General features: G+C 44.2%; 8 protein-coding genes, 1 long non-coding RNA gene, 1 other non-coding gene and 1 pseudogene across 25 annotated transcripts in view; 4 read left to right on the top strand and 7 right to left on the bottom strand.

Annotated features, from left to right (window-relative positions):
- The window catches only part of Cfap206 (cilia and flagella associated protein 206), a 43,654-nt gene extending 4,377 nt beyond the window's left edge, over nucleotides 1-39,277 (bottom strand). Inside the window, exons 1-13 of one of the 4 annotated variants that reach the window (XM_075974622.1) lie at nucleotides 39,127-39,277; nucleotides 38,512-38,657; nucleotides 37,969-38,081; nucleotides 36,961-37,044; nucleotides 34,099-34,189; nucleotides 28,726-28,914; nucleotides 27,083-27,241; nucleotides 25,132-25,340; nucleotides 24,642-24,761; nucleotides 22,452-22,650; nucleotides 19,774-19,914; nucleotides 14,477-14,670; nucleotides 1,387-1,530 (exon numbers count right to left, since the gene is read on the bottom strand). In XM_075974622.1, the coding sequence (XP_075830737.1) occupies nucleotides 1,387-1,530; nucleotides 14,477-14,670; nucleotides 19,774-19,914; nucleotides 22,452-22,650; nucleotides 24,642-24,761; nucleotides 25,132-25,340; nucleotides 27,083-27,241; nucleotides 28,726-28,914; nucleotides 34,099-34,189; nucleotides 36,961-37,044; nucleotides 37,969-38,076 (1,638 nt within the window). In that variant the 5' untranslated portion in view covers nucleotides 38,077-38,081; nucleotides 38,512-38,657; nucleotides 39,127-39,277. The remainder of the gene's footprint in view (nucleotides 1-1,386; nucleotides 1,531-14,476; nucleotides 14,671-19,773; nucleotides 19,915-22,451; nucleotides 22,651-24,641; nucleotides 24,762-25,131; nucleotides 25,341-27,082; nucleotides 27,242-28,725; nucleotides 28,915-34,098; nucleotides 34,190-36,960; nucleotides 37,045-37,968; nucleotides 38,082-38,511; nucleotides 38,658-39,126) is intronic. The other 3 variants (XM_075974623.1, XM_075974625.1, XM_075974624.1) reach the window with 3 other exon arrangements.
- A 4,963-nt stretch (nucleotides 39,278-44,240) lies between these two features.
- C5H6orf163 (chromosome 5 C6orf163 homolog) lies at nucleotides 44,241-63,635 on the bottom strand. The gene is made up of 5 exons (XM_075971243.1): nucleotides 62,259-63,635; nucleotides 56,713-56,807; nucleotides 55,170-55,277; nucleotides 52,736-52,938; nucleotides 44,241-44,730 (listed from the first exon to the last, which is right to left on the bottom strand). The coding sequence occupies exons 1-5, from the start codon at nucleotides 62,404-62,406 to the stop codon at nucleotides 44,298-44,300; spliced, it is 987 nt and encodes a 328-aa protein (XP_075827358.1). The 5' UTR covers nucleotides 62,407-63,635; the 3' UTR covers nucleotides 44,241-44,297.
- A 6,012-nt stretch (nucleotides 63,636-69,647) lies between these two features.
- Nucleotides 69,648-74,484, bottom strand: Smim8 (small integral membrane protein 8). Of its 6 annotated transcripts, none has more exons than XM_075971239.1 (4): nucleotides 74,160-74,431; nucleotides 73,311-73,478; nucleotides 71,013-71,169; nucleotides 69,648-70,087 (listed from the first exon to the last, which is right to left on the bottom strand). In XM_075971239.1, exons 3-4 carry the CDS (start codon nucleotides 71,145-71,147, stop codon nucleotides 69,929-69,931), a joined length of 294 nt encoding a protein of 97 aa, XP_075827354.1. In that variant the 5' UTR covers nucleotides 71,148-71,169; nucleotides 73,311-73,478; nucleotides 74,160-74,431; the 3' UTR covers nucleotides 69,648-69,928. The 6 variants fall into 6 exon arrangements, with proteins under 6 accessions (XP_075827354.1, XP_075827356.1, XP_075827357.1 ...); XM_075971241.1 differs by lacking the exon at nucleotides 73,311-73,478 and adding an exon at nucleotides 71,318-71,374; XM_075971242.1 differs by lacking the exons at nucleotides 73,311-73,478; nucleotides 74,160-74,431 and adding an exon at nucleotides 74,439-74,484.
- Nucleotides 74,485-93,117: 18,633 nt separating this feature from the next.
- On the bottom strand, nucleotides 93,118-97,311 carry LOC142849304 (uncharacterized). The gene is made up of 2 exons (XR_012910564.1): nucleotides 96,093-97,311; nucleotides 93,118-95,910 (listed from the first exon to the last, which is right to left on the bottom strand). It is a non-coding gene; the product is annotated as an uncharacterized LOC142849304 (long non-coding RNA).
- A 7,672-nt stretch (nucleotides 97,312-104,983) lies between these two features.
- Znf292 (zinc finger protein 292) lies at nucleotides 104,984-171,486 on the bottom strand. 2 transcript variants are annotated; one of them, XM_075971219.1, is made up of 8 exons: nucleotides 171,312-171,486; nucleotides 137,816-137,970; nucleotides 137,560-137,638; nucleotides 137,322-137,457; nucleotides 124,876-125,078; nucleotides 118,645-118,781; nucleotides 116,170-116,311; nucleotides 104,984-112,999 (listed from the first exon to the last, which is right to left on the bottom strand). In XM_075971219.1, exons 1-8 carry the CDS (start codon nucleotides 171,471-171,473, stop codon nucleotides 105,905-105,907), a joined length of 8,109 nt encoding a protein of 2,702 aa, XP_075827334.1. In that variant the 5' UTR covers nucleotides 171,474-171,486; the 3' UTR covers nucleotides 104,984-105,904. The 2 variants fall into 2 exon arrangements, with proteins under 2 accessions (XP_075827334.1, XP_075827335.1); XM_075971220.1 differs by lacking the exons at nucleotides 124,876-125,078; nucleotides 137,816-137,970; nucleotides 171,312-171,486.
- A 4,884-nt stretch (nucleotides 171,487-176,370) lies between these two features.
- Cga (glycoprotein hormones, alpha polypeptide) lies at nucleotides 176,371-193,387 on the top strand. 5 transcript variants are annotated; one of them, XM_075974616.1, is made up of 7 exons: nucleotides 176,371-176,998; nucleotides 178,854-178,962; nucleotides 179,549-179,599; nucleotides 189,492-189,561; nucleotides 190,410-190,516; nucleotides 191,515-191,699; nucleotides 193,120-193,387. In XM_075974616.1, exons 4-7 carry the CDS (start codon nucleotides 189,500-189,502, stop codon nucleotides 193,195-193,197), a joined length of 432 nt encoding a protein of 143 aa, XP_075830731.1. In that variant the 5' UTR covers nucleotides 176,371-176,998; nucleotides 178,854-178,962; nucleotides 179,549-179,599; nucleotides 189,492-189,499; the 3' UTR covers nucleotides 193,198-193,387. The 5 variants fall into 5 exon arrangements, with proteins under 5 accessions (XP_075830731.1, XP_075830732.1, XP_075830733.1 ...); XM_075974617.1 differs by lacking the exon at nucleotides 189,492-189,561; XM_075974618.1 differs by lacking the exons at nucleotides 179,549-179,599; nucleotides 189,492-189,561.
- A 798-nt stretch (nucleotides 193,388-194,185) lies between these two features.
- Nucleotides 194,186-203,644, top strand: LOC142850682 (putative E3 ubiquitin-protein ligase UBR7; annotated as a pseudogene).
- A 5,003-nt stretch (nucleotides 203,645-208,647) lies between these two features.
- Mob3b (MOB kinase activator 3B) lies at nucleotides 208,648-389,851 on the bottom strand. The gene is made up of 4 exons (XM_075971217.1): nucleotides 389,516-389,851; nucleotides 321,560-322,174; nucleotides 250,182-250,384; nucleotides 208,648-214,097 (listed from the first exon to the last, which is right to left on the bottom strand). The coding sequence occupies exons 2-4, from the start codon at nucleotides 321,975-321,977 to the stop codon at nucleotides 214,068-214,070; spliced, it is 651 nt and encodes a 216-aa protein (XP_075827332.1). The 5' UTR covers nucleotides 321,978-322,174; nucleotides 389,516-389,851; the 3' UTR covers nucleotides 208,648-214,067.
- Nucleotides 269,863-269,973, top strand: LOC142851508 (U6 spliceosomal RNA). The gene has a single exon (XR_012910821.1). It is a non-coding gene; the product is annotated as a U6 spliceosomal RNA (small nuclear RNA).
- On the top strand, nucleotides 280,926-281,265 carry LOC142849302 (large ribosomal subunit protein eL42-like). Its single transcript, XM_075971218.1, has one exon. The coding sequence runs from the start codon at nucleotides 280,926-280,928 to the stop codon at nucleotides 281,244-281,246; it is 321 nt and encodes a 106-aa protein (XP_075827333.1). The 3' UTR covers nucleotides 281,247-281,265.
- An 80,636-nt stretch (nucleotides 389,852-470,487) lies between the features above and the next one.
- C9orf72 (C9orf72-SMCR8 complex subunit) lies at nucleotides 470,488-499,720 on the bottom strand. Of its 3 annotated transcripts, none has more exons than XM_075971214.1 (11): nucleotides 499,506-499,720; nucleotides 491,869-492,354; nucleotides 490,682-490,741; nucleotides 486,489-486,584; nucleotides 485,503-485,567; nucleotides 483,470-483,542; nucleotides 481,376-481,492; nucleotides 476,008-476,243; nucleotides 473,405-473,462; nucleotides 472,389-472,498; nucleotides 470,488-472,276 (listed from the first exon to the last, which is right to left on the bottom strand). In XM_075971214.1, the coding sequence occupies exons 2-11, from the start codon at nucleotides 492,310-492,312 to the stop codon at nucleotides 472,090-472,092; spliced, it is 1,446 nt and encodes a 481-aa protein (XP_075827329.1). In that variant the 5' UTR covers nucleotides 492,313-492,354; nucleotides 499,506-499,720; the 3' UTR covers nucleotides 470,488-472,089. The 3 variants fall into 3 exon arrangements, with proteins under 3 accessions (XP_075827329.1, XP_075827331.1, XP_075827330.1); XM_075971216.1 differs by lacking the exon at nucleotides 499,506-499,720 and adding an exon at nucleotides 499,374-499,444; XM_075971215.1 differs by lacking the exon at nucleotides 499,506-499,720 and adding an exon at nucleotides 495,616-495,707.
- Between the last annotated feature and the right edge of the window lie 62,780 nt (nucleotides 499,721-562,500).

The following is a 562,500-nucleotide window of genomic DNA, read 5'->3' as shown; positions in this document are numbered from 1 at the left end:
GCACAGTTCTCCCTGCCTGCAGTTTAAGATTGACATGCAAACTTTCTGTTCTTACCGAGCAGTCTTTGTTTACTTCACACATAATTTCAGAAGAATGGTGCATGCAATAAATGAAGGCTACGGACATAACTGATTTTTATCACACATATGCTATAAATCCTCCCTCCTTTGTTTTTGCTGCGTATTCTGTGGTTGCTATGAGAAAGGTGACTAATAAGGTAATGTTCTTATCCCCCACGTTGTTATTCAGCAAAGGCCCTACTATACTAAATGATACTAATACATTAAACATCTGTTGTCTTAAATACAAGGTGCTGAAAAAAAAGAATAAGAAGCAAGTGAGGAATTCTACTGGGCAGGACAAGGACGAGAGCTTCAAAGACAGGCTTTAAGGGTTGGTGTCTGTTCTCATCGCAGTGACCCAGAATCCACAGGATGAACGCACTATGTCTATGAAAATGGGGGAAGGCACAGGCTGTACACTATAATCCTCAGGAGGATGAGGTTAGGCCAGGAACATGTTGAATTCCAGGCCAGCCTGGGCTACCCAGCGCAAACCTATCGTAAAGGGGTACAACATCTAAGATTTGACAGAAAAGGCTTAAAAAAAAAAAGAAGTGGGAGGAATAGGGTTGCTGCTGCTGTTTGTTTGTTTTGCTTTGTTTTCTGATACAGTGGTTTAACTTGGGACTGCTAGGCAAGTGCTCTACCACTAAGCTGTGTATGTAGCCCTTAATATACAATACAACACACACACACACATCTTTAGCATTGGTTCTTTCTAAGTTATTCAAGCTGCCCATTAACTCACCCTTTAACTTTGGTTAAAGTCTCAGACTTCTGAGTAGTTGGAAGAACATACTGATACTATCCAGAGCTGAAGAAAAGGTATTCTTTTATATTTGATATTTAGTCTGTTTTTATTTATTTGTATGCATCTTGTGTACATGTGTTTGAGGGATGGCAAAGGCCAGAAGAGAGTGTCAGATCCCCTGGGGTTGTCAATGTGAGCTGCCCAAGCGGGTACTTGGAAATGAACCTAGGTCTTCTATAAGAATGATGAGTGGCCTTAACCACTCAGCCATGGCTCCAGCCCGGAAAACAGTTTCCAGACTAGGAAGTAAACAGTAAACCATCATTAGTACCTGGCTGGTGTTACGAGAGAGTGGGTTCACGCTTCCATATTTTCATACAGGTTTAAAGTTAGAAAACAACCTTACAATATATGAAGCCAGCAGGTTATAAATTATGCTAATTACTTTTCTATCTGCAAAGTACTGTGTAGGAACTTATTACTTTTATATAAACAATTGAACTTACCAACTGGATGGGCCACAATACCAAAATTCCCCACCTTTGAACAGTTTAGAAAATACTGTTACAAACCAGTCTTATAGCTTTTCTTCTTAATTCCCATTCATTCCACTCATATGATCTCACGGTGGTTGGCGGCAATATGTGTGTATCTGTCTGCGTGCTATTTTCACACTTCGTAATTGGTTTTATATAATGCTTGTCAACATCTCTCATCTGAAGAAATGGAATTTTGTAATTAGTACTTATAAAAATTAAACAGTATATATAGATAACTGAAATGATTTATATATATATATATATATATATATATATCTTGAATGCCAGGCCAAGATAAAAAAAATTTCAAAACTCGCAGCAAAATGGCAAATGACATTTTTCTAACTTATATTAAAGTATTTATTAAAATTTTCCTCTCATAAATTTTTGAGCAACTGGTTCCTGCCATATTTTTTCTAAATTAGAATTTTGTATAATATATCTCATTGAGCACAAAATTACATATGGTAGCCACTCGGGAGGCAGAGGCAGGTGGACTTCCATGAGTTTGAGGCCAGCCTGGTCTACAAAGTGAGTTTCAGGACATGCTCCAAAGCTACACAGAGAAACCCTGTCTCGAAATACAAAAAAAAAAAAAAAAAACCATATGTTAAGCTTAAGATAACAATTTTGATAATAGTCATGTACACACACATGCGCACGTGCGCGCGCGCGCGCACACGCGCACACACACTGATATCCAGGAAATGACTGGGAATTTTGAGATCCACTGACAAGAAAATTAAGTTGATGATAACTTCAAGAATGAACATATCGATTTATTTAGGGCCACAAATAGCTTCAAGGCTTTTTATGATAATACTCATAACTCCAAAATTATATATATATATATATATTATAAATTAAATATGAACATAAATAATCCATATTTACATGCTTTTTAAAATATTTTTTTGTAGCATGATTAATAAAAACTCAGAGATAGATATTGGAGTTCAACCTAAAGGTCAGAAAAGCAAACAGCCAGCCACTGGCTCTTACCTCTACCTCAGTCCAAAACAGCCATCCTGCCTCCAGGAATCTCAGTACGAGACTGTGTGTAACAATCGTCTCCTCCTGTCTTATATTCCTCACTAGGGCTAGGTGCACTAGGGCGTGCACCACCACCTCCCGGTTTCTATGGCAAACTAGTGTGGCTACTGGGATTAAAGGTGCGTGTCACCACTGCCTGGTCTGTTTGACTCTCTGGTCTTCGGGTAAGCTTTATTTATTAGAATACAAGTGAAATATCGCTACATTTCCCCTTTTTGTCTAAAATAAAAAGGCTATAACTAATATAAGAAAAACTGTACAATAACTATATACAATATATATACAGACATTTTATTTTAATATATTTTTAGTTGTGTTTGTGTGCAAGTGTGTGTGGGTGGGGGTGTAAAACACATCTTATTGAGCATTGCATGGGTGCAGTGCCTGCGGAGGCCAGAAGAGCACGTTGCATCTCTTGAAACTGGGGCTGCGAGCAATACTGAGCTGCCTGCCATACAGGTGCGGGGAAACAAGCCCAAGCCCTCTGCACGAGCGCGAACAGTAAGTGCTCCGAACTGCTGAGCGACCTCCTAGTTCCTTTATGGTTTCTTTAAATCTGAAAGACTCATACACATGTTTGTAAGAGAGAAAAGCACATTTGAAAATGTCACATGAAAGCTCAAGTAAAAAATAGATACAAATAATAAATTGGAATTCAAATGAAAACTGTCCTACGTGAGCAAGCCAACAAACAACTTTAAGCTAAATAAAGATGCCCAAGGGAATTAGAAAATACTTAGAACCGTGAGAATGGCTGTGTTTAAAAGCATATGGCCTGTAACTTAATAAGAAATGAATATAAATGCAGCTTATACATGCCCAAAGCACAAGAATTAATGAGACAAGCTGCCATCGAAGGAAGCCAGAAAACGAGGAAAAGAAAATAAAGGAAGTACGTGAGGGGAAGTGATACAGACTACAGCCCGAGATGGGAAACGGAAGCCACTGTAGGGTTCAGTTCTCTAAGAAAAGACAGAGAAAACAGTCTAATGCAAGTAAAAATAAACAGTAAGTATGATTAAATAAGACAGGACCTGGCAAGATGAATCAAAATAGAGAGAGGCTAAAGTGAGTAATGTATGGAATTGCAAAGCAGCTTCCTGGGTGGGGAGCCCAGGAAGCATGGGCTTCGTGAGACCCTCTCACAAAACAATACAAGCACAAAGGGCAGCAGAAGAGGCTGGACATGCTCGCACACAGCATTTGGGGGGCAGAGATAGGACAGATCTCTGTGAGTTCAAGGCCAACCTGTTTTACGTAGCACATTTCAGGACATCCAAGGCTACCGAATGAGACCATGTTTCAAAAACCAAAACCAACCAAAATGGTCTGGATCATTTTGGAGGCAATAGATCAGGTAGAGATTAAACCAGTTAGGGAAGACTATCATGAAACCTTCATGGAAATAATTTGAATAAATTCTTAGAAAAATACAGCTCATTAAATCTGATACAAAAATAAGTAGAATATTGTACCTGAAAAACATCTTAATGTTAAATTAGTTATAGGAATATACATTAAATATAATAAAACTGGTCAAAGTTAGCTCAGTCTTAGGTAAAGTTGTTTAGTCTTATATAAAATTAAGATATAGTAATTTATATATGGGCAGATTATGGAGTAAAAGCTGAATCATTTCTCACCAGATGTAAAAAAACATTTTATATCATTTCAGCAAACGACTTTTTAAGCTGACAAAATCCGGGGTGGGGAAATATCCTCCACCAAACCACCACATCCTGGCATGGAAAAGCGCTCCAGGAGACAACAGCACCGACTTTAACCACTTCTAGGCAGCACTGTACTTCGGCTGCTTGTCAAGGTAGTACAGCAAGAAGAGAAAACAATGACGTGTAAGATAAATACAGGCTCGCACAGCGTGGCCCAGAACACAACCTAGCCTCTGCTCGTTCCCTAGCTGGGCAATGACTGAAGGGCATCCACGGCCTTTGTTTTCTGTTTCTAGTCCAGTTTTTACCTGCACTAAAAAAATCTGGGACATTTTATTAATACTTAATTTAAAAATGAAGGGAAGGAGATTTGCTGAGCTGATGTCAGCCCAGGACAATACACTTGCCCAGATGTCCCTTAAACGCTAGAGGATGTTGGCAGAGTTTGAGCAGAGTACTGCCTTCACATTCTAACAGGTATTTCCTGCTGTGTCACATTCTTCACATTTCTGTCCTGGGAAAAGATCCAATTAGTAACATATAAACAACTGTTCTTTGTGCAGTAGAATAAAAGGCATTAACAGATTGGTATCTTCTGCATTATGTATTTTGTAATCAAAGCTGTAACCATACGTATGGCTAAGAATAAAGACCCTGCATTCTGCTTCCCAAATTAGTTGTGTCCTTACTGGTCTCCATTTCAATGGTGTCCATGGTCCCCTTGGCCCCAATTCTTCACAGAGTAAGGAACAAGAAATAAGGTTGATTAAGAAAAATGAAGAAGCTGGGCAGTGGTGGTTCACACCACTAATCCCAGCACCAGGGAGGCTGAGGCAAGCAGATCTTTGTGAACTAGAGACCATCCTGGTCTACAGAGTGAGTTCCAGAACAGCCAGGGCTGCACAGAGAAACCCTGTCTTGAAAAACAAGAAAGAAAAAAGAAAGAAAGAAAGAAAGAAAGAAAGAAAGAAAGAAAGAAAGAAGAAGGGAGAGAAGGAGGGAGGGAGGGAGGGAGGGAGGGAGGGAGGGAGGGAAAAAAGGAGGGAGGGAGGGAGGGAGGGAGGGAGGGAGGAAGGAAGGAAGGAAGGAAAGAAAGAAAGAAAGAAAGAGGAAGGAAGAGATGGATGGAAGGAAGGAAAAAAGGGAAAAACAAAGAAAGAGAAAAAGAAGAAAATGGGAAAACAGAATACACACAGAATAATTGTGGTCCCCCCCCCCATTGTGAACCTAGAACAGTCTAGAATCATCTGGGAAGGCAGTCTTGATGAAGAGTGCTCTAAATCGGGTTGGCCTGTAGGTTCTCTGTGGATGATTGACTAGGTTAATTGAATCAAGATGATGTCCCACTCTGGGTGGCTCCATTCCCTATGAAAGAGATCCTGACCTGTGACCTGTGGGATCTGATGACTTGGAGCTCTATGGGCACCTACATACATGCATGTACACACACACACACACACACACACACAGAGAGAGAGAGAGAGAGAGAGAGAGAGAGAGAGAGAGAGAGAGAGAGAGAGAGAGGGAGTTAGTTAAAAAGTCCTAAAAAGTTAGTTAATAAAATGACTTTAAAGGCTTGGCTCACAACCAAAAATAAATGGTTGGTTTTAATGTGTGATTTTTTTTTAAATTTGAAAATCCTTTTTGAAACCATCACTGAAGTTTTAATTAAAAATGAGCAAGTTGTATCTCTTTGGGTAACTTTTTTCTTTTACCCTCTTTTACTAGCTGAAGAGAACTGGCAGTTTTTTAAAGCCTATTTAAAAAACTCAAAGTTTGAGTAAGACATAATTAACAAAAATAATTACAGGGAAAATAGCTGGTGTAATAATCAAATTCCTCTAAAATATGATTTGGGTTCGTGCAATTCCAACTTAAAAACAAAAAAGACTTTTGGGGGACTTGATGAATTGAGAAACTTACATGGAGACATTTGAAAATAAAGACAGACAACAAAATATACAGTTTGCATTCTCTGTAGATTTTGTACCTATAGATTCAAACAACTGAGGAACGAAACTACTTGGGAAAACCTGTATGCTGATGTTGTGTGCTATTTCCCCCAAACTGAGACATTTCTCCTTGTAGAGAAATTCTTAAGACTCAGGAAGCTAATGAAACTTACAAGGCTTATGTACTAGTCAGGATTCTCTGGGGTCACAGAACTTATAGAATAACTCTGTCTGTCTGTCTATCTATCTATCTATCTATCTATCTATCTATCTATCTATCTATCTATCTATCTGGGAATTTATTGGAATGACTTACAGGCTGCAATCCAACAATAGTTGTGAATATAAAGTCCAAGAATCTAGCAGTTGCTCAGTCCCCCGAGGCTGGATGTCTCGGCTGGTCTTCCGTATAAGCTGGAATCCCAATAGACCCCAATAAATACCAGTGAAGGGACAGATGTGCCGACAGGGCCAGGGCAACAGGCAAAGAACTGCCGAGCCTTTCCTTCTTCCATTGTCCTCATTAGACTTCCAGCAGCAGGTGGAAGGTGTGGCCCGGGTTAAAGGTGTGCCTTCCAGCCTCCAGATCTGGATTAAAGGTGTGTGTCATCCTGTCTCAAGATATGGAGCCAAAGCCTGTGTCTTTCAGTCTCAAGATCCCGATCACAGATGTGCCTTCCATCTCTAGATTCCAGATACAGTCAAGCTGACAACCAAGAATAGCTATCACAGCTTGAAAAGCCCATAAAATTAGAAGATTTACAGGATCACCCCTAAATATGATAAAAGCAGAAAATAATTGCTAGGGAGAGGAGACGGCCCAGTGAAGCTAAAGTCTGGGCATGCAGCTTTCCTGGGTCATCAGCCACGCAGAAATGGACTTTTCGGCAATGCCACTGCTTTTGTAGTCACTCGTGATCCTGTGGGTAAACCCAATAAATTCACAGGTTCAACCAGACAGACGCAGATGGGATCTTATTTAGTCTGTTTTCAGTGTCCTACACAGGATAAACAGACAGGTCACAGGACACAAGCAAGGCCTGAACATGTACTGACACACGTGAAAGTGAGGCGGGAAGGGGTCGTAGCATGGCCCCTGTGATGGGTGAGCAGATATGCCATCCAGGTATGCCAGTCCTCCTGAGGGAGGAAAACCAGACAATCCCAATACGACTGCAGTCCCCCAGATGGTACGAGAGGACGTGCATCCTTGCTGTGGTGGCGATTACATGCTCTCTCCTGCAACCAAAGCCGGGCTGTCTCAGAACAGAGCGCCCTTAGGAAGGATTCTGAGGTAGCCGTTGTCCTCTACATGGTATGAATCAGCATGCTTTCTTGGTGAACAGCTCCACCCCATGCCAGTAGGAAGAAACACCCAAAATAGCCGATGGACTAGAAAGCTAACATACTGCAATCACTGAAAGTACCTTGTCTGGGACAGGAAGGTAAGGAGGCTGTGGTAGTTGTTACGTGACCTTTAATGTGTGGGTTACGGCATGAAACCACAGCTGGGCTATCTAGGAAGACTGTGCCAAGGTAAGGGAGGATTCACAGTGGGACAAGGATATGTGGCTGTCATCCTCCACGTTAGCCTCTTGACAGTGAGGAAAAGATGGCAAGGTGAGGACAGACAAGTACAGATGTGCTAAGAAGTCCTTCCTGGGCTCAAAAAGCTGGGAACTCGTGGGAAGAAATGGGCAGAAGGTGCACAGTGTGTGTGTATGTGTGTGTGTCACCTGGGAAGGGTGGAGGGGGTGGTTACAAGTGATATAAGACACCTGACCTTTAATTCAAAGAAGGGGAAAAAATCCATCCATGAGTCAGAATGCAGATGGGGTCTTTAATGTCCCAGTACAATAATCAGAGACCACTTGCATCTGAGTGGCCTGAGAGGCAAGCCTCTCACAGTTCAGCTTGCAGCAGTATGGGATACGGGAACAGAGGAGTCTGCCATAGCAGCTGCAGATCTGAACGTGGTGCCGGATGCTGTCAACTTGACCTCAAGAATCACGTGCAGGGAGTTTCAGTGAGGACTGTCTCCATTAAGTTGGCCATTTTCTTGGTTATGTTACGTGAGATGGGAAGCCCCATCTACCTTGAGTGGTACCATTCTCCGGGAGGGGAATTCTGAACTGTGTAAGAGCGAGGAAGGCTCCATGAGACGGAACTCACACCTGACACTGTTACTGGGGCTCAGAACCTGTGGCTAGAGGAGCTCATTGCCCCTATGAGAACATACTACCATTCTGCTGAATGGACATAGTACTGAAATAATGCCTAGTGGTTCAACGCTCTATCCATAGACTCAGTGCATCTCCCAACCCTCATCACAGTTGTTCTTTGTTGAAGACGGCAATTAAGACTGAGATCCTAATCTGATCCATGCACAGAAAATAAAGCCTGGGGAGCATTCGGCACTATGTGCCACATCTGTATCCTGTATCTCCACGCAAGGCTCAGGGATCACTGTGGAAGAACGGGCAGGAGCGTGGACGACTACAAGGAAACACTGATTTCTGGACACAGCAGAATGGCTGTATACGCGAAGTCACAGCAGCTGTGACAGCACACACAAGACCTCCGAGTTCAGCCAGACAAAAGCCAAAAGGAGGGGGCAAAGTGACGACTGTAACTGAGGAGCTATTGCTGCTGATAGCCACTGGAAGAGGAGAGGCTGTTTTCTTTAAGGAGATGAACCCAAGGGTGAGCTAACCACACTCCAGGGCTGGGCCCATGCCCAAGAGTACCTGGGTAGCACAAACTGGACTCAATGGATTTTAAAGGAGAGAAAGAGAAACACAAAGTCGGGTGGCTGAGGAGGAGGGGGTTGATCTGGGAAGAAGTCGGGGAAGAGAAATGAATATGATCAAAATACAATGTATAAAATTCTTAAGGAGGGGGCTGGGGAGATGGCTCAGGGGTTAAGAGCATTGCCTGCTCTTCCAAAGGTCCTGAGTTCAATTCCTAGCAACCACATGGTGGCTCACAACCATCTGTAATGAGGTCTGGTGCCCTCTTCTGGCCTTCAGGCATACATGCAGAAAGAATATTGTATACATAATAAATAAAATAAAATTCTTCAGGAAGTAACAGAAGCATTATTTTAGATGGAGGAGTGGGGGGATGGTAACATGGCTAAGATAAAGCATGATTTTAAATGGAGGGGGGCTGGGAGGTAGTAACGGTTAGGAACACTTTTTGCTCTTGTGGAGGTTCAGTTAGGTTCTTAGCACCCAGTGGTGGCTCACGACCATCCCTAACTTCAGTTCCAGAGCATCTGATGCTTTCTTCTGACCTCTGTGGGCACCGGGCACACACATGGTACACACTACATGCCAGCAAAACACTCACACATAAGCAAAATAATCTAAACATTTTTTTCTTCAAAGGAGTGGAGAAACTGAGCTGAACCCTTGAGGGGCACACACTAGTCCACTGTGCTTTGCTCTTGACGCTGGGTGTCATGTGACGGTTCTCTTAAACCCCTGCTGCTGTGATTTCCCACAATTGACCGCAATCTGAAGTTTTAGCTGAATAGACCTTTTCTTGCTTAATTGCTTTGTTAGGGCATTTCATCTCATTTTATCAAAGCAATGGAAAAGCAAACTAAAACCTGACTATAACGACGCACCACATCCCACTCTGAACAAAGGCTACAAAATCCTAGGCAATCCAAGTAAAATAAGCCCCTGTGAACTAGCTCATGTACTTGTCATTAGGGACAACTGATCACTACCAGCTAAGGGCCTCGTGGGTATCAGAGATGGGAAAAGGGGAGGAAGGGCAGGCATTAGTGAGGAAGCTGAAAATGAGAGAGGCAGTCTTTGATGCTGTTTCCTGGGTCAGACAGAACTGTGTTCACGGCTGAGTTAACAAACTGCCAGCAGAGACCTCCAAATTGGTGTGGGGCTTCATTGGCCTCACTCAGCCCCATGACTCCACATTTTCTTTATAAAATAAGAGACATTCTGGCAGATTTGAATTATTTAAATTGGGTTCAAAGGATGCCAAGGACTGGAAAAAGAGACCGGCAACCAAGGGGGTTTGTGTTGGTCACTCACAGGCTTATGCTGCAAGACTTTTGTCCAGGTGGGTTTCCTAAGGAAAAGCAGACCCCAAAACACTGTGCTAGTGAGGTTTTACAGCCTGAAAAACAGTTCATAGAAGACACAAATGACAAAATGGTACAAAGAGAAAATGATTGTATTTGTTATAGGAGTGAACCACTGTTCCCCCAGACTATGCTGTGCACATTTCTTCCCCGCAAGGAATCTTTCTGAGGTAAAGACTATTTGTTCAGCCCAGGGCTCTGTCCGCAGGCTGTCATGACTGAAGGTCAGTTCTAGAAGCAGGTACACACCGCTATCCGGGCCACACAGTACAAGCCGGCCCTCCCATACCACTAAGTGTGGAGAGACGTACTGTGGCCCCTCCCATACCACTGAGTACTGTGGTACTGAGTACTGACGTACTGTGGCCCCACTCAGCATCAGTGCCCAGGATGCTCAGGGAAAGTGCCTGGATTGTGGAGGTAGATGAGAATGTCACTTTTCAGTGACACAGCTCCTTTTGACTTAACCCATCCTCCTGTAAGCAACCCCTGACCCTGCACCTGCAAGCAATCCTAGCAAGTTCATTGGTTCAAGCTGGATTTAGATAGAATCTGGCTTATTTTCCTTTTGGTACGTTGCTGGTGCTCTATCTGAAGTGAAGAGGAATAGAGGTATTTGCTCACATCTTCCAAGAAAAACTTACATGCAAAGTTGGGTTTTTTTTTGCCTTGTCATTATTTCCTGAGCAACATAGGATAGCACAATTTATAGAGAAGTTACATTGTAATCATCACTTTAAATAATCTAGGAGTGATATCTATCTCCCTCCCTCCCTCCCTCCCTCCCTCCCTCCCTCCCTCCCTCTCTCTCTCTCTCTCTCTCTCTCTCTCTCTCTCTCTCTCTCTCTCTCTCTCGATGCCACCCAATGAAAGAACGGATAAAGACAATGTTGGACATTTACACAACGGAGTATTACTTGGCCATTAAAAAAAAAGACATCATGGAATTTGCAGGCAAATGGATGGAACTAGAAAAAAAATCATTCAGAGTGAGGTATTCCACACCCAGAAAGACAAATATAGTATGTATTCACTTATGAATAGATGGAAGCTGCTAAGTCAATGATAACCAAGCTACAATCTGTAGAGCCACTGAGGTTAGGTATAGACTAGAAGGTACAGAGAGATCTCATTAGGAAAAGGAAATAGAATAGATAGTGATCTGTGGAGCCCACGTGTTGCTCAGTTTCCATCTGGAATCATTTCTGACTTAAAGTCATTTGAGTTCAAGCTTGCCTGCTCTACTTTTTCTTATAACCTTGAGGGCTATGAGAGACTTCTGATTTAGCCCATGAGAAAAGAACACTCTATCTAGTAGACAGTGTACTGCTGACGACAAACCTCAGGAACATCAAGATAGAAAATAAGGCTGCTTCCGGGCAGCAAGCATATGTTGGAGAGGAGGCTGCTCACTCAAGGACAGGAATGGTCTTGTGGTTAGATACTGACTGACCGCCTGTGCTGTGCTTTGTTCTGCTTAAATAAACTTGGGGCTGCTTTGGCATGGCCAGACAGACCTCCCTATTCTATCCTGTCTTTTATTTCTTCTGACTTTTCTTTGGCCTCAAGGATCCCCTATCCGGGAACTCTAGCTGACCTTTAAGGCTCCTCCAGTGATTCTTTGGGAGGAGGCTGGAACAGGAGGATCAAGTGGGGAGGGAATGGAAGAGGGGGATGAGGGAGGGAATATAGGGAGAGACAGCTAAAATCAAGGGTTGTTTGAGGGGCAATATGTAAACCTAACATAGTAGAAGCTCCCTAAAATCTATACATATATAAAGGTGATCTAAATGAAATCAACAAATAATGGGGAAACAAAGTCCCAACTGTCTGTCTCTCCACTTCCACCAAATGAAGCTTCTAGTACCAGAACTAAGTTACATCTAACTAAGTTGTTAGGCAAAGGGGTCCCATAGAAATTCCCAAACAGCCCAGGCTGTTGCCAAGACTATAAGTTGCTCTCCGGAAATGGAGCATGACGTCATTGCTGAGACAGCACCCACACAACTCACTGAATATGGAGAAGTTGAGCTGGTGCCCAATTAGAGAATTCATTCCTACATGTAGTGTCTTTGGTAGAGGAGGATACCCTTCAGACAGCCAAAGAAGAAATATAAACGTTAATCCAGCCACAGACCCTTTGATCTACAGTGGTGTCCTGCCTGCAAGAGTTGCTAATGCAATGCTGGCACAAAGTTTGTGGGAGTTCTGAACCAATGCCTGATCGGATCTAAGGCTACTCACTGAGATGGAACCCATACCCAACACTGCTTGGACGATCAAGAACCATTTGATTATTGCTCTTAAAAATGGAAGCAATCAAATGCCTCCTAATCACATCCTGCTATACACATAGATCAGCGCACCTTGCTTATCAGAGAGGTGTAGTAATAGGAGCGGCGGGGCTGCGTCCCCAACACCCCAGCCACCTGCCCGGCTAGCTTTTGCCCCAAAATAATTACACGGACACTGTATTCTTTTAATCACTGCTTGGCTCATTTCTATCTAGCCTCTTCTAGGCTAACTCTCGCACCTGGACTAGCCCATTTCTTATCATCTGTATAGCACCGGTCTTACTGGGAAGATTCTAGCCTAAGTCCATCCTGGGTCGGAGCTTCATAGCGTGCATCTTCCCTCGAGCGGGGAGCATGGCGTCTCTGCTGAGGCGTCTGCTCCCGAGAGGAGAGCTGTCGAGTCTGAGCTCACTTCCTCTTCCTCCCAGGGTTCTGTTCTGTTTACTCCACCTACCTCTGTTCTAACCAATAAAATGAGCCAAGGCAGTTCCTTTATTAGCCAATGACCTTCCTCCATCAGAGAGGCTTCTGCCTGCAGCAGATATAGAGACCCATAGCCAGACATTATGCAGAAAGTAAGAAACCTTGGGATACCCAGCCCATTTGTCTCCATCACATTCCACCCACACACACCCCACGCCAGATTCACAGAACCCTGTGGAGCTGAAGGTAGAAAATAAGAGCCCTCTAAATCAACAGGATCAACATGCAGAAGAACTCTGATTGGTTTAATAATAGGCTGAATGACCAAATGGCTAGGCAGGATTTCTAGGTACAGAGGACACTGGAAGAAGAAGGGTAGAGATGCCAGGATGCAGAGCAAGCTGCATAGGCATCTTAAAGTAAGTAAAGGTAACCGAGCCACACAAAAGAATGTAGATTAAATTATATGGATTAATTTAAATTATAAGTGCTGCTTAGAAACAAGCCTGAGCTATTGGCCAAGCTTTCATAATTAGTAGTAAGTCTCCATGTTGTCTTTTGTGGGCTGGCAGCCCAAAGAAAAATCTGCCTACAGAGACAGCACACACAGGGAATGCATGGGTCTGCACGGGGTCCTCTTTGTATATTTTATGGCTTCCAGTTTAGTGTTTGTAAGAGATTCCTGAGTGTGCGAATGAGCAGGTCTCTGATTCTTGTGCCTTTTCTTGGGCTCTTTTCCTTCCTTTTGTCTTACTCAACTCCAATGTGTTAGGTTTGTTTTATCTGTTGATTTGGATGGGAGGAGAGGTGGAGACAGAAGCTTGGAGGCGTTGGGGGAAGATAAACCATAATCAGAGGATATTGTGTGAAAAACATCTATTTTCAATAAAAAAAAAGAAGTCAGCTGAGGATTCCAGACAGATCCAAAAGCCCCACAAGGGGACCTTGATTTCCTGGGTATCACATCATGTCTCTGCTCGGGCTCCCCATGATCTCTGATAACACTTCTTTCCTACCTTTTAATTCTTTAATTGGCAGAGAAAATGATCTCACTCTTGCACCCTTAAATGGTATCAAGTGGGTGAAAACAAGAGGGCCTGCATTCAAGTTCCCAGAACTTACATAAAAGGTAGGCATGGCCAGACATGCCATAATCTCAACATGTTGTGGGGGCAGAGACTGGTAGATAGCTGGAACTTAGGAGTGGCCAGTAAGCCTGGCTGAAACAGTGAACTCTGGTTCAAACAGCCAGTGCCTCAAAAGCAAGGTCAAGCACGAGAGAGGAAGACCCGATTTCATCTCCTGCTTCTGCATGTACATACAACACACATGTGGGTGTCCCCGACACACCCCAAATATCAACGGAGCAGACATGGGCATGCAGCACACACGTGAGTGTACCCCAAACACCCCAAAGATAAACAGAACAAACATGTAGATGCAGCATGCACGTGGGCATGCACGTGGGCACCCAATCCACACACACCCCAAACATCAACAGGAAAAACAAAAAGATGCTGAACTTCCCTGTCAGAGGAAATACATAAACAATACTGAGACACCGCTTTAATTGAGTGCAAAATTACAAGCCAAGTAGCTGCAAGTATTTACCACATTTACCTGAGAGTATGGTATGAGAGTTTCAAACTGTTGATGAAGCTCGAGTAGCTGAATTAGCTCTGCATTCTTTTTGGCTCTTTCTTTAATCAGGTTAATGTAATGTTCAGGATTTTCTGCGAACGAATGTGCAGCATCTCTGGTGTTGAAAGTGTAGTATTTTTCTTTGTATTTCAAAATTCCAATGGTTGGATTTCCTGTGAAAATTAAGAACAGCAACCTGACTAGGCATATTTTTGTGATAAGCCACAGGACCAATGTTGTTGTGATTTTGATTGTTTGGGTGGTGTTGGTAATTCACCCAGAGCCTTCCACATGCTAACCAATACCCTACCACTGAGCTACAAGTCCATCCCACATGCTCCATTTTAATATGTCACCTCCATCCTTGTTTTGTTAAAAAGTTATTAAACGAGAAATATGTAAGTTCATATTAAAGTATATACTTTATTTTTAAGGTTAAAATATATTTTATGGCCAGGCAGTGGTAGTGCACACCTTTAATCCCAGTACTCAGGAGGCAGAGGCAGGTGGATTTTTGTGAGTTAGAGGCCAGCCTGGTCTACAGAGTGAGTTCCAGGGCAGCCAGGGCTGTCTCAAAAAAAAAAGTATATGTGGCTGAAGAGATGGCAGAGCAGTAAAAAAAAATTTTTTTGCATGACATAAGCTTCTGACTTCACTGTTTCTTTTTTTTAATTTTTTTTATTGAAAAAAAAATTCCACCTCCTCCCAGCTTCCCATTTCCCTCCCCCTCCTCCCACTCCTCTCCCCCTCCCCTCACTCCTCTCCCCCTCCCTCTCCAGTCTGAACAGCAGTCAGGGTTCCCTGCCCTGTGGAAAGTCCAAAGTCCTCCCCTCTCCATCCTGGTCTAGGAAGGTGAACATCCAAACTGGCTAGGCTTCCACAAAGCCAGATCATGAAGTTAGGATCAAAACCCAGTGCCATTGTCCTTAGCTTCTCAGCAGCCCTCATTGTCTGCCATATTCAGAGAGTCCGGTTTTATCCCATGCTTTTTCAGTCACAGTCCAGCTGGCCTTGGTGAGCTCCCAATAGATCAGCCCCACTGTCTCCGTGGGTGGGTGCACCCCTCATGGTCCTGACTTCTTTGCTCATGTTCTCTTTCCTTCTGCAGAGCAGTAAAATTGAATAGAACTCTTGCACAGACCCAAATTCATCTATAGGCTCATGATCTCCCGTAACGCCAGTCCTCAGGGATTCTGTGCCTTCCGACCTCCACAGTACCTGCACTCAGGTGTATATAGCACCAGATGGACATATGCATATACACATGATTTAAAAATGAAGTAAATCAGGGCATGGAGAGATGGCTTAGCAGTTAAAGTGAGTGTTGCTTCTCCAAAGGCCGTGAGCTTGGCTCACAGCATCCTTTCAGAGAACTCGTACCCATCACTCCAAATCCTCTTCTCACCACCAAAGGTTCCCACACATGCTGCCTTTGCTTACACAGCAACACACACACACGTAAAAAAATACAAATAAATCTTTAAAAAACTGAGTTTTATATAACAACCTTCCTATACAGATGAAATACGTGTAAAAAAAATCTTATGAAAACCATTTAGTTGGGGGGGGGGACTTAATTGGGGGAGGGGAAGGGAAATGGGAGGCGGTGACGGGGAAGAGACAGAAATCTTTAATAAATAAATAAATTTATAAAAAAAAAAGAAAACCATTTAGTCTATTTGACAAAATTTACAAACCTACTTAAATTGATCTGATTACTAAAGTGTAGAAGACATGAGGTCCTTGGGCTCACAGACAAGCCCTAGGGAAACCAGGAATGTTAAACACAAAAGGCTGCCTCTTCATCGGAGGACATGTACCCCTGTCTCCACTCAGAAGGCTGGGAGTGGATATAGTTACTAGCCTGGTGATCTGTGCTGTCTGTAGAGCCACGACACATCTGAATCCCCAGACTGTGATGCTTTTGCAAGACTCTTCCTCTCTAGACCTGTATCCTGAGCACTGCTTCTCGGTCCACAGAACCCATCTTTATGGAAGCAGTCACAGCACTTTGCAAAAGAGTTTCAGTGTAGTCACAGCTTAGCTTTGCTGGGGATAACTGTCACCAGGAAACTTTCTTCCAAAATGTACGGTACTTAAATATGTCAAAGATAAACTGTCCCATGTCAGACACTAGAAATTTGAACCCAAACTGGCCACCGAGTCGCGATGAATTTGATTTCCTTCTCGCCTCACATACATAGTGACCTTGCTAGTCCTGGTGTTTGCAGAGACCCCACACTAAAGCAGTGGTGTGTGTGTGCATGAGAGAGTGTGTGCAGTGTATGTGCATACGTATGTGGAGATGTGTACGAGGCTAGTGGAGACAAGAAGACATTTAATCCTAACACCCAGAAGGTGAGGCAGGAGGATTTCTGTGAGTTTGAGGCCACCATAGTCTACATAGTGAGTTCCAGGACTGCCAGGACTAAACAGAAAGACCTTGCTTCCAAAGAAGAAGATAAAGAAGAGGAGGAGCAGGAGGAGGAGGGAACATCTGGGGTCCTTCTCTATCATTCTCCACCTAGTATTCCTCTGGGACAAGTTCTCTCAGTAAATCTGGAGTTAGGCCGGCAGACTACAAGCCCCGGCTATCTTCCTGTTTCTGTGCCCTGGCTGGCCCCGTGCCAAGGTTATAGGACAGTGTACAGTCACAGTCAAAGCTAGCTTTTTAATGTGGATTCTAGGAATTTGAACTTAGGTCCTTCACTGTTGCTCAGCTTACCCACTAGCCATGTCCACAGCCCCTAATATAATGTTTCCAAAATAGCTCTCTAAGAACTACAAAAGCATGACATATTTTCCTCTATAAAAAGACGATGGATTATTACATATCCAAATGCCATGTGGAAAGTATACAGGAAATGGTAATACTGTCTTATTTACTTTTCCAACAAATAGTTGTTGACCTTCTTCTTGGAAAAGAGAGATACAGTAGAAAAACAAGTACCTACTCTCAACGAATCACAAATATATGAAAGGTCCAAGAATGGCCTGTGTTATGGGAATAACTAACTGAAAAATAAAGCAAGCAAGAAAATTAAATGCATAATAAAACAAAACAGTATGAGATTGGTATTTGAAAACATAGTGATGATGGAAGGGTTAGCAAAATGAACGAATAGAGAATGAGTTGGGGTAGACTGATCGAGAGAAAGACTTCTGGTGTGTAGGGATAAGCCCAGCCTATTAGGGGACGTGTTCACCTCGGGCTAATGTTTACTTATAAATCTAGCGAGGCGAGCCCGCCGCTCTCTCTGCTTCCCTGTTCTCCACGGGAACCGGTGGTTCTGTAAGTCTATTAAAGCTGTATATATTATTACAATCTGTCTGAATTCATTTTACGCCGATACACTGGTGGGCATAAAGTCGTCTGGGAAGGACAAATGTGACAGAACAGTGAGCCAGTATCACACTGGGTATCAGCCATGTCGTCTGCATTCCCTAACAGTAGAAGACATTCTACCAAGTCCCTCTGAGTGAGCAGCTGCTGGTGCCTAGGCAATGGTGCAGTAAGCAGAGATAACACAGCAAGCAGAGGCAAAAGGACCAGCACTGATGTATTCAGAGAGGATTCTGAGATACACAGCCTGACAGCCCTCCACATTCCTATTTCTCTTTATGACTAACACAGCAGTAGACTGTCTGTCTCTACCTCACTGCCATGTTTCTAGTGTGTTTGTTCCTCACAACAACATAAAGTATAAGTTACTTTATTCTCTCTACCATACAAGCACAGAATTCCAGAAATTCTGTGACAAAAACAATAGCCAACTGTTAAACAGAAAAATAAGAAAGAGATCAAGAAAAAGGACGAGGTTAGTGGAACAGTTCTTTCCAATTGCTTGAGCTGTAGTCTGTCCTGGTTTGTTTTCTGTTGCCATGGTACCAGCTTGGGGAAGGAAATGGCTCATTTCAGTTTACAAGCTTACAAGTCCATCACTAAAGGAAGCAAGGTAGGAACTCAAGCAGGATCTAGAGGCAGGAACTGAAGCAAAGAGCCATGGAGGAACCTGCTTGCTGGCATGCTCACCGTGACTTCTGCTGCTGCCTCTCTTTCCGACCCCAAGACTAGAAATGGCCCTGTCCACAGTTGGCCGGGCCCTCCTATCTTAGTTAGCAGTCAAAACAAAGCCTCTCAGACACGTCCCGAGGCCAGCATGATGGAAGCAATTCTTTCTTTAAGGGTTCCTCTTCCTGCACATGTGGACAACTGGAGCTAACTAACACAGCCCTAGTGGTTTCTTGTCATTCCCCCCTCACACAACACTTTTTGAATAATAATGCAATGCCTCTATATCGAATTTACTATTTATTTTGGAAACATAATTTTAAGTTTTATATATGTATATATGCATATATCACAGAGAAATGTTACTTAATAAAGTATTTCCTTAGAAGACTGTAATAGAGTCTTATGTTAATGGAGGGTAGTTGCAAAGAGATCAGGAACTTTTTTGTTTGTTTGTTTGTTTGTTTTTGAGACAGGGTTTTTCTGTAGCTTTGGAGCCTGTCCTGGAACTAGCTTTTGTAGCCCAAGCTGGCCTCAAACTCACAGAGATCCGCCTGCCTCTCCCTCCTGAGTGCTGGGATTAAAAGCGTGCGGCACCACCGCCTGGCTGAGATCAGGAACATTTTTAAGTGAACACATTAGTTAAATAAGTATGTCTTTTTCAGTTAACTCTTCTAAAGACACGCTTTTTAGCACCGCTAAACCATGTCTCTGGACTCCAGTACACATGGGTCATCCCCTTCTCAAGGCACTACAGAAACCATGTTACATACATGCTGGCTGCCTTACTATGAAATGTGAAATGTTCCAAAACCAGAAACAATTTGAGTTCCTTCATGATGCCGAGAGCAGGAAATTCACGTGGTAAGTCACAGTAAAAATCTGGGTGCACTAAAGGCAGTGTACACTCTCAGGACTCTATGTATACAATGTCTGTGGATCATGATTGGATTTTGTGCTTAAATGTGGGTCTCATCCCCTAATACATGTCCTTTTCCAAATCCACAATGAGAAATCCTTTTGGCCTGAAGTATTTTAGATCAGGGACAGTCAGCCAACTGATTACAGCTCTCACCACCCATTCCTTACAACCTCTGCTGAATCCACCAGATTAGACTGGAAGCTCCGTAGGCGAGGAAATTGGACCATCTCTACATCTCCTGCCTGCTTCTGCATCTGTTTCCCAGGACAACCAGGCTGATACAGGAAGTACTCGGTATGGGACCGACATCACGAAGGCAGACTGTTACCTCCAACAACGTACCTGGGAGAAGAAGACCGTCTGTTGAAGCAAACGTGTAGCCACAAAACCCGCGGTACTGAATTACCAGTTTATCAAAATTTGCTGTTGTTTCTGGAAAAAGCCAATCCAGTTTTCTGAAATCTGGCAAGTGTACTCTTTCTTCTACAATGAAAGAGAACAGGAAATGGTTTATATCCCTTGAGAAGATGCAATTTCCTAAATGAATCAGCAGAAGGTCATTCTAAACATTTCTATCATCTATACTGTTTCTGATGGACAAAGTTCCCCTTGGTCCGACTCACCGCGGTGGCATTCCTGTAAAGAAGTGTGAAAGCCCCAGTACTGTCCGCGTCTGAGTCAGGAACTCACTAGAGCGAGTGTGGAAGCAGAACTTCAGCCTTTCAGAAAGAGCTGCTTCGCAGCTGAGGGAAAGCGGACCAAAGCTCTTCGTTAGGGTGTGCAATGTTTCCTGCTGCCACACAGTACATCACCCAAGGAGATGAGCAGCAAGAACTGTTATGTGACCAAGGGGATCTTCTTCTTTCAAGACACCACTTTGAATAGTCCTTATATAACTAGACTGTGTCTCAAAACAGTAGAGAAAGTTCCAAACAGGAAGAAGATGTTTTTTACTAGCTCGACTTTGATTAAAAGGGTATACAATTTTTGTTCTTTAGACTTTTTTCTTAAATAGTTACTTTTATGCTGCATGCATATGTGAGTGCCTACACATGTATGTATGTTAATGCCTACACATGTATGTATGTGAGTGCCTACACATGTATGTATGTGTACCACATGCATGCCTGGTGCTCCAGAGCCAGAAAAAGGTGCAGGGGTCCCCTGGTGCCACAGATGCAGGCCATCACTTGGGTCCTCTGCAAGAGCACTGAGTGTCTCTCCTGCCTGTTCTCTTGACCTTTACAGACAGCTCCTGACACAGGCTGCTTTACCTAAGTGGATAACTAAAATGAAAAATTAGATACAAATGATATCTTCATGAAAAACTATTTTCCAGGATTCCTGACTTTTACAATCGCACATATAGTTCTGATGTGTCCGAATCCAGACCTAAACAGCCAACATCCTGTTTGTCCTGACCTTGTATCTACAACTAACAGTAAGGTCTAACTTGGAATAAAAATAAACATTTTATCCTGATATGCCCAAGATTTCTAGGAATGATGAGTGGGTAAAAATTAAATTCTTTCAGAATATTGGTTCTCTCAATTCACCAGAGAATAACCTGATCAAATACTCTAAAGAAGAAAAAGTTCTCACTCCAGTAGGAAATGACATCTCTAAATCTAAGAAGTTGCAGCTTAGCTGAACACCCTCAAGTGAACTTACTTCAACTTTTAAATTTCATTTCATATCTGCTTAGACATGCTGTTGTAACGAAGTCACATAAGTAATAAAACAGGTACTAGGGGATTTTAGGGTATCCTGATATTCATCTTTCAGGTTTTATGTATTGTAATGATTTAAGAAAGGGAGTCACTGGGGCTGGAGAGATGGCTCAGCGGTTAAGAGCATTGCCTGCTCTTCCAAAGGTCCTGAGTTCAATTCCCAGCAACCACATGGTGGCTCACAACCATCTGTAATAGGGTCTGGTGCTCTCTTCTGGCCTTCAGACATACACACAGAAAGAATATTGTATACATAATAAATAAATATTTATAAAAAAAAAAGAAAGTGAGTCACTGTAATATTCTTATTTTCTACTTTTACCAAAGTAGGATTTGAAAAAGAAATTAGTAAATTATCTAATTTCATTTTTTTCTGCAAAAAAGTGAGCATTAAGTTCTAACCCCTACTTCAACACTTCTCGTGAATTTTATTTTTTTTTAAATCTTTTTATGGTTTATTTAACTTTATTTTATGTGCATTGGTGTGAAGGTATCAGATCCTCTGGAACTGGATTTTCAGACAGTTGTGAGCTGCCATGTGGGTGCTGGGAATTGAACCTGGGTCCTCGGGAAGAGCAGTCAGTGCTCTTAACCGCTGAGCCATCTCTCCAGTCCTTCTCGTGAATTTTAGATTGTCTTTAACTAAGATAGAAAATGTTGATGAAATGATAGAAAGTTGACTAATAATTGTCAGCCTTTCTATAAGAATAAATACATCTTTTAAAAGGCCTAAAATTTGCTCAATTAATTTTATAAGGATAAAATGAATTGGTTCTTCTCAACTTGATACTAAGAAGATGTGTAGCAAATAACGTTCTCTATATGGAGCTTTATCTGCAACAATTGTGGCAGAAATGTTTCTCAGGATGCACTGCAAAGCCAGTCTTGCAGAAATGCAAATGCGTAAGCACCGGAGCCAAGGCACGAAGGGCTACAGTAAGGTGCATTTTCTGGACAGCAAGACATTCAGTTTCCATATCTATATTTTTCACATTTTTTTTGAGCTAGGGTCTCTTGTAGCCCAGGCTGGCCTTGAACTTATTGTGTAGCCTAGGCTGGACTTGAACTCCTGATCCTCCTGCCTCTACAACCTACATGCTAATAACTAACTGTGCGTGTCACAATGTTTGTTTGTTTTTTTTTCATATCTTCTATAATGAACACCAGTCTTCCATGATTAAGATGTTTAGTGTTTTATCAAGAAGCTATAGAATAAAAGTTTTAAAGCAAAAAGAGTGACTTGAAGCTACCGGCGAGCAAGAGGAGGAGCTAATGGTTATTGTGCCTTACCTATGTGCTCCTTTATTCTAAAGACGTCACTTTTCACAGTGACACCATCCAGAAGGGCCTGGATCACCTTCTCGGGAAAGAGAAGCTCATGAGTGCCCAGGAACAGCTCCAGGTTAGTGGTCAGGTTGCTGAGGACACTAATCAGCACGGTCTCATCCTGGAAGCTCATCCACAGGCTGGCCAGTGCAATGAATATAGGCTAGAGAGAGAGAAACACTAAAGCCGTAACTGAGCGACGGAGTCATCACTGTATTCGTAGAAACAAATACGAGTCAGAAAAAATTCATTTTTTTATAAAGTCAAAATTTTACAAAACTAGAGAAGGCTTCTGAGTCAAGAGGAGGGAAACCTGTGTTTTCTTTCAAAGTATTTCATTTGCCGTAGCTGTTATAAAGGTGTTTACTCAGAAAGTAAGCAACACAAATGATTCACTAGAGTTGATTTATGTAGCCCAATGACGAATCCAAAGAACCAGGAGCGCATACATGTGCATCTCACGCACATCAAGGGAGCTGCCCGCCAAAGCTTTAGATCAGGGAAATACAATATTTATTCACGGTAAAGGTTAGCTAAAATGATTTATCAAACAAACAGAAAATCAAGCAGGCCTCACATAAGTTTGATTTTAAAGGCAGTGTTGACAGTGAGACTACAGAAAGTCATCAAAGCCTCAAATGGTCTACACCCATGGGAACACGCGCACACTTTCCTTACTCCCTGTTCAGGTCAGGGCTGCAGTATTTTCTATAGCATGGTGCTGTTATCCTGAGAGCTGATGCATGGTGAATAAAGGGTCACCTTCCTTTCAGCTAAGACTTAAGCTATCAGCTCTGAGCCAGATACGTGAGCACAGTTTCCCTCCCTCTCTCCCTCCCTCCCTCCCTCCCTCCCTCCCTCCCTCCCTCCCTCCCTCCCTCCCTCCCATTTCCCTATTTATCTCTCCCTGTGTCCCTCTTTCTCTCTGCCTTCTCCCCTCCCTCTCTCCCTACTCCTGTCTAAGGGGAAGTGTGCAGAGGCCAGGGGTTGGTGGTGGGTATCTTCCCCAATCTCTCTCTGTCCTATTTCTTTATCAGGATCTCTCACTGAACCTGGAGCTCACTCATTGGCCAGGAATCCTCCTGGCTCTGTCTATCTGACACCACACCTGGCTTGTTCACAGCGGTACTGGAGATCTGAACTTAGGTGTGTGGCCATTTACCAATTAAGCTACCATCTCAGCTCTATAAGCACACTTTCAGTGTTACAATGGACTGCTTCTGTTGCCATAGATACTGTGGTCATCATTACCAGAAAGTATCATTTCCTTCAGTAACAACTGCCCTCATCAAACAAACAGCAGGCTATTACTAAGACATAATCATTAAGAACAGGACCCTCTTATATAAAACTACTACATTGTATATGATAGTATCCTAAAGGAATACAATTATAAGGAATTTTGAACTGATTTATAGGACTCAAAAGGACGTTCAGCCTAAAGAAGTTACACCTGCCATGGTGGCCACATGCCTGCATTCCAGCACCCAGGATGTGGGCACAGGAGGATCCACAGTAGAGGACAGCATGGGGTATCTACTGAGCTACAGAGTGAGGTACTGACTCAGAAAACAAGCAACAAACAAAACCCACAGGCTAGGAATTAGCTCAGCAGTAGAGTTTACGCACAGCTGGGTTTTGATCACAGGGGAGGAGTTTGAGATGACTCAGTGGGTCAAAGCTCACAAGCCTGACAACGCAAGTGTAGTTCCAGGACCCCACTAAGAAAGTAGAGACCCTCTCTGCCCTCCACATGTGGCATGCCCTTTTGCCATCAGAAATAAAATTTTAAAAAATACATTTAAAAAAGTCAAAGTGCCAGGCTGTGGTGGCACACGCCTTTAATCCCAGCACTTGGGAGGCAGAGGCAGGTGGGTCGCTGTGAGTTTGAGGCCAGCTTGGTCTACAAGAGCTAGTTCCAGGACAGGCTCCAAAGCTACAGAGAAACCCTGTCTTGAGAAACCAAAAAAAAAAAAGGTCAAAGTTCCTGAGGGTGGTGGTGCACACCTGTGATCCCAGCACCCAGGGACAGAGGTGGGTGGATAGTTGTGAATTTGAAGCCAACATGGTCCACATAGCAAGTTCCAGGTCAGTTAGGGCTGCTCTGAGAGCCTGTCTCAACAAACGATGTCAAAGGGGATGGCAGCTACTTACAAAGACTTGCGATGTCGGGACAGCTGTTTTTGATTTTACTATCATTTTTAATTGTTCCAGTTGAGCTGCTAATTGTTTTATCATCATTTCCACTTCTTGAGCACAAGTAATTATATCTGACTGTGAAGACAGCATACTTTGTATTAATACTGTGTCATTTCACTATAAATGCCATGTTTAAGCCTTATCTGCTCCCAACCAAGTGACAGTGACGTTGTGAGGGCCACTCCCTGTCAGTGTGTAAACCACATGCTCTGAATTACAAGTGTTGCAAACACACAGATCACTCTTTAATTATACCATGTTTCTAATCATACTATCAAGTGATAAGAGAAGCAACAACTATAAATTAACCTCTACCAAGTAAGTTCCACTAAGATCAATCCTAACTTGGCAATGAACCTTCCTAAGGTCACCTCCCTCGTGAGTCACCTCGTTCTCAAGCGACTGTGTTATATGGAAAATGACAGACTTTGTGACATTAGCTCACCAAAACAGTCTGAAGGAAGATCTCGTACTGCCGGATATTGTACAGCGCTTCCTTTAACATATAGGACTCAAGCTCTTTGGCCAGGAGCGGGTTGTTCATCACTTTCTCGAGGATGGCTGTGTAGCGAAAGGCCTGTTCCTGGGCAATCTGAAGCTGGGAGTCGATATGCTGCGTGGTGGCTGGGATTGCTTCGTGGAGAATGGCTGGCACTGTTGTCAGGGTGTGAGAGTACAGGCACCAGTGCGTGGGGGAAGAATCAAGGAAAAGGACATCAGAAAATAATTGCATTTTAAAGACCAAATTGAGTCAGATTTCCCTTATCAGATTGATAATAATGAGGCAGGTTTTTCATGGTCCCACCCCATGCAGAAAAGAACCTGTCAAAACAAAAACCAGTGTCAGAATAATAAGAAAAGTAGAACCAGGTCCACTTTCTCACTAAAATCTAGAAAATTCAGGTAGATTGTGGTGCCATGTACTGTATTAGCCATGCTCCTTTAGAAAAATCACATTTAAAATGCAAGTATGAACCTTATCTGGACTCTGGACATAAAGAAGTCTATCAAAGGAAGGCACTCTCTGACTGGTGGGAGATTGTTGTAATTTTGATGTTTCTTTCCTGTGTAGGAGCAGTCTGTCTACATACATCTGAGCAGCATGGCCACGGGGGCCAGAAGTGGGCGGCATATCCCACGGAAATGGAGTTGCTACGTCACGGAATGGTTCTGAGCCACCATATGGTCGCTGGAACCAAACCCCGGTCCTCTGAAAGAGCAGCAAACACTGAGCCAACTCCCCAACCCCAGAATTTGATAGTGTATAACAAGTCTTAAAATAAAAAATAAAAAATAATACCCTCATTGGACTAGGGGTGAAACTCAGTGGTCTCTAGCTCACAAACACAGCAAGGAGAGGGGCAGGTGGGGTGACCAGGGATCCGTGATTAGGTAAAGACAGGAATGCCTTATCAATGGGCCTGCAGAAGTCTAAATTCACATGCAATTACTTCTACCATTAGATCCTTTATTAGATATTTCCCAAGTATTTTCTTTTTTAAAAAATATTTATTTATTTATTATGTGTATAGCATTCCTTCCATATGGGCCCACAAGCCAGAAGGGGATGCCAGGTCTCATTATAGATGGCTGTAGGCCACCATGTGGTTGCTGGGAATTGAACTCAGGACCTCTGGAAGAGCAGTCAGTGCTCTTAACCACTGAGCCATCTCTCCAGCCCTCCCAAGTATTTTCAAAGTTACAAATAAAGAATGCACTATGGGTCTGCGTGTGGTGGTGCGAGCCTTTCATCCCAGCTCTTGGGAGACTGAGGCAGGTGGATCTCTAGGAACCAGAGGCAAGCCTGGTACAGCAAGTTCCAGGTTATTCAAGACTACACAGTGAGATTCTGCCTAAAAATAAAAAGAGCATTATGTATATAACAACACAGAAGTTCCTGAATTTGCAGATCATCAAATATCTCCTCTTTGGTCTTTTCATCCCATTAATACACCAGCACCAGTTTTCTTCCCGAGGTGATTTTAACTTCTAAATCGGTTTTCCTCCCTTTGGCCGGCATGAGGTAAACATCACACTCCATGGAGTTGAGGGTGGCGGCCCCTGGGCTTCTCCTCATTCCTGTCACTGCCTCGATTTCCTACACTAGCTTCCTGGCACACAACGCGTCTGCCTCCGCAAGGTTAGGAACTACTAGCTAGTGTGAAGAAGAGAATCACAGTTTTTTGTTGTTGCTTTTGTTTTTCGAGGCAAGGTTTCTCTGTGTAGTCCTGGCTGTCCTGGAACTCGCTTTATAGACCAGGCTGGCCTCGGACTCACAGAGATCCACCTGTCTCTGCCTTCTGAGTGTCAGTGGTCTGGTGTGTGCTGTCTGCTCCACTGTGAAGCTAAGCCTTAAATGCACAGAACTTTCCGAATCAGCATAACCGTGCACTTACGATCATCAATGCCTTCTCCGCCTTTCCCACAGTCTCTGTTAAATAACCGAATTCCAGTTACGATCATGGTGAGCTCTTTGAGCTGGCGCTCTTTGTCCTTCTTACCAAGAGTCAGAAATGTCCCCAGCTCAGCCTGAGGAAAAACACTCTGCAGGGCAGCTGCAATAGACGGCAGAAAAACAGAACGGTAGAACAAAGGCAACAGGGCTTGGACTGAAAGCGTCTTTCTGTCTGTAGGAAGGATGTGCCTATCTCATGTGACTTGAACTCCTGATTCTCCTGTGTCGCACCTCCCAAGTGCTGGGGATTACAGCCAGGTTTACTATGCCTACCTTTATGCTCATCTTAAAGTATAAATTGGACAACCATTTCCCGAGAATAAAAAGATTTCCTCTTTCAAGATCCTAATCAGACACAAGACTCAATGCCCTCCAGCCATATGCGGCATTCCTTTCCAGCTGGCCCAACCACCCCATTGCTCAGTACCCTGACAATGCTGCCCATGTCCCATCGTGAGGTGGAAGGGTCACAGGAATACCCAGCCTCCAAGAAAATGAACACTATTTCACTGACACAGTGTCAGTGAAATGTACCTGGGTAGCTTAAGATTTATTGTTCTTTATGTGTTAAGTGGGAGTCTTTGTGTGAGTGTATATCATGTGTTCCAGTGCTCCTGAGGCCAGAAGAGGGTGTTGAGTCTGTGAGTTGCCTGACTGCAGGAAACTGAGCTCAGGTCCTCTGGAAGAGCAGCAAACAATCTTAAACACTGAGCCACCTTTCCAGCCTATAAGGCTTTTGTTTATTGGTGGTTGTTGTTTTTCATAAGTTTAAAAAAATTATTATTGTTGTTGTTGTTGTTGTTGTTGTTGTTAGCACAGAAAATAATGGGTTTCATCATGACATTTTCAGAGTCTTCCATGATTGTACTTCGGCCATATTTACACCCCCATTACCTTCCCTTGCCCTCTTCTCCACTCCTCCTGCTCCCCACAGACAGTTCCCTCTATGAATTCATGTCATACATATATTGATTCCACATATGAGAGAAAACTGAGTATTTTGTCCTCCTGTTTCCCTCTTTTGTTCTCCGCTTTGATTCTGCTCTCCCTCCTTACAGCCCCCTTCTACTTTCAAGGCACATACATTCTTAAACATTTCTAGGAACCTGGCTACATTTCAACTTCTTATCTGTGCTGATTTTCTTTCAGCTAAGAAGGAAATTTCAATCTTTGGCATATTTTATAAAATACAATGGCAGGGACTAAGGAGATGCTCAGAGGGTCCAGTGCTTGCCACACAAGTGTGACGACAGAGTTTGTATTCCTAGACCCCTGTAGGCCAATACTGGGCAGGCGCGCAGCCGGCCAGGAACCTCAGAATCATAGAGGGGGAGCCTGGGGATCCCCGAGGCAAGCTGGCTACCTAGACTGGCCAGAACGAAATGGAGAGTTCTGGGTTCAGTGAGAAACTCTGCCTTACTAAATAAAGCGGACAGCACGGAGGACGGCAGCGTCAGCCTTTGGCCTCTACTTACACATGCGCACATATGCGCACAAGCTTCCGCCCACACAGAGGCGCAAACACACATGCGCAGACTATACACATAAGTACAATGGGCATATGGGTTCATTACTCTCTTTTACCTGTTGCCTCCCTGACAATCTTGATGTCTGTGGGGGATCCCAGCCCAGACCTCAGTAACACATAGCTAACGATCTTTCGGTAGAGACTCTCCAGTTCTTCTCTAGCGCATGCTCTGTTGTCTGTAATTTCTCTGCTAACGGCACTCAATCTGGACTCCAAGACCCGGTGATGCTCTTCAAGAAAGTCCTCTAAAATTAGCAAATAACAGTATTTCACTTCTTCAATACTTAGAATTCTCCTCAGATAAGGACTAGAGAAAAACTGGTTAGTGTGTGGCAATTTGATGAAAACAAAAGCCCCTGACACCCTACCTTCAATGCTAGATTTGAACCCCCCTGGGCTAAATCCTAAACCCTGACTTCTTAAGATATAATGATGAAATAAAACACAGTGGCCATCAAGAAGCCTGAATAAGGAAACATTATTACAGGAATTTCAATAGAGTATTCTGTCAAAACATAAATGTCAGCACACATAAATATGTAAATATATGTAGTACAACATTAAATGTGTAGTCTATATATTCTTCTTCAATTATACTTATTTTATTCCTAAGTAAATGTCCTTTGAATAATATTACTGATAATGCAATACTGCATCTTCTTAGTTAGGGTCTCTATTGCTCTATAAACACCATGACCAATAGCAATCTGGAAGGAAAGGGTTTGTTCAGCTTACACTTCCACATCACTGAGAGAAGCCAGGGCAGCAATCTGGAGGCAGGAACTGAAGCTGCTTACTGGCTTGCTCCCAGGAGTTTGCTCAGCCTGCTTTCTTGTTCAGCCCAGGGATACCACCGCCCACAATAGGCTGGACCCTCCCACATCCGTAGTTAATCAAGCAAACACTCAGAGACTTGCCTATAGGCTAACATGATGAAGTCACTTTCTCAATTGAGGTTCCTCTCTCCAGTGATCCTCACTGTGCTAAGCTGACAAAAGCAAACTTGCCAGTAAATGCCTAAAGAATCTATCTGATATAGGTATGAATAATTTGCATTGGTATGGATTTTAAGGTCAATTTTGTTATATGTATAAATGTTTCTGATGTAACTTTTACTTGATAACTGTTATATGTAATTTTGCTATGTTAAAGTTAAAGCCTTTTTTTGTTTAAACCGAAAAAGGGGAAATGATGGAGGAAGGTCATTGGTTAAAATAAAAGAAACTGTTTGGCTCATTGGTTAGGAGATAGGTGGGTGGAGTAAACAGAACAGAACGCTGGGAGGAAGAGGAAGTGAGGTCAGACTCCACAGCTCTGCTCTCGGGAGCAGATGCAGGAGAGACGCCATGCTACCTGCTCCAGGGAAGACGCACACCATGCCCCAGCTCCGACCCAGGATGGACTTAGGCTAGAATCTTCCCGGTAAGCGCACCTAGGGGCGCTACATAGATTATTAGAAATGGGCCAGAGCAGTGTTTAAAAGAATACAGTGTCCGTGTAATTATTTGGGGCATAAGCTAGCCGGGCAGGGCAGGCGGCTGGGGTGTTTGGGGACACAGCCCCGCCGCCGCCCCATATTACTACAAATGGCGCCCAACGTGGGGCTAACTAAACCTACTTAAAAAACCTGAGAAGGCTTAAAAATAAGGGAGAGAGCGTTTAACACAGATTTTTGCTGTTTGTTGGTGGCGTGCTGTAGAGAGATTTCCTGATTCGGCAACAGCAGCAGAAAAAACGCTTTGTCATTTCAAAGCGCGGCTTCCTGGGGCTTTGCCGCCAGTGCAAACTCTGGCTTTATGTTTGTGTTCCCACTTGGGATCGGAAGGAGAGTGCTCTGAGACCTTGACGATGACTCAGAGCTCCCCGCCTGCACCTGGGCAGAAGGCAGAATCAGGCTTAGGCAGGCGGAAGAGCATGGCGGATTCCTGTCGCCATACAGAGACGTGTTTTCAGACTGCGCAGTGCTCTGTGTGTCAGATTTGGATGTTACTTGGATGAAAAGAATTTCTGTGCTGCACGCTCAGTCTCAGAATTAAAGTGCTGAGTGCCGCTCCTACCTGGTAGCCCCAAGAGGCTTCCTGACTCAGCTTTAGCTGCAAAACCCTGCAGCTCATTAAGAGGTCCTGCCACGAAACACTTAAATGGTGTTGACGAAAAGCTGAACGCATGCTTTTCGGTTTTCAGCCGTAGCAGGAAAAAAGCTGCGCTGTTTAAAAATGCCGGCTTTCTGGGCCATCCTGCCAGGGCAAACTTCTGACTGTTGGAGGCAGGAGGGCCGGCTACTGAGAGAGGATTTGAGTGTTGTCTGTTGTAGCTTGCTGGCTGGCAGGGACCTTGAAATGCTATAAACATGGCTACAGCCAGTACCTCAGCCAAGAGGCTGAAAAGCTAAGGAATGGACTGGATCTAGCTGGCAAAGCCACGCCTCTAGTCCTACTGATATTGCTTGGTAAATTAAAGGCTCTTGTGGTCAGAAAAAGAGATATACAGTAAAGAGAGATTCAAAGACAGAGAAAATTTCTGAATGGTTTAAAGTGTGTTAAAAATATATGCAAGCTAAAAGTTAAAGTTCTTAAAGTAAAAAAGAAAAGGAAGAGAGTTGTTGTGTGTACACACCTTTAATCCCAACACTTGGGAGGCAGAGGGAGATAGACCTCTGTGACTTCAAGGTGTGGTAGCACACGCCTTTAATCCCAGTGCCTAAAAGGCAGAGACAAACAGATCTCTGTGAGTTCAAGGTGTAGTACCAAACACCTTTAATCCCAATGCCTGGGAGGCAGAGACAGGTGGATCTCTGAGAGTTCAAAGACAGCCTGGTCTACAGATATATGCTCAAAAAGCAAAAAGTTAACCTAGGAATGTCACAGCTTAGATTCTTAAGCGCCTAGTGATTTAAAGGCACAAATCAAAAGTGCTCCTGGATAGTAAAAAAATTGTAGATTCACAATAGGACAGATTCAGACCACTAAATGAGTCACACTGTTGGATGAATGTACGTTGGCTTGGGAGAGAGAAGAAAAAGAATATAGAGAATAAAGTTAATGGTTTAAAAAGAAAAAAAAAAGTAAAGTCTTTAAAGAGACAAAATAAAGTAAAGTCATAGAGTAAAAATAAGCCGCGTAAAAATGAAAAATTCACAGAGAGTCTGGATTATGTACATTGTGTTTTCTTTAAAATTTTTGACTGTAAAGGAGCTAAGTACAGAGAGACATTTCATTATATGGGCTGCCCAGTGGAACCAGAACGGATATCATGAGGGTATGATTTCAGAATTTGGATCTAAGGATATGATACTTTGGAAAAGAGATTCTTCTTTTGTTTTCACAGAGGATGAGACTCTATGGATTTCTTCTATTCCGATTTGGTATGATGGACCACGTCCTCCTGAAGGGTTGCTGTGAACATCTTCAGAAAATTGCTTTGCTCAACTGCCAACTGAGATAAACCTGGCACACAGGTTACACCCTAAATAATCTGATTAACAATGCCCCCATTCAGCAGGAAGCAGTTTGGAGAGAAAAAACTGCGCCCATGTTCCCAAATATAGTTTATAAATGTTCTTTTACATTTAAAGGGGGAAATGATATAGGTATGAATAATTTGCATTGGTATGGATTTTAAGGTCAATTTTGTTATATGTATAAATGTTTCTGATGTAACTTTTACTTGATAACTGTTATATGTAATTTTGCTATGTTAAAGTTAAAGCCTTTTTTTGTTTAAACCGAAAAAGGGGAAATGATGGAGGAAGGTCATTGGTTAAAATAAAAGAAACTGTTTGGCTCATTGGTTAGGAGATAGGTGGGTGGAGTAAACAGAACAGAACGCTGGGAGGAAGAGGAAGTGAGGTCAGACTCCACAGCTCTGCTCTCGGGAGCAGATGCAGGAGAGACGCCATGCTACCTGCTCCAGGGAAGACGCACACCATGCCCCAGCTCCGACCCAGGATGGACTTAGGCTAGAATCTTCCCGGTAAGCGCACCTAGGGGCGCTACATAGATTATTAGAAATGGGCCAGAGCAGTGTTTAAAAGAATACAGTGTCCGTGTAATTATTTGGGGCATAAGCTAGCCGAGCCGGGCAGGCGGCTGGGGTTTTGGGAATCAGCCCCGCCGCTCCTTATTACTACATCTATCCTTCTTATTTCCTGTGTTGTGCTGTGGCTGGAGACCACCTTTACTGGCATAACAATTCATGTAACTTAGTAAACACTCCCAGTCACAAGGCAACATCTATATCTATAATTCTACTAGAAAAGCAACTGAGAACTTTTACAAACTGAAAAAATAGGAATTGACTTTCTCTAATTCCATGTTTTGGAATTTCATTGTTATTAAGCAAAAATGAGGGCTGGAGAGATGGCTCAGCGGTTAAGAGCATTGCCTGCTCTTCCAAAGGTCCTGAGTTCAATTCCCAGCAACCACATGGTGGCTCACAACCATCTGTAATGCGATCTGGTGCCCTCTTCAGGCATGCACGCAGACAGAATATTGTATACATAATAAATAGATAAATAAAAAAAGCAAAAATGTAAGAGATATTATTTTATATATTATCACAACTGAACGCTTACTGTTCAGAAAGAAATCACCAAATTAATCATGACTGCATTATTAAAGAAGTTTATTTTCCCCCATTTCTAACATGTCTTTGATATATACCTTAAATATAAATAGAAAATATAATAAATATAATAAAATATATTCTTAACTTAAACTTCCCACAAAATACTTTACATAATTATTACATAATTTAAATATTATAAAATAACAAACCAAGACTAAGAAAATCTAAAACTTAAGAATTTTAACTTCAATGGTTTAGTTTCTAATTGTTATATATTTGTCCCGTAAAGGTTAAAAATAGATAAACTTGGAAACATAATTTTACAAGTGTATAGTTTTAAATTGACTTTTAGCATTCTTAAAGGCAACGAGCATTTTTCTCCTTTGAAGTTCCAACACTATTCTATTCTTAGACACGGTGAACTGCTTCCCAGCAGTCACGTGTTAAAGGGTCGGAGATGGTTGACCTTGAAGAGGTGGGATCCCATGGGAAGTGTTGGTGTCACTGGAGGTGTGTCCTTTGGGGACTTCCCTGCTTCCTCTTCTCCTTCACATCCCAACTATGAGACACATATTTCTGCCATGATGTGCCTCCATGGTCGAAAGCAACATGGCCAACAAAGCCTGTACAAAATGCTCTAAAACTGGACCCAAGCAAACTTTTTCTTTGTGTAAACTGTCTCAAATATTTTATTAATAATAACAAAAGATTGCCTAACAGATCAAAGATGGAAAATATCAAGACTGACAAAAATGTATTTCATTAAACAATTAAATCTGTTGTCAATCAAACCTTTCTTACCTAAAATGCAATGTTTAAAAAAAACCTCTTTTAAAATGCACAAAAATAAGTGTTTTTGTTACCTCGACTCGTGTAATTCATATCAAAGTAGACCTGCATCTTAATGGTGTCCAGGGATGGATTTTTACTGTCCAACAGTCGAGCCACACAAAGCTAGAAGAGAACATTGCATGAATGTTTCTACTATATTTTCCAAAACACTCAAGTGTTTGTTTGCTTGTGTTTTGGATTTTGAGACAAAGACCATATAGACCAGGCTGGTCTCAAACTCACTATGTTGCTGAGGATGATCTTGAATTGATAATCCTCCTGCTCCCACTCCCTCCCCATTGCTCGGATTACCACACCTGGTCTTATGCAGTGAATGCCTGGGTATCTAATACAGGGCTTTATGCATACCAGGCAAGCAGTCTATCAGCTGAGGTTTGCTCTTCTAAGTTATTTTCAAGAAGAAAATGAGCAAAGCATCATGGTATACTCCTGCAATGCTAGCATCTCAAGAAACAGCACCTGGAGGACCTACACAAGTTTCAGCCAGAACTACAAAAGAGGCCAGAGAGGGGAGGGAGAGAGGAGAGAAACAATAAAGAGAAAAACATCACAGCAGTGGTCCTGATGATCAGGCAATTGTTGAGTTGGGAGCATAGGCCCCAGCCCCTAGCATCTATCCCAGCCCCCAGGCCTGGTCTGGACTCCAAATTCCAGCAGGCCAGGTCCTGACCCCTCCCTGACCCCTCCCTGGCTTCCCCGTTCCCCCTCCGGGCCACTCGAGAGTGCAGAACTCCCATTAAGCCTGGATATTTCTTAATTTGGCTTGTTTTGATTTGGCTTGATTGGGAATTTTGCGTCAGCAGGGAGCTTGCGTTAGGAAATATTCCTAACAGCGACAACCACTTTTACTGTAATCTTTTTCTTCCTTGAGGACATCAGGGTTTATATTTTCCATGATCAACACAGTAAGTTCTTTACCAGGTCTAGCTGAAGGCAAGATGCCTGACATGTCGGTGAGTTTAAACTTGTACTCTATTCTATAACTCTCCCAGAACTCCTGTATATTATTTGGGTCTGATTAACACCCTACTGATGGTGGAGGTCACGTTTTATAAAACTCTGCTTCAGTTACCCTCATCCCCTCACACAGTTTCTCGATTTCTACTCATTTCTAGATTTCTTCTGCTCCCCTCTCCCAGCACACACGTAAATGATGCATGCCCTCTCTAGACTTGGATGATCACCCATCCGCCTCCCTTTCACCTGGCCTTCCTGGACTCCTCCCATCCAGGCTCTGCCCGTCACACAGCTGCTGCTGGAAGGCAGACAGCAGCATCCCTCTGAACCGTCCCCAGCCCCACCAGCCCTGCTCTCCTAGGAGTGCGGAGGGAAAGGACAAGACTAAGCAGCCTGTCTGTGCACCTAGGTCCCTGGGTGGGGGAGTGACCTTACAGTAGACTTTACAAATCCAAAGGTGCCTTTATCCAGTGGCTTTTAATTGAGTAAAAACAGGCAACAATTACTGTTGTTAAGATTACCGCGTACTCGCTGGGCGGTGGTGGCACATGCCTTTAATCCCAGCACTCGGGAGGCAGAGGCAGGCGGATCTCTGTGAGTTCGAGACCAGCCTGGTCTACAAGAGATAGTTCCAGGACAGGCTCCAAAACCACAGAGAAACCCTGTCTCGAAAAACAAAAAACAAAACGAAAAAAAAAAAAAAGATTACCACATACGGTGAGAAGTTGTGCTTGTACCACATTAAAAGGATACTGAACTTGAGTTTAACAACTCAGCTGAATTAGGGAGGGAAAAAACCTAAAACTGCTTCCTGGACCAATCCTTGAGTCTCCTCTGTAACCTCCCATAGTTTCTGAATATCACTACCATTTCCCTATTGCTAAGAACAGCATTTATACCACATTTAAAGTTCACCAAGGCCAACTTTAGGCTGTCCTGTGGTCTCAGGGAGTTTCTGCAGCATCATTCTGATAAGACACCCTCCTCCCCAGTTCTAGGTTTGCAAGTCTTCCCCACCCCTACCACATCTGCAATAGACCTACTGTCTCTCCAGGTTGTGAGAGAAGGTAGGGATTAGTGAAACATTCCCCTGCCATTTCTGCGAGTCAATAAAATCGCCACATACAGGTTTGGGGCAGCTCACAATTCCTTCGCGTGAAGAAAGGAAACAAATTCATTAAGGCTAGGACAGACAGCAATGTTGAACTTTTAGGAAATACAGAGGAAGCAACTAAATTGGAGTCTCCAACTTAAGACACTGGACATTACAGATATCTAAAGTCCTCCTCTTAGGTTCTAAAAACAGGTTTTCAAGCACATTTCCTTGCTTAGTAAGGTAATTTTTGCTTTGACTTTAACATAATTACATGGAATCCATTATGCAGGTCTTAATTCAGAACTACTTAACTCCACAGTATAGTTGTTGACCGTCTCAATGTTAGATAACGAGCAGGGTCTCACCAGAACACTGTGGCAGGCGATGTTAGCCCTGACACCTGGGCCCCACCTTCCCTACTAAGACGAACCACAGGTTCGCATTATGTGTCCTTAGGGCCACTTACAACCGCACTTGCCCAGTAATATAACCATAAGGTAACGGTTCAGAGAAACTCTTAGTTTTGGGTGGAAAGTGACAACACATCTGACTGGAGCAACTACTTTTCCCTTTGTCTTTCTCCTTCCATCAGGAGGTATGACAATGACTCTGTGACATGGGGGAAAGCCAAGAATGAGGACCACGGAAGCCAGGAACAACCTAGGCACCTCCAGACTTTATTCTACTAGAAAATGACCCCTCATTTATTTATACCACCACTTTGTATTCCTTTGTAACACTGCTGAAGACAATGATGGATAACACAAATACTGTATTTAAAATTGTATTTAAAACCTCAAACAAGAGGACTGTCAATCACCTTAACAAGTTTCTGCACGTCGCTTTTGATGAGGGTTCTATCCATGTTAAAGCCATTGCTTGGATCCAGGACAACAGCTTTCACCTAGAAACAGAGCATGCTAAGTCATTTGTTTGTTTTTGTGTTTGTCTGTTTATTGTGTACAGTGTCTGCCTGCAGGCCAGAAGAGGGCGTGAGACCTCATTTCAAATGGTTGTGAGCCACCATGTGGTTGCTGGGAATTGAACTCAGGACCGCTGGAAGAACAGCCAGTGTTCTTAACCACTGATCCATCTCTCCAGCCCTGTATGCTAAGTAATTTTATTTCATATTATGAAATGAATTCATTCCCATTTTTAGCCAACTGCCTTGATGCTCAGGTAGATTTCTTATCACCCCAGTCACTACCACGGTCATCAAAGTCTGGAGAAGGAAATAAACATCAAATTTGAATAAGGGCTAGAAGAGTACACACAAAGAGGCTGAAAGCAATGGTTACAGCTTTAGAGCAGGAAGCTGCGGTGTACCTCGCCTTCCCTGTGTGTTGTTACCCAAGCCAAGAACACAGAAATTAAAGCAAGGAGTCACTTTTTTCAGTATATATCTGAACAAAAATAGACGTTAAAACGTCACAGCAGAACATGATCGAGGTCTCCAAGCGTCACAGGATCTCCCAAGTCAGCCACTGTAAATCTACCACGTTTTACAGACTCGGAAAAGATGTTTTTCACTAACTCACCTGATGATCACAATATGTTTCCAACTAAAAAGCATCTAGGAACGCTCCCAACACTGGGTACCACATTTTTCTTTTTCTTTTTTAATATTTATTTATTTATTATGTATACAACATTCCTTCCATGCCTGCCTGCATGCCAGAAGAGGGCACCAGATCTCATTATAGATGGTTGTGAGCCACCATGTGGTTGCTGGGAATTGAAGTCAGGACCTTTGGAAGAGCAGGCAATGCTCTTAACCTCTGAGCCATATTTTGCTAAGACAGTAATTTGCAAAATTAATCATTCTTACCATGAAAGCAACCACTGTTTCAGATGCAATCTCTCCGTGGGCTGCACATTCTTGTCCTATTTCTCGTATAATATTCTTTATAACACTTTCTGCTTGAGTGGGAGGCATTGTGGCTAAAAAAAAAACAATATTTTTTTTTAGTAATTTCGCTTATATATTTTCTTCTTTAGATTCCGTTATTAGATCTGGAATAACCATAATGTCTACTGAATTATTGCCATTTAATTATGATCTAGTTTCCTCCTTTTTCCATCTTAAATGACTTTATTAATGACAGAGCATAACTGGGATTTCCCCTTTATTTAAATGGTGCCACCATCAAAAATATATATTGTGACATTTAAAAAAATTAGCCAGGTATGATGGAACATGCTTTTAATCCCAGTATACGGGAGGCAGATGAAGACAGATCTCTATGAGTTTAAGTGTAGCCTAGTTTACATAGTGATCCAGGGCTACATCGAGAGACCCTGCCTCAAAAACAAAATACAACACAGAAAAAAAAATTAAATCTTAACCAAATGTGGGAGAAAAAAACCTTACCACCCTATCTGCGTAGGCAGCAAGAATACAGCTTGGAAAAGAAAAGGCTTAACCACACATTCTCTGGAGGGCTTTTCACAACTCTAGCCTAATCTTATAACAGTAGGAAGATTTCCTCGGATTATTCCATCCTTGGGATATGAACGCTAACAAAAACATAAAAAGCAATCAATGAAAATGTGAGGGTTATGAATATCGAAAAAAGAACTGGCTATAATTTCATCCATTATAAACTAGGAAAGAGTGGGAACTTTAAGTCAAGGCTCCTGATTTTCTTTCCAGTGTCAGTTAACTCAAGTAAGAGAAAACAATGGCAGGGGCGCTCTGAAGGTTGGTTAAAGTAGCCTTGGGCATTTTGTACGGAAAACCAGACAGCCTGGTGTGCATCACGGTCCAACCACATCTCTTTGGGAGTCAGTTTGCTCATCCGAAAAGGATGGGTGCTGGTGTCACCTTCTCCTGAATTTATGAGTACACTGTGGTTAGAAAAGTCCGCGGCTTGGCACAAGAACCCAAGCGTCGCGCCAGAGAGCGTCTCTGTGGGTGTGTCTAAGACCTGCAGTTCCCGCGCGCTTGCGCAGAGCTGGAGGCCCGCCACCCACCCCTGTCAGTTACCGACCACCAGCACCAGCTTCGCAGCGGTCGGACGTCTGTCTCCTCTCCGGGTACACCCGCCTTTAAGGGCCCGGAGTTCTCAGGGTGCCGGCCTCGGCCCGAACGCCAGCCGGCCGCGGCTCTCCCGGCCAGCCCCAGAGCCCAAGCAGCGGAGGCGTAACCACGGAAACCGAACGCGACGTCCGAAACTGGGGGCGGGGCCGGGCCCTGGAGGTGGAGCCAGAGGGCGGAGCGGGGTGGGGCCGCTGGGGTGGAGCCTTGAGGCGGGAGTCCCTGGGATGGAGCCTTGAGCAGAAGGATATTGGGTTCCCTCTCAGTTCCCCAAGAGACAAGCAAAAGAGCTCAATTCCAGGTGAGAAAGGTGTTTTCGCTACACCTCAGTATTAAGGCAATGAAACACGAGTTCTGAAACAAATGTTGGCCGTACAACCAGTCATACTGTTCGTGATAACTTGCTAGCGTGGAGACATGGGGAGGAAAACGCATCCATTGAAGAGAATGAGAAAACTTAGGGTTCGTGGAGTTATCAATGTTTACAGTGTTTTTTAATGAAATACTTTCATTTCTCTTGCTCAAAGGAAGTCTGTAAACTGGTATTCCAAAATTCCTGAATGAAAGTTTTATTTATTATGTATTTACTATTATTTTTTATTTAATTCGGGAAGTGCATTCAAACCAGATCTGACGATGCAGGCCCCTAGTCCCAGGCTTTGGGATGCTGAGATAGAAAAACGCAGGTTTAAGACACCCTACACTGTATAGTGAGACTCTGCCCCCACCACCCAGAAGATGCAAGTAAGGAAACCTCTGTGTTTGGAATTGGGGGAAATCATTTTTTGTTTGTTTGTTTGTTTGTGGGAGAGGCTAGCACTGTGTAGTCTTGGATAGTTTGGAACAGGACATGTAGACCAGGCTGGTCTTGAATTCACAAAGACCTACCTGCCTCAGTCGCCAAGCCCGGGTCGTGTGCCACCATGCCGGGTCAATAATGGTCGTTTGATTTTAAAAAATATTTGTTGCAGGGTTGGAAATAGTCTCTAATGTTATGAACATTGGCTATATTTCCAGAGGACTGGGCTTGATTCCCAGCACCCACAAGACAGCTCATAACTGTCTGTAACTCCAGTTCCAGGGGAGCCAACTTCTGGCCTCTGCACATACCAGCTAGGTGGGAATCTACAGACATACACCGTGGCACAACACCTATGCACATAAAATAGTAAAATAAAATAATAATACTTTTTAAAGTTTTCAGTGTTTCTTGGATAAACATAAGGAACAATATTTTATTTTTTGTTATATCTAGTTATTTATGAGGCACACATGAAACAACACACTTGTGAAAGTCACAGCCTGCAGGAGCCAGCTCTCTCCTATCACGTTTGTTCTTGGATCTGTTGACCCACAGAGACATCCCAACAAACTGTCCTAGTTTCTTTGTTGCTGGGATGCACACCATGGCCGAAAGTAACCCGGGGAAGAGCAAGTTTAGCTTTCATTTCCAGTGGAGGGAAGTGAAGGCAGGAACCTGGAGCCGGAGCCAGGGAGGAACACTGCTCACTGGTTTCCTTGCTAGCTCATGCTTAGCCGGCTTTCTTTTTTAAAAAGTTATTTTAATTTTTCTTTATGCATTTAATAATTGTGTGTGTATGTGTCGAGTAGGGGTTCCCATGAAGGCCAGAAGACACCATCAGATCCCTTAGAAATGGAGTTACAGGTACTTATTTGATGTGGATGCTCTGAACTGAACTATTATCTTCATGGTTGAGCATCAAGTGCTCTTAACAGCTGAGCATTCTCTCCAGTCCCATAGCTAGCTTTCTTATACAGCCAAAACCCACCTGCATAGGGATGGTGCCACCACAATGGGCTCCACCCTTCCACATCAATCATCAGTCAAGATTATCTCCTACAGATATGGCCACATCCAAACTTCCCGAGAAATCACTCTGTTGAAGGGCTCTCTTCCCAGAATGTGTCACGTTGACCATTAAAACTAAGCAGGACATGAACATTATCTTGAAGGGACAAAATCCAGGCCGAAACAAAGGTTAAAAGCAGAGCTTTAACCAATACAATTCTGTTTGATTTTGCTGAGTTTACTTCTCTCCTTTTATAGACAGGATCCTGCTGTTTTGCAAATGCTCACCATTTTACCATCCGCTGCCTCAGCCTCTCAAATGCTGGGATAAAGGTGTGCACCATCTCAGCTAGCCAGAATTTTATTTGTGTATGTGTGTGTGGTATATGCATGTGTGTGCATGCATGCTCACATGCCTGTGAGCACATAGCTGGTACATGTACAGCGTATGCATGTGGTGGTGCGAGAGAGACAATAGGTTTCTTCCTTACATGCTGTTCACTTTCTATACTAAGCCAAGAGCTCCTGCTTCACTTAATTTGGTACCAAGTTTGCTGCAGCATTTGTCTCTACCTCCTATGGGATGAGATCACAGGCAAGCCAACACACCCACCTGCCTTTTTATGTGAGTTCTGGGGATCTTCAAAATTATGTGGCAAATGCATTTGCTGCTGGTGGTGGTGGCTTGGGGCTTGGAATCTTTCTACCTAGTTTGCTTTTTCTTTCTTCTTTCTTCCTTCATTCAATGATGGGGATCAAATCAAGGACTCCACAGAAGATAAGTAAGTGCTGTATCACAAAACTGAATCACTATCCCTAAGTCTGTCTCTCCCTGAGCTGGAAATACCTAACTGGGTCCAGCTGGGGTCAGCCAACCTCCAGCCAAGCTGAACATGTGTGATGAGTGTTACTTTAAACTGCTGAGCTTAGGGACTGATGTGGGATTCCCCTCTGTATGGTGAATAAAGAAACTGCCTTGGCCTTGTTGATAGGGCAGGGTAGAGCTGGGGGTGGGGGAGGGGAGGACACTAAACTGAATGCTGGGAGAAAGGAGGCAGAGTTAAGGTGAAGCCATGGAGCCACTGCCCAAAACAGAACCTTGTTATAGGCCACAAGCCTCGTGGTAAAATATAAAATAATGGAAATGGGTTAAATTAAGATTAAAAGATAGCCAATAAGAAGTTAGAGCTAATAGGCCAAGCAGTGATTTAATTAATACCGTATCTGTGTGGTTATTTTGGGTCTGGGCAGCCAGGAACAAGCGGCCTCCTAAAACAGGATGGTTTAATAAAGTCTTATGGTGATTATTTAAACCTTTCAATGATCTTACAAGTAGTAAGCTAGGCATACTGGCCCACAGCTGTGGTCCCAGCATCCAGGATGCTGAGACTGGAGGGCCAGGGTTCAATGCCCGTGTGGGCTTTCTAGTGAAATCCCACCATAAGCAAGCATCTACTGCTGTTGTGAAAATGCTCATGTAGCACTTGGCACAGTGTCTGTAGTAAAATATGGACTTGGGTGCTATTACCATCACTGTTATGACTGAGTGGACTTCTAGTCCTCATGGAACTAATTTTTCCTAGTTATAAGAAGAAATCAATTTAGAAAGGGACTAGACTATATTAAGAGACCAGTAAAAGGAATCATGTCTATTTAGTATACATCTTCAGAAAATGAAGGCAAATAAAACTATTCTTTATGTTAGCAAAGAGCCCTGACTTTGTTTCAGAAGACCAGGTTAGAAATCTACATAAAGTGATGGATTTAACTTAAAAGATAATAAGTAGGACTGACAAATTTGGAATAGATGCTATTCTGTTGGAATGTTATATCCCCAGCCAAAGGACTGAGTAAGATGGGTCTGGCAGAGTATTCCAGAAACAAGCCAGAGAAAGCTAGAGAGGCCAGTGATGCTTGACAATGTTTGGGTTACATCGCAAAGTAGAATGCAGAACTTCACAAGGAAGGGTACCAAGTCAGACCCCTTAGAGAGAGTGGTTTAGTGTGGGGAGCTCTCCACATTCAGTGAGACAGAATGCCAGCAGCAGACCATGGGAACCAGCGATGCTTAGAAAACTGGCACCACGCTTTCAGTAACTGACTCTTTAAAGAGCAGATAAAGAGGAGGTACCCAGTATAGTGAAAGTACTGCAGAAGGAAACAATGGGAAAACCTTCTGTTCTTGGTGCTGGAAGCTCAAGGTTCTACACTTGACAGAGCAGCTGCAAGATCCTGTTTCATAAAGAACCCTCTTGGGGCTGGAGAGATAGCTCAGCAGATAGGAGAATTCCATGCTCAAGCACAAGGACCTGAGTCTGGATCCTGGCACCCACATAAGCCAATGGGGTCCCCAGGTATGTTTAAAAACTTACATTTAGGGCTGGAGGCTGGAGAGATGGCTCAGCGGTTAGGAGCACTGCCTGCTCTTCCAAAGGTCCCGAGTTCAATTCCCAGCAACCACATGGTGGCTCACAACCATCTGTAATGAGGTCTGGTACCCTCTTCTGGCCTGCAGGCATACCCGCAGACAGACTATTGTTTACATAATAAATAAATAAATATTAAAAAAAAGAAAAAGAAAAAAAACTTACATTTAAAAAAAGTTAGCTTTTAGTCAATAGGGTTTTAGAAAAGTCCTATAGGTTCAGGTCTTCTTTCCCTTTTAGTGATTGTTGGCATCAGCGGTCCAGAGCCTCACAGGGCATGCGTCAGGCAGAGGACTCTGGATCCCTAACTTGTATAGATACTTTTCTTGCAGGGCCCAGAATTTAAAATTTGTTTTAATATATTTGATGAAAATTGATGTTTTTGTTAACCAGACAGTAATCTGTCTGCTGTAGGTTACACTCCACGAGGCAAACAATCTAAGAACATGCTCCTTCGCTGATTTCCAACTACACAAACGTGCGTGTGCTCACACGTCAGGTGGAGAAAAGAATCAAGCCAGCTACAGAAGTGGGTTTTCAATTAGTGTGTCCTCTCTCTGTAGGTAGAGGTGGTACTCACACCTTGGCATATGCTTTTGAATATTGTGGTTTTCCACGAAAAGAGAAGCAGAGGGAGCGGAGAGAGCAAAGACCCGCCAGACCTGAGCATGTTTGAAAATGCCATATGAAATGCATTACTTTGAAAATGGCAAAAACGGGACAAAAGAAAAAAAACCAGAAATCTGTCATTTGTATGACAACTTGAAATGTCAATTAAAAATTCTTACAGCCCAATAGTACACTGAACAGATATAAACCAATGGTATTGAGTGTATTTATTCAGCTGTGGGAAGCTGTCTCCGTGGAGACATTTCAGCTGATGTCTACTCGGCTTTCTTTTCTTTGTCATTAGTAAGACAGGAAGGGGTTTTCTTTCTTTCCGGCAGGATAAAGTCGGCATGTCCTGGGGAGAGCTTGGGGAAGGTGTAATTGATGTACTTCTGAAATGCTGCCCTGGTTTCCTGTAATTCCTCCTCCAGGAAATCTTTCCAGTTTGTCATGATTCCCAGTTCCTTTGCCACAGATATCAGCTCCCCCTGGGTGTTGGCCAGTTTACCCATCACGTTGTTCAGTGTGGCCTGGTGGGTTTTTTCTGCTTCTTGGAGCACTTCCTGCACTTCTTCTTGCTTCTGTCTCTGAGCCAGGCCATAGTATGCATTCATTTCTTGCTCCTTTGCTCTTATCAACTGGCCCAAGCTTGTCTTCTGATCTTTAGTGGCTGTCACGCCAGTATTCACAAGTTCCTCCCTGGTCTTGCTGCAAAAGACGACACAGATTTACAAATCAGATAGACTAGCCACTAAAAACATAATGAATTGATCGTTAATCACGGAAGAGTCCCCAACCTGAAAAACCTGGGGCGCATGAGCTTTCAGAATATGTTAGCTATCAATCATCAATCTAAAAATTGTGCTAAGAGGCTGTTCATCAATTTCTCAGCCAAAGGCTGGGGCACAGCCACTAGTTTAATGTCCAGTGGTGGCACTGAACTTAAAACAATGAAGAGACAGAGACAGAGTCCTAAACCCCCATAGAAGGTATTTCTTCATATCAGTTCATCTCCTTTTTGTTTTTTTATGTCTTTTAAATAGTATCATTAATGTTTGATTTTTGTTGCTTTGAGTGAACTTGAATCAACTGCATAATTCAGGCTGACCTTCAACTCTTTATTTTTGGGATTACAATATAATAACATCATGTTTCCCTTCTCTTTTCTCCCTTTGAGCCCACTTCTTGTTCTCTTTTTTATGTCCAAATTATGTCCTCTTTTCATTGATTGTTGTTACATCATATATGAATTTATATATGCGCATATGTATTCCTAAATATAACCTGATCAATGTGGTTAATGTTAACATATATGCATGTTTCAGTTGACCATTTGGTGGTGGATAACCAATTGGTGTGCTCTTCCCTGGGCAAGCCTCTGTCTCCCGCTCTCAGTGTCCCTCTCATGCCTGTAGATCTTTGTATATAACGGAGGCCCCACAGGCTTTCCCCCGTCCACTTTGATATGCCTATCATTGCTGCCCTTGTTTGGCTCAAGCTTAGGCAGCCATGTTGGGAAGCCTTTATGGGTGCAGTTGCTGGCACGACTAGAGACGATCTCACAGCAAACTCCTGGATCCTAACCTTGAACTCTCGATCCCCCTCCTGCGTGCTGGGTGCTGAGGCTACAGGCCTAAGCCACTGAACCGTCGCTGCTCAGCTTTAGGATGGACGGAAGCAGCTTGTACTTGGGCGTTAGCTTTAGGTTTAATCGTGATTTAAACTGAGCTATATTTAATTATAGATTATCTCTAACTTTCTGATCACAGGGCCAAATTCCTTTTACACTTAAAGTTACTGAGGAACCCAAAAATAAATAGTTTATATGAGTTTTATCTATCGACATTAACAGAATTAGGAGCTAAAAGAACAGACATTTTAAAAGACATCAATTAATGCAAAATAACAATAAATTAATTCTACTTTAATGCAAATATTTTTATGAAAAATATTTTCCAAAATAAAATATAATATTTGGTGAAGAGACTGGCATAATTTTACAGTCATTTGAAAAGTTCTTTTACGTACGGCTTAAAACAAAGCTTGTTTTTCATGTTATTTAAATATATTGAGATCTCCTCCTATTAAAACTCCTGAAAAATATAACACTCCTTAGAAGAGAAAGAGAGAGAGAGAGAAAGGGAATGACATCATCTTCTTGTAAAAAAAAAATGAATTTGACCTCGTGGATATGCTCCTTCCCTGTCAAAAAGTCAGGGACCCTGAGGGCTCTTGGGCCATGCAGCTGAATGATTCTGACCTCTGGTTGCTCATATCACTCTATCTGTATATACATATTATATATACCTAAAATATAATTATATCACAAATATATATATATATAGGTTAGATAATACAGATATGTATATAGACCGACTATAAATAAATGTTATAGTAGCCAACCCTATTGAACTGTTACCATGCACCAAGCAAGCTGCCAGGCTTTTGTGTATATGTTAATCAGTAGCTCGGGAAATTCAGTTAAGTCATGCCGTGATTAGGCCCCATTCACAATGAGAACCCTGGCTCAGAGCAGTGAGGTAATTTGTCAGGTTCACCCATAAATGCTGGTGGCAAAATCAGTGCCATGACCCAGGCAGTCTGAGCCCAGGGCCGTGTGATGCAGATGCAGTGCGTGGACTTCTGTGATTACCTTGTTTGGCTAAGATGTCTAAAGAATAAAATACTAAGATGTTGGGGTAAAGTATTTGCGGTTTGTAATGAAAATGCTCCCCCTCTCGTTCCTTCCTGGTGCCTCCAACACAAATGAAGTCTTTTTGAGGCTTACCTCATTCTGTGGTTGAAATTCTCTTACTTTTTCTAGTTCTAGCCTGACCTTAAACCTGAGACTTCCCTAATCTTGATGTAATGTCATTCATCTCCAGTTACCAGGCAACTCGGCCTCCTCTTCCCACAGCTTATTACCAGCAAGGGTTAGTGCTATGAGCGCTTTACATGTCTGCTCATTTAATTGTAGAAGGACCCACTGAGGCTGTTACTATTTTTACTCACACTGTTATTACTCCCTTGTGATAGGTAAGAATGTGAGGCTCGCCAAGAGCCATGAGAACTGTTGTTCAACGTCACACACGTAATTGAGGAAGCAGGAGCGTGGCTTCTCTTGGCCACTACTTGCTTCAGTCTCATAAGAAGTTACCATAAAATGTTTCTTTGGTAGGATGACACAATGAAAACAGCATTTAAGAACAGTGTTCTGGTAACAGTAAGAAGGCTAAACCTTGGTGCAGTGAGACAGCGAGACCATCTGGGGTACTATGAGGGTCTGAACCAGTGATGAAAGACAGAGATAGGCACCGAGACGAAAAGGAACAAGTCCAGGAAACCACAAAGCCCTAACTGTCAGCATCTAAAACTGCTGGGATAGATGAACAGCCAAGAGGAATCAGCCAGAAGCTGGAAAGTAGGATGGAGGCCTCAGTAACCATAGCGATGCTGGAGAGCTGTGAATTCATACTCATGCACGTCCTCTGGATTTAGCCTGGTGCTTTATAACACCAATGGGTTGTTAGTGAGGCTGAAACCAAGGCTTCTAGGGCCCAGGACAGCAACAGCTGAATGACCCTATCCAGCATCCCCAAAGAGGAAGGTCCCCAGCACCAACCTTAGGTAAACTGAGCTAATAAAGTCTATCCCAGGTATCACCTTCTTTAATCCCAGCACTCAGGAGACAGAGGCAGGCGGATCTCTGTGAGTTCAGCCTTGGAAAAATGGAAGGTGGGGAATATTCATGCTTAAAACAGACTTGGGTTTTCTTGAGACAGGGTTTCTCTGTGTAATAGTCTTGGCTGTTTTGAAACTAATTCTGTAGTCAAGGTTGAACCTGAACTCACAGAGATCTGCCTGCCTTTTGTGCCTCATGAGTGCTGGGATTAAAGGCAAGTGCCACCACTGCCTGGCTTTTAAAACACATTCTTAAGGTAAGCAAAATATTTGCTGTAGAAGAAGAATCAATTTTATGGTACATATGAAATGGTCAAGAAAACCCACAGAATCAGGTAACTTGGGCTTACAGGGGCTCACAGAGTCTGAACTGCCAACCAGAGAGCTTGCATGGGGCTGACCTAGGCCCTCCACACATATTACAGTTGTATAGCTTGGTCTTCTTGTGGGGTTCCTAACAGTGTTATTTGCTTTTGGGGTCCCTTTTCTCCTACTGGATTGCATTACCCAGCCTTAATAGGAGGGGAGGTGCCTAGTCTGACAGCAACCTGACAGGCCATGGCTGGATGATGTACATGGGGGACTGCCTTTCCTGAAGAAAAGGGAGAAGGAGTGGGTAAGAGGGGCAAGAGAAGAGGGGAGGTTGGGGAGGGGCTGGGAGGAGAGGAAGAAGGCGGGAGAATGTGACTGGGCTGGGGAAAATTATTAACTAATAAAAAGGTTATTTTGTTTATCTGTCTTTTCTGCTGTTGGAGACGGATGAGGAAGTACTGAAGGAAGGGCCATATCAGTGCTCGTGGTTTTTCCTTCCCTTCTCCAAACTTAGTCTGGCCTGGACTCGGTCTCTCCTAGAGTATTTGAGGGATACTGCAGACAGGTTGGAGGGAACGGTGAGTTCCTACAGTTTTGGATCCACACGAGAAGCAAGACACGTGGCAATGCTCTGCATGTTACCATCATTGCCAAACAGCAACGGCACTGTCACCAACAGCTGCCAAGCTTCCAGTGGAAGGGACAGCAGGGACAGCTGGGAAACTTGCATTGCACATCCTGGTTAGCATCTGTGCACTTCCTGTAAGCAGAGAGTACATCCTCGTGAGGCATCTGTGCACTCCTTGTAAGCTGTGCACATCCCAGTGTGGCATCTGTGCACTTCCTGTAAGCTGTGCACATCCTCGTGAGGCATCTGTGCACTCCCTGTAAGCAGAGAGTACATCCTAGTGTGGCATCAGTGCACTCCTTGTAAGCTGTGCACATCCCAGTGTGGCATCTGTGCACTCTCTGTAAGCTGTGCACATCCCGGTGTGGCATCTGTGCACTTCCTGTAAGCTGTGCACATCCCGGTGTGGCATCTGTGCAGTTCCTGTAAGCTGTGCACATCCCGGTATGGCATCTGTGCACTTCCTGTAAGCTGTGCACATCCTGGTGTGGCATCTGTGCACTTCCTGTAAGCTGTGCACATCCTGGTGTGGCATCTGTGCATTTCCTGTAAGCTGTGCACATCCCGGTATGGCATCTGTGCACTTCCTGTAAGCTGTGCACATCCTGGTGTGGCATCTGTGCACTCTCTGTAAGCTGTGCACATCCCGGTGTGGCATCTGTGCACTTCCTGTAAGCTGTGCACATCCCGGTGTGGCATCTGTGCACTTCCTGTAAGCTGTGCACATCCCGGTATGGCATCTGTGCACTTCCTGTAAGCTGTGCACATCCCGGTGTGGCATCTGTGCACTTCCTGTAAGCTGTGCACATCCCGGTATGGCATCTGTGCACTTCCTGTAAGCTGTGCACATCCCGGTGTGGCATCTGTGCACTTCCTGTAAGCTGTGCACATCCCGGTATGGCATCTGTGCACTTCCTGTAAGCTGTGCACATCCCGGTGTGGCATCTGTGCACTTCCTGTAAGCTGTGCACATCCCGGTATGGCATCTGTGCACTTCCTGTAAGCTGTGCACATCCCGGTGTGGCATCTGTGCACTTCCTGTAAGCTGTGCACATCCCGGTGTGGCATCTGTGCACTTCCTGTAAGCTGTGCACATCCCGGTATGGCATCTGTGCACTTCCTGTAAGCTGTGCACATCCCGGTGTGGCATCTGTGCACACTCTCTAAGCCATCTCTATTTTGACAAGGCTAGAGACTTGGAGGTTTGAAATTCACGCTCTACTTAAACACAATGCTGGCACATGTGTAACCATTTTTTAACATAGTTGCAGGGTGTGTCCACACTTACAGGAATTAGGCTGATATTTCACAAAATGGATTAGTAGAGAATAAAAGGGTATTAGACAAAATATGCTCTGCTACCTCAGCCTCACTGTGCCAGTGAGGAAACACGGAACATCTGCACTAAAAATCTCTCCATTCGGTGTCTTCTGAAACACTTCCAGCCTATTTTTGGATGGTTGTTGCTGTTAAAGTGACACAGGATGTGCTGTTCATGGGCTTAAAGAAAAAACACCAGTGGATGCTCCTTCCACATTCTCTTCCATGTAAGTGAGGTTTTTCACTTGTCTCATGCAGACGGCCACCAACACACTTTCATGCCCCGTCTATGCCCATCAATAAAAATCCTCATTTTTACATTTGGTTGTAATTTGGTTACATTTGGTTACATTTCCCCATAGCCAACGACTAAATGATAATGACATTTGTTCCTCAAAATCATTTGTACGTAAGGCAGATCAGAGAAGATGATTTGCTCGGCTGGACAATAAGAAGGTGTCAATCCACTTTTTGTTTGAACAACTGAAACGCTAGCCTAATTCCAGCCGGCATAACCACTGTGTTTAATAGGAAAATGCATTATGGTTTTCTGATTGGGACACTAGAAACTTCCCTGATTTGGCAGTGATCCCCTGGAGCTGGGGTTGGAGGCATTAACAAGGGTGTGGAGGAAAGAGCGAGAGCCGTCCTTCTGCAGCACACTTGCAACTTGGGGTTCAGTAGGACTCTTCCATTAGCTATGTCTCCTTGTACAAGAAACTTACACGTCTTTGCGCATCCTGTTTTCATTCTTACGTCTCTCTCGGAAATCAGATCCCTCTCCTTCTAAAGACCAACACATCTTCCTCCAGAAACCTCCCTTTACTTGATCTTTACCTACCCTCACTTTACTTGATCACTTTAGGACTTTAACTCTTTCAATCCCCGTGTATTGTTTGAACCAGTACTGTGCTCAGAGGGGGAAGCCACACTTCAGTTACTTCATTTAATATTAAGGAAGGGTCTGAATTTCTTTCTCCCAGAACTTCAGTTTCAAATCCATTTCATCCAGAAGACACTTGATAAGTTCTGGTGAAGTGGAAAAACTCACTCAGTAACTCAAATGACTTCCTGTCGAGCAGGTCAGTATAATGGAAAATTGCAAGTATGACACAGGCCAGGGTTTGGTTCAGTCCCCACCACCTCCTCCTCTTCTGATCTTTCATAGTTGGCTCAGTGCCTCTCTGGGACTCAGCACTCAGCCTGAAGACATACAAGATAACAGACTCTGCCCAGTGGTTACTAGCCAATTCACTTCCACTTCCGAGATAAACTTCACTCCTGTCTGCTTGGCTAGATCTTACTGTGAACCACAGCCTGGTATCCTGCCTCACTTCTGAGTGCTGGGTTATAGGCATCTCCCACTAAGCCTGGCTGCCCCCAGAAAGAGATTTGAGAAATATATAAAGGGTCCATGTGCATTAATTATTGAATCAAGAGAGTTGTCATAAAATTATAGCCATTAGAGACAGGTAAAAATGTGTTCTACACCTTAGCGATGAGGAAAATGCAGATCAAAACCACTTTAAGATTCCACCTCGGCTCGTCAGAATGGACCACCATCAGAAGTCTAAACATCAAATGCTAGAGTAGATGTGGGGGAGAGAGCCCTTGCATGCTGTTGGTAGAAGTGTCAACTAGTGCAGCCTCTATGGACATCAGTCTGGAGTTGAACTACTATACTTCATTTCTGGGCATATACCTGGAGGATTTTATACTGCACAACAGAGACACATGATCATCTACGCTCATGACTAGATAGCTGTTTACAGTAGCTAGGAAATGGAATCAAAGCAGATGTCCATCAACTCAGGCAACTTGTGTTTTTTGAACACAAGTCAAGCGGCAAAACCCAAAAGGGACAAACCCAGACTCAGAGGCCAAACAGGAAGACTCCATCTTTGTTCTGCTGCTAAAGTTTAGGGGGTCTTGGGCAGGCCACTCAACATCTGGAAACATGGGTTTCTCTTGTACCCAGAAATTCCTGGACTGCTGACTGGGTTAGTGCAGTTCGTTCTCTCTCTTAAGCTCTCTCTGTCCCTCTGCTCTGTGTTCTACCCTCTCCCCTTCTGCTTCGCAGTGCACACTTCTGTATAATATGATCTGTAAGATGATGTGTGGTTATGTACATAAATATATAAGGCTGAGAGTATATCCGAGGATGTGGAAAGATGTGAGCCTTGTTACATGAAATGTTTGTTTCGGGGAGACAAAGTAGATGTAGGAGGCAGTAAACTGGGCCTTGTGTGTCTTCTTTCGTGCACTTCTGTGAAGTCAATGTTTTTCTGTATACCCCTATTCGTTCATAAGGAACAGACCAAGAACTAACACGTCTACCACAGCGTGTGAACCAGGCTGGAAACAATGACTCCTAAGTGTTTATGGAGAAGTGTTTATTAATTCTTCTGAGCCTTTTAATGCTGGAGAAACAAAATAAGAAACAGAATGTTGAGAAGGGGGATGGAGATATGACCGAGAATACAACATGGACCTTCAGAAGTGTTTGTAAATTTCAATCCCTTCTATATATGTTAGATACTTGAGTACTTACGCTACCAGTTTTCTTAAATCTCTCTCTCTTTCTCTGTCTCCTTCCCTCCTTCCCTTCTTCCCTCTTTTTCCCTCTCCCTTCTACTCTCATTCCTACCAATATTTGATATATCTCCTAATAAAACCAGGAAAAGCTGGGCAGTATTCACGTGTACATCTTAACCTTATTTCTTTCTCTAGGTAGATTTTCACTGAGTCGAGCGCTCGTGTTCTCGGTCGTACCTTTTCTGCTCCTGGACAGCTTTCTGGGCAATCTCTCTTTCTTCTTCCCTGGCTTTCTTCACTGCCTCTAACTTCTCTCTGTGGCACTCCATCATAATCCTCTGGATCCTATGGACCATGCGCTGTTCTGCGGCGGAGTGCTCTCTCTTCAGCTCCTCATCCATGTTTTGAATCATCTCCTTCTTGGTTTTTGCTTCTACAGCCTTAAAGAAAAGGAATGGAAAATTTGACATAGATATTACAGGGTCGATGACTTAAAATGAATACTGGGGGCTAGACCCATCGAAGTTTCGTTTATCTGATAAAAACAGAACCCGTTAAACAGGTGATTTAAAAGTAGCTGTGAGTCTGGCGGTGGTGGCGCACGCCTTTAATCCCAGCACTCAGGAGGCAGAGGCAGGAGGATCTCTGTGAGTTCGAGGCCAGCCTGGTCTACAAGAGCTAGTTCCAGGACAGGCTCCAAAAGCTACAGAGAAACCCTGTCTGGAAAATCAAAAAAAAAAAAAGGTAGCTGTGAATTCTATGAAAATTTTTCATTTACATAAAATATTCAAACTGTATGTATTCATATATGTTTATGAAAGATCACATTGAAAGGCTGTATGCAAAATGCAAACAGGTTAGAGGGGTGTGGTTAAAGTTTTTCAGCCACTTTTCTTTTCTTTTTCAGTGCTGGCTACACCTGGGGTTTCACAGATGCTAGGCTATCACTGGGCTCCAGCTCCAGCTGTATGATTTTATTGATTGTCACAGTCTCATGACACATGGAAATATGAGATGTGATATTGGAAAATGGCATAAATAAACACCATGACGGGAGCCCGAGGCTCAGGCAGGAAACAGACACATCACACAGTCACAGGAGCCTGCCTTCCAGTCCCCTCTGCCGCTCTACATCCCCCATCAGTCTAGGGTTGCTACCCTTCCTCCTTCATGGAGGCCACAGGCGCTCCATTGTTCTACGGTAGGGGGACCTATGGAGTATTTTCAACCAACTAGAGAAAGATCAATAGTCAAAGCGTTATTTGTGGAGAAGTCTCACAAAAGGACCTGACAGGAAAACCTTTCAGCATTTTGGAAATGCCTACTAACTCCATGGCGTGCCGGCACTCTGCTGGGGCCAAGCAGGGATTACCCTATGGCGAGGCAGGAAGTATGGAGCAGAGCTCCCTTTCCTATTGGTCATCTGAGTAGAAGGACAGTCCATTGGACCTTATTTGGTACACAACTAGTATACGCTAAGTGCTCCTTGGAGAAGCAATGAATGCGTGGCCATCTCCTCGGCCGCTCATCCATCATATCATTAGGCTCCCTGTCACTGTCCTGCAGCCTCTGCCCACATATCGCACACACGTGGTCCTCCTCCATCTCCTCCTTGGCAAATGTGAAGGAAGTTCTGTATTCCGGTCCTTTGAACAGGTTTTGGGACAGAGATATAGAACTAAGCAGTGAATCCCTCTGCTGGGAACGCTGATGAGCTTGCAAGCTAGGAAGCTCCTCTTAGCCAGCCTTACCATCTAACCACAGAAGAACGGATAAGGAAAATGTGGTACGCATACACAGTGGAGTTGGTTGTTGGCTTTTTTCCTTCAGGAAAATGGATGCAACTAAAGGTAATTATGAATTAAGCCAGTCTCAGAAAGAAATCTCATGCTTCTTCTCATATGTGGTTCCTAGATTTTATGTTGATAAGTAAAATCATGTATGGATATATGATATAAAAGTGGAAATAAAACTGCCCAGAAAAATAAAAGCAACTATTAGGCAGAGTGAAAATGGGCAAGGAAGGTCTGAGGTGACAGTCCCAACATACAATATATACTTGGAAGTATACATAGGACATATATATATATATATATATATATATATATATATATATATATATATATATCAATCATTATGTTGTACATTGTCATGTACAATGAATACATATCACAGTGAAAATTTAAAACAACAAAAAAAGAGGTCCTCTTATCTTGTGACCATTGGTCTACTAGGATTACTTCAGGGACAGCAAATAAGTCTCTCTTGGCAGTTCAGAAAAAGCAAATTTAGGGGAAAAGATGTAAGCAGGAAGCCCAGAAGAAGGGAAGCGACAGCTTGCTAAGTCCCAGCACAGGACTGGACACCACAGCTTGCATAACGACAAGACAGACTGCCCATATGTAGGTTGCGGCCATGCCAGGGAACCAAACGCTAAACAGCTAGTTACATAAAACAGCGAGTTATTTCATTACAATGGTGATCCGGGCTATGAAAGGGCTATGACAGAACCTTACGTCTTGTGGATCACCAGGTTCCCTCCCAACCTTTACGAAAGACTAATCTGAACTTTACTAATTACTGCTCCACCTCTTCACCCCTGTCAACTAACGGAAGCACCTTTTTTCAAAGGCTTCGAAAAAGACAATGAGCAAATTATTGCATATGAAACCTTTAAGTCTCTTTGGTGTTGTTCTTCCAGTATCTGCATTTCAAACTTGTGTCTGGCGTGTGCGTCCAGGAGTGCCTTCTCCACTGCTTGTTGCTGGAGTTCTTTAGCCTTTGAAAGAAAAGGTTCATTTATCATTATTTCAGGGAAGGCACAGAGAAGCTGCTCAAGAAGTTGGCAAGTTAGGTGTCCGTGCTCAATGAAAAGTAGCGTCCACCATGGGGTCCCTAATTACACTGTTCTTACTCCTACATCCCACAGAGCCCTGGCTGCCTTAGCTAGACGCACATAACACACTGAGCCCTGGGTGACCTCTGCTGTCTTTTGAATTATTAAAGGTGGGGCAGCTGCACGTGTGTGTGTGTGTGTGTGTGTGTGTGTGTGTGTGTGTGTGTGTGGTGAATATACATATGTATATGAATATATGTATATGTATGTGAGTATGCAGTTGAGTATGTTAACCTAGGAAACACAAGGAAAGGAGCTGACACACGAAGCTCTAAGCAGAGAGCATGAATACCATCGAGACCCCCGCATCAGGAGTTAGGAAAGAATTTATCTTAGATTATTTGAAGAAAGTACTCAGATACTAGCTAAAACTTAGATTCAAACTGTAGACTGTTCATAAAATTGTTTCTTTCTATCGGGACACATAAGTAACTGGTGGTTCTTACGGTTTGATTTTTACAACTACTAGATTCTTAGTGTTATACCTTATCTAGCCCAGAAGAACTTTAATTCTCTTCAGAAAGCCATCTATCTCAATTCATCTATGACTGGAAGAACTGAGCTGGTGGGTTTGAGGCTTCTCCAACCATGAGTAAAGTAGTTCTTCCTCCAGTCTTCAAATGGTCCCATGGCCCTAAGCAGCCATGCACACAATGCATCAGGATTGGGGCTTTTGTTTTATTTGCTTGTTTAATTCATGTGGGCTCCTTCTTAGATTTTCCAGGCCAACCATGGTCTTGCCAGCCTCCTCCTGCCCCAGCCTCCTGTGTAGCTGAGTCTGTAGGAATGCACCCTGGTGACTAGAAGCACCAAGGACTTTAGAGACAGTAGATAGGGAGAGTCCACCAAGATAAGGCATTTGGGGAAATGGGCAATAAGTTAGAAGTATTTATTACATACTGCACAGATGGATAGCCCCATACATGAGTAGAAGACCATGTGGTGAACAATTTACAATGAAGTTGGCCCTATTCTGTTAAAGTTTCAGTCAAACAAGAATAAGTGGCTGGAGTCATCTGCATGGAGGCAACTTGGAAGGAAATCCTTGGCAGGACCTGCTTCTTACTAAGCATCACCTCGTGCCAAGTACATTCCTTCATTGAACTCTCTCAACAATCCTTTGAAATGGGAGTCATTACTACCCCACCCCACAGAGGAAGCCAAGATGGAGAGGGCAAAGGACACGCCCAAGAACCCATAGATGTAAGGACTCGGTGGGCTATCTCTTCGCCGGTTATTCTGAATTTACAGTTTTTAGATAAATGCAGAGTGAGGAGCCTGTAGAAATGCGGTTAAGGGTAATTTCTGAGTCCTTTACCTGCTCCCACACTTTAGCTTCTGCTTTTTCAATGCTTTCCTTGAGCACAGCCTCTTGATGCTGCTCTTCTTGGTTCAGGATACTTGACCCAATATCTGTGTATTTGGACAAACATCATTACAGGGCCCTGTGGACTGTTTCCTGGCTTTCCTCTCTACCATCAGCTAACATTTATGCGAGCCATCTAGAGACACCTCCTATTAGGTGATGTCACTCAATTTAATTGCTTTCTGGCACTAAGAACTGAACCTATGACGCTCAGCATGCTCCTGCCCGCTCAGCTGTCTCCCAAGCTTACACTCTCGTCCTTAAAGGTGCCCACTGGAAGGGTAAGTTTTCCATTAACTGACTAAGCGGGAACTCATCCCTGAGGCCTGAATCGAGTCAGTTATTTTTATACACCCTCTCTAAACCACAGGCAATGAAGAGTAAATGTCCTGTGAGGTGTGGCACACTCAAAGCAGAGTGTAAACTCACAAGGCATTGGCACACTATCCATCTCTCTCCTCGCTTCTGACAGGGCATCTTTCTTTAATACATCATGGACGTGTCTTTCATTAGTGGGGGCCATTCCGACTCCGTCAGCTGTGGAGGGAGCTAAGTTTCCAGGTTATTACTACTCTGCCAATGATCTAATTTGACTTCCACATAACAACATCGCATAAGAACTTCTCCACTTAAAGCATAACTCCAGAGAAGGTAGAGAGACACACGGAATCAGGTAGGAGGGGATAATTCTGGACCTGCAGCTAAGAACTGAATCCTTTGGTAAGGTCTCAGGGTATGTGCATCTCACCTGAGATGGCCCTTAACACAGGTATAGTCCCTAGCATGTCAATCCCCATGGTGGGATGCGGTGGATATGTGTATTTGCTCAACATCTCCTGCCATGGTAACAGATCCCACTTCTCTCAAGAACTCCCTCAAGCGGTGTGGTAAGGTTGCCTATAAGCACCATCCAAATTTGTTTGGCCTTTCTTTCTTCTAGAAGCTGATCCGGAACCAGGCACATAGTCAAGCCTGACCAGCCACACTCTTCCCTAGTTAGCTCGCATAAGGATGTAAAGAGGAAATAGCTTCTTTTCCTCCGCGATTTCTAAACTGGGGCTAATGCGTGTTGGAACCATTTGTCTCCAAGTCCTTTTCTAGATGCTGAGTAGGCCTGACTGCAGCACCAGCTCGGCCAATTCACCAAGGGTGAGCATGGCAGACTAAAATCTTGATGACAGGTTCCACCTTGAGTTTTTCTTAAAAGGATCAAGTAATCCATGACAAAACTCCACTTTATGTGTTCTGTTTGAAGTTATTTCCATCACCTACTGATGAAAGATATATTTGGGGGATAGAACTTTACCACTAGATCATTAATGAGTCTTTTTAAAAATTTATTCTTTTGGTTTTTTTTAAATTTATTTTTATTACTTTAAATGGTGAACAGGAATGTGTATCTGTATGTGAGTATGTTCAGGTACCCCAGAGGCCAGAGACATTGGATTGCCTGGAGCTATAGTTACAAACCCTGTTGATGTGGGTGCTAGAAACTGAAGGTGGGTCCTCTGGAAGAGCAGCAAGTACTCTTAACTGCTGAGACATCTCTCCAGTGTGCCCCCTCCAATGAGTGAGTCTTAAAATATAAAGCAGTAAATATTGTGGGAGAGGTGGATGCATATAATCTCAATATTGTGTAAATTCATCACATTTGTAAAAACGTAACACAAATGTAGGGTGGCATTTTCCTTTTTTATTTTATTTTTTAAAGAAGAAAACAATCAAGTCTCCTGCCCACCCTAAAGTGGGTCCCTTAACTAAGAATTGTGGTTCCGTGCTCCCCTATCCAACCTTCCTTTATCCCGATCCTCCTGTTTCCCCAAGTCCCCCCTCCTTCCCTTCTACCTTTTCTCTCCCCATCTCCCCTAACCCTCATCCCACCCCACCCCCAAGATCCCACTTATCTCCCCGGCAATTTTGTCTACTTCCCTTATCCAAGAGGATAACTATATGTTTTTCCTTGGGTTCACCTTCTTACTTAGCTTCTTTAGATTCGCCTATAGTAGACTCCGTGAGCCCTATTTATGGCTAGAAACCAATTATGAGTGAGTACATCCCATGTTCATCTTTTTGGGTCTGGGATACCTCACTCAGGATAGTGTTTTCTATTTCCATCCATTTGCATGCAAAATTCGAGAAGTCATTGTTTTTTACCGCAGCGTAGTACTCTAGTGTGTATATATTCCATACTTTCTTCATCCATCCCCAGTTAGTTCCCTGGGCAGCTGAGGATAGGGAACCTGAAATGACCCTACCCTAGAGCAATACTGACGAATATATTGCATATCATCCTAGAACTCGCATCTGGCGATGGATGGAGATAGAGACAGAGACCCACACTGGAGCACTGGACTGAGCTCCCAAGGTCCCAATGAGGAGCAGAAAGAGTGAGAACATGAGCAAAGATGTCGGGACCACGAGGAGTGCACCCACCCACTGAGACAGTGGAGATGATCTACTGGGAGCTCACCAAGGCCAGCTGGACTGTTACCAGAAAAAGCATGGGATAAAACTGGACTCTCGGAACATGGCGAACAATGAGGGCTGATGAGACGCCAAGGACATTGGCACGCGGTTTTGATCCTACGCAATGTGCGGGCATGGTGGGAGCCTAGCCAGTCTGGATGTTCACCTTCCTAGATATGGATGGAGGGGGGAGGACCTAGGACTTACCACAGGGCAGGGAACCCTGACAGCTCTTTGGACTGGAAAGGGAGGGGGAGAGGAGTGGGGGGAAGGGGAGAGGGGTGGGAGGAGGGGGAGAAGAGTGGGAGGAGGGGGAGAAGAGTGGGAGGAGGGGGAGGGAAATGGGAGGCTGGTGGGAGGAGGTGGAAATTTGTTTTTTTTCTTTTCTTTATCCTCCTTTTATCAATAAAAAAAAATAATCTAAAAAAAAAAGAAAGAAAGAAAAAAAAAGAAGAAAACAATCATCTTTCATTTTACATACCAATCCCAGTTCCCACTCCCTCCCCTCCTCCCATTCCCTCTACCTTCCCCTCTAAACCCCCATCCACTCCTCAGAGAGGGTAAGGCACATTGCTTTGGGGAAGGTCTAAGGCCCTCCCTACTAAATCCAGGCTGAACAAGATATCCCTCCAAAGAGAACGAGCTCCAGAAAGCCAGTTCAAGCAGTAGGAATAAATCTTGGTGGCACTGCCAGTGGCCCCACAGTCTGCCCCAGCCATTGGCATTATCCCTTTTAATATTTAAATATTGTTTTTTTTTTCTTTTTTGGTTTTTCGAGACAGGGTTTCTCTGTAGCTTTAGAGGTTGTCCTGGAACTAGCTCTTGTAGACCAGGCTGGCCTCGAACTCACAGAGATTCACCTACCTCTGCCTCCCGAGTGCTGGGATTAAAGGCGTGCGCCACCACCGCCTGGCTTAAATATTGTATTTGTTGTTCTCAGCCTTAACTTCAGAAGACATCTACAGAACTTTTTGAAAACCTACATGCTGTGAAAGGAGACACTTGATGTGGGATGTCCTTCTATATACGCGTTGGTTTTATTGGATAATGAAGAAAGCTGTTTTGGCCAATTGCTTAGCAGAGTAAAGCCAGGTGGGAAATAGAGAGAAAGTAGGTGGAGTCAGCAAGATTCCATGTAGTTGCCAAAGGAGAAAGATGCTTACCGGTAGGCCACAGCCTCGTGGTGATGCACAGATTGATAGGAATGGGTTAATTTAAGATGTAAGAGCTATCTAGAAATACGCCTGAGACATCAGCCAAACAGTAATTAAGTAATATAGTTTCTGTGTGATTATTCGGGTCCGGGGCAGTCTCCAATTACAGACACTATTAATAAAAACAACTTCAATGAGTCTAAAAACCATGGTGTAGATTTAAAAGGCAACATATTGTATGATTTTGTTTTGCAGCATTCTCATGTGATAAAACTATAAAGACAGAGAACTAGAAGAAAGGCTGCCAGAATTTTGAAAACTGTGACTGGCTGCTAATGGACAAGATGAAGAGGCTTGTGGTGATGATTACATGAATATACATGTGATACATTTTATAAAACTACACTCCTAAGGGGGAAATGATTGGCAAGGTATGTACCTGAGAGAAGAGCATTGCTCTTATTGTGCTAAATTCCCAGTTTTGACAATGTAGCAAGATTACGAAACTAATGGGGAAAACTGGGGCCCATGGGAACTCTTTGATCCCTTTTGCAACCCATGGATCAAACTATTCCAAAACAAAGAGTGTTTTAAAGACATAAGAAAAAAAATGTACATGATGAGGCCTGATCCCGAAAACTGTAACAGCAGAGAACCACAGCCCTGTGAAATACTCTTGGATGGATACGTCAAGGTGCTGTTGAGCTTACTTATAAAGAAGGCAGAATTTTAGCTCTCTTTTGACTCATAATAATTTAATGACAAACACACGCAAGTGAATATAAAATACTGATTTCTACATATATTTATCTGTCCAGGGTTTAGATTCATATATCCTATAAAGTATAAGGGATAACTAAAGTATATCAAAAATCATTAAGTAATGGAGATAACATTGTCTTAGGTCTAAATATTATTTTAGAGATTACAATTAATAATCCATACCAAAAATTTACGGAACATTAAAATTAGTTTGGGAACTGATGTTTTAGAGGATTTTATAATTCCATTTCCCCTGCCTTTTAGTTCAGCTCTCTAACGTCTCTTTTAGTAAATTAGGAGTGAAATCAAGTAACCGTTAGCTTACCACATTCATGGTAAAGAAGACAGGGAAAAATATTTGAAAAGTCCTTAGAAAATATGCATAAAATCCAGGATGAGACTGAAATTTTTCTGGGTGTAAGTGAAAGATGAAAATATGGATTATAATTCATTTGCTCATAAACTATATGCATATATATGTGTGTGATAAATATTCCTATGCTATTAATAGGCATCTGCTTTTGTCACTAGCTACAAAGTAAAGACTAAGTTTCTTCCACTCATTTATTGGGGTATTTAGATATTTTCTCTCCTGCATGTATGAAAAGTCCCCAAGTACGGGCAAAATTGGAAAGAACACACATTTACTATGATGTTTCAGATGTTAAACAGGTACAATATTTCAAAGCTTCAAAACAATTTAAAAGATACATATTAATGTTCTTATTCATGACAAGAGACCAATTGAGAGGCCAAAAACTCTTTGCCATGCACAAAACTATTAAGTAGAACGGCTATATTCCGACACGTTATCATTTCATGATGAAATTCTAGAGGCAAGTAACCTCAAACAGGACAGAGCTGAGAAGAAAGGCGCATGTGCAATTCTATGCTATAGCAAATAAAAATAATAAAATCACTGCCAGGCACGGTGGTGCACACCTCTAATCCCAGCACTTGGGAGGCAGAGGCAGGTGGGTCTCTATGAGTTCAAGGCCAGCCTGGTCTATAAAGTGAGTTCAGGATAGCCAGACTTATGGAGAGAGACCTTGTCCCAAAGATCACCACTCCCACCCCTCCACCCACCCACCCCCAAAAAAGAGTAAACTCACTTACCCAGTATATCTTTGTGAGTGTAAAAGCGTGTCTTAAATGGCTTGTATTCATGGATCCGTTGGAAGGTTTCTTTGAAAGGGGCTGGTGGGATTACTTTATTGCAAACAGCACAGCAAACAAAATTAGTATAATCGTGATTCCTGATCATAGTTAAATTTCTGATTTTTTTTACTTCTTATAGTTAAAATAATATCAGGATTAGAAAAAAAGGTAGTTTCAAGAGAAGCTACAAGTCTAAGAAAGCTGGAAGAGGGCCAGGGTTTTAAGATTCTTCTAGAGGCTGGCAAGGACTAAACAAATCTTCATGATTAGGCAGTGGCCATATGTCTAAGGAATGATATACCAGGAGCCTCTGCCATACAAGATGTAGACACTAGATTTGGCAAGAGATGAGCAGTTTCTCCCTCCCAGGGTCCAGCATTAAGTTGTCAACTTACTTAACAACTGTTGCTAGGGAGGACAAGCTTTGCTCATAAAAGCAACCTGAAATAATGACAGCTGAGAGCAGAAGGAGCTGCCGTCCATTGCCCTGACTTCCTTCTTGCCGCTGTAACAAGTGGACACAGTCTTCATGACTTACCTGTAATACAAATTTATCCTATTGAATTTCTGGAGATCAGAATCCAAGGGAGACTCGGTTTCCTGTCTTTTCCAGCTTTAACAGCTGTACATCTCCCTAAGACTCACGGCCTCCGCTTCTGAGGAGGAGCCGGTCTTTCCTCTGATCTTTAGCCTCGCTCTGTGGACCTCTGTGTCTATACCAGGCACCTCCACATGAGCCAGGATGACCCTGTCATCTCAAGGTCCTAAATGTGATCAGAGCCGAAAGATCTCTTACCATACATTCACAGGGGCCAGAGGTCAAGATCTGGGCGGCTAAAGAAGGAAACATTAGTCGGCTAACCACATTTTAAGTGTGCTTTCGTTAAAGAATTCATTTTAACTAGTGGACAGTGGGGGCAGTCTCCAGGACATTTTCAGTTTATTATAAATGTGCTTTGGTGGTGTGGCAATAAAAGTGGGAACTACAGTGGAATGCTAACTGAAAATTTACTTTCATTAAGTCTGTATCCAAAATCACCGAGCCTGGTTTTCAGATTTGGGGTGTTGGGGGGGGTCCTAGTTCCTTTCCTATTGCTGTGATAAAACACCATGACCAAGGAAGCTTACAAAAGGAAGCCTCCAGTTTGGCTTACGGTTTCAGAGGGTTATGGTGGTGGTCTTGGTGGTGGAATGGCGGCACGAACAACTGAGAACTCACATTGAAGTTGCAAGCGGGACTGAGAGGGAGTACTTCTGCAGGTTTTCACCGCATCACTGTGGTTTGCCTGGATTCCATGTGTAGCCCACGCTGGTCTTACACCTTCAACAGCCTCTTACCTGCTAATTGAAGGCATATGACAACACCCAGCTAATCCTGACTTTTCAACATCATAAGTAATTTGTTCCTATCACTTTTAAGCAAACAAACATCCATTCTGATGATTGTATGAAGCTACTAACACTGTTTTTGTGTGTGTGACAGTGTCACATACAGCGTCCCCAGAAAGAGTGCTGTTATTAAGAAACCAAACCTTCGTTGAGGTGAATTTCAGCACATAACTCCTAGAGGACCAATAACCAAGTGTTTACTTGAAGAAATTCTCTTACCAGAGGCTTGGGACGTCACGGATCATAGAGGTCAACCTACTCCTGCCACTTTACTGAGTCAGTATAATTACTGTTTTGTAAATACTTCCCTTTATTCTGACAGGTAAGTGTAACAATCTTCCCTCATCAATGAAGCTTGAGGTAGACAGATACCATTAAAGAAAACTGCAATTTGTTAAAAGGAAGAGAACAACCGATCATGGAGTACCCAGCCCCAGCGGTTACATCTACAACACAGCTCTAGAACAACCGATCATGGGGTACCCGGCCCCAGGGATTACATCTACAACACAGCTCTAGAACAACCGATCATGGGGTACCCGGCCCCAGGGATTACATCTACAACACAGCTCTAGAACAACCGATCATGGGGTACCCAGCCCCAGGGATTACATCTACAACACAGCTCTAGAACAACTGATCATGGGGTACCCAGCCCCAGCGGTTACATCTACAACACAGCTCTAGAAGAACCGATCATGGGGAACCCAGCCCCAGCAGTTACATCTACAACACAGCTCTAGAACAACTGATCATGGGGTACCCGGCCCCAGGGATTACATCTACAACACAGCTCTAGAACAACTGATCATGGGGTACCCGGCCCCAGCGGTTACATCTACAACACAGCTCTAGAACAACCGATCATGGGGTACCCGGCCCCAGGGATTACATCTACAACACAGCTCTAGAACAACCGATCATGGGGTACCCGGCCCCAGGGATTACATCTACAACACAGCTCTAGAACAACTGATCATGGGGTACCCGGCCCCAGGGATTACATCTACAACACAGCTCTAGAACAACTGATCATGGGGTACCCGGCCCCAGGGATTACATCTACAACACAGCTCTAGAACAACTGATCATGGGGTACCCGGCCCCAGGGATTACATCTACAACACAGCTCTAGAACAACTGATCATGGGGTACCCGGCCCCAGGGATTACATCTACAACACAGCTCTAGAACAACTGATCATGGGGTACCCGGCCCCAGGGATTACATCTACAACACAGCTTTTAGAACAACTGATCATGAATGTTTCTGTACTTAATCCCTGGACATTTTATGTTTTCATGCTAATGTGGCTACTTGGTTATTAACATGGACATTGCACTGAAGGAAATCATACTTTGATGAAAAGATCCCTACACCTAGGTGCAAGGAGGTCCAGTCTTCTCCCTGGCTCAGAATCACTGTGACCTGAGTAAACCTTTTAACTATTATTATTAGCTGTTTAACTAATTATAAGATGACAGGATTAGAACAAGCAGAATTCAAAATACTGTGACTATTTGAAAGGATATCTGAGGATACTTGTTTTATTTTATTCTTGCTGGTTATGCCCTAAGTCAATAGACAGTGGATGGAAATATGAATACTTAGGCAGGACATGTTTGAAACTTTACATATGCAAAGACTGATATAACCTGTAACCCTTTGTAGAAATTCGTATAACTGGGCATTTGCTTCTAAAATTCCTAGCGCTCCCTCCCTCATGTCGCTTCTCACAGCTCTGCGCTTGACTATACTTCTTTCATGATTCCTTTACACAGATACTGTAAGGTTGAAGGCTGCATGCTGTACAGTTTTTATAGCCCTTCTGTATTGCAGCAATCTCTGATAGTTTATCCAACTATTACTGCCTCTGGCACTATCAACATGCCTTGTTGAACAACAAAAGAATTCTCGAAGACGGCAATGTACCATTAAGTGCATAAGCTGAAAATAGAACGCTGGATCTATAAAAACAAACAAAAATGCATTTAGATTAATAGGCATTTTACAGAACACTTTAAAGTGTACTTCAAAACTATGTGGAATGAGCTATAATGGAGTAAATACCTACACAGGGCTTGGTAGTAAAGTTTTAACTGAGATCCACGTAGAGGAGATTAATTAACTATGCTTTGTATGTAGTGTATGAGTGTGCACACAGTGTTCTTACTCATGCATAGGTAGAGATTGGGTGTCTTTTCTTATTGTGTTCCACCTTAGTACTTGAAACAGGGTCTCTCACTGAATCTAGAGCTTGCAGTTTCAGCTGGGCTGGCTCACCAGGGGATCTCCAGAATCCACTGTCTCTGACTCCACCCAGACAGTGGCTACCATGCTTGACTTTACATGTGAGTGCTGGGAATCAGAACTCCAGTCCTCATACTTAGGCAGCAAGCTAAATGCCCACTGTGCCAGCTTCCCATGGCCTAGCTAAGCCTCTTTGTATTGCTAGATCAGGCACATCTAAATCTTCATGCACCTTGCAGAATCACAATGAAATACTAGACATTAAAACTAACATGATGGTAACCTCTCTGTGCTATTATTTGATAAAAACACTGAAGCTAAATTTCAGAGGTGACATATTCTGCTAAGCTCCAGTGATGACTTGGAGAATGAAGTAAATATCCAGAAAGCAAACAAATTTAGGAGCCCACTAGAAAGGCTTAAAATACCTAAGGTGAAGGTAGTATAGTAAGGGAACTTTATTCATTTTTATTTAGTGAGTGATTCTAGTTTTAAAACAAATGAGAATATTTGGTCTTGTGTTTATAAAATTATTGCAACAATTTATTTAAAAAACTTAGGCAGTATTTAATTACAGACACACAAAAACGTTGTGGCTAAGTATATCATTTGCTTTGTCTTTTTCTGTGTATGTGTGTATGTTTTCTTATGATGTGTGATGTGTGTGAGGGCAAGTGTGTGTGGTGTATGTGTGGAAGGCAGAGAGAAACTTCAGGTGTCAGTCCTTGTCTCTCTTGTTTCCATTGCATACGTCATGCTAGCTGGCCCAAGAGCAGTCCCCATCTTGCAGCTCACTGAGGTTAAGGGCTCACTCTACTGGGCCTAGCTTTAAACAGATTCTGGGATTCAGACTCAGGTTCTCTGGCTTCAGTGGCAAGTGCTTTACCTGCTGAGCCATCTCCCCAACCCCAGTTTAACATTCCCCCCCCTTTTATTGAAAATATATTTTTCTCATACAATATATCCTGATTGCAGTATCCCCTCCCTCTACTCTTCCCAGTTCCTCCCTATCTCCCTTCCCTCCCAGATCCACTCATTTTTTTGTCTCTCGCTAGAAAGAAACAGGCTTCTAAGAGATAAGGGCAAAATGTGACAAAATAAAATATAAAACAAAAACCATGACATTGAAGTTGGAGAAGGCAATCCAGCAGAAGGAAAAGAGCCCCAAGCGCAGGCACAAGAATCAGAGACCCACTCATTCACACACTCAGAATTTCCATAAAAATACTAAACTGAGAGTTATAATACATACGTGGAGGACCTGCGCTGCTTCACATTTGAGTCAAAGGTTCATGTGCCTGGCTCAGCTGATGCTCTCCTGGTGTCCTCCCCCCTTCTGGCTGTTACATTCCTTCTGCCTCCTCTTCCTCGGGGTTCCCTGAGATCCTAGGGGAGGGATTTGATAGAGACATTCCATGAAGAGCTGTGTGTTCTAATTAGGTACACCACCTTTAATCTCTGCACTTGGGAGACAGAAGCGAAGCAGGTGGATCTCTGTGAGTTCAAGGTCAGCCTGTTCTACAAAGAATTCCAGGACAGCTAGGGATACACAAAGAAATCCTGTCTTGAAAAATAAAAGGGAAAAGAGAAAGGAAAATGAAAAAAATAGAGGTGTGTTCCAAGGTCTGTCTCTCTGTCTCTTTCTCTCTGTCTCTCTCTCTGACTCTCTGTCTCTCTCTGTCTCTGTCTCTCTCTCTCTCTCTCTCCCTCTCTCTCTGCTTAGTGCCTGGCTGCGAGTCTCTGTATTTGCTATCTGCTGCAGGATGAAGCTTTTCTGATGATGACTAAATAAGGTACTGATCTTCGAGTGTAGCAGAATGTCTTTAGAAGTCGTTTTTTGATACTTTTTTTTAAAAGACCAATAGTATTTTCTTTTACCCTAGGTCTTTGAGATACCTAGTCCCTGGTTCTTGGTCACATAAGCAGGGTCACGTATAGGTTCCATCTCCTGAAGAGGCCCTTAAGTCAAACCAGACATTGGTTGGTTACTCTTACAAGCTTTGTGCCACTATTGCCCTAGCATATTTTCCAGGTAGAACAGCACTGTAGATCAAAGTGTATATGCCTGGGTTAGGATTTTCATTTCTCTTTTGGTAGCCTGCAGAGTACCTTCCCATACCAAAGAGATGAAAATTCTATGTAGGCACCCGCCTGACTTCTCCATGTTCACTAGATTGTATAGGTGTTGTCTTCAGCAATAGGGCCTTGCTGTCAGTTTGTGGAGAGCAACCTATAGTCTTAGCAAAAGCCTGGATTGTTTGGGAATTTCCATAAGACCCCTTTGGCCAACAACTCAATTGGATGTAAGCCAGTCCCTGTATTGGAAGCTTCATTTGGTGACAAGATGTGGTCAGTTGGGACTTCATCTCCCCCATTATTTGGGGACCTCATTAGGATCTCCTTCATATATTTTAGAGAGTTTCCACTGCACTAGGTTTACATACCACCCCTCAAATGCCCCTCAGTTCTAGCTGTCTCTCCCTATATAACCCCTTCCCACCTGATCCTTTCCTTCCCCTATACACACCCATAGTCTACCCATAAAATCTACTTTATCTCTCCCTCCCAGGGAGATCCATGTGTTCTCTCTATATACCTGACCTTTATACCTGACCTCTCTGGTTATGGATTATTGTTTGGTTACTTACTTAATGGCTAATATTCACATGTAAGTGAATACATACCATGTTTGTCTTTCTGGGTCTGGGTTCCCTCACTCAGGATGACCTTTCCTTGTTCCATCCATTTGCCTACAAATTTCATGATGTCATTTTTAAACAGCTGAGTAATACTCCGTTGTGTAGATGTACCACATTTTCTTTATCCATTACTCTGTAGAAGGACATCTGGGTTGTTTCCAATTTCTGGTTATTATGAACAGAGCAGCAATGAACATGGTTAAGCAAGTGTCTCTGTAGTAGGGTGTAGAGTCCTTTGGGTATACACCCAAGAGTGGTATAGCTGGGTCTTGAGGTAAACAGATTCCCATCATTCTGAGGAACCACTATATTGATTTCCATAGTGGCTGTACATGTTCGTATTCCCACCAGCAAACCAGATAAATGTTCCTCTTGCTCAACATCCTCACCAGTATGAGCTATCAACTTTGTTATAGATCTTAGCCATTCTGACAGGTGTAAGATGGAATCTCAAAGTAGTTTAGATTTGCATTTCTGATGGCCAAGGATGTTGAACATTTCTTTAAGCATTTCTCAGCCATGCTGAGATTCCCCTACTGAGAATTCTGTTTAGATCTGTACCCTCATTTTTAAATTGGACTATTGGTTTTTAATATCTAGTTTCTTGAGTTCTTTATTTATTTTGGATATTAGTCCTACATCAGATGTGGAGTTGGTAGAAATCTTTTCCCATTCTGAAGGCTGCTGCTTTGTCTGAATGATGGTGTCCTTTGCCTTACAGAAGCTTTACAGTTTCATGGGGCCAATTATTTATTAATTGTAGATCCTGGTGCCTGCACTAATAGTGTTCTGTTCAGAAAGTCTTCTCTTGGGCCAACGTGTTCAAGGTTATTCCTCACTTTCTCTTCTATTGGGTTCAGTATAACATTTTTAAAATATTGTACTTCAATTACTTTGTCTTATCGTTTCATTTAATCATGATTTTAGTAGTGCAAGGGGATATCTTCTCTACTAGACAGCAAAACATTGCTGCAAAGGCGCAATTCACTTTAAAACATGAGAAACTCCGTGCAAATTTAACAGGACTGGGTACTTTTATTCTACAGAATTGAACAAAAAGACTCCCATTCTTGCACAGAAGAAATATTGAGACATTCCTTTGTGGGAAGAGAAAGGGCTAACAGCCACAGCTGTAATGGGACTATATTTAGCACAGTGGACACCTTCCAATTGTGTATTCTCTCTTGTTAACAGATTACAGAACAAGAAACATAATTCCATTCTCTCAGAGTGTCTTTCATTTAAAGATTTAAGAGCCTGCAATAATGCTCCATCTGAAGCAAACAGCACTTAATCCCATTTGGATGTCTTTCTCCTCGTGTGACGATGCCCTTCACTATCAATGGCTTCATAGAGGTCCTTTTTGTTCTCTTGTGCTGCGTGCAGATAACCAATGTAAGCCACACAAAGGGAAAGGGCTACCAGTCCAAAGGCCATTACGGGTTTGTTCTGAGAGAGAGAGAGAGAGAGAGAGAGAGAGAGAGAGAGAGAGAGAGAAAGAGAGAGAGAGAGAGAGAGAATTACAAAGTGCCAGTGAGACTAGTAATTTCAAGAGAGCCAAATATCACACTGCACTTCCTTCTTGGCATGACAAGTCATTATTATCACCCCTGCTTCCTAAAGACGGCATTTTCATTCCCATCATTTTATTCCATCAGCTTAACTCCTGAGTATTTACAGCTGATTTGAGACTCTTGCTTTTCATCTCATTCTTCTCTTTGTAGCCAGGTAGCTTAGACCTGTGCCCTAGGAAGGTAAAAACTGAGCAAAGATGGAGACGTGGACACGGTTCTGGAACTGGCCCTTCTCTGAGCTGCCGCTTAGCTTATTTTATGAGAACGTGAGGAATACAATCACATGCTACTTCTCTTGCCCAACACAAGGGTAACAGTTATAACTTATGTACAGCAATGAAACAGATGTAGAAACATGTGCGCTCCCTCTCTCTCTCTCTCTCTCTCTCTCTCTCTCTCTCTCTCTTTCAGCTGCTGGATTTGGTTCCTGTTCCCCACTCATGAAGAGGACTGTTGATCTGTGAGTCTACTCCTAACTAAAGAAACCTTTATTATACTCCATTCTGAGCTAGTGTGGGACTACTTTATCACGATCCTCTACGCTCAATGTCTACTTTAGTAATTCCCCGTGCCTGAGCCATCTCTCCAGCCCTTCTTTACCTTCTAAGACAGAGTCTCAGGCTGTAGACCCAGGCTGGCCTCAAACCTGCTTATCCTTCAACCCTTGTTTCCCAAGGGCTGGGATTACAGGAATGAGCCACCATGACCAGCTTAGGGGCCTTCCTAGTCGGCATAAAACGTCCTGGGTACAAACCCAATGCTACAGAAAAGTGAACAAGTCTCCTGGATGCAGGTCTTACAGGTTTAATGAAGAGCTCAGGATTCACAGCTCGAAATAAGGTTGTCGTGTGTGTCCCTCGGAGGCCTGGGTTTTCAAAGTTCCTCTCTTTTGGTGGGTCTTTCTTTGTTGCTGGAGGCTCAGGTGCTGAGGACATCTTGACTACTGAAGAATATCACCTAAAAGCAATGCATATATACATTTCCTTCATACTTAGTTTTTGATAAACCTATCTTTATTTGAAACAAAGCCTTGCTTTGCAGCCCTTGCTGGCCTGGAACTCCCATAGTAGACCATGCTGGCCTCGAACATAGGAGACCTACCTACCTCTGACTCCCAAGTGGTGGGATTAAAGGGGTGCTCCATTGGGTTGGCCCAGAAGCTCTTAAAACAAACAAATAAACAAAACACACTGTTTTTAAATTCTAGATGTGCTCCAAGAATGATCACCGCTTGATTATTTTTAAATGGCGCTTTAGGTTTTGTTGGGCGAATCGACCCCTCCCATTTGTTTTCGCTCTTCCTCTTCCTCCTTCCACTCTGTCTCCTCCCTTGCTCAGTTAAGCAAACTGAGCAGAGTCTGGAAAAATGGAGTTGGTCCATTTACACTATAGTCGGGGCTAAAGCGGAGGAGAGCTGAGGACAATCCACTCCCCTCCGCATTTCCGCCGTTTCTACTTTCCCTCACCAATAGCTCTCCCATAACAGCCTGAGGGAAATACTACCCCTCCTTTCTCTGAATCTCTGTATATCTGGGCAGCTTCAGCCCAGCCCATAGGCTGCCATCCTTTGCCACCCTTCAGGACCCCAAAGCTCCCCTGTGCAAACAGTAAGAATAAGCAGCCATCTCTATCCTTCCCAGTCGGCAACTCTCCGAGGAGCACAGGACATGCTAGCCCCTTAATCTCAACACCCATTTCTCTATCCAGTCAAGTCCAGTGTGTCTTTTTTGCCCCCTGATTCTTCTGCTCAGGATAACAACGTCTGGGGACTATTTGCTTTCTTCCGGGTATCATTCCTAACACACAATGCAGAGGAGTAGGTTAAGAAATGCCCCACAGACTTGATAAAGACAACGCAAGGGGAAGACTGCAACTTCAGGAACAGTAAACGCTATGAAGATTTAGCATTCACACTTAGGCGCCAGTGCTCTGTCTGTACAAGTATTCTTGTTTCTTAAGGCTTCGGTTTCACAGAAACGAAAAGCAGTGTTTTTGCAGCATTTCACTTACAGAGAAACCCAGATGCTCAATACTTTCACGGCAGTGACCACTAAATATCCACCTTCAGCGTTTAACTGGGTTAATTACTTTCAGGAACATCAGTGTACGAGGAGAGCATTTCCCATTCTCTACACTTGCCGAGTAAAGGCTGCTGCATCATTTTTTTTTCTCTGTCTATGCTATGGCTATTATACGGCTATTACTGCCAGGTCTTCTCCCATCACTGCTGACTGTCTACTTTCATCTCAGACCATGTCGGATTCACTAACTCTTGAGTCAAATTGTTCCCGGTAACCAAAGTCTTTAGAACCTAACTTGTGATAGCTTGTGACAGCAGTGACATCAGCAACTGAGGGCAGAAGCCATTTAAATACGTCATTGGCTGTGGTATTCCTCTAGGTGTGGCGGGAAGCTCTCACAGGAACTATGCCTGCTTTGTGTCATTTCATCATAGAGACGACTTCATGGACCACTGGGTCTCAGCGACCGTGTGACTGCATCGCTTCAAGTGCGAGCTCTCAGTTTTTTTCCTCCTCAGCTACAATTTGAGTTTTTCCATAATTGGTTTCAAAAGTGAACTTCCACTGTGTAAATTAAACTTTGATCTGAAGCCTGCTATAAAAAAAAATGAGCTGGCGGTGGTAGCCTTAATCCCAGCACTTGGGAAGCAGAACTCTGTGAGTTTGAGGCCAGCCTGCTCTACAGAAAGAGTTCCAGGACAGCCAGGGAGGGCTACACAGAGAAACACTGTGTCAAGAAGGAGCCAGTCCAATGGGATCAGTAAGTTCCAGGTTCCAGCGAGAAAATCTCAGACAACAAGATAGCTGGCTCTGGAGGACATCCAAGGATGACCTCTGGCTTCTGCACACATTTACACATATGTGCGCCGGAACACATGACTACCCGTGCTTGTACACAGAAAGTTCGCTACAGCAAAACTGGCATGGCTACCTGTATTACATTGTACACGAAAATAAAGACAATATGAGAATTACTTTAGGAAAAAAATACTCCATTTTCAAATATATATAGAAAAAATGCTTCAAATGGACAAAAAAATTAATGACAGTATAAAAACACTATTTAGTTTCACTTACTACATTCTTTAAATTCATAAGAAAGCAACTTCGAGTCTTAAGTAGGACACCTTAAAAGAGTTTAAATTGCCTGGCAGTGGTGGCACATGCCTTTAATCTCAGCACTTGGGAGGCAGACGATTGCTTTATAGAGTGAGTCCCAAAACATTCAGAGCTTCACAAGGAAACCTGTCTTGAAAAACCAGTAATAATAATGATAATAATAATAAACAAGTTTGAAAAAGAATCAGAGGACTTTATGGCTTGAGGAAATCAAGCAGAGACTTATCCTCAATTTTGGTACTTTATAAAAGGACCGGTACTACTGATTGAAGCATTACAGATGCGGATTTAACATTTTTTTTAAAGGAAAGAGGTTAACAAAATAGTGGTCATCTTACAAACCAACCTTCCTAGCACCAGCTGTCTTTTCACTAGGTGGGTAGGATAACCCAGTTCTTCCAACTTCAGCCAACTCTCCATCACCTCACTTTCTTTCTCGAAAATTATTTTTGAGGAATGTATTTTGCACAAGACCCATAAGATTTGCTATCACTTAAATTTAAAAATTAATTCTAACCGTTTTTACTGTAAAATAATAACTTTAAAAATCTCTCTCTCTCTCTCTCTCTCTCTCTCTCTCTCTCTCTCTCTCTCACACACACACACACACACACACACACACACACACACAAACACACACGAGTAACTTTTCTGGCTTGTGATTTGCCCCACTTGTGGATTAAGGAAAGGTTTTGTCACTGTGGCAGGCAATCTGGAAGCTGTACAGCTATGCAGACCCTGGTCCGGTTGTTTAGGCTCCAGAAGTAACAACGATCAATTAAGTATGAATATTTAACTGTCAGAAACCTGTTTAATTGACCATAGCTACTTCTGGAGGCTTCGGATGCATCTGGTTTCTTGCTCTCCACCGGGAACTGCGGGTAAATGACAGCTTAGCAGGGACCGACCAGCCTGACCCGAGGCCGCCACAGGAGCCTAGATGTCGCTTGCAAACCACGGTACACTCCTGCGAGAGCCCTCAGGACCTGACCTTGGGCAACCGCAAAGACGGAAGCTCCAGCACCGACACCGACGCGGGGCGGCTACACTCAAACACCCCGGGTCCGTGCGGTCCGCAGCACTCACCTTCCGGCCCTCCCTCCAATGCGCTCTCTCCGCTGCGGCCTCGAACTGCGGGGAAGGCCGCACCACAGCGCCACCTATGCCCCGGAGGCCGCAGAGCAGGAGCCCGGGCCGACCCTGTCCTCTTCCAGGAGCCAGGCACTGGAACTCCTGAGCAGGCTGCAGTTTGCTTTCTTGGGGGTCTTTGACTTTCAACCTCTCACATTCAAATAAGCTTTCGTTTCGTGGAGATAGATAGATAGATAGATAGATAGATAGATAGATAGATAGATAGATAGATAGATAGATAGATAGATAGATAGATAGATAGATAGATAGATAGATAGATAGATAGATAGATAGATAGATAGATAGATAGATAGATGATAGGTAGGTAGATAGATAGATAGATGATAGGTAGGTAGATAGATAGATAGATGATAGGTAGGTAGATAGATAGATAGATGATAGGTAGGTAGATAGATAGATAGATGATAGGTAGGTAGATAGATAGATAGATAGATGATAGATAGATAGACAGATGATAGATAGATAAATAGATAGATGATAGTTAGGTAGAGAGATAGATAGATAGATAGAAGATAGATAGAAGATAGATAGACAGATGATAGATAGATGGGTGGATGGATGAATAAATAGATATATAATTTTTAAATATTTTTGTGTAGATAGATAGATAGACGATGGGTTGGTGGGTGGGTGGGTGGATGGATGGATGAATAAATAGATATATAATTTTAAAATATTTTTGTATAGATAGATAGATAGGTAGATAGATAGATAGATAGATGATAGGTAGATAGATAGATAGATAGATAGATAGATAGATAGATAGATAGATAGATAGATGATAGACAGACAGACGTGGAATGTGTATGGCTTAATAGAGCACCAGATCACAAGAGCCACTGAGGTTGAAAGGCAAAGCCTTATTCAGGGTAGAACTGCTTGGTGTTCCCAAGAGAAGGAAAGACAGCACCACCGAAAAGGAGTCTGGGGTTTTATAAGATGCTTTCTGTTGGGAGGGGGTGTGGTGGACTTGCGTTAAGGGACAAGGGATTGGAGTTCTGGCTGTTCGAACAGCGGGTTGTAGCCAAGCCTTTCTCCTGAGAAAGGGAGTACGCAGACTTCTGAGAAGTGTAAACCGTTCACTTTCCATTTCCCCTACAGGGCTGGGTCCCACATGGGTCATCCATCTTCGTGTCTTAGCTGACTCTATCTTGGGCCAAAGATCTGGGTTACCGAACATAAAGTTTTCTGATTTGTGGGGGAAAGCCTGAGCTCTGTCTTCTTCCATTTTAGGATCCATATACGCAATCAACTCTCTGATGTTCTTCTGTTAGGGCCTAGAGGTTCAAAGATAGCAGGTGTCCCACAGCTCTGAAACCACAGGCAGGAATGCTGGCTACACACCTTGCTGACTTTTTGTTTGTTTGTTGGGATATATTATATAATAGCAAACACCTGAATTTTCATGTGTGTTTAAGTAAAGCTTTTGCAGATAAATGTTTTTATTGTAAAACTTGTTCTTTCAAGTAAAACTTAATTCAGCAGTTGACTTTGCTGTGCCTAGAATGATAAAACTATGGCACAGAGATGAAAGCATTTAGCAGATCAGAAGTCTTAAGAAATAATCGAAACCATGGCTAAGATCATGCAAAGTCTCTTAGCAGTTTCACATCTGATGCATCCTTTATTTGAGGACAGCATATTAAACGGACATTGAAATAGCTGGATAACTTACTGTGCCCACACCATGGCATTGGCCAGGTGTTGCAGCCCTCTGAAATGACGCACCTTCTTCCTTGGAGGAAATATGTGTTGTTTAAAGGAAGAACCAGCCATGCATGTGTGGTGCTTTTCAGCTGATAATGCTGAGGCATGGGGCAGGGATTTCCAAGCCTCAGACACTCTGTACTACTTCCTGTTGTATGAGGGTGCTGAAGTCCATGGGAGCAAGCTTGATCTTCATTGTCAGGGCATAACTGGGGGGTCATAGGCCTCTGGTTCTATAGTCAGGGGCTGATGTTCCTGTAATAGCAACTGATTAAAGGTTTGGTTAGAAATCCTTTGAATATAGACAAGAAGTGTATTAAACAGGGTGCAATTAGTAGGATTAGCAAAGGGAGGAGAAAGGGAGTTAAGGAATGCAGTATCCGACTTCATAATAGACTGTCAGCAATCCATTGGCCAAAGGAATCAAGCTGTTCCTTCCGTGTTTGGAGATCTGTCTGGAGTTATTGAGTCTTGTCTCTTACCATATCTTATTGGTTGACATAGAACCAACCTTCCTCCCTGAAGAAGAGGCAATGACCACCCTTCTCCACTATTAGTAAATCTAATCCTTGCCAATTTTATAGAACCATAGTAGCCAGAGAGGCTATTTGTCCCTGGAGGGTGAGAATGGTCTGAACCACCTGTTAGAGGTCCTGGATGAACTGAGAGGAAAATTGATAGTAGATAGTTAAAGAAGATAGTCCCACTGTCCCAGTGGAGATGCCAATAGTTATACTGTTAAATCCAGCTTAACAACAGGGATTCTATTTCTATTCAGGATGTCATATTTCAGCTCAACGATGTAAAAATTACTAAAGTTATTTCAGTCCAGGTGTCTAGGGAGTGGCCAAACCACAAATGTTCTACCCTCCTCCTGGTAGGTTGGCAAGGGCAAGACCACAAACTTCAAAGACTCCCTGATAGGCTAGAAGTTTGTCACCGTGGAAAGTCCCCAACAATTTCTCCACCATGTTCTGTTATGATTGGATGAAATTATGGTGTTGTCTCCTTGTGATTTTTTTTCCTTTAAAATACTTGCTTTCCTCCACTTCAAGGATGTGGCTTGGATCCTGATATCTGCCGCCTAGTATATATCAGCCTTTTCAATAAATTTCCTGTTTGCTCAAACTTGGTCCTTCCTAGTGGATTCTCAGACCCTAACATTTGGGGGCTCATCTGGGATCTAGGTATCCACTGGCTTGATTCTATAGCTCTGGCAACCTTGGCAATCTCTGGTGGTGAGTACTAAAGATTTTAAGTCTGTAATGCCTTTTTTCTGAGGACCCAAGAAAGGAGAAACTGGATGTAGTATTACTTCTAGGGTCATAGGGAGATGAGAGACTTCTCAACCCCTTATCTGGCCTCCGGGCTCCCATGTTGGAAGTGTCTGAGGCATCAAGTTTCTGAGACTTAGCTGAAGAAGCAGTTGTTCTAGTGGCTCTGAGTGGAGACAGCACTACAGAAGACAGATTTCAATGAATCAGCTCAACTTTATTCCAGAGTACAAGGAATATCTAAGATTGGGGGGCATGAGGACAAACCCTAATTTGCATTGAATGCCTTGCTCTTATCACAAGGCTTGATATGGTGCAGTAGGGTCCTATAACAGAACTCCTAGCCCAAGTCCTCTTAGCAGGAATCTGTGTCAATGGTCAAGCTAAAGGTGAATCAGACGCCTGATTTAGAAGCAGCTTTCAGATAAGGTCAGCCCTCCAGACTCAGGAACATTGTTCAGATAAGGGCATGTAGAGAACAGGAAGCCTTGCTGGGAAGGGAGAGAGTTTCCATATTACTGAGTTTAGAGAAAGCTGCCAAGCTATGTCAGACTGTTAGGAAAGTCGACCTAGGGAAAGGCATGACTCATTCCTTCATAGTGACCCCCAAAAGCCCTTGTCCCCTCCTGGGACAAGACTTGATGCACAAATTGAGAACTCAGATTATCCTCAAAGATGATACATAAACACAGACTTTCTCAGAAGAGAGTCCCAACTCTGTAATCTTTGTTACTCTTATCCTGGAGAAATAATACCTCCTTAATTCACCAGGAGAGGGAGCCAAGAGATGCCCCTATTAAAGAAGCTTCAATTAAAGTTCCAACTGGTGTGGGCAGACTATAACCCACCCGGATTAGCACAGCACTTAACTCCAATCATAGGCAGCTGAAGCCAGGAGCAGCACCTGCCTGGGTTAAACAATACCCGATGTCATCTGAGGCACACAGAGGCATCAGGACTTACATTACTTTAGGGAGGTGGAAGTTCTGGTCCCCTGCCAATTTCCCTGGAACACTCCATCCCCCCCCAAAACCAATGATTTCAGGTCCATCCAGAACCTGAGGGAGGCAAACAAATGTGTCGAGGACATACACCCCATGGTGCTAAACCCTTACACTTTGCTTAGCCTATTAGCCCCAGCAAAAAAAAAAAAAAAAAAAAAAGCCTTGGACCTGAAGGATGCTTTTTTTCAGTATCCCTTTGGTCAAACAGAGCCAGCCCCTGTTACCTTCAAATGAACCAACCTAGATACTGGGTCCCATGGCCAGTTGACCTAGAATTGACTACCACAAGGATTTAAGAACTCAACAAACAACCCTCTTTGATGAGGCCTTCCATGAAGACCTGGGTGAGTACTGTCTCAGAGCTCTTCAGGTCACACCTCTGTAGTATGTGGATAACTTGCTGGTAGTGGGTAAAGATGAAGCTTTCTGTCAAGAGGCCACTGAAGGACTATTGCAGACCCTACAAAGTCTGGGATACCAAGTGTCAGCCAGAATGACTCAGTTTTGAACCAGGGCAGCTACCTACCTTGGATTCAAACTCCACAAAGGTAAAAGGGCTTTGTCTGCCTCCCGCAAACCAGTTGTCTTGGGGCTCCTGACTCCCCTCACCAAGAGACAGGTGTGGGAATTTCTGGGAAGGGTAGGGTACTGCTCTGTGAGAGAGATTTCTCTCCAGGCAGTCTCCAGTTGGCAGCCTAATATAGACTCTCAATTCAGACTTTGGTTGTATTGAGTGGTCTCTGGTTTTTTGTTTGATTGGGTTTTTTTTACCCCACAACAAAGACAATGTTTCAATTATTAGCAACTATGCCCCCAAATGAAAGGGCACCCACATTTGCAAAGGAAATACCACTAAAGCTTAAGACACACATTGACCCTCACACATCGATAGAGGGAGTTTCAATACTCCACTCTCGCCAAAGGATAGGTCTTTCAAACAAAAGCTAAACAGAGAAATGTTGGAGCTAACAGATGTTACAAATGAAATTGAGATAACAGGTATCTACAGAACCCCAAACACAAAAGAATATACTGATTGACCATCCTGATTCCATCTTAGGGTAAAAAGCCGTTCAGTTATAAGGTCAGAAGAAGTTGTTTTTATTTGTTACAAAATTCAAGTTTGACTCACACATACTCTACCTTGATAAAATGGTGTTCTGCCAAAGAATCTTGAGATTTCTGTTTCTGGAATGGGGCTAGACTCACAGGTACTCTAGCCTGATAAGATAAGGCCTTCTGTCAAGGAAACTCGCCAAAACGATCTGTCACATAATCTAGTCTGCACTTTACATCTGTAAAATTTGATTGGAAAATCCTTATGTTACAAAATCCCAAGTTTATACTTTTTCTGTATAAAAGAAGCCTGAAAAGTTCACCCATACTGTGCTCCCAAATCCTGTTTTGAAGAGTTAGTCCTACGTTTCGTAAGTAAAGCTTGCCTAACGGACTTTAATTTGGCAGGTAGTTCTTGTTCTTGCCTCATAAGATTAGCATTTGGAGGCCCCAAAGACAGTGAAAGAAGTCAAAATATCACTATTTGCAGATAATATAATAGCATACATAACTAATCCCAAAAATCCTAACAGGGAACTCCTACAGCTGATCCACACCATCAGCAAAATGGCTGGATACAAGATTAACTAAAAAAATATCAGTAGCCCCCTATACAAATGACAAATTGATCAAGAAAGAAATTAGGGAAACAACACCCTTCATAATAACCACAAATAATGTAAAGTATCTTGGGTTAACTCTAACCAAGCAAGTGAAAGATTTGTATGATAAAAACTTCAAGTCTTTGAAGAAAGAAATTGAAGAAGTAAGAAGATGGAAAGATCTCCTATTCTCATGGATAAGTAGGATTAATGTAGTAAAACTAGCTGTCCTTCCAAAAGAAATCTGCAGATTCAACACAGTCCCCATCAAAATTCCAACACAATTCTTTATAGACTTTGAAGGGATAATACTCACCTTCATACAGAAAAACCAAAAAACCCAGACTGGCACAAACAATCCTGAACAATAAAAGAACTTCCATAGGTATCACCATCCCTGATTTCAAGCTGATTTGATTACTACAAAGCCATAGTAATCAAACCCACATATTATTGGTATAAAAACAGACACATTGATCAACGGGATCAAATCAAAGACTGAGACATAAATTTACACATCTATGGACACTTGGTTTTTAGAGAAGAAGCCAGAGAAACACAATGAAATTAAAAAAAAAACATCTTCAACAAATGTGCTAGTCTAACTGGATGTCTGCATGTAAAAAAATGCAAATAGATCCGCATCTACACCCAGCACAAAAGTCAAGTCCAAGTAAACCAAAGACCTCAACATAAAACCATTTACACTGAGCCTGCTGTAAAACAAGGTGGAGAATGGATTTGTGTGCATTGTCACGGAAGACAACTTCCCTAGCATGGACACTAAGACCAACAATGACCAAATGAGACCTCATGAAACTGTAAAGCAAAGGACACTTCAACCTACAATTTGCCCTGCCTTCAAGATGTGCTGATACAATGGAGGCACAGAACTTGAGGGAGTGGCCATCCAATGACTGGTCTAACTTGAAGCCCAGGCCACAAGAGGGAGCCCATGCCTAACACTGCCTGGAAGACCAGGAACCAGTGACTGGATAGGTCACAGACCTAGGATAGAACCATTCTGCTATACTCATAGATCAGTGCCTAGTCCAATCATCACCAGAGAAGTTTCCCCCAGCAACTGATGAAAGTAAATGCAGAGACCCACAGGCAAACAAGAAACCCCATGGAAGAGGGGGAGGAAGGATTATAGGAGTCAGAGGAGTCAAGGAAAACATGGCCCACAGAAACAACTAAGCAGGTCTCATAGGAGTTCACAGAGACTGAAGTGAAAATCATGGAGCCTGTATGAGTCTGACCTAGGTCCTACGCATATATGTTATGATTGTTAGCTTGGTCTTCTTGTGAGAACTCCTAACAGTGGGGGTGGGGGGTGTCTCTAACTGTTTTGCTTGCTCTTGGGACCCTCTTCTTCCTACTGGGTTGCCTCATCCAGCCTTGATGTGAGGGTTTGTGCCTAGTCTTTCTGTAACTTGTTATGCCCTGTTCAGTTGAGATCCCTTGGAGTCCCACGCTTTTCTGAAGAGAAATGGGGGAGAGTGAATCTGGGGGAGAGGGGAGGTGAGGGGATGAAACTGAGAGGAGAAGAGGAAGAGGAAACTGAGGTCCGGATGTATTACATGAGAGAAGAATAAATTTTAAAAGGAAAGAAGGAGAGAAAGGAAGAAGGAAGGAAAGAAAGGAAGGAGGGAAGGAAGGAGGGTGTCTGGGTCAGTCCAACAAAAGGCCAAGACATTTTGTGACCGGTGATCAAGATGATTGAAAAAAGGTGTCTTTGAGGTCTAGGAGAGAAAAATGACAGGTCCCTGAAGGGATGATAGAAAGGAAAGGTCTTAGGTACTGTGGGGTAGAGAAGAATCACTGCAGGGTTAATAAGTTGGATATTCTGACCCAAGCAGGAGGTTAAGGTGGTTTTTTTTTTTTGGTTTTTTTTTTTTTTTACTGTGAAAATAGCAGCACTAACGGGAGAAGACATGGGGCATGTGGTGGTTTGAATAAGTATGGTTTCTATGAATTCACGTATTTGAAGGATAGGCCTGTAGGAAATGGCACTATTAAGAGATGTGGCCTTGTTGGAGGAAGTGTGCCACTGTAGTGGTGGGCTTTGAGGTCTCGTTTATGTCACACCCAGTGTGACACATAGTTCACTTCAAGATGAAGATCAAGATGTAGAACTCTCAGCTCCTTCTCCAGTACTGTGTCTGCCTGCATGTCAAATGTTTAATGGATAAATTTTTCAGCCATTATGTAGGCCACTTCTTCATTCAATTGTCTTTGCTGTACACAAACTTTTAAAGATATCATGAGATTTTGTTTTGTTTAGTTTTTTATATCCGTTTTCAGTTTGTGAAAAATCAGTCTCTACATTGAAGATTTGTATACTCTTTTTTTTTTTTGTATACTGGTATTTATACACTATGCTTCAATTAAGCAAAATCATTACTTAAAATACAGAGGTGGGCAGTTTGAACCTGGAGTTTGAACCGGAACTGCAGGTTAGGATGTAAACCAGCCCACCCAACTCCGGAACTACATAAACCTGGTCCCAAAACCCAACTTAAAAACCTCTAGAGGGCTGGAGAGATGGCTCAGTGGTTAAGAGCATTGCCTGCTCTTCCAAAGGTCCTGAGTTCAATTCCCAGCAACCATATGGTGGCTCACAACCATCTGTAATGAGGTCTGGTACCCTCTTCTGGCCTACAGGCACACAGACAGAATATTGTATGCATAATAAGTAAATAAATAAATATATAAAAAAAAAAACCTCTAGAGTTAGTCCTCTTCTGCCACCTGCTCACCTATCAGCCAACCCACCCACTGTGCAGATCTGGGAAATGCATACAGTCAAACCAGAACTTTAGATAGTGATTTCCAGAACCAGTTCAGCCCTCCCATATACACACATTGTCATCACCTCCCCTTCTAAGATCATCTGGGACAGCTTGGAATCCAAACGCAGGGTCCTAACCAGAAATCCACGAAGAAACTTCCAGAGCCTGCTCACCAGTCTGCCCAATTCTCTGCCACCCCACTCACTACTCGTCCCAAGGAATGTATGAAGGCCAAGCTAGAATTCCAGTTAGGGACATCCGTAGCCAGTCCCCCCACCTATATGTTCTTTTCTTAGCCACACTACCAATAATACCAATAATGTTCTAGGATCACTGGAAATCTGAACCTGGACTGCAGAGTCGCCACCATAGTGAAAACAAAGCGTCATCCATCAACTGACAAGTTGTGGTCATAGCAAATAAAGATCCAAGCACACATTTGAGAAAGGCAAGAACAGGCATCTATCCCAAGAAATACCGTAATCAACCTAATTCCAGGTACCTACATCTCATGGCAAAAAACATAAACCAGGTCAGCGAGGTCCCTGGCCGGCAAGGGAACCTGACCCTGTTCCTGAAGACCCATCAGAGGGAACCTTCATCTGGCGATGGATGGAGATAGAGACAGAGACCCACACTGGAGCACTGGACTGAGCTCCCAAGGTCCATATGAGGAGCAGAAGGAGGGAGAACATGAGCAAGGAAGTCAGGACCGCAAGGGGTGCACCCACCCACTGAGAGGGTGGGGCTGATTTAATGGGAGCTCACCAAGGCCAGCTGGACTGGGACTGAAAAAGCTTGGGATAAAACCGGACTCTCTGAACATGGCGGGCAATGAGGGCTGCTGAAAAGCCAAGGACAATGGCACTGGGTTTTGATCCTACTGCATGGACTGGCTTTGAGGGAGCCTAGCCTGTTTGCATGCTCACCTTCCTAGACCTGGATGGAGTGGGAGGACCTTGGACTGCCCACAGGGCAGGGAAGCCTGACTACCTTTTGGACTGGAGAGGGAGGAGGAGAGGAGTGGGGGAAGGGGGAGGGAAAAGGGAGGCAGGAAGGAGGCAGAAATTTTTAATAGAAAAAATAAAATAAACCACCAAGACAGTATGCCTCCAGAAACAAGGACCTCCGTTGTAATATTCCTTGAGAACAGTAACTTAGCTGATGCACAAGGAATTCAAAATCGCAGTTACAGAGCAGGATCCTGTACGTTCTTCACAGGTAATCAGATGGAACTAGCAAGGATTATATTGAGTGAGGTAACCTAGATCCCAAAAGACAAATCTCAAATGTGGTCCCTAGCTCCAAGTCCTCAGATATAAGCATATTTCTCATTCTCATTAAAGAAAGTTCTTTTTTGCAACAGGTGAAACTATTTAAGAAAACTACACCTGAGCAAAATGTAACGAACAAGAGATCAGCCAGGTAGTGGCTGTCCCAACTGATACATCTGCAGCACATTCCTGCACTTAAGGGTCAGGGTTCTTTGTGGAAGAGAGGGTAGAAATATTTTAAGAGCTGGAGGAGCAGAAATTTGCTGTGGGATTGTGTCTTCTAGAAATTCAAGGAGGGAGGGTGCACCTATGAAGTCTTATCATCATGGCTGCCTCATCCAAACCTGAACAATGGCACCAGCGCTAACCTGAAATGGGGAAAGGATGTGGGGCCTCAACCCTAGACAAGAGCTCCGTTGTAACTGCCCTGGCGGGTCACTTAGTCTAGGGGTTGTAACCCGCCTGGCAGGTCAGTTATTCCAGGGTCCCGGAGAGGTGCTATCTGAAAAGACATGGGCAAGAGAGAGGAAGGAGGCCAAGCAAGATATTGTCAAAGCTTTCGTTTATTAGCATAATGGCAGCAGCTTATATAGCCCTTGGATGAGGAATTTGGCTTGAGATGGGGGCAGGGGCATGGGATCTTGCCAGGGCAGCAATGGTCACAAGTGGACACTTGGTCACAGGTCACGAGTCGACACACCTAGTGTTCTCTATGCAAGCAAAATCGTTCCTTTTGTGATTCCAACCACAAACAGTTCTCTATATAGTTGGAATGTGGGGCAGGTTCTGCTAACAGATAGCTCTCAAGATAGTTGGGTGTGGGGTGGGCTCCGCCAACAAACAGTTCTTAATACAGTTGGGGTGTGGGGCTCTCTGCAAACATCCCCAGGACAATGGTCCCTGCTATAATCTTTGGGAAAATGGCTCCTGACACTCCGCAACTGGGGAATGCCAAGAACAGGAGAGATGATCTTCCTCAGAGAATAATGTAGAGAACCCCCCACCTCCCTCAAAAAAAGATGTTAAAAGTTGTGTTTTTTTTTTTTTTTGTTTGTTTTCTTGGTTTTTTGAGACAAAGTTTCTCTGTAGCTTTGGTGCCTGTCCTGGAACTAGCTCTTGTAGACCAGGCTGGCCTTGAACTCACATAGATCCACCTGCTTCTGCCTCCTGAGTGCTGGGATTAAAGGCGTGCACCACCACAAGATGTTAAAAGTTGAAAGGAAAAAAAAATCAAGTCACATATAAAGGAACTATTGGAACATCCGAATTAAAAGTTTAAGTGGTGAGTCCACTTAAACCCCATTTGCTATGGAGCCTCTGGTTGAACTAATACTTGGTGGCTTCCTACTCAGGTAGTCCTCCTGCCTTAGTTGCCTGATTTTTTCTAAAATAATTTTTTAATAAAGCATGCAGAGCAACATCTCAAATGGGAACTCTGCACAGACATAAAGAAAAGAGAGAAGTTTAGAGTGGTGCATGAATAATTCCAGCACTCAAAAGGTTGATGGCTCAGGAGTCCAAGGTCATCCTTGGCTACAGAGCAAGTGTCAGACCAGCCTGGACTGCATGAGACCTTGTTTCAAAAAAAGAAAGAAAGTAGCAGGTGAAATAGGTCAGCAGGTAGAAGGAGGTGGCACCGAGCCTGATGCCAGGACCCATATAATAATATAAGTTGTTGTCTCTGATCTACACTGAAGGGTGGAAGGAAGGAAAGGAGGGAGGGGGAGGGAATAGCGGGAGAGAGGGAGGAGGAGAAGATGAAAGGAGGGAGGGAGGAAGGCAGGCAGGCTGGCCAAAGATACACAACTGTTCTGTATTTACTGCTTGTATGTTTATCACCAGGAAAAAGCAGGACAGAATGGTATGAACAACCACCACTGATTCCAAAGCCAAGCTAAAGACCCACACTCAAATTGTAGTTATGACATTTATTTAATTTGCAACTATATGCAAATCACATCACTTTTCTAAGGCTATTTCTTTAACCATACACTAAAAACTATGAATGACTTCATATCCCAAGTGTATGTATATCACCTTGGTAAATTCTTTTTTACATTTTATTTCTTTCACATCTCCGGAGATGGTAAAACAGAATTATTTGTGTATATATGAAGTATGTGTGCCTATATACACATTTCTGTGGGCATGCACATGCCATGGTACATGTGTAGAGATCAGAGGACATTCTTGGGTGTTGTCCCTCACTATCATGTTCGAGACAGCCATTTTTGGATGCATACACCGATTACTGGGATTTTAAGTGCGCCTACCTTTGTTTCTACTTTCTTATCTTGTAACACACGCTTTATGAGTATAGAAGCCTGAGCTCTATGAAACTCCAATTTCCCTTTTTAGAAACATTGTTTAGGGTCTATAAACTCTTCTCAAAAGGTTTTTCTGTGGGTGTTGGCTGGGAGCTTGACGACATGTCTACAGCCTTCTAGGACTTGCAAAGTCTGTGATCCACAACTCTTTTATATGAACAACAGTGTTTGCTTTTTACATCATCTCATGCAGTGTACTTTACTCTCTAGATTATATGCATCACAATCTAAGTGCTAGGCAATAGTTATATAATGTTGAAGAACATTATATAAGGATAAGAAGATAAGCCCCCACCATGTCTAGTACAGACATGATTTTTTTTCTTGTGTGTGTGTGTGTGCATAAAGTGTGTGTATGGATATGTATGCCATGACACGCATGCTGAGGTCAAAGAACAACTCGTGAGTTCAGCTCCTTCCATCTTTATGTAGATGAAACTCACATCCATGGATCAGACTCACACTGCCAGGCTTATAGGAGAAGGTATCCTCACATGTTAAGCCATTTCGGGCCCTGACACAACTTTTAAGAAATATCTTACATTTGTGTGAGTTCACACATGTAAGATCTACACAAACAGAAGACCACGATGTCTCCTTCTTATCTTCCCTAATCAGAAACACACAGCAAGGAACTTCAGTTCATCCTAGGCCAGAGCATATGTTATAATATCTGTTACACATTACAGCATGCTTGTTTTTCAGAGCAGGAAATTGTCACTGGGCACAATATTTTAGGTCGCCACTCTTAGCACGTTTATGCCATATATTGTTTCCTGAAATCCTCTGTTAACTGGTTGGCAGTTACTTATGTTTATCATTGGAAATACATCCTTTTATATGATTGTTTTTATGCCTTTAATTTTTAGTAGTTTTACTATGATATGCTAAGTATGTTTTTCTATATAGTCATCCTTCTTGGTACTTAAAAAAATTCTTGGCCCGTAAAAGCTTCTTGAATCTGTGTACAATCCTTAACCAGTCATGGAAAAAACCTCTAGTAAATACACCAACTCATGGCAATTAAATAACTCATGCTGAATGATGAAGGTATCAGAGAAGAAATCAAGAAAGAAATGAAAGTATCCCAGGAGCTAAGTAAAAACAAAACATAATGCAACAAAACCACTGGACATACTGAGAGTTGTCTTAAGAAGAAATTTATGACTCTAAGCGCCTACATTAAAAAATCAGAAAGAGGGGGCTGGAGAGATGGCTCAGTGGTTAAGAGCATTGCCTGCTCTTCCAAAGGTCCTGAGTTCAATTCCCAGCAACCACGTGGTGGCTCACAACCATCTGTAAAGAGGTCTGGCGCCCTCTTCTGGCCTTCAGGCATACAGACAGAATATTGTATACATAATAAATAAATAAATAAATATTTAAAAAAAAAAAAAAAAAAAAATCAGAAAGAGCACAAATAAAAGACTTAATGGTGCCACTCCAGAAGTTGGGAAAATAAGAGCAAACCAAGCCCAAAGCCAGCTGACTGGAAGAGATAATAAATACCTGAGCAGAAATCAAAGAAATAGAAACAAAGAATTAACAAATCTAAGAGCTAGTTCTTTGAGAAGAAAAACTGGCAGATCTTTGGCCCAACTTACCAAAGGAAATAGGGCAAGGATCCAAATGAACAGAATCAGAAATGGATAGGGAAAGATTTCAACAGACACCAAATAAATTCAGAACAATATAAAAGGAATATTTTCCCCATGAGAAGCCTTACCCTCTCTGAGGAGTGGATGGGGGTGGAGTGAGGAGGAGGGGGAGGAGGTGGGAGGAGGGGATGGAGTGGGAACTGGGATTGGTATGTAAAATTCCAATTAAATAATAATCAAAAAATTGGAAAAAAAAACCTGTATCCCATGAAGCTGGAAAAACTCAAAGATAATTTTCTAGGTTCAGCTAAACGACCAAAATTTCAGCAAGCGGAAGTCATCCTAAACCCGCGTTGTAGGAGTCTTCTCTGGTAGACGCAATATCACAACATCAGAAGTACACCCATAAAGTCTTATCAACATGACTGCACAAGTGTGAGATGAACAAGGATGAGCCCAATGGACGGGCCACACTGGCTGTCGAGAGGCCCAGGAGGCCTCAGCCCTACACAAAGAACTACAGGCAACTGAGTAAACCTGGTGGTGCTCCCCAGGGAAGACAGCGCCAGTTGGTTGTCCAGTGCCAAGTGGTCAGCCCTGAAAACATACAAGTAGATAATATTTAGAAATACATGCACACACACCCACACACGAGAGAGAGAGAGAGAGAGAGAGAGAGAGAGAGAGAGAGAGAGAGAGAGAGAGAGAGAGAGAGAGAGTGAAGATAGAAAGAGAGAGAAGGAAGAGACAGAAAGGGGGAAGGGGAGAGAGAAGTGGGGAGAAGCACGAGAGGGAGATGGAAAAGGGAAGGAACTCAGTCTGGAAGCTGAAGATCAGCCAGCCTCAGCCAACAGGAGAGGGAGTGGGCTTGGCTTGTCTCTTAAAGAGACAGAACAGATCATTACACTGTCCACATGTGCATTATCGTGAAAACTGGGACATATGCAACAAACTCTACATCCCTTCCGTGAAGAAAAATGAACTTTCTCGTCCAGCAAGACAATAGCTCCTCCTTTATTCCTGCTGGGAGGCGTGGTCTCATATAGGTGTTCAGAGCCATTGTGAGCTCCCGCACACAACGACTAGGTCATGGCCAGAAAACAAGTGCCCCTCCGCAGCCTCTAGTCCTTGTCTTCTTTCTGTTCCCTCTCCAGCCAGTCTCCCCGAGCCTTGAGGAGATTGATACAGACACCCCAGTTAGGGCAGACCCCTCAACAGTCTTTAGCGCTCCTAGCACTTTGGACAGCTATGATCTTTGTATTGACTGCTTCCCACTGGAAAGGTGGGAAGTGAGGGGGTGAGTGGCAGAGTTGGGGAGTCAAAACAAAACTTCAACTAAAACGGAGAGCCGCACTCATCTCTGGGCCTAGCATAAACAGTCTGAAGGCGACGTGATTAAGTCCTGTTTCGCTTGGTCTAAAGGTCAGAGAGTTTGAGTTTATTGTTCTTTCAAAGTTGTTAACAGAGACAGGTGTGGCTACAAAACAAGAAATCCTGAACTAGGGTGTGGTTACTTGGTGTTTTGGACAGTAAGAGGGCCCACAGAGGTGCTTCCTCTCCACCCTGACCAAAGGTCAGAGAATTCAAGCATACTTTTGCTACTTCTGTTAAAACTGGAGGTTTGAAATGGGGAGTGGCTGCCCCACAGGAGCATTAAATGTCTTACTCCAGATCCCCAGATTTTAGGAAATGCTTGTTGTTAAGCATGGTGCAGACAAGGGCTGCAGGTGACAAACATTAAGCCACTCAAGTGGTACATGTTTTCTCTGAACTGCCATTAACTAAATTGATGGTTGTTGATCCTATTTCTAAACAAGTATGAATCACCGAGATAGCTGAGGGCTTTCGCTTCTATTTACCTTAAAGGGTCATAGGAACTTGAGATTTGACTCTTGGTAGAGATTAGCTAGCCCAGTAAACTAATCTTCCTAGAGCAGATTGTTCCTAATTAATTTGATGATAATATTAAAAAACACCACCTGTGCCCAAGATCGAAGATTCAAGTCACCTTCACCTCACATCCCTCAGTCCCACAAATTAGGAACCTATAGTGTGACAGAGACCACCATTTCTCATAAAAATACTTGATGCTCCTTTTGCCTTGCCCATCTAGTATTTGTTCCTGTTCCCATGAAAGAATCCTGAGTTTGCCAAGTGGGGCAGGAAAAATTGCATTTATAAGGTGTTGTTCTTTTTTAAAAATGCTCCAAGATACCCGCGGCAGTAGGCAGCAGAAATGCTATAGGTCCCCAATGGTGGTAGCGGGCCATGTGGTGGCAGGCAGCAGGCCCTGGGAGCAGCCAGTCCCAGGCAGAAATGGCGGCTGGTCCCAGAGCAGCGGCCCAAGTGGTGGTGGTGGCGGGCCATGTGGCGGCAGACAGCGGGCCCTGGGAGCAACCAGTCCCAGGCAGAGACAGCTGCTGGACCCAGAGCAGTGGTGGCGGGCCATGTGGCAGCAGGCAGTGGGCCCCAGGCAGAGACGGCTGCTGGTCCCCGAGCAATGGCTGGTCCCAGGCAGGGAGACACATGGCGGGCGGGCAGAAGACAGAAACGTGGATAGACATGACATGCAGGGTGAGGTTGAATGTTTATTCAGGGGGTTATGGAGGAGGAAGGGTGAAGGGGGGACAGAGAGAGAGGGAGAAAGAGAGAGAAGAGAAGAAAGAGACAGAGAAGGGGGGGAAGTAGAGAAGTGGGGAGAGAGGCAGAAGCAAAGCTGCCTCTCCAAGAGGAAGATGGAAAAGAGAGCGAGCTCAGGCTGGAAGCTGAAGATCAGCCTGCCTCAGCGGATGGGGAGGGGAATGGGTGTGGCTTGTCTCTTAAAGGGACCATAACATTCCCAGGTCTTCCTTATAATAAAAAGCAGGCACGTCAAGGAAGCAGAAAAGGAAGGGCCCAAGATGGCGGGGGAGGGGGGGGCAGGTCAGAGGTAATGGGAGTGGGCGTGGCTTGTCCCTTAAAGCGACAGGAAAGCACAACACAAGGTGGTTTTTTTTGTGTGTGTATGACAATTTGATCTAAACTGATTTTGAGGGGTGGGTGGCAGGGTTGGGGAGTTACTTAAAATGTGAGATTTAGCTTGTAGGTGTCTCTTTACTCCACACCCTTTCCTGTTTGAGACATTCTATCTAGGTATAGCTGTGAACATGGCTCACAGACAGAGCCGCAGTAACTGTCCTTCTGCCACAACTTCTCAGATGGAAGCAAGACCGGGTGACGGAGCAGACAGACTCTCGGGATACTGGGAACATCATGTACAGCGTCAGCGTTGAAGAGCCTATCTCCCGGCTTTGTGGCCAATCTCATTCCACAGGCCACTGTCAATCTCTTTTTTCTTCTTCACCAGTTGATTGCACTGACATTGTGAGTGGAAACAGACAGGGCATCTTATATGTAATGAAGACACAAGAAACCGCTGGCATGTTGCTTGGCAGAATTAGAATGTGATTTTGAAACATTTCAGAAGTGTGGGAAATAAATAATTATGAGGCCAGAACAGATATTTCATAACCCAGTGTTCTTGGAGTTTTAACTGTACGCTCCCTTAGGAAGGGCAAAATGTAGTATGATTTACACGCCTCGTACCTGTGAATCGATCTAGCACTATGTAGGAGACTAAGCAAGGAAGACTAAGTGAGTTCCAGGGTAGCCTGGGCTACAGAGTGACACCATCTCAGATAAAACAACACAAGAAAAAGGATAGCCTGGTGTGTTGACTCATGTCTGTAATTCCAACATTTCAGGAGGCCAAAGCAGAAGGATCATGAAGATGTAGCTAGCCTGGGCTACATAGGGATGCCATGTCTCATAAAACAAGACTTCAACTTAAACTTGTATTATAAGGTGCTTGAATGAGAAATTAGTTTCTCAAGGCTCAAAAGCAAATAATGTGTCATCTGAAGGATATTAATGGAAGTTATAAAGATTGATTTTCTCCAGATATTTACTTGTAAATAGAAAATTATATGTATCTGTTGGGGAAGTGTCTGATCAAACTCCCCTTTATGCTTTCTGTTTTGGTGTGTGGGGGGGTCAGGATATATGTATGTCATCAGCATGCAGGTGCCCCCCGAGTCCAGAAAAGGACATCAGGTTCGCTGGAGTTGCTGCTACACGCAGTTGTGAGTCACTCGATATCTGTTCAACGATATTAAACCTGACACTGGAAGCTTTTTTTAAAAAAAAAATTTATTTATTTATTATGTATACAATATTCTATCTGTGTGTATGACTGCAGGCCAGAAGAGGGCACCAGATCCCATTACAGATGGTTGTGAGCCATCATGTGGTTGCTGAGAATTGAACTCAGGACCTTTGGAAGAGCAGGCAATGCTCTTAACCTCTGAGCCATCTCTCCAGCCCCCTAGAAGCTTTTACTAATCTCTATCTTAATGGTCCCCGGAGAAAATGGTAAGTTGTCGTTGTCTAACACTGAAAGTTATGTTAAGGAATATTTCTGAATTGATAGGAGGTTTTTTTGTTTTTGTTTTTGTTTTTGTTTTTGTTTTCACTATCTGGAGAATGATCTACAACAGCCACAATTTTGGTTTCATGAGAGTTTATTAGGCAGAGAGCAAGCAGGAGGAAATAAACCAGCAAGCAGCAGACAGGTAGTATAATATCAGACACATCGTCCAGCAGGACCCACTGCGGAAGACACCCCCAAATACAAAGTCAGCGGGAGGCCCTGATCAACCAAGAGAAACCAGGCATGAAGTCTCCACCCCAGGTGAGAGTTCCAACTAGACATTCTGAACACTGCATTCTAATGTTATGGGATAAACAGTAGCCTCGCCTCTACCTTGAGAAACTACTTTGATTTACTTTCCAACAGTGTTCATGGGCACAATATTTTCAAATCATTTTACCCCCATTCTCAAATCCATAGCATTGGCACCCGGGATGTTTGCTGTTCTCTGTTCTTTACCATAGATCCAGGGAAACCAGCCCAGCCCTGGACAACACTTTTGAGACAAACGTGTGGGTCAGAAGTGAGGGGGCTAACCTCACCTCCACACCTGAGCTTCTCTGTCAGCTTAAACAGCACTTGCTAACATAATGTGTATTACAGAGGCACAATCTCCAAATTCCCTTCACCCATGGTTCTAGAACACAGTCTGTATATTTGGCAATGGTAAAATAAGTCTTTTTTTCTATATAAACCTAAGTTCACAGCAAGATCTCTTAATAAAATTACCTTTAAAGAACACATTTTTAGTCTCAGCACTTTGGGGGAGGGGCAGAGGCTGGAAGATAACTACACATTCGAGGTCAGCCTGGGCTACACAGAGACACACACGGGGCAGCCATGCAGAACTAGTTAGGATGGTCTCTACACATCCTTCGACGTCATGGCGTTGTGGTGACACGGGAAGGGTTTACTCGACATGTCCTAGGATTTTATTCTCCATTTCTTCACCTGGAGAAACTGTTTCAAGACTGGGATTAACTATTTGTTCAGGAGAACATGTGGGGAGACACAGAAACACCTACATGCTGAACCTGTGCAGACCGAACAGGGGCGTCCGGGCAGAGCACAACAGTCCCAGCATCTCTGGGATGTTAGGTAATGGACACTTTTCCATATCATCTGCTTATACATTTCTATCTCCAAATTATCAGAATCTGGAATGCAGGTAAAATGACATCTAGCATTTATCTTCAGGAAAAAACCCACAGTACTTGGTTAGCAACAATGCACATATTTAGATAAACTAAAAAATTAAAAATATTCTGTTACTGGATGAGTTTACTTCATTCTCTGTGTATGAGTGATTTGCCCGCAAGTATGCATGTGCATCACACGCATGCGCGAGGCAGAAGAGGGCTTCAGATTCCCTGAAACTGCATCCCCAGTGTGGGTTCGGGGGGATCTCATTGAGTCCTCTTGAAGAGCAGCCAGTGCCCCCACCTGAGGAGCCATCTCTTCAGCACCAAGAAAATTTAAAAATGCAAATGAGCTCTGTGGTCAAGAGCATCTGCTGCTCTTGTGTAGGACCTGAGTTCTGTTCCCAGACCACATCAGCTGCTTACAAATGTCTGTAATCCAGCTCAGGGATCACTACTGCTGGGCTTGGCAGGGACCCAGGCTCAGGTCACACACACACACACACACACACACACACACACACACACACACACACACACAGCACACAGCACACACTAAAACAGCACAAACACATCTTTAAGAATACAGAGGGGACCACCAAACCCCAGACTGACAGTGACAATCTTGCCTAATGTGACATGAAGTGACAAGAATCCAGTTCCTGATCTTGAAATGCAGGATTTGGCGGTTCACATCTAGAACTGTTTGAACGACATTCTGACAGCGGCCTCATGTAGTGATGCTGCTGCTGCTGCCTCTCCCCCAGTGTAAACGGTTTCTTTCTTTCTGGTAGGAAGGACAGCGTGGCTCCTCCCCAGACGGGTTAGCAGCTAGTGGGCTTTAGTCATCTTCCTATTTTTTAAAAACAGTGAACAACTCAACTTTATCATAAGCACTCAAAAACGCATGACTGCCTCAAATCAGCCTATGTTCCTTATTATAGATAAAAATGCAAAGGGAACGCTGGCCTAACTCCCAGACCCTAACTCCACACTTCCATTATTAGCCGTCCCCCCATGTTGTGGCCCCCTACTCTCATCCAACTTAGTCGATTTAGCACCCAGTCGTAATCTTCCATTAAGTCCTATGCAGATAATCTCCCCCCCCCTCTCTCTCTCACACACACACACACACACACACACACACACACACACACACACACACAGACATAAAAATGTCTCGAAAAACCAAATAAATAAATAAATAAAAATAAGGTAGTAATAGTATTTGTAGATTTTGTCAACAGGAACAATTTTTTTTCCCACTCTGACAGGATTATAGTTCTGTGTGTCCTTTGTATGTGGCCTTAGTTACTACATAAAACTTCCATCAAGCAACCTAGGTCTCAGACAAGCTGAACAATAGTGCCACACAAATAAAAGCGGTTATCTCCTACGTTAGCGCGCATAGCATTTATGATTAAGGAGATGGGTAAAGATAACAGGACAGTACTGGCACAGGAGTATCAACTATTACTGTTCTCACTTCCTCCAGAGCCATTTGCCTGGACTTTCCATGTCTCTTATGCTTCTGAGTTGGGCATTCTTTAGTCGCTGGACACAAAAGACTTGAAATCTGTTGGAGCATGTCTGCCCACTGCTCCAAGGCACTGACTCTGAGAAAAGCTGCCTACAGGGTTTACTTGATTGGTAAAGATGGAAAACAAAGGGTAAGGCAGGTCACAGGAATGCAGCCTTCAAGTCCCCCTTTCCAGAGTTAAAGCCTTGTGTGGCTAACCAAGCACCCCAACTCCTAGCCTATTTAAAACTCAAGGTTCAGATTAGTCTCTTCATTACCAGGGATATCAAATTGGTTAGGGAGTGGGGAGCTCAGGAATAGACCTGAGTTCAAAGGTTAAATACACCACTCTGGTGTCAGGAAGAGCCGTGTCACAACCAGAGAACTCATTATGGATTGTTTTGCTCTTTTCATTCCGGGAGAGCATTTGACTTCTATACTAGTACCTCAACAACTCTGAGTGGGAGCTATTTTGAGTCACGATTTTGTCAGAAAAAAATCAATTCAGTTCCATTTTATGTAGGTAATATATAGGAAATAAATCCTTTTAAATGGAAGACAACCGTGCACATCATGTGTGATATCAATTCTAATTCTGTCCAAATAAGAACGCGTCATTGTCTGCTCTCCATATTCAAAATGAAACCTGAGCCGGGCGATGGTGGCGCACGCCTTTAATCCCAGCACTCGGGAGGCAGAGGTAGGCGGATCTCTGTGAGTTCGAGACCAGCCTGGTCTACAGAGCTAGTTCCAGGACAGGCTCCAAAACCACAGAGAAACCCTGTCTCGAAAAACAAAAAAACAAAAAACAAACAAACAAAAAAAAACCTGAGAACTTGTCCCACACCTCTGGCCAACCAGGACAGTGCAGTCCAAGCCTGGGGACAGACAGGAGGCTGGCTCTGTAGCTTTGCTGTTAGAAGGAAATCTGCCTGCAGTTTTCTGTATAAGCTCCCTAAAGAGAACAAACTGATGTTCTAGCTTGTGAAGTCAGAACTCACAGTTCACTTAGGTAAAACTATCCCAGGACTGGTAATCCAGACAAGGTCAATAAAATTATCAGCTTCCTCATTTAATGGACATCTTGCCTTAAACAGCAAAGTTCCAAATACTTGCAGAACCATTGGGAAAACCAGTGCTGTGGAGTCAGTGAGCGAGAGGCCATTCTGTGTCTGAGCTCCCACTCTGACCAGGGAGTGCATCCGCAAACCACAAGGAGAGCAGTTCTTACAAACACATTGACTGAGCCTCAGCTCAGCAGCAGAGTTTAGGTTCGGTTTCTCTCCTTCTGTCAGAATGCTAACTTCTCCACTCTCACCACCAGGGTGTGTGTGTGTGTGTGTGTGTGTGTGTGTGTGTGTGTGTGTGTGTGTGTGTGTGTGTGTGTGTGTGTGTGTGTGTGTGTGTGTGCGCGCGCGCGCGCGCGCTTTGGTGAGGATTGTGGTTTAAACCAACACTCAATTGGCAGATTAGAAAATAATCAGATTAGAAAGTCTGAGCATGTAAAAAGTAATGCAGTTGAGATGGTTTTACTTCAATGCAGGGTTAATGAACATGGTTTTCATTTTGAAAATGGTGGAGATAGCAAGGTGGTGGTGGTGCACGCCTTTAATCCCAGCACTTGGGAGGCAGAGGCAGGCGGATCTCTGTGAGTTCGAGGCCAGGACACGAACCAAAAGCTACGGAGAAACCCTGTCTCGAAAAAAAAAAACCCGCTAGTTTCAAGGGCGGCAAATAACTCTTAGCCACAACTATGGATTACAGCCATCCGCATCCATTTACACCCATGGAGGCAGGGCTCGGCCTGCTCAGCGTCTGCTCCACAGCTTCTTCTCATAGTCTGGCCCTTTGCACTTACAGGTTCACAGCTGCAGCAGAAGCCTGGAGACAGCCCATCTCTCCCTCAGTCCCTTCTTCCACCAACTCCTGAGAGCTCCAGTTTTCCTTAAACACAAATCAACTGCCGGCCGGTGGTGGCGCACGCCTTTAACCCCAGCACTTGGGAGGCAGAGGCAGGTGGATCTCTGAGTTCTTGGCCAATCTGGTCTAAAAAGTGAGGACCAGGACAGCCAGGGCTGTCTCGAAAAACAAAAATAAAAATCCCAACCCCCCCCCCCCAAAAGGCAAATGTGCCTTTAAAACACCATCCATTAACTCTTAATGTTGCTTTCTAGTGACCAAGTCTTTTTTAGATCAAGATGATTTCTGACATCACATTGTATTTAACTGCTCATGTTCTCCAGATCACAGCCCACAGAAAGAAGGTTGCAAGCAGGTCTGCAGGTTTCAGCCCCCTTCTGTTACGTGCTGTCTGTGCAAACACAGAAAGGAGCCCTGTCTTACTCAATTTCTGCATCTTCAAATGGGATTAGAGGGGACGGACTGTGGCTCGGTGAGCACGCGTACTTGCTTTTCAAGTATGAGACCTGAAATTGGATCCCAGGGCCCATGCAATGTCAGGCATGGAAGGGTCTGTCTGTAATCCCAATGTTCCTTCGATGAGATGGGAGGCAGAGAGAAGCATCTCGAAGTTTGCTGGCCAGTCAGTGTGGCAAACAGCAGCGGGGAAGGCCTTGCCTTGGCAAGAGAAGATGAGAACTGACATGGGAGGTCACCCTCTGACCTCCACACACACATGACATGGATGTTCAGGTGTGAATGCATGCTTTCATTATACATTAAAAAAGTTTTAAAGTTGGGGATTAGGCTACACAGTCTTGATGCCTTTGCATTGAAGCCTGAAACACAATATGCCAATGGGTGCAATGAAGGCGCTCAACAGCTGTTTAACTGGACTTAAGGTCTATCCAACCGGAAAGAATGCCTGGTCCTGGAGACCTAGCCAACTGCCTAAAACTAGTCAGGTCCTGGATCTTAGAAGAGGACATCTTACTGTCACTTATTCAATCAGCATGATTGCTAACTGCGTTCTACATCTCTATCCTTGTGTCCACAGAGTAGGGTTAACTTCCCCCTCATTACGTAGCTTCCCTTCACAGCAGATGAAGACTCCTACAGAAAACTACGATGGGTCAAAATGCAGAGAACAGATGGTGGGGTGCCTAAGCCCTCTGGATACACAACCCCTGCACCCAAGGCTCCAGGAACATTAGGGAAGGAACAGATTCGAAGAGCCAGAGGGCCAGGGAGACCGCTGTGAGATTTTACCTCCTAAAAATAAGAGGGAGGCTGGCCCCATGATACAGCAATAATATGGCTTCGTAAACAAGCTGGAAGACGTGCTGAAGTGGAAGGAAAAATCCCACTGGGCCCTACACTCGAGAGCAGTGACTCATAGCCTTCCTGATGCTGGGACCCTGTAACAATAACAGCTGGCCATTAACTTGAGGATGAGGGACCATGGAAGAAGCAGGCAGAAGGGGGAGAAATGATGTAATCAGAGTTTAATTTAGGAAGTGTTTGGAGTTAGTCTAAGAATAAGTAGTAGATTTAAGTTCATCACAGGTACACTCAAGCAGCTGATAAAAGTTAATAGTATGAGCTAATGTAGGGGTGAGAGCAGAGGCAGGCTGATCTCCAAGTTCTACGTCTGCCAGAGCTACACAGTAAAACCTTCTCTCCAAAACAAAAAACTTACTGTCACTGGCTAATCTGATATGCGGGAAATAGGGTCAAGAAGGGCCGGGTGGTGGTGGCGCACGCCTTTAATCCCAGCACTCGGGAGGCAGAGGCGGGCGGATCTCTGTGAGTTCGAGACCAGCCTGATCTACAAGAGCTAGTTCCAGGACAGGCTCCAAAACCACAGAGAAACCCTGTCTCGAAAAAAAAAAATAGGGTCAAGAAGGTTGGATACAGCTCACTTCTGCTGGATTTGAACACTGAACATAAAGAATCCAACTACAAAGCCCTTTTTTCTCCCATCCCATGGCCACTAAAAAGTGTTCTCAATTACTTCTTTTACTCAGAGAATTTTACTTGCTTCTACCCCGTTACTGTGTTCTGTAGAATGGTTTCCCTGTACAAGTCATTCTGTTTTGCTTCAGGTGTGTACACTGCTGCGCCCCCTTAACGGACTCAGTCTGAGTGTCCCATGACAATGGATGCGCACAGGCGGCCGCAGTCTGGGCTCTTCACATGGACCGCCCACAAGCACTACTCTACGGTCCCTAACTTAGGACACCAAGTCTCCAGAACCATTCCAGCATTAGCTAAATTCCTTATTCTCCATTCATCTTCATTCCAATTTAAAAGTCTACCTCTGTGGTCATCTCTAGACAGTGCTAGCTGGATAAATCCTGCAACTCAATGTCATATTCAGAGCCATGCTTGGCCTTATCCCTATGCCCTTTTTCTAACACGGCAAGACCCACCCCTAGTCCCTTTCCTCCCATCTCTTGGCTTTGTTACTACCCAGACTTATTCACTGATGCATTACCACTAAGAGTATGCAACTAACTTCTCCCAAACCAATGACTGCCACTAGGCCTGCCACACGATCAGGCAGGTGATGTTATACATACTGCTTTCAAAATGAGAAACTGAATATATCACCTGACAGTCTCCACCATTCCGATTTTCATATCACCTGATAGTAATCTTTATGAATGCCCTAATTTGCACCATTCCAAAATTTTCATTTTCTTTTGCTGAGAATGTTTCCTTCTATTCCAACAATGAGTTTAACAAGTCTACTTCTTAAGTCCATCTAAATTCTGTTAGTTGTAATTCTAACAATTTAAACTTTGTCCATGGAAACAGGTTCCATCCACCACCCCAACTTTACCCCTTTGGTTGGCAGGCAATCATTATTCACTAAACGAATTAGAAAAACATTTAAAATTCATTAAATTAAAATAACTCACAAAAATTGTAAGATTCAGTTCTCATTAGTGGACCTCCCAATGTCATTTGGTATAGTCACACACCTTTCTCTGATCCTTCTGGGTCTCCCTTGTCTCTTCCTTGCCAAAACTCTGCTGGTTCACTTTCTCCTGTCCACAAGAGCTGGTGTTCCACAGGCCTAGCCACTTGACCACCTTTGATTTTCTACATACATGTATGACAAGTCGGCCACTACCACTAGAGATCTCTACTTAGTGTTAAAACTGGTAAATGCCCAAACTTTTTCTTGTAGTTGTTCCTCAATTCTAACAAAATACATTAAATGCCCAAATGATGAAAGACAATGTTTCCCTTAAAGGTATTTTTAACCCAGAACTGAGGTAGGAACAAGGGAGCTCTTCGCCTTGACATACAGAAGCTCAAATTCAACACTGACCCTTCAACCTTACTTCTGCATTAGCTTGGCGATTAACACTGCCATTGGCATAAATTACCAAAGTCAAAATCTTACTTCAATATCTACTATTTCTCTCTACTAAATCCCTCATAGGCACTTCAACACCTTTTGATCCACCACCTTTAAGAACTTGGACAGAAATGCATGATACCCTCCAGTGACCCATTCCAAATGCTTTCTAAAACTAAATAATTATAATTTCTTATTTTAAACTTTGGAGCTCCCCAGCGCCCACCCAGCTCTGAATCTCTTTCTAAATATATACACTCATCCCTTCACAAACATCCATTCCTAGAACTTCTGGTCCAGTCCCTCCTACTGATGAGTGTCATAACCTTTATAAAATGCAACTCCCCCCCCCCCCACATTCTATTTTTCCTACTGCCTGCATCTCCCTCCTTCCCCATAATCCACAATAATCAAATGCCATCAAATATTCTAGATTTTTCTAGTACCATTCTAACCAGTGTTTTCTTTCCTAAATGACTGGGACAATTATCCTACCAAGACTTCTTCAATTATCCACTGTGTATTTACTCACTAATGGAAACTTCAAACCCCAAGAATCTCATTCCCTGGCTCCAACCCTATATGCCAACTCAATGCTTATGGCAACATCCAACACACGTGGGTCTAAGACACCAGATGAACTAGCCCTTGCTTACCTTGCCTTGTTTACACTTTATCTTTACCATTTATCTCCACCATTTTCTCAAAAGCGTCTCCTATAAGACCCTTTAAAATGCATTTTCTCAGCCGGGCGGTGGTGGCGCACGCCTTTAATCCCAGCACTCGGGAGGCAGAGGCAGGCGGATCTCTGTGAGTTCGAGGCCAGCAGCCTGGTCTACAAAGGGAGTTCCAGGACAGGCTCCAAAGCTACAGAGAAACCCTGTTTTGAAAAACCAAAAAAAAAAAAAATGCATTTTCTCTTGGCCAAGAATAGCTCCGATTCTTTTGTGCCCTGATTTCTTCTTTAAGGATGCTTTTGTTTGCTCGATGTAGACTACAGGGCATCGTCATCTCATTTTGTCTCTCAATAATCAGCATCACGCCTTTGCGAATACCAGCTCTGTAACTTAACTCGGATCTCCTAAAGAAGAAAAAGCAGTAACTCAAGAGGACATGAAGGAAACCCAAGTGTTGCAGCAATAAACAACCATGGGTTTAAACCAATATAACAGAATAGGCAAGGAGTAACAGGATGTGCTTATAAGTTTACAGTATAAACCCCAAATAAACATTCCAAAGTTCACTGTGAAAATACAGGTTTTACTCCAACATTCCATTTTCCAAAAGACCTAGCCAATGAGTGGTGAAGGAGACATTCAAGAAGAAAACCAAGGGAACAATGTCCCAGGTAAGATGATGGTGCTGTGGGTTATTCCATGAACAGAAGCAGAAAGGCTTCTATGTAGGAGGTAGAAATGACCACAACTTTGACCGTTATCTAGAAGCATCAAAGAACTTAGATTTGAAAAACATGGGCAGAGATTTCACCTTCCTAGATAAGGAATACTGGGAGAAAAGATCAAAGATGAGGTGATAAATGGTCTGAGTATATGATGCCTAGCCCTACAATAGACGCCTGTGCATTCACCTGGAATGTTAAGTTTCCTCCTTGCAATATACTGCTAATATGGACCCCCCTAGAATGGACTAGAACACAGACTCACCAATGACCCAGAGGCCAGATACTGGAAACCAGAGATGGAGCAGCCAAAAACTAATACAAAAATGTGAAAGCTGGACAGGGGTGGTGTGTGCCTTTAATCCCAACACCCGGAAGGCAGAGGCAGGGAGACCTATGAGTTCGAAGCCAACCTTGTCTACAAAACAAGTTCTAGGACAGGCAGTGCTACACAGAGAAACCCTGTCTCAAAGGGGGGGGGGGTTCAAGTTGTTATCATTCCTACCAAATGCTCTCAAGGGAGTGAGTGAATAATGGCAGAAAGAGAACCTACAGGTATGAAACTATAAGGGAAGTGCACAAGGGTGCTGAAGGTGGTTCTGAAAAGAGAAATTTTTACGTGGGTTGGGAGTAAACCTAAATTTGTAGTAAATGCAAAGTGTGAAATGGCCTATGCAACAAAATGAGTTATGGTTGGCCCCAAAGTAGTTCTAATTGGATAGATAAACCTCTTTCCCTATCTTTATTTGCATGAGTACCAACCAGCTACTTGGGCCCACCTGTAAATTTTTATTAAGAAAGAACCTAGGCGCTGGGTGGTGGTGCTCAGGGCCTCGTGCACATGAATAAACAATATACCAACAGCAGAGACAGCAGCACTCAGTCTGTCCCTGACATCAGCACAGTGGGACACAACATTTTCATCATCAGCTAAGCCTGGAAAAGTCTAATATGCTAATGACCACTCTCCTTTCAGAGGCTCTAACACACAAGAAAGCGTCTCTGGTCACAGCTCACAATTCATGACCCCAAAGAAGGCTTGGACTACATGCGTTCCAGTACCTTCCTAAACACTTAGTTTCTCTCCGAACTCACTATGTTGTATTTCCTGTCTGTACCAATTTTTCTAAACAAGGCACATGCCTTCTTGTGAATCTCCAATTTCCCCCGTTTATTCACTGAACAATTTCAATTGTCTAAAATGCGTACTTGGATAGTTGTTCAACTTAAATGCACTCCATGGCCACCTTTTTCTTCATTGATAAAACATTTGCCTAGCCTTTTAAAACCTAACTGAATTTAACAGTGCTAAAAAGTTTCCAGAACTGTTAAGCTTACCTAGGGAAAGGGGGCTATTTTGAATAATAAAGTACTAAACTGTACTATTAAATTCTTGGGATTCAAAAAAAGAAAAGAAAAAAAAGCCCTCCAGTCTTTAATGATGAAAACTTGGGAAAATATAAGTTGAAGGAAGAAGGTATTTTAAGAACATACTGAAACTCAGTGTGGTGGTGCACACCTTTAATCCCAGCATTCAGAGGCAGAGACCAGTGGATCTCTGTTGAGTTCAACCTAGCCTATTCTACAAAATGAATTCCAGGACAGCCAGGGCTACATAGAGGAACCCTGTCTTGAATTTAAAAAGAGCAGATTGAGAAAAAAAAATACTTTGTTACTTAATACTGAAACGTTATATTCCGTATCAGCTTTCCCAGCATGCTATTCTGTAGGTTCATTCTCGTTTGATCACTTCATGCTTGACACTAAAGCTCACTCTCACAATGACTTTACATTCACTACCTAAAAAGAAATAAATGCCACTCAATATTGGCAAGCCTTTTCTCTGGAAATCCAGCAGAATGACTGAAGGAACGTCTATGGTCAATGTTCTACTAAGGAGAGAAAATGCCCACTATTCAGGTATTCCCTTCCACATTGTCTCTACCCATTCTGAGTGCTAGGATTACATGTGTGGGCCATGGCTCTGCAGTGGCATTCTCACCTTGCAGTGAGGACTAACAAGGGCGGCCATGAACCTCTCTGCTACCACATCCTCTCAGAGTTTTGCTAAGATTCCGTCCAAGTTAGGAGTGTTCCTAAGAAAACTGTATGGAAACATCCCATGAAGAAAAATTATTCAGTTGTTTAAAAAAATATAAATCAACGATGAAAACCACCTTTATTTTAACATTAATAAATAACAGTGGGCTTACCAAATGGGAACATTTTAATGTGTCAAGTTTTATGCATATTAAAAAGAAACTTAAGATGAAACCAACTACTCAACAGAACTCACTAGGTCCCCACATAAAACTATAATGTTTTCATAATTAAACCTTTAACATTTCCAAAAGAAATGAAGTTCATTCCTTCACCACGCTTGCTTATTTAGAGTCCCAGCAATTTCAGGGAAGTGATTTCTCTCTCCTGCAAGTCTGATGCTGTACAGGGACACACACATCCATGTGACCACAACAACACAGCTCAGGCTAACACCGTGAATGGAACGGCATTACGGTATGTCCAAAGAAAACAAAACAACAATGCCAATAGGGCAAACAGAAATGAAAGTAAACATCCGAAGGCTGCTTGCTTCCAGTACCGACTCCACCTGTGCTTCGGACGAGGCCGTAGGTGCTCCAGAAGCAACTCCTACCTCGCAGCACAGGTCTGGTGAATGAAGCTAAGCTACAATTAGATACGGAACGATCAAAAATCAATCATAACTAATACTGTTCATGAAGACTAATCTAATGAAAATAGGATCACTAGATAATGTGAAAAATACAGACAAATCTGCACAACCCAATGCCTATAAATAGTAAAATCAAAACATATGACTTCCTTATAGAAAGTGTCTCATCTATGTAACTATAAATGTTAAGGATTCTTGCATTTTATAAACACAAGATGGGCTCACTTTGATGATACCAATTTTAAAATTTATAAAATGTCTAAAAAATTCTTTCCACAAAAGTTTATACAGTTTAAAGCTATACACCATCCATAAATCTCAGAAAATGGGAAGAAAAAAATCTTTATAAGATCACATACAAAAGAAGAACTGAAATGTGATTTTATTTAAGGCAATACTGGGCTACTTCACAAACCACCACCTTGAGTATTTACACTGCTCCACTACTAGTTTCTATCACATTGACAAAGGATACTTTAAAATACCAATGTTGAAAATCTTCAATGTAGTAAAGTCTTTATTCACATTTCCATTACATTTCATGGACTCAAAGTAACTATCCAATTAGAAGCAATGGAAAAAGGAAAAAAAATCTGCAGCTCTATGAAACTACTAAAGAATCTGCTCTGATTTCACACGAACACCATCCAGGAATGGAGGATGGCAAGTTCCCAAAGCCGAGTGTTGCAATGTGCCTACCGTGCGAACCAGCTTGACATCATCTTGTAAATGTTTATGTTAAAAAAAAAAAAAACCTATGGCAGTTTCTAGTTTTAGTTCAAAAAGTTCTTAATTTAAAACAATAAAAGTTTAAAAACTTGATCACTTCATTAAAATTAAAATTGCAAATATAAATGTATCATTTACTTATTTAGACTTCCAGACTGCTGGTGGCAGCAAATGATTTACAATAATAAATATATACAAAAAACTATCTACAGATAAAGAGTACTGCTATACACGAGTGGTGATCTGCTGAGAAGACACCAATCCCACAGATAATCAGTAGAGTTCATGGAAAGGACAACAGGGGACAGAAATCTGAGGCTTAACTCAATTATTTACAACAACTGAAGTATTGATTTTGCCCGAGTCCCATAGGGATAAAATAAAGTTCTACATGACAAATGTCATGGCTTTTTTTTTCTCCTCATTTTTTTTAAAGCTAGATTAATTCATGTCAACAAATTTAAAAGCTCACAATTACAGCATGCTTGATGGCTTTCTAGTTAAAATAAACTACAAATGATACGCATTTATAGTACACGAGTCAGCTTTCAGTCCTGCCCTCTGCCCGTGGCTCTACCTATGCTGACGTCTCTCAAAACAGTCCTGTCTGGAGCATTTGATCGCACTTCAAGCTTTTTTAGGCTCACAGTAGGTTTCATTTCCTGAAGCTGTTTTAGGACAAGCTCAGTGCAATCTTTAAGAGTCTTGTCTAAAACAATCTTTACATTCTCACTGCACGGAAGCTTGGAGGGATTGGCAAACCGTACAAAGAGTTCGCTTTCTTTACAAGAACAAGTGGGATTCCCAGCAGTCACAGTGCTCTTATCAACATTTCTTCTCGAATGTGAATGGGATCCTCTTTTACTTCCACTGTTTGAATGGTCTCTCTCAGTATTTTTCTTCTGCTTCACTGCAGACTCTTCCAGAAACTTCAGAAATGACACTTCAAATCCCATTGGCTTGAAGGAGCTCCAGTCAAAAGAGGCAGGATGCTCCTCCGTGGTTTGAACAGCCACAGCAGTTTCTTCATCCTTCCGTGTATTATTTACCTCCAATGGTAATTCTGGCTCAGTTTTATCAACCTTTCTTTTTTTATTTTGCACAATGCCTTTTTCTTTATTAACTCTCTTCAAATTACCTGCCTTTTGTTTTTCTGATGGGCAGGAATTATTTTCCTGAAAACCATTATTTACCTTTAAAGTAGTATTAACTGGAGTTTCTACATTTGTGCTATCTTCATTTATTAATTTTGTAATAAATAGTTCTGTTAGCTCATCCATTTCATCTTTCTCGCCCTTTATACCTTCTTCCTGTGAAATGGAAGATGCTTTTGAATTATCGTTTTTCTCTAACACAAATGCATCAGGATCTTTTGTATCATCTTTACAATCCTCTTGCTGAGAAGCGTCCTTTCCTTGTGGGTTGCCATACCGCTTGAATACAATAAGAATATTGCGATGTTGTGATGTAAATGCTTTGGACAATTTATGGCACTTATAATGTCTAATGATATTGCTTTCACTTGTAACAACAGAAGTACATCCCTTTATCATACATGGGTACTGCGTTACAAATTTGCTTGTACACTCTGACAAGGCATCGTTTCTAGCCTTTATGGAATATACGTGCTTTCCACGTTTTAGAGAATAAGGCTTATTTTCTTCAATCTGCACAACTTTTGCACTCTTGTTTTCAAAATTACTTTTTTTCTTTCGCTTGGTCTTAGGCATTTTTATTCCTTCTTTCCCAGATCTGCTGTGTTTTGATACCCGATGTTTAGGCTTTGATTTTTCTTGGTTTGCTTTACTTGATATATTTTCCTGACCAGTTAATTTTCTTGGCCGAATCAGATGAGCCTTATGTTTGTCATTATGCTTATTAAAGATGTGCCTGAGGAGATTAGACCGAGTTGCATATATCCGGTCACAGCCTTCACAGTCACACTTGTATATGCCATCTTCTTCTGATTTACCTGTCCTTGTTCCAATCCCATGGTCTACCTCAAGATGAACAACATAGCTCAGATATGTTGTAAAAAAAGATTTACACTCCAACTGATCACATGGAAATTTGCCAACATCCACAGCAGCAGTCATGCTTTCAATTTCCTCAAGGGTCATTTCATGAAGTTTCATGTAGTGCTGTATTAGGCCAGTGATCGCTTGGAAAATTCTAGAACAGTCACTCACCTGGCAGCGAAATTCTCTCATTGATTGTTTAGTTTCAGTTTCTTCACTTTCTCTGCCAGCTTCACCTTCCTCTTCAACCTCTGCAGAAAATGTAGGAAGATTTGATTTATGTACAGCCTGGTAATGAAGAATCAAGTTTTGCTGTATTGTAAATGCAGCAAAGCATCCCTGGTGAACACAGCAGTAAGGTCTATATGGACTGTATCTTGCTGGAAACTCAACAGACTGGGAGACTGGGTTCTTTTTTTTTTCTTCCTTTTCTTTTCTATGCCTCTTATTTTTCCTTCCTTTGGCTTTCAGGTTTGTGAGGTTTGTATCATATTGTTCGACAGTGACTGTGAGAGGTTGTGAAGAACTTTCTGGTTTCTCAGGACTTTTTTTTTCTGTAAGTTGTTTTTCTGGGATTGCTGCTACATTGCCAAGGGCATCATCTGTCCCTGCTGGCAACACCACGACAGGCTGTAAGTCAGTTTTTATCTCCTCTGTTACGAGTGCCTGTTTTTTCACTTGAGGAATTTGTGGCACTGACAAATTTTCACTCTGAGATTTTCTTCCATATGGCCTTTTTATTTTTAACTTTACCATTTCTTCTGTTGTGAAATGATGCACCAACTGACAGTGTGCCCGGAGATTAGAATTTCTCGTAAATGTTTTGGTACATGTAGGTACTACACATTTAAATGGAGCAAATTTTAACTGGTTCTTCTTAATCTCAAGAATCATTTCTTGAGTATACTGGTGGATTTTACCATAGTGTTTGAACAGGGCATCCTTTGTCATGGCACTATAGTTACAGTCTTGGTTTTGACACACAAATGGCTTATTAACTCTGTCATTAAGCTGGATATGTATCATTTCAGAAACTGGCTGGACTGTAATATTTGGAGTTGATTTAGTAGGAGTAGGGGGCACTGTTACTGATGTGTTTATTAGCGTACACTGGGAAGCTGGAGTGGAGAGGTCAGTTTCTAATTTTAAGTTTTGCAAACCTTCTAAAATGTCCTGTATTTGATCTTCCTTGTGTAACACTTCAGACTGAGGAACGATACTTTTTGTTGGCATTACAGTTAGGAAAGAGGAACACTGAGAAGAATCAGGTAACCGGTTGTCTTGGGTAGGGCTTACTGAAGGAAGCGGCATGCTGTAATTTATCTGAGCATCCTCTGGTGTCTCACCAGTACCCTGAGATCCACTTTTTACCTCGAGTATTTGAGAATTCATAGCAGTTTTAATAATTTCAAGAGTCTTTTCAAAGTTCTGTATAACATTGTCTTCAGAAACCTGCAAATCACAATGCACCGATGTGCATGAACTCAAAGCCATCATTCGGGAATCACCATTTTCTGTTTTTAATGTTAAAGGGGTTAACGCTGTGTGTGATTCAAGACTGGCTTTAAAGTTCTCTTTTACATCAGTCATAAACAAATGATTGTCAATGTTATTTAATTTCTGTGTAAGATTTTCCACCAAAACCCGAGGTTGACAATTTGGAATTACTTCTGGACAAATATTGGTATTGGGAACCTTAAGGTTCTCTGATGTGAGTCCCACTGTCAAGTCAGTTGATGCCACATTCTGAGAAGCACTGGGTACAATGACTGGAGAAGCAGCCTTTTTTCTTCTCTTAGATGCACTGTTTCCTTTTTTACTCAAAGAACTGGATCTTGAATTTTGAGGCCCACTTACAACAGGAATATGTGTGCTACTGCTGGTAAAATCTTGCGATGGCTCAACAGAAGCAGTGAAGGAATCAGCGCACAACCCATTTTCAATAGTCTTTAGCAGTGAATCATTTGTGGGGAAGATAGGCAGGTTGTTACATTCCTTGATGGTGGAAGTTTTGGAATTTGGTGTTCTATTCTGGTCAGTTGGTGAACTGTCTGGGTGGCAAACAGTCTGTAACAAGGGTGTCACAGTTGTGCCTGGCATCCCTGTTGAACTTCCTTGTGCTCCATCCGTGACACTGCCTACAGGAACAACCTGAGAAAGCATTTCAGCACTCTCAAATGTGCTGGGAATGCCAGCAGTTTCTAAAGCCTGCTTAATAATTTCACTGCCTTCCTGACTAACACTGGTATTAAAGTTACTCACATCACATCTAGGAAATGCACTTGGTAAAAGTGATGAGCGATTTTCCACAGAAAGAAGTTGCAGGAAGGATGGATCTTTAAAACAGGCTTCGGGATTAAAGGTAGATTGGTGTGGCTGCTGCATATTTACTGCACTTGTAGAGAGAATCGTGCTGGCCAGAAGGGAAGGCTGTCTGTTGTTCTGTAAAAGTTCCTGTGCAATTTCTGCTCTATCCAGTGGTTTGCAGTAGTCCCGTTTAGACAGGTGTCCACCCAGGGACCTAGGGTTCGTGAAAGCCCTGTAACACCTGCTACAGATAAATTTCCCATCTCTGATAATTGCAGGCCACTTAGCCCTTTTGTTGTGCTTGGGTTTTCTTTCCTTCCCGTTTGGGCCTCGACCACGGTCCTTTTTCACCTTCTTAGATGCGGGCTGCTGTGCGCCGGCGCTGCTGCTGTCATCTGAAACACTCGCTTGGGAAGGAAAAACCCCATTCTCACTACTGCCTCCTTTTAGAAAGGAGGAATCCATGTTTCCTTCCGTCTGCGAGGGATAGTGATTTGTACTATTTTCCAGTTGGGAAAAAACAGAATTATTCTCACTGTTTGCTGGTGAAGGGAAGAGAGAGCTGTTTTCTGTAGGTAAAGGAAGGAAAGGATCTGAGCCGCTGTCAATGTTCAAAGGCAGAACTGTTTTGGTTAGATCTTCCATTTGTGCTGGCAAGGCAGTACTAGACAAATTTTCCATTTGTGAACACAATATACCATCTTGTCCATGCTTGTCCTGAGAAGGTAGGTTTGGACTTAGGACACTTTCCACTGAAGGTAACAATGGAGATGATACATTTGCTAAATGAGCTGGAAAAATGGAAGGCGAGACATGCTGCAACTGGGCTGAACAGGCAGGATTCCCATTGGCTTTGGTCTGTGGTGTAAAAAAAGCATGATTAGAGCTGCTCACTTGGGATGGCAAAAAATAAACACACTTTCCATGATTTGGTGTATTTAAGTTGTTAGATGTCTGACCTTTTTTAGTTTTGCGCTGCATTTTAAAAGCAGCATATTGGTCAGGGTGTGCTGTTTTCATGTGTTTCCCAATGCTCTGGGAGGAGTTATATGTTCGAGTGCACCCCTCGACCTGGCAGCTGAATTTCTGAGCTGGAGCTTTTGGAGGTACTGAGGGAGCTCCCAAAGAACTGCTCAGGCTGAGCTGCGATGGGACAAACGCAATGCTTTCCAGTGTCTTCAGAGGTAAATCGTAAAGGCTGGGAGATGTCTTCCCATCACCTCCACATTCAAACTTGGAAGTCTGTGAACTGTCCAGCAGTCCTGCCTGACTCTGTATAGAGAAGGTCATCAGTGTGTTCACCTGTCTTTCTAAGTTCTGTGGGTTAAGATCTCCCATCTTCAGCGATTCGGAATTTGCTAAAGAATCGTGAGCCATCTGGGCTTCACTTAGGTGCCCATGCTGTTTCTTCTCTTGGAGACATGGATGACACAAACCGACAGCAGCACCTTCACCTGGCTTACGCAAATCTGTCACCAGTGGCTCACCAGTGCCTTCCACAGCTAGGTTTTCTTGCTTGCCAAAGTCACCCTCAGTGCCATGGTTGAGGGACACCTTGATGGACACAGCCACTTCACTGGTCTGAAGAACAGCAGTGTTATCAGGGTTTTCCAGACCATTTGACAATGGTATGTTAGCTTGCCTGAGTTCAGAGGCAGAGAGCTGGCCCGCTTGGCTTTTCTCCCAGCCATCACCTCTTCCTGCTCCTGAGCCCTTTTCAGTGCTATTCTTCTCTGAAGGAAGCACTGCTCTTTCTTCCCCAGTGCTCCCTTCTGGGTTCCGACTCACATCATTTCCAGACAAACTGAGCTGCTCTTGAGAAGGCAGCACGTTTCCCGGGGCACTGTGATCATCCACATGCTTCTCCATCTCACTCTGAGAACGGTAGACCTTTCCACACCCCGTGACCTTACAAGTGTAGGTATTATAGTGCTGTGCCTCATGGTCATACAGTAAATAAGCCTGGGAAAAAATTCTGCCACACTTTGGAAATAAGCACTTTGCTCTAAAGACCTGATGCTCCTTTCGGTGGGCCAACAGCTCTGCATAGCTATTAAAGCCAGCCTTACACTTCATCTGTATACAGATGTACGGCTTACTGCCGCAGTGCATCTGTAAATGATCATTGAGATGAGTGACACTCACAAAATGCCGTCTACAGTACTGGCAAATGACCTTTTTGCTTTGCATTTCAAGAAAGCGTTTGGCATCTTCATTATCCTTATGACCTTTTACATGAGCAATTAAATTTTTGAAGTACTTAAAGCCCTTTTTACAAAAAGTTACAGGGCAATTAAATTCATTAACGGGTACTGGTTTCTGGACAGGGATCGCCTCTGGCTCATATGATTTATCTTTGTCATCGTTCTCATCATCTGAACCATCATTGTCATTAAACACTATAAAATCTGTCGAATAGAGACTATTCTTTTTTATGGGCCGTTGTTCCTGTTTGGCCACATTATTAGTGTTAGTCTTTTGACTTTCATGGGTGGCTGTGATCTTGGGAGGCCTTCCCAATCTTCTTAATGGTTTCATAGCTGCTAGTCTCTCTTTACTAGACTGTTTAACATGCAGTGTGACATGAGGGACAAAAGTTTCTTTAGAATTAAAATTCTTTGCGCATATGGGACAGCTGTAAATCCCATCTTTGTAATGTTTTTGAGCATGCCGTACTATTCTGTGTCCAAGGAATTCTTTGTCACATAGCACACAATACTGCATGTAGGCTTGCCAATTCCTAAACCTAGCAGATATGAACCCCCTGTCCTTCAATTCTTTTATGTCCTTCTTTTGCTTATCATCACCAGTATCCATCAGGAGGCCAGAATTGGTGCCGAGCCCACAAGAAACCCCATTCACAGATGCTTCTCTGCTTTCATCCTGGTAATCTACTTTTTCATACACTTCACAGTCATTGAGTTCATCAATTGAAGACACAATAGACGCCTCTTCTCCCATTAGTGCAAGACACTGTCGTTTTAAGGTTTTCCAATCCCAAAATTCCGGATCAAAGGGCCACTGAGTTTTCAAAACAAGTAAGAGTTCACAGCGTAGAGAATTTGGTATAGGAAGATTCTCTTCATCATATTTCTGGTCTGGCTGGTTGTATAACATCTCCACAGCATAATATGCGTCTACAGTAGGCTCAATAAGAAATTCACTCAGTTGACAAGCACGTTTCACTTCCAGATCATCAGGCAACAAACAGGAAATGGTCTTGCAAACTGATATTTTCACTTCAGTATTTTCTGTAGATTCCAAGCGAAGAGCTTTCACACATAATTCTATGCAAGTAGCAAGTCCAGCCCCTTCAGTCTGTAAAACAAACAAAAACCAGAAAAGGTTAATCACAGATTCGTCTGATATAGGCAAACATAGGAATTATTTCACTTTTCAGATCCCCTTTATACAGTAGGTCAAAGGGCAGGAGAGACGGTGAAAATTCTAGAAAAGGCTTGTGATATTTAGAGAACTCACAAGACAATGGGGGAGGGAATGAATTTAAGAAAGGATGCAGAGTCGGAGAATGTATGATGAAAGAGTTTCTCTTGAGGAAATGACTTTTCTAACATGTGAGTGTCAATTCTGTCTCGAAACAAAAGATAAAGTACAGCTAAAGCTACCGCAGAAAGGAATCCCAGCGATACTTGATGGGTGCACACTGCTGAGCAAGGACTCATTTCAACCCGCTAACCACAAATGGTTTTGTTTTATTTTTTAATTTTTTGAGACAGGGTTCCTCTGTGTAGCCCTGACTGTCCTGTAGACCAGGCTGCCCTCAAAGTCAAAGAGATCCACCTGCCTCTGCCTCCAAAGTGCTGGGATTAAAGGCGTAAAACACCACCGCCCAGAGGATTAGCTCAGGCTGGGTCTGACTACACGATCCTTCTAGATCAGACTTACAATGAGACTGACAAACAATGAGACTGCATTTGTTCACCGAGACACCTAGCAAAGCAACTGGCTTGTTTTAAAAGTATTTTTATGTTGCAGCTACATGTAAGATTTTACAAATAATGCGACACACACAGAAAGAATCTTACCAAACTTAAGTGTTTTCACCTATCAGAGAGAAGCTCTAGTCCAACTTTTCCCAACATGAGGCCCAGCAGCCTGGACTAACATGGAAGGAGAAAGGACAAGGTGGACAGTCCTTTTGCACTATCCCTTTAATTAAGACATGAACCGCAGAGTAGTTAAGCTGATCAAGGTCGTCGGTAAGACTGATACTTAGCTAACCTGACTTCTGGTTCCCAGTTCCTTCTGCTCTGCCACACTGCAGACTAAGTGAGATGTTTAGTAGTAACACAAGATGACTATTAAAACTACACTAATATCCTAGGAAACTTATCGCCCTGTTTCAGTTTATTTTTGACTGTGGTACCATATTATATAAAATGAAAAATGAAGGTGAGTTTAGAAAAGCTGACATAGAGATGAAGAGCTGGGCAGTAAAAAGATATGATTAGTTTTCATTACTGAAAAAAATATTTCAGGACAAAATAAATATAAAAATATATTTAAGACTTACTGACCTAAAAACAGGCAATAAAAGACATTTTTTTTAAAGCAGTGAGTTTTATTTATTTTTTATTTCACCTTTCAAAAGAATTTTTACACAGTTAAAACAACCCATTGTCATGCTGAATTTTTTGGGATCTATGCAATGATAATACCCGTAGAAGATGTCTTCCGTATACTTTCTATGCAATGATAATACCTGTAGAAGATGTCTTCCGTATACTTTAACCAGAAAAGAGCTGAATTCCTGTAGGCTACCCGAAGAAAATCAGGCTAGGAGTAGAGCTCAGCGACAAGACTCTGATCTCTGGCAGTGTGTGGGCTCAAATGTGCATTGCTCACCAGGCTCTTCACTTGCTCACCTCTGCACTCTGCCTAGGATGTTTTTACATTTTCATTTACTAGGTTTCTGCATTTCCAAAAGTTCTGACTTGTTTTAAATCTGGTCATTTAAATAGTATCCTCGTCAAATAGTGTGGTATTTTGGGAGTATTGGCCCCCATAACCTCAATGGCAGTGCTACTACTAGGCTTTGTTGCAGTAGGTGTGTAACTGAGAGGGTTGGCTTAGTGTCTCATATATGCTCAAGATACCAGGTAGTGTCTCAGAGCACTTCCTTTTACCTCTCAGCTACTTCTCAAGCACCATGTCTGACTACCATGATTGTGGACTAAACCTGTGAACTGTAAGATAGGCCCAATTAAATGTTTTTCTTTATAAGAGTTGCTGTGGTCAGGGTCTCATCCGTTAAGAGAACTGGCTACTCTTCCAGAATCCTTAGTTCAATTCCTAGCACCCACACAACAGCTCACAGCTCTCCGTAACTCCAGTTTCGGGGCATATCCAACACCATCACACAGAATATACAGGCAAAACACCAGTGTACATAAATAAATAATTTTTGAGGGAAAACAAAAAGTTGCTGTGGTCATGGTGTCTCTTCACAGCAAAGGCAAAGTGTTAGTCATGCTTTATTATTGTGCCTTTATAGATTTATTCACTTCTATTATTTGTACTACTAGATAATTTTTCATCCATCCATTCATTTGTGTGTTTATAGTGATACTTTATGATCTATCAAATAAAGATTGCCTAAAGATCAGAGTGTAACCCTGGTAAGAGAAACTCTGTTTAAGTGTAAATAAGAGAGCCTGAGATATTTGGAACTACCTGAGTGCAGTCCACTTAGTGCTCAGAAGTTTTCCTTGTGCCCATACCCCTTCTCTGCCTCAGGACCTGAACCTGAGCTGAGGCTAGACCCCGGCATTTTAGGATACTCTGGATCAAATATTTCAAAGGATTAATAAGAAAAATCAAGGTCCAAAGCACTAAAATGAAATAAAAAAAAAATCACTGAAAGAAGTGTCAAAATAACAGAGTTAAGATGAGTCACAAATTCTAACTGGTATTAATAACAAAAACACAGAGTCAGATATAGGGGCTAATGTTGAAGATTGGAGAAGCAGAGAAACCAGCCACTAGAGTGTTCTTTTGCCTCTACCTATGCTCAGACCAAAGAGGTGATCCTGTTCTCAGACTACATCTCCAAACTCCATCTGTCTCCACCAGACCTCAGGCTGCACTGAGCTTCTGTCTCCTTCTACCTTATATTCTCTTCACCCAGCCATATCACTCCTGTCTCCACTTCCCTAGAGCTGGAATTAAAAGTGTGTGATCCTAAGTGCTGGGATGACTTTTGTGTGAGCTCTGTTTTTCTTTTAGACAGATTCAATCTCGTGTAGCCCAGGGTAGCCTTGAACTAACAGAGATCCCTCTGCCTCTGCCTCCCGAGTATGGGGATTAAAGGTGTGTGCCTCCACTCTCCGGCCTCTAGTGGCTTAGCTCTGCATGCCGATCTTCAAGCAAACTTTATTTGTTAAAACAAAAAAGATCACTACATTACGATCTTAGTAAAGATAATTTATACAATCTAAATGAAGGGATGATACCTTGATTATTCTTACCTCTGAATTAATGACTTTAATCAGGAAGAAAATGTGATATACAGTCTTCGTTAACATGGACAGCTGACGACACCTCTCAAGGTACACTTGAACTGATGGTTCTACCCTCTGCTGTAGTTTACTCCAGAACAAGGTGAGTTCCCTTAAAAAAACAAAGTTTAAAAAGTAAGCAGAAGGAGTTAACGCAATAATCATGGAGAATGTCAGTCCAGCCATTACATTTGAAGTTAAAACTTACTTTGTATGCCTAAGTATACGTAAGTCTACACCCTGAATTTCTGAAGACCAAAAAAATAAAAATCAGATGCAGTTTTTCACTTTATTGATAGTATTTTTCAATCTCAAAGTAGTACTCTTTTAGTACGAAAACACCTAACACTTAAAAAGGTTGTATCATGAGAACCTTTGAGTCACACTTGGACATTTAACTACATAATATAAAAATACGAAGTGCGCATAATCCCTAACAAGGATTAAGAACATAAAATACCTAGGATTAGCAGTGTACCTCAGTGCTAGACCCTTAAAGCATGGATCTTCTAAATTAATATGTACCCAGAAGAATGAACGGAAGAACCGGCGATCACACAGATCCCAGAAGAAAAACATGCGTTTGTGCCATAAAGGTTAAATAAAAAGAAAATTAAAAAATGAAATTAAAATTTAGGCTTATCTAAATGTAATAACAGAAAATAAAATGATAAATACTCTTGCTGAATCAATTTTTCTTCTATCCTTCATTTACTTCCCTGCGTGTTAAACATTTTCAGCAACTGTTCTCAACACCAGCCTCTGCTAATGTTTTCCTCAGTTTCCAGCTCCTTAAAACTCTGCCCTCTTCATTGCTCGCTAACATCTATTGAGGACCTCAAGATCTGCCTGTATATTTGGCCACTTTCACCTTTCCAGTTCTTTTTAAGTCTCCCCTATTTGGACTCTTGTAAAATCTGAGCCTTAGTAGAGCTGTGAATTCTGTAACACATTTCAGTTAACTGTAGGCCGCATACAGCTTAACTGATCTGTAGCATCATTCATCCTAGTGCGGTGCACCACTGCTGCCTGCTCAAAACCACACATTTCTTAGGATGTATCCTCTCTCTAAGCAATGGGTGACTGTGCATAAAAATGGTGTCTGCCATTATTCCCATTTCACCATCTTTCTACTTGAATACACTGTTACCACTGACCCAAGGGCCTTCCTTAACTTTTTATTATAGTTGAAACTGATAACTCTATTTCCTTCACATTTCCATCACCACATGCCATACACATAACCTCTACTGTTTGTCTAAGCTCTGCAATTCTACTTTCTTCCTGCTATGTTGTTCTCTCTATGCATTTTTCAAACAATTCCAAGTGTGCATTTCAAACTATTTTTTAAACATGAAGGTCTTCATGTTGACCTTCAGAATTGATAACGGACTGCATCTGTGTATCATAAAAAAATTCACTTTGATGTCTTCTTAAACCAATCTCACAATGGTTCTCTAGTTGTCACTGACTTTCATATTATCTTACGCTCCCAAAATGTGCTTATCCTTGATAAACACACAGTAGTCATCCCTGGACTTTTAGAGTAAGCTCCGCTGTATTAAAGATTTAATTTCTATTCACAACAAGAATCAATTGCTTAGGAAAGCCTAGTAACTAAGAACTTGACTGTACTTGATTATATAGCCATTTATTTACCTTGCCTATTCTATATTCATCCACACACCATGTATTCCCTAGCAAATACTCTTAAATGCTAGAATGCTATAAGGCAAATTTTCTTTAAAGACTAATAAAGCCATTGAGTACAAACAATAGTTAGACTCAGATAACACCAATCTAAGGCTGGAATCAAGTATTTTTTAAGTTAACAGGAGCCAATATAAGCTTCAGCCTCCCAAAGGGATATTGTAACAAGTTCTGGGACTGTTCCAGACCAGGAAGCATGCACTAAAAGAGAACAACAAAGAACTAGGCAAAGAGGAATGACCTCGACAGCTATGACGTAAATACACGACATTTCCATATATTAGTGCTAAGTCGCTCAAAATAAACAATATGCAGATAAAAAATGCATTTGAATCTGAGGTTGGAAAAATAAGTTGAGCAGCTTCTGACAAAGTAATCCTTTATAATTAATTGTACTGTCTTTAACAGAGTCTCAAAAACTAAAGCATGAACTATTTGATAATCAGTTTGCACAGATTGTAATACCCAAAAATACACTGTTTGTCTTGATAAGAGAAAAATGTCTTTAAAAACTTCTAAATAATATGAATTCTTAAAATCTACTTTGTTTTCTTTTCATTGTTTTTGTTTCTTTTGTAGATAGGGCCCCACTATGTGGCCTTGACTGGTCTGGAACTCACCAGGTAGACCAGGCTAGACTGGAACTAGAGAGATTGCTTCCCTCTGCCCTACATCCTATCTGACCTTTGTTTTCACGTTTAAGGGAACCTCCTTTAAGAAAGAAAAGCAACTCACCAAGCGCAGTACATATCTCCTTGCTGGAGCTGCCGGGATAGAAAGGCAGTACACAAAACAAGGGCGTTTTTCTCATCACCCTCAGATTCTAAATTACAGATCATTTCTAATGCATCTTTGCAATCAACTTCTGAAATCTATAAAAAAGAAAAGAAAAGAAAACAGAAATAGACCATGAAGTAGCTTTAGGATATATATAGAGAAGAACATATTTGACTTTTTCATTTAATAACACAAGTTTTTATCAGCGAAATGATATTAACTTATATACCATCAAATTATAATTGAGATAATAACTTGGCTAGTGTTTTAAAAATATCCTTTTTTATCTAATAAAAGTAAATATAATGTTCTGGAAGAATATTAAGGAAAGTAGGACACCAACTATGTTCAGGAAAGTATGAATGCTCAGTAAATAAGTGTCAATCATAAACATCCTTTATCCATTAGATTGGATCCACACATTACCCAGAAAAGAAAACCACTGCACTTTTACTATTCTTTAAATTACTACTAGAACCAGAAGACAGACATGGAGAATGTACTGGCTATTGATTAATAAACTAAATGTCTACTCATCCTAAGGAAATAATCCAAAACATTGTATAAACTCTATCACATTAAAAATAAGATCACACATCTCTACTATTCGGCTTTTCATACAAACATATTCCATTTCAAAGCTTCTCTAGAAATTCATATAATCTTGATAAAGGCAACTTGAACCATTTAACCTATAATTGACTTAAATTAAAAAACATATCATATATATATATCTCAGAATTAAACAAAGACTTCTAGAATTTACCACAAAACAGGACAGGAAGATTCAGTTCCTCGTGATATAAATGAGACAAGAAAAAGAACTAGACTGATAAAGATCATTAGCACCCTCTGGAGTGTTTCTCTCTGATCATCTCAGCTCATCAGACACAAGGTGAGCAAAAGGGAGTGTGCAGTGCTGTGTTTAAATGGAGGAAGCTGTGATGCTAAGGTTCATCGATGGTCAGGAGGAATGAAAGCTGTCTGACAATTCATTTAGAGGTTCCATTATATAAAATCGAGCTAGGAAACACTAATAAGAGGCGGGGCATGGTGGTGTGTGCTGACAAATCCCAGCACTCAGGAGGCAGAGGACAGGAAGAGCAGAAGTTCTAGGACAGGCTAGGTTATAAAGCAAAACAGAACAAACATAACTTTCATTTTTGTGATTTAGTAATAATTTTAAAGACCTTAAAGTGATTTTATGTTTGTTTTGTGTATGTAAGAGTACCTACATGCACATAATGTGTGCCTGGTGTCAGGAGACCAGAAGAAGGAACTCAATTTCATGGAACTAGAGTTATGGATGGTTGTAAACTAGAAAGCAAACCCTGGTCCCTTATAGAAGCACTAAGTGCTCTTAATTACTGAGCCATTTTTAAGTATGAAATTAGTAGCTGGGCTGTGGCTGAAGCTTACACTGTTTGTGGTCAGACACATGTAATCCTCCTGAGTCTGAGGAGCACCTCTTGGTACCCTAGTTTAGTGAGTCTTCTACTGCTCCTCTGTCAGACACACTGCAACAAATCTATCTGTGAGGGACCCTATTTACACAGTCCAACAAAAAAAGGCGACTAAAAGATATATAATTATACAGTCAATATTTTAAAATATCTACAATAAGTTAAACACAATATCAGACATTTCATGTATATTATTTAATTCTAATTTTATCACTAGAAAGAAAGTGTAGCATCCTATGGACAAGACATAATGTAATTTGCTTATGACAATTAAGAACTAGGCCCACAAATCAAAAAGAACTTTATCTGACTGACATCAACAACCTAAACTCCTGTTATTTTAATGTTTTTTTATGTTTTATGTTTAATTTTAATGTTTTGTTAATTTTAAATGATTAATATACATTCAAGATAGCAAATGTCAGTCAGACAAACTGCAAGTTTTTTTTTTAACTTTTCCATAACATGTTAATAACAGTAACGTGAGCAAACTCTTTTTTGGGGCCAGTTTCTTCAGAATTAGCATAGAAAATCGACACAAGAGCTTGCTGAAGAGATACTACCACAGGCTGAGTGTCACTTAAAGCAAAATTGTTTGGAACCATATATGCATTACCTTTTAGATTTTTAAAATTATTTACATAGATACAGTAAGATATTGGTTCTGAACATAACATTTTGTTCCACATCTTATCCACACTGCCTGCGGGCAGAATCAAGACTTCAAAACAGGCTTCAATTCAGTCTGTCCTCATCCCAGACCCTACAGATCTAAGCATACTGAGGTCCTACAGTGCTAAACATTGTTTTTTACTTGTTCAAGTTTTTAAAAGTTTGTATCTCTAGAAAATCTGATTTATTTGAAATTCATTGTTTCTTTTAAAAATTTTGATTTCTGTTGAAAGCTCAGTGGCAGCAAATGTATGATTATTTCCCCAATGAAATCACCTCCATCAAATTATCTCCTCCTACAGTGTATGCTTTAGTGTACATATTTATTCATATACACACGTATGTAAATACAATATGCCAACCAAATCAGCTGGTAGCCTCAAAATACATAAAAACTAAAATTAAGATATTATTATTATTGCTAGTGGGGGGTCTGTGCTGTGTACGGCTGGCATTGTTTCTCTTCTTTCCCTTTTTCAGAGGTTCTAGGATTAAACTCAGGTTTCCAGATTTTTATGGAACACAATCTTGCTCAAACGTAGTTCTTGTAGTTGTTAGCTAGATACTAAGTTTTAATAACAAATATAGATATTTCATATCCCTGATTTGCCATAAGGTGACCTCTTTATACTACACTAAATTTAAAACAAAAATATAATTTCAAAATGCAAATAATACTTGTTTTCATATGGTTCTGTGTTGCTAATAAGCATAGAGAACACTGAGCAGTACTTCACGCTTACCAATTATATTTAAGATATTAGTACTAATTATATTTAAATAGTTTCAGCAGTTTGATTACCAAAATAAGATTATGTTTCATACAGACAAAAATTTTAATAGCAAACTTGTTATTATACCTAAAAGAACATAAAAATCAGACAACTAGCAAATATTTCTAAATTAGCAATCTCTAGTGTCAAGAAAGAAGGAATTTCATGCTCTGTATCCAGAGGGCACATATGTTGCCATATTTTTTTTTCTGAATAATCAGTCCCTACCAAATTTAAAATGTGTAGACTCTTTGTTGTAATTTTTAATTTTTTTTAAAGATATGGAATAGCTTAGATTGAATTTGCAATCCTCCTGCCTCAGCCCCAGTGTTGGGTTTACAGATCTGTGCCGCAATTCCCATGTCTAAAATATGTAGATTTTCATATTCAATTCCACTTCTGTAAACTAAATATATCAGCATATCTCCAAGAATGCAAGAAAGTTCACCCTATAGGACAATATTTAACCATCTGATTAAATATTCTATAAACCCACATTGTAAAACCATCAAGTTATTGAATGTCCACAGAGCAGAGGATGTCAGTAAAAGAGAGGAAAGTGCTGTCAGTGCAGGAATGTGTGTGTTTAAGTATATAAAAATGCTAGTGCACAAAAAAATGTAAGAAAAGTATATTAATTACATTTCTAACTTGATTAAGATAATTTAAAAACTCTTTGTAGTCTGTGTGGGTGTTGGCATGGGAATGACAGGGCATGATTTGAGGTGTGCCTGTCTCCCCTGCTTGCTGTTGTGTACAGCCTAACCGGGCCTTCACCCACACTTTCCCACCAAGAAAAGTGTGAAGATGATTAGAGAGAAAACAAGGCACAAGCAAGTAAGCAAGCAAAACAAACAAATAAAAAAACCTTACATGTTTATTTTAAAGAAAAAACTCAACTAAAAACTGGGTGTAAACTAATGCTGCCAAGTATTTCTGCTACCTATGCCAAGAATCCAAGAAAAGCTCATTATTTCAAGAGAAGTCAGATGAAAATCCCTTTCTTATAGCCCCATAAGTCTGACATCTACCAGAAACAGTGCTATTACTACTGGGAAATAGTTAATTTCTTGCCTATAAACTCACATTGACAAGAATGTCCTCAGGACTATCAATCCAGGTCACATATGACAATTAAATCTGTCCCCGTATTCTCTACAGAACATGATTTTAAACTCAAATCTTATACCAAGCAAATAAAAAATGAACAAGAAGTGTATATGGGAAGTAGAGAACTAACATGTTTGTGAACACAAATCCCTAAGTGGGGGTACAAGTTCCAAGGTGCAGATGACATGATCACTTTTCTCATGTAGCCAAAATAATAAGTCCGTCATAAAAGCAATTTAAAACATTTTCCTCATATGGGACAGCAAATAATAAGTTTCAAGTATTTTTAAGATAAATGCTACAAAAGCAATCTATTTCTCAGAAAACAGATGTTTACCAAGGACATATCCTTATACAGAGACACAGAGATCTTAGTGAACCATGCTTAAGAACAAGAAAGAAAAAAACAAAACAATTAGTTCTACCTGCTTAATAAGAGAAAGGGAGAATGATATCACTGCACAACATCGGAGGGACCCAGGATCCCCAGGTATGGGAATCTCTCTTGGAGTCTGTTCCAGAGCAGGCTGCTGCTGCTTAATTCAAGATACTGACACTGAAAGGGAGTATGACTTGAGTAGTTCAAGATCTGGGAACACAGATTTTGAGACTACAAACTCAGACAGCTCTCCGTTAACAAGCTTCTTTAGTGCAGGGACCACACCCTGTTTGTTGTCCACCCCTCCTACCTACTGTATAGAACACATATTGTACAATCAATGCCACACATGTCAAAGGCTATTAAAAGAAATTTTCATATTTTTCTGTTAAGTTGTCATTTTCAACTACTAAGAAAACTTCGGTTTTAATTTTGCTCTCATATATAGCAACAGAAAATGCAAATTATGAAACTAAAAGAAACAGTAAAGAGAAGTAGTTATAGATTAGACTAATAGAATAATGTCCAAGACTGGGAGCCTAGGTTTCACTTTATCCAGCTTGGAAACTGGCTGGAACCACTCTCCCTAAGTTTTCCAGTATCCTCACCATATACAAGAAGCCCATTTATCATCTGCCTTCTTCATTTTACATTCACAAGAAAAAGCACATGGACATCAGAGGCGACCTCTACCCTCATGGGCACTCACTTCTCAGGCAACCATGCTCTGAACTCTAATTACAGGCTTCTCTGTCTTCTAGGGACTATACATAGGGTATGTGTGAGAACCGTGAAATATGATCATGACTATCCTCATTTCCCTTTCCCAATTTCCCCATTCTTAAACTAACAAACCCAGAGTCCAAAGAGTGCTGCCTCTGTGTGTATGAGTGTGAGGCTGGTCACTGTAGCTTGGGATTTGGTCAGCACTGCCCCCTTGTCCCCTTTCACCAGCTACACACTGCTAATAGCTCTCAGTAAGGACTGGAATCTAGAGATAACCTGCCCCATCTAGGCCAGAATTTTGTCAGGTTTGACCTCTTCAATTGTTTTCTTTTCTGTTTATTGTTCTTACATAGGAGAGATCTAAGACCCTGAAAACAATACTCATAGAGTACTATACCAATGAACACACACAGCTCAATACACTATTAATCTTTACCTAAGTTTTTAAACACGAATTGCTATCTCAACTTTTAATTATAAAATTGAGTGCACAAAAATGTAGAATTTCCTTTTAGTGATAATTATACTTCCTAGTTTTGTGTAAATTCTGCACTTTCTATCAAATGAAGCTAAAATAAAATTTTATTAAAAAATACACATTTACATTAAATATGCAAATAACATTTACTTTTTGAGTGCTATATTTTGTTATACAACATCGTGTGTTTATTTACACAGGGTCTACAAATAGAGATAATTTATATGACTTCTACCTAGGATTACTCTTCTTGTTAAATTAAGTCAGTTAAAAATATCATGTTATCTTGACATCAAATAAAAATGAAGTTACGGCATAAATACTGCCAAAAAATTGCCTTGAGACTATTTAAGACATATCATATTTGCTTTAATTTAGCCAACATGAACTATCCACATTATTTCTCATATGATTCTGAAAGCAGCTGAGATTCCAGTCGCCCTTACCAAGGAGCATGCCACACTGTAAGACAGACAAATGTGCTCCGTTATGTACAAGGAAGGAAGTCCACAACATTCTAATCTAAATCTAATTTAAAAAATCATCTATTTGCGTTAAAAAATAATTACTAACAAAAAGTATACTCACCTCTTCGATTAGCTTTTCATTTGGTGATGATGTGCAAAGACAGACAAGGTAAGTTTGCTTAAAACTACCTTTTGTACCAATCTCTGGATGCTCAGAACACAGCTTTGCTAGAGCAGTTGCTTGACTTAACTGATTTGTTTTGATTAGATGTTTAATTCTCATATCCAACAAGATGGGACCCTCAAAAGCTAAAAATTCATTCACTTAAAAAAACAAGACATAATAAATTATTAACATTTGGTAATTCATCTGCAATACAAATACTTAGAAGCAATTTTTAAAAACACAGAAAATAAAACTTTTCCCTTTTGGCAATTTTCTATTACTGTCAGCAAGGATATCACACAATATTTGACTTTTTATAAGTTAAGAAGAGGTCCCACTACCCACTCAACCCTCTAAAACACAGTCTTACTAAGCAACTCAGGCTGTCCTGAACTCTCTATGGAGCCCAGGCTGGCTTAAAACTTGTGACCCACCTGTCTCAGTCTCTCAAATGTCACAGTTATAGGCATGTGATGCCATACCAGGCTTGCCAACTCTCTGTTTTGTTTTGTTTTTGGTAACAGGGTTTCTTTGTGTAGATTTTGCTATCTGGGAACTAGCCTAAGACCAGGCTGGCCTCAAATTCACAGAGATCCAACTGCCAGTGCCTCCTGGTGCTGGGATAAAGGCATGGGGACCCCCCCCCCCCCCACAACTCCCCACCTCAGGCTTGGATACTTTTAAAGAGTTACAGCAAATGTTTTTTATTCTTAAAGCACCATTTAGAAAGTGCTGAAGAAACCAGGTCGTTTTTCTTTTTTTTTTGGGGGGGGGGGTAAGGCTGGGTGGGGAGACAGGATCTCACTGTATAGCCCTGGCAGGTTTGGAACTTACTATGTAAACCAGGTTGGTCTTGAACTCAAGGAAGTTCTCCTGCCTCTGCCTCCAGATTAAAAGTGTGGACTATCATACCCATCTTGAATAAATAAATATTTCTCCATTGAATTCTTTTAAAATTACAATAAATTATTCTTCCCATAATACACTTATTCTTAAATAACCCAGAACACCACACAATTATCTGGGTAATATAAAGAGAACTTGGAAAATCTAGAATAAGAAATTCAACTAATACTTGGTTCAATGTTGACAATGTACTTACATCTTTTACAAAGGGGAAGTCTGTCTTTTTAATAAATGTTTAATATAAACAAAAATATGCACAAAATAGTAAGGGGGGAAAGTCTGCCAAGGGACAAATTCCTTAAATAAATTTGTGATTTTACCTATTTCAGTAAATACTTACATAGAATATATTTCTATTCTGTTCAAACCTGTACTCTTTTGGTTCTCTGCAACATCAAGTCATTTTGTATCTATCTCTGAAGGAGAATTTATCTTTAATACTTGGGTTGGCTTTTTTTTTTTTTTTGGTATTTTGTTTGCTTGTTTTTTTCAAGACAGGGTTTCTCTGTATTGAAGCTCGCTTTTGGAGCAGGCTGACCTCAACCGCACAGGTATCTACCTGTCTTTGCTCCTGAGTGCTGGGATTAAAGGTATGATGGTTCATGCCAGGCAACTATGAATTTAAGCACTTCCCTAAGTTTTCTGTACCTGAATAAAAATCATGTTTAAACATTTATTTCTTGATGGCTTGCTTGAAGCTTTAAAAAAAAAAAACTTCTAGGAACAAACAACTGAAATGTTCTGTAGATAAACCGCTATTCTCTCTAATTATGATACGATGGAAGGCGTGTGCAATGGGATCTCATAGACTCCTTGTCTCTATTGTGAACACTAGAATCTAACGGTTGTTTCTGTATCTAGGGCAGCAGTAGAACACACTAAGTGTTTGTTGAAGAAATCATAGTAGAGAACTGTTTCTATGATTCATGAAGTAGTTTTTCTACGCATTGTGTGACTTTGGTCACGAGACTATCCAGGTACACTTGGAGGTCTGGTGCTTCAGAACAGAGGTTCGAGGTTCAGTTCACAGAAACCGTTCCTCTTGCTGCCAGAGGGCCTAAAACTACATCCTGGGATGAATCTCTGTGAACACTTGCAGAACACAGCACGGGACAGATATATCTAGGAGTGTGTGAGACGGGCCTTCGTTTTCATCATCCTATGTTCCCTTCTAGAAGCATTAGTTCTAGTTTTTCTCTGCTCTACTAGAAAAAGACATGTTGTACAACACCACTACTGTGACTTTTCCCTATTAAAGTCATAAATAATTAAGCAAATACAAAATTCCAAATTTAAACCTACACTTCAGCCCAGACCTCTATTCTAGCCACTGAACATGAATAAGTAGATGTAAAGGTGCCTAGTGCCTCAGTACCTGACATGAATGTAAAACATCTCTTTTTTAGTTCTATGTGATCCATCTGGGACATTGATAACAACAGCTTTTCAATTAAGTTCACTACCAAAGCAAACTCTAATTAAAATAAAGCTATTCTGACTATGTAGGAGTAACTGATGTTAAGAAACACAGCTTTGTGCCACCCCTCCCCACGTTTTTCCAAAAGGAAATTTCAGAGATACAAAGTCTGGGAATTATTACAAATTCTCCCATGGAAACTCATGATCAATAGAATCTGGAAGATAATGGTAAAGGAAAAATTTCACAGTGGCAAATATCTAATAAAACTGATGATATTTCCTAAAAGGCCAATTTTAAATAATCTTTAAAAAGGTTTTGAAACAAGAATATTTCTGACAACCTGTGCAGAATACTGTGTTAGATCAGTGCCTTAAAAAAAAAAATAGCAATTAGGGCAAGAGAGTTGGTTCAGCAGTTACTGCTGTCCAGGAAGAACTATATTCTACTCCCAGGACCGACCACACAGTAGCTCACAATCACTAACTCCAGTCCCAGGAAATCGGATGCCCTCTTCTAGTCTCCCCGGGCAATAGGTTCACACATGGAGCACATGCAAACATGCAAGCAAAACATACACACAAAATAACAAAATAAATAAAACCATTTTTAAACAAATATTAGTCTTAAAATTGTTAAATCATAGTTACTTACGATTTAATGATGGGAAATCAATAGTATTTATCAATTTCTAAGAAAAATGGATTTCTAAGAAGCACAGACTACTGGAGCAGAAGGGACTTTATATGGGAATGCAGCTCTGTCATTTGGCAAAATGGGTAAACCAAGGCTAACAGAAAGGGAATAACTTCTTGAAGTAATAAAATCAGTTAATGATAAATCAAGACAAGAATGTGTTTTCTGACTTCTAATTTTATAACATTCTGTAGGATCAGAAAAAAGAAACTTCTACCTGACCACCGTACCTACTTAATAATTTCATAAATTACACCTTCCAACTACACAGAGTTGTAAAGCAACGCGAGCTTTTAAAAGAAAGTTATAGATCCCAAACTAGCGTTCCAAATGAGGGCTGCGCTGGCACTGCTCAGCTAAGGTCACTTCTCCATACTCCTAACCCTGTCCCATTCCTCTCCCACTGCCCCCTTTCCTCACCCCTCTTCATCCACTACCTGCAACTTCTAGGAGTGCAGGGCTACCACAGGGGCCATGTGCTTCAATGCTTGCACTGAGGAGACTATTATGGTGTTTATCTCTGAAAACCTAGATACAGCAAGAATTTCCCTTTCTTTTACGCCGTTCATACTCACACATCATAAAAAATAAAACATTTTAATTATAGTCATGTTTAGTCTGTCTACTTCCTCTGCATCTGCACACTTCACGAGAAAAGGTTTTAACTGGTTTCAAGTCTATCAATACAGCTAAGTAACAAAATGGCGATCTAAGTGTATGGTATTCAACCAACTTAATTAAAGACTTCTTTCCATAAAAATGTTACTTTTTAACATTAAAAAATTACCCAGGTATGGTGGCATACATCTTTAATCCAAACATTTGGGAGGCAGAGAAAGATAAATAAAGTTCAGGCAGGACTACAAAGACTGTCTCAAAAAGGAGGAAGAGAGGAGGAGGAAAAAGATGGACAAGAAAGAGGAGTGGAAGAAACGGAAATGGAAGAAATGTTAAAAGATATTGTTGCAAGTGATAAATAAACCACAGCACAAACACTGTGTTCTACGTAAAATAGTTTGTCCCACTAACCTTGTTTCTGTACCAAAAAAAAAAAAAAAATATGGAGCCAACTTATTTAGTGAGTGCATGCTCTCACGCCTAGGTTTAACAACTGTTTTCCTGTCTTTGCCACACTGCTCCAGAAGGATATCCAAGAGCACACTAAAGAGTTCCTGCTGAACATGAGAGCTAATGCCCAGACGAACCCCAGAATTCAAAGGCTAAAGCAGGAAGACTGTCATGTGCTACAGGACTGCCTGGGTTACACATAAGTTCCAGGCCTGTCTGGGGTATAGAGTATATAGTGAGACTTAAAAGCAAAACAAATGAGAAAACTCCCAAACAAAGGGAAAAAAATCTACACAGTATGGAACATCCCCATGCTTATATCTGTCTGCTTGGCCGTGCTCATCTCAGAAACTGAAGAGTCAGCCTCAGAAAAGGTCTCCCCTGACTAAATTCCCAAGAGACCCAATTCATCCAACCCATCTGCTATTCCCACCACTGACAGCAAACAAGGTTTCCTTGCCTTCAACAGCATTCTCATCGTTTCAATTCATTCTCATCTACGAATCTAGGATATGGGGCTGGTTTTTGTTGTTTGTCAAGCTGTTTAACTTATTCTGAGAACTTTAGACATCTAATATTCTGATCATATTCACGCCTTCCCAGACTGTGCTCCCCACTTCATCTAGAATCCTTTCCAACACAGAGTCTATTTTCACATCCTTAAAAAATCAGTATGTGCTAGTGTCTGTGGATGTGCATGATATATGGATGTATGTATGTATGTGCATGTTTGTGTACATGATGGATGTGTGTATGTATGATGTGTATGTGTGTTTGTATGTATGATTTTGCGTGTACACATTTGGAGGTCAGAGGACAGTTTTATAGAGTGAGTTATTTTCCACCTTTATGTGGGAGTGCAGGGTATCAAATTCAGATCTTGCCAGACTTGTATAGGAGATGCCTGTCCTGCCAGTTTTAGCCTTTTACCCCCTTTGTTGGGTATACTTGTTTCTTCAGTGGTATAGCTCTGAAGTGTTGCCCATATTATATAAATGACCCCACATCGTGCACATTCGTCTGGGGGCTGTGGTGCTGCATTCTAATATAACTATAATAAACGGGTCGAGCAAGACAGAAGAAGTCAGTAAGGAGCACTCCTCCATGGCCTCTGCATCAGTTCCCACCTCTGGTTCCTGGTGTGACTTCCCAGGATGATGGGCTACAAGCTGTGGGAAGAAATAAACTTTTCCTTCTCAAGGTGGTTTTGTTTAAAGTGTTTTATCACAGCAAAATCTAGAGAAAAAGGCAGAAGAAAAATCTGTATGATGTTCAATTTGGTGATGAAATTTTTATAACAAAATCATGATTCCTAAAAGGGAATACTGACAATCTGGTCCTATTAAAGAGTAGACCTGCTCTATCAGTGACTGTCAGGAGGAAGGCTAAGACATAGTAAAATAAATAAATATAAAGCCGCTCACCCACAAAACATACTGTCTGATGAAGGATTTGTGCACCACAACTGTTAAAATCTAAAAGAAAACAATGTAGTTCAAAAAAAAATAGACAATGATCTGAGGAGGTTCTGCATCAGAGATATACAGATGGAAAATGTGCATCTGAAAAGATAGTGGATATCACATCTACCACTGCAGAAATGCAAACTGAAATAACGTGGCATCTCCACAATGCCTATCAGACTGGCTACCAAAAGTAGCCAATTGCTGGTGAATGTTCTAGAGTAACAACAACTATCACTCAGTGCTGACAAAAATAAAAAAACTCCATAAGCATTTCAGAGACAGTTTCAGTCTCTAAGAAAGCACAGCATAAGTTTTACAACAAGATACAGTAATCAACTCAAGATTTCCCCAGCTCACGGGAAAACTTGTAACTACACAGAAACCTACATGTAAACATTTACAGTAGCTTTGTTCAAACCACTAAAAATGATGGAGGTCAGTGAGTAAATACATCACAATACATCTTTTCAGTGATATACAAGCCAATTAAATCACACAAGACAGAAGTGTTAAAAGTATATTATTATGTCAAAGAAATCAACTGGAGGGGGCTGGAGAGATGGCTCAGAGGTTAAGAGCACTGGCTGCTCTTCCAGAGGTCCTAAGTTCAATTCCCAGCAACCACATGGTGGCTCACAACCATCTGTAATGAGATCTGGCGCCCTCCTCTGGCATGCGGGCATATATCGAGGCAGAATGTTGTGTACATAATAAATAAATAAATCTTTAAAAAAAAAAAAGAAATCAACTGGAAGGCTGTAATTATATGGCATGGAAAAGCAAAACTACAGACAGCAAGTGGATCAGTAATTGTCAGGTTTAGGGAGTGAAGACGAATGCATGATGTATAGATACTGTTAGGACAGTAAAACTATATAAATGCAGAAAACATAAATACACGCAGAATTCTGAATGGGGATATTCAGCTTCTGCCTTCTCAAAGAGGTGGAAGATATTGCCCTACCTCTTAGGAATGGGACGTACACAGAAGCATCCTTCAAGGAACACAACATGGAAAGGATGCTCAGAGTGTGGAAACTGACACACTGTCAGCTAGGCAGGCCGTCAAGGTTCACACCAACAATGGCCAAATCATGCTGACATGATGTGATGACAATGGCACTTCCCTCTGTGGTCCTTTTCCCCAAAGCCTGTACTCCAATGTGATCATAAGAGAAGGAACATTGCACAAAATACCTGAATCAGTACTCATCAAAACTGTCAAGGTCATCTAAAAAGGTCAGATCTGAAAAGCTATCACAACCGAGAGGAGCCTAAAAAGATGACTAATGTGGTGTGGTGTCCTGGGTTGGTTCTTAGAACGGACAAAAGCTGTTAAGGAAAGACTATAGAACTCTGAATGAAGCACTGGACTTCTTAATAATACAATGTTCACAGTGATTTATTAATTTCAGGCAATGGACCATACTAACATAAACATCAGTGCTTCATCAATCGTTCTGTAAAGGTGTAAAGACAGTAAATGGGGCTGGGCGCTAAGGGTCACGGGTGTAATCCCAGCACCCAGGAGGCAAAGGATTGCAGCAAACTCAAGGCCAGCCAATCTCAGAGAAATAAGACAATACAAAAAATAATACATGAAGTCAAACTTATTTCAATACTAAATATTCTTGCTTAAGAGAACTCTGAATAATAGTTATGGTCTTTTCATCAAACACTTAAAGAGAAAAGTAGAGAACTGTGGACAAGATATAAGAAATAGATGTGTTTGATGACTAAAGCAACAATTAAGTAATATGGATCAAATGACTGAAAGCAAATAAGAAGCTAGGAGTACACAAGGGCCTGTTTCTGAATTGACCTTCCCTACTATATCCATAGTAGTGGTGGACCATATACAAAGCCTTGTGCATACTAAGCAGATACTTACCAACCAGCCCTTGGATTGTTTGAGACAGGATCCCATAGCATGGCTCAGACTGGTCTTCAATTCATTATGTAGCCCATGCTGTTCTCAAATTTAAGATCTTTCAGCCTTTAAATTGCTAGAATTACAGACATGTACTATTGTGGTTGGCTTTAAGTGGTCTTTTTATTGTATAATATGGATCTTAGTTGCAATGCTGTATGCTAGTAGATCTACTATTGATAGAAACTGAGAAAAGAAAACACCTTGAATAACAAATACACTACCCAAGGAATTCTGTTAAGTTAGGGAAACAGAATGAAGGTAGGTAGTAGTCAAGTCAGCTTTAAACAGTCACTGATGTGGATCTGAAAGCATTGATCAGTAGTTACTTGCTGCTCTTCCACAGGAGCTAGGTCTGTACCCTGCTCCCACATCAGGCTCATAAAGAGCTCTACTCCAGCTCCAAGGGATCCAACAGGCCTCTTCTGGCTTTCACAGGTAGACACACACATCATTTATGTACTAAAAACAAAGTATAGGAAGGGAGAGTGGGGACATAACTCTAAGATGAATGGGGCTCAAGAAACAACTCTGCGGTTTAGAAAGTTTGCTGCTCTTGCAGAGTCCCTGAGTTCGGTTTCCAGCACCCCCACTGGGTGACGCACAGCTGTTACTCTGGTTCCAGGGGATTTGAAACTCCTGACCTCCGAGGGCACCTGCCCATGTGTACATACCCATATGCACACAAACATATACATATAACTTACAATAAATTTTAAAAAGAAAACTAATCTTCTGTGATATAGTGATTTCAATGACTAATGAAATTACCAATGAGAAATGGCTAACCAAAAACAGAATTGTCATTATATTAACTTAAGTACAAATTATTATAATGAACGGAGTGACATATTTGGGATGCAGACTATATGTTGACAGTACGGTTCAAAAGAATAAAAAACATATTCTAAAGAAAAGGAATCATGACAGCAGATGTTCATGCAACACCAGGAAGGTTTCTTTTTGTTTTGTTTTGTTTTCCAAGACAGGGTTACTATGTAGCTCTGGAGCCTTCCTAAAACTAGCTCTTGTTGACCAGGCTGAACTGAACTCACAGAGATCCACCTGCCTCTGCCTCCCGAGTGCTGGGATTAAAGGTGCGTGCCACCACCACCCAGCCTGACACCATGGAGATTTTAGACAGTATTAAAAACACAACTAAGCCTGACTGTGAGAGTGATCTTTAAACATCTCAATTGTGGGGCTAGGGAGATGTACAGTACTTGCTGTTCAATCATGAAGGACCCGAGTTTGATCCTTAGCACCTACATAAAAAGTTGGGCATGGTAGGAGGTACTTGTAATCCCAGGGCTGGAGAGGAAGAGATGGAAGGATTCATGCAACTCACTGGCCATCAGTCTAGCTGAATGATGACCTACAAGCCCCAGTAAGAGAACCTGTCTCAAAAAATAAATTAGATTCTCCTGCTCCTCAAGTATGACACCCAACACTATTCTCTTGCTTCTATTGGTATTGGACCATATGTCCACTGATACCTATACAAAGTATTGACTTGTGAAGAGATGTACAGTACACGTGCACATGTACACACACACACACACACACACACGCACGCACGCACGCACGCACGCGCGTACCTCTCAACGGAAAACTGCAGATGAAGCTTAAATGGTAGAGTACCTAGCATGCACGGGGCCCTGGCTTGATTCCCAGCACTACATAATCAAGGTGTGGTGGTACATGACTATAACCTCAGCATTTAAGAGGTGTGATGTGGGAGAGGCTGTAGGTCATCTTCCACTATGTAGTTCAAGGCTAGTTTTAGAAACAGTGCCCTATATAAAAGACAAAAATTTCTCAAATGTAATTCTCACAATCAATAGGTTAAGAGTGGACTGAATTATAGATACCATTTTTTACAAGTGTTTGGAGTGGTTTCATTTTTCAATAATGTTTCAGAGGGACATTAAAATAGAAACACAAATTAGTGAGTATTAAGTAGCTTTCCTATTCAGTTACAAAGAAAGGCACAAGTAGTATGATAACAAAGTCCATATCTCCTCTGACATTCAAAACTATTCACCTGAAGCTGGGTGCTGGCTCATCATACCTTCACAGGGAAGCTAAGGCAGAAGAATCATCACAAGATTGAGGCTAGCCTGGCTTACACACCAAAACTACCTACTTGCCTTATACTGATTTACTGGTTACCTCATTCAAAAATGCTCAAACCCCAAAGGGTAACCACGTTTGCAGTTTCTGAGCCCTGTCTGTGGTGGTCACGCTTTCAAATCAAAGAGCAGTTTATGGTTGTAATAGTTAAGCTTGAATTCAATAGATTCAGTAATGAGCTAAACTCAGGGTTACGAGATTACCACTGCTCAAAAAGTACATCAAAACTTCAAGGGCCTTCTGTAACTACCCGGCCATTCTCATTGTGCTTATTCTCCTGTATGCACGCGGGAAAGGCTCCCTCGGGTTGAGTGAGAAGACCAGACAGACTGAAAGTCGCCCATCCTTGTTTCACTACACTCAATATCTTAGGTAAATTGGTACATAGATGACAAAATTCATTCCTTCAACTTTCTCAAAGGAGAAAAGAAATATCTGCTTGTGATTTATGTGGTCATTCATGACAGCGACTTTCAAAGTAATACATGGCTTGGTAAAGACTGAGGACTGTGGCTGCAGTCTCTCAAGCCAACAACGGTTTGCTGCCTGTGCTCTACTAACTGTGGTCACCTGCAATCCATCTGACTGCAGAAATTCCTGCTGGTTCACAGTATAAACCATTCCCGCGGCTATATCAAGTTAGGATTAAGAAATAAAGCAGCAAAGAGACTGACAGGCAGAGCCAGTTGCTAACAGCTACAGTGTCAAAACTACTCAAAGCACACGAGCTTTAAAATTGGAATAAACTTCTGATAAGGCTCAGACTCCTTTTTTCTCTGATTTAACAAAATATGTTGAGTTTGGCAAAATGCTACTGAGAAGCTGAAACTAGAAAGAGAAGCTAAGCCTTTATTTAGACTAGCTTTAATTTTACTTTTATTAGGCTACTTTTTTTTATTATTATTAGGTTACCTGTAATAGGACATAGTACTACAGGAAGTTCAGGACTGAACTGCAGTTCTTAGTTCTGCCTCACATCAGCAGACAGATAATACAGAAAGATGACCAATCTTTTTAAGCCTGTAAAATGGACAAGGGACAATAAATCCTACCTTTCGCAGAGGACCATTTTAAAAGTTAGGACACACAGAAAAACATGAATGCTGTTATGAACTATATTCAAAATAATCTGGTATTATTAACATGTATATCAACGTTTCATATGTTAAGATTAAAAATATAATGTGATATTAGAAATAAAGCATGTTGGTATTAATCTAGTAGACAGAAATCTAGTATGTCAAAAGCAAATAAGATTTGTTACTTTAAAATGATTGTTGTTATTGTTTTAAATAATGTTCAGCCAGGAAGGATGACTTTTGGGAAGCCTGAAGTTTCAGGCCACTCTCAACTACACAGTGAGATCCTCATGCCATCATCACCACCACAAGTAAAAAAATAAAATCTTGAGGTGGTTTGAAAGAAAATGTCTCCCATAGGGAGTAGTACTATCAGGAGGTGTGGCCTGTGGAGGTGGGCATGCTCAAACTATGCCCAGTGTGGCACAGAGTCACTTCCTGTTAGTTCCTTCTCCAGCATCACGTCTGCCTGCATGCCGCTATGTTTCCCACCGTGATCATAATGGACTAACTGAAACTGTAAGGCAGCTCCAATTAATGTTTTCCTTTATAAGAGTTGCCTTGGTCACAGGGTCTGTTCATAACAATAGAAACTCTAAGACAGATCTACTTTTGATTTCTTTAAGGTCTTAATATTACAAAGACCTGACGTCCTTAGAAGAAGGGATAATACCAGAACAATCAGGAAAGTATGGTGGAGATGGCAGAAGGGAAGAAAGGAGGGAAGCACTTGTCTGAAGAAATATTTAGAGATGAACAAATGAAGAAGAGTATTAACACTGCCTTATTTCCCCATCTATGGCCTTCACAATCTACTGTCCCAGAGCAAAACTAACTAGATTTTGTCAACAATCTAGGAAAGCAGTAATAATGAAAGACGTAGGTAGTGATAACTACATGTATGCCCTTTTCTACTGAACAAATTTCTTATTAGTCCACTTAAATATCTATTCACTATCTTAGGGTTTAGGGTGAAATCTACACTAACTTTCCTAAGTAATCTTTTCTGTTATTTTACATTGGGAGACAGGGTCCCACTGTACACCCCGGCTAGCCTGAAGCTCTCTATGCCAGGAGGGCCTCACACAGGTCAGCACCTCTGCTTGCCAGAGGGAAAGTAATTTAAAGAAAAAATGCCCAGGAGACAGCTGTGTTGCTGCCCTTCTTCGTACAGCATAAATGTTGTCTAATGCCGTGACTTAGTTGTCTACTTCAGGCATTACTGCAATAGCTGATAGTTTGGGATCTTTACTGCCTGAGCTCATAAAACAATAACACAGTAAGACGTACAAAAATCTGAAAAAGTTAATCTTAGAAACAGAAGACTTCAGAGTTTCAGCAGTGACAGGTTACTCTTATTTGGAGGAAAAACGGGTACTACCTGATTTCTGCTTCATCATCTGTCAAGTTACTTTATCCTTTATATTGATGAGTTATCATCACATTGCTACTTGCCAGGGTACTACAAAGAGAATGCTTCTGATAAAAAGATGTTGAGGGAAAAAAAATTACAATTTTGGTTATTCTAAATTCCTATATCTTCCCCAAAATAAAGTTGAAAGTCCTCCACATAAAATTTAATTAAATGGGTCTCCTTTGATACATCTTGAGATGAGTTATAGTCAAATATTTAAATATTTGGTTTTTCCTGGGCTAATGACTCATTTGCTTCTCTCTCTCTCTCTCTCTCTCTCTCTCAAATTTACCTTTATCCTTATCCAATGGCTCCTGGGAAAGAATAGTGGACAGTACCGCATTTTTCCACACCCCAGACTCCTGAGCTAGAGTTGCTAAAAAATGTAGCTCGCAGCTGCCGCTCTCCATCAGCGTCTCATGAGCTACCTACAAATGTTAAATAAACACACAATTTAGATGCCTTAAAGTTTAACCAAATAAGCAAAACTCATTCAACTGCATCCACATTACATAGGTAAGTAATCTCACCTGCACCAATGTCTGAAATTGTTCCCACTGTTTATCTGATAACTCAACAGGTAGACATAGTAAAAGTTCAACACAGCTTCTAAAAAGGAAAAGGACACAAATGATTATTGAAAATAAAAGTAAAACAAAACCAATAATTCTTCAGTAGAGTCTTCATCAACTATTTTAAATAAAATCTACTTAAAATGAAATAACCATAAAGCCTTAGAAAAAAATTAATTATAGTCTTTGATTCATGTTTCAAAATTCTACTCACAATGCCAAGCGTTCCAGAACCAAGGCTACACTTTCACATTCTGAGGTAAGGTATGGTCGAGCTTTAACATAACTTTGGATGGCCACTGTGTAGACCTCCAGTAAAGGTAAGGGGTCTTCAGAAGTTTTCCACTTCTCTGCATATTCAAGGAGTGTCTGTTTTGGAAGGAATAATAAAACATATTCAAATGTAAATAAAAACTGCACATTGACTCATCAACTTTTTTCCTTTTCCAACTATTTTAAGCAAAAATGTTTCCAACAATTTTGAAGAAGAACAAAAAAAGCAGTTTGTGCTGGGCAGCAGCCTTTAATCCCAGCACTCGGGAGGCAGAGGCAGGTGGATCTCTGAGATCTTGAGGCCAGCATGGTCTACAAACCAAGGTCTAGAACAGTCAGGACTATCACACAGAGAAACCCTGTCTCAAAAAGCCAAAATAAGTAAACTTTAAAAGAAAAAAAAACAGTTTGTGTTAAATATTAAAGCTGTTTCCAAGAGCAAGAAGACGAAGAGTGGCTTCCTCAGCAGCAGCAGCAGCCATTCAGCACAGCTGCTTTAGAACTGGGCAGGACAGAACCAAGTTTACCAGGCCATATCAACTCCCAGGCCTAGCTCCTGTCCAGAAACTCCTACACTGGCTTTTCTTGGCAAGTCCCCTCGAGAACCATGCCCTACAAAGCCACCTTCTAGAGCAGTTCCTGGCACTCAGGTCCTGAAGCAGTCAAGCCTGAAACAAGCTAGAACATCACATCAAAAACAAGCAATGAAGGAAATTAACATGCCAAACTCACATCACAAAAACAACAAAAAAAGACCAATAGCATTACCCCCCCACCCACCCACACACACACTAGCCCTGTAGTAATGTTCTCCAATGAGAGCTACCAAGATGAACTGTAGGACACAGAACGTAAATGAGCAATCACAAACAATACCTTTATCACACTTCAAGGTATTTAAACACACACAGCTCAAGGAGCTTAAAAAGGTTATCAATAAGTTGTGTGATGGCCAAAAACACACAGATATATAAACTGAGTGGAACAAAGAAAACTTAGGGTTCAAAAAGTGAATTCAGTAAAATGACTAAGGCTAGTGGGAGCTGAAATTAAGACGGACTTGCCCTGGTCTGTTTGTCAGTTTGACACAAGCTAGAGTATGTGCCAAGAGGAAACGGAAACTGAGAAACTGCTCCTGTGGGGCATCTTCATTAATGATTGATATGGGAGGGCCTAGTCAATTGCGGATGGTGCCACACCTGGCTAGTGGTCCTGAGTGTGTAAGAAAGCAGGTTGAGCGGGCCATGGGAAACAAGCCAGTAGACAGCACTCCTCCATGGGCTCTGTTTGAGTTCCTGCCTTGAGTTCCCTAGATGATGGAGCGTACTGCTTTCAATCATGATATTTTATCACGGCGACAGACAACCTAACTAAGACAAATATTGATACCAGGTTTGTGGAACACTGCTTGTGACAGACCTGACCATGTTCTGGGGAGGATTGTGGAAGGACTTTTCAAGTATTCAGAGCTTAAGAAGCTACTGTGGAAATTTAAAAAATAATAAATAGGGGCTGGAGAGATGGCTCAAAGGTTAAGAGCACTGGCTGCTCTTCCAGAGGTCCTGAGTTCAATTCCCAGCAACCACATGGTGGCTCACAACCATCTGTACTGAAATCCGGTGCCCTCCTCTGGTGTGCGGGCATACATCGAGGCAGAATGTTGCATACATAATAAATAAATAATCTTTAAAAAAAAAATAATAATAAATAGCAGTGAATATGATTCAAGGCCTGGCTCATTAAGTTTCAGAGGGACATTCTGAGCATCCCTTAAAGGCCATCAGTGTCCTTCAATATTTTGAATCAGGAATTTGTGGTTCTGGCCAGCTGGAACTGAAGAATCAGCCATGATTAAGAACAGACCAGCAGTGTGGGTAGTGTTTCCTTCCTGAGGATCAGCACTTAGAAGCTGTGGTCCAGAGACAGCCAAAGCTATACGTCATGCTGGCAGCCAAACCTGGGAATGGGTCAGTTTCCCAGGTAGTACTGGTTTTGAAGAAATGAAGGCGTCATGTCATAGTTGAAGGACAAAAACAAAAAACTTTCTATGATATAAGCAGACAAAAAGAATTTGTGACTAATAAATCAGTCCTACAGAGAATAATATAAGCAATACTTAATACTGAAGAGAGGAATAAAGACAGCCAAAAGACTACAGAAAACAAAGGAAGCTGTAATGACTAAAACAAAAAATATTATGACAATATAAACAGCACACACACACACCCCTATTGACAATAACTTTGAATATTAATGGTCTCAATTCCCCAATCAAAAAACACAAATTAGATGAGTAGATTAAAAAACAAAACCCAAGCTGGCTAAGACCTTTTATCTTAACCAGCACCGGGAAGGGAGAAGCATCAGGATTAGTTGAGGCCAGAATGCTCTACTTAGTGAGGACCATAGAGACACTGTGTCAAAGAAAACAAAATCTTTCTGCTGTTTACAAGAAACTTTAAAGATAAGCACCATCGTAAAAAGAAATGATAGGTAGACATATCCCAAGCAAATGGGACCAGGAAGAAAGCAGTTGTTATATTATCCTAATTTCTAACGAAACAAGCTTCAAACCAAAACTAATCAGAAGAGATAAAGAACATTCCATTCTAAACAATGGAACAATTAATCGAAAAGATATTACAATACTTAACACACAAAGTCTGACACACCCAATTTCATAAAACGATTACTACTGCAATTAAAGACAAGGATTAGCTCTAATCTCAGTATAGGATGGGATTTCATCACCCCACTTTCTCCTATAAATAGGTCATCTGGACAAAAATTAAAAACAAGAATTAAATAACATCACACTGATCAAGTGTGATATAACACTTATAACAAATTATAAGAATATTTCTCCCAAACTCCAAAGAATATGCATTCCACTCTGGAGCACATGGAAGCTTCTCCAATACAGAACATATCCTGGAACACAAAAATTTTAACAAGCTCAGAAAAGGTAAAACAATTTGTGCGTTCTATCTGACTACAATAAAATAAAGTTTAAAACCAAGAGCAAATGAATGTCTAGCAACTATACAAAGTCATGAAGATTAGTATTACTAAATAATAAATGGATCAAAGAAATAAAAAACGAAAAAAATCCAGAATAAAAAATGAAAAAACACAAAAAATCCAGAATATTTAAAGTAGTTTTAAGAACTATGCTCAATTAATTTAGAAAATCTAAAAGAAATGGATTAATATAAAAATTCATCTAAACCAAAGTTAAACTAAGAAGAGCTCAATAGACCCTGACAAATAATGAGAACAAACAGTAAGGAAAAGCCTTCCTTGGGGCCGGGAAGATGGCTTGGAGGGAAAGAATACTTTCTGTTTTTCCAAAGAGGACCAGTGTTTGGATCTGAGCTCAGAGCTCCCTGTAATTCCAACTCTAGTGGATGCAATGCCCTCTTCTGATGTCTATGGTACTCACATACACATGTACATATACACAAGCAGAAACCATGCACACATGAATAAAAATAAACAAATGCCTTAAAAGGATTTCTCAGTAAAACAAGCCTAGGCCCAGATGAATTCACAGCAGAATTCTACCAGACTTTCTACAAAGAACTATGAACAGTACACTTATCAAAAAGATCATCTACCTTGATCAAGTATGCTGTATCCTAGAGAAAATGAGGTAATTTAGCATGTGTAAATCAGAAAAATACAATCACACAAATGGGCAAACATCATGTGATCATTTCAACAGATGCACAAAAGGCCTCGGACAAAATCCAACATGGCTTCAATAATCAAAGCCCCAGAGAAGTATTTTGTGCCTGCTTTTGAGCCACGCTGTCGTTGCCTCTGTTATGTGCCTGCAGACTTGGGTAATGGGCCAATCAGGTTAGTGTCCAGTGGTGGGTGATGAGACACCGTGGGTCCTACCTCCACATGCTACAGGGAGAGTGGCCCCAGCTGGAGGGACAAACAGTACAGTGAGGCAAAGACGTGCCCCAGGCTGGGCTTACGAACCTAGAGGTCCACGCCATGAATTCAGTGATCTCAGGTCCTTCTGGGAGATCATCAGGCCTGGTAACTAACTTCTCAGGTTAGAGCAGGGCTGGGAACAAGTAGCACCAAGCCACTACACAGATGTTAGAGTTGTTTGAGTGAGTGCTGAACATTGTGAGGAAGCCAAGAGATGTGGCTGCCTGCAGGGCATTCAGCTGATCTCCCTGAGGGGAGATCTGGGTCTGGGAGCCTCATCAGCAAGAACTGAGGAGACAGAATCATGAACCAGTATAGTACCTTCCCCCAGTGTGCTGGACACAGTGGTTCAGCCCTACAACACCACCCTTTCAGTCTGTCAACTTGCTGAAAACACAGATGAGACCTGATGCTTTGAAAATGATGTGTGTGACTTATCACATCTGCTTCAAAGCCTACAGTTGATCAGACCCACTTACAGTGACCAATCCCTATTTGCTACCACAGTAAGGTAATCACTTGCCTACAAATATGGTGCCCTCTTCCCGCCTGCAGGTCTTCATGCCTGACTTTGTGCCCTTGACGAGTTGGGCAGCCAGTAGTACCTCCACCTTGACAGCATCTGAACTCACCCAGATGTTTGATGGCAAGAACACAAGGACCATCTGTGACTCCCACTGCCCACAACTGCCATGGGTTCCAACTGACAGCAGCTGCCATGTTCAGGTGCTATCTGTCCATGAAGGAGGTGCAAGATGCTTACTATCCAAACAAGAACAGCAGTGACCTAATGCAGTGGGTCCCCAACAATGTGAAAACAGTTACCTGTGACAGTACACCTCAGGGAATAAATATGTTCATCACCTTCAACAGCAATTGCACCACCATCAGGGACTGTTCTAATGGATCTCAGAGCAGTTCACAGCCATGTTCCAGTACAAGGGCTTCATGAACTGGTAGATGAAGGCACATCTAAGATGGAGTTCTCCAAGGCTGAAAGCAGTATGACCGCCCTGGTGTCATAATACAAGCAGTATCAGGATGGAGTAGGAGGAGGAGCAGGAGGAGGAGGAGGAAGAGGAAGCCCAGAGCTGTTTTGGCAGCTAAAGCATGGGAGCAGTATTAACTTTAATCATTCACAGCTTGTCTGCTAGTCATGTCCAAGGTGCATTTGCTGCCCTAGCCTAACATCACTTACGCAGATAGTACTAGTAAAGCAATTTCAAAGTGTGTGGAAATGTCTCAGAAAAGGGAGAACTGGAGGAAATCTTCCGCATATAAAAAATAAAGGCTATATATGATAAATCCACAGACCACATCACCATAAAGAAAGAAAAACTAAGGCTGGGCAGTGGTGGTGCACACCTTTAATTCCAGAACTTGGGAGGCCGAGGCAGCTAGATCTCTTGAGTTTGAGACCAGCCTGGATACAGAGAGTTCCAGCTGGGGTTACACAGAAAAACCTTATCAAAAAGAGAAACAGAGAGGAGAGGGGAGAGAGAAATTTGATCAGAGATCAAAAAGAACAGCCCAACATCCACACACCTTTTTGATGCAAGGCTCAGAGCTCAAGCTGGAGCAACAGCAAGAGAAGAAATCGATGGGATCCAATAGAAAACAAGTCAAATTACTCGTATTTCCAGATGATAGGAATTCATTATACGAGATCCTAAAAATTGTACCAGAAATCATCTAGAAATGTTAAACATTTTCAGCATATTTATAGAAAACAAAATCGACTTATAATAGCTTTTTTTAAAAAAAAATATTTATTTATTTATTTTATGTATATAGCTGTTCTATCTATATGTATGATTTTATGCCTGAAGAAGAGGGCATCAGATCCCTTTATAGATGGTTGTGGGCCACCACGTGGTTACTGGGAATTGAACTCAGGTCCTACGGTCAGTGCTCTTAACCACTGAGCCATCTCTCCAGCCCCTTATAATAGCTTTTCTATCCACCAACAGCAAACACATTAACAAGAGAATCCTGGGCACACTCCCATTCATAATAGCCTAAATGTGAGGGAGGGGTAAATACAAAGTAAATACACTAAGGATGTGAGAGACCTCTACAACAAAAACTTTATGTCTCTAAGGAGATTTAAGAAAAAAAGATCTAAATAGACCTGTTAGTCGCGAAGAACTAGAAACTTATCAAAAATCTCCCTTCCAAAAAAAGCCCAGGACCAGATGATTTCAATGCAGAATTCTACCAGAACTTCCAAGAAGAGCTAATACCTATACTCCTTAATGTATTTCACAATATAGAAACAGAAGAGTCATTGCCAAATTCCTTTTATGAAGCTACAGTTACTCTGATACCAAAACCACACAAAGACCCAACCAAGAAAGAGAATTACAGGCCTATCTCACTCATGAATATCGACGCAAAAATTCTCAATAAAATACTGGCAAACCGAATCCAAGAACACGTTAGAAAAATTATCCATTATAATCAAGTAGCCTTCATCCCAGAGATGCAGGGCTGGTTCAACATACGAAAATCTATCAATGTAATCCACCATATAAATAAACTGAAAGAAAAAAACCATATGATCATTTCATTAGATGCTGAAAAAGCATTCGACAAAATTCAACACCCCTTTATGATAAAGGTCTTGGAGAGACTAGGGATACAAGGGTCATACCTAAATATAATAAAAGCTATTTACAGCAAGCCGACAGCTAACATTAAATTAAACGGAGAAAAACTCAAAGCCATCCCACTAAAATCAGGAACACGACAAGGCTGTCCATTCTCTCCATTCCTCTTCAATATAGTGCTTGAAGTTCTAGCAATAGCAATAAGACAACATAAGGGGATCAAGGGGATTCGAATTGGGAAGGAAGAGGTTAAACTTTCATTATTTACAGATGATATGATAGTGTACATAAGCGACCCCAAAAACTACCAAAGAACTCCTAGAGCTGATAAACACCTTTAGTAATGTGGCAGGATACAAGATCAACTCCAAAAAATCAGTGGCCTTCCTATACACTAAGGATAAGGAAACAGAGAGGGAAATCAGAGAAGCATCCCCTTTCACGATAGCCACAAATAGCACAAAATATCTTGCGGTAACTCTGACCAAGGAAGTGAAAGATCTATATGACAAGAACTTTAAGTCTTTGAAGACAGAAATTGAAGAGGACATCAGAAAATGGAAGGATCTTCCCTGCTCTTGGATTGGGAGGATCAACATAGTAAAAATGGCAATTCTACCAAAAGCAATCTATAGATTCAATGCAATCCCCATCAAAATTCTTCACAGATCTGGAGAAGAAAATAATCAACTTTATATGGAAAACCAAACAACCCAAAATAGCCAAAACAATCTTATACAATAAAGGATCGTCTGGAGGCATTACCATCCCTGACTTCAAACTCTATTACAGAGCTACAGTATTGAAAACAGCTTGGTATTGGCATAAAAACAGAGAAGTTGACCAATGGAATCGAATAGAAGACCCTGACTTTAACCCACAAACCTATGAACACCTGATTTTCGATAAAGGAGCTAAAAGTATACAATGAAAAAAAAGGGAGCATCTTCAACAAATTGTGCTGGCAAAACTGGATGTCAACCTGTAGAAGAATGAAAATAGATCCATATCTATCACCTTGCACAAAACTCAAGTCCAAATGGATTAAAGACCTCAATATCAGTCCGAACACACTGAACCTGATAGAAGAGAAAGTGGGAAGTACTCTACAACACATGGGCACAGGAGACCACTTCTTATGTATAACCCCAGCAGCACAGACATTAAGGGCCTCACTGAATAAATGGGACCTCCTGAGACTGAGAAGCTTCTGTAAAGCAAAGGACACTGTCACTGAGACACAAAGGCAGCCCACTGACTGGGAGAAGATCTTCACCAACCCCGCAACTGACAAAGGTCTGATCTCCAAAATATATAAAGAACTCAAGAAACTAGACCGTAAAAGGCTAATCAACCCAATTATAAAATGGGGCACTGAGCTGAACAGAGAATTCTCAACAGAAGATCTTCAAATGGCCAAAAGACACTTAAGGTCATGCTCAACTTCCTTAGCGATCAGGGAAATGCAAATCAAGACAACTTTAAGATACCATCTTACACCTGTCAGAATGGCTAAAATCAAAAACACCAATGATAGCCTTTGCTGGAGAGGTTGTGGAGAAAGGGGTACACTCATCCACTGCTGGTGGGAATGCAAACTTGTGCAACCACTCTGGAAATCAGTGTGGCGGTTTCTCAGGAAATTCGGGATCAACCTAACCCTGGACCCAGCAATACCACTCTTGGGAATATACCCAAGAGAGGCCCTATCATTCATACAACAAAAGTATATGCTCAACTATGTTCACAGCAGCATTGTTTATAATAGCCAGAACCTGGAAACAACCTAGATGCCCTTCAACGGAAGAATGGTTGAAGAAAGTATGGAATATATACATATTAGAGTACTACTCAGCAGTAAAAAACAAGGACTTCTTGAATTTTGCATACAAATGGATGGAAATAGAAAACACTATCCTGAGTGAGGTAAGCCAGACCCAAAAAGAGGAACATGGGATGTACTCACTCATATTTGGTTTCTAGCCATAAATAAATGACATTGAGCCTATAATTAGTGATCCTAAAGAAGCTAAATAAGAAGGAGAACCCAAAGAAAAACATATAGGCATCCTCCTGAATATTAACCTTCATCAGGAGATGAAAGGAGACAGAGACAGAGACCCACACTGGAGCACCGGACTGAAATCTCAAGGTCCAAATCAGGAGCAGAAGGAGAGAGAGCACGAGCAAGGAACTCAGGACCGCGAGGGGTGCACCCACACACTGAGACAATGGGGATGTTCTATCGGCTGGCCTGGGTCTGAAAAAGCCTAGGATAAAACCAGACTAGCTGAACATAACGAACAATGAGGACTACTGAGAACTCAAAAACAATGGCAATGGGTTTTTGATCCTACTGCACGTACTGGCTTTGGGGGAGCCTAGGCAGTTTGGATGCTCACTTTACTAGACCTGGATGGAGGTGGGTGGTCCTTGGACTTCCCACAGGGCAGGGAACCCTGATTGCTCTTTGGGCTGATGAGGGAGGGGGACTTGATTGGGGGAGAGGGAGGGAAATGGGAGGCGGTGGCGGGGAAGAGACAGAAATCTTTAATAAATAAATAAATGGGGAAAAAAAAAGATGGAAAGGCAGCCCATGCTCATAGAATGATAGACTACTGTGAAAACGATCACTCTACCAAAGGCATTTTATATACTGACTGCAATTTCAATCACAAATTCCCATGACATATTTTCCACAGAAATGAGGGGAATCCCTAAAATTCGTAAGTAACAACAGAAGGCCCAGGATAGCCAAAGTAATACTGAGCAAAAAAGTACAATGTGGCAGAAATTCATGCCGGCCTGGCATCAGAGGGTTAGCAAGTAACCTTCGCTAGCCATGAACTCTCACTGGGCTACACCTGACCCAGCTCTGGAGTTTTCACTCAGCCCCTAATCTAGCCTTTGTGTTACAGATACCTTTTGTTGCCCTATATGAATCTTGTCTGACAGTCTTCCATGGATAAAAAACCTATGTAAAACGTGGTTTAGAGGAAACTCAGAAAACTGTGAGACCCCAGGAATCAGGTATTGCACAAGGCACTGTATTTTTGGAAACTTCATTCAGTTTGTTTTGAGATATGGAAATCTACTAAAGTGTAAATATAGGAAAGAATATGCCAAGAGGCCAAGGGAAATCAGCTCACCAAGACTGAGCCCCCTCAGCAGCAGAGGCTAAGTCCATTCTCATGTGTCTCTGAATCTTCATTTCATGACCCGTGTGAACCCGCATACTCCACATACTCGCGCTGGGTTACAAGTGACAGTACAATGCTGGAGAAACTGCAATTCCAGATTCAAGACATATTACAAAGCTATTTTTAATAAAAACTGCATGGCTCTGGCATAAAACAGGCTTATCAATGGAACCAAAAAGAAGAACCAAATATGGGCACATAGAACTAACTACATTTGCCATTGATATCTGACAAAGACGCCAACTATATGCACTGGATTAGAGACAGTCATCACCAACAAATGCTACTTGGAAAACAGGGTGGTCACATGAAGAATGAAATTAGATCCCTCCCTAGCACACAGCTCAAGCGTCAACTCCAAAAGGTTCAAAGACTTCAATCTGGTACCTGAAACTCTGAAACTGCTGTAAGACCTACAAGATAGGGTGCAGGAAAAGACTCGCTGAGCAGAACTCCATTTGCCCAGTAATTAAGGTCAACAAAAGACAAATGGGACATCGTTAAACTAAAAGCTAAAGAACAATCAACTATGTAAAGAAAATCTTGGTCAACTATACATCTGAGGATTGATACCCAAAAGAACTTGATTGACTTTTTCAAGTCAAAAGAACTTGAAAAACCGGGTCAAGAAAAAAAATGACAAAAATAAGAAGGGGGTTGGAGGCACTACAGATCTGAAGAGTTCTCAAAAGAAAGAAAAGTGGCTAAGATTTTCTTTAATCTTTTTTAAAAACGTGTTCAACATTACTAGCAATTAGTGAAAAGCAAATTAAAACTATATTGAGATTTCATCTTACCCCAGTCAGAATGGCCAAGATCAAGAAAACTGACAAGAAATGTTGGTGAGGACATATGGTTGGTGGGTTTCCACTATAGAAATCCGTGTTGGGAAAAAAGCTAAAAGTAGATCTATCGTATAATCTAGCTATAGCGTTCCACAGCAAATGCCTGAATGACTCATATCTTATCCTACATATACTTGCTTGGCTATGCTCCTTGCTGCTCTATTCACAATAGCCAGAAAATAGAAAACAGCCTACACGTCCTTCATCAGACGAATGAATAAATAAAAATCTAGTACATAAACACGAGAGTATCTACTTAGCTGTATGGAAAATAAAATTTGCAGGTAAATGGACAGAACTAGAGAGTATACAGAGTTATCCAGATACAAAGGAACAGATGCCATACCTTCTTTCTCATTTGTGGATCCTACCTCCAAATCTTTACCAATCTGTATATAACCTGGACTAACTGCAGACACCACAAAAGTAGAAAGGACCAAGGGAGAAGGGTTGAAGGAGCTCTAGAGAGGAGGATAGTATAACATGGGTGCTGTATGAAGAGAAATAGAAAAAATGGGGGCGGGCTATGTAGCACAACTAATAAAAACCCAGAGAGAGAGAGATTAGGGTTCAACCTGGAAGATCAGAAAAGCAAAAGCAGCCAAGCCACTAGAGAGCTCTTACCTCTTTGAAATCTTCAGACTGAAGGAGTGGGTTCCTGTCTCATCCCACCTTATATTCCTCTCTAGTGCTAGTATTAAAGGTGTGTACCACCACTGCCTGCCCTCTATGGCTGATTAGTGTGGCTGCTGGGATTAAAGCTACCAGTGCCTGGCCTGTAGGGCTGACTAGTGTGGCTGCTCTGCACTGACCTTCAGGCAAGCTTTATTAATATACAAATAAAAATTCACTACAGGGATATCTGGAGGGGGTTTGAAGGATAACTAAAACTAAAGATGTTTGAAAAAGCTTGTTTATATATTGTGTGCACATGTGAATATGCACATACATATATGTGAATATGCACACATGCGTGCACACACACAGTTTAAATGAAGTTACACCACTTGGAGTGATAATGCTGTCTCCAAGAATCAAAGACTAATAAAAGCCCAAGTGCTTCTGAGCTGTTGTTCAGGAGTCCAAGAAACTCTCCAAACAATATAGGTTATTACCTTTCTAGATTGCCTCCCACAACCTGAAGATAGGACACTATGGGTGAAGACACCACACACCTTGAACATAACACTTGGAGGAAATAAAGCTGAAATTGACCTGGAAGCCTCCTCCCTAAATTCTAATTTCATAAATATTTGAGATGCCATGCCAGCTGCCAAGAGAGAAAAGAAACAATATTCTTTTTTTAATATTTATTTATTCATTATGTATACAATATTCTGTCTGTATGCCTGAAGGCCAGAAGAGGGTGCTAGACCTCTTTACAGATGGTTGTGAGCCACCATGTGGTTGCTGGGAATTGAACTCAGGACCTTTGGAAGAGCAGGCAATGCTCTTAACCACTGAGCCATCTCTCATTCTTATCTGATGTGGGATGCCCTTCTGGATGCCATTGGTTAATAAAGAAGTTGATTTGGATAACAAGTCAGGTAGAATAGAGCCAGGTGGGAAAGATAAAGAAAAAGAAGGCAGAATCAGAGAGCTGCCAGTAGCCACTAGAGAAGATATGAGGTAACATGCCTCATATCTTGGTAAGATATCATATCATGGTAAGATATAGAATAGAAATGGGTTAATTTCAGTTATAAGAGTTAGTTAATAATAAGCCTGAGCTAACAGGCCAAACAGTTTGTAATCTATATTAAGCCTTAGAGTGGTTATTTGGGAAATGGTGGTGGGAAAGAAACCTCCAGTTATACTTATCTAGTTGTAAAGACTATGAATCACAATGACCATCAAGGCAAGATATCCCCAAGGGTAGAATAGTGCCACTAACAATCTTGGGTATAATCAACAGCTTCCTAATTAATTAGACTTAAGAACTGCTTAATAGGAATAAATTCACATTGAGTATTATAAACCTAGCCAAATACTGTGGCTGGTGAGGGTCAAGTACCCTAGAGGCGAATCTACTGCCTACTTCCCTAAATCTGTGTAAGTTCTAACTGCATTTTAAATACTTATATCCTCTCTCACCACACATCAAAGAAGCTAATCTACAACTGGTCAAAATACAGAGAACAACCCCTACATCTACAGCTCAAGGAACACTTGGAGGATTTTAGCAGCCAGAGAATCAGAATGTCTGCTGTAAGACTCATCCCTATATGAAAGGGAAACCACACCCATGAAATCTCAACAATATGGCTGCCCAAACAAGACAAGTACAATGACTATAACACTGATGTGCCAATAAAGAGGGGACAAAGAGCAGAGGCTCCACCCTTAGACAAAGAGCTGCAGGCATTTAATGGCTGCTGAGAGGGGGAGAATTAGTTTTCTCCTGGGACAAGCCCCCTGATAGATTATCCAATCCCAAAAGGTCATTAGCAAAACTAAATGGAACAAGCTGTATTTACATATACGTGTGTGCTCGTGTATTCACATAAACATACATGTAACAACAATTATTCAATAAGAGGAGGTTATGAGTTTGAGAAGGGAAAGGTGGAAATGATAAAGTAAATTTTTTACTAATTAAGTTTTTTAAGATACTTTGCACATAGACTGGAGTCCCCCTTCCTCCCTTCTTCCATTTCCTCCCCCCTTATTTGCACTTTATTAAGCATTTTGGCAGCTTTTTTAAATAAAATTTATTTCTAGGACCAAAAGAAAATGGAAAATTGTTTTAATTAAGTTCACTTGTAATTTATTTGGTAATAAAATATGACACAGGTTTCACCGCCCTCCTTAATGCATATTCAGATGTTTGACTCATAAACACTTCACCGATTCAAAGGAAGTTATTACATAATACACATGGATAAAACTCAAGGATACATCACATCACCTTATAATTCTACATACTTTATATTTGTATTAGGCTATTTCAGAAATTCATACACTCATTATTTCTCAGCTAACATGTTAAACAGCTGAGTTTGAAGAAACTTTTCCTTATAATACAGTTATATTAAATTAACACACAACTGTGACCATGACCATGTCATTTACTTTTGTTTAATGAATAATCTAGGTGACATTTTAAGCCAAAAACTGTTCAACTTACTTTAATGTAAAGCAAATCTTAAATGTTTGATGCAATTACAGATATAAAATAAAAATACTTCAAAGTTGATGATTGTTTTACTAAAGCAAAACAGAAGGGATTAATGTCATATAGCATCTAGGTAAAGTGTAATAATAAAAGTTTACATACTATTGGGCAAAGTATAAATTATTTAATAGGTTTTGTGATCACTTGTGAATGTGTATTAAACAGAATAGGCTTGCCCTTCTCACAAAAGAGGAAGTTTTCTGGATGCCATCACGATTGTATATTATAATGCACTCCTAATTCTACTCAAAGTTAGTAGAATGAATATTTAGCTTTTATTCAAAGCCACCACACTCCTAATGCATAATAATTCACATATTATATTCTTTCAAAAACTGAAATGGCGTAAATTTTTTTTTTTTTTTTTTTTTTTTGCTTTTTCGAGACAGGGTTTCTCTGTGGTTTTGGAACCTGTCCTGGAACTAGCTCTTGTAGAACAGGCTTGGGGTAAATTCTAAAACAAATTAGGACTACCACTGCCCAGGCTGCCCCGCCCCTTCCTTCTCTACAGACAGTAAGTAGGCAGGCTCGTTACCACCCACTGCTCCGCCGCTACTGTGGCCCTCACTGCCGCAGTGCACTGAGAACATTTTCAGGAATTGTCAGGTATAAAAGGATTACTCGAGTTCAGCCTGGATTCCTGACGAGCCCTCTCCAAGGTCTCATCAGTGGCAATATTCTGAGACCTTCTGATTATCATGTGTGGTTACAGCAAACCATTCAGAAGAGTAAAATAACTAGCAGAATAAGAACAATTTATCACAATGCAATCAGAAATGAGGTAATTTCTTCATTTTATTACTTTTTAAAACATTTTTCCTGGCTAACATAGGCACAGTATTTAAAATTATTTGAAAAGTCAGTCTTATATGTGATTTCATTTTACTTTCTTACTGGCCTTATAATTTTAATAAGAGAACTTTTAAAGACAAGGGAATATATATTTAAATAAAAGATAAATTTGAAGACTAAACTTTAATATAAGTAAATGTAAACTATATACAGTTTCCTATACGAAAAAATTGTTTTTGTATTTTATTAACATATTATAAATTCTAATGCTCAATATTTTGATATGTATCTGTATGCAGTGATTGATACATGTGATTAAAATAAACCCTAAGAAATTTAAGAAGCTATTTTGCCTGATTTCAATTAATTAAATTACAAGGAAATGCAATTTATAAGAAAAACTGGTATTGGAAAGCATGATAATATTTTATTTATACAGAAAAAAATAAAGTAAAATAGGGCAATAGTCTTTGTTCGCTAGTCAAAAATACCATCCTCCGCAAAAGAAATGACTTAGAAGACACTTGAGGAAGCAAGCGTCACATGCATGGGATGAAAAATTTAAGGGAATATTTATGTTCATATATAAGAGTGAAGTCATATTATTTTAATAAGTTAAATAATAATATGTAAAAACTTATTCTGATATGTTTTACCATTTCTGCAGACCCCATACAAGACTAATTCTAAAGATATTAAGGAGTGACTATAGGGTCAAAGAAATATTTGTAATAATGAGGGATTTTGAATTTTAAAAAAGTCATGTCATAATTTAAGAAAGTATTTCAAATTGACCTCACTGAAATTATTAAGAAAGAAAAGTGTTTCTCTTTATCACTGAATAAAGAGATAGAAAACACTGGCACCAAAAAGAAAGTACACAGACAGACAGCATAAAGGTCCAGCTGTTAAAAATCACTAAAGTCTTTGCAGATATGCTGAACGATAACGGACTCTACATGTCTTCCTAGTGTAGAAGACTTCCACAGTTGCGGAATACACATTTAATCACACAACAAATCCAGGTAGCCTCTGCTCAGACAAACAAAAGACAGAGGGGATTCTGAAGGAAAAAGCCCCATTAGACTCATAGTCGGCATCAGACCCACACCTCACCTCACCTCACCTCACCTCACCTCACCTCCCCATCACATTCTACTTAAACCTTCATGGTATAACATGTTCTGTGGGGACAGAAACAATCAGGTAACTTCTGGATCTCCACCCAGATTGGAAACATGCAGAAACTAAATGTAGAAGGTATTTTGGGGGGAGAAGGGGTTATGTAACTGCATGCTTGTGTTTTTTTCTCCACACATACAGGGTTTTATTATATAAACTAGACTAACTTCTAACCCATAAGATCTCCCTGCCTTGGCTTACCTAGTGCTGGGATTACCACTAGATTCACCCTTCCTTACCTATTAATGAAGGGGCTGACACAAATGCTGAGAGAGGGATCTATGCTTCTACAAGGCATTCTCTAGGGGAGCGCAGGTATTTAAAAATGCAATTATGAGGAAGGGGCCTCTCACGGGCCAGGACAGAAAGTGAAGTGAGGCTGCTGTCTTAGTTCCTACATGGCTCAGCCACTGTTATGTCATTTTAATCTGATTCACTTTTCATGCAGAATACTTTGTATTTCTCACAAGTCTGGTGACAAGTCTCCAGTCTCTTAACCAACGAGATCATCCAGATGAATAGTGAAGTGGGAAACTTAAAAAAAAAAAAAAAAAAACAAAACCCACAAAGAACTCTACATGGTAACTGACAAAAGCAATTTTGAACTGGCATTAGTTCCTGGGTAAACCAACATGAAACAAAAAGCCAAGAAAACTAGGAATTTAGTGATACAACCATTTTGTAAGAGGGCTGTTTAAACTGTCAGTCTTCCAAGCTTCTGCCAGGGCATTCAGTTATGGAGGGACCACATCCCTGGTTTCTATATTCAGTTTCTAGCAGAGAACTTGTAAAATCCTTGAAATCTGCTTGAGTTTTGAAGTGTCTTTCTTCTGGCTGAGGAGCATCTTAATAACTTCAGGATGGAACTGGTCAACAGAATGGTCATGTCACACACAATTAGGTTGGGACGTTCAGCCCCATTATGCCGAAGCTTCTGAGGAAAAGAAAAGAATTGGGGATTGAGTTTAATCTCTAATGATCTAAGACTTAATGAACCATACTTATGTAACAAGACTTAAGAATTAACGCTCGGGCTGGAGAGATGGCTCAGTGGTTAAGAGCATTGCCTGCTCTTCCAGAGGTCCTGAGTTCAATTCCCAGCAACCACATGGTGGCTCACAACCATCTGTAAGGAGGTCTGGCGCCCTCTTCTGGCCTTCAGGCATACACACAGAATATTGTATACATAATAAATAAATAAATATTAAAAAAAAAGAATTAACGCTCAAGCCAGGCGATGGTGGCGCACGCCTTTAATCCCAGCACTCGGGAGGCAGAGGCAGGCGGATCTCTGTGAGTTCGAGACCAGCCTGGTCTACAAGAGCTAGTTCCAGGACAGGCTCCAAAGACACAGAGAAACCCTGTCTCGAAAAAAAAACAAAACAAACAAACAAACAAAAAAAAGAATTAACGCTCAAAGGGGTGGCATACTTCACTTCCACGGGGATGGACAGGGAAGCTCCTAAGCCTCATCCTCTGGACCTGTGTCCTTTATCGCAGGCAGAATGGCTAGCATTTCCTGAATTCTGTGAGTCATCCCACCAAATCAACTAAGCAGGGCTCACCTGGGCTCACAGAGACTGAGGCAGCAAGCCTGCCTACACAGGTCTGCACCAAGTCCTCTGCGCGTATGCTATGGCTGTTAGCTTGGTGTTTCTGTGAGACTCCTAATGGCGACTCTGACTCTGGCCTACTAGCGGGACTCTTTTCCTACTACTGGGTTGCCTTGTCCAACTATTGTATCCTGTTTTGTCTTTTGGCTGTTGTCTCTTGGAGGCCTGCTTTTTTCTGAAGAGGAAATGGAGGGGGAGTAAATATGGAGGAGAGGGGAGGTGTGAAGAAAGGAGAAATCTGTGATCAGGATATATATTATATGAAGAAAAGAATCTATTTTCATTCCAAAAAATGTAAAAACCTGTAGAAAGGACCATAAAAGTCTTCAATTCTGGAGTCACATTTGATGCAGTACAGGGCAGTCTGGGCCCTGTAACCTAAAGTACAGCTATCCTTGAAGACACACCTTTGGCCTGGAGAGCCTAGCCCCAAGTATTTTCAGAATTAAACGAAGTTTAGGATACTGATTTAGTGCTGGACAACTACAGAAAAAAAAAAAGCTACTTGAAAACACTTCATTTGGTGTTAGCAGTAAAGATCTTTACTCAAGGGGATTAATAAAACTCTAAATTAGAGGAAGTGTTATATGCCCGTAGTCTCAACTAAAGAGGAAGATTAAGCAGGAGGTTGGCCTAAGCCGAAAGTTCAATACTTGTTTGAACAACATAATGAAGCTCTCTCAAAAATAAAATAAAAGCCAGCATGGTGGCACATACTTATGATCTCAGTACCTAGGAGGCTGAGGCTGGAGGACCACGTCAAGTACTAGGTCAGTCTGAGCTACACAGAGATTTCGAGTTATGCCCAGGTGCGTAGTAATATCTTATTTGGGGGTGGGGAGTAGAGCTAGGCATGGCGACTTAGTCCCGGCACTTCAAAGCAGGTGGGTCTGAGTCCAAGGCAAGCTGCACTACAAAGTGAGTTCCAGGACAGCCAGGACTACATAGAGAAACCCCGTCTCGAAACACCCCTCCCCAAAAATAAATAAACAGATGAAGAAAAAAGAAATTTTAAAAAGGTAATACCAATAATCTGTACAAAAGTTTTAAGAGTTGACATTCATAGCAAATAAGTATACCGATAGCACAGGCTCCCTTGTTTTTAAAGCATTAGTCAGTAGAACAAATATTAACATCAATAAAATGGAAAATATCTGCAACATAACAAATTATACCTTATTTAAGAACTTACATTTTTGTATCTATTGTCTTAACCTATACAGCTTTTACGAAGGAATAAAAAAATGATCAGATATATTTCAGTTAGAAGCAATTTCAGAGATCATGTAATTTACATTTAGTCTTGGGAGTTTATTCTGTAGTCAATGCTGTACTCAGGAGGTTGAGGCAAGAATATCTTGAGTTCAAGGCCAACCTGTTAAAGGGGAACTAAATAAGACTCTGTCTCAAAATGTACAAAAGGAAGAGAGCTTTGTACTTGTCTGGCCAACACTCTGAGTTTAATCTCCATCATTCGCTACTCGAAAAAAGAACATTCCATACTGTTTTACAGTGTTATCATCAGAGGGTACTGTAAAATACATGGACCCAATTGCCTCTGCAACATTCAAATGAGTCTTCTGGTAAATTAGGTCAATTATAAATTGATGGAGTTACTTTATAATAGCAAAGTAACCATTACTTACAAAATGTCAATGTATTCTTCACAACTCTAAGAAGCAAGTACTTCTCCCCCAATTTGCAGCTACAGTTGGACTTCTTTGCTGGTTATGCTTACTTTTACTTAGAAAATCCAAACCAGAGCAGTGTAAACAGTAATAAGTCTTCACAGAAGAAACTAAGAGAAAGAGCAGGTTCAGGATTAGTTTTTTTACTCAACTCTTTCTTCAACCATGTTATCATTACTTCCACTATTCAGGAGTGTAGCAAATGCTACTCCTCTCATATTCCTGGAACACAGTGCAATAAAATTATATAACCAAAAACAATATTCCTATCAACAAATGGTAATTGTAAACACAACTCTAGGTCATGGGTAGAAGAAATCATAATAGAAATCAGAGTACTCAATCCACTGATGTCCTGGCAGTTATTATAAACTCAACAGACACTTGTGCTCCTCCTATTGACTATCAGACTGTTGATATAATGAACCCTACAAAATTGGAATTTCTCAAGCTGGAAAAAAGGAAATACTTGGCAACCTGTAGTAAAAACAGAAAGAGGAGTTTGCTGGAAAGAGATTTCCACACAGCTTTGATAACTTGTCAGACCACTTAGCTGGAGAACTCACACCTTGGTCAGGACTGTCTACTTGTGCATACCTTTCTCTCATTTAAACATAAATCTCATGTACTGAAGATAAATTGGCCCTCTTTGTTGTTCTTCCCAAAGAGGACATATTGAATAAATCTCCTTTCTCTTCTTTCCACCTTTTTCTTCTGTCTAACTGGGACTTTTGAGGATGGATGGCCACCCTTAGATTGTTAGGGATGTCAAGGCCCAGGCTTTGACCCTAACAACTCTGGTTGCAACAAACTATAACATAATCACAACTTAAATATGTGTAAACTGTTCTGCACAATAAAAGAACTTCTGGAGGCATCACAATCCCTGATTTCAAACTCCAATACACAGCTACAGCACTGAAAACAGCCTGGTATTGGCATAAAAATAGACAGGAGGACCAACAGAACCAAACTGAAGACCCGGATATTAATCTACACACCTTCGAACACCTGATTTTGACAAAGAAGCAAAAAATATCAAATGGACAAAAAAAGAAAGCATATTTAACAAATGATGCTGGCATAACTGGATATCAACATGTAGAAGAATGAAAATAGATGCATATCTATCACCATGCACAAAACTCAAGTCCAAATGGATCAAAGACCTCAACATAAAGCCAGCCACACTGAATCTTATAGAAGAGAAAGTGGGAAGTACACTTGAATGCATTGGCACAGAAGACCACTTCCTAAATATAACTCCAAGTAGCACAGACACTGAGAAAAACAATTAATAATTGGGACCTCCTGAGCCGGGCAGTGGTAGCGCACGCCTTTAATCCTAGCACTTGGGAGGCAGAGGCAGGTGGATCTCTGTGAGTTCAAGACCAGCCTGGTCTACAAGAGCTAGTTCCAGGACAGGCTCCAAAACCACAGAGAAACCCCGTCTTGAAAAACCAAAATAATAATAATAATAATAATAATAATAATAATAATAATAATAATAATAATAATAATAATTGGGACCTCCTGAAACTGAAAAGCTTCTGTAAAGCAGAGGACACAGTCAACAAGACAAAACAACAGCCTACAGAAATGGAAAAGATCTTCAACAACCCCACATCAGACAGAGGTCTGAGCTCCAAAATACACAAAGAACTCAAGAAATTGGTCATCAAAAGAACATATAATCCAATTTAAAAAATGGAGTACAGACCTAAACAGAGAACTCTCAACAGAGGAATCTAAAATGGCTGAAAGACACTTAAGGAAATGTTTAACATCCTTAGTCATCAGAGAAATGAAAAATCAAAACAAGTCTGAGATTCCATCTTACACCTGTAAGAATGGCCAAGATCAAAAACACTGATGACAACTTATGCTGGAGAGGTTGTGGGGAAAAGGGAACACTTCTGCATTGCTGGTGGGACTGCAAGCTGGTACAGCCCCTTTGGATGTCAGTGTGGCGATTTCTCAGAAAATTAGGAAACAACCTTCCTCAAGACCCAGCAATACCACTTTTAGTTATATATCCAAAGGATGCTCTATTGTGCCACAAGGACATGTGCTCAACTACGTTCACAGCAGCTTTGTTTGTTATAGCCAGAACCGGGAAACAACCTAAATGCCCCTCAACCGAAGAATGGATGAGGAAAATGTGGTACATTTACACAATGGAGTACTACACAGCAGAAAAAAAAACATCTTAAAATTTGCAGGCAAATGGATGCCTTCATCATTGTGTTTATCCATGGCATTTATAATTAATAGGCAGTGGTGGCACACACCTTTAATTCCAGCACTTGGGAAGCAGAGGCTGGTGGATCTCTGTGAGTTAGAGGCCAGCCCAGTCTACAAAGCCAGTTTCAGGCCAGTCAGAACTGTAACAGAGAAACCCTACCCCACTCCTCGCAAAAAAAAAAAAAAGTAATTAAGATACTTGCTCAAACATTTCTGTTCTATTTCAAAGTACTCCTACCATCTTCAGAGTATCTTTGCCTCTAATGTCCGCTTCCACAAGCTATCATATTTACTTCAGTATTCACATATACACAACAACTTTTTAATAGGTATGAACTCTCCTCAGTCATGGCCTTTCCTGTCATTACTAAAGAGAAGAAATACCTTTCTACTAGATTGACTGAAAAAAACACCCCCAGGCACTGCTAATAAAATCCCTCTGGATTTTTAAAATAGATTTGACAATTGTTTGTTAATTTCACATAAGAAGTTAAGCCAGTTTTAGAGACCTAGGAGAGAACACTTGATGTACACAGATACCAAGAATCAATCTACAGCTACAGGAACTAAGACAATGTGATACTAGCAAAGGCATACATGACAGAGGAGACAACTAAGTTATGAGAGCTAAGTGTACAGCAGATAGATGGATGGCTCAGTGGTTAAGAGCACTGGCTGCTCTAGAGAAGGACCTGGGTTTGGTTCTCAGCATCCATATGGCAGTTCACAACCATCTGGAACTCTAGTACCAGGCACACATATGATGCAGACAAAATCACTCATACACATAAAATAAAATAGATAAATCTTTTAAGATACTTTAAAAAGGGTGTAGTAGCTCATACTTGTAATTCCAGTATCAATATGCTGCGAACTATCATAAATTGAGGGAATCCAGGTGTACGTAATAAGTTCCTGGCCAGCATAAAGCTACAGTCTCAAAAGCATTTTTTTTTCCCAAAAAGCTCTACTTCTCTTAACCCAACCCATACTCCACTTACTGTATTTATCACTAGTCTCACTACCTTCCTAGTGTTATTGCTCAACTGTGTATATAGTCCCTGAGTTTTGTAAGCAATAACAGCAGAGATGCGCTCCACAACTCTGATTAAATAAAGAAAAGATGCATTTGATAATAAGAAATATCCTTGGCTAAATATGTATACTTGGAGATCATTATTTTTTTAATGCAAAGTTAGAGGAGAAAAATACATTTTTCTTCTAAAGTACAACCAGGAAGTACTCAGGGAGCCACAGCATTTGAAAGGTAGAGACAGATCAGGAGCTCAAGGTCCTCCTTAGCTGCACAGCAAGCCCCAGGCTACCTGGAGACCTTGTCTCAGAACAAAACTCCTGTTTTCTGTATTGTTAAGGAAATGTTGCAAGGGCGGAGGGTCTAAATCACTAGTGGAGTACTTGCTAGCAAGATCAAGACTCCAGGCTCTCCAGCACTGAAAAATCAATAAATAAACCAAGAAGCAAAGGTATGAAAGACAGCTACAGAACACATCTCATTCCTCGCTTTATTTTCAGACCAAAACATACTAAGAAGCAGAAAGAAGTTGGGTAGTTTCCTCCTTTGCTAAAATTGACATAAGCACATTCTAGAAAGTAGAACTTACTGTCTTCAGTATGCAAACCACACTAATTATGAACATTTAAAATATTTCCTAAGGATGTTATTTAAGTTTTTACAATTTAAATGGCCTATTACTCCCTCAATACCTAAAGTAATTATCCCTAATTAAGAGGCAAGTCATCTTATATTCTGATTGAATGTACCTACCAATTGAGATAGCCCCTAATCAAAATCAGGCTGATTCTTAAGGAACATGCTTATGCAGTTTCAAACTCTCTGCCCTTACATTTTTAAAACTGACAAATTAAAGCTTTGGCCCTGCTAGTTAAATTCTTTACCACTGAGTTACATCCCAGGGGATCCCATGCCCTCTTCTGGCCTCTACAGGCACCAGGGATGTACATGGTACACATACACACATGCAGGAAAAACACCCAAGCACATAGAAATAATCACAAATAAGCGAGTAAATAAATAAATAAACAGATGGCTTACTCTTCTGAATATCAACCAATAATTACCTAGTAAGGCACAATCCCAAACCACAATTATCAGGCAGAGTTTTGTTGCTTGTTGTTGGGATTTTTTTTGTTATTTAGACAGGATTTCACAGTGTAATTTACACTGAGTGCTGAGAGTACAAATGATTGTTATCTTTATGCCTGACTGTTATTCAATTTTAAAACACAAAGCCAAAGAGTTAAATAATTTGCTACAAGACAATGTATTTTGAGTCAAAAACATATAAAAAACAAAACAGGGCTGGGATCTAGCTCAGTGTGAAGTGCTTGCCTCGAGGAGGCCTGGGCTCCATCTGTCAAGCACTAGAAAACAACAGGAAGGTACAAGGTGAGTATGTTACCTTTACTAAGATTCCTACCATAGCAAATATGTATGCACACACACCTACCTAGAAACGGGAAAACGTTTTAAAATGGAAAGATCAAGTTTTCACCGTATGTACCTCCTTAGGTCTGAATATTTACTGCCCATTTCAATGCACAATCACATGTTGCTTAATAATATGAATACGGGGCTAGAGAGAGGGCTCAGTTGTTAAGAGCACTGTCTGCTCTTCCAAAGGACCTGGTTTCAATTCCCAGCACCCACATGGCCATTCTCAACTGTCTGTAATTCCAGTTCCAGGGCATCTGGCATCCTCACACAGACATATATGAAGGTAAAACCCCAAAGCCCATTAAAATAAATGAATAAATAAACCTAAGCACACACACACACAAAACAGGAATACATTCTGACAAATAAATTACAAGGCAATTCTGTCACTGTTCTAACATTAAAGAGTATACTTACATTACACAAGCCTAAGTGGTATAGTTTATTACATACGTATTAGAAGGCACTAGCTTCAATTCCCAGTATGCAAAAGCAAAACTATTTTGTTTAATGATACACAGTCTTCTGACATTTCCAAACAGTCATAATGAAGTGGTATTTAAATCTTGCTGCATAAATGTGTATCTTACTACAGTCTCCAGCATCTTACAACTCCTATACTATCTAAACCTAGGTCCTTGAATATAAATGCTTCATTTTTTTCTTAAAAAATATTTTATTTTTTTGCAGGGCGGTGGTGATGCACTCCTTTTTTTTTAAGATTTTATTTATTTATTATGTATACAACATTCTGCCTGCATGAAGAGGGCGCCAGATCTCATCACAGATGGGTGTGAGCCACCATGTGGTTGCTGGGAATTGAACTCAGGACCTCCGGAAGAGCAGCCAGTGCTCTTAACCACTGAGCCATTTCTCCAGCCCTGAAGCACTCCTTTAATCCCAGCACTTGGAAGAGAGAGGCAAGCGGATCTCCGTGAGTTTGAAGCCAGCCTGGTCTGCAAGAGCTAGTTCCAGGACAGGCTCCAAAGCTACAGAGAAACCCTGTCTCGAAAAAATATATGTATTTTTACGTATGTGTATGTATGTCATATGTGTAGATGGCATGGTGGCAAGAGGACACTGGATCCCCTGGAGCAGGAATTACAGATTATGAGCCACCCAACTTGGGTGCTAGGAACTAAACCAGGGTCCTCTGGAAGAGCCGCAGCATTCAATGGTTGGGCCATCGTCTCTCCGGCCACCTGGTTGGCCTTGAACTCATGTCTCCTGCTTGTCTCCAGAATGCTGGGATCACATGAAAAAACCACTCACAGTGTCACAATGCCTGGTTTAAATGCTTTCTTAAAAATTCAGAATTTCTTTAATCCCAGTACTTGGGATGCAGAGGCAGGCAAATCTCTGTGAGCCTACGGAAAACCTGGTCTACACAGCAAGTTCCAGGCCAGCCAGGGTTACAGAGAGAGACTATTTCAAAAAGAAGAAAGAAAAAAAGAAAAGTTCAGATTTTCAATTGTGGGACCCTCCACCCCTTATTCTCAAAGAGACAAGAAGGAATTTCCTAGCAGAATGTTTTAAAATTAGAAACAGACTAGCCTCATGTTCCCAGAAAGATAGCACTTTCCTTCCCCCCTCCCACTGGGAAGATTCCAAACACAAAGACACTCTTGCTCAGCCCAGGCAGCCACCTGGTACAGGCTGATAAAGATGGCCTGAGTCAGGAACAGGGTGGCCTTGCTCTAAGAACAAAAAAAAACCTAGCTGACCTAGCCATAAACAAAGGACATTGAGCCTATAGTTCATGATCCTAGAGAAGTTAAATCATAAGATGAACCCAAAGAAAAACATATATAGATCCTCCTGGAAATTGGAAGTAGACAAGATTGCCAGGCAAAAGTTGGGAGCATGGGGGTGGGGTGGAAGGAAAGGGAGGGGGTAGAGAGAAGGGAGAAGGGGAAGATTGGGAAGAGCTTGGGGGAGTGGGATGGTTGAGATGGAGGAAGGGTGGATATGGGAGCAGGGAAGAAGATATCTTAATTAAGGGAGCCATTTTAGGGTAGGCAAGAGACTTGGCTCTATAGGGGTTCCCAGGTGTCCAAGGGGATGTCCCCAGCTAGGTCCTTGGGCAGTAGAGGAGAGGGTGCCTGAACTGGTCTTGTCCCATAGCCACACTGATGAATATCTTGAATGTCACCATAGAACCTTCATCCGGCGATGGATGGAGATAGAGACAGACCGACACTGGAGCACCGGACTGAGCTCCCAAGGCCCAGATGAAGAGCAGAAGGAGGGAGAAGATGAGCAAGGAAGTCAGGGTTGCGAGGGGTTCATCCATCCACTGAGACGGTGTAACTGATCTAATGGGAGCTCACCAAGGCCAGCTAGACTGGGACTGAACGAGCATGTGATCAAACTGGACTCTCTGAATATGGCTGACAATGAGTGCTGACTGAGAAGCCAATGATAATGGCACTGGGATTTGTTTCTACTGCATGTACTGGCTTTTTGGGATCCTAGTCTGTTTGGATGCACACCTTCCTAGTCCTGGATGGAGGGGGAAGGGCCTTGGACTTACCACAGGGCAGGGTACCCTGCCTTCTCTTAGGACTGGAGGGGGAGGGGGAGGAGGAAGGGGAAGGGAAATGGGAGGAGGGGAGGAGGTGAAATTTTTGAATTGTATTATTTATAAAGCAATAAAAAGAAAAAAGAAAAAAAACCTAGCTGACATAGCAGGAAGGGACAGAGCAAAAGACCTTGCACCCGTGCCAAAGCAGCTTCAAAAAGCCTCTTTGTAGTTACACCTTTAAAAGCTTACTCCACAGAGGAGATATAACTCCTCTCTACCTCACCGCAGCAGGGGTTAGAGATGGGTTCTGAACTGGTTCGTATTACGCTAAATAAACCTTGCTTATTACAGTCTGGTTCTCTCTGGTGGTCTCTCTGGGGGTCATGATCTACGCACAACACAATTACAAGAGACAGGTATCTCATCAAGTAGCCCAGGCTGGCATCAAATCCATAGCAATCCTCCCACTGAGCCTCCTCATTGAAGGGATTACAGGTGGGAGCTACCCACCAGGCTCCACTTCATTTTCTTTTTAATTTACACTTGAACCCTGCAGGGCTTTGACTGACTGACCTTACCCTTAGCTTAGCCAAAAGGCTGGGACTCCTTGGCAAATTTGTAAACAGTTAAGTGATTGCCTGCAACTGTGCTAAGTAAGTTTGTAAACAGTATAGTTACATTTAAATTTAAAGCTCTTTTACCTGAACCTGTTTCTAAACCGTCTGTACTGCTGGAACTCACTTATCTAAACGCAAAAACTCCTGCTGGTGTTTCTCAACACCACAGTGGTTATCTGGGAAGAGGGCAAATAGCCACGGGCAGGACTCCTACTCCAGGAATCCAGAACCCAGGTTTATTGAACTAAATGCTACTTTCACAAACCAAGTCATTAGAATTATGAAAATCGTGTGTCTGTGTGTGCATGCGTGTGTTTGAATGACACAATTCTAGAACTCCAACCTTTAAAACACATGCTAGGTTTGGGGTATAGCTCAGTGGTAAAGCACTTGCCTAGCACCAACTCCTGGGGTTCAATCCCAAGCAGTCAAAACAAGCAAAGTGTTTAAAAACAGGAGCCAGCCATAAGACAAAAACTTGAAACAAGTCACAATCAGCAAGCAGCCCAGTATGCAATGTCATAAGCAAACATTATACCCAAACAAACCACTGTTCAACTACTAAATTGGTTTCCTTTTCAACGAGTAATTAAAGTGCCTTTAAGAACTCTGCTGTAACGCTTCTATTTAAATTCCTAAACAAAAAACTTTCCATCATACTGTACTCATCTTAGAAGTAAAAAAGATAAATCACATTAAAAATTACTGTTCTCTTCTGGAGACTGTGAGCTATTCAACACCAAGAATCACAGCACTGGTTCCTGACCCACAGTAGTAAACAGTCAATGAAAACAGTACAGAATGTACTCAGCAGCATAGCCATTCAAAAAATTCTGTATACGTCCAAAGGAAATGAAATCAGTATGTCTTGTCCAGTGGAGACTATCCACAACCAAGATAGGAAATCAACCAAGTGCCCATCAACTAATAAATGGATAAAGAAAATGTAAGACACATACACAATGGAATACTATTCAGCCATAAAATGGCAAAATCCTATCATTTACAAAAACATGGACTAAACTGGAAGATGTGAAGTTCAGTTAAAGGAACCCAACACATAAACACAAAACACGGAGAATCCAAACTGTGGAACCAGAGACTGGGGAAAAAGGGTACAAATAGAATTTATTTAATAGTACAAAGTTACAATTAGAAATAGGATGCCCTATTACATGTTAGAGTAACAAGAATAATGTAATGTGTTTATCAAAATAACTAGCTATAATAAAGGATATAGAATGGCTTCATTACAAAGAAATAACTGATGTTTTGAGGTGGTGGAGCTGCTAATAACACTGATCAATCATTACATAATGCATACAACTGTAACATACCTGCAACATATATATACGGGGCAGGGTATACATACATATATATACACACAATTACTTTTGAGGGAAGACAGGCAGGCAGGCAAACTGTGGTGGAACAGACCTATAGAGAGGGCTGAAGCAGAAGACCAAGGCCCGACTTTGTTTTCCTTTTGGTTTTCTGTTTTGTTTTTTGAGATAGGAGTTTTTCTGTGTACCTCTGGCTGTCCTGGATCTTACTCGGTAGAGCATGATGGTCTCCAGCTCTGCCTCCCTGAGTGCAAGTGCTACCCTCGCCCAGACTGTTTTCCTTTTTCAGAAAGGAAAGGGAACAGAAGAAAAGAGAAAGAAAAATGGTGATCAATAGCTAATTCTGTTGACATTGAGATTTTTGGTTTTTTTGTTTGTTTTTTGTTTTTTGGTTTCTGTGTAGCTTTGGAGCCTGTCCAAACTCACAAAGATCCGCCTGCCTCTGCCTCCTGAGTGCTGGGATTATGTTGCTGTTGTTCTGACACAGGTTTCCCAGGCTAGCCTGGAACTCAGAAATTCCCCTGCCTGATTTCAGAATGCGGGGGCATGGCTTAGTTTAAAATACAGGACTGAAGGGATGGCTCTGCAGGTAAAGATGCTTACCACACAAACCTGATGATCTGAAATTAACCCGGGACCCCATCGTGACAAGTACAATCCAGTTTTGATAGCAGTCATTTGACCTCCACACGTACACTGTGACAGGGCTGTCATGTGACCTCCACACGTACACTGTGACAGGGCTGCATCCGCACATGCCACGCAAACAGAATAATAATAATCTTAAAATAAACAGTGCTGGAGAGATGGGCTCAGTGGTTAAAGCACCCATTGCTCTTGAAGAGAACCTGTGGTAGGTTCCCAGCACCCACACATGTTAACAGCTCTCTGTAGCCCAAGTTCTGTGGGAGGCGTGGATCACAAATAAGTACTAAGGGAACCAGACACGTTAAACATGCAGAGTTGTTCCTTCAAATGAAGGGATGCTAGCTTGTTATCTGCCCGGAAGGCTGAGTAGATGTGGGTCTGATGACCTTTGTGCTATGAGACCACACCAAATCCTCCCCCACACTCTCACAGTAAAGTAAAGCTTGTCAATCCATAGAACCTATCTTTACAGAAGATGTCACGTGACAGCGTTTAGATGCAATCACATCTTAAACTTTATTGTGCACATGGGATTGACCAGGAAACTTTTCACCAAATTGTGCTGCACTCAAATCTGTCTAAAACAAACTACTTGAGGGGTCAGTCCTAGAGTCTGAAGCAATACTTGGTTGGCATGGACCACATGGTGACCAGTGATGCCTGACAAAGTTCCAGCACTTCAACACTAGAGACCACACTTCTCCGGCACCTTTTTACTTCCATTTCTAATGATCCTCAATATTAATGCCTTTCCCTGTGGGAAATTTTGCGCCGGCTTTGATAAAGGATGAAAATATGTACAATGTAGCCTCTCTAAACAAAATAATTCTCTGGGGAAAAAAAATTACTGCCACCATGGAATCAAGAATTCCAATGTGTCTTCCTAATTACACCAAGAAGAGGAACATCAGAGACTTACTAGACCCTTGTGATCCCAAGGATAAAATGTCTACAATTCCTATCCAGAGAAATCAGAATGGTCCAGTATAATGGGGAAAAGAGTAAGACACCAGGACCTTCCCTTTGGGAGCATTATGAGGGAACAGGCCCACAGAGTTACAACTAAGAAACTGTAGTAGTGTCGGCTACCCCAAAGTAGTTCTTTTCCCAACACAGGCATTTGGATAAAGGTCTTCAATCCCTTAGGGGCTTGAGGAAAATTACTACTTGATAAAGCAGTTATTCTTATCTCTAGCAAGAGGAACTAGTGGGGCCTATTGTCAAGGTCAATCTAGATTCTTCAACCCCTGGTCTAAACTACACCCCAGTTCACAAGGCCCTCTCTCACATTTAGTCCTGTGTGAAACTACACAGTATAAAAGCTGCAATCTTAAAACGGGCATTGGTGGCGCACGCCTTTAATCCCAGCACTCAGGAGGCAGAGAAAGGCGGATCTCTGTGAGTTCAAGGCCAGCCTGGTCTACAAGAGCTAGTTCCAGGACAGGCTCCAAAAACACAGAGAAACCCTGTCTCGAAAAACCAAAAAAAAAAAAAAGCCGCAATCTTTTCTCAATACAGTGCGCTGGCAGACAATCAGATTCTCCCTCAGATGGTGTGTTTGTCTGCACATCCGTCCATGTTGCCGTCATCATACAAAAGCTGGTCCCTTTGAGACCTGAACCCCCCCTGCCAAAGCAGGTCTCCTGCATATACTGGCTTTTTGGTCAAAATACCGTCTTGCCTCCCTCAGACTGTTAGTCTACTGGCACGGTGGTTGCAGAGAGCCCTGGAATGTCAAGAGAGTTTGACACCTCTTCATGATGGTGTCATAAATTCTGATTCATGATGCATAAACATAAGTGCAGACAAAACACCCATACACATTAGATAAAAATAAACCTTAAAGATATTTTTAACAATATATAAAATAAAAATTGGGCTAGTAAAGTCCTGAGTTGATCCGTGGGTCTCACAAGGTAGAGAACTGACTCCTGCAAGCCTTTCTTCACATCTACATGCTGTGACACATGCACACAGATACACACACGCAACAGAACAAACTTTAAGTAAACACAAAAGTGATGAGTTTAAAAAAACTGAGCATTGCTCAAGGCTCACAGAATACTATCTCTGAAGCCCTGTGACTGATAAGTTTATCCATTCTGGCATTCCTGAAGCACGAACAGCCCAGTTCTAGACAGGAGAAAGATGAAAAGGTTGAATTGCAATTCCAAGGTTAGAAAAGAAGACTCAATTTCTAGCTCCTACTTCTAACAGTAAATCCCACATTAACTGAAGTAGATGTCTTAAAAGACACAATTCTTAAAAATGTTCGAGTTGAAACCCCACCCCCCATTCTCTATGTGACCCAGGATGACCTCAAAAATCCCCACCTGCCTGCCTCAGCCTCTCAAATGCAGAATTAGGGCTGTATACCAGACCTAGAGATCACTTTTATGGTTTATAATTTGGGGGTGGAGAGCATAAATCAGTCTTTAGACTGTGCATGCCTAGCATCAAAGAGACACTGGGTGACCCTCAGCATGGAACAGCACTGGAGAGATGGAAACAAGAAAATCCAAGATTTAAGGTCATCCTCCACTAAGTGAGTTTGAGGCCAGTCTGTGCTATGTCCTCAATATGAATTATAACTTACAATTTTTGAAACTACCACTGATTATTTCATTAGTTTGATTTTTTATCAAGATAATAGAAAATGATTTATGGACATTAAGACTCATCACATAATAAACCCAACATAGGAAAATATCTTCATTTTAAAAAACTCTTTCATTCATTAAAAGTAACTTTAAGAACTGATGATGTATCTAGCATGCTCAATCCCTAGTACCATTTTATACACACACACACAGAATGACACTTTTATATTAATCGCCGAAAATAAAGAGCCTTATAGTCTTTATTGCATGAAACTTCATTTTCCCAGTATTATTCATCTTTAAAACCATTATCAGTGGACACTACTAGGAAATTAATATGCCAAACTAAAATAGACTTAATTTTTTCTACAGGTTAAAAAGCGGACTCCAAGGCCGAGCGGTGGTGGCGCACGCCTTTAATCCCAGCACTCGGGAGGCAGAGGCAGGTGGATCTCTGTGAGTTCGAGGCCAGCCTGGTCTACAAAAGCTAGTGCCAGGACAGGAACCAAAAGCTATGGAGAAACCCTGTCTCGAAAATCAAAAAACAAAAAACAAACAAACAAACAAAAAAAAGCGGACTCCAAATTGGTCATGATGGCGCAAATCTGAAATCCCAGCATTTGGGATGGGTGAAGTAGGACAACTACCCAAAATTCAATGCCAGCCAGGCCTACACAGAAAGAGTCCATCTCAAAACAAACAATCTCCCAAAAGGTGACATACACTTAACAAACAAAACCCCAAAAAGTGGACTCCACTTATAAGTAAGAGCCTATTTGTAAATTACACTAAAATAATTTCTCCAGTTTATAATAAGCTTTGCATATAAAGACCAAGTAAGAATAAGTAAGCACTTTTTCAGGGCAGAAATTTCAAAAATTGTTTAAACAATTGCTGCCTCCAACTTTCTAATTGCATATATCTATAAACAAGCCATCCTCGATCCTACAAAGTTCTTTTCAAAATAATGAGTAGCCATCAAACCATGTATAAGCATAAAGTGCACATAGCAATGGAGATTGTTCTGTATGAGATCAGGTACCCTGAGCTTATATAGAAAGATTGCAGAATCTGGAACCCGGCGAGTGAAAGAGTAACTTTGCAATCCTAAAATGCTCCACCACTGTTCAAACCTCAGTGTTTCCAAAACAAAATCTCAACAATGAGACATCCATTAGGTTCACTCGTAGTGGGAAAACGGCCCATTTCTTCCTCACTTGGGCAATTTTATCAATGTTCTCCAACGCAAGCAGCAGCCCCTTGGAATTTCACATGTTATCTGGGGGAGTCGTGATTAAGTCCAAATGTAGACCCAAACTCTGATTTCTGTCATATGCAAACTGTTCTTAACATTCTAAACCCTAGTTAGAAGACGCTGTTTGAAAGCAATGTCCTTGGGCAAGAAAAGAATGGGAAGGTCTACGACCGACCTAAGCACAATCCCTTGTCAACTAAGACACTCAACAGGAAAGAACCCAAGAAATGTGGGGTGGAGGTGGGGGTGCAGGGGGCCGGAAATCCTACTCTTCCGGAACGTAAAGGAGAAACTGACACTGGAAAAGCCGCCCCCAAGGGACAACCGACTCCGGAACGGGTGACAGCTCCCTCGCACCGCGGAGAGCAGCCAGCACTAACGGCCGCGCACCGCAGACGCCGCCGCCACTCCCAGCTTGCAGGTCCGGCGGGATTGGCTCGGGAACATCAACAAAGACCTTACGGTCCGAGAGCCTAACCCAACAACAAAGGCCGGACGACCGCTCGCACCGGCCGGGAGCGGGGAACTCCCGCGCGACGGCCCAGCCCCGGAGCCCGCGGCGCAGCCCGGGGAGCGTGCACCGAGCCCGAGGCCACCCGGCCCAGCCCCGGCCGCCGAACACAAAGGCGCGGACCGCCCGCGCTCCGGCCGCTCAGGCCCCGCGGAGGGGGAGGGGCTCACCTGGCACAGCTGCCGGCAGTAGGCGGCGGCGGCCTCCACGGCGGGCTCCCGGCTCTCGCACAGCCGCCGCTCCAGCTCCTGCAGCCGCTCGCCCAGGCGCCGCAGCTCCGCCGCGCAGCCGCCGCCGCTCAGGCGCTCCTGCTCGGCCTCATCGTCCGCCATCTTCGCAGCCCGCTCCGTCGCGTACGCACCTGGGTCACGTGATAACACAATGCCACGTTCGGCGGGGTCACGTGCCCGGTGCGCTGGCACGCCTGGGCGCACGTACAAAGGCCGGCGGTGCGGGGCTGCAGCGAACTGAGGAGGCTTTGGCGGCCGCGGCCCTGGCGGCTGCTGCACGGGCTGCAGAAGAGCTCGAGGCCAGGGCTGAGTGCGGAGCCGGCGCCTGCCCTGGTCCCCGCGCCCACCCAAGAACGAACGTGCTCTCTAGGTGTCGAGGGCCCACAAAGGGAACAACTGGGTCAGAACGGAATGAGGTTCAGTTCTCATTCTGGAAAACCCTAGCAGCGAACACGGGAAAAGTATAGTTTGGAGAGAACGCAACCAGACCGAAATGATTAGCGTTGTAGCTAGGCGGTTTTTAAGGCGCAAACGCTTTTTTAAAATAAATCTGCTTCGCCACTGTTTAAGATTATTGCATGCTACAAAAATTGACACCTAATGCAGGCTCTTGAAAGTAGGTCAAGGAAAAAGAACACCATTAAGGATTCTAAAGTAAAAGAACAAGGATGGCAATAAATACCTCCAGCATTTTCCCCCTTTGGTGCAGCAAACAGACAGCCTTCTAAACCATATTTTTTTTTACTTGCACCCCGAAAGCAATGAATCCTTGGCATAGAACTGTAGAGGGCTGTGTCTTGTGTGCACCTTTGTAATTCCAGCACTGGATGGAGGCAGGAGGTTCAGAAGTTCATCCCTGCCTACATAGTATTTTCTCGGCCCGCCCAGCCCACGCTTTATGAGACCCTGAAACAAACAAAATTTTAAAGTGAGGGGGAGGGGAAATAAGAGGTGCTCAGAAAATCAAAGTGCTTAACCATAAATCTCATAATCAAGTTAATAGCAAAGCCAGTGTTGGGGATGTGTGACAAAGTCGGTAGAGTGCCCGACTTCCACCGAGGGACCCGGTTCAGTTCACCACACTGCAAAAACCAGGTCAAAGGCACACCGCTCCTTGTTTAATTTAACCACTCCCCAGCTGGAAACAGAAGGCTCAGAAGTTCAGGTGCTACGCAGCCAGTTTCGGGCCAGTAAAAACAAACAAAACAAAACAAAACAAACAAACAAACAAACTCACAACCTAACGCTACTATTAGAGGCAAGAGGAAGGTGCCTTTCTTAAACCGAATCTTTTACAAAACAAAAACAAATAGAGATAAGACACCTAGTCTATTTTCTATTATGTTCTGAGTGAGCAATATTTTTTTTTTTTTTAGTTATCTAAAGTAAAAATTCTTCCTGGCTGTTGACTCAAGCGAAACAGCAGCGAGCAGGAAGCTGAAGTCTTGGGTCTCCTGGTCCAATCCGGCCTGGGCTACACTGTAATACCCTGTCTCAAAAAGTAATTTCTATTGTGTACAGTGGCTTTGACAGGAAAGTTATATAATAAAGTCAGATGTGGCACAACCCTGTAATTCTAGTATTTCGGAGGCAGAGGCAGCAGGGCAGGAAATGGAAAATGTTCTCTAAATACTATGTTGCCCTACTGAATGTTTGTAAATGCAGGTTTTAAAATCACTACATAAGATGAACATGCACAACTAAATCTTTTATGAAAAACGGCGTCAGTGTTACATATTAACAAAACAGAATCTTCTAATGTTAGCTTATGCAGGAAGCCAGGGGAAGCCACATTGAAAGGCTAAGGATTTTCTCCTAGCGGATTTAATTGCAGGGCCCAGGCCTCACCGCCTCGAGGCACGCAGCACCACACCTGGTTCCAGGAAAAGCCGCAAGCGGACACCACCCCGGGAAGGCCAACAACGAAAGGGAAGTACCTGACATTCCAATCATTAGATAAGATTAGATAAGATCACCAGAAATCCCTGGAGCCTGGTCTCACCTTTTCTCTCCTTTTGCCTAGACCCTAGATAGACTAACATCAGCCAATCAGGGTCCTGAACCCTAGAAATTCCCTCACCCCAACCTCTACTGTGATAAAAAACAATACCCCACTTCTAAGTCGGACAGACTTGATGCTTGAATAAATGCCACGCTTTTACATACAAGACTCATCTCCTAATTGGTTTTTTGTTTTGTTTTGTTTTTTGTTTTTTTGGTTTTGCAAGACGGGGTTTCTCTGTAGCTTTGGAGCTTGTCCTGGCACTCGCTCTGTAGACCAGGCTGCCTGGATCTCACAGAGATCCGCCGGCCCCTGCCTCCTGAGTGCTGGGATTAAAGGTGTGTGCCACCACCACCTGGTCTCCTAGTTGATTTTTGAGGGGACTCTGTGATCTGGGCATAACAGTAACAGTTCAAAAGAGTTGAAAAACCAACAATAAAGGCAACCGTTTTGTCTTTGCCTGGTGCCTGTAGACACTATCTCCGAGATATCCTGTAGACACTACCTCTGAGATATCCTGTAGCCCCCTTGCTAATGATTTTTAATTTTACAGTTTGATTTCCCAAGTTATACATTATTCAGGTATTGAAGTGAAATTTCATCAACTTATGCTATTTTAGGATTCCAGTGAAAAACATGTATGTATATATATATGTATATATATACATATATATATATGTATATATATATATATGTGGCCAGGCAGCAGTGGTGGCACACACCTTTAATCCCAACACTTGGGAGGCAGAGGCTGGTAGATCTCTGTGAGTTCAAGGCCAGCGTGGTCTATGGAATGAATTCTAGGACAGCCAAGGCTGCTATGAAATAAACGGCAGCTTAAAAAAAAAAAAAAACGATTCCAGGCGGTAGTGGGGCACACACTAGGGAGGCAGAGGCAGGCAGATCTGGTCTACAAGAGCTAGTTCCAGGACAGGTTCCAAGGCTACAGAGAAACCCTGTCTCGAAAAACCAGAAGAAAAAAAAAAAAACAAAGGACAAAGACAAAGGAAGAAACAGTATGTGATTAACCACTGATAAAGCCAAGGACTGTAAAATAGCAAAGATTATGGGTTGTTGTTTTTTCTTCGGTTGTAATGGATTACACCACATTCCATCTACAAGAAGGAAAAAACTGTGTGGATGGGGTGTGAAGAGACATATTCAAAGTGAAGTATGCGTGAATGCTGCTTTTTAAATGATTATGCCGGGCTGGGTGGGTAGCTCAATAGCTCCGTGGTTAGAGCAAATATGTGTAAGGCCCTGCTAATGGGGGAGGGGGACCACTAAAAATGCCATTCCTACCTTTAGGCCGTGATACCCTTACAGCTAAGATAACTGTGTTAGGGGCTGGAGAGATGGGCTCAGTGGTCCAAAGCATCAGCTGCTTTTCCAGAGGACTAGGGCTGGATTCCCAGCACCAACAGAACTGCTCACAGCTGTCTGGGACTTCAGTTCCACCGTTTCCGCCGTCCACTTCCGGCACCTGTCAAGCACGTAGCGTGGGGGCTTTAAGCAGGCAAAAGACCCGCACAACTACTGGAATGGTAAAGTGATTCTGAGCACTAATACTGTCCTATAAATGCAGCTGTACCCTTCCTTCACTTTTATCTAGTGTCAGTGAATCCCGTCTCCCTACTTCTGTGTCCCTCACTAGATGTATGCAAAAAGTGCCGACTCCAGAAAGGATAAGGTCTGCAGTAGCCGGTGTGCGAAAATTAGAATAGGATAAAAACGATCTCTATCTTGAAGGAACAAGTCCACGGAAGAGTGACTGGTGATCGGAATACCTACAATATAACCAGGGCTCTCTCTGAAAATGTACATATAATCCGGGTGCAGCGGCAAACACTGATATTCCTGCCACTCAGGATGCAAAAGATGTGGCTTGCAAAGTCACCCGCAGTCACATAGCAGGTTCCAGGCCAGCCTGAGTCATGGGAAATTCTGTTCAAAAAGAGACAGTGCATATGGATTCACCTAAGAACATTAATCTGACGGAAGTGCTTGGGCACAACACCCAACAAATCTCTACACAACTGCAGGCTTAATTTTTTAGGGTTTTTTTTTTTTTTCGAGACAGTGTCTCCCATTTTTTTAGTTAAATGAGAACTAGCCATTTGTGGTGGCTCAAGAATGTAATTCCCACACGGGGGCAGGTGGAGCAGGCCACTCTCTGTCTCAAAGACACCAAGGATCCCTTGATAACCTGGGAGAGCCCAGGAAATCGTGTTTCCCACAGAGAAGAATCAACAACCACACTGAATGGAAATGAGGACTTGACACCTCCTAGATGTGGCTGAGAAAGGAGAGACCGTCCAGAGACGTCTCAGAGAGTCCAGACTGAACACGGTCGGTCTGCGGAATAGACCAGGTTATGGGGTGGGGTGGGGCAGAGAGAGAAACCAAGGGAGCCCCGAGAACCGAGAGCGAACGCCGAGAGCGGAGAAGAGAGCACCCAGCCCAAATAGCTGAGTCAGATTGGAATCAGAAGCCGGAGGAAGAAAAGCAATGCCCTAAGGCTGGAGAGGTTTTAGGGTAAGGCTCAGGGAGGGGGTGTGTGCGAAGCGCTGGGAGAAGCCAGGACTCAGCAACAGGTACTGGCAACGCCAAGAGAACCTAGCGGTTCTGCCTTGACATGTTAAATTTGCACCTCGGCTATCCATGCGCTCTGGGTATCTTTGGGACCTAACCTACACAACTTACTGTGGCCCTAATCTTCATAAGTACCAAACTGTCCGTTCATAGGTCTCTCTCTCTCTCTCTCTCTCTCTCTCTCTCTCTCTCTCTCTCTCTCTCTCTCTCTCTCTCTCTCTCTCTCTCTCTCTCTCTCTCTCTCTCTCTCTCTCTCTCTGTCACCCTTCTCTATCCACAGGCTCCTAGGAGAAATTGGATACCTATTCCATAAAGTGACAAGCCCCTAGGACCACAAGCGTCCAGATTTCTGGGAACGGTACCACGATCCTTTGACACCGGGGCGTGGTGTCACAAGGGCCTCGGCTCTGTACCGCAGCGCCCCAGCCACCAGTTACACTTCCGGCACTTGGGCGGAGCTGCCGTGCTTCCGGGTCGCGCCAGCTCCCGGGTCGCGCTGTCTGCAGCCCAGGTCTTGCGCACACTCTTGAGGAATTCTTCGACTGCCGGGCCCGCAGGTGGGAGGCGGGACGTCTGGTGTCTGCTGCCCGCAGGCGGTGCAGGTCACCCGGCTCCGGCCGCCGCCACGCTGCTCCCAGACCCCGTCTGCACCTCGCAGCCCGCAGCGCTTGGGTCGGCGCTCTGCGACTCGAGCCGGAGCAGCTTTCCACGCCGCAGCGCTGAGGGTGGAAACGCCCGATGGCCGCGGGGCATGGCCTCCAGAACCAGGAGTGGCAGCCCCGGGCTGTGCGCTGAGGACACGGCGGCTGGGGGTGCAGAACTTGACCTGCTTTCTGCGTAGAGCTGGGAGGCACCTAGACGGACGGGCGGGCAGTCTTGTGAAAGCGGGGATTGGCGTCTGTCTGGAGTGGATCCAAGTCTGGAGAGCTATTGCTGAGACCACCGACCCGTCTGTTGGAAACAACGCACTTTTCCAGGGAAGACATTTTCTCTGAGAGGCAGAGCAAAGGAATCAAATAAAAGTGCTGAAAACGTAAGCCATGCACTGGTCCGCTTACAGAGATAATTCTAAAGAACCGGAAACACAAAGCTTACCTGTAAAAGGGCTAACTTTAGCCCTTAGGTTCTTTTCATTGGTAGAAACAGAGGGAAGCTGATTTTATTATCTATCTGGGTTTTTAAAATTTTTTTCCTTATGAAGGAAAGTCAAATGGAAAATGAAAGTAACGATATTTTAAGGACAAAAAAGTAGTGTCTTTGAAATAGTCTCACTTTGTAGCCCATGCTTGACTTGAACTCTGGGAGAAAAAAATATTTTTTTCTTTTCCTTTACAGTCCTTCACCATAACATTCGTTTAGTGCAGACCGATGAGCAAACCCAGTGCTTTGTACACGCGCGGCAAGCTCCCCATCAACTAAGCCACAGCCTAATCGTTCTAACTTCTTAACCAAAATGAAAGTCATCATAAAACAAAGCAAAACAAAACCTTGGAAGCAAGCTCTATCGAGTATCTTCGAATTGGTGCACACCATTTCCTCAAAGAAGCAAAGAGAAATCTAGGAAACATTTTCCTGTATTTTCCTTTCCCTTCACCCTCCTCTCCCCAACCCCCTGCCTCGTACACATGCCCTATTACTATGAGTGACACTCGCAACCTTCTAGTTCTAAATTCTAATCGCTGTACCTCATCGGGAATATATAATATCACCGCTGTAGCATTTGGGTGTTGAAAAATAGTAATGATGAGGTGAAAAGAACTTAGACATGCACAGGTCTCTTCCCATTTTTGGACCTCAATTTATAGAATTTTGTTGATTTTCATGAATCATCTAATTGATAACGTTTTGAGCATTACTGCTCTAAGCACATATTGAACAAGGAATATCCCCAACAAGAACCCTCTATCACTCTTCTTGTATTATTTTACATTATGGGTGTTTTACCTGCATATATGCACACATACACATATGTATATAAAAATATATCTGTGTATCGTGGGGGCAGGGGTAGAGTGCAGTGGCCAGAAGAGGGCATCAGATCTGTTGGAAGTGGAGTTACAAGAGGCTGTGAATGGCTTTTAGACACAAAGCAAATAAAAACCAGCCTACATTTCATAATCCCAGAGAACCTAGACAACAAAGAGGCCCCTAAAAGAGACATACATATATCTAATCTACATCTGAAGTAGAAAAAGACAAGATCTCCTGAGTAAATTAGAAGCTGGGCATCATGGGTGAAGGTAGAGGGGAGGGGAGAGAAGGGAAGAGGAGCGGAGAAAAATATATAGCTCAATAAAAACAATTTAAAAAGCCTGGCGGTGGTGGCGCACGCCTTTAATCCCATCACTCGGGAGGCAGAGGCAGGAGGATCTCTGGGAGTTCGAGGCCAGCCTGGTCTACAAGAGCTAGTTCTGGGACAGGCACCAAAAGCTACAGAGAAACCCTGTCTCAAAAAAACAAAACAAAACAAATTTTTTTTTAAAAAAAAGAGGCTGTGAATGCAATGTGGGTGCAGGGAGTCCACCCCAGGGAGAGCAGCCCTTGCTCTTCAGTGCTGAGCTCTCTCTCCAGGCCTCATGCTTCTTTTTCTTGTTTCATTTTGCTTCTTGAAATAGAATCTTACTTTGTAGTGCTGGCTGGCCAGGAACTTTCCACATAGAACATGTTAGCTTGAAACGCAGTGATGCTCCTGACTCTGCTTCTGGTGTGCTAGGATCACAAGCATGGTCCGCCCACCTTTACAAAATGTCCTCTTACTTTCTGTCCTTCTCCAATTCTCCTCCTGTTGAATCCCTGTTACACAGGGCTGTTCTGGTGGGTGAAAAAAATGTGGGTTCAGTTATCTGCAATCAGAGTAAAGTTGGCTTGTTTTTTCTTCTTCCTCTTAGGTTCCTCTCCTTTGAGTAACAACTCTGCAAGGCAGGGTAGCTTTGATGAACTACATACCATGGTTTCACTTGAGCCAGCCAGTTTCCTTTTATAGTTACTCAACTATAGGTGAGCCCCATTCACAAACCTGTAAGCCCTTTAATAGTAGAAACTGTGTTTTGTGTCCAGTCTACTTTCTATAATATCATTTGGCAATGACAATGTGCTTAGTAGTTAATATCTATTCACTGGAATGAGTGTAAGCCAGTTTGTATTGACAGTAGCCTGTCACACTTGTCCTCATGATTGTGAAACGTTTTAGATTCTGTGGAAAGAAGATACTGCCTTTAAACCTCAGGATCTTTCTACAGATGTCTGTAAAATATTTAGGAGACTACATTTTATCCATAAAATGTTCTAAAATAATAAAAATAATATGCTGTGCTAGGGCTGTAGCCTAGCAAGAACACAGCCATGGGTTGGATCCGCAGTCACTGAAAACCAAACACAAGCTACAAGCAGAAGCATTTTTAGCAGATAAGATAGCTGCTCACTTTAGGGTATAGGAGCTTCATTCCTCCTCAAGAACAGCAAATGCCCTTGGCTGCATGTCTAACACAGAGTCTCACACTGTAGGAACTGACTATGTAGCTCATTCTAAAGAATGACGTCTTTATCTGTGTGTTGTGTGTGTGTGTGTGTGTTGTGCTCACAGATGCCAGAAGTCACAGGATTCCCTGGAGATGGAGTTTCTGATGGATCTGAGGTACCTGACATGGGTGTTAGGAACTGAACTTGTCCTCTGCAAGAACAGGAAACCCCCTTGGCTGATGATTCATCTCTCCAACCCATGACCTCATTTTTTAAGGTCAAATTTCAGTCAAAGAGAGCTGAATCTCTCAGGCCTGGAGTTAATTAAGTGTCGGGGATTGATTAAACCATTTGCCCCATTTTCTAATTCCTTATTTGTATTGCATGTCGTAATATTTCTTCCAATCTAAGTTGTTGGGACAGATTGAAATGTGTATATAAAAGTACTTAATAGATGCCGGTGGTTCTTATCACGTGATGCTTGTTCAAAGCAGTTCCTTTCACCATGGTAACCACTAACCTGCCTTTCTAACGTTGAATAATGCTCACGCTCATACTTTCTTTCCAGTTAAGTGTTCTATACAAGGTTCACATCTCTAAAATGATTTTTACTTTCTAGCTTGTCTTATAGTTGTTTACTTAATTTCTCTGTCTTAGAAACAGTTCTTAAATAATCTATTTACATGCTCCTTCAAAATAGGTTAAGTGAAAATGGAGGAAAACCATTATCTCATGTTCAAGGTCTGGCCAGACCCTAGAAATCAGTGTATGAAATACCAAATATAAGTCTTTTTCATCAAATAAAGAAAGGCTTGTGTATAGGATAAGGAATTCAAATCTTTTACAGCCCCTTCCACAACCTTGTAACACTATACAAATATTTCAGTCTCCCCACACCCTCTAAAACCTTTCGTCCCACCAGGGTCCACTACTGTATTCCAGGAATTTGATGGCCTAGAGTAGTGATCCCTTCCCCCTTTCTTAATTTTCTGTGCACCAATCCTTTTCAGGACAGCTAATTTGAAGTAAGTCTGTGAGGTCAGATGATGTGGGAGTGTCATATATCAATCTGTTGATTTCATTGGTTAAGTAATAAACAAACTGGTTGGGCTCATAGCTTAGAACATAGGTGGGTGGAGTAAACAGAACAGAATGCTGGGAGGAAGAGGAAGCGAGCTCAGACTCGACAGCTTTGCTCTCCCGGGCAGACGCGATTCAGCTCCGACCCAGGATGGACATAGGCTAGAATCTTCCCGGTAAGCGCACCTAGGGGCGCTACACAGATGATTAGAAATGGGCTAAATTAATATGTGAGAATTAGCCTAGAAGAGGCTAGATAGAAATGGGCCAAGCAGTGTTTAAATGAATACAATTTGTGTGTTGTTATTTCGAGGCATAAGCTAGCCAGGCGACCGGGGTGCTGGGGACACAGCACCACCGCCCATATTACTACAGTCAGACCCCAGCAAATGGAGAAAAGACACAGTCACTGCCTGAGTTAGAATAAAAATCAAGTGCACTTCCTGGCTCAGTGTGTTTGTTCTTCTCAGAGTAAAGTTTGCCAGACCCTTTTGTTGAATTAGTGGTCTCTTTCTTTGCAACTTCAAAAGCATTTTTTTAAGGGCAGGTGTTAATTTATTCTTCTTTCATGTATTACATCCCAACAGCAGTTTCCCCTCTTTCCACTCCTCCCAATTCCCCTCTTCGCCTCCCTTCTTCCCAATATTCACTCCTCTATTTCCTGAACGGCCAATAGCCAGCAAAGAAAGGATGGGGGGGGCTAGCAGGCAGAAAGGATAAATAGGAGGAGAAATCTAGGCTAGAATAGAACTGTAGAAATAAGAGAGGAGAGAATGAGGGAGACACCAGGGGCCAGAAGCCAGACATACAGACAGCAGGAAAATAAGATATACAGACACAAGACAAAACATAGATAAAGAGAAATAGGTTAAGATAAAAGAACGAGATAGAAATGAGACAAAGAAGAAGAAGAAGAAAAAGATATGAGTCTAAGTTAGGCCAAGCACCAATAACTAATAAGAAGTCTCCATGTCATGATTTGGGAGCTGGTTGGTGGCCCCAAAGAAAAAGCCTGGTACCCTCTTATTCAGGATAGATGAGGCAATCCAATAGGAGGATAAGGATCCCAGGAGCAGACCAAAGAGTCTGACACCCCCATTCCTACTGTTAGGAGTTCCACAAGAGCGCCAAGCTACACAACCGGAACGTATATGCAAAGGACCTAGGTCAGACCCTCACAGGCTCCCTGATTGCTCTTTCTGTCCCTTTGAGCCCCTATGAACCCTGCTTACTTGACTCTGTGGGCTGTGTTCTCCTGGTGTCCTAGACTCCTCTGGCTCCTACAATCCTTCTGCCCCACTTCTACAGGGATCCTCTGGCTCCACCTAATGTCTGGCCCTGGGTCTGCATCTGCTCCCATCAGTGGCTAGATGAAGCATCTCTTATGATGATTGGACTAGGCTCCAGCCTATGAGTACAGCAGAATATCGTTTGGATTAATTTCATTGATTTTTTAAAAAATATTTATTTATTTATTATGTATACAATATTCTGTCTGCATATATGCCTGCAGGCCAGAAGAGGGCACCAGATCTCATTACAGATGGTTGTGAGCCACCATGTGGTTGCTGGGAATTGAACTCAGGACCTTTGGAAGAGCAGGCAATGCTCTTAACCGCTGAGCCATCTCGCCAGCCCCTCATTGATTTTTTTTCTTTTGGCCATTCACGTCAGGTTCTATCCTAGGTCTCTGAACGATCAAGGTTCTGGCTCCTGACCATCGAGGCAGTGCCAGGTGTGGGCTTCGTCTCATGGTGTGGGCCTCAAGTTGGACCACTTGGTTGACCACCACTGATCACCACAGCACATCTTGCAGGCAGGACAAATTGCAGGTTAAAGATTTTGTGACTGGGTTGGTGTCCCAGTTGCACCACTGGAAGCCTTGCCTGGTTACAGAAGTTGGTAGGTTCAGGGTCCGTATCCCCCATTACTACAAGTCTTCACTAGGGTCACCCTTGTGGATTCCAGGGAGTTTCCATGGCACTAAGTTTCCACATTATCCCTGAAATACCCCTCAATTCTAGTTGTCTCTCCCAGTACTTGCTTCCTCTTTCCTCCCAACCTGAGTCCTCCTGTTCCTGTGCTCACTCATCCCCAGTCCACCAGAAGAATCTACTCTATATCCCGTTCCCAGGGAGAACCATACATCATCCCACCCACCCCCACATGAGCTGTCCTTGTTACTTAGCTTCTCTGGGTCTGTGAATTATAACATGATTATCATTTACTTAACAGCTAATATCCACTTGTAAGTTTACAATACATATTTGTCTTTCTGGGTCTGGGTTGCCTCGCTCATGATTTTTTTCTAGTTCTATCTATTTGCCTGGAAATTTCGTGTTGTTATTTTTTTTTTAACAGCTGAGAATCCATTGTGTGAATGCAACACATTTTCTTTATCCATTCTTCAGTTGACAGACATCTCAACTTGTTTCCAATTTCTGACCATTATGAATAAAGATGGTTGAGCAAGTGTTGTGGTAGGATGGAGTGTCCTTTGGGTATATACCCAACACTTACATAACTGGGTCTTGAATTAGATCAATTCCCAATTTTCTGAGGAGCCACTGTGTTGATTTCTATAGTGGGTGTACAAGTTTGCAGTCTCACCAGCAATGGAGGAATATTCCCCTTACTTCACTTCCTCTCCATCATGAGCTGTTACTTATGTTTTTGACCTTAGCCATTCTGACAGGTGTAAGATGGAATCGCAAAGTAGTTTAGATTTGCATTTCCCTGATGACTAAGGATGTTGAACATTTCTTTAAGAGTTTATTAACCATTTGAGATTCCTCTATTGATAATTCTGTTTAGATCTGTACCTCATTTTTTTCATTGGATTATTTGATTTTCTGATATCTAGTTTCTTGAGTTCTTTATATATTTTAGATATTAGTCCTCTATTGGATATGGAGTCAGTCAAACTTTCATAATTCTATAGACTGTTACTTAGTTCAAATGATGGAGCCCTTTGACTTACAGAAGCTTTCAGTTTCATAAAGTTCTAGATATTAATTGTTGATCTTAGAACCTATGCTATTGGTGTTCTGTTCAGAAAGTCTTCTCCTAAGCCAATGAGTTCAAGGCTATCCCCCATTTTCTCTTCTATCAGGTCCAGTGTATCAGGTTTTATGTTGAGGTCTTTGATCTTCTTGGACTTAAGTTTTGTGCAGGGTGCATAGATATGGATCTATTTGCATTCTTTTACATACAGACATACAGTTAAGCCAGCACTGTTTGTTAAGGATGCTATCTTTATTCCATTGTGTTTTTCTGGAGATATATATCCTTTCTTAACAAACTATCTTTGCTTCATATTGACTTTTTTTTTTTTTTTTAGTTTTTCCGAGACAGGGTTTCTCATATTGACTTTGATTGACATTCTTTTCTGTAACATCACCAGAACCCCAGCCTTGGGCTGCTGAGATGGTTCAGGGGGTTTAAAAGTATGCGTTGCAGAGCCTAACAGCCCAAGTTGGATGCCCCAAACTCACAGAAACCACATACAGTGAAAGGAGAAATCCAACTTCACAAAGTTATTCCCTGACTTCCACACATGCACAGTGGGATTTGTGAGACACACACATGCACACACCCTGCAGATACACACTAATGCATAAAATAAATTTAAAAAATAAATTTTAAGATTCTGAAGAGCTTCCATTCAACAAAGTAAAATGAAATATTTTTAAAAAGAAAAAAATTGGGGATTGGAGGAATGGCTCAGAGGTTAAAAGTGTTGGCTGCTCTTCCAGAGGTGTTGAGTTCAATTCCAGCCAACCATGTGGTGGCTCACAACCACCTATAATGAGATCTGGTGCTCTCTTCTGGCCTGCAGGCATACACTTGGGTGGAACACTATATACATAATAAATAAATCTTTAAAAAGAAAAAAAAATCATGGCTTCACTTAATTTTTTCACGAGATTTAAAATTTTAAATTTAAGTTATTTATTTTTTAATTTATGCATATGTATATGCCTGTGGATACACACACGTGAGTGTTGGTGCCTGTGTAGGTCACAGACATTGGCTCACATGGAGTCACACGTGAGCCTCTTGACCTGGCATAAAATCTGGGTCCTCTGGAAGAGCAGAGCATGCTCTTAACTAAATGCTTTCCTCCAGCCCCTGATAAGATATTTTTATTTGTTTTTTTTTTCAGTTTTTTAATCATTCTTAGGCTGCCATGTGGGACTGTTCAGAGTCCCCCTCCCCCTGACACGTATACTGAGTACCAGTCAGTCCTTCTTGGGGTCATCTCATATCTTTCCACATATCCTTATTAAATCCAGGTGTCTGTTAATTTAAAAAATGGAAGCAACTGTTTTATTTTTCCATTTCCTGTTGGAGTAATGTAATCCTGGAAATGCTTTTCTCCTGCTTTGTGAAAATATCAGGTACTTAGCTGATTAAAAGTGCTACTCTTAGAGCCTTGTTTATTTAAAAAGTGTCAACTTTCAGGATGTTTTGTGCAAATCTCAATAAAATTGCGTAGAGAATGACCGAATGCTCTTTTTTTTCATAAGCTGTCCTTGAGGTCACCACTACCTGAAAATGGTTAAAAACAAAAATGATCTCAGGATTGCAACATGATAAGATCAAATTGATGTCATGGTAATTATACCAAGTACCGTCCAATCATTGGGTAGAGTTTCCAGTTGATCCCTAGGCTTAGGTGCAGGTGGGAACATGCAATGTGTATTGCTCTGCAGCTATAAAAGTCAGTGGGAGACATTATTAGCTGCAGTTACTGAACTATTGAGACGAAGTTGAGATCCCTCTTCAGCTCTGCAGTCAGCTGCCTGAAACCCATCCCTCCAGAAGTCCAGAGGAAGGTAATGTGATGAAATGATTTGGGGGATTTTTAATTAAGGAGTGGAATATTTGAGACCACATGAAGCACTTTTCTGCACACAGACATTGGTAAGAAGATAATTAGGCATTTATTAATTTTCTTTACAGTGCTCGTGGCGGAGTTAGGAGGAAGTCTGTAAAAGTGAAGTGTGTGGTTGAAGGCTAAATAAGTTGTTATCTTGCTGATGCCAGAAACTAAGTGTCTTCTGCTGAGATGCTGGAGTCCCTGTCAAAATCTAAAATATTTTCTTGAGAGCCACTGCGTGTCATTTGAAGGGCATTCATTTGAGTGTCTTTCAGAGACCAGAGGGCAAGTTGCTGATATTACCTTATTATCAGTTTTAGATGACGCGTCACTAAATTTCCAAGTTGGTTATCAATAAAACAGCTCTCATGTTCAGTGAAATGACCATACATTCCAACATATTTGGAATAAACGTTTCCATTCTTAAGTTTAAAACAGAGAAGTGTAATCTGTTGCAATGGCATATGCCTGTCATCCCAGCAAGCAAGAGAGTAGAAAAGTGTAACCTGTCAGTCACAGTGGTGTGTGCCTGTCACCCCAGCAACCAGGAAGGGGAGAAAGGAGTAACATGTCATAGTGACTTGTGCCTGTCATCCCAGCAAGAAAAACTGGGGTGGGTGGGGGAGAATTCTTAAGTGAAAGCAAGGTTTACAGACTAGAGAGATAAAAGCCCAGAGGCAATAATAGGTAGATGGGATAATTTAAATTGAGAGAAGCTGGCTAGAAACAAGCCAACCTACGTCTGGGCATTCATAAGTAATAATAAGCCTCTGTGTGTGTGATTTATTTGGGAGCTGGGTGGTGCACACCCCCTAAAAAGCTAAAAGAGTCAAACATCACACAACACATGTTTAAATCTATAGTAATACCTAGGACTTGTTTGTGATGGTCAGCATTGTCAACTTGATAGATTCCAGAATCACGTGGCGACGGGCCTCTTGGCATTCCACCAAATGGTTGCCCTGGTTTCGTTAACTGAGGTGGGAAGTCCCACTCACTATAAATGAGATCCTTTCTTAACCAACGATCTTTGCTTCATACTGACTTTGATTGACATTCTTTTCTAAAACATCACCAAGAACCCCAGCCTTGGGCTGGTGAGATGGTTCAGTGGGTTTAAAAGTATGCTCTGCAGAGCCTAACAGCCCGAGTTGGATGCCCCAAAATCACAGACACAGAGGGATTTGGTATGGGAGGGTGCCCTTGGAACTATCCCTACTTAGATACCGAAGTACGATTGCAGTTATATTTGTGTTAGCACTGGCTGAAATAGTGATTGTTTGAGAAACTTTAAATAAACAGAGCACCTTTGTTCCTCTTTCTCACCGTTGACAGGTAGGACTTGGGATGGGTCTAATACACAGTGAGGGTCACTTGGGCATGCAAACAGCCACCACATTTCAATAGGATTTTTGTTTTCAAAGGACTATAAGTTTGCTTTCCATTCAAAAGTAAGATATTTTGCATTAGAAGATGAATTTGTTTTTTGGACACAGATTAGTTAATACAGTTCAGACTGGCTCCGAACTGTATTTTGGCTCCGAATGCAGCCAAAGATAACCTTGAACTCCTGATAATCGTTCCTCTATCTCCCAAGTGCTGGCTTTACCAGGAGAGGAGAGTGTCAGGGGCCAGCCATTCAGCCACCCAGCCAGCCACCGAGTGAGAATTCCAGGAGTTCAAGTCTAGCCTGACTGTATGATGAGTTCCAGACTAGGCTGGGCTGTAGAGTGGAACCTCAAAAAGTGCTCAAAATTGTTAGCAATTCGGGAAATGCAAATTAAAGCAAATAATTTTTAATTTATATTTATTGTGTGGGGTAGGGTGTGATTATACCATCCAATGTAAGTATGGGGAGTAGAGGAAAATCTCTGGGAGTCAGGTTTCTCTTTTCAAGTAGATTCCATGGATCAAGCTCAAGTTGGAAGGCTTGGTGGCAAACACCCTTATCTGTTGAGTCATTTTCCTGGCCCCAAAGTAAAAAAAAAAATTATGGTGTCTTGGCCTTTGTTTTTGAGACAAGGTCTCGATATGTAGCCAGGGCTGGCCTGACCTCAAATATTCTGTTACACTACTGCTGTGAGGTAGTTTCTTTAAGAATAACAAGAAGATGATATAAAGGGGAGTGGGTGGGCCTGGGAGGATTTCGGAGCAGAAGTAGGAAGATGAATATAATCAAGATGCCTTGCATAAAATCTCCTAAGAATTATCAATTTACGATATTATTAATATTAATAACTATACCATTAATTACTAATTTAAATGATTTATAGTATTCTGGTATTTTTAAAAAAAGCTCAACATGAAACAACCTTTCCCTTCCAGAATGATCTGAAGGTGGCTAGAATGTCTGAGAAATTTTAAATCCTTTGAAGAACACATGTATTTTCCATGCTAATCTCTTTTGTCTTGATTGTCTCTTTTACAAGTAAAAGAACTGGTTGTAGTTCCACGTGCCTTTAATCCCAGAACTAGGGAGGCAGAGGCAGGTAGATCTCTGAGTCTGAGGCTAGCCTGGTCTACCTAGTAAATTCCGGAATAGCCAGAGCTACAGAGTGAGATCCTGTCTTGTAGTGATTGAATGAAAAACTTTCACAAGGTGGCTCAAAGCCATCTGGAATTCCAGTTTCAGGGCATCAGATGCCCTCTACTGGCCTCCACTGGCACCAGGCACACACACACACACATAGACACACACACACACACATAGACACACACACACACATGCATGGACATTTGTGCACAGGCAAAACACCCTCATCTTAAAAAAAAAAAAGTAAAACAAGAGGAAGATAAGAGTTTCTGTTATTGTAAGCTAAATAAATAATGATTTCACTTTTCAGACTTCTTTTCACATCTTTATAAACCAAGTTTAATATGCATTAAGTTTCCATATTCTACAGTCTTGCTACAAATGCTTATCTTTGGATTAATTCTGATAGAGTTGCTCACTACATAATGGTTGAATTTTCATAATATATGAGCAGAAATATCAAAGCACAAAATGATAGTTCATACAAGAAACCAAGTATAATTCTAAAATTATCACTTTGGGTCACTTATAGCAGTGCTTCTCAACCTAATTTTAATAATGGGATCTGTTCGGAGTATTAAAATTTGAAGTTGGGCATGGTGACTGAATCCTATAACCCCAACATTGAGGGCCTGAGACAGGAGGTGCATCAATTTATAAATCAGCCTGGGCTAAATATTCAAGACTTTCCTCCCTTTTGGCTTTAAAATTGCGTCAGAACGTTTTGAGAGGTTGGCAAGGTGTCTCAGCAGATAAAACCACTGCTGTCAAGCCTGGCAGCTTGAGTCTGATTCACAGGACATGCGGAAGAGAACCAGTTCAGATAAATTGTCCTCTGACCTCCACTTACATCCTGTGGCTTGCCTTTCTGAACACACACAAATAAATAAAAATGTGATTTTAAAAAAAAAGATTTTTTTGCTTTTCAAGATAAGGTCTCTCTGTGTAGTCCTGGCTGCCCTGGAACTCGCTCTGTAGACCAGGCTGGCCTTGTAGAGATCTACCTGCCGCTGCCTCCTGAGTACTATGATTAAACACATGGGTTTCAAGAGAGCTCATTTAAAGAGCAGCAACAAGCTGGGCATGGCAGTACATGCCTGCAATCCCAGCACTTGAGAGGCTGAGGCAGGAGGATTGCTGAAGATTTGTGAATGTCTTAGGCTATATAGTGAGACCTAGGCCGTAAAGCAAGATCCTGTGTCAAAACAAAAATAAACAACAACAACAAAAAACCTGAAAAGGAAAAGTTACCATATGATGACATGATGGGTTTCTTGGTTTTTCTTTGTTTACTGTCTGGGGACACAGAGTCTCACTCTGTAGTACAGAGTAGCCTTCAGAGTGCTGGGATTATGGTTACAGGCCACCAGGAAGCAGGTGACAATTTCCTTGACAGAAAATGGTGAGAAGAGCGGCATTGTTTTATCGTTTTTAAATCTCCTCGATGTCTGGCCTAGGAGGACCCAGCTGGTTTGATGTAGCCCTTTATTTACCCCGTCTCACTGCCACATCGTGGGTCTACACTGAAAAATGCAAAGAACATTTTAGTATTATTGCTAATTGTCCTCACAGACCCACTGATGCTTCTAGGACCTTTCCACTTCAAGAATCACGGACTTCGAACAGTGGTTACCTGTTCTAGGTATATATTTCTATTATATGTTCATTATATATGTTTATATAAATATGAATTCATATATCTATGAATAATGGCTGTAAAACTGTGTGAGTTAGCACATAGCAGTAATTTTAGTGCCTGGGAGATGAGGCGGTAGAATCAGGAGTTCAAGGTCATCCTCAGTTATAAAGGGCATTTAGCACAGTCTGGGTTACCTGAAACCCTAGCTACTTAAATGAATAAATAAAGCAAGCAAACAGCCTTCCCCGCAAACCCTAACTGAATAACAAGAAAAGCTCCCAGGCTGTTTAGCAGAGTGCCTGTACCCTCTTATATTTCCACTGGCAATGTCTCTATTATCCAGTTTCATGCATCCAGTCTAATATTTGACATTTCTTTCATTATAACTGTTCTGGTGATTGTTGTTTTAATTTACATATCTGTCACCCCAACTACTCCTTTAATTACACTGGGGAGGCTGAAGAATTGCTGTGAATTCATGACTGGAGAGGGGAGGAGGAAGAAGAGGGCAGGAGCTGTTAGGTGTTAATTGTGAAGGTCGGAATAGGGAGACACAGTGTCCTATCTCTTTCCTTAAGCGATGTGGTGTTTTCATTTGTGTGGATTTAGGGTATGTTGGAAGCTGAAAGCAGAAGGGGCAAGACATAATGACTGTTATGAACAATAATGTTAAATGTGCTGGTTGTTAGTGCAAGGAACACAGCTCAGTAGTAGAGCAGTGACTTTAGCGTGCCCAAAGCCAGCGCCAGCCATTAAAAGCATCACACAAACACTACTGGCTTTGTGTCATGACTGGCAAGCTAAGATTAGACTGTTATGTTTCTGTGTTTTCTCTCATGTGTGGTTTGCAGGAGGACGATGGATTACTACAGAAAATACGCAGCTGTCTTTCTGGTCATGTTGTCCATGTTCCTGCATATTCTTCATTCTCTTCCTGATGGAGACTTGATTATTCAGGGTATGTGACCAAACTCAGGCTTGCAATAAAAAGGGAAACATGTATTTCTAGATGTACATCAATAATCATTTATTAATTTCTACCTGTTTTCACATGTGATAAATAGTCACTCCTGAGTATATATCTAGGCACTTGCAGACTGTGAACCCCAAATTAAATTCAGTTCAGAAAATGTACAATGAAAGTGTTTTATTCCACATTCATTTTCATAGCATCCTGAACATATCTATCTGAAGTACTTTCCTTGTTGTTCCATATCTGAGTTTGACGAGAAGAAAAGTTATCCTTACTCAGATCAGCTGTTTTTCCCATTTCTTCCAGATTTCTGAAAATGTTAGCATCACTTTCACAGATGAATTTTTATATCAGTTAACAAGTGAGGGAAAAAGAAATCACTTTTGTGCGTTAAATCTGTTTTGCTCTATTATCTGCCACATCTCGTACAGAACCTGACAGGATCCCACCAGCTGGAGAATGGTGAACTATTATCTGTTATGGTTTTTCTCTTTGCTCAATGGTAATATTTGAATCTCAAATTCTAAGCACAGATGTCGTTCGTATTATCAGGCTGTCTTACCTCATCAAGCTTTCCTAATTCTGGTAATTTTTTTTCTGTCAACATTTGGAGTTTCTATGGGGAACAACAATAGCAGACTTGCCTCCAGAAACATTTTCCTCCCAAATGAATGTGGCATTTCTGTCAAGCTTCTGCGAGCTCTCTAAGCACGCAATTAGCTAGCATTGGGAGAGTCTCTGCTTGGAGGATGAGAAACCACCATGGCAAATTCCCTATGCAAATCTGCAAAAATGATTTCTCTGTGAATGGAGCTATAGTGATTATAAAGATATCATGTGTGAAGATTAATATGCCGATAAAAAATACTTACTTCCTTTTTTATTGCCAATGCAAAAAGTGTTTGTCCTGTCGTACTTGGGAGAGAGTTAGTTATCTCTGAAGCCTTTCTCGGTAATCTCCTCCTTCTCTCTTTTCTGGCTAGGTTGCCCAGAATGTAAACTGAAGGAAAATAAATACTTCTCCAGGCTGGGCAACCCCGTCTATCAGTGCATGGGCTGCTGCTTCTCCAGGGCATACCCCACTCCAGCCAGGTCCAAGAAGACAATGCTGGTTCCAAAGAATATCACCTCGGAGGCCACATGCTGTGTGGCCAAATCATTTACTAAGGTGAGCACTTCCTAACAGCCCATCCAGAGATAGTTTGTACTCACAAGGCTTAATGTCTACATTGTCCAGCGACCGGTATTTATTGCTCCCTTGTACAGGCAACATCACATCTTTCCTCTTTAATTAGAAGAATAAGCTAAATGGAAAGTCTTGACGACACAGATGTAGAGAGAACAGTAGTGGCCTCAGTCTAAAAAAATAACCAACAGGAGGTGCATGGTGGGAGGTTAGACAGCGATAACAAAACATACCAGGCAAAGCAGTTCTCGGCTTTTACAGAGCAGCTAGGTGTTGACAGCTTACCAGAGTTTATTATGTAGAGACCTAGAAGAGAAGGCTCCTAAAGTTAGCTAGCACAGAGAAACGGTACAGTAGGCGAGAGGAATGAAAACACTCCCACCCTGGTTTGATCATCATAGTTTGTGTGTGCATCAGCATCATATTACCAAACTATACTCCGTATGCACGTGCAATTAATATATTCTACAAAGAAATAGCAAAGCATGTGGGTGCAGTGATGCATTCCTGTGATCTCATCCTTCAGGAACTAGGGGCGAGAAGACCCTAAGGGTTCTGAGTCTACCTGGCCTGAACTGGTGAGATGGATCAGTGTGTAAAAGCATTTCTAGACAAGAACAATGGTCTGAGTTGGGTGCCCAGGGCACAGGTGATGGGAGGAGAGACCAGATTCCTTTAAATTGTCTCGATAGCACCCCGCAACACACATATACCCTATAAGTGGGAGAGGAAAGGCCCACTTGGTATTCACAGTGAATTCTAGGTTAGCTAGGTTAGCATAATATGATGATGTCGCAAAACATCGCCAGCAACAGTAGAAATGAATAAACAAACCAAAACACCAAAACCCAGCGACCTGGGGGACATATGTAAGATGTGTGAATCTCTGAGGTTTGACTCTTAGGAAATGTGAGGGGGGCGGCCGGGAATAGCAAGTAAGTAGGTATTTTTTAGGAGTGGAGATATAGATCAATGGCTGGGTGTTTGCCTATGAAACGCTGAAATAAAGATTCTTTAAAATGGAGAGAGAAAGAGAGAGAGAGGACAGAGCCAAACAAATGTTTCCGCCAAGGTGCTTGGTCCTTCTGAGGAAGCTAAGGCCGCGTTGGGGTGGGGCCCTCTTCCTGGGAAGCACACCCACAAGATTTTATAAGTAAATATTAGCCTAAGGGGATCACGCCCTACAAACAAGGTGATTGACTAGGCTTCCCCTACAAACAAAAGCAGGTTGAAGGAGCATAGCTTATTTTGCGATGTGAATTTAACTGTTAGAATGACTATATCCCCAGAAATTCAAAATGTAAACATACCAAACAGCGATGAAATCATTCCGGTTACTGCCTTATTTAACACTTTGCCGTTCTGTCTGTCTCCCTACCTCCCTGTGTCTCTCCCTTTGCAGACCACAGTCTTGGGATACGCTCGAGTGGAGAACCACACGGAATGCCACTGCAGTACGTGTTACTATCACAAGGTTTAGCTTTTGGCAGGCGGCTGTGCTGGGGATGGCTGGTCTGTGGGGCGGCACCGTGTGACGCCGCCTCCCACACTGCAGCCACAGGCCATCCCCTCACACTTCAGCGCAGTCGGCAGTCTCTTAGGGAAAGTAGAGTTTTTAGCATGATCACCAAAGTTGGTTTCGTCAGAAATAAAGCCTTTTAAATCATCAATCACAGAATTGTCACTGTCTTTAAAACCAAAACTATTATTACTTGGACAAGATTTATCAGAGGGAATGATCCAACGTGTTGAATTAGGACCAGAGACAGAGACATGTAGTGACCTAACACTGGATAATCTTGTTTCCATCTAACCTTCTAGAAGCAAGCTGTCTTTCCATCAGACAGTGGGCTATTTATCAGATAGCAGATTTATCACTGGGGTGAGAGAAAAAGGTACAAAAATTCGATTTTTACTCATGTTTATGTCCCCTTTACATCTCTCTTTTATTATATTGTATCAAAATATAGGTAAAGTATTATGCTACTACATGGATATAAATTATAAGTAAATAGACATACATTGTGGATATTTGAGTTGAAAAGTTTTCATTGGTAAAAATGTACAACCCATAAACAAAAAGTAAATATGCTTCTTCGGGAATGGGAAAGGGTAAAGCATGAATTATCTATCTACATGACTTATGCCTCCCCAGAATGGAATTAGTAGTCAGGCTGTGGCTGAGTGGTGGTTGGGAACAGGGCATCACTGTCGTCAGAGGAAATAAGATTGCTCTAAAATTCCAGAAGACTCAAGCGGGTCTGAGTGTGCATGGTTAAGTGACAAGAGTAAGCTGTCCGGTGAGCACTCCCGGGGGAGCAGCAGGACCACTTCTACCCAGCTCTAGAGAAGGCTGCAGAGACCAAGGACACAGCTCCATAGGAGAGCTCTTGCCTGGCATGCAGTCTCGAGTTCAACCCTACACACAAACAAACCGAGCGACATGCTACTCAGGTCTGTTAGGCATCATGGTCACACTTCCTGAGCTTCTAGCTACAGTCATCCTCACTGTGAGGGCAACAGGATAGTCACAACATCATATTAGCCGTGGTTGAAATCAAAGCTGCTCCAAAGCTATGTTCCTAAAAGAATTGGAATTTTAAAACACAGACCTAAAATTTCTTTAAAAAAATACCTGCCGCCGGGCGGTGGTGGCGCACGCCTTTAATCCCAGCACTTGGGAGGCAGAGGCAGGCGGATCTCTGTGAGTTCGAGACCAGCCTGGTCTACAAGAGCTAGTTCCAGGACAGGCTCCAAAACCACAGAGAAACCCTGTCTCGAAAAACCAAAAAAAAAAAAAAATACCTGCCACAGGTAAGATTTTTAAAAATGAATTTCAAGCTGGTTATGGTGGACTATGTGTGTAATCTCAGTCCGTGCAGTACTTGGAGGGTGGAGGCACAAGGGTTCAAGATTAGCTCGGACCACATGGACCCAGCCTCAAAAACAAAACAGAAAAAAAAAAGCAAAATATGTAAAGTCTCAACCATCACAAATTTATCATTTTATCTCTGAGTGACCAATCAGTTCCTTAGCAATCTACTTCAATGTCCAGTTATTTGCGCATGTGCCCAAAGGATGTTCCATTCGGCTACAAGTACACTTGTTCAACCATGTTCATTGCCACTCTATTCATAATAGCCAGAAACTGGAAGCAGCCTAGCTGTCCCTCAATTGAGGATTGGGTAAAGTAAATGTGTTACATTTACACAATAGAGTATTACCGAGCTGTTAAAAAATGACATCATGAAATTTGGAGGTAAGTGGATGGATCTAGATAAAATCATCCTGAATGAGGTAACCCAGATGCAGAAAGACAAATATGGTATGTATTCACTCGTATATTATCCATTGAATAAATGATAGCCAAGCCACAATCCATAGACCCAGAGAGGTTAGGCATATAGGAAGGATCTAGAGGACACATAGATCTCCCTCGGAGAGGAAATAAAATAGATTTTTTTTGGTGGGGTAAACTGAGGGTGCAGGAGCAACAGGAGCCAGAGGATCAGATGGGGAAGGTTATGGGAGATAGGGTTGAGGGAAAGAATTTGGGGAGAAACAGCTGGAATTGAGGGGCATTTAGGGATGATCTGAAAACTTAGCACAGTGGAAACTTCATAAAATTAGGAAGGTGATCCTAAAGATATCTCCTAATAACAGGGGCTATGGAGTCTCAACTAGCTACCTCTTGTCACCAAATGAGGCTTCTGGTAGTGGGACTAGGTTGCATCTAGTTGAGTTGCTAACCAAGGAAGTCTCGCAGAAATTCCCAAATAATCCAGGCTGTTGCTAAGACAATAGATTGCTCTCTTCATACTGACAGCTGGGCCACATTACTGAGGACAATACCCACAACTCAGTGAGGACAACTCATGAACATGGAGAAGTTGAGCTGGTGCCTATTAGAACCTTCACCCCCGTTTTAGTGCCGTTGTTATTGGGAGGTATTCGGCAGGCTAACAAAGGAGAAACAAACACCAACCCAGTTACAAAACCTTTAACTTACAATCTGTACGCCTGCAAGATGTGCTAGGGCAACAATGGCACAGAATGTATAGGAGAAACCAATCACTGTCTCGTTTAATTTAAAGCCCACTCCACAAGACAGAGCCCATACCCACCCTGACCTGTGTGACCAAAAACCAAAGACAAGGTAGTACAGAGACTCAGGGTAAAACCTAACACCACTTCTCTAAAAACTCACTTTGTGGACCAGGCTGGCCTCAGATTCGCAGAGATCCACCTGCCTCTGCCTCCTGCATGCTGGAATTAAAAGTGTGCGCCACCACTCTTGTTCACGCTTTTAGTGGGAGGGGGCGTGTGTGTCACAGCGAGCAGGCACAGGGCAGAGAAGAAACCGTTTAACTCAGTTCTCTCCTGTGATGTCTGTCACTCCAGCTCCAGAGGATCCAACGTGTTCTTCTGGCCTCCAAAGTCCCCCCTCTCCCCCTGCCGCACACACGCATGCACACACACACAGACACACACATGAGTACGTTCCAGGACAGCCAGTGCTATGCAGAGAAACCCTGTCTCGGAAAGCAGGAAAAAAAAGGACACTATCCAACCTGTTGAGCTGCCTGCAGGCTGGGTTCCCAGCTTGTGTAAGCGGCTACCCGCTGGAGGAATAGGCTCTGCTAACTGTCTGAGTCATTTCTGCTTCTCTAAGTAACGCTCACTCACATGCCTGAGAGTAACTCCGATAGGACTCATGGCCCCCCAAGTTGAACTTTGGTGGTATCCACTCTTTGGTCTGTAGTGGGCTCCCCATCTGGGATGAGTAGATTTGTGTGTGGAAAAATCTTGTCATACAAGATCATATCGATTCTTGAAAATAGTTTAGATGTGGTGATTTACCAGAGCCCAGGAAATGAAGAGCATGGGTCACACTCTGTCACCATCTTTAGGCATGCTGAGTTATGCTATTAAGGTATGCAGTTTTAATGTTGTTCCATACTACCTATCAAGATAAACTTCATTCCCTTTATTTTAAAAGGTCTGTATGTAAGTTTGATTTTGTATGTGTTTTAATTTGTTTTCAATTAGAGGATTTTCTTGAATTTAAAACCAAATGCAGCCAGGTGGTGGTGGCGCACGCCTTTAATCCCAGCACTCGGGAGGCAGAGGCAGGTGAATCTCTGTGAATTTGAGGCCAGCCTGGTCTAGAAGAGCTAGTTCCAGGACAGGAACCAAAAGCCACGGAGAAACCCTGTATCGAAAAATCCTAAATAAATAAACAAATAAATAAATAAATAAAATAAAACCAAATGCATGCCAGGTGTTATGCCGAATGCCTTTAATCCCAGGACTAGGGAGTCAGAGGTTGGTGGATCTTATAAGCCAGCCTGGTCTACACGGTGAGACCCTATCTTAGTACTAAAAACTAAATTAATTTAAATGTGTTTATAGAGTCTCTAAGCCATGACTTAATATGAAATACTGCTCAACCTAGCCTACCACTCCCTGGAACCCTGTTAGCCACACAAGCCAGGAACTTTCTTATCAGCATTAGTGTGGATCCTAATCGTGTGATGGGCAAGAAAAGTGTGTGTTCAGGCGTTAGCACCAAGCATAGGCAGCAACAGGCATTAGCATCAAGGACATCCTGGAAGTCATAACAGTTATGACTTTCTTAGTTTACAGATCCTGGAACAACATATTACATTCTTGAAAAGTGTTCGATTCCAGGAAAATGACACATTATGCCATTTTCTAGGTGTTACTTTAAAAAATAACAATTTGTGGAAGCTTCTCCCAGCATGAAAACAAACCAATCATAGTGGAGTAATATCATTTCCCTTCAAGGTCAGTGACTTTCCTACATATCAGATCTCTAGTGTGGTGTTTACAATTTGCCACTATTATATTTTGGAGGGGGGTGGTAGGGTATCACTGTAGAGGGCTTGCCTAAAAATTATAGAAAGTATAGATTGTAAAGAAAGATTAGGGAGCTAAGAAAAGGAAAGGAAGAGATTGATTCCTGATTCACCCAGATGTAAACAAGCTTTTTCTGCCATACCTTCCCCATCATATTGGACTGGAGCCCCTTAGACCATAAGCCCAAATTAATCCTTCCTCTGTCCAGTCATCTGATGGTGGTTGCTACATCTTCTTATCAGCCTGGGAGGGATGTAACCCGATAAACTGTGGTACTGTGCCCTCCAGCAGGGACCCAATGGTATCACCACACCCAGTGAAGAGCAAGCCTGTAATACCTGCATGACGCCGGAGGGAGACGAACCAGCCAGAATTTGGCTAGTCTGCAGGTATGCCATGAAGCCATAAACTACTTGAACTATAGGCAAAAATGAAATTTTCACTGTAATTGTGGAATCAGCAAGTTAAGCAATTTAAAAAGATTAAATCAAAGGTAAATTCTTGCCATAAATACAATGACAACTTTTTTGGGGGTTATACTGCTTTTGTCAGAGGCCTTATCCTGATCCTGAGATGAGGTTCTAGATGATTCAGTATGTGGTCTGTAAAGACCAGTTCCATATCAGGTATCTTGGTGCCACGCCCCCTGAGTGCGTGGATTTCCAAGAGACAGTGTGCCAGGCTCATGTGAAGGGCTGTTCTTTCCCATCAGCTTCCTCTACCCAGCTGGCAGTCACGGGAATATCTGCTGAAGGTGGCGGGCTGCTGCGGTATGTTGACAGGACGGATGATCAAGTCTGAAAACGGAGCTCACCAAGCTAACACCCTAAAAGAGAATGTTTCAGGAGATGGAAGAAATGTTGGCAAGAAAGTTAAAGCTGCGCAGAACAATGAGCCTGTACCAGCTCTAGTTCTGAGTCGGGGCACCTGATACTGTTTAAGAACAACAACAACAACAACAACAACAACAAACCCAAAAAACAAAACAACAAAACAAACAAACAAACAAAAAACCCGCCAAAATGAATTTTTAGGAGCCGCCAGCGAAGCTGTTTGTAAAGAAACATGCTGCCACCTAGTGGCCCTGAACTGGCGCAGCACGCTTTGTACCTGCTAAGACTGACAGAAAGACCGACAGTTTTGGCATTTGAGAACAAAGGCAAGAGTGATCAGGCAGCGACAGAAGGGACCCTTTAATGGGAACCCTTAGCAGCAAAAAGGCCCCATTAAGGGCAGCTCATTTGTGAATGACTTGCAGACTGAGCTTAGACTTTCTGGAGAGACTTGGTGGTGAAGGCACGACTGTTAAGAGAGAGGACAATCTCAGAAGAGCTTGTCCATTTCCCCTTTCCAGGGGTATCTATGTTGTTTCTCTTAGGGCTCACTTTGTTACTTAACTTCTCTGGGGTCATGGTATCATGTACTATACATGCAGACATAGGTGTGTACGTGAGCCCCAAGCTGCTGGATTCAGTTTTAGTTCCCAGCGCATACAGAGGACTGCAAATCTCTACTCTTTCTGTGAGTTTGCCCCCAAATAAATAAACCTGTGTTATACTCCATTCTGGGCTAGTGTGGAACTATTTTACATGGCAACAAACATTTATGGAAAAATATCAATAAAGTACTGGCAAACCAAATCCAAGAACACATCAAAAAATCATCCACCGGCCGGGTGGTGGTGGCGCACGCCTTTAATCCCAGCACTCGGGAGGCAGAGGCAGGTGGATCTCTGATCTACAGACCTAGTTCCAGGACAGGCTCCAAAACCACAGAGAAATCCTATCTCGAAAAACCAAAAAAAAAAAAAAAAAAAAAAAAACCAAACAAACAAACAAAAAAAAAAAAAACCAAAATCATCCACCATGACCAAGTTGGCTTCAGCCCAGAGTTGGTTCGACATATGAAAATCTGTCAATGAAATTCACCATATAAACAAACTGAAGAAAAAAAACCCCACATGATCATCTCATTAGATGCTGAAAAACCTTCAACAAAATACAACATCCCTTCATGATAAAGTTCTTGGAGATAGAAAGGATACAAGAAACATACCTAAACATAATAAAGGCAATATACAGCAAGCCAACAGCCAACATCAAACTAAATGGAGAGAAACTCCCAGCAATCCTACTGAAATCAGGAACAAGACAAGACCAAGACCACAGACTGAATCATCTAGAACCCCATCTCAGGATCAGGATAAGGCCCTTGACAAAAGCAGTATAACCCCAAAAAGTTGTCATTGTACTTATGGCAAGAATTTACCTTTGATTTATGGAGAAATAATCTGCTTTTTAAATTGTTTAACTTGCTGATTCCATAATCAGCAGGTATTTCAATAAGGACATTCCCCATGTTTAAATTCCAGTCCCCCAAATTAGACCATTTAACACCCCATTTTTTTTTTAAAAAAAGCATTGAACATCATAGAACAAAGAACAATACCAAAAAAGATCTCTGGTGTTGAATGTCTCCTATCAGCAAGTACAACACCTGGTATCGCAAGGACTGCTCATTCACTTTTTGTTTTTTATTTTTTAATTGATTTTTATTGAGCTCTATATTTTTCTCTGCTCCCCTCCCTGTCTCTCCCCTCCCTTTTCAGCCCTCCCCCAAGGTACCCGTGCTCCCAATTTACTCAGGAGATTTTGTCTTTTTCTACTTCTCATGTAGATTAGATCTATGTATGTCTCTTTTAGACAACAACCTCATTGTTGTCTAGGTTCTCTGGGATTGTGGTTTGTAGGCTGGCTTTCTTTGCTTTATGTTTAAAAACCACCTATGAGTGAGTACATGTGATAATTGTCTTTCTGTGTCTAGGTTACCTCACTCAAAATAATGTTTCCTAGCTCCATCCATTTTCCTGCAAGATTCAAGCTGTCATTATTTTTTTCTGCTGTGTAGTATTCCATTGTGTAAATGTACCACATTTTCCTCATCCATTCTTCGGTTGAGGGGCATTTAGATTGTTTCCAGGTTCTGGTTATGACAAACAATGCTTCTGTGAACAGAGTAGGGCACATGTCCTTGTGGCACGATTGAGCATCCTTTGGATATATAACTAAAAGTGGTATTAATGGGTCTTGAGGTAGGTTGTTTCCTAATTTTCTGAGAAATCGCCACACTGACATCCAAAGGGGCTGTACCAGCTTGCAGTCCCACCAGCAATGCAGAAGTGTTCCCTTTTCCCCACAACCTCTCCAGCATAAGTTGTCATCAGTGTTTTTGATCTTGGCCATTCTTACAGGTGTAAGATGGAATCTCAGAGTTGTTTTGATTTGCATTTCTCTGATGACTAAGGATGTTGAACATATCCTTAAGTGTCTTTCAGCCATTTTAGATTCCTCTGTTGAGAGTTCTCTGTTTAGGTCTGTACTCCATTTGTTTTGGGGGGGGGGGATTATGTGATCTTTTAGTGTCCAATGTCTTGAGTTCTTTGTGTATTTTAGATATCAGCCCTCTGTCTGTTGTGGGGTTAGTGAAGATCTTTTCCCATCCTGTAGGCTGTCATTTTGTCTTGTTGACCATGTCCTTTGCTTTACAGAAGCTTTTCAGTTTCAGGAGGTCCCATTTATTAATTGCTTCTCTCAGTGTCTGTGCTGCTGGGTTATATTTAGGAAGTGGTTCCCTGTGCCAACGCGTTCAAGTTAATTTCCCACTTTCTCTTCTATAATGGTCAGTGTGGCTGGCTTTATGTTGAAGTCTTTGATCAAAGAAAAGTTGACCTCAAGGGTGACCTAGGCCACACACACACACTACTCCAGAAAAGTTGGACCCACCTTAGCACCAAGAGGTGGTTATCTAAAGAGTATTATGAGGGCAATGGCCATAAGGTGACATCAATCATAGCCTGGAAAGTTCCTGACTAGCAAGTATCCTGGGCCCAGCTTAAATTTGAGGGTATAGAGACCACATCCTCTCTTCATAAGGCCCAGGAAAATATTAATCACAAGGCATCCAGGACCATACCATGGACTTAAACAAGAAACGGGCTCCTTTTAATGACTAAACCACACCACTATGCCTTAATATCAAGAACGGATAGATTGCACCTGGCCTTTTCCTGCATCTTCCCCAGGCCAGATCCTGCTCACCAAAAATCTTGAATTCAAACGCAAGGTTTCCTAAACTGATGATTGACAGCTAAAGGATATGAATGCATGCTAAGAAACCTGAATTAGTTTAATTTCAGGTGTGTGTAGTACTCACAGCTCTTCATGAAACCCAGAAGATCTAGTGGATGACAATATCATCTGTAAGCAGAGATTGCGCTTTCATTTCCCAGCTGCCCAGACCCTAGCCTCCCTGTGTTCACCTCAGCTCTCAATCTGACTTGATTAGAAACATCAAGCAGCCCCGTGGCTTAAGAATATGATGCCCAGGAAGCAAACATAGTTGTAGTGCAAACGTGCGCTGGAAACCCCTGAATCCCTGCTTCAGTGGCACGTTCACTGCCCGTACACTCTGCACATGCTTGCTTCAACTCTCACCAGATTTTATCTGGAAGAACCTGGAATTGTACCCTGATCTCTATGCTACTCTGCCTAATACAGTTCTGCAGACTTATAATATTACATTATTATTTGTTCTTCATCTCAAGCCCTAGAACTGTGTATTTCGTTTTCAATCAATTTAATAATCTTCATCTACTGCCGTGATTTATCCTAAAATGCTTATTTTGGCCCCTTTGTTCCTAAGAGAGGATTTCCAAATCTTCAGCTTGAACTTCTTGCAGAAGGCCCCCAGAGGAAAATAATGGGATATGTGTCCTATGAAGGAGGAAATGGGAAAATTTGTCTGACTTTAACTGTGAGTGGGGTGGGGGTCATTAGAGAGGCAGGGTCACAAAGAAAGAGATTCAGTCCAGGTATAGGTGGCACCAAGAGAATCTGAGTTATACTAATGCTTTGGGCTACAGCCACAATTTATTCTACAATATTTCAACAACCCTCATATTTTATTTTCGTGATATCACCAAGGCCTGTTTGAATAATGTAGCTGACAATAAGAAGTGACTGGTAATGTGCCAACCATTCTTCCAGGAACAAGATTCATGGCTATACCGTGCTCAGTTGGCCATAGACTTACACAAAGAACTACCTGGACCATAGTCCTCTTAAATATGGATGAGGCTTTGCCTTCTCATCCCCCATGAAAACTGCATTCACTTTAGTTCTATCACTGGGAACAAACCCTACAATGAAAACTGTGTCTTGAGATGTTCACACTTCTCAATTCGAGAATGAACGGAACACAAAAGGAAGAAAATTCTGAGACGTTTTATCCAAGGGACGAGAAGTGAGGTCGGTGAGGACACAGCCATGTTGGAGGGAAATGTGTACCAAGCGGCTGGGGTGCAAATGCCTGGGGTACAGAGAAGGAGAGGGGAGGCGAGTGAAGGAGAACAACTGGAGAAGAGAAAGAATCAGATTGTAAAAGATGGCGCAGGAGGTGGGGGATTCAACCATAAAAATTTAGCATCAAGAGAGCAACAAAATTATTTCATAAGCCCTAGTCACACAATAGAAAGGAACATCAGAAAAGCGAGTCTCGCTGGCTTCCTGATAGGACACCGGAGTCTTAAATGGTTCCTCTCACCCTTTCTGGAGCTGGCACTGAGGTAGCTAAATGCAAACCCTTTGTAACTCAACTCCAAAGGATTCTGACATTTATTTGGTATAAATAGCAGCAAATAACAAAAATAACAACTCTTCATCACATGGAAAATTGGATGGGGTCTTAAATATCTCAAAATGATCTTGAAACCCAGGTAGAAGACCCCGTTCATTAGAGGGACCGGCATATAGAGACACAACAAATAAACGTCTTCAAGGAGACGCAGGCGACCTGTCCCAGGGATCCAATGTTCAGCACCGGCACCAGTGTCTCACCACCATAAGCCTCTGCTTGCAGGATTCACACTGTCCTAAACTGCCCCCCAGGTCTCCTGTCCTGCGACTCGAAGAGAACAGCCAAGCGCCTCTGAATTCCGGGAAGGCTGTGAGTTGTGCGGCTGCGTGAAGGAGAGGCAGACACTGCTCTAGGGAGTGAAGAGGGCTGGAATGGCAGGAGCACTGAGGTGAGAGCAAAGACACATTAATTAACTTGTCAGGCCCTGCCTCTCAGATAAGACGGATGCAATAGATGCTTGCATAATGAAGTGTGGCTTCCCAGGAGCGCCATGCGTCACTTCTGTCATGTTCTTTTGTGGTTTGGAGGAACATCGGAATTAAATCCATTTTTGACAAACAACAAAAAAACCACAATTGTTTAAATTCAGTTTACAATAGCAAGTGTTCCACAACAGCCTTAAATATGCATGTATGCAAATTTACCTGTAATACGTTTGAAATATTGGCAGTCAGGAGGGCATAGGATATAAGAACACATTTTTATTAACATGAAATTATCTAGCAAGATTTATTGAATACCAAAAAATTAAAAGTTCAGATTTATGTAAATCAGTGTTCACATGAATTCATTGTAAATTGTGTGGGTTTTACACCAAGTAAGCCTATTAATGAAGATTTGATATGTAGTATTAGAACAATAATTAAATACAATTTTATGTTTATATTTATTAAAATTTTTGTCTTAGTTTGAGTTTCTATTGCTGTGAAGAGACACCATGACCATGGAAATTCTTATAAAGGAAAATATTTAATTGGGGCTGGCTTACAGTTCAGAGGGAAGCATGGAGACATGCAGGCAGATGTGGTGCTGGAGAAGGAGCTGAGAGTTCTCTTCTGGATCTGCAGGCAGCAGGCAGGAAGGAGAGACACTGGGCCTCTTCTGAGCATATGAAACCTCGAAGCCCACACCCAGTGACACACTTTCTCCAACAAGGCCACACCTCCTAACAGCACCACTCTTAGGTGATCAAGCATTTAAATATGTGAATCTATGAGGTCTATTTTGATTCAAACCACCACAAATTTCATAAAATCATCTTTTATGCTCTTCAGATAAAATCATGCCGTCGTCCCTTAGCATAGATTCACTTTGCTCCCACAATGAATGACAGCTGTCTGTTGTACACATTTGCCATCTTCCTCTGCTGTAGGTCGGAAGTCCAAACTGGATTTTACGGGGCTGAAATCAAGGGCTACAACCTCTCTGAGGGCTTTAGGGAAGAGTCCGGTCCGTTTTACTTCTAGCTTCCGGTTAATTAATATTCCGCTGTTTATTTGGGGGGGGGGTTCCGAGACAGGATTTCTCTGTAGCTTTGGTGCCGGTCCCGGAACTAGCTCTTGTAGACCAGGCTGGCCTCGAACTCCCAGAGATCCGCCTGCCTCTGCCTCCCGAGTGCTGGGATTAGAGGCATGCGCCACCACCGCCCGGCAATATTCCGTTGTTTAAATGCACCATTTTATCTTTCGTCCATTGATGGACATCTAGGATGTTTCTAATTTCTGGCTATTATGAGTAGAGCAGCAGCAAACATGGGTGAGTAGGTTTCTGTGATAGGCTGTAGAGTCCTTTGGGTACATGCCCAAGAGTGGTATTGCTGGATCTTGAGGTAGATCTATTACCAGCTTCCTGAGAAACTGCTATACTGATTTCCACAGTGGCTGTTCAAGTTTGCACCCCTACCACCAATCGATGAGTGTTCCCTTACTTCACATTCTCTCAAGCATTAAATATCTGTTTTGTTTTTTGAAACAGGGTTTCTCTGTGTAACAGCCCTGGTTGTCCTGGAACTTGCTTTGAAGACCAGGCTGGTCCTAAACTCACTGAGATCTGCCTGCCTCTTCCTCCTAAGTGCTGGGATTAAGTTCATGTGCTACCACAGCCCATCTCCAACTCCTTTCAGCTGAGTTGACTGCAGCACGCTTCTTTCTTCTGAACTGGTTTCTCCCCCTATTAGCGGTTTTCCTTGACAGGTAGCCTGTGACTCTGACATCTTCAACATCTCGGGGTCTCCAACACAACCCAGGCTTCACCTAACAACTTCACACAATGGTTTCTCAAAGCCTCCTTTCAGAGATACCCCTGATACATGTCTTGCCTCAGCAGCTTTCCTTAGTCACAGAGGGAAATTCCATTACTTTGCATCTTGTAATGTGGGTTCTCCTCCTTTCTTTTGATTTACTGGTCTAGATGATTTGTTCCTTGGGTTTTCTTGCAGGTGTCTAAACTGTTCAGTTTGAAGTTTTCCTTCCAGTATTTTTTCTGTAGAACCGGATTTGTAGACAGACACTGCTTAAATTTAGTTTTATCGTGAAATATTTTTCTTTCTCATATATTGTTGTAGGGTTAAGCCAGCCCCTTAGGGGGCGGGCTTGCCTCAGGTGAATGTTTACTTATAAATCAGGCGCGTGGGAGCCCACGCACCCCTTTTCCTGCTTCCTGTGCTCCGTGGGAACCTCAGTTCTGTAAGTTTATTTCTTCATTAAAGCTGTATATATTTCTTTACAAACTGCCTGCATTTATTTACGCTGCTACATATTGTGATTGAAAGTTTTGCTGGTATAGTGCTCTGAGCTGGCTGGTATCTTTGGTTTCTTTGAGGTTTTAGAGTATCCATCCAGGTCCTTTTGGCTTTTAAGGTCCTTATTGAGAAGCTAGGTGTGAAGACCAGGGTGAATCCTCAAAAAACTAAAATATCCTACCATATAACCAAGCTATACCAAAGGACTTGACATCCTATTCCATAGATACTTGCTCAGCCATGTCCATTGCTGCTCTCTTCACAATAGCTAAGAAAAGGAAAACAACCTGGCTACACAAGATCGATCCAGGGTACAAGATAAATAATGAAAATGAGGCATATGTACATTATGAAATACTATTCAGCTGCAAAGAAGAATGAAATAATAAACTTTGCAAGTAAATGAATGGAACTAGAAAAGACCATATTGAATAAGGTAACCCAGACCCAGAAAGGCAAATGTTGTATCTTCTTTCTCGCTGGAAGCCCCGAGCTTCAAATCTATAGATGTGAATCCATAGCCTGCAATAAATACAGAGACCAGGAAAGTAAAATGGGACCACTGCTTGGATTAGGGGGTTGGGGATCAGTAAAGATGGGGATAGCATTGATCTGAAAGGGAGGCTCTTTAGGAAGGAGGGGAAGGGAAGTGAATACAGGAGGGAGGTGGGGAAATAACAATGAAGTCCGAAAAAGTCATAATGAACCACACTATTAAGTATTTACCATATATATACACACATACATACTACACACAATTCTGTGTATAAATGTTCATATATAGCTTAATGACTTTTCTCATTTAAGTTGATGATGTCAAGAAGATCTCCTCAACTCCACCTGCTCTCTCCTTCTCTATCTGCTTGGAACTCCTACCTTGCCCTACTCTGTGCTGTAATAGGCCCAAAGCAGCTTCTTTATTAGCCAATGGTATTCATAGCATACAGAGGGAAATCCCACATCCTAAGTCCCTATTGCTGAAGACACCAAGCATTTCAGAAAGAGGGCCCAGAGACCCCCTGAGCTGGAATTGACCTGAATGACCCTGTCATGAGGATTAGCTTTCACGGTACCAAAAGGTACCACACAAGCTTCTAAAGGAAGAAGGTAACTAATAGTTCAATCTGGCTATGAGAACTGTGAACCACATCAATGGCTAGTATGGCATGATCACCCTAAGGGTGCAGTAGTGATTCACATACTTTACTTTGGCAGTAACCAGCTCTCCAGTTGGACTTACGACTTGCTCAACAAGAGGGCAATCATGCCTGGTACTGAAAACCTCGCTAAGTGAAAAACCTCACCAGCGCTAGTGAAGTCATGATTATTGGAAGAGAATCTAAAACCACTAATTTAATAATTCAGTACAGTCTGTAGCAACAATCTATAAACATTTGTCCTTAAGCCACAGATAAGTGCAGTCTTCAGCCCTTGCCAAATGAGCTTTCTTTGTGACAGATGGAGACCACTACAGAAAACCACAGCCAATCAATATGCAGCTGTGAGCCCCAGTTCTGACTCTAAAGCTCAGAAAACGCTGTGGAAAAGAGGGGGCAAGAAGATTGTTCAGAGGGGGTGGGAGGATCAGGTTGTTACTGTGAGTTTGTGCCTCCTGGTAATGCCAGCAACTATGCCCGTGAAGTATCACCAACATGACTGCCCAAACATGAGCTAGACAAGGACGGCAGTAATGGACATGCCCAAGTGGATGAGGACAAGCCCACAGGGCTCACTCAGCACTCCACAAAGACCTGTGGGCAGCTGAGGAAGGATGGAAGTGGAAGAGGTGGTCTTCCCCAGGGAAGAGCTCACCAATCGGCTGCCCGGTGCCAAACAGTCAGTCCTGGAAACACAAGTAACACTATATGGACTGAAACATATAAACAGGTTATATTTAGGAATGTATATTTGATATATTATGTATACGTGTGTGTCTATATATGTTTATTCATATATATATATGCATGCAATAACAATTAGTCAAAAAAGAGGTAATGGATTTGAAGGAGAGTGAGAGGGGATATCTATGTGGGAGGCTTGGAGGGAAGAAAGGAAGGGAGAGATATTATAATCTAAAAAGGTGTGAGCTCCCAGCTGCTGGAGTCACCTTTTGCTCTGCCTTCACTCCACTATCCTAGACTCTAACTCTCTGGAAGCGTGTGCTGTGGTTTCTCCACCAGAGAGCCCAGTCTACCTGGTCTGTCTACCCACTTGCAGCCTTTTATCTGTGAGTGTATTTATTCTTCCTTTCTTTAGCACCCCAGTCAGGCCCAAGTCCTGGAGTTGGAGCATGACATCTTTATATATCAGATCACCATCAAATTAATGTTCAGAAAATTTCCATAAGGGCACTAATATGCTGGAAAGCTAAACTATATACTTCATGTCTTATTGGAAAACTGGAATAGGATAAAGGGATTTAGCTAGAGTTCAAATGTGTCCATGTGTGCTTTCGAACAAATTTTGAACTAGCTTTTGTAAAATTAACGATTTTCCTTTTATTGACCCTTTCCCGGAACACTGCAGACTGACAAACTATCTGTTACGTACATTTGGCACGGAAAGAAGACAGACTAGAAGGTGGCTATGTAGCTTTTATTCATGACATTTGAATCCTTAAGCTCACACAGAAATTTATTTCATAAATATTCTTTAGATATATCTAGCTCTTCTAATTGATTTAATTATGTTAGCCTGCTTTCTTACAGTCAAATCCTTAGCTGAATCATAAATGGAATGGAAATATAGTTAACATTTTTCAGATGTACTTTAAAAAGAGGCAGGAAAACTTTGAAAGCAAAATACTAGAAGCTAGTAAAATAGCTCACTTCATTAAAAAAGATCCATCTTCTACGTTACACAATTTTTTACATATTATTGAAAATTTTTTTACCCATATTTAATATTGCCCAGAGGAAAATAGCTTGTTATAAAATTTTTCTGCTAAACATTTTTAAAACCAGGAAGAAGTCATTACTTCCAAAATATACTTTGTTTGGCTAGTTCTAGACAGGAATTACTAGTTTCTTCAAAACCAAAATAATCAAAGCCAGAATGACAATATTACCCAAATGATGTCTTTGCCATTTCTTGAAGACACGCTGTATTCTTTTCCTCATGCTGAGGGATTATTGGAAGCAATGTGTTTTCACCCATGACGATGGACTAAGCGTGGACCAGCATAAATCAAATCCCTTAATGTTTTCCAGCTAAGGAAAAATTTCAACCAAATCCAGTGTGTTATGATGAAGGATATTAAAAGCAGGGAGAAGGGAAACTTGGAATTGCTCAACATAACCTAGTTACAGTTTCATATGGTCAACGGAAATAGGTAAGAAAACCCCAAGATTTCTCTTATAGCCAAGTCTAGGGAAAACACAGCAGGGCCTGGAGAAGGCATGAGATAATTGCTTATCAGATTCACAGTGTGCAGTGTCTATAACACAGACAGAGGGAGAGCTTTGGGGGGAGGCTTCTAGCTTAGTTCTTAGTGGGAGGATGGCAAAGCACCTGAGAGGAGCCACAACTGCGTCGGCTGAGAAGGCAGGCTGAAGGACCACTGGTCTTTGGACATTTCATGACCATGCAAACGAAATTCTCAGCACTTAGCATTTACTGATGCTGCTGTACAGTCCCTGGACCTTCCTGAATAAAAGGTGTGAGACAGGCTGGAGCTCAAAGGGACTAGATGGCTCCGCTTGGATGGAAGGTTTCTATGGCTGTGATGTCATGTGGGTCATACAGAGGGTTCTGTAGACCTTCTAAGCCTGGATACCTGTAAAAGGAGAACAGGGTCTACCTGGAATGCTGCGACATGGTTGGGGAATAGGAAGGATAAATTAGGGATCTCTGGAGTTCCTTCTATTCATCCTAACTCTGAGGAAATAAGAAAACATTCAAGGAAGAGAAGAGCAACAGCCTAAGAAGCAGAAAAAGAATCGAGATTTGCAATTTAGTCTAGATTTAGGAAGAACGTTGGTCCTGCTGCCGCGATTTGGCTGAACACAGTGGGAAGTCAGAGGCAAAGGAGGCCTGGATGAGGGGCTTGGAGGTCATCTGGGGGACAGAAATGGAAGAACTAAGGTTCTGTTTCTCCAGTGTGTCCCCAGTTTAAACCGTTACCCCAGAGGGCAAATTGAAGATATCTCACTAGATGGTTGATATCAGTATCTATTAGGACAAAAATGTAAGGCTTGTGACCTCAAAGTGTGCCCAGACTTGTGGATATGTTGTTTATTTAAAATTATCAAAATCTTTTAAAAAAATCTGATTCCTAATCACCTCTTTTGGAGAGGCAAAACCTACTGTGAAAGTTAAGATGTTTGCCTCCCCCAAATAATTAATAGTCACCTCACCCTCAACAAGAACATATGAGCAGTTGGATATGGTGGTACACACCTTTAATCCTAGCACTCAGGAAGCAGAGGCAGGATGATGTCTGTGAGTTTAAGGTCAGCCTGGTCTACATAGTAAGTTTCAGGACAGTCAGGACTATGTAAAGAGACACTGTCTCATAATACATGAGCTGAGCTCAACGAGGAAACTATGGGTCTGTCTGAATGGGAAATCACTAAAGAAAACACACACACACACACACACACACACACACACACACACACGCACTTTGCCTCTGGATCATCACACGTCCATGAATCAGCATTTGTATGTATCGTTTGCAAACGAAAAATTCCTGGTCCTTTTCATCTTAAGTGGAAAGGTCTGACTCCTTTTACACGTCTTCATCTTCCACAGCAAGGGATTTAATATTGGGGACTGGGGACCTCTGATAACACTGAGAAGTGAAGTAGACATGTTGAGCTTCATATTCTATAAATGGTGCGTGTATCGAATCCCAGAGCTTAACAAAGAATTATGCAACTTGACTGGTCCAGGCAGATAACCTTGAGCCCACTGATTAATCTTCGATTGGACATTCACATTTTCTAACATGATGCAAGGAGGGTGTCTCATCACTGTGAACATTGTTACCCTCAACACTGTGAACATTGTTACCCTCATCACTGTGAACATTGTTACCCTCATCACTGTGAACATTGTTACCCTCATCACTGTGAACATTGTTACCCTCATCACTGTGAACATTGTTACCCTCATCACTGTGAACATTGTTACCCTCATCACTGTGAACATTGTTACCCTCATCACTGTGAACATTGTTACCCTCATCACTGCCTCCAGAATATGGGCACACCCCATAAACAAACCAGCGCTTAGGTTCTTCAGGAATGCCAGTCACATACATTACTAAAGACAGAACACACACACACACACACACACATACACACACACAGAGGAAATGATCATCTGTCAATGGAAATGAGGACAGTGACACTTAGATACAATGTGTAGTTCTTGATTACATCCTAGATTTTTTTTTTAAAGGCACATCAACGACAAAGAATCTTCTGAGGCGGAATTTGAATATCAATTTCAGGCTCTTGGAGCTGATGCCACTGAAGACGGATAGGATAATGTCCTCATTACTAACAGGAGGGGGTGACAGAGTATTTCAAAGCTTTATGATGACTGTAACTTGGTTTTCTGATGGCTCAGAAATGAGCACATTTATGGTGAGAAAGAAACGAGGTGATACGCTAGCACTTGCTATACTTAAAGGATAGGGTGCTCGCAATCTTTTAACTGTGAACTTTCCCAAAGTTAAAACAAATGCAGAAAAGCAGGAAGAAGAAGGTTAAAAGACAGAGCAGGCCTGCGCTGTCTCCGGGGCTGCAGGGATTGTCTGTTTACAATACAGACGTATGGAGGATAAGGTTAGGCCAAAGGCTTCGAAACAGCCCAAGATGATTTTTCTTTAGAATCAGCCAAACAAAGTTTTTTGTAGAAATATGAGCACCTCATCCTTCTAAAAAGCAGAGCAATTGACTAGACTTTCCTCCAAGAGCGGACTAGTGCAATTAACAATACAAGCCAGAGAAAACCATTCTAAGAAGTTAAAAAAAATTGGATTTTTTAAGGTGGATAGAAATTTCACATACACAAAAAACTGAGAGAAAATAATTAGGAATAAATGTCAAATGTTTTCAGCTTCAGGCTTCCCCATTGGCTAGGCACTACTGAAATGCAGGCACTTATTCAACCTCTCGCTGCATGAGCCTTGTAGTTGTTCAAGGTACAAAGCAGCAGAGACCTCAAGGCCGAGGCTGCCATTTCTCATTGTCACCATCCCGCACAGCCATGAACTGTGTTACTCTGTATTGCACAGGTCAGGAAGTCAGGGCTTTGTTTCTCTGGATCCTTAGCCAGATATGCTTCTAGGCCTATCTTGGTCTCTAAAAGTTACTTCAAGAGAAAATAAAAAGTTCCTGTAGATCAGAGCAAGTCAATAACAAAAAGACGTTAGCAGTGTTGGGTTTCGTAAGACAGCATCCACGAGACGGGAAGTAAGGGTTGTCCTAAACATGGTCCCATTATGTACTCCATATAGTCAGCCTTTTCATCAGTAGGCAAAGATGCCATGCTCTCTAGGATTTTGTGGCTGTCACAGATGGCTTTAACATATTAGAGATACTAAGTAACATCAGACTAGCTTGGTCATCTTCTGTTATTACATTAACTGCAAGAATACATTCACATCTACTTCCCTCCACCAACAGATACTTTATTAAAAATCAAATGTTGTGGGAAGTATGAGTACTTCTTAGTCAAGCTGTCAGAACCACAGCTTTGTGAATGAATCAGAGAAGGCAACATTTCATTTCCCCAAGCTTCCAAAAGCAGGAACGCACAGAACGGTTATTCTGATGGCCGGAAGGAATGCCTTGGCTTTGAGGAACACCTTAGCGACTGTAGCACACCTACTGACAGAAATCAACTCTGTGTCTTCCTAGAACACAAGAGATGGAAGGACAATGGGCAAGAGAAAAAGACATACACACGTGCACACACACATGCATGCACACACACACAGAGTAGAGAATAGAGTGGAGATGAGAGAGAAGAGAGATTGAAGAAGAGATGGAGAGGGAACGGGGAGGACGGGGAGGGAAAACAGGAATAGAAGAAGGGAGACTAGGGAGTTCGGCTGAGTTCAGAAGATCTGAGGTCACGCTGGGGATGCTACAGGTCAAGTGTATTGATCTACACGTACCAAATATCAACAGTCTTGTCTTGTCACTGAAATCCTAACATTATAAAATGTCTGGTCAGCCAGGACTCACTACTCCTCAATAAAGAACAAACACTGCACAAATCTGGCTCAAGGACCCCAGTGGTCATTTGTGACTTTAGTTCTCTCTTGTGGGAAATAGGAAAGTATATCTTTAATGGACCGTGGCTACGAAAATCCATCCTGACCAGGGCAAACTGGTAACGCACCAGTTTATTTCCAGACTCTTCCCAGTGGTTAGCATATGAATGACCGACCTGTCTGGGGCACAGATCATGCCCTCCATCAGATGGTCCCTGGTGAAACTACCCACGAGGGAAATGCCATGGGGGCTGCCAAGAGAACTGCAGGCCCCTCCCAGCTTCAAGCCCCGTACAAGGTTAAGCCACAGGCCCAGAACCTGGGCCTGCAGGGACTCAAGGAGAGGTGGGATAGGAAAATGGTATATGGTAGTCCCCAAATTTGATTGGTTCTTAGAAACATCAAAGACAGAGATGTTAGTCAAGAAGTCTGATAAGACATAAGCAAAAAGAACAACGAAAAACCTCTCAGTCTCAAAACCTGAATTCCAGTGAAGCCTAGTGGGCAGGCCACAGCCATGCGTGATGTGATTGGAAGTGCAGTGGCCGCTCCTGCACTATCCTCAGCCTAAGGGGTCAAGGCTGGTCCTTCATGCTGTGGTCTGCCTGGCCCACAGGCCCTGGCTAGCAGCACTTAGAGGGTTAAGAGCACACGAAGTGGGTAGGAGACATCTTTCGGAAGTCCTTGTGGGGCTCCAGCTTTCCTGCTCCTGGAAGCAAGGACCATTTCAGCCAGAGAGGGCCACTTCCTGTCCCACGGGGACTCCTGGGAGAAACTGTTCCTTTCTTCCGGTAGATGAGGTGGGATGTTAGTGACACATCCTGGTTGTCATCTCTTTCTGGAAAGCAAGGAAAGAAGGGCTGTTAGGGGACAATAAACAGAGCAATGACAGAAATACAAGGCGGCATTTCCCTGGAACCTTTAAACAGAAGGTGGCAAGCCCGAGCCATGTTCCATTTGGTCTGGTAGGCTTGAGTGTTCTCGCTCCCTCTCTTTCTCTCTCCCTCCCTCCATCCTTTTTTTTTTGAAAGATTTATTTATTATTATGTATACAGTGTTCTGCCTGCATGTATGTCTGCAGGCCAGAAGAGGGCACCAGATCTCATTATGAATGACTATGAGCCACCATGTGGTTGCTGGGAATTGAACTCAGGACCTCTGGAAGAGCAACCGGTACTCTTAACCTCTGAGCCATCTCTCCAGCCCTCCCTCCATCCTTTTATCACTCCTCTTTTTCCCTCCTTCCTTTTCTCTCTTGAATTAAGGCACTGTTTAAAATATTATACTCTCTTGTCAAAAATCCAAGTGACCTGCTTTATCTGAAGAAAAAACAAAGCAAGATGTGGAGCCCCTGAGCTCTTGGAATTGAAGCACAGCCTTCCTCTCTGGAGAGAGAATGGCCTCCAGTGTCCATCCCCATCCCGTCCAGTTGTCTCTCCAGGGAGAGCCAAGAACAGCTTGCCAACTGGTATGATAGCGGGTTTGGGTTGTCATTTTTAGAATAGAAAGCATCTTCCATTTTGATTAAGCTTCGATCACAGATGGAAAAAACGAAGAATATAATCATGTACAAGTCAAGAACAGCAAGGAAGAAGGAATGAAGGGATGCTGGAGTCTGGCCTGCAGTCTACCTAGGCACATTCCTTGCCTGGCTCTTCTGGGAACTTGGGATCCCAAATGGGCCATCCTTTTTCCTCTTTGAGACTCGGCACAGGCTGGCCTACTTCCATCTCATTCCGTTTTTATCCTCTTTACCTGGATGCCAGCCATTCCTCTTTCCAGCTCAGACATGGTGACATCCATTGGCTGAAAGACCTCATAGCCACCTTTGGAGGTGGCCACGCCTTTCTCCTGTGCACACCTTGACTGTCGCGCAGGGTGTGCTGACTTTGGGTGGGCGGTGGTTTCAATGATAACGGTTCCCCTAGGGTAATATGCTTGAACACTTTGTCCCAGTTGCTGGAACTATTTGGGAAGGATCACGGGATGTGGACCTGTTGGAGAGGTGGTCCTACTATCATGAGAATCATTAAATGTCAGGAAGAAGACTCATTACATCTCCACACAGGCTTTCACCTGGGTTTGTATCCCCAATCTTTCTCACAATGCTGGCACAAGGGAGTTCTTTCTTCATCTTTGAGACCAGTGTGGGCTGCAGGACCGAAAAAGAGCCTTGAGCTTGTCAGCATTTGGGGAAGACAAGACTAAGTCATTTTAATTAGGTGGGGAAGTTCTGAGTTCCACTTGCTGCAGCATGGAATCAGCTGCTACATCTCCTGAATGCTGGCCTGGGTCATCCCAGACAATAAAAGAGCAAACACTGGAGTCAAGAGTCAGTGTGGGCGTGACCTGGTGTTCAGAACACTGTTTGAAAACCATAGGACTGTATGGGTTAAAGAGATAGTACAGAGTTATCTAGGTACTTTGATGTTCTCAATGACTCCAGTCTCCGAGGGAGGAAGAAATGTGGTGGAGCCCAGGCTGAAACAACATCACTACAAGTATTGATTTACTGAGAAAGACATGAAGCATGTTGGAACTGGGTTCAGGCATGTTGCAATCTCACTTTTGCCCCCTTGTTATCCACCCACCTGAATTCTAAGAGCATCTTGTCTTGAATATCTGTTTGAGGGGACATCTTCTCTCACTCCAGAACAAGGCATAACTCTCCCATCCCCCTTTAACAGCCACAGCACCCCTTTCCACCAGCGGGCTAGTCTATCACTGACTTCGTTTCTGCCTCCTGGATCATCCCATCCAGGATCCTAGAGAATCCGAGTGATCAGGGCTGTGGCTGCTATTTGCTCTTGAGTGCCTGGGAATCCGGCTTCAACAAAGGTTTGCTCAATCAAGCAATGCATAGATAGGCCCCCATTCTCTCCAGCTGTAAGATGTAGTGTGATAGTGGGTAGATCAGGGAAGTGTAAATGGATTAATAGATGCACAGACTCAATACATAGTAATTTCCTCCTCTGATCACTTTCTATAGAGATCTGACTCTTCCAACTTGTTCTCAGACCTCCTCAAGCTAAGCGCGTACAGACTTCAAGGCTGTATTCTACTACTTTGCCACTTGGTGGCACTATCGAACCGTTTAAAGAAACGCTCTACAGGCATGAACTTGGCTTTCCTCACTGGTTCCCTTCGCCGGCTAATTGGCAGGGTAAAGACATTCCTTCATTCCTTCCTCAAGGAGAGCGGGCTCAGTATCTTCCACTCAGGGAACTCTTTTAAGGAGACGTCCCCATTGCTGGTCATGCGGAATGTCACTGTATATAGCAGGCCGTCCAAACCTGCAGTATTGTTTCTTCAGGGGAGATTTTTCTGGCAAGTCTCTGGCAAGACACTCTATTTGGCTTGTTTAGGAAGAAAATTGCAGCATTTGGAGGTTTGTGTGTTTGTTTATTGGCTGGGCTATTCCACTCCTGGGCACACGGATACAAGCACATTCCTGTTCATTGCCGCTCTATTCACAAGAGCAAGGAAATGGAACCAGCCTAGATGCGCGTTAACAGCTGAACGGACATTGAAAATGTGGTGCATATATACAAATGGAATTTTTTTTTTTTTTTTTGGTTTTTCGAGACAGGGTTTCTCTGCGGCTTTGGAGCCCGTCCTGGAACTAACTAGCTCTGTAGACCAGGCTGGTCTCGAACTCACAGAGATCCGCCTGCCTCTGCCTCCCGAGTGCTGGGATTAAAGGCGTGCGCCACCAACGCCCGGCTTACAAATGGAATTTTATTCAGCTATTTAAAAACATGGCTGGAGCTGGAGAGATGGCTTAGAGGTTAAGAGCACTGGCTGCTCTTCCAGAGGTCCTGAGTTCAATTCCCAGGAACCACATGGTGGCTCACAGCCATCTGTAATGAGATCTGGTGCCCTCTTCTGGTGTGTGGGCATACATGGAAGCAGAATGTTGTACACATAATAAGTAAATAAATTTTTAAAAAATGGCATTGAGGAAATTTGTAGAAAAATTGGTGGATTTGGGAATTAAGCAAGATGTCAGAAAGACAAAAACTGCATGTTTTTTTCTGATACACAGTTCTTAGCCCGTAGTGTGTGTGTGTGTGTGTGTGTGTGTGTGTGTGTGTGTGTGTGTTAGATAAAGTCTAACAGGCTAGAAAAGATACCAGAGAAGGTAATAACAGGTGATGAGGAAGGTTAAGCAAGGGTGGGCAAAAGGACACTCAGGAAAGTCACTGGGGAGAGGAGTTAGAGCAAGGATCAGGAGTAGCAGGGAGGATGGGGGGATGGGAGGAAGAGGCCACTACTGTTTTGTGATAATGCTAATTTAGAATATTAAAATATTTATTTTTCCCCTTTTTTGTTTGTTTGTGTGACAGGATTTCTCTGTGTAACAATCCTGGAATTCTCTATAGACCAGGCTGAGCTAAAACAGCAACCCGCTTGCCTCAGCCTCCCAAGCGCTGAGATTAAAGGCGTGTGCCACCACTGCCCAGCTATAAATCTTGTTTTAAATGTACTTTCTGGTAGAAACAAAGCCAGGTTTTGGATTCGTCGCTCCTTTCAGCCTCATTCTCCACAGCCAACAGCTTCCACACTGGGCCTGCAGAGGAAGCTGGTCCTGGTGGGGCTACAGACTGAATCCAACACCATACAAACAGCCACGCCACCCAGCTTCCCAGGGTCTCCTTGGTGCCTTGGAGTTTCTCATAGGCCACTCCATTCCTCTATGCCTGGCAAATCCTCAAACAGCTTACATGACGACCCCAAAGCATTACTGGCTGGGTCCCCATCGCTGGGCTCTCTGCTAGCTTTGGAATTCATTACACAGTTAGCCTTAACCTGAGTTGTATATTGTATATCTCTTAGTGTATACTGCTAAGTGATGAAGGATGTTTTCTCAAGTCATATGCGGTATATATGATTTGAGGCTGTTACAAATATAATTTCTATCAACATGAGTTTATAGCTGGGCAAATGAAATTATTATGTTTTTATGTTTTCAATTTCTGATATTTTTGTTCTTGGCATAGTCTCTGGATTTTTAGGTACTTTTAATACCCATATTATTTCTTGCCTTAAAAATAAAAGAGCCCTAGTAACTTAAAAAGCAATAAAAGGGGAGAGAGGACAAGACACCCAATGGAAGTCACATTTAACTTTAGAAACAAAGCTTCAGTGATTTTTGCCTGGTTTTTTAGGGAAGGTGGGGGCGGGGCAAACAGCCTAAGCTTTGTGTAAGTTACACAATTCCTTGTCTGATCTCAACTTTTAAAACTGAAAATGGCCGCTGTTTGATAGTAGTGTGAGCTGATTTTGACGCTGACGGATCACATTTCTATGAGAGAAATATCACCACCATCATCATCAGTTATCACCATCATCATCATCATCAGTTATCACAATCATCATCAGTTATCACCACCATCATCATCAGTTATCACCATCATCATCATCAGTTATCATCATCATCATCAGTTATCACAATCATCATCATCAGTTATCACCACCATCATCATCAGTTATCACCATCATCATCATCAGTTATCATCATCATCATCAGTTATCACAATCATCATCATCAGTTATCACCACCATCATCATCAGTTATCACCATCATCATCATCAGTTATCACCATCATCATCATCAGTTATCACCATCACCATCATCATCAGTTATCACCACCATCATCATCAGTTATCACCACCATCATCATCAGTTATCACCATCATCATCATCAGTTATCACCATCATCATCATCAGTTATCACCATCATCATCATCAGTTATCACCATCATCATCATCATCAGTTATCACCATCATCATCATCAGTTATCACCATCACCATCATCATCAGTTATCACCACCATCATCATCAGTTATCACCACCATCATCATCAGTTATCACCATCATCATCATCAGTTATCACCATCATCATCATCAGTTATCACCATCATCATCATCAGTTATCACCATCATCATCATCAGTTATCACCATCATCATCATCAGTTATCACCATCATCATCATCAGTTATCACCATCATCATCATCAGTTATCACAATCATCATCATCAGTTATCACCATCATCATCATCAGTTATCACCATCATCATCATCAGTTATCACCATCATCATCATCAGTTATCACCATCACCATCATCATCAGTTATCACCACCATCATCATCAGTTATCACCATCATCATCATCAGTTATCACCATCATCATCATCAGTTATCACCATCATCATCATCAGTTATCACGATCACCATCATCATCATCATCATCATCAGTTATCACCACCATCATCATCAGTTATCACCATCATCATCATCAGTTATCACCATCATCATCATCAGTTATCACCATCACCATCATCATCATCATCATCATCATCAGTTATCACCACCATCATCATCAGTTATCACCATCATCATCATCAGTTATCACCATCATCATCATCAGTTATCACCATCATCATCATCAGTTATCACCATCATCATCATCATCAGTTATTACCACCATCATCATCAGTTATCATCATCATCATTATCATCAGTTATCACCATCATCATCATCATCAGTTATCACCATCATCATCATCAGTTATCACCATCATCATCATCATCATCAGTTATCACCATCATCATCATCATCATCATCAGTTATCACCATCATCATCATCATCATCATCAGTTATCACCATCATCATCATCAGTTATCACCATCATCATCATCATCATCATCATCATCATCATCATCATCATCAGTTATCACCATCATCATCATCAGTTATCACCATCATCATCATCATCAGTTATCACCATCATCATCATCAGTTATCACCATCATCATCATCATCAGTTATCACCATCATCATCAGTTATCACCATCATCATCATCATCAGTTATCACCACCAGCATCATCATCAGTTATCACCATCATCATCATCAGTTATCACCACGATCATCATCAGTTATCACCATCATCATCAGTTATCACCATCATCATCATCAGTTATCACCATCATCATCATCAGTTATCACCATCATCATCATCATCAGTTATCACCATCATCATCATCATCAGTTATCACCATCATCATCATCATCAGTTATCACCATCATCATCATCATCAGTTGTCACCATCATCATCATCATCAGTTATCACCATCATCATCATCAGTTATCACCATCATCATCATCAGTTATCACCATCATCATCATCACCATCATCATCATCATCAGTTATCACCATCATCATCATCAGTTATTACCACCATCATCATCATCAGTTATCACCACCATCATCATCATCATCATCAGTTATCATCACCATCATCATCATCAGTTATCACCATCATCATCAGTTATCACCATCATCATCATCATCAGTTATCACCACCATCATCATCAGTTATCACCATCATCATCATCAGTTATCACCATCATCATCATCATCAGTTATCACCACCATCATCATCATCAGTTACCATCATCATCATCAGTTATCACCATCATCATCATCAGTTATCACCATCATCATCATCAGTTATCACCATCATCATCAGTTATCACCATCATCATCATCATCAGTTATCACCACCATCATCATCAGTTATCACCACCATCATCATCAGTTATCACCACCATCATCATCATCAGTTATCACCACCATCATCATCAGTTATCACCATCATCATCATCATCAGTTATCACCATCATCATCATCAGTTATCACCATCATCATCATCAGTTATCACCATCATCATCAGTTATCACCATCATCATCATCATCAGTTATCACCATCATCATCATCAGTTATTACCACCATCATCATCAGTTATCACCACCATCATCATCATCATCATCAGTTATCATCACCATCATCATCATCAGTTATCACCATCATCATCATCAGTTATCACCATCATCATCATCATCAGTTATCACCATCATCATCATCAGTTATCACCATCATCATCAGTTATCACCATCATCATCATCATCAGTTATCACCATCATCATCATCAGTTATCACCACCATCATCATCAGTTATCACCACCATCATCATCATCATCATCAGTTATCACCATCATCATCATCATCAGTTATCACCATCATCATCAGTTATCACCATCATCATCATCAGTTATCACCATCATCATCAGTTATCACCATCATCATCATCATCAGTTATCACCATCATCATCATCAGTTATTACCACCATCATCATCAGTTATCACCACCATCATCATCATCATCATCAGTTATCATCACCATCATCATCATCAGTTATCACCATCATCATCATCAGTTATCACCATCATCATCATCATCAGTTATCACCATCATCATCATCATCATCAGTTATCACCATCATCATCATCATCAGTTATCACCATCATCATCATCAGTTATCACCATCATCATCATCAGTTATCACCATCATCATCATCATCAGTTATCACCATCATCATCATCAGTTATCATCATCATCATCATCATCAGTTATCACCATCATCATCAGTTATCACCATCATCATCATCATCATCATCAGTTATCACCATCATCATCATCAGTTATCACCATCATCATCATCATCAGTTATCACCATCATCATCATCAGTTATCACCATCATCATCATCAGTTATCACCACCATCATCATCATCATCAGTTATCACCATCATCATCATCAGTTATCACCATCATCATCATCATCAGTTATCACCATCATCATCATCGTCAGTTATCACCATCACCATCATCATCATCAGTTATCACCATCATCATCATCAGTTATCATCATCATCATCATCATCAGTTATCACCATCATCATCATCAGTTATCACCACCATCATCATCAGTTATCACCATCATCATCATCATCATCAGTTATCACCATCATCATCATCATCAGTTATCACCATCATCATCATCAGTTATCACCATCATAATCATCAGTTATCACCATCATCATCATCGTCAGTTATCACCATCATCATCATCAGTTATCACCATCATCATCATCGTCAGTTATCACCATCATCATCATCATCAGTTATCACCATCATCATCATCAGTTATCACCATCATCATCATCGTCAGTTATCACCATCATCATCATCGTCAGTTATCACCATCATCATCATCATCAGTTATCACCATCATCATCATCAGTTATCACCATCATCATCATCATCAGTTATCACCATCATCATCATCAGTTATCACCATCATCATCATCAGTTATCACCATCATCATCATCAGTTATCACCACCATCATCATCAGTTATCACCATCATCATCATCAGTTATCACCATCATCATCAGTTATCACCATCATCATCATCATCATCAGTTATCACCATCATCATCATCAGTTATCACCATCATCATCATCATCATCATCAGTTATTACCACCATCATCATCAGTTATCACCACCATCATCATCATCATCATCAGTTATCACCATCATCATCATCATCATCATCATCAGTTATCACCATCATCATCATCAGTTATCACCATCATCATCATCATCAGTTATCACCATCATCATCATCAGTTATCACCATCATCATCATCATCAGTTATCACCATCATCATCAGTTATCACCATCATCATCATCATCAGTTATCACCACCAGCATCATCATCAGTTATCGCCATCATCATCATCAGTTATCACCACGATCATCATCAGTTATCACCATCATCATCAGTTATCACCATCATCATCATCATCAGTTATCACCACCAGCATCATCATCAGTTATCACCATCATCATCATCAGTTATCACCACGATCATCATCAGTTATCACCATCATCATCAGTTATCACCATCATCATCATCAGTTATCACCATCATCATCAGTTATCACCATCATCATCATCATCATCAGTTATCACCATCATCATCATCATCATCAGTTATCACCATCATCATCATCATCAGTTATCACCATCATCATCATCATCAGTTGTCACCATCATCATCATCATCAGTTATCACCATCATCATCATCAGTTATCACCATCATCATCATCAGTTATCACCATCATCATCATCATCAGTTATCACCATCATCATCATCACCATCATCATCATCATCAGTTATCACCATCATCATCATCAGTTACCATCATCATCATCATCAGTTATCACCATCATCATCATCAGTTATCACCATCATCATCATCAGTTATCACCATCACCATCATCATCAGTTATCACCATCATCATCATCATCAGTTATCACCATCATCATCATCATCAGTTATCACCATCATCATCAGTTATCACCATCATCATCATCATCAGTTATCACCACCATCATCATCAGTTATCACCACCATCATCATCAGTTATCACCACCATCATCATCATCAGTTATCACCATCATCATCATCAGTTATCACCACCATCATCATCAGTTATCACCATCATCATCATCATCAGTTATCACCATCATCATCATCAGTTATCACCATCATCATCATCAGTTATCACCATCATCATCAGTTATCACCATCATCATCATCATCAGTTATCACCATCATCATCATCAGTTATTACCACCATCATCATCAGTTATCACCACCATCATCATCATCATCATCAGTTATCATCACCATCATCATCATCAGTTATCACCATCATCATCATCAGTTATCACCATCATCATCATCATCAGTTATCACCATCATCATCAGTTATCACCATCATCATCATCAGTTATCACCATCATCATCAGTTATCACCATCATCATCATCATCAGTTATCACCATCATCATCATCAGTTATCACCACCATCATCATCAGTTATCACCACCATCATCATCATCATCATCAGTTATCACCATCATCATCATCATCAGTTATCACCATCATCATCAGTTATCACCATCATCATCATCAGTTATCACCATCATCATCAGTTATCACCATCATCATCATCATCAGTTATCACCATCATCATCATCAGTTATTACCACCATCATCATCAGTTATCACCACCATCATCATCATCATCATCAGTTATCATCACCATCATCATCATCAGTTATCACCATCATCATCATCAGTTATCACCATCATCATCATCATCAGTTATCACCATCATCATCATCATCATCAGTTATCACCATCATCATCATCATCAGTTATCACCATCATCATCATCAGTTATCACCATCATCATCATCAGTTATCACCATCATCATCATCATCAGTTATCACCATCATCATCATCAGTTATCATCATCATCATCATCATCAGTTATCACCATCATCATCAGTTATCACCATCATCATCATCATCATCATCAGTTATCACCATCATCATCATCAGTTATCACCATCATCATCATCATCAGTTATCACCATCATCATCATCGTCAGTTATCACCATCATCATCATCAGTTATCACCACCATCATCATCATCATCAGTTATCACCATCATCATCATCAGTTATCATCATCATCATCATCATCATCATCAGTTATCACCATCATCATCATCAGTTATCACCACCATCATCATCAGTTATCACCATCATCATCATCATCATCAGTTATCACCATCATCATCATCATCAGTTATCACCATCATCATCAGTTATCACCATCATCATCATCATCATCAGTTATCACCATCATCATCATCATCATCATCAGTTATCACCATCATCATCATCAGTTATCACCATCATCATCAGTTATCACCATCATCATCATCAGTTATCACCATCATCATCATCATCAGTTATCACCACCATCATCATCAGTTATCACCATCACTTCACTGAAACAGGGTCTCCCTCAGTGGCTCAGATTGGTCTGGAAATTGTCTGGACATCGTGAGTCCCAAGCTAGCAGACATCTCACCTGGAAATGGAGTTTACCTACAAGGGTACCCCCTACCGTCACCCCTCCTTCCCTACATCCTGCCTGGGAATCAGAGAACCTGGCAACAGGCTTCCTCTGTGAACCCCTCCACCTTCAAAAAGCATAAGAAGGGGCTCCCTCCTCTTGTGTGGGTTCTGATTTTCTTTAGAGACCCCCTACTATGTTTTCTGTCTCTGGTGCTGGGACCTCAACTTTTGTTGGAGCCCTGCCGTGCCACTGGCATTCTGTCTGTCTGTCCGTGGGGTTAATCCTAATCCTTATTCCTCAGCCATGTGTCTTTTCAGACCATCAACCTCAACTAAAACTTCACCTAGATTAGACTGGCTCCAAACTAAAGCTACTTGCCCAAGTTCACACAACTTCAGAGTGACTTTCAGTCCAGATGGAGGTGATTGAAATACAAGCAAGCCAACCTTACTTATACTGTTCCCATTATTCCACTGAGGGAGGGGAGGGATGCAGCTTGTGACTTCGTTGGTTAAAATGCTTCAGGGGACACAAGAGGCACAGCAACTTGAACACATGCTTTCCTTTAATCCACACGTTCTGCTAACTGTGAGGGACAAGGAGGACGAGGGAGGAAGAAATATTACCAATAGTACAAACAACTGAGGAAGAGAAAGAGCAGAGAGAGCAGAAAGGAAGGCGGGTACAGAAAGGTCACTGTGTGCGTACACTTGGGATGCAAACTGGGAAGATGGCCTTTGAGCAGATGGCTTCACCCCAACTCCCAGTCATTAAAAGCTCCATGGCTTGGAACAGGGTAGTGTTAGAAGCCTGCAACACAACGCTAGACTCGATTCAAAAGGACACACAGATACTTGTGTGTCTGACTCACACTCTTGGAGTCACAGAAATGACACGTGTAGAAGGAGATGTGGGCTGCGTTCCTGCCACCCAGCTCCTGGCCGCCTGGCTAGCTTATGCCCCGAAATAACAACACACAAACTGTATTCATATAAACACTGCCTGGCTCATTATATCTAGCCTCTTCTTGGCTAACTCTCATATCTTGCTTAACCCATTTTTAATAATCTGTGCAGCACCATGAAGTGCTGTCTTACTGGGAAAGATTCTAGTGTACGTCCATCTTGGGCTGGAGCCTCATTGCGTCTGACCAGAGAGGAGAGGCATGGCGTCTGGCTCACTTCCCTTCTTCCCAGCATTCTGTTCTGTCTACTCCACCTACCTAATTTTCTGACCTATCAGGCCAAGCAGTTTTCTTTATTGATTAACTAATGAAACAACAGATTGATAAATGACCTCCCCACATCATTTCTGCCATGGGTATTCCCTTCCGTCCCTTATTGCCCATTGTTACCCAGAGCTCTCTTCTAAGACTGACCTTCTTCCTCCCTAAAGATGGTTCCTGGTGCCAGGCGGTGGTGGCGCACGCCTGTAATCCCAGCACTCGGGAGGATCTCTGTGAGTTCGAGGCCAGCCTGGTCTACAAAGGGAGTTCCAGGACAGGCTCCAAAGCTACAGAGAAACCCTGTCTCGAAAAAACAAAACAAAAAAACAAGATGGTTCCTGGTCACACCCACTCATCCATACTAGTATTAGCCGGAGGAAGGCCATTCCTGTCTGCAAACAAGGGTAAGGGTGCATCCTGCTATGTGAGAACCATAGGGACATTGGTGTTACAGCACCGCAGAGAACAGGCAGATGTGATTTTGGGTGCTATAAAATCAGAATAGGCTTTCCCTTAGCCCCAAAGACTCAGAGGCCTTGCTCTGCCATGCTACCATGCATCCACTGCAGTCACACTGCATCCAAGGGTAAGAAGCCGTGCACTCTCCTCAGTCCCTGCTGGCTTCCTCAGCGGCACTGGCTGGGAGACACTGTGGAGGCCCAAACAGACATGAGTAGCCCGCACATCCCTTCTCTCCTTCCTGTGGGATGTACTAGCGACTTTGCACCTGGTCTACAAGGACCTCAATATCGACATTCCTCGCATCATGGCAGCCCCGCACATGCGTGGTCTCCGCACTTGTTCCTTTAGTACTGAGATGCTCAGAACACTCCAGTTCATCCTTCCAAGCCCTGCTTAGAGTCTTTGAAGTCTAAGCCACCTGGTTGGGAGAGAGAGCAAGTCTCAGAGAAGAGATCCCACGGTGAAGGAGGAGGAAGGGTCTCAGGGTTGCTAAGCAGGTTACCGGAAAGCTGGCTAGAGGTAAACAGAGAGCCAGTCAAATGTCGGTTCCGGCTAGAGTGACACACGGCTAGAGTGATGAACGCAGAGAAAGAAAGAAGTTAAAAGTGAACAACCAAAACATAAAACACTCTAAACAATCCCTCAGCCAGCTCCCGCCCAGCCTGGAGGCAGGCAGAGGTTTGGTGGTGGGACCACAGCTGTCCAAATGAGGCTAGCTTCCACTTCCTGTGGGGAGGATTTCTCTTCTCACTTTTCAGAACCCAAGTAGCTGTGAGGACCAGGGGAAATAACAATGGTTTTTGGGCAAATGCCCTTGGCAGTTCCAGAAGCCAAGTTTTTCCCACCTCACTTCTGGGAACACATGGGTAAGTCCATGGGACTTGCTTGTCCACCGTGCAGGGTGAGGTGTGCCCAGCTGTTTTCATGATACCCAGTGAAGGCTGAAACACTGTAACCTGCGAGGGCAAATGTCTGTCATTTCCTTCCCTGAGCTCAGAGATCTTCCTTCTGGCCCCCAAGCAGGCAGACTTTCTGGCAGGAAGCTTCCGTTTAATTGCAGTCCAAATGATCAGCAGGTAATCCCAGATTATGGGACCTACATGTTTGCACACAACTATTTTTATAATGCAACTATGCCCATGAAACAAGAACTCGGAGGGGGAGAGCATGGGATAAATCCGGACTAGCTGAACATAGCGGACAATGAGGAATACTGAGAACTCAAGAACAATCGCAGTGGGTTTGTTTTTTTTTTAAAGATGTATTTATTATTTATTTATTATATATAGTGTTCTGCCTGCTGGTGTCCTGGCACGCCAGAAGAGGGCATCAGATCTCATTATAGATGGTTGTGAGCCACCATGTGGTTGCTGGGAACTGAACTCAGTACTTCTGGAAGAGCAGTCAGTGCTCTTAACTGCTGAGACACCTCTCCAGCCCCACAGTGGGTTTTTGATCCTACTGCACGTACTGGCTTTGGGGGAGCCTAGGCAGTTTGGATGCTCACCTTAGGAGACCTGGATAGAGGTGGGCGGTCCTTGGGCTTCCCACAGGTCAGGGATCCCTGATTGCTCTTAGAGCTGATGAGGGAGGGTGACTTGATCGGGGGAGGGGGAGGGAAATGGGAGGCGGTTGCAGGGAGGAGGCAGAAATCCTTAATAAATAAATAAGTTTTAAAAAAATTAATAAAAAAAAGAACTCTAGCAGGAAGCTGACACCTGTCACTCTAACATATGTACATCTACACACACATACACACACATACATGCACACATGCGCACACACACGCAATATACATATACACATGCATACACATGCACACACACATACACACACAAACATACACACACGCATACACACATACATGCAAACACATACAAACACACACACACAAACACATACACGCACACAATACACACATGCGCATACACACAAACATACACATACACGCATACACACACACACACACACACACACGCACACACATCACTTGGCAGACAGCGATGGGTGATAAGCAAAGCAGCCTAAGGAAGAAGGGGTGATGAAAAAGGACATGACCAGCCAGCAAGCGTCTCCTGTCCTCACCAGGCGCATCTGTCTTTCCCTACGTGCCAGACACCCAGACACCGTCTGCGCTGTACAGCATCATGCAGGATGTCACGGTGTGTGGTCTTCATCCCACTCTGCAGAAGGAGCCGAGGGTCAGCATTTTGGCATAGTCACATACATACACAATCATCGGGACAGCAAGTCTGAAACTGCCCCATCTGTCCCTCTCACGGGTCCATCGGCTGTAGCCCCAGGCCTCACGCCTTCTGAATCAGTGGACCACCGCACCTCCGCACTAGCAACAGGGTGGGGCCACTCCCAGGAAGCCCAAGGTCAGGCCTGCTCCCTTCCCTGGCGAGCATCCCAAAGTCCGAGATTGCTGACTAAATCAAGAGAACAGTCAGACTATAGAAATTAAAAAATAAACAAAAACCAAATCCAAAATGCTCACAAGACTAGATGAGATGCAGCCAGTGTGTCAGAATTACAAATGTCCCTTCTGGTGACTTGTAGGGATGTGGGTGGTGACGGAGCCAAACAAAGTCAAAATAGCAATGCAGCCGGCGAGAGCTCCCTGAGCAGAAAGGACAATATTTATTGGATTAATTCTGTTCCTAGCCACCCACATTACTGACACAGAGGGAGTTTCCTTTACAAAGGTAGGTGTGAGCATGGACACATACATGCAGACCCCCAAATCCATACATACAGAAGAATGGACAGATAAACACACATACCCGCCACCCACCAAGAAGAGGTACTCATAGCCGATGCAAGAACCAAACTGCTTTTCTTTTCCCAAGCTCTATGCACATTAAAAAGACGTGACTTTCTGTAAACACAGTCGGCGCTTGATTTACACAGATTCCCAGAAAGGAAGAGCTGCAGAATTTTGAAGCACTCTCACGGAACCACAGGGTTATGTATGAGAACATGGCTGGGTGCCTCTTGCCAGGAGACGTGACAGCTACCAGAGGAAGGGGCCTTAGAATCCCGCAGGGGAAGAGAAGCCCTTGAGTGTCACGCCTGTGGAGGATGGACCTAGGTCAGGTCAGGACTGTGGAGAATCAGGAGATTAGCCTGGGGGTGTTGTTTTTTTTTTAAGATTTATTTATTATGCATACAACATTCTGCCTCCACGTGTGCCCACACACCAGAGGAGGGCGCCAGATCTCCTTACAGATGGTTGTGAGCCACCAGGTGGTTGCTGGGAATTGAACTCAGGACCTCTGGAAGAGCAGACAGTGCCCTTAACCACTGAGCCATCTCTCCAGCCCCTGGGGGTGCTGTTGAGGGATTATCTAGATGAGGTCATTTAAAGTGGGAGAACCCACCTGAATGGTGGGCAGCAGCACCATTTCACGCACTGGCGTCTTGGGCTGAAGAAAAAGGAGAAAGTCAGCTGAGCAGGAGAATCCATCACTCCCTGCTTCCTGACTGGGGGGACTGCCATGTGCCCAGCTGCCCCAAACTCCCTCAACCCCACTCCCCTACATCGTGGGCTGCACCCTTGAGTCGCTTCTGTTAAGTGTTTCATTACAGCGATAGGACAGTAACTAAGACATTGGGTCGTGGCGTCATTACGCTCTGGCGTATGGCGTCACCATGCTCTGTTCTCAAGACCTTCCCCCACCCCTGCCCCCCACCCCTCAGACCCGTTAAGCACCAGCATGCTTTGCGGCAGCATTCTTTCTAGCATTGTGACTTTCTCTGCAGATCAGCCTGCCCGGCTCTTCCACTGACTGAGACAATACTAACCCCTGACCAGGACAAGACAGTGACCAGCCACGATCTTTGCTCTGAGCAATGCTACCTGTGACTCAGCCTAGCACATAAGCAACCCACTGCGGCTTTAACCTATGGCCTTCTCTCAATTCCCACTTCCACTTGCTCAGTTTCCTCACAGTTCCCTAGGGGTCAGTGTTGTCTGGTGTTTATTTCTCCAGTCATAGCAAGAAGCCATCTTGGCTGTCCTGGAGCAGAACAATATAGGGGTCGCAAGGTCTATCTATGTAGTAGTAATGGGGTCACTCACCCAGGTGAGGAGACCCTCGCCTGGGATCCTAGCTCGTATTCCCTCTCCCAGCTACAAGACTGCTAAACTCATTGGACTTCGCAAGCTGGACTTTGGTGAGATAGTGCTTTTGTTTGTCCATTCTAGGACGACTGGACGTTCTGGTGTCTGTCACAAGTCTAGCTTCCTCCTGCCACACACTGCATTCGCCCCCACAGATGCTCAAAAGGCCCCCATATTTTGAGGGGTGAAACAGATTTCTACCCTGTTCAGTGTTCACCTATGGGGCCTCCCAGATCCCAGAAGCCAGACCTGGGCTTTTGTCATTGGCTTTCCATCAGCAACCAGAAAGACACGGGAAGCAGAAGTCCATCCCCTAGGGGGCAGCTGTAGGCACCAGGGTTTTCATGAATGGAATCAACTTTAGTGAACTTCAAGAAGCCCTGATCAGTCACTGTGGAAGTTTTCTGAACTTTGGGAGCACCGACCGGTGCCTGGAGGAAGAGTTTACTTCACTTGGAAACACAAAGAGTTTCAGAGAAGCCATCAGCCTCGTTGAAGGCATCACAGGACGGAGGCTGCTAGAATGTCATAAGACCTGTGCTGTGTGACTGATGAAACGTGGGGGAGGGGCCTCTGCCCTGATGAGCTCCTAATTTGTGAAGTTGACAGTTCTTAGCAGGCCCATGCCTTTGGCTGGCGCAGTGCTGTTTAGACTGAGTAAAGAGGCCCAAAGCAAACTGAAAATTTTCATTTTAATAAAATAAGATCATCAGCTACTTCTCAATTTGCAGTGGGGTTATTTCCCAATGACCCTATCCTAACCTATAAACACGGTGAAAAGAACTTCACACGCCCGACCTACTGAAGATCTGGGTTAGCAACACTGTGGATCACAGAGGACGTGATCTGTGCCCTGTTGCTCACGCGCGTGCGAGCACACACACACACTTGTGCAGAGCTGAGGCTCCCATTGCCTCGCATCAAAAGAGAATAACTATATCATCAGCCTGCAAGAAGATCAAAGCTCAAGATTCAGAGTATGGTTTCTAGCATACAGTCACACAAATTCCAAGTATGCCGGTTTGACGAGTAGCAAATGCAATGTTTCAATCTCCCACAAGGGGCCTTTTGCATGTGTTTATACGTGTGGTGTGTTGGCATGCATGTGTTCATGTTTTGCATGTCTGTGCAGGCCTGAGGTGTCCTCATTTGTTCCCCACATTATATACTGAGATAAGGTCTCTTGCTGAAGCTGGAGCAGAGTGGGTGGAGAGCCAGCGGCTCTCGGGAACCCATTTCCACTTCTATCTCCTGTGTGCTGGGATTACAGCCGTCTCACCCACCCTGTCTTTCTCTGGGCTGGATCTGAACTGCGGTCTTCACACTTGAGCAGCAAATGCTTTACCCACTGAAGAAAGGCTCCACCCTGGAGCCTCTGGAGCCAATCACCACTTGGGCTGACATTCAGGTACAGACTCTCCTCTCTGTGGGTGGCTGTTGGGCTATTTTCTAGAGAAGCTGAGCTGGGACAGGTCAGTGACTTGTCTGAGGTACATGGCTAGAACTTGGCAGAGCAAGAATTTAAACCCAGATCTTCCAGAGCTTGTGGATGAACAAGCCTTGGAAACCTGTTTTCCCTCTATATCAGGGACCAGAAAAATATTTGATCCAAATCCAGCTCATGTCTGCTTTCACATGTCCTACAATATAAAAACATATTTAGTTTTTCAAATAGTGGAAAAATTAAAGAACTATTTCACAACATGTGATTATTATATGGAATTCAAATTTTTAAAGGATTTATTTTTTTTAGACGTTTAAGTGGTTTGTCTGCATTCATGTAAATGCAACACTGTGTGTGTTGTGTGCATGGAGGATGGAAGAGTGTTAGGGATCCCCTGGAACTGAAGTTCCACAGTGGTGAGTTACCATGTGGGTGCTGGAGCTGAACCCCAGTCCTCTCAAAGAGCAGCCAGTGCTGTCAACAGCTGAGCCATCTCTCCAGCCCTTGAAATTCATGGAACCCAGCCATTCCCAGGTATCTGTGTGTGGTCTAAGACTGTATCCATGCCTCAGTAGCAGAGTGGAATGGAGACAGAGACCACGAGACCCATGAAGCCACAGCATTTCACCATGAAGACCATTACAGAAGATGCCCAAACTCCTTACCAGGTCATCACCATCCCCAGGGAGACTCTGCGGTATTAAAGTCCATAGGGTTTTAAGTAGGTGCCCAACTTGTCTTTTCAAAATTAGCTTGGCAATAGATATCCAACTAGTTCTCTTGTCTGCAGAGATCAGTGACATCATCCCTGTAGGATCATGCACCGGATGCAGGAATGACCTAGACCTGTGTTTGTGGCATGTAGGCATCCGTGGCTCCGAGAGTGTGGGTCCGGCCCTATTCTCAGACTCACCATTATTAATGAACTATGAAAGTGAAATTAATTTTTCATGAAGGAAATGTATTTTAAAGTGTTAAATAATTTTTACTTGTGGCTTTGTTCATTTTAAATTTTGATATTACAAGGCTAGAAGACTTGTTAATTACAAGGGCAGTGCGTGATTCTGAGGTCACTGTTTTACCCCACACAGAAGAGAGGAAACTGGCAGCCTCAAATGCTTCAGTCCAAGGGAGAAAGAAAGACATTCCTGATTTCCTCTCCACACATTTCTTCAGCCCCCAACAAATAGCAGTAAGAATATAAATCATGGATTTTCTTTTTTTTATAAATGTTTATTTATTTATTATGTATACAATATTCTGTCTGTGTGTATGTCTGCAGGCCAGAAGAGGACACCAGACCTCATTACAGATGGTTGTGAGCCACCATGTGGTTGCTGGGAATTGAACTCAGGACCTTTGGAAGAGCAGGCAGTGCTCTTAACCACTGAGCCATCTCTCCAGCCCCAAATCATGGATTTTCTGTTTTTGTTTATGAAGACAGGGTCTTTCTATGTGGGCCAGGCTGAACTTAAATGCTTGATCTTCCTGACTCTGTCTCCTAAGCATTGGGATTGTAAGAATATACTACCTTAGGTCCTGAGGGGTCAGGGAGAGAGTTCAGTCAGTACAGTGCCAGCTGGGAAAGTGTGAAGACCCGAGTTCACGTCCCCAGCATCCAGGTAAAAATCTGGGTACGGTATGGCACTGTGCTAACTCCAGATTTGGAAGGACTGCGAATGGACCAGTGTAATCTTGGAGATCACTGGGCCAGCCAGCCCCGCTGAATCAATGAGCTCCAGGTTCAGTGAGAAATCCTGCCTCAAAGCTAAGGAGGTGGGGCAGAGACCAGGCTGGAGACATGGCCAGTGTAGACAGCACAGGCTGCTCCTCCAGTCCCAGGGTCTACATGGTGATTCACAACATGGATAGCTCTGGATCCAGGATGCCCACTTCTGTCGTCTGCAGGCCCAGACACACAGCCGGTGCAGTCACACATACAGGCAAAACACTCAGAGGCATAAAATGATTACAAAAGTAAGATGGAAAGAGATAAGGAAGACACACGTACCCTCATGTACATGCATACACACCCAGATGGATATACATGACACGCATGCACATATGTATACACACACATGCACATATGTACACACACATGCACATATGTACACACACACGCACATATGTATACACACATGCACATATGTACACACACTATGTACACACACATGCACATATGTACACACACATGCACATATGCACACACACATATGTACACACACATGCACATATGTACACACACACTCACACACACGCACATATGTACACACACATGCACATATGTACACACACAATGCACATATGTACACACACATGCACATATGTACACACACATGCACACACTCACATGCACATATGCACACACACGCACATATGTACACACGCATGCACATATGCACACACATGCACATATGTACACACATGTACACACACATGTACACACATGCACATATGTACACACATGCGCATATGTACACACACATGCGCATATGTACACACATGCACATATGTACATACACATGCACATATGTACACACACACGCACATATGTACACACACACGCACATATGTACACACACACGCACATATGTACACACACATGCACATATGCACACACACATATGTACACACACATGCACATATGTACACACACACTCACACACACGCACATATGTACACACACATGCACATATGTACACACACAATGCACATATGTACACACACATGCACATATGTACACACACATGCACACACTCACATGCACATATGCACACACACGCACATATGTACACACGCATGCACATATGCACACACATGCACATATGTACACACATGCGCATATGTACACACACATGCGCATATGTACACACATGCACATATGTACATACACATGCACATATGTACACACACACGCACATATGTACACACACACGCACATATGTACACACACACGCACATATGCACACACACATGCACATATGTACACACACATGCACATATGTACACACACACACTCACACACACGCACATATGTACACACACATGCACATATGTACACACACATGCGCATATGTACACACACATGCACATATGTACACACACATGCACATATGTACACACACACGCACATATGTACACACACACGCACATATGTACACACAATGCACATATGTACACATACTCGCACACACATGCACATACGTACACACACATGCACATATGTACACACACATGCACATATGTACACACACATGCACATATGTACACACACACACACACACTCACACAGAAACCTATTGATTTTGAAACAAGGTATAAAGATGGGTATAATGATGGCTGTACAACAGCGAGCATGAGTCTAATTGATTACATTGAACTATACATTTGAAAACAGTTAAGATACTAAATGTTACCTGATGCATGTTTTACCATAAAACAATTAAAATAGATATTAATTAAAAAAATTCTCAAGTTTCTAAAAACTTTTTATATAGAGTTTCATTAGAAGAACCAAACAACAATACCCAGAGATGGATTTGAAGCTTTGTTGCTAAAAGGTAAGCATGTTATGTGTGAATATGGTGTGTGTAGTGTATATGTGTTTATGTCTATGCACATTCTCAAGAAAATACTCACGTTCCACCAATTCAATCCCTCCTCTCACTGTTTGCCATTTTAGGAATGCAATACAAAAAGCACCCTTGCAGCAGCAGCAGCAGCAGCAGCAGCAGCAGCAGCAGCAGCAGCAGCAGCAGCAAAGAAACAACAATAATTAACTCCAATACCATGCATCGGTGTCATCAGAAGAAATATCTGCAGCCCTGGGCCCCTACGAGGAGCCCTCTGCTGCACATGTGGAAAGGCTGCCGTGACCTGGAGGGGCAGAGTAGTCCTGAGGAAAGTCAAGACCACAGCAGAAACCCAAGGCTAACATGGAACCGAGACACAGGCAGGCAGGTGTGCCGACCTCGGTGAAAGTTTTCCTCTTCAGTCTTGAGGCTGTAACATTAAAGCCAAGGGTGGATCTGGCCAAACATCTTTCTCTAATCCTATTTGCTAATGTTTTCCCAAGATTAATAAGATAAAATCCCTCAGCATGTGCTTTGAGTTGTTTGGTAATTTCCACCTGCTCCTCGGGGCAGACGCGGTGCACTGCACGGGGCTCCTGAAGGCTCTACTGTCTGGAAAACACACAGCAACAACAGCTGCTTATGGCCTGGGCCTGGCGGTGATGGGGTCAGCTCTCTACGTGCCAACCAGCAGCAACACTGGGCTTCTTAAGGGAAGCGGATGACAAAGGAACAGCGTGCTCCTTGTCCTCTGTCGTCTGCAGCAATAGAGTCACTGCAGATCGGCAGTGGGGCTCTGGCATGCGACGGGGCGGTATGCAGCAGGTGCCAACTCCATCAAACAGCCATTGTCGTGGCTGCTTCATCTCAACCCTGTATCCTCGGCTATCACAAACCTTACACACACACACACACACACACACACACACACACACACACACACGGACATTTGATCATCTTCTTAGAAGTTATGGGTTTTCAAGGTAAGAGAAAGCTCTAAAATTAACATTGTAAGTACAGATGCCATATACATATGGCCAAGTCATAACAGGACAGAACTTGTTTTGCAAACCACAGGCTCTTCTTTCGAGTTAGGAGGGAGTTCAATCTGAGTGCTTGCCTAGCATGCATGAAGTCTAGGGTTCAGTCCCCAGCCTGATATCACTTGGGCATGGTAGCACAAGTGTAATCCCAGCACTTGGGAGGTGGAGGCAGGAAAATCAGAAGTTCAAGCTCTTCCATGGTGATGTTAAGTGTTTAGTGGGCAGAGTGCTTGATATGTAAGGAGAATATAAGCTGAGCACGGCAGTGAGGGTCCCAGGAGGCAGGCGGGCCCGAGGACTTACTGGCCAGTCTGTCTAGGCAAAATGGAAAGCTCCAGCTTTAGTGAAGGATCCTGTCTCAAGAAACAAGTCAGTGACAGAGGAAGGCGCTGGCCATTCACACACAAGTGCAGCTGCACGCGTGCGTGGACACCCTCCTCCCCTGTACTCTCACACAACATGATCCTCAGCTATCTAGGGAGCCAGAAGCCAACTACACAGGCTACATCAGATCCTGCCTCAAAAGCAAAACCAAAACTACCCAGGAAGGCGGCATCACGAGCCCCATCTCTGGCCTACTGAGTCAGAACTTCTAACAGCAGCCCCATACACCTATCCTTCATACACTCCCCAGGTACTCTTACACAGGAAATGGTTGAGAATCACCACACTCAGTCTCCCTGGTACCCCCACCCCTGAGGCTCCATGAGAGGCATTACTAGGCGAGTTCTACTATGTCTGAGCCAGCCCCTGGAGAGCCTGACCTAATAAACTAAAGATACTCCCAGGTGAGGGACAGTAGAGAGGCTCACAAACACTAATAACTATTGCCAGAGGCCTAGGAGAACCCGCCTGTCAGCACCTGGACAGCTGGGGTGGATGAGAACTCTGGACTCAGGTCTTGGGACCATTGGGGCTGACAGAGAGCTGAGATGACAAGAGGCCTGACCAGAGTTTAGCATCCCCTGAAACTGCCCACAGAGGCCTTTCCAGCCAGGAGCCACAGGACCTGTCCATGGTGTCTGTTTTTGCTCTAAACTATACATTTACATGAGAGCCTGAAGCTGAACAACAATGGAAACTTCATTGCCAGAGGGGTCCTCTAGTCTTTGGCTAACACATAAACCATTTTTGTTATTATAACGAGCCCAAAACTGGAGGTTTCCTAATTGTCCCTTGGAGATAAGTTTTTCCTGTCAAAACATCATTCTTGTGAAGACTGAACTTTTAAAAAACAAGTTGGACGCGTTTACCGAGTATATTCTTAAAGTAAAATTGATTCAGGCCTGTTTTATCTGCAGTAAAATGCTTCTATTTAAACACACAGTGTGATGAGTTTAGACAGATGTTTGTTCCCTATAAACATGCAGCCATGCCACAATTAAAACATTTCCATCATTCTTGAACATTCTGTTATGTCTATGCAGTCAAACCACTGGCCCCAGCTGTGGCCCCAGCCAACCACTGATCTGAGACCCAATGCTCTGTGTCAGCCTGTTCTGGAGTCTTATGTAAATGGACTCAAACTGCACGCCCTTTTGGTGTCTGGTTTCTTTCGCTCCGCACAACAGTTTAAAGATCTACTGATAAAGCCGGGCCTTGGTGGCGCACGCCTTTAATCCCAGCACCCGGGAGGCAGAGGCAGGCGGATCTCTGTGAGTTCGAGGCCAGCCTGGTCTAGAAGAGCTAGTTCCAGGACAGGAACCAAAAGCTACGGAGAAACCCTGTGTGTGTGGGGGGAGATCTACTGATAAGCATGAATTACCACCAGCGAATTTCCCTAACATCCACTGCCTCTTGGGCTTCACAGGTAAGCATGCAGGCCGGCAGGACCCTACGTCAGTAGGAAGCACAGCATTCTGGAACATAAAGCAGGTTACTGCGGAATAAATGGGAAGCGAGACAGCAGAGACTACAGGGAGATAACGGGAGTTCTAACTGAGCTGGAGGATTTCCAAAGCAATGCGCTGGATGGGAGAAGAAAAGGAAAGGTAGGGGTCAAAAGCAGACATCACCGGCTTAAGAAATGCGATAGTTTAAAAACTTATCTGAAATTCCTCTCTTTAAGTGATAGGGCTTAAGTGTGAGCTGGCCTTCATAATTCACTGTTGGGCAGCAAAGGGTGCACAGGCCACTTTCTCATCGCTGACACCAACCCACGGTGGCTTTTGTCTTGGTTGCTCTATATAGGGGAAGAACAGTTGTTCCCAGGGAAGTAACAATTAAACCAAGACCTGCAGAACGAACAGGACATGGATCCTGAGGGACTTGCATGTACAACAAGTCACAGGTAAAGGCATGTGGAGTGATCCACACATCTCTTTCTTCATCCAAATCCAACCGCATGCATTTATCTTTGTTTATGTTTCTAGTTACACTCAAAGTCCCAATGTTATGGGAATCTCTTCGTACTAATGTGGATGGCTAATATCGGTTAGTACCACGTTCCGGTCCTATGCAATGGTTTAACTGTATATTTGACCTTTATGTGAAATATGACTTCATGGGAAGAGGTCCTCACATCTCACAGGGGGACCCACGATAGTCCCTAGGTTAGGGACTTTCTGTAATCTTATCTTCATGTTTTTATTACAGTGGAGCAGACAACTGACGAGTGATGACCCAGAGTTACATTTCCATAAGTGAAACCTTTCCTCATGCAAGTCCCGAGTTGATATTCACTTGACACTTTTTCAAGCCAAGGAATCTAGTCTTATCTGGCTGGGAAATTTGAACCAGTGCCGATCACACAGAGAAGCCAGCATTTGGCAGGCTTGGGTATGGGCACTGAGCCACACCGCCTATCCCGTCTTCATATAAATGTTGAAGATGATGAATTAATCCCCGCTGTGACTGACGTCTGCAGCAATTTCCAACACCAAACAACACAGAAAAGGAAAAGAAAATAGAAAAGAAAAGAGAAGCAGTAACTGTTTGATGTCCCAGAAACCAATAGTACTCCTACTATTTTGAGCACTTCTCTGACAAGGGGGATTTGATGGAAGACCCAGGGAGAAATGCTGAGCACGTGGTTTTGAGTTTTATCTACAAACTGGAGAGAAGTAACTGAGCAAAAACAGACAGTATTAGGAGCTTTGGAACTAAATGGAAACGGCTCCCTGCTGCAGCCTAAGGCCAGTTCTGGGGACATCGGAAAGCCACTGAGTAGGGAGGGGGTAATAGTGTGCTGTAGGATGTTAGTCTTGAGGACAGAAGCTCCGAGTCAGTGATGCCAGACAGACTGTTTCACCGCTGGGACAGTCACGGCCAGAGTCACTGCACACATGTGACCTCGGATCTCTTGAAATGAGGGTGTTACGAGCAAGGATTTATTTTTAACTCTTTCATTTAATTTTAGCTAAAGTCACCAGTGGCTGGTGACTACTGTGGTGGTGACGACACCTAAAGAGCATTGCTCTTTAAAATCATGAACTTCTAGCTCATCCTGGTTAGTTTCTATTGTCAACCTGACACATTCAAAAGGCACCCGGGACCTGTCAGTCTCAACTGAGATATCGCTCAGATCTGACTGGCCTGTGGCCCATGTTTGTGAAGAGCTATCTTGATTAATAATTGACACAGGAGGGCCCAGTCCACTGTGGGCAGCACCATCCCTAGGCAGGTGGGACTGGGCTGTATCAAAAAGCCAGCTAAGCATGAGCCAGGGAGTCACATTCTGACACGGTCTCTTGTTTCTTGCTTCCAGGTTCCTGCTTTGAATTCTTGCCCTGACTTCCCTCAGTGCTGGACACTTACTAGGAAGTATAAATGGAAATACACCCTTTTCTTCCTAAGTTGCTTTGGGTCCGTGTTTTATCACAGCAATAGAAAGGAAACCCGGGCAAGTTAGATGCATGATCCTAGTATTCAAGAGGCAGAGGCAGAAAGACCATGAGTTCTAGGTCAGACTGAAGTGTAGAGTGAGGCTCTAACTGAAAAACACCAAGAAGCCAACAAGCCCACCCTGAGATTTTTCTTAAATAAAGATATATCTTGTTTAATTATTACTCTGCACTCGACTTGGTGGCGGACATGCGGCTGTCGGTTTGTTTATAAAGCTTATTAGCAGATATTCAGTAGAAGTTAGATCACATAAGACACTGGAGTTAGTATTCCACACAGGGTCTCCATGGAGATGTATACCCACAAATTGTTCTGTACCGAGCATGCATATTTGTGCATTAAAGAAAGTCGGCCAGCTCTGCAAACAGTTTCCTACTGTTCACCATGGAACCTCCATTTGGCATCCCTTAGATCGAGCAGCTTCTGCGAAATATACTTTGGGAGATGCTGCAATAGTCACAGTGGAACCGAGATGAAACCTCCTAGGTAGTTCCTAGGAGAAAGGGACCCTTGATTTTCAATATAAACCCGTTGATCCACGTTTACTGAGTGGTGTAGAAAGTACCCTTCCCTAGTACAAACCAAAAGTAGTTGTTGACCCATTTCCCTCCAGAGAACAGTGGTAGTGGGGCACGTGATTCCAGACACTGCCAGGCTGCTATCATGAACCGAGTAGGCCTACAGACCTGGAATATCACTGGCAGCTGGGAAGCAGAAGAAACCACAAGCTAAAACAGAAGTAGTTACAGGAATGTATTAGTGTTTAAAATATTTTTATTTTATATTTTAAGCCAAAAGGTTAAATACGGAGAATGTGCTGTGATTAGAATATCATCCTCCATACCAAGGATGTGCTAATCCGAGATTTGAGGTACCGTGAATCAGGCCAGGTACGGCTCCCGCAGGTAGGAAAGGAAAATATAAAACACGAATCTGATTGATACCAGGGTAGAGACAGCTTCCTTAGTCACTCCTGGTTTTGTGTTTTGTTAATATTTAGTAGAGAGGGGTAAGAATTAATAGCAACAAAGAATAATTTCAGCAAGATTTTCTGTAGCTGTTGTCCATACACTTATGCTGAAATCTGATAAGCTTTGTAGAGGTCGAACCATGATTCGGATGAATTGTTTTCAACAAATCCCCGTTTGTTCTCTTTACAACTTGAATTTGGAAAACAACAACAGAGGTCTTTTCAGAGCAAGTGGAGGAATCTGAAACTTTTATTTTCATTTAGTTTTAATTAACGTTAGTGGCCAGCCAGGAGAGAGGCCAACTCCGTTCTTGGTCCTGGCACCGAGGCTGGGTGAAGCTTTGGTCTTTGGTGCTGAGGTCTTAATGGCATAAATCTTGATTTTTTTATTCTGATACATAAGTGAATCATGTTTGTGATAGAAAGCCTGGAAAACCTGAGGAGTTACGTATAAGAAAGCTCCTTCTGTAGTTCTACTAAGAGAAAACCACAGTTGCTGACTGGGGCCTACACTGATCGCTTCAGTACCTGATGGGCTGAGGCAGGGAAACCCAGGTTTGCGGTCAGCCTAGGCTGCATAGCAAGACCCTGCCTCAAAACCAGAAACAAAAATCTCCTTCAAAGCCAAACCCAAGTCTTTCAAAGCAAATAACGAGAGAACCACTGCACTTTTTGCTGTATTGCCTTCTTCTTTATGGACATATGATTATTAGTGATTCCGGAGTACGGCTTCAGATCCTGTTTTCATTGTTGAATACTATGTGCTGGTAAGTCTTCAGTTGGCATCATTTAAACTCTAACAAAATAATTTAGGTTGTAAAATAAATCAGACCACATCTCACCTTTGATTCGATTAAAAACAAAACAATGAAACAATGTGATACTTCCCCACCCCACCCCCAACCACCTACATCCTACAAACCGGAACCTAAAACTCCTGGACATCAGTCTTTGCTCTAGCAAAGATGTGTGACTGATTCTACACAATTTCAATTAGTTAGCAATAATTCGTTGCTATTTTTCAAAGACACACTTAAATAAATCTGCCAAAGCTCCTAAAATAATCCTTCATAGGCACTCTGGCTCACCTTGGGGTACTTAGGCTGCTGTGAACACGCTGATGTTACCCTGTAGACACACACTCTCTCCCCTGCATGAATCCATGGACACAGTGCATCATCTGAATTAGCAAAGTCTCATGAAGGCAGACTCAGCTTTTCTATGGGCCAAGCACATCTCTTTGTTGTCATGATGAGCTTCAGGGCAGGAAGGCCTCTCTAAACAAAGAGGGAAGGTCATCTTGGACAAGAGATGGCAAGCCTGGTGGGACACAATGCCAAAGATCAGAATCTCAGCCCATCAAGCCTAGGCCACTCTAGAGTTGATGCCCTTTGAAAATGGGGAAACTGAGACCCAGAGGCATTACAAGCCTCACCCAGGGTCGCACAAGTCATGAGGTAACACGAGAGTGGAAATGTCTCTCTGCAGGCTGCAGCTCTCTCTTCTGCACTGGCTGTGTCCAAGGTTGAGCCATTCGGCTGAAAGTCCCGGAACCGCCTGACACGCGGCTGTCTGGAGGCTTCTGCCCAGATGATGCTCGGAAAGAATGGATCCTTTGAGAAGCCCCACAATGGCTCTTCAGGCAGCGCTTGGCTCATGCCAAAGGCTCTGCTGCTCTTCACTCTGCTGACCTGATCTTGGGTTGCAGGTCAACCTTGGCTACTGGACCCAGCCAGGTTTCTCCAGGGGGAGTGCAAGCTTGACCTGGCCACCTCCTAGGGGAACAGGGTCAGTCCCTGAGTGGGTTCCCATGAGACCCACTTCCCGAGACAAGGCTTTCTACAACTTTGGTCCTTACATTATTTTTTAAAGCTCCCATGTTAAAGCGGTAGTTTGGGTGCTGAAAACTACGAACAGTTGTTAGGTAACAGGTATCTACATAATGAGGACGGACTGAGCCATGAGCCTCTGTGTAAACTCAATGTCAGTAATGAGGGATGGTGAAGCATGGGACCACATGTTCTCCTGTCTGAGGTAAAGGGTGAAGAGATGAAATAATACATAGAATAGCTCAGCAGAGGGGCTGGTGAGATGACTCAGCAGGTGGAGGTACCTGCTACCAAGCCTGCCAGCCTGAGTTTGATCTCCGAACCCCCAGATCGTAGAAGTAGAGAACCAGCTTCTGCCAACTGTCCTGCAGCCTCCCCATGGGCCCTCTCAGGTCCCATCCTGTCAGACCCACAGAAGGTGTGCTTTAGCAAGATCTTCAGCTGACACCTGTATACAATGGAGTCTGAAACCAAGTCCTCATTTCGACAATTATTGTAATTCATGCAGCCAGGATCAGGCTCTTAGACACCCATTTCAAAACACCACCCCGGGGAGATTACGGTGCACAGCGTGTGTGAACCACCCTCCTGATAACTGGAGGTCTCCTGGCCCCAGCAGCTGGAGTAACCTTTGCTTTTATGGCCTGCACCTCCAGGAGGCACTTTAATGTCAGAGATAAGGAGTCCCAGTGAATGACCTGAAGGGCCTTGCTTGGGTCAGGTCATTCAGGGGTCGGCAGGCACATTGGGATGAACTAACACCCTCCTGCCTGTCACCAGCCTCTCACAGGAGCCCCGTCAGCTCTTCATTCACAGTTAGCACAGCGCTAACAGCCCTCTTTGAGTTTGCTTTTGTTTTTAGTGAACTGCCATCAAAACCCTGTGCTCGGCTCTTCTTGCTTGCTAATGATAATTCTGATTAGATCAATTCTATCAGCTGACTCCCAGGGCAGCCAGGGCCAATGGCAACCTCCTTGTCCAATCAAGGCCTGACCCATTTCCCAATTACCAGCACCATTTAAGCTTCCTCTCCTACAACTGTGAACTTGCTTGAATTCGGTCATCTTCAGATGAGAAATGGATTATCTTGTCATCCCGCCAGCCATCCCCTCCCTGCTGGACAGCAAGCAGAATGGCATGTATTTCTCTGGGTTCCCAGGCTGCTGGCTGGCTGAGGGGCTCGGTTAGGTCTCAGCTGGGGCCATCAGGCAGGCTCTGGAGGCGGAAAGTCCTAATGGCCTTCACTAGTCTGGCCAAAGCGACCTCTTCCCAGTGTCAAAATTCCAAATTGATTTCCTACTCAGAGCCTGACAGGTTGAACAACTGTCCCAGTTCACTGCAGACCAAGGTTTTCCCAGGACTTCAAGCACTCGGATAGAGAGGGCCGGCTACCTGGGGTCTGGGGCACCAGGACACTGAGGCGGGATGAGAGCATTCAACATTTCCCAGGTGAGTTCACCTGTAATCTGGGCAGAGAATGTCGAGGTGTTGTAGCCCCATTTTATTCTGTCAGGTCTATAGTTTAAACCCTTCATGGCTCTGCATCTTAATTTGCTTTTATTCTCTATTATAAATCAGTTAGGATGAAGCTTTAGTCCCCATAAATGTGTTAAGTGGCAATTATGAAATAAGGTGGTACCAGGGAGGAATGGCTATATGTAATCTTTCGTAACAGAGGTACTTCATCCTTAAACGACTCTTCCCAAATTACAGACAAAAACCAAGAAACATTTCATGTATTTATTATGTACCAAGCATGGGCAATTCAGGACTATATTTTATTTAGTAGCTGTCCTCACAGGACTGACAACCCAAGGAAGATACAGACACAAAGACAGCTAACTATGTTTGCTCTGAGGCAATCACTAAATCACTAAGGAATCACTAAAATGGATGAAAAGTCACGAGAATCAGGGAAGGGAGAAGCAGGGTTGTTCTACTTACTGAGTACTAATTACTGTAAATTCATTATCTGACTTAATAGCTAACATTTCTTAAGTACTGACTGTGTGTGCCTGATCTTTAATTTTTGTAATTCCATTATGGTGACTCCGTGAATGAGGAAATGATGGTTTCAAAAACTGAGTGTCTTGTTAAAGATTACAAGTTAGTAAGCGAAGGTTTGGGGTTTGAGCCCTGGGGTTGGGTCTTACGCTGGCTGTGTGTGATTCTGAGTGTCCTACCCTTGTGAGGTCCCGGACCCTCCACAGAAGCCATGTGCTAGATGCTCAGCTGGCACTGCTCCAGTGCAATCGGCTGACTCTTGACACGAAAGGCTGTGCCCATACATGGGAGATGGGAAGACCCAGGTGAGGCTCCAAGATCCCCCCCTGTGAAATGCTAAGCCTGACTCCAGCAATGGCCCACTGACGGTGGAGGACTTCTGGGAACGCTGCTGTTTTGAAGGAAATTGGCTGAACAAATGCTGTCCTTTGACCTCTTGCTGCCCTACACTCTGAAGAATGCACGACCAGAATTTGAAGACAAAGTCCTGGTTATTCATCTTCTGGGGATGCAGAAGATACTCGTGATTGCATATTTTCTAGGCTTTGTTTAAGTGTCCCCCAAACACACCTCTCTTTTATATAAACCATAATATCTCAACAATTTGCTTTGACCATATAGAGTAGCTGGACTATCCAAAATAAAAGTACACAGATTTGGGGGCAGTGAGTGTTTCAATGAGTAAAGGCCTCTGCCAGCAAGCTAGATGTCCTGATCCTGGGAGCCATGATGAAAGGAGAGAACTGACTGCCACGGTTGTTCTCTGTCCCCACATATGTGTGCACGTGTGTGCAGCTGCGTGTACAAACACTAACACACGTCTAAACACAAGCACACTCCCCCACAATAAATAAGTGTAAGAAAATACTGTACTAATTGAAGTGTATTGATTTGGTATGCTAACTCTGATTATAATACGCACTTTGCAATTCTGCAACATTAGACGTAGAGCCAGGTAATTCCAGCAACATCAACGAACACAATGCCATCAGTGCCAACCCACAGGTTTAACACTCTTAGTGATCTGCCCAGCAATTGAGCCTGGAACCATATAGTTGTTGTGGGTTCTTAAGATTATTTTATTCTATGTGTATGGGTTCTTCCCCCGCATAGATGTCTGTGCACCGTGTGTATATTTAGTGCCCACAAAAGCCAGAAGAGGTTGTCGAATTTCCCAGAACTGGTGTTGCAGACAGCTGTGAACTGCCGCGAAGGTGCTAGAAATCAAACCCGGTCCTCTGGAAGAGCGGCCAGGGCTCTAACAGCAGAGTCACCTCGCCAGCCCCCGTTGTTGCTATTTTGGGAACAGGTTCTCTCTACAGTGCCTTGATTGGCCTGGAACTGACCATGTAGACTCAGAATTGCAGCAATCCTCCTGAGGATACGTCTCGAGTGTTGGGATTACAGCCATGCATCACCACACCTGGCCATCACGTGATCACTAGGCTCATAAACATTCACAGTATCCAGTCCTGTGATTTACAAGTTTGAGTTTGTATAAACACATAATTTCACATAATTTTTTTAAAGACTACTTACTACTGCTGCTTATTACAATTAAACTTCCTGTCGCAATGACCAACAAAAAGAGAAATGTGGGAAGAAAACAATTTTAAGTGCCCGTTAAAGAAGTACAAACTTGGGGGGGGGCACCCGCTACTTCTCTTCTCACTTCTACTACTGACAACTCCCAGTGAGGACAATCATGTTTTTTATCCCAGGTCCCCAAACAAGTTCTTTCTAGAATACTGACTTGTTTAGAGTCTGGCTGGGAGGCTGCAAGGCGGCTCCTGGCACTACCAGGTTCTCCAGCTCCTGGGGCCTTTCTTCAGGAACAGAATACAACGGAGAGAATTTAGACGGCGGAGAAAGGCTTTCTCTCCTTGCTGATTTCCCCCACAGTAGCCTTTATGCTTCTGTGCACAAGGGAGACCTTGACGCTCAGCCCTGTGACGCTCAGCCCTGTCCATCTAACGTCTGTCTGTTAACTCAGCAACACCGAAAGGGTGTCTGGCAGCACTCTTACTTCTGGTGGCCTCTGGGGACTTGTTCCTGTCTACCCGGGTGTGGTCCCATTGGGACCTCGACTCTGTGGCCCAGCCGCAGCTGCTTTCGTGTCTCTTTCCTCATAAGCCCCTCTCTTTCCACGTCCTTGACATTTTCTGAGATTAGCTTTATCAACAGTTTCCAGCGCTCACACTCCCGAGTTGTTTGCACAACCTTTTACTCTCGGGCTGGTTATTTACGCCCAGCAGTCTCGATACTGAACAAACTAGCAAACCCACCATCAACGCCTTTAGCCTTATTTTCACAGGAGTCCTACAGCAATGCTCAGAGATCACTTGGTGGTTGTCCCAAAAGTTTCCTGAGAACCCAATGGAAAGAAAGTGAAGACGACCACCTATTCTTTAACCAACTAACCAACAACGTGAGGGACATCTCAACTGCATGCAAAGTAAACGGTTTGGTGTGTATTCCGGGGTGTAATTCTAGACCATGAATTAGACTCCTAATTCATAACAGAAGATCGACCACCATTTTCTTTACTAGATATAGATACACCACATGTAGAGCTAATATGTCTTTCATTTTTAATCTTTATTTTATTTTTGTATTTTGCTTCTTTAATCCCTGGGATCTTGATGACCGAAAGGGACCCCCCCGTCCCCTCCCACTAGTTAATACCTGAGAAAGCAAACTGTTGACTCACAGTTGTGTATGTACACACACACACACACACACACACACACACACACACACACACACACACCCAATATAAACCAGCCAGTCTAGAGCCCACAGCCAAGTACCGCCCACATTAGGCTGTCAGACCAATGACTGCAGGACAAGTAACAGGTGGACTGAACGGCCTGCGTGCCGAGGCTGCTGAGATCCTTCAAATGAGTATACCTTACAGCAGTTTGTCTGCCCGCTCTGGTTCCACCCCATCTGCCGCTTCCCTGCACAGTTGGGCTCAGCTCTTATTAGGAGGCTATGTGAATATAACACAGTATCTTTCTGGGCATAGTCATGTGAGCTGTTGATCTCAGATACCCAAATAATAATAAAACATCACTTCAATTGTGCAGACAAAGAAAGAGGGGAAAGAGGAGAGCAGACACCTGGGCTCTTTTGGTCAACATTCAAAAAGACTCGGATAAAGCTTGTTTTGCCAACTATATTTAGCAAAGCTACATTTTTAACTCTGTCAAGAAAAAAAAAACATGATTTTAATATAAAGCAATGTATCCTGCTGGGTAGGGAGGAACTCACTAGTGTCACTCGGGCTACCTGTGAGGCCAGCATCCACATTAAAGTAAACCTGTCACAAAGGTTTCGAAGGTCCTTGCTAAAGCCAACGGTGAAAGGTACTTTTGAAGAAAATAAACACAGGGCACAGAGGGATAGCTCAGTGGTTAAAAGCACCTGTCGCTCTTTCAGGACTCAGGTTGGATTCCCAGCACCCACGTGGCAACTCACAACCACCTGTAACTCCAGTTCCAGGGGATTTGCGACCCTTCTCTGGCCTCCACAGGCAGGCACTCCATGCACACACAGTGCACAAGTATATATGCAAGCGAAACACGCATACACAAAACAAAAATAAATCTCTTTTAAAAACAATAGAATGAAAGCAGACTCCACTCATCCATATTACAAAGCTAGCTTAATCTCTCATGTTCTTAATCGCAAATGATCCACCCACCGATGGCTTCACCCCAGGGAAATTGGGATAAGGAGCAAATTCCCTGTGACACAGAACTCTTCCTTAGGATTTGCTTCTCTCGGTGTCTGACTTTGTGTGCCCAGCAGCCGACAGGCAGCGGGTGTTCAATGCTCATTTACTGACTAAAGAAAGTAATGTTCCTGAACATCACTGTCACTAGTAGTGACAGACCATAGTGGCTCAGTTGGGTGGTGGTAGTATATGCCTTTAATCCTAGCACTTGGGAGGAGGCAGAGACAGGTGAATCTATGAGTTCGAGGCTAGCCTGGTCTACAGCTCAAGAGTTCTAGGACAGCCAGGGCTACATAGAGAGACCTTGCCTTGAAAAAACCCAAAACCAGGGGGTTTGAGAGATGGCTTAGCAGCTAGTTAAAAGCACTGGCTGCTCTTCTAAAGGTCCTGAGTTCAATTCCCAGCAACCACATAGTGGCTCACAAGCATCTGTAATGAGATCTGACGCCCTCTTCTGGCCTGCAGGTATACATGCAGACAGAACACTGTATACATAATGAATACATAAATCTTAAAACAAACAAACAAACCAAAAACCAAAAGAAAATTAAAGTGTCTCTATGATTTTAGAGTTGAGTATTAAATCTAGCTTCCTTGGCCCAAATCATTATATAGGAATAATATCAACACATTATCACCACCTGGAGAGCAACTTCCGACATTTACGTGGTTGCAATAGACATTTTGATGCACCCTGGCCCTTTGCTGGCCACTGAACGCTGTCTAATTCTGCAACTCCCTCCTATCCCCCCCTCCGCTTTCCGTAGCTCTCATGTATGGTGCCATACTTCCGAGACACTTACCAAGGGCTCTAGCTCTTTGCGGTCTATGAGGTTCATTTCTGTGACGAAGTAATAGAAGTGTTTGTAGCAGGTGTTGACATGCGCCTCTGCCCCCATCACAATGACCCGGTCAAAGTGGTGGATGTAGACGTGGACGAAGACCCGAAACAGGCGGCACAGGATCTTCTTGCAGATCTGAAGGAAGTTCTTTGGGAAGGGCACCCCTAGAGGAACAGAAAGAAAGATGTATGAAGACACTAGGAAGGGTCTTTTTGTTTTTCGAGACAGGGTTTCTCTGTGGTTTTGGAGCCTGTCCTGGAACTAGCTCTTCTTGAAAGTCAAAGTCAATGCATTGAACAAACTCAGGGAGAATGTGGGTGCAGTGTGGTGGCTAATCGATGTGGCAACAGGTGCTAGGATCCAGGGATGAGGCAAACCCAGGGCAAAGACAGGGTGGGGGCAGCTACTTGGGTTTTAGAGCTTTCTCTGGTGAAATAGGGCCACTAAACTGCCACTGAATACCGAGAGAGCACAGAATCTTCCAAAGAGTGTCCTACAGATATGCCTGGATTTCCTCTAAGACAAGTGAGGGAAGCTGCAGGAGACTGAATAAGCCATCATTCCCTGTAAGATAGTTTAATTATTCCCATTTCACAGATGAGTAACGCAGAGGCTCTGAAGTATGGGCTATAGTTTCACACAACAGTGGGGCTGGGATCTCAAATCGGCCAAATTCTAAAACCCAAAGTACAGGTACCTTTGCAGTTTAACTTGCATTGAGACCCGTAGGAGACATACCACTCAACAGCCCAACATAATGAAGTATTTGAAATTTACTCTTCAGCAGCACAAGGGCACAAACAAGCAAACAAGGCGGGTGATGGAGAGGGCAGGGCAGGGAGAAGTCCACGGCATCAGGAGATGCCGTCCCAGAAACAGGTCAGCAATGGATACTTAGTTGCCAACAGGGAGGGTGGTTTTGGAAGAATGGAGAACTTTGTAATGTAGACCAAGTTTGTCTAGTCTGTAGGGTAGGAAGAAAGAACTTGAGATTCCTTTTTCTTAATCATTAACTACGCTGCATATTTTCCATAAGCTTTTCATGTGTATGTCTTGCCTAGGGACTAGTTCTACAAACGGTGGAAGTATTTCATACTTCAGTTCTACTTTTTAAAGTCTCTGGCACAAGGGAGGCAGGGAATGTATCAACCAAAACAGATCAAGAAAGAATAATGGTCTTATTTCAGTAATATGTGAATTCAGCACTTCCTGTTTTAGAGAGGGGAAGGCCCACAGTAGAAATGGGAGCTTTTTTGCCAGTCATGGTATAGTTTTGACATGGGATGCTGCGTGCTGTTTCTGAAAGAAGGGAGAACTTTGTAATGAAGAACACTGTCAAGCCTGTAGGGGAGGAAGAAAGAATTTGAAATTCCCTTTTCTTAATCATTAACTCTATTATTCTTTCGATCAAGGTTTCCAGCTGGTAAAAGAAAACTTCAGTCACTGCACTCAATCAAAAAGGTATATTGACAGTGTTCACCAACAGTCTCCACTGCAGCAGATGCATGTCTTAGGACAGGGCTCACCAGCAGTCTCTGCTGCAGCAGATGCATGTCTTAGGACAGGGTTCACCAGCAGTCTCCACTGCAGCAGACGCATGTCTTAGGGGTTTGGAGTTATGATAACCCAGCCAAATGTGTGACAATCATTCTGAACAGGTAGATAAGAATTGAGATAGAAAATGAGAAAGATGACTGGCAGATCTCTCAGTGACTTACAGCTGATAACTAAGTCTATCTCACATCCTGTGACTCTCCGATTAAAGCCAGGAAATTTTAGGATTCCAAAAAGAGAACATACTCAGATGAGTGACCTACAAAGAAGTGACAGAAAAAAACCCAGCACTTGGATGACCTTGGGTCCTGTGATGGATGACCTTTGGTCATGTGGTGTGCCGTAGCCTTCACAAATGGACCAGTACTGAAGCAGAATTAGTGAACCTAAAGTAGGGCTAGGATGAACTCAGATTCCAGAAAGAGAGGAGGAAACATGTCAGGGCAGAGGTCAGGATCCAAGGCACTCACTCAGGAGGCAGCAGGACTCTGTTCCAGGCTGGGAAGGAGGCAGGCAGGCCAGGGAACCAGAGCAAGAGTGAGGTGGGTCTAAGGGCTGGGTGCTGACAAGACAGCTCTGCAGCCCTGGCTGCTGATCCAGAGGTCTTGGTACTCTGTCAGGAGTCAGCATCCAAACGAAGCCCTGCTGGGTTTATGAATTGTCTAACCACAACGTCTGATCTCCAGGCCACAATCAGCGAGAGAGCTAAACCTAGCACAGATTGTAACTTCTCAAGGGCCTCTGTGTGCAGACTTCCCTTTCATCTCTGACTTAGTAAATCTCTTTTCTCCCAAAGAAAATTAAATAAAAATTCCAGGAAATTCTGAGTTTTAACCCATTTTTTTCTTGCTTGCTTTTTCTTTCCTCTACCTTCCTGCTACTAGAGCCTCAAACGCCCATGAATAGTTCCTTTTCAGACTCTTCTAAAGAAAAACAAATCATGGCTTGTGTGATCCCTCTTTTATAGATGAGAGAGAGAGAGAGAGAGAGAGAGGGGGGGGGGAGGGAGAGGGAGAGGGAGAGGGAGGGAGAAGGAGAGAGAGGAGAGAGCGCTTCAGAGAAGACAAAAGACTGACAAAGGGTTCAAAGCTGGACAAGACCTAAAGGGGCAGTTTCAGAGCTTTGAGATGTTCATTCTTTCCCCTGGTGAGAAAAGTCAACGCTTGGCAGTGAGGCTGTGGCTGTGGTCCAGCGGTGGGGTGAAACCTGGGTTCTGGAGGAACAGAGCAGGAGAACCTGTCTCTGCAGACTTTAGAGAACTCTCTCCAAATATCATAAGTTCCACAAGCAACCTGTTGATTCCTCAGCCCTTGTAGACACCTAGACAATGACTGTTCTTCCTTACGGTATCTGCTCTCTTTCTCCTGAGGTCTTCTTGTGCAGGTCACAGACCATAGCACAGTTATTAAGAATCCTGCTTTGGGACTATGCCTTACATAAAGATAGGGGCTGTGTCAGTCTCCCCCACAGATGATTCATTATTGCCCAGCATAGAGCCTGGGCAGGATGGCTATGAACAAGCTGTTTAGATTTCTCTCCGGACAGGATGGAGCTCCTCTGTCATACCTGACAATGGTGTCAAAGCTTGGGAAGGGACAGGACCAACTCAGGGCTTCCAGAGCTTCCAGGACTTGAGACGAAAGGGGTCTGAGCTCAAGTGTGCAAATTCTAGAGACCATTGCTTTCCACCCTGCGGGTAAGCTTCACCAAGTCCTCACAGCTCCTTTGATCCCGTCCAAATGGCAGGATCAAAGAAGCAAACTTGATAGAAGATGAAGGTGGAATACGGTAGCCTGACTTTTATTTACTTCTCCGAACCTAAGTGTCAGGGCTAGGGCACTGGCTAAACATCTGGCTTGGACATGGATCGTTGCTGCGTCAGATTCCAGCTGTGGAAATCTTCATGCTGTTCACCCGGGGCAGGCTGCTATTCTAACTCCCAGGAGACTCAGGATCCTTAGCAGAGGGATGGTGACCCTGCCATGTGTGGATGAAGCTCAGAGCAGGCAGACACAGAGAAGGCCCACGGTGATGGTGCCAGGTGGTCCTATTGCTATAGCCAGCTCCTCCTTGTCACAGTTCAGATGCTATCAAGGGAGGCAAATGAACCAGGACAGGTGAAGATGCTCTTTCCCCAACAACAAAGCTTTTTCTGAAAAGCCAGTTTGGAAGAAAACTGATATGGGGGCGCACCATGCGAACTGTCCAAGAAGCTTGTCATGAAACCTAATGCCCCAGTTGAACCTTCTGGGACCCCAATCTCTTGTCAGTCACAACTAGAAACGTCCACCTTTCTCCTCGAAGCCACCATGCAGGTTTGAGGGCATTTGTGCTGTCCTTTTTGTCTTTGGAGTCCAGCAATAGAAGTGTGCGTATGAAAATCCCTCCACAAGTCATAAAAATCACCCATTCTTAATAGCTCACGAAGAAAAAGAATATCCCACACACGTGAGAAAAGAAAACAGACTTCTTCTGGCAGCAGCACTGAGAACACACCATTTCCAGAATTCTTGCAAGACACAATGCCGTTGGATCACGAGGAGGCGGAGAAACGAGCACAGATGTTTCTTAAGACTTTGCATCCCCTCCTCTTTGTTTACTCGCTTGCTCTTCCCACCCAGCCACATTGCCCATTCTCATCCGCAGAAGCCGCCCGTTCTCCAGGATGCTCAGGCGGACGGAGCTCTCTGAGCAGATGTTTTGTATTATCTTGATGTGCGCCTCGAGAAAGTGTCTGTTGGCTCTGCCAAAGAAAACAACTGAGTGGAGCAGGACTTTGTTCCTCTGCCTAAAAAGAAAAAAAAAGGCCCCAAACAAGCTGACAGCTGCAAACGGTTAGAAAGAAACCGGCCACCCCTCGACTCTTCATGTCCCTTTCTCTCCCCTTCCCCAGCCTCTTTGTGTTGCCCTCTGGTCTCTCACAGTGGTTGGAGCCAAAGAAAGGGGAAGATTAACATGTGATTATATGTTTGAAACAGATTATTAATTCGTTCAGACATGCTATTTGCCAGGCATAGAAAGTACTGTTTCAGTCGCACAAAGGAGCAACTGTAAACACAGTACGCATCTTCCGCATCTCCAGCACCACTACCCAGCTACCGCAGGTTGCCCCTCACCCACACACGTCTCCTGGACGGTTGCCTCTGTTCTCAGCTGTCACAGTACGGACACAGACTGGGGAAGATCCCAGAAAACTGAAGCACAATATTCCTTATGGATGGACACTAGAAGTGATCAGGAAGAAATAAAGGAAAGAGCTATCCCTCGGTAGCTTGGGAAAGGAATGGTGGCCTAGGAATGTGATCTCAGCACGCAAAAGGATCAAGACCTTCTCTTGGATGTGATATTTGAGTACCCTCACAAATAAAAGATCCTTTATTCACTAGGAGAGTCTTCCATTTTTGTGCATCATCAATGCCACATCTTGTCTGGGCGGTTTCCATTTCTAAACCCCTCGCCCCTGCCCCAGCTCATGCCACCAGCATTGCTACCTGCAGCACCTCCTGCAAGGTGCATGCAGCTCCCCTATCAGGCCCCCTTATTTTATTAACGCAGCTGTCTCTCCGCCCGGCAGGTGGGAAACCTTCCTAAGGGGCTAACGGGACCAAGACCTCTGTCCGTACAGAACTCTAAGGCCACTAGCTTCCTGCCTCCAGGGTGAAACCAAAGCTACTAAACGTGATTTTACAAACATGCACCTCTCTATCTGCAGAGAGTCATCTCTGGATCTTATAGTCTGCAGCTCTACTGCAACCATTAGGAGCCGAGATTCTTCCGCTTGCGTCCGACTCCAGGCTTAGCTGGATTTCTTGCCACATACCAGAGTTTTTGGGGCTTTATGTTTTCTCTTGAAGACAATTAGTTTTATATATACATATCTGCCTGCATGTCAGTATGTACAGCACATGCATGCCTGTTATCCACGGGGGCTAACAGAGGGCAGTGGATCCTCTGGGAATGGAGATGACAGAAGGTGGCCAGTTGCCATCGGAAAAGCCAGGAACCGAACCTGAGTCCTCTTGCAAGAACATCAAATGCCCTTAACCACTGAGCCATCTCTTCACCAGCAGCCCCCTCCAAAAATAGGTTTTTAAAAATTGAATGATGTGTATTCACGGTGGAGAGTGCACTTGAGAGCACTTGAGCTGGAGTTATAGGAAGCCGCGAGCCACCTCACGTAGGTGCTGAGACTCACAACCGTTCTGTGTATGAACAGCACAGGCTCTTCACCTGTGAGCCAGTTCTGCCGTGCCCTGCGGACTTTTGTCTGGCTAACTCCCATTTGCTATACAAACTTCAACTAAAGTATTATTCCCTCCAGAATGTTCTCCTGGCTCACCCCACCCTCAGTCTAGTTGCCTCGCACCCTGTATTTCTCCCATGTTGGTACTTAACATAGTATCTTACATTGTCCCCACCCCGCACCTTTGGTTGCTCTTTTCCCTAGAAGACTACAGCATTTGTAGCATCAGAGAATGTATCTGTTCACAGTTACATCCCTGTCAGCTACAGTAGCCAGCATACGATGGTTCTCAGGAAGCATTCATTGAGGAAATACAAGTTACAATCCTCCTCACTTGGGGGTGAGTCTTCACTGCCCCGAATGATAATATTAGCAGAGGGTGGTGACAATAAGATCAGGAGAGAGGCAATTTCATAAATGGTCTTAGCCCCTCTCTAACCACCCTGGTGTAGCCGGGCATGGCGGTGCATGTCTTTAATGCCAGGCAGAGGCAGGCACATCTCTGAGTTCGAGGCCAGCCTGGTTTAGCAAGTGAGTTCCAGGACAACTAGGGCTACATAGAAAAACCCCCGTCTCAAAAAAAAAAAAAAACCGAAAGAAAGAAATCCTTATGTGACGTCATAGCAGACCGCTCTGTGAACTAGGCTCTCATCAGGTCGGCACGCGCGGTGCCAGGTTGGACTTCCGAGCCTCTAGAACTGTGAAAACGAAGACATGTTTCCTAGCCCCAGTTTCAGGTACCTTTGCTAAGGAGCCTGAGTGGTGAATGAGTAAAACAAGCGAACGAGAGGGCACATAAGCGGGAGTGATATACAGGTAATGGACGCTTAGTTCTGCAACTCCCAGCTTCGGCCCTCACATCACAGCCTGAGAATTACCACTAATGAAAAAGCCCCTGGAAACTGCCACAGACGTACGTTGACCTTGTCACGTCCGAGGCAGTTGGCTGCAGTGAAAACTAATCCACATTTCTCGCTCAGTAGCTTGGAGAAGTGTTATCTCCCACTCAGCCTTTCCCTGGTAGTGAGGAGAGGCATTTCCTTCTGCAAACCCTGCTTCACAGTTATATTCAAGTGCCTGTTTGTATCTGGACAGAAAAACCTCAACATGCAGATCTCAGAGCTTCTAACATTTGCAATAATACAGGATTGATTGACAAATAATCCCGGGATACATCGTGGTGGACGGGAAGCTGGTTGGAAGGGGGTGAGTAACTAATTTTTGTAATTTATTTTGTAGTGTTAAGGACTAGACCCAGGGTCTTGGATGTGCTGAGAGAGTTTTATAAAACTGAAATATAATTTGACCTTCTGGGAAAGGGAAGAGGGTCCAGAAAGAACAGGGTATAGGCTCCAGTGTGAAGAGGGCTTTCCAGACCCAAAAAACAAGAAGTTAGTCTGAAGTTGGAACATGACTATTGGGAATCTCTCTAGATGGAACCTAAGAAGGTTCAAGTCAGATGCATGGTACACTGCACACATAGGCTGAGGGGGCTGTGACTGCGTGGTGCACAGACTACAGCGCACACACGCATGCCAAGGAGGCTGTGACTGCATGGTGCACAGACTACAGCGCACACACGCATGCCGAGGAGGCTGTGACTGCGTGGTGCACAGACTACAGCGCACACACGCATGCCGAGGAGGCTGTGACTGCATGGTGCACAGACTACAGGGCACACACGCATGCCGAGGAGGCTGTGACTGCATGGTGCACAGACTACAGCGCACACACGCATGCCGAGGGAGGCTGTGACTGCATGGTGCACAGACTACAGGGCACACACGCATGCCGAGGAGGCTGTGACTGCATGGTGCACAGACTACAGGGCACACACGCATGCCGAGGAGGCTGTGACTGCATGGTGCACAGACTACAGCGCACACACGCATGCCGAGGGAGGCTGTGACTGCGTGGTGCACAGACTACAGCGCACACACGCATGCCGAGGAGGCTGTGACTGCGTGGTGCACAGACTACAGCGCACACACGCATGCCGAGGGAGGCTGTGACTGCATGGTGCACAGACTACAGAACACACGCATGCCGAGGGAGGCTGTGACTGCGTGGTGCACAGACTACAGAACACACACAGGCTGAGGGAAGTTGTGTATGCAGGTGTCCCCCTCTCTTTTCCGCTTGTTCTCTCTTCTCCCTCTCTTTCTCTTTGCCCACCAGCCCCACCTGTCCCTCTCCTGCCTAGCTATTGGCCATTCATCTTTTTGCTAGATCAATCAGGTGCCTTAGGCAGGTAAAGCAACAACACATCTTTGCATCCTTAAACAAAGGCAGCTGCTAGTCAGACGGACAGACAGAACAAAAGGTAAATGACGAGAACAGATCAATTGAAGGTAAAAGTGGTAGTGAGACAAGCATAAGACAAGGCCGAGTGTTCGTAACTAATAACAAATCTCCGTGTCATGATTTGGGGCTAGCAGTCCAAAAGAAAGCCTTCTATATACACGTCTGTTGCCAATATATTTTCTAATACAAGGAACAGGGGACTCCATGAAGAAACAGAATGGGATAGGAACTGTAAAATATGTCCTGGCACACTTTAAAGCACCAGAAAGAAGGGTGGTCCTCAGTAAGAACAGTGATGGATGGAGAGACCGTCAGGGGCTGAGGGCACCTGCCAAATTGAGTTTGATTTCTTAGAACTCATGATGATAAGAGAGAACCAACTCCTGGTGGTCTTCCTGTGACCCCCACACACTACTACTACTACTACTACTACTACTACTACTACTACTACTAATAATAATAATAATAATAAATAATTCAACAGCAACAATAACAGTTTGGGTATGTAAAAGAGATACAGGAGCCAATGTACACCCTGACCAGCAAAATCAATGTAGAAGCACTGGATCATAACCCAAGGTATAAAATAAATATCCCTAAGGCCATACTGATGTAATACACAGCTGAATAATAAATCGGAGTTTGCAAAGTATCTGTGTTGCAAGAGTGGAAACAATTTATGCAGATGCTATCTGGAGGCAGAGGAGCCTGAGTGTGCTCCTGGCGGGTGACTTGCTTCCTGCAGAGTGTGGTCTGGATGGCGGACGACTTTACACAGAAGTCTGACAAACATAACCCTGGCCAAGCAGTCGCAGCCAACATGAACAGAAGTAAACATGGTTCATGGAATATTCCTCTGACATGATGTGATGAAAGCCAGTCTCTTGTGAAGTATTTGTTACCCAAACCCATCAGCTCGCCTTACTATGAAACAAACAAACAACAAAAACAAACAAACAAACAAACTCAAATTAAGGAACATGCTACAAAATACCAGACCGTTCCTCAAAGACACGGAAGGTCCTGCTCCACCTGCATTTGTTCCTGAGCTTACGCGCGTGTGTGTGTGTGTGTGTGTGTGTGTGTGTGTGTGTGTGTGCGCAAGCGCGTGCATATATACACACGGGCACACCTGCATCATAGCTCGGAGGAGTAAAAGGAGACACGATGACAAATGTAATTGGTGATTAGATAGGATTCAGAAGCAGAGAAGAGCAGCCAGCAAACTTTAAACAGAGTGAAGAGAGGGTAGGAGTAGTGAGGCTCGGGCCTTAGGTCTGCACGTGTGACAACCGTGTGATGGGTTCAGGCAGACGTGACAATATGGACGACCTGGGACAAGGCGTATGGAATGCTCAGCCCTACCCTTTGCAACTTTTACATACTTCTAAAACGGTTCCATAGATCTTCCCAAAACAGCCTGGAAGTCAAAATAAATGTTGATTCTAGTGGCTCTGCACTTATGCCCTTGCACATAAAATAAATGTACTGATAAAAACGTCTGATTGGAGTCAGGTGGTGGTGGCGCACACCTCTAGTCCCAGCACTTAGGAGGCAGAGGCAGGCAGATCCCTGTGAGTTCAAGGCCAGTCCGGTCTACAGAATGAGTTCCAGGACAGCCAGAGCTCCACAGAGAGACCTTGTCTTGAAAACCAAAATCAAACAAGTAAACAAAAATATTGGACTGGAGTTAGTTTGGCAAGCCCATTATTCAATAACTCCCCAGAATTTCAAGATCCTAACAGGATAATATTCAACTAAGGGCAGGCTCCTTCTGAATGTGTCCTACTGATGTAGGAGTGTCATATATCAATCTGTTGATTTCATTGGTTAAGCAATAAAGAAACTGTTTGGCCCTCATAGGTTAAAACATAGGTGGGAGGAGTAAACAGAACAGAATGCTGGGAGAAAGAAGCTGAGTCAGGAGTCACCATGATTCTCCTACCAGACACAGACGCAGGTTAAGATCTTCCTTGGTAAGACACCTCGTGGTGTTACAGGGATATTGGAAATGGGTTAGATCAATATGTAAGAGCTAGCCAATAAGAGGCCAGGCAGTGTTTAAAAGAATACAGTTTCCGTGTAATTATTTCGGGGCATAAGCTAGCCATGTAGGCGGCCGGGGTGCTGGGGACGCAGCCCCGCTGCTCGTATTACAACAGCTTGTCTCTGACTCCATATCATTCTGAACAGAGAGATGATGTCACCGGCTCAGGTATACTGGTGCAGACCTGAAATTCCAACCAAGAGTTGGCTCACTCCAAAACATTCATTGCTCTAAACTTTAAAGTTTATTTTGTCCTCAAGAAAGTATCTGCTGATAGTTTTTAAAAATTACAATGGAGGGCTGGAGAGATGGCTCAGTGGTTAAGAACATTGCCTGCTCTTCCAAAGGTCCTGAGTTCAATTCCCGGCAACCACATGGTGGCTCACAACCATCTGGAATGAGGTCTGGTGCCCTCTTCTGGCCTGCAGACATACACACAGACAGAATATTGTATACATAATAAATAAATAAATATTTAAAAAAATTACAATGGAAATAAACTTGTTATGTCAATTTTAAGTTCCCCATGAAACACAACTTTTGAAGGAAGTCTAAGAGTTCAGGAAACCCGTCTTTTGGAATTGGATGGAACAGGACAAGAGGAGACATGAGAGGAGGTAGATGGCTGAAGAACTTGCTCCTTAGGAACAAATACTAAACACAGAGGTAAGACGTTGGAGGCGGCTGGCCAAGGTTAGCCATCAGGTATGATTATTTTGGACTACATAATGCTGAAATGTTGCTAACGCTGAAGGCAGGATACGAAGGTCAAGAATGCTGGCTTCCTTCAGACCTGGAACAACTGCATGGCCAGCTCCTCCAGGCCTGGTCCCACGCATGGAAGATGCAGCATGCACCGGGCAGTCCTGCTCATCTCGTGTATGCACTCTGCCGGCCTGACTTCTGTTTCTTGCATATGTTTTTGTTCTTAAGTTTTTTTAAATGTTTAATTAAGTGTATGACTGTGTGCACATGTGAGTAAGTTTCAGCAGAGGCAAGGAGAGGGTGTAGGATCCTCTGGAGCTAGAGTTATAGGTGGCTGGCTGTAAGGCACCTGATGTGGGTGCTGGGATTGAATTTAGGTCCTCTGAAAGAACATTACACCCTCCACGACTGAGCTATCTCCACACACACACACACACACACACGAGAGAGAGAGAGAGAGAGAGAGAGAGAGAGAGAGAGAGAGAGAGAGAGAGAGAGAGACAGAGACAGAGACAGAGATACAGAGACAGAGAAAGAGAGAGGGCAAGAGAGGGAAAAAAGAGATGTATATCTATATGTACAGGGCCGCCCCACAGACTCTTAGAGACTAGTAAGGACCAAGAGAGTGGAGAACTCTTAAGGCATTTCTTTGTTGTTGTTGTTGTTGCTGTTGTTGTTGTTGTTATTGCCTTTGAATGGAGAGTCAGGTCAATCCCTATACTTTTGTGTGTTGTGTCCAAATTCTCAACCACTATGAGGTCTAGAGGCCTTACCCGGAGAGACATTTTAGTACACAGCCCTATGTCCTTGCTTCCTCTCTTGGGGCCAGTCTCAAGGTTCTGGGAGGGCTAAGCACAGACAATGAGATGAGATTTCTATATCTTAAGTACCAAAGCCAAAGGGGACTTTTTTTTGTGTCAAATGCCCCATTATACTAAGGCTCCGAAGAAGCTGACTGGGGAAACTTCTGGAATAGCACAATCCTTCTGGTTTTGGTCTATCCTCCTCTATTTCCCCCTTCTTCTCCTCTTTCCCCCATCCTATCTCTCCTCTCTCCTGCTCAGTTGAAAAAGGCCAGAAAAGATAAACTAGTTACAAAAGACTTTTTCCTGTTTTCACTCACACAGTTAAATTTAACTATGTGTAAGACATAGCTAGAATCGCCTGTTGAGAGATAGAAGTTGCTACCTGTGGTGGTTTGAATAGGTACAGTCCCCATAGACTTATGTGTTTGAATAGTTGGCCCATAGGGAGTGGCACTATTAGGAGGTGTGGCCTTGTTGGAGGAAGCGCATCACTGTGGGGCTAAGCCCAGTGTGGGATACAGTTCACTTTCTTTTGCCTGCAGATGAAGACGTACAACTCTTAGCTCCCTCTTCAGCACCACATCTGCTGGCCAAGGCTGCCATGCTTTCTGCCATGAAAATAATGGACTATAACCTGTGAAAGCGTAAACCAGTCCCAATGAAATGGTTTTCCTTCATAAGAGTTGCTGTGGTCATGGTGTCCTCACAGCAATAGAAACCTTAGCTGAGACACTACCTCTTCTAGGCTCATTGTCTGGTGGGCTATGAACTCAGTTAACGTCTCACTTTCTGATTCTTCAGCTGACAGACTAGAGCTGCGATGGGGATCAGTGTGTCTCAAACCACTTCCTACAGCACAAAGAGGCTGCTGATCTGGGTAGGAGGCATGAGGGATCCTCTCTCCATCCTTCCCTCTACCAACAGCCAATGTTCAAGTTGAGAAAGTTAAACTTGCAACCTCCTGGCCAAGGTAATGTCTAAGATACAAATAGAACTACCGTTTTATGGCCCTGAAACTTAAGTGGATGGCTGTGGCCTCCCAGCACTGCTACCCAGCCCACAACCACCCAGGGACTGCTAAACATTCCCCTAGTGGTAGAGTCTTCCTGGGGCTAGAGTCCTCGGGCTAACCTCTTGCTCTGCCAATACACTGAGAAGCTGCTTCTACTTCCTGTTCACTCTGAAATCCAACAAGGACTCCCAGAGAAGCTGAAATTCTACTCCCCGCCTTTCTGAGACACGGATGCAGAGGTCTGGGTGGAATCTGTCACATCAATGTTTGGTTTATAATAATATTAAATAGCTTTGCTTGTCAAGTATTGGCCCTGACCGTCCAGGACACTGAAAGATGATATTCAACTGTGAGGGCAGGTTTGAGGAGTGTTCCACAGCCTGAATGAAGCCTTGGAGTCAGAAGCACTGGGTTCTTAGGCCTGAGGGAGATAGCTCAGTTAGCAAATGCTTGCTATACAAGCACGAAGCCTTAAGTTCCATCCCCAGGAAGCATGTAAAAAACAAACAAACGGGAACAGAGAAACAGCTGTGTGTGTCTGTCATACCAGGGCTAAGGAGCTGGAGACAGGCCAGAAAGTGGAGCCAGATTTGCAAGCTCCAGGTTGTCAGAGACCCTTTCTCAAACACAAAACAAACAAACAGCACGGAATGTGATTGAGGAAGACACCAGGCTAGACCTTTGTCCCCCACACATGTATTCTGTGCCGCCCAGCACACATTTGTACATACACACACATGCACAAGAACACATGTATACACACATGCACACACACGCATGCATGCGCGAGCTTATAATTCTGTTTTGCTCATTCCACCGTGAGAGCCTTGAGCACATCCTCTCAGCTTTCTGAATCCAGCTTCTTTGTCACTCGCTGTTCAGATGGGTGCAGAAGTGCCATGGTGCGTGTGGACAGCGCAGCAGAGACCCTGGCTCTGTGAGTGTTACCTTACCTTGTTATTGTTGTAGGGGACTGGATCAGTTCCTGGATTGTTCCTGGATGGCTTTACGATATGATGAGTAAGAAAACAAGTAGGGGGAAAAAAAGACAAAGAAAAAGAGAGAAAAAAAGTCAAGGCGCACAGTCACTCACAGCTGTGGAATGCTTGCTCCCTTGCTTCAGACTCCAGGCCAATTCTCTGTCTACGCTTCCCTGACTAAAGCCCCAGGCACAACCTAATACAGGGTGTGCTCCAGTCGGTGATTCCCAGGGCCTTGATTCACTGTTTCTCCCAGAAGCTAAAAGGGATATAGGGCTTTCAGGAAATCTGAGCCAAGGCCCCCCTCCCCTGCCCTCCACTCCCATAGCTTGCGGCAGACAAGGAACACCTAACAAATCAACGCACATCACAAGTTCCTCTGCGCTGACTCAGACCAACAGCTCCTTGGCTCCTACCTGAGCAAAGAAAAGTCAAGACAGATTTCCTTGGACCTTGTGTTCCCGAGTCATGATTAAACCTGAAAAAATCGTGAGTAAGTAGTGAGAGGCAGCTCTCCAGCCTGTCAGATGGAGCACTCAGGCCCAGGGCTGGGCACCCTGAACGACAGTGGCAGTCACACAGAAGGTAAGCCGGGATGGATCTGTGCCTTTGAAACTGCATCCTGCAAGTTTTACAATAGTGTTTCAGGGGTCTTCCTGAGGTGCTGAAAAATATGGGGTCCTCTACCTGCCCACCTGCCCCCTCAAGCTACCTCTCCCTGACTTAGGCAGCCCTGGTCTATCTGTTCTCTGTGTTTTCTTATGTGGGTAGCTGCCAGGACTCTTAATTTATTGATGTCTGTAAAGCCCTTGAGAATTTTTGAAGGCATTTTCTGCAGGACGGGCCCAGGAACAGGGATCTTATTAAGCATGCAAAGGCAGATGCCAATATTGATTGTCCTAATGGGCTCTGGCACAGGAAACACACTTAGAGTTAATTGCCGTCTGAACCCTTTTGAGCGAGCACAAAAGCTGGCCAGGCCTGGCACTTCCTCAAGCACCTACTTGCAGCTGCTGGGATAAAAGCCTAGCACCCTAGGGAGTGGATGCTGCCCGTCAAACATCTTAGAGAAGGGTGCCTTGTGGCCTACACACAGCAAAGGAAGAAGGTTTTCAGGCATGTCTGCGGAGGTTTGCACACCGTGAGCTGTGGACCCCCAGGTGTCTTCACAAAGGAGCAAGAAGTACACAGGCCGTCCACCTGTTGCCCTTCTTCAAGCGTGCACACGTTCACAGCATGGCGGTACCCAAGCCTGAGCCCAAGGGTGTAGTGACACCACAAGCACCTTTGAATTTATATATCTATGACCGCAAAGCAGCCACGCTCATTGCTCTTCATGAGCGAAGTTCAGAAAGGAACGCATCTGGACAAAAGGAGGGGCATGCACTCAGTCTCAGCCATTTTTAAAGCCGCTGTGCTGTGGTGGCTACCTGACATAGTAAGGCATTTCTGGTCATTTTCAGAAGTGAAGTTGCAATGAGTACCTGATTCATTTAGCCATGTTTAGTAACCTTGGTTTGTTTTTTTTCTTCGTTTTTCAAGACAGGGTTTCTCTCTGCAGCCCTGGCTGTCCTGGAACTCACTCTGTAGACCAGACTGTCTTGAATTCACAGAGATCCACCTGCTTCTGCCTCCCGAGTGCTGGGGGGTTAAAGGTGTGTGCCACCACCGCCCAGCAATCTTGCCATTCTTACAGACACATCGGAGAAGAATAATTCCATGGGGCAGAAGAAATTTCCAGTAGCAACAGTTACCCATTTGGGCACCAGGTCTGGAAGTGACGCTTGTCAAACTGGAGCCAAAGCAGGCTGAAGGATCTGCTTCACCAATGCTGCCTTCTCGAGAAGAGCATGAAGAATTGCTTCCTTTCAGTTGCTAAAATGTATAAATACCAGAAATTTCTATCCTTAGAGAGAGTCACCACATGGAAGCTCTTTTCAAAGGAATTTAAAAATCTATGCGCGTAGCACACAAGGGTCACAGGCTGGTTGTCATCACATTCATGATGGCCCTGAAGTCTCAGTCAGCCTGGGGTCCACCGATATTTTATTAGCTACAGGAATTACATTTTGAAGAAAGACATCAGCTTATCTTTTCCGGGGAGTAAGGCAGCAGACAAAGTATCAGCTCACAACTGGTACATCTCTCATCCGAGCGAGAGCACACTGTACTCTCGCTCTTGGGGATTCTGGGGTGCGGGGAGCGGAAGGCTTCTCCCTGCCCAGCCTTGTACAGTCAACACACCTGCAGTTTCACGGCTGCCCGTGGCTGCCACTCCAAGACAGATGCTTGGGTTGGCTTCCCCACAATCTGCAAATAGCAGCGAAATGAGCCACAGTTGCTTCTGGGTAGCAAAAATACAATTACAAGCCTGAGAAAATGAATCATTGTCATTTAATGGAAATCTCTAGACTAAATGGGCTTGCTAACAAAAACTGAACTTGGATGCCGCCATTGGACAGAGCGAAAGGAAAGGGATGCATGAGAAGATGAACAACCTGTCATTTAAAGTATTTATTGCCAATGTATACCACGATTAGCAAAATTCTACAGGAATTCCTTTCATCTTCTTTTTCCTCTTCTTCCACCTCTGTCCCTCCCTCCCTTCCCCCTCTCTGCTATTTGGTTTTTACATAGTTAAGGTGCTTTCAAATTCACTATGCAGCTGAAGCTGACCCAGAACTCCTGATCTTCCTACGCTCATCTCCCAAGTGCTAGGATTATATATCTGTGCCACCAACCCCAGCTTTTTATGTGAAATTTCCACTGAAAGAATTTTTTGTTGAAAGAATATTATAAATTCTTAAATATGTTTAAGGATGAAAAATGATGAGCCTTAACAGGCAAAATATTTTACACACACTGTTGTAGCCCCCACCCCACAGTGTCTCACGCCAGATGTCTACCTTCCCTTTGGAAACAGCAGAGGGAAGAGCCTGGACCAGAAACAGCTCTGCCACGTAACGACCTGTGTGATCTTGGGTAGCTCACTGTACCTCAGCAGCTTCATCTTTAAAATGTGATGACAATAGTTCCAAAGTCTTAGTGAGGACTAATGTGTGAATATTTTTGAGACACTCACATAGTCTCATGTGCATTAGGGGGCATGTTTAGAACCAGCCATAGCTCCCCAGGGGCTATAGCATCTCCTCCCACTAATTATACGCAGACTTTAAAGACATCCCCTGGGAAGCAAAACATTTGCCCTGAGCAGCACAGACCCCAGAAGCACCTTCAGCATGCCACTGCTTTTGAAGTAACCCTTGCCCCAAGATTTTTCTTCCTCATTTAAGGTACTGTCTTCCAGCCTCTCAGAGTGGACTTTGCAGGTGAATTTAACACCATTTAAAATGTTAATACAGGTCAGCAATTAACAAAACCCTATAATGTCCTGGTGATGGCATCTCTGGATTTAAATGCTCCTATCAGTGTTGCCTATGAGGGATTTGAGGACATCCTGGAGGAGGAAGAGACTAACAGGAGAATCTGACGAATGTCATGCTAGCAATAGTTGAAGCGGCTCATGAGTGTGTGTGTGAATATGACATGCACTCATGGTGGACCTGGGCAAAAGGAGACATGCAGATAAATGCCATTCCACGAACGGTCCCCGGTATGGCCCTCCAAGGAATCTCATGAAATAATTTTCTAGTTTATGTTTTAAGTGTTTTGTTTTCAAGCACTGTTTTATATTGTCACGTACTAGCCATTACAATGACCCTATGAACACTATCCCCTCTTCCATAAAAGGAAACCAAGTTTTGGGCAGCCATTTGCTCCACACTACCCAGCCTTTCAGTGTACAGGCAGAAGTGGAAAGAAAGTCTCTGGGAATCCACAGTCCACATTGTATACTTCTATGCTAAGACACTCTGCACACAGAAAAACATAAAACACAGAAGAAAGACCTTAAGCTGTCAGAGTGGGTTGTGTTTGCCACTCTCCTTCTGCTTGAAATGCAGTTGGCCAGTCCAGGTTCATATCTGACTGCTAGAAGGGAAGAAAATAAAGGCTCTGTGAAATACTTGGTTCACTGATTCCTCCAGAAATGGTGCCTTTGCTCGGCAGGGGCAAGGGACTTTCTACACTGGAGCTTCTCTCAGAATGAGCTGGTCACTGTGTCCCCTGAAGGGATGCCCTCCTTCCTCAGCCGGTCTGCTGGACCAGACAGAGAACAGTAGCCAAGAGTCCTGTCATCAGGCCTCCTTCCTGATAAGTCTGGCGAGTGGTTCTCCTGGAGGCGGTTTTGTTCGAGCTCACTTTATTAGTTACCACCAAGAGCTAATAAAACATGTCAGGAAGTCTCTGTGAGCTGTAAAAACATTTCCAAAGGTCACTGCCAACACTCCGGACTTCAATGACTTTTTAAAGGGAAAGAAAACAAAAGCAGAGAGCTAGGATTTCAAAACACAGAGTAGGGACCACAAATGGGCTATAGGGGCCAACAGATCCACTCCACAGCAGCCCTCGAATGAGTCAAATCCAGGAGTCATGAAGAAAAGATCCAAAAATCTCAGCGTGTCAGCAAGGACAGTGGGAAGGGAAAGCAGGACCATCTCAGTTTGATCACAAATAAAGATATAGTCTCATCTCTTAGTATCCCTAGCGGGCTGTCTTCCAGACCTCTGCAGATCCCAAAGGCTGATGCTGTTCAAGTGGCTTATGAAACAGCATCGCATCTGCACACATCCCATGAACATCCTCCTGCATACTTCAAGACACTCATATGTTATATATAATGCAAAAGTTATGTAAATAGCTGTATTGTTTAAGGGGATGTTTGTGTTCAAACAAGAGTACTTATTATTGATCTGACCACATTCTCCTCCATGACTGGATGGATCTACTGATGCAGAAAGCTAATGTGTTTGTCTTGCTTAGTTATATTTGGTTGGAAGGCATCTAATCAGTACCAGTTACATCTCCTTACACTTCTATTGCCTACAATAGACTCTTTTATGAGCAATAGAGTATGGGACACATAAGTGATTAATCTCAGATTCACCACAGTGTATCAGGCATTCTTCTTAATGTATGCTCTTTTATATTATAAAGGTAAATAAAGTTTAAAGCTTTTCATTTTATTTATGCATGTGGATGTTTTATCTGCGTGTCCATCTGTGTCCATGCATGTGTACCATGTGAGCACACTGCCCAGGACACCAGAAGAGGAGGTTATATCCAAGGGGGCAGTGGAAACCCACCCTGTTTGTGTTGGGAATTGAAGTTGGGTCCTCTGGAACAGAAGCCAGTGCTCTTCTCTGCTGATGACTGCAGCCCCACAATTTAATTTTTAAAAGTAGAAAAGCATAGAATGGAGAAAAAAAATCTTCCTATAGTGCCCAGGATATAGTATGTCATTTTAAAGATGGTGCCCATCTTTATGGTTCGATGCCCATTGTTTATTTCTTGTGTCGAAGCCATACAGGTGACGGGATGACTTCCACTGGGTGGGAGATACTGATAGTCATCGAGCTTTCCATTGACTGTTGTCCAGAGAGCCCACAATAGAGGGCACAATATCATTTTTTATTCTGTATTAGGATAAAATTTCATGCTTTGTTTTGAGGGTGATGGGAGGTCATCTGAGGGTCCCAAAGTCTTACAGAAGCGTCAGGACTTCTGAATCGGGAGGTGACGGCCAAGGGATGCAAAGCTTTAGTTAGATAGGAGAACTCAGTTCCACAGGTCTGTGCACCGCATGATGGTCAGTAGTAATGGAGAACACATCTGAAATTCTAATGGAGAACACACCTGAAATTCTAATGGAGAACACACCTGAAATTCTAATGGAGAACACACCTGAAATTCTAATGGAGAACACACCTGAAATTCCTAACAGTTTCAGTAGTTTTCTCGCTACGAAAATGGTGATCATGAGGGTGACAGATATGATAATTAGCTAGATGTAAGCATTTCACATATATGATGGTATATAATCAAATATATATAATTTTACTTGTTGATCAAAGAATTAATTTAAAAAAGAGGTCCTGGCACTCGCTCCAGCAGCAATATACTAAAATTGGAATGATACAGAGAAGACTAGCATGGCCCCTTTGCAAGGATGACATGCAAATTTGTGAAGTGTTCCATATTTTTAAAGATGAACATGGTATGTACTCACTCATATGTGGATACTAGCTGTAAAGCAAAGGATAAGGAGCCTATAGTCCCTGACCCTAGAAAAGCTAAATAGCAAGGTAAACCCTAAGAAAACCATATACAGCTCCACCTAGAAAGGGGAAATACAAAAGATCTGACAAAACTGGGAGCATGGCGGTAGGGTAGAAGAGAGGGCAGAAGGGGAGGAGAAGGGGAGAAGGGGAGGGTTGAGAACTTGAGGGAACAGGATAGTTGAGTTGGAGGAAGGGCAGAGATTAGAGTAAGGAAAGAGATATCTCGATTGAGGGAGCCATTACAGGGCTAGCAAGACACCTGGCACTAGAGAAATTCCCAGAATTCCACAAGGATGACCTCAGCTAAGATCCTAAGGAATAGAGAACAGGGTGTCCAAACAGGCCTTGCCCTGCAGTCAGATTGATGAATATTATAAAGGTCACTATAGAACCCTCATCCAGCAATCGATGGAAACAGATAGAGACCTGCAGCGGAGCACTAGGCTGAGCTCCCAAGGTCCAGTTGAAGAGTGGGAGGAGTGAGAATACGAGCAAAGAGGTCAAGACTATGATGGGTTCACCCACTGAAACAGTTTACCTGAGCTAATGGCAGCCCACCAACTCCAGCCGGACAGGGAAGGAACCAGCATAGGACCAAACCAGACTCTCTGAATGTGGGTGACAGTTGTATGGCTGAGGCAGACTGTGGGGCCACTGGCAGTGGCACCAGGATTTATCCCTGCTGCTTATACTGGCTTTTTTGAAACCCACTCTCTTTGGAAGGATACCTTGCTCAGCCTAGATATAGTAGGGAGGGTCTTGGACCTTCCCCGAAGCAATGTGCCTTACCCTCTCTGGGGAGTGGACGGGGGCATGAGGGGAAGGAAGGGGAGAGAGTGGGAACTGGGATTGTTGTGTAAAATGAAAAAAGATTTTTTTTAAAAAAGGAAAGGAAAGAAAAGAAAAGAGGTCACTGTCCCAGACAGAGAGAGGCACGTGGCCATCTTCTGAAATTTATTTCAGACCTCAGCAGGGAATGAAAGTGACTCGGCAAATGCTGGGACTCAGCAATGACTGGAGATGCCACGGGGCAGAGCTGCTCCTTCCATTCCGCACTGCTCTCCTCTCTTCCTCCTCCCTGTCTGTGATTAAGACGGAGGGGGGAGGACCTAGGACTTACCACAGGGCAGGGAACCCTGACTGCTCTTTGGACTGGAGAGGGAGGGGGAGAAAAGTGGGGGGAAAGGGAGAGGGGTGGGAGGAGGGGGAGAAGAATGGGAGGAGGGGAGGAGGTGGAAATTTGTTTTTTTTTCTTTCTTTTCTTTATTCTCCTTTTATCAATAAAAAAAAGGAAAAAAAATAAAAAATAAATGGTTTTTCAGTCTAAAAAAAAAAAGACAATAGAGGAATCAGAGAGCCTAGGCTGAAGCTGGGGTGGGCTCGGTGGTGGAGCCTGCGCTCAGCACGCTGCCCATGGTCCAGCCCTGGGTTTGATCCCCAGTAACAAAATCCGCTAGTCAGCTCCACCAGCCTCCTCCCTCTAGGTCCCCTCTGGCTGCATCTTGACATTGAGGATAGCACAGGGCCTGTCAGGGTCACTTGGAGGACGAGATGAGTGGGCACATGGAGAAGGCAGGTGTTTGCTGTATACTCTCAATATACTAGAGACCTTATCAACTCAGCTTGCTTTTCAGGCTCAATGAATGGTTTGCAAGGGCCCTTTAGGTGATCTTTTTCATCACTGATTGTCTCCATGTGGGGCTGGTGTGAGAGGCTGTCCCGCGTTGTGGGGTGTTTTATCATCTCTGTCTGGGCACGCTCCCAAAGGTGACAGGAAAAGTGTCCTTAGACAAGCTGCTCATTGCCAAGCCACTCTTGGCTGGGACTCTGGCTTTAGACCACTCTCTGATTGCTCATTAACGGCTCCACTTTCTCCAACAGGTCGCTCAGAGATAAATGTTATGGTGCACCGCAGCCTGTGTGCTAGCTGAGTGGAAATTACACAGCCCCCCCCCCCCCGAGGAGGTGCCCTGCTGCCGTCCTTGCTTCCTTGCTGAGAAACAGAAGCCAGTGTCACCCAGTGAGGCAGAGATAGCTGTGTCTCAAATGTCCCCCCATCTACCACCTGGGCAGTAGCACACCCCTCATCTGCGCCTTCTTCCTCGGCAGATAGATGATTTGACTCAGAGGGTTTCCCTGCCCAGAGAAGAGAAGCCACCAGGAGCATGGTTCTGAGCCTCAGACATCCTCATAAAACAAGACAGTAATTCTGACCTTATGTTATTGTTCATAACTGGAGGATATGGCGAACATAAATATTCAGTGCAGAGTCTGGTATAGTACAGGTGTGCACAGTCAGTGTGTGGTCCTTCATCCTCCGGTCATAAGGAATCTCAGGGGGAGGGGCGTGACCTAATTAGAAAGTAAGGATGAGGATGAAAAGAGCTGAGGGCGAGCCTGGCAGTGCATAGAGAAGAAGGTAGATCGCCACTGAGTTTGAGGCTAGCCTGCCCTATCTATCAAGTTCCAGGCTAGCCATGGCTACAAAGTGAGGATCCTGTCTTTAAAAACAAAACAAAACAAACAAAAAACTGAGGGGAGGCAAGGAGGAGGAGGAAGCTGCTTATACACTCCTCACCCCCCACTCTCCACCCCCCTACTCCCCCACCCCGCCACAATTGAAGAATGGCTGGTCGGAGGAAGACGAGAGCATCTTGGAGGATCTTGATACTGACTGTGTAACATCCCAAATAAAGAACCAACAACCATCAATCACTGCGGTGTGTTTTTGAGGTGGTGTGTGGGTGATCTGAACTAAGATATTTGAGAGATCACTGGCGAGCTATTCAAAGCGTGCCTAAAATGTCTTCCACTTTCACCCCCAGGGCCTCTATCCTTAGCTCTTCGCAAATGAAACGGTATGATGCTGCGGAGAGTCAGCTGGTTTGCTTTTGCAAAATGGCAATCTCCTAGAGTTCCATCTAAATTTAGGGGAGAAAACGGACTCTTTAAAATATTTAAAATTCCTCAGTCGAGGTCAAATGATTTAGCCTTAACTGTGGGAGAAAAACTGTAAGGCAAGCTGCGCCTGAAAGCCCACAGGAGATGGGTTATTATAATCGGGGAGAATTCCATTCTCCCTCGTCTTTCCTTCATACACCCGAGATGCAAATTTATAGAGCTCCCAAAAGACCCCACAGTCAAAGAGGCAGGTGCTTTATCTCAATCCCCAGCAGGACTCTGAATTAATCATGGGAGGAAGGTACACCTCATGGGCTAATAAGCTATTGAATGAGACAGCATGGATATGCCACGCTGAGCAAGACAAGGGGGCGGGCCGTGCAGCACTAAGTGGCAAGTGGAAATGCAGGCCAGGTCATTAGGATTGGGTGCCAGTGGGTACCCCCAGCTCATCCCTACCTGGCTTTCATGTTAGGGAAAAGAAAGAACTGGGGAGACTAGTTAGCCTCCCAGGAACTCAGCTGGGAGGCTAGTCACTGAAGGTCTGATCTAGCGTATTTTATTTGACAACTGTCTCTTCACTGATGGGCCCTGGAGAACCTTCTGGGAATCCAAAGCCTGGAAACTACCTTGTATTTTTTTTTTTTAAACCCATCCATCAGTCAGAAGGACAGGACAAACACTCCCAAATTTGTAGATTCAATCTTATCTCTTCCCCAAGTCTCAAGCTTCCCTTATTGACTGCCAACAGATCTGTCTCCAAAGCATAAGCAGTTTATCATGTCCCCAAATGAAATCACATCTCTTGACTTAGTCACTCCCAGGTGTCAGGGTGACTCGTGCGTGGACAGGTGTGAGACTGTTCGTGTTGTGTCTTCAGGCTGTTTGCAGCATGGGCCTAACCTGAAGACAATTGTTACTGTGGACCGGAGGCATGGCCAGAGTCTGGGTGCAGGGACAGTCCTTCTAATGCTACAGGAGGCGCATCACTGTTCTACATAGGCACTTACTTCTCTCATCCGCTTTCTTTTGCTTAAGGTTGCAATTTTGCCTTACCTGCTTAGGAACTTGTGTTTTAACTTATATGTGACAAGCAACTAATCTACTCACGCTGGATCAGTCCCGTGGCCTACTGTGAACAAGGCATGATGCCTTAGGACAATGGTTCAAAATGCATGAGTCGCAACTCCTTGGGGGTCACATATCAGATATCCTGCGTATCAGATATTTACATTACAATTCACAACAGTAGCAAAATTACTGGTATGAAGTTGTGATGCAATAATTTTACACCTGGGGGTCACCACAGCATGAGGAACAGTATTAAAGGGTTGTAGCTTTGGGAAGGTTGATTACTGCCAATGACGAGACAGTGGTGGAGCTGGGGCCAAGCAGCTGAAGGGTGGGGACTGAATGCTCTTTTCTTCCCAAGGGCCATGTGACCTCACTTCTGAGCCCTATCCCAGTCCCTGGAGGTCCTTTTTCCTCTTTCTCATTCCTTGAGACTAATCCCTTCCCATAGGATTTGAAGCTAATCTAAGCCTGGACTTAAATCACTTCCTAGGCCTAAGAGAGGACTCCACTCTTCTTCTGGGTGGCACATAAGCCACATGGCACAAGCCAACCTACTGGTTGACCTGCCTCAGGCCAGGTTGGGTGGGCTCTTAGGGACAGATGCCCTATCACCTGGGACTCTGAATAGACAAGCAGGTGATCTGGGAAGGATCACTGTCTGCAAACAGTCTAAATATCTTTAGAAGCGTATGTCCCCTTCACCCTACTGGGGAAACCTGCCATATACACTTTTTCCTCACCCCTCACCCCTGGCAGTTCTCCCAGCCTTCTACTCTACTAGCATCCAAGAACCACGCATAGCATATCCGGATGCCAATTAAATCCTCTTTATATAGTAATGAGAAATTAAAACCATTAGAAGGACTTCAAAGCAAGGGACGCAAGGGCAAACATATGGGTAGACCACATGGTGAACACAGAGCTCTGTCTATCTGATACCAGACTCTGAAATACGAGCAACACAATACTTCTGGGAGGCAGGCTTCATTTCAACAATGACATCCCAGCACAGGTGGGAAGTGTGCTCTTCCAGCTTCCTCTGCTCCCTTCCAACAGCCTGGTCCCTAATGAGCAGGCACTGCTCTAGCTTCTGCCACCTTGTTCTCATGGCCTGCGAAAGGGCATCCAAATTCTGTGCCCATTTTCTCATCTATAGAATGGAAATGATAAAACCCTGCAGGATTCTTGGGGATGTTATCAGTGAATTTATAAAGTATATATCCCTAGGTCTAGCATGTGTGTTGTCAGTAAACATGAACTACTAGATTGATTCATGTGAGATTGATATTTTGGTAGATCAAACTAATATTATATATCTTTTTCCTAGCAGAGGAATTAACTTTTATTACTGCTATATATTTATGTATTTCCCCCACTAAAGAGTGAGCTCTTTGACAGCAGGGATTCTGCTTGTCTTACTTCCCACACAGCATCTGGCACAGATGTGGCAGATAGTAGATATTGCATTATATTTATTGAATGAATATTATGCTAACAAGCTGATGATGATACCAGAGGTTGTCTTAGGTAGGTTTCTATTGCTATGAAGAGGCACCATGACCACAGCTACTCTTATAAACAAAAAAAAAAACATTTAATTGGGTGGCTTACAGTTCAGAGGTTCAGTCCATTATCATCGTGGTGGGACATGGCAGCAATGCAGGTAGACATGGTGCTGGAGAAGGAACTGGGAGTTCTACATTTTTGATGCACAGGCAACAGGAAGTGAACTGGGTGTCACACTGAGCAAAGCTTGAGCAAAAGAGACCTCAAAGCCCGCCCCACAGTGACACACTTCCTCCAACAAGGCCACGCCTCCTGCAACAAACTCATACCTTTATAATAGTGCTACTCCCTTTTAGGGACATTTTCTTTTAAACCACCATAGAGGTATGTCTGGGGATAACTGCTGAAAATATTGTCCTTTATCTCATTGCCTGGTACACATTATCAAATAATTAACATCTTAAGGGAACAGATAAGCAATTGACTGAATACATTTTCAAGCAATATAGGAAGTCCAAAGAAACCATGAAGTCAATGAAAATTGCTCTGGCCCTGGTTTTGGGATATATTCATCAGCTTCATTTTCACCATCCTAGAAGGCTGTTGGGTGTTAGAGCTCCTTTAGTCCCACGGGTCTTCCAGGTAAACCAAAGACATGGTGACAAGCCAGAACCAGAAAGGGCTGTGGTGTGGAGATTCAAGCACCTGTTCACTACAGTCTACCCAGGAACAGCTGACAGCTGGCAACCGTGCAAGAGCCTTTGCGGGGGAAGACTCTTCTAAGCTACCGTGTGTGGTTCATGACACTCACCATGCTTTGTCCTATGGACCTGTGAGGCTGACTCCTTGAGTCTCTCACCAGGCATTCAAGAAGGGAGAACGGTCCTAAGAATAAAAGTAAATAAAAGATCCTGTCTATTGCTACCAGGGAACTAAGAGAGGCTTGTGAGCAAGGATTAAATAAGAAGACAGAAACGTAAAGACAGAATTACGGTGAAAAGGGAAGAATTAGTCCTTCTATAGGAAACATTGACATTTCAACTCAGATTCAAGGACAGGGGTGTCTAGTTTTGACAACATATGAGGAAGAGAACACCATGGAAGGGTAAAGCAATCATTTAAAAGAGAAGCATTTACTTTAAGCTACTTAGACTTGAGGGATGATAAATTTATACACACAAGGATAAGGGGGAAAGGAAAGAATTACTGAGGCCCACAAACGCCCACTGAAGTTACCTCCACCGCTGCTCAATGTGTGCCAGCCCCTACAGTATCTGACAGGTCAGGGAAAGACACGGTTAACCTGTACTCTGCCATCTGAGTTTAGACTTCAAAACAGAAGGTAGGATAACCAGACAGACGGAGATTTTTGTGATTTCTCCTAGCACTGGAGCGGGTCTTTTCAACTCAAGCCACTATTTACAGAAGCCTTCCCGCAGGACTGTAATTAAGGGGTTTGCTCAGCTACAAAGGCTCCGAGCAAACCATCAAAGGAAGAGGAAACAGGTTACTCAAGTGTGCCCTTTCACACTTGCTGGTCAGTGGAAGTCTAGTGGCCTGCAGCAGCTTGAACGGCCAAAGCAAAACCCCCTAGGCACACAGAGCCTGACACTGAAGTTCCCATCTTCCTAGTTCACTTGGAGAAGTGAGGGTCTGGAGAGGTAACATGTCTTGAGCTCCCACTGTGTCAGTTCACCCACTCACACAGACTTCCACATGCTCCAGGGAACGCGGTAGGTCTCAACTCTCTTTATATCAAGAACCAGGAGTCCATAGGACCTCAAAAAGACACCATCTTGGCACTGGGAAGTTGGCAGAGGCTTCAGGGAGCAACTCTGGCAAGACAATGGGATCCTTAGGATGTTTTTCTTAATGGGGGGCTGAAGAGATGGCTCAGTCAGTGGTTAAGAGGTTCAGAGGTCTTGAGTTCAATTCCCAGCAACCACATGGTGGCTCGCAATCACCTGTAATGAGATCTGGTGCTTTCTTCTGGGCTACAGGGACACGTGTAGGCAGAACACTGTATACATATTAAATAAATAAATTTTTAATAATGTCTGTTTATGACCAATATTGCTTCCTTGCAACTTCATCCCTTCCCTCTCCCTTCCCACCTGGGGTATAACTGTGAAACTTACACCCTACATTCTCTGATAATCTATTTCATCTCTGGGACTTAGGACCTGGGACCTGGAACCCAGCCGGATCCTGACTTCCCTCTTTGCTACCCTTACTGAATACTCAGACATTTTCATCTCTAGCAGTTACTGTTGGACACTGATCTGGGTACACAGTATGACGCCAACCGCTCACAGTGACCATGGCGCTTCTGAAAGAATACAGTGAGCAGAGAGGAGACCCTGCTGGACTTTTATCTATCCCATGAAACCTTCGTAGAGAAATACAACACAGGTGACCGAGCCTCTGGAATCATAGATGACTCAGCAGGTTCTTCCAAGTTGACGAGACAGAGAAACTGGGGATAAAAGCATTATCTTCCTCCTCAAAGAATCTGTTCCAGACCATCCAACATCCATTCACTGGATACATAGTGGATTAAATTAGGCCTTAGTCTTGGTTGGTACTGAGTACCCCACAATCTACATTTCTGCACCTGGATAGATGCATTTTACATCACTCTCTGAGCAGAGTGGAAAACAGAGCCTTGCCTTCTTGATGTTAACTTTATTTTATCCCTGAAACATTAGCATTGCACTAACATTTAGGGTTAGATGAAGCTAATTTTCCCAGTAATAAAGTGGTAGCTATACCCATGGGCCCACCATTGTCACTAGTCACTCATTAATCTTGACTTAGCGTCCTTCATTCAGCAACCTCACTGTGCCTACTCTAGTTAAGGGCCTGCTGGCCAGGCAACTGAGAAGTTGAGACCAGTTTCCTGAATCCCTTCACTCAGCACTTCCTCCAGTACTGATGCCAAGGAGAGCACTGGCTCCAGGATGCACTTGGCTTAATGGATTTTTGTAGTATTTCCCCTTCCTTCCTGCGACAAAGCCCGAGCTTAGCATGAAAGTCGCCCAGTTTCCTGAACTAGTACGCTGACTGTCTTTTGGAACTGCACCATGCTGAAGACCCTTGCTCACCGTGGACTTGCTTAGCCCCAAGTAACTCTGGCTGCTTTTGCATATGTAATCCTCATATGGCTTTGGAAGACAGCACTATTTTGAAGACAACTGAGGTTATTAACTTAAGTCAGCTTAAGACAGGGAGTGGTGGGCTGGAGTTCATGCATTCAACAGATTTTAACTTCTTACTAAGGTCAGTCACTGTTCCAGGGATCAGGAAACATTTGTGAACAACATACCTAAAACATATCCCCACAGGGAGGTGACTCTCAACTGGGGCTTGATCCATGATTGTTAGATCTCAGCTCTTGAATCTCAGAGCTGCTGTTCCAACTGCGCAGTAGTGTTTGAATATCTGGGGGCTGGGAAGATTATAGCGGTATATTATTTGTGTTTTAATAAATAAAGCTTGCCTGAAGATCAGAGAGCAAAGCAGCCATACTAGTAGGTGATACAGGCCAGGGAGTGGTGGCACACACCTTTAATCCCAAAACCCAGGAGACAGAGACAGATGAATCTCTGTGAGTTCAAAGCCATCCTGGGCTACGCAAGCTGAAATCTGTCTGAGAGAGAAACAAGAGCTCACACAAAGGTGATCCCAGCACTTGGGATCTCACGCCTTTAAACCCAGCATATGAGAGGTGGAGAGAGAAGAGACATGGCTGGGCGGAGAGAGGAATATAAAGGGGAAGAGACAGGGACTCAGTGGAGTGTGGAGTCTGAGGTTGGTGGAGAGCATCGCAGAATCACCCCTTTGTCTGAGTCTTGGTAGAGGGAAGATTTTTCTAGTGGCTTGGCTGCTTTGCTTTTCTGATCTTCAGCTTGAACCCCAATACCATTCTCTGAGTTTTTATTATTCGTGTTACAGAAGATGACTCAGTGGGTAAAGTACACAAATTATGCCAGTGTGAAGCCCCACACTTTAAGTGTCTCTAGCCCACAGAGAGCCAGATGCAGTAGCCCATGCCTGTAATCCCAGTGCTCCTGTGGCCAGAGGGGAAGTGCAGACAGGAGGCTCCCTGTTTACAGGCCAGCTTGCCCAGGCTGCAAGGGCAACAGCAAAACTCTTCCTCCAAGGTGGAAGGTAAAGTCCTATACTTGAGGTTTCCTCCAGCCTCCATATATACACTGTGGCGCATGCATGCCCCTCCCTCCCTCTCTCCATTCCTCCCTCCCTCCCTCCATCCCTCTCTCTCCCTCCCTCTCACTTTCATACACACACACACACACACACACACACACACACACACACACACAAATACAAAGAGAAAAGAACTTAAAGTAACTGCACTGAGATACCAGTTCACATTTAGAAGGATAGCTGCAATTAAAAAAAGGATAATAAATATTGGCAAAAGTACGGAAATTGGAAACCTACGCAAGGTATGTATAGTGATGTGACATGAAAAATGGCTTGGCGGTTCTTCAAAAATCAAATACAGAGGAACTGTAAGCTCTAATAATTCCACCTTTAGATATAAAGCCAAAAGAACTGCAAGTGGGGGCATGAACACATATTTGCATACCAAATATTCAACACAGATTTATCCCCAATTGCCTACAGGTGGAAATACTCAAGTGTCCATCAACAGATGAGTGCACAAACAAAAGTCTGGTGTAGGTACACTGTAAAATGTCACTCAGTCATTAAAAGGAAGGAAACGCCGATACCTGCTAGAACTTGGATGAACTTTGAAGTAATTACAGCTGGTAAAGTAAGCCAGACCCGAACGGGACAGACACCGCCTGCGTCCTTTATGTGCAGTGTGCAGAACATGTGCATTTTCTGCAGAGCATAGAACAGAGCCAGGCATGGAGGGGACAGGACTAAGGCGTGATCATTTAGTGGATATTGGTTCTGGTGAGGCAGTGATGAAAACACTCCAGGACTGGTGGAGACAGCTGAACCATGCTGCATTTCACGCCATGAATTACACTCTGAAAATAGTAAAACAATACACCTCACGTAAAATGTATTTTGCAATGAAATAAATGAAAAATTTGATCACAGATGAAATCATCCCGAGAACAAGCAATCAGCACACCGTCACAACTCTATAATGTCATTTAATTTAATAAAAATGAAATAAACATTTCTTCCCAAGACGGAAGACAAGTTCTGTATTCTTAACCCATCCCTTAACAAGCAGGCCGGTCTTTCACTTCTGACACAGCGGACAGACAGTACATGTGTAGTGAACACAGCATGCTAAAGATGTATGGGGACACACGGGAGTTAGTAAAAATAAAATAGTAGCTTAAAAATGCGTTAGCTGCTTCTTTCTGTGCCGATATCGCACCCGCCAACATGGTGAACGTTCCTAAGCCCCACCGGACATTCTGCAAGAAATGTGGCAAGCACCAACTCCACAAAGTGACCCAGTGCAAGAAGGGCAAAGATTCTTGGTATGCCCAGGGAAAGCGGCGTTATGACAGGAAACAGAGTGGCTATGGTGGGCAGACTAAGCCTATTTTCCACAAAAAGGCGAAGACTACAAAGAAGATTGTGCTGAGACTGGAATGTGTGGAGCTCAACTGCAGATCTAAGAGGATGCTGGTTATTAAGAGATGCAAGCATTTTGAACTGGGTGGTGATAAGAAGAGAAAGGGCCAAGTGATCCAGTTCTAAGCTGATCTTGTTATGAAGACAATAAAATCATGAGCTTTCACTCAAAAAAAAAAAAATAATGTGTTAGCCATCTTTAGGGGCAGACACCAGAAAGCCACCCAAGCAAGTAATAGCATTTCTAGTCTGTCTCCTACACCCCAGCTACAACCCAAGCAGAGGCCCAAGTAAGTGGCAGTCAGCTCCGGCAGAAGAAAGTCCTGGAAGAGAAAAGGAACCTTGCTGGAGTTCCTTTGTCCCATTCCCTAGCGGGAAGAAGCTCAAAGGAAATCCTGGCCCAGCAGAGAAGTAGGGCGCAAGTCGGGAGGGTTTTCTTTCTCTGGAATGTTATCTTTACCTTGATTGGGTCACCTTGTGCCTTAAAGTCACACTATTACCTCAGGGTGCTGAGAAAGGCTCTCAAAACTCTTAATAAATAAGGGAAGACAGCCCCCACTGCGTTTCCAAAGGATGGTAGGAAACCAAGGATGAAATCGCGTCTGGCTGGTTCAGTAAAGGAACCAGTTTAGCTGCACTGCTAGCTTTGTTTTCAAAACTTACTCTTGATTATTCTGAGCAGCAGAGATTAGAGAAGGCAAGAGTGACCTCAAAATGTTAAAACTGCAGCTGTAAAGGTCCACAGAGTTCCAACAGAGGACTTCAGCAAGACCATGAAGGGCCAGAGAGACTCTACCACGTTAGTTAGCAAGGTGGAGCGGGGTGAGTGAGGTATCAAGGGTGTTTCTAGGTTCTGGGCCTGAGCAACTGGGCAGAAAGGCTCAGAGCTGTGGCTGGGAAGCTCTTTTTGAGAAGTGAGCTTGGCATAAAGAGGAGGGGGCTCCTAGTTAATCCAGGCTTTAGCAAGTTCCCAAGGCTATTTGAAAACAGTACCCAACAGTTTTGGTTGTTTTGAGGTTTCTCAATGAACAGAAGGGAAAGGCAAGAATCTGAGATGTGTTTTAAAGACTGAAATATGTGTTGGCTGGAGTTAGGTGTTCATTTAGTTTAGGAACAAAGAATTCCACATTTCTAAGCTGAATGTGTCTGTCTACCCTTACCGACAGGTGCCAACTTCAGCAAGCACTGCCAAATGGTCAGAAGACCTTGAAGAACCATCATCAGTGTCCAGAGTATAAACATCTGTCTAAAGCCAGAAGACAGCTGAGGAGGGGGCGAGGGGTATGTATGAGCACCCATCTTAAGCTCAGGGCTGGTTGGTGGGATGACCCTAGGATTCCCCACACATCTCACTTCAGCAAAACTAATGGGAGAAATTGGTTTAAGCTGTCAGAGTCTTGAACAAAATGCAGTTTTTCTTGACTCCTACTCTTGAAGCTGTAGGCCCCATGGCCCCGGATTTAGTGCTAAGGGGCCGTTTATACACGGTGGCTTTCAAAGTGCTGCCTCACTACTTAAACCAAGCAACACAAACATTTGGAGAGGTCAGAAGTCAAAGGCCCATAGGCCTGCCAAGCAGCTGCGTGTGGGAAATGCCACGCAGATCTTCAAAATGCTTATCCAAAATACGGACAGAGTCTGTGAGAGGCCGTCTGAGCTGTCTGAACTGTGGGTGCTGACTGCTTCGCAGGTACAGTTTGCAGACACATGATGACACGCTTTCCTCCGGTGGGCGCCCGCAAAGCGCCTTGAGTGTTTTCTTCTAGACAAATCGTGAAAATTTATGAATTAATCTATGTCAGTGTCTTTGGCTTGAAAATGGCCCTAAAACTATGCAACAGCACAAACATTCAGAGGGTGAGCGGCATGGCACGTTCTTCACACTGGCTGCAGCTCATCTGAGAGTCTGAAGATACTGCAGATTCTAAAACACCATTTTTCTTTCTTTTTTTAAAAAATTATTTATTTATTAAAAATTTTCACCTCCTCCTATTTCCCCCCTCCCTCTCCAGTCCTAAGAGCAGTCAGGGTGCCCTGCCCTGTGGGAACTCCATGCCCGCCCCCCTCCATCCAGGTCTAGGAAGGTGAGCATCCAAACAGACTAGGGTCCCACAAAGCCAGTACATGCAGTAGAATCAAAACCCAGTGCCATTATCATTGGCTTCTCAGTCAGCCCTCATTTTCAGCCACATTCAGAGAGTTGCTCATTCAGTCCCAGTCGATCTGGCCTTGGTGAGCTCCCACTAAAACAGTCACACCGACTCAGTGGATGGACGCACCCCTTGCGGTCCTGACTTCCTTGCTCATCTTCTCCCTCCTTCTATTCTTCATCTGGACCTTAAAATACCATTTTTCAAAATCAGCAGCTGGGTCTGTATTCTTTGAACTTTTTCTCTTATTATTCATCTCTGAAATGTTCTTTTGTTCTTGAAAGAAAAGTGAATGTGATTAATTTTCGGTAGGCTTATTTTCAAAAAGAAGAATGTTGCATTGGATAGCGATTCAACATCACAGCAATTGTCTCCGATATGCCCGCAGAACACCATCGACTGTGTGAAAAAGATCGCCACTTTTCAGTTCCAAATGGAAAAGGCACTGGCTGATTCAAAAGGATTTGGCTGTGGCCTAAAAGCTTGCATGCTTTGGGAATAACCAACGCAATTTATCTATTCAACTGAAGAGCCATCTTGCCGAGGAAAACACAATTTCATAATGCTTTGTTCTAAATTGACAAACAAACTGATATATCTCTGAATACATTGTTTGGAGCACTATGTAGTTAGCTAATCTATGCAACCATAGAATTCTGTTCTATTCTTTGTTACTACTTCTGGATTAACCATAAATAAGGGAGAAGCATTTAAAATTTTTTGGTTTTGGAACTGGCACTTACATGCCTCAAAGTGAATTTGGGGTTAATATAATATTCTGACTGACAAAAAACACTATGTAACTATATGCCCATACTTATGATTCCAACACTCTGGGATCTTAGGGACTGGTTAGCAAGGGCTATCCAGAATGTTGGTATATCAGAGAAAAAGCCTCTTTTGGATTTGAGTATTGGCAAATCTGGTAAAATGACATTAGCACAGTGACCTCAGGAAACATCTAGTCTAACCCTCTGATGTAGTATTTCCTTCTGTATGCTGTGAATATCATTGGTTAGTTATTAAAGGAACTGCTTTAGGCCTATAGCAGAGCTATAGGGGAACAGAGCTAGGCAGGGAAAACTAAACTGAATGCTGGGAGAGAGAAGCCATGGAGCCACCTGCGACAGACATGCTGAAACTTTGCAGGTAGGCCACAGCCTCGTGGTGATATATAGATTACTAGAAATGGGTTAAATTAAGATGCAAGAGTTAGCCAATAAGAAGCTAGAGCTAATGAGCCAAGTAGTGCTTTAAATAATACAGTTTTTGTGTGATTATTTCAGGGCTAATAGTTTGGGAACTAACTAGCGGCCTCCTTACTACAACCCTCATGTTTTTAGAATTTATTCAAGTTTAAAATGGCTGGTGCTAGTTTCTAGATGTGGTGGGGGATGCCAGACTCTTGATAGTCTAATAAAGCTAAAGATACCCTGCCTCTAAAATATATTACTAACAAATCAGATAAAATTTGAAGGATTTTGTGAAATCCTTGCGGTCATTTTTCTCTTCCATAACACAAATGACAGCTACCACCACAAGCCCCCGTTTGACTATTAGGCGACAGAAGGGAACCTTAAAGAAAGACACAGACCACGCAGTGTCCTTTAGTTATTATGGACGGACTTTGAAAGTGGGCGGGGTAGGAGGGGAGAAAGAAACTTTTATTACGACTTTAGGCATTTGGTGTCTCTTATGTTGTAATTATGGAGACATAGGATAAAGTCTTGAACATAACCAGCTGAAATGATACGACAAGCTGCTTTAAATGGAACAGTTATTTCAAGTGATTTGACTGAATGAGGTAGCTCTGCTCATAGCCGCCTACCGCCAGCTCCCAAAATAAGTAATTTCCTTCCCTAGGATGTTAGTTTCTCCTAGGAGGTAAGTTTCCCCTGCCGAGTCTCCAGGGGAGAGGAAAGCAGGCAGCCCTGGGGACTCTGGCAGTAGAGGGGCAGCAAATAAGTCGGGGGTTGGCTGAGTGCCTCCCAGACACTTCTCATTAACGTTCTCTCACAGCTTCCGGACAACCATCCTCTGAGGTGAGGAAGTGGGAAGGTCAGCAACGACACCTGACCCAGAAGTCAACAGTAATTACCGAAACCGAATCGCAAGCCCTTTATCAAGCCGTGCTTCTTCTTTTTAGTTTTCTCTCGTACCATACATGTGGACCACAGTTTTCCCTCCCTCCACTTCTCCCAGCCCCACCCCTCCCTCTCCCCCAGCCCCACCCCTCCCTCTCCCCCAGATTCACTCCTCCTTCATTTCCCTTCAGTAGAGTCACCCTTCTTCTAAGGGACCCAGAAACAACTTCCTCTTCCCGCTCAAAACCTGCCGTGGGCTTCCTACCAAACGCCAACACAAAACCTGGAAGCTTCACCCAAGTCTTTCAAGACCCGACTTCCTCCACCTTGCCCACTTCCGCAAGGCAGCTGCGGGCTTCCTCACTGCTCCTCAAACACCATACTACCTCAGGGCCACGGAGGGAAGTCCTGGTCCTCTGTCGGCAGCCTCTGGCTGTGTTCCTGCCCCTGTCTGAGTAACACCTTGGCTACTTCTTTGGCACTGATCCTCACGTACTTCTACATTTGACGACCATCTTCTCCCCCAGGACCCGGACTCAGGTGTAAATGCAAAGGGATGGAACCTGACAGGGGTCCCATCAATATTTGTGCAGTAAATTAATGAATAAATATATTAATAAGTTACAAATGGGAAACAGTGAGGATTAAATATTCAATTCAATTTGCAAATAGTATTTAGTTTTCCTTCCTTAAGATTTATTTTTAGTATTAAAAAAAATTATGTGTGTGGGATATGTGCGTGTGAGTTCTGGTGCTCAGGGAGACCGGAGGTATGAACCATCCTTGGAGCTATAGTATAGTCACAGGTCATGCGAGCCACCTGATGTGGGTGCTAGGAATCAAACTTCAGTCCTCTGGAAAACTACTGCATGCTTTTAACCTCTGGGCCATCTCTCTGCCCCTCCCATCTTTCTTTCCAAGAAATAAAAATAAAAAAGGCCAGAGAGATAGTGTTTAAAAGCACTGGCTGCTCTTCCAGAGGGCCCTGGTTCAATTTCCAGCACCCAATATGGCTCACAAGCATCTCTTGTAACCCCAGTCCCAGGGGAACCCAATGCCCTCTTCTGCCTCCAAGGGCACTGCATTCATGTGGTGCACAGACGAACACGCCAGCAAAATACCCATACATAGAAAAACAAATAATTTGAAAGGACTTTAAAAATGTGTTTACTTTTGTGCTTGTGGGAACGAATACCATGTGAGTGTGTGGGGTGGAGGTGGGGGTGGGGCAGAAGATGGTGTTGGAGCCCAGGGAACCAGTTACCAGCAGTTGTAAGTGTCCGAATATGGGTGCTAGGAACTGAGCTCAGACTTTCTGAAAGAATAAGCACTCTTACAACGAGCTCCCGCCCCCGGTCCTAATTCTGCTCTCTAAGCAAAACTGACCGAACAGCGTCTACATCTGCTTTCTTTACTATTACTTCCTGGGTTGATTCATTTGATCTTTCTACATTCCAATAAATCAAGCACTCGTCATTTCATGCATAAATTATATTCAATACATTCAGCTCAACCTCATATCCGACTTTTTGAGCAGACTTCCACAACATAGGCATTTTGTGGAGGGTAAAATATGTCCAACACCTGACTTGGTGACACTTCTTACCATTCTGCTGCTGCAGTGTGACTGGGATTAGCAGATGTGCTGTAGTCATTAACAGAACCAAAGTGTCTTCTGCAGTCAAGACAGCTATAGACGAATTTTATTTTTGGGTTTCCAGGCACTTTAAAGATATACTTCTGTATCTTGCCAACTATTTTCGGGGGAGCTGTTCCATTTAAGTTTTCTTTGTATGATAACCTTTGGGACAGGAATGGATATTAATGGTGAATTCTGAGAATATAAATGACTTTGAAAAGACCAGACATGGAAGACATGGTCTAGCACTGGTTGGCATACATCTACCACCGGTCCACTTGGCCTTTACTTTCCAGGAACAGAACCAATTAGCTTAGGCTAGAAGTCTTGTAATGGGGTTAAAAACTTAAATGAATAGTCTTGCAAATTGGTTTTCTTTGCCTTGAATCGAAAATTTTTTTGTAAAGTGACATTATATATCTATGTCCTGGTAAGTTTGGAAAATAAGGGCTAATCACTTGTTATCTAGAAGGATGTTAGATACTAGATAAATCACCCCCGCTCACAAGTGATGTGAGACTTCCGTACATCTAAGGTTTTAGTTTGTACTTCAACCAGAAAGAGTCCTCGTCAGGATGTCCACAAAGGGCACCAGCCAACCAACACTTGTAGTATTTGTTGGGTCTGGCATTAGTCGGAATGGTGGCTCAGAGTCAGTCCTTTGCAAACCTTAGTTTTCTTACCTATAAGTTAAGGGGAAATCCTGTTCTGCTGACTTCACATTATAGCTACAGCCATGGAGAGGCAGGAAGAAACTGCAAAGCACCCCAAGCTATCCAGTCACGATTAATAAAACTACTGCAAATGAATATAGCAATTTCTCCTGTTCCATAAACAGCTTTGACCCCCTCCACCACCCACACATTGTAAGACTATAGATTCTTCCTCTCCTTTTATATTTATTTATTTATTTACTTTGGTTCTTCAAGACAGGGTTTCTCTGTAGCTTTGGAGCCTGTCCTGGAACTAGCTCCATGTAGACCAGGCTGGTCTCGAACTCACAGAGATCCACCTGCCTCTGCCTCCCGAGTGCTGGGGTTAAAGACGTGCGCCACCACTGCCCGGCTCTTTCTCTCTTTTTAAAAACTGCTGGTAGGACTGCCATTCTAAGTCAGCCTCCTCAGGCGCCCTGATCCTGGGAAACACACGAGGTACTCAATGAGGAATATTAAAAGAGAAAAGACGGTAAGCTCGGAGTTACGATTCTCTAACTCTGCTGATCTATTTAGATGGGTTATGACACTCAGCACCGTGGAGTAATTTGTTTTCTATCTGTTTTCACAAGAACAGACGATACGTGCACTGCTGACCTTTTCAAACATTCTGCCTTCTCATGGCAGACACAACACTTTTTTAAAAAGATTTTTTTTTTTTTTTTGGATTTTTGAGACAGGGTTTCTCCGTAGCTTTTGGTTCCTGTCCTGGAACTAGCTCTTGTAGACCAGGCTGGCCTCGAACTCAAAGAGATCCACCTGCCTCTGCCTCCCGAGTGCTGGGATTAAAGGCGTGCGCCACCACTGCCCGGCTTAAAAAGATTTTTTAATGACTGCTTAAGACACTGAGTCTGTGCTCATCAGATGAATATATCAGACATATAACTAGAATGCTATAAGCCAAGTGCTTTCTAGGCATTTTGTGGGTTTTAATCCACTTAGCCTGCATGACCATTATACACAGGAAATGGTAGGATGGCCAGTTTGAGGCGAAGAACCGGCAACACAGAGAGGTCACGTTACTTTCTCAAGGTGACCCAGTATCAGCTGATGGAACTGTACACACGTCTCCAGCCTCCTGATGGTTCATCATCACCCATACTGAATTAGCCTCCTGACATTCCCTGGGTTTATGAATGAAGAAAAATGAGGAAGGAGTACTTAGAACTGCTCCTGTGGTTACATACCCTAAGACTGAAGCCAATACATCTAAGAGAAAACGGATTGTGTTGGCTTAAAGGTTCATCTCAAACATCTCAATAGCAAGAAATGAACAAAGCCAGGTCTTACAGCGTGCTGCACAGGGCAGAGGACTGACGTGGTGGAGCTTACTAGAGGAGGACAGATAGGGCAGGTCCACAGGGAGAGAGGCAGTTCAAATCAACGTTTTTGTTGTTTTTCCAGCTTCTCATTCCTCACTCTGTTTGTTTTTGCTTTTTAGAGACACTGTGCTGAGACTTTGAACATAGGGTCTCACCCCATCCTTCTAGTAACTCTCAGGGGGCAATGTCAGCTACATCTTCATGTTCCTATGGAAACACAGAGACTCACTGAGGCTGGAGCAGGGCTAGGATCTCAACCCAGGTTGGGACTACAGCCCACAGTTGGAATCTGTTGAATTTGGTATAAAGCTACCTATCCTGAGTGGTGCTCAAACTCGATTTTCTCAGTGTCAACAAGTACCACACAGGAAGAGAAGAAAGACGCATGTTGTTTTGTTTCCATTCTTGCTTGGCATAAGAGGGCAGGAAGGTACGTACCTTGAGAAGCAGGGTGGAATAGTTTTCCAAGCATGCAATTGATTGAGATGTCACCTATGCTAGCAGAGGTCTAAGCAGGTGACCAAACTGCTGTAGGGGACTTCTGATACTAATTTGAGGATGTCCCTGCCAAGACCTGCCATGGCATCTAGCTTACATCCAGGCAGCTGCTGCTCCTTCTCCAGACTCAGCTGCCAAGTTGAGAACACACATGATGGTTTCCCCATCAGACTCACAAGGGAATGGAAGGCTGTCCGGGTTTACTGGGACTCAAGGGACACTGTCCAGGTTTACTGGGACTTCCTTTTTCTCACTCGCTTTTGTTCTTCCCAGCATTCTTCTGCTTATATTTGGAGCAGCAGTGGTTTCAACCAGAATAAATCTCCAGAGAGAGAGAGAGAGAGAGAGAGAGAGAGAGAGAGAGAGAGAGAGAGAGAGAGAGAGAGAGCAAAGTGAAACCATTACAAGTACAGAGAGGTGGGGAAAATGGGATAAGCAGGACGCTTGATTTTGCTTACTTTTGCTTGCAGAGTTCCATGCTTGTGCAGGCAAGATGGAATTTGCAAGAAGACACTGGATGATCCTAGGTGCCAACTTTGGCAGAGGAGGCTAAGTTTGCCAGGAGCAAAGACAGAGTGAGGGCAATAGAGTCTCCTGAAGCAGAACACAGCATTCTAGGGCAGGGAGTGCAGAAAGCCCCAGGGCTCGATGTCTCACTACTGTGTAAAAGAAATTGGGGCCCTTCAGTGCTAGCTCAAGACTGTGCTAGGCCTGTTTCTCCCTCCTACCATGACTCTATCACCTGGGTAAAAGAGAGTTAATGTCCAACAGCAGGAACATTTACAGTACCCGGTGTGACACCAGTGTGTAAGCATCTCCAAAGAGCTTCTGGTTAAAACCGAGGGAAAAGGAAGGAAGGGCTAGCACTGGGGCACGGCTTCCCTAGCAGACAATTCCCCCATGGCTAGTGTCAAGCATTCTTTAATAGTGACCAGTCTGAAGAGAGGTGTCTGCACAGACAAGCAGTCTTTTTATAACTAGCCACGTCATAGCTTAGCTACTCTAATAGGGTCTTAAGGTCAACCCAAGCTGTCACGTCTTTTGACAAATAAATGTATAAAAGCCACATTTCATAACACATGTGACTCTTCTCTACTCTATCCCTGGTTCGAACGCATAAAAGGGATGTGCAGAATAATAAAGATTCAATTCCCATTTCATCTTGTCTCTGATATGGTTGGCGCTTGTATTGTGGTAATGGGAGGTGTGGTAGTTCTCACTGCTGCAACAAAATAACGGATGAAAGCAACTTCAGGAAAGAAGGTTAGCTTAGCTTACACTTCTACAGTACAGTTCTACAGTACAGTTCATCAGACAGCCGCAATAGAAGTTGAGGTTGTTGGTCACATTGTATCCACAGACAGGAGGCAAAGAGAGGTAAACCGCTGGTGCTCAGCCCCCACCCCCATGCCCCTTTATTCAGCCCAAGGCTCCAGCACGTGAAATGGAGCTGGCTCTATTTAAGGTGGGTATTATTCCCTCCTCACTTAAACTTTTATGAGAAAACCTGATGTGGAGCAGTGTCTTCCTTAACTTATCTTCCATCTTGGAGAAAAACTCTTTATAAGATATAGAATACAAAAAAGAGGTTAAACATCAGGATATTTTAAGACGAGATGCTTATTTACAAAGAGGTAAAACAATGGGTTATTCTAAGAGGAAAATGAAACACTCTGTCCTGCAAGAAAGCAGTTTTCTAGATCTTGAAAACGGGAAGATTTTCAACTTAAGACAGGAAGTAAATAACTCAAAACAACTTCAGGAAGTCCCCGAGACAGACCCGATTCACTGGGTGCCCCCTTCTCCAACAGTATAGGAGCAATAAAAACTGCTGAGAAACTCTCAGAGTTTCCAAGCCCAGTCTGGGAGAATCAGAGACCAGCTGAAGTGCCCAGAAGCAACCAAAGCCAACAGAGCCATCTGGAAAAGGCATTCCAGCTTACGGAACTGCCTGCAGGCTGTGCAGAAGTGTGCTCCAGGTCTCCAGCGTTGGTGAGCTGTCACCTGGGCTGCAGTGGGCTTTGGCAGTGCAGCTGTCTTTGAGTCATTTCTGCTCCTGTGAGGAACCCTTGACCCACATTCCTACAAGAAACACAAATAAAGCTCATGGTCCATCAAGTTGGGCTTCCCTGGCTTGGAGGAATAGGTGTTTTTATACACTCAGGAATAGTGCCCCTCAGCAACATCCTCACAGATGTACCCAGAAGATAGTCTCCTAGACAATTCTAGAACTTGTCATCAGGTAGAAAGCCATGACTGGTTGAAAATGGATGCCTTTGGAATGCCAGTCTACCTGTCCCATGCCATGAGAAAGCCTCACACCTACCCTCTTGCTTTTTCTGGTTCCGTCTTTGCTCCCCTTGGCACGGGTCATGCTCACGGGTCAGGCTTGCTAACTCAGCCATGTAACTCCACATTGCCTAAAATTGGTTGTGACCTCCATGGACCTGGCCAGAGCCCAGCCCAGGAGGTCTAGCTCTACCAAATGGTTCCTGGCACATTTTTGAGTCCTGGTTTGGTTCCGTTTTACTACCATGAGGATGACAGTAGGCACAATGCCTCCTCTGATGCAGCCTCTGTCAACTGCGTATTTGTTCAGTTTGATTCTAGTCTGTCTGTACCTGCAGTATTTACTGAGGAGCCACCACAAACCAGGCACTGTCAAAGGGACAAACCAATGGCTTTGCTATTAAGGGACTGTTGATCTAACGACTCAAGTCATTGCTTCTTACATGTACTGGGCATAGTGGGGTTCACCAGAAGTTAGTGTCAAAATTTACTGTCTTTCCTTGTCTGAGGTGGGGCTTTATACCACATTTTTAACAGTCTCCCAGTTGACCACAGTGTAATCGTACTTGAAGTAGAGAGTAAGTAGGAAATTGCACAACCAGGTAGAGAGGCCAGGGAAACCATAGCCAAGAGTCAAAGGATGAGGGTTGGTCAGAACTGAATGGTCACATCTGTCTGGAGACATAGCGGGGAGCAGAGGCAAACAATAGACAAAGTGAAAACATTATTTCCACTCACTGAAGTCCTAAAACCTGAACCGAGGGAAGCATTTTATGATAATTTGCTGATATGACGTACTGATGGAGAATGATAATTTAGCAGAGATGATGGCTGCAGAGTGCATCCAAAACAGCTGGATATCAGGCACTGAGGTTCTCAGGGACGTCCAAGGCTTCCACGCCTGCCTCCTCAAGGAGACCATGGAAGCTAGGAGGATGGGAATCAGTGTAGGTAAAGAACCAACTGTGTGGGCTATTTGGTGCTCCTCCGTAGACTGATTCAAGTCCTGGGACCTTTGCCAAACTAGGAAACAGCAAAAAGTCTTACAAATGTCAGGGCTGGGTCACCTGTTCCTTCATGGAATGGGACCCTATTAGTTAAATTTAAGTATATTAGATAAAGGAAATGAAACATAACACTCTGATCTACTTTCAGGTTTTTGTTCTAGATTCATATATGTATCAGGAACTCAAAGTAGGAAAGTCTATACAGGACAGCCATGATCTTTTAGGAGGCATCTCCATTAAATCTGTGTCACGGATGTCATGACACATAGGGAAAGACCCAGAGTAAGACTTCATTGCCAACCAGGCTTGGTAGTACTTGACTGTAATCCCGATACTCAGGAAGCTTAGAGAGGAGGAGCGTGGGTTCTAGGCTATCATTGACTCAATAAGGAGTTTCAGGCCAGCTTGAGCTACATAGTGAGACTCTGTCTCAAAAATCAAGCCAGGGGGTGGAGAGATTTCTTGGTGGGCTGGAGTATTAATACACAAGCATGGGGACCTAAGTTTGGACCCCAGAACCCATGTAAGAAACCTGGTGTGAACACGCAGGTGTCTGTGACCCCAGCACTGTGGGTGATTAAGACAGGAGGATCACTGGGGCTTCGTGCCTGCTTGCCCAGCTCCAGGTTCAATGAGAGACCCTGTGTCAAGGGAATAAGATAGTGGGGAATAGAACATCATGTTCTTCTCTGAACTTTGTACAAATACATAGACCTGCAGACACACATACATTACACTCACAGACATTCATATTCTCTCTCTTCACACACACACACACACACACACACACACACACACACACACACACACAGACACACACACACCCCCCAAACCAAAGTAAATAAAACCTCAACTCTTGGTATGGTTTACAACTTTTAAGACAACTCAAGGCAAATTACTTGAAAAGTCTAATGTAATTAAGACAAAGTATTAATACAAGCCACCTTAGCCCCACACAGAAGTATGTCCACGGAGGAAGATGGAGGAAGATGAGTGACATCAGCTGAAATCTAACATTACAAGGAAGCATCAGAATGAGGGTAGACTATCCTAATAATATTCTAATCACAGAGCAATTCAGACTGAAAATTGGCAGAAAAAAAGCCACCTTAAAACCATGAAACAGAGTCAATTCTTAGAAACTAAATACAACTCATTTTCTTGATCTGCTATGGTACTTCGTTAGTCGCAAGAGGAAGAGTCTGGGTATGTCACTGAAGAGTTGGGATCTGGGAAAGGGAGCAAGAGATTCTATGGCTGTTCACAGATGGGAACCGGAATACTGAGGGCTCTCGAGGCAGATAGATACTCAGTTCAAGGTCATGAACTTGAGGCTTCATAACGCTGACTCCAGGAGGATTACTCTGGATCAAGTACTCCTGCCAGGTAAGAAAGCACCAAGGCCTTCCCTAAGGATTATGGTGAACTTGGGAACTAGGGATGTGAGTAGGAAAATCAGAACCTGTTGCCCAGTAGTGATTCCCAAAAGGTTCTCTGGAGTCTTTTGTTCTAATAGTTTCCAGAAGAGTGAGTCCCTGAGGGTGTCGATTATCTGGTCACAGCTGCTCAGGGCTGGCACTTAAACTCACCAGCCCTTTTCACCTCCCTGGATTTAAGGAGACACGGTATTAAAGCATCCGCGTCCTCCGCCAGGCACACCTTTTCACAGCGAAGTCACAATGGCAATGCTTCTGAGTTCCCAGGCAATCCTGGTGCTGCAGATCTTAGGCAGCCTCTCAGGGGTTGCAACAAAGAAAGCGGGCCCCAGAGGAAGGTGCTTTTGGAGCCTTTGGTTTCAGACGATATTCCCACAAGCAGGAGGAACGAACGTCCCCAGTGAGGAGAGCTACCTCCCCTTTGTGGAATCATGGTGGGACGTACCCCACTATGTTGACCAAGGCTATTAATTGGCACTATATGAGATTCTTTGTTGCTATCTGAAATAATAATAATAATAAACAGACTCGGGAACATGGACACCGTATATCTCCATCTGTACCATCATACCATATATTTTTACAGTTAAATAAAAACCTCCAAGCTGAGGCTGAGGCAAAAGCAGACTGTGTCCAGGTGGAATTCAGAAGAGACGGAACATTCCAAAGCGGTCATTGTGAAACCCCAAAGCTTGCCGAGCTGCTTTTCTTGCCTGCAGAGAATTTTTGTGGTTGTTAAGTATTTTCTGTGAACACAGGCGAGCTCCCAGTTCTTACCGAGGAAACTGCTCACCTTCTGAACTTTCCCCTTCCCACCATTAACCTCGTGAGTTCTGTCGCGGTTTGTTAAGCTGCTTTCCAGGCTGCCAGGAAAATAGAATTTCCTGGTAATGGATCACATTTCACCTGATCCTCTTAAACCCCGACCAACTGCTAGTGCTAATTCAGCCATTCCTTAAAAAGGTTCCTCCACTTGGAAACAGCTGAGGTTTTTGTAAAAACGATAGAAAAACTGACTCTGGAAATGGAAAAATTCTACTTTTTTAAAAAGGAACACATTTTTTAATTAAAAAAAAATTTTTTTTTTGGCCTTGAAAGGCCATTCTCTATCTATTCTCCAGGGAGGTGATGCTAGTTCACCCTAAGATTTAAAAATATACAAACAAACCCCATGAGTCACATTCAAAGAATCAAAAGTTAAACAAACAGCATTATTTGTCTCACTTAACTAGAGATGTAATGTGTCGGTTCATTTTGGTGTTAAATCGCATTCCAACCACCTTCCAAGTTGGCCCAAGGCTTAATTACCAAAGTTGAAAGGACAGTGAGAAAGAAAATGGGGAGGGAGGCCGAGGAACCCCTGGAGCTTCACAGGTGTCAGAGGGGATCCAAGGCCATCAAGAGGAGAGATTAAGCACTTTCTAGAAAAACAAGGCCTCTCTAGGGAAGACCAGCTTGACCTCAAGTGACAACAGGAACAGACTACTACAGAGAAAACACCAGGCCACCAATAAATCCAGCTCAAAAAGCACAGCACAGGTGGGGGCGCTTGCACTGTATCCCCTCCACCCCCACCCCCGTCCTGTCTTCAGCAGTGCCAGCTCTCTTTCTCCTCTCCTTTTGAAGCTGTGGGGTCTGGTACCAGGGGAGGTGTGAAGCTGGGAACCCAGGGATTCTGAAATGCAAAGCTCCGGAGACAGCCCCAGAGGGAGAAGAGATTCTTTCCCACATGACACCAAGCAGATTTAACTAAAATTTTTTCATACATGAAAGGTCACTAAAGTTGTGTTTTTCCCATTAAAGGCTGTATACAACCAATCAACATGAGAGACACACAGAGTCCTACGTATCAAGAGATCTCTTGGGCATGCTCAAAGCTGCTGCCTCGGGCTGGAGAGATGGCTCAGCGGTTAAGAGCATTGCCTGCTCTTTCAAAGGTCCTGAGTTCAATTCCCAGCAACAACATGGTGGCTCACAACCATCTGTAATGAGGTCTGGTGCCCTCTTCTGGCCTGCAGGCACACACACAGACAGAACATTGTATACATAATAAATAAATTTTAAAAAAAGCCGCTGCCTCATACTCCTGACTTGCCAGCTGCCGCACACCCCCAGCGGGTGGGCATCACAGGGCGGCGTGGGTTAGAGCTCAGCCAAATGCACTTGTGAGGGCTGGGAAAATGAAACGCGGCTTGGAAACAAAGGCAATCGCTTAATAGCCATTAGGAATGAGATTCAGAAAAGCAAGCAACGTCAGCCAAGCAGCCACGGCTTTCAGAGAAATAAAGCAGGACTGGGGCAGAGAAGGGAGAAAATAATTAAAGAGAAGCAGCAACCTGTCATTAGCGGGGTCAAAGAGAGCGTGGGCAAGGCAAGGTTTCGCTCTAATAGTCATTATGACTGATTATGACCAACCAGCCAGAGAGGTACCTGCCTTCCTCCCTTTGCTTCCTCTGCTACCCTCCTCCCTTCCCCTTCCTGCTCCTCTCCTCCTCTTCTCCTTCTAATCGCCTCTCTCACCGAGTTTCTTTCCTGTGTGGTAATGACTCCATTGTAGGATCACTGCCATATGGCATGTTAGAATAATCTGTAAAATTAAAAGTCCAACTAGCATTGCCATATTGGCAAAGCTTTTCTTTTCTAATTATTTGTTGTGTGTGTCGCTCGCAAACATGTGCTCCACAACATGCGTGTAGAGGTCAGAAGACAACTTTCAAGAGTTGCTTCTCTCCTTCCATCATGTGGAGCCTGGGGACTGGACTCAGATGGTCAGGCAGCAAGTGCCTTTACAGGACGAACTGTCCTGCTTGCCCAAGCTTTTATTTGTATCCACTTCATCCCTGTTTCAAAAGAGCAATGTCCATGAGGAGCGCTTCAGCAAGGCCTCACCCAGTGTTCTTCACAGGGTAACCATCAGTGTGTCTCTTCAGCCAGGGTTGCGCCCCCTAACCCATGTCTCCCGTTCAGAGCGGTGCTGTCACTGGCAATCTTTCCAGGTAGTAGAAAGCCAGAACTGCGTGAACTCTGCGGTTCTAGTCTCATCCCCCTTTCCTCTAAAACAGTTTGGGAAAAGGAGATTCGCATGAGATTCAAGTCACAGCTCCGCATCATCCAGTATCCTTTTTAGTCTTCACAAACAGTGTAGAGTGTGTGTGTGTGTGTGCGTCTGTCAGTCTGTCTGTGTAGAGTGGAGGAGTGTTGAGGGGGGGCAAACTTAAGACTCCAAGAATGAAATAAAACAGGAATGGGAAAACCAAAATATTTTCCCAAGTCTACTGAAAACAGGAATTACTCCCCAGTTACTTTCTCAATCTGTGTGGAAACCAGAGAAAGATGTCAGAGAGAAGATTTTTTATTTTTCTCCTTGAGAATATTGTCTTTCCTTTAGAAAAAGTAACATTTTCCTTTTAAAAATATTTTTAATCGAAATTGCTGGTTTTCAACCAAATGTCCTCAAAGTTTTCAATCAGAAATCATTCTGTCCCCGTCCATCTCTTCCAGCTCCAAACACATTTTTTAACCTACCAGGCCCAAGCCATAGCTACTATCATGGCTTGTCTTAAGCAGCAAGATGATTTTGCATACAAATTACAATCACCGTCAGAGGCTCAGTGCATACAGGGATGCAGAACACAGCACAGACATCAGGGAGGGCCAGGGAGATGGCACAGCAGGAAAGAACACTGGAGTTTTGATTTCCACCTTAAGGGAGAATTATTTCCCCATCTTTTGCAGAGCCTTGGGTACTAAGTGAGCCTACAGAACACCACTCCTACCCTATAAGCTAATCAAGTTATAAAACTTCCCAAAAGCCAACAGCTAAGGGAGGTAACATGGCGAACTGTCAGCCCCTTAGAAGTACTGTGACTTACAGACAGGGAGGAAGCCTTTCTGTGCACGCTCAAGGACACAGGAGCTGTCGTTTACAGTTTTGGGGCTGCTCTCTCCGGACTCTTTCGATCACTTCTGCCTCTCGTGTGGTACTCAGAGGTGTCTGTTAGTTTTCCAAAGATGCTATCTATGCTCTTCCCACTTCAGGGCCTTTGCAAGTGTGCCTCTTGATTTGCCCCAAATCCCACTCACTTTCCCTCCTATTTTACCTTAAACATCACTTCTGGGGTGTCCCTCTCCATTACATTGTGTGCGTGTGTGCGTGCGTGCATGTGTGTATGTGTGGGTATATCTGTGCCTTTTGTGACTGACACATGCATCTTCCCCTTGCAAACTTCTCTACTTCTATTTATCTATGTTCATTTGCCACCTTGTGCAAGGTCCGTGGAACATGCAGCAGGCAGCGCGCACGGCGCTGGCTCTCAGCACTGACAAGAAGACGTTCTTGCTCTCAGGAGCTTTCTCCTCTTGGGGTATCTCACTCCACCACAGGACTGCCGGGTCCATGAGGAGGCACGTTTGCTTTGTTTGCCCCATCCCCCTGCGTTTAGCACCCGAGCTGGGTGGCTGCCACAGGTGAAACAGTACCTCTGCTGATGTGTAACTAGCCTTCTGAGGTTACTCTTGTGCAATGAGTAAGTACAGCTTCTCAGTCAGGCAACTTCTGCCACACAGCTGTGTTCCTAGGCAAAGATAATTGCTCAGGTTTCAGTTCCAGTGTATGTCTGATGTGCATGCATGTACAAGTTTGTGTGAGGGTTCACATGCATATGAGTGCCCATGCATGCAGAGCCTAGAGGCTGATGTCAGGCATATGTGAGCACATGTATACATATACTAGAGGTTATGTCAGGCATATGTGTGCACATGTATGCAGATACTAGAGATTATGTCAGGCATATGTGTGCACATGTATACAGATACTAGAGGCTGATGTCAGGCATATGTGAGCACATGTATGCAGATACTAGAGGCTGATGTCAGGCATATGTGAGCACATGTATGCAGATACTAGAGGCTGATGTCAGGCATATGTGTGCACATGTATACAGATACTAGAGGCTGATGTCAGGCATATGTGTGCACATGTATGCAGATACTAGAGGCTGATGTCAGGCATATGTGTGCACATGTATGCAGATACTAGAGGCTGATGTCAGGCATATGTGTGCACATGTATACAGATACTAGAGGCTGATGTCAGGCATATGTGTGCACATGTATACAGATACTAGAGGCTGATGTCAGGCATATGTGTGCACATGTATGCAGATACTAGAGGCTGATGTCAGGCATATGTGTGCACATGTATGCAGAGCCTAGAGGCTGATGTCAGGCATATGTGTGCACATGTATGCAGAGCCTAGAGGCTGATGTCAGGCATATGTGTGCACATGTATGCAGATACTAGAGGTTATGTCAGGCATATGTGTGCACATGTATGCAGATACTAGAGGCTGATGTCAGGCATATGTGTGCACATGTATACAGAGCCTAGAGGCTGATGTCAGGCATATGTGTGCACATGTATGCAGATACTAGAGGCTGATGTCAGGCATATGTGTGCACATGTATACAGAGCCTAGAGGCTGATGTCAGGCATATGTGTGCACATGTATACAGAGCCTAGAGGCTGATGTCAGGCATATGTGTGCACATGTATGCAGATACTAGAGGTTATGTCAGGCATATGTGTGCACATGTATACAGATACTAGAGGTTATGTCAGGCATATGTGTGCACATGTATGCAGATACTAGAGGCTGATGTCAGGCATATGTGTGCACATGTATGCAGATACTAGAGGTTATGTCAGGCATATGTGTGCACATGTATACAGATACTAGAGGCTGATGTCAGGCATATGTGTGCACATGTATACAGATACTAGAGGCTGATGTCAGGCATATGTGTGCACATGTATACAGATACTAGAGGCTGATGTCAGGCATATGTGTGCACATGTATACAGATACTAGAGGCTGATGTCAGGCATATGTGTGCACATGTATACAGAGCCTAGAGGCTGATGTCAGGCATATGTGTGCACATGTATACAGAGCCTAGAGGCTGATGTCAGGCATATGTGTGCACATGTATGCAGATACTAGAGGTTATTGTCAGTTGTTTTCTTCAATCACTAACCACTTTGGTTCTTTAACTAAATCTTTGACATTTTATTTTATTATTTTGCATGCATAGGTGTTTTGCCTCTATGTATATCTGTGCACCATGTGTGCTGTATCCCTAGGAGCCAGAAGAGGGTGTCTGTTACTGTTGTGAATAACCACGTGGGTGATGGAAATCGAACCTGAGTCCTCTTGGAAGAGCAGCTAGTGCTCTTAAGCACTGAGCAGCTTTTCCAGCCCTACCTTACGTTTTTGAGACAATCTCTCTCACTGAACCTAGAACCCACTGATTCAGCTAGATTAGATGGACAGCAAACCCAGAGGTTCCCCTGTCCTCACCTCCAAGTGCTAGATTATAGGTACATATAACCACACCAGGCTTTTTTATGTGAATGGTGGGGTCTTGGGTTCTCATGATTGTCTGACAAACACTTTAGCAACTGAGCCCTCTCCCTAGCCCCTGATGAATTTAATTTTCTCATATGACTTTTATGAAGGAATTATTGATTATTTTGTCTGTTATAAGGAATAAAAATGAATAATTGTACAAGACAAATAATTCCATTGTGAAAAATAATATTAAGAAGGGTTAGGAGCCGGGCGGTGGTGGTGCACGCCTTTAATCCCAGCACTTGGGAGGCAGAGGCAGGCGGATCTCTGTGAGTTCGAGACCAGCCTGGTCTACAAGAGCTAGTTCCAGGACAGGCTCCAAAACCACAGAGAAACCCTGTCTCGAAAAACCACCAAAAAAAAAAAAAAAAAAAAGAAGGGTTAGGAGCTAGAGGCAGAGCTCGGCAGGAGAATGACTGCCTCCGGGTGCAAGACCCTGAGTTCATTCTCCAGCATCAGAACAGGAGAAGAAGGAGCTGAGTGTAGTGGCTCATGACTGTAATTCCAGTACTCAGGTGGCTGAAACAGGAGGATTGCCATGAGTGATGTCAGCCTGAGCTATTTAGTAAATTTCAGGTTAGCTAAACCTGGGCTACACAGAATCTCATTTTCTTTTCTCCCAAACCAAACAAAAGAAATATGAGACATAGAGAAATATACTGGAACTATGTCCCATTATTTCGGACAGTTAAAGATATGCTCTCCAAGGGAGAACAAGTTTGACTGAGACCGGAACCAAGAAGCAGCCACCAGGGCTAGGGATGTAGTTGAGTTGGCAGAGTGATTGTCTAACATGTAGGAAACTTGGGGTTGAATCCTAGTACCACATAACTGGGTATGGTAGTGTGTGCCTGGATTCCTAGCACTCAGAAAGTGAACATGGGAGAATCAGAAGTTCCAGGTCATCCTCTCAGTGCCTTAGTGACTTTCTGTTGTGACGCTAAAACACCATGACCAAGGCACTTCAAAAAAGAAAGCATTTAATTTGGGGCTAGTCTTTGACTATTATGGCGGGGAGCATGGCGAGGCAGGCAGCTATGTCACTGGAGCAGTAACTGAGAGCTCATATAGCAATCAATCACAAGCTCAAGACAGAGAGAGCTAACTAGGGATGGTGTTGGGGATGGCTTTGAAACCTCAAAACTGCCCCCCCAGTGACGCACCTCCTCCAACAAGGCCAGGCCTCATAATCCTTCCCTAGCTGGGAACTAAGTATTCAAACATACAAGTCTATGGTTTGAGGCCAGCTTGCGTTTTTATTTATTTATTTATTTATTAAAGATTTCTGCTTCCTTCCCGCCACCGCCTCCCATTTCCCTCCCCCTCCCCCCATCAAGTCCCCCTCCCTCATCAGCCCAAAGAGCAATCAGGGTTCCCTGCCCTGTGGGAAGTCCAAGGACCACCCACCTCCATCCAGGTCTAGTAAGGTGAGCATCCAAACTGCCTAGGCTCCCACAAAGCCAGTACGTGCAGTAGGATCAAAAACCCATTGCCATTGTTCTTGAGTTCTCAGTAGTCCTCATTGTCTGCTATGCTCAGCGAGTCCAGTTTTATCCCTGGCTTTTTCAGACCCAGGCCAGCTGGCCTTGGTGAATTCCCGATAGAACATCCCCATTGTCTCAGTGTGTGGGTGCACCCCTCGTGGTCCTGAGTTCCTTGCTTGTGCTCTCTCTCCATCTGCTCCTGATTTGGACCTTGGGGTTGTAGTCCGGTGCTCCAATGTGGGTCTCTGAGTTTTTTAAGACACTGTCAGGGGAAGGAGGAGAGAAAGAAGAGGAAGAAAGAGGGAAGAGGGGAGGATAAAGAGGAAACAGCTACCTAGGAAAAGACACAGGCCCAACAAACCAGACATAAGGACTGGGACGGGCAACGTGTGAAAGTAGAAGGGGCAGGAAGGCCAGGCGGTGGGGAAGGAGCAGGAAGAAGGCTAGGGTGGCTGGAATCTGGGAGGCAGGGGGAGACGTTGCAGAGGACCACCAAGGAGCCTGCTCAGGAAGGGGTCAATAGGCCAAGAGAAGGGTTTAGGGTTTTATTAGCTGCACTAGGAATACACTCAGGGTTTATCTTTCTTTGTTTTTAAGTAGGGAATTAATTTGATCTGATCATGCATCAAAAATAGTTATTGGCTGTGTGGAAAATTAGCTCATGAGCTGTGCCCCTGTTGGCACTAAGACCTCCTAGAATCTCAAAGATATTTAATAAGAAAGTGAAATGGATCTGACATTGAAAACGTGGCCTTTATTAAGGCATCGCCTCGCTTTAGTTCCTCGTGGTATTTTCAAGCCACTGATAGCAACAGGTCTCATTTCCCATCTTTCCCAGACAGTCAAAGGGCCACGACTAGTTTCTACTTTATTTCTTTTATGTAGTCTATTTATTGATGATACCATAGATGCGATCCTTTTGACAGATAGGTAAAAGAAAGACAGGAAACAGGGTGTTTCCGAAAACCCCCTTCCTCACTACAAAATGCATAACACTGTCATCGGAGCTCTCTTACACCTGTCACACTCATGATTCAGGAGCAGTGAGCTATTCAAGGAAGGCAGAGTCATCCTCGGGGGTCATATCTGCTTGTCTTACGTTTAACTCAGTTTATCTCCAAGAAGAGGGTTCTTGGGCTTGTTGTTGGTGTATCTGTTTCATTAATGCCATTATAAATCTACTGTTGTATCCTTAGTCTAGAACCTTCTTCAGGTAAACAGCAGCAGCAGTTGCTGCTGCTGCATAGGAGAGAAGTTTCAATGGGAGGCAATAGGAGCCCTGACAGATCCAAGAGTGAGGTCAGGGCTAGGGGCCATCTTGATGGGAAGTGAATGAGGGAACCAGAGTCCATGGGCAGAGTGCTGAGGCAGGGGGACAGAGTTTGGCTGAGAGTCAGTAGGGAGAGACTGGCAGTGAGGGGAGAGGCTGGGTCACGGGTCTAGACACCAAAGGTGGGCTTCCCAAACTAGGCGAATCTTTGATAAACCAAATGTCCCTGCTTACTTAAATTTGCACAGTTGGCTTTGAGAATGTCTCCTTGTCATCTTACCTGGAAAAGGCTAGAGTAGTTCCTATTTAGTTCCCGTTTCTTACGAGCCAGCAGAGTGCCACAGCAACCTGTCACCACCTAGTCACTGGACAACACCGGCCAGAAGAACACGGAGCTCCATCAGTCCCAGGACTCGCTGCCGACCACACAGTCCTACCCCAGACTATCCCACAAGTCAACGTGAGATACTTTCCCAAAGTAAGAGGGGACGGAGAAGTCAGTCACCTTAGTTTGAAAGCAGGAGACTGACCATGCCTGTCTGCAGGGGCTTTGTGCTTCCAGGGTCTGTTTCTGGAGGCCCCAATGAGTTGTCGACATATACAGCTTCTGATAGGAGACACCCACAACATCTTCTCTGGAGAACTACAATACTGGAGATCTCATTGCTGATAAGTATCATGCATTTTCTATGTGCAAAACCCAAGAAACATTAGAGTTTGGAGCTGCCTAAGGAAACAGAGTGACTGGTTGAGCAGTCAAGAGAAAGGCAGACTGAGAAGGGACATGGGGCTGAGGGCTAAAAGTCAGAGCACTGAATTGTATCAGTTCTCTCGACTATGAGGCCCCCAGCACTGCATGTAGCTAGTGGGCACATCCTCGCTGTTTGAAAAGCTACTGTCCTCACTTTCTTCCTAGCCGGGAAGATTTTTATCTTCAATCCCCTCCCCAGTACAATCAACTTCAGCACAAAAACAGCGATTGAACCATGTGCTTCTCCTTATGAGTGGGAGGTTACATCCCTGACAGAGGCCTCCTAGGTTCATCAGAGCCTGAGTAAAAGTCCATGTATTCAAGAAAAGCAAGAACGCCAAGGCATGACAAGGAAGCCCTTATTTTAGCCATGTAGAATTTCTTGTTCAAGGGCCCTAAGTTCAGTGTGAGACACTAACCCTATTTTTCAAGCTACCTTTTTTTATTCTTACACGCTTCACGTAGCTGTCCTCTTCAGGTACTCTCTGTATTTATTTGTTTGAGTATACAAAGGCATGCAAGTACCTGTCAAGAATACTCATGGGCCAGATGTTCCTGGGAGAGTGTTGGGCATTGTGACCCATACCCGGAATTCCAGCATTCACCAGGACGACCGGAAGATGATGAGTTCAAGGCCAGCCTGGGGTACTTGGTGAGACTGTTTCAAAACAGAAGTGACAAAACAAAATCCAGCCAGCCAAACGAAAACTCCCCAGGGGAGTCTGAAAAACCTACGCCAGACCTTTTTTTTTAAAAAAAAAAAAAAAAAAAAAAAAAAAAAAACACAACCTCCTGGAGCCTCACTCGGGGCTCTCATTTGGAAAAGAGGCAAAATCTATTTTTCTTAAAATATTGGAGGAAAATCATTGAGCACACAAAAATCATTTGAGGAAAATTCATAACACACACTCAAGGAATGGTAGACATCATTACTGTGGCAACTGGATAAAATGGAAGTTAACCAATCGTCTTAGCAAGACAAATGTAAGATAGCCCCCTGACACCAGCAATCCAAACACCTCTAATCGACAGACAGCATCCGGAAACCCCATTAAGGTCTGTTTGGGGGGAAACGCCTATTCACCCGCCTGTAATAGTAAGCAAGGCAGCCATGTCTGTCTACCGCTGACAGTGTCTCCTGTTCATAGGGCCTGCTTAACGATGAATTCAACGATCTGTGCCCTTGGAGAGAGCAAGGTCGCAGTTAATCCCATATGGCCATAAGGCAAACGCTATACTTTCAAAGTGTTTCTGTATTTCCTTCCCCATAATCTTGGCTGATGCTTGACATTCTACAAAAGTATGTGCTGTTCTACAACGAGAGGCTCATGACCTCACTGACTCAGAAAGCTACCATGAATGTAAATACTGCATAACATTTGCAAGACGGCTAACAGCAGTGGTCTCTAGTGAACTCTCTACTGTATAATACAGTAATTATATCACAGCAATGCCATTTAAATTTTAATATGCTTCCAACATGGACATCAAGTACCAGCGATTAGTGTCTAGTCAGGACTTTACGGCTCATTAGGTTAGTATGGACGTGGCAAAGAGGAAATCACAGAACTCATATTTTTTTTCAGAGGTTAATTAGCATCTTTGCTTTTGTGGTCCAAAATAATGTCTGTGGTGGGGAGACACCATGACTGCACAGGTGAAAGGGTGCCAGCATGGCTGAGTGAGCACCGCACAAGGTTATGTCCAAGAAAGGGCTCTTGAGTTGGTTTAGATTATTAGCGTGAAGCACTAACGTCACTGTTTAGTGAGACACACTGTGGGATCCTCAATGCAGTCTTAATGTATACTCAGTCAGCACTGTCAAGCGTACACCAGGCAGGGAACGACCTTGCTTGCTTTATATGCAGCTGGGACTCTCAAAGCACTGATCCTGGAAGAGCCTTTGTGGATCTTGTGCAGGAAGGTTTCGGTTCAGGATTGCTTCCCTTCTCTCTTCCTCTCATTGTTTCTGTATTCCTGAAAGAGGGTCTGCTGAGGCCACCGCTGGCCTCAGACCCGCTATACAGCCTGGGAAAGAGACCTTGTGCTCTTGACTCTCCTGCCTCTATCTTCTAAGAGCTGGGATGGCAGCTGGGCCACCATAGGCTTAGTTCAGGACGGCTTTCTATCTGAGTTGACGAGGTCCTGTTGCTTCTTATGTGGGTCCCTGAGGGTCCTTCCAGAGCCAAATCCCCCCTTTCCCACTACATATTTGGGGTAACCCTGCCTGGGAGAAAAACAGTATATCACAATAGACAGGACCACAGAAGCAGACAGGAAGACCGGACATGAAAGACTTTTTGGTAAGTCAAATACTGTAACTCTTCCCGATTAAAAAAAAAAACATTTTGGGGGGAAGTAAACTTTTTTTCATTAAAAATTATTATATTGTATTACCATGCATATAATGGGCTTGCTATTTGTTGTGAATTAATGTTTTATTTCTAAACTTTTAAATTTTAATTTCTAATATGACAATTAATAAATATATATGTTAGTTAATATTTCTCAACTGCACCAAATCTAGATATACCTGGGAAGAGTGAATCTCAACTGAGAATTGTCTCCACCAGACTGACTGTGGACATGTCTGTGGTGCATTTTCTTAATGATTGATGTGGGAGCGCCCCCCCCACACTGTGGGTGGTGTCACCCTTGGGCAGGTGGTCCCAGACTGTGGAAGAAAACAAGCGGAACAAGCTACCAAGCAGTGCTCCCCTTGGTCGCCGCCTCTTGACCACTTTGGCCTCCCTTGACGACGGACTGTGCAGCCTGTAAATCAGATAAACTCTTTCTGACCAAGTTACTTCTGGTCATGGTGTTCATCCCAGCAATAGGGAGCAAGCCAGGACAACCTAAAACCCACAGAATCGTTCAGGATTTCCAGTTGCTTTTGAATGTATGAAGACATCTTGAGACAAAAATTGAGAAGGAATGTTCTGAATCTGTCTCATTTAAGTGTGTGTGAGTGTTAAGATACGTGTGTGCCGCTGCATACATACAGATGTCAGAGACCAACTTTCAAGAGTTAGTTCTCTCCTTCCACCGTAGTTTCTGGGGGCTGAACTCAGCTGCCAGGCTTGCACAGCAATGCGTTTATCCGCTAAGCCATCTCGGCTGCTCACCTGCCCCACCTGCCTGCCCCATCAGCCTGCCTGCCTGCCTGCCTCCCTCCCTCCCTCCCTCTCCTTCCACCCTTCCCTCACTTCCTTCTGAAACATTACTCTCCTGCTTAGGCTGGCCTCAAACACGTGGGCATCCTCCTCAGCCTCTGGAATGCTGAGAATTCCGGTATCACCACCATACCAGGAACCTCATTTAAATGTGTAAAAATTCCGATTCCCTTTCCTGCTCCCGTCTTCAGACTTTACTGCCACCCAAAATGATACCATGTATCGTGTCTTCCCTATATGCCAGTCATGCGCCTATCTGCCCCAAATCTCAAGACTCTTTGCCAAGGACAATGGGAGCCGTAGACCGGACACTTGAGAAGGACATCCAATGCTCCCATCTGCTCCCACTCTGGGCTCAAGAAATACAGCACTTTCTCCTTGGTTCTGCATCCTGGTGAATGGACTTGCAGTGTGCTCCTGGCATCTGCCGGGCTGTTTACACTCCTGGCTACAGTAATAATCTCTCTCCCTCTGTCAATCTACTGTAAGTGATGGCTTCCTGTTCCTTTTGTCCAGCAGGTTTAACGCAGTGTAACTGTTTTTTCTCTTTGAACAAATTTGTTCACATTCTCCAAGCGAATTCCTTTTACTATACTATCTGGTGAGGGGTCTGTTCTCCTGCCTTAAATGTAAGCTTTCAGAAGTCATGATATGCCAGGTGGTGGTGGTGCACGTTTTTTATCCCAGCACTTGGCGGGCAGAGGCAGAAGGATCTCTGTGAGTTCAAGGTCAGCCTGGTCTACAGAGTGAGATCCAGGACAAATAGGGCTGTTACACAGAGAAACCCTGTCTTAGGGGAAAGAAAGTTATAAAGTTATGATATAATGGTTATTCCTGGTGGTCAACTTGACTACATCTACAATTAACTAAAACAACAACAAAAAAATAGGGTACACCTGTAAGGGATTTCTGCTTAATTTGAAGTAGGAAGATCTACTTCTAAACTGGACTAAAGGCATATGCCTTTAATCTGGGCCCTGTCTTCTGCTGGAAACCTATATAAGGAGATGGAAGAAGGAAGATTTTGACCTTTGTCTGCTTGCCCTCGCCTTGCTAGCAAGTCCTTCACTTCACTGGCCTTAGAGCCAGCTTCTTTAGGATTCCAGCTTATACTAAGACCAACTGAAACATCCAGCCAGTAGACTGAGCAACTTTTGGATTCTTAGACTTTTTGTTCCTGTGATTGTTGGACTAGCTGGACCACAGCCTGTTAACATTTTAATAAACCCCCTTATATATAAATAAATACAAATATATAAGTATATATACCTGTATGTGTATACACACACGCACACGCACACACTCATTCTATAAGTTCTGCTTCTCTGGAGAACCCTGACTAATACAGGGGATTTCCTGGTCTTTAATTCTAAACATGAAACCGTGATGGCAAACATGTTAGTGTCATTATTATACATGTGTAAAAATTGAGGCTCGGGGAGAATGAATTTGTCTCACAGAGGTGGGTCTCAGACTCTACGCTGAGTCAGAATTACCTGGAAAACTTCAAGACACAGACTTCTTCTATACTACCTCCAGAAATTTCTGATTTAAGAAACCTAGGGTGGGGTATCACTTTTCTTCAAAGTTCACAGGCAAAGCTGATGTTCTGGGCTGGGGAGCCTGTTGGGAACCCCTGCCCTCAATGGTACACAATGGTGGGCAGATCTTTCCCCTGCACTCTACGGCAGTGTGTTCGACTAGCTCAACAGTGGGAAGGGGACCCTAAAACAGCCACACATAACTCAGTCTGAGATCAGAGCCCAGATGTGTACCCCATCATTCCTCCAGTTAGCTCTTATGGATTCTAAGTTTTTAATTCAAATGCTCCCTTCTTTTGCTAGTCTAACACCTTCTCAAGCTTTAAAGATGCGCCATGATCTGGTACTGAATTTATCAGGGTGAAAGGGCGACAGACGGATCCAACTGTATTTGTCTTGTATTAGTTTACAGATTTTCAACCCTGGTCCTTCTTACTAAGTAGTTAAAGTTAGTCCAGACAGGCACCATGAGTCCCGAATGTCCATCATTTCGATATATTTTGTTATACACCGATTCTAATATATACCTCCTCAGTTGCCTCAAGGACAAGGCACTAAGGTTTCAAGACTCATCCTCTGGGTCTTCGATAGGAAAATGACATTTCAGTTTGGCTTTAGTAGACCATGCCTGGCCATACCCAGAATTATCTTCACCTTGTTAGCCATAGCAGTAAGCTGGACTTCAGGGGTACCAATATATGTATGCATGGTTTTTTCCCTGAGTTGTTAAATGGCCATCCTTTAAAATCAGGGACTGTATGTTTTGAGATATTGCTAATCAATGACAGTATTTCGTGTCTCATGTCAGAAAGGCCCATAAAAAGACTCTAAGAAAACAAAGCCCCCAGAGATACACATACCCCTTGTACCACTGGGTGTCTCTTTAAATAAGTGAAAATGTCCACTTTTTACTGTTCTCATCTTTGTGGCTGGTGAGAAGACAGAAGAAAGCAAGCATAAATTACCCTATAGCCATGTGGCTTCATCAACCTCTGCATCTTTCCTTTGGATGCCTGGATGGGAGGAGGTGAATTCTTTCAATACAATCATGAAAGTTCTTCCAGGAGCATTTGTACGTTAGAGGCAGGCATGGAAAAGTACATATAAAACCCCAGCTAGGAAAGAAATGCTAGGAAGGAGGAGAGTGACATTACTCTGACCCCCTTTGTCTTTAAGTCACTGTGTCCTTTGAGTGAGGGAGCGCTATAATGTCACTGGATGCGGCTTTGTCGTTGGGCAAATCTGGCTTTTCAGCCTGGGTCAACCATTTACTACAAAGGTAACTTTGGACACTTATCTATGTTTCTTCATTTGAAATGGGGACAAGGATTAATTATTAACTAAGGCTGCTATGAAGATTAGAAAACATATAATCAAAGACTTAGCACACCAGTGGACACAGATTAGGAATAAATTCAATTTAGTGTAATTATTGCTCAAATTTTGAAATTCCTGCCTTACATAAAAATGGATTCTACTACATTCAGCTGATATTGAAGTTTCGATTAAGTGATATCCTAATGGATGTGGTTATATTTTCTCAGATTATTCTAACTATGACACAATCCTTACTTTTTCCTTAAATTGGAAAAGAAACATAGGGACAAATTTCACTAGAATTTTCCTTTATAACTAAGCAGTATAAACTACAGAAACTCGGGAGTCGTCCCTTTTCGTCACTCTGAGAGGGAAACGAAGGCAAAGTTCATTCAACAGTGAACTCTCACACTAAGTGCTGAATACGCACCACGTCACACATTCTTTTTTTTTTAAATATTTATTTATTTACTATGTATACAATATTCTGTCTGTGTGTATGCCTGCTGGCCAGAAGAGGGCACCAGACCCCATTACAGATGGTTGTGAGCCACCATGTGGTTGCTGGGAATTGAACTCAGGACCTTTGGTAGAGTAGGCAATGCTCTTAACCTCTGAGCCATCTCTCCAGCCCCCCACGTCACACATTCTTAACACAAAGCCTACAGCTCCTACTGCTCCTTGCCAGGTGAAGAGGAAGGTCAGGGGATGCTAGGACAAGAGGCGAGCCCCGAACCAGCATGCTATTTCTGGAAGACAAGCAAAGCGAACACACCCTGTGCTCCGACAGCGACTGCCCGCAGATGGTTTCCTAGCGAGCTGGTGCCTGTTGTTGAAATATTTGCCGTATTTCTCTCCAGAGACATGCAAAGGCAGTTGGCCTCCGGGTAGGCCTTTTTGTTTCCACTGAGAAAGCCAATAATGAACAGTGTCTCTGAAGGCCATCACACGTGAACACTAGGTAATCAACAACAGTTCCCAGCTCCCCCCTCAGCTCCCGGCGGCTGGGGCAGGCGTGGCAGTTGAGATGCCGTGGATGTCATCCTCAGGTATCATGGTGCCTGGGTCCCTTTGTGTTGCCTGTCACATCTGCCATTTTGCATTGAGATTCTAGCACTTCAGCGGAATCAGAAGCCAGGGAGAACCTGCTGCTGCCAGCAGATCTACAGGACATAGGAAATGGAAGACAGAAGGAACTGCTCACTGTGGGCAGGCATTGCTCCCAGAATTCCTCACTGTCCTGCTGGTCACCTGGGCTGGATGCTGAGGAATGCCAAGAGGCCATGTTTCTTCAGAACGAACAACTCCAGTTTCTCTTTCCTTAAAGACACACATTCTAATTTCTAAAGGCATGAACTAAGAATCAATTAGACATAATACTAAAAGGAATTCATGTGCTAAAAGGATTATTGTCCAATTCCTGAAAATGGCTCAGCTGGTAAAGGCCTTGCTGCCAAGCCTGGGCACCTGAGTTAGATCCCAGGAACCCACATGGTGGGAGGAGGAGAACCAGCAGCTGACCTCTGACCACCACAGATGTATGGTATCTCTCTCTCTCTCTCCTCTCTCTCTCTCTCTCTCTCTCTCTCTCTCTCTCTCTCTCTCTCTCTCTCTCTCTCTCTCACACACACACACACACACACCATCAGCCACCCATACACTCACAAATAAATAAATAAATGTAAAAAATGAAATATTAGCCCAGTCACAAAATAAATGCCAGTTCCTCACAATTCTCAGGATGCTTCTTTCCTTTAACGTCCTCTGCCAATCAGGTTCCATTTTCACGGGAATAATTTTTTGACTAGTGGGCTATCTCATGCAATACGTTCTGCTGTCTGCTGCCTCCTATGAAACATGAACGTCTGGTTGTGGACGTTCCTGCCTCACGCTGTGCAAAGCAAGAATAGCCATCCAGTCTCACAAATGTTTACCTTTGCGTCTACTGTTTCCATAGAACAAAGCAAAAGACGGGTGATCAACCCCGTGGCCAAATGTTTGCGGGCAGCGAGGCGTTTGTACCCTGTGCTCTCTCACCTCCGTCTACCCCATGGGTCTGTTTGGATCACTGAGACTGTGTGGTATCGAGGAAACTGACTTCCCAGCATCTCTTCTCCACTCCCAACAGCGTGCCAGCTGTAGCAGGCAGCGTGCAACTGAATACCCCCAACGACTCCATGACGTGGGTACTTTTCTGTCTAGTCTATCATCGAGAAAGCAGCTTTGGGGGACTTAACACTGGCTAGTGTAAGTTGCTAACAGTTCAGGCAGCTCCATTCTTTAGAATGTTTCATCTTTCTGCAGCATCATTGGACTAGAAGATGTAAGGAAAACTTGGAATTCTCAATTAGAGTTTGAAATTAGCACCATCCAAGCCCTACCTGCAGAGGCCCTCAAAGAGAACATATCCCAGCACACACACAGGTATTCTGAACACAAAGTCTGTCAGCCACTTGCCACAGACGGAAGCCTGAGACGGGTTTATAATTTGACTTCTTTCAGAATGGCAGCGTCATTTGAGCTGCTATGCACTACCTAGAGGACAGGTGGGATACTGGCCATGAGCAGAGGGGAGCCCTCCAGAGTCAGGGCACTGCTGAGATGCCTTCCAACTTCAGGCTGACTCTCCATACCCCTCTGATCTCCACAATGCAGCCTTGATTACACCATGGCTCCATCCAGCCAATGAACAACGGGGCGAAGGCAGCAGATGCGCCTTCAGGTATGGCTTGAGTTTTAAGTCTCTGGCCTCCTCTTGGGTATCAGCTATCCATCCCATCTCCCTTCCCTGCTGGTGCTGAGATGTAACCGGATGTCACCCGAGACACGGCCATTAAAATTACATAGCATTGGCAATAGACAGCTCCGTGTGGTTCAGGTAATTAGCCCCGGTTTCCAGGGCAGTTTCCAGGCCCTCTGGGCTCCCTCTCTGGGTCTCCTAGCATACCCGGGGGGTGGGGGAGGGATTTGGGGGCATCTCTTGGGATTTGTTGAGTGGGGATGGTTATTTAACACTGTCCTCATTAGCTCCGCCACCAAGTCATCCACAGTCTTGGGTTCACTGTGTGGGGGAAGGGACTTGAAGCTCCACAACAGACCATCCGTTCTCCAATGGCTGCTGGCCAGCTGCAGCAGAGTGGAGTCAGCTGTCTCTGCATGTTGTCCATGAACAAACAACTGAATAAACTTGGGTGGCAACAGAATCAATGCGGGGGAGGGGGGGCAAGTTTTTTTTTTAAAGGAACAGGACCTTCGAATGTCTACGTTAAAACACTCGATATAATCTACATTAGACTCAGAGCCCTGGGTGTCTTCAAGTTTCTCCCTGTGAGCGGTGAGAGTCTGCCTCTGGGCATCCCCTAGAATGCACTACAGTCAGGAGTAAGCCAGGGATTCTCGGCAAAGAACACTACAGACATGAGGGGCTGGCATAGTTGAGGACATGGGTGTTCCAAATGTGTTCTGTATTGTTTTATGAAATACCGTGCGAGTTACTGATGCTTTTGAGTCTTAGTTTCCTCCTATGAGAAATGGCAATGATAGTCTAAGCCTTACTTAGTTTCCAGGTTAATGACAGTGGACGCCAGAAGCAATATGCATTCAGAAAATGGCAGCTTTACTGCCATGCCCTTCCAACCAGCAAGTTCTTAGAGCTAAACAGTTTATCGGAGCCCAAAAGATCCATCTCGTAGCCAAAGCTCTGGAAGCTCTTGCCCATTCACAAGGCCGTTTGGGGGAAAACGAGATTCTACCGTTGGCAGTGATTCACCTGTAAAGCAGAAACAAAGCCAACGGCCACAGACATGCTTTGACAGCGCTTAACCCCTCCTTCAGAGATGCAGTCCAAGCCTCTGAGACGAGCACTGGCTTTAATGAGTAGACCTTCCTGGGTGTAAGGAGTGGGCTCCGCCCCTGCTAGTCTAGCGAACCCGTGCTCACCTTCTGCTGAGGCTAATTTGACATGGAACACAGGCAGATTTAGCGCTCAGTCTTCTGGAAATCAAGTGGGAGACCCTGACTGGCGGCAATTTCTCCAGAGATTTGGGTGTTCTTCCCTGAAGCCAGGAGTCGCTCTGACTCCTGGAGTTTTCCAAAGGTTTGAGAGATGCCCTTAAGGGTTTGAGATCCTCATCACATCAACAAAGACTGACAATGTCTGTAAATCTTGCTGAGTCTACAAGTCTGTATTATGATTCCGCAGATATTGTTTATAAACTGCCTGGTAATTTCCAGGTGTATGGATGATAGTTGCGGAGGTGGGAGGGGAGAAAATAGAGGGGAGAAGAGGAAAGGAAAGCCAGTTAGCACAGGAATGTCTTCAGTGCCCTTTATGCCCCAGGTTCTAATGTGACCCCCACCCCCGCACTCCGCCATGTTGATCCTTAAAACAGCCTCACGAGGTCAGAATTATACCCTTGGTTCCCAAACGGAGAAATGGAAATTTAGAGCTAGCACGACCCAGCAGCACGTGAGCAGCAGAACGAGCTTATTAGAGCCAAGCAGTGCTTTCAGCAGGCTGCAAATACATCTCCCCCCACACGTCCTGTCTTGTCCGTGCCATACAGAACGACTTCAAAATCTGAAAACGCAAGCGAGACATCCAATAAGAAATGGAAGGTTAGAATGGACATGTTAAACATAACTCTGACTTCTCAAATCCCGAGTCTGAGATGCTCATCGCTGCGTATGTTTTTGTTTATTTATTCTTGCCATGCTACGTTGGAAGATGATGAAATCATAGGTAGGAGCTGAACGAGACTATGGTGGTGCATGCCTTTGATCCTAGCACTCAGAGAAGGCAGGAAAACCAGGTGTTCCAGGTCAGCCTGGGCTGCACAATAAATGTAGGCTCATGAAACGGGTGGTCAAGGGGATACAACTCTTTCCCCAACGCACTTAGAAAAATATACAGAGTGATTTGGAATAACTAGACATCTGGGCATTACGTAAATGGCTCGAGGACGTGGACTCTGTCTGCTTTGCTCCCAGGGTAACTGAAACAGGACTTGATCCCAGGCACGCACACACTAAGCACTCATGGAACGAACGAGCGAATGAGTAACAGCCAATTCGTCACGGGTCATTGTGGACCAAAGGATGCGCTGGCCTGTGGCCAGTCTCAGAATGGAGCACGGGACATTTGCAGACCCTGAATTGTATTTTCTAGACATCTCAGTGCTGACTTTTGTTTTCTTCTAAAAGAGCAAAAGCCAAAGCCAATCATTTTTAAATTTAAAAAAAATTAATGAAACTTTCTCTATACTAATCATCCTCCTAAAACTACTGGTTGAGAATCATCCAGCATGGGAACTAATGATATATTCTCTGAACGGTACAGTATGGTAAGCACATAGACTTTTGGCCACCCTTGCTCACACTGACTCCTAAGTTAGGTACCATCTGTACAGTTCAAAGAAAGCCCCTTAGACTCCTGGCGACTAAGAGTCACTCCACTGAGCTGTTGCAAGGACTACATGAGATTAGCAGTGGCAGCTACAATGCAGGCGCTGCAGACAAGAATTTGCTTTACCCCTAACTTTCACTAATCTTTCCCGCTGACTCCATTTATTCTAAAACTGTAGGTGTAGGTGAGATCATGCAATTGTGTCTTACAAACTCTTCTTCTGCCTCTACAGAGACTTTTTCAAAACCCATGAGTCAGAGGGCTCTGCCGTCTCCTTTTGTCTGAGCATCAGCTCTCCGATGTTCAATCCTGTTATATAACAGGGAAGCAGGGAAGCTGGAACCAGAACAGAGAGGCACTTTTGTAATTAGGCAACAGTGTTTCTTTTAAGTCTGTGGCTTTCTGTTTTCTGTTTGGGTTGTATCTTTAAGAAGTAGAATCAAAGGGAGGTGGTCCTTGCTTCGGCAGTTACTGCTCTTATAAGGCTTCAGCAGGGACATCTGCTGGGTTCCCACCAAAGGAGGCCCGAGGTGAGTTCAAGGGAGGGTGGAGGGCCTGTGGCTGACAGAGGCTGCACGTGTTTGTGTCCCCCATCTGAAAAAGCTTGACTCCTGGCAGCATGCGCTCCTAGTTAAACTGGAATCTAGCAGCAGACGAAAGGCTGGCTTTCTTCAGTGTTTCAGTGGTGGAGATCAACAGCTGTTTACATCCTTCATACCTAACTAAGGGTGAAGCAGCCACATCTGTCACTGCTTTCCGGTTCTACTTCCTTGGATCACAGTGGGGAGGTTAGTTTGAACCCTGCTTGGTTCCTGGGCAGGAACACTGACACGTGCCCAGGCTTCTAATTCTCAGCAGATCACTCCGTTTCTCATCCTCTCAGGATCAACTGTTTGCCTAAAGTTTTTTTTTATTTTATTTTATCCTGACACACATCTTGATCATTTCTGAGAAAGACTCATAACAACACAAAGATCAAAAGCGAGGCAGTAGGATGGACTTGGAAGGAGGATGAAGGGGACACGATGGAGTGCGCTGGAGGAAGCACATCTTCTGAAACACAGCACCAATGCCCCGCTAACACCTGAGAACAAACCTCAGCTAAGTAGGACGCCGATGAACACTCATGGTGACGGTGGATGCTGGAGCTTTTCGCTGACCCCTTGCTTGCCATGTTAGAAATGTTAGAGAATGAAGCCAGGCAGGAGAGAGCTTGCTTTGTACCATGAGAACTGGTTTTGATCTATATGTCAAAACAAAACAAAATAACCCAGACTGATGGCACATGCTTATAATCCCAGTGCTGGAGAAGCAGAGATGGGTGAATACTTGAAGCTCATTGGCCCAATCAGCCTGGTCTAACTGGTGAATTCCAGGTCAAGAGAGATCATGTATTAAATAGGTAGCTAGGACCTGAGAAGGGATGTCTCAGGTTGTTTTACAACACGTGTGTTTGCGCACATGCACATAGAATCACACATGCAGACATACACAAAAGAAAGAAAGGAAGTGTCTTAGAGTTTTCTTGCTGTGAAGAGACACCATGACCATGGCAGCTCTTACAAAGGAAAACATTTAACTGGGGTTGGCTTGCAGTTTCAGAGGTTGAGTCTTTTATCATCACGGCAGGGAGCAAGGTGGCAGGCAGGCAGACATGGTGCCGGCTACATCTTGATCAGGAAGGCAACAGGAAGTAGACTGTGACATTGGGGGGGTATCTTGAGCATAGGAAACCTCAAAGCCCGCCTCCACAGTGACATGTTTCCTTCAACAAAGCCACACCTCATCATAGTGTCACTCCCTATGAACTTACAGGACCAATTACATTCAAACCACCACAGAAAACCTCATGGAAACAAGCGCTAGGTAAACCAGAGGGGTGGTGTGGTCGTTTGAATAGGTATGGCTGGTTTGCTCAGCTGTTTTTGTTTTCTTCTTTAAAGATTCATTTATTTTATTTTATGTGTATGGGTATTTTGCCTGGATGCATCTGCAGATTATATAATTTATGTACCACATGCATTGCCTAGTGCTATAAATCCCCTGGAACTGGGGTTACAGATAGTTTGAACTGCCTTGTGGGTACTGGGAACTGAACCTAGGTCCTCTGGAAGATTAGCCAGTGCTCTTAACTCCTGAGCCATCTCTCCAGTACCTCAGCTGCTTTCTTCTAGAACCCAGGAGCACTAGCCCAGGGGTGGCACCACCCACATGAGCTGGGCCTGCCCACATCAATAACTAATTAAGAAAATGCCCTAAAGGCTTGTCTGCAGCTGATCTGATGGAGGTAGTTTCTTCACTGAAATACTGTCCTCTCAGATGACTCTAGTTTGTATCAAGTTGACATAAAACTACCTAGTAGAGTGGACATTTCTCAGCAGAAGACATGTAAGTAACTGACAGGCATATGAAAACATAAGACATATGTTATTTATGTATTCAATCATCAAATATACAAATGGATATGCCTGAATAAAGAAAACGTGGCATATATACATAATGGAATATTTTCAGTCTTTCAAAGGAAGGAAATCAGGGCTGGAGAGATAGCGCAGTGGTTAAGAGCACTTACTGCTCTCGCAGAGGACTTGGGTTCTGTTGCCCAGAACCCACATGGCAGCTCATAACCGCCCATAACTCCAGCTCCTGGGAGTCTGGCATTCTCTTAACATACACATAAATAAAATGAAGGAAGTCTTTTTTTTTTTGTTTTTTGTTTTTTTTCGAGACAGGATTTCTCTGTGGCTTTGGAGCCTGTCCTGGAACTAGCTCTGTAGACCAGGCTGGTCTCGAACTCACAGAGATCCGCCTGCCTCTGCCTCCCAAGTGCTGGGATTAAAGGCGTGCGCCACCACCGCCCGGCAAAAATAAGGAAGTCTTAAAAGGCAATCTTAGCCAGGTGTGGTGACACACATTTATGATCCTACCACTTGGAAAGCTGAAGCAGTCCAGGCCAACTAAGGCTATAGAGTGAGTTCCAGGCCAACAGGCCTACACATGGGAACTTGTGCCAACTCTCTGTCTGTCACTCTCTTTCATCATTTGCAATAATACATATGAAATTTATGAATTATGAATAAACTGAGTGTGGCACACAAAGGCAAATATCATACTATCTTGCTGCCCTATCAAAAGGCCAAGGCAGTTTCCTTATTCAACCAATGAAAGCAACACATAGACAGAAGAACCTCCTACATCACTATCTTACATGTAGAATCTAAAAATGCCTAGTTTGTAAGAATAGAGTAGAAAGGAAGTTACCAGGGACTAGCAAGAGATTTTATTCAAAGGATACAAAATTTTAGCCAAAAAAGGAAAAAGAACAATTGTACAGTATAGTAACTATACTTTTTGTTGTCTGATGTTAAGTTACAGGTTTTAAAGTCGCATTTAAGAAATTTATTATTATTATTATCATTATTATTACTATTGGCAGGGCTAAAGGTTTAAACCCAGGACCTTGGCCATGCTGGGCAAGTATTCCCCAAGATCAGGGAAACTGTGTTTTGAATATTTGAATAGAAAGCCCAAATAATGCTGACAACTCTAATCTATATAAGTTAATATTTCCTTAAAATTAAAAATAATAGCTGTAAATAGTGGAACAAGCATCTAATCCCAGCACTCAGGAGGGGAGCAGGTAGACCTCTGTGAGTTGGAGACCAGCCTTGCCTACAACAAGTGTCAAACAGCCAGAGCCACATAGAGAGACCCTGTCTAAACAATAAACAAATGACACCTGTGAATTAATTCCATTTTAAAAGGAAGAATAGGGAGCTGGAGAGATGGCTCAGAGGGTAAGAGCATTGCCTGCTCTTCCAAAGGTCCTGAGTTCGATTCCCAGCAACCACATGGTGGCTCACAACCATCTGTAATGAGATCTGATGCCCTCTTCTGGCCTGCAGGCATACACGCAGAAAGAATATTGTATACATAACAAATAAATAAAAATATAAAAAAAAAATAAAAGGAAGAAAAAAGCACCACATCAAGCATGGAAACACACACACCGAAAACTCTTTTATCGGGGCCAGCAGGTAAAGGTGCTTTCCCACAAGCCTGGTAACCTGGTTCTCTCCTGGGATGCACTAGGCCGAAGGAGAGAACCAGTTCTTGCAAGTTGTACTCTGACCTACACACACACACCTGGCATTTGCCTTTACACACACACAGACAAAGTGTTTAAAATAACACACTTTAAAGTACTCTTCTTGGAAATTCCTAAAATGCACATTGACATACTAAGAACCCTGTGCTGAAAGACAAATCCTCAGCTTCCTCCGAATTTCCTGAACTTATTTTTTTCTCAGAAGGAATCCTGCTAAGATTCCTCAGAACATCAATGCTGTGGAGCAAAGAGACAGAGAGTTTAGTCTGTATGCAAAATGATGAAGGAAACACCTAGAAAAGAAAGTGCTATTATTTTCTATGGGAACACGGAGACATCTGGTACTCCCGAGAACACAGTCTAAAATCACCTGTGATGCTCTCCATTCCCCAAACAGATATCCAGAAGCTGCCTCCCTCTTAAGCAATCCAAGGGTGCTGTACTGAGATATTTGCTCTGCAGCTCAAAGTGGCAATGGCGGCAGTGCCCAGAGTTCAGAGTACCCTGAAGCCAACATCAGAAGGATGATACCGAATCATTCTTGCTATATTAGACACTCTGCACATGACATTAACAGTTCCTCCTAGCACAAGCAGCCTCTCATAGTAAAATTAAAGTGCATGAAGATAAGAATGAAGGATTTCCCACCCTTCAGAGATGTGGAATACCTACTCAGGAGGGTTTCTGGGAAACTCCTAGGCAATACTGAACACCTCACCTCCTTTCTGGCAACAAGGGGCAGGAGAGGAAAGCATGAAGAGACTAGACAAGTTAAGGCGAAGCCAGGACCCTGACAAACTGGTTTATGTGCTGAATACTTCAAGATGCACCATACCAAAAAAGAAAAAAACAAGACGCACCCATACTGGACCAATCAATTTATGTCTTTTTTTTTCCAGTATAAACCTAATTATTTCCATACATCCCTTCTCAACTTGGGGACACCTTTCCATCTGCAAAGATTTCAACAGACTTCACCATGTGTTTTCATGTGCATACATCACGTACTATACACATGTTTTTTGTCCTCTCCCGATAGGACAAGAGTCATTCATGAGTGCCCATGCAGGCTCCTGGCTCTGTGCTAAGAACTGGAGACATGGCAAAAGAAACAGGAGTTCTCATTCCTACTGAGCCTTGGATGTGAAGCAACGAATTCCAGACCCAGCCTGTCCATACACAGGAATCCAATAGCTAGCAACACAAAGAGGAAGGAAAGGCTGAGTCCAAACCCTTATGCTGTATGGTCGATAGCACAAAACAAGCCGAAATATCTGCAAACGTTCCAGTCTGCCTGGCAGTTAAGAGAGTTAACAGTATAGCCCGGAAATGCAGTAACCGTGATTAGAAGAGACGAAAATGCCAGGATCTTTATTTCCCCAGGATATGAACCCCTGTGGGCTTGTTGCCCAACTAATTTGTACATTCCCATAATGTGATTTTTAGTCTTGAAAAGTTAATACCAACAGTAGTCACACCCCAATCAATGCAACCTTGCACGTCAATTAGCCAAAAACCAAAAATCTTACCAGGCTGAGTAGAATTGGAATCTAGCCCTAAGAAAGCCAAGAAGATCCTATCTAACATTTCCTAACACTCCCAAGCATGAAGAATGTATACCACTGAACTCCACAAGATCACAAATAGACAGACCGTAAATGAGCTCCACCCATTTTAATCAGATTCATGCGTATCAGATATATAGCTGATGGAATTTAGGGAAACGTGGCTGCGATCTAGTATTCAAAGACAGTGTAAGACTCATACTGTGAAAATTTTATCACCTCTGGACAAAATGGGACAAAATACCAAAAAACACACGTTAAAATTTCGAGGCACTCACCAACACATGTCGGAAATATGTCCTCATTGTTGATCTGGACTTCAATCCAATCCATAAGCAGGTTCATGTACTGGGGAGCTGGTAGTGCAGTTGGCTTCTTATACTTGAGGTCGTCTTGCCACCGATACTCGTACTTGGGACCCCCTGACATCACGGGGCAGGTCCGCTCAGTGCAGAACTCACAGATGGTGCCGTAGATGAGGTTGATGCGATTGAAGAAGTCCACCACGTGCACCGCCACCCAGTCATTCTGGTCCTCCCCGCTGGGTAACTGCACAGCTGCTCTCAGGTCCACACCCGAGTTGAGGGATGCCTGAGCTCGTTTATGCAGCTCGAACCTCTGCGTGCCAGGTTCAAATTTCCTCTTGGGCCGGAAGGTCTTGTCCTTGTTGAACACTTGCTTCAAGGCTATAGACATGGTCTCCTCCTTGTCTCCCTTCCTTTTGCAGGAAGCAAAAAGGCACGTGGGACTTTTCAGTGAGAGATCACAGCCCAACAGAGTTTTCCACTGCCAGCCCTCAGGCCCCAGTCTTGCAGCCTGCAGTTTAATTCGATTTTAAATGGCTCCTTCCATCTTCCTCTTGAATGATCTCCAAGGGAACCTCATGTTCCTTCCTAAAGGTGGAAAAGAAAAGGGAACTTATGAGTGCTCAGTTCGTGTGTAGGAACTAAGAAAGGCTTAGGGAAATTTCCACCTTGCATTCCTGGCTGTGCTTAGTTCCTATGGGTCTTGTATATGAATGTGGAGGTTAAACTATTGCCCTGCGGGGTGCACTGGTACTGCGAGCTATGCAAACAACTAAAGAAGAAAGGGTGCTACCCTTTTGTTCTGTGTGGTTCCTGTCAAATCCTTGCTGGCACTTCTCTGTTTGATCCAAAGCTAAGGGCTTTTCCAAGGTGCCAAGAGTGTGTTGGGCAATGATTCCGTCCTATTGCGTGACTACTCCTTTTTGGAGACTAATGAGTAAGCATAGATTGTCTCTGACTTCACAAAGAGAGACGGTGGGGCCAGGTGGCTATCATACCAGGAGCCTAAAAGGAGCCAGGGCTCTGCATCTGCTAGACCTGCAAGGAGTGATCAAAACGGTCAATTTAAGCCCTTGTGGGTCATGTATAATGCAGTTGAGAAAACTGAACTGCAGAGCTGAGAGAGAGAGACAGAGACAGAAATGAAAGGAACAAGGAGAGGGCAAAGAGGAGAAGAGAAAGAATAGAAGAGGGGAAGGAGAGGGAGGGGAGGGAAATGGGAGGAGGTGGAAATTTTTAATAAATAAATAAATTTAAAAAAAAAAGAATAGGAGAGGGAAGGGGAAAAAGAGGAGGAAGAGGAGGGAAGAAGGAGGGAGAAGGAAAGGAGGGAAGGAGGAGGAAGAGAAGGGAAGGAGGGAGAAGGAGAAGAGGAGGAGGAAAAAAGGAGGGAAAGGGAGAGGAGGAGGGAAGGAAGTAGTGGCAACAGTGGCTATTGAAACAGAGAAGCAAACAGAACTCACGCCCAAGTTGCTATGGGGAGAACACAGGAAGAAAGAGGCTCCATTAGCTCCAGGCAATCTAGGAAACAGTCCCATTTCATACCTTTGAAATACATTTGTTCTCCCAGGATTGGTCGAATAAATCGATTTTAAATTCTGCTGACTTTAAGTTAGTGGTTCCTTTGCAAGGAGCCCTGACTATGACAGCCGCTGTCACTCTACAATGCGCCATCCTTTATGTTCCTAATACCACTCCCAGGAGCCCTTTGGAGCGGAGCTGTCCAGCAGAACTTGCTCTGGCAAGGTACATGTTAGATGCACTTGGGATACAATGTGGCACCCACCATCCATATGTAATCTTGAGTACTTGGATGTAGACAGTGTGACTAAGGAACGGAACTTTGTAATCTATCTTACTTTAATTAACTTGAATTTATTTGGCCGTGCATATCTAGTGGGTGAAAACTTGAAAGCCTAATGTTGTCCATTATTTCATTTGACTCTGAAAACTCTAGCAAGATCTAGAGAGTCATGGAAGATGCGCAGACTCACAGCAAGTATTCTTCACGGATCCCTAGGTGACTGAATTACCAGCTAGACAATATCCTGTGGCTAGCAGCAGGCACAGCTGGCACCAAATTTAGTTTGTTGGCCCCTTGTAAAGACACTTTCCACACGGCCCCATACCCTGTGCTGTGATGTATTTTATCCTGCCTTTCCTTTGGTTTATGAAGCTCCCTACCCAGAGCTCAGTCCCTGTTCCATTTTATACACACATTCCCCAGAAACTGCCAATAAAGGGTGGGTTGAGGTGAAGGCTGCCGTGTGGCCTTGACACAAAAGATTATAATAGGTCCACTTGAGCCAAACCACAGCAAAGTGACCCCAGAGCTGAGGCCAGCATCAGAAGAGCCGGCACAGAACCTGTCGAAGAGGACTGGAGGATGAACTCTCTGAGCTGCTTCTTCACACCCAGAGGGGCTTCTGCCACTTCCCACGTCTGAACATGACTTGTTAAGCCATCAACACAGGAATGAGCTCCTGAGATATCTTTTTGAAATTTTAAATTAGCATGCACACTATTAGGTCCCATCAGGGCATTTTTCAAACAAAATTAGGTTGGAGACGTAACTCAGTGGCAGAGTACTTTCCCAACAAGTACAAAGCCATGGGTTCAAGCCCCAGCACTGTTATAAAACCAGACATAGTGCTTATTACACACTAACATGGAGACCTGAGGTTATGTTGAAAGACAGGTGGAAGCTTCAAGGTTTGTACTTCAGACAAGCCCCAAATGACATCAGATCTATACACAGAGATGACACTGAGCTTCACAGATGGGGGTATGTTTAAAAAGGAGGCTCTCTGGCTTCCCCCAGACCAGTAGATCTAAACCTGCACGTTACCAACATCTCAGAAATCAAACGCTTGAAGCCCTAGGTAGGACATGCGGGCTGGACCACTAAAGGGATGAAGACATAAGCTAGTTCTTGTGGATTTTGCCAACAGTTTGTTCATACACAGAGTCTGCACTCGAGGGTGCATGTATTGAGGAAGAGTGAGAAGACCCAAATGTTTTCAACTCGGAGGCTTTGCATATGGGGGATGGGGGTGCAGGGGGTTGGGGGCATTCTGATCTGGGTGGTGATCTGGACAGCAGACCACCGAGCACCTTCAGGCCTCTGGGGAAACTGTTGTGTGATATCACACAGAGAGTGGCTACTGCCACTGCAGCCGTATGCCAGAAGTTTCTTAGGCTAATAATGACATAGTGGTTATTCGCTGTCTTTGTCCAATGTCCAGAAAAAGAAAGAAATAAAAAAAAAAGAAGTCATAAGTTTTGAGCCCTGGAAAGTAACACTAAGAAAATTCAGTTATGAATAGCATCCATTGTAATGCTAGTTTTCAATAAATATTTGAAGCCAACTGCTCATTAACTGAAAACATTTACTAAGGCCCATTTATTCAGAAGACACAGGGCTAGGGAGCAAGGGTGCAGAATTAATTAAAACTCGGCCTCCAACTATGAAGACCTCACAATTCAGTGTTCAATTTGGGGTCAGTCTAAACTTTTGCTTTTCGTACCCCAAAGTCTAAGACACAAATGTGGACATGGATGCCATCCCTTCAGTGTGTCACTTGACTTAAAAATGAAGAGGGCACAAGGTCTCTGAAAATAGAAAAAACAGAAATCCAAACAAAAAGCATAAAACTGACAGCCACTCCATGTGTTCTCCATATTTTCTGCTTAATAGATCAACTTTAGCAATAAAACAAATGCCCAATAAAAGTATGCAGAGAGAACTCTGCTGAGCTGTGGGGGGATGTTGACAAGGTAGCTAAGCAACGCTGGCAAGGAAATGGGAAAGAAAGTCGTTATTTTTCTTTTTCTATTGATGTCTTCTGCCACATTAGTTGAAAAATCAGAGTCCTTGCCAGGGATCAAGGAAGAAATAAAACAACTCTCCCACTGACTCCTGGGAAATTCACCTTCTCTAGCAGCGACCTCCTCTAAGGGGCCATCCCGGTGAAGCAGAGGGGTGAGAGTGACCGAAAGGAACGAAGCTGATTGATGCTATCAGTCAGAAGTAGATGGTGGGGGAGACGTCCACGATGTCATCTCTGAGCTGGAGGGTGCCTCTGGGCATGACAACTGACTACAGACAAGCCACAAGAAAAATGCCCCAAACACCCCACACAGAGGAGGTACAATCTGGCTCTTGCCTTGTTGGGTTCTAAGAAGCTGGGACGGCGATGGGCACAGACTTCACGGAAGATTTGTTGAGCACAGGAATAAACAACAGTGAGTAAAAAAAACATTTCGTACTAAACCAGAACCACAGAAGTTAAACCAAATTCAGCTCCTGATTGGAGTATTTTGGGCATTCGACCTCAGCCTGGGAAAGCTCGCAGTCAGTGACTGGATCTGAATGTACCAGGGACGCTCTGTAGTGACATGCCAGTCTCCCCCAGGGCAGGACACCTGTCCACTTACCTTTCTATGGCTCCTCCTGCCCTCACTGCTATTTGAAATTCTGTTACGGAGCTAAAGAACAAGTCTGGCATCGCTCTACCAATATACCTTCCTCTCTGTGGCTGGACCAGTCTACAGAACTTTGCTCTTCCTGTCAATACTGAGTAAGTTGGGTTGTAAGTCGTGGTGGTGGTGGTGGTGGTGGTGGTGGTGGTGGTGGTGGTGGTGATGGTGTGTGCGCGTGTGCTTGTATGCTTGGAGGTTCGAGAAGCATGTCAAGTGTCCTGCTTTATCATGTTCCATCTTATTTGAGAGAGTTTTCACTGAACCTGGAATGAAGCTGTCACCCAGCAACCTCAGAGATCATCCTGTTTCCATCTCCTCACAGCACCGGGGCTCTAGCATCCCAAACAATCAGACCGTTTTTGATTCAGGTGTCTTAGTTGTTTTACTATTCCTGTGATAAGATACCATGACCAAGGCAACTTGCAAAAGAAAGTGGCTATTGGGGCTTACAGTTTCAGAGGGTTCATGGCAGCAGGCAGGCAAGTGTGGTGCTGAAGCAGTAGCTGAGAGCTCACACCTCGAGACACATCCATAAGGGAGGGACGGAACAGGATGCAGAAATCCTTTGAAACTTTTAAGTCTGCCCTTAGTGAGATACCTATTCCAACAAGACCACACCTTCTCACCCTTCCCAAACAATTCCACCAAATAGGGACCAAGTATTCAAACAGATGAGTCTATGGAGGCCATTCTCATTTACCACGAGTTCTGGGGATTTGAACTAAAGTCCTTACACCTGCACAGCAAGAATTCTTATTTCCTCAGCCACACACAGCCCTGTGTATTTATAAGTAAAATGGACGTTGCCTGATGTTCAGAGGCTCCTCTAAAGGATGTGTTGGCTAATTTCTTTCTACCAACTTTTATGTATCCTTGCCTGAGAAGTAGCTTTGCTACCCCATCCCATCCACAACACACCTTCCGAACTCAGTGCTGCTTCATCCACGCAATTTGTTTGTTTTTGATTAGGTGAGAGAAACACTGCTGCCTCTCTATAATTTTCAAAGACATGCATGGCTTCAGAAACCAGTGTTTCTAAACACAGATGAAATCAGTCAGAACGGGTGCAGCCCTGTATAAACCTGTCCCATGACTCTCATTGCCCATCATCCTCAGCTCTTCAATGGCCATTCATACTCCTTGACGTTTTCTCTGTTTATTTACTTGGCCAACAGTACAGATATTCTAACATTAAAAGTTTGAGTATCTCAAAAACGAATGCATCACGTGCCACCAATGTCAAAGCATCAACGCCGTAACAGCAACAACCACAGGAGTGGGTCAGTGCAGGGCAGGTGGCTTAGAAACAACCCACAGTGCTGTAAATGATTCATCATTCCCCAGACTCAGAAGCAGCAGCACTGTCCAAAAGGGGATTCCAGAGAAGGAATGAGATACAAGGAGAAGAGGTTCAACACACTGCACATCACAGTCCACAGAGGACAGAATTTTATCTACATGAGTTCTTAAATAAAGACCTTGTGGATGCCAGGGTGGGGTAGCTGGGATTGCCAGAAATGAGGATGATGGGTCTAACCTTACATAAGCCTGATTACTGCAAAAGCTCAGTTGGATTTTATAAAAGATATTCTGATGATTTTATTACACAGAGAGAGAGAGAGGGAAGGAGAGAGGAAGGGAGAGGAAGAGGGAGGGGGAGAGAGAGAGAGAGATTTTGAGACAGGGTCTCACTATGTAGCTCTCACTGGCCTCAAACTCAGAGCTCCACCTGCCTCTACCTCCCAAGTGCTAAGATTAAAGGAGTGCACCACTGTGCCCAGCACAGATTATTTATTTAATGTCTGCTGGTGGTTTGTTGTTGTTTTGTCTGTATGCATGTCTGCACACCACAAGAGGGCATCAGATCCCACGGGACTTGGTTATAGACAACTGTGAGTTGACCTGTGGGTGCTGGGAGTTGAACTCAGGACCTCTGGAAGAGCAACCTTAACTCTTAACTGCGGAACCAAAAAAATGAAGGTAGGCAAAAATATGTAAGCATTTTTACATTTTGAATTATAGGTATTTAGCCGGTAGCGTGACAACTCAGAACCTCAACAGATGAGATGAAGCTTGCTGTCAACTATCATTTCCCTCTCTGTTTTTGAAACAAGGAATGACAGCTGTTTCTTGGAGAAGTATAGCTTTAGAGCAAAAATGTTCAGACTTAAGAAAGTCAGTTCCTGTGACTGTCAACAGACATATTTACCCTCAGCCATGCTAAGTGAATTTGAGTCTCAGAGGCTGGAAAAGTTTTATTCCTGGTTTGAGGGGAGCTGATGTGTGACATCTGGAACCACTGCAAGAGATCTTTGAAGGGGGCAGGGAAGCCAAAGCAGGCGGAAAGACTGGAAATTGGAAAATGCAGCTCTCATTTTCAAAAGAGCACAGTGCTCAGCTTGGAGGGGCCAGGGAGAGTTAAAACTGAGTTAAACTCTCAGCTAAAACCTTGACAGTTCAACTTTGCATTCGCAGGCAAAGTTTCAAGGCAGTCGGGGCCATTGCAGGTTGGTGGGAGACTCGCGGAAGGTGTGCTCAGGTGTGTCCAACCTGCGGTCCACCTGAGACCACTCCAGCACAGTTAGGAGTCACAGTCTGGCACACTGTCGAGGGCAAGGATGTCTCACTGGATCAAAGATGAGATGGTCCCGGGAGTGGATTCTGCACAAAGCAGGTACTTTTAAAAAGTGTTACTATATCATTTGATTCACATCATGATGCATATTTTCATGCAAAGTCAGGCCCTTAGGGAATCAAACAGACCCAGGGGTCTATCTTAGGATACTGAAAATCCAATTCTACCGAATCACATCACAGTGAGCAGCAGGCTCAGCCAGCATTGATTGACGACTTACTGGTTATTTTAACTGTCACAATCCAATGCACAGGCCTTGTTATTAGTTCTATTTTACACTATTAAAAAAAATGGGAAGACATAATATGCAAGCCGGGTGCAGTGACACACTTTTAATTCCAGCCCTTGGGAGACAGAGACAAACTGATCTCAGGAAGTTCACCACCCCCTGTTCTATACAGAGAGCCCCAGGATAGCCAGGGCTGCCTACTGAGGCACTGCCTTAAATGACAATCAACAACAACAAGAAGAAACCACAGGACTTTGAGCCACAAGCAAGCAGGATGGTTCAAAAACAAAGAGCAGATGAAGCTCATTCCTGCTGGCTGGTGTCAGGGAAGGAGAGGGGAGAAGCAGGTGAGCCCTACCTGCTGTCCTGTGATGCACAGAAAAAAAGAACTGCAATCTCGAGTCAGCTGATCCTGAGTCAGCTGGATACGGCTTTGAACAAGGCGCCTTTTACCTGCTTCCGCTCTGCCTTTGTTAAAAGATAATGGTGATATCTTTCAAGGTACTGTGAGAATTCCGGAGCTCAAACACACGGAAACAGCTGTGGCAGGCACAGTGACTGGCGCTGAGGGAGCTGCACCTTCAGACCCAGCACCTGGGAGGGATACGCGGTGCAGAAGGTGCTTCGGTGCAATGCAGGTGTACTCTGTGAAATGCAGAAAGGCAATGGGGACCTGGAAGGGCTCCAAAGAAGAAATCAAATGCTACCTTCTTGTTTGATTTGGGTGGGCTTTTAATTATCAGGCCAAGAGAAAGAATATTAATCTGAGCAAGATAACCTCAATATTCTCCTACATTTAAGATACATTAGTGGGACTGGAAATGTGGTTTAGTTAAGAGCATTTACTACTCTTGCAGAGGGCCTAGGTTCAGCACCTAACACTCAAAACAGCAGGTGGTTCAAGACTACCTATAACTCCAGCTTCAGGGGAATGTAACCCCTTCTGGCCTGCTCAGATATCTGTGGTGCACATGAATTCACACAAGCATACAGATATGCACATATATTAAATATATAATATAAATATATACATATATTTAAAAAGTCTTCATTATGAGGGCTTTTAGGTATGTTTTGTCTGTAAGAAAATCTAGTGTGCATGGTTTATGTCATGGATTTGGGTATAGCAGGGCAAATTATACTTCTGCCCTTCCACTAATCCTTCAAACACACTTCTGAGATCTTAGCCTTTTTGCACAGTGACAAGCTGCACATAACCATTAAGCCCAACCCAGCTGCAACCTCCTGTTCTGGTAGGAACAACTCCCAGCACTGTCTACAGAGTTTCCCTGTTATCAGAAGAGAGGCGGTGCTGGAGGAAGAGGGCCACACAGCCTTAGAAACAGGAGCGAACGGACAGCGGCCGGCACTGTGCTCTCTGATGCAAACAGGTAGGAAGCAGAGAAGCCTGAGTGAAAAGGGAGACAAATAATTCATGGGCCATCCACTCTAGCCTCCTGAACATGACCATAACAAGTAAAACAAGGAAGAAAACGGAGCCCAGCAGTAACTGGCAACCCCGTGACAACCACAAAAGGCTGGGGGTGGGGTCACCACCCTAATTTTGGAGCCATGCAAAGATGCGGGCTTGCGTCCATGCTTCGTTACTCTTCCTGGGGTACCACTAGAGGTATCACAGTGTGTTTGGGGGACAAAGCAGGTAAGGTGAGTAAAGACAGGCAGGCACCATGTAGAAATGCATTGACCCAGATTTCTCACGTTCCCGGGTCTCAGGCTTCCTGACGCGTGGGAGCGCCAGCCATCATCTAGTCTCTTCTCCCACTCATACCCTGTAAGACTTCAGAATCTCAGCCTCCAATGCGCAAAGTCTCAGACAGTGCCGGGGGTCAGCATCCTTTGCTCACCTGAGGTGTTTATGAAGATGAACTTTCCCCTAAAGTCTGCTGCCAGACCACCTCTGCCCTAGCGTTACCTCGGGGGAAGAAGGTGTTTAGTTGCTGACTATGAGAATAACAAACTGGGCATGCTCAGTGACTCAGCCTTACTTTTCTTCCCCTCGGGAAATGTCTACCTTCAGGAAGTATGCTATTTCCTGCCGCCCAGTTCCCTGATGCCTGCATCGAAGAGGCCACTGTGTCTGCCACTGCAAGGAGAAATATAGGTGCATTTGGGATTTGGGTTCCCAGACTACAGATCTAGGGCTGTATTTTCCCCTTGATTTGTTCTAGTTTCGGTTTCTGTTGCTGTGATAAGCAGGGCCAGCAGGACCACGGAACAGTTCATTCGCCTCACTGGGTTACAGTCCATCATTGGAGGAACCTAGGGAGGAACTTGGAGGCAGAACAGAAGCAGGCAGCTGAGGAACGCTGTCCATTGGTCTGCTTCTTCTAGCTTACACAGCTACCTTCCTTATACAACCCAGGACCACAATCGCAGGGTTGGCCCCACCTAGAGTAACTAGCAATTAAGAAAATGCTCCAGAGACCAATCTGATAGAGGCAATTCTTCAGGGGCGGCTCCTTCACAGGTGTGGCAAGTTGGAAACTGATACTAACTGTGGCACTTCCGCAAGATATAAAGTTGAGGTCAAGTGTGTTGGTGCACACCTGTAATCCACGAGCTGCAGTGACTGAGCCAGGATGATTGAGAGTTCAGCAGCAACCTGGTCTACATAGATAGCCCAGAAATAAAATAAGTAATAAATAATAAATAAAAATGGATATTTTGGGTTTTTTTAATTGTTGTTGTTGGTGGTGATTAGTTTTTGCAAGACTGGGAAGGTCTATTTTTGCTATTCTGTAGTTTAAATTAGTTTACCATCTGCTTTTCTTACCAACGTCCTCAAAGTCAGGTGGAAAGAAACGGTATTCCTTGTCTATTGGGGGTCCCAGAGACTCTGTGTGAATCTCTACAGACTGGCTTGGCCACACAAACTTACCTGGTTCTTGGCAGAGACTTGGGCCAAAACTCAGGGAGGACTTGGCCTTGTAACTTACTCGCCTGTGGAAGCTCGGTCGCCACCCAATAGGAAGCACACTTTTCCCACCAGTTTTCTTTGTTGGGAGAAGACCTGGTCACAGCGTGCGTTTATCCCAGCTGCTGCCCAGCTGCCAGCACACTGGGTGGGAATACCCAGAGTACCTCTCATCTGTCGGTCAACTCCAGGTCTCACAGGCCCATCTAATCCGGGACTTCCACTCAACAACCTGGTACTGGAAGGGACTGGGGAAACCTTCCAGCCGTCCAGGTAAGGCCACGCCTCTGCTCTGCCTCAGTTTTCTTCAAACTCTCTCAGCTCCAGTCAGTGGTGAAGTGGGAGGGAGGAGGCAGAAGAAGAGAAAGAGACGGCTGGTGCGTGCTGCACGTATCCGGCCGGCAGCATCGTCTGGTCTACTGCACGTATCTGGCCGCAGCATCTGGTCCACGCACTCATGACTTCACACACCACTACGCGCTCCACTTCCTGTGGCCAGTCACTCCTTAGATAACTCCGCCACAAGTGCCTCACACGGGACAGCACAAACAGAACTCAGGAGCCTTTTGCGGTTCAACTATTTATCTAAATAATTGCTGATCAAATACCAGGCAGATAAACAGTTCTTTCTCCTGCCAACAGAACCACCTGCTCTCTTACTCCTGATTCACAGTCTACAAAAGAAACCCTTTCAGAAAACAGACGCCTCCCGCAAAGACACGCTGTTTTTCAAGTCAGTGCAAACAGCTGCATATTTTCACGTTGCAACATTGGGTAAGAAGTCAACCCCTCCGGGCAAATGCATGGCTCAAGACTTGAAAAATACAGGACAAGGACTGGGAAATGGCTCCGTGGGCAAGAACACGTACAAGCTCCAGGACCTTAGTTTGGATCTCCCAAACCCATGTAAAAGCCAGATATGGCCACACACACCAGCAACCTCATCTCTGGGAAGTAGAGCCAAGAGAGTTCATCACTCGGGGTCAGTGGCCAACTAGCTTAGCGTAAAGAAAACACCAAGCAAAGGGAGCTAGCTACTCCAGGTTCAGAAAGAGACCCTGTCTAGAGGAAACACAGCAAGAGCGGTGGAGCGGGACAGAGATAGCTCTCCTCGGGCCTTTCTGCCCAAGTGCACCACAACCCCATGCATCACACACGCACCCCCAAAACACCACTACCAGCAAACCCTTAGGGTAGATCTTTGTATAGACTTTCTGTGGTGCTGTTTCTACAAGGAGCCTGCCCCCTTTCCTCCTGCTACTTCTGTTACTGCAAAGCCCACTGTATGATTGGTTTCTCTCCGCTGGTTCTTCCTGCTGTATCTGCCTTTCCTCCCATGCCTCCCCTGTGCCTCTAAACAGCATCCTGATAGATGTATCCCTGGAGCTAAGATCCTCCCGCCCACTCCCACAGGCGTGACAGGGAATTGTTAGTGATAAGATTTCACAACAGGAAGGTCTCTTGAAAACTTGTTTAATTCAATCCAACTTCTTCTTCGTCATCTTTTGTTTGTTTGTTTGTTTGTTTCTAGAGACGCGGTTTCTCTGTGTAACAGACCTCACTGTCCAGGAACTCACTGTAGACCAGGCTGGCCTTGAACTCACCGAGAGACACCTGCCTCCCAAGCGCTGTTAAAGGTTTTAAAGGTGTGCGCCACCCCTCAAACTGCCCAGAGTGGCTTCTCCTTAGGTAAGAAGGTAAGCGCCGATTGGCTGGCTGATTAAAAACAAACAAACACACACAAACAAAAACTCTGATGGTTTTTAAGCCATTTAAAGCAACATAGCTCCCCCCACTTCAAATGAAGTCATACAGAGGACATCTGGGCAATAAAAACGTATCGAAATTCTCCGCTCAATCACGGCAGCAGAGTCCAGCCTCTCCCAGCTCTTACTCACACACCTCCAAGAACCTGAAAGTTTGCCTCTGTCATTCAGATAACCCGTGAAGTCCACAGTTTTCCTCTGCCCTCGCCCAGCCTCCAAGGCCTGCGGGGTTTCTGCCTCCTACGGAACAACCAGTCTTCACGATGCTGTGAGGAAGCGGTTCCTGGCTGCTCAGCCCTGAGGACAGCCTGTGTGCTTTTCCTCTCCACCAAACAGTTGAAACCATTCTCTTCTCTCACTCCCAGCTCCTCAAAGTGTGGTCCACATCTAATGGGAGCTCACCTGCCCTCCACCAATCCATCAATCCCCACCCATCAAAGCGCTTTCAGCCACACCCTGCCTCTTGAGAGGACAGCAATTCTCTCTGGACCCTTCCTGGTCCCCCTTTCATTGCTAATTTTTAACCCTTGCTCCTCTGTAAATGTTTGTGCTTTGACTCTGTTCCTGAATTGTACTTTTCCCCAAGCCCTGACTCTACTTTGCTTTTTCCTCTTTCGCTTTTCTCTTCTCGACCTCTGAGGACTTTGATAGACAGTGGGAGCTGCTGAATTGAAAATCTGTAATCCTTGTTCACCCTGAAGCAACTTTCTACTAACAATCAAGTAAATTTCCTTGGGTCTCTGTCTCTACAGCCTCCGAAATGCGGAGATCACATGAGGTGCGTGTTTAAAATGCAGCCGCCTTAGGTCCTCCCGCCCCTCTCTGAATGTACAGATGGGAACGTTTTCGTAAGTCAGGGGACTGATACAGCAGGCCTGGCCGAACACTCAGACATCCAGGAGAACGGGCAGGATAAAAGTGCCATAGGAGGATCGGAAGTTCCAAGAGAAAGAATGACAGCCAAAGGTCGTGGAGCGTGGGAGGGCTAACCTGAACCACACTGAGAACTAAGTCTGTTCTCCCCGCTGCTGGTACATCACCTACATCACCCACGGCGGGGACAGCTCAGCCCTTTCTTGTCCTCTGCATCTGCTGGTCCTTGATTTCCTACAGGCTGGATGCCGTATTGTACGCCTGACAGCAGCATGCTGGGATTTGGTTCCCACAGCTGCTGGCTCAAGCTTCTTACATCGCATCATTAATCTTTGCCTTGTTCCTCTTCAAAACAGAGCTAATGAAGTTACCTGCCCTGGTGTGTTCTGAGGGTTAACATCATCCCAGCAAAGCCTTCGCACCCACCTGGCACACTGTCAGAATGTAACTGGTTTAATCCCTGTCATTGATGTAAAAGTTAACTTCCTAAAAGAGAAGTGTCTTTCTAGATAGAGGGTTCCTCAAAGGCAGGTGGCATAGGTTTCTCTTTCCCCTCTCTCAGGTAAGACTCTGGGGCGAGTGTACCTCTTGGATGTCAGTGTTGCTCAGCCAAGATGGTAAGTGAAGGCCAGCAGCTGGTCTGAAACACTGTAGGCAAGCAACACCCTCAGTAATTATAGAACAGGGCGAGCCACCTTATTCCCCAACTGGGAAGAGGAACATCACTTTTCCTCTTCCACCCAGCTGGCTGACACCGCCCTTCAGCCAACCATAGTCAGGGAGCCAACCAGTGGTCCCCCGGGGCAGGAGCACAGGCTAGGAGGCTGCCTGGGCAACCCGGGGGAAGCTGCCGGAGAGTTTGTGTTTACTGAACACTTGTGTTTATTATTGGAGACCAGGAATTCACACTCCCATGGCAGCACCAGCAATGCAAGCTCATCCTGAGTCCCGGCATGCTTTTAAAAGGCGAACCATCTTCACTTTGATTTTCTTATGTAACCACGATGGGTAGACTTGCCAAAGAATGTTAAAAATAGGACCAAAAAAAAAAAATCAAAGAGAAAAAGTGCCTCACAGTTTCTACACTGACTGGCATGGAAACTGTTGCCTCACAAAATTGAGGTGGGTGTGAGGTTTTTCATTGTCTAGGGGAGCTGTTTGGGGTTTTCCCCTTTATTCTTTGAGTAGTTTTGTTTGTTTTTCCCACACTACTTGTTAGTTACAAGTCAGGGTGCCACCACTCTTCTACAAAACAATAAAGGCTGCAGGAGAAGAGAAAAGTCCTCAAAAGTCTCCAGAGGCCACAGCAACTTTGCCAAGGAAAGTGTCTACTTGGAGCGAGCCACAAAAAACAGCCGCCGCGGAAACCAGACTCAGCCAAACCCTGCGGCGAGGACTTGCTTTGTTTGGGGTTCAAGCAAGAGTCCAGGAAACCACATGCATTGGCTTCTTTTCCATTTAAAAGTCTACATCCACCAATACCAGGTTATAAGGGCGCCTGCATTAGGGTACCCATTGACTGTTCTGGAGGAGGTGAGAGGTTGCCCTAGAGAGCATCCAGCACCTAGCAAGGAGATGCAGGCAAGCGCTAGGTCACGGTCCATCCCCTTCCCGCTCCTCTCCTCTTCTTCCCTAACCACTGCTCTTTTTCTCTCCAGAGTCTCAAAATGTAGCCCAGGCTGGCCTAGAACTCACCAGTGATCTGCCTGCCCACCTCTGCTTCCCATGTGCTAAGATTAAAGGTAGGTGCCCCTATACCTGGCCTCCTCTTCTCTTTAAATGACACTTCATTCTTTAAGAAAAAAGTATCTGGAAAGATGTCATAGGTTTCCACAAAAATTAGGATGACTCAAGCCATTTTTGTTCCAATTTTAGTCAATAAAAACCTCAAAGACCCAATATAAGCAAAAGTGAAGACTTCAGAGTGCCAGGAAGACAAACGAGACTGTCAGACTCACATTAGAAAAAACCAAGTGTCTCAAAGCCACTTAAGCACATCTCAAAATGCAGCTCTTTCCAGAACTGAGCAAGATACAAGTGTTTGCAAACATTTATATTTTAAATCAGATAGCTAGTGCCAGACGCTACAGATTTCTCAGATTCTAAGTGACTATACAATGAGCTGGTCTCTAGTTGATTCCTTCTGGTATACCCTATTCCAGAGCAGCTTCTAGAAAATGACAAACACTGACAGAGCAGGGCAGCGTGGCCAAGGAGCCCTGATTTATTTCAGCTTTGAAAGGTTTCTACACTTGGCTTCTAGTTTCTTCAGGGAATGCAATCCACACGACTCAGCTTGCTGTCTGAATAAAGTGCATGCTTTTCTCATCTGGCAGAGTAATCTTGGGAAATGCTGAGGACAACCTGTCCTGCAGTCTGACAGAGGCAAACCGGGGAGAGTCAGGTCATGCTGGGACAAGAAAGGTTTAGGAAGCCTTGCTCTCTGGACACAGCTTACAGGACATAGACATGGAAGGGACAAGGTTCTAGTTTGGAGGGCACCTAGAGAAAGGAGCTGGCTTTCTTTTGTTACCGAGGTCTCATTAGGTAGCACAGGCTGGTCTGGAACTTGCTGTGTCAACAGGGCTGGCACAATGTAGACCACGCTAGCTGTAAACACATGGATTCACCTGCCTTTGCCTAAGGACTGGGATCAATGGTGTGAGCTGCCACAGCCAGTTGGAGTGGCTTTCTAAGCAATCACAGAAGAGATGAAATGACACCCTGAGACCTAGGTTCTTAAACTCAGCCTTATCAAAAGGAGCCATTGGCTTGCAATGGCTCAAGAGTGAAGTGGACCGCAAAGGCAGAATGGGTGGTAAATTGTAACTCCTCTGCCTATGTTAATCCTTACACAGGGACTGTTGATGAAAGTCCTTATCAAGATGCTTCCCCCAGCTTGATCATAAGATGTTCAATCCCTCCCAGCTCCATAACTTGCAGACAGTAGGAAAAGGGAGAAAAGACAGCTTGCGGTTCATTTGGAAGGCTTCTAAGGTAGACCAAGCCCAAAGGTGGGACGCATAACCTAATAGCCACAGTAAATAATATCCATTGATATTTACATACTAAAAATCTTAACCCTGGTAGTGTTTGGATATGAGGTCTTTGGGAAGTAGCCATGTCACAAGGGATCCCCTTCATAAGTGGGACTGGCTCCCTTACAATAGGGACGCCAGAGAGCTCTGTTGCCCCCAAGAAGGCCCACATGAGAATGAAGGCATGTTATCACCCTAATCTTGGAAATATAGAATTAAATCTCTGTTGTCCAAAAGTCATCGGGTTTAGTGCACTTAGCTATAGCAGACTGAACTACGACCCACAGACATTTGGAATGACAATTCACATTTTTACGAATAGGGCTGAGATGTGTTTAACTTTCAAAAGCTACCTCAAATTGCATGGGAAGAGGATAGAGGAATTCCTACATTAATCTGTATTTCTCCCAACAATCTCGGAGTAAACAGAAAAACAGTAAAACTTAGTTTTGTGACTTATGAGGAAACCCATGTACTCCAGGAAGCCCACGAGCCCTGAGGATTTAGAAGACATGACTCAAGTGGTATTTCCCTTGACATCACAGGCCTACCTGACTCCCGCCAGGCCGAATAAACCTAACCCAAAGCCGGTAAACAAGTAAAGGCGGGGATTTTTTTTTCATGGCCCAGTCCAGGTCATCATAACCCAGACTAGCTACCAGGATGACAGGGATGGCATGTACTGGTTGATACTTTTGTATCATACGACACGTCACTGTTTCCCGTTCTAGAACATTTTGGAAGGGTGGGAAGAAGGAAGTCAAGATAATTGTGGTAAAGTCTGTAAAAGGCTGTTTCAAAAGCTCTCCCTCTCAGAAGAGGAATAACAAGGAAAAATATTCAAACAAAATGAACTAGAAGTCTGGAATGAAGCTTTCATAAAGAAAAGTGATATACACAAGGTCTTTCACTTAAGGCTTAGAGTTTTATAGATCTTTGGGTCACCTCAAACTTACTGGGGATGACCTTGAGCTTCTAATCCTCCTGCCTCCACTTCCCAAGTGTTTACATTACAAATGCAGGCTACGGTGCCATCCAGATGAAATCTTAAAACATGAATGAGTGCACAGTGGTGCACACACACACATCTGTGTGTGTGTGGCAGTCAGAGAACAACAGGTGTCTTCCTCAATTATTTCTCCACCATATTTTTTTTTTTTTTGAGACAAGGTCTCTCACCAAACCCGGAACTCACCATTTCTGCTAGGTCAGCTGCCTGGGAGCCTCTGAGGCCTGCTTCCCTATGCTCTCCAGCATTAGAGGTGTGTACTGCCAGGTCCAGCTTTTAACCGGGGGCTAGAGATTTGAACTCAGGTATTTATGACTATGCAGCATGCACTTTATCCTCAAAGCCATGTCCCTTACCCCTTAAAATGTTTTTTGTTCCCTCGGCAAACCTACCTATTGAAGACGAGTGTATAAGGTCATTGTTGCGAGCAGGTTTCCAAGATGGAACTCAGTGATCTGGGTCTCTAGTATCTATAACCTAGTGTAATCAATCCTCTGTTTAGTGGGTGTGGACCAGTGGCTTCCTTTGGGGACTGGAATACCAGCAAGATGAAACAATTCAATGACTGAGCTGTAAGAACTGTGGCTTCTGTTTGTTTAAATACTTTTCCACTCTTTCTTGCTTACTTTGAAAAACAATAGCTGTCATGTTGTGACATGGCAAAGGACCAATCAGTTACTGGTAGGGCAATGAGAAACAGAGGTTGACTAGAAGTTGTGTCCTGCTGGCGACCGTTGAGAAAGTCAGACACAACTTGAAACTTTCTCTCAAGTGATCCTATACCCAAGAGTCAGCGAAGCTGTGCCGTCATTCTGTGAAATAACCAAGTGTTGCTGTTAAGCCACGAAGTTGAAGGGGCACTGTTTTCCTGAAGCAATAGATACACATACCTATTTAAGCCTCACTGATGACAGCCACTCATAAAGATGGAGATGACACAGAAGTCCATCTAGAGGGAGCTAGCTCCAGAGTGGTGCAAACACTCAAGAAATACTGCCTAGCTCTCCAAATACAATAAGGTTAACATACCTGCAGCGATACTGAAAGAAGTCCACAAACACTGGGGTGGGGAGGCGGGGGGTAGTACAAAACAACATGCTACATCTAAAACACTCCTGTGCACCCCAGTCAAGCTCCTCACCCAGCTCCAGCCTCAGAAAGAATTCTATACCAGGATAGATTTATATATGTGTGTATATAAACCCACACACAGATGCTCATTCCTGATCTCCTCCTTCACACTGCTTACCAGTCCTTCCGTATATTATATAGTCTACCTTTTAGTTGACGGCACATCTCATGCTCTCCTACCACCTACACAGGAACTACTCCCACGTGAACCACCCTCTCTGCCTTCCCTGATTCCAGGATGGACTTCTCTGTATTTGCCTTTCCTCTACCATGTATTTCCACATCAGGGAACTTTAGAAATCCAAGTGAAATCAGGCCACTGACCTCTCTGAACCCTGAAAGGCTTCCCACCATACTCAGAATAAAAGTCAGAGCCGTTCTGTTAATTCATGAAGCCTGGTATATAGATCTTATCTCTGACCTCGCTCCTGCTTCTGCAGCTCTCCCCTTATTCACTTGCCTCATCTTCACCGCCTTCTTTGATGTTTCCACAGCACATAAAATCTGCTACCACTCCAGGGCTCTGTCAGTTTGCTGGGGCTTCTGTAGCACAGCATCGAAAAGCACTTGGCTTCTAAACTGGAAAGGCACTGTCTCATTTATGGAAATCTGAAATCCGTGTGTTGGCAGGACCGTGCTCTCTCTGACGGTGCCAGGGAACATCTGACCTGTGCCTCTCTCCTGGCTTAGGCAGTGCGCTGGCAATCTCTAGTGTCCCGTGGCTTGTAGACTCAGTGCTCCAATCTCTATTCTCATCTTCACCTGGTGTTCTTTTTTTTTTTTAAGATTTTATTTATTATGTATACAGTGTGCTGCCTCCATGTATGACTGCAGGCCAGAAGAGGGCACCAGATCTCATTGTAGATGGTTGTGAGCCACCATGTGGTTGCTGGGAATTGAACTCAGGACCTCTGGAAGAACAGTCAGCGTCCTTAACCTCTGAGCCATCTCTCCAGCCCCTCACCTGGTGTTCTTGTGAGCCTATATATCTTCAATCATCTCACTTCTTATGGAGACAGCTGTCGTTTGAGATTAGGGACTCGTGCAACTCCAGTGGAACTCACTTCTATTCCTAAATAAAGTCACGTTCAGAGGTACTGCAGGTTCGTTTTTTAACGTGAATTGCAGGTGGGGCGAATAATCCGACCCATAACAAGAGCCTGTGCAATAACTGTTCCCTCTCCCTGAAAGGAAACCACAGTGTGACTGCCACAGGAATGTGCCTTAGAGTCTTCTAACTGACAGGGAGCCTAAGGGCCAGGAACAGCTGCTATGCCTCCCAGGGGCCACTCCTAGTGCAGGACTTGGCGTGGCGAGGACACCAAAGCAAAGCTGCCTCGGGGAGATGAGAACTCACCCAACAGGTGGCTTCAGCTCCAAGACACTCCAAAAGCCTTGGCAAAATCTCAGGGCAGTACAACGTGAAGATGCTTCCACTCAATTTTCCCCTTCCTTTATGGCAGTCTGATGGATTCCCCAGTGTCCCCAAAGCTAGTTCCTCCTTTCCTCCCAGGTTCAGACAGCGCATTCAGGAGGACTTTGCACTTCATCCCACACTCTTTAAGAGTCACTTTGAAATTCTTGGTTAATATTTAAAAAGGGGTTTAACAGTTTCCTTTTGCACTGGCCTCAGATCTTAACTAAGAGTTTGCTGTTGTAGTTTGAACATAAAAACTTGTCCAGAGGCTCAACTGTTTCAACAGTTGGTCCTGAACTGGCGGCTCTGTTTGGGAAGCTTGTGGATCCTTTAGGAGGTGGAGGTTGGATCGTCTGCCCAGGCCCACTTGCTGTTCACTCTGTGTTTAATGATTGCAGATGTAGGTAGCATGACTGGCCTCCCCATCCTGCGAGCATGCTTTCTTCACCATGACGGACTGTATCCTCTTGAACCATGAGCCAAAATGAACCCCCTCCTGATCTTACTGCTTCTGGCGTTACAGCAGTACAAGAAAAGAAAAACTCTCTTGCATTGTTAATCCCATCTTGGTGCCTCCTTCTTGGAGACCCTGAGCTAATCTCTACAGTATCTGCATGATGCCTCATCTCCTTATGCAAGGCTTTGACTAAGGGTCCTTTGCCATCCAAAATAAAATACAGTCATCCAATCTGGTTCTTCTTGCTTCATTTCCATGACTTTATCCGATTTTATTACATTTTTACTTACTGGTCCTTATGCCTTTCTTTCGAGGGGATCAAAACTTTGAGTTGTTCGTGATTGCACCCTAACAACTATAGGAAAGCCAGGAACACTATAGGTAATTAATAGTTTGTGAATATGTTTACTTTATAAAGAAATAAATGTCAGACTCAATTCACCAGCATTCCCCTTCAACTCCAATCATATTAAATAGAACACAGGGTGGCCAGCACAAGAATGTACCTCATGGGCTGGAGAGATGGCTCAGAGGTTAAGAGCATTGTCTGCTCTTCCAAAGGTCCTGAGTTCAATTCCCAGCAACCACATGGTGGTTCACAACCATCTGTAATGGGGTCTGGTGCCCTCCTCTGGCCTGCAGGCATACACACAGACAGAATATTGTATACGTAATAAATAAGTAAGTAAATAAATAAATACTAAAAAAAAAAAAGAATGTACCTCATAAACTTGGAAAGTCAAAGTAGTGGGCCCAACTACTTTCAGCCCTGTGCTGAGACTGAAATTCCCAAGGGAGGCCAAGTGATATTGCCCTTAGCAGTGCAAGGAAAGCACGCCTGAACGACAAAACTACACCATCAGAATTCTGGAAATCCATCTTCATGGAAATAGAGTTAGAGACACTACGACCGTCGCCCAGGAAGCAGGCTAAGTCTGTATTGTGTTTTGTCAGCGTCTCATATTTAAATAAAAAGCATATCCAAAGACTTTGAGGAGGTCATCTACCAAGCACCAAGCCAATGCCATGTATAAGCATGTCACCAAGATTTACACTGTTTAGATTGCACGAGAATCCTGAGCCAATACATCACCACAAAAATGTTCCTTGGACCAGGGAACCCCTTCGCAGAAGCAAGCTCACATTGCTTCGTAGGAATACTTCCTTCCATAGCTCAAGGTTCACGAGGCTCCCTCAGGACAAACCATCTCTACTAAACAAGTCAGGCAACGATCTGAAAAAGCCAGACGAGAAACCACATCCACAGCGAGCCATACAAATAGCACCCCACAAACTGAGAGCAGGAGAAAAGCCACCACCTGCGAGATCTACACACTAATAATGCTTACTACAAGTCTCTAACCAAAAAGGGAAAACCTAAGAAGCACTATCCTCTCTGAGAAAAGGAAAAAGAAGTAATTAGAAATCTTTCATGTTTACATCTTTATTTGATTTGATTACATCTTACTTATTTGTGGGCAGTGGGGCTGCATTGGGGGCGATGTCAGTGAGTTAATGCGTGGACACGTGTGGAGAGGAACAACATGAAAGGGTTATTTCTCTCCTACACTAGGTTCCAAGGATTGATCTTAGGGTGGCAAGCAACTTTAGCAGCTGAGTTGTCATGATAGCTTGTAAACAGAGTTTAAAAAATACAACGCGAGCCAGGTACTGTAATCATAGCTGTATCCCTACAGCACTGAGTCACTGAGACAGGAGTGTTGCCTTGAGTTTTAGGCTAGCCTGACCTACTTAGGAACTCTAGGCTATGCACTGAAACCCTGCCTCAGAAATATAATAAACAAAGGAAAGAGAAAGAGGAAAAACACAATGTGAAAAATTGCATGTTAGCTGCAGTTGAAAGAAAAATCAATGTTGTGGAAGGCAGACCTAAAGAAAATTTCTTTTCTTTTCTTTCTTTCTTTCTTTCTTTCTTTCTTTCTTTCTTTCTTTTTTTTTTTTTTTTTTTGAGACAGGGTTTCTCTGTAGCTTTGAAGCCTGTCCTGGACCAAGCTGGCCTCGAACTCATAGAGATCCTCCTGCCTCTTCCTCCCAAGTGCTGGGATTAAAGGCGAGCACCACACCACCACCACCTGGCATATGCATTGATTTTATAAAAGAAGCTCTTGTAGGATTCGAAAGACAGGGAGCCCGAAAACACAGGAGAAGTTAGGATTAGGGTTGGAAGCAGACATGGGAAGGGTGTGATTCCCAGGATGGAAAGGTATAGATCACTTCAGAATTTAGAGGCTGGGAAACACATGCTTTTAAAAGAGTGTAACAGCTGACAACCTTCCGAGTGCCTCTAAAGGAAAAACGACAAACCCCAGTGACGATAAGAAAACAGGAGAGGAGAAAAAAACGTCAGGAATTGTGGCGCAAATGTGAGGCGTAAGATCCCGCAGAAGTGAACTGAGAGACAACAGCAATGAGAACAAATGCAGATGAACTCGGCGCTCAGCCGAAGGTCGCCCTGAACGGAAATGCCTGCTTGAGCAGAGGGGACCGTGGCGGTGAGTCGACAGCTAGGAAAAGATGACCTTGTCTTCAGGATCCAGGGCAGCAGGGCTGGGGGTGGCTGAGCCACGGAGGGTACAGGACAGCACCACGGACGCTTCTCACCTTCTGTAGCCACTAGAGAACAAGGCAGTGCTGTGCCAGCCAGCAAATCGGAAACCCTCAATCAGGAAATCTGATTTTTAAGCTATATTTTCCTTTAAAATACACACACATACACACACGGCGGGGATGAGAGGGAGAAAAATTTAAAAAAGGTTAATAATTCAGTCCACAGACACAAGAAGATAAAGCTGAACAGACACATGGGGAAATGCACAGTAAGTAAAACATCAAGATGAAAACAAAGAGTCAAATCAAAAGAACAGCCCTGGCGAACCTCCGCTACATGAATGGAAGCCATGTCCTCTGCTCAAGAGCCACCGGCGGCCTCACCCTGTAATTTCCACCCTGCTCAACCTTATCATTTGGCTGAGAGACCTAACATTACCAGATAGGAAAAATGCTGGATAATTCAAACGTAAAACACATGCAGCCCCGAGTGGTCACTCCAAACCTAAAATAATGTCTGGAGTTCCGCTTACACAGAGGCTTCTCTGGGCCTTCCTAGATACCGGGACTTCGCAAGATGTTCGGGAACACTTGTGATGTTAAAGGCACCCTACAAGCTGGGAAGCACGGGAAAGAGAAGAAAGACGGAGAAAAAGAGAAATAAAGAGGAGGCGGCGGCACGACGAACACTTCTGCTTCTTACTTCAGAGCCCTGGGGAGGAACCAATGTTGCGGGAGCTGGCTCAGGCATCAGACAACAACCAAGACGATATTTACTTTTCTTCTGGTTTGATGGGGCTGCCGCTGGCAAGTGGAGCACTCGGGGTGGGATTGGACCCTTCCAGGTGCTAGGAGCTGCCTTGCCGTGGGCCTGCCTTAAACACTGGCTCTGCCCGAGCAGGCATTTTAGTTCCGGGCGTCTTTCGGCTCAGCGCTGAACTGCTCTGCACTTGTTCTCATCACTGTTGTCTCTCGGTTCACTTCCGCTGTTGTATCTCGGTTCACTTCCGCGGTCTCACATCCGCGCTAAAACTCCTCATGTCCCTGCACTCTCCTCTAGTTTCCTTCTAACTACGTGGGTCCAGAACCACTCTGGAAGTTGTCACCTGTTCCCTCTTTTAATAGGCACAGCATGCATTTTTCACTAACTAAATCCTAAAGTGACCTATATACCTTTACACCCTTTTGATGTGTGCCTCCAATCCTAACCCTAACTTCTCACCAATTTTCAGTCTATGTGTCTTTAGAACCCTACATGTTTTTATTTCTTCTTTATAAAGTGAATGCACAAGTTCATTTAACTATCTTTTACTTCCTTCTGTCTTATTTCAGTATTATACCTTTCTATATTTTTCTTTAAAACTGTATAACATTTTTTTCATACATATATTTTGATCATATTCTGTCCCCTCCCCAAACACCTTGCAGATCATCCCACCTCCTTACCCAACCAACTATGCTACTTCATGTTCTCTGTCTATGCATCTCTCTTTCAAAAGAGTAAACACAAAACAAAAAACAAAAATAAAAATCAAAGCAAAACAAAACTGCACACACACACGCATGCACGTGCACACATGCACAATAAAACAAAAATGCACACGCGCATGCACACACACTCGCACAAAAAAAAAACACAAAAAAACAAAAACCATGGTGCCTGTTTTATGTTGGCCACCCACTCCTCAGCATGGGGTTTGCCCTGGAGTGTGAGTGATATCCCCAGTGTCACTCCATTGGAGAAAACGGATTTTCCTTTTCCAGCGGGTACCAATTGCAAACACCTTCTTATCTGAGGGTGGGATTTTGTCCACTTCCCTTCTCAGGGCTGGGGCTTTGTCTGATTTCAACCCATTCAGGTCTTACGCCAAGTGTCACTTATCTCTGTGAATTCATATATGTAACAGTCCTGTTGTATTGGATGATATTTTTCCTTGGCTTCATCCATCACCTCTAGCTCTTTTTGTTTTGTTCTTCAAGACAGGGTTGCTTTGTGTTGTGTAGCTTTGGCTGCTTGGATCCCACTCTACAGACAGGGCTGACTTCAAACTCAGAGATCCGCCTGCTTCAGTGCACTGAGTGCTGGGATTAAAGATGTGCGCCACCACCTCACTCCCTCCAGCTCTTATTATCTTCTTCCTCTTTCACATAGACTCCTGAGCCTTGAAGGGAGGGGTTTGATGGAGACACCCCATTTAGACCTGAGTGCTCCAGGTCTAAGTGCTCTCTGCACATTGTCTAGTTGTGGGTCTCTGTGTTGATTACCAGCTACTGCAAGCGGCTTCTCTGATGAGGGCTGAGTGAGGCACTAACCTATAGGTATAGCAACATGCTATTAGGAATCATTTTATTGCTATCTTCCTTTAGCACAATAATAGTATTTGGTTTTCTGCTAGGGTCCATGATCTATCTAGTCTCAGGTCCTTGGCCATTTTATTAGTCTCAAATATGGGTTCCATGTCATGGGCCTTAAACCAACCATAACCTTACGGTATGGCCAGACTCCTGAAGACACAACTTACTTAAGTCATTAAACACAAAGAAAGAGCTGGTGCCCAACGAGAAGCTTCACCCCTACTGACCAGTGTCTGTGGTGCTAGAAGGTACTTTGCATGCCACCAGGAGAAAAGTGACCATCAACATCACCCAGTTACCAACTCTGAGACTTCCTGTGTGCAGGGCATACTGGCACAATAACAGACTTTACCAGATTAACCAACCTCTTTTTGACTTTTCTGCATGCTTGCAGCAACTTTTTACAAGTCCTTTTATTTATTTGTAATGTATTTCTATTACATTAAAAACTTGATTTTGTGTATATGCGTGTGCCCAGGCAGGCTGGTGTGCACACTAGGACACTTGTGTGAAGGTCAGAACACAACTTGCAGGGGTCATTTCTTTCCTTCCACCATGTGGGTCTGAGGCCTCGAACTCAAGTCGTTAGGCTTGATGGCACCTCTTTGCTCGGTGCACACATGAAGATTTGATGGGTTTAGGAGAGACTACTGTCTTTACAGTATAAGAAAAATACCAGGAAATGTCCCAAGATTGAAGTAAATGTCTACAAATATATGATAATTACTTCTTTGCTAAATCTATTATTCAAAAATACTTTATTTTATATGAAAATAATTCACAGGATAATTTTCTTATTTTTAAGAACTCTCGATTGTATAACTCCTGAGAAATCTGAGCCAATCACAAATTGAATGAGATACTTACAGCCCAATGATTTCAAAAAGCAAATTATAAACACGCTTTTCATTGCCCTAAGCAAAAATCGCATTTAATGTGGGGTGTGGGTAGATGCTGGTATGTTTGGAATGTGTGTGGGGAGAAGTGGACCTAGAGCCTCGGGAAGTCTCAAAGATCCGGTCCCCTTTGTGGTTTGAAGGTGCAGAGGTGCTGGAGAAAGTGGAGCAATGCCAGGCAATGTGGGATCATGGGATCATCATGGGATCATGGTGGAGGGGGTCTGTGCTCAGCTGCTCAACCTCCGCGAAATCTTTAATAGAGTTACAAAGCCAAGGAAATGCTATGCCACTGGAAAAGGATCTGACTTTCAACCCAGTCCAAGTTCTAGTGGAAGGAGGAGCCAACTTGATTTAAGGACAAGGACAGAAAACAAAGGAGATCAGGGTAGGCGTGCTGAGCACACAAGGCTCAAGCCAAGTTCTACCTTAGCTAGTGGGAAGCAGAAATGCCCCATGTGAGAAGTGTTAGTCTGCGCGCCGTGGGGACTGTCTCTGGAGTGGACTGAAATCACAGATGAAAACTCAGTCCTTCATGCATGCTTGTATATGATGTGGTGAAAGGAGGGTTAAGGCTAGGGAACTTCAGTCATGGCGAACCCTGATCCGACAGAGTCTCCTAAGTTCCCATGGAAGCCTCCTAACCAGGTCCTTCTACAGCTTCCTTGGACACATCCTAGCCAGGTTCCTTCTGCAGCTTCTGTGGACACTTCCTAGCTAGGTTCCTTCTAGAGTTTCAGTGGAAGCCTCCTAGCCAGGTCCTTCCATTTAGGTACCTTAAGCCTTACTCTGAAATCAAAAGTTGTAGGAGTAAAAAGACAAAGGAAGTGAACTTTTCTCTCTTTGCACAACTGACTAGTGAGATGGAGCTAGTGGAAAGTGCAAGCAAAGCTCCTCAATCTTCCTTCACCTGTGACACACACACGCACACACATGCACGCACACACACACACACATGCACGCATACACACACACACATGCACGCACACACACACACACACGCACACACGCACGAGCACGCACACACACACAACCCTGAAGAAGCCGGAGAGAAAGTACTGCCATCCAAGCGTGGTGGACTCTCCCTCACCTTTCCACATTAGAGGGTCAAGGAGAAGCCTCCCTGGGCAGCCAGCCATCCCAGGAACTTTCCCTCGAGGTTGCTCCAGGTGTTCCTGCTGCTTTTCAGGCCTGGGCACAACTCCCAGCTCTGCGCTTGCCCCAGGGCCCTATACCTGAGCAAACAAATCAACACCTCTACCCGGCTTGCCTGCAGGTTAGTGTGGGCCTGCAATCTCATTCGCCTCCTCCTCTTCCTCTTCCTCCTCCTCCTCCCTCTCTCCCCACCTCCACTCTCACCTCAGAATCCTAGGCTTCCTCAGGGTGCCATCAAATGAATTCTATGCACATAGTCAGGTTGAGGTACCTGACTTGGAAGTGGTCTCTGGGATATACAGTACTAGTGACCTTTAAACCCTACTGAATGGAATGTGACTGTTAACCTTTAACCTTGCCAATGCAAGCCATCCGGGAAAATCAGCCTTGCCGTAAGTTTTGAAACAGACCACACATCTAAGTCCTTGGCTGGTGGTTTCTATTGCCAGATGGGCAGTTTCAGCTGGATGACTCAGGTGTTCAGTCCCACAGAGAGATAAATTATCAGTAACAATAAGGAACAGAGAAATGACTTGCACATCTCTTACTGCATGGTAGTGACTTACTTAGTCTTCAGAATACCTACGTAGTATTACTATTACTCCCAGGTTATAGATAAGGAAACTGAGAATGGTTACCTAATTTAGCCAAGATTACTTAAACAGAAAGGATGAGGGATGGGATTAGAACACTGCCAATCAGGCTCCAGGCTACAGTTCCTGCTCGCCATCACCAAGGTCCACCTCTAACAAAGCCAACGGCTCTCTCCTCCCCCAATAGCAAGAGTTTCTGGTTTTGAACATCTGCCCTGGCTTACACTGCTAGATATTTACCCTCCCTGCACCTCCTAACAGCCTGGTAGGGAAGAGATTAGGAAGCTGATCTTACAGAAACGGGACAAGGGCTTGCTGAGGTTGGACGGCCCCCTTGAAGATCTGAGCTTTTCCTACAGCTTTCATTACCTACTTTCTTCCCAGGCGGCAAGGCATCCTCCCTGCCACTCTCCTGGCTAAGAGCTAGATGTGTGCACAGCACACACCCCTAAGCCTCAGAATTGCCTCCAGCAATTTCCATGCTCCTGGGAGGCCATGCCTCAGGGACTGAGCCTCTGGATCCATCCAGTGTAGACTCCCTTCTCTATACCCCACAACTCCTGCCTCAGCTCAACTCTCTCCAGTGCAAACAGCAGAGTTGCTGTGATACCAATTTTTTTCTCTGTGTTCTCTTTACGTGCTTATTGAGTTGGAGGCATTGAGAATATATGGATTTTGTGATAGCAAAAGTATTAAGACAGTATCCAATAATATAACTATGTATAAAAATGCAGGGATGCTTGCAGAGCGCTTAAATGCGAACTCACTGAGTTGATAGATATGGCTGTATGAAGCATCAAAAATGTCCAGTGAATTTGTCCAGTCAACACTTGTGGCCTGTTAGATCAGGCTAGGTTTGTTGAGATGAGCAAAACAGGCATAACTCTTTTCTTAATGGAATTTATAGTCAAGCTGGGAAAAAAATTAAACATATGCACGCTTGAACACATACATTTGCACATGATTTACAGCTACAAATTAGGACATATGCTAAAAATGACAAGAGAAAGTGCTACAGCAGCGGACAAGGAGGCAGAAACTGGTTTTGATGATGGTCTTGGAAATGTGTCTTTAAATTTTTAAAAATTATTATTAGTAATATGCTTCTGTCTGTCTGTGAGTCTGTACATGTATGGATGGATGTCCATGGACACCAGAGGTGTCAGATCCCTGAGAATTGGTGCTCAGACAGTTGTGAGGCACTCATGGAAGAGCTGGAAACTGAACTTGGGTCCTCTGCAGGAGTAGCACATGCTGCTATCTATCCAGCCCCTGGAAAGGTGTCTTTGAGAGAAGAACTTTCCATCAGGACTAAACATTTCAGGAAAACACTATCACAAGTAAGGCAAAGAGTGGAGGTGCTTTCCTGTGGACCCCAGACAAGCGGAACGTCTGAGACAGGGACCCTGAACTCTCCGGAAAGCCTGCAGCCTCAGCACCATTCCTCCACGCCTTCAGCATCTCCTGTTCCTGTCCGTGGCATCCTAAACGCACACCCAATGCTACAGTACAGCAAAGCACCCTCTGAAAGGGCTCCTAAGATGAAGGGTTAGCCACCACGTGGTGGAATGAATTAGTGAGACAAGACTGGATCATGAGAGTTCCGGTGGAATTAGTGGCTTAAACTACAGGGAGATTAAAAATTCGGGAGGTGGTAGAAACTGTAGAAGATGAAGCCTTATGGGAAGAGATGAGTTCCTAGGGGTGTGTCTTTGAGAAAGTATCTTGTGTCTGACCCTGTCTGCTCACTTTGCTTCCAGACTGCATAGAGTAGGCAATCCTACCCACCCTTTCCACCACAGTTCAGAAACAGAGGAGACAGTGACCTTTGAAAGAAGCCTGAAGCCACAGGCCAGATAAAGCTTTCCTCCTTATAGCTGCTTTTCCCAAGTACGTTGTCATGGAGAACTGTCCAGCATGGCACACTTACTTATCCACCAAAACACTTACTTGCCACTATTAAAGATAACTAAAGAGTTTAAAAAACATTGTGACAAATTACTATGGCCAATATTTTAATTTGGTAGTACTTTAAAAAGTGACAATCAACTTATGTTCTATCTATCTATCTATCTATCTATCTATCTATCTATCTATCTATCTATTTATCTATCGTCTACTTTCTTTTCAGTTCTGGGAATATATAGAACCCAGGGATTGTGCATACGTGGCAAAGGCTGTAACACTGAACTATATTCTCAGAACTACCTCTCCTAATTTCATATATATATATATATATATATATATATATATACATATGTATATATGTGTGTGTCTGTCTGTGTGTGTACGTGTGTACATATTATATATATCTACACATACATATAATATACACATTAAATATCTACATATTTATGTAGATACATATATAATCTATGCAGAGATATATGTGTTTTATGTGTGTGTGTGTGTGTGTGTGTGTGTAAAGCCACTTTTCTTCCAGACTGCCATACTAATGGCCTCCTATTATGTGGCATCCATGTGACGTAAAAATGGATGTGTTGACTGTATTTCTTTTTGCTTTTCCTAATCCCAAACTTTTACTTGTGGTTTTCTTCCCCTGTCATTTAAGCTTTCTCAGCTATGCACGGGAATCCAGCAGAAGCTCTGTGGGCACAAGTGCTAGTAGTTCCCAACTGTGTTTACATTAACCGCTTGTGTATAAAAAAGGGAGTCCAATGCCCTTATACACATCGACGTTTTACTTAATTAAATGGATAAAGACTTTTCAAAAGAGATCTGGAACAAGCAAGTCTGGCAGTACTAGCAGTAAGAAATAAAATGGATTACCGCTGACTAATTCAAACCCGATGCCCACTGACAGACAGCACATGGAGGTAGCCTACACAAAGGATGCTATCAGGGGGTCCGTCTTGTTTTTAATGAACACACAGGGAGGCAGACATCACTGAAGCAGGTCCTGAGACATCCAAACTTCAGAGTTTTGGTTAAAATTTTTACTTAACATTCAGCACTCTGAGTGCTACCTAGTTTCTTGTTCCATATTAGGTCTGGTCTTGCAGAAGTGGGGACAAGAAACGCACTCAGGACAGGGTGACTAATGGGTACTTTAAAAGTGTAATGCAAGAATGAACATAAGGATTTCTCATTAGTCCAAAATATTAAAAAAAAAATAGGGCTTGCTTGAATGCATGTAAAGTCTAAAGAAGCACAGGGCAGCTAGGGAGTTCTTTGTGCTGGGACACAATGTTCTGTGTCCCAGGTTATCTTTTCCTGGATTCCGGCCCTGCAAACAGTCTGGAGAGTTAGAGGAGCCGCTGGTCTGGGGATCAGGGAGCGTGCAGATTTCCCAATCAACACAGTAAAGACACAGAGAGGTCTCATCTACCCAGAGATGTTTTTACATTCCAGGGTCATAAAGCTAATGGAAGCGAGGCTGTGTAGGAGCCCTTAGAAGACAGGGGTTTTCCTGTGTTGCGGTGGGCAGCTGTGAATCAGAGCCTTGTGTGCACAGAACTCCCTCGGCCCGCATCCGTCCCGTGAAATCTGTGCAGGGTGCGGCGGCCCCATACAAGCATGGTGGCATGCTTTCTACCGGACTCGAGTCACAACTGAATACATGTGACCTACATTCCGGTGGTTTCCCACGAAAAGCTGCCTGGTCAGAGCTGTCCGACAACTGACCCTCAGACATCAAAGCGTGTGCAACTTGTCTTTTGTGTCTGCCTTCGAAGGGCCCTACTCGGTGATAAACGCTCTGTGTACTTTCTCACCTTGAGGCTATCTCGCTTCACTCTGCCCGGGGAGTCTTCTAAAGGGTCAGGGCTCCTGCCTTCCCACCTTTCAGGTTTGTCATGACTTCTTAGGTGCACCTGACCAGTTTTATTTCTAGAGTTCAAGAGAGACGGTCTATTGTACCAACTCATCTGAGTGGTCAAGATTTGCAAACCAAACCAGTCCCCATCCCTGTCAACTCAGAGACTGGCTCTAATGATCACTCCCCTCCTGTCTCCTCCACCTCATGCTTGGCCTACTGTCTTCTGCTCTATGATACTCTGAGGTCAAAAAGTCTGAAAACCACTTTTCTGCCAGGCCACCATACCGATGGCTTCCTATTACGTGGCATCCATGGGAGGTAAAAGTGGGTGTGCTGACTGTCTTTCTTTTTGCTTTTCCTAGTCCATCCTCCTCTTTTACTTGTGGTTTTCTTCCCCTGTCATTTAAGCTTTCTCAGATATGTGCAGAAATCCAGCGAAGTCTTTCATGTGGCACTCCCTCACTCTCGGGCAGTTCTGAAGGCATCTGGGTCCCTGAGCAGAGACTACTGTACCATACCCAGCAGGAGCTGATCCTGGGCTCTCACTGTCAAAAGCAATAACACGGGTGGGAGTTAACCCCTTCCTCTTGAACTTGCCTTGATTTTTTTGCCCCATTCACACTGTGGGAAGAGACTCTATTGCTAGTACAGAAAGCAGCGCAAACTGGAGGTGGCAAAACATGGACTTTCCCAATTAGGAGATAAAAGGTAAACTGTGTGTATGTGGGTGTGGCCTTGGGGGTAGTTTGCAGAGCGCTGGAACCACACACAAGTTGAAGTTCACACTCTAGCTGGAGGTAGGCCCCTGGAAAGGGAGCTATCACATCACTAAAGGAAAGACATTACATCCTTTTGCTCAGCAAGGCACTAAGGTTCAATATCTTCATGTGAGTAATTCCACCTATATAAGAATATTTGCGTGAAGGCTTCACCCCAGCCCCTGGCATCCATATATCCAAAGAGTCAGGAATGTTCCAGTGGAAGTTCCACCCTAAGCCCCCTCCCCTGGGACTTGCCTCAGTACAGACCCCATGCCTGAGAAAGTCCACGGGATGATGACCCCTCCCCAGAGATACTCAAGACCACTCCCACAGGGCATTTAAACTGGCCCCCCAGAGAACAAATATGTGGTTTTCTGGTCTTCCTTTCCCATCTCCTCTCTGGGGGGCTGGAAAGCTATCCAGGAGCGCTTGTATCCACTAAACCTGGGCTTTTTCTAATTCAGATTGATTTGGTCTGATTTGGATTATTGTGTTGGTGGAGAGGCTTATTGGGGTACAGAAAGTTTTCAAAGAACAAACTATGTTCTCGCCATCATCAGGAGAGATGAATCTCTGTACTTAGGTAAGCTAAAAGAGAATAATCTAAAACTTGATATCACATTCTTTATGGCTTATGGTTTTGCTCAAATATTAAAAGAGTAGTAAATATATAGAAAGGGCTAGAAAGATTGCTCAGCTGTTAAAAGTATTTGTTGCTCTTCCAGAGGACCCAGGCTTGGTTCCCAGCATCTGTATGTTGGTTCACAACCATCTGTATCTCCAGTTTCAGAGGATCTGACACCCCTTTCTCACCTCTACTATCACCAGGCACACATATGGCACACATACACACATGTAGGCAAAACACATATACACATAAAAACTTTTTTAAAAATATCTTTTATGGTTTATTTAACTTTATTTTATGTGCATTGGTGTGAAGGTGTCAGATCTCCTGCAACTGGATCTTCAGACAGTTGTGAGCTGCCATGTGGGAGCTGGGAATTGAACCCGGGTCCTCTGGAAGAGCAGTTAGTGCTCTTAACCACTGAGCCATCCCTCCAGCTCCCACATAAAAACTTTTAAAATCTAAAAAATATAAGTATATGGAAACCAAGAACAGCAGCACATACCTCTAATTCCAACTATCTGAAAGGCAGAGGTAGGACTGGGAGTTCAAAGGTTAGCCTGGGCTACTTAAGTTCTATCATCTAAGTATCTATGTCTGTATATATCTCTCTGCCATCTGTCTGTCTGTCATTCTGTCTCTCTATATCTACTATCTATCTATCTATCTATCTATCTATCTATCTATCTATCTATCTAACATCTATCTAACAGATCAATGCTTCCTAACTATAAGGTAGTTGTTAATGTTGGAGAAGGAAACAGTGGAAAAGAATGGGGTAACCCAGGAGAGAGAGAGGGAGAGAGAAACCTAACGATATATGGCACACTATTTACCCCTGCTAGATGTGAATGGTGAGCGTTCCTCTTCATCCCATACCATTTTCTAATCCTGTGTGTTGGAAACATTTCCTGCTGCAGACGGTCATGCTCGCTCTGAGACTGGGAGAGTGGATGGGACTCTCTGGTTTATATCCCTTCCTTTAAGCTCTGCCAGATGAGACTGACAGAGAACATCATTTTTATGTAAGTTTTTTACGTTCACCGAAATTTATTGGTGGGGGGAGAGGGAGACAAGCACACGTCTGCTTCAAAAATTACTTGCAAATGATGCCGTCCGTCTTCTGCACTGAGCAGGCAGAGTGGTCTCTCTAAATCACAAACACAAGCAAAGGTTCAGCACGTGCTCACCACACAACCCTCATCACACAGTTAAAGCACCCAGCCATAGCCTTTGGGGCCTCTCTTGATCTTGAGCCATTTATTTCTCCTTGAATTCAGCTCTCCAGTCATAAATGCTTCCTGAGTACCCCAAGGCCATATTCTCTGACTCCAGGGCCTTGTGCGTACTATTCCTGGCCTGTGTACTTCCTCCTCCGGTCCCTCCTGACCCTGCCTGTGGCTCTCTATTGCTCATTCTTCAGATCTGAGATTAGACAAGTTCTGGGGGAAACTGCCATTGCTTCCCTGCAGAAAGCTGAGGCCTGCTACCTCTGGACCTTCCTCTTTCCTAACTTTTCTCAAGATAAAGACCTGCTTTCTGATACTTCTTCTTTTTCCCTAAAAGAAGGTGAGATCGATGTTAGAGAGACTGTTATTTTATTGCCTGCTCCTTGACTAGGACATAGCATCAGCCTGGTACCCAGAACCTGTGGTGAAACATCTATTCATGAGTAGGGAAAGCCTGTGAATAAATGAGTAGATCGAGAGACATGGGATGAGCCAGCTTCCCCAGTCACTTCTAGGACAGTGTCAAGAGGCCCAGTTGTCTATTATCTTGTGTTGAATAGAAAAGCTCTACTGAAGGCCTTTCAACAAGTTTATGAACCCTTGATATGGTTACTTCCATTTAATTAATCAAACTCAGTCAGTCAACTTAAAATAGCCACAGAGGAGGAGAGAAAATGCAGGACCAGGTATCTTTGATAGCGTTTCTATTGCTGTGATAAAACACCATGATGAAAAAGCAGTGTAGGAAGGAAAGGGTTTATTTCATCTTAGAGTCTGTAGTCCATCCTCCAGGGAAGTGAGGCAAGAACTCAAGGCCAGAACCTGGAGGCAGGAACTGCATGAAGCACAGCCCGTGGAAGAATGCTGCTGGCTGGCTTGCTCCCCATGGCATTAGCCTATTTTCTCATATCCCAGAACCTAGAGGACAAGGGGTTGGGAGGTGGCACCACCCACAATGGACATCACCCACATCAATGTGTCCTACAGACTCCCTTACAGGCCAGTCTGTTGGGGGCCGTTTTCTAAAGTGAGGTTCTCTTGACTCTAGCCCGTGTCAAGCTGACATCACAACCAGCCAGCGCACTAGGTGAAAGAACAATGTAACATTTTATGAACACATTAGAACAAACTAGTCCGCTACTTCTGCCTGCCGGGGTAAAATGGCATGGCACACGAGCTTCTGACTTCACTACACACTTTCCCTCTCTGCTTCCAAGACAAGCAGGGCTCACCACACACTCAAGTCCTCTTCTGCAAGGTCTCTGTGCAAACAGAGTTTCACACAGTTTTTTTTTTTTAACAACATCTGGCTCAATCCCCTTATTGTTCATCAATCAGATTACCACCTGTGAGGGAACTGACTGAGGTCAGCTCCTTTAGTGAGCAAACACCAAACATTTACAATGTACTAGGGCTGTGGAAAAACAAAGAGCGAGATACAGATAGGTGTGACAAGGACACAGGGGACCATGTTTATGTGGCCCTCCTCCCAAACTCATAAGAAAATACTGAAAGCATCATTCCTGCTTGCAGAGTTACGAGACCGCTCAAAGACGTAACTAATAACGGCTTGGAAGAGGGGGACTTCACCTTTCAATGGGAGGTAAGATTTGGAATTGGTCATTAAAGGTAAGCGGGAACTTGGTAGGGGCAAGGGAGAACAGAGAGTCAGAAGAAACAGCACATGCAAAGGCTGCAGTGTGTCAGGGGTCGGGAGGGAGAAGTGGCAGAGGAGGTTTAGGCAAGTTCCATGGTCGCCCTAAGATTCTATAGATCAGCATCACCAAGCAAGTTTCTCCCAGGCCAGGATGGATTCTCATGCCTTTATCACCTGTAGCATGAAGACATGTGAAATATGAGTCATTTCTAATAAATGCCATCAAATGTTTGGAGCAGTGAATGGAAGGTCAAAGGGAGGCCAGAAGTGTGCCTACAAAAGCAAGTTAGAAGGAAGGGTACAGGGCTAAAGAGATGACTCGGTGGTAAGAACACTGGCTGCTTCTGCAGAAGACCTAGGTTCGGTTCCCAGCACCGACACAGTGGCTCACAACCAGCTGTTGCTTCAATTCCAGGGAATTTGACACCCTCTTCCAGTCTCCTCGGGCACTGTATACTGTGTGTGTGTGTGTGCATGCATGTGTGTGTGTGTGTGCATGCCTGCAGACAAACCACTCACACTGTAAAATAAAAATATATAAATCTTTTTAAAGGCAGATTTAAAATAGACGACCAGAACAAAATTTTTTTATCAAAGTCCCATATAGTATACCATATAATCATTTTCTTAAATTTAGAAACGGACACATACCTGGGAGAGGAAGATGATAACAGGAATAATAATTCCACATATGCTCTCAGTACAGGACTCACTTTTCAGATCCTTGCTCATAAAATTCAGCATTTCTTCATGAGAATAAGGTAATTCTGCGGTGTAGATAAACTTAATGTGCAATCTATAACTACAGCGAACAAGATACATCATAACTTCATTTGAGACTATCACAGTTGTCAAAATACAAATTAAACACCTTCATGATGTGGATGTGGCACCAGTTCCAGAGATTAGAGAAACTGAGATTTAGATAAACTGTGCTGCTTATTAAAGCGGAAAAAATGTCTTTCTCAGAAATCGTGCACAGCTCAGGAGTGTGCAGGACCTGGGCTCACAATCACTGTGCCTGAACAAATGGTATGTTCTCTCTCCAACTGCTCCAACTGCTTTATTGTGGAGAGTGGGAGAAAGGACGTATACCTGCACCCATTATTCATTATTCATATTCTAGATGAGAAAGCTCTCTCCTCCAGAATCAACATGGACTCTTCTTTCTTTCTCTCTCTCTCTCTCTCTCTCTCTCTCTCTCTCTCTCTCTCTCTCTCTCTCTGTCTCTATCTCTCTCTCCTTCCTTTTTTTTGAGATGGGGTTTCTCTGTGTAACAGTTCTTGCTGTCCTGCTTTGTAGACTAAGCTGACCTCGAACTCATAGAGATTCACCTGCCTCTGCCTCTCAAGTGCTGGAATTAAAGACATGCACCCCCACTGCTAGGTGACATGGACATTTTCTATGTTGAGAGTTGCCTTTTATATGATACCTGTAGTGTACACCTTAAACTCCAATCTGAGATATTTAAACTGTCCTATTGGACAAGCAGGACACAAAAGTGACTGCCAAACACTGTCAAGACAAGGAGGGACAGCCCTTCAGAATACCCTGCTTCACAGAAAAGTCTACTGGATATGCTAGGCCTGTAGGCTGAAGATGAATGCCCCAACATTGTGTAGGAACTATGGGTTGCTGTCCAGGCAGCCAGTTGCTTCTATCATTTCTCACATTTTTTTGAAAGTCACTTGTTCGCACTTTCTGCTTACTCAGTTAATATTATTTCCTTCTTGAGTCTCTGCGGGAGTTGAAGATTAGATAGCTATAGTTTACCAGATGCAGAAAGCAAGTTATGATGGAATGTAAATTAGGTATAAAACTTTGGACTCACCAAGACGTTCTTATTGCCTGTATATATTGTATATAGTTGATGTACTTATTGTATATAGTTTTTCTTATATTAGTTATAGCTTTTCTTCTTTTTTTTAATGTGGCTGCTAGAACATTTATTTTATTATTTATTTATTTATTTATTATGTATACAACATTCTGTCTGTGTGTATGTCTGCAGGCCAGAAGAGGGCACCAGACCCCATTACAGATGGTTGTGAGCCACCATGTGGTTGCTGGGGATTGAACTCAGGACCTTTGGAAGAGCAGGCAATGCCCTTAACCACTGAGCCATCTCTCCAGCCCCAGCTTTCCTTCTTTTATATTAGACAAAGAGGGGAAGTGTAGTGATATTACATTTGTATTTTAATAAATAAAGCTTGCCTGAAGTTTAGGGAGTAAAACAGCCGCAATCAGCCTTACAGAACAGGCAGTGGTGATACACATCTTTAATCCCGGCACTAGAGAGGAATATAAAATGGGGGAGATATCTCTCAGACTCAGTCTCATTCTAAGATTCCTGGCGGCAAGATCCCCATTTCAGACTGAGGCAGAGGTAAGAGTCAGTGGCAGGCTGTTTTGCTTCTTTGACCTTTGGGTTGAACCCCAATTTCTGTCTCTGGTTTATATTAATAGTACTACAGTTGGGAGACCCTTCTTACCTCCCCCAAGGGGCTGCTACTCTGAGGTCAGATACTCCATTTAGGATACAAGTCAAGAAATGAATGAAGGAATGGGTCCACGGATGTGAGGCATGAAGTTCCAGAAAACAGCTGTTGGCTTTTGCATAAAAATATGAGTTCCAGCTTCATAGTTTTCAATTACCAAACTAGCTCTGTGCACTACTGTGGCAGATGGGCAGGTTAATTGCCTTCTCACATGAACCAATCTGTTTCGACTCACTCCCTAAATGATAAACCCATAAAATCAGCCCCACCTGAAATGAATCAGGGGAAACTTTAGCCAGAATTATACGACCTCCTAGTCAGTAATCTTCCTGAAGGTTTCTAGGCACCAGGAATGCCTGCTGACTGTGGACAACACTGAAAGTACCTCCAGAGAACTGACGACCGCCAGAGTCAATGAGCAAGGGCCAGGCGTGATGGTACTCAACCAGGATCCCACACTCAGAAGGTAGAGCCAGGTGGGTTTCCATGACTTCAAGGCCAGCCTGTTCTGTATAGTGAGCTCCACTCCATCTCAACAACCCCCAGACCCCACCCCAAAATCTTAGAAGCATCATTTATGAAAAAAAAATCCAAGTTTCGTTAGAGGAACACTAGAAAACCCTTATCGCATCTGATCTAGCGGCGGAGCAGGACTTCTGATGAAGAGGGCATCAAGGCTTAACTGCTGGCCAGAGTCTCTCCTCCCACGGCTCTGCTCTCGCAAACTGGGACATCTGGAGAGTGTGGTACTGCTCTCAGCCTCTCCAGATAGGCTCAAAAGCTTAGATTTACAAGATAAACGCTGAAAATTAACTGACTCATCTCTCAACAGACGGTGACGACTTCAGTAAACATGACGCACCTATCTCATCTGCAGCAGGAGACCGGGAACGATGAGTGTTTTTAAAACTTCAGTTCTTTTTGAAACAAGCCACACCACACAGGCAGACATTGGTCGTTAGGAGTAAAGGAATTTATTCACTCTGAACTCTCCCTAAAGCTCCTGGAGGACTTTAAAATCACCCATTAACGGAGGCTTTCAGCACCCCGGCGGCCTCATTATGCTGTTGTTATGAAGTCCTTATTTTCTGGATCCCAAGGGTTCTCATAGCCAATAGAGCTATTATTTCTGTTTATCCATACACGACAGAAAACAAATGCTCATCCGAGCGATGGTTGAGATGGCCCCCACTGTCTCCACTCTTGCAAACATTTCCATAGCTGGCCATGCTCTATTTTCTTTTCCCTGTTGTCCAAGAAACTCTAGCAAGTGGCTGGTTTTCTTCCTGTAGTGAAAATCCCTGCAAGGAAAGCAGGCTCAGGGAAGGCTGTCTATCTAAGTCCCTGTTTGGGGCCTCACACAGTGTCAAAGGAGGCTCAATCCCTAACAGCCTCTCTGGAGGGCACTTTGAAGTTCAAATACCCACCCTCTTGAGCCACAAATTATTCCAAGAATCTTTTCTAAGGGAAAGCCATGGATTCCCACTAAACTTAGTGGCAGAACTTTATGCACCAATTTGCCAAAATTTGTTGGACAAATTTGGAAAACACAAGCTTTCCAAAAATCACGGACTACCCAAATAATAAATTTCCATGAAGACATATAAAAACTTCAATGAAATGTCTTGATAAGAAAGTATTTATGATTTAGTATCACACGCAAACAAGCACACGGTGATACAAACCAGGCTCTTCCCTACTCTGAGTTACTCTGTTTCAGTCCGACACTGAACAAAACCACAAGCGTGTTTGCCATAGCGTGCTTGTGTTTCTGGCAGAGCACGCTCAGGAAAGCATGCCTAAAAATTTCCTGGCTCCCTAAAAAAATAGACTTAGACATTTCCCTGGGACTCAGTAGCAATTACTGCTTACTGCTAATGAGGGTGGTTTTTAAACTTCTTCTTTGTATGTTATTCAAATGTGGTAGTTTTACATTTTCTGCACTAAATATGTACAGCTTCCTAATTAGACTATAAATATTTCCCTGGGGAAGGAGTTCTGTCATCAGCAAGAAAGTAGTTTCCATACAGGTAGAACAAATCAATCACTAATTAGTAGAAAATGAATGGAATTAAATAACAGCGGTGAAGATGAAGTTAACTTACCATACACATTTGGCTTTAACTTCTTGCATTTAAAATAAATTCTTCCCAATAGAGTGTCTCCTAACTAGCTCCAATTTTTACCAGCTTGTTCTTTTCTGAATTGTTCCAATGAATCCTTGTAAATCAACGAAACTGCAAGAGGGACCAGGAATGAAAGGTGCAAAGGGAGCAGGTCTTGATGCTCTGCAACACGGAAACCAGGAATGCGAATGGAGGGAGCCTTAGGCAGAAGGATGGCTGCAGGGAGAAATGCCATTCAGACGGCAGCTGCCGGCTGGCTCTCCCCGCACCGCACCGCACCGCCATTCTCCATCTGCCCCCACCCCCTTCGCGGTGCCTTGATCCCCAGCCCGGAGGAGGAAGGCCGCGGTGCAAGCGGCTTTCACGGCGGTTCTCACACTCCAAAAGCACAGAGGATAAAAGGCTGCTGTGTAGAAAGCTTGTGCTCCACGGAGTAACAACAGGGCTAAATGTGCTTAAAAATACGTTGCTACTTTTCCTATCAATCACAGCAAATGCCAAGTGGCTCCCCAATCTACTGGGAGGTTCAAGGGTGAGCATTGTTTAATTGGCTCTGGGAATCTTGTGAGCCTGCTAGACCTTTAATTATAGGCGTCGCTGGATGGCAGGAGGCTTGTGTTAGGGAGGGGCAGACCGGTTCTGCCCTGCTCCTAGTCCTTTGCGAATTCACCTTTGAACAAACTTAAAAGGATTCACTCGTCCTAAATGAAAAATTCAAGGTAACAGTACCGCCTGCTTTTGCTCACAATCCTAGTCTCTTTGCATATGAATTAGATTTGATAGCAGTTCGTTTCCAATTCAGAATTCCTTATCTAAGCCAAAAGGCAAAACTCTGAGCTAAGCAGGGAAATCATGCACTTAGCTGTCAGGTGGGTAAAGAGGCACTGGTGTGGGCACAGGCACCTCTAAAATGGGGTCTGTGTGGGGAGCTCCAAGTCCAGCCTCCTTGTGATTCAACAAGAAAGCAAGCCTAGTAAAATCCCGCAGGCCCATGAAGCAGCACCACGGAACCACGTTGCTTTCATAGTCGTGCCAGTAAGGTCGACTTTGATGTGGCAGCAATGCTACCAGATCAGTGAGACTGGGAGAATATGGCCTTTCGTTACCTATGGCAACCTCTGTAGCCCCAGGTTCAATCCCCTGTGACCTAGGATGATCTTACTGAAGCCACAGATCTGTCAAACCAAACACTGTCAAAACCCAGCCACCAATTACTCTCGGTCATCTCTTTCCTATTCAAATACTTATTCTCAGATTTAATTTATTCCCCACCTCTCTCCTAGAGTCCAGGAATTAGACAACTAACTAACCCTCACCCTCTAGGAAGCATGTTACCCCTGAATAATTAAAAAAAATTATAGCATTTCCCACACTGGATTAAAAGTACACATTTGGGTGTCGTTTTAGAAAAATAAAGACTCTTCAGTCAATTGTGGATCATTGTGTAGATTCTAGTCCAGTGCCAGGAACATGGTAAATCGGGTCAGGTGACCCATCTCTCCCTGGGTATACATCCACGGCAGTCTCCCAACTCCCAATCAGACTGTAGCATTTGGGGCTTCAGAATCCTTTTTAATACATCCTCTCCAGGCAGCCATTCCTGATGGGTCAGACATAGCTTGTCACAAGACCTCCAAACTCTCCAGCTACCAGTATGCTCAAACTAAATAAAAGCACAGACAGAAACAGCGACAGTCTTGTAAAAACAGCATTATGAGAACGTCAGTCGGCAAATCTCTTTTTCTCTGCTGTTTAGACCAAGTGTTAAGATTGGCGACTACAGAACAATCTGGCAGAAGCCTGTGACAAATTATTCTATCATCACCGCTGTCTCCCTGCAGCACTCTCAGCCACACCACCCTCAGAGACCCTTGATTCTGTGTGAATGGGAGCATGCCTTAAAGCCCTGCAGGCGAGTTGATCAGTCCCACCAGAGACCAGAAGGGCTGGACCCCAGGGCAGCGAAGCGGGCAGCAGGGCACAGACCATGAATAAAGAGCTGAGGGAGAACAAGATGTACGGAACAAGATGTATATAGGATCTAAAACCAAAAGGGGAAAGGAGGGCTGGGATTGGGGTAGAGAGAAGAAAAAAAAAAAATCTCATCTTGTGTTGCCGAAACACACCTTAAAAGACAGAAGGAAGGCCATTATGCCCCAACTGGCAGCCACTTCATGTTCTTGTCATCTCCTCTACTCTAACCTGGAGCCTAAGTGACATGGGTAACATGTATGACCTGCACTTTCTCCTGAACTGTGGCTTGGATGTAAACGTCTCCCACAGGCTCAGACATTTGAACACTGGGTTCCCATTGATGGCCCTGTCTGGAGAGCTGGAGGAGGTTTGGCCTTACTGAAGGAAGTATGTTATGTCACTAGAGGTGGGGGACACGGGCTCTCTGATTTTGGGTTTTGTCCTCTGTCATTCTGCTTGCTTCTGTGCCTCCCTGCTGTGACAGATCCCTTTGGAGCTGCGAGAGCACACAACCCCCTCCTTCCTGAAGTTGAATTGCTTGTGGTGTTGCATAGCAGCTGAGAAGTAGCTAATGTAACAAATTACAATGAACGGAAATCAAGGGGAGGCTGATCCAGTCCCACAGGCAGCTGCTGTTCTTGGATCTGAGGGGTGGCTGTCACTTGGCTTTCCCTGCCTTGGCTCTGTGGCCTAGCAGCTCCCCACCCCCAATTGATTTGTTTATTATGTGTGTGTGCTCCTGAGTGTATGTATATGGAACCATGTGCATGCAGGTTGTGAGCAGCTGGATATGGGAGCTGGGAACTGAACCCAGGTCCTCTGCAAGAACAGCATGTGCTCTTGTCCGCTAAGCAATCTCCCCGGCTCCTGTTCCTGCCTTGTCTCTTACTTCTGCTTATTCCAGATCTTGACTTGAGCCTTGTGAGAAACACTGACTAGCTCTCTGTAAAGCCATGGCACCAGAGTCAGGAACTTTCAGAGAAGAGGACCCCATAACCTGCCAACCCTTAGGGACTAGTGACTTTACTCTCCCATGAATCAGGAGAGCTGGAAGTTGAAAGCTCTCAGCTGGGAGCCTCTCAAGGAATCACAATGGGTTAGAGGGAGCTGATTGACAGGAGCTGGCAGGTCCATGGGGGAGAGATGGGTAACCTACACACAGGGACTAGCTGACAGAGGGACATAAAGACTAAGCCCTCTTGCCTTGACGCGGGACAACTTTTGTAGGCTGTGTGAGCTTCAGAGCATCCTGTGCTTCATTCAGTTTCTCCCTTGCCTAATTCTGCTGCTCTCATTTACCTGCTGGGGGTTGTTGCTGGGTGTTGTCCCTCCCTAGTAAACCACACACAAATCTCAGGGTCTCGGGGTTCCTAGAGAACTGCAGTGTGATTGCTAGAAACGAGGTACAACTAGGTACAACTGTGCACTGTTTACTGAGACCTCCATCACTTGGATCTTCCATCCTTAAGACTTGGGCATTCAGGCGATACGTGACCGCACTGGCAGGTTGTGTCTCAGCCCCATTGTAACAGTGGTTCTTCTGGGTCTTTGTCTCTGTTGTTCTTGTGGTCCATGGTTCTGAGATGCATGTGTACAGTAACCACAGGGTATTTATTATGCTAGGAACTGAATGAAGTACAAACTCAGCAGCCAACTCCCCAGTCCACAAATCACTCACTGATAGGAACGGCAGATGACACCATGGCCAACGACCAATCTTGTCACTGCTTTCAAAGCATGTTAGTTACAGGACTGGCATTAGTCCTGACTGTCCGGGGAGTTAGAGAAAGAAAAAGAGGGTTCCTCCGTTAGTGTTCCCACAGGCCTTCATGAGTGTTAGGAGCCTGAACAGGAGAAGGGTCTGAGAAGGGTCCTAGGAGTGAGTTCTTTCATCCGCCAAAGGAAGAACGGGGCCTAAGGATGCTTGGTTTTTTTTTTTACTGATTCCATAACAAACTTCCATAAACATAGGCAACATGTTTTTTAAGCTTAATGCATCGGAGTTCAGGACCTTAAAATAGGGCTGTGCTCCTCTTAGAGGCTGAGAAGAGGATCCATTTGCTCTGCTTTCCTTGCTGACAAAGGCTATGGGCTTTCTTGACTTGTGGCCTAATATCACACTAACCTCTTATTCTGTCACTGTTCTGACTCTGATGACTTCCTATTTATAAAAACCTGGTAATTACAGCGGGCCCACCTTGATAACCCCAGATGACCACCTACTTTGGTATCTTCACATGATCACATTTGCAAAATCCCTCTGGCCATTCACGAGCATACACTCAGGCTTGATGGATGAGAATGAACAGCTTTGTGGGATACCGTTCTGCCTCACACCCTATCAGCTTTTCCCAAATGGCTGATGCTCTCTGGACAATGTTCTGGATTTAACTGCAGGAAAGACAGACTGCTTGCCAGTATCTGTTTGCCACTGAACCCTCTGAAAACGGGTGGGAGCAAAAGAATGACTTAGCGGTCAGCTTTTCCAGGGTAGGGCATCTCAACACCCTCAACCCTGGTTTCACTCTGCACTGGAAAATGCCGCAGTGCCCGAGTCTTTCGCTTGGATACTCACAGTGCCTACGAACATACCCAGGGGTTGGCGATGCTGTGCTATAAAGGAACCCTTTCTGGTTTGCTGAACCCCGGGTTCTCTAGATGTGCTTTCTTAAATTCCTGGACGCTATGGCAACGGTGCAGTAGGTTACACTCCAACGCCGGACAGTGTCATGAAAACAGCTCTACGGGATGTCTGCAGGCCTCTCAGTCCCCTGAAAAGACAGTTTCCTGCCAGTCCATACCGCCCTGTGAGACCGGTTTCTTCTCTCACCAGCCCTCGGCTGCTGCATGGTGACTCACCTGAGCCAAGTGTGTGAAGTCACACTCTTCAGGTACCTCAGCACTGCCTGGAGATTCATTTCTGGGAAAAACTGTGCCTCCTGTCCCCACTCAGCCCCCTTCTCCTTAAATCTGGCTCTCAAAGCTAATTTAAAAGGTCAGGCAGGAAATGATGTGTCCCCCGAAAGACCCAGAAGCTTTCAACACCACTCCCCATCAAATCAAATACTCGGGCAGATTGCCAAGTGAAACTGAGTCCCCCACAAAAAAATATTTCTTCTTTTGGAAAATGGATTGCTATTGTCAAAACAGATAAGAAGGCATTGCCTTGTGTTAATGCAACCCAGACTGCAGCTGGGGTTTCTCCTGCAGTGGGATGCCGGGCTCATCTGGTCTTTCTTAGGCACCATTCGAGGCATTGGAATAGCAGAACCTGAGTCAAAAAGAAACCCAGAAATCATTCATTTAATTTTCTTTTATAAGCCTGGAGTCTTCATTCACTACACCTAATTTAAGTGCTCTTAATTCAGGTTTTGCATATTTTATAATCATCATCTGTCTGCCCGTAAGGATCAGGTGACTTGCAGGCCTCACGCAGATGGTGTGCCTTGACCTTGTGTCTGATTCCCTTCTCTCATCTGTCCAGATGTTCCATCACAGTAATAGTCCATACTTATTGCATGTATCCATATTCCACGTGGCAGGCGCTACGCCAAACCCCATAATTATGTCACCTTATTTGTGCTTGCCTACAGTCCTGCAATATTGCGACTTTATAGGCACACTGCCATTTCCTGAATTTTACAGGATTTACTGGCACTGAGCGTGTGCCATCATTGACAATGCACTCAGCATCTTCTACTTTTACCCCCACACCTCCAACTAAATGCTGTTAACCCTCTTTGGAATGGAAAAGAAGAGGCTTCCATGTGGTAAGACATTGCCATGGTCACAGGGCTAGTAGGTGGCAGGGCTGGAACCCAAAGACTGAGGAATCTTCTACTCATCTGTACATCTTCTTCTCCGCTTTCTTTCCAGCCAGTGACTCCCACTGCCTCCCAGAAGCTCTGGGCATCTCTGAATTCACACAGCATTTGTAACATGTTTGTGACATTGTAAATAAAAGTTACCTTCTCTTCGCTGTCTCTTGTACTATGCATCCCTTAAGGACTTGCAGCATTCGCTCTGTAAATGCAAATACAGCCAGAACAAATCTTCTATTGACTGGAACTTGAATGAAAATCTGCTTTGCTTTGAGGCAGGGTCTCTCTGTGTAGCCATGGCATGCTGGAACTCCCTATGTAGATCAGGCAGGACTCAAACTCACTGAGATCCGTCTGCTTCTGTCTCTCCAATACTGGGATTAAACGTGTGGGCTACCCAGCTCAGCTGAAAAATTTGCTTTTGATAAAAGGTTCTCGGATCTCAGTGGTTTATTTCTAGAAGCAACTATTCAATGCTTTTCAATACAAGGCGTTAAACTGATAGTTGGTTTCTCAAACCTTTGCCTAGCAGCTACCATATGAGACAGCGTTTTATCACAGCAATAGAAAAGTAACACAGGGGTCCGGCTCTGAGAGGTTGCCCATGCTTCAGTGGATGGTCCCACTCCAGTGTACACACAGCGTACACACAGGTGGCAATAAGTGGAATCAGTGGGGGAAAGGAGCTCATGGATAGCCAGAACTACATAATGAGACCCTGTCTACAAACACAGACACATACACGCACACGCATGTGCATGCACACGCGCACACACGAGTTTCCTAAGACTGAAACCCAGTGGGACAAACTCCCAATTCTGTAGCTCTGTGTCTGATGTTGGAGGGCTTAGATGGCTCTGCCTCCAGCTTTGCTTCTGAGACACACTTGTTTCTCTTAGGGTGGTTCTAGGCCCCAAATGCAGCTCTCCCTGGCTGCATGACTGGCACCTATAACATCTTGGGGTTTCTAATGTATTCCTGGCCTCATTTTCATATCTTCATGCAATGACCTCCCTGGGACTCCATGCAGGGACCCCCAGCCATTAGCCTGACCCTGACAGCTCTCCTTAATCCTTGGAGGAAGATTCTACCAACGCTTTACCCTTTCATGCTTTGGGGGAGCAGAAAATACCTCACGCCTTTCATTTTTACAAGTTGGAAGTTTAGCTGGACAGAATCTTGCCCTGAGGGCACCACTTCCTTGATTCCATTTTGCATCAGACTTTTTAAAACTTCTCATCTCTTTCAGCACGAGCCTTGTCTCCAGCATCAAGTTTCCTGGTGCTGCTTTTCTCCTCAAACCGAACGTTTTGGATTTCTCTTTGCACCCCGTGCCCTGCTTTCATCGTAGGGCTGCACAAGAATGATTGCTGATACCCACAGGCAGAGACAACGCGAGGTTGTCTGGAGATCTACTTCACCAAATAAAATCAGTTCATTACCTTTCAACTTAGCCTCAGACAGATTCTTAGGACAGAAGCAAAACACAGCCTCATTCTTTGCCCAAATATCACTAGAATAGTCTCCAGTCTGGTGGCTAACACTGTTTTCTTCTGAAACCTTCTGAGCCCATCCTCTGCAATCCTCTTTGCTCCAGGCTCCTGCTAGGATAGTCAATCAAACGCCACTTACAGCGTCCAACCATTTATCTAGTCCAAAATCCCAAAGTCTTTTACATTCCTCCAAAACCAGCAGGCTCAGGCCTGTCAGAGCAGTAGCTTACTCCCTGGTTACAGCTTCAGTTTTAGGTCTGATAAAGACCTTCAGCAAAGATGCAGGATGTGAAATCAACAGACAAGAACCAGGGCTTAGCCTTTGTTGACTCCCCGCAGGAGGCCTGGTGGGAAAGGGGGTGGGGGTAGAAGAAGGAGTGGGAGGAGGAATTGTGCTTGGTATCTAAAATGAATAAAAAATAAATAAAAGATGTATCAATACATTAAAAAAAGAACCAGTGGCCACCTGCCGCAGAAGGCAGAAGTGAATCCCAGCTACTCCCTGGAACCATATAAACTTGCAGAGAAAGAAATCTAAGAAAAAAAATCCTATCTGCAAAAGCTTCAGAAATTCAAAACAAAACAGCATGATCAACAACAAAAATCATAGGAATAAACCTAAGCAAAGATTTATTAGAGGATCAACAGTGAAAAAGTTAAGATACTGGAAAAAGAAACTAAAGAGACATTGGAAAGCGCAAAGATTTCCTATATTACTAGATTGGTAGAATTAATATCGCCAAAATCTATATTACGCACTGCTTCTGGGCCTGCCTACAACTTATCTCTGCAGTAGGACGTCCTTGCTACTCAAGAGCGGCTCAGGGTCTTTGCTCTTCGCATGGGTACCAGTCCCTGTGCCACCTGCCGCAGAAGGCAGAAGTGAATCCCAGCTACTCCCTGGAACCATGCACGAGAGGCCTCACAGGCATGAGGTTGGGTCCCACACACGGGTTCCAGCATCCTACTGAGCTCATGAAGAAAGGCCCTGCACTGAACACAGAGAGAAGGAGCCCATTGTGTTTAAATCATTTGGTCTAAGCCAGGAAGACCGTAAAATTCTTTCTTACAAAAATGTTATTTTTGACAGGGGAGGGCTGTCACGCTATTAGGTGACAATTTTTTTTTATTAAGAAAAACAGAGCATGACATAGTCAAGACATTTTTACTTAAATAATAACAGTCTGACAGAGAACCACACAGACTAGTTTTGTGTGACTTCTGCCAAGTTATGCAAGCTTTTACAGCTGTGGTTTTTCAACTATTCAAATAGCCATCTTGCAGAATTTTTTTTGTTAGAATAATGCAAGCACACTAGCAGGGTTAGGGTTAGGGTTACTGAAGGGGCCTCTCGGTCCCTGCCCACCTGTCTCAGTCAGGGTGACTGTCGCTGTGACAAAACACCATGACCAAACGCAACTTGGAGAGGAAAAGGTTTATTCTGCTTCACTTCTACATCACTGATCATTGAAGAAGTCAGGGCAGGAACTCACACAGGGAGGAACCTGGAAGCAGGAGCTGATGCACAGGCCGTGGAGGGGAGCTGCTGACTGTTGCTCCCTATGCCTTGCCAGCTTGGTTTCTTACAGAATCCAGGACCAAAAGCCAGGGAATAACCCCAGCCACAAAGGCCTGGGCCCTCCCCATTTGTCACTAACTGAAAAAACGCTCTCCGTGCTTTCGTACAGCCCAATCTTATGGAGGCATTTTCTTAATTGAGGTTCCCTCCTCTCAGCTCACTCCAGCTTCTTTCAAGGTGACTAAAGCCAGCCAGTACACCACCCCACCTCGCTTTCTGACTGGGGCTCGGCATCACACCCAAGGTCTTGTGCATGAGCTCTATGGCCATGGGGTCTAGCACTTTCCCCCCATTCATTCATTCATTCATTCATTTCTTCTTAGTAACTTTATTATAATTATTTTTAAATTGACAAAATGAAGCTGTATGCTTTTATCATTTATGGCTTATGCCACCCCAGACCTAAACCAGCTCATGTCCCTATCCACATATTTTGCCTGCCAGGCCTTGGTAGAGATAGGCTAACAGTTCGCCAAGCTACTTTCTCCTTTCCCATCTAAGTAACTCACTGTCCTGGAACTCCTTGCACTTAGCTGTACGTTCTAGTCAAGAAGCGGTGGCTAGCTGTGACCCACACCTTCTGGGGTATAACCTCGTGTAGCTCGGCCACGCGCACTGACCTACGCTGCCTTTTCCCTTGATTTGACAAGCAAAAACTGGGCTATTTGGAAGATGATGGCGCCACAAGACAGAGCGGCTCTATGTCTGATCCCTGCTTGGAGGAAAGCCAGCTGCAGCTCCGTTCCCTGCTCAGAACTCAGGAGCCAGAACCGCTGCTGCTATGTTTGACTTCTCCGTTTCAGAGTAGTGTTTGTTTTGTTTTGTTTTGTTTTTCTTTTGTTTTACAGTAGTTAGTAATGAAAATCCTGGGATTCTCGAAGAATGTCCTAAGATTATTTATAAAAATAATTCGTCAGTGTGCCAAATCAGATCCCAGCTCTAAGACTAAGATTTCGCTGTAAAGTAGGTTTTATTGATTTATTTATAGATTTGCTTGTTTTCATCTTCTGTGTATGAGGGTTCTATTTGCACGTTGGTATGCACACTGGGCACACACCTGGTGTCCTTGAGAATCAGAAGAGGGTGTTAGGTCTCCTGGAAGTGCAGTTACAGATGGCTGTGAGCCACCACATGGGTCCTGGGAACTGAACTGGCTGGCGGTCCTCAGCAAGAGCAAGTGCTTCTCCCACTGAGCTATCTCTTCAGCCCCTGGAGACAAGGTGTACTTCAGTTAGCCATTACGACATGGCAAAAGTTTAAGAAAGCAATGAAAGTTTGCTTAGAAATACGGAAACTTCATTTCAGTTGATGTCTCTATGACACAAGGAAAGCTGCTACAGCTTAACTTCAGGTAAACGGAGGTCCTGCCCCCCACAACTGAGTAGCGGGGTTTCATGAGAGAATGCAGAGATGGTTTTGAGGTTTTCTTTTAAAATCAATTTGAAGAAAATTGTGTTGTTAGATATGCTCATTTATACTTAGTAACAAATAAGGATCATGCTCTTTTAAGACATTGTTTTTATTGAGTTAATCTATATGGATGTTTTGCCTGAATGTATGCTATGCATCATATGTGTGCCTGGTGTCTGAGGAGGTCAGAACAGGGCAATGGATCTCCTGGACTGGAGTTTTACGGAGCATTGTGAGCCTCCATGTGGGTGCTGGGAATTGAACCCGGGTCCTTTGGATGGCTGAGCCGTCTCTCTAGCCTATGATCGATCATGTTCTTAACTTAAGCAATTATATGATTTCTTAATTGTGTGATTATATTCCATTATGATTTGAGGGTAGAATGTCATCCAGGGTTTAAGCACATCTCAAACATATTTTTTGAATGTTAAAATATACAATCTATGCATTTATTTTGTCTTTCTCTAAAAACTACACCAAAAGAATATTCACAGGAATTTAAACCTGAAGCCACACAGAAAGAAATTCAAGTCCCGACCCCAACCTAAGATCAATTAAGTAAATTATTTATGATAATGCCTAAAGTATAAGACACCAAATCTAACTTGAGGTCATCCAGCTAAAGATCCAAGGATACCTGAGAAAACTTTTGACTATTAAAAAATAATCATGCTAATTTGGTTAAGACCTTATTATCAAAGGAATAATAACAATCAATAGCCCTTCTAGAAACCGTCTATGGTGATCACAGACGTTTACTTGGACCAAATACGTCACAGGCAGCTTACTAAAAACATACCTCAAACTACACTCCCATCTTTATCTGAACCCCTCAGGGCTCACCTCGTCTACTGAAACATCTCTCCAGTTTGACCACCTTGCTCCAATTATCCTAACACTCAGCTCCTCCAATTATCTGTCTAAAATGCTTGCCACACCATACCAGTAGTTCTCTTGTTCAAACTCCTCCCATCTATCTACACTGGACTGTATTTGTCCTGCCATGCCCCACCCAATGCCAGCTATCCTGGTACCTGCCCCATTTTCTTCCTTCCCACCATCTACTCTCCTTTGCTTGAATACCCCAACTTCTTTGCCCAACACCTTAACTTCCTGTCCTCTTTGCCCCCAATACTTCCTTTCAGCTCTTCACACGGCTGTCTGATGTCAAGACTCTTTGGGTCTTGGATTATGTATCTCTTCACCCCATTATCCTCTTGCTCTGCTTATTTCCTTCATAAAATTTATAAGACCCTATAACTTTATTTTTACAGCCTGAAGTCCTGGGTATTCGTGACATGAACCTCCAGGCAGCACCTCCCTCTTTAACACCTTGATCAGACACCATACCCTCATAGGACAGATGCACGGATGAACTGTGTCAGCATTACACATTTTCAACTTCCATGACTTAGCAATAAGGGACCATCCATGAAAAACCATACTACCGTATTTGGCAATGATTGTCCTGCTGTACAAGGAGAACCGAAATGTACACTCTTAACTGCATGTCTCCTGGCGATATAAAACTCTCTGGGGCCCTTCACATGGCCCTTTCCACACTGAGCTTGACTCTTAAAAGCAGCAATACAGAATTGGTAATCCCAAGATGTATGTCAAATTTTCAGTAGTTACAGTATTTGGAGACATGAAACTATCCTGGCTTTGAACTTCAATTCATGCAACTTGTAAGAAAACAAGAGAGAGAGAAAGACAGACAGACAACAGACAAACACCCACCCACACACGACACCCCCCCACACACACCCAGAGAAAGATGGCGAGGGGGTATTGTTGCAGCCAGGACTATTCCTTGGAAGGCACTCTTCATATCAAATCCAGGATGCCAGGGAAGTCCAGCGCGCACTTCAGCTTTCTGACTCTCTGACAGGGTTGTTTTCCAGGTCTGACTAAATGGTAGAGACTGGTGCCTGCAAATTATTTCCTCCACAGTCCCTGGTGCCTCTAATGGGAAACGCAGGCTTGGCTCGGACTCTGGAAATGGAAGGGCGGTCTCTCCACTCTAAGAGCCCTTGAGAATGCCAACGTATGAGTACAGTTTTCCCTCTTTCAGATGATGAAGAAATGCTCAACTCCCTTCCACAGGTCAACATGAGAGAAACCACTGAGCCCCTGGGCAGCGACATCAGCTTGCACAGAGCAAAGCTTCAAGAACCAGCTCAGCAAAGTCCTTGGGGGTGGTGGACCCTCACGTAATGAAGTCAAGGGAGGGATCTTTGCCTAGATGTCCCTCAGAGCTCTCTAGAAGGCCTCTAGAGAACATTCCTGCAAGAAAGCGGCACCAGCGAAAGCTTTGGCTTCTACTGAGTACCCAGCTTGGCTGCCTCTTTTGATTTGAGATACTGCAACCATTTTAACAGATTATATTATATTTTCTCTTTGTTTGTGGGAAGCCCAGGGACAAATTTCAAACTCTCTGCAATAACTGCACTGGACTTTATGGCATGCACTCATACGTTCTGGTTATATCATGACTCCCTCTTATTTTTCCCTCAAATCTTATTTCTTCAATTACTTTTTACTCCCTTGCATTCTGTATCACATCAAGCAGCTTCAAATCCTTTTAGGGATGAGTCTGCTAATGCAGAGATACAGTGGACGTTAAAAGAAAATTCATGGCCACCCCACTCTCTGAGAAGACAATGCAGCCTCTCAGACTCAGTTCTGAAGACTCCTTTGGTGGGTTACCACTCCAGTTACCTTGGGCAAGTTGCTTGGTAATTCAAAGCTCCCATTTCCTCCCTTTTAAATGGACAGCAATAATATCGAAGCTGTATAATGGCTATGAGAATTTTTTAAAACGAAGGTAAAAAGCTGGGAATATAGCTCAGTGGTTGAGTGCTCACTGAACAGCATGCAGAAGACCCCAGGTTTGGTTACCGGTACTATGACCTATTAAAACAGAGAACAAAGACACACACACACACACACACACACACACACACAAAACCCAGGAAAATGTTAGGAATCCTTTATTATTAAGAAAGCCTACACAGATTACACAGTAATCTGCTCATGTGCCCAAGGTTTTTGTTGCTTTCTTTTTTGTATTTTTTGTTGTTGTTGTTTATTTTTGTTTTTTCTAGACAGGGTTTCTCTGTGTAGCCCTAGCTGTCCTGGAACTCGCTCTGTAGACCAGGCTGGCCTAGAACACAGAGACCTGCCTGTCTCTGCCTTCCGAGTGCCGGGGCTAAAGGCGCCCACCATGTTCTCAGACTATGAGCACTAGCACTAATGTGAACTGCTCCTTTAGCATCATTTCCTCCAACAAACACTCATCACTCCCCAGTTTTAAAGCATAAACAGTTCTATTAAAACTATTATTATTATACTTTTGGTTGTGAGCCTAGTCTTTAACAACTGAACTATCTCTCCAGCCTAGGATAACCCAAACAATCCTGTACATTAAAAAAACTTTTAGCCGGGCGGTGGTGGCGCACGCCTTTAATCCCAGCACTCGGGAGGCAGAGGCAGGCGGATCTCTGTGAGTTCGAGACCAGCCTGGTCTACAAGAGCTAGTTCCAGGACAGGCTCCAAAGCCACAGAGAAACCCTGTCTCGAAAAACCAAAAAAAAAGAAAAAGAAAAAAAGAAACTTTTAGAGGCATCACAATCCCTGATGTCAAACTCTACTACAGAGCTACAGTACTGAAACCAGCCTGGTATTGGCATAAGAACAGACAGGCGGACCAATGGAACTGAATAGAAGACCCAGATATTAATCCATACACCTTTGAACACCTGATTTTTGACAAACACACAAAGATATAATGGAAAAAAGAAAGCATATTTAACAAATGGTGTTGTCATAACTGTATATCAATGTGTAGAAGAGTGAAAATAGATCCATATCTATCACCATGCATAAACTCAAGTCCAAATGGATCAAAGACCTCAACATAAAACCAACAACACTGAATCTTATAGAAGAGAAAGTGGGAAGTATACTTGAATGCATTGGAACAGGAGACCACTTCCTAAATATAACCCCAGCAGCACAGACACTGAGAGCAACAATTAATAAATGAGCCCTCCTGAAACTGAGAAGCTTCTGTAAAGCAAAGGACATGGTCAACAAGACAAAACAGCAGCCTACAGAATGGGAAAAGATCTTCACCAAGCTCACATCGAACAGAGAGCTGATCTCCAAAATATACAAAGAACTCAAAAAATTGGCCATCAAAAAAATAAATAATCCAATAAAAATGGGGTACAGACCTAAACAGAGAACTCCCAACAGAGGAATCTAAAATGGTTGAAAGTCATTTAAGGAAATGTTCAACATCCTTAGTCATCAGAGAAATGCAAATCAAAACAACTCTGAGATTCCATCTTACACCTATAAGAATGGCCAAGATCAAAAACACTGATGACAGCTTATGCTGCTGGAAAGGATGTGGGGTAAAGGGAACACTTCTGCATTGCTGATGGGAGTGAAAACTGGTACAGTCACTTTAGATGTCAGTGTGACGATTTTTTCAGAAAATTAGGAAACAACCTACCTCAAGACCCAGCAATACCACTTTTGGGTATATATTCAAAGGATGCTCAATCATACCACAAGCACATGTGCTCAATTATGTTTATAAAAGCATTATTTGTCATAGCCAGAACCTGGAAACAATCTAAATGGCCCTCGACTGAAGAATAGATAAAGAAGATGTGGTATATTTACACAATGGAGTATTACACAGAGGAAAAAATTTGACTTCTTGGAATTTGCAGGCAAATCGATAGATCTAGAAAACATACTGAGTGAAATAACCCAGACTCAGAAAGACAAATATCATATTGTACTCACTCTCATAAGTGGCTTATAGACATAAAGCAAAGAAAAATTAGCCTACAATTCACAATCCCAGAGAACCTAGACAACAAAGAGGACCCTAAAAGTGACATACATGGAAAGTAAAAAAAAGACAAGATCTCCTGAGTAAATTGGGAGTGTGGGGATCATGGGAGAGGGTAGAAGGGGAGCAGAGAGAAAGTGAAGGGAGTGGAGAAAAATCTATAGTCAATAAAAACAATTTAAAAAAAGCTTATGGACATAAAAAAAGGGTTGTTATTAAACTAATCTGAAATTTAAAGTATACTCGAGCTAAAATACTACAATATACTTAATCCATATTCATTAAACATTTATGCACACTATATACTCAATGCATAATGAAAACACTGTATGCATAATTTGCTGTATAGGATGATATAATACAATAAAGAAAAAGAAAACAAGCAAATAAATGGATTTCATGTATAGAAGAAAGTCTGGCAACACTCAGGCTGTTTCAGTAAATGACTTTGAGTCCACACTGATATTTCTGTCATATCTCATAAATCTGATACCATGAGGGCCAGGAGTCTGGGAAAACGAGTCTTAATTTGTACAACTCAAAATACGTTTATAGAAATAAGAACTGAGAAGCCCTTGTGACAGTCAAAGAGCATGGGTAAGAACAGGAACAACCTGTAGTCTCTAGAATACCTGATCTTTTATGGATGGGAGGGATCCTACCATATGCAGAGGCAGAAGAAAAGGAGATCCTTATACTATAGCGGGAAACTTAGGTTGATGGAGTCAAGGGGAAGATACCCTGGCTCAGCCCCACTTGATGTCTAAATAGTGCTGTGACCTTAAGCAAGTCATTTCACCCCTTCTCACCTCATGGGTTTATGTCTGAATGCCCTCCATTGATTAAAAATCATTGCTTCACTAGGTAGTGGTGGTGCACATCTTTTATCCCAGCACTCAGGAGGTGAAGGAAGTTGTGAGTTCGAGGCCAGCCTGGTCTACAGAGTGAGTTCCAGGATGGCCAAGGTTACACAGAGAAACCCTGTCAGGAAACCCTCCCTGCCAAAAAAGAGTCTGCTTCCAAGTTTCCTCAGGTCGGGAGTGTTGCCAGGAAGAAAAGTGTTTCCCCACTCCTGCTGGGACCGAATTATCCCCAGACACTACTCTCAGTGCCATCGTTGCTACAAGAATAAGAAGCTCTGTCATTTGCATCAGTTGCATCAGTTGATGCTGGGCTAAAGAAAGCGCCCTTGACTTTTTCTACAAAGCCACTTTGCTCTTCATTCATAACAAGAAACAGGACCAAAAGCAAGCCAACAGTAATTAAGAGAGGACGGTGCCTCATCTGTGGACCAAGCATCTTCCTGCCCATTCCTCAGCCCACCTGCGGCATTTCTCCTCAACTCCCGGCACACCCAGATGTACACCCTCATTCATGGGATCCACTGTGGGAAGGGAAAGATTGTCCTGGCAGATGCCACCCAGGGCACCCCCAGAGAAGACAACAGGGCAAGGAGGAAGCAGAGAGAGGCTATTCTGACATCCCGATCCAACATCAACTTTATTAATGGTGCCTATTTATTTACTTATACACTTACTCAACCACTGTAAATTTCTTTTGCCAAGGGTCACTGGCAAGATCACTCTTGTGCAGGAAGTTATAGTGGTGCATTGTCATCATCAGGGGTGCAAAAGAGAACTGGTGTTGACAAGTCTAAAGAGCCTTCCAAGGAATGCTGTGACCAGTAATAGCTACCGAGAACATTGATGCAAAGGCTCGGTGGAGTGGAGGAAAGGTCTTTTTTGCTCATACAAGTGAATGTCTAACCAGACTTGAGAAACACAGGAAAACCCATGGTCCTTCTTATTCAACAAACAGTTGGTATCGTGATTACAAAACTGTATAAGTCACATCTCTAGTCTGGAGGGGGAAGATATGAATCAACCAAAAAATCTGAACCCAAGATATCGCTGGAGTTACCAAAGTGTCTATGACTTAACTCGCCTTGGGCAATTCAAAGAAGGAGCATCAAAAATAGAAATACAGACACTTCAGCTGCCGTCTCTCATTCCTCAATCACCCATAATACCCGACTCACCCTCCTTCTCCCTAAACAGAAAGGAAACCAATGCCTAATGTCCCATCATTAAACTATTTGTTCTGGGCTTCATCTTCAAGAAGAAATTTCAATCTCTGTTTTAAAACCATTACCTGTAAATGACACCAGGTAGTTCTAGAGATGAAGTGTCAATGCCCTCGCCATTTTGATAACCCTGTTGTAGCAATTTAAGAAGCAGAGGGGGTGGTCAGGATCTCTCAGTTTCTGGGGTTCCTGCAGGCCATTCAAAAGGCAGCAACCAAGCAATAGCTGTTGCACCTGCCATCATGGGCCTGTGTTTAGACAGAAGAAAGGCAGCCAAGGCCATGGAGCAGACTGATAACTACCACGTCCCGGGGAAGGGGGAGCATGATGAGAAGCCAAGCGGAGAGGTGCTTCCTGGCCTCACTTTTCCCAAAGGGATTGAATCTCATAATGTGCCAATATCGTGAATGGTATAGTAGTCATTGACCCCTTTCAATGGGTGCAAGTGAAGAGCAGCACCATCAAGGAAGGGACAGAGGATCCTGCGAGGCGCTGACGAGGAAGGGAGGCAGTGGAATGACCCAGCAGAGCTCACGAGTCGCTCTGGAATAAACGCCGTCACGATCAGGCCCTAGTGTAAGGAAGCATACTGCCTTAAGGTTTAATTACCTCCAAAACAACTGGAATATACTCATGCTCAGCCCCTGAGTAACAAGGATGATCAATAAGTTACCGAGACTCGAAACTTGTCCTTTCATAGGAAGCCATAAATTTTCACAGTCCATGTGGCCCTACGGTAAACCCAAACTAGCTTGTCTCCCCTGAAATGTCTTCTTTCTATTTGTCAAACACATTCCATCTTGCTCATTAGTGTTAGCCTTATTATAATCAGAAGGGACTTCACGAAGTTGAGCTGATAACAAGATAACCACTGTTAATGGTGCTCCCTTTGGTGAAAACAACACTCCATACAAAAACTACTTCAGAGCATGTTAGGAAATAATGACAAGCATCGTGGGCGCAGGGTTGGCACGTCAGTGCACATCCTGCTGATGGCAGAGGGGACAGAGATAGGAAACCAGTGTTTCCTCGATAGCCTTTCCCGTGTTCAGACTGTGAGGTGTAATCAGATGGCCTCAACAAGGGACTGATGACCCAATAACGTTTCCTAGCAAGGCAATTAGCAATTACATGTGAGTGCGTCCTTTTTGGAGCAAGTACGGTTGTTTGCATCTCTGCACAAGTGATGCCAGCATTGAGAAACAAAGCTAAGTGCAGCTCTCAGGAGATAGAGAGAAGGCAGAGGAGAGGGTTCGTGAAGAAGGAGCGGCCTCCCTGAGTTCCCTCAGAGATCAATGGGAGCTCTCCTGGTCAGTGAGGTTGCCAGATAAAAGAGAGAGAGCAAACTAAATTTGGATCTTAGGTCAGTGGAAGAAAGGGTTTTCTCTTAGTGCCGACATGTCTGAAATATTGCAGGTATATTTCCAAGATATATTTTTATATTGCTATATAAAGATAGCAGGTTTATTGTTAAATCAGGCAAACCCAGAGAGAGGAGGGCACGAGACATGCCAACCACCTCTCCTCTTTGTCATGAGCACTATCAATATTAGCACAGATTGACATTTAGAAGCACCCAGAGAATGAGGTCCACCCACAAGTACATGCCTGTAATTGTAAATTCTTTGACATCAGGTAGTAAGTACACTGTATTCCTCCTCCTACAGGACCTGGGTCATGAGTCACATGAGCCAAACCCTTCAAATGAAGTTCTGGATAAATAAGGATACAAGATGAATGGCAGAAAAGGGGGAGGACTTGGGAGAGAGAGCTTAAAAATAACAAAGCTACTCATAGTGGGGGTGGGGGGAAAACCACAAAGAACTTCCCCATCTGTTGGAATCTTCTTCACCTATGGGAAGAAATGTCTTACCGCAGCAAGGCAGCTGCATGGCAGCTGAAGTGTCCTGAGCAAGATGAACAAGTGCAAAGTACACGGAGCACCATATACACATAACTGAAGTAGGTGAGCACCATATACACATAACTGAAGTAGATGAGCACCATATACACATAACTGAAGTAGATTAGCACCATATACACATAACTGAAGTAGATGAGCACCATATACACATAACTGAAGTAGATGAGCACCATATACACATAACTGAAGTAGATTAGCACCATATACATATAACATGAAGTATGTGAGCACCATAGTCCACAGAACTGGAGAGCTTGGAGAGGAAGATTTTAAATTAGAGATCAACACTTATACAACCATTTATTTACTTCAAAAACTGATAATTAAAGAAGGCAAGGCCTTGCAAAAGCCCTACTTGGAGCTGCTTGAACTAGACGTTTTAGGTGGAAATTAGAGGAGCTGTGTAAGAAAGCAGGGTCCCTCAGAGGTGCTTTGCACTTTATTGACACTGTGTGCACCTGTGATCCCAGATGTTTGTAGATATGCACAAACGTGTTTCTGTGTAAAAAGCTACAAGATCGGGCAAGGGGGTGGAGAAATTAAGAGAAAAGATTACTGAGTCAAAGACAGTGCAGGTTTTGATCAGTGTCACCATCATTTTGTCCCCTATGACAATCAAATGATTAAAATCAATGTATAATCTTATATAAAAGAGCCCCCTTTCCTAATTTTGTTTTTGACAATCAGCCATGCAGAGCAACTGTCTGTGAAATTAGAATTTCTATAGAGAGAGTACAGAGAGGAACATCTGCAATATTTCCTGCTTTCAAGAAGCCAGTCCATAAAAACCAACAGTTTAAAAAAACGTCATCCACAATTAGGTTTTGATGCAACCAAATGATTAAGAAGAAATCTTAAGCCAGAATTTCAATCACAATCTGCTATTGCTATGGAACTGTAGTTCCTTTCCATTTCAATAGAAAACTCATCAATTTCCTTTCCGTTTTTTTTTTTAAATAAGAAAATAAGCTAGGGTGTTTTTAAGTCATACTATTTTACTTTTTAAAAGAAAATAATCCATTTGCTCAACCACAATCCAAAGATTATTTGTTCAAACAAAGTAAGCACCATTGATGACAGACTACAACCATAGCATGGTCATAGCAAAATAGGTGTGAGCTAGCTGAAATGGGTGTGAGCTAGCTGAAATGGGTGTGAGCTAGCTGAAATAGGTGTGAGCTAGCTGAAATAGGTGTGAGCTAGCTGGCTGAAATAGGTGTGAGCTAGCTAGCTGAAATAGGTGTGAGCTAGCTGGCTGAAATAGGTGTGAGCTAGCTGGCTGAAATAGGTGTGAGCTAGCTGGCTGAAATAGGTGTGAGCTAGCTGGCTGAAATAGGTGTGAGCTAGCTGGCTGAAATAGGTGTGAGCTAGCTAGCTGAAATGGGTGTGAGCTAGCTGAAATAGGTGTGAGCTAGCTGAAATAGGTGTGAGCTAGCTGAAATAGGTGTGAGCTAGCTGGCTGAAATAGGTGTGAGCTAGCTAGCTGAAATAGGTGTGAGCTAGCTGGCTGAAATAGGTGTGAGCTAGCTGGCTGAAATAGGTGTGAGCTAGCTGGCTGAAATAGGTGTGAGCTAGCTAGCTGAAATAGGTGTGAGCTAGCTGAAATAGGTGTGAGCTAGCTGGCTGAAATAGGTGTGAGCTAGCTAGCTGAAATAGGTGTGAGCTGGCTGAAACAGGTGTGAGCTGGCTGAAATAGGTGTGAGCTAGCGAAATAGGTGTGAGCTAGCTGAAATAGGTGTGAGCTAGCTGAAATGGGTGTGAGCTAGCTGGCTGAAATAGGTGTGAGTTAGCTGAAATAGGTATGAGCTAGCTGGCTGAAATGGGTGACCTCCTACCCAAATGCCTTATGGGTGAGAAACAGGCAGAACAAACAAAATACTTTCCAGATTCCAGAACCACCAAGTAAGAAGGAAAGAGAATGAAGAAAGTTTTTAAGTACTATATCTAATCTAAATCTGTATCTAAACTGTATAAAAAAGAAACTGCATGACAACAGAGAAACTAATGAAGAAAAAAAAATATTCCCAAATACACACCCCATCACGAGACTGCTAAGATACAGGTATACGAAAGGCAACCCAGAGATGAATATAAAAAAAGGAAAGGATAGTTGTAAAATATTAATTTCTAATGTCAACAGAAAACTGAGCCAACCTCATCCTGTATTTTCTAAAGCTATGCTAAGTTGACAAACTCAGCTCATCATCCTGTTTGAGATTCAGAAAAATTAAGAAAAAAGAAAGGAAAAAAGGAAGGAAGGAAGGAAGAAAATATCAAAATACAAAGCTTAATTTGTCAAGATTGGGAAAAGCTAAATTATGTTAATGCTAGTGAACTAGTCATCAGAAATCACAGTCATTTGGTTGATGACTAATTCAACAAAAATAAAAATTTGACTATAGGGTCAGGTACAAAAATCTATTTTTCAGAAGGATCATTATGCCTTTGATATGAGTTGAGTGATTTTTTTTTCCCCAACTTGGGGTCTTACACGCGTTTAGCAAACATCCTACAACTAAGCTACACCCTTCTTCAGAGCTGGGATGGGTCAGCTGGGAACCTATAGTAATGCTTTGCTCACTAAAAAAAAAAAAAAAAAAAATGCCTGGAGGCAAAAGACTGGGGAAATCTAAGGGAGAACTCTCCTCCCATTGAAGATAAACAGGTATAAAAGCCCTTGAAAGAGTAGGCAAAACATCACGATCAATCTAGGGTGTTATAGATTTTTTTCACTTTGGGAGAAAAGTCCTGAGGCACCAAGGCTGAGATGAGCCCACAGCATTTATGGCCAGTGGTCCTTGTGGCTCTGTTCATCACGCCCGTCCAGTCTCTGCGCTGTGTTCACCTGGACAGTGCAACCTTGAAAAGTGTGAGACTTCTGGGAAGCATCATCCAATCTCCCCTAAAATGTCTAAAAGATATCCAGGATTTTGCGTTTCCTAAAGAAATTCTTCCACACATCCAGCATGCGGAAAGGGACCTGAAGGAGGTCTTCTATCTTGCATCTATTCAGGCACTAAATATTTTCAGTCAGAATAGGTACTTCTCCCCTGTTTTAAGGGAGCGCCTAGAACACATCAGGATGGCACTTTTTGAGCAAATGTGGCGAGCCCAAGACTGCTTCATGGATGAGAACGAGGAGGACAGTAAGATAGAACGCCCCCTACCGATGCACCTCCAGAGGGTATACCTGGAACTGAACAAGTATTTCATCAAAATCAAGAAGTTCCTGTGGGTTAAGAAATACAGTTTGTGTGCCTGGAAGATCGTTGGAGCGGAAATGAGAAGATGTTTCATGATATTTTACAAGTTCAAAAAACTACTCAAAATACAATCGGGTATGTTTTCAGAATTGTAATTCCCTTTAGAGTTTCCTGCTTGATCTTAAGCTCACCTGTGCTGTGTGTGATGTGGCTGTGTCAGACTGGCCCTCCAGGGAATGTTTGCTGTCTCTGAAGCTTGACCTTGGCACACCCGCCACCTTCGCCTCCTTAAGAAGAGGCAATGCTAGCCACGTTAATCAGCACCTGGGTGACACCAGGAATTTTCTTAGAAAGTACTGAAGCCAGGTTGAAAGCAGCAGGGTTTCCTTTCCATCTCTCTCTTCCACTTTCCTTTGGCCATTTTCTATTGGCTTTCCTCTAAGTACCATCTCAGAAAGTTACCAAGACAGTAAGTTAGCAGATATTGAGCAGAGGAGGTTTGAAAAGGTGACCTTTCAACAAACCATCTCCTGGAATACCAAGGTTTTTTATTCTATGAACGTTCACCACGTTAACAGCCTATACCCCGATCTATAGACTCAAACCTTTCCTTTCTTATATCACCTGCTTTCTAGAGGGGAAAAAGAAATGTTGAGATCGTTTATCAGTTTGGTTTCTTTGAAATGATCCAGTTTAAAGAATGGTAAGTTGTTGTTCTAAAAGTATGGAAGGTCCATAGTGAAATTTGGAAGGTTGAATCAGTTGATCGTTAAGCTCCTCCTTACTGCTTGAGAGCCTGTGACTCCAACGCAGCACATACATCATGTCTGGAGTATACTGTTTGGTTTCTATATTTAAAGATATAGGAAAGGCAGATGTAGCTCAGTGGTAGGCTGTACTTGTCTAGCATGGAAAAGACGCTTTGATGGACTCATCAGAACTGCAGCAGGGGGTCAGGGGAAGGCCTAGAAAATGCTGGAGACATTAGTGACAGTTTCTCCTCCTAGTGGGTGGTTTCCTTCACCCGTGCACCTAGAGTGAATATCTGGAGTCACATTATAGGAGACTTTTGCATTCATGTTCGATTTCCCTAGTTGTAAAGTTACTTGCTGTCAGTTAAGTAAATTAGCCATTTCAATAACACTTGGAACTTTGACCACTTTTACCTTTTTAAAGTTACTTTGTATCCAGATTGCCTGGACTATTTACTCTTCTGTTTTTACTTGCCATCTGACTAAATTAATTTTCTCCTCCTCCCCCCCCCGTCATATTTCAGATCATTCATCTTCAGGCGAGAATTTAAACAGAAAATGACTGCTCAGATGCGCTCAGAAACGCTCGCTGTATGTTAAGGCTAATTACCTGCATGTTGCTAAACTCTCCAGGCTCAAGACCTTCCAAGTGCCAAGTTCAAGATAGTATACTCAAGGAAAGCCCTTCGGTAAAACAAAAGACAAATTTCAGTGGAAAAGTGAGAAGAAATGTTAAATTAAAAACACAAAACAAGTGCCGGGTGGTGGTGGTGCACGCCTTTAATCCCCGCACTCGGGAGGAAGAGGCGGGTGGATCTCTGTAAGTCTGAGGCTAGCCTGGTCTACAAGAGCTAATTCCAGGACAGGCTCCAAAGCTACAGAAAACCCCGTCTCAAAAAAACCAAAAAAAAAAAAAAAAACCCTCAAAAAAAAACCCACAAAACAAAACAATTTGTGGATTATGGCATTTAGGTTACCAGCAAAAGAATCAGACAATAAAATGAGCAATACAATCTATTTGGTGTAACAGCTCATCAATTATGCCACTTTAGACTGGGATGGTGGCAGTGGGGAGGGAGGCAGGACATGCAACTGCAAAGCAACACACAGACATAGGATTTCCCATTCGTTTCTCTGATGCCTTCGTCTGACCTCTATGATGGCTCTACGGAGATGGCAGAAGCTACTAAGTAAAATATAGCTGCTGCCCTGCCCTGGCCCTGGGTTTGCTCTATGCCAGGGAAGAGAGCTGGCTAAGTGGGGTGGGAATGCAGTTCATTGGCAGAGAACAGGCACAGCTGTGTGAGGCGCAACCCTTCAAGAAAAGAAGAGGAGGAGAGTCAGGACTGATTGTTTGACAGAGAGGCACACTCTTTTCACGGAGTACATGTTATCAAAGGGGATCAATTGCACCACAAAGTATAAGGGCACAAACAAACATAAAGAAATGTTAGCGGGCTCTCTAGAAGTTTGTCAACACTGCCAAGTCCGTTTTCTGTACGCCTGACCCAGGGCAGGGGTCTCCTGATGCTCTCATAGGCGTCAGTTCATTTTTTATTTTTATTTATTGTTATGTTTTGGACAAAACTTTAAAAAAAAAAAGAAATGTTAACGGACAATATAAAAAGGGTTTTTTCCCTCACTTTTGATTTAAAAGGTGCTCAAGAAGGCAGCGATAAAATCTTTCTCCCCATCAACAGGTCAGAAATGGAAAACAATGCCAAGCCCGAGGGTAAGAAGAGTGTAGCTTCTCTGATACATTGCTGGGAGAGGGTAAACTGGCACGTGCTTACTATGAACAATATTGCAGTCCTCAGCAGCCCCAGAAGTGCACCAGCCCTGCTATGTCTCCAGAAACAGATTCCAAGGGAAGAATTAGATAACACTGATATTCACTGGAGCTTGACATACAGAGTTTTTAACTTCTCACCTGTGAATTTTCTGTTTTTCCTCCAGTAAGTTTTTGGAGAAGTCTTTTGGTTCTAAAACTAAAGAACTACTGAGTACACTTATTTTCCTGTATAATGAATGGTTGGATTTTGCTTCTTGGCAGAGTGGGGCCAAGTCCTGCCTTTAACTTTAATCATGCCTTCTGGTACTCCCGGAGCAAACAGAACCCAAGCAGGTCTTCGGCAGGTTCTGTTTCTTACTCTGCTGCTCCTGTTAAATTGCAGAGAAATTCACCTTGTGTGTCCCTACCTTTATAAAACGTTTGGAGAGTGTTTTGAGCACTTCAGAAAATTTGCTGGTTTTCTTTTCGGGCACCCATTGGCAAGATCTAGAAATCGCGGGGAAAGTTTCTCCCCACAGTCTCTTCTTGAGTTAACAATCTCTCAAAGAAAGTTAGAAAAGGGCAAACTAGACTTGCGCAGGGCCGAGAACTGAACCAGGACTGTGTGTTTGCGGCTCTGTGCAGAGCACTTGTTTAACATGCTGAGGCCCCACTCCAAGCAAGGACGTAGAACAGGTTCATAGGTCACAGGGGGCCCCATTAAAAACCTCCTTCCTCCTCTGAGTTGGAGGGGAGATAAGTCAAAACTTAGAAGCCAGAAAATCGCATCTCCTAGAAGGACTAAGGTTGAGAACCCCACAGGAAAAACTGGCAACGGGACAACTACAAGGCTGGCTAGAAGCGTGGTTCCTACAGGTGTGTACAAACAGACCTGCTCTCGCCGACCCTCGCGAAACCGTTCTGGTTCCTGCCGGCTTTGGAAGGCAACTTTGCTCTTGCCAAGATTTCCTTCCTTCCTTCCCTTTTAAAAAACTTACTTTATATTTATCCTCTGTGTCTTTCACATCATGCGTCTAGATCCCATTCATCTCCCCGTCCCATCAACATTTCTTAATAAATAATCCACAGTTGCTAACAGCACTATGTCTAAGCACCTACCTAATTAATTCCAGGGAAACTCGACTCCTACAGTCTAACAGGCGCCCCCTCTGGAGAACCAGGGCCTACCCCAAACCACCTGCTCTCAGGCCAGACCAGGGCTCCGGCAGCCTTTGCCATCATTACTGCGCAGTCTGGCCTGCTTTCTCTACATCGCTGAGAGAAATCTGGGACTTAAACTTGGAGCCGTAGATGAAGTCAGGAGTCCACGAAAATTTCACAGCTAGTCGCGACACCACTATTTCCAGGCCGTATTTAGCCTTCCCAGTTTATCTCAGTTTCCACTCATCCGTGATCAAGGGCCTGCCCCTTGAGAATCCGCCACCCCTGAACTTTCCGTCCAGATGAGATGCCCTGCCCGCGCCCATTGCCCTGTTATGGGCCATCCACACGCGCTTAGGTAACCACTGGAAGTCCTTTGGACCCTCTCGCACATCTCCTGCTTTCGAGAACTCTGCTCTCTCTCTCTCTCTCTCTCTCTCTCTCTCTCTCTCTGCTTTCTCTCTCTCTCTCTTCTCCTCTCTCTCTCTCTCTCTCTCTCTCTCTCTCTCTCTCTCTCTCTCTCTCTCTCTCTCTCTCTCTCTCTCTCTCCTCTCTCTCCTCCCTCTCCTCTCTCGACCGACCGACCGACACCCGTCTGGGATTCGTTGGGGATAAGATCTAAGAAATGCGCCCTGGGCCACAAGCAGCCTCAGAGGCGGAGTTAGGAACAACTTTCCCTCCGCCCTCTAACCGCAAACCCCGGGTGGGGCGGCCTAGCCCAGTCCCGATCCCCATTCTTCCGCGGCGGCGGGGATCCCTGACCCCCAAAGGCAGGCGAGGAAGGCCCGCGAGCGGTCAAAGGGGCTTTCCTCTCCGCTGCAGCCCCACCAGATGTTAGAGGCGCAACAATAGTGGAACCGCGGAGAAACAAAAGGCCATTCACCGGAAAGATGAGAATGGCTCTGTCGCCGCGTCTCTGCGAGGAAGGCTTACAGAGGGGTCTCAAAGGGGGTTGGGAGGGACCCCGAGTGGTCTAGCGCCTCTGCCACGCTCCAGGAGGCGGGAGCCACTCTTGACCACTAACCACTCAGCTCTGGGGGTCCATGCTGGGGAGGAGAAATCAAAGCAAAGTTTTAGTTTTCACCTTCTCTAGTGCAGGAAAGGGAGGGGCTGAGATTCCAGATGTTTGACAGTTGTTGGCCCAAAAGTTAAGCAAGATTTATTTGTTCTTAAAGACCCTCCCTTCACGAAGCATCAGTAGCCTGGGGACAACCCCAGACGGTGAACTGTAGCCCCACGCAGCCCCACGCTGCTCCGCGTCCCCTCCCCCCCCCCAGCACAGATGCACTTTCGTAAAAAGTTTCTCTTCCCACCGCCTCAGGCCAACGAGCACTCTACCCGTGTCTGGAATTCAGAAAGGGTTCGGGGTGAGATCTGTACCCGGAAAGGGGGTGGAGTGGGTGTTTTAAATCAAAGCCCAGGATCCCTGGTTAGGAATTGGACTCGTGTTCCAGCCCGGGAAGTGCGTACCCGGAGGCGTAGAGAAGCCAAGGAGCCCGCACCGGTCTAAACCAGACACCAACCCCGGAAGCTCGCGGACGGGGGTTGAGGACCGGCGTCCTGGCGGTTGATCCGCCTCAGGTGTGCCCCGCACCTCTGTCCTCCTGGGCACAATCCGAAGCGGAAAGCTGCAGGACTGAGCCGCCTGCCCGCTCTTGGAAGGGTTACTTACCGTGGGGTTTTAACCTTCAGCCGAGGGCCCTACTGTCTTCCTTCGCGCGGGTAGCTGCAGCTGGAGCGGGAGAAAAAGAGTGAACTCCTCCGGCACGAGCAGCGACACTTGGCAGATCCACGCGAGGGGTTTTCTGGCCAGCACGCGCGACTCCAGACGCAGCCACCGCCGCTCTGCTGCGGCCCTCACATGCACCGAGCGCGCCGCGCAGCCCGCCAGGGCGCCACTGAAGTTCCTCGGCACAGAGCGGAGTCCCCTGGCGGCCTCCTCTGGAAAGGCAGCTTCGTGGGCGCAAGAGGAGTCTTGCTGCCCTTTGGATCCTCTATCAACACAAGAGCCGGAGACAATGTGCCATCTAAGTCTCTCTACTTTGATCCGCTGGCTAGCGTAGGTAGAAAGATGCCAGACTAGAAATGATGTTTTTCCTGGTTGGACTTTGTCAACTTGACACGAACCTAGGAAGAGAGAATCTTAATAGAGAAAAAACCTCCATAAGATAGCTTATTGGTAAGTCTGTCCAGCATTTTCTTGATTAAAGATTGACGATTGACGTGGAAGGGCCCAGCCCACTGTGGGTGATGTCAATTTGAGGCAGGTAGTCCTGGGGTGTCTAACAAAGAAGGTAGAGCAAGCCGTGAGAGGCGAGCCAGAGACGCATTCCTCCACGGCTTCTGCTTCAGTTCCTGTTTCCAGGTAACTGCCTTGAGTTCCTGTTCTGACTTCCCTTTATGACGGAGTATGATCAGAACGCATAAGCCGCATACACTCTCTCCTCTCTAAGCTGCTTTTGGTCCTGCTTTTTCTTACATCAAAAGAAACCCTAAGTAAAGTCCACAAAAACTTTTTTGAAGGTGCCCAGAAAGGGCCAAAGGATTTGATATTCTCCAAAATGTTTTGACTGTTGTAAAATGACTTGGACTGCCTGACACACCTTAGAAACTGCTTTAAATGGTTGAAAAAGAAATGCTTGGAAGTCATGCCTACCTCGCAAGGTGGTCGTTAAGAGTAAACCAGCTATTAAAATGTATTCTTAGTTCAGGGCAGATGTCTTCAAACATGAGCTGACTTTCTGAGAAAAAAAAAGTGAATTTGTTTATATGCCTTTATTCTCTTATAAAACATCTTAATGCATACTGATTGGGTAGTATAAAATGACTAGATGTTGTGTTCCATAATTCCTACTACACACACACACAAACATATATATCATACATACATACACAACACACATATATATACATATTCCTATAAATGTGGAAATATGTGTATATACTATAGATATCATATATACACACATTTATTATATACACAGAATAGTTCCACCTCTCACTCTGACTAGCCTCTCCATCACAAACGTCTCTGTCTGATGCTTTTCTAGGCTCACACAAATGTTTGGGAAGCTCCTGCCACGGGGCCTTAGTACTTGTTAAGCGCTCTGCCTGGAATGGTCTTCTCAATTTCCCTGTCAAGTCAGGGCTCAGAGATGACCTTTTTCCTCTGGTGCTTTACCCGGAGGGCTTCCATTCCCTACCCACATGCCCTGCCCCAGTTTTCTCCGTATAATGAATTGCCATTGGACACACTTTGTTCCCTCCTCATGTTAGTTTTCTATGGAGAAAATAAGCCAGAAACTTAAAGACTAAAGCCAGCACGAGCAGGGTTGAGAGATGGTTTGGTAGTTAAGAGTACTTGCTACTCTTCCAGAGGACTGGAATTTGATTCCCAGCACCCACTACCAGCAGCTCACAATCACCCATAACTCCAGTTTCAGCAGATCAGACCCCGCTCCCTTCTGACCCCACAGGCCCCTGCACGTGCACAGTGCACATAAACGCATGCAGGCACACATGCATGAACATTCATAATAAATCTTTAAAAAAATATATAATCTTGTATGATGAACATGGTCCAGCCAGGTTTCTCTCTTCATGGGAAGGTCAGCTGTTTAGCAAACTCAGTCCCATCTGCAACTGAATTCCCCTTTCCCATTGTAATGTGATATCGCCACAGGTTATTTTTTTTATTATTTATTTATTTGTTATGTATATTATAGTCTATCTGTGTGTATGCCTGCAAGCCAGAAGAGGGCACCAGACTTTATTACGGATGGTTGTGAGCCACCATGTGGTTGCTGGGAATTGAACTCAGGACCTTTGGAAGAGCAGGCAATGCTCTTAACCACTGAGCCATCTCTCCAGCCCCCTCGCCACAGGTTATAAACATGCACTATGGCCGGGTGGTAGTGGCGCATGCCTTTAATTCCAGCACTCAGGAGGCAGAGGCAGGCGGATCTCTGTGAGTTTGAGGCTAGCCTGGTCTACAAGAGCTAGTTCCAGGACAGGCTCAAAAGCCACAGAGAAACCCTGTCTCGAAAAAACAAAAACAAAAAAACAAACAACAACAACAAAACAAAAACAAACCATACACTATGGAATTGGGAGGCACAATTGTGTCTATAAATACCAACTTACTTTTTTGCAGGAGAAAGGATGTAAACAGGGACTTTTGTCTGTCTTGTTCATAGCTATGTGCCTAGACTGTTTCATTTAGTGCACAGGTCCCTTCAATGGACTGAATTCTGTCTCCTCGAAATGCATCTGCTAAAGACCCAGCTCTCAAGAGGAAGGGTTTAGAGATAAGGCTTTGAGGACTGAATGGGTCATGAGAATGGGCAAGGCTCTAATATTGGATTAGTGGCAGAGGAAGGAAGACTAAGAGGAAGACTATGATGAACAGAAAGTGGTGGAGGAGCCGGGCGGTGGTGGCGCCCGCCTTTAATCCCAGCACTTGGGAGGCAGAGGCAGGCAGATCTCTGTGAGTTCGAGACCAGCCTGGTCTACAAGAGCTAGTTCCAGGACAGGCTCCAAAACCACAGAGAAACCCTGTCTCGAAAAACCAAAAAACAAAAAACAAAAAAGAAAGAAAGAAAGAAAGAAAGAAAGAAAGAAAGAAAGTGGTGGAGGAGCAAATAAGAGAGAGCAAGAGAGTGTTTTCTCCACCAAGCAAGGACATGCCAGGAAGGCAGCTATCTGCAAGCCATGAAGAGGCCCCTCACTAGGCAGCAGCCTTGTCACCTTCCAGACCCCAGCCTCCAGAACGGCTATCTCAGGATGTTGTCTTCCACCATCTAGTCTATGGCATTTTCATATGGCAGCCCAAGCAGACCAATATAACACCCAATAAAAACTCATTAAGTCAGCCAGTGAAAATGCTTGACTGTAAGCATCGCAGTATCTAATCTCTACCACACACCTGAAGTGTGGCAAGTATTTGTTAAGGACTTTACATGGAATGTCTCATTTAATTTTCACAAGCTATCTATATACTAGGTTCAGGTGAGTGAGCATAGATTTAAAAATGGAGGTAAGTTGCCTGAGGCCAAGATTTAGAAGGCAGCATAGACAGTCTTGGCAGTGTGGCTGAAGCAATGGCTGGAACCCTCGCAGCTGCCTGCTACTATCATGGGGCAAGGGGCAGCCCTGGATCTTGTTCTAAAGGTGCTTATAATCTAGTAGGAATGACAAAGGAACACAGAAGCAGCTGAGCAAAGAAGACTATGATGGGGTTAGGCTAGCCAAGAAATGACCAACCAGAACTGTCTATGGAGCTTGGAGAAAGGGAATGAATGGAACAACATGGAAGGGACTGTGCAGATCTTAGGGGTGGGGCAGTTGAGCTGAGCTTGGAAATGGGAGTCATTGGTTGGAGTTAAACAGAGATGGAGAAAGGCAGAAAAGAAGTTGAACGATGCTCCGAGCCCAGTTGTTTGGAGAACTGGTCATGTAGCTAAGTAAAAAGGATTGGGATCCCAAATGACTGAAGACCAGAGGAGTGGTCACGAGATTTGGGAATGGTTAGTGGGGAAGAGTCACCTGTAGTAACTGCTAAAATGTGATCTGAGGTGGTAACTCAAAAGATGAGAAGTACAAGAGCAACATCAACTTCTTGCTGGGTAAATATTGTCAAAAGACGTAACTGTCATTCTCAGGGTTTTTTTTGTTTTTAGTTTTCATCTATGGGTGCATGTGTGTGTGTGTAGCACTCCTGGAACAGTTGGGATCCGTCATGTGGGTGCTGAGGATTGAGCCTGGGTCCCCTGGAACAACAGACAATATACTTTACCACTGAGCCATTACTCCAGCCTCTACTTCAGTCATTCTAAAAGGGTAGTTTTGGGCTCATAATTTGGGGTTTAAAGCACAATTTGATATACCTTGAATCAGTGCCTCTCAACCTTCCTAATATTGTGATACTTTAATACAGCTCCTGATGGGGGAGTGTCATATATCAATCTGTTGATTTCATTGGTTAAGCAATAAAGAAACTGCTAGGCCCATTTGATAGGCCCACCCTTAGGTGGGTGGAGTAAACAGAACAGAAGGCTGGGAGAAAGAAGCTGAGTCAAGGAGTCGCCATGATTTTCCCACTCCAGAGAGACGCAGGTTAAGATCATTCCTGGTAAGCCAGCTCGTGGGCTACAGCAGATTATTAGAAATGGGCTAGTCCAGGTGTGAGAGCTAGCCTAGAAGAGGCTAGATAGAAATGGGCCAAGCGGTGTTTAAAAGAATACAGTTTCCAGCCTGGTCTACAAGAGCTAGTTCCAGGACAGGCTCCAAAACCACAGAGAAACCCTGTCTCGAAAAACCAAAAAAAAAAAAAAAAAAAAAAAAAAAGAATACAGTTTCCATGTAATTATTTTGGGTAAAGCTAGCCGTGCGGGCGGCGGGGTGCTGGGGACGCAGCCCTGCCACACCTATTTCAACAAGCTCCTCATGTTGTGGTGATCCTCAACCATAAAATTATTTTCATGCTACTTCATAACTGTAATTTTGCTACTGTTTGAATTATAATGTAAATATCTGATATGTAGGATATTTGACATGTCACCTCTGTAAAAGGGTCATTCAATCCCCCAAAGGGATTTTGACCCACAGGTTGAGAACCACGGCCTTAGATATATAAGGTCTGAAAAGAGCGACAGTTGGCAGTGACGGTAACTGACCTATTTCTGACCTTTGAACAAGTGTTGGTTAGTTTTTATTGTAAACTTGACACAGTTAACAGTCACCTGCAAAGAAATCTCAATATTATCTTGATCAGATTGACCGGTGGCTGCGTCTATAAGAAACTGTCTTGACTGATGATTGACGTGGGAGGACACTCTCCTCTGTGGGCGGCACTATGCCTAAGCAGGTGGGTCTGAGCTGTATAAGAAAGCTAGCCGAACATGGACCCAGTAAATGAGATAGTAAACCTTGTTCCTCCGCGGCATCTTCTTTAGTTCCTGCTTGAATTCCTGCCTTGAGTTCCTTTGGTGATGGACTGCAGTCGGGAAGTGCAGGCTGAAATTAAACCCTTTCTTCTCTAGCTTGATTTTGGTCATGGTATTTATCACAGCAACCAAAGACAAGTTAGCATAGCAAGCGTGAGTTCTATCGTTTCCTTTTCATGGAGAAAGAAACCAGGTGGGATGGTAAGTGACGTGCCCAACACGACGAGAAAGACTGGAACACTGCACCCAGCTCTTCTGCCCATGATTGCCCCATGTGTAGAGAACACAGATGCATATTTGTCTGAATTTGCAACATGGTCAGCCCTTGGGCTGCTGCAGAGTCCTTTCTAGGTTTGCATGGAATATAACTAAGGAATTTGATACAGGGAGAGAACCCATGAATCTTAACTGCAAGCTCTTCCAGGAGAAGGAGAAGGAATGTGCTCACCTCACCCGAAAGATTCCAGAGACACGAGGTGGTGTGGCCTTCAAGGGGAAGAGAGACCAGAGTTGTGTACCGAACCTGGCTGGATCTCTAGCTAACTGAAACCGCAAACTGTGATAATATTCTAGGTGGTTGTGTGGATTTAATGGCTGAGAACATGCTCAGCCATTGCCTGTCCCCTGATAGGTGCTCAAGAAATGTCACCAGCTCTTCTCAGCACAGGACTCACGCTTTCACATGTTCCAACACACGTTCCAGGCACACTGGACCAGAAGTTTCACCATCCCTTGGCATGGCACTCTTCAACAACTGACAACAAAAAGAGAGCATCTTCAAGTCGTTTGGTGCGAGTTAAATAAATTTCCATTGCCTCAGCCCAGGTTATCTCTAACCTTTCCAGCTTGCACATTTTTAACAAGAGGAACGACACACTGGCCTTCAATGGTGTGCGAGCAAAATCTGAGAAAGATTGTTACCAAACCACTGCCTTGCAGTCCCCCCCCCCCAAAGAACAAAAGGTATTGGGAAAGGATCACCATGGCAACCTCCTAACAGTCAGATGACAGCAGAGCAAACGTAAAGAACACGCTTGCTTCATCGCTGACTTGAGTGGACCTGCGGTCAAACTGCTTGAACAGCAGTTTTTATCATATATGTGTTTGCTTAGAATTTGATTACCCAGTGTTGAGAGCATACTAATTGTAATTGTTCCGGGTGATTAAGAACAAACAGCAAGGCTTCTCAAGGTTTAGCTCAAGCAAAGAGAGCTCACAAATCTAGGTGATTGCCTAACAAGTATTCAGCAGCAAGGCCACACTTATTCCTTCTCTTCTTTCGCTCTGTTTTCAAGACCCTTGACTAATCACGAGGCTCAAGAGATTAATCTCCCTGTTTCACGGGAGCATCTGTGAGGGCAGAATTTATGGTAATGAACTCTGGGTTACGGAAATAAGTGTGCATGGCTCCTCCTAAGCCCCGAAGTAATGGCAGTGCAAGCACCAGGTAACATATGCCTATTGTCATGGTCTGAAATGGCTTAAACGATTGATTTATATTACCTAATACCTATTGTCTGCCAGCACAACTGTGAACATGTACCAATGACACCAGATGCCTACGGTCTGTGAGTGGGGTTTTCTGCATCACTGGGAGCCAGTAATCAAGGCAGTATCCTGTGTATCCCACACTATACCAACTCCTCCTCCATTGCCTCCCCCACCCACGGCTCCTGTCCATCCAGGCTTCTTAGCTATGACATAGGAGTATGGTGTGATTGTCTTTAAAAATTCCTCCCTTGGGGGCTGGAGAGATGGCTCAGAGGTTAAGAGCATTGCCTGCTCTTCCAAAGGTCCTGAGTTCGATTCCCAGCAACCACATGGTGGCTCACAGCCATCTGTTGTGGGGTCTGGCGCCCTCTTCTGGCCATACACACAGACAGAATATTGTATACATAATAAATAAATAAATTATACATAATAAATAAATATTTTAAAAAATGCTACATTGTTACTACATAAAAGGACAAGTACATACATAATATTGATAAAAAGGTTTTTTTAGGTGATAGAAATAGGTAATTTTATTTTATTTTTTCTTCTGTTTCTTTACTTAAAAAAACTTTCAATTAGGGTTAGTGAGATGGTTCAATAGAGGAATAGCATTTGCCACCAAGTCTGATGGTCCAATGACCCAAAACCCATATAGTAAACAGAGAGAACCAGCTCCTGCAGCTTGTCCTTTGACCTCCACATGTGTGCTATAGCACTGAACATGTGCATGCACACTTGTGTGCTTATGAGTACACACACACACAGGAAATAAAAATGCAATTAAAAATCTTGAAAGTTGGGGGCTGGAGAGATGGCTCAGTGGTTAAGAGCATTGCCTGCTCTTCCAAAGGTCCTGAGTTCAATTCCCAGCAACCACATGGTGGCTCACAACCATCTGTAAAGAGGTCTGGCGCCCTCTTCTGGCCTTCAGGCATACACACAGGATATTGTATACATAATAAATAAATAAATAAATAAATAAATAAATAAATCTTGAAAGTTTTAAAGTATACTTTTATAGTAGTTAATTTAAAAAGTCTCTATGAGATCATTTGGTTCAAGACATCTAGTACGAACTATCCTGATATGACATTTCCTGTTTCTCTTCCTAAAGAGCTGGTTACTTCTCGGAGGAGGGCACAGGGGAAGAGGGTGACACAGCCAGGCTTTGTTTGATACCAGATGAATGTGCTGACTACTCCCATTGTTTCAGAACAGCTCTGTGCCTGGGTGGAACTCTGGGATTCTGCTGGCCCTGCAGAAGCTGTGCATGAACCCCCCCCCCCCCCCCCCCCCCCCCCCCCCCCCCCCCCCCCGCCCCAGACTGGCGTGACCTTAGGGGCTGGCTGCCTTGGTGAGGATTTCTGTTGCTCTAATATAACACTATGACCAAAAGCTACTTGGAGGGGGAGAGTTTGATTACACTTCCAGGTAACCCTTCTAGCACTGAAGGGAGTCAGGGCAAGCACACAGGCAAGGTAGGAACCCAGAGGCTGGAACTGAAGCAGAAACCATGGAGGAACAGAGCTCAGAGGCTTTGCTCCTCATGACTTGCTCATTATGCTTTCTCGTGGCACCCAGAGCCACCAGCCCAGAAGTGGAACTGCCAGTAGTGAGCTGGGCCCTCCCACATTATCGATTAAGAAAATGTACCACCGTATGCTTTGCCACAAGCCAATACAATGGGTGCGTTTTATCAATTGAGGTTCTTGCTTCCAACATGGCTTGTATCAAGTTGATATAAAACTGGCCAGCACAGGGTGACATTCTTTTTTTTTTAAATATTTTTTATGGTTTATTTAACTTTATTTTATGTGCATTGGTGTGAAGGTATCAGATCCCCTGCAACTGGATCTTCAGACAGTTGTGAGCTGCCATGTGGGTGCTGGGAATTGAACCCGGGTCCTCTGGAAGAGCAGTCAGTACTCTTAACCACTGAGCCAGCTCTCCAGCCCCACAGGGTGACATTCTTATCAACAGAAGTTTTTAAGCCCTCTTCTCTCCCACCTCAAGCCCTGCCTCTTACTTTGGGTTGATGGCTGGTGTTCGCTGTAACCCTTCCCTAGACCCTCTTCTGGCAGGAACATGCTGCCCCAGACCGTGCAGTGTGGCCAGCTGCAGCGACTTCAGGCCTTCCTCGCTTTCGGGCACAATGTCTGTCACAATCCAGGTGGGACCAACTGAAGGAGCCCTCCCTTCTGGGTATTTATATCTCACCCATGGAGTTCACCGACCGAGAGTGGTGCACACTGGAGCTCTCCCTCCCTCCCTCCCCTCCCCCACTCCCCCCCCCCCCAATAAAGGAAATCTACCACTACTATGGGAAAAGAAGAGACCAAGAGACGCCACTGAAGGGACACAAGCAGAGTGTTTAAGGACTGTGGTGGTTTGAAAGACAATAATCCCCAAAGGGAGTGGCACTATTAGGAGGTGTGGCCTTGTCAGAGGAAGTGCGTCACTACGGGGGCGGGCTTTGAGGGCTCTTTTGCTCAAATTTCCCTCAGTGTGGCTTTCAGTCAAATTCCCATTGGCTGCAAGATGTAGCACTCTCAGCTCCAGAACCACATCTGCCCGTACCTGCTGTGTTCCCTGTTAGGATGATGATGGACTGAACCTCTGAAAACGTAAGCAAGGCACCCCGAATAAATGTTTTCTTTATATGAGTTGCCGTGGTCATGGTGTCTCTTCACAGCAATAGAAACATGGCTAAGACACTGCTGGAACTTATATATCGAGTAGCGCCTGGGAACAGCTGAAAAGTCTACTATCCTGTGGTTTGGTTACTCTGAGTAGGATGCCAATGACTTGCTATGGAAAGAGTTCTAATACAATTAGCCTATAGGAGAAATCTCAAAACCATTGAGAGTTGGAAAGATCCCACCTGCCAACCCCAAGACCATCCACATCTATTGTCGTTCTAAAGGCTTTGCTGATGGAGGTAGAGAGCTAATGCTTATTGAGCATCTACCATGTGTCAGCGCCTGTGCTGGGCTTTGCCACCTACAATTTAATCTTCCCAATGACTTTGGTAGGTAGGATTTCGGGGGATTTGCTCAAGGTTTACCCTGCAGGTTGTTGGTGCTGAGGTTCACAACTTTGTGTCTTCTCTCACCCACTAGCCCTGTAAGACCGCTAGGAGTGTTCCGGGAGTAGGGCTTGGTGGAGTAAACATCTTTGGGGCTTTGTACACAGCTTTCAACGCATTTCTGATTCCAGGGCATTTGTGAAATGGCTGGCTTCCAGATTTCGAGTGCACGTCGGGTATCATTTCACTGTCTGTTACAAGACTGTTTCCACAGCTGCAGAAGCTTGTTCAACCCAGGAGCAAGCAGAATGGCTGCCTTGGTGAGGTAGACTAACGCCCCCAGGGACAATCAAGGGGAAAATCAAAGTCGGGCAGCAGACAAGGCATCCTTGCCTTTCTTAAAGACCAAAGCGAAATTAGCGCCACTCACATGAAATGGCCACTTGCCAAACTCCTTCGAGACAAATGTATTCAGCCGAAAGCCTCAGTTTTTCCTCTATGTTCCAGTCAGCCTGATCTCTCTCTCTCTCTCTCCCAGTTCCTAGCATTGCTTCCCAGATAAACAACCTGTCCTGGTTGCTTTGATGGGGAATCCAAATCAACAGACTCCTGGAAATAAACAGCATCCTGTGCTCTGTCTCAAAAAGGAAGAGTTTGCTGCTGTGGGGCCCATTGGGAAACAAGCCCAGGCTCCGGAGAAGGCAGGCCCTGGAACGGGCGCCAGCTGCGAGCTGGGGACTCTTCTAAGAAATACTCCCTGCACAGAACTTCTTTGAGAAAACCCGCTGTGTGGATTCAACATGCCTGGAAGGAAACAGAAGAGTGATGACTCTTTTCTCTTCAAGGGAATCTTCAACGGAAGCTCCCCAGATCCTGCTTGTTTTATGCTACCCAAGAGTCTTGGCCAGCCCCTCGAGGAATCTCAGTTCCTGTCACTAGAAATAAGGACTATGCTCCTCTTGAAGTTAACTAGAAGAGGATTAGCTATTGTTCTCCACCTGGAAGGAAGCATAGCATATTAGGTTATGGTGTGGCCAGTGCAATTGTGATGTTTGGTCTTGAATGTCAACTTGAGTGTATTAAGAGACTGGTACCAATGAACTGTATCGGCGTCCACAAGACTAGACAGTAAATGTACAGCTGACAGAATCATAAAGGCAAACCCACGAGTGTACAACTTATGGGACAACCATTTTACAGAGCTGCGAGAACACTTGTCTTTTGGAAAAGTTGCTGACATATCTGTGGAAACCTTGTTTTTTTTAAAAAAAATATTTATTTATTATTTATACAGTATTCTGTCTGCTTGTATGCCTGCAGGCCAGAAGAGGGCACCAGACCTCATTACAGATGGTTGTGAGCCACCATGTGGTTGCTGGGAATTGAACTCAGGACCTTTGAAAGAGCAGGCAATGCTCTTAACCGCTAAGCCATCTCTCCAGCCCCCTGTGGAAACCTTGTGAAGTCATGATTCTTACCTTTGAAATGGGATTCATTCCCAAAACATCTCAGCAGTGCGACTTCTGTGTGGGCAATGGAGTGACTTTGCTCCATTCCCCCACACCACGAGGCCTTGGAGTGGTGGCATTCACTCTTTGTTCTAGCAGGGACATTTACATAGAGACAATCCCACAAAACTACCTGCTAACAGACCACATAGAAATTTCTATAGAAGACAGGCACTGAGCAGGAAGGCAGCGTGCCCCACCTTTGCTAACCAACAAATCTGGGTGTCCCCAAAGCTCTCACCAAAGAGATTAGATGAGGAGAACGGGTGAATCCAGGATTCAGGGATGTTTAGTAACTTTGTCCAATGGTTTGGAATGTCAGGTACTTCCCCTTGAATGTTGGTTCATTCCTGGGTCAGACCCCCTCCTCCAGAGTGCTGCTTTGTCAGGTTCTACCTGCCCTCTTTGTGATTTTGATATACATATTATCATTGTCCTTGACTATGGAATTTCCCAACTATGTCTGTAAAAACTAGAAACCTTGTGGAGATCACACCCAGTACTCTTCCTCTTCCTCTTCTCCTTGCTACTTCTTCTACTTCTTCCCCTTACTCTCCCTCATTCTTCTCCTCATTCTTCCCCTTATTTTTTCTTCTCCATGCCCCTTCATTCCACTTTTCCCCCTCACATGAAAAATAAAGAAGATGCAGAGATAACGTTTTAGAGTTATTTTTTTTTTAATCCTCAGATCCTCTCCTGCCATAGGCATCCAATTATGAGCCCTGAGGGAGTACTGAGGCTGGTATTCAAGCCCCCCCCCCCCATAGAACTGTGTGCCTGTGGGGATATTTTTAGGGAGGGTTGATATTTAGGAAAGTAATTGAGGGGAAGAGAGAGAAGACCTGCTATACGTGTGGATGGCACCTTCCAAGAGGCTGGACAGAAGTTGGAGGAAGGTGGCTTGCTGGTGAATTGCGAGTGTGATCCTTCTCTGTGTAACAGTGTGCACGCTTGATGTCATGGTCTGCTGCCGTCACATTCCAGCTGCTTTGAAGTGTGATGGGCCAACATCTGCAATTCTCCGGAGGGCTTCCATGCTGTCAGCACTGGCCTTGTATGGATGAAGGGTTCAGCGCTCTCTGGTTCTCCAGCATGCTGTTTGGAATTACTGGACTACCCAGCCCTCATTAGGTATTTACACTTATAAAAGTTAAATGTAAAATTATCTGTAAGGACCTAGCACCTGGCCATTATTCAGTACCCAAATAGTGTATATGTTGTTAACATGACTATGATTTTTCTTCATACCTGAAATACACTGAGAAGATTTACCCCAATCTTACCAACAATTATGGAATAGTGCAAATGCTTCAGAGGGTCCTAGCCTTTATGAAAAACAACTGTCTCTTTTCTCCAAATCTCCCCCAAGTTTTGGTCATCCTAAGACATGGAATTGGCAAAGTGCTTCCCACTTAAAAGGGAACTAAATACCCCTGAAAAGGGAGAAAATACTTTGAAGGAGAGCTTTACAAATAAAAATTATGATTGTGCTTCATATATATATATATATATATATATATATATATATATATATATAGCAAGTATTATTCTAGTACCTAAACTCAGTGTAAGTGCATTAGAACAGCATGGGCTTCATTAGAAAGAACACAACACCACAATGCTTGAAGAACTAGGACTGGGTACACGGCTATTATGATCGTGTGGGCTCTGTTGGCCAAGTGTGTTATTAAAGTTTCAATGGAACCATTATCTTGTTAACAGAGCACATGGTGAAACCTGCAGGGGCTTCCTGTGACTTCATGAGAGTGCTCGCTCTCTGGCTTTCCCTAGGGAACGCACAGGTCGTCATGCCCACGTCCAGCCCTCTCCACCCTGGCAATAGGTTGGCAAAGCCGGCATTTTCAGTGTCTGGCCATGAGCTTTTCCGTCCTGCTGTTGATGCCTCTGTCCCCCGCTCCCTCTTGTTCCCAGGCACTGACCCTTAGTTTTAGAAGGTGTTCATTATTTTTGCAGAATTGGGCCAGGGACTCTTAGTGTTCAGCAAGTGATTCAGCTCATGTAGGCCCTGGGGTTGTTTACATTCGCAGGAGCTGCTATTGCAAAACCCCAGAGTTTATTTTATGTAGCGAGGTTATTTTTTGCCAGATGAATTCATTTGGTCAAGTTATTTTTAAGATTTTTTTTCCTTAGTTCCCTAGAGAAGGGCTAGAGTCTAGGGGGAAAAAAAGAAAGAAAGCAGTGCCTATTTGATGGAAATCAGAGACAAAGTCTTGCTGAAGTGGATCAAAGGTTCTTAGCATTGAGCAAAAACTCTTCTGTGCAGAGCGCTGGGAGAAAACACTGGTATACCGGTTACAGTGGCTTGATTCTGATGCTGCCAGGGCTGTGCAAACACATCTCAAGCTGCTCCAACAGATGTGCGTGGGAGGAAGGTCAATTGGGTATTCATCCAGAAGGAACACCTAGGACAACCAACTTGCATGGCTACAGTCAGCAGCAGGGAGACCTCAGAGAGCCAACAGGAAGCCAAGGCACAAAACTCGCACCCCACCTGGGGTCAAAAGGCTAGAAATGACTCATCAAAATCTGGTGTAAACACCTGTAACAATTGATATTCACATAGAAACTTCAACAATTTATCTTTATTATTTTTAAAAAAGTGTACTGTGTGTGTGTATTTGCTGGGGAGATCCATACATCCCTTGACTTGAGAGGTTAGGAAGATTTTGATTGAGATGAATCAATGGTACATACACAGTACTCATTCCCTTGTTCAGAACTTCCTGGGGATTCAGGGATGTACACGACAAGGGCTCAGTCATGCGCAGCTCACAGTCTGGAGGGAGACAGACACAAGACAACAGTGCACCGCAATGAGTCAAGTGCTAAGCCGCAAGCAAAGACCGGAAAAAGAGCCCTAAGTGCAGGACCATTAGTTTATTAAGTATTTAGTCCGGTTATTAGTATACAACAGGCAATTAGGTATTAGACGACATGAAGTTTAAAGTCTAAATGTTCTACGTCTACTGTTGGGGAGGCTCTGGAAGATTCACCTAAGGTCAGTACTGATGGACAGAAGAAACACATACAGTTCGTGAAGGGGGTGATAGTCTAGGTAGTGACATCAACATGTGAACATGTTAGTGACAGAGCAGGTGTGAGGGACTCTGGCCAGCCCAAGCATGGTGAGCATGACTCTGGCCGGTGAGCCCTTCTCCCATCCCCTATGTCTAGTACATTCCTAAAGCTGACCAAAGTTTACCCCCTTATTTGGCCTCTTCCTTCTCCTGAGACTGACTACCAAAGTCCAGCAGTCAAAAGCCCCCTTTGGTTCAGCTAATTAGCATGCCCAATTAAAATTAAACACCTCACCCAACACAGAATTTCCCCTTTTACCTTTATAAAAAGCCATTTGCCTGTGCCAGGTCTATCCGGAGGCAGTCCTTTGTCTCTGGGGGTTGAGGGTGGGGTAGCCTTGCTCCCTTTCCCTTCTCCCTCATTCCCAGTCCCCTTGACCACTGCATCCTACCGCATTCTAACACAGACCTCTCCTCCTCTTCTTAGGAATCACACCTGCAAGGTCATTTGCAGCTGTTTTCTGCCTGAGACGGGAAAACAGCCGCTTTAAATTTTCTTTCTTGCTTAAAAAAGGATCTCTCTGTGAAAACAGGTGTTTGGGTGTGGTTTGTGTCTAATCCGGGCTCAGGAGGGACCCCCCTCCACTGCCTCCCGCTGTCCGGCTGTGCGGAAGTCCCCTGCAGGCTGCCTCGGGAGAAAAACTACAAGTTCCTGGGTTCCGTGTGAGTCAGTGAAGAGGAACAGCGAGAGACTGCTGGCTCTGATCCTAAAGACACAGGCTTCAAGGATTATAGGCTTTATCTGGTCAAAGGCAAACAACAACAACAAAACAGAAACAAAACAAGAAAACCAAGACAAAAACCAAGACAAACGAAGACAAAAATAAATAAAACAAAAACAAACAAACAAACTCCAGTACAAACAAACACACACAATTGAGTGACGAGACCAGTGTTTTCTATTAGAAAGAGTATCCTAAGACTGGAGAGATGGCCCAGTGGGTACAGTGTTTGCCTTGCAAGACTGATGACCCGAGTTTGAGCCCCAGAACCTACACTGGGGGAAAAAGCTAGATGCAATTGTTTGCATCTGTAATCTCTGTGTTTCCACCACAACACAAGGGGAAGAGATGTGCTTATTAACTGGATATTTTCAGCTAGCTGTTCTGGAGCGTGTGGCTTCACCAAGGTAGAAAGAATGAACCCGTAGAAGTAACCCTCTGAGCCCTGCATGTGCACGGTGCCACACGCACATCTGTTTGGTTCTGTCTCACCCTGCCTTCTGTGGAAAAAAAAATGAGTTACGGATTGGACAAGGCAGACAGGGAGGTTAGTAGGTGAAATTAAGGGTGAGCAGAAGGAAAGAAACTGCCAAGCTACTCAGGACAAACGACAGGGATCCTGGCACCGGCAGGAGAGATGGAGAGTTGGGAGCACAGAATTTCGGCCCTCACAGCGAGCACTAGGGAACCAGCAATGTTAAACATGCAGACTGTCTCTTCAGCAGAAGAGACGCACCTTGTTTTCCACTCAGAAGCTTGGACTGGAGATGGCGAGTAGCCTAGGTGGTCTATGGGCTCTCTCATGCTCCCACAAAGCGGGATAGGAGATACTAATCCAGGTCACCTCTGTGCTGTCTGTATGACCGAGATCACACCGGATCCTTCCCATGAAATAACACGTGGAGTTAATCTATAGCACCCATCTGCATGGGAGAGGTCACATGTACTTTAAAAAGATGTAGTCGTGCCTTATGCTTTATTGTGCACCTGGGATCAACTTGTCACCCACCGGGAAACTTTTTTCCAAACTGTACTGTACTTCAGTACACCTAAAATAAACTGCCCGGTGTCAGACTCTAGCAACTGAGTTGTGCTGAACTGGACTTCCTCCTTACCTCCCGTGGATCCTTACTCTGCTGGCCTAGTGTTTGCAGAGACCCCCACATGGAACACAGTAGACATATCTGAGAAATCGGAGGTCTCTGGATGCTACCTGACACGCGGTCACTCCTTTTCCAGTGATCTTTTTTCTTCACCTAAGGAAATGTTCTGCACTGTGCAATTGGCAGCAATCGGATCTGGCTAGCAAAATAATCTTGATACTGAGATATGTGTATCGCCTGGAGCCAAGGGGAAAGAATTGCTGTGATTTAACTATCAGACATAGGAACTGCACATTAGATCGCTTGATGACAATAATGATGCCAGTGACAGCCACTTGCAAAACAATTTTAGAGAGCACTTACTCTGTAGCAGTTGCCTTGCAGGCATTCTGCATGCATTCTTCAAGCCACCCTGTGATGTAGGCTCTAGTCTTATTGGTACAGGAGAGAAAGAATACAGCACAGATTGTTTAAATACCTGCTTAAATCTCTGAGGAAGGAGAGCAACTTGAAAGTCTCATTTCCAGGGCCCCTACATTCAACAATTCTACTTGTCTATGATGACAAACAGAAACATCCCCCACATATAACTCAGTTTGAACATCAATAATGATGTTCCCTGATTTGTTCTGGCATTCTTGAGGAAGCACAACCCAAAGGTTTCCACTTCACTTGGTCTCTAGAAAAGTCTTAGGAGGGGTACAAGAAGCAAAATGCTGTGCTTTTGCAGATTCCAGCTCTGAAGAATAGGAAAAGGAGAAAAAACAAACAATGGTGTCTTTAAACAATGAATGTTGTTTTTTTTTTAGCCATGAGGGAATTTTAAAACTTGACAAACCCATTCAGTTTTCAAAGCATTCCACATTCCCCACCCACAAGCAAATGCCAGAAGGTGCCAGTTTGAGCCAACTCTGGGTTCAGGAACAATTTTCTAAATCCTGGATCAGATTTCTTCCAAATCCACACAGCACAGATGAATACTCCCATTGTCTCTAACTGGCCTGATGAAATGCGCTTAGCAATTTATCAACTAATTAATTAATTTAAAAAGAACACTTCAGCAAGAGGTGAGATAGTAAGGTACAGATGCAAATCAAAAAATGATAGGGCATTGCTACTTCAAAAAGATTATAATCACTGCCCAGGATCTTCGAAATTTTAGAGTTAGGTTTGGTTCAGTGTCAAATTCAATGAAGGATTTTCTGGGGGAGGGGAAAGCCTCTGATTACATAAAGAAAGCAACTGCCTCAATCTGAAGGAGAGTTTTCTTTTTGGAGATGAGAAAGGAAATGCTGATTACAGTTACTATATTCAGTGAACTCCTGCTCACTGAAGTGTACCCTGCGCAAGGCACTAAAACACAAAATGTGGAAAGTACAGGTCTCGTTGTCTAGCACATCTGGGGAGAAGGACAAGCAAAGGAACTGTGTAATGAAGTGACAAAAGGGTATGGACTGGGAACCTGGGGAAGGAGGCTGGAGGGCTGAACCCACAGTGTTCCTGAGATTTTTCAGACTTAGTCTGTAAGAGACGGAGAGCTGGTAACAAGAACAGGTAATCAGATGATATTAGAAAGATTGGGCTATTATCAATGAGAATGGGCTAGACCATAGAGAGGCATCAAAGGCAGACTGAGTCCCACTCTTCATAAAAATCATTACAGAATGTTCTAATGTCTAATGTTTTCTGTTCTTCAATCCATTTCCCCTTGCCCTAAGGCATAATTGAGAAATTCTTTCCTTTTTTAAAGATTGTGTGTGTGTGTGTGTGTGTGTGTGTGTGTGTGTATGTACATGCACATGGGTGCCCACAGAAGCCAGAAGAGGGGACCAGAGAGCCTGGCACTGGCTGCTGTGACTGTTCTATGTGGGCGAGAGAGCCAGATTCCAGTCTTTTGCAAAATCAGCAAGAGCTCTTAAATCTGAGCCCTCTCTGCAGGCCCACTTCCTTTCTATAAGTGCTGTCCCATTTTTAGGCTTTTGAGGTTTCCCCAGTGTGGCATGATCAATAAAAACCCAGAGACAGATAGTGGGGTTCAGTTTGAAGGTCAGAAAAGCAAAACAGTCACTGTCTCTTACCTAGACCTCAGTCTGAAATGGTGGTCCTGCCTCCAGGAATCCTCAGAATGAGTCTGCCTGAGAGCTGTCTCCTTCTGTCTTATATTCCTCACTAGTGCTTGGATTAAAGGTGTGCACCACTACTACCTGGTTTCTGTGGCAAACTAGTGTGGCTACTGGGATTAAAGGTGAGTGTCACCACTCCCTAGTCTGTAAGGTTGACCAGAGTGGCTGTTTTACTTTCCGATCTTCAGGCAAGCTTTATTTATTAAAATACAAATGAAATATCACTATACCCTAATATACCCAGTCTAAATTTGAATTTCTCTGTAGTCAGATGTACGCATATGTATTTAGGTATATGTTTTAGTTATGTTTCTATTGCTATGATACAACACATGACCAAGGCTGATTCTTCAACCACAGCTGACCAGAACTGATGTGGGAGTGTCATATATCAATCTGTTGATTTCATTGGCTAAGCAATAAAGAAACTGCTAGGCCCATTGGATAGGCCCACCCTTAGGTGGGTGGAGTAAACAGAACAGAACGCTGGGAGGAAGAGGAAGTGAGGTCAGACTCGACAGCTCTCCTCTCCGGAGCAGACACCTCAGAGAGAGACGCCATGCTACCTGCTCCAGGGAAGACGCACGCTATGAAGCTCCAACCCAGGATGGACTTAGGCTAGAATCTTCCCGGTAAGCGCACCTAGGGGCGCTACACAGATGATTAGAAATGGGCTAAATTAATATGTGAGAATTAGCCAGTAAGGGCTAGAGCTAAGGGCCAGAGCAGTGTTTAAATGAATACAGTGTCTGTGTAATTATTTCGGGGCATAAACTAGCCGAGCTGGCGGCTGGGGTGTTGGGGGACGCAGCCCCGCCGCCGCTCCATATTACTACAAATGGCGCCCACGTGATGGACTAAACCCACTTAAAAAACCTGAGAAGGCTTAAAAATAATGGAGAGAGAGTTTAACACAGATTTTTGCTGTTTGTTGGTGGCGTGCTGTAGAGAGATTTCCTGATTCGGCTACAGCAGCAGAAAAAACGCTGTGTCATTTCAAAGCGTGGCTTCCTGGGGCTGTGCCGCCAGTGCAAACTCTTGCTTTATGTTTGTGTTCCCACTTGGGATCGGAAGGAGAGTGCTCTGAGACCTTGACGATGACTCAGAGCTCCCCGCCTGCTCCTGGGCAGAAGGCAGAATCAGGCTTAGGCAGGCGGAAGAGCATGGCGGATTCCTGCCGCCATTCAGGGACGTGTTTTTAGACTGCGCAGTGCTCTGCATGTCAGATTTGGATGTAACTTGAAAAGAATTTCTGTGCTGCACGCTCAGTCTCAGAATTAAAGTGCTGAGTGCCGCTCCTACCTGGTAGACCCAAGAGGCTTCCTGATTCAGCTTTAGCTGCAAAACCCTGCGGCTCATTAAGAGGTCCTGCCACAAAACACTTAAACAGTGTTGATGAAAAGCTGAACACATGCTTTTCGGTTTTCAGCAGTAGCAGGAAAAAAGCTGCACCGTTTAAAAATGCCGGCTTTCTGGGCCATCCTGCCAGGGCAAACTCTGACTGTTTGAGGCAGGAGGGCCGGCTACCGAGAGAGAACTTGAGTATTGTCTGTTGTAGCTTGCTGGCTGGCGGGGACCTTGAAATGCCAGGTGTGGCTATAAACATGGCTGCAGCCTGTACATCAGCCGTGAGGCTGGAAAGCTAAGGAATGGGCTACATCTAGCCGTCAAAGCCACGCCTTTAGTCCTACTGAGTGAGATTGCTTGGTAAATTAAAGACTCATGTGGTCAGAAAAACAGAGAGATACAGTAAAGAGAGATTCAAAGACAGAGAAAATTTCTGAATGGTTTAAAGTGTGTTAAAAATATATGCAGACTAAAAGTTGAAGTTCTTAAAGCAAAAAACAAAAAAAGGAAGAGAGTTGTTGTTGTGTGTCGTAGTACACACCTTTAATCCCAACACTTGGGAGGCAGAGGGAGATAAACCTTTGTGACTTCAAGGTGTGGTAGCACACGCCTTTAATCCCAGTGCCTAGAAGGCAGAGACGAACAGATCTCTGTGAGTTCAAGGTGTGGTAGCAAACACCTTTAATCCCAATGCCTGGGAGGCAGAGACAGGCGGATCTCTGAGAGTTCAAAGACAGCCTGGTCTACAGGGTTATTCCAGGTCAAAGATATATGCTCAAAAAGCAAAAAGTTAACCTAGGAATGTCACAGCTTAGATTCTTAAGCGCCTAGTGATTTAAAGGTTTAAATCAAAAGTGCTCCTGGATAGTAAAAAATTGCAGATTCACAATAGGACAGATTCAGACCACTGAATGAGTCACACTGTTGGATGAATGTACGTAGGCTTGGGACAGAGAAGAAAAAGAATATAGAGAATAAAGTTAATGGTTTAAAAAAAAAAAGGTAAAGTCTTTAAAGAGACAGAATAAAGTAAAGTGATAGAGTAAAAATAAGCCGCGTAAAGATGAAAAATTCACAGAGAGTCTGGATTCTTTGTATTATTGTGTTTTCTTTAAAATTTTTGACTGTAAAGGAGCTAAGTACAGAGAGACATTTCATTACATGGGCTGCCAAGCTAAACCAGAATGGATATAAGGGTATTATGATTTCAGAATTTGGGTCTAAGGACATGATGCTTTGGAAAGGAGTTTCTTATTTTGTTTTCACAGAGGATGAGACCCTGTTCATTTCTTCTATTCCAATTTGGTATGATGGACCACGTCCTCCTGAAGGTTTGCTGTGAACATCTTCAGAAAATTGCTTTGCTCAACTGCCAACTGAGATGACCCTGGCACACAGGTTATACCATGAAAGACCTAATTAACGACGCCCCCATTCAGCAGGAAGCAGTTTGGAGAGAAAAAAACTGCGCCCATGTTCCCAAATATAGTTTATAAATGTTCTTTTACATTTAAAGGGGGATATGATATAGACATGAATAATTTGCATTAGTATAGATTTTGCTTTATTGATAGAGATTTACGGTCAATTTTGTTATATGTATAAATGTTTCTGATGTAACCTTTACTTGATAACTGTTTTGTTATATGTAATTTTGCTATGTTAAGGTTAAAGCCTTCCTTTTTTTGTTTAAACAGAAAAAGGGGAAGTGATGTGGGAGTGTCATATATCAATCTGTTGATTTCATTGGCTAAGCAATAAAGAAACTGCTAGGCCCATTGGATAGGCCCACCCTTAGGTGGGTGGAGTAAACAGAACAGAACGCTGGGAGGAAGAGGAAGTGAGGTCAGACTCGACACCTCTCCTCTCCGGAGAGACGCCATGCTACCTGCTCCAGGGAAGACGCACGCTATGAAGCTCCGACCCAGGATGGACTTAGGCTAGAATCTTCCCGGTAAGCGCACCTAGGGGCGCTACACAGATGATTAGAAATGGGCTAAATTAATATGTGAGAATTAGCCAGTAAGGGCTAGAGCTAAGGGCCAGAGCAGTGTTTAAATGAATACAGTGTCTGTGTAATTATTTCGGGGCATAAACTAGCCGAGCTGGCGGCTGGGGTGTTGGGGGACGCAGCCCCGCCGCCGCTCCATATTACTACACAGAACCACAGATTTTTTTAATTCAAGATATCATTTGGTTGGCCCTTTTCGAGTTTGTGCTGTGCTTCCCTTTGAAACTTCACCAGCCAGGTCTCCATCATCTGCACTGCTCTCAGCATTATCTCCTAAGTTCCTATAATAGCTCATTAAGTTCAGCTCTCAAGGAACGGCTTTTCCAGCCCAAAGCTCTACAACCATCCCCTAAGCACTATGGTCAGGTTTGTTACGGCAGCATCCCGTGAACCTGGTACCATTTTTTTTGTTTGGTTTCTATTGCTATGATAGAACACTATAACCAAAAGCAACTTGGGGAGGAAAGGGTTTATTTGCCTTACATATCCTGGGTCACACTCCCTTAAAGGAAGTCAATGCAGGGACTTAAGGCAGGAACTTAAGCAGAAGCCACCACAGATCACTGCTTGCTGGCTCGATCCCCATGGCTTTCTCAGCCTGCTCTCTTTCTCATCGGCCCAAGGGTAGCACAACCCATATGGGCCCTCACACGTCAATCAATGACCAAGAAAATGATTCGCAGACTTGCCCACAGGCCAACTGATGGAGGGATTGTCTCAGCTGAGGTCCCTTTTACTAGGTAAACCTAGCTCGTATGAAGTTGACAAAATTCCGTCCAAGACAGGTGTTTAAGTTTTAGGATGAGGGACCTAGCTGGAGGAACCAGGTCACTGGAGAGCACATTGCTGAAGGTGTATTTTGTCCTTGGCCCCTCCTGTCTGCCAGGATATACACTATAGAGGGCACAAGTGCTCACAGATAAGGACTGGAGAAACCAGGAATGGTAATCTCTCAGGGCTGTCTCCTCAAAGGAGGACGTGTATACCCGTTTCCCACCCAGAGGGCTCGGAGTGGATGTTGTTAATCTCCCAGTGACTTTTGCTATCTGTAGGGCTAGGCCTCATCCAGATCCCTCAAAATGTTTATCCCACTCGCTTCCTCACTACGTCATCTTTGCTTTAGTCAACAGAACCCATCCGTAGGGGAGACATCACATGTAATTCATAGCCTGCTGACTTCCACACTATCTCCATCAGAGACTGGGACAGATTCTAAGCCCTTAAGATACAGAAGCCATCTCCATGGTAGAGGACACATGTATGTTGCTAAAGAGTTTTGATGTAGTCAGGGTTTAAGCTTTATTGTGCACATGGGATTGGGATAATAGCTACCAGGAAACATTTTTCCAAAATTGTACTATACTTAAATATGTCTAAAACAACCTTGCCTGGTGTCAGACTCACGCTGAACTGAGTTTCCTTCTCGCCTCAATGGTTTGTTTCTCTACCGGCAGTAGAGCTTGCGGAGATCCTCAGAATGAAGAGATTTGTTTCTCTGTGCACTCCCAGGCTTGATGTTCTGTCTTCCGCGGGTGTGGAAACAACAGACCAAGTAACTATGGACCCAGACAGGTATTTCCTTCTGTGAGTTGACTTTTCTCAGGGGTTCTGTCCCAGTGCTGGGATGTTGACTAACGGGATGTCAATTAGTATGGCTACCATGGAGAACAGTGTGTAGAGGCTCCTTGAGACACTAAACATGGGGGTTGGGGAGATGGATCTGGAACACAAGGACTCAGCACCCATATAAAAAGAGCTGGGAAGGCACCCCATAATCCCAGTGCTTAGAAGCTGAAGACAGAAGACCCTTGGGATAAGCTATCTAGAACAACTGAATCTGCAAGCAGCAGGTTTAGCAAAAGACCCAGTGTCAGTAAATAGTGGACAGTCACTGAGGAAGAGATCCAATGTCAACTTGTCCTCCGCATGAATGTGCCGCACACACTCAAACATTTATACCTACACATGTGAACACACACACCCACACCCCTAAAAATGGATTTTCCAGATAATCCATCAACCTCATTTCTGGAGATAGAACCAAAGGAAGGGAAATCGTGCCAGAGATAACTGCCTGCTGTATTTATTGTGACACAATTCACAGAGGCTAATAAATCCATATAGATGTTACTCCGGATATCAGTCTTGATGCCATTTGTCTAAGGGTTTCTATTGCTGTGAAGAGACACCATGACCACGGCAACTCTTATAAGGGAAAACATTTAACTGGGGTGGCTCGCTTACAGTTTCAGAGGTTCAGTCCATCATCATCACGGCAGGGAGCATGGTGGCGTGCAGGCAGACATGGTTCTGAAGAACTATAGCTGAGAGTCCTCCATCTCGCAGGAAACAGGAAGTGGACTGAGACGCTGAGTATGCTTAAACAAAAGACCTCGAAGCCTGCCCCACAGTGACACACAGTGACAACACCTCCACAGTGACACACAGTGACACCTCCACAGTGACACACAGTGACACCTCCACAGTGACACACAGTGACAACACCTCCACAGTGACACTCAGTGACAACACCTCCACAGTGACACACAGTGACAACACCTCCACAGTGACACACAGTGACAACACCTCCACAGTGACACACAGTGACAACACCTCCACAGTGACACACAGCGACAACACCTACACAGCGACACACAGCGACAACACCTTCACAGTGACACAGTGACAACACCTCCACAGTGACACACAGAGACACCTCCACAGTGACACACAGTGACAACACCTTCACAGTGACACACAGTGACACCTCCAAAGTGACACACAGCGACAACACCTCCACAGCGACACACAGTGACAACATCTCCACAGTGACACACAGCGACAACACCTCCACAGTGACACACAGTGACACCTCCACAGTGACACACAGTGACACCTCCACAGTGACACACAGTGACACCTCCACAGTGACACACAGTGACAACACCTCCACAGTGACACACAGCGACAACACCTCCACAGTGACACACAGTGACAACACCTCCACAGCGACAACACCTCCACAGTGACACACAGTGACAACACCTCCACGGTGACACACAGTGACACCTCCACAGTGACACACAGTGACAACACCTCCACAGTGACACACAGTGACACACAGGGACAACACCTCCACAGTGACACACAGTGACAACACCACCACAGTGACACACAGTGACAACACCTCCACAGTGACACACAGTGACACCTCCACAGTGACACACAGTGACAACACCTCCACAGTGACACACAGTGACACACAGCGACAACACCTCCACAATGACACACAGCGACAACACCTCCACAGTGACACACAATGACAACACCACCACAGTGACACACAGTGACAACACCTCCACAGTGACACACAGTGACACCTCCACAGTGACACACAGTGACAACACCTCCACAGTGACACACAGTGACAACACCTCCACAGTGACACACAGTGACAACACCTCCACAGTGACACACAGTGACAACACCTCCACAGTGACACACAGTGACAACACCACCACAGTGACATACAGTGACAACATCTCCACAGTGACACACAGTGACAACACCTCCACAGTGACACACAGTGACAACACCTCCACAGTGACACACAGCGAAAACACCTCCACAGCGACACACAGCGACAACACCTTCACAGTGACACAGTGACAACATCTCCACAGTGACACACAGTGACAACATCTCCACAGTGACACACAGCGACAACACCTTCACAGTAACACAGTGACAACACCTCCACAGTGACACAGTGACAACACCTCCACAGTGACACACAGTGACAACACCTCCACAGTGACACACAGTGACAACACCTTCACAGCGACACACAGTGACACCTCCACAGTGACACACTGTGACAACACCTCCACAGTGACACACAGTGACAACACCTCCACAGTGACACACAGTGACAACATCTCCACAGTGACCCACAGTGACAACACCTCCACAGTGACACACAGCGAAAACACCTCCACAGCGACACACAGCGACAACACCTTCACAGTGACACACAGCGACAACACCTTCACAGTGACACAGTGACAACATCTCCACAGTGACACACAGTGACAACACCTCCACAGTGACACACAGTGACACCTCCACAGTGACACACAGTGACAACATCTCCACAGTGACACAGTGACAACACCTCCACAGTGACACACAGTGACAACACCTCCACAGTGACACACAGTGACAACACCTTCACAGCGACACACAGTGACACCTCCACAGTGACACACAGCGACACCTCCACAGTGACACACAGTGACAACACCTTCACAGCGACACACAGTGACACCTCCACAGTGACACACAGCGACACCTCCACAGTGACACACAGTGACACCTCCACAGCGACACACAGTGACACCTCCACAGTGAAACACAGTGACAACACCTCCACAGCGACACACAGTGACACCTCCACAGTGACACACAGTGACACCTCCACAGTGACACACAGTGACAACACCTCCACAGTGACACACAGTGTCAACACCTTCACAGCGACACACAGTGACAACACCTCCACAGTGACACACAGTGACAACATCTCCACAGTGACACACAGTGACACCTCCACAGGGACACACAGTGACAACACCTCCACAGTGACACACAGTGACACCTCCACAGTGACACACAGTGACAACACCTTCACAGCGACACACAGTGACAACACCTCCACAGCGACACACAGTGACAACACCTCCACAGTGACACACAGTGACAACATCTCCACAGTGACACACAGTGACACCTCCACAGCGACACACAGTGACAACACCTCCACAGTGACACACAGTGACACCTCCACAGTGACACACAGTGACAACACCTCCACAGTGACACAGTGACACCTCCACAGTGACACACAGTGACAACACCTTCACAGCGACACACAGTGACACCTCCACAGTGACACACAGTGACAACACCTCCACAGCGACACACAGTGTCAACACCTTCACAGCGACACACAGTGACAACATCTCCACAGTGACACACAGTGACACCTCCACAGCGACACACAGTGACAACACCTTCACAGTGACACACAGTGACAACACCTTCACAGTGACACACAGTGACACCTCCACAGCGACACACAGTGTCAACACCTTCAAGCGACACACAGTGACAACACCTCCACAGTGACACACAGTGACAACACCTCCACAGTGACACACAGTGACAACACCTCCACAGTGACACACAGTGACAACATCTCCACAGTGACACACAGTGACACCTCCACAGCGACACACAGTGACAACACCTCCACAGTGACACACAGTGACACCTCCACAGTGACACACAGCGACACCTCCACAGTGACACACAGTGACACCTCCACAGCGACACACAGTGACACCTCCACAGTGACACACAGTGACAACACCTCCACAGCGACACACAGTGACAACACCTTCACAGCGACACACAGTGACAACATCTCCACAGTGACACACAGTGACAACACCTTCACAGTGACACACAGTGACAACACCTTCACAGTGACACACAGTGACACCTTCACAGTGACACACGGTGACAACACCTTCACAGTGACACACAGTGACAACACCTTCACAGCGACACACAGTGACACCTTCACAGTGACACACAGTGACAACACCTCCACAGTGACACACAGTGACACCTCCACAGTGACACACAGTGACACCTCCACAGCGACACACAGTGACACCTCCACAGTGACACACAGTGACACCTCCACAGCGACACACAGTGACAACACCTTCACAGTGACACACAGTGACAACACCTTCACAGTGACACACAGTGACAACACCTTCACTGCGACACACAGTGACACCTCCACAGTGACACACAGTGACACCTCCACAGCGACACACAGTGACAACACCTTCACAGCGAAACACAGTGACAACACCTTCACAGCGACACACAGTGACACCTCCACAGTGACACACAGTGACACCTCCACAGTGACACACAGTGACAACACCTCCACAGCGACACACAGTGACACCTCCACAGTGACACACAGTGACACCTCCACAGTGACACACAGTGACAACACCTCCACAGTGACACACAGTGACAACACCTCCACAGTGACACACAGTGACAACACATCCACAGTGACACAAAGTGACAACATCTCCACAGCGACACACAGTGACAACACCTTCACAGTGACACACGGTGACACCTCCACAGTGACACACAGTGACAACACCTCCACAGTGACAACACCTCCACAGTGACAACACCTCCACAGTGACACACAGCGACAACACCTCCACAGTGACACACAGTGACAACACCTCCACAGTGACACACAGTGACAACACCTCCACAGTGACACACAGTGACACCTCCACAGTGACACACAGTGACAACACCTTCACAGTGACACACAGTGACACCTCCACAGTGACACACAATGACAACACCTCCACAGTGACACACAGTGACAACACCTCCACAGTGACACACAGCGACAACACCTCCACAGTGACACACAGCGAAAACACCTCCACAGCGACACAGTGACAACATCTCCACAGTGACACACAGTGACAACATCTCCACAGTGACACACAGCGACACCTCCACAGTGACACACAGTGACACCTCCACAGTGACACACAGTGACAACACCTTCACAGTGACACACAGTGACAACACCTCCACAGTGACACACAGTGACAACACCTTCACAGTGACACACAGTGACACCTCCACAGTGACACACAGTGACAACACCTCCACAGTGACACACAGTGACAACACCTCCACAGTGACACACAGTGACAACACCTCCACAGTGACACACAGTGACACCTCCACAGTGACACACAGTGACAACACCTTCACAGTGACACACAGTGACACCTCCACAGTGACACACAGTGACAACACCTCCACAGTGACACACAGTGACAACACCTCCACAGTGACACACAACGACAACACCTCCACAGTGACACACAGCGAAAACACCTCCACAGCGACACAGTGACAACATCTCCACAGTGACACACAGTGACAACATCTCCACAGTGACACACAGCGACACCTCCACAGTGACACACAGTGACACCTCCACAGTGACACACAGTGACAACACCTTCACAGTGACACACAGTGACAACACCTCCACAGTGACACACAGTGACAACACCTTCACAGTGACACACAGTGACACCTCCACAGTGACACACAGTGACAACACCTCCACAGTGACAACACCACCACAGTGACAACACCTCCACAGTGACACACAGCGACAACACCTCCACAGTGACACACAGTGACAACACCTCCACAGTGACACACAGTGACACCTCCACAGTGACACACAGTGACACCTCCACAGTGACACACAGTGACAACACCTTCACAGTGACACACAGTGACACCTCCACAGTGACACACAGCGACAACACCTCCACAGTGACACACAGTGACACCTCCACAGTGACACACAGTGACAACACCTTCACAGTGACACACAGTGACACCTCCACAGTGACACACAGTGACAACACCTTCACAGTGACACACAGTGACACCTCCACAGTGACACACAGCGACAACACCTCCACAGTGACAACACCTCCACAGTGACAACACCTCCACAGTGACACACAGTGACACCTCCACAGTGACACACAGTGACAACACCTCCACAGTGACACAGTGACACCTCCACAGTGACACACAGTGACAACACCTTCACAGCGACACACAGTGACACCTCCACAGCGACACACAGTGACAACACCTCCACAGCGACACACAGTGTCAACACCTTCACAGCGACACACAGTGACAACATCTCCACAGCGACACACAGTGACACCTCCACAGCGACACACAGTGACAACACCTTCACAGTGACACACAGTGACAACACCTTCACAGTGACACACAGTGACACCTCCACAGCGACACACAGTGTCAACACCTTCAAGCGACACACAGTGACAACACCTCCACAGTGACACACAGTGACAACACCTCCACAGTGACACACAGTGACAACACCTCCACAGTGACACACAGTGACAACATCTCCACAGTGACACACAGTGACACCTCCACAGCGACACACAGTGACAACACCTCCACAGTGACACACAGTGACACCTCCACAGTGACACACAGCGACACCTCCACAGTGACACACAGTGACACCTCCACAGCGACACACAGTGACACCTCCACAGTGACACACAGTGACAACACCTCCACAGCGACACACAGTGACAACACCTTCACAGCGACACACAGTGACAACATCTCCACAGTGACACACAGTGACAACACCTTCACAGTGACACACAGTGACAACACCTTCACAGTGACACACAGTGACACCTTCACAGTGACACACGGTGACAACACCTTCACAGTGACACACAGTGACAACACCTTCACAGCGACACACAGTGACACCTTCACAGTGACACACAGTGACAACACCTCCACAGTGACACACAGTGACACCTCCACAGTGACACACAGTGACACCTCCACAGCGACACACAGTGACACCTCCACAGTGACACACAGTGACACCTCCACAGCGACACACAGTGACAACACCTTCACAGTGACACACAGTGACAACACCTTCACAGTGACACACAGTGACAACACCTTCACTGCGACACACAGTGACACCTCCACAGTGACACACAGTGACACCTCCACAGCGACACACAGTGACAACACCTTCACAGCGAAACACAGTGACAACACCTTCACAGCGACACACAGTGACACCTCCACAGTGACACACAGTGACACCTCCACAGTGACACACAGTGACAACACCTCCACAGTGACACACAGCGACAACACCTCCACAGTGACACACAGCGAAAACACCTCCACAGCGACACAGTGACAACATCTCCACAGTGACACACAGTGACAACATCTCCACAGTGACACACAGCGACACCTTCACAGTGACACACGGTGACACCTCCACAGTGACACACAGTGACAACACCTCCACAGTGACAACACCTCCACAGTGACAACACCTCCACAGTGACACACAGCGACAACACCTCCACAGTGACACACAGTGACAACACCTCCACAGTGACACACAGTGACAACACCTCCACAGTGACACACAGTGACACCTCCACAGTGACACACAGTGACAACACCTTCACAGTGACACACAGTGACACCTCCACAGTGACACACAATGACAACACCTCCACAGTGACACACAGTGACAACACCTCCACAGTGACACACAGCGACAACACCTCCACAGTGACACACAGCGAAAACACCTCCACAGCGACACAGTGACAACATCTCCACAGTGACACACAGTGACAACATCTCCACAGTGACACACAGCGACACCTCCACAGTGACACACAGTGACACCTCCACAGTGACACACAGTGACAACACCTTCACAGTGACACACAGTGACAACACCTCCACAGTGACACACAGTGACAACACCTTCACAGTGACACACAGTGACACCTCCACAGTGACACACAGTGACAACACCTCCACAGTGACACACAGTGACAACACCTCCACAGTGACACACAGTGACAACACCTCCACAGTGACACACAGTGACACCTCCACAGTGACACACAGTGACAACACCTTCACAGTGACACACAGTGACACCTCCACAGTGACACACAGTGACAACACCTCCACAGTGACACACAGTGACAACACCTCCACAGTGACACACAACGACAACACCTCCACAGTGACACACAGCGAAAACACCTCCACAGCGACACAGTGACAACATCTCCACAGTGACACACAGTGACAACATCTCCACAGTGACACACAGCGACACCTCCACAGTGACACACAGTGACACCTCCACAGTGACACACAGTGACAACACCTTCACAGTGACACACAGTGACAACACCTCCACAGTGACACACAGTGACAACACCTTCACAGTGACACACAGTGACACCTCCACAGTGACACACAGTGACAACACCTCCACAGTGACAACACCACCACAGTGACAACACCTCCACAGTGACACACAGCGACAACACCTCCACAGTGACACACAGTGACAACACCTCCACAGTGACACACAGTGACACCTCCACAGTGACACACAGTGACACCTCCACAGTGACACACAGTGACAACACCTTCACAGTGACACACAGTGACACCTCCACAGTGACACACAGCGACAACACCTCCACAGTGACACACAGTGACACCTCCACAGTGACACACAGTGACAACACCTTCACAGTGACACACAGTGACACCTCCACAGTGACACACAGTGACAACACCTTCACAGTGACACACAGTGACACCTCCACAGTGACACACAGCGACAACACCTCCACAGTGACAACACCTCCACAGTGACAACACCTCCACAGTGACACACAGTGACACCTCCACAGTGACACACAGTGACAACACCTCCACAGTGACAACACCTCCACAGTGACACACAGTGACACCTCCACAGTGACACACAGCGACAACACCTCCACAGTGACACACAGTGACAACACCTCCACAGTGACAACACCTCCACAGTGACAACACCTCCACAGTGACACACAGTGACACCTCCACAGTGACACACAGTGACAACACCTCCACAGTGACAACATCACCACAGTGACACACAGTGACACCTCCACAGTGACACACAGCGACAACACCTCCACAGTGACAACACCTCCACAGTGACAACACCTCCACAGTGACACACAGCGACAACACCTCCACAGCGACACACAGTGACACCTCCACAGTGACACACAGTGACAACACCTCCACAGCGACACACAGTGACACCTCCACAGTGACACACAGCGACAACACCTTCACAGTGACACACAGTGACACCTATACAGTGACACACAGCGAGAAAATCTCCACAGTGACACACAGCGACACCTCCACAGTGACACACAGTGACAACACCTCCACAGTGACACACAGCGACAACATCTCCACAGCGACACACAGTGACAACACCTCCACAGTGACACACAGTGACAACACCTCCACAGCGACACACAGTGACAACATCTCCACAGTGACACACAGTGACAACACCTTCACAGCGACACACAGTGACACCTCCACAGCGACACACAGTGACAACACCTCCACAGTGACACACAGTGACAACACCTCCACAGCGACACACAGCGACAACACCTTCACAGCGACACACAGTGACACCTCCACAGTGACACACAGTGACACCTCCACAGCGACACACAGTGACAACACCTCTACAGCGATATACAGTGACAACACCTCCACAGTGACAACACCTCCACAGTGACACAGAGTGACACACAGTGACAACACCTCCACAGCGACACACAGTGACAACTCCACAGTGACACACAGTGACACCTCCACAGCGACACACAGTGACAACACCTCCACAGTGACACACAGCGACAACACCTCCACAGCGACACACAGTGACAACACCTCCACAGCGACACACAGCGACAACACCTCCACAGTGACACACAGCGAGAACACCTCTACAGTGACACACAGTGACAACATCTCCACAGTGACACACAGTGACAACACCTCCACAGTGACACAGTGACAACACCTCCACAGTGACACACAGTGACAACATCTCCACAGTGACACACAGTGACAACACCTCCACAGTGACACACAGTGACAACACCTCCACAGTGACACACATTGACAACACCTTCACAGTGACACACAGTGACAACACCTCCACAGTGACACACAGTGACAACACCTCCACAGTGACACACAGCGAAAACACCTCCACAGTGACACACAGTGACAACACCTTCACAGTGACACACAGTGACAACACCTCCACAGTGACACACATTGACACCTCCACAGTGACACACAGTGACAACACCTCCACAGTGACACACAGTGACAACACCTTCACAGTGACACACAGTGACAACACCTTCACAGTGACACACAGTGACAACACCTCCACAGTGACACAGAGTGACAACACCTTCACAGTGACACACAGTGACAACACCTCCACAGTGACACACAGTGACACCTCCACAGTGACACACAGTGACAACACCTTCACAGTGACACACAGTGACACCTCCACAGTGACACACAGTGACAACACCTCCACAGTGACACACATTGACAACACCTTCACAGTGACACACAGTGACAACACCTCCACAGTGACACAGAGTGACAACATCTCCACAGTGACACACAGTGACAACATCTCCACAGTGACACACAGTGACAACACCTCCACAGCGACACACAGTGACACCTCCACAGTGACACACAGCGACAACACCTTCACAGTGACACAGTGACACCTCCACAGTGACACACAGTGACAACACCTTCACAGCGACACACAGTGACAACACCTCCACAGTGACACACAGTGACAACATCTCCACAGTGACACACAGTGACAACATCTCCACAGTGACACACAGTGACAACAACTCCACAGTGACAACACCTCCACAGTGACACACAGCGACAACACCTTCACAGTGACACAGTGACAACACCCCCACAGTGACACACAGTGACAATACCTTCACAGTGACACACAGTGACACCTCCACAGGGACACACAGTGACAACACCTCCACAGTGACACACAGTGACAACACCTCCACAGTGACAACACCTCCACAGTGACACACAGCGACAACACCTTCACAGTGACACAGTGACAACATCTCCACAGTGACACACAGTGACAACACCTTCACAGTGACACACATTGACAACACCTTCACAGTGACACACAGTGACACCTCCACAGTGACACACAGTGACAACACCTCCACAGTGACACACAGTGACACCTCCACAGTGACACACAGTGACAACACCTCCACAGTGACACACAGTGACAACACCTTCACAGTGACACACAGCGACAACACCTCCACAGTGACACACAGTGACAACACCTTCACAGTGACACACAGTGACACCTCCACAGATACACACAGTGACAACACCTCCACAGTGACACACAGTGACACCTCCACAGTGACACACAGTGACAACACCTTCACAGTGACACACAGCGACAACACCTCCACACTGACACACAGTGACAACACCTCCACAGTGACACACAGTGACAACACCTTCACAGTGACACACAGTGACAACACCTCCACAGTGACACACAGTGACACCTCCACAGCGACACACAGTGACAACACCTCCACAGTGACACACAGTGACAACACCTTCACAGTGACACACAGTGACAACAACTCCACAGTGACACACAGTGACAACACCTTCACAGTGACACACAGCGACAACACCTCCACAGTGACACACAGTGACAACACCTCCACAGTGACACACAGTGACACACAGTGACACCTCCACAGCGACACACAGTGACAACACCTTCACAGTGACACACAGTGACACACAGTGACACCTCCACAGCGACACACAGTGACACACAGTGACACTTCCACAGCGACACACAGTGACAACACCTCCACAGTGACACACAGTGACAACACCTTCACAGTGACACACAGTGACAACACCTTCACAGTGACACACAGTGACAACACCTCCACAGTGACACACAGTGACAACACCTCCACAGTGACACACAGTGACACCTCCACAATGACACACAGTGACAACACCTCCACAGTGACACACAGTGACAACATCTCCACAGTGACACACAGTGACAACACCTCCGCAGTGACACACAGTGACAACACCTCCACATTGACACACAGTGACAACACCTCCACAGTGACACAGTGACAACACCTCCACAGTGACACACAGTGACAACACCTCCACAGTGACACACAGCGACAACACCTTCACAGTGACACAGTGACAAACCTCCACAGTGACACACAGTGACAACACCTCCACAGTGACAACACCTCCACAGTGACACACAGTGACAACACCTTCACAGCGACACACAGTGACAACACCTCCACAGTGACACACAGTGACAACATCTCCACAGTGACACACAGTGACAACATCTCCACAGTGACACACAGTGACAACACCTCCACAGTGACACACAGTGACAACACCTTCACAGTGACACACAGTGACACCTCCACAGTGACACACAGCGACAACACCTTCACAGTGACACACAGTGACAACACCTCCACAGTGACACACAGTGACAACACCTACACAGTGACACACAGTGACAACACCTCCACAGTGACACACAGTGACACCTCCACAGCGACACACAGTGACAACACCTTCACAGTGACACACAGTGACAACACCTCCACAGTGACACACAGTGACAACACCTTCAAAGTGACACACAGCGACAACACCTCCACAGTGACACACAGTGACACCTCCACAGTGACACACAGTGACAACACCTCCACAGTGACACACAGTGACACACAGTGACACCTCCACAGCGACACACAGTGACAACACCTTCACAGTGACACACAGTGACACACAGTGACACCTCCACAGCGACACACAGTGACACACAGTGACACCTCCACAGCGACACACAGTGACAACACCTCCACAGTGACACACAGTGACAACACCTCCACAGTGACACACAGTGACAACACCTTCACAGTGACACACAGTGACAACACCTCCACAGTGACACACAGTGACACCTCCACAGTGACACACAGTGACAACACCTCCACAGTGACACACAGTGACAACATCTCCACAGTGACACACAGTGACAACACCTCCACAGTGACACACAGTGACAACACCTCCACAGTGACACACAGTGACAACACCTCCACAGTGACACACAGTGATAACACCTCCACAGTGACACACAGTGACAACACCTCCACAGTGACACACAGCGACAACACCTTCACAGTGACACAGTGACAACACCTCCACAGTGACACACAGTGACAACACCTTCACAGTGACACACAGTGACAACAACTCCACAGTGACACACAGTGACAACACCTTCACAGTGACACACAGCGACAACACCTCCACAGTGACACACAGTGACAACACCTCCACAGTGACACACAGTGACACACAGTGACACCTCCACAGCGACACACAGTGACAACACCTTCACAGTGACACACAGTGACACACAGTGACACCTCCACAGCGACACACAGTGACACACAGTGACACTTCCACAGCGACACACAGTGACAACACCTCCACAGTGACACACAGTGACAACACCTTCACAGTGACACACAGTGACAACACCTTCACAGTGACACACAGTGACAACACCTCCACAGTGACACACTGTGACAACACCTCCACAGTGACACACAGTGACACCTCCACAGTGACACATAGTGACAACACCTCCACAGTGACACACAGTGACAACATCTCCACAGTGACACACAGTGACAACACCTCCGCAGAGACACACAGTGACAACACCTCCACAGTGACACACAGTGACAACACCTCCACAGTGACACACAGTGACAACACCTCCACAGTGACACACAGTGACAACACCTCCACAGTGACACACAGCGACAACACCTTCACAGTGACACAGTGACAAACCTCCACAGTGACACACAGTGACAACACCTCCACAGTGACAACACCTCCACAGTGACACACAGTGACAACACCTTCACAGCGACACACAGTGACAACACCTCCACAGTGACACACAGTGACAACATCTCCACAGTGACACACAGTGACAACATCTCCACAGTGACACACAGTGACAACACCTCCACAGTGACACACAGTGACAACACCTTCACAGTGACACACAGTGACACCTCCACAGTGACACACAGCGACAACACCTTCACAGTGACACACAGTGACAACACCTCCACAGTGACACACAGTGACAACACCTACACAGTGACACACAGTGACAACACCTCCACAGTGACACACAGTGACAACACCTTCACAGTGACACACAGCGACAACACCTCCACAGTGACACACAGTGACACCTCCACAGTGACACACAGTGACAACACCTCCACAGTGACACACAGTGACACACAGTGACACCTCCACAGCGACACACAGTGACAACACCTTCACAGTGACACACAGTGACACACAGTGACACCTCCACAGCGACACACAGTGACACACAGTGACACCTCCACAGCGACACACAGTGACAACACCTCCACAGTGACACACAGTGACAACACCTCCACAGTGACACACAGTGACAACACCTTCACAGTGACACACAGTGACAACACCTCCACAGTGACACACAGTGACACCTCCACAGTGACACACAGTGACAACACCTCCACAGTGACACACAGTGACAACATCTCCACAGTGACACACAGTGACAACACCTCCACAGTGACACACAGTGACAACACCTCCACAGTGACACACAGTGACAACACCTCCACAGTGACACACAGTGATAACACCTCCACAGTGACACACAGTGACAACACCTCCACAGTGACACACAGCGACAACACCTTCACAGTGACACAGTGACAACACCTCCACAGTGACACACAGTGACAACACCTCCACAGTGACAACACCTCCACAGTGACACACAGTGACAACACCTTCACAGCGACACACAGTGACAACACCTCCACAGTGACACACAGTGACAACATCTCCACAGTGACACACAGTGACAACATCTCCACAGTGACACACAGTGACAACACCTCCACAGTGACACACAGTGACACCTCCACAGTGACACACAGCGACAACACCTTCACAGTGACACAGTGACAACACCTCCACAGTGACACACAGTGACAACACCTCCACAGTGACACACAGTGACAACACCTCCACAGTGACACACAGTGACAACACCTCCACAGTGACACACAGCGACAACACCTTCACAGTGACACAGTGACAACACCTCCACAGTGACACACAGTGACAACACCTCCACAGTGACACACAGTGACAACACCTTCACAGCGACACACAGTGACACCTCCACAGTGACACACAGTGACAACACCTCCACAGTGACACACAGTGACACCTCCACAGCGACACACAGTGACAACACCTCCACAGTGACACACAGTGACAACACCTTCACAGTGACACACAGTGACAACACCTCCACAGTGACACACAGTGACAACACCTTCACAGTGACACACAGCGACAACACCTCCACAGTGACACACAGCGACAACACCTCCACAGTGACACACAGTGACACCTCCACCGTGACACACAGTGACACACAGTGACACCTCCACAGCGACACACTGTGACAACACCTTCACAGTGACACAGTGACACACAGTGACACCTCCACAGCGACACACAGTGACACACAGTGACACCTCCACAGCGACACACAGTGACAACACCTCCACAGTGACACACAGTGACAACACCTCCACAGTGACAACATTTCCACAGTGACAACACCTCCACAGTGACAACACCTCCACAGTGACACACAGTGACACCTCCACAGTGACACACAGTGACAACACCTCCACAGTGACAACATCACCACAGTGACACACAGTGACACCTCCACAGTGACACACACCGACAACACCTCCACAGTGACAACACCTCCACAGTGACAACACCTCCACAGTGACACACAGCGACAACACCTCCACAGCGACACACAGTGACACCTCCACAGTGACACACAGTGACAACACCTCCACAGGGAAACACAGTGACACCTCCACAGTGACACACAGCGACAACACCTTCACAGTGACACACAGTGACACCTCCACAGTGACACACAGCGACAAAATCTCCACAGTGACACACAGCGACACCTCCACAGTGACACACAGTGACAACACCTCCACAGTGACACACAGCGACAACATCTCCACAGCGACACACAGTGACAACACCTCCACAGCGACACACAGTGACAACACATCCACAGCGACACACAGTGACAACATCTCCACAGTGACACACAGTGACAACAACTTCACAGCGACACACAGTGACACCTCCACAGCGACACACAGTGACAACACCTCCACAGTGACACACAGTGACAACACCTCCAGAGCGACACACAGCGACAACACCTTCACAGCGACACACAGTGACAACACCTCCACAGCGACACACAGTGACAACACCTCCACAGCGATATACAGTGACAAAACCTCCACAGTGACAACACCTCCACAGTGACACACAGTGACACACAGTGACAACACCTCCACAGCGACACACAGTGACACCTCCACAGTGACACACAGTGACACCTCCACAGCGACACACAGTGACAACACCTCCACAGTGACACACAGCGACAACACCTCCATAGCGACACACAGTGACAACACCTCCACAGCGACACACAGCGACAACACCTCCACAGTGACACACAGCGACAACACCTCCACAGTGACACACAGTGACAACATCTCCACAGTGACACACAGTGACAACACCTCCACAGTGACACAGTGACAACACCTCCACAGTGACACACAGTGACAACATCTCCACAGTGACACACAGTGACAACACCTCCACAGTGACACACAGTGACAACACCTATACAGTGACACACATTTACAACACCTTCACAGTGACACACAGTGACAACACCTCCACAGTGACACACATTGACACCTCCACAGTGACACACAGTGACAACACCTTCACAGTGACACACATTGACACCTCCACAGTGACACACAGTGACAACACCTCCACAGTGACACACAGTGACAACACCTTCACAGTGATAGACAGTGACAACACCTCCACAGTGACACAAAGTGACAACATCTCCACAGTGACACATAGTGACAACATCTACACAGTGACACACAGTGACAACACCTCCACAGTGACACACAGTGACACCTCCACAGTGACACACAGCGACAACACCTTCACAGTGACACAGTGACACCTCCACAGTGACACACAGTGACAACACCTTCACAGCGACACACAGTGACAACACCTCCACAGTGACAAACAGTGACAACATCTCCACAGTGACACACAGTGACAACATCTCCACAGTGACACACAGTGACAACACCTCCACAGTGACAACACCTCCACAGTGACACACAGCGACAACACCTTCACCGTGACACAGTGACAACACCTCCACAGTGACACACAGTGACAACACCTTCACAGTGACACACAGTGACACCTCCACAGTGACACACAGTGACAACACCTCCACAGTGACACACAGTGACAACACCTCCACAGTGACAACACCTCCACAGTGACACACAGCGACAACACCTTCACAGTGACACTGTGACAACATCTCCACAGTGACACACAGTGACAACACCTTCACAGTGACACACATTGACAACACCTTCACAGTGACACACAGTGACACCTCCACAGTGACACACAGTGACAACACCTCCACAGTGACACACAGTGACACCTCCACAGTGACACACAGTGACACCACCTCCACAGTGACACACAGTGACACCTCCACAGTGACACACAGCGACAACACCTCCACAGTGACACACAGTGACAACACCTTCACAGTGACACACAGTGACACCTCCACAGTGACACACAGTGACAACACCTCCACAGTGACACACAGTGACACCTCCACAGTGACACACAGTGACAACACCTCCACAGTGACACACAGCAACAACACCTCCACAGTGACACACAGTGACAACACCTTCACAGCGACACACAGTGACACCTTCACAGTGACACACAGTGACAACACCTCCACAGTGACACACAGTGACAACACCTTCACAGTGACACACAGTGACAACACCTCCACAGTGACACACAGTGACACCTCCACAGCGACACACAGTGACAACACCTCCACAGTGACACACAGTGACAACACCTTCACAGTGACACACAGTGACAACACCTCCACAGTGACACACAGTGACAACACCTTCACAGTGACACACAGCGACAACACCTCCACAGTCACACACAGTGACAACACCTTCACAGTGACACACAGTGACAACACCTCCACAGTGACACACAGTGACAACACCTTCACAGTGACACACAGTGACAACACCTCCACAGTGACACACAGTGACACCTCCACAGCGACACACAGTGACAACACCTTCACAGTGACACACAGTGACAACACCTCCACAGTGACACACAGTGACAACACCTTCACAGTGACACACAGCGACAACACCTCCACAGTGACACACAGTGACACCTCCACAGTGACACACAGTGACAACACCTCCACAGTGACACACAGTGACAACACCTCCACAGTGACACACAGCGACAACACCTTCACAGTGACACAGTGACAAACCTCCACAGTGACACACAGTGACAACACCTCCACAGTGACAACACCTCCACAGTGACACACAGTGACAACACCTTCACAGCGACACACAGTGACAACACCTCCACAGTGACACACAGTGACAACATCTCCACAGTGACACACAGTGACAACATCTCCACAGTGACACACAGTGACAACACCTCCACAGTGACACACAGTGACAACACCTTCACAGTGACACACAGTGACACCTCCACAGTGACACACAACGACAACACCTTCACAGTGACACACAGTGACAACACCTCCACAGTGACACACAGTGACAACACCTACACAGTGACACACAGTGACAACACCTCCACAGTGACACACAGTGACACCTCCACAGCGACACACAGTGACAACACCTTCACAGTGATACACAGTGACAACACCTCCACAGTGACACACAGTGACAACACCTTCACAGTGACACACAGCGACAACACCTCCACAGTGACACACAGTGACACCTCCACAGTGACACACAGTGACAACACCTCCACAGTGACACACAGTGACACACAGTGACACCTCCACAGCGACACACAGTGACAACACCTTCACAGTGACACACAGTGACACACAGTGACACCTCCACAGCGACACACAGTGACACACAGTGACACCTCCACAGCGACACACAGTGACAACACCTCCACAGTGACACACAGTGACAACACCTCCACAGTGACACACAGTGACAACACCTTCACAGTGACACACAGTGACAACACCTCCACAGTGACACACAGTGACACCTCCACAGTGACACACAGTGACAACACCTCCACAGTGACACACAGTGACAACATCTCCACAGTGACACACAGTGACAACACCTCCACAGTGACACACAGTGACAACACCTCCACAGTGACACACAGTGACAACACCTCCACAGTGACACACAGTGATAACACCTCCACAGTGACACACAGTGACAACACCTCCACAGTGACACACAGCGACAACACCTTCACAGTGACACAGTGACAACACCTCCACAGTGACACACAGTGACAACACCTCCACAGTGACAACACCTCCACAGTGACACACAGTGACAACACCTTCACAGCGACACACAGTGACAACACCTCCACAGTGACACACAGTGACAACATCTCCACAGTGACACACAGTGACAACATCTCCACAGTGACACACAGTGACAACACCTCCACAGTGACACACAGTGACACCTCCACAGTGACACACAGCGACAACACCTTCACAGTGACACAGTGACAACACCTCCACAGTGACACACAGTGACACACAGTGACACCTCCACAGCGACACACAGTGACAACACCTCCACAGTGACACACAGTGACAACACCTCCACAGTGACACACAGCGACAACACCTTCACAGTGACACAGTGACAACACCTCCACAGTGACACACAGTGACAACACCTCCACAGTGACACACAGTGACAATACCTTCACAGCGACACACAGTGACACCTCCACAGTGACACACAGTGACAACACCTCCACAGTGACACACAGTGACACCTCCACAGCGACACACAGTGACAACACCTCCACAGTGACACACAGTGACAACACCTTCACAGTGACACACAGTGACAACACCTCCACAGTGACACACAGTGACAACACCTTCACAGTGACACACAGCGACAACACCTCCACAGTGACACACAGCGACAACACCTCCACAGTGACACACAGTGACACCTCCACCGTGACACACAGTGACACACAGTGACACCTCCAGAGCGACACACAGTGACAACACCTTCACAGTGACACAGTGACACACAGTGACACCTCCACAGCGACACACAGTGACACACAGTGACACCTCCACAGCGACACACAGTGACAACACCTCTACAGTGACACACAGTGACAACACCTCCACAGTGACAACATTTCCACAGTGACAACACCTCCACAGTGACAACACCTCCACAGTGACACACAGTGACACCTCCACAGTGACACACAGTGACAACACCTCCACAGTGACAACATCACCACAGTGACACACAGTGACACCTCCACAGTGACACACAGCGACAACACCTCCACAGTGACAACACCTCCACAGTGACAACACTTCCACAGTGACACACAGCGACAACACCTCCACAGCGACACACAGTGACACCTCCACAGTGACACACAGTGACAACACCTCCACAGTGACACACAGTGACACCTCCACAGTGACACACAGCGACAACACCTTCACAGTGACACACAGTGACACCTCCACAGTGACACACAGCGACAAAATCTCCACAGTGACACACAGCGACACCTCCACAGTGACACACAGTGACAACACCTCCACAGTGACACACAGCGACAACATCTCCACAGCGACACACAGTGACAACACCTCCACAGCGACACACAGTGACAACACCTCCACAGCGACACACAGTGACAACATCTCCACAGTGACACACAGTGACAACACCTTCACAGCGACACACAGTGACACCTCCACAGCGACACACAGTGACAACACCTCCACAGTGACACACAGTGACAACACCTCCAGAGCGACACACAGCGACAACACCTTCACAGCGACACACAGTGACAACACCTCCACAGCGACACACAGTGACAACACCTCCACAGCGATATACAGTGACAACACCTCCACAGTGACAACACCTCCACAGTGACACACAGTGACACACAGTGACAACACCTCCACAGCGACACACAGTGACACCTCCACAGTGACACACAGTGACACCTCCACAGCGACACACAGTGACAACACCTCCACAGTGACACACAGCGACAACACCTCCACAGCGACACACAGTGACAACACCTCCACAGCGACACACAGCGACAACACCTCCACAGTGACACACAGCGACAACACCTCCACAGTGACACACAGTGACAACATCTCCACAGTGACACACAGTGACAACACCTCCACAGTGACACAGTGACAACACCTCCACAGTGACACACAGTGACAACATCTCCACAGTGACACACAGTGACAACACCTCCACAGTGACACACAGTGACAACACCTATACAGTGACACACATTGACAACACCTTCACAGTGACACACAGTGACAACACCTCCACAGTGACACACAGTGACAACACCTCCACAGTGACACACAGTGACAACACCTTCACAGTGACACACAGTGACAACACCTCCACAGTGACACACAGTGACAACACCTCCACAGTGACACACAGTGACAACACCTCCACAGTGACACACAGTGACACCTCCACAGTGACACACAGTGACAACACCTTCACAGTGACACACATTGACACCTCCACAGTGACACACAGTGACAACACCTCCACAGTGACACACAGTGACAACACCTTCACAGTGATAGACAGTGACAACACCTCCACAGTGACACAAAGTGACAACATCTCCACAGTGACACATAGTGACAACATCTCCACAGTGACACACAGTGACAACACCTCCACAGTGACACACAGTGACACCTCCACAGTGACACACAGCGACAACACCTTCACAGTGACACAGTGACACCTCCACAGTGACACACAGTGACAACACCTTCACAGCGACACACAGTGACAACACCTCCACAGTGACACACAGTGACAACATCTCCACAGTGTCACACAGTGACAACATCTCCACAGTGACACACAGTGACAACACCTCCACAGTGACAACACCTCCACAGTGACACACAGCGACAACACCTTCACAGTGACACAGTGACAACACCTCCACAGTGACACACAGTGACAACACCTTCACAGTGACACACAGTGACACCTCCACAGTGACACACAGTGACAACACCTCCACAGTGACACACAGTGACAACACCTCCACAGTGACAACACCTCCACAGTGACACACAGCGACAACACCTTCACAGTGACACTGTGACAACATCTCCACAGTGACACACAGTGACAACACCTTCACAGTGACACACATTGACAACACCTTCACAGTGACACACAGTGACACCTCCACAGTGACACACAGTGACAACACCTCCACAGTGACACACAGTGACACCTCCACAGTGACACACAGTGACACCACCTCCACAGTGACACACAGTGACACCTCCACAGTGACACACAGCGACAACACCTCCACAGTGACACACAGTGACAACACCTTCACAGTGACACACAGTGACACCTCCACAGTGACACACAGTGACAACACCTCCACAGTGACACACAGTGACACCTCCACAGTGACACACAGTGACAACACCTCCACAGTGACACACAGCGACAACACCTCCACAGTGACACACAGTGACAACACCTTCACAGCGACACACAGTGACACCTTCACAGTGACACACAGTGACAACACCTCCACAGTGACACACAGTGACAACACCTTCACAGTGACACACAGTGACAACACCTCCACAGTGACACACAGTGACACCTCCACAGCGACACACAGTGACAACACCTCCACAGTGACACACAGTGACAACACCTTCACAGTGACACACAGTGACAACACCTCCACAGTGACACACAGTGACAACACCTTCACAGTGACACACAGCGACAACACCTCCACAGTGACACACAGTGACAACACCTTCACAGTGACACACAGTGACAACACCTCCACAGTGACACACAGTGACAACACCTTCACAGTGACACACAGTGACAACACCTCCACAGTGACACACAGTGACACCTCCACAGCGACACACAGTGACAACACCTTCACAGTGACACACAGTGACAACACCTCCACAGTGACACACAGTGACAACACCTTCACAGTGACACACAGCGACAACACCTCCACAGTGACACACAGTGACACCTCCACAGTGACACACAGTGACAACACCTCCACAGTGACACACAGTGACACACAGTGACACCTCCACAGCGACACACAGTGACAACACCTTCACAGTGACACACAGTGACACACAGTGACACCTCCACAGCGACACACAGTGACACACAGTGACACCTCCACAGCGACACACAGTGACAACACCTCCACAGCGACACACAGTGACAACACCTCCACAGTGACACACAGTGACAACACCTTCACAGTGACACACAGTGACAACACCTCCACAGTGACACACAGTGACACCTCCACAGTGACACACAGTGACAACACCTCCACAGTGACACACAGTGACAACATCTCCACAGTGACACACAGTGACAACACCTCCACAGTGACACACAGTGACAACACCTCCACAGTGACACACAGTGACAACACCTCCACAGTGACACACAGTGACAACACCTCCACAGTGACACACAGTGACAACACCTCCACAGTGACACACAGCGACAACACCTTCACAGTGACACAGTGACAACACCTCCACAGTGACACACAGTGACAACATCTCCACAGTGACAACACCTCCACAGTGACACACAGTGACAACACCTTCACAGCGACACACAGTGACAACACCTGCACAGTGACACACAGTGACAACATCTCCACAGTGACACACAGTGACAACATCTCCACAGTGACACACAGTGACAACACCTCCACAGTGACACACAGTGACACCTCCACAGTGACACACAGCGACAACACCTTCACAGTGACACAGTGACAACACCTCCACAGTGACACACAGTGACAACACCTCCACAGTGACACACAGTGACAACACCTCCACAGTGACACACAGTGACAACACCTCCACAGTGACACACAGCGACAACACCTTCACAGTGACACAGTGACAACACCTCCACAGTGACACACAGTGACAACACCTCCACAGTGACACACAGTGACAACACCTTCACAGCGACACACAGTGACACCTCCACAGTGACACACAGTGACAACACCTCCACAGTGACACACAGTGACACCTCCACAGCGACACACAGTGACAACACCTCCACAGTGACACACAGTGACAACACCTTCACAGTGACACACAGTGACAACACCTCCACAGTGACACACAGTGACAACACCTTCACAGTGACACACAGCGACAACACCTCCACAGTGACACACAGTGACAACACCTCCACAGTGACACACAGTGACACCTCCACAGTGACACACAGTGACACACAGTGACATCTCCACAGCGACACACAGTGACAACACCTTCACAGTGACACACACTGACACACAGTGACACCTCCACAGCGACACACAGTGACACACAGTGACACCTCCACAGCGACACACAGTGACAACACCTCCACAGTGACACACAGTGACAACACCTTCACAGTGACACACAGTGACAACACCTCCACAGTGACACACAGTGACAACACCTCCACAGTGACACACAGCGACAACATCTCCACAGTGACACAGTGACAACACCTCCACAGTGACACACAGTGACAACACCTCCACAGTGACAACATTTCCACAGTGACAACACCTCCACAGTGACAACACCTCCACAGTGACACACAGTGACACCTCCACAGTGACACACAGTGACAACACCTCCACAGTGACAACATCACCACAGTGACACACAGTGACACCTCCACAGTGACACACAGCGACAACACCTCCACAGTGACAACACCTCCACAGTGACAACACCTCCACAGTGACACACAGCGACAACACCTCCACAGCGACACACAGTGACACCTCCACAGTGACACACAGTGACAACACCTCCACAGCGAAACACAGTGACACCTCCACAGTGACACACAGCGACAACACCTTCACAGTGACACACAGTGACACCTCCACAGTGACACACAGCGACAAAATCTCCACAGTGACACACAGCGACACCTCCACAGTGACACACAGTGACAACACCTCCACAGTGACACACAGCGACAACATCTCCACAGCGACACACAGTGACAACACCTCCACAGCGACACACAGTGACAACACCTCCACAGCGACACACAGTGACAACATCTCCACAGTGACACACAGTGACAACACCTTCACAGCGACACACAGTGACACCTCCACAGCGACACACAGTGACAACACCTCCACAGTGACACACAGTGACAACACCTCCAGAGCGACACACAGCGACAACACCTTCACAGCGACACACAGTGACAACACCTCCACAGCGACACACAGTGACACCTCCACAGTGACACACAGTGACACCTCCACAGCGACACACAGTGACAACACCTCCACAGCGATATACAGTGACAACACCTCCACAGTGACAACACCTCCACAGTGACACACAGTGACACACAGTGACAACACCTCCACAGCGACACACAGTGACACCTCCACAGTGACACACAGTGACACCTCCACAGCGACACACAGTGACAACACCTCCACAGTGACACACAGCGACAACACCTCCACAGCGACACACAGTGACAACACCTCCACAGCGACACACAGCGACAACACCTCCACAGTGACACACAGCGACAACACCTCCACAGTGACACACAGTGACAACATCTCCACAGTGACACACAGTGACAACACCTCCACAGTGACACAGTGACAACACATCCACAGTGACACACAGTGACAACATCTCCACAGTGACACACAGTGACAACACCGCCACAGTGACACACAGTGACAACACCTCCACAGTGACACACATTGACAACACCTTCACAGTGACACACAGTGACAACACCTCCACAGTGACACACAGTGACAACACCTCCACAGTGACACACAGTGACAACACCTTCACAGTGACACACAGTGACAACACCTCCACAGTGACACACAGTGACAACACCTTCACAGTGACACACAGTGACAACACCTTCACAGTGACACACAGTGACAACACCTCCACAGTGACACACAGTGACAACACCTTCACAGTGACACACAGTGACAACACCTCCACAGTGACACACAGTGACACCTCCACAGTGACACACAGTGACAACACCTTCACAGTGACACACAGTGACACCTCCACAGTGACACACAGTGACAACACCTCCACAGTGACACACAGTGACAACACCTTCACAGTGACAGACAGTGACAACACCTCCACAGTGACACAAAGTGACAACATCTCCACAGTGACACATAGTGACAACATCTCCACAGTGACACACAGTGACAACACCTCCACAGTGACACACAGTGACACCTCCACAGTGACACACAGCGACAACACCTTCACAGTGACACAGTGACACCTCCACAGTGACACACAGTGACAACACCTTCACAGCGACACACAGTGACAACACCTCCACAGTGACACACAGTGACAACATCTCCACAGTGACACACAGTGACAACATCTCCACAGTGACACACAGTGACAACACCTCCACAGTGACAACACCTCCACAGTGACACACAGCGACAACACCTTCACAGTGACACAGTGACAACACCTCCACAGTGACACACAGTGACAACACCTTCACAGTGACACACAGTGACACCTCCACAGTGACACACAGTGACAACACCTCCACAGTGACACACAGTGACAACACCTCCACAGTGACAACACCTCCACAGTGACACACAGCGACAACACCTTCACAGTGACACACAGTGACACCTCCACAGTGACACACAGCGACAACACCTCCACAGTGACACACAGTGACAACACCTTCACAGTGACACACAGTGACACCTCCAAAGTGACACACAGTGACAACACCTCCACAGTGACACACAGTGACACCTCCACAGTGACACACAGTGACAACACCTCCATAGTGACACACAGCGACAACACCTCCACAGTGACACACAGTGACAACACCTTCACAGCGACACACAGTGACACCTTCACAGTGACACACAGTGACAACACCTCCACAGTGACACACAGTGACAACACCTTCACAGTGACACACAGTGACAACACCTCCACAGTGACACACAGTGACACCTCCACAGCGACACACAGTGACAACACCTCCACAGTGACACACAGTGACAACACCTTCACAGTGACACACAGTGACAACACCTCCACAGTGACACACAGTGACAACACCTTCACAGTGACACACAGCGACAACACCTCCACAGTGACACACAGTGACAACACCTCCGCAGTGACACACAGTGACACACAGTGACACCTCCACAGCGACACACAGTGACAACACCTTCACAGTGACACACAGTGACACACAGTGACACCTCCACAGCGACACACAGTGACACACAGTGACACCTCCACAGCGACACACAGTGACAACACCTCGACAGTGACACACAGTGACAACACCTTCACAGTGACACACAGTGACAACACCTTCACAGTGACACACAGTGACAACACCTCCACAGTGACACACAGTGACAACACCTCCACAGTGACACACAGTGACACCTCCACAGTGACACACAGTGACAACACCTCCACAGTGACGCACAGTGACAACATCTCCACAGTGACACACAGTGACAACACCTCCACAGTGACACACAGTGACAACACCTCCACAGTGACACACAGTGACAACACCTCCACAGTGACACACAGCGACAACACCTCCACAGTGACACACAGTGACAACACCTCCACAGTGACACACAGCGACAACACCTTCACAGTGACACAGTGACAACACCTCCACAGTGACACACAGTGACAACACCTCCACAGTGACAACACCTCCACAGTGACACACAGTGACAACACCTTCACAGCGACACACAGTGACAACACCTCCACAGTGACACACAGTGACAACATCTCCACAGTGACACACAGTGACAACATCTCCACAGTGACACACAGTGACAACACCTCCACAGTGACACACAGTGACAACACCTTCACAGTTTCACACAGTGACAACTCCACAGTGACACACAGCGACAACACCTTCACAGTGACACACAGTGACAACACCTCCACAGTGACACACAGTGACAACACCTTCACAGTGACACACAGTGACAACACCTCCACAGTGACACACAGTGACACCTCCACAGCGACACACAGTGACAACACCTCCACAGTGACACACAGTGACAACACCTTCACAGTGACACACAGTGACAACACCTCCACAGTGACACTAGTGACAACACCTTCACAGTGACACACAGCGACAACACCTCCACAGTGACACACAGTGACACCTCCACAGTGACACACAGTGACAACACCTCCACAGTGACACACAGTGACACACAGTGACACCTCCACAGCGACACACAGTGACAACACCTTCACAGTGACACACAGTGACACACAGTGACACCTCCACAGCGACACACAGTGACACACAGTGACACCTCCACAGCGACACACAGTGACAACACCTCCACAGTGACACACAGTGACAACACCTTCACAGTGACACACAGTGACAACACCTTCACAGTGACACACAGTGACAACACCTCCACAGTGACACACAGTGACACCTCCACAGTGACACACAGTGACAACACCTCCACAGTGACACACAGTGACAACATCTCCACAGTGACACACAGTGACAACACCTCCACAGTGACACACAGTGACAACACCTCCACAGTGACACACAGTGACACCTCCACAGTGACACACAGTGACAACACCTCCACAGTGACACACAGTGACACCTCCACAGTGACACACAGCGACAACACCTTCACAGTGACACAGTGATAACACCTCCACAGTGACACACAGTGACAACACCTCCACAGTGACAACACCTCCACAGTGACACACAGTGACAACACCTTCACAGCGACACACAGTGACAACACCTCCACAGTGACACACAGTGACAACATCTCCACAGTGACACACAGTGACAACATCTCCACAGTGACACACAGTGACAACATCTCCACAGTGACACACAGTGACAACACCTCCACAGTGACACACAGTGACACCTCCACAGTGACACACAGCGACAACACCTTCACAGTGACACAGTGACAACACCTCCACAGTGACACACAGTGACAACACCTCCACAGTGACACACAGTGACAACACCTCCACAGTGACACACAGTGACAACACCTCCACAGTGACACACAGCGACAACACCTTCACAGTGACACACAGTGACAACACCTCCACAGTGACACACAGTGACAACACCTCCACAGTGACACACAGTGACAACACCTTCACAGCGACACACAGTGACACCTCCACAGTGACACACAGTGACAACACCTCCACAGTGACACACAGTGACACCTCCACAGCGACACACAGTGACAACACCTCCACAGTGACACACAGTGACACCTCCACAGTGACACACAGTGACAACACCTCCACAGTGACACACAGTGACACCTCCACAGTGACACACAGCGACAACACCTTCACAGTGACACAGTGATAACACCTCCACAGTGACACACAGTGACAACACCTCCACAGTGACAACACCTCCACAGTGACACACAGTGACAACACCTTCACAGCGACACACAGTGACAACACCTCCACAGTGACACACAGTGACAACATCTCCACAGTGACACACAGTGACAACATCTCCACAGTGACACACAGTGACAACATCTCCACAGTGACACACAGTGACAACAACTCCACAGTGACACACAGTGACACCTCCACAGTGACACACAGCGACAACACCTTCACAGTGACACAGTGACAACACCTCCACAGTGACACACAGTGACAACACCTCCACAGTGACACACAGTGACAACACCTCCACAGTGACACACAGTGACAACACCTCCACAGTGACACACAGCGACAACACCTTCACAGTGACACACAGTGACAACACCTCCACAGTGACACACAGTGACAACATCTCCACAGTGACACACAGTGACAACATCTCCACAGTGACACACAGTGACAACATCTCCACAGTGACACACAGTGACAACAACTCCACAGTGACACACAGTGACACCTCCACAGTGACACACAGCGACAACACCTTCACAGTGACACAGTGACAACACCTCCACAGTGACACACAGTGACAACACCTCCACAGTGACACACAGTGACAACACCTCCACAGTGACACACAGTGACAACACCTCCACAGTGACACACAGCGACAACACCTTCACAGTGACACACAGTGACAACACCTCCACAGTGACACACAGTGACAACACCTCCACAGTGACACACAGTGACACCTCCACAGCGACACACAGTGACAACACCTCCACAGAGACACACAGTGACAACACCTTCACAGTGACACACAGTGACAACACCTCCACAGTGACACACAGTGACAACACCTTCACAGTGACACACAGCGACAACACCTCCACAGTGACACACAGTGACACCTCCACAGTGACACACAGTGACAACACCTCCACAGTGACACACAGTGACACACAGTGACACCTCCACAGCGACACACAGTGACAACACCTTCACAGTGACACACAGTGACACACAGTGACACCTCCACAGCGACACACAGTGACACACAGTGACACCTCCACAGTGACACACAGTGAGAACACCTCCACAGTGACACACAGTGACAACACCTCCACAGTGACACAGTGACAACACCTGCACAGTGACACACAGTGACAACACCTCCACAGTGACACACAGCGACAACATCTCCACAGTGACACAGTGACAACACCTCCACAGTGACACACAGTGACAACACCTCCACAGTGACAACACCTCCACAGTGACACACAGTGACAACACCTTCACAGTGACACACAGTGACAACACCTCCACAGTGACACACAGTGACACCTCCACAGTGACACACAGCGACAACACCTTCACAGTGACACAGTGACAACACCTCCACAGTGACACACAGTGACAACACCTCCACAGTGACACACAGTGACAACACCTCCACAGTGACACACAGTGACACCTCCACAGTGACACACAGTGACAACACCTCCACAGTGACACACAGCGACAACACCTTCACAGTGACACAGTGACAACATCTCTACAGTGACACACAGTGACAACACCTTCACAGCGACACACAGTGACACCTCCACAGTGACACACAGTGACAACATCTCCACAGTGACACACAGTGACACCTCCACAGTGACACACAGTGACAACATCTCCACAGTGACACACAGTGACAACACCTTCACAGCGACACACAGTGACAACACCTCCACAGTGACACACAGTGACACCTCCACAGTGACACACAGTGACAACACCTTCACAGTGACACACAGTGACAACACCTCCACAGTGACACACAGTGACAACACCTTCACAGTGACACACAGTGACACCTCCACAGTGACACACAGTGACAACACCTTCACAGTGACACACAGTGACAACACCTCCACAGTGACACACAGTGACACCTCCACAGCGACACACAGTGACAACACCTTCACAGTGACACACAGTGACACACAGTGACACCTCCACAGCGACACACAGTGACACACAGTGACACCTCCACAGCGACACACAGTGACAACACCTCCACAGTGACACACAGTGACAACACCTTCACAGTGACACACAGTGACAACACCTTCACAGTGACACACAGTGACAACACCTTCACAGCGACACACAGTGACAACACCTCCACAGTGACACACAGTGACAACACCTCCACAGTGACACACAGCGACAACACCTTCACAGTGACACACAGTGACACCTCCACAGTGACACACAGTGACAACACCTTCACAGTGACACACAGTGACAACACCTCCACAGTGACACACAGTGACAACACCTTCACAGTGACACACAGTGACACCTCCACAGTGACACACAGTGACAACACCTCCACAGTGACACACAGTGACAACACCTCCACAGTGACAACACCTCCACAGTGACACACAGTGACAACACCTTCACAGCGACACACAGTGACAAAACCTGCACAGTGACACACAGTGACAACATCTCCACAGTGACACACAGTGACAACATCTCCACAGTGACACACAGTGACAACACCTCCACAGTGACACACAGTGACACCTCCACAGTGACACACAGCGACAACACCTTCACAGTGACACGGTGACAACACCTCCACAGTGACACACAGTGACAACACCTCCACAGTGACACACAGTGACAACACCTCCACAGTGACACACAGTGACAACACCTCCACAGTGACACACAGCGACAACACCTTCACAGTGACACAGTGACAACACCTCCACAGTGACACACAGTGACAACACCTCCACAGTGACACACAGTGACAACACCTTCACAGCGACACACAGTGACACCTCCACAGTGACACACAGTGACAACACCTCCACAGTGACACACAGTGACACCTCCACAGCGACACACAGTGACAACACCTCCACAGTGACACACAGTGACAACACCTTCACAGTGACACACAGTGACAACACCTCCACAGTGACACACAGTGACAACACCTTCACAGTGACACACAGCGACAACACCTCCACAGTGACACACAGCGACAACACCTCCACAGTGACACACAGTGACACCTCCACAGTGACACACAGTGACACACAGTGACACCTCCACAGCGACACACAGTGACAACACCTTCACAGTGACACAGTGACACACAGTGACACCTCCACAGCGACACACAGTGACACACAGTGACACCTCCACAGCGACACACAGTGACAACACCTTCACAGTGACACAGTGACACACAGTGACACCTCCACAGCGACACACAGTGACACACAGTGACACCTCCACAGCGACACACAGTGACAACACCTCCACAGTGACACACAGTGACAACACCTTCACAGTGACACACAGTGACAACACCTCCACAGTGACACACAGTGACAACACCTCCACAGTGACACACAGCGACAACATCTCCACAGTGACACAGTGACAACACCTCCACAGTGACACACAGTGACAACACCTCCACAGTGACAACATTTCCACAGTGACAACACCTCCACAGTGACAACACCTCCACAGTGACACACAGTGACACCTCCACAGTGACACACAGTGACAACACCTCCACAGTGACAACATCACCACAGTGACACACAGTGACACCTCCACAGTGACACACAGCGACAACACCTCCACAGTGACAACACCTCCACAGTGACAACACCTCCACAGTGACACACAGCGACAACACCTCCACAGCGACACACAGTGACACCTCCACAGTGACACACAGTGACAACACCTCCACAGCGAAACACAGTGACACCTCCACAGTGACACACAGCGACAACACCTTCACAGTGACACACAGTGACACCTCCACAGTGACACACAGCGACAAAATCTCCACAGTGACACACAGCGACACCTCCACAGTGACACACAGTGACAACACCTCCACAGTGACACACAGCGACAACATCTCCACAGCGACACACAGTGACAACACCTCCACAGCGACACACAGTGACAACACCTCCACAGCGACACACAGTGACAACATCTCCACAGTGACACACAGTGACAACACCTTCACAGCGACACACAGTGACACCTCCACAGCGACACACAGTGACAACACCTCCACAGTGACACACAGTGACAACACCTCCAGAGCGACACACAGCGACAACACCTCCACAGTGACACACAGTGACAACACCTTCACAGCGACACACAGTGACACCTCCACAGTGACACACAGTGACAACACCTCCACAGTGACACACAGTGACACCTCCACAGCGACACACAGTGACAACACCTCCACAGTGACACACAGTGACACCTCCACAGTGACACACAGTGACAACACCTCCACAGTGACACACAGTGACACCTCCACAGTGACACACAGCGACAACACCTTCACAGTGACACAGTGATAACACCTCCACAGTGACACACAGTGACAACACCTCCACAGTGACAACACCTCCACAGTGACACACAGTGACAACACCTTCACAGCGACACACAGTGACAACACCTCCACAGTGACACACAGTGACAACATCTCCACAGTGACACACAGTGACAACATCTCCACAGTGACACACAGTGACAACATCTCCACAGTGACACACAGTGACAACAACTCCACAGTGACACACAGTGACACCTCCACAGTGACACACAGCGACAACACCTTCACAGTGACACAGTGACAACACCTCCACAGTGACACACAGTGACAACACCTCCACAGTGACACACAGTGACAACACCTCCACAGTGACACACAGTGACAACACCTCCACAGTGACACACAGCGACAACACCTTCACAGTGACACACAGTGACAACACCTCCACAGTGACACACAGTGACAACATCTCCACAGTGACACACAGTGACAACATCTCCACAGTGACACACAGTGACAACATCTCCACAGTGACACACAGTGACAACAACTCCACAGTGACACACAGTGACACCTCCACAGTGACACACAGCGACAACACCTTCACAGTGACACAGTGACAACACCTCCACAGTGACACACAGTGACAACACCTCCACAGTGACACACAGTGACAACACCTCCACAGTGACACACAGTGACAACACCTCCACAGTGACACACAGCGACAACACCTTCACAGTGACACACAGTGACAACACATCCACAGTGACACACAGTGACAACACCTCCACAGTGACACACAGTGACACCTCCACAGCGACACACAGTGACAACACCTCCACAGAGACACACAGTGACAACACCTTCACAGTGACACACAGTGACAACACCTCCACAGTGACACACAGTGACAACACCTTCACAGTGACACACAGCGACAACACCTCCACAGTGACACACAGTGACACCTCCACAGTGACACACAGTGACAACACCTCCACAGTGACACACAGTGACACACAGTGACACCTCCACAGCGACACACAGTGACAACACCTTCACAGTGACACACAGTGACACACAGTGACACCTCCACAGCGACACACAGTGACACACAGTGACACCTCCACAGTGACACACAGTGAGAACACCTCCACAGTGACACACAGTGACAACACCTCCACAGTGACACAGTGACAACACCTGCACAGTGACACACAGTGACAACACCTCCACAGTGACACACAGCGACAACATCTCCACAGTGACACAGTGACAACACCTCCACAGTGACACACAGTGACAACACCTCCACAGTGACAACACCTCCACAGTGACACACAGTGACAACACCTTCACAGTGACACACAGTGACAACACCTCCACAGTGACACACAGTGACACCTCCACAGTGACACACAGCGACAACACCTTCACAGTGACACAGTGACAACACCTCCACAGTGACACACAGTGACAACACCTCCACAGTGACACACAGTGACAACACCTCCACAGTGACACACAGTGACACCTCCACAGTGACACACAGTGACAACACCTCCACAGTGACACACAGCGACAACACCTTCACAGTGACACAGTGACAACATCTCTACAGTGACACACAGTGACAACACCTTCACAGCGACACACAGTGACACCTCCACAGTGACACACAGTGACAACATCTCCACAGTGACACACAGTGACACCTCCACAGTGACACACAGTGACAACATCTCCACAGTGACACACAGTGACAACACCTTCACAGCGACACACAGTGACAACACCTCCACAGTGACACACAGTGACACCTCCACAGTGACACACAGTGACAACACCTTCACAGTGACACACAGTGACAACACCTCCACAGTGACACACAGTGACAACACCTTCACAGTGACACACAGTGACACCTCCACAGTGACACACAGTGACAACACCTTCACAGTGACACACAGTGACAACACCTCCACAGTGACACACAGTGACACCTCCACAGCGACACACAGTGACAACACCTTCACAGTGACACACAGTGACACACAGTGACACCTCCACAGCGACACACAGTGACACACAGTGACACCTCCACAGCGACACACAGTGACAACACCTCCACAGTGACACACAGTGACAACACCTTCACAGTGACACACAGTGACAACACCTTCACAGTGACACACAGTGACAACACCTTCACAGCGACACACAGTGACAACACCTCCACAGTGACACACAGTGACAACACCTCCACAGTGACACACAGCGACAACACCTTCACAGTGACACAGTGACAACACCTCCACAGTGACACACAGTGACAACACCTCCACAGTGACAACACCTCCACAGTGACACACAGTGACAACACCTTCACAGCGACACACAGTGACAACACCTGCACAGTGACACACAGTGACAACATCTCCACAGTGACACACAGTGACAACATCTCCACAGTGACACACAGTGACAACACCTCCACAGTGACACACAGTGACACCTCCACAGTGACACACAGCGACAACACCTTCACAGTGACACGGTGACAACACCTCCACAGTGACACACAGTGACAACACCTCCACAGTGACACACAGTGACAACACCTCCACAGTGACACACAGTGACAACACCTCCACAGTGACACACAGCGACAACACCTTCACAGTGACACAGTGACAACACCTCCACAGTGACACACAGTGACAACACCTCCACAGTGACACACAGTGACAACACCTTCACAGCGACACACAGTGACACCTCCACAGTGACACACAGTGACAACACCTCCACAGTGACACACAGTGACACCTCCACAGCGACACACAGTGACAACACCTCCACAGTGACACACAGTGACAACACCTTCACAGTGACACACAGTGACAACACCTCCACAGTGACACACAGTGACAACACCTTCACAGTGACACACAGCGACAACACCTCCACAGTGACACACAGCGACAACACCTCCACAGTGACACACAGTGACACCTCCACAGTGACACACAGTGACACACAGTGACACCTCCACAGCGACACACAGTGACAACACCTTCACAGTGACACAGTGACACACAGTGACACCTCCACAGCGACACACAGTGACACACAGTGACACCTCCACAGCGACACACAGTGACAACACCTTCACAGTGACACAGTGACACACAGTGACACCTCCACAGCGACACACAGTGACACACAGTGACACCTCCACAGCGACACACAGTGACAACACCTCCACAGTGACACACAGTGACAACACCTTCACAGTGACACACAGTGACAACACCTCCACAGTGACACACAGTGACAACACCTCCACAGTGACACACAGCGACAACATCTCCACAGTGACACAGTGACAACACCTCCACAGTGACACACAGTGACAACACCTCCACAGTGACAACATTTCCACAGTGACAACACCTCCACAGTGACAACACCTCCACAGTGACACACATGACACCTCCACAGTGACACACTGTGACAACACCTCCACAGTGACAACATCACCACAGTGACACACAGTGACACCTCCACAGTGACACACAGCGACAACACCTCCACAGTGACAACACCTCCACAGTGACAACACCTCCACAGTGACACACAGCGACAACACCTCCACAGCGACACACAGTGACACCTCCACAGTGACACACAGTGACAACACCTCCACAGCGAAACACAGTGACACCTCCACAGTGACACACAGCGACAACACCTTCACAGTGACACATAGTGACACCTCCACAGTGACACACAGCGACAAAATCTCCACAGTGACACACAGCGACACCTCCACAGTGACACACAGTGACAACACCTCCACAGTGACACACAGCGACAACATCTCCACAGCGACACACAGTGACAACACCTCCACAGCGACACACAGTGACAACACCTCCACAGCGACACACAGTGACAACATCTCCACAGTGACACACAGTGACAACACCTTCACAGCGACACACAGTGACACCTCCACAGCGACACACAGTGACAACACCTCCACAGTGACACACAGTGACAACACCTCCAGAGCGACACACAGCGACAACACCTTACAGCGACACACAGTGACAACACCTTCACAGCAACACACAGTGACACCTCCACAGTGACACACAGTGACACCTCCTCAGCGACACACAGTGACAACACCTCCACAGCGATATACAGTGACAACACCTCCACAGTGACACACAGTGACAACACCTCCACAGTGACACACAGTGACACACAGTGACAACACCTCCACAGCGACACACAGTGACACCTCCACAGTGACACACAGTGACACCTCCACAGCGACACACAGTGACAACACCTCCACAGTGACACACAGCGACAACACCTCCACAGCGACACACAGTGACAACACCTCCACAGCGACACACAGCGACAACACCTCCACTGTGACACACAGCGACAACACCTCCACAGTGACACACAGTGACAACATCTCCACAGTGACACACAGTGACACCTCCACAGTGACACACAGTGACAACACCTCCACAGTGACACACAGTGACAACACCTTCACAGTGACACACAGTGACAACACCTTCACAGTGACACACAGTGACAACACCTCCACAGTGACACACAGTGACAACACCTTCACAGTGACACACAGTGACAACACCTCCACAGTGACACACAGTGACACCTTCACAGTGACACACAATGACAACACCTTCACAGTGACACACAGTGACAACACCTCCACAGTGACACACAGTGACAACACATTCACAGTGACACACAGTGACAACACCTCCACAGTGACACACAGTGACACCTCCACAGTGACACACAGTGACAACACCTTCACAGTGACATACAGTGACACCTCCACAGTGACACACAGTGACAACACCTCCACAGTGACACACAGTGACAACACCTTCACAGTGACAGACAGTGACAACACCTCCACAGTGACACAAAGTGACAACATCTCCACAGTGACACATAGTGACAACATCTCCACAGTGACACACAGTGACAACACCTCCACAGTGACACACAGTGACACCTCCACAGTGACACACAGCGACAACACCTTCACAGTGACACAGTGACACCTCCACAGTGACACACAGTGACAACACCTTCACAGCGACACACAGTGACAACACCTCCACAGTGACACACAGTGACAACATCTCCACAGTGACACACAGTGACAACATCTCCACAGTGACACACAGTGCCAACACCTCCACAGTGACAACACCTCCACAGTGACACACAGCGACAACACCTTCACAGTGACACAGTGACAACACCTCCACAGTGACACACAGTGACAACACCTTCACAGTGACACACAGTGACAACTCCACAGTGACACACAGTGACAACACCTCCACAGTGACACACAGTGACACCTCCACAGTGACACACAGTGACAACACCTCCACAGTGACACACAGTGACAACACCTTCACAGTGACACACATTGACAACACCTTCACAGTGACACACAGTGACACCTCCTCAGTGACACACAGTGACAACACCTCCACAGTGACACACAGTGACACCTCCACAGTGACACACAGTGACACCACCTCCACAGTGACACACAGTGACACCTCCACAGTGACACACAGCGACAACACCTCCACAGTGACACACAGTGACAACACCTTCACAGTGACACACAGTGACACCTCCACAGTGACACACAGTGACAACACCTCCACAGTGACACACAGTGACACCTCCACAGTGACACACAGTGACAACACCTCCACAGTGACACACAGCGACAACACCTCCACAGTGACACACAGTGACAACACCTTCACAGCGACACACAGTGACACCTTCACAGTGACACACAGTGACAACACCTCCACAGTGACACACAGTGACAACACCTTCACAGTGACACACAGTGACAACACCTCCACAGTGACACACAGTGACACCTCCACAGCGACACACAGTGACAACACCTCCACAGTGACACACAGTGACAACACCTTCACAGTGACACACAGTGACAACACCTCCACAGTGACACACAGTGACAACACCTTCACAGTGACACACAGCGACAACACCTCCACAGTGACACACAGTGACAACACCTTCACAGTGACACACAGTGACAACACCTCCACAGTGACACACAGTGACAACACCTTCACAGTGACACACAGTGACAACACCTCCACAGTGACACACAGTGACACCTCCACAGCGACACACAGTGACAACACCTTCACAGTGACACACAGTGACAACACCTCCACAGTGACACACAGTGACAACACCTTCACAGTGACACACAGCGACAACACCTCCACAGTGACACACAGTGACACCTCCACAGTGACACACAGTGACAACACCTCCACAGTGACACACAGTGACACACAGTGACACCTCCACAGCGACACACAGTGACAACACCTTCACAGTGACACACAGTGACACACAGTGACACCTCCACAGCGACACACAGTGACACACAGTGACACCTCCACAGCGACACACAGTGACAACACCTCCACAGCGACACACAGTGACAACACCTCCACAGTGACACACAGTGACAACACCTTCACAGTGACACACAGTGACAACACCTCCACAGTGACACACAGTGACACCTCCACAGTGACACACAGTGACAACACCTCCACAGTGACACACAGTGACAACATCTCCACAGTGACACACAGTGACAACACCTCCACAGTGACACACAGTGACAACACCTCCACAGTGACACACAGTGACAACACCTCCACAGTGACACACAGTGACAACACCTCCACAGTGACACACAGTGACAACACCTCCACAGTGACACACAGCGACAACACCTTCACAGTGACACAGTGACAACACCTCCACAGTGACACACAGTGACAACACCTCCACAGTGACAACACCTCCACAGTGACACACAGTGACAACACCTCCACAGTGACACACAGTGACAACACCTCCACAGTGACACACAGCGACAACACCTTCACAGTGACACAGTGACAACACCTCCACAGTGACACACAGTGACAACACCTCCACAGTGACACACAGTGACAACACCTTCACAGCGACACACAGTGACACCTCCACAGTGACACACAGTGACAACACCTCCACAGTGACACACAGTGACACCTCCACAGCGACACACAGTGACAACACCTCCACAGTGACACACAGTGACAACACCTTCACAGTGACACACAGTGACAACACCTCCACAGTGACACACAGTGACAACACCTTCACAGTGACACACAGCGACAACACCTCCACAGTGACACACAGCGACAACACCTCCACAGTGACACACAGTGACACCTCCACAGTGACACACAGTGACACACAGTGACACCTCCACAGCGACACACAGTGACAACACCTTCACAGTGACACACACTGACACACAGTGACACCTCCACAGCGACACACAGTGACACACAGTGACACCTCCACAGCGACACACAGTGACAACACCTCCACAGTGACACACAGTGACAACACCTTCACAGTGACACACAGTGACAACACCTCCACAGTGACACACAGCGACAACATCTCCACAGTGACACAGTGACAACACCTCCACAGTGACACACAGTGACAACACCTCCACAGTGACAACATTTCCACAGTGACAACACCTCCACAGTGACAACACCTCCACAGTGACACACAGTGACACCTCCACAGTGACACACAGTGACAACACCTCCACAGTGACAACATCACCACAGTGACACACAGTGACACCTCCACAGTGACACACAGCGACAACACCTCCACAGTGACAACACCTCCACAGTGACAACACCTCCACAGTGACACACAGCGACAACACCTCCACAGCGACACACAGTGACACCTCCACAGTGACACACAGTGACAACACCTCCACAGCGAAACACAGTGACACCTCCACAGTGACACACAGCGACAACACCTTCACAGTGACACACAGTGACACCTCCACAGTGACACACAGCGACAAAATCTCCACAGTGACACACAGCGACACCTCCACAGTGACACACAGTGACAACACCTCCACAGTGACACACAGCGACAACATCTCCACAGCGACACACAGTGACAACACCTCCACAGCGACACACAGTGACAACACCTCCACAGCGACACACAGTGACAACATCTCCACAGTGACACACAGTGACAACACCTTCACAGCGACACACAGTGACACCTCCACAGCGACACACAGTGACAACACCTCCACAGTGACACACAGTGACAACACCTCCAGAGCGACACACAGCGACAACACCTTCACAGCGACACACAGTGACAACACCTCCACAGCGACACACAGTGACACCTCCACAGTGACACACAGTGACACCTCCACAGCGACACACAGTGACAACACCTCCACAGCGATATACAGTGACAACACCTCCACAGTGACAACACCTCCACAGTGACACACAGTGACACACAGTGACAACACCTCCACAGCGACACACAGTGACACCTCCACAGTGACACACAGTGACACCTCCACAGCGACACACAGTGACAACACCTCCACAGTGACACACAGCGACAACACCTCCACAGCGACACACAGTGACAACACCTCCACAGCGACACACAGCGACAACACCTCCACAGTGACACACAGCGACAACACCTCCACAGTGACAACAGTGACAACATCTCCACAGTGACACACAGTGACAACACCTCCACAGTGACACAGTGACAACACATCCACAGTGACACACAGTGACAACATCTCCACAGTGACACACAGTGACAACACCGCCACAGTGACACACAGTGACAACACCTCCACAGTGACACACATTGACAACACCTTCACAGTGACACACAGTGACAACACCTCCACAGTGACACACAGTGACAACACCTCCACAGTGACACACAGTGACAACACCTTCACAGTGACACACAGTGACAACACCTCCACAGTGACACACAGTGACAACACCTTCACAGTGACACACAGTGACAACACCTTCACAGTGACACACAGTGACAACACCTCCACAGTGACACACAGTGACAACAACTTCACAGTGACACACAGTGACAACACCTCCACAGTGACACACAGTGACACCTCCACAGTGACACACAGTGACAACACCTTCACAGTGACACACAGTGACACCTCCACAGTGACACACAGTGACAACACCTCCACAGTGACACACAGTGACAACACCTTCACAGTGACAGACAGTGACAACACCTCCACAGTGACACACAGTGACAACATCTCCACAGTGACACATAGTGACAACATCTCCACAGTGACACACAGTGACAACACCTCCACAGTGACACACAGTGACACCTCCACAGTGACACACAGCGACAACACCTTCACAGTGACACAGTGACACCTCCACAGTGACACACAGTGACAACACCTTCACAGCGACACACAGTGACAACACCTCCACAGTGACACACAGTGACAACATCTCCACAGTGACACACAGTGACAACATCTCCACAGTGACACACAGTGACAACACCTCCACAGTGACAACACCTACACAGTGACACACAGCGACAACACCTTCACAGTGACACAGTGACAACACCTCCACAGTGACACACAGTGACAACACCTTCACAGTGACACACAGTGACCCCTCCACAGTGACACACAGTGACAACACCTCCACAGTGACACACAGTGACAACACCTCCACAGTGACAACACCTCCACAGTGACACACAGCGACAACACCTTCACAGTGACACACAGTGACACCTCCACAGTGACACACAGCGACAACACCTCCACAGTGACACACAGTGACAACACCTTCACAGTGACACACAGTGACACCTCCAAAGTGACACACAGTGACAACACCTCCACAGTGACACACAGTGACACCTCCACAGTGACACACAGTGACAACACCTCCATAGTGACACACAGCGACAACACCTCCACAGTGACACACAGTGACAACACCTTCACAGCGACACACAGTGACACCTTCACAGTGACACACAGTGACAACACCTCCACAGTGACACACAGTGACAACACCTTCACAGTGACACACAGTGACAACACCTCCACAGTGACACACAGTGAAACCTCCACAGCGACACACAGTGACAACACCTCCACAGTGACACACAGTGACAACACCTCCACAGTGACACACAGTGACACACAGTGACAACACCTTCACAGTGACACACAGTGACAACACCTTCACAGTGACACACAGTGACAACACCTCCACAGTGACACACAGTGACAACACCTTCACAGTGACACACAGTGACAACACCTTCACAGTGACACAGTGACAACACCTCCACAGTGACACACAGTGACACCTTCACAGTGACACACAATGACAACACCTTCACAGTGACACACAGTGACAACACCTCCACAGTGACACACAGTGACAACACATTCACAGTGACACACAGTGACAACACCTCCACAGTGACACACAGTGACACCTCCACAGTGACACACAGTGACAACACCTTCACAGTGACATACAGTGACACCTCCACAGTGACACACAGTGACAACACCTCCACAGTGACACACAGTGACAACACCTTCACAGTGACAGACAGTGACAACACCTCCACAGTGACACAAAGTGACAACATCTCCACAGTGACACATAGTGACAACATCTCCACAGTGACACACAGTGACAACACCTCCACAGTGACACACAGTGACACCTCCACAGTGACACACAGCGACAACACCTTCACAGTGACACAGTGACACCTCCACAGTGACACACAGTGACAACACCTTCACAGCGACACACAGTGACAACACCTCCACAGTGACACACAGTGACAACATCTCCACAGTGACACACAGTGACAACATCTCCACAGTGACACACAGTGCCAACACCTCCACAGTGACAACACCTCCACAGTGACACACAGCGACAACACCTTCACAGTGACACAGTGACAACACCTCCACAGTGACACACAGTGACAACACCTTCACAGTGACACACAGTGACAACTCCACAGTGACACACAGTGACAACACCTCCACAGTGACACACAGTGACAACACCTCCACAGTGACAACACCTCCACAGTGACACACAGCGACAACACCTTCACAGTGACACAGTGACAACATCTCCACAGTGACACACAGTGACAACACCTTCACAGTGACACACAGTGACAACTCCTCCACAGTGACACACAGTGACACCTCCACAGTGACACACAGTGACAACACCTCCACAGTGACACACAGTGACACCTCCACAGTGACACACAGCGACAACACCTCCACAGTGACACACAGTGCCACACAGTGACACCTCCACAGCGACACACAGTGAAAACACCTTCACAGTGACACACAGTGACACACAGTGACACCTCCACAGCGACACACAGTGACACACAGTGACACCTCCACAGCGACACACAGTGACAACACCTCCACAGTGACACACAGTGACAACACCTTCACAGTGACACACAGTGACAACACCTTCACAGTGACACACAGTGACAACACCTCCACAGTGACACACAGTGACACCTCCACAGTGACACACAGTGACAACACCTCCACAGTGACACACAGTGACAACATCTCCACAGTGACACACAGTGACAACACCTCCACAGTGACACACAGTGACAACACCTCCACAGTGACACACAGTGACAACACCTCCACAGTGACACACAGTGACAACACCTCCACAGTGACACACAGTGACAACACCTCCACAGTGACACACAGCGACAACACCTTCACAGTGACACAGTGACAACACCTCCACAGTGACACACAGTGACAACACCTCCACAGTGACAACACCTCCACAGTGACACACAGTGACAACACCTTCACAGCGACACACAGTGACAACACCTCCACAGTGACACACAGTGACAACATCTCCACAGTGACACACAGTGACAACATCTCTACAGTGACACACAGTGACAACATCTCCACAGTGACACACAGTGACAACACCTCCACAGTGACACACAGTGACACCTCCACAGTGACACACAGCGACAACACCTTCACAGTGACACAGTGACAACACCTCCACAGTGACACACAGTGACAACACCTCCACAGTGACACACAGTGACAACACCTCCACAGTGACACACAGCGACAACACCTTCACAGTGACACACAGTGACAACACCTCCACAGTGACACACAGTGACAACACCTCCACAGTGATACACAGTGACAACACCTTCACAGCGACACACAGTGACACCTCCACAGTGACACACAGTGACAACACCTCCACAGTGACACACAGTGACACCTCCACAGCGACACACAGTGACAACACCTCCACAGTGACACACAGTGACAACACCTTCACAGTGACACACAGTGACAACACCTCCACAGTGACACACAGTGACAACACCTTCACAGTGACACACAGCGACAACACCTCCACAGTGACACACATTGACACCTCCACAGTGACACACAGTGACACCTCCACAGTGACACACAGTGACAACACCTCCACAGTGACACACAGTGACACACAGTGACACCTCCACAGCGACACACAGTGACAACACCTTCACAGTGACACACAGTGACACACAGTGACACCTCCACAGCGACACACAGTGACACACAGTGACACCTCCACAGCGACACACAGTGACAACACCTCCACAGTGACACACAGTGACAACACCTTCACAGTGACACACAGTGACAACACCTCCACAGTGACACACAGTGACAACACCTCCACAGTGACACACAGCGACATCTCCACAGTGACACAGTGACAACACCTCCACAGTGACACACAGTGACAACACCTCCACAGTGACAACACCTCCACAGTGACACACAGTGACAACACCTTCACAGTGACACACAGTGACAACACCTCCACAGTGACACACAGTGACAACATCTCCACAGTGACACACAGTGACAACATCTCCACAGTGACACACAGTGACAACACCTCCACAGTGACACACAGTGACACCTCCACAGTGACACACAGCGACAACACCTCCACAGTGACACACAGTGACAACATCTCCACAGTGTCACACAGTGACAACATCTCCACAGTGACACACAGTGACAACACCTCCACAGTGACAACACCTCCACAGTGATACACAGTGACAACACCTTCACAGCGACACACAGTGACACCTCCACAGTGACACACAGTGACAACACCTCCACAGTGACACACAGTGACACCTCCACAGCGACACACAGTGACAACACCTCCACAGTGACACACAGTGACAACACCTTCACAGTGACACACAGTGACAACACCTCCACAGTGACACACAGTGACAACACCTTCACAGTGACACACAGCGACAACACCTCCACAGTGACACACAGTGACACCTCCACAGTGACACACAGTGACACCTCCACAGTGACACACAGTGACAACACCTCCACAGTGACACACAGTGACACACAGTGACACCTCCACAGCGACACACAGTGACAACACCTTCACAGTGACACACAGTGACACACAGTGACACCTCCACAGCGACACACAGTGACACACAGTGACACCTCCACAGCGACACACAGTGACAACACCTCCACAGTGACACACAGTGACAACACCTTCACAGTGACACACAGTGACAACACCTCCACAGTGACACACAGTGACAACACCTCCACAGTGACACACAGCGACATCTCCACAGTGACACAGTGACAACACCTCCACAGTGACACACAGTGACAACACCTCCACAGTGACAACACCTCCACAGTGACACACAGTGACAACACCTTCACAGTGACACACAGTGACAACACCTCCACAGTGACACACAGTGACAACATCTTCCACAGTGACACACAGTGACAACATCTCCACAGTGACACACAGTGACAACATCTCCACAGTGACACACAGTGACAACACCTCCACAGTGACACACAGTGACACCTCCACAGTGACACACAGCGACAACACCTTCACAGTGACACAGTGACAACACCTCCACAGTGACACACAGTGACAACACCTCCACAGTGACACACAGTGACAACACCTCCACAGTGACACACAGTGACACCTCCACAGTGACACACAGTGACAACACCTCCACAGTGACACACAGCGACAACACCTTCACAGTGACACAGTGACAACATCTCTACAGTGACACACAGTGACAACACCTTCACAGCGACACACAGTGACACCTCCACAGTGACACACAGTGACATCTCCACAGTGACACACAGTGACACCTCCACAGTGACACACAGTGACAACATCTCCACAGTGACACACAGTGACAACACCTTCACAGCGACACACAGTGACAACACCTCCACAGTGACACACAGTGACACCTCCACAGTGACACACAGTGACAACACCTTCACAGTGACACACAGCGACAACACCTCCACAGTGACACACAGTGACAACACCTTCACCGTGACACACAGTGACACCTCCACAGTGACACACAGTGACAACACCTTCACAGTGACACACAGTGACAACACCTCCACAGTGACACACAGTGACACCTCCACAGCGACACACAGTGACAACACCTTCACAGTGACACACAGTGACACACAGTGACACCTCCACAGCGACACACAGTGACACACAGTGACACCTCCACAGCGACACACAGTGACAACACCTCCACAGTGACACACAGTGACAACACCTTCACAGTGACACACAGTGACAACACCTCCACAGTGACACACAGTGACAACACCTCCACAGTGACACACAGTGACACCTCCACAGTGACACACAGTGACAACACCTCCACAGTGACACACAGTGACAACATCTCCACAGTGACACACAGTGACAACACCTCCACAGTGACACACAGTGACAACACCTCCACAGTGACACACAGTGACAACACCTCCACAGTGACACACAGTGACAACACCTCCACAGTGACACACAGCGACAACACCTCCACAGTGACACACAGCGACAACACCTTCACAGTGACACAGTGACAACACCTCCACAGTGACACACAGTGACAACACCTCCACAGTGACAACACCTCCACAGTGACACACAGTGACAACACCTTCACAGCGACACACAGTGACAACACCTCCACAGTGACACACAGTGACAACATCTCCACAGTGACACACAGTGACAACATCTCCACAGTGACACACAGTGACAACATCTCCACAGTGACACACAGTGACAACACCTCCACAGTGACACACAGTGACACCTCCACAGTGACACACAGCGACAACACCTTCACAGTGACACAGTGACAACACCTCCACAGTGACACACAGTGACAACACCTCCACAGTGACACACAGTGACAACACCTTCACAGCGACACACAGTGACACCTCCACAGTGACACACAGTGACAACACCTCCACAGCGACACACAGTGACACCTCCACAGCGACACACAGTGACAACACCTCCACAGTGACACACAGTGACAACACCTTCACAGTGACACACAGTGACAACACCTCCACAGTGACACACAGTGACAACACCTTCACAGGGACACACAGCGACAACACCTCCACAGTGACACACAGTGACACTTCCACAGTGACACACAGCGACAACACCTCCACAGTGACACACAGTGACACCTCCACAGTGACACACAGTGACAACACCTCCACAGCGACACACAGTGACAACACCTTCACAGTGACACACAGTGACACCTCCACAGCGACACACAGTGACACACAGTGACACCTCCACAGCGACACACAGTGACAACACCTCCACAGTGACACACAGTGACAACACCTTCACAGTGACACACAGTGACAACACCTGCACAGTGACACACAGTGACAACACCTCCACAGTGACACACAGCGACAACATCTCCACAGTGACACAGTGACAACACCTCCACAGTGACACACAGTGACAACACCTCCACAGTGACAACACCTCCACAGTGACACACAGTGACAACACCTTCACAGTGACACACAGTGACAACACCTCCACAGTGACACACAGTGACAACATCTCCACAGTGACACACAGTGACAACATCTCCACAGTGACACACAGTGACAACACCTCCACAGTGACACACAGTGACAACACCTCCACTGTGACACACAGTGACACCTCCACAGTGACACACAGTGACAACACCTTCACAGTGACACACAGCGACAACACCTTCACAGTGACACAGTGACAACACCTCCACAGTGACACACAGTGACAACACCTCCACAGTGACACACAGTGACAACACCTCCACAGTGACACACAGTGACAACACCTCCACAGTGACACACAGCGACAACACCTTCACAGTGACACAGTGACAACACCTCCACAGTGACACACAGTGACAACACCTCCACAGTGACACACAGTGACAACACCTCCACAGTGACACACAGTGACACCTCCACAGTGACACACAGTGACAACACCTCCACAGTGACACACAGCGACAACACCTTCACAGTGACACAGTGACAACATCTCCACAGTGACACACAGTGACACCACCTTCACAGCGACACACAGTGACACCTCCACAGTGACACACAGTGACAACATCTCCACAGTGACACACAGTGACACCTCCACAGTGACACACAGTGACAACATCTCCACAGTGACACACAGTGACACCTCCACAGTGACACACAGCGACAACACCTCCACAGTGACACACAGTGACACCTCCACAGTGACACACAGCGACAACACCTCCACAGTGACACACAGTGACACCTCCACAGTGACACACAGTGACAACACCTCCACAGCGACACACAGTGACAACACCTTCACAGTGACACACAGTGACACCTCCACAGCGACACACAGTGACACACAGTGACACCTCCACAGCGACACACAGTGACAACACCTCCACAGTGACACACAGTGACAACACCTTCACAGTGACACACAGTGACAACACCTGCACAGTGACACACAGTGACAACACCTCCACAGTGACACACAGCGACAACATCTCCACAGTGACACAGTGACAACACCTCCACAGTGACACACAGTGACAACACCTCCACAGTGACAACACCTCCACAGTGACACACAGTGACAACACCTTCACAGTGACACACAGTGACAACACCTCCACAGTGACACACAGTGACAACATCTCCACAGTGACACACAGTGACAACATCTCCACAGTGACACACAGTGACAACACCTCCACAGTGACACACAGTGACAACACCTCCACAGTGACACACAGTGACACCTCCACAGTGACACACAGTGACAACACCTTCACAGTGACACACAGCGACAACACCTTCACAGTGACACAGTGACAACACCTCCACAGTGACACACAGTGACAACACCTCCACAGTGACAACACCTCCACAGTGACACACAGTGACAACACCTCCACAGTGACACACAGTGACACCTCCACAGTGACACACAGTGACAACACCTCCACAGTGACACACAGTGACAACATCTCCACAGTGACACACAGTGACAACACCTCCACAGTGACACACAGTGACAACACCTCCACAGTGACACACAGTGACAACACCTCCACAGTGACACACAGTGACAACACCTCCACAGTGACACACAGCGACAACACCTCCACAGTGACACACAGCGACAACACCTTCACAGTGACACAGTGACAACACCTCCACAGTGACACACAGTGACAACACCTCCACAGTGACAACACCTCCACAGTGACACACAGTGACAACACCTTCACAGCGACACACAGTGACAACACCTCCACAGTGACACACAGTGACAACATCTCCACAGTGACACACAGTGACAACATCTCCACAGTGACACACAGTGACAACATCTCCACAGTGACACACAGTGACAACACCTCCACAGTGACACACAGTGACACCTCCACAGTGACACACAGCGACAACACCTTCACAGTGACACAGTGACAACACCTCCACAGTGACACACAGTGACAACACCTCCACAGTGACACACAGTGACAACACCTCCACAGTGACACACAGTGACAACACCTCCACAGTGACACACAGCGACAACACCTTCACAGTGACACAGTGACAACACCTCCACAGTGACACACAGTGACAACACCTCCACAGTGACACACAGTGACAACACCTTCACAGCGACACACAGTGACACCTCCACAGTGACACACAGTGACAACACCTCCACAGCGACACACAGTGACACCTCCACAGCGACACACAGTGACAACACCTCCACAGTGACACACAGTGACAACACCTTCACAGTGACACACAGTGACAACACCTCCACAGTGACACACAGTGACAACACCTTCACAGGGACACACAGCGACAACACCTCCACAGTGACACACAGTGACACTTCCACAGTGACACACAGCGACAACACCTCCACAGTGACACACAGTGACACCTCCACAGTGACACACAGTGACAACACCTCCACAGCGACACACAGTGACAACACCTTCACAGTGACACACAGTGACATCTCCACAGCGACACACAGTGACACACAGTGACACCTCCACAGCGACACACAGTGACAACACCTCCACAGTGACACACAGTGACAACACCTTCACAGTGACACACAGTGACAACACCTGCACAGTGACACACAGTGACAACACCTCCACAGTGACACACAGCGACAACATCTCCACAGTGACACAGTGACAACACCTCCACAGTGACACACAGTGACAACACCTCCACAGTGACAACACCTCCACAGTGACACACAGTGACAACACCTTCACAGTGACACACAGTGACAACACCTCCACAGTGACACACAGTGACAACATCTCCACAGTGACACACAGTGACAACATCTCCACAGTGACACACAGTGACAACACCTCCACAGTGACACACAGTGACAACACCTCCACTGTGACACACAGTGACACCTCCACAGTGACACACAGTGACAACACCTTCACAGTGACACACAGCGACAACACCTTCACAGTGACACAGTGACAACACCTCCACAGTGACACACAGTGACAACACCTCCACAGTGACACACAGTGACAACACCTCCACAGTGACACACAGTGGCAACACCTCCACAGTGACACACAGCGACAACACCTTCACAGTGACACAGTGACAACACCTCCACAGTGACACACAGTGACAACACCTCCACAGTGACACACAGTGACAACACCTCCACAGTGACACACAGTGACACCTCCACAGTGACACACAGTGACAACACCTCCACAGTGACACACAGCGACAACACCTTCACAGTGACACAGTGACAACATCTCCACAGTGACACACAGTGACAACACCTTCACAGCGACACACAGTGACACCTCCACAGTGACACACAGTGACAACATCTCCACAGTGACACACAGTGACACCTCCACAGTGACACACAGTGACAACATCTCCACAGTGACACACAGTGACACCTCCACAGTGACACACAGCGACAACACCTCCACAGTGACACACAGTGACACCTCCACAGTGACACACAGCGACAACACCTCCACAGTGACACACAGTGACACCTCCACAGTGACACACAGTGACAACACCTCCACAGCGACACACAGTGACAACACCTTCACAGTGACACACAGTGACACCTCCACAGCGACACACAGTGACACACAGTGACACCTCCACAGCGACACACAGTGACAACACCTCCACAGTGACACACAGTGACAACACCTTCACAGTGACACACAGTGACAACACCTGCACAGTGACACACAGTGACAACACCTCCACAGTGACACACAGCGACAACATCTCCACAGTGACACAGTGACAACACCTCCACAGTGACACACAGTGACAACACCTCCACAGTGACAACACCTCCACAGTGACACACAGTGACAACACCTTCACAGTGACACACAGTGACAACACCTCCACAGTGACACACAGTGACAACATCTCCACAGTGACACACAGTGACAACATCTCCACAGTGACACACAGTGACAACACCTCCACAGTGACACACAGTGACAACACCTCCACAGTGACACACAGTGACACCTCCACAGTGACACACAGTGACAACACCTTCACAGTGACACACAGCGACAACACCTTCACAGTGACACAGTGACAACACCTCCACAGTGACACACAGTGACAACACCTCCACAGTGACACACAGTGACAACACCTCCACAGTGACACACAGTGACAACACCTCCACAGTGACACACAGCGACAACACCTTCACAGTGACACAGTGACAACACCTCCACAGTGACACACAGTGACAACACCTCCACAGTGACACACAGTGACAACACCTCCACAGTGACACACAGTGACACCTCCACAGTGACACACAGTGACAACACCTCCACAGTGACACACAGCGACACCACCTTCACAGTGACACAGTGACAACATCTCCACAGTGACACACAGTGACAACACCTTCACAGCGACACACAGTGACACCTCCACAGTGACACACAGTGACAACATCTCCACAGTGACACACAGTGACACCTCCACAGTGACACACAGTGACAACATCTCCACAGTGACACACAGTGACAACACCTTCACAGCGACACACAGTGACAACACCTCCACAGTGACACACAGTGACAACACCTTCACAGTGACACACAGTGACACCTCCACAGTGACACACAGTGACAACACCTTCACAGTGACACACAGTGACAACACCTCCACAGTGACACACAGTGACAACACCTCCACAGTGACAACACCTCCACAGTGACACACAGTGACAACACCTTCACAGTGACACACAGTGACAACACCTCCACAGTGACACACAGTGACAACACCTTCACAGTGACACACAGTGACAACACCTCCACAGTGACACACAGTGACACCACCTCCACAGTGACACACAGTGACACCTCCACAGTGACACACAGTGACAACACCTCCACAGTGACACACAGTGACAACACCTCCACAGTGACACACAGTGACAACACCTCCACAGTGACACACAGTGACACCTCCACAGTGACACACAGTGACAACACCTCCACAGCGACACACAGTGACAACACCTCCACAGTGACACACAGCGACAACACCTCCACAGTGACACACAGTGACACCTCCACAGTGACACACAGTGACACCTCCACAGCGATACACAGTGACAACACCTTCACAGTGGCACACAGTGACAACACCTCCACAGTGACACACAGTGACAACAGCTCCACAGTGATACACAGTGACACCTCCACACTGACACACAGTGACACCTCCACAGTGACACACTTCTTCCAACAAGACCACACCTCCCAATAGTGCCACTTCCTTTGGGGGCCATCTGCTTTTAAATCACCACACCCTTCAACAGACGAATACAGAAAATATGATACATACAGACAAATGTGTTATATGGCCACTAAGTAGAATTAAATCCTGTTATTTGCAGTGTGATGTATGGAAATGGATCTGGAAAATAGCACGTTAAGCGAAATAACACAGAAAGACAAGAACTGAGTTTTTCTCACGTGCAGACCTAGAGACTTACCGAAGGTAGAATTAACAGAAGCTGGAAAGAGTGGGGAACAAGGAGCAAAGCTGGCTTTTGACCACGGCATGCTCTGTGCATGTAGGGAAACACTAGTGAGTTCGTACACAAAATTACTGCGTGCTAATGACAATTTAAAAGCTTACATTATAATAAAAAGTGGTTTTAACACGAGCCTCAGCAGAGCTCGAGAACATAGACTTGATTTCTCTTCAATGCCCTTCAATTTAACAATGCAAGGTACTCACTACAGGGAGGAATTCGGCTAGATGCTGCCTGCTCAGGAACAACCTTAACAGCTGGGGACAAAATCGAACGGGAGCAGTTATTGGCTGGGAGTCAAGCTTTGGCTTTCTCACATCTAAGATGACAGTTATGACGGTGGCAGACTGAGCCAGTCCTGGGGGAAGTGTTAATTGAGGCCAGTAACATTCTTCATTACTTCAAACCCCACTCAGCAGACTGGGAGCGAGATCGATTTGTGCAATTCCACAACAGTTAGGGTGACGTGAGGGTGAGAGGCACTGTTTCTGTTTAGCTTGCAGGAGTTTCACATGGTTTTGCTTCCTAATTTGAGAATCCCCTACTCTGCCGCAGTGCTAGGAGCTGAGGCCAGGGCGTGCTGCGAGCACTGCAGCTCTGGGCTGCATGTCTAGCCCTCTTCTTTGAGACTCTCAATGCTGCGGCGAATCTCTCAGCTCCGCTGCTCTACTTGGGAATAGATGTTTTCTCTTGGAGTGAAAATGTCAATCTCATTTCTTGCTTTTCAAATAAAAGCACCTGAATGTGCTTTGTTCAGCTTTTGGATTTTAAGTTGGACACCTGTACCAATCACTTAGAGAGAACAAATTCGTTTAGATTCTATTAATACCACTGTAATAGGAATCTTACAAATGTGTGTGCGCACGTGTGTGTGGTCCGTGTGCACATGGCAGGGACAAGCTGCAGGAGTTTCTTCCTTCCACCACGCAGGTCGGTGACTGAATTCTGGTTGGCACAGTTGGCAACAGGTACCTTTACCAACTGAACTATCTCTCCGACCTCCTCAGTAGGGAATTTTTCAAAGGAGAATTTAAGAATTAATTTGTGTGTGAAATATTAATGTATGATAGAAAAAAAACCAAGATTCAATACTGTAAGTTAAGAGGAAAGCTTGCGTTTTAGACAGGTCCTGTAGCCTCATGCAGCCCAGGCTGCTCTTGAATTCACCATGTCTTTGAAGCTGTTGAATTTCCGATGCTCCTGCCCCAACCTCCCCAGTACTGGGATTACCAGCATGCGCTATCATACTTGGCAGTTTTATTATTATTCTTTTAAATGTGACAGTCTCGCATCATTCGTAAACTTTGAATATCTTCTTTGAAAGAAAAGATTAAAAACTAAGGTCTAGATTCAACATGATTGGCAGCTCAATGGGGAGCTAATCCCACCCCCCTCACAGCTGTATTTTACCTGAATGAAGAACTAACACAGGCAGAATTTCCAAAGTATTTTATTCAAAATTCCCCATCTAGGAGAAAGGATATATAACAGTGTTTACACATGCTTCAATAACTTATTTCACTGTACAACTTACATCCTCTGTAACAACACAGTAAACCCGTGAAAGAAAACAATTAGCACTTAAACAAGACTCCTGTGTGCAGCAATGAGTGCGGGACACTAAAAGGTGGGATCTATACATTTCACCACAACTGAGCGGCTTGGAGTTCATAAGCCAGCCTGGTCAGTGTGTGTTTAAAAATTGAGATGTCTACACTTTTCTTATTTGTAATATCAAAACCACTCTGACCTTTCAGAATAGAACTTTTTTCTTGATGAATTTGGTGGGTGAAGAAAGAACTCTATTTTCATCCCTTTTGTAAAAAATAAATATATTCTCCCTTTTATGTTAATCCACAGTTTTAAATAAGATACTACTTGTGTTTATTCATACCTATGCTAACACTGATCGGGCACAGGGCTCTGCTAATCAGCATTTCACAGCCAGCAAGATGCTCAAACATTACAGGAACAAAAAGAGACCACGGAGTTTGCCATAATAGCACCTAGAAAAATAGCACTGGGGGCAAATTTCTCCTGCTGTTCTTGTGATGCAGGCAACATGGCAAACACCACAGAATACAGACGGAAAACGGAAGGAACGAGGAGAGAAGCTTTCCTGATCTTGAGAGAAGATCTTATAGCAAACGTATTCTGACGGATTTTACAGGGACTTCTAAGCCAGGCACATGGCAGACTGTGCACAGCGTAGTCAGATGGGGACGACTGAGCAGTGAAATCTGACCCTCCGCCAAGAAATTATATTTCCAAGACTGGGAAAGGCACAGGAGGTGCACATTTTAATTTGGCTCAAAAATAATGAAAATTAGCTTTAAACTGTTGGCAACAATTACAAAAACAAAAATGTCACTTCCTTTGACAAAATTACAACAATAAACCAACAAAAAGCACACCACGGTTCACGATAGTCGGTGAGCACACACGACTGCGTGGCGTTTCTCTACAGACTGCATCTGAAGGACTAAGTCTATAAAGGAAGGTCTAACACTTGATGTCACCCAAAGCTCTGCTTTATCAATGCCTTCTTCCAAAACTAACCCGTAGTCAAGCTAAGCTCTTTTCTGTGGAACTGAAAACTTCCAAGGTTCTAATTTTCAGTTGTTGCAGAAGCATGGAATCCTACACATGCGGGGACACTGAGGGACAGAAAGTCAACTTACACTGTGTCTGTAAAAGTTAACTAGGGTTTCACTGTGATACATGTAAACCATGAGTTGTAAGTTTCAAAAACAACAGCAGTTATATCAAGTTTATATCCTACCATTCATATCTTTAAAAGACAGCAATAGTATTTAGGATAACCGTAAACATAAGTCCCTAAGAGAGTACATCTATTCTAGGAAAGGAGACATTCACTGGAACGCTGCACCTGACGCCCCTGTGCAGACCTCTAGTGACAAGTGTAGTGTGACTACCTCCAGAGCACGACTGGAGGAAGGGCGTGTTCACACCTCGGAGCTGCCGTAACGGCATGCCTGGCTGGCCGTGATGAGACAGATACGGCAAACCACAAGTTTAAAAAGTCATTAGAACATCACGTTCTTGTACACTAGTGTAGAAAGGTCTCCCAAAGATGAAAGAGTGTAGGCCTGGCTTAATTTTCTCAGCTAGAGCCATTATTATGTTAAGATCGCCCTCTGCTGTTAAATCAAGATCTATCTTCAAGTTCCGAAGAGACTTAAAGGGCTTTTTCCCCTTCTGCCTATAAATAAAACAAAACAAAGAAACCAAACATTATAATGCAGACATTGCTCAAAGGGAACGAGACAGAGACTCACGATGCATAAAGGTCTTCTACAGAGGAGCTGACTCACGTGTCGTCCTCTATGTACTTGATTAGTGTCAAGGCTTTTCTGTGCAGAACAAGCAGGAACTGCGCGAGGAAGGTGCTCCTGAGAGACAGGCCAGGCTTCAGGTGGAAGACCTGCAGGGACACCAGACAATATAGTTCCGATACATTTGTATGTGGCAGCTTCCACAACGGCGCTGACAGCATCTGACACCCGTCACCCAGTACAACCACTTCTTCAGATTCCCAAAGGGCAGCACTGTGGCAGTGGCGATGGTCTGGAAACACTGACACTTGTCAAGATTTCCGATTTTACTGCTCAAAATGCACTGAGATTTTGCATTCTACACCAAAATATATCCTTATTTTATGATGAGAAATCCTTCTGTGAATTGTTTTGGGTTGTGTGAAGTGAGGATGAGGGGAATTTCATTTCAGCTTCAGGAATGTGGAATTGCTCGACTCCGGATGATCCTCTGACTCTGCACTGTCACACGGCACACAGACCCAGATCCAGACCTAGCCCTGGTTAACATGAGGATCTCATTATCTAAGCCAGGGCTGGGATACAGGGCCTTGGCCTGGCTCCCAGAATGGTACTGTAACAAAGCTCTAGTTACAGTTAGAAACAAGCCCCGTGCAATCATCCTCCTTTCCAAATGTGTAACTCAGCAGAACATTTTAGAAAGGAGACAATAGAGATGCTACGATTTCAACACACGTCTACTAAGCTTTGATAACAGTTTCAATTCAATTAAGGCAAATAAAAGCACATCCCTCTTCAATGAACAACTCCTTTAAGGTATAGATAGGGCAGTACTTAAAACAGTTACTGGGATGGGGAATGCTGTTTTTAACTGTTAATATACAGGCTATTTCCCATTAATAATTCAAAGGCAACTTCATTTACAGACTTCAGAAAGGGCTATAAACACATTAATTCTTTGGTTCTTTGTATGTATTTTGTAGGCACGGCGGGACATAATTTAAAAGAAAACATGCACCATCACTTCCTCTGGCCACGGCTGGTGTCATGTTTACCTGGTCCAGGAAGGCTTTCACTAGAGTATCTCTGTGTAAGACATCTTGGAAAATATTCCTAAGAAGAAAACAGTCCAAACATTAAGTGGTTATACAGAGTCAATTTCCATAACCTCTCACTCAAGTCAAAAAATTAATGTTTCATAAACAGATATGTAAGAATACAGATGTGAATATTTGGAATGTATACTTAGCTTGCATGAGCCCCCTGGGTTCAATATTCAGTACACACAAAATGAACACACACACACTGAAGGGAACATTTTGACATTACTGGTGGTTTTTTCTAGTCAGCATAAGCTGAGTATACCCCAGGAAGTGCACATGCCTATCTGTCAATGAGTTTTAGAACCCATCCCTTACAAACTGGGCTTATGTCAAGAGACTCACTACCTATAAACATGAGCCAGCAACCCAGTAAGTTACTACCTCAGCAATGGCTGGCGTGTAAACTGCAGACAAAATGGCCAGTTGAAGTGAGCTGTGTCAGCCCGATCAGAGCAGATGCTAACAGAGAAGATTGTTTTTTCTTAGACCCCATTTCCTTTCATTGTTTCTCTTCCATTTTCCCTAGGCTACTGTGTTCATGTCAGAGTGAATGTGTAACGTTTATTATGACAGGATGGATGAAAAGCAAGACTGAGATAGTAGAGATCATAATATGCCTGGATAGGAAGCGAGAGCAGGAGGGGAATACGCAGAAGTAAGTGGGAAGCACCGCAGGTTTCTTAGTCTTTCGAGACAGTGAACCAAGCTAGAGAGAGAAACCAAAAAGGGGGAACCAGCATTTCACGGCAGCACTGGGCACCAACAGCACTGTCACTGGGCTTCATGGACAGGTTAGGGCTCTGGGCCCCCATTTTCCAATTTCTGTTTTACTGAATAAAAATCTGGATCACAAAAGAGCTGGAAAAGCAAAGACTATCTCCAGGGCAAACAAATATTTTAACGTCTCTTTAGTGAATGCTTTTATCTTAAAAAGGTTAAAACTAAAATTTAATTAATTAGGGAGGTAGCTCAGCGGTGCAGCAACTAATTGCCCAGTATGTATGAATCCCTGAATTTGAACCCCCAAACCTCCCAGACTTAAAAGTGAATATCATTTAAAGCATGCTAAGTCTGTACTAATAGAAATTAAAATATAACTTCCTGGTTAGAAATATTTTTGACAATTTTATATTCGAAACATTTACTTAGAACTGGAAATAAAATTCTAAAATCATGACATTATTTTATCATGCTATGATAGCTGACCAATTGCTTTTGTCAAGTCTGCCAAAGAAACATTCAAAAACAAAAACACGAACAGGCCGCAGATCTATTTATGTCCACATTTTTTTGAGAAGAGATTCTAAACAAATAAAAAACAAAACAAGACAAAACAAAAAACAGGACCTCAGGCCCATTAGTTATGAGGAAGACGCTGGCACGCGGACTCAGTAAGAAGAGTTGCACGTTTTCCAAGACTGCCAGTATGTGAACTAGTGAAAGGGAACTCAATTTGACCAGGGCCTTTTCTGAAGCAATTCCTCTACCTTTCAAAGCAATTCAAAGAGCACAGGAGAGCTGTGCAAAAAGGGTTCTTCTACATGCTAGGAGCTCTGGGCATGACGCTCTCATCTGTGCAGTTTGCTGTGGCTACTGGTGCGCCCCATGTTTCTCGTTTGGCTGTTTTCTTCTTCAGAGACACAAGATATACCCATTTGCTCCAAATTTACTGTTGCCTAAAACCCTCAACCCACATAATCACAGTTAACATATTTTGAGTATATTCTAAGGACTATCCCGATTTTAAGCACTTCATTGATTCAAGAGAACAGAAATACCATATTGCAATTCTTTTTCAGGATTTAGAACATCATTTAAATACTTTCTTGAAGTTTTGAAATTCAAGATGATCATTTTTCTTGTAATCAATAATTATTTCCTTTACTTTGCTGACCACATTTTCTGGTAAGAAATAAATAGCAAAATGTAAAAAGCAAAGGAAACAGGTGCTTTTTTCCATATATATCAGCTGTTTTTTTCTAGGTTTTATATTCATATCTAAGAAAAAAGGCTTGGAACTCCTGCAGCTTAGCATACAAGAATGTTCAGTGATCGTTATACACTAAATTACCAGCAGGGGCTGCCATTTTCTGACTGATCCTTCTTACCCCGGCACTTCGCTAAGTAACTAGGAGTTCAGCACATACTTACCAAGTATTTATTTTTTGAGGACATCTTAATCTGTATTACAGAAAATAATATTTTAAGAAATGAAGATTTAAGCCAGGTATGGGGGTACACACCTTTAATCTTAGAACTTGGGAGGCAGAGGCAGGTGAATCTCTGTGAGATTGGGGCTAGCCTGGTCTATATAGTGAGTTCCAGGCCAGTTCCTGTGAGTTCTCAGTTGGCCATATAGATCTCCCCAGTGAGACTGTCTAAAAATAATAATAAAAATTTAAAAATAAAGAAAATGTGGCTGATTAAATGCTTCTTCAGGCATCATTATGCTTGTCACGTCTTTCCTTTTAAGTACAACTTGCATTGTTTTTACCCATAAGTGACAAAAATTTTATGTTGTTTGACAATGACACCCAAGGCCAAGTGTCACTTACAAATCGGGGGTGAAGCTCTCATCCGTGTAGATGATGGTGTCCTGAGCCATGTCCTCTTCTGAAGTTGCCCTCCAGAAGGCCGTCAGCTCTGATCTCATGTATCTGCGTTGATTATAGATATGCTCGTGACACGGTGGCATCTGCTTGACGGTGTTGACATCCACGTCAATGTGCGTGGTGGGGTACGGGGCATACATAACTTGCCGGAAGGGTAGTACAAAGCTTCCCGTTGCATCCTGTCAAAACGAAGAGAAAACTTACTCGCCACATGCCAAGTGAGAAGCCATTTTAAAAATAAGGTAATAATGATAACAGAGATGCATCCCCTGCATATCTGGTATAAGGCCCTCTCAGAAATAACATTCAAGAGGTTACTATATAAAACTCCAGCCACTACAGTTTGTGCTTACAGTGAAAGAAGTGTACAGTGCACCATTTAAAAAGTGGGTCAGGGGGCTGGAGAGATGGCTCAGTGGTTAAGAGCATTGCCTGCTCTTCCAAAGGTCCTGACTTCAATTCCCAGCAACCACATGGTGGCTCATAACCATCTGTAATGGCCTGCAGGCATACAAGCAGGCAGAACACTGAATACATAATAAATAAATAAATAACCTTAAAAAATAAAATAAAAAAATAAAAAGTGGGTCAGAACATGCCAAGTGTAATCCAACAGTAGAGCGTGGCACAGAATACACACAGAAGAAAACGGCTACAAAGACCAGTGCCAATCGTTAATGGTGATTACTTGCTGGTCTGTGAAATTAGGACTGTCTTTCTTTCTCAGTTGTTTTATCCTTCCTGTATCTAAATGACTATGTACATAAATAGGAAAATACTTGCCCCTTTCTAGCTGGCCAGGCAGCCAGTTACCATGTAACCTAACTGTTGTGTATGTAATAACGTGCTAAGCGGTGTGAACAGATCAGAAGATAGAGACCTCCTAAGCCTTTCACTCTGAAAAGGCTAGAGTAATGACTGTCTCCCAAGGCATCTCTGGAAAGCTCTACAGCTTAGCTTTGCTTGGTGAGCTCTCAGTGTTTCACCCAGTCACGGCTTTGCATTCCCCTGGGCACATGGCACAGGGGCTCTGTCAGAAGTTACAGTACATAACTGAACAGGGGTACTTCATTGTGCCATTACAGAAAATTGGTAAAATTGGGATTTGTAAAGTTTTCTTCAGTTCTGAGCTCACGGTAGGTGCATGATTCAAAACCCCAAAGCTGATTTTCATTTTGGGGGTGAAACTGGAGTTTGAAGTCAGGACCTTCAATTTTCTAAGCCAGGAGTTCTCAACCTTTGGGAGTTGGGATCCTTTCATAGGGGTCGCGTATCAGATATCTTGCATATTAGATATTTACATTACAATTCATAATAGTAGCAAAATTATAGTTAGGAAGTAGCAATGAAAATAATTTTATGATTGGGGGTCACCACAACATGATAAAACTGTATTATTAAAGGGTTGCAACATTAGGAAGGCTGAGAACCACTCAGTGGTCTAAGTAAACACCAACCACATCAATGAACTGTATCTCCAATCCCCAAAAGCTAGATTTTTATTTGTAAAAATTCAGTTTTTTAAAATATTTTTTAATTTTATGAAATTCATTATAAAAAATCTTGCAAGCATACAGCAAGCCGGGCGGTGGTGGCGCACGCCTTTAATCCCAGCACTCGGGAGGCAGAGGCAGGCGGATCTCTGTGAGTTCGAGACCAGCCTGGTCTACAGAGCTAGTTCCAGGACAGGCTCCAAAGCCGCAGAGAAACCCTGTCTCGGAAAAAAAAAAAAAGCATACAGCAATATGACATACCAAAATTAACCAGACCCAAAGTCTATACAAATCATGACTTCGTACATAGTAAGAATAGGCATTTGGAACAGCTGTGAAGCCTCTCATTAAACTCCACCCTTTCAGGATCAAATGTATTAAAACAAAAAATCCATGGCAGAATTAAGACTAGAAAAAATAGCTTTCTAATGTCTTTGATAACTTGTGTTTATTACATGTATCCAGTCCTTCTCATCCCCTTTATTTGTTACATTTAATTTTTAAATAAATATAATCCTAACACTCAGGAAGTTGAGGCAGGTGGATTACTGTGAGTTTAAGGTTAGTCTAATTTTAGACCAACTTGACACAAGCTAGAGTTATTAGAGGGGTTGGGTCAACAGAGAAAATGCCTCTGTAATACTGGGCGATAGGCAAGCCTGCTGGGCTTTTTTTTTTTTTTAAAAGAGATCCTGAGGGAGAGCCCAGTCCACTGTAGGTGAGGCCACCCCTGGGCTGGGAGCCCCAACTTCTATAAAGAAACAGGCTCAGTGAGCCATGGACAGCAGGCCATTAAGCAGCATTCTTCCATGGCCTCTGCATCAGCTGCTGCCTCCGGGTTCCTGCCCTGCCGGAGCTCCTGTCCTGACTTCCTTTGGTGATGAACTGCAATGCGGAAGTATAAGCTAAGTAAGTCCATTCCTCCAAGTGGTTTTGGTCATGGTGTTTCCTCACAGCAGTAGTAACCCTAACTAGGGCAGAAGTTGGTACCAGGAAGTCACAATTACAGTGCCAATTAAGTGGTATCAGCCTGAATGGCTGGGGCAGGGCTCCCCGAAGGTGGGAGATGCTTTGAATTAGTGTCCATTATACGGTACAGGTTCTCCCGCTAGTGAGGATCCACGAGTCCAGGAAACAAGGGATAGAAAAAAGAATATTTCCATCCACTAGGAATTTTTTGCTTCCTATTTCTGTGACCTTAAGTTCTATTGGCCTAGAAGTTTTGGTTACTGAGGGAGTGCTCCTGCCAGGAGACACAACGAACACGCCACCGAACTGGAAGCCAGATTCTCCCTGACCACTTTGGGCTTCTAATGCCCTCAAGTCATCAGGCTGAAAAGGAATAACAGTGTTAGGAGGGTGGGTTGATCCAGATTACCACAGAGAAATTGGATTGCTTCTCCACAATGGAGGTAAGAAGGATTATGTCTGGAGTGCAGGAGATCCTTCAGCGTGGCTCTTGGTGCTACCATGTCCTGTGATGGAAGCTAATGGGAAACTACCACAGTGATCCAGGCAGGATGTTTTCGTTCCTCCATGTCTTTATAATGTCATATAACACCAATTAAGAGAATATCAATGGTTATCATGTTTAAGTTTGAGACAAGAATATCCCTCATGGAACATTGCCATCTCTTCTAAATTTATATGTTTACCGCTGTATGAGGGATAATAATAATGCATTTCTGATTGTATGTGGGATGGTTGTATCATTTTAGGTTGTTATGACCTGGTTATTGTTTTTATATGGAAATTAATCATGAGGAGATATGGTTGTCAAGTTGACAAGGGGTGAACTTGTGATGGATACTTTTGGTTGTTAATTTGATTACATCTGGAACTAAAATCCAAAAATGGAGGCACACCTGTGGGGTATTTTTGCTTAACTTGAAGTAACTTCTAATCCGAATCTTTGAGGTAGGAAGCTATGCCTTTAATTCAGATCATTTGAACTAGGAAAAAACATGCCATTTAAGGCCATTTAAAAATTTAATTCCTCCCCCAAATTAATACCATTTTAAAATACATTTAATCCAGATCTTTAATCCAGCTCTAATCTGAGCCACACCTTCGGCTGGAAGCCTATAAAGGACATGGAAGATGGAAGCTTTTGCTCTCTGCCTGCAAGCAAGTTCATTCCTTCACCGGCCTTAGAGCCTGCTTCTATGGGATTCCAGTGTGTACTGAAGACCAGCTGAGACATCCAGCCTCATGGACTGAGAAACTTCTAGATTCTTGGCTTTCTATTCACAGCCCTCTATTGTGGACTAGCTGGACTGCACCCATAAGTCATTCTAATAAATTCCATATAGATAGATAGACAGATAGACAGAAAGACAGAGATAGAAAGATAGATATAGAGAGACAATGAGATTAATCCTATAAATTTTGCTACCCTAGAGATCCTTGACTAATACCCATCTACCCATCCATCCATCCATCCACCCAATCAACACAGAGCAATTGTATTTGCAGGGCACAGTGTGACATTTCAACACAAAGTGTATGATTTACTCACGATGTCATACCTATCACCCCTGAAAGTTATCATTCCCTTTTGCAAGGAACATTCAAAATACCCCATATGAGATATTTTAAAAAATAAAACTGGAGTCGAGGCGACGGCTCAGTGGACAAACTACTAATTGCTGTGCAAACAGGAGGCCCCAACCTATGTCAGGATCCTCAGTATATCTATAACAGCTGCTGCAACAGCCTGCGCCTATAACCCAATGTGGGGGTGTACGTGTGGGCAGGCAGATCTCAGGACCTCACGACCCAGTTAGTCTAGTCAAAGTCATCCCAAGTTCAGTGAGAAACTCTGCCTAAAAAACACAGTGGAGAGTGATAGTCGGACACCCTATATCAACCACTATCCTACATGTTTCTCCCCCTCTTCCCACTTCTCTCTCCTAAATAGAAAAATACAGTTGACTGCCATAATTTTTCCATTTTGCTATGCTTACATCCTCAAGAACAACTATGAAAGAACCCTGCAATGTTCATGAAAAGCTATTTCTTTCTGGTTTTGTGTGTGTGTGTGTATGTTTGTGTATGTGTATGTATGTATATATATATGTGTTTATACACACATATCTATGGATATAAGCGTGGTACACATTCATGTGTATATGAGTGTTCATGTGTTGAGTATACGTGTGAACGCATGTGCATATGTATGCTTGTATGCCTGCATGTGGAAAACTGAGGTTGATGTCTGGAATTTTCTATGGTTACTCTTGCACCTTATTTTTTTTTTTTTTGAGGTAGGGTCTTTCAACCAAATCCAGAGCTTCCTGGAAAAACCGTTATTTCTACTTCATTACTGAGAAAAGTGCTAATTTATATTTATCTGTTTTCCTTCTTGAAAATGAACCAAATTTAATACAAAAAAATAAAAATGTAAGTACTAGAAACAGACATTTTGCATAAGTTTTAAAAGACATTTTAATTTTTAAAAATGAGTAAGTATGTACATATGGTACATATCCAAATCTCCTCAGTAAGAAAAGAAAACATTACCATTTCAGAGGCTCAGTCTGATTCAAGCATATATTTAAAAAGAAAATACTGACACATAGCTAGAGGGAACCAAGTGAAATAGAAATACTATCCCACGGGGCTTCATGGACGACACTAACTACAGAGCCAAGGATGCACACTCCGTGCTCAGAACTATCCAAAGAAACCCGTTCTCAGACAACAAAAACTATGCTACATTAAATGCTAACAACATGCCTTACAAAGATTCTCAGTACTTATTTCTAAAGTTCACTTTTACTTGTGGCTTCACAGGTGATAAGGAACAGTAAGCACACCTTTAGCAGGCCTTGGACAAAGAGTCCCGATTCGTACTTAAAGGATGAGTCTGCTTCACATAGCCTGGAGCATTTCCTCTCGGCTGGAGTCAGAAAAAGGCACAACGTTCTCACTATCTAGAGAAGAAAAGATTTGGCGTTGAAATGAGAAGTTAAAAGACCACTGTTTGTTTATGAAAGAAACTTTAAATAGAAATTTTTGTTGCTGCCACTAAACCAGTTCCCAAGTAAGGAGCATCCCTTGCTTACCTGAACAGGTATGGTCAGAACACGTACTGCTTACAGAGGGATTTTGGAGCCAGTTAAGTTTAGGAAGTAGTTGGTAAATCAACGGCATCTCAAAACTTGTTACATTTGAATAAATATGGTTGTTCTCTAAGTGAGCAATATTCATTTATAAATTTATTTATATCAAATTGATTTGACCATGGAACCTTTATCTCAGTGAGAAATAACAACCTAATACATTAATTGACTTCACCTCTACCCATCAACAACCGCTTTTCAAGTGAGCAAAGAGCTCTGGGAAACTCATTTCATGCGTTTAAATGAGGGCAGCACCCTGTGATGCGAACGGACAAACTCGGTTACAATGAACAAGGGGGACTGTCCACACCTTCTACAGAAAGAACTACTAAATTTCACTTGAAACAAGTGCATGTGGTGGGGGTTTAGAAGTCGGGGACAGCAAAAAGAGCTGGTGTAGAGCGGTATTAGGGGACAGAAGAAAGCCATGTAAGTATGACTATGTGGGACTCGGACCACATCCAGAGATAGTTTGGGTTTTCAACTAGAGTAGTGCAACTTATCTCTCAAAACGAAAAGATGGAACACAGCTATTCACCTAAAAGAAGATGAAAAATGAAAAAAAAAATTGATAAATGAAGCCCAAACTATGGAGCCTTTCTCCCTTCATAACGCCAATCAAGATGTCTGCCCTGTGGAACTTAAGGCTTCCAGCATCTCAAGTGGAAAGCTACTTTTGGGGTCACATGTAACAGCTCCAAATGCCTTGATAAAATATAATGAGAGGTTTATTATTCTCTCATAAACAGTTGAATAAGAAACATAAATGTGGCAAATTAAACTTCATATAAGTACACAGGAAGGTTCACAAAAAAAATGATAACTCTATAAAGTAAATGCCATCCCTAACATGTAAAATTTTTGAAAAGGAAATGAAGTTTGTTACAATTGATATAAATATATATTTATGTACCTTTAGTGACTATAAAGATAGCTGCACACTTTTAGCACTAACCTTGAGGAAATATCTGATCACTTATCTTAGAATTCTCCCTATATGTGTGTCTTTTTTAGGGAGCTACCCTGAAAATGTAGACACACCTACATCCAAGCTGTTCAATTCTGTTCAATGCTATTCTTCCTATAACTTTCCTGTCAACAAGAAAATTGTTTCTGTGTTCCCCATTATGCCCACAGTAATAAACTCATATATTTTGCACATCACCTACAGAAGCTGAATGAATTATTTAACTTCCTCTTTTATATTATCTCTCTTTGGATTCTCTCAAATATTTGTCCTAAAATTTATTTACTCACTCTCTACTTCCTGGTTCTATTTACCAATACAGTTTCCTAGTTGCTCACATACCCTGTAACAAATGGTTTAGTAGGTAAAGTCATACAGGAATACAAAACTAGATATTGAAAAGTATCTCATTTAAAGGCCAGGCAAGGTAGTGCAGACTCTAATCTCAGTATTTGGGAAGAAGAGGCAAGTGAACTGTGGGGAGTTTGAGACTAGCCTGGCCTACAGCCCAGACTATACAGTGAGACCCTATTGCAAAAAACAACAAAGCATAAACAAAAAAACTCATTTAAAGGTTTTTTTTTCTCAAAACAATTTATGATACAACTGAGAGTGATGAATCATCAAAATTAAAGTGGCAACTGAATTCTTACACATTTTACCATAGTCATTTTTGTTAGAGGTATCAGAGTAATTTGGTAAAATTACATTGCCTCCTTATACTATGAGGCTATTTCCATTGCAAGCTAATATTTGAATGATAATTCATGACATGCTAGTAGTATTAAGTCCGATCTTATCTGAACCACAAAAGGAGTCACCTTATTTACTTTCTCCGCACTGCTGCCTACGACGACGGAACAGCCGCAGGTCTGCAGATGTGAGCTGATGGCACTGCAGGTTAATGAAAACATCCCAGGATTACAACTCCACAAGGAGAAAATCAGTGGGCTTCCAATAGCACAGAACAGCCTTACCTACAAACACCAAAGCTATCAGTATAATGTCATCTTTTATTTGTGCAAAACTGCATTTTCTAGGGGCCTTTCACAGACATCCTATTTCCTGAATCTTAAGACAACCCAGGGCTGGAGAGCACTTGCTGCTCTTGTAGAGAAGATCCAGCACCCAAATGGTGACTCACAACTATCTACTTCCAAGGAACCCAAAGCCCTCTTCTGGCCTTCGCAGGTACCAGGCACAGGTACACATGTGCTCATACAGGTACTCACGCACATAAAATTAAATAAATTTTACAGAAAAAATACCCCAGTTAGTAAACACCATCATTTTATAGTAATTTCTTTAAAAACATATTTGAAAACAACATATGAATGGCTCACACCAGCACACTATAGAGTGCTTCCAGTTCAAGCCGATAAGACCTTTTCTCCTAAAGATGCTCACACCAGGCATTGTGAGCTTAAAGAAAGAGAATGTAGACCTAGAGGTAAATACTTATTTAAAAAAAATACTTGGGGCTGGAGAGATGGCTCAGAGGTTAAGAGCATTGCCTGCTCTTCCAAAGGTCCTGAGTTCAATTCCCGGCAACCACATGGTGGCTGACAACCATCTGTAATAGGGTCTGGTGCCCTCTTCTGGCCTGCAGGCATACACAGACAGAATATTGTATACATAATAAATAAAAAAATAAAAAAATACTTATTCGCTTCTCATTTTTACAAACAAATGCTGGTGACAATCTGCAACTTGTGCAGCAAGATCAGCACAGGAGATGGGGCCCACGTGCCAAACACTCACTACTGCAGATGACACACAGGTACTCAGGAAGCATGGGCTGTTCCGCCTTCCACCCATCGCAGAGTAAATACAAATGGAAAGCAGTAGCTATGGTTACGGAGGGGCTGATGTGCCTGGCACTGTGCTAAGTGCTTTCTGTGATTCGCCTCATTCAGTGCTCACAAGGGACCTAAACAACATCTGTTATTGGCAGGCGGTGGAGATGCGTGCCTTTGGTCCCAGCACTCAAGAGGCAGAGGCTGGTGGATCTCAGTGAGTTTGAGGTCAGCCTGGTCTACAGAGCGAGTTCAGGACAGCCAGGACTGTTATATAGAGAAAACTTATCCAGGAAAACAAAACAAAACAAAAAATTAGACAAAAAAATAGCTGGTATCACTGTTCACATTTTATAAATAAGAAAACTGAGGTAAGCCGGGTGGTGGTGGCGCACGCCTTTAATCCCAGCACTCGGGAGGAAGAGGCAGGCGGATCTCTGTGAGTTTGAGACCAGCCTGGTCTACAAGAGCTAGTTCCAGGATAGGCTCCAAAACCACAGAGAAACCCTGTCTCAAAAAACCAAAAAAAAAAAAAAAAAAAAAAAAAAAGGAAAACAGAGGTACACCTTTGGGTGGCTTCACCATGCTGACCCAGTTGTAACCCCCACAGTTGTAACTAGTCTGGTTTGAGAGTTCATGCTCTTTAAGTATTAAATTCCACAGTTAGATAAAAAATACCAGTCCAAAATATGAATGATTTCTATTTCTAGACCTACAAAATTCACAAAAACTTATGATGCAACTCAATTTGATAGCTTTCTATGGCTTTTTGTTTTTAATGAGAAATACAAGAAACCAGATCCAAACAACAGGCCAGCACTTCTCTGAGTACTATGGGAACTCAGCCTTGTTAGACTGCGGAAGAGGTCACATCAGAGATGTCACTGTATGAGTGAACACAGTACACACGTGAGCAACAGTTCAAATGTGCAATGCTCTCTCTAAATAATTGGAGTAATAGTATTCTATTCATTTTTTCCATTAAATCTCATCATGGATGAACATTAATATTTTTATCTCCTTTACCAAGCATTCAGAAAAAGAAGTAAAATTCTTACTTGAGCAGAAAGCCTTCATGACAGCTGTCACCAATGTCGTCATCGTTGAGCACTGTATCAGCTATCTAAAAGGCACAGACACGCAGTCAGTCTGTTTACAGCAGGGTGAGAGAACTCGTAGGAGTGAGCGTGCTGACGTCTAGAGTCGACACGTCTAGCACTCTCATTATGAGCATCAAGAACACCTATAAAACGGTGCTGTGCACGCACTTTTCAGAAGAACAAAGGGGAAAGTTGGCCAGGCAGGTTAAACAACAATTTTTACAATGGGCCCCTCTATCAGAATCAGGGGCCCAAGCTCAAGGACAAGTCAGCATTACAAACAGTGTCTAAAGACAGCTACACATGGAAAATGTGTGACTGAAGTATCCTCAACAAGTGATTAAAGAAACTGCTGAATGAGGAGCTGGAGAGATGGCTCAGTGCTTAAGAGCACAAGCTGTTCTTCCAGAGGACCTGAGTTCAATTCCCAGCACACACATGGGAGCTCACAGCTGTCTGTAACTCCAGTGTCTTGGGGATCTGACACCCTCTTCTGGCTCCCAGGGCACATGCAAATAGCACACAGGCACATATGTAGGGAAAACACCCAAGCACATGAAAAATAAAAAAGAAAATAGAGAAAGAGCCCCTCCCACCCTCAGTTTAATCGGCACACTTCTCTGTCCAAAAGCAATGTATGCAATACCAGATCCTTCTAGAAAAGACTGGCATTTCCCCCTCTTCTAGGAAATACAAAATTAAACTTAAGTTTAATTTATCAGAACACGATTGAGTAAAAAAGCCTGTTTAGTCAGAAAATCCAGCATTTTCTGTATGCTTACTGGACTGAAGGTGATACTTCATGTGAACAGTAGTACAACAAAATTTACATTATTAAAACAAGAACATTACACACACAGAAACAGACACACACACATACACGCGCACACACAATCACTCAAGGGAATCCATAAAGGGTACAGATAGAAGCCGATGGCAGTTACATCTATTTCTTCAGGAACACTGTGTGACTTCATAGATGCAAGCAGCTCCATCACAGGAATGACTTCCCCAGTAAGCATGGGAATGATACTCTGACCCTGTATCAAACATAACAAAGTGAAGGAAATCACTGTGTGGGTGAGTCTGTTCAAATGGACGCAGAGAGTAAAACACCCTCCAGGGAACTGCTCAGAACAGCCCCAGACAGTCTACCACTCCAGAAACAACTCTCAAGTATTTTCATGCTCTTTAAACTTACTTTCATTCTCTCCTTTGGTGAGAATGAGCTATTTTTTTTTACTATCACAGGCAAGGATTAAACGACAATACCACAATTAGGAATGGTCTCCTTTGTAATTTAACTAAGACATAGAAGCTCTTTACATTTTCCTTTTAGAAAGTGAGAATTCAAGCATGAAAAGATGTTGAATCATTAGAAAGGAACCAGAGAGGCTCCTCTCAATATCCAACCTTCACATTCAATGACATGATCTACTCAAATGTATACTAAGTTACCACACAGAGTAAGAATCAGTAAGATAGAGATCTCCGCGGAGAGCTTGCCAGAGAGTGCTACCATTTATCGCACCTCTGAAACGCCGCTTTAAGATGTCTGTTTCCTGACATCCAGTTGGATGTGTGTGACGCAGGAGCGACACCACTTATGACCGTCTCTCCCATCAGCCTTTGATCACCTAAATGAGATGCTGAAGCCGTCAAGTGTCTGTCCGTCTCAGCTAAACGTATTTTAAAATTATTAATCACTTATATTTACTTCAGTAAGTTTTCTTCATTCACTCAGGTTTCATGAAATGATTATTTAAACCCCTCACATATATTTTAAAGTTAGAACCTGAAATTGAGGGCTGAGGATGATAAACCACTGAGTTAAGGATGAACAGCTGCCTGGCATGGATGAGGCGCTAGGTTTAATCCTCAACATACAAACAAAAATGCATTTTCAAATTCCCTTATCACGGAAGATACTTAATTCCTTTGGGAAATTATCCTAATCTATAAATGTCTATGTAGATATAGACAGTTTTATTATTTCAAAAAAATTCATCTTACAGTGACCTCCAGAATAAACTACTCATGGTTTTTGTTTTTTAGAGTAATTGTTGAAACATCTGCTTATAAACACAATTAAGACAATGTACTGAACAATGTATGCTAAACTTCCTTCCCTGTTCAGTGACTTTGTCAGGGGACGAATAGAAGGACCTGAGCTGGCGAGGGCTGAAGTTGTTTCTGAGCGCTGTGCCATCCCAAAGCAGTAGCATGACTCATAACAGAGCTGTTGCGAGCACATTACGTCAGCTGCCCAAACAGAAAGCAGAAAGGGGAAGTTTTATGGGCTTAGGCATACATAGCACTCCAGATGTGGCCTCTTGGACGTTCATTGTCACTATAAGTGAATGAAGTCTCACTGGAGAGCAAGAAAAAAACCCTTACAGGACAAATGCAGAAAAAACTGGCTCCCTGTGCTTCTCTAATTTGAACTTCTGTAGGACAATGTTTCCACTTAAAAATCTCTTTAGTTTATTCTCTGTGTACTTTTCTCCCACGGAAGGCGAAGACAACATTTTAAAGTAGAACCCTAAGAGCAGAAACTCAATCTAGTAAGTACAGGATTCTGGCTTTCAAAAACAAAATCTCACAAAAATGCAAAATTTTATTTGGTTCTAAATTCCCTGTGTTGAAATGACTCTCCCTTATTACTCCAGAAATACAGTTCAGAGGTCAGTGACAGGAACTTTATTCTTGGAGACCCTCTTACTGATCAGTAAGCAAGTAAAGATTAGACTTTTAATACTTTAGTGTCAGGCCTTGTCCCAGAATATTTCTTTCTTTTTTTTGTTTTTGTTTTTGAGAAAGGATTTCTCTTGTAGCCCTGGCTGCCCTGGAATTTGCTTTGTAGAAAGCTGCTTTGAGCTCAGAGATTCCCTTGCCTCTGCCTCCCAAGCGCTGGGATTAAAGGCCTGTGACACTACCGTCTGACCCCTGAAAAGTTAGTATTTACCATTCATAAGAGTATAACACATAATTTTGTAAAGGTCATGTGTATATGTGTCTGTGTGTTGCTAAGGTGTGGTGGTTTGAATAGGAATGGCCTCCAGAGTAGAGGCATGTTTGAATGCTTGCTCCATAGGGAGTGGCACAATTAGGAGGTGTGGCCTTCTGGAGTAAGTGTAGCCTTGTTGGAGGAAGTGTGTCACTGTGGAGGTGGGTTTTGAGGTCTAATATATATGCTCATGCCCAGGGTGGCACAGAGTCTCCTGCTACCCACTGATCAAAGAGTATGGTAGTGGCACACACCTTTAATCCCAGCATTCAGGAGGCAGAGGCAGGCAGGTCTCTGAGTTCGAGGCCAGTGTGATCTACAGAGTGAGGTCCAGAATATCCAGTGTTGCACAGAGAAACCCTGACTGGAAAAACAGCAAAAAACAAAACCCAAAACAAACAACAACAACAAAAAAGATGTACAAGTCTTTGCCTGCATGCCACCCACTGTAATAATAGACTACGTAAGCCAGTCCCAAATAAATGTTCTCCTTTATAAGGTTGCTGTGTTCATGGTGTTTCTTCACAGCAACAGAAACCCTAAATAAGACACAAGGGATCCAACTGGGGACCACACCATAGAGGACAGGTAAATATTCTACTACCATACTCTCAAACCCTCATAAAAAATGTGAAACAATTACTTTTTTCAAGTGCCATTCTGTTTCAGTCAAGCTAAGGAAAATGGGACAAAAGGCCTCGAGCCATGTTTAAAGACTGGAGTTCTACAAGGAGAAATAATGAGAGTGGGTGGCATGCCAGGGGGATGGGAAGTAGCCCTTTCCTGACGGGGATTCCCCTCCCGACACCCCTTCAGGGGAACTTGTCTGCCCCACACTGATAAGGTCTGCAGTGAACTTCTAACGGGGAAGCCATTTCATCACAACCATGTTTTTAAAACTCCACTGTTGGTTCCCTACGGTCATTCAGAGCCACAGGATAAACACAGCATTCCCTAGAGTCAGGGTTACTGGAAGCCTGCGTGGTGAGAGGACAGAGGATATTACCAGCAAGTTTCATCAATGAAACAGATAACTCTACCAGGGAATACATATAAATAGTTTGAGTTTTAAAACGGCCAAATAAGCCTGTAAAGAAAACTGCCTGCAGCTGGGTCTGAACCCTTAGATAGACACCTCATACGCATGCTCACTCCCTTCACACAGCAGCTTCTTCTGCGAACACAGCTGCAGATGCCTTTTCAAACTTGAATTGCACAGGTCTGGATCTGATGGGGTCCCAGTGCTGAGGGGAAGTGGATGTAAGGCCCCACCCCTATCCCAGAGACTATCTCCAATTGATAACTGCTCACAAATGAAAAATTCACTTTCTCCAGAAGTTTCACTGGATATGCAAATCAGTCGTAAAGCCAGGCAGCATGCCCAGCAGTAGACTGCTAGCACAAAGCAAAGTCAGCGGCGTCTTTGGAAGTTCTTTACTCAGAATGCCATAGCAGGGCTTTCCCCCCTTTATTACATATTATGGCTTCCAGTTTTGTGTTTTTAGTGGGATTTCTGCATATATAAATGTGTGTGTCTGTGTCTATATGTGATTCTTGAGCTTTTCCTTTTGTTCCTTATTTCTTCTATTTGTTTACCTTGTCCTAGTCCAGTTTGTTTTTAACTAATTTACTTTATTGTTATTATTACTATTATTATTTTAGAGGCCTATTTATATCCTATCGAGAGAGAGAGAAAGAATGGGTATGGATCTGGGTGGGCTGACAAGTGGGGAAGGTTCTGGGATGAGTTGAGGGAGGGAAAACCATAAGCAGAATAGATCATATTTTTAAAAATCTATTTTCAATAAATAGCTAAATAAATCTCATGTAATTTCTTACTTTTACTATGAATAAATGGTCCCAAACTTATTCTGGCAGATTGAAAAAGGGTGATCAAATATTAATTTATAGATATAATTATCTCTTTTTTCTTTTCAAGTCTTTAGATTTAGGCTGCAGAAATTTTATTCAGTCCATTCTACACAGCTTCACAAGACTTATTCGCTTCCAGCCTCCCTCTCAAATCCTCCACATCTTCAGCTCCTTGACGGAAGGACACCCCCTCCCCAACGCTTCCTACAGATGTACACAGTGGGGAGAGGTCATGGCAGCATGTGCAGTGTACTCTACCTGGTCTTCCATTCTTTCTGTGCCTTCCAACACAATTTTCTGGACATTTTCTTGTCTTTCCTAAGAAAAAGAAAATTTACTTTACCATATCCATTTGATGATTGTTTATTTCTCAATGCAGATAGGCTGTCATGTGTATTTCACAGGGAAATCCTTTCTACTGCAGGTGGGGGAAAAATGGCGACGAGAAACTATCCCAACGAGTTCATGCTCTCACACACAGCATAAAATATAATCAAAGCATCTTTTATTCTACAGTACAGAGATATGAGATAATCTGGCAGAGAAGAGTCCACATAACACCTGCAGCTTCAAAAGAAAACAATTACACACGATTCAAATCAAACGAGATCGACTTGCATCTGAGGAAGAGAGGAATGGCTGTTTCACTTTTGTTTATTTCTGGGACTGAATCTCACAAGGTAGACCAGGCTGGCAATGAACTCCAGACCTCTTGCTCAAGTCTTGAGCCCTGCGATTACTTGCCCGTGCTACTACCTGCTTTTCCAATCTTAATGACTTTCATTAAGTATGTCAGAAACAAGGAAGTGGGTCTGCAGCAGGGGTAGAGAAAACCAGTCTTAAAACATGCTATTTCCCCTTCTAATAGGTTAGTAGTCTTATAAAATTAGTCACGTGTTCATGGACTTTCAGGATGGTATTAAACTGGAAAATAGGAAGGAGAATTGTAAATATCAAGAGAAAACAAGATTTCCTTTAGCTAAATATGCAAATTGAAAGAAATAATTCCCTAGAGTCCATGTGGTCTATGCTCAGTTTCACAAAACTGGGAACGTGGGAAAGCAACTTTGCTACAAAAAGCTGTGTGGCTGATAGCCTAGAAAAACCTTTGAACGTTTATGCTTTCACACAGTTGTAAGAAAAAGAAGTCACACAAGAGAAGGGAAACAAAAAGGATTTAGAGTCAAAGTTTCCAAAACAAACTCAGACTAAATGTTAATCCCTCTAAGCCTTAACTTTTCACTTGCACTGGAGAGCCACTATCACATCTTCTATTACTAACGTGAAGACCACAGTCATGAGACCAGATCTCTCTGTATTCGGGAGACACAAAATAACCACTACCGTCTGGTTTTAGCTGCATATAATTTCCAACACGTAAATGTAATGGACTAGAAAAACACTTTCGATGCCCAGGTTACCATGGACACATAACAAGCCCTTACCTTGTGCATCCATATCCTTCCTTTCCGAATGATGTGTGTTAGCCTGTCAACACACACTCTGTGCAGTGGGAGGTAGAAACTAAGCTCTGTCTGTGGAAGGATAATCGACAGTCCGTAAGTGCTCCGGTCTCCATTCCAGTTGCCGTCAAAGATTAAAGAAACAATAATTACTCCTTTCTCAGATAAGACAAAAAACTTCACATCGATAGCCCCACTCTCTGCATTTCGAAGAATTTCTCCATTTAGAGTGTGGTTGGCGAGAAAAGTTATTTCTCCATCACTGAGAAGTACTTGTTCTGTCTTTGGAGCCCAAATGTGTCTTACTCTAGGACCGAGAATGTTATCCCAGTAAGCAAAGGTAGCTGCCAGCAACGGGGATTCACCACGCAAAGCAATCTCTGTCTTGGCAACGGCGGGAGATGGTGGTGGGCAGATAGTCGACATCCCTGCATCCCAGTTCTCACATTCTCCAAATGCTCGCAAAAGCTAAACGGGAACATACAAAAACAGGGATCAGGCTCAGCCTTTTAGAGATATCCATCTAAACCCCAACTGACTTAGAAAAATGTTATATACTAAAATAATGACTAAGCCTTTATTAGCTCCAAACACACAGCCTTCATACAATTCTAATGACTGGATATTTAGTCCCTAAACCATTTCAACTAAAGAAGAACCAAAGAGGAAGAGAAGGACCCTGCATAGGCAAATGGAACCTTTCTTGCAAATAGGTCCAGTTAGATCAAGATGGTCCACACTGGAGCAGAATGGGTTCTACTCCATGGCTGTTGGGCTTAAGAAGAGAGAGTGGGAAGGAGAGCGAGAGTGGAGAGCAGCAGAGGGAGAGGGACCGACCAAAGCAAGGCAGGCCAGCTGCAGGAAGGCAAGAGTACCACGGATTACTGGTCCCCACCAGATGTGAAAGAAACAAGGGGTTTCCCTGAAGCCTTCAGAGGATCATGTTGCTGACAATCACTTAACACTGGCATTAAGCTTAGAGTTTATGGAACTGAGAGAACAAACCCTTGTTACTTGTATTTTTGTTATAGTGTTCTTAGAAAAGTAATTATAAAACCTGACAGCAGAAATACCATAAAACAGCTAAAAAGATGGAAGACCAGAACATCAGAAGGAGGGCAAACAGCTCTGTCACTGTGGATGAACGCTAGCTACAAAGGTACCGAAGCCCAATACTACACTGAAACAGGGAGACAAGCACACAAAGACGTTAGTTCAGAAGGCAGGAAAGCAATGTGAAGGGCTTCTAAGCAGTTAAACTGAGCTGAGTTTCAGTTATTCAGAACACAGAACAGGCAGACAGAAGAGCAAACCGGCTCACAGGCAAGCAGGAGCCAGGGGGCCATATACGGATCTTCTTAAACACACTGCTCTGGAAGAAGAAACTCTACATACTATCTGTATAAATCAACCCATCCTTACAAGTACTCAAGTAAAGAAAGACATGTCATCAAAGATTTAAAGTGGAGAAAACACTATAACAAAATGGTAGGCTCTATATAGGCAGCAGTACAGGAGGGAGCTAAGGGGTGATCTGCGATAAACCCATCTCTTTATCTGTGTGATTACTTTGGGAGTGAACATTTGATCTGTAGAGAACTGATGTCCATGTAAGTATGTTTACTTGAATGTTTACCTACTGGGCTGGCAAGACCGTTCAACAGTAATGGCGCCTGTATTCAGTCCCTAAGATCCATATGGCAGACAGGCACAACTAATCCCCATTCTCTCTCTCTCTCTCTCTCTCTCTCTCTCTCTCTCTCTCTCTCTCTCATCTACATTTTGTCAAGAGAGTTGAGAGATTCATGCAAAGGAGTAACATCTATATTTAGAATGCCGAGGGAGTGTATTTTATCATATTTTGATTAGGCATACAGAACTTGGCAAACCAGTTAAGGAATCGTTTACTCGGAAGTTTTACATGTGCACTTTTAATTTCAGAAATTCACAGAGGTACTACTTACTTTTTAATATATGTCAATTTGACAGTCTGAAGAGACCACGTACTATATAAGATGTACAGCTTGTTTAAAATATTGAATATTTTGGATACAATTGGAAGAGTTAGTTTCAATGAGGGAATAGAGAAATGTAATTTGTGTTGAAACTGTAATGGCGCTACTGTCCTCATTAACAGCAGCAAACTGACAAATTAACTGAACACATGACCATAAGATGATATTGCAAATATACTTCTTTTCCATGCTTTCTTTTTGTTTGTTTAAAAAGGTGAATAATTCTAGGGCATTATTCCCAAATGAGAATAATGTGCATAGAAAAAGGCTTCCCCTGAAAAATGTGACAAGTGTAATATATTCAGAAGAGGACCTTCCACAGTGCATAGCCTCTGCCCAAAGGCAATTCTTCTCCTCACTGACACTAAAATGTTCTCTTGTAAAAGAATGTTTTGGAATTGGGCACACATCTCAGTGGTGGAGCCCTTGCTTAGCATGTGCAAGGCCCTGTGTCTCATCCCCAGCACCGAAGAAAGCAAACATTTCATGTTTAAACATGTCCCACAGAAATACACTCTAGCAGAATTCAGGCAGAACTTCTGTAGCACTACTAGCAATGAAGCTTTCAGAGATAAGGCCTTAAGAAATGTGAAAGTCCTATCATTGCACTTTTTCATTAGTTTAGAAATATTTTTATCTATCTAAAGCAGCAGTTTTCAACCTGTGGGCTGCAACCCCTTCAGGGTCGCAGACCCTACATATCAGATATTTATATTATGATTCATAGCAGCAGCAAAATTACAGTTATGAAGCAGTAATGAAGAAAATTTTATGGTTGGGGTCAGCACAACACAAGGAGCTATAATTAAGTCACAGTGTTAGGAAGGCTGGGAGCCACTGCTCTAAAGGAACCTCCTCTGAACCAAGCACTATCTGATACTTGGTCTAAACCTTTGCCTGGAAAACTGTCTCCATCTTCTCCCCATATTTATAGGATAATTAAATCTACCTTCTTTTTAAAAAGGTGACTTATTCTAAGCACAACAGTATAATTCAAATATTTCACCACTATAGAGAAAAGAAAAGAACTTCTTAAAGCAGGGTTGAGCCCCAGAGCACGCTCTTAAAGAATTACAGAAAAACTTTTAACCTGATTGTTAATTAAACTATTATCAGCCATTAATTTTACTTAGCCTTATTCCTAGTCTAAAGGAATTACAGAAAGGACTAAAGATCATGTTGGGTTGTTTAGCTTCAAATGCAGCCTGCTCTAAAATAGTACTTGCCTCTTACCCCAGGGAATGAATATCTAAATTGCAGAATACATATATGTGTGTGTATGTGTGTGTACACATGCTGTCCTTTTCTTTACATTTTATTTGCTATAAGGTGTAACTTACAAATTAGACACAAAAATATTATTAACAACAAAATATAACTATTAATAATGCAGCAGAATATTAATGAACTCTATGAATGTGGCCTCTTTCTGAAATGTCTTATTAGACTCACTCGCCTCCCAATATAACAGGCGATGACACACAATCCATGACATGCTGCGTGCGATGACGCGAGGGGAATGGCACAGGCCTTTCGGTACTGCGGACCTTCTGATGTGTCAGGAGATGATCTTGGATCACCGAGCTCTGACAACCCTGGTGGCTGGATGTCCAGAGGAGGAAATGGTTCAGAAGCTTCCACAGCTGAAAGGTCTCCTGTCCAATTCTTGTGGAAAAACGCTGTATTCAGAAGTTGGTGTCTCTTTTTAACTCACCCGTTTGTTGCTGCAGCCGTTACAGTCCTTCGGATGACTGTATGCTGACCTCCAGCCGAGCTCTGTGTTCCGTAGCTCTGTCCTTTAATGCCTTCGCGATCTAATATACACCGTTCTCATTCACTTCTCTGTCTCCACTGCAGGCTGTTTCAGTTTCTTCTTCCCCTTCTGCTGATTACTAAACACGTTCTTCTAATTCCTCATTTGTGAAAACTTCCCAGTAGCCTTCAGCATTTCCAGACATCATGCAGGCTAGCAAAGCCTTCAGCAACCTGACTTGCAGCTTCTCTCTTACGTTCTGTTTTTCAAGTTATGTCCATCCCTGCATTAGGGCAGGGACCTTGTGAATGGCTTAGTGCCACTGACTTCTAGAGAACTTTATGACTGATTTATTTTAATTGTGTTTATTTACTTATGATGCACATTTATTCTTATTTAGATATTTATTATTAATTATTATGTATACTTATGTAATTGTATGTGCCTGCCTGGTGCCTGTGGAGGTACCTGGGTTCTCTGCAAGAGCAAGTGCTCCTAACCACCGAGCCGTCTCTCCAGCCCCTTCAGAACTGTGGCTCAACTCTTTGAACAAGCCTACTGCTTCAGCACAGCGAGCTGTCAACAGCTAATCAGAACATGGCTTCCCTATTATGTCTTCCACCCACACACTCAACTTTTTAAAAGATATTAAATATTTATCGTGCGCTGTGGTTATCACGTTGTAAAACGAATTCAACAGCAAGACCAGCGTAACTTTCATCCCTTCTTCACAATTTCCCAGAAGCTTCAATCTCACCATGGATTTCAGTTGATATCGGCATAGCCTCCTCCCTCCATTTATGGGGAGCACTTTCACCTTAAGAGAGGCACAAAGTGGCTTCTCTTAGGCAAATCCAATTTACCAGTATCATTATCTCCTATGCCATGAAGCTATTATTAGGTAAAATAAGGGTTACATACAAGTGACCTGGGAGCTAACATGTCTACTGAGCAACTAGGAAGCAGGTGGTATATACAGTGTTGATACAATGGACACAGACATACAAGAGGAAGGGATCAACCATGTTCTGGCAGGACAGAGCAGAAGGTGCAACATAGCATTTGGCTGTTCAAAATAGCATGCTGCTTAGAACTCAGAAATTCTTTATTTCAACAATGTAATATTTTTGGAATGTAGTTGAATGTAAATGAAATCATGAAAAAGGAGAAATTACTATAACCTAAAAAAATGAAGTACTACAGAGAAGTAAAACTAGGGAAGTTGTAAGTATGATTTTACTAACACTTGAAGTTAGCTTTGGCAAAAATCCATATACAACTGTGGGAAAAAAGTTCAGTTTGAATTTAAAAAAATTTTAAAAGACCACAAACTCTTTTGAGGGAAGCCAGGATTCAAACTGAGTGAGATGGTGGCTTGCCACTTTATAAACAGAACGCAGGGTTTACTAGGGCTTAACCAACACTTCCAAAAGTAATACCAGTGTATTTACGGTAATAAGCACGTTAACAGTTAGCACACAGGCACATTTGAGCTTTTTCTTTCTTTAAACAGCTACCTTTTTGTAGGCTGCGTTTAGGAAGTTCTTGGCTTACTGCTACTGTGAAGGGAATTATCCCACCACAAGGCTCTCAGTTCTGCTAACAGCGCTTTACTTCTCCCATAAAGAGAAGCCGGGCCAGCAAGCAGCCTCGTTAGCCAAAGAGGAACTACCCAAGGCCTCTGTAAAGGCAGTGGACTACTGGGAAGACCAGCCTGTGTCATTCTTTACACGTTTATTTTCAATTTCAGTTCAGACTCATACGCTCACAACACGATGACTGCGCCACCCCTCCGAGTTGTCAGGCAGACTAACCTAATATTGTGGAACTATTCAATTAACATGTGGCTCTAGGGAAGGTGCAAAAGATAAAATCTTACTCATTCAACCGTTCTCTAAAGACAAAGATGGTCAACATAGCCACGTAGACTATTTTACCAACTTCTTAAGTTATATTGACATTTCTTTCCTGGAACATTAAGTCCTTGCTGAACAGTACAACCTGGAGTGCGGTCTTTGTTCTCCTCGTTTTGTGTGGGATGAAATAAGAGCACGGTCACCTCGAGGTTGTTTCCAAATAATTCAGAGTTTTCCCGCAGTGCCAATGTTCAGTGAAGCACTAGTTAGCAGTGTCTAGTCAGCTAGTTAACAGACAACACTAGTTCCTCCTGACCTACAGATTATTTTCTGAAGTTTCAGTACCTCTAGTAAACTTTAATACAGAAATAGTAGCGCAAATTTCCAGAAGAACGTGGCTTGTAGGTTTCAAACGACACATCGTGCCTTGCAGTGGGATGAAACTGCATGCCGGCTGCTCTAAGGCTGAGCGCCCCCCTTTCGTCCAGCACAGTCACGCTATCCATACTGTCTGCCACTAGTTACTTCTCTGCCCTCTTGGTTATCAGATCAGGTTCCAAGGACCGAGGTGCCTGCATCCAGGTGAGTCTTATCTTACTCAACAGGGGTAAAAGTACAGTAAGGTACTTTGGAACTCAGAGATTACATTCACAGAACTTTTATTACCGCACTGTTGCAATAATCTACTTTGTTATTAGTTATTTTCATCTCTTACTGGGCCTAGTTTGCTAAACTTTACCATGTGTATGATATGTAAAGAGGGAAAAACACCTATACTCACACGATAGTATATATAGGTGCTGCTATATACTGGGGGCCTTCTGGCATGTCCTCTTAAACACAGGGGACGATTACAATATTTCAAACATTCTGATTCCATATTATTATTAACATCCATGTAGTAAGGTCTTTTGCTTTCCGTGCTGTTTCTATATTATAAGTTTCCCGAGTTGACTAATGATCCTATCACAAAGTATTTTCCAGTCTCTTCTGGGGCCCTTTGTACAAAGTAAAAGTACTACTGAGACAGACTGTGTATCACTACTGGTGATGGAGAGAAACAGTGTGGGTAGGAATTTATCCACCTGCTGGGACAAAACTCTCCGGAGCCTAATAATCCCTGCATCAGAAAAAGCAATGTCTCCCGGGCTAAAGCACCATTTCCCTCCTCTTCCCTTTTCCCTCTCCTGGCCAGACAGACCCTGCGTGGGCAGACTTATAATCAGTGCGCTTCTCTCTCCAACTGATTACTATCAGTCAAGTGATGCCCAAGTCACAATGGTCACTTCCTTTAATAAGTCTGTGCAACCGCGGAACTGTGAAGCAACCAGGTCATGTCCCACAGAAAAGGGGAACACCCTCTCTAGCGCTGCAGCCTACGTTACTGAGCATCGGCAGGCACTCCATGCAAACTTCTGTGAAATTCTGCCAGCGTGCTGCCGGTCCCTACTCTATCCCACCAGCGCTTTCTCCTCCCGGGCGGGGACCCTCGGAAGATCCCAATGGGTCTCAGGACCGCCAGCGTTCTGGCTGACGCAGGGCCAGGCCCCTGGGGCCCAGGCATCTGGCAGTGGGGGCCGCGCCCGCGGTATTCCCAGCGGGTTCCCGCAAGGGCCCGGGAGAAGCTCGGGGTTAGGGAACGCGGGCCGACAGTGGAGACGAGGCCCATCCCCATCTCCTCCGCGCCGCCGCGGCCCCCGCAGCTCCAGGGCTCGCTCCGCTGCAAAGCCAAGAGAGCGTTCGCTCAGGGGACAGGAAGGAATTCAGCCCGAAAAAGAAAAAAAAAAAATCCCGCTGGACTCCAGCGCCGGCCCGCAAGCCGACCGAAGCAGCAGCCCCGCTCCGCCCGCGCGTCGCACTCACCCACTCGCCGCTGCTGCGCCTCCACCGCGGGCGCAGAGACCACAACCGCAGCCCGCTCCGGGCCCCGCCCCGGGACCGCCCGACCACGCCCCGACCACGCCCCTTTGTGTCCCCGCCCTCCAGCCCACCGACCTCCCTGGTTCCGCCGGGGTCTCTGCGGGCCTTCGCGATCTTCTTCCCGTTTGTCTTTGGTCACGCTTGTGGAGTCAAACTCTGAGCTGAGGCAACCGACACGCACCTTCCTCGCACACCCTCCCCGGGCTGTCTAGACACCACTCCCACAGAGAAGGAAAGGGCAACTGGGATGGCTGACACTACAGACGCCATCTTCCACGTGGGCGGAACTTGTCTCTGCTTGACGCGCCTCTGCTTCCTAGCGGGACACCGTAAGTTCCGGCTTCGCGCTTTGCATTTGCTCTGCCCGTGCCTTGCGACGCCAGTGACAGCCTGCGCGGGCGGAGGCTGATTTGCGCTTTCTATCTTTTCTTTCAAACGCAGCTCAGGACAGATAGTGCCACCTGCCATAGGGAAACCTGCTGGGCCCCAGAAAGCATACTTAGTGGTTTAAGTAGTTTTGGTTTTGGTCAGCAGGTAGTGAGTGCTCAACAAATATTTGATGAATGAGTGGATTTCTTTTCGGCCATATGACACAGTTTAACCGCCAGACGCTCGTGCCACAACAAACACAATTTGTAATTCCTCCCCCACTGTGCGTAGTCACTGCCCGTTCTTCTAAACGTCGTTTTTGCTAAACTACACAATGCCTTTTTTTTTTTAACTTGGGAAACCGCACTACTATTTTTGATGTGTAAAAGATTTTAATCTTTTTGGTTTGTAAAAATTTTTACTGTTTTTCACTACAGATGAGTAGCGTTTAAAATTTTTTCAGAAGGTTGTCATTTACAGAAAAAGACAGGCATTAAAAACAAAATACCTCTGAAGTCCACACCTTCCGTAAAAACAGACCCCCTCGCCGGGTATTGCACGTCTTTTTTTTTTTTAATAAACCTTTTTTAAAATTTTTATTATTATTATTTTTTTAATATTTATTTATTTATTTATTATGGATACAATATTCTGTTTGCATATATGCCTGCTAGAAGAGGACACCAGACCTCATTACAGATGGTTGTGAGCCACCATGTGGTTGCTGGGAATCGAACTCGGGTCCTTTGGAAGAGCACACAGTGCTCTTAACCGCTGAGCCATCTCTCCAGCCCTGCATGTCTTTTTAAATCCAGCAACAGCCATCTATTAGTTCTTACACTGTTTTGTATTATGCTCTTCAGTCTATGTAAAGAATTATACTTCATTTGTGTGTGGAGTTAAAAATGCATCTGAATACATAGAACCATGTTTGGAAGGCTGGGGTTAAGAGTGAGATGCTATAGGTCAAAATGAATGAACTTGTAGTTAAGACAGACAAGTAAGACTAGCCACCTAATGAGTAAGATGAGGAATATGTTTATACTATATTCCATACTGAAAAGTTACTATGTGGGCTTTAGGGACTCTCTCTCTCTCTCTCTCTCTCTCTCTCTCTCTCTCTCTCTCTCTCTCTCTCTCTTTTCTTCGAGACAGGGTTTCTCTGTAGCTTTGGTGCCTGTCCCGGAATTAGCTCTTGTAGACCAGGCTGGCCTTGAACTCACAGAGATCCGCGAGCCTCTGCCTCCCGAGTGCTGGGGTTAAAGGCGTGCGTCACCACTGCCCGGCTAAGCCTTTCTCTTTTAAACTTGTCTGTGGTGATTAAAACTAACACTGCCCTTCAGAGTAAGACTAGAACTTGGATTAAGTGCCTGGGGAAAGAATACACCTCCCCAATTTTTCTTACTTCAAAATTTTGCCTGGAGACAAAAGTAAACTGTATTTATCAGATATTTGATTTTGTGTCTATCAGTCATAGAACAAGTATGTTTTATAACAAACAAACAAACACACAATAACAACCCAAGAAAGGATTAGAGATGAAACTCAGTGGGTAGAGGACCTGCCTAGCACGTGTGACTCCCTGGGTTGGTACCTAGCATGGTCCTCTTTCTCTCACTCTCTGCCTCTCTCTCTAGAGAGAAATAATGACATACTGAAACATAAAACTCTGTATGACCAGCAGGGCGGTGGTGACACTTGTTTTAATCCCAGTACTCGGGAGGCAGAGGCAGGTGGATCTATGTGAGTTTGAAGTCAGCCTGATCTGCAGAGTGAGTTTCAGGACAGCCAGGGCTACATAGAGAAACTCTGTTTTGAAAAAAACAAACCAAAAAAAAAAAAAAAGAAAGAAAGAAAGAAAGAAAGAAAGAAAGAAAGAAGGGAAAGAAAAGTAAAGAAAGAAAAAAATTCTGTATGACCACAAGAAGTGAAATAAATCCTGATATGTTGTAGAGGTCCTTTACACCGGGTGAAGATGTGTCACTGTGACTGGTTTAATACAAAGCTGAACAGCCAATAGCTAGGCAGGAGGTATAGGCAGGACTTCTGGACAGAGAGAACTCTGAAAAGAAGAAAGGCAGGATCACCAACAGACACAGAGGGAACAGACATGCAGGAGGAGAGGTAAAAGCCACAAATCATGTGGCAACACATAGATGAAAATAAATTGGTTAATTTAAGTTATAAGAGCTAATGGGACAAGCCTAAACTATAGGCCAAGCTTTTATAATTAAGAATAAGTCTCCATGTTATTATTTGGGAGCTGATGGTACCGGAGAAAAATCCACCTACAATGATAAAACTTACATTTTTTTCACTGTATTTTGTGACCAATGAATGGAAACCTTTATGTCTGATGGAACAATTACTTAGTCATTGGTAGAGTAGCATAGTAGCTTATATATCTTTAATTGGGGTAAAATTTTAATAATCAGGAAGAAATTAAAAAGTATGTATGCTGGCCCATAATTCTTTTGTTGCCTGAAGATGTACTTTAGTCTATCACACATACATCTTTTCTCTAGGGAAACACAGAGAAGATGATGCTAAATGTGCAGGGATATGATCCTTGTTATTGGTGTGGGAGATTTTTAACCCTTAGTCTCTCAAACTTTCCAAATAAACCACCTCAAATAGCTCTAGGCTCTAAGTCTAGCTATGGAATTTTATCTCCAGGGCTGAAAGTGTAGTGCAATTAGTAGAGGGCTAGCCTACTCCAGACCTGGCAAGACAGCAAACAACTACGATCTGAGGCAGGAGGATTAGAAGTTCAAGGTCATCCTAGGCTACCTGCCAGGTAGATGGTTGTGGGGTCTATTAAAGAAGTTGGGCTCTGCAATCACAGCAAATGCAAGTAAGGTCTCTGCTTTAGATCCACCATTAACATTTGGACAGTCCTTTACTTCTTGGTGCCAATTTCCTCAGTGTTAGATTACTTCAGGTGGCTTAAAGGAAGGAATGAAAAACAGAATGAGAGAGAGGCCAGTCTGACCTTTCGGCAGGACTGCTTATTCATGGCAAGGGTGCATTTTGTTACCCATGTGCGTGGATGGCAAAATGCCTACAGAGAAAGAATGACTGTGCTCCTTTAAATAGGGAAGGAAATGACCACCACAGGTACATTACATTCTTTCCGTAGTCTGTTCTTTTTTTTTTTTTTTTTTTTTTTTTGATTTTCGAGACAGGGTTTCTCCGTAGCTTTTGGTTCCTGTCCTGGAACTAGCTCTTGTAGACCAGGCTGGCCTCGAACTCACAGAGATCTGCCTGCCTCTGCCTCCCAAGTGCTGGGATTAAAGGCGTGTGCCACCACCGCCCGGCTCATAGTCTGTTCTTTCTGGTGTTGTCTTGCCTAGCTACAAAGGAAACTTGCAAGTGTAGTCTTTTAGCAGGAAACAGCCACTCAAAAATAGAATGCCCAGTATTCTCTTGTTGTTGTTAGGGTTGTGTGCAATCAAGCAAGCTATGAATTTAGCCCAGTACATTCTAGATGCAATGGCTCTACTTTCATTTTGATAACTGCTACTCAGAGATAAAAGATGTAATAATAAATGATTTACCATTCTCTTATGCTGTGCACATACTTACAGTTCTAATAAATATGTCCCAACGCAGAGAACCTTCTGGCTGCATCACAAATGCCAGTTGTCAGGAAGGCTTCTCTCCATCTTCTCGGCTAATGTGTTTCAGAAATGTGATATGTATTGCATCAGAGCCGAACCGAGGGCTTGCTGATTAGCTCCTACTTACCGAGATTACAGAAAATTAGATGTGACTGAGACTGGCAGATGAACAATTTCAAGGCAGATAGGGATGAAGAATATTGCTATATAAGCCACACAGTTCATTTAATTTCTCTTAGGTAATGTAATTGTATGTGGTTGCCTTCCTTAATCATTGACGACTTAATAAATAGGCACTTTATGATACATTGCCGTTTGTTGAAATATGAATGGGACAACACCCAAATAAGATACCTCCGGGTGGAACCTTAGTTTGTTGAGCCAGTATGATGTACCCAGGGAGTTTCTGTCTGGAGCCAACACTTTATGGTCCTAACAACACACAGTGTAGCTGCTGCGCTGCAAGGAAATGTCATTAGGAAACAATAAACATTTCTTTTCAGCCCCTCCCAGGACTCATGATTTTATCAACAATATCCTCAGCGAGAGGCTGCCATCCTTAACCAGATATTAGATCTTTTTCCTTCACATTGGTGCTGTGCACCTAAGGTGCTGTGCACCCAAAATAGTCCCAGGAGGTGGGTTTCCTAGCTTATTGCACCCATAAAACATAGGAAAGCAAAACCTCATCTTAAATCTTAGACATTAATGTACAACCACAAAGAGATTATGACATTATGCTTCTTTAGAGGAAGAGAGGATTTGTGGTTGTACACGTCTAACAATTTGATAGATTACAGAGCAGCCAACAGTACGTGTTGATGGTGTTGGTACCCATACAGACAAGTCACAGCGATAATGCACCCTTTCCAACCACACACTTCCCGGTCTAGCTCAGAACGCCTGAGCACCTCTGTCAAGTGTCTCCATCTATGCGGAACCATTAGCAACTTTGCAGTTATATTTATATTTTATTGCATCTAACGGGGCTTGGTAAGCAGGATTTTCAGTATTTAGGAGTAGTTGCTGCATGTTATTTGAGATTCATTTGCTTTTTAGCAAATCGTATTAGAAAATGTCAGGTGTCTAATTGAAACCATTCCAACTCCTGAAAAGTGTTATCCTTAAGGCAATTTTCTCCTCTTCCTCCTCCTCTTCTTCCTTCTCCCTTTATACCCAAAATGATAGCACTCTGTAGCCCAGGTTAGCCTGGAACTTGTAGCAATCCTCCTGTCCCAAACTTGGTTATTTGTTTGGAAAAGAGCTTCATTTGAGAGTCAGACTCACATTGGTTTAAACCAAACAAGCAGCTTTGGGGAAGCTGACATCTTTCTTGCCACCAGTTTAGCTTCTTTCTTGACGCCCTTCCCTTCTCGCTCGTTATTTGACTCAAGTGAGAAGCAGGAAAACACGACTAATATCTCAGGGCTAATTTAAAGTCATTTAGTTAAAAAATATAGTGGGTTCTTACATTTGGTTTTTTCTTTGTAAAAGTTCTTTTCACAGATTTGTTCCTTTCTGGTTGATACAGATACAGGGCCTGGTCCACCTTTAACTCTCCAGAGTACCTGTATGAATTTTTTACTGGACCTGAACTGTTTTTGTAGCTCACTTGTGTAGGATCGTGGCAGAGCAATCTGCACCACTTCTAATAACGTTTTATCTGAGAAATTATTTCACACATTTTGTGAGATTTTTTCCCATTATATTTTAATGTGTTATGAAAAATCATTTTTTTAAAAATGACATTTTCTATTTTTTTCTGACATCTAGCAATACTAATTTCATATGTTCATCTTGCATTTGGCAATCTAGCTGAATATCCTCTCTAGTTATATGATTTTAAAAAACACAAAAATCAAACAAAATAAATTTGCCTCAAACCAAAGCTAATAGTCATTTCACTTTGTGTCCTCCACACTTCAGTGGCTTCCCATTTTCTTGAGTCTAGGTTCCTTGTGATGCCTTCAAAGCCTCAGCAAGCCTTGTTTCTATGAGCTTTCAAGGGTTCGCTCCTAACTACCTTTCTCTTGCTGATTCACATACTGAATGCTCTGTGGGCCACATACCCATCTTGGAATATTCTTACCTCTCAGTTTTGCTAAGGTAAAATATTTGTTTGTTTGTTTGTTCATTTATTTATTTATTTTGGTTTTTCAAGCCAGTTTTTTTTCTTCTGTGTAATAGCCCTGGCCATTCTGGAACTTGCATCGTAGACGAGGATGTTCTCCAATGCGTGGAGAGCCACCTGCCTATCCTCCCCCCCCCCCCCCCCCCCCCCCCGTGCTGGGATTAAAGGCGTGCACCACCAGGTCTGGCTTGTTTAGGTAAACCTTAGCTCTTGCCAAAGGCTATCTCTTCCACAAGATCTTCCTGTATTCTTCCAGTTGTAATGAATGACTGATTCCCTTGTGTACAGTTAATCTCCACTAGTAATACAAAAGCCAAACTCTGTCTTTACACTTGACATTTCTAGGGTAATATGGTTATCTAATATTGACAGGTATAGTAGAAGCTACTGGAAAACGCTGGGACTGATATAGAGTGTAAAGTCGTGAACTTTGCAGTCATGCCAGCTGAGACAAATTTGAGTCAAACATTTCATACATTGAGTCACAAATTATCTTTTAGCCTCAAATTATTCCTTCAGAAGATGATCATTTTTGAAGACTAAGTGAGATAATCTATGAAAAGTGTTTAGCCTGATGCCATCCCTTTGGTAAGTGAACACTCTCAACACATGCCACATGCTAGATACTCAGTTGGTGATTGGTGAGTAAATCTATTCTAAGATCCTAGTTTTCAAGATGAAGACACTGAGAGGGAAGGAGAGATAAGGAAGAAAGAGAGAGAGGTAGAGATAGGAGAGAGACAGAAAGAGGAGGAAGGGGAGGAGCCAGAAGAAAAGGAAGGAAGAGCTAAAGCTGAAATAAGAATGGGGGGTTCTTGCTTAACTTCACATCTGAGGTTTGTCAGATTTGTAATATTTTTGCATGCCAGCAACCAAATCAGTGTCCATTATCAACAGAGACACATGCATATCTCTCCCTCATTGGAGTAAAAAGCTTCCTAGAAAGCAGGGTCTTGTCGGAGTCACTTTTACCTCTCTCTGCATCTTGGCATAGTGATTATCTATGCTAGGTTCCCAATGCACAATACAATTCAAATTCAGTAAATTTCCACTAGAAGCAAGAAATTAATAAAATCTCTTTAATTAGCGTATAGGCCTGTCTCACTTTAAAACATTGCTAAGCTCCCCAAATGGCACACGCTCACATGACAATACAGAAAAGCTCAGTTTGAACAGCATTGCTTTTGTAGGTGACCAAACAACAGTCCACTCTATACTCAAGGTTTCTAGATAGACAGTTCACACATTGTGAAGCAAAACGAATGAGAAACCACGTGGTGATCTGAATAAAAGTGGCCCCTATAGGTCTATAGGGGTGGAACTGCTAGGAGTTGTGGCCTTGTTGGAAGCAGTGTAGTACGCTCACCTGTCTAGTCTATCTCTCCAGCACCACATCTGCCTGCGTGCCACTGTGCTTCCCGCCATGACGATAATGGACTAAACCTCTGCACGATAAGCCATTCCCAACTGAATGTTTTGTTTTTCTAAGAGTTGCCATGGTCATGGCATTTCTTCACAGCAATAGAAACCTCACGGAAGACCCCCTGACACATAGGTTTGGCCTGTACTTAGGGCTAAAGCATTTGTCATCAGTTTGAGATTTGCATGTAATTGTTGTTTTTATAGATGCAAGGAAATTTAATAAGTTGTTATCACACAAGGGTAGTTCTCTCTGTAAGAGTAAAGGGCTAAACTGCAGGCGGGAAAGTCTGTTTCAGTAACATAAGGGACGGGTTGTGGTGTCATCTCAAAATATGTATGGAGATAGCCATATTAAGCAGCTTATTTAGAAAATTATAGAATATCTACTAGGACAAATTTAAGACTGAAATTTCACATGAATTTTAGACATAGGGACATCATACTCGAGACTAGAACTGCATACTAGTGAGGTAGCTGGGAGGCCTGTCATTACTTCAAATCATAGTATTTTATCAGCATTTATCTTCTTACTCCCAATTGTATCTCATGCTCTGGAATATGAAGAGAACTGCTGGTCATGCCTCAGGACTCTCAGTTGCCTTTACCACATGGATCTTTAAGAAAAGCCAAAAAAAAAAAAAAAAGCCGGGCGATGGTGGCACACGCCTTTAATCCCAGCACTCGGGAGGCAGAGGCAGGAGGATCTCTGTGAGTTCGAGACCAGCCTGGTCTACAAGAGCTAGTTCCAGGACAGGCTCCAAAAAGCCACAGAGAAACCCTGTCTCGAAAAAACCAAAAAAAAAAAAAAAAGAAAAAAAAAAGAAAAAAGAAAAGAAAGAGGCGCTGTACAGAAAATGCCATAAGAATCTGATTGGAAGACATGTTTTCTGATAATGTACTCATAACAGTACATTATGAGTCAATAGATGTTTACTTGTTTTATGAACCAGAGAAGAAAAAAAACCCCAAATGATCTATTTGATGAAACATAGGCACTTTTGCATCCTCCCATCCCATCTTTGATGGAGTTGAAGAATAGTTATTATTAGTTATTATTATAGTTTTCCTTAGTTATGATAAAAGACAAAGTATAACTTTTGTTATATGTAATTTTACTATATTAAAGTTAAAACCTTCTTTTATTTAAACAGAAAAGGGGAGGTGATGTGGGATTTCCCTCCACTACACACCACTACTGTCTAGTTTCTATGGCAAGCTAGGTGGCTACTAGGATTGCAGGTGTGTGCCATTGCTGCCTGGTCTGCAAGGCTGGTCAGTGTGGCTGTTTTACTTTTCTGGTCTTTAAGCAAACTTTATTTACTAAAATAAATATGAAATAGACTACACATGTGTGCAGCATTCTTCCATCCCTTTTCCCCTTCGCTGAGAGAAGATCTTCTGCTATGTAGCACAGGCGGGCTTGCCGTGCTGGAATTACAGGTTTGTGCCACCACGCATGGGCTGCTCTTTACCACAACTAAACCATAACATATAACTAAACAGAAAAATAATCTGTGTAAGCATGAGGACCCGAGTTCAGATCCCGGCATAAACACAGAAGGCCTGCATAGCCATGTGAGTGCCTCTGACACCGTCACCATTGGAAGGAAACAGGGGGGTCACTGGGTCTTGCTGGGTGTGCAGGCAGGTTCTGTTTCAAGGGAGCAGAGTAGAGAGAGGTAGAGCAGGGCCCTGAGTCCTTTTCCGTGGGCATGCACACCACGCACGCCTTCTCTGTGTGTGAAGGACCCAAGTGAAGACGAAACAAAAGAAAAGCACGCCAAGTTGCAGGGCAGATAATTTCAAACAGCTAAATAGTCATTGTTCTTCAACAACAACAACAGCAGAAAAGCCGCAAAATGTGTGGCTGGATTTCAGACTCGGTAGCACGCTGCTTGAGCGCTGTCCAGCTCAGTGTTCTGAGTGCTTGTTAAAATTAATTATCATACAGCAGCCTCCCTCCCCGTGTCCAACTCCCAGAAAATGTGCTTGGAGTGGAAAAATGCAAATTGGGTTCTGAGGTAATTTTGTACTCGAGGGACAGATTTTTTTTTCAAGTCACATTACTTCATGTTGGAAAAGGTTCATTATTATTTATAAAGCAGAACAAGCCCCAAAGCCAATCCATTTTCAGCTACATTGTCACTTGCTGCATTCCAAACACCACTAAATTCCCAATTGAGGAGGCTAATTCTTTCCTTACAGAGCCACCCAACTTGCTCAGGGTATTACCCACAGAAACGGCAGCACTTTATCCAGAATAACTCTTAGTCTCCACCACCAGCACTCCAACACCTTGTTTCATTTTTAAAAATATTTATCGCCATTAAATTTTGTCTCTTTGAGTAATGTTGTCCTATTCTGCCAAAACACTTGGAAGTGTGGACTTCGAAGGCCATCGTTATTCTGTCAACCATTCTGTGTCTGGCTGTGCCTCTGAAAGTGTTCATTTTCTTAGTGTATTTGGTCAGTGAGATGGTTACTTTTTTATGTATGTGCATGTTTGTGTGGGTACGTGTATATACATGCGTATACGGATATCAGAAGACAACTTCTGTTCTGTAGATGATAGTACCAGATTTCTTTTGAGACAGGGTCTCTCTGGTCTGGAACTGTAGCATGAATAACAAAAGTCCAGAGACAGATATTAGGGCTCAACCTGAAGATAAGAAAAGCAAAGCAGTCAGTCAATAGCTCTCATCTCTACCTCTATGCGAAAATGGACGCGATCCTGTCTCCACAAATCCTGAAGACTCTACACCCACACTCCACTCAGTTCCTGTCTCTTTCCCTTTATATTCCTCTCTTCTCCCAGCCATATCATTCCTATCTCCACCTCCCTAGTGCTGGAATTAAAGGTGTGTGATCCCAAGTGCTGGGATCACCTTTGTGTGAGCTCTTGTTTCTTTTTTAGACAGATTCAATCTTGTGTAGCCCAGGATGTCCTTGAACTAAAAGAGATCTGTCTGCCTCTGTCTGGGATGTGTGTGCTCCACCACTCTCTGGCCTGTATGACTGACTAGTGGCTGCTTTGTCTAATCTTGTGTAGCCCAGGGTGGCCTTGAATTAATAGAGATCTGTCTGCCTCTGTCTGGGATTAAAGGTGTTTGCCAATACTCTTTGGCCTGTATGACTGACCAGTGGCTGTTTTGTCCTGTGATCTTCAGGCAAGCTTTATTTATTAAAACACAAATAATATACCACTATATGGAACTTGCCACACACAGTCTCAGTGATCAGTGAGCCCCCAAGATACACTTTTCTCTCGTCCACAGCACTGGGATTTTAAGAGCACACTGTTAAGCCTAGATTTTCTTTAGCATGAGTTTGGGGTAATCAAACTAAGGTACTTTATTAACTGAGCTATTAGTGCTCCAGTTTTAACTAGTATATTTAATATAAAACACTGCCATACTTAGTTTTGGATAACCAAACATTGTTACATAGTTAATAATTCTAAATACAAAATTGATACAAGTTCATAACCAAACAATGATGGTCCTGTCTCCTGTACCCACTTCCCCAGTCTGACATAAAAACTATACTTGAGGGCCATTTTTCTGAGTGACAGGTTTGACTTTGTGGTACAGTGCTTGTCTGTATGTCTCTGAGGTTACCGTACAGAGTGTCAAAGGTAAGAGATTTCCCATCTCAACATGAGTACTTCTGACAGTCAGAGCTGCATCAAGGCAGCTGTGGTGATAAATTCTGTCGTGGGTTGCTCAAGGATGGGCCAAAGAGGCCACTCAGGTACTCCAGGTTCCTGTGCCAAGAGTGGACATGCAATGGCTTCTTTAAGTGTTGTATTTCCTCTTTTCCTTGCTGCTTGGTTCCTCTGTTAAGTCTAAGACAGGAACAGAAACAGGCGGCTTCCCTTCTGACGCCCCCATCCCATGCTGAGAAAATGTCCTGACAGCTGCCAAAAGGAGAAACTTCTGAAAATGATAGATCTGAAGCTGGAAAGGAATGAAATAAATCAAGATTTTCCTTAAAATGTAGATTTCAATGTGACTCTTATTTTGGTAGGACTGTTTTCAGGAAAGAGCGAAGTCTGTGGGGGAGCCTAATTTTGTAGTTATTTACTCTTTGGTACTTGAGTAGTGACCCTAGCACACGGCCTGCAGACCACTCTCAGTACCTTATGCTGCTGGAGGAATCAGTACAATCAGAAACTGCTCTTTGCAGCAAAGCTTTTTAGGAAAAGGTTTCATTTATGCACCATCCCGGATGGGTTTTAGTTAGCTTCATCTGAGTAGTTCAAGCACAGGCCTCTTCTGCTTCAGCACAAGAGCATGGTTATTTGATTTACCCCCCATTAGGCTCCTTTCAAACTTTAGAAACAAGTTGAACCACTGTTGGAAGATGGTCTAACTTTTGAGAAGTAGAGCCTTAGGAAAGGATTTCAGGTCATGACTCGGTTTGTTTGCAGATGTATTTCTAGATGTGCTGCCTTACTAGATGCGCAAAGCCATCAGGACCAGCACTTCACAAAACAGAGACTAAACAGATCTCTTCTCTTGATAAACTAATCATATCAGGTATTTTCTTATGGTAAGGGAAAGCTAACACATATTCCAAATAGCTCAGTTCTAGGGCCAATTATGCATGCCAGGCAGCAACTAATCTTTCAAAAACCATCTCATATCAATAGAAACATCATTACAACACAAAATCAATATTCCTTATGTTCATGCTTATGGCTATTCTTTGATAATGACTGAAATTGTCATTTATATGGACATGTATTCTATTCTGATAATGCTAGAGAACAGATAATGACCTTGGAGACTATCAAGATTAATGCTTCTCAGATCAACATTTCCTCCTAGTCAATGCAATATCAAAGTCACTAGTATAGTTTATGTGAGGTTAACCAAATCTGGCCAACAAATACTTTCATAGGAAGTCATTGACTGTTGTCTTTATTTCTTAAATCTATTTCTAGGGTTCATCTTACTTTTAATTATGTGTGTGTATTGTGTCTCCATACAAAAATATGTACCTAAGTACAGATGATCACAGAGGCTGGAAGAGGAAGCAACCTTTCTTGATAGTGCAGTTGCAGTTGGCTGTGAGCTGCCCAGTGTGGATTCTGGGAACTGAACTTAATGTCTTCTGAAAGAGCAGCACCCTCTTTTAACTTCTAAGCCATCTCCTCAACACCTAAGCCTCTTTTTAAGTCAGAGAATACAGCACACCTAAAAGAAACTGCACAGTGTGTAGGTGCACAGTTTGTGGATGTCACAATGTCGCACACATGGGCAGTCACCCCCAAGTCAGGAAAAATAACATTGCTGAGATGGCTCAGTGGGTAAAGGTTCTTGCTGCCAGCCTGAGTTCAGTTCTCAGTGCCCACATGGTAAAAAGAGAGAATTTATTCCTGCAGCTGGTCCTCTGACCTTGACTTGTGCACAGTGGTGTGTGCATTCAGCCACTTCTCACCTACCCCAAACAGAGGTAAAAAAAAAAATTAAAGCTTATTTGCTTCAGGAAGACATGCAATCTCTTTTCTCCATCACTATCCTGACCCTTCTCATTAAACAGCCACTGTCTTGACAAACTAACAAGATTAGCTTTGTCTGCTTAGGAATTTTATACTGCATAAAATTTAAGCTGCCTTAATCAGAGCTCCCAGAAACCATTCCTTCTGTGACATCGCATTCCAGAGGGAGAGTAATTGTTTCTTTGTAGGTAACTCTGTCACGTAGCTGAATGGCTTACCCTATAAATCACTACCATGAGAACGTATTCATAATTTGCATGAGAAGTCAGCATCAAGAGGAACATTATGACCTTGGGGCCTAACACACTTAAAAAATGGAATTATTCTGATTAAAGGCAGATGAGCCTTGACTGGGTCAATCAACCTGTGAGCCTCTGGCTCTCTGTGCTCTACTCTTTTTGACAGTATGACTCTAACCTTTGGACCGTAGTAGCCGTTGTTTGATTAGTGAAATATTTTTCTTTCCACTTGCTTGGTTTCTTATTGGACTGTGTTTTTCTTGACTTAACGTGAATATTTTATAGTTTAAAAACAAAAGTTTCTGAGTGCTTGAGCTATAGCTCGGTGGTTGAGTGATTGCCACACATCCATGGATCTCTGGGCTCTATCCATAAGGCAGTGCCTTAGTTATGTATTGCTTAGCATTGCTGCAATAAAATACTATGACCAAATACACTTGGTGGGGAAGGGGTTCATTTGACACTTCTGCTTTGGGTTCCTTCACTGAAGGATGCTGGAACAGAAACTCAAACAGGGTTAGGAACTGATATAGAGGCGGTGGAGGCTGCTGCTTACTGGCTTGCCCTTCATGGCTTGCTCAGCCTGCTTTCTTACAGAACCCAGAGCCACCAGTCCAGGAATGGTACCACCCACAGTGAACTGGGCCCTTTAACATCAATCACTAATTGTCTAGAAAATGCGTCGGGAAACACACAGCTGTGAGCTTGTTCTACCTTGTCTGAAGGTCAGAGAGTTTGAGCTTACTTTTGTTCTTTCAAAGTTGTTGACAACAGGTGTGGCTAGAAAACAAAATATCCCGAGTTAGGTTGCTTGGTGTTTTGGACATTAAGATCTGCTCCACCCTGACCAAAGGTTAGAGAGTTCAAGCATATTTGAACTGTGCTCCTTCTTTTATTTTTTTATTTTATTTTTTAAGATGTATTTATTTATTACATTTATTTACTACATGCCAGAAAGGGGCACCAGATCTCATTACAGTGAGCCATCATGTGGTTGCTGGGAATTGAACTCACGACCTCTGATAGAGCAGTCAGTGCTCTTAACCACTGAGCCATCTCTCCAGCCCTGCTCCTTCTTTTAAAGTAACAGGTTTCACATAGGGAGTGGCTGCCTACAGGATACTTGGTCTAGGGTGTGTTCACTGCCCCAAACACCAGATACTCAGGAAATAATGGCTTGCCTTCTCAAGTATTGAAACATGTGATTGTTCTGGTTGTCCTTTGTGTCATGGTAAAGCAGTCTTTTGCCTTCTTCCTCCCTTTTGTATTTGAGTATAAAAGTGTATGAAAAAATAAACATGGCGAACTCAGAATTCAATATTTACTTAGTCGCTCCGCCCCCCCCAGTACAATCCTATGTCTCTATGGGTTTTTTTTTTTTCATATCTCTGTTCCTCCTACCTAACATTTCTAACCCTCATGCCCCTACCCTGGAATGTATAAACCTGCCGTGGGTGGATTGTGTCAGAAGTCACCCCCAAAAGGGTGGCTTTTGACAAAAATTCCCAACAGCCAGATCTTAAGGAGGCATTTTCTTAATTGACTTCCCTCCTTTCAGATAACTCTAGCTTTTGTCAAGCTGACATCAGACAATCCAGCCCAGACGGAATGTGTGGGTGTTTGGAAAAAGGACTTGAAAGAAAGATCATAATATGTAGAAAGGCTCATCTTTGATTGTGTTTTCCTCCCTTCTTCTTTTCCTCCCTTCTTTCTCTTTTTCTTCCAAGACAGGGTCTCACCATGTAACCCTGGCTAGTTTTGGTAGATCAGACTGACCTCTAACTCAGAGGTATGTCTGCCTCTGGCTTGCCAGTGCTGGGATGCAATGTGTGCAACACCAGCCCTGACTGATTATGTTTTCCCAAATTTATGCCAGAACCCCAATTCCTGTAAACACTCGTGAATATTATTTTTACTCTATTTCAAAGGGGAAATCAGGAATGAGATGCAATGAGGAAAGAAAATGAAAGAGCGCATTGAATGGCGGTGTAAGGAGTAATTTATTTTCAGAAAGGCTGGTGTGTGTGTGTGTAAGAGTGTGTGTGTGTGTTTATTGGGGAGTATGCCTTAGAACTCAGGAGGCACGGTGGTGCCATTTGCTAATGATAGTGGCCAAACATGGCTTGATGTTGGTAGAATTCCTCTAAAACCCACAAACAAACAAACACACAAAACCCTGACCCAAAACAACAAAAATCTTTAGAGGGGTACTCTGATATTGATATTTCAACAAATTTGTTTTGGAAAGTTGTGTGATGCCCATCAGCTGTCACTGGGTGTAAGAATAAGTTACCCTTCCAGGTAATGAGGATGTCTACATATCAAGTTATTTACAAGAGTTGTGGGAAAACTGCGTGCTGTTCAGTGTTTGTTCCCCGGCCCACACACCCTTTCTTTCTACCTTCTTAGGATGTTTGGGAAAGGAAGCTGGATCCTTGCTTTCTTCTCGGTTTTCTCTCAGTTTATTTTGCACAACTTAATTGTGTATGTTAGTTAATTGTCACTATTAAAAGCCCAGACCCTAACCTGGAGGGAATGAAGTTTAGGGCAGACACTTGTTAATTACCAACTGTGATCTCAGTTTACAGAGCAGAAAACTCACTTTGGAGCTTGAGAGCACTGATTAACACAGAGAGGGTCTCCTAACACTGTACCAGCCGAAGCCCACAGGCCGACAGAGTCTCTACCAGTGTGACTACGTTCGGCTACTACCTCTTTAACATGTGCTTTAAGGAGTGCAGTAAACACCGCCTATTTGAAATTGTTTTTCTTTGAATCACCAATAAGAAGATGTACTCAATGCAAGGCCATTTGTCATAGTTTGTACATATTTAAACTATTACTTTCTTTAATTCAGTCTCAGTTTCTATACATTATTTATCTTAGAGGAAGATTTTTAGACCATGTCCACAGTACAAAACTGTTATTGCTCCCCATAAATAAAAGATAAATGTAAAATAAGGAAGTCTTTAAAGACATCTCCCACTTTTGGAAATGGCTTAGAAAAATGGATCTGCGATTTGGAACCAGAAGACTAGACTTGTCGTCAGGTCTGCTCCTTCCAAGTGCTCTGCTTAAAAAAAAAAGAATCACTTCTCTGAGTCCCAGTGTCTTCATTCGAAAGGGAAAAGGCGTGATGACAATGCCCACTGCCATGGGTAACCATGGAAACAAAGGAAACATAAGAGAGAAGTGGCAAAGCCCACTGCAGAAGGGAGTTATAGTTGATCCTTATCCTGGCATTCTCCCTTCCTTCCTTCTAGAGTATTAGACCAACCAGCTTACAAAGGAAAACAAGTGTTTCCTTTCATTTGACGCCCAAAGCCAAGGCTGGCCTGGTGAATGGAGCTCATTTTGCATGTACGAGCCCCTTAGGTGGTTGTGTTGTGGTTTGTGGGTTGCTTCCTTGAGAAGAGCAGGTCTTTAGTGCTGTGACTGACTAATGGTGCTTTCTCCAAGAAGGAGGGAAAGCTCCTGGTACAGGATATCTGATGTCACTTCCTCTGGTCTTCTCTTTACCAGGCCCCACGGTTCTCCAGAGCACACAGTGAAAATCACCTTTCAGTTAGCGGGTGCTTCTCAGAAAGTGACCCGAAGTCAACTCAAGTAAACCATACTTAGTAAGCATCTTCTCATCCTGAAATCGTCTCCAGGAATGAAAGCTTGTCAGGCTGTTCTCCTCCAGTCTCCACTTTTTCACTCTCCTGAAGGAACGCACCATGCTGCCCAAGGGCTCCTTCTGTGGAGCAAGAGACTGGGAAGATGGTGCCTGTGAGATTGGGGCTATTGTGCCAAGGCTTTCTCTGTCATACCTCAGAAAACAAACAGTTCCCTTCCCAGGGAGGCTCTGCTGAAGGAACTCTGTGTGAAGCCTGGGATCCGCTTGCTGATGAAGTTTCCTCCGCAGCTAGCTGAATGCCAATTTACTAGGATCTGCAAGAGTCGCTGCAGTGGAAAACCCATGGGAGCTAAAAACCCATTTATGACACCTTCCTTTTCTCTAGCTCACACTCCAGAATGAGCCAATGAACAAACCGTTAACACACAGAAAAATTCTTCTTCTGAGGCTTACAGCTCTGTCGTCGTAGAAAAAGAATATTGTGGAAGGAAACTTGTCAAAGAACACTTTGAAGAACTTAACTTTGAAATGACATTTTGATGCCACCAGATTCTAAAAGCTGACATCAACACTTCTAATATCTGTGCATTGCTGTTTAACACAATAGGTTAAGTGCTGCTTAGGGGGTTTAGAGTCATTCACTTCTCAGAGGTGAAAAGGATGCTCATTATCTTCTTATTACTTTTCATGAAAATTTGCATTGCTCCTCTCATCCACAAACTGCTCCTCGGCAATTCTTATTACTAACAAATCCATAACCTGACTGACTTCTCTTGAAATAGAGGGTATGGCGGAGTCACCGAGGAAATAGACACTGGACTGATGGCATCAACTGAAATGAATTGTAGGCGCCTTGTGAAGCATTTCAATGTGACCAAGACGAGCTTAGGAATAATCACTGGCTTTTCTGACTACATTTCATAATCTTACTCACCCAGGTATTTATGACAAACACATCCTGGACCACATAAAGAACGATAAAGGAAAACAAGCCGGCGACATGACTTAAGAGGAATTGGTGTTTATGGAGGGCTCTTAAGCATCTCAACGGGTTTTCAACAGAAAGTGTCTTCTCTTGTAAACAGCTAAAAGAAGGGGGTGAGATTTAGATGGCGTCTATGAAACTTCCCACTGTCTTCTTACTGCATGCCCATCCTTACTCCCCTGCTCATGAGATGTCACAGATCCTCTGGACGGTATATTGGGAAATGACCAGAAACCTCCTCTCCCCCAAGTCTTTCCTTTAGGCCTACATCAAGATGGGTGTGAGACTGTGCTGTTAACTCCTTATCAAATTGAGTGTCTAAGCTGTATAATTCTTGTGCTGTTATCTGGGAATCTGAATTTAGTAGTATACAAGAACATTCCAAAATGATGAGGAGTTGAAACAACTTGTACTAGACTTTCTGAACTAGAAAGAGAAGTTCTTAGTTTCAACTTTTTTTTTCTTTTCTTTTCTTCTTTTTTCTAAGACAAGACAAAGTTTCATTGTATAGCAATGGCTGTCCTGGAACTCCCTTTGTAGATCAGGAACTCAGAGAGATCCACCTACCTCTGCCCCCAAGTTTTGGGATTAAAGGTGTGCGCCAGCTCACGGAGCACATTTTCCTTAATGCCGGCTTTTATTGAAAAGCTCCCTAGGTCATTAGGGAAATGCAAATCATAACTACTTTCATATTTCATTTTACACCAGTCAGATTAGCAAAGTTCAATAAAACAAGCGGCAGCTCATGCTGGCAAGGATGTGGAACAAGGGGAACACTCCTCCTCCATTGCTGGTGGGAGTGCAAACTTGTACAACCACTATGGAAATCAGTGTGGAACTTCCTCAGGAAGCTGGGAGTAGATTTACCTCAAGATTCTATTATATCACTTTTATTAGTTAAGGTTTCTATTATTGTGATCATGATCAAGGCAACTCCACTCTTACAGAATAAAACATTTAATTCGGGCTGGCTTACAGTTTTGGAGGTTTAGTCCATTATTGCCATGGTGAGAAGCATGGCGCCACGCCGGCAGACATTATGGTGGAAAAGGAGCTGGGAGTTCTACATCTTGAGTCACAGGCAACAGGAAGTGAAGAGTGTCCTACACTGGACATAGCTTTAACATATGAGACCTCAAAGCCTGCCCCCATAGTGACCTCATAATAGTGCCACCCCCTATAGGCCAGGTATTCAAACACATGAGTCTATGGGGGGGCCATATCTGTCCAAAGCACCATGTCACTCTCAGGCATAGCATATACCCAAAGTACTCTTCATCATACTCCACCATGTTCGTTGGTACTCTATTCATAATAGTCAGAAATTAGAAACAAACTATATGTCCATCAATAGACAAATAAATAGAAAAATGTGATATATTTACACTAAAGAATATTTCTCAACTGTTAAAAAATGGAATTATAAAACTTACAGGTAATTGGATGGAGCTAAAAAAATTAATATTGAGTGAGGTAACCTAGACCCAAAAATGCAAATATGGTATATATTCTCAAATATGTTGTGTATCAGCTGTTAAATATTTAATTAAGCAGACTAAAATAACCGCAGAGGTTAAGTATTGAGTAAGGGATTAGTGTGGGTGGGGGGATGGATCTCCTTAGGAATGGAAAATGGAAAAGATAGTTACGGGAGCCGGGCAGTGGTGGTGCACACCTTTAATCCCAGCACTCTGGAGGCAGAGGCAGGTGGATCTCTGTGAGTTCGAGACCAGCCTGGTCTACAAAGCTAGTTCCAGGACAGGCTCCAAAGCCACAGAGAAACCCTGTCTCGAAAAACCAAAAAAAAAAAAAAAAAAAAAAAAAAAAAGAGCTAGTTCCAGGACAGGCTCCAAAACCACAGAGAAACCCTGTTTCGAAAAACCAAAACATAAAAAAGATAGTTAATGGGTGGAGGAAGGAGATGCCTGAAATGGGAGGATGAAATGGGAAGTGAAAGGAAGGAGTGGGTAAGGGAGGAAATACTGGGAAGGACAACTAAAACTAAGGGCCTTTTGAGGGATCGTACGAGAAGCGAACACAGTGGAACTTTTAAAAAACGTAAACACATACAAAGAAGATTTAAATGGAATTGGCAAATACGGGGGGCGGGGGAGGAGACAGAAACCTAACTAGCATTTCTTGTCACCAAATGAGGCTTCCTGTTCTCGAAATGGGTTACATCTGATTGAGTTGTTGGAAAAAGGGATCCCACAGGAAATGCCAAACAACCCAGTCTATTGTGAGAGCTATTTGTTGCTCTTCACAAACTGATGGTAAAGCCCCATGGCTGAAGGCAACACCCACACAACTCACTTATCGTGGAGAAAGTCGAGCTGGTGTCTACCTGGAGACTTCACCCATATTGACTAGTATTCACGGCACTGGAAGGTACTCTGCATCCTACTAGAGGAGAAACCCTTTGATAGACAATGATAACCTGTATGCAAGATACACTGGTACAATAGTGGCAAAATGCTGTGGGAGTAACAAACAAATATCTCATTAGATTTAAGGCCTACCTATTCCATGGGATAGAACCCAGCACTGCTCAGGCAGTCAAGAACCTGAAGCTAGACAGGCTAGGGACCTAGGAGAAAACCAAATATTACTGTTTTCTAAAGAAATATAACAATGAAATGACTCCTAATGATATTCTGCTACACTTGTATATTGGTGCCTTGCTCAGCCATCATCAAAGACGCTTCCTACTCCAGAAGATGGGAATAAATATTAGACCCACAGCTGGACAATGTGCATGTAGCAACGGATCTTGGAACACTCAATCCTAAATGGGGTGTCTTCATCAAATTCTTCCCTCCAGGGATCAGGGAACTCTGCAGAAGAAGGAGCAGAGAGATTGCAAGAGCCAGTGGATATGGAGGACACCAAGGAAACAAGGCTTTCTAAATGCAGCAGGACTGATGTACAAATGAGCTCTCAGAGACTGTGGCAGCAAGCACAGGACCTGGACAGGTCCAGCTAAACTGGGGTCCCAGCACTGAGAGGGCAAGGTGGACAAAAGTTACCCTCCTTAACTCAGAAGCTGTATCTACTGTTGGTACCTGCTTGCAAATGAAAAATTGCTCTTGTCCAGTGGATTCTCACTGAGAACATAAATCACTTTTTATAGTCAATGTCAGTGGCCGTTTTGAGGTTCTTTGTCTCAATGCTTTGCCATAGCAGTTTTTTTTTTTAAACCTTACAGGTCTTTTTTCACATACTATAGTTTCTAGTTTTCTGTTTTTATTGGACTCTGCGTGTCTCTATGTTTATGTGTATTTCTTATGTTTTTTTCTTTGGCTCTTTTTCTTCTGTTTGTTTTCATCTATTCTGGCTTTTTTATTTTATCTTATTTTATTATTATTTTTTGATGCCTACTTGTTTCCTTAGAAGAAAGAGAGAAGGAAAGGGTGTGGATTTGGATGGAAGGAGAGGTGGGGAGGATATGAAGGGAGTTGGGGAGGGGAAACTATGGTCAGAATATATTGTATGAAAAATATATTTTCAATAAGAGAAAAAAAAGAAATTAAAAACTCCCTTGCCTGTGCTCTTTCAAGCACTGCCTTTCTGTTTGCTGAGGAAACAGGAAGTCTGTTCATTTTTTTGTACTGCCTTTTTCTTCCTCTCTTTGATCCTCCCCAGCCTCTGCAGTCTTCCTCACACTCCATCTTTCCTCTCTGTCCCATTTCACGTTCATCTGCTGACCTTCATTTATCGCCCTTCCTTCACCCTCAGCTTTTCCCTCTATGTGTCTCCAAATCAGAAAGATCCAGCCTCATTTCTTCATGGAGACTCAACTCAGACTGTTCACTGCTAAGCCGCAGTGCTGTCCCAGGGACGTAAATGACAACCCCATACAGAGTTTTATGTTTTCCTGAAACAGGAAAATCATTTGGTATGTACTGTCTTCAATCTAATATGTCTAAATTATCATCATTCTATATGTAATCAGTTGAAAGTCATTAATGAGATATCTCCAGTTTTTTTTTAAGTCTTGGAAGTTCAGTTTATAATGAATTCATGGCACATTTCTTATTTGGATGGGCTATAGTGTAGGACTAGTTAATAAGTTTCAAGACTGTATCATATCCTCTGGCTATTAAACATGTACTTTAATTTTAAATCTGTTTACTTGGATCAAATTCTACAAAACAGGGAGGCTAGGACTTTTCCACTTCTGGTTTCATATTTCATTCTTGCGTGTGTAGTAAACAGTTTGCATTTTTCATTATTATTATTATTGCACTACTGTTTCCCCTGTACATATGTCTGTGTATCACAGGTATATTTGGTGCCCGCAGAGGCTGGAAGAGGGCATAGGGTCCCTTACAACTAGAGTTACAGATAGCTGTGAGCCATCATGTGGGTCCTGGAAATCAAACCTGGGTCCCCTGGAAGAACAGCCAGCTTAACCACTAAGCCATACTTCAAGTCTTACAGTAAATGTTGGATGTATTGACCTGTCTGTCACTTCTGTCACAAAGCATACTTCCCCCATAATGTCTTCATGCTTGAAATTTCCCTTTTCTTTCTGCACTTGTGATATGATTCAATAGCTGTGCCGTTCCTGTTCCGGCTGAAGCTGGAACCTTTGTGTTGTTGGAGGAGGCTGTGAGAAAGGGATGTGCATTATTTGCACATCTGCTGCACTAGAGAGCAGCACTTTCTCAGAAACCATTCAGACAAGTCAGACACACTGGATGTGCAGCCGCAATCAATGGAATAATTGCATCCATCGTGTTTTTACTCCCTAAAGGAGATGTGATTGATGACAAGCAAAAATGTCCTGCTTGTAGGAGGTAAAAAAGAAGCAGGGCTTTTCCAATCTGATCATAGTACAGGGATAGAGTTTATAAGCTGATGTCACATCATTGCATAAGACTGGCTTATAAACCAGCAGGGAGGGGGGAGTCCCAGGGCGAGCAGGACACAGAGAGGAACCCGAAACAGGAAAAGATGAGGCAACTGCTAACCTCTGCCAGGCTTGCTGAAATTGGAAGAACAGGGAGAACACATAAATCTTACTCATTTCACAATTTCATGAACAAATTGCTGATGCATGTACTGTTTCCAGCCCTCTCATCAACTTGTTTCAAGGCAAAAGTCCCCTGCACAGAATTCTAGGATTACAATTCTAGACCTCCACTGATGAACACTAAATCAAAGTCCATGGTTTTTTCCTTATTACGTACATTGCCATCGTAAGCTACAGACGCTGTCTTCATACAGTCTAGTGTTCAAGGAATCTTAAGAATTTACCAAATAGTCCTTATTAAGGATGCAATGTTTTTAAATTTAATTTTAAAGTCTTACCTTCTTTCTGTTTCCAATTGATAATATCAATCTTAGTTTCCTATTATTTTTCTCTTTGTGGAGTTAATATATCTGATCCCGAACAGAACTCCTTATCTGGCTTAATATTATCTTTTTAAAAATGTCCATTTTAAATCTCGGTTGTCTTTTGAGCTAGTGGGATTCTGACAGCTGGGTCCCCCATCACAGGCTTGTCCCTGATAGCAAAGGCAAAGTGAGCTTGTATCCTTCAGATGAGGTTAGGGGACTATGGTGTGCCCTAGCAGGCTCTGTTGCCGCTGCTTTCCTCTCTCTCTCTCGCTGCCTGTCCCTGTTGCCCACATTCTGCCCCGTTCTTGTCTTGAACACAGGCTTGAACATGTGCACGTGGATTTCTGAGAGGCCTGGAGAGCTCTTCCTCAAAGCGTCTCACTTGGAGGGTGACAGCTGGCATTCTGAAACAAAGAAATCTCTCCTTTTGCTTCCACAGTTTGCCACTGGGAGAGGAAATGGAAGGCTTTGTTTTTTTAATAACTTTTTCTAGTATTTGGCCAAAGGAGTATACTTTTCAGAATGGGTCAGTCTATGATACTTATTTTTCTGGTACTATCATTGCTTTGATTTTGTTATGAATACAACTTTGAACATATTAAAGCCAATAATAATAAGGGAATTGAGACTTCATTTTTGAGGGGTTTGGATTTTCATTTTTTAACAACTAATTTTTGCTGTAGGGAACTGAATCTGTATTCTCTTTTTTTTCAGTTTTTTTTTTATTTAAAAGAAAAAAAAATTCCGGCTCCTCCCAGCCTCCCATTTCCCTCCCCCTCCTCCTGCCTCTTTCCCCCTCCCCCCACTTTTCTCCTCCTCCCTCTCCCGTCCGAAGAGCAGTCAGGGTTCCTTGCCCCATGAAAAATCCAAGGTCCTCCCCACTCCATCCAGGTCTAGGAAGGTGAACATCCAAACTGGTTAGGCTCCCACAAAGCCAGCACATTGCGTAGGATCAAAACCCTGTGCCATTGTCCTTGGCTTCTCATCAGCCCTCATTGTTCGCCATGTTCAGAGAGTCTGGTTTTATCCCTTGCTTTTTCAGTCACAGACCAGCTGGCCTTGGTGAGCTCCCAATAGATCAGCCCCACTGTCTCAGTGGGTGGGTGCACGCCTCGTGGTCCTGACTTCCTTGCTCATGTTCTCCCTCCTTCTGCTCCTCATTGGGACCTTGGGAGCTCAGGCTGGTGCTCCAGTGTGGGTCTCTGTCTCTATCTCCATCCATCACCAGATGAAGGTTCTATGGTGATATGCAAGATATTCATCAGTATGGCTATAGGATAGGGTCATTTCAGGTTCCCTATCCTCAGCTGCCCAAGGAACTAACTGGGGACATCGCCCGGGGCACCTGGGAGCCACTCTAGATTCGAGACTCTTGCCAACCCTAAGGTGGCTCCCTTAACTAAGATATGTGCTTCCCTGCTCCCCTATCCAACCCTCCTATATCCCAATCATCCCGTTTCCCCAAGATCCCCCCTTCTCACTTTTCTCTCCCCCTCTCCCCTTATCCCCATCCCCATCCCGCCCACTTCCAAGATCCCAGTTTTTTGCCCGGCAATCTTGTCTACTTCCCATAGCCCGGAGGATAACTATATGTTTCTCTTTGGGTTCACCTTCTTATTTAGCTTCTTTAGGATCACAAATTACAGACTCAGTGACCTTTATTTATGGCTAGAAACCAATTATGAGTGAGTACATCCCATGTTCCTCTTTTTGGGTCTGGGTTACCTCACTCAGGATAGTGTTTTCTATTTCCATCCATTTGCATGCAAAATTCGAGAAGTCATTGTTTTTTACCGCAGAGTAGTACTCTAATGTGTATATATTCCACTTTCTTCATCCATTCTTCCATTGAAGGACATCTAGGTTGTTTCCAGTTTCTGGCTATTACAAATAATGCTGCTATGAACATAGTTGAACAAATGTTTTTGTCATATGATAGGGCATCTCTTGGGTATATTCCCAAGAGTGGTATTGCTGGGTCCAGGGGTAGGTTGATCCCGAATTTCCTAAGAAACCACCACACTGCTTTCCAAAGTGGGTTTCCAAAAGGGTTTGAGCCAATTGGTTATCATTTTACAATGGCAGCAAACTTCAGACATCTTTGTTTACTGCATATCTTCATTGTACCATTTGTTTGGGGGATTGAGTTAACCCGGTGTTGTTCTTTCTGTTCATGATGACCCTAGAAGAAGCAGGCTGTGTCACATATATGTGGCATAGAGACCAGTGTACCAGCGGATATGTGTTTGCGCTTTATGTATGTATTCCCTATGACATCACACAATGAGGAAATCTAATGATGCATTTCTCAGAAAGTGTCCTTGTTGTTAAGCAATACATGAGGATAGATATTAGGAGAAGACAGTATCCACTTCAAACTGCTTTCTCTTATCAGGATTGTGTGCTGAGTAAATTGTAATTATAGCCCTGTGATGCATCCTTAGGAAATAAGAGAAAAAAGTTAGAGTATAAAATTCTTCATTGAACCATCATTCAAAATAGCAACTCTTTAAAACAACCCATTGTCCTCTAGAGAGGCATGGTTGAATATTGACGACGTCTCCAAATGATAGACAATTACCTTATTGTTTGAAAATGACAATTGATGACTATAGGAGCTGCCAGTGTATTACATAATGTGCAATTAAATCACCAGGATGCAGACATATGGTTTTTCCTGTGACCAAAACAAAGATCCACTGGGCAAAGGAGGAAATGAGGAAGCAAGCAGAGGGTGTGAGATAAAGCATATGCTGGCATCTCAGTGAAGCTGGTCCTAGGAGCCGATGAAGGACAAGAGAGGCGGTGCTTTTCATTCACCAGTGACAACGTTGCTGTTGGTCCCACGAGGAAATGAAGCGATGGTCTAAAAACTGTTTCCACAGACCCTTGTCTAGACAACGTTGCAATTTCATTGAGAGTTTTTAAACTTTGGAGCATTTTCAGTTGTTAATATATTCAGATTATATTTAAATTCTTCAACAAGGTATGATTTATCTTTTAAAATAATAGCTCTTTCCAGAATACACACTATGGTACAGATAGTTACTAAACATTTAAAATTTAACAGTTTTAAAGACCGCTCCCTGTCCTTGAATTTGGTTGAAAATGATTTGAATATATCTTCTCAAGTTGCAAAGCAAGCAGAGCCTGAGTTGACACCAAGGACTCATTATTTTGCCACCAAGAAAGCGGCAAAAATTGTATTTATTAAGCTCTTGGGAATATGTTAAGAACCAGATGAGTTGCCCAGAAGACGTCAGAGTTTGCAAGAGGCTCGCCTTGACTTTGAAAGTAGACTGGCAAGGTTGACGCACAGACTGAAAAGGCCAAAGGGGGCTTGAGAAATCATCTTTCCCATCACTCGCTCTCATGCAGAACTTCCGTTAACCCATCCTAGAAAAATGAGACCTTGCTTTTTAATGGCATTCAGGGAGGCATGCAGTAATCATATTGAGGAATGGCTTTGTGAGCAGACAATAAATATGCCCAAATATCAGTGTTATTGCACTTGAAGAAAGCATTGCTCAGCCATAGAAAAACTTCAAGGATTAAAGATGCCTGCGTTAGGCTCTAGCTCTGAGGCGGCAATTTGTTTCTCTGGATTTCCGCGGTCTGTGTGCAGGGAAGCAAAGCAGAGACACACAATAAATTGTGCGTGCACACATGATCATATTTAAAAGGAAGCCCAGCCACACACATTTCTACAGAGGACTTCAAAATTAACTACAGTTTTATCAGATGACATCTTAAATAGCTTTAACGCAGCTGAAACCACTTAGGGTATGTAGCAATTTCATTCACTGCTCATCAAAAATATTTATTGAATCTCCTATTTATTTGGGGTTTGAGTGGATCTTCTGTTGTTCTGTTCATCATGACCCCGGGAGGAACAGGAAGTTCTACATATGCATGGCATAGAGACCAGTGTACCGCCAGATAAATCCATTGATCTTTGTGTGAATATGCTCCGTGGCATCAACAATGAGGAAGTCTCCTAATGATGTGTTTCTCAGAATGTGGGATATTTCTTTTCCTCTTAGACAGGATCTTTCTCTACCACCCATGCTAGCCTGAAGCTCATTATACAGCCAGGTTGCCAGGGAACTTGTGGGATTCTTCCTGGTTCAGACTCATGTGATTGCTGAACTTATAAGCGAGAGTTCCCGTGCCTCTTGCTTTGCGAGAAGTACCATCTTAGGGACAATGAAGCCTGTGCAGGCACAAAAAGGTGATCCTGCCTAAAAGTAAATGAGGAGTAGGAAAGAGACATAAACAACATATACCTAGAGCATGTGTAATAAGAGCCTGAAAGAGCTGAAGCTATTAGGGACCTTGGGCTTGATCTATAGATCAAATGTTCCTTGGATAAGCACATTGATTGTGTCAGCAAATATGTCCTGAGTGACCACGGGCCACGCGCTGTGCCGGTAAAGAGTAAACAGTGGTGAAAACAGACTAGATCTAAGTGTTTTTGAGTTGATAGTATGATGAAGAAATAAGTATGAAATCACCAAGTAAAGCCAAAGTAAAATTATCATGAGTGCAGGCAGTAAAAATGCATTTGTTTCTTAGGGATGTTGTCAAAAAATGTTACAGCTGGGCAGTGGTGGTGCATGCCTTTAATCCCAGTACTCAGGAGGTAGAGGCCAAGTGGACCTCTGTGAGTTCAAGGTCAGCCTGGTCTACTGAGTGAGTTCCAGGACAGCCAGGACTACAGAGAAACCCTGTCTCAAAAAATAAAAAACAAACAAACAAATAAAACCCCTACAAACTGAGCAACTTAAAACAACAGAGATTCATCTATTTGTGGTTCAAAATGCCAGAATCCAGAGATTAAGGCACTGGCAGGTTAGAGGCTGAGGCCTGGCCATCCTGTTAGCTCCTTGTGATTATCGACAGTCTGCAACCTTCCTTTTCTGTGGCAACATAGATACACTCTCTGCCTCCTTTGTCACATGATATGACACCCTCTTTTTGAGTCTGTCTCTGTGTCTCAATTTCCCTCTTTTTATAAGGGTTCCAGCTATATTGGATTCAGGGCTAACTTAGCATAAACTCACTATAATTTGATTTTCCAGTTTCAAATACTGTAACATTCACAAGAGCCAGGATTTGGACTTGAATTCATCTTTTTTTTTTTTCCCACACAGTTCAAACCAAAACAGGGGAAAAGAGAAATTAGTCCTCAAAGCCTAGGAGTACTAACATTCTTCTCTGAAACATTTTGAGCCAGGGCCCAATAGTTCAAACTACCCTCAGCACCACTGTCTTCCATGCTCCTACTCGTATGGCCCATTAAGCAGTGCTTGAAGCATCCCACCGCTTTCCTACCCAAAGACCCAAAGTCCAAATTCCTCCAAACAAAAGCCTAGTCAGAGCTATCACAGCAAAACCTCAGTCCCTGGCACCAGCTTCTGTCTTTGAATAGACACTGTGACCACAGCAACTCTTGTAAAGGAAAACATTTAATCGATCCTGGCTTACAGTTCATAGGTTTAGTCCATTATTGCCATGGCATGAAATATGGTGGTGTGTAGACAGGCATGCTGCTGAGAAGGACCTGAGCAGTTTACATCTCAGTATGCAGAAACTGCCATATTGGGTGAAAAAAAGGAAAAAAACCTTGTCATGGAAGCTGTTGTGTGACACAGTGAGTCACACAGTAAAGCCCCCCTCACCCCCCACATCTTTACTTTCAAGTGTTCATTGCAAAGAGTCATCAGTCTGGTTCAAGGCTTCCGTTTCTGCTATACTATCCATGCTGGGCCCTCACTGGTACTTCTTTTGGATGTCCTGTTGTTGCCCTGTGTCATGCAAATCCTGCAACTTCGGGTCTGCAGGACTGGTCCCTTCTTGTGCAGCAGCAGATCACAGATGGGGTGGATGTTGGGGTGGGCCAACTCATAGCCCTGGTTCTGGGCCTGAATAGTTGCTGGTTGTTCAGTCTGCCAGCTCTTCCCAGTCTTCACCACTAGGGCGAGCTGTCAAACATTACCCCAGCTAGTTCACCCGGTGCAACAAAGAGCAAGGGCCAGGGCCAGTTCTGCTTTCACACCCTCCGGGTCGGCTCTCCCATGCCTGGGCCATCAGGGCCAGCTCTACTGTGTTATCCAGGCGAGGTGCAGGGACCACTCTCCCGAGTGCTGCAGCTGGGGAGGGGCAAGAAGAGCCACCTAGTTCTTATAAACTCAGAGCGCATCTCTCCCATGTGTCACAGGTGATGATGAGGTGTGTGTGTATATATGTCGGCGGGGGGGGGGCGGGTTTGGACATCTGTCCCCTGCCCACCTCGCCATATGGTAGATAAGGGGCAGGTCCAGGGCTCCCATGCTCACGTTCTAGGAGCAGCTCACCCTGTCAATAGAGTCAGCTCTACCGTGATGCCTAGGCTAGGTGCAGGGACCACTTTCCCTAGTGCTGCAGCTAGAAAGGGGAGAGTCAGCACCCTCAGCCATGACAGGTGGCAGGGGTGGGGGCATCTTTCCCTCACCCTTACCACCACATGGCAGATGAGGGGGGTGTGACCAGTTCTCCCACTCTCATCCCCTCACCTACGCCTCTGCCAACGGGGCCAGCTCTAAAAATGATACTTTAGGAAACTGAAGAACCATTTTGTATTTTACCACAGTTATTATTTATGATGTTCTGTTCAGGAGGTGGGAGATGGGGGCCTTGTAGGGTTCACATCTGTCATTACTGCACTTTGATCATCAGAATTCCTTTGTTTGATACTGTGATTGATTTTACAGGTAAGTCTTGAAAACATTCATTTATACTCATTGTTCTAATATATTATGCCATCCACTGTTGATCTCTTTCCGTGAACAATAAGATTAGAGCGTCTATGCCATTACCTGCGGTTTCATTTAGTGCCATTATCTACCACATCCATTCTTATTATAGAACCATTGCATACTCCTGGATACTGACTTATCAATGCACCACAAAGAAGCCGTATTTCAAAAAATCCATCAAAGGCAGGAGAGTTACACTCGAGAGGACAGCCTCTCAGAGTAGCTTCAGTTCCTCCCTTTCAGGACGCTCCATTAATGAGTATTTATCACTCCCAACTGCACTGCTCTCAGTGTTTATGACCAGCTCTGGGCCCAAGCCATATGCAGCACCAGCTTCACCTTCCAAAAGGAATTTGAGAATACTTTCTCCGTAAACTGGGTTCTGGGTCATCTTCATGAATGGGTTATGGTTTAATATGAATACATCTGATCAGAAGTAACATGCAGAAATTTACCCCTGCGTGATGGATTTATGCATACTAAACAGCTACTCTACCCTTCAGGTCTTACCTATTGTCACAGGAATTTCACTTGAAATAATCGATTCTAGATGCTAGTTGTGGAATCCTTTTTTTAAGCCAGATGTTATGCATTAACCTAATGTAGGAAACCTGAATATGGAACCAGTTTGATTAAAACAAGGGTTGGAGGCAGGATTCTCGGAATATATGTCATGAAGCCACCCTCAGACCTGTGAATACCAAATCATGTAATTAGTGAGTCCCTGTGGCAGGAGACCCTTCCAGGGGTCCTTTGTGGAAAGATCATTTTCATAAGAAAACAATATAAGTTGTAGATTTTAATATTCCCCTTATGCATTAAAAAGCCCCTAGTTCCTGATTATGTGTTGCGAGACACAGAGCTTTTGTACCAGGCACCTGTTGTTGTTTGTGCCTTCATCATTGTCATTATCATCACCGTTGTCATCCTCATCACCGTCGTCATCATCATCACCGTCGTTATCATCATTGCTGTAGTTACTGTTTTAAAGCATTGAATTCTTCCTCTATGCAAAGAGGAGTTACAAGTAGAAGAGTCAGAGGTTTTGCTTGTGTGTTTGTTCACCGACATGAGTCATGGGGTGGGCGGATAGTTTGACAAACAGTCCCTTCAAACCGTATTCAATTTCCTCCCTGTCCAGTCTCAGCAATAAGTAGACAAATGAGCAAGTTTTCATCCCAGCACATTTTATCTCCTCCGGATGGAGGAGTGAAAAGCCAAGTTGTGTGTAGCTGAAGGGAAAGGTAGAGATAAAACCAAGGGCCCTAGAAGCTCTCAGAAGGAGCCATATGCGAGAGGCTCCTAAAGGCGGGAAGACAGACACAGGGCTGCTGTTTAGTGCTGTTACCAGTCGCCAGGATGTGTAAATTTAAAACCAGCGGGATGTCACTGCTCCATCTCTGCTTATCACTCAGCCTCTGCCATTCCCCGTCTTCCACAGCTGGAGCCTTCCTGATCCTTGTGTACAGGCTGTACCCTGAGCCACGTCAGCGGGGACATGCAGTGGCCTCCTGTTCTGATGTCTGCATTACGTTTCTCTTCAAATTCTTGTCCTGCTTTGCTGAAGAGCTCAGGTGAGGCTGTCTAGAGTCCTGTTATTCTAAGTAAGGCTCAGGGACCAGCAGTGTTGGCACACACTTCTGTCTTGTTAGAAATGTACAATCTTAACCCTCAACTCATACACCCTAATTAGAATTTGCATTTATTTTAGATTCCCATGCACAATTATTAGATACACATGGCTATAGAAGCAGCTGCCTGCTCTTTCCATCCTACTTACTGACTGCCTGTAGTCCGCCTTGGTGGGTCGCTCAGTCTAGGGGCTGTAACCCGCCTGGCAGGTCAATAATTCCAGGGTCCCGGAGAGGCGCTATCTGAAAGATATGGGCGGGAAAGAGGAAGAAGGCCAAGCAGAGAGTTCTTGTCAAAGCCTCCGTTTATTAGCATCATGGTTGCAGCCCCTGGATGAGGAATTTGGGGGGGCAGGGACATGACCAGAGCAGGAAGGGATCTTGCAGCATGGTCCAAGCTGGTCACGAGGTTGTCGGCCAGGAGGTTATGATTGGTCAGGTCACGATTCCTCGGTTGGGAAGTCACAAGTTGACATACCTAGTTCTCCAGATATTTTGGAATGTGGGGCGGGTTCCGCTAACAGATTAACAGATAATTGGGTGTGGGATAGGCTCTGCCAATAAAACAGTTCTAAATACTGTTGGGGTGTGACAAAACAGTTCTAAATACCTTTTGGGTGTGTAGCTCTCTGCAAACTCTCCAGGGCAATGGTCCCTGCAATAATTTTGGGGGAAAATGGCTCCTGACAACTGCCTGTGGCCCAGATTTGTCCCTAGAGTCAATGCTTCCTTGATGGTAACTGACCTTGGCCTGTCCACTTGTGTCTTTGGTCTTGTTGTTACTACCTCTTCCCAGATGGGTTATCACTGTGCTGATTTAACTCTTGCCCACTGCCACACTTCCTCAGATGGCCCTGAGCTAGAGTATCTCCTCGTATGCCTTCCCTGTGTCCTCCTAAATGCTCTTTGGAAACGACGTGTCTACTCTGGTTTAAATGTGTCCCTGGGCCACATGAGATGGTGGAACTTTTAGGAACTGAGGCCTGGTGGAAAGAAGTCAGGTCATTGAAAGGATGCCTTTGAAGAGGATCTTAGGAGTTCAACCTAGTCCTGTTTCTTTCTAGTCTTCCTGCCAGCCAGGGATGAACGGCACTCATCTGACACCCATTCTTACTATTATACACTGCATTGTCAGAGATCCAAAGCAACAGGACCAAATGACCGGAACTGAGACGCCCTAGAATTGTGATACTGTACTTTTATTTTATTTTATTTATTTTTTGAGTTTCCTACTTTTTTATTTTAAAACCCAATTCTTCATTTCAAAACTCCCATGTGTCTTACCAGCTCTGATGACACTGATAGTGTAGACAGAGCTGAGTGACGGCTATCAGCTGCGGTGATGATGTTGGACTGTGCCAGCAGGAACAGGTGTGGCCCCAGGAAAGGTCTTAACCTGCGTCTGTCTGGAGTGGGAGAATCATGGCGACTCATAACTGTACTTTTAAATATGGCAATTTATATCCTCTTATGCTTTAGCAATCTCACTGTTAGCTAGCCGCACTAAAGAAATACACACATGCATTGTAAAATTATACTCAAGGGTGGATGTCAATCATAGAATAGCTTTACATTATTTTAAAGAATTTATTTATTTTTGTGTATGAATATTTGCCTGTATGTATGCATGTGTACCATGTGTGTGCCTGGTATCTACAAAGACCAGAAGACAGTTGGATGCCAACAGCACTGGTGTTACAGATGATTGTGAGCCGCCATGTGGGTGCTGGGAGCAACCCCGGTCCTCTGCAAGAGCAGTCAGTGCTATTAACTGCCTATCCATCTCTCCAGACTCTAGGTTTTTAGTGATTAAAAGGCAGGGGGAGAAAACCAAAACAGTTATCAGTAAAGATATAAGGGCCAGTTCTCTCGCTTTCACGTTTGCTGGGTCGGTTCTCCCACATCTACACCATCAGGGATGGCTCTTTTGTGTTGCCCAGGCATAGTGTAGGGGCCACTCTCCAGCGTGCTGCAGCTGATGAGAGGCAGGGACAGTTCTCCTACTCCCATGACCCCAGGGCCAACTTCCCACCTACCCTAGGGGTTTGACCATATCTTAAAAATTAAAAAAAGCCAAAAAGGAAAAAGAGCTGTAAGAACACTAGAGTACTAAATTGAGGAGATGGGGTTGGCGAGCGTAAGAATGAAGAGCCCACCCTTTCCTGACTTGTATCATTGTTGTGTTGCCCAGATGTTTACAGTGAGAATGTTTACAGTTTACAGTGTAAGAATGAAGAGCCCACCCTTTCCTGACTTGTATCATTGTTGTGTTGCCCAGATGTTTACAGTGAGAATGTTTACAGTTTACAGTGTAAGAATGAAGAGCCCACCCTTTCCTGACTTGTATCATTGTTGTGTTGCCCAGATGTTTACAGTGAGAATGTTTACAGTTTACAGTGTAAGAATGAAGAGCCCACCCTTTCCTGACTTGTATCATTGTTGTGTTGCCCAGATGTTTACGGTGAGAATGTTTACAGTTTACAGTGTAAGAATGAAGAGCCCACCCTTTCCTGACTTGTATCATTGTTGTGTTGCCCAGATGTTTACAGTGAGAATGTTTACAGTTTACAGTGTAAGAATGAAGAGCCCACCCTTTCCTGACTTGTATCATTGTTGTGTTGCCCAGATGTTTACGGTGAGAATGTTTACAGTTTACAGTGTAAGAATGAAGAGCCCACCCTTTCCTGACTTGTATCATTGTTGTGTTGCCCAGATGTTTACGGTGAGAATGTTTACAGTTTACAGTGTAAGAATGAAGAGCCCACCCTTTCCTGACTTGTATCATTGTTGTGTTGCCCAGATGTTTACAGTGAGAATGTTTACAGTTTACAGTGTAAGAATGAAGAGCCCACCCTTTCCTGACTTGTATCATTGTTGTGTTGCCCAGATGTTTACGGTGAGAATGTTTACAGTTTACAGTGTAAGAATGAAGAGCCCACCCTTTCCTGACTTGTATCATTGTTGTGTTGCCCAGATGTTTACAGTGAGAATGTTTACAGTTTACAGTGTAAGAATGAAGAGCCCACCCTTTCCTGACTTGTATCATTGTTGTGTTGCCCAGATGTTTACAGTGAGAATGTTTACAGTTTACAGTGTAAGAATGAAGAGCCCACCCTTTCCTGACTTGTATCATTGTTGTGTTGCCCAGATGTTTACGGTGAGAATGTTTACAGTTTACAGTGTTAGAATGAAGAGCCCACCCTTTCCTGACTTGTATCATTGTTGTGTTGCCCAGATGTTTACGGTGAGAATGTTTACAGTTTACAGTGTAAGAATGAAGAGCCCACCCTTTCCTGACTTGTATCATTGTTGTGTTGCCCAGATGTTTACGGTGAGAATGTTTACAGTTTACAGTGTAAGAATGAAGAGCCCACCCTTTCCTGACTTGTATCATTGTTGTGTTGCCCAGATGTTTACAGTGAGAATGTTCACAGTTTACAGTGTAAGAATGAAGAGCCCACCCTTTCCTGACTTGTATCATTGTTGTGTTGCCCAGATGTTTACAGTGAGAATGTTTACAGTTTACAGTGTAAGAATGAAGAGCCCACCCTTTCCTGACTTGTATCATTGTTGTGTTGCCTAGATGTTTACAGCGAGAGCACAAATGTGTAATATTTGCTTAAAAGTAAACACAATAAGGAGAGAAAAATGTAGAGAAAAGCAATGAGATGTCATCCCTGGACAGCTGGTAGTCAAGAGCAAGTCTTGTTACTTAGAGAACAAGTGTCATGGGAAAACTTTAGGGGGACACAGCTGAGTTTCTCTATGAGTCCCATTTTCCTCAGTGGGCAGGCCTCTAGGGCAGGAAGAAGACGGGCAACATACACATACACCTTGGTCCTAAGATTCTCGCAGCCGAGGTTTCTCTTCCAGGACAGCGGCTTCTGAGGTGTTTGCCAATGTATCGTGTCCCTTTGCAGTTCCATCCGCATCATGTGAGGCTCAGACTCTTTCTCACCAACACCTGTTTCCTTGGGATTTTCTTCTCAATTCTGCCGGTGGCTAGTGACTATGAACACTTTTATGTGCTTATTTGCTATATGAAATTGATCAAGGCTCTAAATTCCAATAGAATAGAAGAAAATGTAGAAAATAGACTTTTCCACTTGAGCTTAGCAAAGATTTCATAGGACAAGAAAACCCCTACGAGAAGTTTTTACAATTTAAATTTAAAATTTTGGTCTTTTTAAAAGATGCTGTTTGTATGTGAGGGTTTTGACACAAGGTGTATGTGGGGCGGGGGCGTGCAGTAAAGAATCTGCCCACATGACCAGGCTATGGTAGCTTCAGGGGAAGGTTTGTTGTTTTTGTTTTGTAGATATGAGACAATGAGAGAGAGAACAGCCAGTGGCATCTGGAAGAATCCAGAGCAGAGAGAGAAAGAAGTGGACTAATCATGGCCAGCAGACTGGACTTGGCCAGGGCTGTCCAGTCTATGAAAGAGGGGAGAATGGCTAGGAGGGGGGAACAGAGAACATAAAGAGCACAGCAGAGCAGAGCCCAGAGTAGTGGGAACAGCTAGGTTATGAGAAGGGTGAGCAGCTGGAGTGTGGGCAAGGAAGAGCCAGGAGACCGGCATGGGGGCTTACAAAGAGGCGCCTGAAGTTTAACACGGACCTTGATTGGCTGACAGGAGCCGCAGGTATATGTTAATTGGAGAGCTATATGTCCCTTTTCCAGAGGCAAGGACCCTTTTGGCAGATGGGAATCAGTTTCACAAGTTCCTGAGGGGTGCTGGCTTTTATCTAAACCACCAGAAATTCTCCTGTAGCTCAGCTGAGCTCATTTCTGGGTATTTGAACTGCCTTTTGGAGTTTGGGGAATTGTGCTTTCCTTTGGACCTGACACTATTAATATAATGAAAAGGTAAAAATCACAGACTAGGAGAATTTTTTTTAATATATAACATAATTCTTTGGGAATGTTACATCATACACCCCAATCCTACTCACCTCCCAGTCCCTCCATATCTACCCCTCACCCCTCACCCCTGTAGTGTCCCTTTCCCAAAAGAACTCCCCAAAATATCCTCTCAAAACAACCCCCTGAATAAAAACAAAACAAACAAACAAAAAAACCCCACCTAGCTCCTCTGTTTTTCTCCTCTCCCACACCTCTCCGTTCGTCCTAGTGGCGTTGGGGTCACACAGTGGCATTGGGGTCACACAGTGGCATTGGGGACACACAGTGGCATTGGGGACACACAGTGGCATTGGGGTCACACAGTGGCATTGGGGTCACACAGTGGCATTGGGGACACACAGTGGCGTTGGGGTCACACAGTGGCATTGGGGTCACACAGTGGCATTGGGGTCACACAGTGGCATTGGGGTCACACAGTGGCATTGGGGACACACAGTGGCATTGGGGTCACACAGTGGCATTGGGGTCACACAGTGGCATTGGGGTCACACAGTGGCATTGGGGACACACAGTGGCATTGGGGACACACAGTGGCATTGGGGTCACACAGTGGCATTGGGGTCACACAGTGGCATTGGGGACACACAGTGGCGTTGGGGTCACACAGTGGCATTGGGGTCACACAGTGGCATTGGGGTCACACAGTGGCATTGGGGTCACACAGTGGCATTGGGGACACACAGTGGCATTGGGGTCACACAGTGGCATTGGGGTCACACAGTGGCATTGGGGTCACACAGTGGCATTGGGGACACACAGTGGCATTGGGGTCACACAGTGGCATTGGGGTCACACAGTGGCATTGGGGTCACACAGTGGCATTGGGGTCACACAGTGGCATTGGGGACACACAGTGGCATTGGGGTCACACAGTGGCATTGGGGTCACACAGTGGCATTGGGGTCGCACAGTGGCATTGGGGTCACACAGTGGCATTGGGGACACACAGTGCACCTTTTGTCCGTTCAGCCCCACCTGCAAATGTTCATTTCAATGAGTCATTGTTCTGGTTCAAAGCCTCTGGCCTCTGGCCCACCATTATAACTGTACCCTCGCTGAAACTGTTCTTGGATATTCTGCCCCGAGTCATGGAGATCCTGCCGTTATTGTTCCGGAGGACCAGTCTTTAGTGCGCTCTAGCCCGTCATAGATGGAATAGATGGTAGGGTGGGCCAACCCAATGCTCAGGATGTGGGCCTCGGTGGTAGCTGAGATAGTTAGTATGGGCTGCTCAGACCGCCTTCCTCAGGAGAGGGGCAGAACCAGCTCTCCTATGCCTATGCCCTGCGGCCAGCTCTTCCAAGCCTGCAGTTTGGGAACCAGCTCTCCCATGTGGGGCTGGGCATGCTCTCCAGCAGCAGTGTTCAGGAGCGGCAGGGCCAGCTTTCCCAGGGCCTGTGAAGGGCGGGCCTGGCTCAGCACAGCCCTTGAATTTTAATACGCATGGTTCCTATGGCTCCCTGTGGTAACATGGGGCATAGACGTCAACACAGACCCCAGCTGCAGCTGACCGTGGACTCAGACATGGCTCTTGGCAGCAACTTGGGCCTGGATGTCACTAATGGTCCTGGTGGCAGCACAGGCCCTCAGATCAGCATGGTTCCAGGAACAACATGGCCCTCAGGCACCATTATGGCCTTTGGACACTTTAGGTGATAGCCTGGACCCCTGCCTGGTATCAGCAAAGCCTTTGATGGCCTCAGAAGCTGCCAACATCGACACAAACCCTCGATTCTATAGGGCCAAGGACTTAGACATGACCCTGGGCAGCAGCTCAGGCCCAGATGTCTTCATGGCCCTGGATGGTAGCACAGGACACATGGATCAACATAGCCCCAGAGACAGTGCAGGCTGGGGCACCAACACAGCCTCAGACGGTGGCCCAGACCCCGGGGGTGTTCTGGTGGCCTTTGGCAGCAACTTAGGTGATAGATGTCAACACCGACCTTGGCTGCAGTAGGACCGTTGACCCAGACACGGTAGTTGACAGCAACTGCACCTCAGATGTTACTCAGGCCATTCCTCACTGCCTTTACATCTTCAGTTCTGTCTTTCCCCGCAGCTCGTGAGCCATTCTGCTTCTCTTTCTGTCCCATTTCCTCACTGCCTTTACATCTTCAGTTCTGTCTTTCCCCGCAGCTCGTGAGCCATTCTGCTTCTCTTTCTGTCCCATTTCCTCACTGCCTTTACATCTTCAGTTCTGTCTTTCCCCGCAGCTCGTGAGCCGTTCTGCTTCTCTTTCTGTCCCATTTCCTCACCACATGTTTGCTCGTCTTCACCTGTGTCACCAGTGGGGCCTGTGGATGACTTCAGTCGGCCCCAGCTAGGCTTAGGAGAAATAGTTTTAAAAGTTTATGATAAAGGTTTTTTTTTTGTGTGTGTGTGTGTGTCTGTGTCCAGAATATAAAAAGAAGTTTTAAAACAACAAGAACAAAACAACCCAATAGAATACAGCTTTTAAAAGAGTTGAACATTTTCTCAGCTGCTCTGTTGGCAATGACTGATGCTAAAGGCCAATGTTCTTTCTCTGGGCGCACACTGAGCAAATATTTGATTGATCGGGGACTTAGCCAGATGTCATTATTATTATTATTTTCTATAATAAGTATCCTTTTGCTGTTCTTATCTACGGTTTATAATAAACAGCTAATTATCGTAAAATGACTAATATTTCACTATGAGTAAATAAATAAATGAATTTCTACATGAAGTTTAACTAATTAGAGTCATAGTATGCAAATTGTGAGCTACTTTTGTTTTTTAATTAATTAATTAGTTAATTAATTAAAACAATCTATCTTTTCTCATTTTACATACCAATCCCAGTTCCCACTCCCTCCCCTCCTCCCGCTCCTTCTACCTTTCCTCCACCCCATCCCCATCCATTCCTCAAAGAGGGTAAGGTTTCCCATGGGAAGTCACCAATGTCTGAGCAGGTTCTATTATTCCTCTCCATTGCAATGAAATAAATAAATTTCTATATAGCTAAGGTTTAACTGATCAGAGACACAATATGCAAATTGTGAGCTAGTTCTGATCTTCTTCTCCATCACAAAGAATTCTGGCTAACATTTTGAGGAGAAAGACACTTGGTAAGGTACACTTTGCTCTACACTTAGCTTTTCAACTGTCTTGTGTTTCATAAGGTAAGAATTTAGAACATGGACCCATCATTGCTCTTTTCTGTTGTAACAAAGGTAGTACACTCTAGACCAAAACAGCATCACTGTGTGCGATACTTGGCTTTTGTTATTATGAAAAATGCCCAAACACAATTTAAAGGAAAAGGATTGATTGACTCATTATTTGAGAAGTTTCAGTTAGTGGTCATCTGCCTTTGTTACTTTTGGGTCTTAGTTGAGGTAGAACATCATGACGACAGGAAGGCTTGGAAAGAAATACCTTATGGTATCTGTCTTAGTTAGGATTCAATTGCTGTGAAGAGACAGCATGACCATGGCACCTTTTACAAAAGAAAACATTTAATTGGGGCTGGCTTACAATTTCAGAGGTTTGATCCATGTCATCATAGCAGGAAGCATGATGACCCATAGGCTGACATAGTGCCGGAGAAGTAGTTGAGAGATACATCTAGCTTGATCTGTAGGCCAAGTGAACAACATAGAGGGCCTAGCTTGGGATTGAAACCTCAAAGCCCCCCCTCCCCCCAGTAACACACTTCCTCCAACAAGGCCACACATATAGGAACTACTATTTCATAAACTTCTGGAATGTATGTATTTATATTTTAAAAAGAATTTAATTGGTGTTATTCTCGTTGGAGTGGGGGCAGTTCATCCTGCTCCTAGAAATCATAGATTATCAACCAAAAAGCTCAATACCAGAATTGGGATATTTCCCTTTGAGTTGTTAATTAAGGGGGTCCCAGGGACCTTCAAAACAATATGGGCTATAGACAATGCTCTTATTTGCCTATCAGCGTTTGATAATAACATCCTACTGCTGAAGGCAACATGATGGAGGAAGGTCATTGGTTAATTAAATAAAGAAACTGCTTGCCCTGATAGGTTAGAACGTAGGTGGGTGGAGTAAACAGAACAGAATGCTGGGAGAAAGAAGCTCAGTCAAGGAGTCGCCATGAATCTCCTACCGGACACAGACGCCGGTTAAGATCTTCCCTGGTAAGACACCTTGTGGTGTTACAGGGATATTAGAAATGGGTTAGATGGATATGTAAAGCTAGCAGTGCGGGCGGCTGGGTGGTGGGACACAGCCCCGCCGCTCCTATTACAACAGGCAACAGATATATATTTCTTTCTTTCTTTCTTTTTTTGATTTTTCGAGACAGGGTTTCTCTGTAGCTTTGAAGCCTGTCCTGGAACTAGCTCTGTAGACCAGGCTGGCCTCGAACTCCCAGAGATCTGCCTGTCTCTGCGTCCCGAGTGCTGGGATTAAAGGCGTGTGCCACCACTGCCCGGCCAGATATTTTTTGGTTATAGGACAGGGAGAGGTGAGTTTGTTGTTTGATGCTGTCTAGGTTTTGTTGATTCTTTTTATGGCCACAGGTATATTTCTTACTGTGTTACTAAAAAGTATCTTTTTTTTTTTTTAAAGTAACTTTTAAAAAAAATGATGCTAACCACTTCAATAACTATTCTGCTTTGGGTCCTAACTTTAAATATACCTCTTTACTGCCTAAATTGCAAAGTTTCCACGCTCATTCCTCTGAGTTTTGTTCCTGATTCTCACTGAAAACCTGGCTAACACAGCCAGTAATATACATGATGCAGCAGGGCACCCGAGACTTCTTCTTGAGATTAATTAATTTGTCATCTCTAAGTTCAACCTCCCCCAAAATCTCAGAGCATGGATCAAATGTAGATACGTTAATTTAGAATATGACCCGAGGAGGTCTCTTGTCCAAGTTCCAGGAGCCTTCATTTCCAGCAGAGACCCCATAACGCAGCCTTTAGAATCCATATTCCTGTTGGCATCCTGCTCTTCTGAGCTCCCACTAAAATACTTCATTAAGTTCTGCTTATAGCACTTTAGGGCTTCCCTTGCTTTCATCCCCCAACTTCTCCATACTCCTTCACCAGATTGGTTTGGATGTCTCTGACCCACATCACTAAGTCTATTCACAGCATTGGGGCAACTCCTCAGTGCCAGTTTTCTGTCCGAGTCTTACCACCTTGGTAAATCCATTTACTGGAAGAAATCGGCAAGCACGTGTGTGTGTGTGTGTGTGTGTGTGTGTGTGTGTGTGTGTGGTAGTGTAGTTAGCTGCTCACCTTATGGTGGCCAGGAAGCAGAGAGTAAGATAAAAAAATACCCTAAAAGGGCAAAAGATACCGTATCCAGGCACATCGTGTGTGGTCTTCTTCCCCCACCTGAGCCCCATCTTCTAGCAATCTATTCAGTGTGGTTAAAGTAGCACTGAAGGCCCATTGGGGAAAGCTATTACCTCCCAGTGAAAACATTGGAATCTGCCTCTCGGTGGAGACATCTTCTCCCTTAAGTAAGAATCCAGTTGGACTAGTTAATAATCTGTCCAAGGGACCATCCCCCGTCCCTTCTCCTCAGAAGCAGAGGTTTACCTGATGCCATGGTAAAGAGAAAAGAGAAACCATTGTTCTTGCCTATCCAGATTTCCCGTCCCCTAGGGCAGTCCCTACAAGCTACCATGAGGTCCTGTTGGGCCTGTTCCCCTTTCTGAGTTGACTCAGAAAGGCCTACATTTCCTCTTCTCTTTTTCTGTCTGACGCCGAGCAGAGCTTATGCGTGCTTTTTCTAACACATGGGCTCGCCTTCCTGCCATGTGGCCACTCCTCTGCTACGAGGCTGACCTTCAGGCTGGTTTACCTCAAACAGCATTTTGTTTTGTTTTGTTTTTCCTTCTCTTCTGTATTCTCACCCTCTGGGAAGCTGCTGAGATTTGCAGTTTGTCTGCCCTGGGATTTTTATTTTAAACTTTAATAAAATTGTCCTTGAACTTTCATTTGATTCTAACCTTAAATTCTTTTGTTAATGAGGCTGAGAACCCCAAGAGGGGCCTTTTATTTACCTGGTATCAGTATGAGGCAGCAGTGAATTTGATGAGGTTAGTGTCCCTGTGATTCAATCGACTTTCAGTATCACAGACCTCCTCTGCCTCACGGGCAGACGCATTTCCATGCTTTTTCAGGACAGGCTGGAGACTTCTCAGTAGGGCAGTACTTATGATGCAAAAGTAGACTCCAAAGCCAAGGACAATGACACTGGGTTTTGATCCTACTGCATGTACTGGCTTTGTGGGAGCCTAGCCTGTTTGGATGCTCACCTTCCTAGACCTACATGGAGAGGGGAGAACCTTGGACTTCCCACAGGGCAGGGAACCAAACACATGAGCCTTGGGGGAGACATTTCATATCCAAGCCATAACAGAGCACACCTATATTTAATCAGGAACAGTGCTTTGTATGTGTGATAACTCTGGTGAGCAGTGTTTCTGGACCACCCCAGAGCAGCAATAACTGAATGTGACTCCCTTCACTTCGTCCTGACTCTTGGGTCTTGCAGACCTTGAAGTAACCATTATTATCATCAGAATTATCCCTGAGGTTGTCTCTATCTCAGCCCTCCTTTCTCTCTTTTGAGACAAGGTCTCCCTGTGTAGCTCTGGTTGACTTGGAGTTCTATACACCAGGCTGGCCTCGAACTCATAGAGAGCTGCCTGCCTCTTCCTCCCATGTTCTGGGATTAAAGGTATGTACATCATGCCCAGCCCTCTCTCTATTTCCAACATATATCCCTTCTTTTATTAACCTTATTCTTCCTTGTGTGTTCTGTCTTCTTTAGAGTTCAGCTTGGAGATGCTGGAGTACTGAGAGTACGGGAGGGGAAGGAAGGGAAAACTGGCTATTCACATAGTCTGGTTTCACATAACCCGAACACTGGCTGATTTCTGGAAAGACTACAGATGGCACCAGAAATGGAGGTGACTATGTTAAGTAAAATAAACCAGGCACAGAAAGATACAGTATAATAGACTATAGAAAAGTTGGAGCCCAGTGCTGGGGATGGCAGCCTTCTTTTCTTACCCCATCCCATTGTTTCCACTGTCAACACCTTAAGCACTATCCCTGGGAAATGGTCCATTATTATCATGGCAGGGAGCACGGCAGCAGGCAAGCAGGTATGGTACAAACCAATTTCTGTTGTTAAGATTGATGAAAAATAACTCAATAAAATACTTGCAAACAAAATACAAGAAGATAATAAAAAATAATCTATTGCAGGATATTTAATCACACTGTGAACCCTTGATTGTGTTATTTACTGAAAAAATCTGTTTCTAGTTGTGGTATGGCTCAACCCTAGCCCACACCTTTAATCCAAGAGCTTTCTGCTTGAATAGTATAAACTTTAAATAAAGTCAGCCATAAGTCAAGAGGCAGAGCAAGCAACCAGTAGACAGGAAGCATACAAGATAAAACCATAGAGAATAAGAGGGAGTCAGGAGGATGGCTGGAGAGATGCACAGGAAGTAGAAGGGAGGGACATTTGGTTCAAGGGTTTTGCTTCAGACAGCATAGGAGAAAAGAAGTTTTTTTTTTCCAGGGACGTTGGCTAAGGAGGAAGGTCACCTGGGTGCTTTCTCTTCCTCTGTGAGCTAGCAGGCTTTCACACTTGTAGTAATAGGGGCAGCGGGGCTGTGTCCCCAGCATCCCGGCTGCCTGGCTAGCTTATGCCCGAAATAACAACACACAAACTGTATTCATTTAATCACTGCTTGGCCCATTTCTATCTAGCCTCTTCTAGGCTAAGTCTCGCACCTGGACTAGCCCATTTCTTATCATCTGTGTAGCACAGCTAGGTGCGCTTACCGGGAAGATTCTAGCCTAAGTCCATCCTGGGTCGGAGCTTCATGTGTGCATCTTCCCTGGAGTGGGGAGCATGGCGTCTCTCTAAGGCGTCTGCTCCCGAGAGGAGAGCTGTGGAGTCTGAGCTCACTTCCTCTTCCTCCCAGCGTTCTGTTCTGTTTACTCCTCCCACCTATCTTCTAACCAATGAGGACCAAGCAGTTTCTTTTTATTTAACCAATGACCTTCCTCCATCAACATTCCATGTAGAAGAGGTCTTGGAGAAAATCTAACACCCTGTCTTGATAAAATTTCTTGAGAGACTAGAGATACAGGGGACATAACTCACCATATTAAAGGTGTTTTACAGCAAGTCCACACTGAACATCAATCTAAATAGAAACTCAAAACATGTTTCCACTAAAATCAGGAACAAGACAAGTTGTCCACTCTCTCTATACTTATTCAATATACTTCGGGAAGTCTTCTCTAGAGTAATAAGACAACAGAAAGAGTTCAGGTGGATTTGAATAGGAAGGGAAAAAGGCAAAGTACCTTAAATTTCATATGATATGACTGCATATACAAGTGACCCAAAAAATGTCACCAGGAAATTCCTATAGCTAATCAACACTTTCAATAAAATAGCAGGATATAAAGCTTATACACAATAATCAGTAGAGTTCCTATATACAAATGACAAACAATGAATGAACAAAAAAAATTAAAAAAACAACAGAGTTCACAATAGCCTCAAAAAATAATTGTAGGTTTTTGGTTTTTTTCCCCTTTAACTACGTTGGCTCTTTTATTCTTTGGGGTCCTGCTACTCAGCTCTCCCCTAAAAAATACATGGAGGTTCATTCTTTCTTATGAATGCCTGGCTTTAGCTTGGCTTATTTCTAGCCAGCTTTTCTAACTTAAATTATCTCATCTACCTTTTGCCTCTGGCTTTTATCTTTCTTTGTTCTATATGCCTTCCTTTACTTCTTACTCCATGGCTTGTTGTGTAGCTGGGTGGCTGGCCCCTGATGTCTTCTCCTCCTTTTTCTTGTTCCTTGATCCTTTTTCCCCCAGATTTCTCTTTTATACTCTCTGCCTGCCAGCCCCACCTATTCTTTCTCCTGCCTAGTTATTGACCATTCAGCTTTTTATTAGGCCAAACAAGTGTTTCAGGCAGGCAAAGCAACACAGCTTTACAGAGTTAAACAAATGCAACACGAACGAACACAACACATCTTTACATCATTAAACAAATATTCCACAGCACAAACAAATGTTAAACATATTAAATTAGTATTCCACAACAAATAATATTGTGGCATAACACTAATCAGACAAGTGAAAGAAGATACTGAATAAAGAAATTGAAGAAGACAGATCTTACATGCTCATGGACTGGTAGGATTGATACAGTAACCAGGGAAATGTAAATCAAAACTACTTTGAGATACTGTGAGCATTCGGAATGACCAAATTCAATAAAACAAGTGACAACACATGCTGGTGGGAATGTGTGGAAAGGGGAACACTCATCTCTCGACTGTGGGAATGCAAACTCTTACAGCCACTGTGGAAATCAGTGTGGCTGCTCCTCAGGAACCTGGTAATATTTCTACCTCAAGATCCAACTCTCCCACTCTTGGGCATATACCCAAAGGACTCTACATCCTACTACAGAGACACTTGCTCAATCATGTTCATTGATTTTTCATAACAGCCATATTCACAGTGATAATATCCAGCAATTAGAAACAACCTAGATGTCTGGCAATAGATGCTGCTTACTGTATAGGTGTAGCCAAGCCCAGGTGGTGATGAGCATGTGGCCAAGCCCATTCTGGTGATGAGCATGTGGGATAACTGGTGGAGTGACCAGCCCAGAAACTATCCAGGCCTAGAACCATGGCTCTGAGCTGGCTCATCCCAACATCCATTTACTTCATCTAGGATCTGCTGGAGCATGTGAAGACCAGGTCTGCAGAACCAAAGCCGCAGGATCTCCATGACACAGGACAATAAAAGGACTTTCAAGAGGAGTTCCAGTGAGGGCTCAAGAGGCCTTGAACCAGACGAATGACTCATTGCGATGAACACTTACAATTAAAGATGTATGGACTAACGGGTTTACTGTGTGACTCACTGTGTCACGCTACAGCTTCCACAGCGAGACTTTTTTCTTTTAAAGTTTATTTTGTATTATCTTGGTGGGGAGGTTTCAAGGGCACAGGGCAAATATGAAGGGATGAGTGGGATTGTGATGCAGGATGTGAAATCCACAAAGAATCAATAAAAAGTTAAATTAGAAAAAAAAACCAATGACATTGTTAAATTTTCAGGCAAATGGATGGAACTAGAAAAAATTATCCTGAGTGAGGTAACCCAGACTCAGAAAGAGTCTGCACTCTCAGAGTGTTCTGCACTCACTCATAAGTGGATATTAGCTGTAAGTGAAAGGCTCACCATGCCATAATCCACAGACCTAGAGAAGCTAAGTATCAAAGAGGGCTCAAGCAAGGGAAATGCTTGGATCTCCCTGGGAAGGGCACATAGAATAAATTTCATGGTGGACTGCGGAGGGTGCGGATGAGAATATGAAGGGTCAGGTGGGAGAATGGAGGGGAAGAGTACTGGAAGAGATGGCTGGGAAAGGGGGGAATTTCGGGGTGAGGTAGAGAGTACATCCCATGTTTGTCTTTCTGGGTCTGGGTTGCCTCACTCAGGGTGATTTTTTTTCTAGTTCCATACATTTGCCTGCAAATTTCATGATGTCATTGCTTCTAATAGCTGAGTAATACTCCATTGTGTAAATGTACATTTTCTTTTTCCATTCTCTGATTGAGGAGCATCTAGGTTGTTTCCAGTTTCTGACTATTATGAATAAGGCTGCTATGAGCATAGTTGAGCAAGTGTCCTTGTAGTAGGATGTGTTCTTTGGTATATGCCCAGGTGTGGTATAGCTGAGTTTTGAGGTAGATTGATTCTCAGTTTTCTGAGAAATTGCCATATTGATTTCAAGAGTGACTGTACAAGTTTGCATTCCCACCAGCAATGGAGAAGTGTTCACTTGCTTCTCATCCTTTCCAACATGAGCTGTCACTTGTGGTTTTGATCTTAGCCATTCTGACAGGTGAGATGGGGGATATTATTTATACCACGCCCAGGGGCACAATTATGATTATGAGTCCTAACATGTGAGGGAGTTGCCCAGCTGAATTTGCAGGACCATTAAGATGTGACATGAGGATTCCATGCATCTTTTTCAGCTTTGGAGACAGAGATAGATGCTATGCCCCAAACTGTGGGAAGGTCCCAGAAGCTAGAAGTAAAAAGGACTGGACTCTTCCCTAAAGCCCCCAGAGAGGTTGCAGCCCTTGATTTCAGCCCCGTGAAATCCAGTTTGGACTTCCGACCTACAGCAGAGGAAGATGGCAAATGTGTACAACAGACAGCTGTCATTCACTGTGGGAGCAAAGTGGAACTATGCTAAGGGACAACGGCATGATTTTATCTAAAGTGCATAAAAGATGATTTTATGAAAATTTTAATAAATATAAACAAAAATTTAAACACTTTTTAAATCTATCTTTTTTCTAATACTATATTTGTCAGATATTTATTATCAATCATAATTAATGTAAACATCAATTTATAGAAATAAATGTGAATATTGAATATGAAATCATTTATGTAAATCTGAACTTTTAATTTTTGATATTCAATAAGTTTTTTATATTTTCATGATCATAAAAGTATGTGCACTTCTCATATCCTGTGCCAATATTTCAAACGTATTACAGGTAAATTTACATACATGCATATTTAAGGCTGTTGTGGAACACTTGCTATTGCAAACTGGATTTAAACAACTGTGGGTTTTTTTTTTTTTTTTTTGTCAAAAATGGATTTAACTCCGATGTTCCTCCAAACCACAAAAGAACATGACAGAAGTGACGCATGACGCTCCTGGGAAGCCACACTTCATTATGCAAGCATCTATTGCATCCGTCTTATCTGAGAGGCAGGGCCTGACAAGTTAATTAATGTGTCTTTGTTCTCACCTCAGTGCTTCTCCACTCCAGCCCTCTTCACTCCCTAGAGCAGTGTCTGCCTCTCCTTCACGCAGCCGCACAACTCACAGCCTTCCCGGAATTCAGAGGCGCTTGGCTGTTCTCTTTGAGTCGCAGGACAGGAGACCTGGGGGGCAGTTTAGGACAGCGTGAATCCTGCAAGCAGAGGCTTATGGTGGTGAGACACTGGTGCCGGTGCTGAACATTGGATCCCTGGGACAGGTCGCCTGCGTCTCCTTGAAGACGTCTATTTGTTGTGTCTCTATATGCCGGTCCCTCTAATGAACGGGGTCTTCCTTTTACCTCAGTTGTAGATCTTTTCAAGATATTTAAGACCCCATCAAATCTTGCAGGCAATGAAGAGTTGCTATTTCCTGGTGTCTATACCAATGAATGTCAGAATCCTTTGGAGTTGAGTTACAAAGGGTTTGCATATAGTTACCTTAGTGCCAGCTCCAGAAAGGGTGAGAGGAAACATTTAAGACTTCCAGTCCTTTCTATCTGGAAGCCAGTGAGACTCGCTATTCTCATGTTCCTTTCTACTATGTGACTAGCGCTTATAGACTGCTTTTGTTACTCTGTTGAGTTTTATGGTTTAATTCCCCACCCCTATGTGTTTTACAATCTGATTCTCTTCTCCAGTGTTTCTCCTTCACTCACCTCCCCTCTCCTTCTCTGTACCCCAGGCATTTGCACCCCTGCTGTGTGACACACATTTTCCTCAAATACAGTTGTGCCCTAGCCAACTTCACTTCTTGTCTCATGGATAAAACTTCTTGGAATTTTCTTCCTTTTTGTTTTGCGTTCATTCTCATTGAATTGCAAAGTATGAACATCTCAAGAAGATCCCTGGGTTCAAAGTTTTCATTGTAGGGTGTGTTCCCAGAGATAGAACTAAAGTGAATACAGTAAATTTTAGTTTGAACCATGGTCTCATGGTTAAAAAAAAAATGGCTTCCAAAGGCACTATTAGCGCCTTTGTTGAAGTGGGTGTTGGAAGAAGTGTGTCACTGTGGGGATAGGGTTTGAGGTCTCTTTTGCTCAAGTTTCAGCCAGTGTATCACTCAGCCTACTTCCTGTTGCCATTGTGTACTTCTTTAGCACCATGTCTGCCATGCTTCCTTCCATGATGATAATGAACTGAACTTCTGAAACTGTAAGCTGTCACCTCAATTAAATATTTTCTTTTATAAGAACTGCAACGGTCATGGTGTCTCTTCACAGCAATAAAAACCTTTACTAAGACAGATGAGAAGACAAAGCCTTATCCATACTAAAGAGGACTATGGTCCAGGTAATTTTTTAATGTAAATGGTCAACTGAGTCTTGTATAGCCATGACTCTTGTTTCTGGAAGAACAGTTGGAATATTACCAGTCACTTCTTATAGTCATCTACATTTATTTAAACAGGTCTTGGTGATAACATAAAAATAAAATATGATGGTTGTTGAATTGTGGCTATAGTCTAAGACATTAGTAAGTATAGCTAAATTTAAAGATTCTCTTGGTGCCAGCTGACTCTGTACTGAATTTCTTTCTCCATTCCTTTGTCTCTGTATTGCCTCCCCACCCCCAATACTCCCAGTTAAAGTCAGGCAGTTTTTCTCATTTCTCCCTTTATAGCCTATAGATTCCATTATTTCCCTCTGTAGAGCTCTGTCCTACTCACATTGACTTGTTTCACATTCCTAATTTTTGTGGTTATTCCATCTTATATGTTCACATATAAAGATTCAGAACTAGGTACTAGGGCTTGAGGCTATTGGTGGATCAGTACTCATGTATTAACCACAAGTGCCAGCATGAGATCTGTACCCTGATATCAGCATCAGACAACCAGACATTTCTTCTGTAAGATTAGTCCTACCTTCGTAGAGTAGAGCATCTATAGTGGATTACAGTTAAAGACAATTTGTGGTCTTCATCTACTGAAGTCAAGATAAGATCTGGGCACAGATAATTTCAAGTTGCAGCTTATGCACTCCAGATATGTTATTTGTTTTTTGTTATTTGGTTGCATCCAGTACAGCATTAAGGTTGTAATATGGTCTTGATTCCCTTGAAGTGATGATGTTTAGATGGGACAAGGTTCAGCCCACACAATTGAACCTGAAATGTATATAGGATACTTGATGGTCAAGGAACATTCCAGTCAGTGTTGATATCAGGATATGGCCTTTGCCCTGATGTCTGTCATCAGCACTGGAAACCATGTTGTGAGTCAAGATTTCTCAGGTATATTGCTCAGGTAGGGCAACCTACATGTTGTCCATGATTTGTTCAAGACATATAGGACTTGGAGACTAGAGAGCCCCATGCATGGCTATCAAACCCTGAATGTTAGTTGTTTCTAGGTTGTTTGATGGTTAAGTATGTCCTGAACTCCCTTGAGACAATAATGTGGGATCCTGGTTTCATTTAGATGAAGATGTTGTCTGGGCTCAGGTGAACACCTGGTCACCCCAAACCCTATTTTGTCATCATTGTCTGGTCTGACCCTACTGGTCCATATGTTCTTGAGAAGGGGAGTGTGGATTGAGGAAAGAGATAGACATAAGATGGAAGATAGAGTCAGGAGGGCTTCCAGTGAAGACTGTAACAAAAAGCCCTGAGTTATCACTCACAGTCCTTATATACCCCAATCTAAAGGGGAGGGCATGAGACTTCCATGGTACAAAGAACAAGCAAGCATAATTACCTCCTTACATCTCAAAACACCATGCCCTAAGTCAAACATCCTCTTGTCTGGCGTTTGAGTAACAAGGCATCTAATAGCCACACCTTTTGTCAAAAATTTTATTGTTTGTTCTTGAGGAGCAAGAATACATTTGAACTCTCTGACCTTTAGTCAAGATGGAACAGATACAAAACTGTGAGCCCTCACACATCATAGAGTGGTCTTAAAATGAATCCAGTGTCACATATCCTTCAAGTCATGACAAGCCCAGCCTCTTTGCTGTTTCTGAGACGGAGATTTCCCTGGTATTTTTGTGGTCAGGGTTCAGTCAGAGTCTCTTGAAGTTCAGGGAATTGTCCAGGCTCGTTAACATTCCTGGTTTGCTCCTAGTTCCTCTCTAATGTAGTGTCTGCTAGATGCTTTTGTTCCCAGGTTTTCTGGAGATAGAAACAGATTTTTTTGTCTTTCACTTTTTAAAAATTATTTTTATTGAGCTCTACATTTTTATCTGCTCCCCTCCCTACCTCTCCCCTCCCCTTCAACCCTTGTCCAAGGTCCCCATGCCCCAATTTACTCAGGAGATCTTGTCTTTTTCTACTTCCCATGTAGATTATATCTATGTAAGTTTTAGTGTTCTCATTGTTGTCTAAGTTCTCTGGGATTGTGATTTGTGGGCTGGTTTTCTTTGCTTTATGTTTAAAAACCACTTATGAGTGAGTACATGTGATAATTATCTTTCTGTATCTGGGTTACCTCACTCAAAATGATGTTTTCTAGCTCCATTCATTTTCTTGCAAATTTCAAGATGTCATTATTTTTTTTTCTGCTGTGTAGTACTCTATTGTGCAAATGTACCACATTTTCCTCATCCATTCTTCGGTTGAAAGGCATTTAGGTTGTAGAAACAGATCTTGAGAGAAAGAACTGGAATTCCGGCCTCTAAGACCATGGGTCTCTGCAATCTGAAAATGAGTTTGGAGCCCAAAATTCATACCAAGTTCTTAAAAACCTGGAGATATAATTTAGAAGATTCACTCATGGACCAAGTTGCCTATGCCTGGGCATAGACATCTCCTGGGTGTAGCCCACCCTCATGTAAACCACTCTCATGCCGTGGTTTCTAGATTATTTGAAATCAGATCTGTCCTAGACACTATGAAGCCCAAGGTGTAGTCCTGGTTCTACTGTGATGAGGATGAAAAGAGGTTGCTGCCCACCCATCCTTATAGTTTAATGGACTCAGGGTACTTGGTGGTCAAAGAACTGTTGGAACTGTTGGATTAGCATTGGCAGAGTTCATGGCCTATGATCAGATGTCAATCATCAGTGCTAGAGAGATGGAGTAGTTAAGAGCACTGGTTGCTCTTCTAGAGGACCCAGGTTCAATTCCCAGCACCCACTTGACAGTTCACAAACGTCTGTAGCTAATTCCATGGTATTTGGAATTCTCTTCTGGCCAGCGCAGGCACTGCACACATGTAGTGCTCAGACATTTGTGCAGATAAAGCATCCATACACATAATAAAATGAAGTAAAATAACATATTTTTGACAAAGCACAAAAGTTGAATGGATGGAGAAATGGGTAAATCTGTTAAGAGTTGTGGGAAGAAGGCAAATATGATTAAAGCACATATGAAACTCCCAAAGAACTAGTAAAAGTAAAGCAAATTTGAGCTTGAAAAGGTGACTATAAAGCACACAGTTGTATGTAAATTTCAGATAAGTGACAAAAATTTATTGGAGTATATGTATCCCAAATAGGGATTGCATAGGACATACATTGATTAATTTTTTTGTTGATGTTCATCTAAAATACAAATTTAATTGGGCCTCTCATTCTTTTTTTCTTTTTTCCTGTTCAAGACAGGGTTTCTCTGTGTATCCTTGGTTGTCCTGGAACTCACTCTGTAGATCAGGCTGGCTTCGAACTCACAGAGGTCTGCTTGCCTCCTGAGAGCTGGAATTAAAGGTGTGCACCACCACTCCCTGGGGGACTTCTCAACTTTACTGTGGAACCCTTCATTTCAATTCTTCTTCCTAGCAGAAATGCCGAATAGATGAACTAGGATCCCAGGGAACTGCGACCACGTGAGTTAGTATCTAATTCTGACTTAAACAAACAGCACCTTGATGTGCTTTCAAGTGCTGAGCTCACTCAAATCTTACACTCAAGGTCATCTTATGCCCTTCATATTCTTTGTCTTTATGTCTCAGTGTCAGCTCATACATCTTTGAAAATGCTATCTCTTTGCCATGTGTATGTAACTGGATCCAAACGAGCTCTGCCTTAATTACCACCTGTTTCTTTCACACAAGTGTTTTCTTCTCTATAATGATATTTCTATAGAGAGTGGACCATTGCAGGGGCAGCTGGGGATGGAATATGTGCAGCCTTGGTAGTGATGAGTGCCTTAGTTACATTTCTATTGCTGCAATAAAGCACCGTGACCAAGCCAACTTATAGAAGGAAGAGTTTATTCGTGCTCACAGTTCCAGAAGGCTAAAGTTCACAATGGCAGGGATAGCACAGCAGCAGGCAGCAGACATGGAGTTGGAGGCTGGGAGTATACATCCTGAACCATAAGCAGGAAGCAGAGATAACGAAATGGGAATGGCAAGTGGCTTTCGAAAACCCTCAAGAACATACTTCCCACAGCAAAGCCACAGCTCTTACACCTAACCAAGGAGTACCATGAACTAAGGCCACATGTTCAAATGCCCAGGATTATAGAGGCCATTTATCATTCAAACCACTACAGTGTGTATTTCTGCATATGAAGATTTCTTTTGTGTTCTTGGCTCTTATGTTTGTAGTTAAAACAGTGGAAATCATTCCGTAGTCCAATTTCCTCCTATTGTTTTATTTTATTTTGATCAGGCATTTTTTTTATTAAATCCTGCATGCCTTGCATTTATTCACTTCACTTTGTGTTGCTTTTATTCATAGACCTTGCTTCACAGCTCTTCTTGTCCAGGACATTGTGCTTAACGATGTACAGCCAGGAACTTCAGGCACACGTCATGCAAGTCCTATGGACAAAGACAGTTGACTACTCAGAATCCATCAGTATGTCTGTGCTCACTCATTCCACAGGTAGCACTCATGTCCTAGGGATGAAGAGGGCAGCTGACGTATCTAGTTCTTACAGAGGGGAGCGACCATAAACTAATAGACAAGCAAAGGAATAATTGACGGAGGGATCAGTGCCCTGGGGTGGGAAAGAGAGCGCATCTGAAACATGATGTCAGAGAAGAGTTGTGCAAATTGTGTGATTTGACAGAGACTTCATTGACGAAACTAAAACGTTGTGAGACCTAGACAGAGGGATATGCATATAAGGTTTAGACTCAAGAAATTCAGGAAGGCGGTAAGAACTGAGTGGGGAGCAATGAGGAGAGTAGAAAGGGATCAGTCAGGGCACCCCCACATACTTCACAGGTGCTCACATTCCCAGTCCAGTTATATCGGCACATTCCTTCCACTCCTCAGGCTCCCCTCTCTTCCCTATGGGTATTGTCTTCCTCCTTCACAGTGCTTTGCCAATCTCATTAGGGCCCCATCACTATGACAAATCTCTCAGTTTGCTAGTGTGCTGACACCTCAAACTAGGGTGGTTATTTTATTTTATTTTGTTAGCTGTATGGGCATTTTGCTGGCATGCATATCTGTGTACCATGTGCATCTATTGCCCATGGAGGCAAGAAGAGAACATCAGATGCTCTAGAGCTGGAGTCAAATGTGGTTACTAGCTTGGTGCCAAAACTAAGGGTCCTCTGGGAGGGTAGTGAGAACTTTTAACCACAGAGACATCTCCTCAGCCCCAGGTGTTTCTTTGTAATAAAGCTTTAATCCTCTATATTTTAAACTTACATAAAGTAGCATCACACATGTTCTTTGTGGAAACTGTCACGGAATGCCACAAAAACATCCCGTGAATACCAAGGGCATGCTTGCTATATGTGTTGATTAATGGCGTGACTGAAAGGGATGCTACAAAGGAAATGGGATACAACTATTCACTGACTGATGAGATGTGCGTTCACGCTTGGGTTTCGTTTTCGGTACTATAATAGGCCTATTGCAAATAATTTGGATAAAAGAAAAATAATTACAAAAGAATAGTCTTACCATAGCATCAGACAGAAAGAAAGAGGAAAAATACTGTCATATGAGTTTGGACTGAAATTCTGTGATTGTGAATGGCAATATACAAGGAAGCTCTTAAAGAGAATTTGTAATTGGGGATCTTCAAGCATCCAGAAGTGAGGGGGCTATGATACTTGATGGGGATGAATCCTGCAAAAGTCACTGTGGGTTATAAAGACAATTTCTTCAAGAGACACTGCAGCTGAACAAGATCTTTTTCCCCACATAGCCAGGGGAGGGTGGTTAAGTGTTTGGCATTGAAGATGTGTCTTCTGTTGAGAGGTACAAAAGAAAGTGAAAATAGCAAGAAATGTAGCAAGTTTTGATGTCAGCCGTCTTGGGCATCTGCTGATCTTTGGAAGCCAAGTTCCAAGGGCAAAAATGAAGGGAAAAGAAGCCCCTCCCTTGACTGGAGTGCAAAGCCAGGTGTGAGCTCGTGATTGAGTACTGGTAAGGCATTTTCAGTTGTAAGCTTGCTTTTCTACTAGAGATTTTCTAATTTGCACAAAATATACCGTAAAATAAGAACCCTAGGTGCTGGTGGGGGGGGGGGAACTCAATAAGCAAAGTGCTTGCCCTTTAATTCCAAGGATCTGAGTTTGATCCTTGGAGTCCATATAAATAAAGTTGAGCTCGGTAGCACCCTTGTAATCTCAGTGCTGGGGATGCAGACAGGTAGATTCCTGGCTCTAGGTCAGAAAAACTCGTTTGTTTGTTTGTTTTTTTAAAAGGTGAATGACACCTGAGAAACACCGCCTGAGGCTGAAGTTGTCCTGTTGCTTCTGCACACATGCATATCAGTGTGTGTGCACCTATCTATACGTGCACCCCCACACAAACAACCCTCCCCGTTCATTCAGGTTTTCTTCAAACACAATGGCAGAACCAGAAAGACTTCATTTTCCGTTCTAGGATGCACGTGGCAATGTCCTGAGGCTCTGTCTCCTGCCCTGTCCTGGTGAAGGTGTAGGATCTGTGGAAACAGAGGCAAGGAAAGCAGCTAAAGTGCAGGTCCTCCAACTGTGACTCAGTGGTAATTAGAGGTCCACAGCCTCTGAGCCCACTTCAGACCCATAGGATCAACAACACAGGAAGTTTCATTTAGCCATTGTGATGATGCTGGTGATGAGGAACACTGAGTCAGATGAAGCTATTCTTGGCAAATGTTGGCCCAGCAAAATTGTAACTCCTTCATTCACTGTTGTGCGTGAGATGCTTTCCATATAGCTTCTTGACAACACTTGACAACATTTTTTTTTGTTTTGTTTTTCGAGACAGGGTTTCTCTGTGTCTTTGGAGCCTGTCCCGAACTAGCTCTTGTAGACCAGGCTGGCCTCGAACTTCCAGAGATCCGCCTGCCCCTGCCTCCCGAGTGCTGGGATTAAAGGCGTGCGCCACCATCGCCCGGCTTACTTGACAACATTTTGAAGATGGGGGTCTCCCTGGTGGTTTGTGGGGGACCCACAGAAGTGGGTCTACTCCATCTTGACTGGAGGTCAGAGAGCTTAAGCCTGCTCTTGCTCTTTCAAAGTTATTGACAAGAAGTCTGACTTAAGGAGTGGCTACAGGCAAGATATCCTGACCTAGGGTGTGGTTTCCTGGTGTTTTGGATGTTACGGGATATTACAACAGCCCATAGAGGTGGATTTATTCCACCTTGACCATAGGTCAGAGAATTCCTGTTCATGCTCATTCGAGGATATGATAGGAGTTTTGACCCAGGGAGTGCTTGCCTACCGAATGCTTGGTCTAAGGTATGGTTGTTAGATGTCCTGCCTAAACAACAGAATACTAATTAAAGTATATAGTTGCTTGATATTTCAAGTATTAAAGCAAGTGATTGTTCTGCTTGTTCTTTGTGTCATGTTAAAGCAGTCTTTTGTATTTTTACACCCTTTTCAATTGGGGTATATGACTATATGGAAAATAAACATGGGCATATTAAGTATTCAGTATTCACTGGATATCCCCACTACTGGTTCTATCCTATGTCTCTGTGATTTTTTCGTATCTCTGTTCTTCCAACCTAGTTTTTCTGATCCGCACACTTCTATCCTGGGACATGTAAACCCCGTGGAGGCTGGACTCCAACAGTGATTAAAGAATGCATTCATGCTTTGTTCTCTTCTCAGCATAGACTGAATGCTGCTTAATTTAAGAACAGGTATGTAGGGACATTGCCTAGGTAACAGGGCAAGAGACGAGGTCAAGATAAATGCTTGCTTCCCATCTCTTATCTCTCAGGCACTGGCTGCAGTTCACTAGCCATAGGTGGTGGAGATAAGTGGCTAGGACCCCTAAAACACCTAAAGGTAGATTCAGAGAACATTCCCACAAACTATGTCCTTTGATTAGTATTTCAATCATGGAACTTCTTTTTTTAAAATTGTTTTTATTGAGCTATGTATTTTTTTTTCCACCTTCCCTCTCTCCCAAGGTCCCCACACTTACAATTTACTCAGGAGATCTTGTCTTTTTCTACTTCCCATGTAGATTAGATCCATGTATGTCTCTCTTAGGGTCCTCTTTGTTGTCTAAGTTATCTGGGATTGTGAATTGTAGGCTGGTTTTTCTTTGTTTTATGCCTAAAAGCCACTTATGAGTGAGTACTTGTGATATTTGTCTTTATTGGTCTGGGTTACATCACCCAACAAGATGTTTACTAGATCTATTCATTTGTCAGCAAATTTCAAGATGGCGTTATTTTTTTCCCCACTGTGTAGTACTCCGTTGTATAAATGTACCACATTTTCCTATCCATTCTTTGGTCGAGGAACATTTAGGTTGTTTCCAGGTTCTGGCTATGACAAATAATGCTGCTATGAACTTAGCTGAGCACATGTCCTTGTGGTATGATTGAGCATCCTTTGAGCATATACCCAAAAGTGGTATTGGGTCTTGAGGAAGGTTGTTTCCTAATTTTCTGAGAAATTGCCATACTGATATCCAAAGTGGCTGTACCAGTTTTCACTCCCACCAGCAATGGAGGAGTATTCTCTTTACCCCATATCCTCTCCAGCATAAGTTGTCATCAGTGTTTTGATCTTGGCCATTCTTACAGGTGTAAGATGGAATCTCAGAGTTGTTTTGATTTGCATTTCTCTGATGGCTAAGAGTGTTGTGTGGGCATCTGCTCTTTTTTTTCCCTTGGGTAAATCTCATAGAAATGGAATTACAGGGTAAATATTTTTGTTTAAAATTTGTCTTATGTGTTTGCTTTGTTTATTTTGCGTACTCTGGGTTTAATTAATTATCCTCTTATTTGTAATAGCACCACTTGATTAAAGTTTTTCTGCAGAAAAGAGCCATGGTCTAATTTTCTTTCTATCTTATTTGGTGTTTAACTTGTTAGACTCTGGCAGTAGTTCAGATCCATCGCGACTGCTTTTGCAATATTGTCTCTATTTCTGGGCCTGGGAACTTGTCCTAGCTTATCTGAAATGGAAGGAAATTATGCTCTGTTCAGAGGCAGAGGACTAGAAGCAGGAAGTGTCAAGATCATCAGCTTATGAAGCAGGGTTAGTCTAGGGAGATACACACAGGGGAGGTGAAAAAGCTTTTGAGTAATTGCCAAAGTGGTGATTGTTCAGGCCAGAACTCACTTCAAAGTTATCAAGGACTTTCCATGTTTTGGATTACAAACATGTCTTATCACTGTGGTTTCTTTAGAAACTCTAATAGATAAAATCTCTAGGGATTTCAGTATTTCTCATGAGAAGAAAACAGACATAGGATTTTTCTCTTTGTATCCAATAGCTTGTTATGCTTGAGTGTTTGTATTAGAGTTCTTCCAAGTCAGGATGTCCAGAAACTGTTTCCTCTTCTAAAACCAAGCAAGCAAGCAAGCAAGCAAGCAAGCAAGCAAGCAAGCAAGCAACCAACCAACCAACCAACCAACCAACCAACCAGCCAACCAACCATCTATGGTACTTGCTTTCTGAAGTTTTCATGCAAAGTAGTTGATCTACTTCATCTTGAAAACATCCTTTATGTTTGGATTAGGATTCACTTGCTTAAAACCAACAGAACTTCATATTGATTCAAGTAAAAAGAAGTACATAGAGAATATATAAGCCCATGTTATTAAGTTCATGGGAACTGACCAGGCAATGGAAAGCCCCTAGGGCAGTGGTTGTCAAACTTCCTAATGCTTTGACCCCTTAACATAGTTTTTCATACTGGGGTGACATTCAATCGTAGAATTATTTTCACTGCTATCTCGTAACTGTAATTTTGCTACTGCTATGAATTACAATGTGAATATCTGTTATCCAGATGGTCTTGTGTGACCTATGTGAAAGAATTGTTTGATCCCCAAAGGGGTTGTGACCCACAGGTTGAGTGAGAACCATTACCCGAGGGGCTCAGACTTCTGTTGTTGACTATAGCCCACTCTGATTCTCTCCATGGGATTTTCTGTCTCACTATCTTTAATTCCCCTTAATTTTGTCTCTATTGTACAGTCCAGTATTTTCTTTCAACTCTGCCACTCTCCCAGTTTGTCATTCATTGTCCTCTTAAGAGGCTCAACCTGTGGACGTATAGTTTGTCTTGACACTAGTGGTGGTCTCAGTTCGGCATGGCCTTTCAGCTTTCTCTGACACCATCTTTGCATAAAAAGTTCTAGTCTTCAAGAAGGAGAGAATCCACTTAATGATAGACAGATCATTGTATTTAAAGACCAAGGGGAAGCTGTCTATTTTTTTCCTCCAATATCACGGCCTGCATGGGAATGGTCATATAGTTTTAATGTGGCCACCCTCACGTTCCCTTCCAAGTAGGGAACATATGGGCAAGTTAAAGAGAAGTTAGGCATGGGAGGCAAGTGAGTGACAGACCACCATAAATAGACTTCTGCTTACTAGATCAGGCAGATAGACTGGAAGTAGCAAAGGAAGAGCAGAACTTCAGTCATTTGGAAAAGACAGCTTTCCTTCAAGTCTAATGGAAATAGTCAAGACTGTCAAAGGCCTGCTAGCTTATTTCATTTAAAGCAGCTACATTTAATAATTTTGGGATTCGATGTGAGAATCAACAGAGATGAACCATTTTCAAGGATAGCGAGTCAAGAACCGCCGTGACATTTAAAAATGCGCCTGAATTTGCCTAGCTGAAGAGTCACTACTATCTTTCAGCCCAATGTTTTAAAAACCTAACTGAAGTCATGGACTTGAAGCCTGTGTTTTGACTGGCTTAATATGCCGTAATATTTGGATTTAATGAAAATCAGCCAACAACTTTGACTTACTTTGTCTTTAACTCATCAGGGTATAAATGGGCTTCTAGGTAATTTTTAATCTATATGTAAATTAGCTGTGTCTATAGCAGCTGTAGTACGAATTTGAGGATGTGCAGGAAAGATTGGATACAAGCAATATTTGAAAATCATGTCAACAAGGAAGAGGCTGTGCATGTGATACACGGCCTTCAATGAATTCGGGTGTAGTTTATATTAAGATACCTTTGATGAAATTATTGTCATTGAAAATCATCTGGGGCCAATAATTCATGAAGCAAAATGTGGACCAGAGAATGAAAAATAAGATTTTACTGCAGATTGTTAAGCTGTGTTAAAGGTCACACAGTTTTCCACTGGAACGCTTCCGTTTGGCATGTTTTATGTCAAAGTTGATAATTTTTTTATTGGATTCATTTTCTACCCAGGTAGTAAAGCAATTTAAAGTGATTAAAACTCTTGTTTGTTATACAAAAAAAATGATGTGCTTTATGTGCTATTTAAATTTAGCTTCATAAGTAAATAAGTTGTGTTGTATTTTATTTATGACTATAGTTCAGCTACTAAAGTGTCAAGAAAATCCTACTTTTAAATTTTTAATTAGAAAGACAGCCACGCTCACTCGTGTGTGTGTGTGTGTGTGTGTGTGTGTGTGTGTGTATGTATGTGTGTATGAGCTTTTAAGTTTTCCAGTCACTTGTAGCAGGAGGAAATGCTCTGGAGGATATTAATAGAAACCACAGGCTTCAGATTTCATGATGTTAGTTTTCCATTGCAGCTTTCTGTCCTTTGGGACAGGAGGGGAATCGTGGAAAGGTGGAGCATGAGCTAGATTTGTATTTTCCTTTATCTGAGAGCCCAATCAAAAGAAAAGTGGAAGCTGACCTTGCAGAGAGTGACTGCTCACAACTGAAGAGATTCTAAGTAGAGCCTGGGACATATCACCCTGATCATTACAAGTTGATTTAACTCGGTATGCTGCGAGTTTATTTCCAGAGGGAACTCAGTCCATTTGTCAATGATTTGGACTGTTGCTGTTAGAACTGATCTAAAAAACAAGTCACCATTCTTAAGATCAGTTTTAGGTGCCTATGGGAATAAAGGAGTTCTATGCTTACCTTTGACTGTCTAGAGAAATATCTAGACAGATATTTCTAGCAGCCTGGTCCTTTAAATAGCAACTCAAAAAATTAAAATATTTTGACTTTATTTCTACTTGTATGCTCCCCATGGGATTTAACTGCAGAGCTGGATGATTCTCACTAGGAAGAAACTCTCATGCAATTGCATTCATGCTGGGAAATCATTTTATTGCATAAGAAAATGAATGTGCCAGAACCAGTGAGCTGTGTCTGCATAGGTTATAATTTGCCGACACTGATGTCAAAGCAGGGTCGCGATCTGTGACAACAGTTGGCAATTGCTCTATTGGACAATTCTGTGGCAGCAGAACATCATGTCATGCACCTTCTTCTACCACATTACACATATGTAAATTCGGTTTTTACACACACACACATGTAATATTAGTCATATTAAAGACTACATAATGCCCCTCACAGCAAAATAAGAAAATAAGAGTTAATTTTAGAAGTGAATCTACCCTCATTGTTTTCTGATTTTTTTTTTTAGCAATAAGACACACGTATTTTCTATTACCTTGTGCATTATTTTAAAGTACTCAGTCTTTCACAGTGAGAACATTTTTGTGTGCACCGAGCTGATTTTCTGTCTTCTGAACAGGCAGGCCCTTTTGCAGGTTTTCGCTCACACTAGTAACTCTTTCGACATTTTGGACAGCCATGTTCTCTTACAGATTATCTGTGCACCGGGTCTCTCAAGAAACCACGGTGCTGGCGCTGGGAAGGACTTGGCCCTCATGAGCTTTGTCTACAGTGGTATGTTGCTTGTTATATTTCACTTGGCCAAGGAGACTTTGCAGATGTAGTCAAGGACGAGGCCTTAGGAGAGGAGAGTGACTGGATTATCTGCGTGGGTAGAGTCCAATTGCAAGAGCACTGAGAATCACAGATGTTTCTGTGTAACTTGGAAGAGGCAGAAATGAGAAAGTCAGATGAGAATCTATCATGAGAGAGGCTCCTTGGTTACTAGGGAGGACCACAGGGAAAGCAGGAGAAAGGATGCATGCAGCTGGGAGCAAATACCTACCCGCACTTTATAGTAGCAAAGGATCAGGGATCTTAGCTCTATAATTCCATGAAATTAAATTCCCCCAACAACCCAGATGAACTTACAAGCCGGTTTTTCTGTAAGAACATTAGAAAGCAGCGCACCTGCTCAGCACGTGGTCTGACGTGGGAGCGGCTAAGTGGAGTGTGTATTCCAGCACACCTGGGCTGGGGACATTAGGAACTATAGGTGGCTTTAAGGCACTAAATTTGATAAAGCAGTGATAGGAAACGAATGCAGCATCCACCTTCGAGATGTCCCTCCATACAGATCTGGAGTCTCCACTGAACTTAAACCTCACTTTTAAATCCTCCTGACTCTAAGCCCATCTTAGGGCATCCTATCCTACCATGTAACTCATAA

The sequence above is a fragment of the Microtus pennsylvanicus genome, chromosome 5 (assembly GCF_037038515.1).
Source record: "Microtus pennsylvanicus isolate mMicPen1 chromosome 5, mMicPen1.hap1, whole genome shotgun sequence".
In the NCBI taxonomy this organism is placed as follows: Eukaryota; Metazoa; Chordata; class Mammalia; order Rodentia; family Cricetidae; genus Microtus; species Microtus pennsylvanicus.
Note: the sequence above shows the minus strand (reverse complement) of the source record. Positions and strands in the feature narration are given on the sequence as shown.

Excerpts from the sequence above, each read along its gene's own strand:
- C5H6orf163 (XM_075971243.1), bottom strand. The coding sequence starts at position 62,406 with ATGATCAGGAATCACGATTATACTAATTTTGTTTGCTGTGCTGTTTGC. Across the intron at positions 55,278-56,712 it reads AAGCTAAAGTGTGGGAGCAG|GCTAAAGAACTCCAGCAACA; the intron begins GTAAAGGACTCA and ends TTTCTTTCAAAG. Across the intron at positions 52,939-55,169 it reads AACACCAAAGAGACTTAAAG|GCTGTAGAAGCAAAAACCAA; the intron begins GTTTCATATGCA and ends CTTTTCTTTAAG.
- Smim8 (XM_075971242.1), bottom strand. The coding sequence starts at position 71,147 with ATGTCCTCAGCACCTGAGCCTCCAGCAACAAAGAAAGACCCACCAAAA. Across the intron at positions 70,088-71,012 it reads CTGAGCTCTTCATTAAACCT|AACAAACCCGTAATGGCCTT; the intron begins GTAAGACCTGCA and ends TCTCTCTCTCAG.
- Znf292 (XM_075971219.1), bottom strand. The coding sequence starts at position 171,473 with ATGGCGGACGATGAGGCCGAGCAGGAGCGCCTGAGCGGCGGCGGCTGC. Across the intron at positions 125,079-137,321 it reads GCCATTGGATAAGGATAAAG|TGAATGAATTTTTAGCTTTT; the intron begins GTAAATTTGAGA and ends TGTTTTTTTAAG. Across the intron at positions 118,782-124,875 it reads ATGAAAAGCTAATCGAAGAG|ATTTCAGAAGTTGATTGCAA; the intron begins GTGAGTATACTT and ends TCTTTTTTATAG.
- Cga (XM_075974616.1), top strand. The coding sequence starts at position 189,500 with ATGCTTCTAGGACCTTTCCACTTCAAGAATCACGGACTTCGAACAGTG. Across the intron at positions 190,517-191,514 it reads TGGAGACTTGATTATTCAGG|GTTGCCCAGAATGTAAACTG; the intron begins GTATGTGACCAA and ends TTTTCTGGCTAG. Across the intron at positions 191,700-193,119 it reads TGGCCAAATCATTTACTAAG|ACCACAGTCTTGGGATACGC; the intron begins GTGAGCACTTCC and ends CTCCCTTTGCAG.
- LOC142849302 (XM_075971218.1), top strand. The coding sequence starts at position 280,926 with ATGGTGAACGTTCCTAAGCCCCACCGGACATTCTGCAAGAAATGTGGC.
- Mob3b (XM_075971217.1), bottom strand. The coding sequence starts at position 321,977 with ATGTCTATAGCCTTGAAGCAAGTGTTCAACAAGGACAAGACCTTCCGG. Across the intron at positions 250,385-321,559 it reads CATATTTCCGACATGTGTTG|GGGTGCCCTTCCCAAAGAAC; the intron begins GTGAGTGCCTCG and ends CTGTTCCTCTAG. Across the intron at positions 214,098-250,181 it reads GCAAAGAGCTAGAGCCCTTG|AAAGAGATGACAACCAGGAT; the intron begins GTAAGTGTCTCG and ends CTTGCTTTCCAG.
- C9orf72 (XM_075971214.1), bottom strand. The coding sequence starts at position 492,312 with ATGTCGACTATCTGCCCACCACCATCTCCCGCCGTTGCCAAGACAGAG. Across the intron at positions 486,585-490,681 it reads CAGAAAGAATGGAAGACCAG|GGTCAGAGTATCATTCCCAT; the intron begins GTAGAGTACACT and ends TGTTTGATACAG. Across the intron at positions 483,543-485,502 it reads CATGAAGGCTTTCTGCTCAA|TGCCATCAGCTCACATCTGC; the intron begins GTAAGAATTTTA and ends ATTAACCTGCAG.